Consider the following 576,716-nt stretch of genomic DNA (forward strand, 5'->3'; position numbering starts at 1 on the left):
GTCTCCAGGCTCGTAGGCAGCGAAGCGCCGTCCCATGTTGTAACGGTCAGCGTCTAGTTGCTGTTGTAGGTATATGCGCTGCCTTGCCAGCTGCCGTGCTTCTTCCGCACGCTGGGTAGAACTAGCGATGTCCAGGTCAAGCTCATCTTCGTCGTCGGTGTATACGGGCAGCATTGTATCCAGTGGAGTGGTCACTCGACGGCCGAAGACAAGCTCGAAGGGTGTGAGCCGCGTCGTCTCCTGAAGTGCCGTATTATATGCGAACGTGGCATATGGGAGGATTTGATCCCAGGTCTTATGCTCTATATCCACGTACATAGACAGCATGTCGGCCAGAGTTCTGTTTAGCCGTTCCACCAAGCCATTAGTTTGTGGGTGGTATGCCGTGGCCCGTCTATGGCTAGTGTGTGTAAGGTTCAGTACAGCCTTAGTCAGGCGGGCCGAAAAAGCTGCCCCGCGATCGGTAATGATAACAGCCGGAGCGCCATGACGCAACACGATGTCGTGGACAAAAAACTCTGCGACTTCGGTGGCAGTTCCATTTGTGAGCGACGCGGTCTCAGCATATTGGGTCAAGTAGTCTGTCGCGACAACAATCCAACGCTTTCCATTACTTGACTTCGGGAAAGGACCAAGAAGATCCATCCCCACTTGTTGGAAAGGAGTTTTCAGTGGAGCGATCGGCTGATGAAATCCAGCTGGTTTCACGGGTGGAGTTTTCGGCGTTGACAATCACGGCAGGTTTTTACGTAAGATCGCACTGAAGGTAATAATTTCGGCCAATAGTATTTCTCCCGAATTCTTGCAAGCGTACGACTAACTCCCAAGTGGCCGGAGGACGGTTCGTCGTGACAAGCGCTTAAGATGTCAGGCCGTAGGTGCGTAGGCACTACGAGTAGAAATGTCTCTTCGGATCTTTCAAAATTGCGCTTGTAGAGAACTCCACTTCGTAAAGCGTATGACTGCAAGCCACGACGAAAAACCAGCGGTACTCTACCACCGTGTCCTTCCAGATAATCGATGAGCGGCGCCAGCTCCGGGTCCTTGCGGTGAAGGTCAGCCATATGTGATTGGGTAATGGCCCCAATAAAGGACAAATCGTCGGCGTTTTCCACTGCAGTGGAGTCCAATGGCGCGCGTGACAAACAATCCGCATCTTGGTGTTTATGTCCCGACTTATACACAACAGTGACGCCATACTCTTGAAGACGGAGGCTCCAACGAGCTAAGCGTCCAGACGGGTCTTTAAGGCTTGCCAGCCAGCACAAGGAATGATGGTCGCTGACAATACGGAAGGGTCGTCCATACAAATATGGTCGAAACTTGCTGATGGCCCAGATTACCGCAAGGCACTCCTTCTCTGTTGTCGAATAGTTCGCCTCTGATCATGAGAGTGTTCGGCTTGCGTAGGCGATAACCCGTTCTATTCCGCCTTGCCACTGAATGAGTATCGCGCCGAGGCCAAAGTTGCTGGCATCAGTATGTACGACGGTTGCGGCGTCTTCATTGAAATGGGCGAGTATTGGGGGTCTGTGTAGGCGGCTTCTAAGCTCCTGGAAGGCTTGTTCTTGATCGTCTCCCCACAGGAAGGGTATGCCTTCTCTGGTTAGTGCTGTCAGTGGTTCCGTTATCTTAGAAAAATCTTGGACGAAGCGTCGGTAGTATGAACAAAGACCTAGAAATCGTCGAAGTGCCTTTTTGTCGGTGGGGCGTGGAAAATTTGACACTGCGGTAGTCTTCTCGGGATCAGGGAGAACGCCCTGTGCGCTGACAACATGGCCGAGAAAGCGTGGTTCCTTGAAAGCAAAGTGGCATTTCTCAGGCTTGATCGTTAGTTGCGCGCCTTTGAGGGCTTGAAGCACGATGCGCAACCGGTCCAAGTGTTGCTCGAAAGTAGGCGAGAAAATAACGACATCATCTAAGTACACCAAGCACGACTGCCACTTCAGACCTGATAAAAACGTGTCCATCATACGTTGGAACGTGGCCGGTGCAGAGCAAAGACCAAACGGAAGCACCTTAAACTCGTATAGGCCGTCGGGCGTCACAAATGCAGTCTTCTCTCGGTCTCTGATCCACCTCAATTTGCCAGTATCCGCTTTTGAGGTCTAATGAGGAGAAGTACCTGGCGTCGCGTAGTCGGTCGAGGGCATCATCAATCCTGGGCAGCGGATAGACGTCCTTTTTAGTCACGTTATTTAACTTTCGGTAATCGACACAGAATCTCAAGGTGCCATCTTTCTTTTTGACAAGGACTACTGGCGATGCCCATGGGCTCGTTGAAGGCTGGATCACGTCGTCCGCAAGCATTTCATCCACTTGCATTTTAATGGCGTCACGTTCTTTAGGAGAAACCCGGTACGGGCGCTGGCATACCGGTAACGTGGTCTCATCGGTGATGATTCGGTGCTTGGCGACAGGAGTACGACCAACCTTGGAGCCTGTGGCGAAGCAGTCTGCGAAATCGCTCAGAAGAGCCGAAAGAAGATTCCTCTGATCGGGCCTCAAGTCGGGGTTAATTTTAACGGTCTGCAGAGTATGACAGGTGCGGCCTCCTCTTTAGGGTTCGCTCCGGTGGTGCATAAATGAGGCAAGGCAGTAACATCGTGAAGGACGGCAACAGCCGTGTCCTTGGCGAGATGCCGCATCTCCTTAGCAAAATTTGTCAGGAGGACAGTAGCACAACTGTTCTGAAGTTGTACGAGTCCTCGAGCAACGGCTAATTCCTTCTCGAGTAGTAGCGGAAGGTGCCCATCCGCGATGCCCTCGTAATCGTGGAATAAGTCATGCTTTACAAGAACCAACACACTAGAACGTGCCGGAACCCTCACGTCATCGTCGACTATACGCAAAACGTTCAGACCCGGATCTTCGTTTTCAATGCGCGCCACGGCTCGTTTCGTCGAAAAGGAAACACGCGCTTCTTTCAGGTCAATGAGAGCGCCGTTGGTCTGAAAGAAGTCTAGACCGAGGATCAAGTCTTTCGAACACTCAGGAAGCACTATAATTTCTCCGACAAACACAAAACCACGGATGCCGATCCGCGCTGTGCACTTGCCTGCAGGTTCGATCAAGTGACTTCCCGCCGTGCGAATTTTCGGGCCGGACCAATGTGTCAAAACTTTCTTCAATTCTCGGGCGAGACCACGGCTCATTACTGAGTAATCGGCACCAGTGTCGAGTAACGCGGTGACATCCACTCCATCAATCGTTACACATAAATCGGAGGTAGTATGCCGGATGCTGTCGCTACCTGACACAAGCGAAATCTCGTCGGGTCGGCCTGACGATGACGGAGGATCTTCACATTTCCCGACATCAGCGACCCTGCCTCCGAAGGCCGCTGGTATTAGTTTTCCCGGCTAGGGCTGGGAGAGGAGCGGCGTCGGGAAGAGTGGGGACTTGTCGAGCGGTAGCTCGTCGGGGACGTAGACCGACGCTCTTGGTAACCGGACGTGACGGGATACTGTCGCGCTGCAAGGTCGCTTGCAATCTCAGTAGGCCGTTCGTCATTCCGAGGGTGGAGTTCCTCCGAGGCGAAACCCCGCATGTTGAGGCGGCGGTACGGGCACGCCCGGTAAAGGTGACTGGCTTCCCCGCAATGATAGCACAGAGGGCGACGGTCCCGGGGCCGCCATACTTGACGGGGTCGCTGGTAGATTGGCGGAGGGGAGTAGTGAGGCCCCATACGGCTCCATGCGAGTCCCTCCATGCGAGGACCCTGCGGCTCCATTGCTGGAGCTGCGGCGTTGATACTATGGTCCGGCGGGGGAGCCCTACGTAAGACGGACGCGTAAGTGGGCCTCGCGTCGATCGTCTGGTGGGGAACGCGCTGCTGAGGAACGTCAGCAACTTGCTGAGCTGCCATACGCACCTCGTCCCGGACGACTTCAGCCAGTGAAGGAAAAGCTGTTGTGTTGCAAGGCATCCGGAGCGCTTGCAGTTCCTCCCGCACGACAGAACGGATGAGATTTCGTAGTGCGTCCATGTCGCTGCCGATATGCACAGGAGGTGCGTCGGACCCAATGATGTTCACGTCACGGTTGTACTGACTGGCTCGGTGTTGCAGCGTTGTCTCCATGGTCGCTGCCTCGCTGAGAAACTCCGCCACAGTGCGCGGGGGACTGCGCACCAGTCCCGCGAAAAGTTCTTGTTTAACGCCCCGCATCAGGTGACGCAGCTTCTTATCTTCAGGCATTTGTGGGTCTGCACGCTTGAAAAGGCGTGTCATGTCCTCAAAGAACATACGCACGCTCTCGTTCGGGCGCTGATTGCGCGAGTATAGCGCAGCTTCTGCGCGCTCCCGGCGGTCGGCGCTAGGAAAGGTGGCTTTGAAATCACAACAGAAGGCTGCCCAGGATGGAAAGGCAGCCTCATGGTTTTCAAACCATGTCCGTACAGACTCTTCAAGGGCGAAGTACACGTTGTGGAGCTTGCGCTCATCAGTCCACCCGTTGTAACGAGCAACTCGCTCGTAGTTCTCAAGCCAGTCCTCGGCGTCCTCGAACACGTCGCCATAAAAGGAGGGGGGTGTTCGCGGCTGATGACACAGGATGTGGGTGGGAAGCCTGGTCTCAGATGTCATTGCAGCAGGTTCGACGGCCGTCTGAGAATGCGTCGTCCTGGTAGCGGCCGGAAGGGGTCCGAATTCAGGGGGCTCTCCACGTAGGCGGCGGCCGAGGCGTTGATGTACGGGGTTAAGCTCCGTATTGGCAGGTTGATTTTGCAGGACTGGATCGATACCTGGCAATTCCTCCACCAGATTTGTAACGTAACGTTACACAGAAGGCGCTCTGGCACTCTGACACCGAAGAACACTAACAGCCAGTCAGGGCAGCACGAAAGCGGAGCACTGTTTCGCTTCGTCGTCTTCTCCGAATCGCCGGTTCAAATCTTCGTCGTCTATGAATGGCATGTGTCAATATAGTTGTTGCAGAGAGGCGCAAGTTGAGCAGAAACATACGCTCTATCTAGCCTTGCGTGACTGTCTCCCTGGTAATGTGTCAATTGCGGTACATCAGAATTCGACAATAAATTAGCAACGTACTCGAGGTAACACTCTTGGACAAGCTCGTTAAGAAAAATTACAAGGGTCCAACGCTGCTTCGCTTCACTTCACTTTAATACCTTAAAGACCCGCATTAGAGGGTATTACATAACCAAATTACTGGTGAACCAAATGTTGAGCGAAAGCATTAGCTACGGGTGACCGAGCGTTCCTCTTCTCTTTTTCTTCTTCCTCAGCCCACATATAAAGCTCCGCTTTAACCAACCGATATGAACGTGCCTTTGTGGCCTATAGGGGTAACGTGAATTCTAGGGTCCCAGCAGATTGATTCTGACATAACCATCCCATGTGAAACCAGAGACCCAAGTTGGCAGCTCCTGCGAGCTTGGGGTTGTCTACGGGGGTCGTCTAAAGGTCAAAGGTCAAACGTGGTTACCGCCGGGACCACGCTGACGTCTTGAAAGTGCGAGTAGTATTGCTTTCGCAATAAAAGAGCACTGCTGTCGCGAACAGGTTGTTTTATAACTCTATCCTCCGACGCACACACAAAATTGAAATATCACAGGAAGATCACAATCCGATCACTCCTCACATAAGGAGCAATCCGCTCAAAGAACTCTTTGCGTTCCTGCTCTCTGTTCCGCGCATACAGCCCTCCGCTGTGAACCAGAAAATGTAAAGTCACAAACTATAAAGCGGCCACTTTGGCATACTGTCACACTCTCCACGTTAATGTAAATTGAGTTCCGGAGGAGGAGAAGACACCCCTCTGATTAACCTAAAGCATGGCATACACAAGCATCATTGCGTGATTGGAAAGGTAGCACCATATAGTCCGTCCGGTCCTGACTTTCACCGTTTGTTTCTTGGATGTCTATAATGTCCAGATCGTTTTCAAGTAATAAACGGCTAAGATGGTACTGCCGGCATCTTGCAGCCAATCCCCTAGTGTTTAGTGCAGCGATTCTTAATGGAGGCGCCATTTCTGTGGAATTAAGGTACTAGACCAGACGGACATATTATGCACCTCTCAGGCAAACAAACAGGCCTATGAATTTGGATCATCACATGACAAGATAGAATATGACAATCACCATACCGTCATGTCAGCCGGCACACTGCACAAGAAGACGCCATTGTTGTTGGTACGTCTAGCTATCAGGTGTGCCTCTGAGACGCCTCCCCGACACGGAGGAGGGTTACGTCGGCGGCGTCGCCACCGCCTGCCTCCAATCCGGAGGCATGTTCAGCCGCGAACGAAGAGTTGGTCGACGTTTCGGAGCAGCCTTTGCCAGCAGCTCCCCACTACCGGTCTCCACTTGAAACGCCGAGGCATCAGCGGCGTCCTCCCGCAAACGCTTAGACATAGCGGCTGCGCTTCTCTTCGACACATCCATAGGTTGCTGCGCATCTTCGTCCTCAGCCTGAGGCACTGCAGCTTCACTGATGTTATCCTTTTCGAGGTTGTCCCCTTCAGGTTCGTCCATCTTATCTCGATTGTCGCCAACACTTGGATGCTCTTCCCAGCGGACTCAGGTTTGCGTGTCTCAGTGACAGCGACACTGATCTCAGCTGCCTGAGTCGCGTTCGTCAAGAGCGTCTCCAGGCCTGGGGTTGCTGCTTCCTCCGCATTGGCCTCATCCATGAGGAGCTCCGTCGAGTCGTCACTCCTCAACGTCCCTGCGTCGTCGCATAGCTGCGCACACACTGCTTTTCTTCATGCCCGAAACGGCGACTGATTGCACAGCTTGGAAGGCGACAGTTCTTCCGGATATGTCCGGTGTTGTGGCAGCGCAGGTAGAGCAGTGCTCTACCGGCCACAACCACGAGGGCGAGCTCCCCCGCAACTCTAATCTCATTTATTTATTTTAATGATTAACTTATTTATTTGTACATACTTCAGCTCCATCTGAAGTTATAGAAGGATTGAGGTGGGGGAGTGCATATTTTAAGAAATGACAAAATGAAAAGAATAAATGTATGGTAACTATACAGAACAATACCAACGAACAATCGAGCAAACAATCAAACAAACGCAGAAACAAACTAATAATTGAATTCAGGTTATAAAGACAGTGATTAACAGTGGCTCATTGCCACTGTTAATTCATGCAATGGGAGGGAACGATGTGATCCAGATATTCTGTTCCACGGTTCGATCGTACGAGGGAAAAAACTGTGTTTAAACGTATCACTTGTGGCAAAATAGGTGCTACGATTTAGTTCATGATAATTCCTTGCGGATGTGCGATGCGCTGGATTAATATAACTGGTAGATGGCAGCCGATAATGACTATATACGATGCAGCAAAGAAGTTTCAAGGATTCAGCTTGCCGGCGACTTGATAATGTTGTTAGGTGCAATGAAAAAAGTGCGGAAGTGGACGAAACATTTCGGTGATACTGGGGACAAATGAAACGAACAGGTTTTATTTGAAAACTTTCGATTTGGTAGATATCAGTTAGTTTATGAGGATTCCATATAACGCAGACATAATCAACCCCACCGGGGTGGCACAGTGGTTACGGCGCTCGACTACTGTTCCCAAGGATACGGGATCGAATCCCGGCCTCGGCGGCAGCTTTTCGATGGAGGCACAAAGCAAGGCGCCCGTGTGCTGTGCGATGTCAGTGCACGTTAAAGAACTCCAGGTGGTCGAAATATCCAGAGTCCTCCACTACGGCGTCTCTCATAGCCTGAGTCGCTTTGGGACGTTAAGCCCCACAAAAACCAAGCAAGCATAATCAAATATGGGAAGGATTAACGATTTGTAAATCAATAACATTACGTCACATGGAGCTTGAGCTAAGTTACGTCTCAGGAAACCTAATTTCTTAAGGACTTTACCGCAAACTAAATAATATGTTTGACCAAGGTAAGTCAGTAGTGAAAGTAATATCCAGATACTTATATTTAAAAACCCTTTCCAGTGATATGCTGTTACTTCAATAGGCAAAAACGGAGGCCGATGACCTGTTATAAAATGACATTATTACAGACTTACGAAGATCTATACGCATTTGACATTTTTCGCACTATTCAGAAAATGCCACAAGTGATACATTAAGACGGTAATAATCCTCAAAGGAATGGATGGTGCTGTATAGGACACAATCGTCGGCATACATGCGGATTTTAGATTTGACGTTATTTGGAAGGTCGTTAATATAAAGCAAGAAACGTAAGGGGCCTAAGACGAATCCTTGTGGCGCACCAGAAGGGACTTGGACGACACTGGATTCACCAGAATTGTATGCTACATACTGAGAGCGGCGAGAAAGAAAGTTAGATATCCAGTTAACGAAGGTTGTACTTTTTAATACAAGGTTTAGTTTGTGCAGGAGCTTTGAATGGATTACGGTGTTAAAAGCTTTAGAGAAGTCAATAAATAGTGCATCAATGTGGTTACCAGAATCTAGGCTAGAGGAGCTGTCATGCACAAATTCAGATAATTGTGTTAACCAGCTGAAACCCCATCGAAATGCATGCTGAACGTTAGATAAGATGTTATTTGTTTCCAGAAACTCTGTAATATGCTTGTAAATATTATGTTCTAACATTTGTTTGCACGATGATGACGTTAACAAAATGGGCCTGTAATTCAAGAAAGATGTTTATCACCAGATTTGAATAAAGGAAGCACTTTCGCCAGCTTCCAAGAGGCAGGAATAACAGTGCTAGAAATGAGAGATTTACTGAGTGTAATATGAAAGTAGCGATCTGTCCATTGAAAATATCGGTCTAGAAACACATTGGAGTGTCGTCAGGACCAGCAGACTTCTTAATATCCAAGCCTAGTACAAGATTCAGGACACCATCTATAGAAACATCGATATTAACGATTTAAGAGGAAGTGCAAACAAACGATGGTAAAATCTGATTATCATTCATAGTAATTGACTAAAAAAAGCGTTCAAGGCGTTAGAAATTTCGTTAGAGCACTGAAATACTTCATTATTGTTCTGGCATATATTAGATGCAGCGGTGGCGTAACGGTAGAACATCCGCCTCACATGCAAGAGGACCGGGGTTCAAATCCCTGTGCCGCGCAATTCTCCACCGGATTTAAAAAAAAAAATCCGCGTGTCGATGGAATTGCATAAACAGGTTTGGGGTGCGACCTGATGCCGGTGAACACCTCCGGCAACGCCCTCCCTCACCAGAACAGAATTTGGCCACCCTGGTGCAGTAATTGGCCACAAACTCTCAAGAAAAGCTCCATAAAACCCCGGCCCTCAGTCACCAGCGGCTGCGGAACAACTGACCACGGCGGCGGTCAGACCTGTGACGCAGCAGGGGGTGCTAAGAACCTCTGGCTCCGCTGGACCGGCCGCCATTGGAAACTGACCCTGGCAACGTTTAACGCTTAGCAGGCCGAAGGAAGCATATACTGTACTGTAGCATGTACTGTGTTATCGAGGCTTACCAGAGAGGCGACAAGTAGTAGGTTTCCTTGTCAATAAGTATATAGCGGGCAATATAGATGAATTCTATAGTATTAATGAGAGGGTGGCAGTCATCGTAATTAGGCCTAATAAGCGGTATAAACTGAAGGTTGTACAGGGCTATGCGCCTACAGGTAGTTATGATGACCAGGCAGTTGAAAGATTCTACGAAGATGTAGAATAGTCACTGCGAAAAATAAAGACGTAGTATACTGTACTAATTGGCGACTTCAATGCCAAGGTAGGGAAAAGCAGGCAGAAGACCAGGCAGTAGGTGACTATGGCATTGGTTCTAGGAATAGCAGGGGGGAGTTACTAGTTGTGTTTGCAGAGCGCAATAAATTAAGAATCATGAATACCTTCTTCAGTAAACGGAAGAACCGGAAATGGACATAGAAAAGTCCTAACGGGGACACTAAAAATGAAATTGACTTCATAATGTGTTCAACCCCTCTATTATACAAGATGTAGAGGTAATCGGGAAAGAGCGATGCAGTGACCACAGGATGGTGAGGTCCAAAATTAGCCTAAATCTGAAGAAGGAACGCAACAGATTAGTAAGAAAGAAACCCATCAACGAATTAGCGGTGAGGGGGAGGGCAGAAGAATTCAGAATCTCGCTACAGAATAGATATTCAGCTCTAACCGAGGATGGCGACGTTACCCTAAAAGCAATGAACAATAATTTCAGAGTTATCATTACTGAGTGGGCGGTAGGAATAGGCGGTAGGATAGTTAGAGAGGATACCGGTAAGCTGTCTAAAGAGACGAAAGATTTGAATAAGAAACGTAAGAGTATGAAAGCTTCCAATCCAACAGACCAGATCGAATTGGCCGAGATATCAAAGCTAATCAACAAGCGCAAGGTGGCCGATATAAGGAAGTATTACATGGAGAAACTTGAGCATGCTGTAACGAACGGGGGAAGCCTTAAAGCGGTAAGGAAGAAATTGGGCATAGGCAAAAACCAGATGTATATGATAAGGGACAAGGCAGGCAACGTCATTACGAATATGGACAAGATAGTCAAAGTAGCCGAGGAGTTCTATACAGATCTCTAGAGCAGCCAAAGTAGTCAGGATCGTAACGAAATTGGCGGCAGGGAAAAACAGTCAGACGTTCCACCAGTGACGAAGGACGAGGTCAAGAAAGCATTAGTAACTATGAAAAGGGGGAAATCAGCTGCAGAGGATCAGATAACTACAGATTTGCTAAAGGACGGTAGGATATCGTGATAGAGATACTGGCCACCCTGTATACGCAGTGCCTGGTGTCATCGACGGTACCGGAACCATGGAAGAATGCAAACATTATCCTCATTTATAAGAAAGGGGACTCTAAGGACCTTAAAAATTACAGAACAATCAGCTTACTGTCTATTACGTATAAGGTATTTACTAAGGTAATCGCTAATAGAATCAGGGCAACCTTAGACTGCAATCAAGCAAAGGATCAAGCAGGTTTCCGGAAACGGTACTCTACAATCGATCATATCCATACCATCAATCAGGTGATAGAAAAATGCTCGTAATATAATCAAGCTTTATACATAGCATTCATTGATTACGAAAAAGCATTTGACTCAGTTGAAACATCGGTGGTGATGCAGGCATTGAGAAGCCAGGGGGTAGACGAGCCATACGTGAAAGTGCTTGAAGATATATATAGTGGCTGCACAGCAACCATAGTTCTGCATAAAGAAACAAAATTCCCATAAGGAAAGGTGTTAGGCAAGGAGACACATTCTCCCCAGTCCTATTCACAGCTTGCTTAGAGCAGGTATTCAGAGACTTGGAATGGGAGCAGTTAGGGATAAGGGTAGATGGAGAATACCTCAGTAATTTGCGATTTGCTGGCCTTGCTAAGCAACTCGGGGGATGAACTGCAAATAATGATTGATGACCTAGACAGGAAAAGTAGAAAGGTAGGCTTGAAAATCAATATGCAAAAGAAGACTAAGGTAATGTTAAACAGCCTCAGGAAGGAACAGCAGTTTACTTTAGGTAGCGAAATACTGGAAGTAGTAGGCGAATATGTCTACTTAGGACAGGTAGTAACCGCAGATCCGGACCATGAAAAGGAAATAACAAGAAGAATAAGATTAGGATGGAGCGCATTTGGCAAGCACTCGCAGATTATGACTAGCAGCTTACCGGTATCGCTCAAGAGGAAAGTATACAACAGTTGCATCTTGCCTGTACTCACCTATGGGGCTGAAACGTGGAGGCTAACCAAGAGAGTTCTACTTAAGTTGAGGACAACCCAGAGGGCTATGGAACGACAAATGGTAGGGGTAACATTAAGAGATAGGAAGCGTGCAGAGTGGGTCAGAGAAATAATCCAAGTTACCGACATTCTTGTGGAAATTAAGAAGAAATGGGTATGGGCAGGACATGTAGTGCGAAGAGAGGACAACGGATGGTCGCTTGGGGTAACAAACTGGATTCCAAGGGAAGGAAAGTGTAGCAGGGGGCGGCAGAAAGTTAGGTGGGCGGATGAGGTTAAGAAGTTCGCAGGGGTGATGTGGATGCAGCTAGCACAGAACCGGGTGAAGTGGAGAAATATGGGAAAGGCCTTCGCCCTGCAGTGGGTATAGTCAGGCTGATGATGATATTAGATAGAGTAGACTTGAGCAAAACTGCAGACCAAAACTTTTTGGGATTTGAGGATAAAAGATTTTTTTGATCAACACGAAAAAAGAAGTCTTTCGTAGACTTTGTTGAGACACTATGTTCTAGCTTTCCTTTACTGAAACGACTCATACTTATAAGTTCAGATGGGGAATGTCGTCTAACTTCACACCCGTCTTTAGCTGCAGAGTCACGATGCGTTTGGTGGAGCCTTTGTCTGACACACCATGCACGCGGCAGCGTTCCTTTGCCACTTCGGTCACTGTTTCATAGGGGAGAAACGCGGTCGGCACATCGTCGTCGGGCCGAGTGTGCTAAAGCCAATGCATCTTGAGACGCACGTCTTTGTTTGACGGGTCGATTACAACACACCGCCGATCTTTCACCATCAGTTTCTTACAGTGAAGCAATCTCTTTAGACCCCCATCTGAATTTCTAAAAGTAACTGCCCACAAATGGTTCCTTCGATATGCTCCCAAGGCTGCCACCTCCGGAAGCAGATTCACACTTGACAGGGCGTCCCTGAAATCTTCCACTCTATAAGGCCTAGATCTCGCATCCGCGTGCAAAAACACAGTTTTCAAAATGAACCGACCGGAAGGCAAACTTGGCAGAATAATCCGGTACTCGTCTTCCATTGTAGCAGAATTCCTGTTATTGAGGCTAGATACTGCCGCTGACACCACTCCGAGTGAGCTCATGACAGCACGTCCGAACACAGCGGTGGCCGGAAGTGAAAGCAACGAGTACGGAAGGCCTTAAATGCGCTCTTATTCATTTTTACAATATTTCTGCTATACGTCACCAGGTGAGGCTGCAGGTGAGGTGCCCTACCGTTGAGAGAACGGAATCTCGCGTAGCGGGGACAAGAACTAGATGATTAATCGTGTAAAGGATAATGTTGCAAATACATGGATGACACAGAGAGTCACGCCTTCCAATAAATAAAGTCTATTAATTTTGATTAGCCGATAAAGAAGGGTGAGACAGAAACACAAGTTCCTTCTTCTTGCCTACTCGAAGCGAATCTTTCTAGGCGTCGAACGAGCCCTGTTATGGTGCATAGATGAGTAGATGTGCCGACCGCGGTGCAAAGAGCGTAGTTCACTATTTCTCTGTTTCAAGACAACAGGCTTGGCGCAGCCAATAGTGCCCTATCAAATATTTTCGCGCCTCTTCTGCTACTGACGCCGATTAATCCTTTGATAACGGGCTGAGTTTATAGGTAAATGGGGTCTAGAAATCACACTATACATGAAATTAACCGGAGATAACTGTTTTGACGAAACACTTTTGCTCCAGTCCTTTGAAAGTATGAAATCGAAGGGCTTGTCTTACGCGGTCTTTTCCGGTTTGGAGGCACAGGCATACAAAAATGAAATATCCACGCGCTACAGGATATTGTAGAGGTAAGATAACTTCACTTCGCCGTGAAGATGAGAATAGGAACCAGGTAAGGTTGTGACCAATAGAGAATTTAAGGTGAAAATAGGTTGTGAGAGCTATTTCAGGGTTCTAATTTGGAAGACGGAGAAGTGGGTTTATGTTTTTTTGTTTCTCAGGAGAATGCACCACCTTTCCTTGACGCTCTATCCTATGCTATAATTCTTTTTTGGATGCGGAGGTGGTTACGACGGGCAACGGTGACGCCGACGATTACGTAACTAGATACTTCGAAACGCGAGAACGGGCACCAAAGAGCTGCGTTCTAGAATTTCGAGAGCAGACTAGAATTTACGACAGAGTACAAAAGCAAAAGCCTAATCGTTGCTGGTGTACAGGGTGTATTCCAATCGCTTTCATTATCAATATAAACCAAATGCACCGTCATAATCATTGCTATAGTCATCGTGTTCATTATCAATAAATGCAGCGTCATTGTCATCGTTGCTATCATCCTCCCGGTAGACAACGGGAATTATGATGTGCGTTTCACGATCCCGGGCGTGGCGCATGAACATATCATATGGTAGGTCATCTTCGCTCTTTCCAGATAAAAACCTGATTGCGGAAGGGGTAATAGGTAGTTCATTTTTAAGTGTGCGCTGTAAAATGTCCCAGAAAAATATCGGGTCTAAACATTCAATAAATACATGTTCAATCGTTTCTGGATTTTTGCACAAAAGGCAATTTTGATATCTTTTCCCTCATTTATTCTAGCACCGCCTCTGCGGTGACCATTTTTGCTTGCATTCTTCTGAGTCTCTGAGTCACAATTTTGTTTCGACGTAACGTTTCCTGATCCCCTTCCCTTCCTTCTCGTGTAACATATCTGATTTTGTAAAGATTTTTCAGCGTAGCGGCACGACATACGAGAACTTGTGGCACGTGGCCGGGAAATTTGGAGCTAGTTTTTGTCTTCGCCTAAATCTCATGAAGTTCCTTGCGTGACTTTATTCTTTGACACGGAATCACTTGATCGACACTTTTCAGAAGTATGGTGAATATTTCATTCCTGTCTAAATTTTTTGTCTGAACAAGTTTTCTTTGGATAGAGACAGATGCCCAGACAGCAGAAGCAGAGGTTTCTATAAGAGCAACTTTCTGCAGTGTGATGCCGTGTCCATTTTTACAGCAAATGGAGAAGGCTGCTGCGTAAGGTGCAGTGGTGGCGTATACGTAGAGCATCCGCCTCTCATCCAAAAAGACCGTTGTTCGAATCCCGTAATCAATGAATGTTATGTATAAGGGCTGGTTATATTCCGAGCATTTTTCTATCACCAGATTGTTGGTATGGACATCATCGATAGTAGAGTAGCGTTTCCGAAAACTTGCTTGATCCTTTGCTTGATTGCAGTCCAAGGCTGCCCTGATTCTATTAGCGATTACCTTAGTAAATACCTTATACGTAACAGACAGTAAGCTGATTGGTCTCTAATTTTTAAGGTCATTAGAGTCCCCTTTCTTATGAATGAGGATAATGTTTGCATTCTTCCATGGTTCCGGTACCGTCGATGACACGAGGCACGGCGTATACAGGGTGGCCAGTTTTTCTAGCACAATATCCCCCCCGTCCTTAAGCGAATCTGTAGTTATCTGATGCTCTCCAGCTGGTTTCCCCCTTTTCATAGTTTCTAATGCTTTCTTGACCTCGTCCTTCGTCATTGGTGGAACGTCTGACCGTTTTTCCCTACCGCCAATCTCGTTACGGTTCTGACTACTTTGGCTATTGTAGAGTTCTGTATAGAACTCCTCGGCTACCACCTGGGGTTCTTTAACGTGCACTGTCATCGCTCAGCATACGGACGCCACTCCGTTTCGCCTCCATCGAAAAGGAGTGGCGTCCGTGCGCTGTGCGATGTGAATGCACGTTAAAGAAACCCAGGTGGCTGAAATTTCCGGAGTCCTCCACTACGGCGTCTCTCATAGCCTTAGTCACTTTGGGACGTTAAAAACCACAAAACCAACTTTAATTATCTTGTCCATATTCATGATGACGTTGCCGCCTTGTCCCTTATCGCACACATCTGGTTCTTGCCTATGCCCAATTTCTTCTTTACCGCTTTAAGGCTTTTTCCGTTCTCTACAGCATGCTCAATTTTCTCCATGTTATACTTCCTTATATCGGCCACCTTACGCTTATTTATTAGCTTTGATATCTAGACCAATTCGATCTGGTCTGTTGGATTGGAAGCTTTCATACTCTGGCGTTTTCTAATCAAATCTTTCGTCTCCTTAGACAGCTTACTGGTATCCTCTCTAACTATCCTACCGCCTACTTTTACCGCACACTCAGTAATGATATCTGTGAAATTATTGTTCATTGCTTCTATGGTAATCTCGCCATCCTCGATTAGAGCTGAATATCTATTCTGTAGCGAGATTCAGAATTCTTCTGCCCTCCCCCTCACCGCTAATTCGTTGATGGGTTTCTTTCTTACTAATCTGTTGCGTTGCTTCTTCAGATTTAGGCTAATTCGGGACCTCACCATCCCGTGGTCACTGCATCGCACTTTCCCGATTACCTCTACATCTTGTATAATGGTGGCTGTTGAATACATTATGAAGTCAATTTCATTTTTAGTCTCCTTGTTAGGACTTTTCCATGTCCATTTCCGGTTCTTCCGTTTGCTGAAGAAGGTATTCATGATACCTAAGTTATTGCGATCTGCAAACTCAACTAGTAAACCCCCCTGCTATTCCTAGAACCAATGCCATAGTCACCTACTGCCTTGTCTCCTGCCTGTTTTTTCCCTACCTTGGCATTGAAGTCGCCCATTAGTACAGTATACTGCGTTTTTACTTTTCGCATTGCCGATTCTACATCTTCATAGAAGCTTTCAACTGTCTGGTCATCATAACTACATGTAGGTGCATAGGCATGTACAACCTTCAGTTTATACCGCTTATTAAGCCTAATTACGATGCCTGCCTACCTCTCAAAAATTATATTAAATTCATCTATATTATCCGCTATATGATTATTGACAAGGAAACCTACTCCTAGTTGTCGCCTCTCTGGTAAACCTCGATAGCAGAGTAGATGCCCATCCTTCAGTACAGTATACGCCTCATTCTGCCTCCCAACCTCACTAAGCCCTGTGACATCCCATTTCATACCCTCTAGTTCCTCTAACAGCACTGCTAAACTAGCTTCACTAGCTAGGGTTCTAGCGTTAAACGTTGCCAGGATCAGTTTCCAGTGGCGGCCTGTCCAGCGGAGCCAGAAATTCTTAGCACTCCCTGCTGCGTCACAGGTCTGACCGCCGCTGCGGTCAGTTGTTCCGCAGCCGCTGGTGACTGAGGGCCGGGCTTTTCCCCGTTCTTTACAGCATGCTCATTTTTCTCCATGTTATACTTCCTTATATCGGCCAGCTTGCGCTTACTGATTAGCTTTGTTATCTCGGCCAATTCTATCTGGCCTGTTAGATTGAAAGCCTTCATTCTGACACGCTGCATTCTTTATCTTCCCTCTGTGCTGATCGCGAGCGTGTGCCTCCTCGAGGCGAAGAAACCGACGTTCGTCTCCTCGAGGAGAAGAAACTGACGTTCGTCTCCTCGAGGCGAAGAAACTGAAGCTCTTCTGTCGAAGTGGGCCTTCTAGTTTCCTGCCGCACTGTGACTTCTGTTACTCCTATGTCTCGCGGTGACTTCTGATCAGAGACTTCACACCGTGACATCTGGTGGAGGTGCTGGGTAACGCAACCCATGCTCCGAACACCTCCAACCAGCCGAGACTCCAGCCCTCAAGGATCTCCTACCATCGAGATTACGGCTACCCATCAGAGTAGCCGACGGCTTGGGGGTCTTGATCCTGAATTCGCGCCTCTACAATTTTCTCGTACTGCGAGGCCGCCACCATCTTCTCCCGCACCACCTTCGGAGACAACACAACCACCCGTAATGACGCAGGTAGACACTACTGCCCCCTCCTTCGTGTTGCAGCAGCCGCGGGAGATACCCATCTTCCAAGCCTTTCCCGGCGACGACCCCGATGACTGGCTAGATAAATTTGAGCGAGTTGCCCAGTACAATCGCTGGGGCGACGACCAGAAACTGCAGCATGTATATTTTTCGCTCGACGGTGCAGCTCGTACATGGTTTGAAAATCATAAGACTACTATCACAACGTGGAGTTCCTTCAAGGACCAGTTCCTGCAAGCTTTCACCACCGTTTTTCGGAAAGAACGCGCCGAGCTGCTCCTACAGACGAGAGTTCAGCTCCCTAACGAGAGCGTCCTCGTTTACTTCGAAGACATGACGAGGCTATTCCGTCGCGCTGATCCAAACATGTCCGAAGAAAAAAAACTTCGCTATCTCATGATGGGAATTAAGGAACAGATCTTCGTTGGATTAGTGCGATGTCCCCCCAAGACCATCGGGGAATTTGCATCCGAGGCCACTACCATTGAGAGGACTCTAGAGATGCGATCTAAGCACTACGAGCGGCCGTCCATCCCTATTGCTGCCGCCATCGCGGACACTGGTAGCACTGACGTGCTCCGTGAGACCATACGGGCCGTCGTACGCGAGGAGCTGCAAAAACTATTTTCGACGGCAGCACCCCCTCAAGTATCCAGCCTTTCTCAGATGGTTCGGGAAGAGGTCAACCAGGCACTCAATCCACCCGAGCCACTCCCGACAATGCCACCACAGCAGGCCATGACCTACGCCGCAGTCACTCGTCGTGCCTGTCCACCTCCCAGTCAGCATCCACCTCCCAGTCAGCACCAAGCAGCCCCTGCAAACACTCGTCAAGCACCTCCCGCTCGAATTTCTCAGGTGCGTCCACGCAAAAGCGACGTCTGGCAAACTCGCGATAATCGCCCGCTGTGCTTCCACTGTGGCGAAGCTGGTCACCTGTTCCGCGATTGCTATTACCGACGAATGGGTCTGCGGGGATTTATCGCCGACGCGCGAAAGCCGCAGCGTGGTGAACGACCCCCTGTCATTGACGCGTACTTGGCTGAATCATCCGGAACGCCCTATGACTACTCGCGGTCGCCTTCACCGCGCCAATACTCCTCGCAGACACGTGGTAATGCCGGCCTGACGCGGGTCCGCTCCCCTAGCCCCCATCGGGAAAACTAGACGCGGCAACCTTTGGAGGGAAGGTTGCTCATCGACGAAATTCTCAAGCTCCTCCACCGCTGCAACCGGATGGCCGCTCCGTTTCACGACGACACGACGCGCCCCACAATGATCCGCTGCCTCGGCGCTCCAATTCTCCGACGACACGAAATCAGCTAGTACCACACCGCAGCCGTGACCGGACCCCGCGACGTTCCGGCAACATCACAGCCGTAACCGCCGACCTGAACATTTCAGTGGACGGAACCGACGTGACAGCGCTTGTGCATACCGGCGCCGATTATTCTGTGATGAGTGGGCCTTTTGCCGCCACTCTGAAAAAGGTGACTGCACCCTGGACAGGCCCACAAATTCTTACCGCCTGAGGCCACTTGATAACGCCGACCGGTACCTGCACTTCTAGGGTAACTGAGCAAGAAGAAACGTACTTGGCAACCTTCGTCGTACTTGTCCAGTGTTCCCGCGACGTCATCCTTGGCATGGATTTCTTAGCAGAGAATGGAGCGTTATCGACCTGCAGACTAAGTCAGTGACCTTATCGACTGAGAACGCAATACACAGTGCTTCAGAGCGACCGACAGCACTGCACATCCTTGATGATCACGTCACTATTCCGCCCCGTTCCAGCGTGATGACGTCTGTGGCTGCGAATACACTGCGAAACTTTGAAGGTGTCGTGGAGAGTAGACAGATCTTACTTTTCGAACGCAGTCTTGCTGTAGCCAGAGGAGTCGTTCGCCTTGAAGATGGCAAAGCAGACGTCCTACTCACAAATTTTGGCGGTGAGCACCAGCATTTAAGCACTGGGACTGTAGTGGCCCATATTTGCGGTATCACGCATGTTTGAAAAGCCTCTGGACTTGCGACGCTGTCACTGACCGAAATGGAGAGGCCTACCACCGATTTACACTTCGACATTAACCCTGCGCTTTCTCAACTGCAGCATCGCCAAGTTAACCAGCTCCTCCAGCGCTATCGGGCGACCTTCTCCAACTCTTCACGTGTTGGCAGAACCGATCTCGCCAAGCATCGCATTATTACGGATGATACCGTGCCACCTCTCAGACAGTCGCCTTACCGAGTGTCTCCGACTGAACGCGTCGCTATCACCCGCCAAGTGAATGAGATGCTTCGCGACGATGTCATCCAGCCCTCGCGGAGTCCATGGGCTGCACCTGTCGTTCTTGTGAAGAAAAAGGATGGTGCGCTGAGGTTTTGTGTGGATTACCGCCGGCTGAACAAAGAGACAAAGAAAGACGTCTATCCCCTGCCCCGCATCGACGATGCTCTGGATCGTCTCTGCTCCGCGAAATATTTCTCTTCAATGGACTTGAAATCCGGATACAGGCAAATAGAGGTAGATGAGAGGGACCGCGAGAACACGGCGTTTATTACTCCGGATGGGCTCTACGAGTTCAAGGCTATGCCCTTTGGTCTCTGCTCTGCTCTGGCTACTTTCCAACGGCTTATGGACACCGTACTTGCAGATCTCAAGTGGCAGACATGTCTCGTTTACCTTGACGATGTTGTGGTCTTCGCTCCAACGTTCGAGGAGCACCTTCGGCGCCTTGAAACTGTTTTGCAGGCCATAACATCCTCTGGCCTTACGTTAAAGAACGAGAAATGTCATTTTGCTTATACGGAGCTCAAGTTCTTGGGGCACGTCGTAAGCCACACTGGTGTCCTGCCGGATCCAGAGAAAACGACAGCTATTGCCAACTTCCCTCCGCCCAAAGACCAGAAAGCTGTTCGACGGTTTCTTGGCTTATGTGGCTACTACCGGCGCTACGTCAAAGATTTCGCTCGACTCGCCGAGCCCCTAACACGTCTGACAAAGACAGACACGCCTTTCACTTGGGACGCACCACAGGAACAAGCATTCAAAGAGCTTCAACGCCGCCTACAAACACCTCCCATATTGGCTCACTTCGACGAAAACGCCGACACGGAGCTTCACACCGATGCAAGCAACATAGGCCTGGGCGCCGTTCTTGTTCAAATCCAGGGCGGCCAAGAACGTGTAATCGCTTACGCCAGTCGCTGTCTATCTAAAGCGGAATCGAACTATTCCGCAACAGAGAAAGAATGTCTAGCCATTGTGTGGGCGACGTCGAAGTTCCGGCCATACCTTTACGGGAAACCATTCAAGCTAGTAACTGACCACCATGCCCTATGCTGGCTTGCAACCCTAAAGGACCCTACAACCCGTCTTGTAAGATGGAGTCTACGATTACAGGAATTCGACATAACTGTCACGTACAAATCTGGCCGTCAGCATTCGGACGCAGACTGCCTCTCACGGGCCCCTGTAGATCCCCTCGCAGATGAAATTCCTGATGAGGCCATACTGCTAAATGCCATCAGCACAGAGTGCCTCGCTGAAAGACAATCTGCAGATCCCGAACTTCGTCACATCATGGACTATCTAAACGGTGCATGTACAACCGCTCCGAGAGCTTTCAAGCGTGCTCTGTCATCGTTATGTGTGCGCAATGGTGTCCTCATGAAGAAAAACTTTTCCGCCAGCCAAACGCCATACCTGATTGTTGTACCTATGTGTCTATGTGATGAAATCTTACAAGCTTGCCACGATGAACCAACCTCTGGACATTTGGGAGTCACCCGCACGCTTGCAAGGCTCAAGGAAAAGTACTACTGGCCTCGACTTCACTCAGACGTTTCACACTATGTGAAAACGTGTCGCAACTGTCAGCGTCTTAAGGTGCCGCCGACTAAGCCCACCGGACTCTTGAAGCCAATAGACCCACCATCGAGGCCTTTCCAGCAGATTGGCATGGACATGCTGGGACCATTTCCCCTTTCACACTCCGGTAACCGGTGGGTCACTATTGCTACGGATTACCTTACACGATACGCGGAAACCTCCGCTCTATCCAACGGTACTGCCTTAGAGGTTGCAAAGTTTTTCATCAATTTCGTTGTCCTGCGCCATGGCGCACCGGAGATTTTGATTACTGACAGAGGAGCCGCATTTACAGCCGAATTGCTGCAGCAGATTTTAATTCACAGTCATACTGAACACAGGAAGGCAACAGCTTACCATCCTCAAACGAACGGCTTGACCGAACGCTTGAACAAAACACTCGCTGACATGTTCTGAATGTACGTGGACGTAGAGCACAAAACGTGGGATGAAGTGCTCCCGTACGTTACCTACAATACAGCGGTCGAGGAAACAACAAACATGACACCTTTCCGTCTGGTCCATGGCCGTGAAGTGACCACAATGCTTGATGCCATGTTACCACATCTAGACGACGGCAACCAACAACCAGAAGTTCACACCTTTCTGCACATCGCCGAAGAGGCCCGTCAGCTGGCCAGGCTGCGAATTCAGAACCAGCAACGCCGCGATGCCCAACGATACAACCTCCGACACCGTGGCGCCCGGTACATAGCTGGAGACCGTGTCTGTACGTTCGACGTCGACGTGTCTGTACGTTTCCTGTACGTCGACGAGGCCTCAGCGAGAAACTGCTGTGTCGTTACTTTGGCCCGTACAAAGTGGTAAGCCAAGTTGGATTTAAAAAGTCCCGACGCTCCACGCTCCCGGACGTGGTCCACGTGGTCCGCCTGAAACCGTATTACGACCGATAGTGTTGACTCTTTCTGTGCGTGAGCAACTGCCCTTCGTGCAATGGTTTTTTTTTTATCTCTACCCACACTCCCAGCATCGGGACGATGCTTCATGTACCCGGGGGGGCAATGACACGCTGCATTCTTTATCTTCAATCTGTGCTGATCGCGAGCGTGTGCCTCCTCGAGGCGAAGAAACTGAAGCTCTTCTGTCGAAGCGGGCCTGCTAGTTTTGTGCCGCACTGTGACTTCTGTTACTCCTGTGTCTCGCGGTGACTTCTGATCAGAGACTTCACACCGTGACAATACTCTATCGTTTTTTAATCAAACATAGTTCTGCATAAAGAAAGTAACAAAATTCCCATAAAGAAAGGTGTTAAGCAAGGAGACCCGATCTCCCCAGTACTATTCGCAGCTTGCTTAGAGGAAGGATTCAGAGACTTGGAATGGGAGTAGTTAGGGATAAGGGTAGATGGAGAATACCTCAGTAATTTGCGATTTGCTGATGACATTGCCTTGCTAAGTAACTCTCGGGATGAACTGCAAATAATGAGAGGAAGTATTCAGAGACTTGGAATGGGAGTAGTTAGGGATAAGGGTAGATGGAGAATACCTCAGTAATTTGCGATTTGCTGATGACATTGCCTTGCTAAGTAACTCTCGGGATGAACTGCAAATAATGATTGATGACTTAGACAGGAAAAGTAGAAAGGTAAGCTTAAAAATCAATACGCAAAAGACTAAGGTAATGCTCAACAGCCTCGGGAGGGAACCGCAGTTTACGTTAGTTAGCGAAGCACTGGAAGTAGTAGACGAATATGTCTACTTAGGACAGGTAGTAACCGCAGATCCGGATTATGGAAAGGAAATAACCAGAAGTATAAGATTGGGATGGACGGATTTGGTAAGCACTCGAATATTATGACTAGCAGCTTACCGGTATCGCTCAAGAGGAAAGTATACAACAGTTGCATCTTACCTGTACTCACCTACGGGGCTGAAACGTGAAAGCTAACCAAGAGGGTTCTATTTAAGTTGAGGACAACCCAGAGGGCTATGGAGCGACAAATGGTAGGGGTAACATTAACAGATAGGAAGCGTGCAGAGTGGGTCAGGGAAATAACTCAAGTTACCGACATTCTAGTGGAAATTAAGAAGAAGAAATGGGTATGGGCAGGACATGTAGTGCGAAGAGAGGATAACCGATGGTTGCTTAGGGAAACAAAATGGATTCCAAGAGAAGGAAAGCGTAGCAGGGGGCGGCAGAAAGTTAGGTGGGTGGATGAGGTTAAGAAGTTCGCGGGGGTCAAGTGGATGCAGCTAGCACAGAACCGGGTTAATTGCAGAAATATGAGAGAGGACTTCGCCCTGTAGTGGGTATAGTCAGGCTGATGATGATGATACGCTACATAACTGATGGTGACCTGGTTGGCAGCGTGAAGCCATTCGCTGCAGAGTTGTCTCTCGTTGAGGGAATTGTACTTAAGGGGGCCAAGGTAGTCATCCCAAGGTCGATGAGGGCGGAAATACTTTAACGTTTTCATTAGGGTCGTTCGGGCTTGAATTGAAGTAAGGCAAGAGCTTGCCAGCTAGTGTTCTGGCCTGGACTGAACTCCTAAATATGATATTGAAAAGTTAGACAAGACCCAAAACCTAGCTGTTCATTCTGTATTGAATAATTACAGCCGGAATTTCAGTGTGTCCACCGCGCAGAAATCGTTAAGATGGATTTCACTACAGAAAAAATGATGCATACTTAGGTTGAAGTTCCTTCCCAAGATATTTCATTCTAAAACCGGTGTTGACAGTGACCGGTATTTATTGCCGCCTAACTATATATCAGCAAGAAGGGACCACACATATGAGAGATAAAACACAGAACAGACTTACCAAAAATTTTTCTTTTTCAAAAGCTATAAATGAATGGAATAAGCTGTCCGAGGAAGTCGTTTAAGCAAAGTGTGATGAAATGGTTGGCCGCACTGTTGTAATATGTGTACTAGTATTTGTTTGTGTGAAATTGTGCTGTATTATACTTTGTGTTATGTTCTTTTTCTTTTTTCCTTCTGCCAGCTTGTAGCCCTGTTGATATTGTAATTCTTCCTCCCCCCACCCCCCCTCCCCTTCCTGAATGCCAGAAGGCACTGTGGGGAATGTGAAAAATAAAAAAAATAAATAAATGAATGACTATCTTCAAATTTGTTTTTATGTTGTGTGTTCGGCATTTTGTGATTTTTCTGATTCCGAATAACGTATGTTTGATGGTGTCAAATGTTTCCGAAAACCTGCTAAGTTAATTATAACGTCGAGCTGGGCTAGGTAGAATATGTGGGTTTATTTTTGGCAGGTCCAGCATGTTTCTTGGCTGTACTTCCTGAGGTTAGAAACGCGCACCCTAAACTGTGCTTCGACGCACAAGCAGGTGGTAGAGAGAAGCATTGTGGTTTCTTGCTTTAATATGGCCCTCACGAGCTCTTGGTAGGCACCGGGTTTCGTATACAGTGCAACATGTTGCAAGCAGCCGCCTATCCACATCGGGCTAATGCTTCAGTTTGCGAAGATTTGATAAAAAGGCTAAGGGCGGTCTGAAGGAAGCGGGTGGGGATTGGTCGGCCTACTGTCCTTCCATACCTACATGATTTAGCTCGCGGCCTGAAGAATGTGAGACCGAGGTATGGTGTGCGTATCGTTTTTCGGGTGCCAAAACAGTTTGCCCTATCCTGGAGCTGCCGTTAGAAACGTCCTGTCAAGCCCGGCCCTTCGCGTGCGTGTTAGCCACAAGGCCGGCTGTGCGTGATGCAAGTAGAGCGCGTTGCAAGGCTACTTACCAAGGGAGGAATTCTGTAACGCTTTCAATTTCGCTCTCAAGTTGTAGAGCGTGACGTCAAATTGACGCGGCTTTCACGTGACCTTAAGACGTCAATCGTGACGGATTACGAAATCGACCAATTGCCAGTGACTCGTAGCATGGCTCCGCCCCTGAGGTCCCCGTTTCGCGGTCGTGCCTACTGCTACACATTTGTCGCAACGCTAGCCGAGGCCGACGAGGGACCGTCTCCTAAGTTTTTATGAAACGGCGCAGTTAATACGCAGTAAATAAAATTAATAAATATTTATTCTGCTGAGGAACTGTATTTACAACTAACTGACATGAAGCATAAGGAGATACGTTTTAGGCTTCGCAATTAAATTTGCTCTTCAGTAACTTTTTGTCTCCGCGAGGGCACACTGACGGTGTCAAAGAGTGCACATGGAGGCATGGTAGGAAACAGACGATTCTCCGGCTGGTTGTTTCTTTTCACGTTTCGTCTAAAATCGAGGTCCTGCGCGGATGCCGTTTCTAGCCGCAGGAATTAGATTAAAGGCAGTGAAGGCAGTGGGCCTGCATCGGTCAACTTGCAAGTAGCTTTGGGCTGAAACTCAACGGAAATAGCATGCTAAGGTAAGTGCGTGTTGTCGTTCGGCGCTTACCATCAATGGTATTAGCGGTGAACGGTTGACACTCGACCGTTGCGCAGTGTGGGATTATGTTTACTTTTCTATGGGAAACACAATATGACCGGGAAGCACATAATGCAGGAAAAGGTAAAGTTCTCTGGCTGCATGATCGTCTTCGTATGCAGGTGGGGCACATAAATTACAAGTTTGCTAGGATAACGATCGCGGGAAGAAGGACGAGCAGACGTCTAGTTCTTAATATGTGCTGTAAGTTGTTGCGCTGCGCTGAAACCGCATGTATATGCGGTGCACATAGGGTAAACTGAATGAGAGGTGGAGATGCCCTACTATTCCCTGACTGTATAAAGAAATTCCCTCATCATCATCATCATCATCATCAGCCTGACTATACCCACTGCAGGGCGAAGGCCTCTCCCATATTTCTCCACTTAACCCGGTTCTGTGCTAGCTGCATCCACTTGACCCCTGCGAACTTCTTAATCTCATCCGCCCATCTAACTTTCTGCCGCCCCCTGCTGCACTTTCCTTCCCTTGGAATCCAGTTTGTTACCCTAAGCGACCATCGGTTATCCTCTCTTCGCACTACATGTCCTGCCCATGTCCATTTCTTCTTCTTAATTTCCACTAGAATGTCGGTAACTTGAGTTATTTCTCTGACCCACTCTGCACGCTTCCTATCTCTTAATGTTACCCCTACCATTTTTCGTTCCATAGCCCTCTGGGTTGTCCTCAACTTAAGTAGAACTCTCTTGGTTAGCCTCCACGTTTCAGCGCCATAGGTGAGTACAGGTAAGATGCAACTGTTATATACTTTCCTCTTTAGCGATACCGGTAAGCTGCTAGACATAATCTGCGAGTGCCTGCCAAATGCGCTCCATCCCAATCTTATTCTTCTTGTTATTTCCTTTTCATGGTCCGGATCTGCGGTTACTACCTGTCCTAAGTAGACATATTCCCTTACTACTTCCAGTACTTCGCTACCTAATGTAAACTTCTGTTCCTTCCCGAGGCTGTTGAACATTACCCTAGTCTTCTGCATATTGATTTTCAAGCCTACCTTTCTACTTTTCCTGTCTAGGTCATCAGCTGGAGAGGATCAGATAACTACGGATTTGCTGAAGGACGGGGGGGATATCGTGTTAGAAGAACTGGCCACCTTGTATACGCAGTGCCTGGTGTCATCGACGGTACCGGAACCATGGAAGAATGCAAACATTATCCTCATTCATAAGAAAGGGGACTCTAAGGACCTTAAAAATTACAGACCAATCAGCTTACTGTCTGTTACGTATAAGGTATTTACTAAAGTAATCGCTAATAGAATCAGGACAACCTTAGACTTCAATCAAGCAAAGGATCAAGCAGGGTTTCGGAAACGGTACTCTACTATCGATCATATCCATACCATCAATCAGGTGATAGAAAAATGCTCGGAATATAACCAGCCCTTATACATAGCATTCATTGATTACGAAAAAGCCTTTGACTCAGTTGAAACCTCGGCGGTGATGCAGGCACTGCGAAATCAGGGGGTAGACGAGCCGTACGTGAAAGTGCTGGAAGATATATACAGTGGCTGCACAGCAACCATAGTTCTGCATAAAGAAAGTAATAAAATTCCCATAAAGAAAGGTGTTAGGCAAGGAGACACAATCTCCCCAGTACTATTCACAGCTTGCTTAGAGGAAGTATTCAGAGACTTGGAAGTGGAGCAGTTAGGGATAAGGGTAGATGGAGAATACCTCAGTAATCTGCGATTTGCTGATGACATTGCCTTGCTAAGCAACTCGGGAGATGAACTACAAAAGAAATTCCCTGGTCGCTATCAAAAAATCGTCCAGGGAAAATCCGTTATATAGTATTATCATTCGAAATGGCGAGTGCAAAGAAGAAGCCACGGATGTCCTACAAGCAAGAAGAGATGGCTGTGGACCTGCTGGAGCAGCAGCCGGAGTTGACGCTCGCAGCATCCGAGCTGACGCCCAGTTTGACGGCGGCTCAGCGGCGCGAGCTATGGGAGGTGATCGCCACTGCGCTGAACAACGAGGGTCCGGTTGTTAAGACACCGGACCAGTGGCGACACACCTGGCACGTGCTGGCGAGCCGGCGACGAGCTGAGGCGGCACGGCTTCGTCAAGCGTGCGGGTGAGCCTGTCAGCATCGCTCTGTGAGTGTGTGTACCGCTTGAACTTTCCTTTGCGTATTCTATTGCAGTGGCACCGGTGGCGGCGAGCTCCCGGGCCTGGGCGGCCGTGTGCTGTCGCTGGTCGGCGTGGTCAGTGCGACAGGCACTGGACCAACCCTGTTCCGGAAGTAGGTGCGTAAACTCCCATTAAAAAAAAGGAGGTTTAATTGGGACGACCAGTCAGATTAAATTGGTTCTGCCAATTCCAAATGGTTTGTCCAATGAATCCTGTCGAATCCAACCGGTTTCTTCACTCCCAATTGGGAACCCCAATAGATTTCTTCAATCGCACTTGGGATCCCCAGTTGGTTTCTTCACTCCCAATCGGGACGCCCATAATTATCTCCCAGTTGGGAGTCACGAAGGTAATTGGGCTTCCAAATTGGGAGTGAAAACAAATTGGGCTTCAAATTGGTTCTAATTGGTCCAAAGGAAACATTTCCAATTGGGAAAGTCAAGTCAGTGATATCCTATGCACATCTATACATATCTCTATAAAGAGGTATGTCAGGCATAAATAAATAAGATGTGTCACTGCTGTACTTGATAGCCATAGTGCCGTTTCTGACAAGTGAAAAGTTTACTGCTTGCTGATACTTGAGTAATGCGCTGTAAACACCCACAAGATGAACTTCATGTTAGCGCCATTCTTTCTTGCAGAAGCAGCCTCGCTCACCACCTCGTGTGTCGACAGACAGCCAGCCAGGAACGAGCAGCCTGCCTGCGGAGACAAGTTCGCCTGGGGGTAGGTGGACTATTTAACCGTTTGATGTTTGACGTATACTTTGGGAGCTTGTCTGTACTATTGACCTCATCCTAGTGTAGTGTTTCGTACCCTCTGCTGCTTTGTGGACTGTGTAAACAGATAGCAATAGCACTCATACACAGCAACACATCAGAATAGTGAGAGGTCGCACAGTCTTGATGTGCATTTTTTTATGAATATTACTATTATTTTTTTACAGTCTGTTACAGTGTGGGTTTGCTCCTGTACCAAGTATAAGTTCGTCTGTGTGTATATAGTTTAGTTTGAATACACGTTGGCACGAGGTAATCTGCAGCAATGTCCGGTTGGGCGTCTTCTTTGTTCAGTTTTTTGTATGAATGCATATGGCATATTGTAATTACTGCAAAAGTAACCTGAAGTTCTGCGTGTGTTCCTAAATTTTTGTTGGTGTCTCCTCTGTCTGTATTATCCCTTAGTACAGACTAGACATTCTCTTTACCAAAACAGTACGTACTTTACTGAAATTATCCACTAAACACCTGTGTCGCCACTGATTACTTAATGCAGACGACAGTTGCGAGGCACTGCTTCTGTCTGAGGAGGAGCTCCTCGAGCCCCACTCGGAGCTGATTCCTCCAGACGATGACATAGGAGCGGAGGTAGAGGTGGGAGACGAGGCGGAAGAAGCAGCTGAAGCTACACAGAGTGTGAGTTTTTCTGCTAATATAGAGGCCCCAGGGTGCATGGTTTGCAAAATGCTTGGAAATAATAATATTTGCAAGAACATCCATACTGAAGCAATCATTTCACATTGGTCACAAAAGTTCTATTCATGTTTGCCATTATGGCATGTCTTTCGAAATATTTTTTCAATCTTGCTACAAGGCCAGTGATGTCTCCTCATGATTTGCTTAATGTCCCACATTGCATATACTGCAGCCATTTTTCCATCGTCATATCACTTACTATGAGTCCTTCTATGTGGTAATGCGCCTGTGTACATTAATAATCATTACAATAATAAGTCCTATAAAAATTTCACCACTTTCTTGCACAGCGTACTGCATCGTATGTTGAGTATACATTAAGCCTGTTTTGCTTTCATAGGTGCCTGGCTCTTCCCTCCCTCTACCTGGTGCACCCGCTGGGTCTCGTCCGCCGTCTCAACCAAGCAGGCAACCGTCCAGGCAGCAGCAGCTGGACGAGGTGCAGGAACTGCTGCTGGAGACGCTGTTCTCGCGTGTCGCTCAAGAGACGCAGAACCAGCAGCAGGCGGCGTTTTATGCACAGGTCCAAGAGGTAAGTTTTGACTGAGCCTACCAAATTTCACCTGCCATAAGCTACTTGTTGTATGCACTGTAACACAAGTACATTCTCCGTTCCACACCATAGCTTACCTCTTTATGACTGTCTTGTGGAACGTGATGTAGTGTATCTAATATTTATAAATGTGAAAGTGAAGTGAGTCCTGCATATATACTTAATGTGGAAGTTTGCAAGAAAAGCACCCTTTACATGCAGAACGAAGCTGCTTCAGCTGCTGACCGGGGACGCCTGCTCGCTGCAGTACAGGGGATCAGCTCCGACATGCAGGACATCGGGGCCGCCATTCGGGACGTCGGGGCTGCTGTGCGGGAATGGAGGGCGGATGTCATACGCCAGAACGAATTACTCGTTCAGCATATGACATCCGTCCTCGTGCTGCTGCGCAACCAGCCGCAGCCACCAGCCTAATTTGTTGTGGTTTTTTATTAATACAGTAAGGTGCAAAGTTTATAGTGCTTTTTTTTTCCTTTTGGAGTGCACACAAGGTGTGTGTGTGTTTTAAGAGTAATTTTTTCCCTCTGTTTAACGTGAAGTTTTTCTGTTTGGTTTGTGGTGTTTAATGTCTCAAAGCAATTTGTGAATAATATGCGCCGTAGTGGAGGGCTACGAAGTAATTTCGACCACCTGGGGTTCTTTAACGTGCACTGACATCACACAGCACACTGCCGTCTTGTTTTTCGCCTCCATCAAGAAGGGCATTCGATCCCACATGCTTGGCCACAGCCGACAAACTCCGTCAGCACTGCACTGCCATGGAGGAACAGTTTTGTTTTTGCTTTCTCCTGCAAGGAGCATGCACATGGGTAGTCTTTATATTGTTTCTTGTTTGCTCTGCAGGACACAGACGCTGTATACAGTTCTTTTTTCCCTCTGTGGAGTGCACGAGGTGTGCAGTCTTTTTTTCCCTTTCTGTGGGATGCAGAATGTTTGCTGTGTACTCCATGCTTACTTCCTTGGAATGTCGTCATTTTGAACTGTGGAGTATTTTTTTGTACCAAGCTCTTCTTTAGCGTGTCCTGACGTCACAGAGTGAACAAGCGTCTTTCTTGTTTTGCCTGTATCAAAAACGACCGCGACTGGACAGGGGTTCACCAGCTATACAAGAGAATGTAGCTGTTTAGCCACGTCAATGGGGCGTTCTGTGTAGTGCATACGAATGTTCATGGCTATGTTATATGCTTTGCTTTCTCGTGATAGCATCTACTCATATACTATCTGTGATGTTTACATATCTGTATAACTGATAACTTCTAACCACGCTACACTGACTATGCACTACAACTTGTCATATGTTATGCATTGTTTAGCAGCAATATCATTGAATTGCTATGCTGTTTACCATTGACGAAAACTTCGTCACATGACAACATATTGATGTCTTTATCTGTGATATTTGCATATTTTATACATTGTGCAGGTTTTCAAGCTTTACGAAATCTATTGTAGACAATGAAAACTTAATGAAGACGAATAATTTCTTTGTTAAAGGACGCTACTTAGCACAGCATTCGAGGGGAGTTCCTCTCTGCTGCGTGGAAACAGGGTATGTAGGTTTTAGAAAGTGTGTAGGGACATGTACAGTGCTGAACCGCACTCAACTTACCTTAACACAGAGATATGTAATGAAATGAGGTAAACATATTGAATGTTCGAATACCACATTTCAATACGTATGAGCTATAAATTTTTTTTTAACACTTCCTCAAGCTGTCCTAAATATCATATTGGGTTTAGTCTTGTCATATTTTTTTTATGTGTCTGCATGACAGAGCATCTTTGTAATTTGTTTCCGGTGTCGTTGTGTGAGATATGTGGTCAGAAATGTTGCGATAAAATAAATTTGTACTGCAGTACAGTGAAGCTCTATGAAATGCTTCATCGGTACTTTGATTAAAATGAGTGTTACAAACATCTGCTGCCCCTTTGAAACTGTTTTATCCATAAATTTGCTGATACTGTTTTATCCATAAACTTGGCATGGACACACACACACATCCATGTGCACGCATCGTAGGACACACGGCTGGCGAGCCAGGTGGGTCATCGCGAGCATCGGCGTCGGAGAGTGCACGAAGACGTGTTTGAATTGCCGGACGACCAGTTTCGACGACTGTTTCGATTAGAGAAGGATACTGCTTTGTGGCTGTGTGAAAAACTTGCTGATGAACTGGGAGGCTTGCAAATGAGTGCGTTGTCAGTGAAGTGGCAGCTGGTGTGAGCATTTGCTTCAGAAGCTAGCAGGCACGCAAAGATGGTTCAGTGCTCTACATTGGTATGGCTCGCTGTTGGAGACGCCGAAGCTGCCGACGGTGGTGCTGTGGCCTTCGGAATAGTTCTATGATGTCCCTTCTCAGAGCTTGCCCTGCACGTAGGTGAGCAGGGCGCCAGGTCCTGGCAATTAACCATCGGGTAGCGGCCGACCATTGCTGTCGTACCCAGTGGCGTCCTCGTCTGCTGGCAGGGGGGCCCCCAGGCAGAGGTTGTGCAGTGCGACACACGCTCCAATGATGAAGGCTGCACGCTCCGGCTGGTAATGGAGCGTCCGGTACCTTTGCAGGCACCGGAAGCGGCTCTTGAGCACTGCAATGCAGCGCTCCACCACAGATCGCATAGAAGCGTGTGCAGCATTGTACATGCCCTCTGCCGAGGTTGCGCTTGGGTGTCCTGCCACTGGGGTGAGCAGCCATGGCTCCAGTGGGTAGCCGCTGTCTCCTGCATAAAAAAAGTAGCTTAGTTAGCCATGCTCTCAGCATGCCTTAATTATTCAGGTTCTTACTAAGTAGCCCAAAGCCAGGCTATGTCAACCATGACATTTAAGGACATGGAAGCAATGCCTTACTGCCAAGTTTAAACGAGAACCGTAGTAATGTAAGCATAGGAACTTCGTTCTGTCATAGTTTTGTCATGAAGACATCAACAGACAGCGACACTGCCCTATGTCTGGATGCCGACCGAGAATAAATCACATTTGTCACTGGAGTGTGTGCGGCTGTTCGCTTGCTCGCATTCCCCGTGTTCCATGCGGGAACCAAACGTTACACTACTATTGTGAATAGTTTGGTATTTCATACTCAACACAAGCGCCGCACACAGGTTTGTTGTCTAGATTTCTGGGTAAGAGAATAACATGCATTTCAACAATGTTTTGTACGCTATGTGTGTGTTCATGCTGCAGTAACAAAAGCAAAGAAGGCAAAATACACGAGGCGAGTGTATTCTACTATAACGAGCCTTCATTACTACCACGAGTCATTCACGTACCCGGAGTACATTACGGCCGGTGCACTGTGATTTGGCTTGATGTACAGGTGTAACCTAATGGCCGATAACGGTTGTTACTGCTTACCGAGGAGAAATTACCCTCCGTCCAGCAGGCCATCTTCAATGCCCTGATGGAGCCAGCCATACCGCCACACGAAAGCGTCGTGTCACGAGCCGGGGCAGCGTGTGCCGATGGCGAGGATTCGCATGTTGGCATCGCAGACCTGAGAGAAAACAGGTAAGCCACAATAATACTTATAAACATCCGCTGTCAAATTGCGGTCAATAACAAAGTAGTAGTATACTCACAATCATGGCGTTCACAGCCCAATGTAGACCTCGTTGCCGATGGCTGCCTGAAAACCGCCGGTAGCAAAAAAAAAAAAAAAACGCTATGCGCACAACACCTGCCGCCGCACTGACACCGCGCTCGCTCGCAATCCTCCTAGTTCATCAGCAAGTTCGTCGCACAACCACACAGCAGTATCCTTCACTAATCGAAACAGTCGTCGAACCTGATCGTCCGGCAATTCAAACGCGTCTTCGTGCACTTTCCGACGCCGGTGCTCGCGATGGCCCAACTGTCTCAGCCGGCGTATGGCGAAATACACTGCCGCCATTTTTCCTCTACTCAAGTTGACTGGTTTTGGGGTTACCTCGTTTCGCTCACAATTTCAGTCAATATTCAGCTCATGGGCAACGTCACCACTTTAGTCTTGTTGATGACGTAACCGCTGTCACCGGTGAGATCAGTGATGACGCAAAATTTCAAATATGGCCGCCGACCAATAGGAGCGGGGCAAGTTGAGCGATTTGAGACTGGTTTTGTATTGAAAGCGTTACAGAATCCCCCCCCCCCCCCCCAAATGTATTCTTCATGCGGTCGCTACTATACTGCCGCGAACGATTCGTCTTTATTTGCTCTTTTGTGATAGCCGCCGGCATGCGGTCTTATCACAGTGATTCTAGCGCGAGGATCGATTCTGTCCTGTGTTTTTGTTCATGCTCGTTGTGGCGAATGCTGCTTTATCATTCTCGTTGTGGCGCGAGATACGTCGAGAGGAATTTAGAAGATTCATGCAACTCGCTGCGTTTCTGTAATATTCCGGATTACGCTAGTCACAGTCTGCGGATTTATCTCGATGTTACTTTGCCGCCTTTAAATTGAGCGTTGGTGCGTGCGACGAGCATTCCTAGTTTGACTACCGACGAGCCCGTTTATTGTTGTCTCCGCCGCCGATTCACTTAGTTCTTTTCCGGACGTAAGTCAGCCCAATAAAGAGTCCATTACAGTGCTTAACCTACCAGTCTGTTCATGTGTGACCTACAGCACTGTCACCACCACGTGACAATATCAACCAGACGGACTGTGCTGTTGCGTCATTTTGCGACTTAGCAATTTTTTTTTGTGTGTGTTTGGGCCACCGGGTTCGGACGCATCTGCCACACACAGCGCTACGTGACGGCAGAAGGAAGAGAGAAAAAGAAAAAGAAATGGCAGAGGTTGAACCCTCCCTAAACGTGTTAATAACAAGGAACGCGCCTGCTGTGGTGGCTCAGTGGTTAAGACACTTTACTACTCAGCCCGCTGGTTCGAATCCGACAGGTTCGGATCACCTCCGCACCGGTGAACTTTATTGCGAAAGCACTGCACGCGGACACCCAAGCGTTAGACGATCTGTCTACACTCGCCTGATGAGTGTTTTATCCCTAAAATAGGTCATTGTGTGTGACGCTCTTTAATTAAAGTCGAACCTTGTTTTGTCACCACATCGGTTAACTCGGAAGAGCTTGGTCTACCTTTGGTTGCAAAACCCTATAGGCCTTAACATATGAGCTTATGACGGTCACTAAGTGATGACCAACGTTTACAATTATTTCCTCCGCCCTTTTGACAAATGCATCGATACGATATACAGGACTATAACTTGACATATCCTTTAAATCTCCTCTCTAGAAATAATCGTTAACTATACCATTTGCATACTACGCGGCATAATTCCAGTTGGCAAAGATTGGTTCGGGTTGGTTTATGGGGCTTCACTTCCCAAAACAACTCTTGCTATGAGAGGCGCCGTAGTAGAGGACTTCGTAAATTTCGACCACCTGGTCTTCTTTAACGTGCGCTAAAAGCGCACAGTCCGGGCGCTTGGTTTTCGCCTCCATAAAAAAGCTGCCGCCGCAACCGGGATTCAGTGACAGCGCACAAAAACATATACGGACGAAGGTAGTGAAGAAACCGCCGGCGCAATTGTATGCAAAACCAACTAGTCCAGCTTTCTACATTCAGGGATATTCGATTCCGTATCCTTCGACACAGCAGTCCAGCGCCCTAACCACTGCGCCACATCGGTGAGGCAGTTGACAAAGGTAGATTGAAAAGGAAGCTATGTCGTTACCTACGTATTTCACTGGTGTTATCTATGTGTTTGCGGGATGGGACGCTCTGCTGTTATTTACGGCAAAATATGTTCCAACGACTTCACTTTCCAAGACTAGCTCTATAAGAGATTGTCAATTTGGTCGTTCATGAAAGTTATGCTATGAGCCATGTGTTTTGCGTCACCAAGCAACAATAAAAAACAGTTGAATGCATTTGTTAGTTCAGCCCCTTGTAACGGTGGACCGTCTTGCATAATTTTAGTTAGTTTCTTGCTTAATTTCAATTACAGCTTGTCTGCCTTCCAAGCATTGCTTCTGCGCCTTTTTCTTCTGTTGAATACGTTAATACCGTCTTTTGGTGGCACGAATGTGTTTTGGGATAAAATTGCGCACATTTTGTAGGTTTTTAGGGCTCCTGGAGTCTTACTGCGGATAATGTTTTACGTATCTGGTCTCATTTTTTTATTACGAAGGCAATACTACTCTAGGTTTCGAGCGTTCAGCGTAGCGCGGCCGGTAGCCACGTCTTAAGCACGTCACGCTGTGACGTCACACCCCATGTTACACAAGGGGCTACCAACTCAAGCGGTCGACAGGAGCCGCCAAGTTGGGTCTCTAGTTTCATATGGGACGGTTATGTCAGAATCAGCCCACTAGGACCCTGGCATTCACGTTACCCCTATAGGCCACTAAGGCACGTTCGTTCGGCTTGGTTAAAGCGGGGCTTTATATGTGGGCTGAGGAAGAAGAAACAGAGAAGAAGAACAACACTCGGTCACCCGCAGCTAATACTTTCGCTCAACATTTGGTTCAGCAGCATTGAACCCCTGTAATTGTTTCACAAGTTTTAAGGTTTATTTAACTTTCATTGTTTACGGCTCCTGTTCGGTGTTGTAAATTTAATGACGGGACAATGTGCGTCTCCTATGTCAGAAACCTTTCACAGAAATGTGCAACCGTAATGAACACAGCTCAGGATGGCGGCTGCCCTTGCCAACGTGGCAGCCACACGTGACGGTGAAGACCCAGGAGTGGCTGCCCAGCTTAGGCAATGACCGAGCTGTCCGCTTTCTAGCATCAAGTGTCGCTCAATATAGGCACGGCTCGCGTTGCTCCGCATGGCTCCCACTTTCCACAGGCCATTTCATTCTCCGAGGAGCCCGTCGCCATCGATCGAATGAAACGTAGGAACCGGGCTTGAAGCACTCAGTTAAATCACGTCGTAGGCCTAAGAAGCTTGGAAGGGTACAAAACACACACAAAACTTCTTGCGTTGGGGTACACGCAGTCAGCATCTGATTAAATTTGCGCCAAACCATGAAAGCCGACATTGCGGCGCCAGCATTTACAGTGGCAAAGAAAAACTTTGATCGCGTTCACGCAGACTGCTTCGACGTACAAGGGAAAAACGCTTATATTTGTGGATACTGCCGCCAGGCGCTGTTTGTAAGCGGAGAGACCTCAAGACGAAGGAGTTAAGCCAATAATCGTGGATGCCAGGGGTACGGAAGAGTGATGCTGGTGAACCAATTCTGCTGCTGGGTGTGCTCCGCGAAGAACGTGACGCGACAGCAGACTGCGTCATTGAAACAAGCCCAGTGTCCGCTTTCACGCATGCTCGGTCTTCGCGAGAGCAAACCAAGGCGTGCACTCTTGCCTCATCTTTTCGGGATTCCTATAGCCGGTATCGCAAAAAAAAACCTTCCGGAGGACATTTCGAACAATTGAGCAAACCATAATTCAACGAATCAATAAATTACAATAAGCCACTTTTACCAGTTAGGCAATAAATCAAGCAATCAATTTATTTCGCACTGTGAAAGCCATTTTACAATCTCTAGCTTGCCATAGCCTAATTTGATTGAGCGTATTCTATTCTGAGCTGTGTTACGCATCCATCTACAAAAAAAAACAACACAATTATAAACGACGGAATATCCGAACGATGCGCGAAAAGCGCATGTTTTCCTCAATGTTCCGTCGGATCTATGACGCAACCATATCGTAAGAACATCAATATTTCTGCATTTTATCAGTAGGATAACAGGCCGGACTAGCTGATGTCCTCGCGCATAATTTAGACGGTTCAGAATCCATAAAACACGGAGGAAGTAAACAGAGTTATGCCTGCCGTAAAACATCGCTAGAGTACACGGTATGATCGGGTGAAACGCATACACATAAACAAGAAGGCAAACGAATGTTCGTCTACTTGGCGACAGAGCTGTCACATGGACGGATAATGAAAAACGCAGACAGGGCGCTGCTAGCCGGATTTTATTCAGACCGTGTGACAGCTTATAAAATGTCGCGCAATCGGAAACAAAATCTCAGAGGCAAGCAGCGCCGCACCGAATCGCTTGTTTTAATTGGGCTCCCGCAAATGGTCCTTCTGACGTTTCCCCGTTTGTATTGCCTGGCACGTGGCCAATGAGTTCGAACAAAGACACCGATGTCCGAAACGCGAATCTTCCTCGGTGGCTCATACGCTTTCGCCAAAGTGGAGGAGGTGAGGGCGACTGCAGGAATGCGCAAGGAACCAACATTTAAATTTGCATGTGATGGCAGGTTCTCGGCAGTCTGTGTATGCATGCAGTATGGCTGCCGTTCTTTATCCTTTTCTTGGCATATTTGTGCGGCATCCCTGCATTCAGACACCAGCTTGTTCCTGGTTTTTGAAAGCTGTTTGTGTCTATTATTGAGTGCATAAATTTTAAAAAGCGTCCCGAGGAAACAGCGTGGTATTGTTGTGGTATTGCTTCCTGGTATAGCGCCCGCCGACGCTATAAAGCGGAGGCGCTGAGATCAGCGTTACCAGCCCGTGTTAGAGGAAACTAAAGATGTACAGCGCGTGCTTGGAGCGCAAGCCCGGCTGTTCAGAATGAGAAGCCTGCCGCGCTGGTCATCTTGCTTTGGTGCTCCGCTGCGACCCTGCAAATTTGCAACAGTGGTGACTCCGGCCTAAGAAATGACAGACCCCAGCAACCTGCCGCCCTCAGGCGACCTTCCGCCTGACGCTACCTTGCGCCAACCGGACGTCGCAGATCTCCAGCTCCGCTTACCAACATTCTATAATAATAATAATAATAATAATAATAATAATAATAATAATAATAATAATAATAATAATAATAATAATAATAATAATAATAATAATAATAATAATAATAATAATAATAATAATAATAATAATAATAATAATAATAATAATAATAATAATAATAATAATAATAATAATAATAATAATAATAATAATAATACTTTATTTTTCCTTTGCTACAAGGAAAGGAAAGGAGCAGCCGCTAAAAAGCTGCTTCGAAGAGCAGCTTGACGGGGCGGCTGCCCCTGCGTATGACGGCATTTCACAGCAGGGAATGTCACGCCCACACAGTGAATAAACAATCAATGCAGAAATAATTAGGCTACAAAAAGGCCCTAGGTAAATCAGGAAAAATACATTAAAATAAAACAGAAACGCCGCAAGACAGAACACCTAGCTTAAAAATATGTATTTATAGAAACATTTCGCGGAATAATTTAATGGGAGGAAGAGAGAAATCTTGACCACTATTAGCAAGGTATTGATTTAATATGGTAGGAAGCTTGAAGCGAAGCATCTGCCTGCCATAGTTCGTCCGGCACGCTGTAACGTACCAATGCTCCGGGTTACGGGTGTCGTATGTGTTTATGTTGTCTTGAAGCGCTGCTATGAGTGTTAGTGTGTTGTCCTTTTTACTGATGCCTTGTTTATATAATGGCAAAAGCCTGTATTTATACAAAGATGTTATTTTAACTATTTTTAGCTGCTTAAATATTGGTCCTGTATGCTCGAGGTAAGAAGCTTTAGTAATATTTCTTATTGCACGTTTTTGAAGGAGTAGTAACTTTGTAATGTTTTCTGCTGTTGTTGTTGCCCATACTAGCAAGGAGTAGTTCAGAATAGATGAAAACATTAAATTATAAAGCATAATGTTAATAGTAAGTGGAAATACACGGAAATGTCGGCGTAGAGAACCTATTTTGCGTGATAATATGTTGATTAAATATTCTATGTGAACGTCCCATGTCCGCAGATCTGGTTCGCCCAAGTGGAGGCCATCTTCCATCTGCACCACATCACCTCGAAGGCATCTCGGTTTCGTCACTTACTTTCCACCCTGCCTCCTGAAGTGGCTCAAGAGGTGGCGGACATTATCGCTGGACCCTTGGGCGATGCCCCGTAGCAGCGACTAAAGCAGGGCCTTCTGGACCGCACCACGGCTTCCGAGAGTGCGCGCCTCCAGCAGCTGCTCACCTACGAAGAGATTGGAAAATAGAAAATAAAGGTGAACAGCCCGTGCCGTGCTCGCGCTCCGAGCACGCGCTGTACATCTTTATTTTCCTTCAACACGGGCTGGTAACGCTGATCTCAGCGCCTCCGCTTTATAATGTCGGCGGGCGCTATACTGGTTTTTGAAAGCTGTTTTTATGTATTATTGAGTGCCTAAAATTTAAAAAGCGTCCCGAGGACACAGCGTGGTACTGCCAACTTTAAGAGAGAGAGAGAGGGAGAAAACTTAATATAATGCAAAAAAGAAAAATAATCTAGAGCTCCCGTGGTTGGGTCCTCATTCCAGGACTCCCGCGGTATTTGCTGCCCGGCTTGCCCGTTCAACCAGCCAAAGCTGGTCTTTCGATTCCGAACTGAATAGCGGAGCCTCCCACTGCTCCGGCGTGGCGTTGTGAATTATCGGCACTGCATCTATTTTCTGGCAGGCCCATGTGATGTGATAAGTTGTCGGTTTCTGCCCACACCAAGGACACGTGTCCCTGTATACGGTCGGATGTATCTTGCTGTACAAGGACAGGCATGGATAAGAATTTGTTTGTAGTTGCCGCCAAGACACTGACGGCTCCTTGTTTAACAACTTGTGGGGCGGAGGGTACCGTCTTCTGGCTCCCCGGTAGTGCACCAAAATGTCTAACTTTAAGAAATATTAAACATAACTGCTGCCAATCAGTGCGCTAGTCATGACATACGCATCAATGAAGTCAACAGTTAAATGAAAAGCTTTGGAAAAGTTCCATTTTTATATAATAGGTGTTAATTGATTGTTAATCATAATTACCCTTTTAGGCTGCAAAATAATTAATGCGAAAGCGAAAAAAAAAACAACAGATGTGGCTATTTGGATCCGAATCCGACGGTGTCCGAATTTTCCACAAGTTGCTTGGTCGACTTAGCTACACCCGTCGCTCTTAGGTTGCAAGCGCCGCCGTCGTTTGTAGCGGCGGACATAGAATATCCTCTATTGTCGCGAGTAATGTGCTGAACGAATGGGGCAGCGGGAGCTGCGCGATCGCCATTTCGCACTATTTATGGCATCAAGATTGCCAGAACCGAGGCCTTTCATTGAGGCCTATTGAGTAGCTACATGTTAGGAAATTAAGGCATTCTATCGACGTAAGTATGAATGAAGCCAACGGTGAACTAAACCTAAGAAGGCATTGAAGAAAGGCCTATTTTTTATATCTGTATAGTGCGGCAGGAAAATTCATTGTGGGATTATTCTATACGTGAAAGAAAATGTATTAGAAAGCAAACGGAGAAACGGCCGCCCGACAATCATTGCTTCGACCCCAACCAACCAAGCGTGAGGGTGTTTGCGTCTATTTTTCAATAATAAAATTATTAATATTAATAATAATAATTGGTTCATAGGAAGGGAAAGGCGCCGTATCTGTCACACTTGTTCTGTGGACGCCTGAACGCTACCTTGAAGGGTGGAGGGTGGGAGTGAAAGTGGAGAGAGAGGAAGAGGAGCCGCAGTGCACGGCTCTTTAACATGCGCTGACATTGCACACTACACGGGCGCCTTCCGCTTCACCTTCATCGAAGCAGGGCGGTCGCTGCCGTGGTCGCACCTATGTATTCGGGCTCAGTAGTCAAGAGTCCTAACCACTCAGTCACTGTCGCGGGGCTCATCGTTTCCCTATTCGCAATAAATTTTGAATACGAACAGAGTAGAGAGATCTTGCGACTGCTGCAGCCAGAAGACGAGTAAATTTTATTTCGAAGATATTGGTATATCTGACAGCGCTGCGCACCCGTTTGGGCCCGCGTCACAACCTGTAACCTGTGTTGTGAAGGAACAACGTAATTGACGGTACACAAGAAAGATAGCTCTTACAAATCGCTCGCACAGCCTGTAATGAAATCGTGTTCATTTCTTGCGTATAAGGCAGGTACCAACTGCGCTCAACCGTTTTCCACGCCGACCTCTTTCTGAGATACCGAAATAACGATGTTTATTGCTGGGGGTCGTGCTTGTATTCCCGTAAAGGAATAGTAAAAAAAACAACAACAAAAAAAAAAAACGGAAGACGAACCACTGATGACCGCAAATGTAAGCATTTTGCAAAATGCAACCTTAGGCGCAAAGCGCACCGATTCATTTAAAATAACAAAATAAGAAAGTGTGCATCCTCATGCACAAAATCTAAAAGTAAAAACAAAACATGCGCATTTATCACATCTGACAGGGGGCGACAAAAATAAAAAGAACTCCAGCGTATTACTGCCAACGAATGGTTATTTCCAGTTCTTATACCTGCATGGTATAGACTATCATCATCATCATCATCATCAGCCTGACCATTCCCACTGCAGGGCGAAGGCCTCTCCCTATTTCTCCACTTAACCCGGTTCTGTGCTAGCTGCGTCCACTTGACCCCTGCGAACTTCTTAATCTCATCCGCCCACCTAACTTTCTGCCGCCCCCTGCTACGCTTTCCTTCCCTTGGAATCCAGTTTGTTACCCTCAGCGACCATCGGTTATCCTCTCTTCGCACTACATGTCCTGCCCATGCCCATTTCTTCTTCTTAATTTCCACTAGAATGTCGGTAACTTGAGTTATTTCTCTGACCCACTCTGCACGCTTCCTATCTCTTAATGTTACCCCTACCATTTTTCGTTCCATAGCCCTCTGGGTTGTCCTCAACTTAAGTAGAACTCTCTTGGTTAGCCTCCACGTTTCAGCCCCATAGGTGAGTACAGGTAAGATGCAACCCAGCAACCACTAAACGACACTCGCGCTCTGCTCTTTGCTGGGTGAAAAGTCAAGCGTTTTCGTTTTAACTTCAACCATGGAATCAGGCACTGTGCACAGGAAGCGGCCAAGATGAAATAGCCAAGATTTCATTGGTTCTCTTTTTAGCACGCGCTCATGCAGAAGGGAGCATGCGTGCACATCGTGAACTTATGAGGCGCGTTTCGAACGCGTAGGCTCCTATGCATTTGCGCATTAGAAAAGGCCTTCCGATAGGCTGTAACGTATGCACCAACGCCTCTCATTTGGCTCCGAAACGAAGCACATTCCCAGCGGGGGTCATTACGCATGCAGTACGTTACGCGCCGGTACGGAAGATAGGAATTTAGCGAGAAAAATGTTCTCCGCCGAGCGTTTTCGTCAAGAGTATTCGTGCACTGGTTGCCGATAGCTGCAGCCAGCAGGCGGCTGACTACTGTTCAGAGGAACGTGCCAGGATTTTTTTTCGTCGACAAACCAGAGGAAGCAATTCACCAACGTGGAAATCGGAAGGAGCCCTTCGAGTCAATCATAATGGTCCCCTGCGATATTACTAGTGCATGGCTGTTGAAAAAGCAATACCAAAAGAAGAAAAAAACGCGCGACAACTGACAACAAAGTGCACCGCTTATGAGCAATGTGCGTCCAGGATTCCCTCAGTTGCGGTGCTGAATGAAATCGGCTAGAGGGCGACTGCTACTGAGGACTGCTTGTGAGGAACCTTTGCAGTTTCCCTGCACACTTCACGACGGAACACAGCGCATCGACGGCCACAAATTCGCCTCACCGTCGTGAAGTACACGTACGTGAGCAGGATCAGCGCTTTCATCGGCGCTCCATGTCTTTCCTCGATGAATTAGCGCAGTTTCTTTCGCACCCACGGAGCTTATTTGAGCAGTAGGTGCCATTGGAAACCAGGTAGGAACGCATGCTATGCAGCGTAAACAGCCAGACGTTCCCTGGGGCATAGCGAGGAGTGCGCATATACATTTCACCGTGGCATGCGGCTCTACCGAGCGCGAGACCAGCGGCCAGTTTCCGTTTCTCGGCGTGTTTCTGGTGCTTTATTTTGTAGCAGCAGATTTCGTCGCTCAGGTTCTCATGGTCGCTCGGTTTAGACTGAATGCACGAACAAGTCTGAAGTTGGTTACAGATAGCAGCGAAGATAGGACGAAAGCCAAGCAAGAAAATAGGCAGGTGAAAACTTTATTGATAAAGAGTTAAAAAGGGTGTTACATCCTAGGGTTGGTCTGGCTTTCGATCGCATGGAGTGGGCAGTGGCGACCTTTCCAGCCCACTATACCAGCTGTCTTTATGAGGCCGGTTCGGAGCTGGCGACCGCGATTTCCCAACCCTCTAGGTCCACGAAGTTCCACCGAGATAGTGGTTTGAATTATCGGCAGAGGTGTAAAATGTGGTCTAAGTTGACTCTCGCAGCCTCACAAAGAGATCATTGGGGTTTGTATCGGCCTGGGTGGATAAGAGCTAACAAAGCCGATGAAGAGAACGTCCGAGTATGGAGCAGGTAATTTGATCATTCGAGAGGGCGACATGTGGCGATAGATAGAGCAATCAATTTTTTATTTTCTTTTCATCGAAATAAAATATACACGGCGAGGAAAGGGAGTAGGAAAAAAAGCTGCATAATAGCAGCTTGACAAAGCTCCTACCATCCTGACAACAATGTCACCCTGTAGCATTTTAGATTTTTGTTCAACTGTACCAATGAAGAGGGAAAATATCAAATCGCAGTGAAAAAAAAAGGTAGAAGGAAGCCTCTAGTTACACTAATGCTCGTTAACAAACAAATGCTTTTTGTCACCTTTGTTCAAGGCCCACTGTCCGCCCTCCGGTCGAAAATATTTTCTTCCCCGGTGACTGTGAGACTTCGCCCCTGGAACGCAAGGCCGCAAAATGTTTTTGAAAAGAGTAACTAATAACGCAGTTACAGCCACAGCAATCACCCGATTCTGTAATGCTTCTCTCCTTCCGTTCCCTCGCAAAGGTTTTTCACTCTCCTGCCCGAGGTCGTCTAGCCTCCGCAAGACAAATTCCCCTTCCTCCTCCGCGTTTGGCGGGAGGTGGGGCGTGGCACTCCGCGAGCGCGAAAAAAAAAAAAAACACTGCCGAGGGAGCGCGTGCCGCTGGATTCAGTCTGGTCGTGGCGAGGGAAAAGCGCGCAGCGAGCGGTAGGGTACCATTGCAGGTACCAGGGTGTGTTGTTGTGGCTGTAGGAAGAGGGAAAGGAAAATGCACGGGCCTGCTACTGGCTCTGTAGCTGAGCCACCTCCGCTGCCTCGTGCAGATAGGGGGGCATATATAGAGGAAAAGGCGGAAAGAAGGACGCGCGCCGCAACAGCCGTCGTCCACCACCAGCGGGGGCGTGTGCAATGACGACCTACAACAGATCAAGATTAGGTGCCAGTTCGGGTCCCGCCGCTAGCAATGCACGGGCCTGCTACTGGCTCTGTAGCTGAGCCACCTCCGCTGCCTCGTGCAGATAGAGGGGAGCCATCCTTCTCCCGTCAGTCAGCGAGATGGACCAATGGACGTCGTTCGCGGTACGTACGTCATTACTGTGGCCCGTCGGGCCAGCGCAGGAAACGCTGGCTTCCCAAAGGAGAGCATGAGAGAGCTTTGAATTGTATTTTCGATGCTTTGCGGCGCGCGTGTCACTGTAGCATTTTGCACAGACTATCCCCGATACCTGATCGAAACACTGGGATCCTTTGCTTAAAAGGTCCTTCCCTGGACAGGGGTTCTTTAAGTGCCGTCATGCCAATGTATTCGCAAAGTCTTTGAGTGTGTGGAGGACTGCGTATTCAACGCGTTGGCGGCCATAACCTGCTCATGTGGCAGTTTATGGCGATGAGGGTATACGTATTCTTGTTTATGGAGATTGGCGAGTGAGAGGAATGTATTTAACTTGCCCTGCATTGCTCCAGTGTAAGTGTTTATTAGTTTGTACTTGTATATGTTATCGGCTTTCGTTATTTTGTACTTGTAGAATATAGTTTTAGTATGCTCGTTGAATGGAATATTTTCTATTGCCCAAACACCTTTTTTTTAAATAAGATTAGTTTGTTTCAATTTTGCGCTCTAGTGTTTCCCCACACCGGTAAGCAGTAACTCATCACGGAATGGAAATAAGAATATACAAAAGCTGTTTAATTTAGGCAGGAAATAAATGTCGATTTCTATTGAGGATGCAAACTACCTTTCGCGCTTTTCAGCAAAGATGACCAATATGGTCGTTCCAAAGCATGTGTTCAGAGAAAACTCCAACTGTTTTCACAGATGTCTCTCGATTGATTTTTTATGGACCAGTGATGATGTTTGGAGGCATTTCTAGACATTTACTCGGTGCTCGGAACAAAATACTTTTTTTTTCAATCCATTTAATAAGGGGTTGTTATACCAGCCAACTCCTGCAGCCGGAAACAAACTGAGCTTGCGAGTGGTAGAATATCGGTCACATTATTTCCGCTAAAAAATATGTCACTGTGTTTAAAATTATGCAGAATTATGCTCAGAGGCAAACGAGGGTTCCACTCGCCTGTCAGTCTGTGGCAACGCCGGATTTGGTGTCGTGGATTCTGCGAAGCCGTGGCTGTGGGTGCGGTGTCGACGCGTGGAGGTCCGCTGCAGACGCTTGGATCGCGGGGATGGTTAGAAATAACCAAAACTCCGAGCCAGACGATCAAGACCAGCGAACACGCTCGAACGCTCCTTTACTTCTCCAGCTCTCTCCTCACTTTTTCCTTTTCCTCTTTCTCTACTTGCGCTACCACCATGCGCTATGCTACAACTTCATGACACTAGCCCCCACTTTAAGACAGTTACAGCGAAACTTTTCTAGTCTCTAGCAAAGGAGGTGTGTCCTGTTCAGAATGTCAGTGCACACGTAAACTCACACAGCGGTAACACAAAGCACAAAGCATTAACCCAAGAAATACAAAGGCTGAAGAATGCAGGCCTAAGTTCACACACGGCTTACGTAGTCAGCACCCACAATAACAGTTCCTTTGACATACTCTTGCGCACTTCATATGGAAGCAAGTTTCCAAAGTTTGCGACACCTTTGCACCAGTGGCAATCTTTGTGTAGCACAAACTTATTAGCGCGCTACAGTTACTGTAGATACTTTACTTGCGACAGGTGTGATGAATGCTTGACATGTTTGCTTGTACAACGGTGACCGACAAGATGGGAAAACCGGTACGACGTTCCTCATATTTTTTCAGCATGCTGATGGGGAAGTTTCTTTGCAGCTCCAAATCAATGAGGTATCTCGCTTGGTTCCTCACGCCCACAACTTCAAATGGACCTCGCCATTGCATGAATAGTTTGTTTGAATCGGACGGCAGGAAGATGAGCACTTCGTTTCCCGTCTGTAGCCTCCGCGGTCGACTTTTGCGGTCGTGTTGGGCGAGGTTACATGTCCCCTCGAGCCTTTTTCGAAGTTCGACAAGATAGATGTACGTTGTTTGAACCTCCCCATCCAGATTCTCATTGGTCCACAATTCGTTGAAAACACTCAAAGGTCCATGCACGTGACGACCGTAAATTAACTCGAAGGCAGAAGACCTCAAGCTGGCTTGTGGTACCTCCCGATAAGCGAAAAGCAACAGCGCTAGATAGCGATCCCATGATCGAGGTCGCTCTTGACAAGTTCGTTTATTCCTCATTTTTAAAGTTCAGTTGAACTTTTCTACGAGGCCCTTCGACATAGCATGGTAAGGCGTTGTTCGCAAGAGCTTGACGGACATACCTCTTGCATCACCTCCGAAGTGAAACGGCGGCCTTGATCTGTGACCATCTCTTGTGGAAGGAACAATGCGTCCGCGATGTTCGCACCATCATAGCTGCAAGTGCCACGGCATCTGGGCAACGTGTAGCGAAGTGAACGAGAGTAATGACGTCACGGTTTCGTTTCTCTGACATCGGGGAAAGTGGACCTCTTAAATCAACTGCTGCTCGTTGGAACGGTGTTGAAATCAGGCACGTTGCTCAAAGGGGCTACGCCGACTTTGCCTTTGGGGGTCGTGCTTTGACATATATCGCATGATTTAATGAACTGGGTGAACTCGCCGTGCACGCCCGGACAGGAAAAATCACCTAGCATTCGGTCAGTGGTTCTGCTAATCGCTTGGTGTCCAGCCATGATACTCTTGTTACCAAAGTGGAGAATCATTAACCGTACATTAGTCGGCTCAACCAGTTGCTTCAAGTGTCTGCCAGAGAAGAATGTGAAATGATGGTATACGAGGTCACTCTTCACAGAAAATCTGTAGACATTCCCTTTTCCAGAACTGAACTCCGGGCCAATTTTCGCAAAGCAGGTTTTCAAGCTTCGGTCATTCTGCTGTTCTGCAATTAATTCGTTTTTCTTGTGCTTTCATGAGATCCTAATAGGTGCCTCTTCAGTGAAATACTCGATTCCTGCTGCGTTGTGGCGACTGCAGAAAGTAGTGACTGGGCCGAAGGAGGCGTGCTTCCTGTTCGCTCAGTAGTAACATCTGTAACAGCGGCAGCGTACTCCCATGCAGGATCCGGATCATGCAGCGCCCATATGCCTGGTATGTTGCCAGGCACGAGGTCGTAGAGAGGTCCGTCCATACATAAGGCTATTACTGTTCCGATCAAAAGCGGTGTATCCATCCGGATCACAGCCACGGGTAACAACTTGACACGTCCATCCAAAAGCGAAACGCTACTGCTTTTCCCCGTGAACGAGTCTAAAGCCACCAGGCCTTGTCGAACAATCACGGTATTGCTCCCTGTCTCTCTGAGGACGTCGAATTCGTAAACGTGGCCCTTAGGAACCGGCATTTCGACAGACAAAAAAGGAGGCATTTGTGGCTTCCCTTCCGTGATCTGTGGGAGTGCGCAACTTGGGCGCGCTGAGGAGCTCTGAAGCCATGTGCCTCGAAGCTCGCTTTGGAATATTTCGCAATGCACATGAAGCAGATTTCTCCTTTTGTCGCGTTCGGCAGCCGTTGGCGTTTTGTCCAAATTGACCCCACGCATCGCACTTGAGCACATCCCTGGAAGCAAGTCGACAGTTTGCGGCAATATGCCCCAACTTGTGACACAGAATTCACCGTGGTAGTTGCTTTTTGCTCTCGCTGTGCTTCAGTTCATCCCCAACTCTACCAATGTTGGCAAGGAGGCTTCAATGAAGCGGTCCGTCATATCAGAAAGATCAGTCAGCTTCTTGGAGCCCCGTTCTTTGAGGAAGATCATGGCCTTTGGGTTGCAACATCACTTCCCTTATTACTTCAAACGTCGGGTTGACCTCAGCCTTATGTATCAAGTGGTCAAAGTAACTGGAGATACGAGCAATCAGCTGCTGTCCTGAAACTTCTCCCGATATCCTTGTGCAGTGAACTGGAACCGCTGCAGCAAGGCCTTTGCATAATCAAGTCAGCCTTCCGCTGTAATACGGCCGATGATTGTAGAGCTTCCCCAGTTAAGCCCATTTCTCTGGAGGCCATTGCTGTCTGGTTGCCACAATATTTTCAGATAAGCATGATGATCGTCACGTCGTTCGTCGAACAAAGGACGTAATTTTTTAGGATTGAGAGAACTGGAAGAGCTAGGCGCACCCGTGATATCGGCATTAATATTCCCATAAGTGCGGGCACGATCCTGGAGCATGAGTTGTAATTCCAGTTCCTCTTTCTCTCTCTCAGCTGCTTGCTTTCTACTTTCGGTGACTTGCTTCTCCTTTTCTGCGGCTTCGCATATTGCTTTACGTTAGACTGCGCGTTCAGCTCGCAGCGCTGTTCGTTCATTCTCGATCCAGGTGCGAAGTTCTAAGCCTGTCAATCCCAACTGGGTCCCGATATCTGCCAACTTCCCTAGTTGCATCTTAACCACTCACGGCGGCGCAGATCTGGCCTTGCGGCAAATGACGTTTGCCCGACTCCTGGCAGGATCACCAGATTTTGATAGAAATTATGGGCCCATAATCGGTAAACTCGGGCTCAGAGGCCGGCGAGGGTTCCACTTGCCTGTCAGTCAGCGGCGACGCCAGATCCCGTGTCATGGATTCTGCGCAGACGTGGCTGTGGGTGTGGTGTCGACGCGTGGAGGTCCGCTTCAGACGCTTGAGTCCAGGGGATCGTCACAAATAACCAAAACCCCGACCAGAACAATGAAGAACAGCGAACACGCTCCAACGCTCCTTTACCTCTTCATCTCACACCGCACTTCTTCCTTCTCTTTCTCTACTAGCGCTACCACCAAGCGCTATGCTACAACTGTTATGACAGTTACATTTATGAGCGTATATCACAAATTTAGACAAATTATCAATTAGCACTACATATTTTATATAAAGTAGAAAGAGGATGGGGTCAAGGATGCTGCCTTGTGACACACCACTTTGTATGGATCGTATTTGTGACATATGGTCATTAATTTCAACGAAGTGTCAGCGTGAGGATAAGTATGAACGGATTAGTCCAGTGTACGTACCACGGAAACCATATTTTGCCATCTTGTCTAATAAAACATTGCGATTAAAATGATCAAAACCTTTACTGAAATCAACATAGATTCCCAAAGCCATTAGTTTTGTTTCTATACTTTCTAAGACAATGTTTTTTGTGGGTGAGCAAAGCACTTTCTGTAGAACGCTCTTTGCTGAAACCAAACTAATATCAGGTAACAGACTATATTTTTGAGAAAAATTATCCATTCGAATATTAATTGTTTTTTCTAGCCCTTTAGAAAATATTAGAAAATCAAAGCTTGAGTACGCCAGTCCAATACGGAACCCATCTCAGATATACTTAACAAATGCGCTCGAATCAGTTCAAAACCGCGCCATCCGTTTCGTGCATCACGCATACTTGTATTCCATCAGCGTTTCATCTCTAAAGGAAAATTCCAGTCTTGATAACCTTTTACTCCGTCGCCGCATTGCCAGTTTTTGTTTACTGCACAAAATTCTAAACAGTTCACTAAATCAGGCACCTTACATTGTGCATCGCACCCACATACCACATCGCGCTTCGCATCCATTTCAGATAACTCGGCCTGTTGCTCGCACCAAAACTTTTTCAGGATCTTTTTTTCCCCGAGCAATTGTGGACTGGAATGCCCTTCCCACGAAGTCGCCACCCTCTCATGCTAATCTTCATTTATTGATGCCTTAAAAATTTATTTTCAAACACAATGACCTGTGCTTGTATTTTCTCATGCTTGTAAACCCACCCCTTATGTAATGCCTCCAAGAGAGGCCATTAAGGAAATAAAGTGAAGTGAAGTGAAGTGATTGCTGAAATGGATATTGAACGGTATACTTATATTATTTCTGTCAGCTCCAATATGAATAACGATAACACGCGCCATGGCATATCCTTTGGGAAGACACTTGCTGAGAGTGCTGGATTAAATATATGGGCTAAACACAGGTGCAGTGTGATCAATTACATATTTATAGGCCGTCCTTCTCAAACATATGCGTCGGTGCTACGACTATTATTAAGGCTTTTGAATACAGTAATGACTTTGCTAGCGCAAGTTGGCTGAAGATATATGCTGTTAAGATTTATTGGTATTTGCGTGGTTGATCTGCTATTCCAGATGTTTCCACCTATTTCAACAAATATTGTTAAAACAGTTTGCAAGTTCTGTTTCATGTGTGTCTGTCAATTACGATGAGGTTATCAGTGCGCAGGGTACTCGCTGGTTTTAGTAATTTGTTTGTTTTCTTTGATACTTTTTCGCTCTTCCGTAGACAGTCAGCGTCACAAATACGGTGGTAGTAGTCGTTCTTTGATTTCTCTTTTTCGCTGTTTAGTTTATTAGGAAACGCTTTGTATTTCAGCCACTTTACCGGATCACGTGTTTGTAAGAACCGCTGATAAAGTTTGTTCTTCTGGTGCATTTTTCTAATCACCAACCGCGTAATCTATGGCTTCCTTGCCTTTCTAGGCCCACAGTAAGGTTTGAGTGGGAAGCAACCAGCATATATTGCTTGGAATCTGGCTAAATATATTTCATATGCTCTGTTCGTATCTAAAATGACAAATATATCTGTCCAGTCAATCTGTCTAACCATTTCCTTGAAATATATCTAAAGCTTCAGGCGATATGGAACGATACATGCTCAGTTATGTCTGTTTACACGTGGACTATTTGTGCCGTATGAACAAAAATATGGAGAAGTGGTCGAGAATGTCGCAGGTTAGAGCTCCTGACTTCACAATCTTATCAGATGAGTTTGTAATGAACAAGTCAAGTAACGATGATGAAGTGGCTCGCTTTAGTACGGAAATGACATCATAAAAATGATTGCACTCCACTATAGTGATCTTTGCCTTGTGTAGACGTTTTGGATAGATGTATATTAAAATCCCCTCCAACAGCTAATATATATTTCGAGTCATTTTTGTAAGGAAATGGCCCATGTACTCGAAAAATGAGCGAATATTCCCAGCAGGAGGGCGGTAAACCATCGCAAAAAATGTTTTATCCTTTTTCACGCTAAATATTTCATAATCTTCTGTGACAACACTATATCTATTTGGGATTTCACAATGTGATAACATAAGTATTTACACGCCTCCTCCTCTCCTATCTATGCGATTTAAACAGCTAAATATGGTGATAATCAGATAGCGGAAAATAGTCAGAGTTTTGGATGTACCTCGTCTCCGTAAGAAAAAAAAAAGATCAAAGTTGCAGTGGCGTGATTGAAACAATGCAGATATGTGTTATCCTTTTTTACTCAATTTATCTCGCATTTAAATGGAGTAATTTAAGTCACTTGGATATGTTGTTTTGTCTGATACGTTTAGCGATGTTGTCGGGAAAAGCGAAAGCACTGGCTGTTTCTTATATGAACATCGATAAGCATCAGGGGACCTTCCTACGCATAAATATTCCTGTTCGAGACGACTGCAGGTGACACAGTATCCTGCACGTCACTGCTGACCTTGTCTATCTCAGCTTCTCGAATGATCGGAATGACTGAGGATGACGTAGTGCGCCACGCGAAGATGGAACCGTTTCATCTGCAAACAAACTTCCAGCCGTGTTCGTGCTGGCGGCCACGCCTAAGAGTATTTTCATAGATGGCATATATGCGCTCGTTAAGGAAAATTGACTCATCTGAATTCAGGCCTAGGGTAGTGTTTGATAGTCATTTCCTTTCAGCTAGTTGAAGAACTTTGCCACGTTTTTCACGGCGTTGAAATTTAATGATAATAATTTTCTTGTTAGCATCCTTGGTCGGCACCCTGTGGCCCAGATCAATATCATTCCGTGTAACAGGATCACCAATTGCTTCACCAATTTCCTCAAGCAGCTGTCCAAGATTTTAATTTGGTTCCTCCACAACTACTTTTATTTCTAGGATTCTGTAAAGCGAATATTTTTCAGACGTAAGGAGCGCTGCTTGAGTTTCCGACAGGTCCTTCAAGGCCTTGAAAAGATTTTGCTGAAGCATTTGGTTCTCCTTTCTCAGTCATTTGTTTTCGCTCAAGCTTACTTCAAGCCGCTGGTTCGTCTCATCAAGCGACTTTCTCATCAAGTCCATGCTTTCTTTCATTTCTTCAATACAAGTTTTCACATTTGTCAGTTAGGATTTACAACTGCATTCAAGTGCGTCCTTGAACCTTTTCAATTCTGCCTTCACTTCTTCTCTAATAACCTAGAATAACTTCGCCACTTCTTTAGCCATGAAAAACGTGCAAATAACAGCAGGCTAGAAAACACTCAAGGCACTCAAGGCAGCAGTGACAGCGAGAGAAATAAAACCAGATTTCCAAAAGAGATATGTGCACCAATCTGCAAAGCTTAGATCTAACATTAGTTTCGGCGTGCACCGCTTAAACTGCTGCCAATGAGAGGATCGCTGACGATGTCCAGGCTTCATAGCTGTCGGCCAAGTGTCACGGGGTCCAGCTTGTCACGTGGTCCGACCAAGGACGCTTGATACGATGATCAGAGCAAGTATGCAGGGAACGTCAGCTGAGCCTTTGATACAACCTGTAGTGAGGCGTGATGTCATGCTGAGGGACGAGTCAGCCTACCCTGGTCTACGGTGTGCCCTGCTCTGTTTGCGTACACGCGAGAAAGTGTGTTCAGTTTCGCTGTAGGATTACCTGCGCAGGCTGGCACTTAGAATTGGTATGGGTTCTATAAGGTAACAATAGAGAATTTTTTGGGGTAGTGGCAGAATAAATGTGCCCACGTGCAAAATTTGTGACTGCGGTTTTAGAGTCGCTCAGAATGCGTTTGGCAGTGGAGGGGGAAATGGCAAGCGCTATGGATCTTCTGCGGCCTCGAGTGAGTTTGTCGTCTTGATAGAGCACGAGGTCTGAGGTCGTGCCACGCTACACTTAAGGCGTAGGCCGAACTGCCCATTGAATTCTGCTGCGTCCAGGTAGACCGCATATTTGTCGTTTGCATGAGCTTTATGTAAATCCTTGGCATGAGCTCTGCGTCTGGGTGTACGTTTCGGCCACGGGGTTACCTATGGGTTTGCCCGTGATGCCGATTGGTATTGGATGGGTGTTGAGGGTGGACCTTTTGGCTGAATCCTTAGCGAGTAGAGAATGTTTCTGCATGCATTTGCGAGCAGAGTGTCTAACTGAGCCGTGCAATGACCTTCAGTTAGTTCGTGTAGTGTATTGTGTACTCCGATGCGGAGATGGGTTTGGGGAGCTTATTGTGAGAAATTTAAGGGCTGACTTGTACTCCGTCTGTATTTCCTTAATACGCTTCGGCATAAAATATTTCAATCGACACAAGATACCGACAACCTTTGACAGCTTGGTCACCACCATATCAACATAATCATTCCAACTCAAATTCTCATTGAAAATAAAGCCCGAGCTTTTTACCGCCGAGACCGTTTGGATGTGTGACGCACCGATCTTTAAACAGAGTGGTGGCATGTTTGTCAACTTGTTTCGAGGCCTGAATAGCACAGCTTTCGTTTTTTCAGTGTTTATGTTTAAAGATTATTTTGAGACCATTCTAGAAGCGACTGTAGGCATTTTGAGGATTGTTTCTCAACATTTATCAATTGCGCAGCTCTGAAATATAAACTGGTGTCATAAGCATAAATGACAAACGTTGGTAGCCTACTGATACGGACAACGTCATTGACGTTACGAAGAAACAGCTACAGTCCGAAGATACTACCTTGCGGAACACCAGAAACCACGTGCTTGGCATGTGAAAAGTAATTGTTTATTTTTACTTGTTGTGATTGAGAACTTAAATAGGACTGTAATATATGAAGAAACTGTCCGCGGTAACCGCAGTGTTCGAGTTTAGCCAACAATATTTTGTGATTGATGCGATCGAATAATTTTGAAAAATCAACGAATGTGCCAAGAGTTAGAAGTTTGTGCTCAAAAGATTCTAAAATTAGCTCTTTTTATGTTAGCAATGTAGTTTCTGTTGCAAAATTCTTTCTAAAACCTTGCTGATTGGGCGTTATTATGTTTCATTTGTGACAAAAACGTAATATCTGTGGGAACAAGATTTTTAACTGCTGTATTGAACCCTTTCCTGTTTCTCGTTCAGGTGAGGAAACACTACGGCAAATAGTTTGTGCTCGAAAGATTCTAAAATTAGCTCTTTTTATGTTAGCAATGTAGTTTCTGTTGCAAAATTATTTCTAAAACCTTGCTGATTGGGCGTTATTATGTTTCATTTGTCACAAAAACGTAATATCTGTGGGAACAAGATTTTTAACTGCTGTATTGAACCCTTTCCTGTTTCTCGTTCAGGTGAGGAAATACTACGGCAAATCATTTCGTAGTAACAATGTTTGCTTAATATTGCTGCCGTGCCCACGGCCAGTTGTAGATGTGCTCTTGTACTTTCGTATTTCACTGCGGTTTCTTTTGTTACTGGGAGGTGATGTGGAATAGAACCCCGGCCCTGAGAACGCTTGCCAACCAGCTGAGGGCCATTGCGGACGATATTCAAGAAATCAAGACTGAGAAAACGGTCACTAACCAGAAACTAAATGCAATCGACAAGAAACTTGAAAAACTAACTGGGCTTGAAAAGCAAGTCTCAGTTTGCGCAAAAAGAGTAGCTGAGTTAGAGAAGGACCTTGCAGCCATCACCAAAACAATTGATGACCTGGAGAACAGAAGCCGCCGATCAAACATTATTGTGCACGGCATTCAAGAAGAAACAAATGAAACGACTGAAATTTTGCTACAAGCTGTAAAAGAGCCATAATACAACATTTTGGGCGAGTTGGTTACATACATTCATTATTACAGCGCAAAGACGGACGGGACTGTCAGCTGTGAATAACCACATTGAAAAGAATGGTGTCATAGCTTTCCAAAACGAGTGCGGAATTGCTGCAGATGCCTTCCTAGAATTGTTATCATTTTATCTTAGTTCGACTTTTTTAGAATGGAATGGGGATATGTACATTCAGAAAGACGGAATATGTATTGGTTCATGCCTAGCTCCGATTCTGAGTGATATGTTTTTGGCCTTGCGTGACAAAACACTGCAAGATCGTTTGGAAGGGTTTGGTGTGTACCGCATTTTTAGATTTGTTGACGATTACTTTGTGTTTGTACAGTACGACAACCTCAGCTTTGAGCAGCAGTTCCTAAAGATTCATTCAGTGTTCACAGAGTGTCTTGAACCATTAGTTATAACACAGGAAACCCCACTTAATGACACTATCAGGTTCTTAGATCTCGCCCTTCATTTCACTCCGTCCCATGTGTGTTGGTCGTACGAGCCTCGAGCTAAAAAACCCATCCTGCCATACGCATCAGCTCATTCTAAACTTGTAAAAAGGGCCATTATTCATTCTGTTTTTAATAATGTTTTAAAGAAGTGTTGCGAGCATAGTATGGGACAAAGCTTTGCGAAACAAGTCGATCGCCTTACAATGGCTGGCTATCCGTCCGATGTGCTAGTGTCGGTGGCAGAAAAGCAGCTGAAAAGCCTGAGACCTCGCCTCACTAGCGAACCGGTTAGGCAAAGGGAAAGAAGAAAGGTTGTTGTTTTCCCTTACCTCCATCAGGTGTCGCACAACCTCCGAAAAATTGGAAGTCGGGCGGGGGTTGATGTAGTATTTTCAGCGCCGGAAAAACTTTCCAGGATGTGCAAAAAAGTTAATTGCACGACTATTGAGCCGCGCAGGTGCAAAGTTAAACATGGGGATCATTTTGTCCCGTGTCAAGAAGGTGTGGTGTATTCTCTGCCCATGTCCTGTGGGAAAAAGTACATCGGGCAGACTGGCCGCTGTCTCAACAAAAGGCTAAAAGAACACAGTGATAATGTCGCACGTGTTGCTACCTCAGGCCACGTAGCCAAACATTGCAGGGACTGCTGCGCAGAAGATGATAGTGACTATCAATGTGAACCTATGTACAGGCAATGCAGTGTCATAGGGAAACACCGAGACGCATTAACTAGAGAGATTATAGAAGCTTGTATGATTGAAAGATTGCAGGACGATTGCATAAGCGCACCATCAGTGGCATGGTCCCAGAAAGAGGTCAAATATCTAGAATGTGAAATCTGATACGTGTCGGCCAATCTTCATCCTTGTACCCTTGCACATTCCTGTTGATATTCTAGCATGTTTTCCTGCTTTTTTTCCGTTTCTGATCGCCAGGCGGTATAAAAACCTACTGGTCTCGAATAAAATTTAGTTGACAGTCAGCGCTGTTGTGACCTCCTTTTGTCCCGTCGATCTTTGCGCTGTAATAATGACTGTAAAAGAGAACGTCTTCGAGGGATTGCTAGGGCTTAACATTTCAGGAATCGAGAGGATCCACCGAATTGGAAAATCAGATCCAACAAAAAGCAGACCTGCAATCATGAAACTTCTCGATTATCGCGATAAGGTCAGCACCTTTTAGCAGTGCTCTAAACTGAAAGGCTCCGGTTTTTCTGTCAGTGAAGATTTTTCACGTGCTATTCGTGACATCAGGAAAACAATCAGGGACCGCACAAAAGAAAGCCGCGACCGCAAGGAAAAAGTATTCCTAACCTACGATAAGGTTAAAATAAATGGGCAACTGTTTGTTTGGGATGATGACCGCAATGACATTGTCGAAATAGAAGCAAAAAACGAAACGCTTGAACCCGAATCCCGAATCACTAGGAGCGGAAATCGATAACCTTTCTTAACTTCAATGCCCGCAGTCTAGTAAATAAAGTGCCTGAACTTGAGGCCACGCTACTAACCTTTGAACCAGATGTCGTGACCATCACCGAGATGTAGCTTCATCCTAGTATTTGAGACTGTGAAATTTTCCCACCCGGCCATACAGTTATTTGCAGGGATAGACCACCGAGAGGCAGAGGTGTGGCAATTCTTCTTAAACAAGCAATAGTATACTCCGTCATGCCAGACATCCCGGGTGTTGAGTCTGTGTGGTGCAAGATCCATGTAACCGATGGCTTTGTTCACATTGGAGCTGTCTACAGGCCTCCTAATTCCAATGCTTTGTACTTAGACCCGTTATTCGACTACTTGTTTCGTCATGCTTCCACCGGGAAGATTATCATGGCTAGGGACTTTAACCTACCATCGTAGGTTAACTGAAGGAGTCCTGAAACTACAGCAGGCCACTCGATGATAGACTTCTTGTTTACATTCAACCTTCAGTTCAGTTCAGTCGTTCAGTCGTGTCCGACTCTTCGTGACCCTATGGACCATGTCACGCCACGCTTTCCGGTCTCTCACTATCTTCCTAACATCACATAACTTCATCTGCAGTGCCTCGAGGATGCCATCTAACCATCGCGTTCGCTGCCTACCCCTTCTCCGGCGACCCTCAACCTTTCCCAACACCAAATCTTTCTCCAGCGACTCCTCTCTTCTCATCAGATGACCAAAGTAGCTGAGCTTTAACTTTAGAATTTGACCCTCCAATGAGCAGTCAGGGTTTATGGTCGACAATATCGACTGATTTGATCTTCTGGCAGTCCAAGGAACTCTCAAGGGTCTCCGCCAGCACCACAATTCAAACGCGTGAATTCATCGGCGGTCAGCCTTCTTCACAGTCCAATTCTCGCATCCATACATCACAACTGGAAAGACCATAGCACGAGCTATACGGATCTTGGTTGGCAGATTAATGTCTCTGATCTTTACTAGGTGGTCAAGGCTAACCGTTGCTCTCTTTCCCAGAAGCAGGCGTCTCCTAATTTCATGGCTGCAGTCTCCTTCCGAGGTAACCTTGGAGCCCAAGAAGAGAAAATCTGTCACAGCTTCCACTTCTTGTCCATTGATGTACCAGGACTTGATAGGGCAAGACGCCATGATCTTTGTCTTTTTAATGTTCTGTTTAAGCCCAAACTTCTCACTCTCTTCTTGTACGCGCATCAGAAATATCTTGAGTTCCACTTCACTTTCTGCCATTAAAGTGGTATCATCCGCATATCTAAGGTTGTTGATACGTTTTCCAGCAATCTTCACTCCAGCTGAAGACTCGTCCAGACCGACCTTCCTCATGATGCACTCTGCATATAGGTTAAATAGGCAGGGCGACAGTATGCAGCCTTGCCTCACTCCTTTCTCAATCGGAAACCAATCAGTAAGACCATGCCCAGTTCTGACTGTGGCCTCTTGTCCTTCATAAAGGTTCCTGAGGAGACAGATGAGGTGAAATGGAACTCCCATCTCTTGGAGAGCTTGCCACAATCTGCTGTGGTCTACGCAGTCAAACGCTTTCGCATAATCAATAAAGCAGAAGTAGATGGGTTTCTAGAACTCTCTTGCTTTTTCAATGATCCAGCGAAGGTTGGCAATTTGGTCCACTAGATTCTCTGCCCTTGCAAGACCTAGCTTGCACGTCCGGAAGCTCCCGATCCACATACTGCTGCAGCCTACCTTGGAGGATTTTCAACATCACCTTGCTAGCATGCAAAATAAGCGCGATCGTGCGGCAGTTGGAACAATCTTTGGCACTGCTTTCTTTGAAATAGGGATGCAAACTGACCTCCTCCAATCCTGTGGCCACTGCAGGGTTGTCCAAATCTTCTGACATAATGTATGCAGAATGTTAACAGCGTCATGGTTGAGGTCTGAAGCAAATCAGCTGGAATGCCATCAATTCCGCTAGCTTTGTTCTTAGCAAGGATGGCTAAGGCCCATTCGACTTCACTCTTCAGGATGCCCTGCTCGAGATCAGTAATCACAAACGTCTTATGTTGGGTTTACACATCCGAGTCCTTCTTGTACAGTTCTTCCGTGTATTCCTGCTACCTCTTTTTTATTTCTGATGCTTCAGTGAGGTCCTTGCCTTGTTTGTCCTTTATCACGCCCAGCTTAGCACAGAAGCTTCCTCTGATATCTTTGATTGTTTTATACAGAGCTCTTGTATTCCTTAATTGGCTGATGTCCTCAACTGCTTGGCACTGTATTTTCAGGAAGGCATTCTTATCTCTCCTTGCTATTTTCTGATAATCCGCATTGAGAACCTTGTATCTTTCTCTTTCCCCCATAACTTTTGCCATCCTCCTTTCCTCGGCTATTTGAAAAGCCTCTTCAGATAACCAGTTTGCTTTCTTGCATTTCTTTTGCTTTGAAACTACCTTAGTAGCAACTTCTTGTATTATATCACGAACATTAGTCCACATCTATTCGGGCTCTCTGTCTTCTAGATCTAATTCTTGAAATCGATTCCTCACTTCCACAGCATATTGTAATGGAATTTGATCCAGATCACACCTGAAAGGCTTCCTAGATTTCTGCGTTTTCCTCAATCGAAGCTTAATTTTGGCAACAATAAGCTGATCATCGCTGCCACAATCGGCCCCAGGCCTTGATTTTACTGCTTGTATAGCGCTTCTCCATCTCTGCCGGTAAAGCGACATTAACTGTCACTTGTCAAAGGAGAAACGGCGGGCTTTAGAGCAACTGCTGCTAGACTTCAAGCACTGCTTTGCTTCTTCCTCGAAGGTTCGTCAAACGCCCATCACACAACATCGCATCATTACTTATGACGACGCTCGCCCAATACGACAGCAGCCTTATCGTGTGTCTGCCAAAGAACGAGAAGTGATCCAGACGCAAGTTCAGGAGATGCTGGATGATGGTGTTGTGCAGCCTTCACAAAGTCCGTGGTCTTCACCAGTAGTCCTTGTCAAAAAGAAAGACGGCACTCTTCGATTTTGCGTCGACTATCGGAAATTGAATAATGTGACAAAGAAAGATGTATACCCGTTGCCGCGCATCGATGACTCACTGGACAGATTGCGACGTGCGAAGTATTTTTCATCTATTGATTTAAAAAGCGGCTATTGGCAAATCGAAGTAGACGAAAGAGACCGAGAAAAAACCGCATTTGTCACTCCAGATGGCCTATATGAATTCAAAGTACTCCCATTTGGATTGTGCTCTGCCCCAGCTACATTCCAAAGGATGATGGACACCGTCCTCACTGGCCTCAAGTGGCAGATCTGTCTTGTGTACTTGGACGATGTAGTTGTTTTTTCCGAAACATTTGATCAACACCTCGAACGCCTTCGAGCTGTCCTGGAAGCCCTCCGTTCTGCTGATCTCACGCTGAAGCCCCAGAAATGCCACTTCGGGTATACAGAACTCAAGTTCCTCGGCCATGTTGTAAGCGCTGATGGGGTGCGCCCGGATCCCGATAAGACTGCTGCCGTCGCACGATTTCCCGTTCCAGCTAATAAGAAGGCTGTTCAGCGCTTCCTCGGCCTGTGCGCATATTATCGGCGTTTCATTGCGGACTTTTCTCAGATCGCAGAACCTCTGACGCGCCTTACAAGGAAGGACACCTCCTTTGTGTGGAACTCTGAGCAGCAGATGGCCTTCTCTTTGCTTCGTGAGCGCCTTCAAACATCCCCTGTTCTGGCGCACTTCGATGAAGCGGCTGACACTGAGGTACACACTGACGCCAGTAGTATCGGTCTCGGCGCGGTTCTTGTTCAGCATCAAGACGGGTTTGAGCGAGTAATAGCCTATGCCAGCCGCACTCTCTCTCGTGCCGAAATGAACTATTCCACCTCAGAAAAGGAATGCCTGGCGGTCGTATGGGCTACTATGAAGTTTCGTCCCTATCTTTACGGCCGGCCATTTAAAGTCGTCACCGACCATCATTGTTTGTGCTGGCTGGCAAATCTGCGAGACCCATCTGGACGACTTGCACGCTGGAGTTTACGTCTTCAGGAGTTTGACATAACCATTGTTTACAAGTCCGGCCGCAAACACGAAGACGCCGACACGCTGTCACGAGCACCCGTTGACACTGGCGATACTACAGCCGATGACGATAGCGGTTTTCTAGGAGCCCTCAGCGCATCTGAGCTCAGGGATCGACAAAGAGCTGATCCAGACATTCTTCCACTCATCGATTATCTGGAAGGGCGTGATACGATTCTGCCTCGACACCTATCTCGGCACCTTGGTTCCTTCTGCATACGGCAAGGCGTATTGTATAAAAGAAACTCCCAGAGCCAAGACAGAACTTACCTTCTGGTAGTGCCATGCGAGCTCCGTGAGGATATTCTCCTTGCTTGCCATGATGAACCAACGTCTGGTCATTTGGGTTGCTCACGGACTCTTGCTCGAGTGCGCAACATGTATTACTGGCCAGGACTTTCCGCAGCAGTGAAACGCTATGTACGAAGCTGTCGCGAATGCCAGCGCCGTAAAACACCGCCCCAGAAGCCTGCCGAATTTCTCAAGCCCGTTAAAGTACCCCGCATTCCGTTCGACCAAATTGGAATGGATCTCCTTGGCCCTTTCCCTTTGTCGCAGGCCGGAAACAAATGGATAGTAGTCGCTACTGACTACCTGACTCGATACGCTGAGACAAAGGCAATCCCTCATGCCACAGCTTCCGAAGTAGCAGAGTTTTTCATGCACAACATAGTCTTGCGGCATGGCGCCCCTTCCTACGTCATTACCGACAGAGGTACAGCTTTCACATCACAGCTGATCGACCGCATATTTGAGCTGAGTTGCACGACCCATCGCAAAACCACAGCGTATCATCCACAAAGCAATGGCCTTACAGAAAGATTGAATAAGACGATTGCGGACATGTTAGCAATGTACGTCGATGTGCAGCACAAGACCTGGGACGAGGTGCTGCCGTACGTTACATTTGCGTATAATACAGCCTTACAAGAGACAACGCGCTTCACACCATTTCGACTTGTTTACGGACGCGAAGTTCAGAGCATGCTCGATTCCATGCTCCCGTGCCCAGATGATGACCAGCTATCCTCAGATGCCCAGCAATATGCCATCCGCGCTGAGGAAGCCCGCCAGCTCGCCCGTGTGCACATTGGGCAGCAGCAGACCACTGACGCGCACCGTTACAACCTCCGGCACCGCCAGGTTGACTACAAGCCTGGAGATCAAGTCTGGGTATGGACACCAGTTCGCCGTCCAGGCTTGTCAGAGAAACTCCTTTCCCGCTACTTCGGGCCGTACAAAGTGTTGCGCCGTGTGAGTGACCTTAGTTATGAAGTTATCCCAGACGGTGCCACACAACCAAAACGTCGAAAGCACAGCTCGGACATTGTGCACATTGTGCGACTGAAGCCGTACTACCACCGATAGCGTATGGCCACCCGCTGTGACCACTCTCTTGCTTTTCACACCCTTTTTACCGGCCCTTCTCATTTTTTTTCGGAGGGAGGGGGTAATGCCACCTAGCGTTGCCAGGTGGCGCATGACTGAGGTGTGAAAGGAGGACGAAGTGGAAGAGGACGAAAAAGTGTCGCTTGCACGTTTGCGTCTGTGCTGCTGTGTTCTTGTGTCTGGGCTACCCCCTGCTATCATTGGTATCCTTAGTCACCGTGTACGTGACAATATAATCGATCTGATTCCTGTACATACCGTCCGGTGAAGTGCATGTGTACAGGCGCCTCTTGTGTTGTTGAAAATGAGTATTCGATATGGTGAGGTTGTTTTCTTGACAAAACTCTACTAGCCTCTGTCCAGCTTCTTTTGGCTCGCCAAGACCGAACTTGCCTGTAATTCCGGATATTTCTTCTCTCCTCGCCTTAGCATCCCAGTCTCCTACGAGAAAAACGACGTCTGATGATGGGGTGCGGTCTAAATGACATTGTAGGTCCGCATAAAATCTCTCAACGTCAGCTTCTTCAGCAGTAGTGGTCGGTGCATAGACTTGGATAACTGTTATGTTGAAAGGGTGACCTTGGATCCGAAGTGAAATCATTCGGTCGTTTTTGGGGTTGTACCCTAGCACTGCTTTGCCCATTCTTCTGTTTACTATGAGAGCGACCCCATTCCTTCTCTTGGATTCGTGCCCACAATAAAAGACATAATGGTCGCCGGAGTTAAATTCTCCCATTCCGGTTCACTTGAACTCGCTGATACCCAAGATATCAATGTTCAATCTGTCCATTTCCCGCTTGACGACATCCAGTTTACCTTGCGTCATAGATCTTACATTCCATGTTGCTATGTGATATATCTCCTTGCAACATCGGACTTTCCGGTCGCTTCCCGACACATCCAAAACTGAGCATCCTTTTGGCTTTAGCCCAGCCGCTTCATTCGTCCTGGAGCTACTAGGAATCGCCCTTTGTTCATTTCCAGTAACATGTGGGACTCCTTTCAACCTGGGGGGCTCATCTTCCGGCGCCATATCTTTAATGGTATTGTGACTGGCCATAGGGTTTTCTTGGCAGAAATACTGGCGTGGGTTGCCATTACCTTCTCCAGTGAAGCACATTTTGTCAGAACTCTCTGCCGTGACCTGTCTATCTTGGGTGGCCCTATACACAGCAGAGCTCACGACTTCATCGAGTTTCGCAAGCCCCTCCGCCACGACAAGGCAGTGATCCAAGAAGGGGGCATTCAACTTTACGCAGATTGTTAACACGCCGACCCGAGTTCACAACCAAAGCAGCGCAATTTTAGACCTAATTTTCGTTAACGATCACTTTTTAAGCGGTAGCATAACAACTGAAACACTCAAAGGGCTATCAGATCACGAATTAACACTTTCTAAGCTGCCTATACCTGACCTTGTCCGTCCACATCTTACTGAAAAACGTATCCTTGCTTTCAATAGAGCTAACGATGATGACATCATGACTTATCTCGTTCATGAGTATGAGAATTTCTCCGATCTATTTCGGGAGGAGCAATGAGGTGTCGATAACGTCTGGCTGCGTTTCAGGAATATTGTTATGCATTGCATTGAAAGTTTCGTCCCCACAATGCAAAACGTGGTTCATAAATGGAATCCCTGGATCACACGCGAAATAATTCATATCAAACGGAAGATTAAAAGGCTCAGACAGCGCAGTAAAGTTTGTACTATCACCGACTACCGCTCTCGCCTAAATTCACTTAATAGTGAACTTAAAGTATCAACTCGAAGTGCAAAAGAACATTACTGTAATACTACACTAAGCAATTTTATTACAACTTTCCCGAGCAAATTTTGGCGATACTTGAGCACAAAGCAACAGACAAGTATTCCGATGTCATCACTAGACGGGAAACTTAAAGCCGACACGTTCAATAAATATTTTCAATCAGTCTTCACCGTTGATAATGACGATGTTATCCAGACTGTGCCACAACAATATCACCATGGGAAACGTGTTGGCACTCCTGAAATTTCTGAGGCGGGTGTGCTATTGTTGCTCCTAAACCTGGACGAAAAGAAAAGTAACGGACCGGATAATATACCCAATAGTTTTCTGAAGCGTTACACTGAACGCTGTAGTAAATATCTTGTCTCTTGTTCCAGAAGTCAATCCGCGACTGTCGAATTCCCTGTGAGTGAAAAATCGCCAAAGTAACACCGGTGCATAAATCAGGTGACAAACATTCCCCGCATAATTATCGACCAATTTCTCTCACATGTACATGCAGGAAAATTCTTGAGCACATTATTCTGAAATTTCTAACCCAATACGTAGAGGCTAATCAACTTATCCACCCTCGCCAGCATGGATTCAGCAGCGGGCTATCGACTATTACACAACTTGTTGAATTCATACACGATCTTGCACAGGGTATAAATAATCAGTCTCAACATGATATAATTTCTCTAGACTTTTCTAAAGCGTTCGAGCGGGTATCACACAGGAAACTAATCTATAAACTCGAGCATTTAATTGGTGATGGTCACATGACGAAATGGATTAGCAATTATTTAACAAACCGTTACCAATTACTTCATCTCGACGGACACACCTCTGACATCATTCCAGTAGTATCGAGGGTGCCCCAAGGATCTGTGCTGCCACCTCTATTATTTTTGCTATTCATTAACGACATAACAAACCAAACTGATGTAAAACTGAGACTATTTGCAGACGACTGCGTTCTCTACCATGAAGCTAGACACCCGTCGGACCAGGTCAAACTAAACTGCGCATTAAGCAATGTCTTTCAGTGGTGTGAAGACTGGATTATGGTAATTAACAAAGAAAAGACAGTTTCTATATCACAATGAAAAAATTCCCGCTTAAGTTCACCTATGGCTCTGAAACCACTGCACTACGAGCTGTAACAGAATACCGATATCTTAGCATCCTTATCACATCAGACTTAAACTGGACAATGCACGTGCAGCATGCAGCAAAAAAAGTCAAGAGCAAGCTCTTTTTCCTTAAACGTGCCTTAAATAATTCGCCTTCCGGATTAAAGCTCCAGGCATACACTACGCTTCTCCGCCCAATGCTAGAATACGGCAATATCGTATGGTTTCCCTACACAATAGGCTGCATAAATATACTCGAAAGTGTGCATCGAAAAGCTGTGCGATTCATCTATAACTGTTACATACGGACAGATTCACTGACTGAACTTTTACATCGTGCGGGGCTTCACCCTTTATCTAGCCGATCAAGATTGCATCGCCTGAAATTCTTATACCGACTGCTACACAATTCATACAAGATTAACCCCGAAGACTTCGTGAAAAAAAGCCAGTCCAGAATAACACGTCATAAACATCTCTTCTTTCTTGAGGAATTTTTCTGTAGCAACAACACGCTTTACTTTTCTTTTTTTCCGCAAACAGCGCGCGATTGGAATGCACCTGACGCCTCAGTTGTAAGGCAACCTACAGTCCAAAAGATCTTAGAGCTTGCCGAGCCTACTTTGTTGTCATGAAGCTGTCTGAATTTGTGCCAAAGCTCCAATGATATATGCTTTCTATTGTATAACTGATTTTTTGGTGTTTTTGTGCTATTCTATGAAGGTTTTCCATTTTCAATATGCCACAGCAGCAATGATGTCCATGTCATGCAGTTCATGTCCGCTTCTGTAAAAACCCCATTGGGGTTGACAGTATATCAAATAATAATAATCTACAGGTGCGGATAGAAGTAAACAGAGCGCCCAGCCCAAGTAAAAACTAAGTGTCAGCGCCACCTAGGCGAGCCAGCTGAAAGAAGAAAATCGGCATGCGCATCTGCTTGCCCCCTTTCGGTGCGCTCCATATGCTTTCTCACTGCCTCTGCGTCACTGTCGCGATATGATGATCATGGTTAGATGGTCACGCTCTTCAAGGCGGGCTGGCATCTAAGGTGCGCTGACCGCTGCCTTGAGGCATCATAGTCTACGGGGTGGTGCTAATTCAGCCGCATCGTTTAGAAAGCTGTAGATTGGCCCGTGTGCTTTGAACACTAGCCGCCACTGATTTGCATCTCGCTGTCGACCAGCTCGGAATACGTGAGGTGCCACCGCAAATTGGGTTCGTTCATATTTGCGGGTAGCACTCTTAAGAACCGAGGGCACCACTGATCTGGCCATTGTCAAATCAGATTGGATACCAAATTTGAAGGTCGGACCGTGTCAAATTTTGAGACTCCATGTTTTTAAAATTTACGGATTGGCCACAATAATTTGGTGCTCATCACTGAGTTTACCATAGCTAAGTGTTAATATACCGATTAGTAGTTCTCGATTAACTCCCTATCGGTCTTATTTTTATGCGAACAGCTTCTGCGGAAATATTCTGTATACGTGCACTTTCCGCCCCATGGTCGTATTAATGTCCAAGCACTGATAGCAACTGTAATGAACCAGCCCGAATCTGGGCCGACACGTCGAGTTCGAGCACATTTCGTCGACAGCGAGATACAAATGAATCCAGCAACAACAAAAGTTCAAAACACAAATCACGCTGGCATCTGCGGGCGTAAATGTCTCTACTAATCTCTCAATGAAGCAGCTTAAATGTCGCGACGTCCATGCGGGCTCTGCTATGAAGGCATCCGTCAGCGCACCTTAAATGCCCGCTCGCCTCGAAGAGCGCCACCATCCGATCACGATTATCATTATCGCGACAGTGATGCTAGGACAGTGACAAGGCATGCGAAGCAAAGGGAGGGTCGCACCGGCGGGGGTGTGAAGATGTGCGCCACGATATCCTGCTTTTGGCCGGCTCGGCTAGGCGGCGCTGACCCTCAGTTTTTTCTTGGGCTAGCTGGGCGCTCCGTTTACTTCTGTCCGCACCTGTACTTACTACCCGGACACGATCGCAACACTACACCCGGATGAACAATACCCAGATATTGCGGGGGCACAACTGCAACAAAACACCATTCGCACAGGCATAAAAAGCAAAACAGAAAGTAAAAATCATCAGTGATCACTTCACAGAAACACGTTTTGCGTGCGCAAGCTGCGCCTCACACAAAGTTCAAGTTCATGCGCAGGCATCAGTTCTCGGATTCGCGCACACCCTGATTATCCTCGCGAACACCCATACACACACGAGCACTTGCAAGACTTCAACACTCATTAGCGCCAGTGTCTCGTCCACGGACGCCAACGTGAGTCTCCCCGGTCGCATCCCCTGCCGCTGTGTGCGCTCGAGCCGGCGTGCGATGTCTTGGGCCGCAGTCGCAACTGAGTGAAAACCCGACCTCTGGTGCCCCGCGGGGTCGAAGACCTCCTGGCTATCGTGAGAGCCTAAACGCTCCCTATGTGATGCTCCCGAGGGCACGCTCTGCACGTTACGCCACGACAATGCGTCTCTTGTGCCTTGCCCTGTTCACCACCTTTGCACGAGTAAACCAAACCCGTGTGACGCCTGATCTAGCATACTGAGCAAGCGATAGCACGGTACCTCACGCGTGCCTTCAATGTGTGAGCCATCCACCTGTACACTGACCCTTTACCTCGTTGGGAACATTTCGCCCCATTCCCTTCGCCACAAACAATCTGAATGCTGTGCCCCGCCTGACAGGCGTTTGTCGGCATAGCTACATCGAACATTGCGACTGAAGGAGTTACCTTCTTGTCACCTCAATGCACCTCACCTCAATGCGACAATGCTTTGCCCTCGGACGACGCGGCCAGGCTTTCGGGTGCGTTTGAAACTTGCAGGGCCCTCTCCACATTCTGTCCTACTGACCCGTCTCCATTCGTAGCCTCGAAAAGGGAGCTCCTGCTTAGGACAGTAGTAAAGGCGCTTCATGCAATAGGCTAGGCGCAGTGCGCCATTGCACCTGCGAGGTATTTCCACCTCTCGCTAGCTCCACGAGGTCGCGTTCGTTGTCCAAGCTAGGTTCTCGCTGTTCGAACCACTCTTTCTCGGAGCTTGCCTGAGGTTGTTTTTGCGGCACCGCAGAATCTGTTTCATGGGAACCTGGCTCGCTTTTTGCCGCTACCTGGCCGCTTTCCTTTTGATCGTTTGACGCTGGGGAAGCCGCAATGACCGCCTCACTCGCAGATACTTCGAAATTGATTATTTCGATCACTCTTGGGCAATCAAAGCTGGGCTGCTCGTTTTCGTTGCTGGCCTCCCGAGGCGGCGGTAAAGCTGGGCTATTTTCACGCCCTGTCGCAATCCTAGCTTCGCTTCTTGTCCTTTCTGTAGTTTTCCCTGACAGAGAGATGCTACTGCTAACCGACTGGTTGTCCACCATTACTTTACTGCGGTTTTTCTGATCCTTGGGTGACCTGCTTAATAAGCAATTGTTTACCGGCTGTGGTGTAACTAGGGGCTCTATGCTGGACATTTCTGAGCCCATTTCCCTCATCCACCATGTTGCCGTAGCAATCTTCCGATCAGCTTCATGGCGCTCTGCTATTGCAATTTCAATCTCGCTGTCCAAATCGAGCATACTGCACCCGAAACTAAGCGCATTTTCTCCCTTTAGCCTCCGCAATTCTGCCTGCAGCTCCTTTAACCATGCCTATTCCGCTTTGAAAATTTGCTTTTTATCCATTGCTAGTTCTTTTCCTCTAGCGAGGTTTCAACTTAGAAATTATCCATGTGGACACATGCACCCTACAAAACTGCCCTACCGGCTCGAACGCAGAGAGAGACACGAACGATGGGACCGGCAAAACTCACGGTTTCGATGTGTTGATCCCGTTTGAACGCAATCACGTGTCGATGGCCGCCGCCGCCTTCTGTGGAGCCTGCGATGTGCTGCCGCTCGCTACGGGTCTTGGGTGCGTTGCTGCCTACTTTGTAGACCCGCCGCTGACCGATTCACTGCGCTTCCTAACCGGCTGCAGTCCTGCGTCCCTGGTCCGGTCTTATGGTCCTTGCTGCTAACTCTCCTGGTTTCTTTTGCTGCTGCTTCTCGCCACCTGCACCTGGTCCATCCAGATAGACGATGCCTTGACTTGCTGTAGTCTTCACTCCTACTTCCGCTGCCTTCCTTGTCTCCTACTTGGCCAGTACAGGCAATCCTGTCAGACTGCACCAGTAAAGTTCCTTTGCACCAGCGGTACGCCGTCAGAGACGGCAACCTGGTTCAGCGGAGGTTCCTTGCGCCAGAGGCGCCTCGTTGGAGACGGTATAAAGTGAACACATGAAGACAGGAGTTGACGAGAAGAATAACTGAAAATTTATATTCACAGTATTTACAACATTTACAACAGAGATGCAAGGCGGAATTGGCTAACTGGGAAATATTCCCACCTCGGCATAGCCGACGATGCAGAGCATCTAAATCTCGCCCAGAACACCGGACTGGGCCCTCGGGCTTCTTTTTAACCCCTTGAGGTCCAGCCCTAATTTACACAACGTCCAATCACAACAAACATCAACCTGATTGGTTCGTTGTGACGTACAGCTCCCACTTCAAAACCCTTTCTCACTGAAAAAAAACGAAGGAACACCAAACTCCTAAGGTTACATCCTTCCTACATTCAACTGTGCACCTGGCCGTTACAACGTTGAGGTCAATGAGTAATGTTGCCTCCTAGCAGACAGCCGCTGTCCTTCAGCCCTCGCCTACAGTGACTTGTCACATTTGCGACTCCGGCTTAGTGGAGCAAAAAAAGAAGAGAAAAAGCAAAGAGCGGTCAGTGGCCCTGTCACCGCTCACCTGTCGCTAGGCCGTACCGCATTTGTTAAGGGCTCGCCACCACATTCCATCAGGTGCTGGCGTGAATGGACATCTCGCCTGCGACTGAGGGTCGAGACGGTGCGCTTAGGCTGGTCTGCACCCTCCGTCTATATCTCCCTCCTCGGAGACTCACTGCATTTCATTCAGCTAGTAACGCGCCCCACACCTCACATTGCCCTTTTGTCTGAGCACCACCTACCTCCCCTCATGCTGCAAAACTCTCAAGAGGAGCTGAGCTAATAGCCACATACCTTCCCTGACTTCCCGCGCTAATCCATGGTGCCCATCGGTCCCTTACGATATATATATATATATATATATATATATATATATATATATATATATATATATATATAGGGGAAATGAGGGTGCTCGTTATAATACATGAAGGAAAGAAGCCAACAGTCGGCGAGGCCAAGGAAAGCATTGGGGATTGTATTTTGTCTTATTTTTTTTTAATTTTTACTTCGATAATCACATAAATTAGTAATGTAATCTGTTCAGGGGAAAGATAATTAAACACAAAGTAGAAGGAAAACCAACGTGCCGATGGTGGGATCCGAACCCACGACCTCCGAATATTGCGTCCGGTGCTCTTCCAACTGAGCTACATCGGCCGCTGTCCCTCCTGCTACTTTCTTGGGCATTAATGTTGTCTGTATACGAACCTTGAGAGTGATCACCAGCGCCACCCTCAACCAAAGCGGCGGACGTGGAACGTCCTTTGTTAGCGCCAGCGTCACGTAGAACGTGATCAAGAGCGAGGGCGAAAGCTGTGCTAGAACCCTCTTACGGTACCTATGGCTTCAAGACTGCCAGAACCGAGACCCCCGTAAGCTACAAGCAGATAAATGAAGGGGAAATGAGGGTGCTCGTTATAATACATGAAGGAAAGAAGCCAACAGTCGGCGAGGCCAAGGAAAGCAGTGGGGATTGTATTTTGCCTTATTTTTTTTTTAATTTTTACTTCCATAATTACATAAATTAGTAATGTAATCTGTTCAGGGGAAAGATAATTAAACACAAAGTAGAAGGAAAAACAGCGTGCCGATGGTGGGATCCGAACCCACGACCTCCGAATATCGCGTCCGGTGCTCTTCCAACTGAGCTACATCGGCCGCTGTCCCTCCTGCTACTTTCTTGGGCATTAATGTTGTCTGTATACGAACCTTGAGAGTGCTCACCAGCGCCACCCTCAACCAAAGCGGCGGACGGGGAACGTCCTGTGTTAGCGCCAGCGTCACGTAGAACGTGATCAAGAGCGAGGGCGCAAGCTGTGCTAGAACCCTCTTACGCTACCTATGGCTTCAAGACTGCCAGAACCGAGACCCCCGTAAGCTACAAGCAGATAAATGAAGGGGAAATGAGGGTGCTCGTTATAATACATGAAGGAAAGAAGCCAACAGTCGGCGGGGCCAAGGAAAGCATTGGGGATTGTATTTTGTCTTATTTTTTTTCTAATTTTACTTCGATAATCACATAAATTAGTAATGTAATCTGTTCAGGGGAAAGATAATTAAACACAAAGTAGAAGGAAAAACAACGTGCCGATGGTGGGATCCGAACCCACGACCTCCGAATATCGCGTCCGGTGCTCTTCCAACTGAGCTACATCGGCCGCTGTCCCTCCTGCTACTTTCTTGGGCATTAATGTTGTCTGTATACGAACCTTGAGAGTGTTCACCAGCGCCACCCTCAACCAAAGCGGCGGACGTGGAACGTCCTTTGTTAGCGCCAGCGTCACGTAGAACGTGATCAAGAGCGAGAGCGAAAGCTGTGCTAAAACCCTCTTACGCTACCTATGGCTTCAAGACTGCCAGAACCGAGACCCCCGTAAGCTACAAGCAGATAAATGAAGGGGAAATGAGGGTGCTCGTTATAATACATGAAGGAAAGAAGCCAACAGTCGGCGAGGCCAAGGAAAGCATTGGGGATTGTATTTTGTCTTATTTTTTTTTTAAATTTTTACTTCGATAATCACATAAATTAGTAATGTAATCTGTTCAGGGGAAAGATAATTAAACACAAAGTAGAAGGAAAAACAACGTGCCGATGGTGGGATCCGAACCCACGATCTCCGAATATCGCGTCCGGTGCTCTTCCAACTGAGCTACATCGGCCGCTGTCCCTCCTGCTACTTTCTTGGGCATTAATGTTGTCTGTAAAGGAACCTTGAGAGTGTTCACCAGCGCCACCCTCAACCAAAGCGGCGGACGTGGAACGTCCTTTGTTAGCGCCAGCGTCACGTAGAACGTGATCAAGAGCGAGGGCGAAAGCTGTGCTAGAACCCTCTTACGCTACCTATGGCTTCAAGACTGCCAGAACCGAGACCCCCGTAAGCTACAAGCAGATAAATGAAGGGGAAATGAGGGTGCTCGTTATAATACATGAAGGAAAGAAGCCAACAGTCGGCGAGGCCAAGGAAAGCATTGGGGATTGTATATTGTCTTCTTTTTTTTTTAATTTTTACTTCGATAATCACATAAATTAGTAATGTAATCTGTTCAGTGGAAAGATAATTAAACACAAAGTAGAAGGAAAAACAACGTGCCAATGGTGGGATCCGAACCCACGATCTCCGAATATCGCGTCCGGTGCTCTTCCAACTGAGCTACATCGGCCGCTGTCCCTCCTGCTTCTTTCTTGGGCATTAATGTTGTCTGTATACGAACCTTGAGAGTGTTCACCAGCGCCACCCTCAACCAAAGCGGCGGACGTGGAACGTCCTTTGTTAGCGCCAGCGTCACGTAGAACGTGATCAAGAGCGAGGGCGAAAGCTGTGCTAGAACCCTCTTACGCTACCTATGGCTTCAAGACTGCCAGAACCGAGACCCCCGTAAGCTACAAGCAGATAAATGAAGGGGAAATGAGGGTGCTCGTTATAATACCTGAAGGAAAGAAGCGAACAGTCGGCGAGGCCAAGGAAAGCATTGGGGATTGTATTTTGTCTTATTTTTTTTTTTTAATTTTTACTTCGATAATCACATAAATTAGTAAGTAATCTATTCAGGGGAAAGATAATTAAACACAAAGTAGAAGGAAAAACAACGTGCCGATGGTGGGATCCGAACCCACGATCTCCGAATATCGCGTCCGGTGCTCTTCCAACTGAGCTACATCGGCCGCTGTCCCTCCTGCTACTTTCTTGGGCATTAATGTTGTCTGTATACGAACCTTGAGAGTGTTCACCAGCGCCACCCTCAACCAAAGCGGCGGACGTGGAACGTCCTTTGTTAGCGCCAGCGTCACGTAGAACGTGATCAAGAGCGAGGGCGAAAGCTGTGCTAGAACCCTCTTACGCTACCTATGGCTTCAAGACTGCCAGAACCGAAACCCCCGTAAGCTACAAGCAGATAAATGAAGGGGAAATGAGGGTGCTCGTTATAATACATGAAGGAAAGAAGCCAACAGTCGGCGAGGCCAAGGAAAGCATTGGGGATTGTATTTTGTCTTATTTTTTTTTAATTTTTACTTCGATAATCACATAAATTAGTAATGTAATCTGTTCAGGGGAAAGATAATTAAACACAAAGTAGAAGGAAAAACAACGTGCCGATGGTGGGATCCGAACCCACGACCTCCGAATATCGCGTCCGGTGCTCTTCCAACTGAGCTACATCGGCCGCTGTCACTTCTGCTACATTTTTGGGCATTAATGTTGTCTGTATACGAACCTTGAGAGTGTTCACCAGCGCCACCCTCAACCAAAGCGGCGGACGTGGAACGTCCTTTGTTAGCGCCAGCGTCACGTAGAACGTGATCAAGAGCGAGGGCGAAATTTATGTAGAATTTATGTCGTTCGTCCCTTTTTGGAAAGTTCTTTAAACCCTTCCTGTTATGTAGTTCGGCGTAGGGAAGACCAGGAGGCGTACTTGAAGGTGATGATGGTAGAGCATATATTTACAGCATGACACATATATATACAGAGTAAAACTGGAACATCAAATGAATTTACAAAAATAACACTCTGCGCTACTTTACTCTTCGACCTAAATGGTTAGAGCCTAAGCAGAACAGCCGCGTTACTTGCCTACGCATGGAGCCCCAGCTCAGACTGGCCTCCTCTCTTGGATCACGTTTCATTTTACATATTCACAAAACAAAGAAATAGGGGCGGTCTTTTTCAGAGGCCAGCCCCACACATCAACTGTCCAATAGGAAATATGCTATATGGGCACAGCCCCATGGGTTGGCCTTAGCCTCTAACCCAGGGCCCCACTAGCAATACAAATTACAAACAAACAAAGCACGGCAAAACTCTTTCCCCTGTGAGGGTGTCGAACCCTCTCCTTTCGTGATACTTTCTTCCCACCTGTCTCCCGCACACCGTCGCCTCATCCACGCTGCCGCTGCTGGCCGAATCCTTTCCACAGTGCATTGCCCCTCGCCACTTGTGTTTACCACTACGAGCAACGACAAAGAAAGGGAAAGATCAACCAGCCGCCATTCCGCAAGTGGCTGGTTCTGGCTTGCCCGCTCTGAGCACAATACCCGCGTCAACTCCTGAATGCTTTTTCGGAAGTTGGAAGAGCACCGGACGCGATATTCGGAGGTCGTGGGTTCGGATCCCACCATCGGCACGTTGTTTTTCCTTCTACTTTGTGTTTAATTATCTTTCCCCTGAACAGATTACATTACTAATTTATGTGATTATCGAAGTAAAAATTAAAAAAAAAATTAAGACAAAATACAATCCCCAATGCTTTCCTTGGCCTCGCCGACTGTTGGCTCTTTTCCTTCACACACATATATATATATATATATATATATATATATATATATATATATATATATATATATATATATATATATATATATATATATAGATATATATATATATATATATATATATATATATATATATATATATATATATATATATATATATATATATATATATATATATATATATGTGTATGTATAACACTCCAGCGCGGGCACACTAAGGATCGGCGTGAAAAGCGGCGAATATTTCCGAACTGTCGATGGTGACAAAGACGACGAGCGTTGGTGTGACACTACAATATATATATTGTGAAGAGGAAGTAGTGCATGATGAATACTCGAGGCAGGGGCATCGCGATCACTGCGCGTGTTGGACCTGACTGTATTCGCTCTCGTTGAGTTCGCCGCTGATTTGCCGAGTCCTGCTGATCGTGTCCTGCTGATCTGATCAATAAACTCCCATCTTACATTTGGTGGAGCTGCCGGTTAAGATCTATCCTCGCGCCCTGAAACTCTGCAGCCGCACATTACCACCTCCTGCGATGCCTGAGGACGTTAACCACCAAGCCGTACAAGTTGGCTCGGACATTATCTGTTCCGGCTCTCTCCGCCAGCGAGACCCCGCAATCTTCAGCGGCACTGACGACCATGACGTCGAGGACTGACTCACATCCTTTGAGCGAGTGAGCGCTTGCGACAAATGGGACAAGGAAACGAAATTAAGCAACGTGATTTTCTATCTCACCGGCGTAGTCAATCTATGGCTTCGGAACCATGAAGCGGACATTCCATCATGGTCCGTGTTCAAAGCCAGCTTCTCGGAAGTTTTCGGCCGTCCAGCTGAGAGAAAACTCCGCGCTGAACAGCGCTTGCATGCGCGGTCTCAGCAGGTTGGCGAGAATTTCACGAGTTATATCGAGGACGTCGTCGACTTGTGCAAGTGCGTGAACGCTCAGATGTAAGAGGCCGACAAAATCAAGCACATTCTGCAAGGCATCAATGACGACGCCTTTCAGATGCTGACTGCGCGAGATATCAGCACCGTCACTGAAGTGGTCACACTGTGTCAAAGTTATGAACTGTGCAAACAAAGGGCCATAACTCGCGCGAACACCTTGCACTTTGAATCGCTTGCTTGCCTGACAGATTCAGCTGAACATTCTGCGCTCCTGCAACAAATCAAGAACTTCATTCGGGAAGACGTTGCTCGACAGCTCTCCTTTTGTCCTGCCATGAAGGGCCTTCCGCACACCTCGCTCCCAGTTTGCACCAGATCATTCAAGAACAGGTATCTGAATCTCTTCCTCCAGCCCCTCAATCCATGCCTGTCGCAGCCCCGTTGACATATGCGGCTGTTGCTGCCCAGCCACCCCCTACGTATGCTCCGCCTCAACCTGCCTACGTTCAGCCGCCTCCTAGTCCTGCTGGAGAACCTGCGCAGTTTTCTTGACCGGCTTCAAGACCACGCAATCCCTGGCGCACGACAGATAACCGGCCAATTTGTTACACTTATGGGCTGGCTGGACATATTTCTCGTTATTGCCGAAACCGTCTCCCAGTGTCGGCACCACCTACTCATGGCCCTGGGTACTGGTCTTCGACGCGTCAGTATTCCGCGCCTACTGAACCTCCAGCCAGCCGTCATTTCTCTCCAGACCGTTCAGCCATGTCCAACCGCCGTTCACCGTCGCCGCGACGCCGGTCTATCTCTCCGATGCGACGTCGACAGAACGCTTCACTTGAGGCAAACTAGAGGCCGCAGTTCGTGAGGCGAGAACTGCGACCCTGTCGAACTTCCCAAGTCCTCATCTGTGCTGGCAAACCTTATTGAAGTTCTCATCGAGGGTGTTGCTGTCATGGCTCTAATTGACACTGGGTGCTGCGATTTCGGTTATGGAAGCAAAACTATGTAGCTCTTTAAAGACAGTGAAGACGCCAATTGCGGGGCTTTCGTTGCAAACGGCCAGCGCTCAGCATATCAAGCCTTTAGCAGCGTGCACCGCTCGAGTAGTTATCCAGAATTGCCTTTATACGATTGAGTTCGTCGTTCTGCCAAGCTGCTCACACGCTGTAATTTTAGGCTGGGATTTCCTGTCACGTCACGTTGCTATTATCGATTGTGCTCGAGCTGAAGTGGGGTTCTCGACTTCGCCGGATACCTTACCAGACGCTGATCCACCAAATTCTTGTGCTAAAGCCCTCGTCTCCGAAGATATCGACCTTCCTCCCTGCTCTTCTGTGCTTGTTCGCGTCGCTTGTGCCTGTGTTAGCGATGAGACGCTTCTCTTCACACCAGCCCATACTTTCCTGCGCCGCAAGTGCCTTCCATTGCCCTACGCTGTGCTCGCTATTTCCGCTGGAATTTCCATGTTATGCGTCTCTAACCAATTTAACTCCCCTACTGCTTTCCGCCATGGTGAATGCCTCGGCAGTATCCAGCCAATTGCATCTCTTCTGATCTCTGAGGAACCTGACGATGCGCCACAGTCTGCCGTGACTGCGCTCAGCCCCCCTTCACCTGCACCCGCTTCCCCCTCTACAGACTTGTTGCTCTGTTCCATCGACGCCGATCTTCCTCCAGCGCAGCGGACTCAGCTCTTGAACCTACTAAATCACTTTCGCTCATCCTTCGACTCTCATAAATGTTCATTGGGTCAAACTTCTACAGTCACTCATCGCATCGGCATCGGCACCGGCACCCACGCACCACTGCGACAGCGCCCCTATCGTGTGTCTGCAACCGAACGCCAGGCTATTGAAGAGCAAGTCGACCTAATGATTCAGAATGGCATGATTCAGCCCTCAAGCAGCCCTTGGGCGTCACCTGTCGTCCTCGTAAAAAAGAAAGATGGTTCTATCCGCTTCTGTGTCGATTATCGCCGCCTTAATAGGATTACGCGAAAGGACATCTACTCTCTCCCACGCATCGACGATGCTCTCGATTGTTTGGAAGGCGCCGAGCTCTTTTCTTTCCTAGATTCACGTTCCGGGTACTGGCAAGTTCCCTTGGAAGCGGCTGATCGCCCCAAAACTGCCTTTGTAACTTCCGACGGCTTGTACGAATTTGCAGTTATGCCGTTAGGCCTTTGTATTGCTCCGGCAATATTTGAGCGGATGATGGACACCATTTTGCGTGGCCTGAAGTAGAAGACGTGCCTCTGCTACCTCGACGACATTGTCGTCTTTTCTCCTGACTTTGACACACACCTCTACCGTCTATAGCACGTTTTTACCTGCCTATCTGCTGCCGGACTGCAGCTGAATTTGAAAAAAATGGCGTTTTGCCGCCCGCCAGCTCACCATTCTCGGCCACGTTGTCTCCAAAGAAGGTGTATCTCCAGATCCTGCCAAACTTCGTGCCGTAGCAGCCTTTCCCAAACCGACTTCCATCAAAGATCTACGTAGCTTCCTCGGGCTGTGCTCTTACTTTCGCCGCTTTATTAGAAATTTTGCTTAAATTGCTGCTCCCTTGACAGACCTTCTGTCCGGCAGTTTCGACCTTTCGTCGTGGTCGCCAACGTGCGACGATGCCTTCAATGCTTTACGCCGTATCCTCACGGTACCGCCTGTCCTACGTCACTTCGACCCCACAACGCCTACTGAAGTCCACACGGACGCCAGTGGTATTGGTCTCGGCGCTGTGCTCGCTCAGCGCAAATCAAGTTATACTGAATACGTGGTCGCCTATGCTAGCCGTACACTCCCGAAGGCTGAATACAATTACTCTGTCACTGAAAAAGAGTGCTTAGCGATTATTTGGGCTCTTACTAAATTCCGCCCTTACCTCTATGGCCGCCCTTTTGACGTAGTGACGGACCACTATGCGCTTTGCTGGCTTTCCTCTCTGAAAGAACACGATCTGTCGGGCTAGTTGGTAACGATCCATATGTATCAGCAGCGCGAACACAATCAGAGGGAAAGAAGAATAAGAAGGACAGAGCGCTGAACTTGCAACTTTATTAGAGGAAACTGAAACCCGCACTTATATGCACACCGAGAAAACACCCACCAGGGGGAATTATCACGGCGACGTGACCGTCAGGGCGCACGAGTGAACTGATAAAAAACACACGTGTCCGGGACATCAAAAGATTACACGAGGAGCATCATGAAAAACACGCAGACAAACCTCCTGCCAGGCTAGAATCCTCGGCTTCTGCATTCGGCGCAAGGTACTTCCTCCTGACCTTCTGAAGTTGTTCGGCGGCTTTCACCCCACTGTCGGCCATGCTACCCGCCTTTGCAAAATTCTGCGCTCGGAATGGCAGCACCAGGCGAGCCTACACAGAGAACATCTGCGGCTGATGGTGTTCGCATCATCGCCGGTGTCAGCAGCAGCCAGAAAATGGCGTGAGGTTCAGTCACAAGTCAACCGGACGACAGAGTGCCTCTGGCAGCATGTGCTCCCAGGCTTGCGTGCACTCGTGCCCGCCAAGAAAGAAAAGACTGGAAACCCCGTCCACCTCGTGGGAGGTGTCAAGAGCATCCCTGAAGAAGTCCAGCGGTTTCTTAGTCACGGACCCAAGTTCGCCGTGGAGCCCAAGAGGACTGCACCGGAACTGTTGACCATGGTCAGGCAAGTTTCTCGCCTCGCCCCAGCGGCGGAAGCGGATCGTTGTACCGCGGACGGAGTGGACCTGATCACGCGGTGTAACGCCGATAGGCATAGGTTCCCAATTAAGAAGACTGTTTCACACCTGATTAAGAAGAATTTGTCATTGTTAACCGCTGACAAGGAAGGAGGGTTTGCCGTCCTACCGAAACGCGTATTCATGTCAAAGGCCGCGGAAGCAGTCCAAACAAATTTTGTAAAATGCAGAACGTCTGAAACAAAACTAAGAAGTAATGCAAAGAAGCTATGCCAACGCTTGAATTTAGAGAACCTTTCTCGTTCAATACAAGGAAAAAAGACAGGCTGTCTGGAAATGTTTTTTACAGCAAAAACGCATAAAGCTGGATGCCCTTTGCGTGTGATTGTGTCCGAAAGATTGACCTGGCAAAAAGAAGTTGCCAGGTTTCTACAAGGCAACCTTAAGCGGCTCACTGTTGATGACCCCTTCCTTGTAAAAAACACCGCAGAAGTAATCGGGTTCCTGCATGAGAACAGCACAAAGACGTTCAATGGCTTCTCCATTGATATTAAAGACCTGTTTTATTCCATCCCGCAGGCTGACCTCATAGAATGTGTTCGTGATGCCATAGATAGACACGGTGTGGTGGCCTTCCAAAATGAGTGTGGTGCAACTGTGGACGGCTTCATTGAAGTATTGTGCACTTACCTAAAATCGACAGTTACTGAGTGGGACGGCTGCAGATTTATTCAGAAACAAGGCATATGTATAGGTTCATGCATAGCCCCCATTTTGAGTGACCTTTTCTTGGCCATGCATGACAGATCCTTGAAGGACCAGCTCGAGTCTTCAAGCGTTCTCAAAATTTTCCGCTATGTTGACGACTTCCTGGTTCTCTTAGATTGCATCCCTGAAGCATTTCAAACAAAAGCAGATGAAGTTCTCCAAGTTGTTTCGAGGACTATGTCCCCTCTTGAAGTTACGCATGAATTCCCAGAACACAACGCTATCAGGTTTTTGGAGTTAAAAGTTTTTTTCGGACAGAACCACGTGTGCTGGTCATTTGAACCAAGAGCCAAAAAACCCATTCTGCCCTACGACTCAGCACATTCAAAACTGGTCAAAAGAAACATAGTAAAGTCAACCTTTAAAAACGCACTCACAAAATCCTGCGAACACAAGCTGCAGGCTAGCTTTTCCAACCAAGTGTTGAGGCTGACGCAATCAGGTTACCCGCAATCTCTCCTTGCATCTGTAGCAGAAATAATCCTGAAAGGTATGAAGCACGAATGTGACGTTCCAAATGAGGCCCGACCGCGGAACAAAAGGGTTGCTGTTGTGCCGTACCTGCATCAAATATCACACAATCTGAAAAAAATTGGTAAAAAATCAGGCGTCGAAGTAGTCTTTTCAGCCCCACTGCGCCTCTCAAGCCTGTGTAACAAAGTCAATAATAAGAAAAAGATTAGTGGCTGTACAACCAGGCATCGCGACCCTCTCGCGGCCTGCGAGGAGGGCGTCGTTTATTCTATTCCTTTAACATGCGGTAAGGCTTACATAGGCCAAACAGGGAGATGTTTAAATGAGAGATTAATGGAGCATAACAACGATTTATCCGGGGCCCTTTTAAAAAACTTACCCGCCCACTGTCGGGGATGTGACAGCAAAAAGAAATGCACCCCCAGTTTCAAGAAGACAACCATCCTGAAGAAACATAAGAATAAACTGACGCGCGAAATTGTTGAAGCCGCCTACATCTCAGGTCTTAAGGAAGGCTGCGTAAGCACCCCATCTATCTCGCTATCTGAAAAAGAATTCACCTTTCTCTCTGGCGGCATTTGATCTTACCTAGATTTTAGAAGCACACCCCTCACTTTTTTTCCTTTAGCCGTGTTAATTGTTGGCGCCCTTCCTTCGTATTGCTAACCTTTGTTACCGCTTTTCGCCGTCCCATGTTTTTAATAAAACGCGCCCCTCTTCTCTGTTTTTTCCATTGTTACCTTCCGTCATTGCCCGCCCCCAACCCTGTTTTTCCATTCTTGTTTACACATGCCCGTAGTGCGTCATTTCACGAAAAGGTTTGTCTGCGTGTTTTTCATGATGCTCCTCGTGTAATCTTTTGATGTCCCGGACACGTGTGTTTTTTATCAGTTCACTCGTGCGCCCTGACGGTCACGTCGCCGTGATAATTCCCCCTGGTGGGTGTTTTCTCGGTGTGCATATAAGTGCGGGTTTCAGTTTCCTCTAATAAAGTTGCAAGTTCAGCGCTCTGTCCTTCTTATTCTTCTTTCCCTCTGATTGTGTTCGCGCTGCTGATACATATCTCTCTGAAAGACCCGTCCGGCAGACTGGCAAGATGGGCTCTTCACCTTCAGTAATATGATATCTGCGTTGTTTACCGCTCCGGCCGCAAGCATCACGACGCCGACGCACTTTCCCGCTGCCCCCTTACAGCTGAGGTCGCGAGCTTTTCCTCTTCCGACGATTCCCCGCCATCGCTTCACATCAATGACATGCCGTCAGCGCAAAGACAAGACCCTTGGATAAATTATCTCCTTAATTTTATCTCCAATCCAACAGTTGCTTCTCCATCACGTGCTCTCCGCCGCCATGCCTCCCACTTCGCAATTCGCGATAACCTCCTCTACCGCCGCAACTACTGCGCAGATGGCCGCAAATGGTTGCTAGTTATTCCTCGGCAGCTACGTCCGCAAATCTGTGACAATTTCCACGCTGACCCACAATCCGGTCTCGCGGGCGTCTTCAAGACATACACTCGTCTCCGGCTGCGTTACTACTGACGGGGCATGTACACCTTCGTACTCAAGTACGTTCGCTCATGCCACATCTGTCAACGTCGCAAGCCATTTCCTCAACGTTCTGCTGGAGAGTTGCTGCCGTTACCCAGCCCACCACGCCCTTTCGACCGCGTCGGCATTGATTTGTACGGGCGGCTTTCTTACACTGCAGCCGGCAACCGCTGGGCTGTCGTAGCCGTTGATCATCTGACGAGGTATGCAGAAACCGCCGCACTTCCATCTGCCACACCGTCAGAAGTAGCTTCCTTCATTTTGCAGCGATTTTTCTCCGCCACGGCGCACCTCGAGAGCTGCTCAGTGACAGAGGACGCGTTTTCTTGAGTGACTTTCTGAAAGCCTTGCTCACAAAGTACAACATGATTCACACAACCACCTCCGCCTATCATCCTCAGACTAATGGCCTCACTGAGCGTTTCAATCGTACTCTTGGCGACATGCTCTCTATGTACGTCTCCTCCAACCACTCAAATTGAGACCTCGTCCTTCCGTATGTCACTTACGCTTATAATACCGCAACGCAGTCTATTACTGGCTTCTCTCCTTTTTTCTCGTCTACGGCCGTCACCCCTCTGCTACAATCGACACCACAATCCCGTATCAGCCAGACATATCCGAGTATACTCCTGCGTCTCAAGCAGTCCAGTATGCGGAAGACTGTCGACAAATTGCCCGCGCATTCACGGCTAACACCCAGTACCGCCATAAATCCAACCATGACAACCAACACTCGACACCGTACTACTCGTCTGGCGCACTTGTGTGGCTGTGGATACCTTCCAATGCTCCTGGACTGTCTTCAAAATTTCTTGCTGAATTCCATAGCCCATACCGAGTTCTGGACCGCACCTCCCCGGTTAATTATGTGGCGGAACCTCTTACGCCGTCTCATGATCTACGCCGGCGCGGACGAGAGGTCGTTGACGTCCAGCGCCTCAAACCCTATTATGACCCTGCCGTCTTGCTCACGCCGCAAGTCGCCAGGATGTCTCCTCTTCGTCCCGGGGGTAATTGTGAAGAGGAAGTAGTGCACGAGAAACATTCCAGGCAGTGGCATCGTGATCGCTGCGCGTGTTGCACCTGACTGTGTTCGCTGTGTTCGCCGCTGACCTGCCCAGTCCTGCTGATCGAGTTCTGCTGATCTGATCAATAAACCCCCATCTTACAATATATACATAGAGGGGAGGTTAGGGGCGCCTTTCAAGAGCTGTGTAAGGGGGGCTATGATGGTCGCGAAATTGCGAACAAAACGACGAAAGTACGAGACAGAGGCCCACGAAGCTTCGCAGTTGTTTCAAAGTGGTCGGTTTCGGAAAGTCAGCAACGGCGCGGAGCTTCTCAGGATCTGGCAGAACTCCATCTTTGCACACAACATGTCCGAGTATTGTGAGCTGGCGGGCCCCGAAGCGGCACTTTTTGAGGTTCAGTTGAAGACCGGCGCGGGTTAGGTAGGTGAAGACCTGGCGAAGTCGAGTCAGGTGGGTCGGGAAGTCTGTTGAAAAGACGACGATATCATCGAGGTAGCATGAACAGATGTTCCATTTCAGGCCGCGCATTAAAGTGTCCATCATTCTTTCAAATGTGGCTGGGGGGTTACAGAGTCCGAATGGCATAACATTAAATTCGTATAGTCCGTTTGGAGTAATAAAGGCGGTCGTAGGACGATCCGCCTCTGCCATGGTCACCTGCCAATACCCGGAGCGTAAATCGAGTGAGGAAAAGAATTCGGCGCCTTGCAAGCAGTCTAGGGCATCGTCGATTCGTGGGTGGGGGTACACATCACGACGAGTGATTTTGTTGAGCGGCAATAATCAACACAAAATCGTAAGGAGCCATCCTTCTTTTTAACTAGGACCACAGGAGACGAACATGGGCTACAGGATTCTCTAATTACTCCGCGTTGCAGCATGTCATCGACTTGTTGGGCAATAACACGGCGCTCAGTCGGGGACACCCGATACGGCCGCTGATGGAGAGGTGGGTGAGCGCCAGTGTCGATGAGGTGGGAAACGGTAGTCGTGCGGCCCAAGGAAGATTGCGGAATGTCGAAGGAGGCGCGGAATTGGTGTAGAAGGTCAAGAAGTTCCTCGCGGTGGCGCGGTTCTAGAGCGCTGTCCACAGAATGGTCAAAAAGGTCCCGCTGTAGCGGATCTGAAGCCACACGAGTTGGAGTCAAGGCGTCAACTTGGCAAACAGGGAATGACACATCATCAAAGGCGAACAGAAGGTCCACGGGCTCGACGCGGCCGAGGCACTCCCCTCCGATTAACATAGCGGGAGACGGAAGAGGATTGGCTACTAGAAGTGTGCTAGCGCAGTTTTTCATGTCAAGGACGGCAAACGGCAGCGGTAAGTGGCGGCGGCGGCGGACAACGTTAGAGGGCACAAAGAGGACTTTCGCGGCGGTCTTAAAAAAGGCAGTGAGGGGAACCAGAACAGCGCTAACGGGTGGGATGGTTGTGTCATGTGCTACGAGGAGTTTGGTCGCAAGACGAGGACACGGCTCGTGGAGCAGGGCATCAGACGGTGCATCACTCGATTCAATGAGCTCTACTTGATTACTGGCGCAGTCAATGATAGCATGATGCTGGGACAGGAAATCCCAGCCGAGAATGACGTCATGAGAACATGTGGGCAGAACGACGAATTCGATAATGTACAAGGTTGCAGCAATGACGACGCGAGCAGTCCAGATAGCTGTCGGCTGCATACTGTGAGCGGATGCGGTACGAAGCGATAGTCCCTCGAGAGGCGTAGTCACCTTTCGGATGGAGCGGCAGAGTTTTCGGCTGATAACTGATACAGCGGCACCGGTGTCGACGAGCGCAAGAGTATTAACACGTTCAACGATGACAGGAATAACATTCGCGGGATTAAGACGAGGACTTTGAAATTCTGTCGAATACGCAGTTCGTGCCTCGCGAACTGCGGCGGTTAGTTTTCCGGCTGGGTAGTGGGTCGTCGGCGCATTGGCGGAATGGAGCGGCGACGTGGTGATGGCGAACGACGAGGGAGGAAGTCCTGAGGATCAAGGGGTGCTGTTGGAGGACCCGATGGGACTGGGTACTGGGGAGCCAAATAAGGTGGCGCAGGCCGTGCAGCAAAGGCCATATTTATTCGGCGCCTGCAGTAGCGTGTAGTGTGCCCAGGGATGCCGCAGTGGTAGCAAATAGGCCTGTTGTCTGAAGTGCGCCATGGAGATCGTGTCGGAAGCAAGGGGGGAGCAAAAGCAGTTGGTACGGACCGCATGGGGGCGAAGTATAGGCATATGCTGGCTCAGGCGGTGGACTTGAAGTGACTTCGGCATACGTGCGACGATATACTTGAGGAGGAGCCGGCGCGAATGCTGGAGCCTAGCTCAGTGGCGCAACGCCGGACGATGAAACTGTGGGCGGGGGGAACGGCATTGAAGGTGCGACCGGAGCTGATTGAGGAACAGGATTAGGGAGGACTTCAGATACATGCTGCTGGATTGCATGGCGAAGCTCCGGAACAAGGCCAGTTGTTGACGACTCCTTAACATATGGCTGCAGGGACAGTTGTCGCGCGACTTCCTGGCGTACAAAAGCCTTGATGTCTTCAGAGAAGCTAGATGACTCCCTCTCCGCGGCTAGTCCAGCAAGTGATGTATGAGGCTGGCGAATCAAAACACGCTCCCTCCGGAGCTCATCGTAGCTTTGACAGAGGTCATAGATTTCCTTGACCTTAGTGGGGCCTTTCGCGATGAGCATGTGGAAAGCGCCGTCATCAATTCCTGTGAGGACATGACGTATTTTAAAGGCCTCGGTCATGGTCGGGTGAACGCGACGACACATATCAACAATGTCCTCAATGTAACTGGTGAACGTTTCACCAGGCAGCTGCAGTCGCGACCGAAGACGCTGTGCCGCGCGGAGTTTTCGGACGGCGGGGCGGCCAAAGACATCAGAAAATTTCGTCTTGAAATTCGCCCAGGTGGCAAAGTCCGACTCGTGGTTTCGAAACCACAGATTAGCGACGTCGCTCAAGTAAAAGATGACATTATTGAGCTTACGATTGTCGTCCCAGTTATTGTGACGGCTGACCCGTTCGTAAGTGGCCAGCCAATCGTCGACGTCGTCATCGCTGCTTCCACTGAAGGTAGCCGGGTCCCGTTGACGAAGCGCACCTGTGCAGGTGACGGGCGGAGGCAGGTGCAATGAAGTCGGCTGCGTCATTGGGGTAGTCAATGTTCTGCTGCGAAGTTCCAGGGCAAGATGGGTACAGGGAACCTCAGATTGTCCTCCACCAAGTGAAATGTGGATTTAATGCTTGGTTGGAACGTCAGCGCTGGCAGTAATTTGGGCACAGCAGGATCGGAATACCAGCCGCAGGGCACAGCTTCAGCGCGAGAGAGATGGGCGCCGGAGACCAGCGATGGGGATGGCGATGCCGCAGCGTTGTTTCTTCTTCATCTTCTTTACAATATATATATATATATATATATATACATATATATATTTATATACGTTAAAAAAAGTAGACGAGGTGAAGAACACTATACTTGTCTTGACGCTTCGGCCGAGGACCGACTTTCGTCTGAAGAAGGTCGGTCCCCGGCCGAAACGTCCTAGCCCTAGGAAATTCCTCTACCCTCTCTCTCTCTCTTTATATATATATATATATATATATATATATATATATATATATATATATATATATATATATATATATATATATATATATATATATATATAAGCAGATAAATGAAGGGGAAATGAGGGTGCTCGTTTATAATATATGAAGGAAAGAAGCCAACAGTCGGCGACGCCAAGGAAAGCACTGGGGATTGTAGTTTGCCTTTTTTTATTTCAGTATTCACATAAATTAGTAATGTAATCTGTTTAGGGGAAATATAAATAAACACAAAGTAAAAGGAAAAACAACATGCTGATGGTGGCAACCGAACCCACGACCTCCGAATATCGCGTCCGGTGCTCTTCCAACTGAGCTACATCGGCCGCTGTCCCCCCTGCTTCTTTCTTGGGTAATAATGTTGCCTGTATACGAACCTTAGAGTGTTCACCAGCGCCACCCTCAACCATAGCGGTGGACGTGGAATGTCTTGTGCTACCGCCAGCGTCACGTAGAACGTGATCAAGAGCGATGGCGAAAGATGTGCTAGAACCCTCTTACGCTACATATGGCTTCAAGACTGCCAGAACCGAGGCCCCCGTAAGCTACAAGCAGATAAATGAAGGGGAAATGAGGGTACTCGTTATAATACATGAAGGAAAGAAGCCAACTTTCGGCGAGGACAAGGAAAGCATTGAGGATTGCATTTTGTCTTTTTTTTACGGGGGTCTCGGTTCTGGCAGTCTTGAAGCCATAGGTAGCGTAAGATGGTTCCAGCACAGCTTTCGCCCTCGCTCTCGCTCACGTACATTTTACGTGACGCTGGCGGTAACACAGGGCGTTCTACGTCCACCGCTATGGTTGAGGGTGGCGCTGGCGAACACTCTCAAGGTTCGTGTACAGGCAACATTAATACCCAAGAAAGTAGCAGGGGGGATAGCGGCCGATGTAGCTCAGTTGGAAGAGCACCGGACGCGATATTCGGAGGTCGTGGGTTCGGTTGCCACAATCAGCATGCTGGTTTTCCTTTTACTTTGTGTTTATTTATATTTCCCCTTAACAGATTACATTACTTATTTATGTCATTACTGAATTAAAAAAAAAGGCGAAGTACAATCCCCAATGCTTTCCTTGGGGTCGCCGACTGTTGGCTTCTTTCCTTCACATATATATATATATATATATATATATATATATATATATATATATATATATATATATATATATATATATATATATATTGCCACCTAGCGTTGCCAGGTGGCGCATGAGTGAGGTGTGAAAGGAGGACGAAGTTGAAGAGGACGACAAAGTGTCGCTTGCACGTTTGCGTCTGTGCTGGTGTGTTCTTGTGTCTTGGCTACTCCCTGCTATCATTGGTATCCTTAGTCACCGTGTACGTGACATTCTGGTGGAGCTGCTGGGAAAAACGATCGCCTATGCAAGAATCTCCATCTACAAGACGTCGCGCCAGCCCTGTACCATTGGACACCCCCGTGCATCGCTTCAGTCGACGGCTCCAGGGACTGTCTCCGGAGTTTCAGCCATCACCCGCCGCCATGACATCTAGTGCTCCTGCGCAGCAGGTGACGGGCGTCGCACCGGCCTGTAACTACACCTTGCAGGCCCCTCGGCTACCGAAGTCCTTCCATGGGGACCTCTTTGAGGATGTGGAGGACTGGTTCCTTCAGTTTGAACGTGTCGCTGCATTCAACCAGTGGGACGATGCTGCCAAACTAAGGAACGTCTACTTCAGCCTTGAGGACGGTGCCCGTATCTGGTTCGAGAACCGAGAGCAAACATTAACTTCGTGGTGGGAATTCCGTCGCCAACTGCTCGAGGCTTACACTAGCGCAGATCGTCGCGAGCATGCAGAACGTGCCATTTACTCTCGCATCCAAAGGCCGAATGAGAGTGTCCAAGCATACGTCGAGGACATGACGCGCCTCTTCAGGCGAGCCGACCCGCCATGTCCGAGGACAAAAAGTTCAGGCACTTGATGCAGGGTTTGAAAGAGCAGTTGTTCGCAGGCCTTGTGCGAAACCCACCGTCGACTGTAAACGGATTCCTTGCGGAGGCCACCACAATGGAAAAGGTGCTACACCAACGTGCCGTGGCTTATGACCGACCTTTTCATACAAGCACAATCGCGGAATCATTTGCATCTTCAGAGCTGCATCCCGATGCATTGCGCGAACTGATTCGCAGCGTCGTGCGCGAAGAACTAAGCAAGTTCTGGAGCCCTCTGCAGCAATCGCCACCTTCCGTTTCTTCTATAGTGCGGGAGGAGGTGCGGCAGGCACTCAAGAGCCCTCTTTCGCCTGTAGTTCCGAGCCCGCCATTGCTGTCGGGGACCGACAATCGTCCCACATATGCGGAAGTTCTGCAGAGTCAGGCTCCCCCTTCACCACCGCCCATTCTCGCGTCACCTACAGTTCCGCTGCCCTCGGTGCAGCCAGTGCAGAACTTCGACAATCGTCCGCTGCCACGACGCAAAGCCGACATTTGGCGCACGCCTGACCGCCGTCCGCTTTGCTTCCACTGCGGTGAACCAGGACATCTCTACCGGGATTGTCCGTATCGACGCCTCGGTCTCCACGGCTTCCGCATCGACTCGCCTCCTCCCCGGTTTGGTCAACGACCCCGAGTTATTGAGGAGTACCTAGCGGAGCAGCGTTCTTCATCTCGTTCGCAGCGTCAGCCCCGCTACCCTTCGCCAAGGCGCTCCTCGTCGTTCACTCACGGTTCCTCGCGAGAGGACCAAGGCCGCTCGTCTAGCCCTGGTCGGGAAAACTGAAAACAGCGACCTTCGGGGGCGAGGCCGCTGGTAGTCGCTGCGTTGAAGACCTCCCGTCGTCGCCGCTTCGATCCGACCGCGAGCTGCTGGTACCGTCACCTAGGGAAGCAAAAAGCGTTTCTCTGGACATTCCGGTTATTTTAGACGGTCGCACTACGGTCAATGCATTAGTGGACACCGGTGCCGATTATTCAATTTTGAGTGGTCGCATGGCGACTGTTTTGAGGAAGGTGCTCAATGCTTGGCCAGGTGTGTACCTTCGAACCGCCGGCGGTCATATAGTTACTCCAAAGGGGATGTGCACGGCTCGCATTCAGATTAACGGACGTACGTTCGTCGTTAGTTGCGTTGTTTTAAGTGACTGCTCCCGTAACCTTATCCTCGGCATTGACTTTCTGCGGGAGTACGGAGCAGTTATCGACCTGCGTAATAGACTCGTCACGTTTTCGATGGGACAATCTACCGAACAAGATAGTAGCAGTCCTTGCAATACCGCACTTCGTGTTTCCGCTGAGAGCGTCTCGCTGCCGCCGCGAAGCAGTGCTCTTGTGGAAGTTACCTGTGACGATTTCCGTACCGGTGATGCTGTAGCAGAGGCGAACCATACACTCCTGCTTGCTCATGGCATTTGCGCTCCCCGAAGTTTATTGTCGTTTCACAATGGCCGGGCTGCACTCCTTGTCACAAATTTTTCTAATGAGCACCGACACTTGTTCCCGGGGACTGCTATCGCTTTTGCTGACCATGTTGCGCACGATCCGGTCTGTTTTGCATCCATGGCAGTAGAAACTAACGAGCCATCTCTTGATAACATCGACATTAACTGTCACTTGTCAAAGGAGAAACGGCGGGCTTTAGAGCAACTGCTGCTAGACTTCAAGCACTGCTTTGCTTCTTCCTCGAAGGTTCGTCAAACACCCATCACACAACATCGCATCATTACTTATGACGACGCTCGCCCAATACGACAGCAGCCTTATCGTGTGTCTGCCAAAGAACGAGAAGTGATCCAGACGCAAGTTCAGGAGATGCTGGATGATGGTGTTGTGCAGCCTTCACAAAGTCCGTGGTCTTCACCAGTAGTCCTTGTCAAAAAGAAAGACTTCGATTTTGCGTCGACTATTGGAAATTGAATAATGTGACAAAGAAAGATGTATACCCGTTGCCGCGCATCGATGACTCACTGGACAGATTGCGACGTGCGAAGTATTTTTCATCTATTGATTTAAAAAGCGGCTATTGGCAAATCGAAGTAGACGAAAGAGACCGAGAAAAAACCGCATTTGTCACTCCAGATGGCCTATATGAATTCAAAGTACTCCCATTTGGATTGTGCTCTGCCCCAGCTACATTCCAAAGGATGATGGACACCGTCCTCACTGGCCTCAAGTGGCAGATCTGTCTTGTGTACTTGGACGATGTAGTTGTTTTTTCCGAAACATTTGATCAACACCTCGAATGCCTTCGAGCTGTCCTGGAAGCCCTCCGTTCTGCTGATCTCACGCTGAAGCCCCAGAAATGCCACTTCGGGTATACAGAACTCAAGTTCCTCGGCCATGTTGTAAGCGCTGATGGGGTGCGCCCGGATCCCGATAAGACTGCTGCCGTCGCACGATTTCCCGTTCCAGCTAATAAGAAGGCTGTTCAGCGCTTCCTCGGCCTGTGCGCATATTATCGGCGTTTCATTGCGGACTTTTCTCAGATCGCAGAACCTCTGACGCGCCTTACAAAGAAGGACACCTCCTTTATGTGGAACTCTGAGCAGCAGATGGCCTTCTCTTTGCTTCGTGAGCGCCTTCAAACATCCCCTGTTCTGGCGCACTTCGATGAAGCGGCTGCAACTGAGGTACACACTGACGCCAGTAGTATCGGTCTTGGCGCGGTCCTTGTTCATCATCAAGACGGGTTGGAGCGAGTAATAGCCTATGCTACCTCAAAGGCCCCATTTAAGGGGTATTATATGAGGGAGTGGTTGACGAGTACATGAATCATTCGATGGATGATCTGAAGGTTGATGGGTCGGAATGAAGTACGACGGTGTTTGCCAAGTCATTCTAGTCTCGTGGGGTGCGAACAAAAAAAAAGATGACAGATGCGCAAATGTCCGGGCAGGTGGAGGGTAAACGGTATTTTCATGGTGCGTGCGGCTGGATGTATAGTGGGCGGGGTTGATGACAGACTTGAGCAGGGGGTGATGGTAAAACTTGTGAAAAAGGCAAAGTCTAGCAATTTTGCGTCTGTGCGCTAGGTTAGTAAGGTGAGTATCTTGTTTTAGTTCAGTGACATTTACATGATAGGAATAAGCCGAGTATATGAATCTTGCCGCGCGATTTTGTGTTGCTTCTAGTATGCTGGAAAGGTTATTTTGGTAAGGATCTCAGACAGCGCATGCATACTCTAGTTTGGGACGAATAAATGTAGATAAGCTAGTAACTTAACTGATGGGGGAGTTGCGCGCAGTGTTCGCCAAAAAAAGCCGAGCACGCGATTAGCATCGTTTGTTACCGGAGTTATATGATGGGACCAATTTAGATCGCGGGTCAAATAAATGCATAGGTATTTATACGTTGATACAGCGACGATTTCGGTGTTGGAGATAAAGTATTTTGATGATGGCAGGGAGCGACGACGATGGAAATATAGTAATGATGTTATCTTCGTGTTTAATGACATTAACCAATTATTGCACCAGGTTGTTACGCTTTCGATGTCCAGTTGAAGAGTTGGGGGGTCATTGCTATTAATTATAGGACGGTAAATAACGCAGTCATCTGCAAACTTCCGGATGTTAGAGCGTATGTTAGATGGTAAGTAATTTATATAAATAAGAAAAAGCAGAGGCCCCAGGACGGTGCCCTGGGGAACGCCGGACATAACAGACGTACGTGAAGATGAATATTTGTTAGCTAGAACAAATTGCTGCCGGTTAGTGAGGAAATTTCGAATCCATTCTAAAACAAAGGAATTAAGGTTCAGGCGGGTAAGTTTTAATAAAAGCCGTTTATGAGGAACTTTGTCGAATGCCTTTTCAAAGTCTAGGAACAGGGCGTCAACAGGAATGTTAAGATCAATGTTAGAGCTTAGGTCGTTAATGAACAATGCTAACTGAGTGTCGCAGGATAAACCTTTGAGAAAGCAGTGTTGACTGGGGTGAAAAAAGTTGACCGATACTAGGAAATTCATAATATGAGAAAATAGGACATGTTCCATCAACTTTGAAGGAATGCTAGTGATAGATATGGGTCGGTAATTATGACATGAAGATGAAAAACCTTTTTGGAACTGGAATGACTTTTCCCACTTTCCAGTCATGTAGTACAACACCTGATGACAAAGATTGTTGAAAGATATGAGACAGTATGATACTAGTATTATGCTTCGTGTTTTTCGGTACCTTTGCATTGATGCCGTCAGTGCCTGCTGATGACGTTAGTTTTAATGAGTCTATAAGTTTCAGAATACCATTGCGTTCAAAACTGATAGCAGGCATTAGCGGGAAATCAAAGAAAGGGAAATTAGGGAGATCACCGTCTGGTTCGTGGGTGAAGACAGAACTGAAGGTTGAGTTCAGAACTTCCGCTACGTCTTGTTCTGCGATAGGGTTATTGTCTTCGTCGCAAAGTGTAAGGGTATTGTTGGAGTCGGGATTGATGTGTTTCCAGAATTGACGAGGGTTTGTGCGAAACATATCAGGTAGTTTAGATGAGCAAAATGAATGCTTGGCGTGGAAAACTTCAGAGGTGTAAGATTTTTCGGCATCGTGGTATTTTTGCCATGTGTTGGGATTGTTTGTTCTTGTGGCGGATCGAAAAAGCCTTTTTTTCTTGTTGTTGAGACGCCTGAGAGTGTTAGTAAACCATGATGAAGTAATGCGCTCAGTTATTGTGATTGTGGGAATGTATAAAGAAATCAGTTCGCGCATTTTGTCCTTTAAAAGTGACCAGTTAGTTTCGAGCGTGCGTTGTTCAAAGTAGATTAAAAAACTGGTGCAGAATGTTTCGAGTTCATTGTTAATGCTTTTGTAATCGCCTTTATCATAAAGTGTTATTATTTTGGTAGCTTTTTTTGGTTTGGGCAGGTGACTAAGAAACGTGGCGTAGATTACAGAAGGATCAATAAGTCCCGGAAGATATGATAGCATCGATAGGGACTCTGGGCGAGAAGTTAGAATCAAATCTAGAATGTTCGACGATTGTGCAGTACGCATTGTAGGGGTGGCGATCAGTTGAGTTAAAGCACATGTCTGGCACGTGTTGATAAAATCACACTCTGAAGAATTTGGAGACGACTGAGTTGGGTTAGACCAGTCTATTGCGGGGAAGTTAAAATCGCCTAGTAGGAAAATAGAAGCATGTGAAAGTTTCGAAGTTGCTATGTGAAGGGCACTGTGGAATTGGGGAACGAACGAAATGTCACTATCGGGGGGGGGGGGGGGTGGGGGTAGCAAGCGCAGATTACTGTGGGCGGAAACGAGGCATTTGAGCAGATAAATAATATTTCGAGGGAGGACTCTACATTTAAGTTGCAGCACTGAAGGTTGCGGTGTGTGGCTACTAAGACACCCCCGCCTCGTTTGCCAACGCGGTCGCAGCGGAATACATAAAAATTTGGAAATATGGGATGTACTTCGTTATTGTGTATTGATTCATTTAACCAGGTTTCAGTTAGTACGACAATGTTGCATCCAGTGGTGTCAATGAGACTTGCGATTGCATCGAGTTTTGGCAGAAGGCTTCGGATGTTAGTGTACAGAAACGAGATTGAATGAGGTAGCGAACAAGGTTGGGAATTGCCTGAATGCAACGGGGAGTTGCACGCGTGTTAATAGGTACTACCTGTTGTGACTCGTGATCGAATATGTATGTAGTATTTCCTATTTTCATCGTTTTGTGTCGGACAGTGAATTTTCTTGGCTGGATTTTGCATCTCGGATGAGTTTCTTACGGACTAGGCGGGTATTTAGGGAATAGTCTTCAGAAAGGCTGTAGTCGGTTCCTTTTAGTTTCTTTGCATTAGTGAGGACTTGTTCCTTTACCTTGAAATGTGAGAATTTTACTATTATTGGTCTACCTTGTTCCCGTCGTACTGGCCAAGCCTGGGTGCCCTTTCTATGTCAATCGGCGCGATTGAAACATTGAGGTTAGTGTAGCAGAGATCAATTATCAGTTTTTCTGACTCCACCCACGTTTCGCGGTCGGTTTCTTTAAGGCCAAAGAACACAAGGTTAAATCGACGGGCACGGTCTTCAGCGTCATCTACTCTATGCATCATATATTCTTTTTTTTTTTTTTTTGCGAATTGTTTTCAGCCAGACACTGGACATTATCAAGCTGGGCTTTGAGCGTGCTCAATGAAGCGCAGTCGTCATTAATTTTTGTCAGCCTTATTTTAATTTCGTCGAAAGTTTTGTCATGTTCAGCCAATTTAGCACGGATAGCTTTCATTTCATTTAAAAGCGTTTCTTGCCCGGATTTAATTTCGTCCAGTGCGAGCAGCACTTCGATTAGCGGATAACGCAGCACAAAATTCACCGTTTGAACGTATGCGGTGACAGCGTACATTCTCTTCAAAATAAATACCCCATCTCCTTCAAACACGTTTCCACGTTGGAAGGTTTACACCACTAAAAAGGAAATAAACATCATAACAAGAAATAATGGGGGATACTTAAGTTTTGTCTTGAGGGTATCCCGAGATAGTGTGCTACCAGCGCACATACAAAGCCCCGCTTTAAACAAATCGTACGAACGTGCCTACGCTGCTTAAGGGCAGCGTGAATGGAAAGGTCCTGGCAAGCTGTTCCTGCCATCACCCTCGCAAATGAAAGGATAGGCAGCTACTGCCAAACGTAACGTCAGTTAACCATGTCAGCTACCTCCTGCCATGCTCACAACGCCAACTCTGAAGCATGGCCGTCGACGCCGGATTATCGACGAAGTTGACCTTGAACGCTATCGCGGTAATTCTCAACGGCAGGCATGTTATACGTGTGCATTTTCAGGCAAATCCTCGTTACAAACTCTCACTTACCTGTAAAGAAAACCGGCAAGGAAGAAGGCACTGAAGTTCGTGAATCACCGTATGGACCTGGGATTTTTTGTAATGAGTAGAATTCTATCCTCACAAAAATACCTTCAGATGATTTATTACCAGCAGTCAGGCAATGACATACAACAACCAAGAGTGACATTGCTGCTAAAATGGCGAGAATGGGGCCTAGTTGGTTATTCATAGTGGTTTCCCCGCGCTAACACAGAGAATGACAGAAAAGACAACACCACGGAGCGCGGACTAATAACTGATTTTAATGGATGAAACGGAGGTCATTTTATACACAAAAACATGATCGTCATCAGACAAACATAAGACACGAGGAAACCTGAGGAAAGCAATCATCGCAGCAAACAAAGGCATACAACTAGACACACTCATCGCGATAATGTAAGCAGATCAACTTCTTTCGCATACAATGAAAGCAATACATTGCTGATACACATATCGGCCCCGACGGATTTTATTTTTAACGCTTCTGGGATTCTCTTTCGGTTTTATTATTAGAATGCGAAATAACAGCGGTTTTTTCAAACTGGGGCTGACATTTGCAGTGCTGACAATGCGCAGTCAGCTTTCCTGGATGCGCGATTGATTTGCCATTGTTGGCATGCTCAATTAACCTTTTGTTTATGCACCGGCCCGTTTGGCCGACATAATTCATTTTGCATGAAAGGGGAATGGAATAAACCACGCCTGTATCGCATTCAACGTGTTTCCTTTCATGGTTGGTGGTGCAACTTAGTTTGGTGTCTCATAAAGTCTGTTTCTTTTTGCGCACAACCCCAATAGCTTTTTGGGTGCCGTGAACACCATAGGAACTTCGGCCCCGCCGGGGTGGCGCAGTGGTTACGGCGCTCGACTACTGTTCCCAAGGACGCGGGATCGAATCCCTGCCTCGGCGGTCGCTTTTCGGTGGAGGCGAAAAGCAAGGCGCCCGTGTGCTGTGCGTTGTCGGTGCACGTTAAAGAACCCCAGGTGGTCGAAATTTCCGGAGTCCTCCACTACGGCGTCTCTCATAGCCTGAGTGGCTTTGGGACGTTAAACCCCACAAACCAAAACAAACCAAACAGGAACTTCGTGCCTGCCTGCAATATTTTTGAGACCGTGCGATACTCCGTGTACGTACGGAATGATAATCGGACGCGTGATCTTCTTGGAACCTTCAGGGTCATTTTTTTTTCTTCCTTATTTTTTGCCTACAATGTTTTCAGGATTTATTCCGAAATCGAGGCCAGGAGGATATCAGGGTACCCGCTATCTTTTAACCTTGCAACCTGTTGGCTAAGTCCTCGCTCTACCTTATGTACGCAAAGACTTCCTGAGACTGTGAATGATACATGCGTTAGCGATGGACCGTTTAATTAATTTTGAGTGTTCGGAATCATATCTTAAAATCGCCTTCTCTCCTTTTGTCTTGTACAGCCAACACGTGTGCTCTACACCCTCATAAATTTCGAGGTCCAGAAACATAATCACCAATTGTTCCGGCAGTTCAAACGTGAATTTCAATCCCTTGAACACCGTTTCAAACAAAAAAATAACCAAGTCAAGTTGGGGTTGACAGTACTGCTTGCATCACCAGAAAAACACACCAAGAATGAAAATTGCGAAAAATGCGAAGGGGAACGTCGTCTTCACTTTCCTGTCCCAATCGCTTTGAAATTAATTTATGGGCACCATAAGACTTCCAGTTTCGGTTTCACGCATTATTTCATTGCACATTTCCCTATTACTTCACGCGAATTTTAACTAACCACAATTCCAATTGTTTATTTATTTATTTATTTCAATACCCTCAAGGCCCGAGGGCATTACAGAGGGGAGTGGGTTATATTACAAAAGTATAACATAAAAAACAGCAACAAAATACATGTCAATACATATAAATGACGCTCCCGAGAAAAAAAAAGAGAGAGAGAGGTTACATAAAAGGAATAAGCAATTAAACATTCTGAGTACACACCCACAGATGAGAAGGAGCAACACATAAGTATACAGGGCATAAAGGCAACTTTTGCAAAGGACGAAATGACGCTCAAAAAGCAATAACGCAACAAAGAATACAAGTTTTTTTAAAAAAATTGGCTGATCTCAAAGTAGCTGAAAGAAAAGATAAAAATGGCATTGCAACGAATTCATGTGTTTATGATACTGATAGGTTGAGTAAGGCAGATTTGAACACAGAGATTTCGACCACATTTCGGGGGAGGTGATTCCAACTTGCCGACGTGCTGGGGATGAATGAATTGTAAAATTGATTGGTTTGACACGCAGGAATACCAACCTTATAACGATGATCGATGCGAGCTGAAACGTAACAAGGTGCTGTTAATAATTTATTCTTAAGAACGGGGTTGTCATGATAGATTTTATGGAACAAGCTAAGACGGTAAATTTTCCTACGTTGTGATAGCAGAGGTAGCGATAAATTAGCTTTCATAGTGGTGACGCTGGAGTTACGATGATAATTGGAAAGAATTAAACGTGCCCCCCGGTTCTGAACAGATTCAAGCTGATGGATGAGTGTTTCTTGACTGGGGTCCCAGACAGATAACGCATATTCTAGTTTAGTACGAACTAATGATTTGTAAAGAAGTAATTTTACAGGACTAGAAGAAAGATCTAAATTTCCACGTATGTAGCCCAGCATGCGATTAGCATTTTTGGTTATATGGTCTACATGCGTCTTCCAAGAAAGATTAAAAGAAATATATACGCCTAGATATTTGTAAGAGGACACAGATTCCAGAATAATATTATTAAGATGAAATGAGGGCAGTGTTGTAATACGACGAGAAACACGCATGTACTTGCATTTTTTAGTGTTTAGTTGCATGTTCCACGTGTTAGACCAGCCAAGAGCACGGTTAACATCGGACTGAACAAGCGCTACATCAGAATAACTGTTAATTTCGCGGTATATGACGCAGTCATCTGCAAAAAGGTTAATCTATGAGCATATGGTATCAGGTAAATCGTTGATGTAGACAAGAAAAAGCAAAGGTCCCAGCACAGTGCCTTGCGGAACGCCCGATTGAACTGGGGAAGAGAAGGAGCAAGTGTTATTAGCAGTGACAAATTGTGAACGATCAGTAAGAAAAGAATGAAGCCACGCAAGAACGTTAGTGTCAAGGTTAAGTTTACTTAATTTTAAAAACAGCTGTTGATGCGAAACCTTATCAAACGCTTTAGAGAAATCTAGGAATATACAATCGACAATAGAACCCCTGTCAAGGATGGAATTTAGATCATGTGTAAAGGATAATAGTTGAGTTTCGCATGAAAATGACTTTCGAAATCCATGTTGATAATCTGTAAAAAAGCCATTTGACTGAAGGAATGATACAAGGTGAGTGTAAATGACATGCTCCATGATTTTACATGGAATGATCGTAAGTGAAATGGGTCGATAATTTAGCGCCGAATGTTTGTCCCCAGACTTGTGCAAGGGAATCACCTTCCCAACCTTCCAGTCCTCTGGAATACAGGCTGTCTGAAGAGATTGCTGGAATAGATTAGAAAGTATTATAGCGCTGCACACTTTAGTCCTGATCAGAAACTTGGAATTGATGTTGTCAACACCACACGATGAAGAAATTTTTTGTTTTCCAATTAACTTTTCCACGCCAGCAATATCAAAGACAATAGGGTCCATTGGTGGAAAACCAGCACCAGGATAAGCAGGGGCTGCAGAATACAGATTTTTGGACAAATCGGAAACATAAGCACAGTTAAGGACATTTGCGCACTCGTCAAGTGGGATTAGTTGGTTGTTTTAGTCTTTGAGCGTAATGCCTGAATCATCTCTTTTATTGACTAAGTTCCAAAATTGCCTAGGGTTACTAACTAAAAGGGATGGTAATGTAGTATATTGTAATATTAATTCGATCATAAATTTGTATTCTTTGCAAACTGCACTCTCGTTTCTATTTCTATGTATAATTAATTGGAATTCTGATTTCAACACATTTTTATTTACAGTTCCAGTCATAGTTACAAGTCAGCATCGCCCCCCCCCTCCCGCCCCTCTAGCCTCCACTTCCGCCAGTTCCCCTTCGGCTCTCTACACTTACCGGCCTTTCTGAGTGCATAGCCACAGACTTCCCTCCGGCATACACGCGAATGTTCCATTCTCCACTTTCTAGGATAAACGTCGGCTTCCGCCGAATTTTTTCCAGATAGCCGGCATTAAAATATGAAATCAAAGATGTTTCCGGTATCGAAATGAATCATCTTAGATCACTGTCCTTTTCTTCGTTGAAGACCTAAAAAATGCTGCTCCTTGTCTCTGGCGTCCAGTAAGCGATATGCTAAAAGGCTGTGCAATCGAGGGAACTTATCAAATTAAGGCGACCGTGGCCATCGCCTGCCGTGGAGTGCATCTGGAGGGGTTGTGTCTCAAATATCTGCGCACACTTCCTTTCTTTCCATTTTGTTTTTGTTTTTTATGCACCGCGGAAAAGTAACATGCCACAGTCAGCCCATGTAAAGTACTGTTTCAGTTGGTTGCACTTTGCTCCACTTTCACACATTTCGGGTAAGATAGCCCAGAGCGCACAACGACACGACGCATTCATTCCACGCGGGCCTGCGTATAACAAGATTACATGGGCGTCAACAGCGGGCGACAAAACGCCGCCCGGTGAACACGCCCCGCTCTCCCCTCGATCCTGAACGCCCGAGAGGAAAGGGTCCCGCGCGAGGCAGAATGCTGGCGCGCGCCGGTGGCGTCTCCGCGTGGCCGGCGCCCGCAGCGGTGGCCCTCGGCGCAGTCCGCGTTGTGCGCTGCCGTGGGTTCCACTCGCGTCCTCCTCCCGGTATACTGCTGACTCAACGAGCGCGTCCTTCGAAGGGTGATGTCGCGGAAGCGCGGCGCTACCGGCAGCTCGGCGGTGTTACCTGACTCCTGCCGCGAGGCAACGCCTCCCCAGGCTGTCGCGAAGCGTGCCGTGCTGTTTCCTACGAATGAATGCCGCGAGGCGAGGCCGTTGGGCGCCGTCTGACCGCGGTCGGTACGCAACGTCCCGATGGCGACGTCGACTGCTGCCTATGGCCACCTACGGAACACTACTCAGGACCCGTGCGGGAACCAGGAGTGCGCATCACCCCTTCCCTCAGCGCCGGTTTTCAAGCCTTCCTCGGTGGTGCGCGTGGTGGTGCTCTCGCTCATCGGGGTCCTGTCTCTGGCGGGAAACGTGGCTACGCTGGCGTCCATATGGTCCAACCGGCGACGCCGCTCATCCTTGTATTTGCTGCTGGCTCACCTGGCCGTGGCCGATCTGCTGGTGGCTTTCTTCTGCGTGCTGGCCGAGGCCGCGTGGACGTGGACCGTCCAGTGGAGGGCGGGCGACGCCGCCTGCAAGCTGGTCAAGTTCCTGCAGATGTTCGCCCTCTATCTGTCCACCTTCATCCTGGTGGTGATCGCTTTCGACCGATTCGCGGCCATGCGCTTCCCCATGCGCCGTGCCAACTCTCGACGCACCGCGGCACGCATGGTCGCCGTAGCCTGGGGCTCTGCCGCGTTCCTCAGCCTGCCACAGGTAAGCAGCCTCGCATCGCTTGCAAGCCTCATAGCGAAAATTTCTTCCCCGACGGGCCAGGAGTCAGAGCGGTCGAAGTATTCACTGAAAAGGCTTTTTGTTTTCATCTAGAGCCTGTACCCCTGTAATAAAACGACAGATGTATTTGGACTGATCAGGAGGATATTTGTGAATAACTATAATTTCGCATCTATGCTACATTCGTGTTTTGAAAACGTTCAGCTGCAAGAAGGGAAGCAGCGCCTCGTGTTAGGTCTTGTGCGTAGATGTTCTCGTGGTGGCTTAAGATGCTCGTCTGTTATTCCTGTACGCACAGCAGAGTTAATTGTTTAGCGTCAATGAAGCGAAGCGGAGAAAGTTATTTGCTTTCACACACGGCAGTGCTTTTTTTTTTACTTCAGCCCGCAAGTGAAAGTCTTATTTTATCCGAAACGGAATAAAATTCCAGGCCATCTATGCCACCACCCTTTTGTCGGCATGTGATGCTGATTGAAGTTCAATAACCTCCACATGCAATTCGAGCCTATAGCACCGTCGATATAAACCGCAAAAAGGGTCAACATATAATTTTTTACTTTTGTGGTGGTTGCATATGTCTTCAAACAACGTTCAGATTTCGCTGCTCTCTATCGCGCAACGTAGTGCAAAAACTTCAGGATTCCAGGAAACGTGACCTAGTGAAACAAGGGTTCCAAGGTGCTTCGCTCTTCCGTCAGAGTTAATTTATCTTTGAGTGCAAAAAATACATATTTTTTCAACAGTATTGTTTCTTCTGTAGTTTTAGTTCATCACGTTATGCCTCCGAGAAACACAGGTGAACGAATTTTCTTTTTCTTTGCGAGCTCAGCAACCGGCTTGCCTTCACAAATCTATTCATATCTTCAATGAGGTAAAAAATGTTTGCAATGCTTCTCAGTTTGAGTGCTCTTCGGCTGGTGAAGTTAACTGCAACAAACGCAATATCTATGCAAGCTTTTGCATCTCACATTACCTGAAGGCAATGCCATCAGTGGTTGCTAAGCTTACCTTAAAAAGTAAGGTTTTGAGAGAAGTAAAATTTCTGGCAGGAAGATGCGGCTGTTTCCGCTGACAAAGTGTCCGCAAATTGCTCCAGACAGGGATATTTGGTGGTTGTGGTAGAACCTTTTGCAGGGCAGCGAGTGGATTACCATGTTTTGTTCCATAGTTTTTGGTTTAAGCCGCAGTGCACCGCGGCGCGCTATTGGTCAATCGAAGCCGTGCACACTTCGTTCACACACGTCCTGCTCCTAGGACCGCTTCTTTTTCCGATCATTAATGGCGCAACGTTGGTTGCCACACACACCGCTAGATTCCACTACAAGCCGGCGCTTTGAAGAGTTCCTTCGAACCCTGTACTTGTGGGTGCCGTGGAGACCACGTTCAGTAGCTCTTCTGTTACGTTGAGATTTTTGTTGTTGCCTTGCTAACAAAAATAGCACATTAGGCCTTATCTGTAAGACAGTGATAGCAAAAAAAAACAAAAAAAAAACGACTTCACGTATCCCTTTATTGGTCCATGAAAGAATTCTCACTCGCGTGTCTTACCTCAATCTTCTTCCATATATATTTTTAGCGTAGCACCCACGATAGCTGACTGGTATAAAAGAAGAAAGCCCTGGGAAAAAATGCTTGGTGTCGAAGGAAACGACGCAGTGTGAGAGACAAAAACAAAGGCCAAAAAGAAGACTGTTTGGCTCGTTCATTGCACGGTCTTAGCACTTTGTTTGGACCCTACGAAGAGTCCCAGCACGAAAGCTTACCCTTACAATTTCTTTATTTATATACCATTTCGGCGATTATAGCAGTGGATTTAGTTCTACAAAGCTCACAAAAACTGCATTCAACGAATTTATAAGGATGCGTTTGCATGAAAAATGAAGAACGATGATGATGATCACAACCTTTTATTGATAGTTAACAGGGAAATAAAATTACGTGAATGTCGGTCGGATGCTTAGTCCGGGTTTCCGTTGGGCAAGGCCTCTCTGCTTCTTTCCACGAGGACCTGCGGTTCCTCGAGGTATACAAAGATGCCTCCTATCATTCCCGCATTGGCTGTTCTAGTGGTACAAATATGATTTCTGTCCGAAAGCTATATTCGAGATAGAGCGGTTTGTACCAATAGCGTGAATCTTTACTCCATTAATAAATACATGGTTTCTAACCGGCATAGTCACACTGTTCTGCTTTATCGAATTATTTGGCTGAGCCCGGGAACGTTTGCCGCAATGGGCGCAAGTACTGTAAAGAGTATGCGTAGGTTAAAATAAAAAAAAAACCGCAAGAACAAAACGAAACAAAGTTGCACAAACGTTTTTTCTATACAGAGATATAAATAATTATATACCTTCCTAAATAACCTTAATCAGTCTCTGCGAAACCCCGCAAGGGCACCTTGTGTAAACTAGATGTTGGTGCTTGGTGCCACCACGGACCCTGAGCCCCCATACCGAAGCTGTAATCCGTACCGTGGCGATAGGTTGAGAGGTGGAGGGAAGAAACTTTGAACGGTGGCGGTCGAGGCCATGGTCAAGCCTCGGCCGATGGGCTCCTCGCCTGTCCACCAGGCGAGGGGCTCCGGGACCTTCCTCTGCGTATAAGGGTGAACCAGAGGCGACATATATTAGGACCCCTTAAACTATCCATACTGCATGGAGAAACTACCTTTAAAAAAACCTGATCGACCCCCGAAAAGGAGTCGCACCGAAGTGACGCAAAAAATCACGACACCAACTGAGAACTTTCCAAAATTTCTTGTCTTGCGCTCTGTAACCGAATCTAAACCAGTAAATGAACTGTCAGTCTTTCTGATTGCCAACTCTCTGAAGGCCATCATTGGGGCAAACTATAAAGCGAAAAAACTAGGATCTGGCGACCTACTAACAGAGGTATCAGACTAAAGTCAGTCTGACAACCTCCTCACAACAAAAACATTTGCGCACCTTGATGTTCAAGTATCACCCCACCGCAGTCTTAACAGGTGCCAGGGAGTGGTTTCTGAGCGAGACCTTCTAAACGAAACAGAATCAGATCTCCTTGAGGGCCTACAGAACCAAGGTGTAACAGCAGTACAAAGAATAACAATCAGGCGAAAGAATCAAGAAATAAAAACGAAACATATTGTTACGGAGCACCGTATATCGAGACGACGACGACGTGCTGATGTGAAGTGGTGAAGAAGACGACGCTCAAGCCTAGCTAACTTCGTTCTGTGGTGTGCGGTGTGTGGTGCGCGTCTAAGAGTGAACTAGCGTTTACCGCTGTGTTCTTTCCTTAACATTTGGTGGAGGTGCTGGGTAGTACGTAAGTCGCCAAACCTGGATCTCCGTAGTGGCCGCCAGATTGGTACAATCACTATGCAATCCGACGCGACACCTTCTTCAGCGGCACCATCAGCTCCCACCGTCGTCATGACGCAGCCTCGCGATCCAGGCACCTTTTGCTGCACCGACCACATCGACGTAGAAGATTGGCTCGCCATGTACGAGCGGGTCAGCAAGCACGTCGTCGTCGTCTCGATATACTGTGCTCCGTAACAGTTTCCTGGTTCCCTCGTACTTCTTTGGCACCCGGCTCGCCGTGTCGGTATGTGTGAAAAACTTTTGCCTCGTTACGTGGGCCCCTACTTCGTCTTGCGGCAAGTCACCGATGTGACCTATGAGATCGCCCCTTTACAGCCCAAGAATCCTTCCACAGCCCCTCATCCAGAACTCGTGCATGTCGCCCGTCTAAAACCATATCATTCGAGTTCTCCTGTGTAGGACGCACCGGGACGGTGCTTCTTCGGCGCGGGGAAAACTGTTACGGAGCACAGCATATCGAGACGACGACGACGTGCTGATGTGAAGTAGTGAAGAAGACGACGCTCAAGCCTAGCTAACTTCGTTCTGTGGTGTGCGGTGTGTGGTGTGCGTCTAAGAGTGAACTAGCGTTTACCGCTGTGTTCTTTCCTTAACAATATTGTTCTTACCTTCAACCGGAGCACACTTCCTAAATTTATCAATGTGGAATTCATCCGATGCAAAGTTAGCCCGTACATACCGAGCCCACGCAGGTGCTTCAAGTGTCAGCGGTACGGGCATGGTAGCCAGACATGTCGAGGACGCCTTACATGTGCGAAATGCAGCGCACATGACCATGCAACCGATAAATGCAGTGCAACTGACTACAAATGTGTGAACTGTGAGGGCACCCACCCTGCATACTCACGATCCTGTGCAGCCTTTCAGGCCGAAAAGAAAGTAATCAATATAAAGGTAACTGAGAAGATAACATACGGAGAGGCGCGAAAAAGCACAGAATGCTTTCCTCCGCTCCCTATGCTGACGCAGCCCGCAGAGGGGCCAGGCCGCGTCTAGTAACGGTGGGCACGCAGTGCAATGCTGCTGACGTGCTCCCACCACTGCTCCTCACTAAGCAGCCACCGGCTGCACCAATCTTTGCAATCTCGGAGGTCACTTTCCCCAGACGTCCGGGACACCAAAGACATCTGAGAGGGACTTGGTTCCTCTTGAAAAACCTCCTGCCTCCATGCCTTCACCAGAGGCGATGGAGGTAAGCATGGACTCCGCAGCGTCAGCGGCGCCTCGGGAGTCCGCCAATGAGAGGCGGGGCCTGCTAGACCGCCTCAAATCAAAACAGCACACACCAGTTAAGCCCCCTGATAAGTGTGGCGAATTTTAACTATACTCTATATTCTTTCCACACCTACCAAAATGGCTACCGAGAGCATCATTTATTGGAACTGTCGAGGACTTCTAAAAAATCTGGATGACGTATATGAAATCCTCGCCGAACACCAACCAAACATAGCTTGTCTGCAAGAAACTATCTGAAACCAACAGACACAAGTTTTCTCAAGCAGTATCGCGTATTCAGGAAAGATAGGCAAGGCAGTACTCACTCCTCCGGGGGCGTTGCCATTGTAACACAAAAGTCAATCGCTTGTCGAAACATCTCGCTTAACACAGACTTAGAGGCAGTGGCAATACAAGCCTCAATATTCGGTAAAATAACAACGGTATGTTCGCTGTATATTCCGCCAGATCATAGACTATGTAACAAAAATTTTGAAAAGCTGATTGACCAACTCCCAGAACCATGGCTGCTGGTCGGAGACTTTAATGCCCACCACCCACTATGGGGATGTACAAGAACGGACTTCCGAGGTGCACTAATTGAAAAGTTTTTGTTGTCCTCAGGATCATGTTTACTCAACTCAAAACAGCCAACACACTACAGCTCAGCTCATAATACGTACACAGCCATTGATTTAGCCATTGGCTCTCCGATGCTCTTGGCAGCTACAGAGTGGGTTGTTATTGACAATCTATATGGAGGTGACCATTTTCCCATCTCTGTGAAGTACACAGGCAATAAAAATGTAAATGCATCTAGTCCCAGGAAATTTAAAGATTATGCGGCCAACTGGGAGATGTTCAGGAAACACTCAGCTCTGCCCTGCTCATCAGTTACTGCCTTAGGCGTTGACGAATCTCAACTCTTGATCACGCTGCACATTATAGATGCTGCAGAAAAACACATCCCACAAACATCAAGGAAGCCACGAAACAAACGAAGGCCGTGGTGGAATGCAGAATGTAAGACTGCCGTGAAACACAAAACAAGGCATAGTCGAAGTTACGCCGATACCCCACGGCTGAAAACCTAATAGGATTTAAGCGTGCAAAGGCAAATGTCAAACGTGTTAGACGCATCTCCAAGCGAGAAAGCTGGTCATCATTCCTTTCTTCTGTGAACTCTTATCCTGATGCTCACAAAGTGTACAACAGAATAAGTGCACTCAAAGGATATAGCACAATCCCAGCGCCCCTTGTCAGCACCAGTGGTGACTCTCTTGAACACCAAGCAGACACACTAGGGCAACACTTCGAATATGTATTCAGCTCAGCGCACTATACAGATTCCTTTTTGCGGCACAAGGTAACTGAGGAGAGGAAGCCTATATGTGATAAAAGACCGTGCACAGGAGGGTACAATAGCCCTTTCACCATGCAGGAGCTGAAGATTGCACTTGGCACATGTGGGAACACTGCACCAGGTCCTGACAGGATCACATATGGAATGCTCAAACACCTGCATACGGACACGCTTCACACCCTACTCTGCCTGTATAATAAAATATGGGCCACAGGACGCTTTCCTAAAGCATGGAAGGAAGCGATCATTATCCCGATATTAAAACCCGGGAAAGAACCCACTCTTGCTGCCAGTTATCGGCCTATTGCTCTAACCAGCTGCTTATGCAAGCTTTTTGAAAAAATGGTAAATCGCCGCCTTCTACATTTCCTTGAATACAATGGTCTTCTTCATCAAAACCAAGCTGGTTTTCGAGCTGGGCGGTCAACAGCTGATCAGCTCATTGCATTTGAGTCATATGCAAGGGATGCTTTTGCACACAAACAGCATTGTTTATCTGTCTTTTTCGATCTTGAAAAAGCATATGATACCATTTGGCGCTATGGTATCATCCGCTACCTCTCCTCTCTTGGTATCACAGGGAACATGTTGAATACGATACGAAGTTACTTGTCTGAACGATCCTTCAAAGTTCGTGTTGGCAATGCATACTCAAAGCAGTACATACAGGAAAATGGTGTCCCTCAAGGTGGTGTTCTCAGTTGCACACCTTTCATAGTCAAAATGAACTCTTTAAAAAGTGTGTTGCCAAAAACCATTTCTTGCTCTGTATATGTTGATGACATCCAGATAAGCTTCAAATCTTGCAACTTGGCCATCTGTGAACGACAGATTCAGCTAGGTGTTAACAAATTGTCCAGGTGGGCTGATGACAATGGGTTTAAATTTAACTCTGAAAAAGTGTTTGTGTACTTTTCTCTAAGCAGCGTGGCGTCAGACCCGACCCCAACATTACATTGAATGGTCAGAGCCTAGCCCTTAAAAGGAACATAAATTTCTTGGCGTAGTTTTTGATGAAAAGCTTTCCGTCATTGCTCACATAAAACAACTGCGACTGAAGTGTCTCAAAGCAATGAATCTGCTAAAAATCCTCTCACCTTTCATGGGGCACAGACCGCGACTGCCTTCTGAGCCTTCTGAATAGTGTAGTTCTATCACGCATTGACTATGGCTCGATGGTCTATGGGTCCGCATCATCCTCTGCTCTGAAATTGCTTGATCCCGTGCACCACCTCGGCCTTCGCCTCGCCACGGGTGCCTTTCGAACTAGCCCAATCGCTAGCCTTTATGTCGAGGCAAACCGATGGTCACTGCAACGAAGTAGAGAATTTACTTGTGTAACTTATGCTATGAAGGTTCTATGCCAATTAGATCATCCATGTCGCCGGCTCCTGCTTGACAAAACTTGCACTGCACTTTTCTCAAGAAAACCATCTCTGACACCACCATACCCAATCAGAGTTGCCACTCATATTGAACATCTGGATGTTCCAGTTACCAGTCTTCATACAACTACCATAAAAAACTTAATTCCTCCTTGGGAAATGCACACTGTTAATTGTGACCTGTCGTTTCTTGAAGTGGGCAAACATGCATCCCCTATTGCCATACAGCAGCACTTCATGTCACTTCAGGAGAAGTACACTTGTGATGAATATTACACTGATGCTTCGAAGTCTGCTTAAGTCTCCTGTGCAGCACATGGACCACAGTTTTCACAGTCAAAAACCCTGAACAGACATACTAGTATATTTACCGCTGAATGCCATGGTATCTGTTTAGCTATGAGACACATTATAGAAAATAAAATACAGACGTCGATCATCTACACAGACTCCATCAGTGTTTTAACGTTCCTATCCTTTTGGAAATGGCATAACAAGAACCCAGTCCTGAACTCTCTTTATAACTCCCTTATGTTTGCCCATAAACTAGAAATTAAAATTACGCTGTGTTGGGTGCCAGGCCACCGCTGTATACCGGGTAACGAGGCAGCTGATAGGCTTGCTGCGTCAGCTGCCGTTCGAAATGACACAGACATTGATAAGATATATCATGACCTCAAGCCACACAAAAAACATGATTCGGCAAGAATGGCAAGAGGAATGGGACACAGCAACAGAAAATAAACTGCACACAATAAAGCCAAGCATAGGCAGGTACACCACAAAAAAAACAACACAGATTTAAAGAAGAAGCTCTGTGTAGACTCAGAATTGGTCACACATACACAACGCATACATATCTTTTAACTAACTCTCCTGCACCGCACTGTTTGAGATGCGGTGATCAACTCACTGACATTCATGTTTTAATTATATGTGCACAACTGGAACCAGAAAGAAGACGTCATTTTCCCTCCTTGTACACTCTTCAAATACCTACACACCCATCTATTTTTATTGGTGACAATCCAATATTTCCTTTAAATCAGGTGCTCAAATTTTCATCAGAAGTAGGTTTTTTACATGGAAATTTTAGCCCGTTCCTCCTTGAAAGGACGGATGAGATCTTTTAGAGCATCTGCATATACTTTCTTAAATTTTTTTCCCAGCTCATTATTCATCGCAAATGAATTTTAGGCCCTATACACCACTGTTTTTAGTGATATTACAGAGCAAATGCATTTTTAGGCCCTATACACCACTATATTTTATCCCTTCATGAAACATTACAACTATCACATTATGCACACTTCAGTACACCGTTAACCTTGAGTTTGGCGCTCTTTGGCCTGAGTCGCCCTTGCGCCATTAAAATCCAACATCATCATCATCAGTCTCTGCGAATATGATAACGATCTGGGGACACAATAAAATTGTGGATACAGCCTCGTATGTCATCATCAGACTGACTATACTCACTGCAGGGCGCAGGCCTCTCTTATATTTCTCCAATTAACACGATTCTGTGCTAGCTGCATCCACTTGACCCCTGCGAACTTCTTAAACTCATCCGCCCACCTAACTTTCTGCCGTCCCCTGCTACGTTTTCCTTCCCTTGGAATCCAGTTTCTTACCCTAAGCGACTATCGGTCATCCTCTCTTCGCACTACATGTCCTCCTGTCCATGCCCATTTCTTCTTGATTTCCACTAGAATGTCAGTACCGTGAGTTATTTCTCAAACCCACACTGCACGCTTCCTATTTCTTAGTGTTACCCCTATCATTTTTCGTTCCATAGCCCTCTGAGTTGTCCCTCAACTTAAGTACAACCCTCTTGGTTAGCCTCCACGTTTCAGCTCCATAGGTGAGTACAGGTAAGACGCAACTGTTGTATGCTTTCCGTTTGAGGGATACCGGTAAGCTGCTAGTCATAATCTGCGAGTGCTTGCCAAATGCGCTCCATCCCAATCGTATTCTTCTTGTTATTTCCTTGTCACGGTACGGATCTGCGGTTACTACCTGTCCTAAGTAGACATAATCGCCTACTACTTCCAGTGCTTCGCTATCTAACGTAAACTGCTGTTCCTTCCCGAGGCTGCTGAACATTACCTTAGCCTTCTGCATATTGATTTTAAAGCCTACCTTTCTACTTTTCGTGTCTAGGTCATAAATCATTATTTTCAGTTCATCCCCCGAGTTACTTTGCAAGGCGATGCCGTCAGCAAATCGCAGATTACTGATGTATTCTCCATCTACCCTTATCCCTATAACTGCTCCCATACCAAGCCTGTGAGTACTTCCTCTAAGCAAGCTGTGAATAGTACTGGGGAGATCGTATCTCCTTGCTTAACACCTTTCTTTATGGAAATTTTGTTACTTTCATTATGCAGAACCATGGTTGCTGTGCAGCCACTATATATATATTTCAGCACTTTCAGGTACGGCTCGTTTACCCCCTGATTTCGCAATGCCTGCATCACCGCCGAGATTTCTACTGCGTCAAATGCTTTTCCGTAATAAATAAATGCTATGTATAAGGGTTGGTTATATTCCGAGCATTTTTCTATCACCTGATTACAGAGCTGGATTACAGAGGACAGTTTGTATGGATACGATCGATAGTAAGTACCGTTTCCGAAACCCTGCTTGATCCTTTGCTTACATGGTAAATATTTCTTCCAAGCTGTACACTTATATTCCTCATTTGTCCACTTGAGAGGCTCCAGCAGACGCAGTTTACATGCAGATTTACAGGTTTATAAGTTTGTTCCAATTTTTCTTTAACGGCCTCAATTTCGTGGGTTTCTGTAGAGAGTACAGGGCCTGAAATCAAAATTCTGCAGCACACATTTGCTTCAATACTCTCTTTAATGAAACAAATTTTATTCTAATTAGTCCACAAGTTGCTTCAATAGAGCACTTATGTGCTTCAAGTCGATTTGAATAATAAATCAGCGTTCGCCCTAAATAATGCTGCCTCTTAAAAGTATGATATGCGTTAAACCCAAGTAGCACAAAGTGGGCTATGACGTGGGAGCCCTCGTTGGGCCCGTGAGGGCAGCCCATACGGGCCCCATGCGGGATTTGCAACACGTACCCAGAGGGGCCCCGCGTGGGCTGCCCAATTTCGCCGTGATCGGTCCCAAACCGTATCCGTGTGGGCAGCCCAAATGGGGCTGCCCGCACTGAGCCCAAATAGGGCTGCCCGCATTCAGCCCAGGTAGACGAATGTGAGCAGCACGCCAGAACCATTAATGGGTCCCACGTTTGTGCAGGCAGTGACATCCCATTGATCAAGGTTTTAATTTTTAAGTCGATTAAATCTTACAATACCTGAATTGTACAGGCGCGGGATTTGCGAAAGCCAGTCCGTTTCGGGCTGACCCACGTGCTGCCCTCATGGGTTGAATCGGGCATTTTCAGGGCTGCCCAAGTTCCAATAATCAAGTGTGAAACATTAAGCACTATTTTTTTGTTTCTATGCTACACTCAGTAACATGAGAGAAATTTTTTCCCAACACTACAATAATGTGGGCTGGCCCACATCACCCCAACTTGTTGGTCTGAATATTTATTTCGGTGCTGCGTGCAGAATAGTAATGCCGTAGGAAACATTTGGAGGTCGTTCAGTACATACTCGTAAAGCGGAACAGTTACTGTTGCATATTTTCTGTCGATACTGCATAATTAACGTAGTTTGTAGAGTAAACATAGATAGTCTTTATTCATTGCATAGATATGCTTAGGAAAGTTATGCGAAACCTCCAGAAGAGGTAATTAATGACCGGTATAACATGATTTACATAAATAAAATGTTGCCTTAAAGATAGGGTGGAGACGTTTCAGAGCGGTATGCCCGCCTACGGCCAATCTGGGGCCCACTGCGGCCTTTCATGGGCCGCCCCAATTGGGCTGACCTTATTTTTACCGCATGGACTACGAATATATGTTGCATTTTCCCGCAAGTACCCCAAGAATTACCCGTGTGGGCAGCGTGGTGGTGTGCTCGCTTTTCAGCCCGGCCGCAAACCATGTGGGACCTATTCGTTTTTTGCGTGGGCCGCCCCAATCGGACTAGCCCGTCATCTATTTGCTTTAGGCCCACATTTGCATCGCATCTGCCCTAAATTGCCCCGCAAGAGACCGATGCGGGCAGAAGCGGAAAGGAGTACTTGCCTGCCCCGCTAACGGCCATGCGGAAATTATCTAGGTTTTTGGTGGGCAGCCCTATTTGGGGCAGCCCAGGAATTTTCTGCACGAATTCCACATTTTCGTCTGAACTTCCCTCAAGTAACCCTCAAGGGTCCCATGTAGGCAATGTGCGGGCATACCCGTATTTAGCCCCGCCGCGGCCCATGCGGGACCTATTCGGCTTTTGAGTGGGCAGCCCCAATTAGATTAGCCCAGGCTTTTCCTACACAGAGCCCAAATTGTATTTGCATCGGCCCTAAAATTTCCCAAGCGGGACCCTTGAGGGCCAGATGTGGGAATATGTAATCAGTTAGCCCTTTCCGCGCCTATATGATGCCCACATGGAAAAGGCTTGCCCGCTTGATCCCTAAAGGGGGCCCTCATGGGTGTTGTTGTGGTTACCCGAGCCCAACTTGCCCATACGGGCCCCATTTGGTCCACGTAATGTGTGCTAATTGGGAAACATTTCCCGCCTCTGCAAGACTCCATTTGCATTTGTTTATATGGAGTAATCGCACTACCTATACGTAATTTGGTAAGACATCTAAATAATCTATAAACTGTGGCCAGCTTCCCAAATATATTTAAATATGCATGCCTGTTGTATGGTCTAAATTTGAAACAAGGCAAACAAAATGCTTAAATGTGTAAATGAAAACACACTTTTTTTACAGAGAGCTGGAACAGGCTCACACAGACAAAACATGTACGTGGTATTCACTAAACAAATACAGTGTTTCGGGGGCACAGAGCACCAGAGGCTGACAGTGCAACTGGAGCACTAGTCGCTGCTCCGTAGATGCAATCTAGCGAGTATTCATAAACGGCTCAGCTTTGCGTGCTGCTGTGCCCTCCTCCGTGCAATGTCACGCGACTTGTTACGCCCCTTGACATAACAGTGGAGCCTTGTTACAGTATAGAAACCTGTCAAGTTTGCTGTCAACAGCTTTTTGTGCTCATCACAGCCAACACTGCCCATGCCTTTCTCGTCTATGATGGCAAGAACGTCCATTATGCTGTTATGATGAAGCTCAGTGTTACTGAAACAGCCCGTAAAGCTGTCTTCGAGGGCATTGATGATTCTGAATAGCTTTACTGATGATATAGCAGACCCCCATTGTTACACGCACTGGTGAAGCCAGCAACACCCAAGCGCTCCCCTTCACAAGCAGCCAACAAGAGTTGTTCCTTGCACTCATCACATTTTGTCTTTAGTACAAACTTCCTGGCTGCATACCCGGCCACATAATACGTCAGTCTCGAGTCGCTCCTCTGAGCATTGTAAGGATGGCCTGGAGTGCCTATGCAGCTGCTACCAAGTGCAGCCTCGGCTCCTTCAAAATCCCCCTTGTTAATGAGCAAGTGGATGAGTTCCTGCTGCTTGTAGGAACCTGCCGCTTGGTCCATTGCAGTCCAAAGTGAGCTCAATACATCCTTCTCAACATTCGAACCCACAGCACTTCTTGCTAGGTTGGAGTAACTGAGGCAGTTAACGGTCGTCAAGAACTACTGTGGTGTAGGGTTGGCGTTACATCTAGACGACAATCTCACAATACCAAAAAGGTTTTCTATCTTTCCTGACTAAAGCGAGAAGTCATCAAGTAAGCATAGCCCAGCTCTGCGTGAAGATATTTGAGCAGCTCCAAGGTACTTGTGATTGTGACTCGCAGCCCTTCCGCTGTTGAATCACTCAGAAAATGCTTCTTTGCAGTGCCTTCTTCCCAATCTAAAAGGTATTGCAAGAACTTTCCAAGCTCTTGCTCTTGAGTTTAGTTTCAGGGCTTCAGCTGGAAAGCACGATGTCATAATGGTGATGAGGGACTGCATTTGTCTGTAGAACAACAGTTGCTGTAAGTGCAACCCAAAGGAGCAGCAGTTATTATGCCAGGCAGTTTACACAAATAGTTAAGGAATGGAGACTGCGTGTAGTGAAACCCGCATTGTCAAACTAAAATTTCTTAGAGAAGTGCCCTTAAAAACAAGAACGTAATAATGATGTAATGTAAGCAGCCTGATTATACAGAGAACTCTTACCTAAAGAAAGTTTGGGTTTGTTCAACGTTTCCACATCGTGCTTCAATCTGCTCTTTGTACAGTTGAATGCCCCTTAATGATTGAGAGCTGAGTATCTGGAATGCATAGGAGCATCGCATTTTTTCAAAGTTGTTTGGTTTCAAATGCACTTTAGTAAGCCGGGCCATAGCCTTCATTGTTAAGTTGTTTGAGCCGAGTGTTAAAGCCTCTCGAAGTGGTTGCAGAGAGACCAGAAATTAAGTAAAACGCGGCACTCAATGTATTAGTTTTCTATCATAATAATACAGATTTCACATAACTGACATTGTAAGCACAAATATTTTCCACGGCCATTTTGATCAAAGTGACGCAGAGAGCTTGAAGGCAAGAAAATATCATACTAAAAGAATCAGATGTTTCACCTATTTCCAACGAGGATGTGCTTTATAAATTATAATAAAGAAAAGAATATTACTGGCGTCCCTAGATTCGAAGAAAACGTACTTCAATACAACACTGGCTAACTTCATCAAATACTCACCGCAAAAGTTCGGGCGATATTTTTCATCGAGGAAGAACTCAATAGAACAGGTAATGAATGGGGATGATGAGGTGACTGATAAAAGTGATACTGCAAGTATGTTTAATGATTTCTTCCAGTCGGTCTTTAGTAGATATATAAATGACATTGAGAGTGACAATACTACAACTTGCACGTTGCTATACTCGATGCACGACATTCGCATCAATAGGGAGGGCATTTGTCAGCAGCTGCTGCCTCTGGACCCAAAGAAATCGTGCGGCCCTGGTGAAATACCGGCGGAATTCCTTAAACGGTATGCTGAGTGGTTGTCCTATTACTTGCAAATTTTTTTTCAAAAATCATTGCGGGATCATTCATTACCTAATGACTGGCGCAGCGCAATAGTAGTTCCGGTTTTTAAAGGCGGTAATCGACTTCTTGTAAAGAACTATAGACCGCTTTCACTTTCGTATGTTGCAAGGTTTTTGAACACATAATAGCTAAACACACCCTTCATTTTTTGGAAATGAACGACCTTTTGTGTCCGTTCCAGCATGGGTTTCGGACTGGCCTTTCGACGGTGACGCAGTTGATTGAAACAGTGGACGATTTTTGCAAGATTATAGACGAACGTCAGCAGGTAGATGTGGTATGCGTGGACTTGGCGAAGGCTTTCGATAAAGTTCCGCATCATAAACTTCTTTCTAAACTGCGCAGATTAGGAATCGGTGAAAATATAGTACTATGGATTCAGGCGTACCTAGGTAAGCGCTATCAAGTTGTCAAGATAGAAAGCACAGTATCAGATAAGCTCGAAGTTCTGTCGGGGGTGCCACAGGGTTCCGTTTTAGGTCCGCTTTTGTTTTTGTTATATATGAATGATATTTCTGCTATCATTTAATCGCCTGTCAAAATGAAACTTTTTGCTGATGACTGTATAATTTACTTTCCTGTGGCTTACCCCGAAGATCGGATGAATATAAATAGGTGTCTTCAGTCGTTAAACTCGTCTTGCCTGAAGTAGGGCATGGAAATATGTTACCAAAAATCTACTTACATCCATGTAACAAGGAAGCAGAATGTTATGCCGTTTCAATATAATATCGGTGAAAATTGTTTAGATGAGGTCATCATCATCATCATCAGTCTGTCTATACCCACTGCAGAGCGAAGGTCTCTCCCATATTTCTCCACATAACCCGGTTCTGTGCTAGCTGCATCCACTTGACCCCCGCGAATATCTTAGCCTCATCCGCCCACCAAACTTTCTGCCGCCCCCTGCTACGCTTTCCTTCTCTTGGAATCCAGTTTGTTACCCTAAGCGACCATCGGTTATCCTCTTTCGCACTACATATCCTGCCCATGCCCATTTCTTCTTAATTTCCACTAGAATGTCGGTAACTTGAGTTATTTCTCTGACCCACTCTGCACGCTTCCTATCTCTTAATGTTACCCCTACCATTTTTCGTTCCATAGCCCTCTTGGTTGTCCTCAACTTAAGTAGAACTCTCTTTGTTAGCCTCCACGTTTCAGCCCCATAGGTGAGTACAGGTAAGATGCAACTGTTGTATACTTTCCTCATGAGCGATACAGGTAAGCTGCTAGTCATAATCTGCGAATGCTTGCCAAATGCGCTCCATCCCAATCTTATTCTTCTTATTTCCTTTTCATGGTCCGGATCTGCGTTTACTACCTGTCCTAAGTAGACATATTCGCCTACTACTTCCAGTACTTTGCTACCTAATGTAAACTGCTGTTCCTTCCCGAGGCTGTTGAACATTACCTTAGTCTTCTGCGTATTGATTTTCAAGCCAACCTTTCTACTTTTCCTGTCTCGGTCATCAATCATTATTTGCAGTTCATCCCCCGAGTTGCTTAGCAAGGCAATGTCATCAGAAAATGGCAGATTACTGAGGTATTCTCCATCTACCCTTATCCCTAACTGCTCCCATTCCAAGTCTCTGATGATGTAAAATGTTTTAGATACTTGGGAGTGACACTAATACTTAATATGTGTTGGCGCACCCATACTGAAAATATCGATTTAGAAGCCTATCAGAAGATTTGTTTCCTGCGGAGGAAGTTGCCGAATGCGACTAGAGAAATTAAATTGATTGCGTACAAGATATTCCTGCGGCCATTCATAGAGTACGCAAGTGTAGTGTGGAGTCCACATCAAAAGGGTTTAAAACAAAAACCGGAAAGATTGCAAAGGATTTCGGCACGTTTTATATGTTCTAAATACCGGCGCACTGACTCAGTCACAGAAATGCTAAAACTGTCAGAATCACTAGAAATGAGAACAATCAGAAATTGAAACTTTTTTTCCTGATAATGAATGACAAAGTAAACGTTAATAAACAACATTATGTTACACGTCCTCTGAAGCGTTGCCCACGAAAACATCACAGTAAGGTATTGCAACCTATTATTGCACCTACTGATGTAGATCGCTACTCCTTTTTTCCCGATGCAGCATAAATATGGAACCAACTGCCAAGCGAAGTTGTGGACCAAACAGAAGTAGAAAAATTTGAGATAGGTGTTAACACGTTCTTGGAGCGTTACAGTGCAAATCTATAATTCGGTTGTATACAGTGTATTTTACCGAAGAGAATTGTACTTGTATTGTATGTGTTTCCCTACCTGTAATGACCCTCATATAGAGGGTTAACAGTATGAGTAAATAAATAAAAAAACATATTTATGAGTCAGATGTTAGCAGCAATGCTGTGTTACTAAAACTTTTCTCGGACAAGATATAAGGGCATAGTTGTTCTGTTTATAAAACTTGTGGGAATTCAACATTTCCCTCGCCCGCACGACGCGTCGAACACCCTCTCTTTCTCTCTCTCTCTCTCTCTCGGGGAGACCTCTCGGGGAGCCCTGTAGTCTCCTTCCTCCATTGCTGTGGCGGAGAGGGCGGGGGCGAGAGAACGGCCCCTCCTCCCCTCTCATCTCAGCGGACAGCACCCAGGAAGACGACGCCGCGACGCCGTAGCGCGCGGATGATGCTACGACACCGAGGAAGAACATTGGGCGTTCCCAATAAACAGCTTGGCCCGCTGGCTATGTTTGCCTCGGTGTGACGTTCTTCACGGCCACTGCTGTGGTCAGAGCTAGCGGTGTGGCCTCGGTTCTCAGAGTGGAGCCGCAGCCCCGTAGAAAATCCACACAAACGTTTTATACAGGGTGCTCATGTTATGGTTGCATTTGGGTAAATTTATTGTTAGAACAACGAGCTTAATGTTTAACATTAAGACAGTGCTTAACTGGTATCTCTACAAATCATGTGCACACAAAGTTCCCTTACATTCATTACCAATTGATAACTTTCAGTGACATATACTTTATAAGACGCTACAGATCGTTTGCAATATCAAAAATCTGAGTTACCATCCCATCTGGTGTGTGGAAGCTTGTAGTAAGAAGTCTGTACGAACATTCTTCACCAGGTAAGGAAAGTCATACAGAAAATGTAGGTGTCTATTGGCATCCGATGGGCGTTTCCTCTTTGCAAGTATATTTGTTGAGTTTGCTCACACACCCATTATTCGCCACAACTTCCGGTTCCACGTTGCGGCATCACACGTTACATAGTGGGCAAAAAGTCCTGCATTCTAAGCCAAGATTGTTGCCTCGAGAATAATCTTTGCCAGCAGCTCTCCTTTGATATTAGTATGGGTAGCAAATGCTCCAAGAATCTGGCTCCAGCTTAGGGTACAAACATGACAACCAGACCGTGGTTGCATGGCAAGTGTTTCTTTTCTGGTGGTGTATAAGGGCCAAGTCAACAAAGCCATTCACTTTGACAGCCGTGTTAACAGAAAGATGTTCCGACAGCTTTAATTCATCGAATACTAAACCTTCATGACACTTAGATGAGTCCTTTAGGGTTTCAATTATTTTTTCATTAAATCCAAATGCAGCCATGTAGTTCGATATTTACTTTCTTATGGTACTTCTTCCCGGAAGCACCAATATCTCTTCTCTGCGGATATAGTCGTCGAGCTTAGGGCTCCGCATCTTCAATAGGATGCACTCTTGCATCCACTCTTTGTCATAAGACTTTCCTCGCGTGCTTTTATTTTAGCCGCTTCAAAGCAATGCTTTACAGCAAGCTGCTGTTTTCTAGACAGGTTTTGCAGTTTCTGCTCAAAGATGTCCTCATTTCTCGTTGCTGTGGCTGCCTTCATTCTATCAATGCTGTTACTAAGAGTATCAACAGCTGACTGTAGCCTCTTGGCTTTCTTCTGAATGGCTCGCAGCTTGCGGGATGTATTGCAGGGGTTTGTCGCTTTCCTTCGAAGGCGACACTTTCTGGTTTGCAGAGCTTTCCGCAGGCTCTTGCAGGACATACAGGGTTGCCCTGCAATTTTTTTAAATGTTTATTGAAATAACATTGAGATGCTTCCATATCTAACAGACTCTATCCAAAGTGCCTGCCTACAAGTGCATATAACTTATACTACATGTGCAACCAAAAGATTATGCACCAGGACTTAGTGACTGTAACACATAGTACTGTAACTATATTTGCTTGATAAACTAATTCATAAAAATAACAGAAAATGACTTGGGTTCCTAAGTGGTACTGATGAACTAGCTGATAACTCATGATTTAGTTATTGTAGTGAACTACACGAGAGAGAGGAGAGAGGAGAGGACGGGATCAGCCGCCGTAGAGCAAGCAGGTTCGTTGGAGAGGGGAGAACGAGACAGTGCGTCGGCGTCCATGTGTTTACGGCCAGAGCGATATATAACGCGGATGTCAAATTCCTGTAGGCGGAGAGCCCATCGTTCGAGGCGGCCGGACGGGTCTTTAAGAGAGGACAGCCAACATAACGCTTGGTGGTCCGTGACGACGTCAAACTGGCGACCGTAAAGGTAGGGTCGGAATTTCGTCAATGCCCACACAATTGCCAAACACTCCTTTTCCGTAACTGAGTAGTTGCATTCGGCTTTAGAGAGGACACGACTCGCGTACGCGACGACGTATTCGTGAAAACCGTTTTTCCGTTGTGCCAAGACAGCTCCGAGGCCAACGCCACTCGCATCAGTATGGTCCTCGGTGGGTGCTGTCGGGTCGTTGTGGCGAAGGATTGGTGGCGAAGTCAAAAGACGGCGCAATGCGTTGAACGCTTCGTCGCACTCGACCGACCACGCAGTTAAGTCATTGTTTCCTCCGAGTAGTTTCGTCAGGGGTGCAATTATTGAAGCAAAATTCTGCACGAAGCGCCGAAAATAGGAGCATAGACCTATGAAGCTTCGAAGTTGCTTGAGCGAAACCGGCTTAGGAAACTCCGCCACTGCGCGCAGCTTGGTCGGATCAGGGCGAAAACCTTCCTTAGAGACGATGTGCCCCAAAATAGTCAACTCCCTGGCACCGAAGTGACACTTCTTGAGATTCAGTTGCAGGCCGGCGTCAGTAAGGCAAACCAAAACTTGCCGCAAGCGCTATAGGTGCGTAGCGAAGTCGGTGGAAAAGACAACAATGTCGTCCAAGTAGCAGAGGCAGATGTGCTACTTGAACTTCCGCAAGATGTTATCCATCATCCTTTCGAATGTGGCGGGCGCATTGCACAGACCGAAGGGCATCACATTAAATTCATAGAGGCTATCCGGCGTCACAAATGCGGTCTTCTCTCTGTCACAGGCGGCCATTGGTACTTGCCAGTAACCTGAACGTAAATCAAGAGATGAAAAGTACTCGGCACCTTGGAGGCAATCAAGAGCGTCGTCTATACGCGGAAGGGGGTAATTGTCCTTGTGGGTAATTTTGTTGAGGCGCCGGTAGTCGATACAAAAGCGAAACGAGCCATCTTTCTTTTTCACTAGCACCACTGGTGAAGACCAGGGGCTTTGTGATGGACGGATTACACCACGTTGTAGCATGTCCTCAACTTGCTCATTGATCACGCGACGCTCTGCCGCTGACACACGATAGGGGTGCTGTCGAAAAGGCGAGTTAGAGCCGGTCTGAATGTGATGCGCGACTGTGGAAGTACGGCCGAGAGGTGTGTGGGCGGCGTCGAAGGCGAAGCGAAATGTCTGTAAAAGGGCCACAAGCTGAGTCCGGTAGGTGGAAGGAAGAGCGTCATCGATGGCGGTTCGGAAGAAGTCGTCTGGCAACGAATCAGGCGTTGGATCGGACTGCAGAGCATCAATGTAGTTGCTGCGGTAGGTCTCGGAGGTGTCCAGGTCAGAGAGAAGGTGGGCTGGTTGAATAGAACCCGGAGATTCCCCACGTAGCAGAGTAATCGGGTGCGGAGACGGATTGTAGATGAGTAGCTTCGTGAAGCCACCGTGAACATCGAGAACAGCAGATGGCAGCGGTAGGTGCTTGCGGTGGATGAAGGATGCAGACGGCGTAAATAAAACACTAACGTCTGACACAGCAGGACACAAAAGAGGCACAAGGGCACAAGCCTCTGGTACTACGTCGACATCTTCAGCGATGGTGAGCTTTTGAGGACACACTGAACGGTTGTCGTCGGGCAGTGCGTCGCACAGTGCAGAAAATTCTACTTCAGCTCGGGCGCAATCGATCACGGCGTTATGTTTAGACAAGAAGTCCCATCCGAGGATCACGTCGTGGGAACAAGATGACAAAACGACGAACTCGACACTGTACAAAATACCTTCAATGACGACACGCGCTGTACATGCTGCTAAAGGTGCAATTCTCTCTTCACTGGCAGTGCGGAGTGACAAACCGTTAAATGACGTCGTAACTTTTCGTAATCGTCGGCAGAGTTGCTCACGAATCACTGACACTGCAGTACCCGTATCGACCAGCGCATATACGGACAGACCATCGATAGAAATCATTATAACGTTCGTGGGAGAAATATGAGGCCTTGAGCTCTTCGCAGAGTACGCAGTTCTTGCCTCAGGAACCGCGGAGCTTAGTTTCCCTCATCAGCAGGGGGTGGTCGCCGGCGCATTGGTGACAGTGACCTGCGACGTGGAGAAGGAGAACGATTGGTCGTGTACGAACGCTGTTCGGCGGCGTATGCAGAAGACGGAGCAGAACGAAGCAGCGGTGGGGAGTACTCCGAAGACGCAGGCTCGGGACGCGCAGCCATGCGGCGACGGCACCGACGGGCCACGTGTCCAGGGCAACCACAGTAGTAACAAATTGGGCGATTGTCAGAAGTACGCCACGGGTTGTAATAGCGCGGAGTCGCAGGATGAAGCGGAGCCGTTTGAGGAAGCGGTGCATGGCGTAGGACAGGCTGCACGGGTGGTAACGGCTCAGGCGGAGGCCGCGCAGCCACTGCCGCGTAGGTCAAAGGGGCTGGGACAGACGGTTGGCTATATTGTAGTGGTGCTCCGACGTATGTCAAAGGAGCGACGGTAGGAGCTTCAGGAAGCGTAGGAAGTGCTTCTGCGACTTGTTCGCGGATGACTTGCTGCAACTTTGGCGCCAAAGAAGAGGAAGCGTCAGGACGATGGGTAACGAGGGACAGTTGACGGGCAACTTCTTCTCGAATGAACTGCTTGATTTGTTGCGGCAAGGGGGACTGTTCTGCGTCAGCTGTTAAAACTGCAAGAGGCTCCTGGTGTGAGGGCGAAGAACGAGTGATTTGACGGCGCTTGCGTAGTTCCCTCAAAATTTTGGCATGCATTGATGACGTCGACCACGGTTGCTGGGTTTCTGGCCAGAAGCATCTGGCACGCGTCATCGCCGATTCCTTGTAAAATATGACTAATCTTGGTCTGTTCTGTCATTGAAGCGTCCACGCGCTTGCACAGATCTACAACATCTTCAATATAACTCGTAAAATTTTCGCCGGGTAGCTGTGCACGGCGGCGCAAGCGTTGCTCAGCGCGCAGCTTGCGCACTGCAGGCCTACCGAAGATATCGGAAAAAGTAGTCTTGAAAGCAGACCACGAGGAGATATCGGCCTCGTGGTTGCGGAACCACAGGTTGGCAACGTCCGTCAGGTAGAATATCACGTTATTTAATTTGAGACCGTCGTCCCATTTGTTGTGCGTACTGACCCGCTCATATGATGACAGCCAATCTTCCACGTCGTGGTCGCCGGTTCCGCTGAAGATAGGAGGATCACGCTGGCGCAAAGCTCCAGCGCAAAACACAGCGGATGAGGGGCCGGTTGGACTGGGGGTGGTAGCGTCGGTCATTGCTTGTGTCGCGAGTGTGCGGCTTCGAAGCTCCAGGACGGCAGGAAATCCTGACCTCCACCAAGTGAAAGGGGGTGTTTCTGTCCTTTAACAGGGATAATAGCCCTCTCCAAGTTGCACAAAGAACCACACAAGAGCACAGCCAGTCTAGGCCTTCCACAAGCGAGCTCGAGCAGCGCAGCGGCACTTTGTCGTCCTTATCCTCGTCTTCGTGGTATTCTCGCCTACTTCATCCTTGTCTTTGTATATCCTTGTGTAGTTCACTACATTATTAATAAGCAGAGCGCTTGACAGACCAGGTGACAGGAAAAAGAAGCATACTAGAAGCACTCATTTTCGTGTCCGTGTTCCTCAAGTGCATTGCTAATAACTCAAAACAAGAAATTAAAACGCACCACTCAAAAGTGGCAGGGATCATTCTGCAGAGAAACACTAAATGAAGCTGAACATGCACACGCTGATCAAGCTATGCTTCATAATAATTTTACTATTGTCGTGTCTCACCTTCTTTTGCTGATTTGCCCTTCACACTGAAGAAGACTCATTTCCTCTTCTCAATCCGTGCCTGGAGAACGTTCGTCAGCTCAGACAGAGACGAAGCTTCCACAGCCCCGCAACAAAGCGGAATGCTTGCAGCTCTTTGAAGAGCATCTGTGACTTCCGTCACGGTTACTAAGCGGCACTTCTCGATTGTTTTTTTCCTCACGAACACTTCGCAATCCACGCTGCCTTCCCCTGTGTATTTGAAAAACACTGACCTCTCGATGGTGAGTACGCCTGTGCGAAAGTTCAACTTGCACTCAACGTATGACACACCATTGAAGTCGGGGAATTCATGTAGTGCCCACGTTCTCGATGGCACGGCAAACTTGCAAAGGTCGTCAAGGGAGGCGGCTGGCTCAGAAGCAAAGTCGACGACTGCGTGATCCGCTTCTTCGGCTTCGTTATTCTCAGTAGCGGCTGGTGCACGTTCGTCTGATGACGCCACTTTAACTCGGTCAATGCGACGTCGTTTTCTTTCGCCGTCGTTATCAGACGCCAACTGACGCCGTTTTGTCAGTGGTCGCGGTGTTTTCTTCGTTAAGTATGAAGGCATATTCGGCAAAATCGTCGGCACAGCGTCAGGCCAAAGAGTTGGTTTGCCTCTTAGCACTCGAACTTCGTTTCCGTTAATTATGTGCACATAATATCTCACGATGAAATGAGGCTAAAGCCTCTAAGTGGAGCTCGCAATCGGCGTCGAGGGGCTTATCAAGCCTACACAGATTTCTCTCCCAGACAAGTCGTCGCTCTTCATCTATTGGGGCTGATACCCTGCGGCCTTGGACCGTGCGAGCGTACCCAGTCTTGCACCCGGGCGCATAACAGTGATTTAAACGCCGTTTTCTTTCCATTTGAGTCACAAATCTGCGATAGAGCTCGCATGCGCGCACGCACACACACGCATACAGGTCGGAACACGCCAACTTGCTTCAAGAGTGTAAGACGCCAGCGCCACCGCTACTTTCTTCAAGAAAGGGGAACGCTGGTGTGCAAGGCGCGCCGGCTTCGGTCGCGCCACTCAAAAAATACTAGTACACTCTAGCGGGAGTATTCTGTGCATTACGGCGCACGGTGCCGTACCCTGCATTGACATGTGACTCCGTTCTTCTGAGGCCGATCTCGCCTAGCGTGATGAGTGAACACAACACGTCGCGTGTGCGCCTGACCTCTTCATTCAGCATACTTGCCTCTTCCTTTTTTGATTCTGTACAGGCCTTTTGATAGTTCAGAGCATTTATGGGTCCTTCTTTAAGTGCGATCATTAGGGGCTCGTTGTTAAAAGGAGACGCAAAGAAAAAAGCAAGAACATCTTTTAGTATGCGCTAGTGCTGTGGCTTTCATGGCACTCATTACACATCAAACTGAGTGGTGGTTTGTGGGGTTTAACGTCCCAAAGCAACTCAGGCTATGAGAGACGCCGTAGTGGAGGACTCCGGAAATTTCGACCACCTGGGGTTCTTCAACGTGCACTGACATCGCACAGAACGCGGGCGCCTTGCTTTTCGCCTCCATCGAAAGGCTGCCCCCGAGGCCGGGATTCGATCCTGAGTCCTTGGGAGCAGTAGTCGAGCGCCGTAAGCACTGCGCCACACCGGCTTTTTTTTTCTTTATTGCCTGGTCTTGACACGAGAGCCAGATATACAAAAATCACTCAAAGGCCATTTACAGACGCTATTTACATATGACACGCTAAAATTCACGCATACACAACAAAGGCTCTAGCCTTGAGAGCCACTCGGGAGGTTCTGCTGTAGCTCTCTGGATTGCCAAATACCTGTCCATGCTTTTCCGAAAATAAATTCTGGTAGGCCCTGCACCTTTATCGCAGTGGTAATCTGCCATTCTTGAGCGCCATATACAGTGGAGGCCCATGAGCATAATTAAATCAAATGGTACCCTATCCTCACTTTCTACGTATAACTACCGAATGCCATGCGGGTCTAGCGGAAAATCTTTCATTAGCGTTCTTTGCAATACGTCCTAAAAATATACTCCTTCCCAACAGTGTAAAAAAACATGGTATATGGTTTCTGGCTTCCTGCATATTAAACAGTGTGATCCCCAGGGTATGAATAATCCCTTTTTCTCCAAAAATGTTTTCACCGGCAAGGTCCCGGTGTGCTATTTAAAAAAGAAAGTTTTTGCTCCTGGCGTCACCTGCGTTCTTTTAACCCTTTTTAAAACATCTGCACCTGGGCCTCCATCATACAAGGCCCTGTATAAAGGCACAGGGAACATAATGTCACACAATGCATGATATAATTTCTTTCTTTTTACTGTAGACAAATAATTCCTTGAAAACCGCGCTGAAAGGAACCGAACACTTGCTACGACTTCTCTATAAAAGCTCTTAATACCTCGGGAAGATTCTTCCGTTGAAACCACGTACTCGGGTAGCAGCCGCCTCAGCCTGACTTGGCATACGGTGCGTAAAAACGGGTCCAGTTCAGTTCAGTTTATTACCTTAAGGACCCCCGTGGGGGTATTACATAAGGGGTGGATTATACAAAAAAAAAATAAGTACAATGGTTGCCATGTGGGTTCAACATACAATATGATCTGTTAGTGCTTTGGAAAAGTTAGATGGGCAGGTGATAGCGGCGATGCTGTGGGAAAGGCCGTTCCAATCTAATGCTGCTCGGGGGAAGAAGGAGGCAGCGAACGTGGTCGTATGGGTCCGAGGTCTAAAAAACAAAAAACGACTGACCAGCTGTCGCATAAACAGGTGGCCCAAATCTTAGCCCACCATCTTTTACTCGTTTGAACAAGTTAGTCCGGCTGCAGCGCTCCCATTCAGATGCCCAGGCAAATACAGCGAACTTCCTGTGCAGTTTCTGAGTATTTAACCGAGAACAGTGCAGCACCTGAATTAAATACCAGAGCTTACTGATAAAGAACAAATTGCAAAACTGTGGCCCTTGCAAAAATAGGTTTGTCCCTCTCCACTTTTCAGCTTTATCCTTTATCTCTTTAGCCTGCCCTCTCCAATACTGTTCACTGTCACGGTAAGCCTTAAGAGGAACTCCCAAGTACCTATCTGGTGTCGTCGTCCAAGGCACACTGGCAAACCGTTCAGGCGTAGATGGCCACCTTCCATGCCAAAGTCCGAGGTATTTCGACCAGTTAACTCCTCTACCGGTGACGCGACTGAATTCGAGCAAACACTTCACAGCTTGGCATATGCCCCCCTCATCATTGGTAAAAACAGTGATGTCGTCTGCATAATGCAAAATAAAAGAGGGCCGAGGGGACAGCCCTGGCGTACGGAACGCTGTACACTGATGGGGTCCCCTAAACATTTGTTAACAATCAATCTTTGTCGTGCAGCTCCGGTACGCCAAAGCAACGCCCTCACGGACAACAGGACCGACATTCACATGGTCTAAAATGGCAAACAACAGTTCGTGAGCGACACAGTCAAATGCCATTGCTAAGTCAATTTGGAGAAAGGCCACCCGACCATTAGTGTCATCACAGTATTCTAATACACTGCGCGCTTTATGGATATTGGTGAAAATGGAGCGCCCTTTGATCCCACACGTCTGATGAGGCCCAACTATGTCTCTAATCACGGTCAGCAGCCTTCGCCCTAGAACCTTCATAAACATTTTGTACTCCACGTTTGTGAGTGCTATTGGCCGGTATGCAGTAACCAGTCTTAACTTATTTATTTCATTTGTTTTCGGAATGAGCACAGTGTGGGACGGCCCATATGATGGAGGAAGAGCCTTTTCTTTGAAGGCTTCGTTAAAGATTACAGTTAGAACAGGGGCTATTTCGTGTTTAAGTATTTTATAAAAAGTCGCACTGAACCTGTCCGGTCCAGGGGATTTACCGGGGTTTAATTTATCAATTGCGTGCTCCACCTCCGATTCTGTTATGTCCAGTTCTAATCTGTCTTTTGTTTCGTCGTCGAGACGCGGTAGCTCAGCTAGAAACTCATCCTTAAATGTAATAACATCTACCGGGTGTGATGAGAATAGCGCCTGGTAATGTTCGAAAAATGCTGTTTTGATATGTCTGTTGATATTAACCCTCCCCATTCTATTTCTTCGATGTGATTCCTTTCAGCACGGGCTTTTTCTAAACAGTGCTCTTTTTGTTGGCGCTTCGCCTGCAGCTGTGTCTTCGGCCCTTGCCCTAACCAGCGCTCCCCGGTAACGTTGTTCTTCAATTAGTTCTAGCTTTTGTTTGGTTTTCCTTATGTCCTCCATCCATTCACCCGGTGCTCGGCTTTCCTGTTTTACCATTTTATGAAGCAGTGTCCATAACTGCACTTCATTTTGTTTCTCTTCGTGACTTATAATAGCAGACCTTTCAATTGCTTTCAATTTAAAGGCTTCTGTACAGAGCTCCCACTGCTGCCAAACCTTTGGTAAATCATATTCAAAGGGTAAAACCAGTAACTGGTTTTACCCTTTGAATATGATTCATGTTTTTTCGTGGATCAATTTTTGCTATTTCTTCTCTTACTGCTCCACTGTACAATTCATCCTCAAGTAGCTTGTTGTTTAACTTTCACATTTCCCACGAAAAACCATTCCCACGATTAACAATGCCTAGCAACATTGAACCATACAGTGGTCTGAAAACGACACCGGTACTACTTCATACCTGTCGCATTGTGGTACGATATCGACGGAGGCATAGATGCGATCTAACCGTGCATGTCTTGAGCCCTGGAATCGCGCATACTTTACTGGGCGTTCTCCCTCCAGACACTCTGAAACGTCTTCCAGGTCATAGATGTCAATTATTCTTAACAGCACTTCAGTGCTCCTGTCACGGAAAGCGCGACTGCTTCTCTTCTCACGCGCGTTTAGAACACAGTTGTAATCCTCCATAACTATAAGCCGTCTCTCCGTCCGAAGGCGCTCTTCGATATTTTCAAAGAACACGGCACGGTCATAAACCACAGTGAGCGCATACACGCACACAACTCGCCACTCAAGCATTCCCAGCCGGAGCCCATACAAAATTCCACGTCGTCATCTCGACCAAAACGCGCGCCCATCCCGTACATCCCAGTTGCACGAATGATGCGCCTGCACCTCTAGCCCAGGCAGTTTCCTTACAGAAAGAACACAACCAGCCGATGTGCCAACAGCGTGACTAACTACAGCGAAAAAGGTAGACGTGAAACGTCGCATCATACTCTCGGTCTCTTCTTCACCGGCAACTTTCGTTTCTTGCACAGCCAATATATTTATATCGTAATCCATTGAAAGCCTGTAAAGCTGGCTTTGTTTCCTTTTACCTGCCAAACCTCTAACATTTAGGGTGGCAACTTTAAATAGAGATGCATAAGCCATTTTTGATACAAAGAAGAGACTAAAAGCACGATGCTTACCTCCCGCGTCTAGCGTGTCGCTAGACGTTGCCTTCGCCGCCGGTATCATCCGGCGCTTGCCTCTCGTTATGAGGCGACTTGTGGCTGGAACGCTTGTCTGTCTGAGTATTGGTCCGCGAGCGCAGACTGAAACGCCGTGCTTGAGGCGCCTTCGCCGATGGCTCCTCGGCACTGTGCTCTGCCACCGTGTCGTCTTCGGTCTCGGCACGCGGACGCTTCGCAGCGGTGATGACAGTCGCGCGGGCGTCTCTCGCGGTCGTCGCTGGGAACCTTTGCGTCGACATTCAAAGGCTCCGCTAAGCTCGCCCAATCTTCTGTCGTGGCCTGATCCGTCGATGATGGGTCACGAAATGGTGACCCTCTTCCTGGTGCGACAGCGGTGGCGATGTTGCTGATCGAACCCGCTGCCTCAAACGACGCCTCTGGTGGTTTACCCGCGTCTTGAGCTCCACTTGCTGCTTCTTCTGCCTCGACGACATCCATAAGCTCCGCAGAGTCGCTCGCCGCTACACGCCTGATAGCCCACGCGTAGGCACGGACGCAGTCCGCATCCGCGTGTCCATAGTGCCTGCACTTGGAGACCTGTGCACTTTACAGTCACGGCGAAGGTGGCCTGTTCCACCGCAACGCAGGCACTGCATAGGCCTCCCGGGCACCACCACGAGGGCCAACTCGCCAGCCACTCGAACCTGATGGGGTAGATCATCGGCCTTCATACCTGGCCTCAGTTTTAGCAGCACAGTCCTCGTAGTGGATCCTTTCTCCTTCATGCCCACAACGCGCCAACGTTCTCGAGTCACCTCGGCCACGACGCCAAACGCCGCGAAAACGGTGCGGATGTCCTCGTCGAGAACGCCGTGCAGCATCCAATGCAGACGCAGTTTAACTTGCTGTCCTTCTGGGTCAATGACGATGCAGCGGCGTCCCTTGACCTCGATCTCCTTAAGGGCAGCCAGTCTCTTTGCCGCTTCCGGGCTGCTGAAGGTCACAGCCCACACATGATTCATCTGGTACGCCCCCAAAACCACGACGTCGGGGAGCACAGCAACATTGGCCGGGGCGTCTCTGAAGTCTTCGACCCTGTAGGGTCTAACACGCACGTCGCCGTAGAAAACAAAAACGTTTTTAAAACATGTCCGGTGGGCAGGGTAGGCAGAACAATCTCATATTTCTTGTATTCTCCACTGGTGAGCCTGTTACCGCGGCCAGACAAGGCCGCTATCGCAGCTCCTTGGGAGCTCATGATCCTGCGTCCGCACCAAACGGTAGCCGGAAGTAGAATGCGCCACCCCGGCGGGGCCACATCAAACTGAAAGAGCGCATAATTATTCCTAGTAGGTACTATAGTCGTGGCTAATGTAAATCGAGTAGTAAAAGAAGCAACTGTTTGCCAAAAAAGGAATAAACGGGTTACCGTTACGATACACGTAACTTCGTAACTTATGTATATTACAAAAAGAACCTGCCCTACGACTTATCCATGAAGTACTCCCGGTTGGGCCACGTAGGAGAGGAGACAACTTTATTCCTAAGAATAAATTGCTAGCGGGCACTTAATTGGACCACTAAAGTGGGATGAGGAGGAGACCTGGCCCTTCAGGGCTGGGACTGGTACTCCCCTGATGGGGCAGGGACAGGTGGGTCACCACCTCTTGCGGCGGGGGCTGGCCTGTCACAGAATTTTTATCTGTTGTAGGCCATCATTCCATTCCACCCGCCACCGCTTCGGTGGTGGACGACGATTGTCGTTGCTGCGCGCGTCTTTCTCTCCTTCTTCCTTTTCGCTCTTCTCTTTTATTGCGAAGCAATACTACTTTGCGTTTCGATGGAGGCGAAACGAAGAGGCGTCCGTGTGCTGTGCGATGTCAGCGCACGTTAAAGATCCCCAGGTGGTCGAAATTACTCCGTAGCCCTCCACTACGGCTCCTCTTTCTCTCTTTCCACTTTCACTTCCGCCTTCCTCCCTTCCCTTACGGCGCGGTTGCGGTGTCCACAGAAAACAAGTGAGACAGTTACCGCGCCTTCCCTTCCTATAAATAAATCAGTTAGCTACCACCTCAGCCCGTGCCATGCCGCAGCCGCATAGCCACGCTTGACCTTTCGCGTGACCTCGCTGCGTGACGTCATACTTTGTGTAGAACAGCGCGAAAAACACGACAGGGACGAACGAAGACAACAAGACGAGCGCTGACTTTCAACTGACAAGTTTATTGCATGCCTGCATCCATATATATGAACACGTTCACACAATAAACGAAACAAGAACAACTAAACAAACACCGAAAAGTGTAAGAATGCAATCGAACCATGTGTCATCCAGATTTTCACAACGCATCATTTTCTCGTGTTCATAAATCTTACTTCACGTTCCGATAAAGCTATAGACGGGCTGCTGATACAAGTTTCCTTTATCCTGTTGATTTCTTTTGCTTCTAAAATCTCCCGTACTGTCTGGTCATTATGCCGATTGATTATTTTTGCTTCCTGTAGAAATGGCTGGCAAGCGTCGCTTTTACAGTCCCTGCAGTGTATGCCCATAGTTTCTTTTACCGTACCAAAAACATTATTGTGATGCTCCATTAGTCTTTCATTAATACAACGCCCCGTCTGTCCGATATAATGTTTTCCACAAGACAGTGGAACAGAGTATACAACCCCCTTCTGGCAACCCACATAAGGGTCTTTGTGTTTTATGGTACAGCCCTGACCTATGCCTCTCGTACTATTAACTTTTTTACACATTTTCCCTAATTTATCTGGAGCCGAAAGGACAACTTTTACACCTGCCCGATTTCCTATACGTTTGAGTCTATGCGAGAGGCATAGGTCCTTCCCTTCCCTCCCTTCCCTTACGGCGCGGTTCGGGTGTCCACAGAGCAAGTGTGACAGTTACTGCGCCTTTCCCTTCCTGTGAACCAATTTAACTTTTAATTTTCGCCTCCATCGAAACGCAGCCGCCGAGGTCGGGTTCGAACCCGGGCACTCCGGCACAGTGCTCGGGCGTCTTACCACTGCACCACCCCGGCGGGGCCCTCTCGTTAAGTTATGAGGGAGGGGGAAAGTACACGGGGAAATAAGAGCACGTGTACTTTTCCTTAAAGAGAATGCTAAGATGGGAATAGCGAAGCGGGCATCAAAAGGGAGCCTGGTGGGGTGTGCATTAGTGTTTGGAACTTCGTGTGTGAGGTGGTCAACTTTTTTCTGCTCAGCATTCTGAACATCGTCTTGTGTTGTGTATCTGGATGCGTATCTTTGTTTTTTGTATTGAGTGCGTGGATTTCCTTGGTTACACATAGTGTCTCTGTCACTTTCTTCAGTTGTTTTACGGCAGCTAAGGAGTCTGTATAGATGTGGGCTTCTGTTATGGAATCTATTTTATTTATGGCCTTCATAGCATCGCAGATTGCATATAGTTCCATCACAAGTGGGTCCGGGTATATCGATACATGTTCATTATTTATCTTTAGTTCACTGTGTGTTGGGCTAGTAGCAGCTGTTCTACCGCCATTTTCTAAAAGTGACTTCCGTATATGCAATGCAGGTACCTGGAAGTGCATCAACCAGAGGTCGAGATGCCAGCTTTTCTTTGCTACGAAGCCGAGTGGTCTTGTTTGTCATAATAGTCGTGAATTCCCACGGAGGGGGGTCAGTTATTGTTGGTGTTTGCACTGTCCGTCATACAAGGATGCTGTAAGCATAACGTACTTTCGCTTCATAGTCCTTGTTCCCTCTCGTTGTTCAATTATTTCTGTCAACGTATTCAGCTGTGCAAATTCTTGGAACATAGCGATAGGGGTAAGTTTCGGTAAGGCCGTGATTGTGCGCAATGCATTTCTATTTATTGTTTCCAATTCCGCCCACTTCCGCCCACTTCCGCCTCGTTAGTATTTGGAATTAGGCCTGGTATAGTATCCTCGGCTCTAACACCGATTCTACAAGACGCCTTGTCATGCCCGCTCGAGCTCCTCCTCCCCTAGACGAAATACGTTTTATCAAGTTTAAGGAATTCGCAGCTACTTTTTTCACCTTGTGTAGCTGTTTTGCTCCTTTGCCGGATTTGTGAATTTCTAGGCCAAGAACTCTCAACTGATCCACATATTGCAATGCCGAGTTTCTAATCTTTAGGGTGACGATCTTTGCGTTGTCAATTGTTTTCTTCCATTCTTGTTTGCAACATGAATGTATCTGGACTTTTGAGGTGACAATTCCAGGCGTGCATCTTGAACGCACTCATCTATGGTATTTATAGCCTCTTGAAGATACAAATACTTTACTAGATGTACTTTACTAGACCTACGGGGCTGGGGCTGGTAGATCACTGCCGATTGCGGCGGGGGCTAGCCAGCCTGCCAGCGGTGTTGTACCTGTTGTAGGCCGTCATTTCACCCGCAAACGCTTCGATGGCGTACGACGGCTGTTGCGACGCACATCTCTCTCTCTCTTTTCTTCCTTTCTTTCTTCTCTATTTTCTTTTCTGTGCGCACGAGGCAGCGGAGGTGGCTCATCTACAGAGCCAGTAGCAGGCCTGTTCACTTTCATTTTCTTATTCCGACAGTCGCAACAACAGCAAGATTGCTGAAACTCTGTACGTAACTGAGAGATCTGTGCTGATAAAAACGTCAACTAAGAGATTACCAGCCATTGTGTGACTATACAGGAATCAAATGAGTGAGGCCTTCAATTGCAAACAATATTTTTTACCCTCCAGACTTGAAGACAGTAGTGACATGAACCAACCGCTAGAGGTTTGGTTTTGTTTGTGGGGTTTAACGTCCCAAAGCAGCTCAGGCTATGAGAGACGCCGTAGTGGAGGACTCCGGAAATTTTGACCACCTGGGGTTCTTTAACGTGCACTGACATCGCACAGCACACGGGCGCCTTGCTTTTCGCCTCCATCGAAAAGCGGCCGCTGAGGCCGGGATTCGATCCCGCGTCCTTGGGAACAGTAGTCGAACGCCGTAACCACTGCGCCACCCCGGCGGGGATTGTCGGCCCAGTTTTGCTAGCAGTATTGTGAATATGATGATGACAAATGGTATATCGAAACACTTATTGAACCACTTAGCAAGAAAGAAGGCAGTGATGTGTTTCACGAAGTAGCCAACTGCTAGGTTCCAAATGTTTTGCTACGCAACGCTAAAACACATAATAGAGCAGAACGTTGAGCTAATTGGTCTTCAGGCATGATGAAATACGCAACTGAATAGATAACACACAAGACGCGCGCACGCACGCACACACGCACACACACACACGCGCGCACGCACGCACACACACACACGCACACACACACACACACTGGTCTTTGGTACCCTACGTTCATGGTTTTACCCGCTACTTGAAGATGTACATGTCTGTAACTGGTAAATGCACTACAAAGACGAAGTTCTGAGCCTCGGACTGTTGCATTGTGTTACGTCTCCCTTGGCGAAAATCGCATCTGAACAGACGATGATACACAGAAGACAGACATACACACAAAGACCAGGACGATGCCGCATCATCATTCTTGTTTGTGCGTCTTATCATAGATTGTTCATTTGCCTTTTTTAAAATCTGGTATCTCTCACTTCTCGGTGGGCACCTACACTGACATGCAACTGGAAGCACGTATCAGCTAACGCCTTGCGTTTCCTTTTGCTCTTTCCAACAGTCGCAATAACGTCGTCTGTTCGGAGTTTGCCTCTAGCAAATTGTGTGACACCTGTGAAACCTATCTGAGAACCGCACAAGCGTCGTGTCCCACGAAATCGCATGCGTACTTTCTCCAACACGTTTTTCTCAATTATGGGGTGACACCTTCTTGACCCAAGGAGCTTTATACGCTGTGGTGTTTGAAGATCACAAGCTCCTTTTGCTAACCGACTTGTTTTTTAAACAACCTGAAGTGATGGTGATTCGAACAGCGCTAGTTTTGTTTGATTCGTAATACACGATAGTCAGCCGCGTCATGTCTGTAAACTGTGCGGCGATGAGAGCAATCGATGGAATCAACCCCATCAGTAAGGGGTTCAAGGCATTTTTTTTTCTAATCTCATTTGATGCTCACAACATCGACAGAGAATGATTTCCTGACAGCTCCCCTATGAAACTAACGGGCTGCACGCCTATATGTTGCATTTTTTCTGTTGTTCCCTGCTATTGCGGATCAAATAAAATAATAACGGGCTCAATTTTATTAACAGCAAGCATGCCACCAAAGCTGGCGATCCAGTGAGAGTGTGACGATCGTATATTCTTCCGTCCCCCTGTTTGCTGCATTGTGGGTTAAGCACTTTATTCTTGATATCTGCACGCGGCCTGTCTCGTGTCGCAGCTCGTCTCTTTGCTGGTAAGTATTTGCAATCGTCGTTGATTTATGACGAACGAAAAATCGCTAACGGTGTAGGATATCTTTCTCTATAGTATGCATGTTACTAACGTTAAGCATACCTATTCCGGCATTTTCCAATACACTCTCATTGAGCAAAACAGGAGGAAATGATGGTGGATTGGAGGCTTCGTCGTAAACCGCCAAGGTTTCACAAACTATGGTCGGCGCCGCAATCGAGCCAAATGGCGACCGTAGGAAGGACTGCGTCGTGATAAGCCTGGCTGCGAAATAAGGTCCCTCGATTTGACGACGTATCGCATTACTTCGTTCTGAGTACAAATTTTGAAGTGTTTGGTGCTAAGAAATTAAGGAAGCGATGGAACACTCTAGATCTTTGGTCTGGTTCTGCGAGCTTTCGGTTTTCAATGGAAACCACACGCGATTGTCATCTGCCTACAGGGTGCACGTACTTCACATCTGGCTGGCTTAGTTGAATCTGGAGAAATTTTTCTCTTTATTGCCGGTTCCTGTTTTCCCAAAAGCGGTTGTCTCTCGCTACTCAAATGTTTTCCTTTTAGTGTTTAGCTGTGCGGATACGAGTGTACAGAACAAACGCGCGTCTATGCGGAAGTGTAAATCACAGGCAAAGAAATATAAATTTGCCCCACTGTTCCTTGCAGCTACTCCGGCGATAAACAATGCGAGTGCTGTATTACGGCGCCAAATACAATGACGGGCCAAAACCATACCCCTTGTTCAGTTAAGAGGAAAGAAAGCCATAATAGCATTAAACCTGTATCTAGGAAGAAAAGGTTCATCATCATCATCATCATCAGCCCGATTATGCCCACTGCAGGGCGAAGGCCTCTCCCATATTTCTCCACTTAACCCGGTTCTGTGCTAGCTGCATCCACTTCACCCCTGCGAACTTCTTAATCTCATCCGCCCACCTAACTTTCTCCCGCCCCCTGCTACGCTTTCCTTCCCTTGGAATCCAGTTTGTTACCCTCAGCGACCATCGGTTATCCTCTCTTCGCACTACATGTCCTGCCCATGTCCATTTCTTCCTCTTAATTTCTACTAGAATGTCGGTAACTTGAGTTATTTCTCTGACCCACTCTGCACGCTTTCTATCTCTTAATGTTACCCCTACCATTTTTCGTTCCATAGCCCTCTGGGTTGTCCTCAACTTAAGTAGAACTCTCTTGGTTAGCCTCCAAGTTTCAGCCCCATAGTTGAGTACAGGCAGGATGCAACTGTTGTATACTTTCCTCTTGAGCGATACAGGTAAGCTGCTAGTCATAATCTGCGAGTGCTTGCCAAATGCGCTCCATCACAATCGTATTCTTCTTGCTATTTCCTTTTCGTGGTCCGGATCTGCGGTTACTACCTGTCCTAAGTAGACATATTCGCCTACTACTTCCAGTATTTCGCTACCTAATGTAAACTGCTGTTCCTTCCCGAGGCTGTTGAACATTACCTTAGTCTTCTGCATATTGATTTTCAAGCCTACCTTTCTACTTTTCCTGTCTAGGTCATCAATCATTCTTTGCAGTTCATCCCCGGAGTTGCTTAGCAAGGCAATGTCATCAGCAAATCGCAGATTACTGAGGTATTCTCCATCTACCCTTATCCCTAACTGCTCCCATTCCAAGTCTCTGAATACGTCCTCTAAACAAGCTGTGAATAGTACTGGGGAGATTGTGTCTCCTTGCCTAACACCTTTCTTTATGGGAATTTTGTTACTTTCTTTATGCAGAACTATGGTTGCTGTGCAGCCGCTATATATATCTTCCAGCACTTTCACGTATGGCTCGTCTACCCCCTGATTTCGCAATGCCTGCATCACCGCCGAGGTTTCAACTGAGTCAAATGCTTTTTCGTAATCAATGAATGCTATGTATAAGGGCTGGTTATATTCCGAGCATTTTTCTATCACCTGATTGATGGTATTTATATGATCGATAGTAGAGTACCGTTTCCGAAACCCTGCTTGATCCTTTGCTTGATTGCAGTCTAAGGTTGTCCTCATTCTATTATCGATTACCTTAGTAAATACCTTATACGTAACAGACAGTAAGCTGATTGGTCTGTAATTTTTAAGGTCTTAGAGTCCCCTTTCTTGTGAATGAGGATAATGTTTGCATTCTTCCATGGTTCCGGTACCGTCGATGACACCAGGCACTGCGTATACAGGGTGGCCAGGTTTTCTAGCACGATATCCCCCCCGTCCTTCAGCAAATCTGTAGTTATCTGACCCTCTCCAGCTGATTTCCCCCTTTTCATAGTTTCTAGTGCTTTCTTGACCTCGTCCTTCGTCACTGGTGGAACGTCTGACTGTTTTTCTCTACCGCCAATCTCATTACGGTCCTGACTTCTTTGGCTACTGTAGAGATCTGTATAGAACTCCTCGGCTACTTTGACTATCTTTTCCATATTAGTGATGACGTTGACCGCCTTGTCCCTTATCGCATACATCTGGTTTTTGCCTATGCCCAATTTCTTCTTCACCGATTTAAGGCTTCCCCCGTTCTTTACAGCATGCTCAATTTTTTCCATGTTATACTTCCTAATATCGGCCACCTTGCGCTTATTGATTAGCTTTGATATCTCGGCCAATTCGATCTGGTCTGTTGGATTGGAAGCTTTCATACTCGGGCGTTTCTTAATCAAATCTTTCGTCTCCTTAGACAGCTTACCGGTATCCTCTCTAACTATCCTACCGCCTACTTCTACCGCGCACTCAGTAATGATATCTCTGAAATTATTGTTATCTTGCCTCTAGGGTAATGTCGCCATCCTCAGTTAGAGCTGAAAACCTATTCTGTAGTGAGGTCCTGAACTCTTCTGCCCTCCCCCCCACCGCTAATTCGTTGATGGGTTTCTTTCTTACTAATCTGTTCCGTTCTTTCTTCAGATTTAGGCTAATTCGGGACCTCACCATCCTGTGGTCACTGCATCGCACTTTCCCGATTACCTCTACATCTTGCATAATGGCGGGGGTTGAACACATTATGAAGTCGATTTCATTTTTAGTCTCTCCGTTAGGACTTTTCCATGTCCATTTCCGGTTCTTCCGTTTGCTGAAGAAGGTATTCATGAGTCGTAAGTTATTGCGCTCTGCAAACTCAACTAGTAACTCCCCCCTGCTATTCCTAGAACCAATGCCATAGTCACCTACTGCCTTGTCTCCTGCATGTTTTTTCCCTACCTTGGCATTGAAATCGCCCATTAGTACAGTATACTGCGTCTACTTTTCGCATTGCCGATTCTACATCTTCATAGAAGCTTTCAACTGCCTGGTCATCATAACTACATGTAGGTGCATAGGCCTGTACAACCTTCAGTTTATACCGCTTATTAAGCCTAATTACGATGCCTGCAACCCTCTCATTAATACTATAGAATTCATCTATATTGCCCGCTATATACTTATTGACAAGGAAACCTACTCCTAGTTGTCGCCTCTCTGGAAAGCCTCGGTAACACAGTACATGCCCATCTTTCAGTACAGTATATGCCTCATTCGGCCTCCTAACCTCACTAAGCCCTATGACATCCCATTTCATGCCCTCTAGTTCCTCTAACAGCACTGCTAAGCTAGATTCACTAGCTAGGGTTCTAGCGTTAAACGTTGCCAGCGTCAGTTTCCAATGGCGGCCTGTCCAGCGGAGCCAGACTTTCTTAGCACCCCCTGCTGCGTCACAGGTCTGACCGCCGCCGTGGTCAGTTGTTCCGCAGCCGCTGGTGGCTGAGGGCCGGGGTTTTGTGGAACTTATCATAGGAGGTTGCGGCCAATTACTGCACCAGGGTGGCCAACTCCTGTTCTGGTGAGGGAGTGCGTGGCCGGAGGTATGCTTTAACAGGAGCTGTTGGCGGGCTAGTTGGTGAATGTCTACTGTAGTCATGGTGAAAAGCGCAACAAACACGACACAAAAGTAAGAGGAACACGTAAGAGGAACACGTATCACGGGACGATACGTGTTCCTCTTACTTTTGTGTCGTGTTTGTTGCGCTTTTCACCATGACTACAGTGGCCGGAGGTGTTCACCGGTATCAGGTCCCACCCCAAACCTGTTTATGCAATTCCATCAACACGCGGATTTTTTTTTTCTTTCATCCGGTAGAGAATTGCGCGGCACCGGGATTTGAACCCCGGTCTCTTGCATGCGAGGCGGATGTTCTACCGCTACGCCACCGCTGCACCGAGTCACACGTGCATCGAGACTTCAGTGCTCTACCATAATAGGCACTCAGCTTGTTGATGAGGTCTGCTGTGAGCCTCCCCTTCCCGCCAAAGCCCCGCACGCCTTCACTTTTGTGCTTCTGGACCAGGTTTCGAAGCGCTGCACCCATACGTTTTTGCACATGATTGATGCAGTCTTCTTTCTCTACATCCACGAAGCCGTACACCTTTGCATCCTTTATAGCATTAAATCTGCGGCTGTCACCGTCACACAGCATGGTTGTGTATTTTACTTTGTTGCGTTCTAAAGACCGCTGGAACAAGATCAATCCAGCCTTAACTTCCATTTGGCCAGATTTACAATCAGTGTTCTTCTGGCACTGATGGGAGTCCCTTCACCCAGCATACTCATCAGAGTCAAGTTTGGGTCCAACTTCACAGCCCAAACAAAAGTTTGAAAGCACGACGTAGTCCAGGATGTAGCCGGTAAATAGCTACATCCTGGTAAATAGCTACAAGGTTAACGCCTTTAAAATGCCGAGGAGCATCGACATTTTGACTGGCTTGCCGATCCTCACGTTCTGTGCCGAAAACTGCCTTAATTTTCTGCTGGCTGCTGGTAGGTGAAAACAATGGAACGATCCCTCCCGGCTTTTCCGTCACTTTAATGTGCAAAACGACGCACCGCACTGCTGACAACCTCTTTTTTTTTGCCTGGACGCCTCCCGGACGACTCCGAAAGTGGTTGTTGCGCAGCCAGTTCACGACTGGATCGCGGCGCGGTGCTGCCTCGGTGGCTGCGAAATCGCCACGAAGAAGTTGCGAAATTGGAACGCGCAAATGAACTCGTAAAATAGTTTATTAAAAAAAAAAGAGCGCCTGTTCGTTCCAAGTGTCGGGACAATAAGGGGTGTAGCCATTTTGAAATTCGCGCGCCTTGGCAAGGAAGAACTGTCGTTTTAAACGTCGGCGATAACGTGATTGATTGGAAAGAAGTCGGAGAGGGGACGCTTAAATTGTTTGCTTTTATTAATTTCGACCGGGTGCCTATATAACCCAGTCCGAGGTAATAAAACACTGTTCATAGTAAGCGTTTGTGGTTTGGTCTGTACTCGTCTCGTTGATGTTATTGGAGCGAAAATCTTCACTACGAGGGTTGGAGCCGAGCTTCGCGTATGCCAAGGCCAGCTGCGCAGCCCCCTCGCCAAGCTCTGCCGGCGTTGCCTAGCAACGCTTAAGGGGTGTGCGACTCCTCCTCAGTAAAAAAAGAATTAGCTGGGGTTTAGCCGGTAGTTTGCATAAGCAATACTGAATGGCTACGCTTAGATTCAGCATGTAGTGTAGCAAAGTTTGGTGCAATATGTCTAGGCAGCGTGGCTACCGACCGGGTTTACCCGGCGGCTTGAAGAGGGGCCCCATCTCCTGTCGCTCTAAAGGTCAAACGTTGCTACCGGCCGCGTTTACGCGACGGGCTGAAACCTGGCTTACGCAATAAAAAAATAAATGAGTGGCCATTCGGGAATCGAACCTCCATCCCTTGGATCTCCAGCCGAGCGCTTTACCGCTGTGTGAAACTTTTTCATTGCGAAAGCAGTACTACTCTAGGTTTCGAGCCTTCTGCGTAGCGCGGCTGGCAGCCACGTCTTACCCACGTGACGCTGTGACGTCACACCCTACGTGACACTAGGGTGAGAGCTGAGCTACCAACTCAAGCCGTCGGCAGGAGCTGCCAACTTGGGTATTTCCTTTCACAAGGGACGGTTATGTCAGAATCAGCCCACTAGGACCCTGGCATTCACGTTTCCCCTATGTTCATACGGCTTGGTTAAAGCGGGGCTTTATATGTCGGCTGATAAAGAAGAAAAAGAGAAAAAGAACGCTCGGTCCCCCCGCAGCTAATGCTCTCGCTCAATATTTCGTTCAGCAGCGTTGAACCCTTGTAATGTTTTTTCTTTATTTCCTGTTAACAATGACATTTACAGTGGGGCAAAGTGAAAGTATAATACCACGAAGAGGTCTAGCAAAAGTAAGGGTTCACAAAGTTTCAAAAACGCTTTAGGATAGCCAGTTCGCTCAAAACTGCCAACCAATCAGGTTTCTCACTTTGGGCAATATAGATGGCGATCAAGTTGTTAAGTTGTTGACACTATCAATGAAATACACGCTCTTCATAATGCCGCTTGTCTACCGTGAGGATGATAGCGGGATTCCGCGAGTGACAGATACTGCGGTTCGCGCAATTTGAAAGTACAAAAGGCAATAATAGTTAAGTCACTCAATTAGGGTCAAGGACGTGACGTTACCCATCGGCCGTCAGCTATGAGGACAAACCGCGAACGAGTGCGCTCCAACGCCGCCGGGCGGCGCTTTTTCCCTTCCGCGAGTGCAGATGCTGCGCCTTTCCTTTCCTGTAAAGGAATTATAAAACGCCGGTGAACTTAGACGCGCATAACTACATAGAAAATGCAGAGGAAGTTGCAATCGCCCTTACAGTTAAACACGCCAGCAGCCAAGGTAGAAAACACATATTAATCAGCGATTCCGAAAATGCCTGTCGTGAAGCTTCCTCCTAGGACGCGTATGCAAACAGACACACCGAATTGTGGAGCAGGAAAAAAAGTTAAGCAACTTGACGCATACAATCCTGTGGATACCGGCACACTAGGGAATCGACAGCAACGAGGCAGCCGACAGGATAGTCCGTGGGCGTAGGGTAGGATAGGATAAACTTTATTAGAGATATTGCCGACAGACTTCCTCCATCTTCCTTGCGTCGATGGCATGGCTCCGTCTCACAGTGTTGGCGCCCCTATTCGAGGGCACCACTGATGCTTGCTGCTCACTGGGCATGGATGACCAGTCCTCTTTGGAGAATTGGGTTGCCGCTGGAGAGCATACTCTCCCACTGTCCCGCACTGGGATTTTCTAGTTTGTGGAAAGCTTTGTTTCTATCGCGTTCCCAGGTGATGTGATATAGGGTGGGTATAGCACCGCACCATGAACAAACGTCCCTGTATTGGTTCGGGAACATTTTACTTAAAATGTGTAAATTAGGGAAGGTTCCAGCTTGCAGTTTCCGCCAGTAGACTGCTTCCTGTTGATTTAAGACGTTGTGAAGAGGAGGGTACTTTATTTTCGTCCCTTTAAAACAATTTAGGATATCAGAGTACGTTGTGATTAGCCTCATGAAGTTCTCCCGGACCACGTTGGGAAGCGCTCGGTTCGTGTGCTCGCGAGCCATTTCGTGAGCCCTTTGGTTACCCTCAATCTCGGTGTGTCCCGGTGTCCACAAAATGGTGTGTGTAATTAGTTCTCTAGGTAGGCACGCTCGAAAAAGACTTTGGAGCGATTTTTGGCCTTTTCTGCCGTTGGTGAAGTTACGGCATGCCTCTCTCGAATTTAAGAATTGTCAAGGGTATGTTTGCCCTCCGCGACCGCTAGAGCGACAGCCATTTCTTCTCCTTCGGCTGCCGTGCTAGCGATTTCCTTGAGGTCCGAGCCTACCACTGTTGCTACGGCTTTGTATTTATCTGCCCACGTTGTTTTGCATGGGTAAATCGCAGCGTCTGTGTTTGCTTTTGGTGCTAAGTATTTTTGTACATATTTTGCTCGGGCTTCCCGCCTGGCCGCGTGTAAGTTTGGATCCTTGTTTTTGAGGACCGAGCTCTCCTTAAAGGTGCTGCGGAAATTGTCGGGTATGCTCGCTGTTCTCTGTTCTAGCTGTTTAACTTCCCGATACCCCAGTCTTCTGAGGAGCGATCGGCCGGTGGTGGTCTGCTGGAGTCTCGCTTTTTGCCTTTCCAGTTGTGCTTCTTTGAGTTCCTCGAAGGAAGTATGCACTCCGAGGGCTAGCAGTTTCTCTGTCGATGTGTTGGTTGGGAGATGAAGAGCTGTCTTGCATGCTTTTCTTATGATAGTATCGACTTGCTTTCTTTCACTCTTGGTGGTGTTGTAGTACGGAAGGCAGTACGTGACTCGGCTAATCATGAGGCTTTTAACCAGCTTGATATTGTCTCCCTCCCTCATGCCGCTTCTTCGTTGCGACACTCCGGTAATCATCCTGGCGACTTGCGTGGTTGTACCCAAATTCCCAGAATCCTAATATTTTCACTTTCCGATACTTTTTGCGCTTCGAGGATGACGTGGAGGCTCTCTTCCATCTGTTTTCCTCGCCTGAATCGCTCGGACTTTTCTGTTGAGCAGGCAAGGCCTCTTTGTTGATATATTTTTCGACACACGCTGCTGCTATTTGAAGACATTCTTTTTGGCTGAGAATACTTTCCGGACACTTGCGCCGGCTGCCCCAGAGCCTTCAACCCCTCTTACATAAGGGCAACTAATACAATACATCAAATTAGAAAGAAAACTATTCGCAGAACCACGCAAATACATCCGCAGACAGGAGGCCTGGAGGAACATAGAGGCTAGGACATTCCCAAACCTAGCAAAGTACCACAAAAGCTGGCCCGAAAAATTCAAAAATAACACATGCGGTGAAGTCTCGGACATCCTTCACGTGATATAGAACTGCAAAGAGCTACTAGAGAAATATAAAGCTCGAGTACTCAGCAGAGTGGGTCTCTCTGAGCAGCGCAGCCTGCTCACCAGGGCCCGGGAGGCAGCCCAAGCCAATAGTATCCTGGCTTGAGGAAATCAGCCACGCAGTTCCGTTAACCAATTTCTCTCTCGACATGGAAGCCAAGGAGAGTTTAGCTGCTGGCGAAGAGTGGAGAAATTAACTTCTTCTGATCCCGAGGTAGTCACTACGTATATCCAGGCATAGCAGAGCTAAGCCATCTTTCATTTTTTTCTTCGTGATAGTCTCGGATGCCAGGCGTAAAGGAGCACGGAAATGGTTCCGCGCTCACCCGATCCTTCTCATAATAGATTGCGGCGCCGCCACAGTGTTGTGTCGAGTTTTTTTTACAAATTTCCAATTTATTATGCCGCCTAACTGCATACGCTATTTCAAAACATCACACTTTGAATTTTTTTTATTTGGAACATTCCTTTAGACACAATTGTTCTTGCCCTGCACAATCTGCCTGACGAAGGCCATGTAACTCATGCACAGGTCGGCGAGTGATAGATTCCATTCGTATGAATATCCTAATCAATATAGACAGTATAAAAACACATTTCAAATAACTATTTAGGATATATATATATTTATGGCATGAAACAAGACAGATAATACTCATGGCATTCAATAAGGCAGAAGGTAAGTCCGGAAGGCTTTTTTAAAAGCTCCAGGAGTGTTTTTGTTTGTTTCACAGTTCCTTTGAGCTTTTGCTTACTTATATGTCTCTCGCAAAATAAATATGAACAGTCTATAACCCCACGCTTCATTAAAAAAAAAATACTTGTCCGTATCGAGCATGTCATGCTTGGATAGGGACATCATCCGTTGCGGTCTTCGGCACTTGAGATCCTTTGACATGCAATGTCTCAAGCGAAGTGGTGCTGTCGTTACCGCCGTATCAAAGCAAAACAGGTCGTTGCCGTCAATAAAAGTTAATGCAAGCGCTCAGAAATCGCATATTCCCGTTTCTGTTTGGAATACCGCAGCTACTAAAACATATGCCACCGCAGACTGCTTCATATAGCAGAATGCAGTTCGAACAGACCACTCTATGCTTGCTATGCCGTCTGTATGCACGATAGAGTTGTGTGAGTGCTTTTTTTTCTTCTTAAACCTCTGTCGCGGTGTCTCAATAGTAAGCGCGCTCGACTGCTAATTTCGAGAACGGGGGGATTCAATCACAACCGTTTCGAAAGGCGTTCCTCTGCTGTGGGATTTGACTGCACAATAAACAATCCCACGTGGTAAATGTGGTGTTAATAATAAAAAAAACAAAACCACAAAACCAGCCTCTGCAATCATCCGTCATAGCCGATGCCGCTTTCATACGTTAAACCCGGGCCAATATGCATTTCTTTTCTTTTTTTTTTTTGTTGTTGAAGGCATCTGTGCATCCGTAAAAGTTTTAGTGAGCACATTTTGCTTTAGAGAAATGCTCGAATGTTTGGGAAACATATTCCCAGAACCTAATTGTTACCCTGAATATTACATAATACACCTAGATCAATGCACTTTACTGGTAGACTATTATAATCATTATAATCCCTTTTCGTGCTGTCTTCCGAGCAAACTCGTCATTTCTGAGAAGGGGAGTAAAACAGCTTCATGCGGGCTTAAATATCAGTGTTTAGTTCGGGAATAAATACATTTTTATAGTCGCATGATAAGATGACCTCCATTTCTTTCGGAATAGTTTTATATCCGGCATCTGTTTTGGAAGCAACCCTAATATTTTACTTCGCATAAGATTTAGTCACTGCTAAAGAATGAGTGATAAAAAAATTTTCAGCCTCTAAAAATTGCTTCCCAGAACATGACACTGCCCATGCGCAGTTTATAACGATGTCTTCGCAGCGAGTAATTCGTAGCTTGCACTTTAACGTTACTGAAAATTAATCGCTGATTATTGTAAATTCTGTCAAGTGTGTAAAAGTTCTCTCACACGGTGAAATTTATTCGCATTGCAAAACAAAATAATTACACTACTAATTTACCGTTATATATTAACATCACACACATCAGAAATCCCTTATACTTTCCTCGGTTTCAGGAAATCATTTACAGTTAGTGGCGCATGCAGTAATACACTATCACATTCTATGACAGTGGCCGCAAAAAGCATCTTGGCAAATTCAATCCACTCAGCGCTGTACACGTGAACAATCAGCTTTCCTATGCGGCGAGGTTTCCTGTAGAGTGTCGGCGTGATCTCATTTTTGGGGAATACTTGTGCGTGGTTGTCTGGGCCGGAGTTGATGTGCGCTCAGTCTAAAGCAACTCTCCATGCAGTGCGCTGCCAATGCTACATTTAACCTGCTTAATCCTCGAGTCAAGTCCGAATAATGAACCAGGCTTTCTCGATTCAATCTAAAGTACTGCAGGTCAGAGCACGAACATTGTATCTGCGTGGGCTTGACACTAAATTCGCCCGTCTCACTTTGCATGAGACATGCGCAAACAGTTTAAAAGTCGATAAGAAAAACAAAGCTGTAATTAGGCAGGCCCAAGCATTAAGCGCGTGAGCGCGGCAATGCGCAAGAAACGTGCAAAAGTAAATCTAGGACTGGTGGTTGCGTGCTTTGTTTTCCTAAAATCCGCTCTTCTTCTGCTGCATTGGCGAAATTCTTGGATTTTTTCTGCAATATTGCAGAAATAGTGTAGAAGACACGTTTTCATCGCCAACAAACCCGCCGTAAACTCGGAAGCAGACCTACACAGCATGCGTTTCTGCGAGCGCCGCCGGCTGCCGATCCACACTACCGGAGTGACGGTGGCGCCACCTCTAGGTCGATCTCGCGGCGAATAGTTATAAGCAATCCGCCAAAACACGAATCGCCTGGGCTCCAGGTCATGCGGGACTTGAGGGAAACTAAGTAGCAGCTCGAGTACACACCAACCGTGCGACCGGGTCTCTCTCATTCTCCCCCCTAACTCCCACGTATGATGAAAGGGTGGCTGATCCTGGCCCTACGGGGCTGGGACTGGTAGGTCGCTGCCGCTTGCGGCGGGGGTTAGCCTGCCATCATATATTTATCTGTCGTAGGCTGTCATTGCACCCGCTACTGTTTCGGTGGTCGACGACGGCTGTCGTGACGCGCGTCTTTCTCCCCCTTTTCTTTTTCTTCTCTATTTTCTCTTCTGTCCTGACGACGCAGCGGACTCTCTCGAAAGCGTGGCACCTCTTCTGACAACCATCTGTCCATTACGATGTGGCATATATATATATATATATATATATATATATATATATTGTAGGGGTGTGTTTATTCACTTGGCGCAGATGGATCAAGCTGCTCGGGATGAACTCGCAGCGGGGCGTAAGGCGTAGCGATTCACAGAGACAACGACCAGACACAGAAAATGTAGTGTGGTAATCTTCGTCTTCATAGCCACTTGAGTCCACGAAGAACAGTGTCCATCAGGCGCTCGAAAGTAGCTGGGGCATTGCAGAGGCCAAAGGGCACAACGTTGAACTCGTATAAGCCATCCGGTGTTATAAAGGCAGTTTTCGAGCGGTCATCCTCAGCCATCGGTACCTGCCAGTAGCCAGAGCGCAAATCCAAAGAGGAGAAATACTCGGCTCCCTGTAAACAGTCCAAGGCGTCGTCGATTCGCGGCAGAGGATAGACATATTTGCGCGTGATCTTATTTAGCCTATGGTAATCGACGCAAAACCGGATTGAACCATCTTTCTTGGTGACCAAAACAACCGGAGAAGCCCGTGGACTGTTAGATGGCTGTATGACGCTCCGGCGAAGCATGTCGTCCACGTTGTCAGCAATGACTTGGCGCTCAGAGGCCGACACGCGATAAGGACGCTGTCGCAAAGGTGCGTTTGTACCAGTGTCGATTGTGTGCGTAACGACAGACGTGCGACCCAGAGCAGTGTGAGGAAGGTCGAAGGCAGAAGTGAAGTTCTGTAGAAGAGCAGCGAGCTGATCGCGTTGTGCGGGTGGAAGATCTGCGTCAATAGCTTGTTGAAGAACATCGGGTGGTGTCGAAGCGGTCGCTATATCGCAAGAGCTGAGAACGTTAACCTCTAATGAAGTAGGCATGGCAGGAAGAGTATTTAAAAGCGCGGGATCAAGTTCTTCAATACGACCGAGACACTCGCCGCGTAGCAGGAGGGACGGGCACGAAAATGGATTTGAGACGTACATTGTACTAAGTCCATCTTTGAACTTGAGAACAGCAAATGGAAGCAGGAGGCAGGGATGGCGTGAAGCGGCGTCGGAAGGTGTGAAGAGGACAGTTGAAACAGTAGCGCTTTCACAGGAGAATGGAACGAGGGCAGCAGAAAAGGGAGTGTAGTGTGGTAATCTTCGTCTTCATAGCCACTGCCATGCATCGCATGCTGGCGCGCTCGAGGACTAAGACGTTGGTCGTTGTCTGTGTGAATCGCTATACCTTACGCCCCGCTGCGAGTTCATCCCGAGCAGCTGGATCCATCTGTTGTAACTACTGACGCGCTCCTATGCCGACAACCAGTCGTCGACGCCTTGGTCGGCTGTGCCACTGAAGAGGCACGGATAGCGCTGCCGTAGAGCTCCAGAACACAGCACGGTGGTTGGGAGGGCGACGATGTCGAGGCAGTGTCGTCCGGCATGCTGGAAGCAGAGGGTAATGTGCGGCTTCTTAGTTCCAGGGTGGACGGGAACCACCCAGCACCTCCACCAATTGTAGGGGTGTGTTTATTCAGTTGACTCAGATGGATCCAGCTGCTCGGGATGAACTCGCAGGTGGGCGTAAGGCGTAGCGATTCACACAGACAACGACCAACTTATTTGTCCTCGAGCGCGCCAGCACGCGATGTATGGCAGTGGCTACGAAGACGAAGATTACCAAACTACAATATATATATATATATATATATATATATATATATATATATATATATATATATATATATATATATATATATTTCCTTGGCCTCGCCGACTATATATATATATATATATATATATATATATATATATATATATATATATATATATATATCGGCTTGTTCGGATAAGAAAGATACTCGAGGACTCATAATAATTCTTTTTTATCATAAAATATTTAATTGTGGTGGGAAAACGCTACGACAAAACGGAATGTGCCGTAGTTTTGCAAGATACGACGTGGTTCTCTATGTCGACAAAAATATCGAATATCATTAGGAATCAAAAACGCTGTTTTTTTGCATTACAAAAATGTTTCAAGGTTCGAGACCTGCTGCTTGCGCGCTGAAATTTTGTCTATTTTGGTTACTCAGTAAACCTGAGCAACTTTTACTTTTATATAACTACTGTGATATTTTTTGCTATTTCAGTTGATTTAATAAAACATTTTCCGAGATCACTGCAGAATCTGCACTGGAGATATGCGTAAGCCTGAGCGTTGCCGTGTTTTCCGCAAGATGTGTCATTGCATTCCGGCCTCGGCGGCAGCTTGTCGATGGGGGCTAAAAGAAGGAACGCGTGTGCTGTTCGACGTCAGTGCACGTCGAAGATCCCCAGGTGGTCGAAAGTTCCAGTCCTCCACTACGGCGTCTCTCATAGCCTGAGCCGCTTTCGGACGTTAATACGTGCAAAGCAACCAACCATCAATTATAGAACGCCGGCGAACTTTGGTTTGAAAGGAACACTGGTTGTGTTCGACGCCCGATACACCGTGGGCAGCAGCAACGCTCAGGCTTTCATTTCTGCACTGCAGATTCTGCTCTGCTCTCAGAAATTTAAGGAGAAAGCCTTTAATGCTCACCGTTGTGTCACGCTTTTGAGAGCGAGAGTTAAAAATAAATTAATAAACCTTTTCTCCGCTGGAAATCGAACCTCCATCCCTTAGATCCCCAGCCCAGTGCTGCGCCAAGCTCCGGATCGTGAAACTTACTTGGTGGTAACAACTTTTAAGGCGAAAGCGTTTACTGGCTCATACTGTCGTGGACAAAGTGTGTCCCGCTTTTGTGGTGGCTGTCGAGTGGCGTTCCTTGGCTCGCGTCCAAGTGTGGGATTGCAGATGGCAATAACGCTAGACAAGAGACTTCTGGAGGAAGGGCTCACACTCCCCGACAAGTGTGCGTTTGGATGGTGCGCCATCGCTCCTGTCGCTTGGCGTTCTTGGCGCTCGTTCAATCGTGGGATTGCAGATGGCAGGAACGCTAAACAAGCTGAGACTTCTCAGGCTTTCGCCTTCCGCTACTTTAGTCGCTAACGTCCCTCGTAATGTTTTTTGCCATAAAATGCAAGTAATTGCTAGGTGCTGGGGTGAGTCCAAGGTGGCTTCCAATTGGGGGCGGCCTCTTGAGCTCGCGTGATTAGGGCCAGTTGGGTTGTTTTTCTGGACTGGCCAACAGCTTGTCCCATTCCTCCGCCAGGGAGCTGGCAAGAGTGTCGTTGGAGGAGGATTGCTGGCGCATTCTCATAGTGTATGGTCATCGATAGGCTGTGATTTTGCTGTTATGGGACGTGATATGACTTTGATGTGACCATGCTGACTTCACCCATCCCTCTCTTACCCACCACTTTTATATCCTTTCACACCCATCCACAAGTGCAGGGTAGCAAACCGGTTTCTTTTACCGGTTAAGCTCCCTACCTTTCCTACTCCTTATCTTCCTCGCTTGGGTGGCGTTCGTTCCGTCACCACAGTGCTGGCATGCAGGGTTGCAATCGCCGTCTATAATAAAATAAAGTCGATAGGAGCTAAGGTGGCGTAGGCGTCTGAGCGGAGGGGAGGAGCTCGCGATAAAGTTTGTAATCTCCGCGTATGAGAGCGGCGCTTCGGCGTCCCGATAGGTATTCCGTCCCTCGGTGGATGAGCCTCGGGCTAGACGGTCGACCCCTTCGTTTCCGGAATTAACCGCGTGAGCCAGAATTCCCATACGAAATTGATGTTCGACTGAGTGACCGGTTGCGCCGAATTCGCGTTGCGAGCGCGCTTACAGAATTTTTGGCGAAATTTCGACTGACGCTCTTTAACTCGCTTAGAATAGCTTTTAAGCAGGGATCCGCGATGGGCAGTGCGATAGCTACGTCCTCTGCTTCGCGTATAAAGCTAGCATGAAATCTTACGGCGTTATAATGAAAGCTGACTTTGGGGTGGCGATACATTCCATGTATGTTCCGTCTTTGATATTCTGAGCTGAATCCACTTACACTGCTTTTGGTTTATTCTCGTCCTGTTTCTCAAAGGTCAGCGCCCCTGACTTCCTTCAGGCGTCATGCCTGCCTGGTAGCATGTTTTCGGTTATTGGCTTAACAATGTGTCTACTAGTAGTCAACCAAGAAATGCGATGTTGCACACATCTCTTCAGCGGGGTGTGTGTGGAGCTTGTCGAAAATTACGCATATCGCAACGCTGCGTGACAAGCGGGTCACTTGTGCCGTCTTATGGGCTTCAATCAGTTCAGGTAGCGTGTTAAAAATTCCCAGTTACAGCAGTCTATCTGAGTTAGCGTATACCGGCAAGCCAAGGGCCGCTTTTTATGTAGTTCGTGCATCTTCGTCTCTACGACGCAGATGGCAATACGGGCAGGCGTACGTGATTCTACTTATCATGAAAGCTTCTGTGATTCTGCACAGGTCGGCTTCTCTTATGTCCGTGCAGCGCGCGGCAATGCGCCTCACCAGCCCACTTATCTAGTGCGCCGTGACGCGTAGCCGGCGGATTCCTTCAGGGTTCTATCTGTTATTCTAAATCAATATGCCGCTGACCTTGTTCGTGGCTACAGGGGTGGTTGTCAATATTTACCGGGATGGTTTGTCGAGAAACGGTTTGCGTCTGTTAGGCTTGTTTGTTCCTTATAACTAATAGTTCAGATTTAGCCGGTGAACACGTAAGGTCGTTGCGCCGCTGCACGAAAGACTGTAGCGTGTTGATAGCTCGTTGTAATGACTGTAATCTCTCCATCATAGCCAGAATTGGTCGATATGGTGATATCGCCGGCGTATATAGAATAATTAGAGGGTCTCTTAGATGTCTCTTAAGAGTAGAATGGCGAAAGCATGCCCTTCCTATCCTATAATTTGCCTCCCATCGTTAGCCATTTGTCGGCATTCGTTGCAGTGCTACATATAATTGGTTTACAGGAAAGGAAAGGCGCGGTCCGGCAAGTGCGAGTTTGGACGGTACACCATCGCTCCCGTTGCGTGGCGTTCCTTGGCGCGCATTGCAGATGGCAGGGACACATCCCGCCTCGGCCAGTCAGAACGCCGCAGAAGCGGGACACACTTTGTCGACGACAGCATGAGCCATTAAAGGCTTTCGCATAAGTAATTCCCCTTGTCTACCATTAGGATGATAGCGGGATTCCGCGAGTGACAGATATTGCGCCTTTCCTGTAGACGAATTATAAAACGCTGGTGAACTTTGAATCATTCATTGTAATGCTGGTTGTGTTCGACGAGGGGCGCATGATGTACCATACCGAGAGGTCATGACGTCACCAGGCGATATGAAGCTGACCACGCCGGGCGTCCGATCTAGGTGCGGCGCCTTTCATTCACCGCTTCTTCGAACACCGCACCACACTGCACACCCACTTGTCTAGGAGACGGTAGTACAGCAGGCATCAACGGCGTTTGAAATTGATTTCATAATCATCATCTGCCTGACTATACCCACTGCAGGGCGAAGGCCTCTCCCATATTTCTCCACTTAACCCGGCTCTGTGCTAGCTGCATCCACCTGAACCCCGCGAATTTCTTAACCTCATCCGCCCACCTAACTTTCTGCCGCCCCCTGCTACGCTTTCCTTCCCTTGGAATCCTGTTTGTTACCCTCAGCGACCATCGGTTATCCTCTCTTCGCACTACATATCCTGCCCATCCTTTACTGCCACCCTGGTGCAGTAATTGGCCGCAACCTCTCATGATTAGTTCCATAAAACCCCGGCCCTCAGTCACCAGCGGCTGCGGAACAACTGACCACGGCGGCGGTCAGACCTGTGACGCAGCAGGGGGTGCTAAGAATTCCTGGCTCCGCTGAACAGGCCGCCATTGAAAATTGACCCGGGCAACGTTTAACGCTAGAACCCTAGCTAGTGAAGCTAGTTTAGCAGTGCTGTTAGAGGAACTAGAGGGTATGAAATGTGATGTCATAGGGCTTAGTGAGGTTAGGAGGCCGAATGAGGCATATACTGCACTGAAAGATGGGCATGTACTGTGTTATCGAGGTTTACCGGAGAGGCGAGAACTAGGAGTAGGTTTCCTTGTCAATATGTATATAGCGGGGAATACAGATGAATTCTATAGCATTAATGAGAGGGTTGCAGACCGTGTAATTTGGCTTAATGAACGGTATAAACTGGAGGTTGTGCAGGCCTATGCACCTACATGTAGTTATGATGACCAGGAAGTTGAAAGCTTCCACGAAGATGTAGAATCGGCAATGAGAAAAGTAAAGACGCAGTATACTGTACTAATGGGCGACTTCGATGCCAAGGTCGGAAAAAGCAGGCAGGAGACCAGGCAGTAGGTGACTATGGCATTGGTTCTAGGAATAGCAGGGGGGAGTTACTAGTTGAGTTGGCAGGGCGCAATAACTTAAGAATCATGAATACCTTCTTCAGCAAACGGAAGAACCGGAAATGGACATGGAAAAGTTCGAACGGGGAGACTAAAAATGAAATTGACTTGATACTGTGTTCAACCTCCGCCATTCTGCACGATGTAGAGGTAATCGGGAAATGCGATGCAGTGCCCACAGGATGGTGAGGTCCCGAATTAGCCTAAATCTGAGGAAGGAATGCAACAGATTAGTAAAAAAGAAACCCATCAACGAATTAGTGGTGAGAATGAGGGCAGAAGAGTTCAGGATCTCGGTACAGAATAGATATTCAGCTCTAACCGAGGATGGCGACATTACCCTAGAAGCAATGAACAATAATTTCAGAGATATCATTGCTGAGTGCGCTGTAGAAGTTGGCGGTAGGATACTTAGAGAGAATACCGGTAAGCTTTCTAAGGAAACGAAAGATTTGATTAAGAAAAGCCAGAGTATGAAAGCTTCGAATCCAACAGACCAGATAAAATTGGCCGAGATATGAAAGCTAAGCAATGGGCGCAAGGTGGCCGATACAAGGAAGTATAACAGGGAGAAAATTGAGCATGCTGTAAAGAACAGCGGAAGCCTTAAAGCGGTAAAGAAGAAATTGGGCATAGGCAAAAACCAGATGTATGCGCTAAGGGACAAGGCGAGCAACGTTATCACGAATGTGGAGAAGATAGTCAAGGTAGCCAAGGAGGTCTATACAGATGTCTACAGCAGCCAAAGTAGTCAGGACCGTAATGAGATTGGCGGTAGGGAAAAACAGTCAGACGTTCCACCATTGACGAAGGACGAGGTCAAGAAAGCGTTAGAAACTATGAAAAGGGGGAAATCAGCTGGAGAGGATAAGATAACTACAGATTTATTAAAGGACGGGGGGGGGGGGGGGGGGGATATCGAGCTAGAAAAACTGGCCACCCTGTATACGCAGTGCCTGGTGTTATTGACGGTACCGGAACCATGGCAGAATGCAAATATTATTCTCATTCACAAGAAAGGGGACTCTAAGGACCTTAAATTACAGGCCAATCAGCTTACTGTCTGTTACGTACAAGGTATTAATCAGCTTACTGTCTGTTACGTATAAGGTATTTACTAAGGAATCGCTAATAGAATCAAGACAACCTTAGCCTGAAATCAAGCAAAGGATCAAGCAGGCTTTCGGGAACGGCATCTACAATCGATCATATCCATACCATCAACCAGGTGACAGAAAAATGCTCGGAATATAACCAGCCCTTATACATAGCATTCATTTATTACGAAAAAGCATTTGACTAAGTTGATACTTCGGCGGTGGTGCAGGCATGCGAAATCAGGGACTAGACGAGCCGTACGAGCCGTGCTGTAAGTTATATATAGTGGCGGCACAGCAACCATGGTTCCGCATAAAGAAAATAACAAAATTCCCATAAAGAAAGGTGTTAGGCAAGGAGACACGATCTCCCCACTACTATTCACAGCTTGCTTAGAGGAAGTATTGAGAGACTTGGAATGGGAGAAGTTAGGGATAAAGGTAGATGGAGAATACAGCAGTAATCTGCGATTTGTTTATCACATTGCTTTGCTAAGTAGCTCGGGGGATGAACTGCAAATAATGATTGATAACCTAGACAGGAAAAGTAGAAAGGCAGGCTTAAAAATCAATATGCAGAAGACTAAGGCAATGTTCAACAGCCTCGGGAAGGAACAGCAGTTTACGTTAGGTAGCGAAGCACTGAAAGTAGTAGGCGAATACGCCTACTTAGGACAGGTAGTAACCGCAGATCGGAACCATGAAAAAGAAATAGCAAGAAGAATAAGATTGGGATGGTGCGCATTTGGCAAGCACTCGCAGAATATGACTAGCAGCTTACCGGTATCGCTCAAGAGGAAAGTATACAACAGTTGCATCTTACCTGTACTCACTTATGGGCAAAACGTTGCGGGCTAGTTGGTTCATTGCACTTATGGGGCTGAAACGTAGAGACTAACCGAGAGGGTTCTACTTAAGTTGACAACTCAAAAGGCTATAGAGCGAAAAATGGTAGGGGTTACTTTAAGAGATAGGAAGCGAGCAGTGTGGGTCAGAGAAATAACACAAGTTACTGACATTCTAGTGGAAATTAAGAAGAAATTGGCATGGGCAGGACATGTCGTGCGAAGAAAGGATAACCGATGGTCGCTTAGGGCAACAAACTGGATTCCAAGAGCAGGAAATCGTGGCAGGGGGCGGCAGAAAGTTAGGTGGCCGGATGAGGTTAAGAAGTTCGCAGGGGTCAGGTGGATGCAGCTAGCACTGAACCGGGTTGAATGGAGAAATATGGGAGAGGCCTTCGCCCTGCAGTGGGTATAGTGAGACTGATGATGATGACAGAATATAAATGGCGCAATATCTGCCACAATTCTCGGCGGACACATGTACCACGACGTAAAGGAAGGGAGGAAGGTGGGAGTGAAAGAAGAGAGGAAGATAGAGGTGCCGTAGTTGCGGGCTACGATCCACCGCGCTAAAATGGCGTTCACCTCGTCGCTTTAGGGGTCTAAAGTGCCCTCTGGATATTTTTTGCTGACTGCAGTTGCTTGTTTACCTATCTATTTACATTTTCTAACTATTCCCACTCGTTTTTTCACGTAAATGGCGGCCTTGCCCGCTCCTTCACATTCAAACATTTCAAATTTTCCTCTAGCGCAAGTTGGGCCTACTTCACCGAAAGTCTACTACCACGTGACCTTCTTTGGACGTCGATATTCCCGTCCTTGCTTTTTTGAAGTCTTACTGAATAATTTTTAAACTAATCAACCCCCATCAACCATTTTGTCAATTGCCCATCTTTCCTTGACACTCTATCCGATGTTACCATACTTGTTCCGAGCTGTTCTTGTTGCGACTGTAGGAAGAAGGAAAATTAAATGCACTGGTCTGCTACTGGCTGTGTAGCTGAGCCACCTCCGCTGCATCCTGCGGACAGAGAAAATAGAGAGAAAGACGCGCGTCACAACTTGCGTCATCTGCCACCGTCCCTACAGGGCTGGGAATGGTAGGTCCCCGCCAATTTCGGCGGGGGCTACCCTGCCACCGGTGGTTGTAGGCTGTCGGAGCACTCGCCACTGCTCCGGCTGCGAGTGCACCGACGGCCTACAACCATCGGCGGCAGGGTAGCCCCCGCCGAAATTTGCGGGGACCTCCATTCCCAGCCCCGTAGGGCCAGGAGCAGCCACTCCAACACTTTTTCCTCTTGTTGGTGTTTGTTCTTGCGAATGCAGGAAGACGGAAGGGAAAATGAACTGGCTTGCTACTGGCTCTCTAGCTGAGTCAACTCTGCTGCCTTGCGCGGACCGAGGAGAAAATACAGAAGAAATAAAAAATTAGCTGTGGCTTAGCTCTGGTTAAGCCTGAGTGATTGCGAAAGCAATAGCTCCCTGGTTGCGCTTGGCTCTTCGCCTATGAACGCCTATGAACGTTTTATGTAAGCCAGATAGACTTAGTACCAATGACGGATTCACGAATATGAAGCCCATTTCACTATACGCCGTAGTAACCACGCACGCCGGGCAGAACGTGCTTCCCCCAAGCCCTCCGCGCCAACGATACGGTGGATCTCTTCCGCCAGCGCAAGAAGAGCATGCTAAAATCTGTTCTTCACTTAAACAATAAGGCAACAGCAAAATTAAAAAAAATCTTTCTTTCGGATTTCTGACCGATACCGTGTTATTAATAATTTCAATACAAATAAATTACGCAACACATTGCCGCTGGTGCAGTGCGCGGGTCGTCGTCTGCACACTGGTCCTCTGCTAAGCCGTCACCGAAATTTGCATCTTTCTTTTACTGATACTATGGGATCAGAGGTAAGGCAGTTCCATGAGAGGCCATTTACTCTAGCGCTGAGCTATTACAAAACGCCGTCGTATGTGCCTTCGATGCGAAACAATTTAGGCCTAGCGACAACTAGGGAGTAGCGCTTGACGAGAGTGCCGTAGTCCGCCGCGCCAACGGGTGGCGCCGCTTTCGTAAGAGATGCTGTATGTGCTGCGAATTTGTCGTCTTCGTTAATGGTGCAGCTCAGAGTGCAAATGTTTCAACGTTTTTCTCAACAATACATCGTGCAAACGATGCTGCTACGACGTACGGGACGTTGTCGTAGCCCGTTGTCTCGCCGCAGGACGAACACCAAGGCTTTATAAAAACGTCGAAGGATGGTACTTTAGACCCTGCTTCTTTTAAGTGCTAGTCTTGAACCGTGGTTTAACTTGAAAGTATCATTGTTGAAGACCGACAGCTCGACCGTATATCGAAATGTCGCACTTCACGTTAAATTAATGCGGCGATAACTGGAAAGAGTCTTTCGTAGTATCAGCATTCCGCGTTCGGTAGCTGCCCGTACGGTTCATTCGCTGTGTGTTTGTATGTACAGTTACCATTGCGATTATAAAATATATTTGAAAATACATTTATCATGAAAGATAGAACGGATACACCCTCACTGCGGAAGTGAAGCGCAATCCTTCGCAGCCACTCCGGCCGCTAGTGCTGTTTCCAACAGCTGCTGCCATGCCAAACGGATGGTATACGGTTCGCTCGCGCGCTCAAACAAAGCACAAATAGCACCAAGGTGTCGGATAGCTTTCACGAGCACCGCGAAACAGCACTTTTACACTACCGCACCGCAGCATCAACACCCGAACAGCACAGCCCAAGATGGCGTCAAGAGGAGCTGGAGCGGACTTTTCCAGTTTGGCTCATACGGAGCGTCACCTAGAATCTAAGATGGCTGCACCCAGGCATCGAAACTAAAAAGGTCTATAAGACGACACAGTTTCAAGAGTGATGCCAATAATGTGGTGTAGTAGATAGACGAGAAAAGGACAAACGCTTGCATTTAGTAATGTTTAGCTTCATATTCCACAGGTGACACCATTCTAGCATCTTGTTAATATCTGACTGAGGAACAGATACACCGTTATCATCAATAATTTCGCCGTAAATGACATAGTCATCGGCAAAGAGGCAAATGGAAGACGATATATGAGTTGGTAAATCGTTTATAAAAACGACAAAGAGGAGAGGCCCAAGGACGGACCCCTGAGGCACCCCAGAGAAAACAGGCGAAGCATCGGAGTGCGTTTTCAAAGGTATACACTGGCATCAGGTCCAAACCTGTTAATGCAATTCCATCGAAACGCGGATTTTTTTTAATCCGGTGGGGAGTTACGCGGAGCCGGGATTCGACCCATGATCTACTGTAGTAATGTACTGTACTGTACTGTACTGTACTGTACTGTACTGTACTGTACTGTACTGTACTGTACTGTACTGTAGTAATGAGGTCTGTAGTACTGTAATGTACTGCTGTACTGTGGTGTACTGTAGTAATCTAATGTTGTAATCAATCCTCATGGTATAGCTAAAATATTGACAATGTTAAAATATCCTCCTCTGCTGGTGCTGACTGCATTACTGCGAAATTTTTAAAAAGTACTAAAATGTATTCATCTCTTGCCTTAACTAAATATTTTCAGCAGTTATTGGACAATGGTGAATTGCCGGCTGATTGGAAGATAGGTAAGGTGGTTCCTCTGCATAAATCTGGCAATAAACACTCTCCTTTTAACTACCGGCCCATATCAATTACCAGCATCCCATGCAAAATCTTGGAGCACATACTGTTTTCACATATTGTCAGTTTCGTTTTTTCATCCCTCTCAGCACTGTTTTAGGACGTCTTATTCATGCGAAACAAAGCTACTTTTATTCACACACAAACTTCACACAATTTTAGACCGCCGCTCGGTTGCCGATTGCATCTATCTTGACCTCGCGAAGGGTTTTGATAAGGTTTCTCATCCCCTCTTGTTACTAAAACTGCGCACGATAGGATTAGATACTAACATTCTAAAATGGCTGGAATGTTTTCTTACGCAACGTCAGCAGTTCGTTGCAGTTAACGACGTTTATTCCACCATTCATCCTGTTCTTTCCGGTGTTCCCCAGGACACTGTCTTGGGGCCTCTGCTCTTTCTTATCTTTATAAACAACTTACCCAAAAACCTCTCCTCTTCTGTGCATCTGTTTGCTGACGACTGCGTTCCTTTTCGGGAAATAACAAACGACAGAGACCAGCACTTGACTCAAACTGACCTTAACACTATCTCATCCTAGTGTAAAACTTGGCACATGACCCTCAATCCTAACAAGTGCAAACTTATGCGCATTGCTCGCGTTAATAATGATCTGCCCCACTATTCCCTTAATGATGTCTTTCTTGAACCTGTTACAACATATAAGTATCTCGGAATTCATATTACTTCCGATCTCAGTTGGTCCACACACATAGAGTACCTTACTAACAAGCTAATTGCATGCTCGGTTATTTGAGACGTAACTTTCACGCAGCCCCAGCAAACATCAAACTTCTTTTATACACCACACTCGTCCGCGCACAGCTTGAATACGCTTCAGCAGTCTGGGATCCTGGTACTAAACGTTTGATCGACCTACTGGAAATGACACAACACAAATCAGCTCGTTTTATACTCTCTGACTACCTGCGCACATCAAGCGTAACCACCATTAAACGTAACTTGGGCTTAACTTCACTTGCATCACGACGCAAAACTCCACGTCTATGTCTTTTTCACAAAATGCTTCATCACGAATCGATTCGTCGTGAGCTGCTCGTTCCCCCTTCATACATTTCACCTCGAACCGATCACATACATAAAGTAGGCATCACCATCTGCAGAACTAAAACGTTTTTGGACTCTTTTATACCTCGTGCATCATATCACTGGAACCACCTTCCTTCTTCCGTTGCGGCAATTACTGATCCTGTTCTGTTTCGTTCTGCTGTTACCGTTTGTAATGTTTAATATTGTATTATTTACTCGTAATGATTTTTTTTTCTTTTTTGTTTTAGCGATTTGTTGCGTTCTGTTCATGTTTCACATTTTTCAGTGTTTTTATGTACTTTCCCACTCCCTTCTGTAATGCTTTGCCCGGAGGGTATAATAAATAAATAAATAAATAAATAAATAAATAAATAAATAAATACTTGCACGCGAGGATATGTGTTACCTTTACGACACCGCTGCTGATCAGAAGTATTGCGAAATAAAAATTACATTATATTGTGTAAAATATCTACGGCGAGTTATCTTTCATATGATATGGTTGCTTAAGACTGCATGTGTGAGTTAACAGATACTAACAGAAATATATATCTAAGCAAAGGGCATCTACGCGAACGAGGAACCGCAAGACAAACCAACAACGCTGTCACCCTCAAAGGCGGAACTTGTGTCTCCACTTATTTTTCTCGCTTCAGTCACGCGTCACATTCGCATAATGCACAGACCTACCACATTGTGCGAGAGACCTGCGTCCATGGACATAAAGCCGATATTTAAGCAAACCGTATACGAACGTGCCTGTGCCATCTAAGAGTCCTGGTGGATTGGAATTCTGGTGAATTGAAGAGAAATTATGGGGAATCTGTAGCCAACTTCCTTAACCAATAATGGCAGGGACTCTACCCAAATGACATGAAAAACAGCCATTTACTTTGTCACGTGGTGGTGTTGCGCTGACTTGCACCGGCAAAAGAGTTAAGCAGCTCGACGGTGGCGAAAGCAGCAAGCGAACGAATGCCCATCCCACACGTCAACTGAAAGTGAGCGAAGAGACGTCCATACAAAACCGCAGAAGTTGACAAACTGGAGCATTGTGGACACGGACGCCAGTGGCAGGAATCGTCCTACATCTCGGCGCATCTTACGCGACAAAGAAAATGATAAAGCCGCATTCAGGAAACGTACCTTAAAGGATGCAACCAAACACGGCAAGCTCACAGCACAAAAGTGCCTAATAAGCTTGAATATGCTTAGGAGTATTGTCGCCGCACTTTTATTAAGACATCACTAATCTCGAAGGTATAAAAAAAAACGCGATAAGGTTTATATATGAAAAGTATGACGCGCACTTCTCATCCTCATATGATGCTCCCGCCCTATCACTTGACACACTACAAAAGAGACGCATGTGTGAACTCATTATCCTTCTTCACAAGGTCCTTCACAAATAAATTCATGTTGACGCGGCCATTTCCTTGACTACTTCTTCAGCGCGTGTTGCTCTCCTTAAAAACCCACTGAACGTTTGTGCAGCGTTTGCAATGTTTGAATTTTTCGTTCTTTTCTTTCAATGTCGGAAAACTTTAGCTTGTGCGTTACGTCAACTGCCTGGGGATCAGTTTGTGCAGGAACTGCCTAATCGCTTGATTTTCTAATTATTTTGCATTTCATGTGTGGATTGTATTAGCAACTTTTACTATAGTTCTGCTTTATGTGAAAATTTTCAGTACGTACTCTTGCAAAGTCCCAAAGTCATCTGATAGCAGTATATGTGAATAAAAAAAAATCTCGGCGATGCTAATCACAAATAAACAATGAACACAATATTTTTTCTTGCTGCACAAGCAAAGTGATAAAGCCAGCGGCTCCCAAAAGCAACAATTGAAGATTACCGAAGGAATCGCTCTAAGTGGTGCGTAGAGGCGCTAACACAGACAAAGCGCATGTTGTCAACTGTTTTTTTTTTTCGAAGGATGTGTCGTTTTTTTATGCAAACAAGTGATAGGAAAAATGAATTAAGGGACTGATAAATGGAACAGTCTGCATCCAAAATGCTACCTTCGCCTTTCTACCTATAATCTGGCCAATGACTCCAACCATCAATCTTAGAGGGCTACCCAAGGTGCGCTGACGCAATTTTTTGTTCCAGCAGCCGTACGTGAAAAAGGCTTTCGTAATTTATCTTTCAGGTTTTCTTTTCGCCGGACCTAGTATAGTGGTATCGTCCATGCGACACCCGCATATTTCTTGAAATCCAGTTCCGGGATCACCTCGGTCGTCATGATTAGGTTTCCGTCTGCAATATTGGCGCCAGGTTACCGGAGTGCGTTATCGCGCATTCCTTCCGTCTAGTGTAGGTGCACTTTCCGATTTGTCTAATGGACGTGCCGCTCAAATGTGACAAGCCATAGATTACACCGTTCTCGCACTCAACGGTTCTTCTTTCGTGGGCGATTGTGGACGGCGGTTGTCTTACTTCGGTGTTGTTGGTTTTTGCTCACATGCCGGTAAGTTTTACTCTGGATGAAAAGACAACTGGAATATTGTGTACGGCAAAAAAGAGCTGCACTTTTTTCTCAGTTGAAAGAACGCGTTTCGCCTGTCTGTGTTCACGTCTTTTTGCACCACTTAGCGCGAATCCTTCAATATGAAACGCCAACTAACCCCGCTCTTGCCTCGTTAAATAAGGGTTACCAGGGCTGGCGGTAATACGCACAAATCCGCGCCTCGGCTGAAAGCGTTCTAAATTTAAATGGTCTATGTCACCTGCTTAGATCATGGGATTCATCCTTTCCGTGGAGAACTCAGAAAGCATTTAACTGACGTTAACAAACGCATTGCTTTAGTCAAGGGAGTGTTCCTGAAAGCGCGTTTTTGGGTGTTGTCGGATGTGCCTTTCGAAGCAGAGCCTATTATCACACTTGTGGGAACATGGCTGGAAACCGACGATACAACTTCCACCCTTCTGGTCTAAAGAGCGTTATATATAATTGCTCAGGTGATGAAATGTTTCAACCAGTGCGGCTCAAGCTGCCCTCTCTCATAAAGCCTCATTTTTTTATTCGAGACGTTTGTCATGAGGCAAAGTGAAAAAGGGAGCGGGAAGTAGGAGAAAGTAAACCTCGTTCGTCTAACTTCACTTTTCTTGGGATATAAAGAAATGTGGTGTGAAGAGGCAACATTAGAATGAATCCACCAGGAGTTGATGCTCAACCGCTTTTATAGTTTCAAATGCCTATTCCAGTTGAACTGTGTATATTTATTATCGACTCTCAGCGAATATAGGCCCATGCAGAGCCACAATTTTTACCGGCGTATCCAGCATAAAGAAACAATATCAGGCTGCATATTCTCGTGTCCGGTATTTAGGGTGTATGCATGAATTTTATTTATTCTTTATTCTTTATTCAAGAGTTACCCCGCATTGCCCGAAGGCGTTATAGCAGAGGGGCTACAGATTGGCAAAAAAAATACATCTTCACTTGCAGAACAAGCCTGCATTTCGGAAAGCAGGTTCCACTGTTGCACTGTTTCAACAAAAAATGAATTTGCAAAGAGGTTCGTACTGGTACGGTACTCTCTAATTTTGAGAGAGTGGTCATGTCGTTTAGAAATGTAAAACGGCTGTTATAAATTACTTTCAAAATCAATCCCCGTTTTTCCGTGAATGATTAAGTACAGCAATTTTAGCCTCCACTTTCTTCTACGGGAAGCGAGTGGTTCCCACTGCAATTCTTCTTTCATTGCTGTACAACTAACCCTTCGTCCATACCTCCCCAAGACGAACCTTGCTGCTCTATTATGAAATTTTTCGAGTTTGCCAATTAATACCTGATGTGCAGGGTCCTATACAATACACGCATATTCAATGATGGGTTGAACACAAGAGAGAAAAGCAGTTTTCTTGAGGTTTGGCGGCCAACACCTTAAACTTCGCTGTATAAAATTTAGTGCCCTACCGGCTTTGGTAACCACATGGTCTACATGAGCATTCCAGGAACAGTCATTTGTCAGTATAACACCTAAGTATCGGTATGTACATTTCTGGCTGATCAAAAAATTGCTTATGCGATACTGAGCTTTGACTGATTTTTGTTCCGTGAAAAACAAAGATGAGCGCATTTCTCCGTATTCAAAGACATTTTCCATTTAAGACACCAATCGTGGATAAGTGCTAAGTTAGTTTGGAGTTAAGCAACATCATTGGCATTGTTGATTTTCCTGTACAAAACACAGTCATCTGCAAACAGATGTATACTTGAGGAGATACCGAGTGAAATATCATTTATATAAATTAAGAACAGGAGTGGCCCCAGGACCAACTCCTTGGGACCCCCGATGTCACATCAACATAATCTGAGCATTTACCGTTCAGGACTACTCGTTGGCGGCGGTCGAGCAAATAATTCTGAATCCATTTTATTACAGCTGTATTCAGATTTACCATTTTTAGTTTATAGAGGAGTGGGTGTGACACAGTGTCAAACGCTTTCCGAAAATCCTGAAATATGCAATCTGTTTGGCCCCCGCAGTCAACTTCAGATACAAGTTCATGGTAAAATGGCAACTTATTCGCTTAAGTTGAAGTTTCGTGCACGTCTGCAAAAAACCGTGTTCAAATCTTGTATCAGTGAATGATTTGAGCTCATATTTCAAACACTTTGAATTGATTATGTTTATAATATTTTCTAATTATAACACTTCATGGTTAAGACGTTCATGCTTGTTTATAATTTTTGTAGCATGAAAAATCTATTCAGGCACTAAAGATAAATGATTTCGACTTTATGAGGTACCAAAAATATTTTGAATACTTGTGCTCTGTTTTTTTCTCCGGACGCGCCAAAAATGTTTTTAAAAGCGTTTTGTAACACGATTCGCAAAAATTTCTCGCAGATGGAAACGGCAACCGTCTTTACTTTGTTGAAAGGTGGGAACTGTATGTTTTTGGGTTGCGTTAGAAAGCATGTGCCAAGCTTGGCGCCTTTCTTAAAGTCCCAAGTCATGGCAGCTGATGTTTTGAATTTGGGGCAGACGATGTTCAGGTCTACTAATATATGGACTTGTGGTAGAGTATAATGCATATATTTTCTTCGTTCGGTGCTGGAAATGTACAGTCATGCACCTTTGTAAAGGTATCGCTCCAGAGGCAACAGAAAATTAGGCGAGTGGATGAGGTTAAGAAGCTCGCTGGGGTCAAATTGAAGCAGCTAGCACATGACCTAGTTAATTCGTAGAATATGGGAGAGGCCTCCGCCCTGCAGTGGGTACAGCCCGGCTGCGTATTGACAAACCATATCCCATAGGCGCACTGGAGCAGACGACGCTCTCAGCTAGCTAAACGGCGATTGTTGCTCAAAAGGTCTCTCTGAACGCAACCTAAAGGTAACATACACTCATTGAAGGCAGGAAATGATTACGGGGAAGGTAACTGCTCAGTGTAACCGTTGCCATACCGATTTTTACTGAGAAGTGTCTGTGAACGCAACCTGAAGCTAACATACACTCACTGAAGGCAGCAAATAATTACCTTGAATGCAGTTGCAAAAAAAAAAAAGAAATATTGAGAACAAATAATTACAACACAGGAGTCGAACAGATGTTTGAGTGGCTCAGTGCAGAGATGGGTGGTGTTAATCCATTGTGCCACAATGTTTTTTTTTCTTTATTGCATCAATTGGGTACAAATACATCAGTAAAAGACCGTGGTTGCCATGCCCCTTGGCTGACAACCGTATCTAATGGACTTTCATTACCACAAGTTCGCCCATCAGACTCAAGACCTCCTCCGCAGCGTCTTGCTGCTTCAAAATTTCTTTCAGTTTATAGGCTTGTTCAACAAAATAATCACATACAGATCGTGCATCGACATCACAGTGTCTATAAGCCATCCTACTCCTCCAAATACTGTGAAGGCCCAATAGCGGGATGAGGTCATACTGAAAATCATCATTAACAGTTGTCAAGTACCGAATTCCACGTGGCGTCAATGGCAGGTCTTTTTTAAGTGTCCTTTGTAACACATCCCAGTAAAACACCGCATCCGAACAATCCAGGAACACGTGCTCAACTGTTTCAGGTTTCCTACATAGTAGACAGATTGAGCCCCAAGGTACAAAAAGGCCCTTTTCTTCCATCCATGTTTAAAAAAGAATGTTTTTAAGCCCGGTGCAACAGTCATGTTTTTGTGCCACATTGTGCCACATAAATGACGGGAACGGCGGCCTTTGAATGGACTCTTATTCGTTTATATCATATATCCAATATTTGTCGCAAGGTTACGCTGCTCACAGGAATCACGCGCCAGAGCGTCGTCTGCTCGAGTGCTCCTGCGGGATATGGTTTGTTAATACGCAGCCCGGCTGATGATGATGATCATGATGATGGTGATGATCGCGCGACCGACCAGTGCTCGGCTCTGCTGCGGCGGAAGAAAAAGAAGAAGAGAAAGCATGCGATGACAAGGGCGCCCACAATTGCTTCTCCTGGAGTGGTCGTCTCCTGCTTTGCCGTTGTGATTAGCGTGGCGCCACATCCGCGCATAATCGTCGGTCATGTGTTGAGTCTCAGGAAGCTGCGACAATTTACGTTATCGGGTGAATATGGGTACAAGCGTCCCCGCCTGACGCTCGGCTTTTCTAGGGGTGTGCGTTTGGGATCAGCTCCGTAAGCCCCGCTGCTCCCCTTCCTCCCCGGTAGGCCCAAACCCAGTTTCGTAATTTGCAGCCTGCAAAGGTGGTTCATGTTTGTCTTGCAAAGGTACTTCCTTTGAGTCTCACCTGCAGTGCTCCCTTGGAGCCTCAGCTGCAGCAGTTCTATGGGTGCCTATAGTCCTGATCAGGACGTTGCGCGTTTGACTCAACACAAAAAACGCGTGGCAAATAGAACACAGCAATAAACTTTGTCAAAAATCTTCATTCGTGGGGCTCGCTTCACACGAAGTATAGAACAGCCAAGCTGACTACGCTGGTTCCAGTAGCATGATCCGTGCGCACGCTTGCTTCTCTGCCATCCTCCCTGCTTCATATTGGAGCGCTGTGCCAGACAGTCAGTGCTCGCGCGATGCTTTTCAAAATGTTGGCGGCTGTACTTTAACAGCTTATTTTTGATGCATAAACTTTGCATTTTTAGCGTTTAAAAACCATCCTCTAGTGATAAGGTTGTTCATGAGGGAGAATGTAAAAAAAAGGCTTAGTCACCTAATAGCGATCGGCAACTAAAAATGTGATGGTACGTGAACGGCGCTTTTCAATCCGCATATCGAGGCGAATTGCGTGGTTTGTATAAGGATATACGCGATTCCATTTTGTTGGTGCAGGTTCAGCATGTATTTTTCGTGCTGTTTGGGGGCGAAGCAGTGAAATGCCAAACGGCCAGTCGTCATCGCGGCGTTCACTCTACGAAGGCTGGCGCTCTATCGCTTTTCTCAACGGATAGGCGCCGTAAAGTCGCAATGGTGGCGATAAAAGAAGGCAGCATATATACGTCGCCGGGAGCGGCCCAAATTTCGAACTACTGTGCGTCACTGTACGCGCGCTTCCATCATGCGCACAGAACGTTGTTACAATTGCTTCGTTCGTGTTGAAGTGCCTGGAAGACCGCTGCTGAAGCACATGCCAACGACTGAGCTTTGTATTAACTACGCGTGCGTGCGTTTTAACTGTTTGTAGTAGAAGTGATTTTTTTTTCCGAGCTGGGGGGGGGGGGGGGAAGAACACTATCCCTGCCGACAGCTACGCTTCGATCCCTACTCCGGTACCTGGATATGTTTTCCTTACAGCCGTTCGCTTTCAATACACGGGTAAGCCCTTCAGTTGCAATGCAATCTGCGGACAAACGGTGCCGCCCACCGGGAGGATTAGTACAATTAAGCAAGCACGAAAGGCACAAGGAACGAAAAGAGTGCGATAAAATAAGCAGGGAGGGAGAGGGACTACGCTTAACCTTCAAAAACGTGACGGGACAGCTTTACTAGTTTCCGTCTAGGGCGACGTTTTTTTTAATTTTTTTTAATACGGCTTTCTTGATGAATGCCCTCCGAATTTCTGCCGCTTATCTCTCACATCTCATTAGTGTGTAGTGACAGCTGCATGTTAGGCGAAATACCACCCGCCAAATTAAAAACCAAGTTACTTGTGGCAGTTAAGAGGGTTTACTAGCCTGCTGGGCAGAGGCTAGTAGAGTTTTGTTAAGAAAACGACCTGACCATAGCGAATACTCATTTTCAACAGCAGAGGAGGCACCTGTACACATGGACTTCACCGGACGGTTTGTACGGGAATCAGATTGATTAACTGCCTGGGGGGCGAGTTGGTGCATGATGGAATTGAACGGCGGCGCAACACGGAAACGGACACAAAGTCGCATGTGGTGTCCCCTTCTTTGTGTCCGTTTCCGTGTTGCGCCGCCGTTCAATTCCATCAGATTGATTATATTCTTTGCAGGCAGAGATAGAGAAGTGCTATACAAGCAGTAAAAACAAGGCCTGGGGCCTATTGTGGCACCGATTATCAACTTCTTGTTGCCAAATTTAAGCTTCGATTGAGGAAAACGCAGAAAACTAGAAGGCCTTTCAGGTATGGTCTGGATCAAATTCCATCAGAGTATGCTGTGGAAGTGAGGAATCGATTTCAAGAATTAGATCTAGAAGACAGAGAGCCTGAAGAAATGTGGACTTATGATCGCGATATAATACAAGAAGTTGCTACTAAGGTAGTTCCAAAGCAAAAGAAATGCAAGAAAGCAAACTGGTTATCTGAAGAAGCTTTGCGAATAGCTGAGAAAAGGAGGATGACAAAGGTTATGGGGGAAAGAGAAAGATACAAGGTTCTTAATGCAAATTTTCAGAAAATAGCAAGGAAAGATAAGAATGCCTTCCTGAACCTACAGTGCCAAGCAGTTGAGGACAACAGCCAATTGAGGAACACAAGAGCTCTGTATAAGACAATCAGATATATCGAAGGAAGCTTCTGTCCTACGCTGGGCGTGATAAAGGACAAACGAGGCAGGGACCTCACTGAGGCCTCAGAGATAAAGAAGAGGTGGCAGGAATACACGGAAGAACTGTACAAGAAGGACTCGGATGTGTAAACCCAACATAAGACGTTTGTGATTACTGATCTCGTGCCGGGCATCCTGAAGAGTGAAGTTGAATGACCCTTAGCCAGCCTTTAAAGCTACCGGAATTAATGGCATTTCAGCTGAGTTGCTTCAAAACCTCAACCGTGACGCTGTCAACGTTCTGTATACATTATGTCGGCAAATTTTGACAACCCTACAGTGGCCACAGGATTGGAAGAGGTAGGTTTACATCCCCATTCCAAAGAAAGGCAGTGCCAAAGATTGTTCCAACTACCACACGATCGCGCTTATTTCGCCTTCTAGCAAGGTGATATTGAAAAGCCTCCAAGGCAGGCTGCAGCAGTGTGTGGATCGGGACTTTCCGGACGCGCAAGCTGGGTTTCGCAAGGGCAGAGGAACTAGAGACCAGATTGCCAACCTTCGCTGGATGATGGAAAAAGTAAGCGAGTTCTAGAAACCCATCTACGTCTGCTTTATTGATTATGCAAAAGCGTTTGACTGCGTAGATCACAGCAGATTGTGGCAAGCTCTCCAGGGGATGGGAGTTCCAGTTCACCTCATCTGTCTCCTCAGGAACTTGTATGAAGGGCAAGAGGCCACAGTCAGAACTGGGCATGGTCTTGCTGATTGGTTTCCGAATGAGGAAGGACTGGAACAAGGCTGAATACTGTCGCCCTGCCTATTTAACCTATATGCTGAGTGCATCATAAGGAAGGAAGGTCTGGACGAGTCTTCAGCCGGAGTGAAGATTGCTGGAAAACGTATCAACAACCTTAGATATGCGGATGATACCACTATAAGGGCAGAAAGAGAAGTGGAACGCAAGAGACTTCTGATGCGCGCACAAGAAGAGAGTGAGAAGTTTGGGCTTAAACTGAACATTAAAAAGACAAAGATCATGACGCCTGCTTCTGGGAAAGAGAGCCATGGCTAGTCTTGACCGCCTAGTAAAGACCAGAGACATAAGACTGCCGACCAAGATCCGTATAACTCGTGCTATGGTCTTTCCAATTGTGATGTGTGGATGCGAGAGTAGGACTGTGAGGGATGCTGACCGCCGAAGAATTGACGCGTTTGAATTGTGGTGCTGGCGGAGACTCTTGAGAGTCCCTTGGACTGCCAGAAGATCAAAGCAGTCGATATTGTCGACCATAAACCCTGACTGTTCATTGGAGCGTCAAATTCTAAAGTTAAGGCTCAGCTACTTTGGTCATCTGATGAGAAGAGAGGAGTCGCTGGAGAAAGATTTGATGTTGGGAAAGGTTGAGGGTCGCCGGAGAAGGGGTAGGCAGCGAACGCGATGGTTAGATGGCATCCTGGAGGCGCTGCAGATGAAGTTATGTGATGTTCGGAAGGTAGTGAGAGACCGGAAAACGTGGCCTGATATGGTCCATAGGGTTACAAAGAGTCGACTGAACTGAACTGAACTGACCTGCTTTGAAGTTGAAAGCATGAATGTCTTATCGGGCGTTTACATGTCGTCGGTTCGAATTGCTGTCGCAAGCTATCCTGGACATTGACTGGCATCTGCATTTGTGATTCGCTGTTCGGAATCGTATAACACCGCCTGGAACGCTGTACGAGGAGCGGTTGTGTCTGTGAAATGACAGTCTAAGAAAGCCATACCCTTATAAGTACACTCGTGAGCAAAAGAGGTATACAACGTTTAGCCGGTGGTGGAGCTCGGGAAAACTGCATTGCAACGCCAGCTAGCAACAACTATCTGGGATCGAAAGAATCGTGGCTGTGTTCCAGTTTATCGGCATGCATGTGTCGCTGTCCCTGCCGCCGTCGTTAGATGGCGCTTCGATGGAATTTTCTTGATTTTCTCGAGAGATCCGTTGGACGATTAGCACTAGGTGCCCACGGCAAAACTACAAATGAGGCTGTACAGGGAGATATGGGCTGGCATCTTTCGAAGTACGGGAAGCTCAGAGTAAAATACTATATGAGGAACGCCTGAGGAAATTGGACAGTAAGAGATGGGCAGCTAAGGTATTTAAATACCTGTACCTAAAAAGCGTTGACTCACAATGGAGGAAAAGAACTAGGAAACTAACTAGTAAGTATGCTAGTAACAAGGACGGAAAATAAAGAGCATTAAGCAACAGGTGAAAACCACAGAAGGTAAAATTTGGATAAATTCGATGGAAAAGAAAAAGAGTGTGGAATTATACCGAAAGTGGAAAATGCAAATCAGGAAGGAAGATTTCTTTGATAACTCAAGAGGCAGTGCCCTACTTTTTGAAGCTAGATCAGGGTGCCTTAGAACACGCAGCTACAAAAAGAAATTTAACAATGGAGATGACGCATGTGCTGTAGGTGGAAACTCCAGTGAAACAATTGCCCATATTATACTCGAATGTAATGGTATCCATCCGGAAGTTGGTGCAGGCGCAATCACTGTTCCTGAAGCTCTGGGGTTTAGAGATAACAGTGGCCGGGTGAATAAACCGGCGGTGGAAACTAGCAAAAAACGACTGGAAGATTGGTGGCTTAAAAGCAGAGAAGTGACATAATGTTAGTAATGTAGGAACAAAATTTAATAAGTAGAATGCTGGTTTAGTTAACCATTCTAAATCAATTATTAAGATATAGGGAGAAAAATGAGCATGATAGCTACTGCTACCACCCCGTTTCAAAGGGGACGCTCCTATATTCCATCCATCCATCCATCCTTGTTCTCCGCCACCGCCTAAGTGTTGTACGTCACTTGTGCTCACGACTGTGCAAATTGTGTAGACAGTAAGTAGTCAAGGAGCAGAACTGGTTTTCTGCGCTCGCGCTTTTGCCGCTTTCAAATTACGCCGGTGTTTACGCTTTGGTATTTCGTGCACTGTTGGCAAAATACACGCTAGAATGCGAAGTTCCTCAGTTGCATATGAAATGACCTTTTTTTTTCTCGAAATGACTCAGATCCAGAAACCAAAACTTGAAGAGTGAACTTTATTGGACATATACTACATGGTACAATATGCCACCGAGGTGATAAAGCGGCTTTATTACTTGCTGACTACCCCAAACGATAAAGCTTAACTTCAGTAAAATGTTCGTCTAATTGATAAATCTTCTATAGATCTTAATTTTTCAAGGGGTTTCGTGCCGAAGGACGAGCATTAAAGACAAACAATTGTGCGCCAAGTCCGCATGAAATTGGAAATGAGTCATATGCTCGTCGTGTAATGACAAAAATGAAAAACATGCCTTCTATCTCAGCCTCGTCGAATTGTTTTAAGCGTTATACATATTATTACTTCCAAAGTGCTACTTTCCCGTCTACTGGAAGGATATGAAGAGATCGGTGAAAGATCTGAACCCAGAAGACAAAATGATGGAATCATAATTTATTTATTTGCTCTCAAGGCCGAGACATTACAGAGAGTAGTGGGTTAATAAACACATTAAGAACAAAAAAAAAAGGAATGGGAAATTCAATAAGTCATACAATATTGTTTCGAAAAAGATCGGCAGTGGCGCGAGAGGAGCCCTCGCGCTAGGCCAGCCATTAAATCATCGTTCATCCTATCGCCATGTTGTACCGTCTTCTTGCTTACCACCACGTAACATTCTAGTTCGAGGCGCGGCGTACATCATCCCCATCCTCCCCTTGCAGTATTGACGCCAGCCGTACACCGGGAACGTCGACCGAGAGCCCTGGGATATCGTCGCGCAGATTCGCCCCAGCCATTCCTACACAGAGCCAACAAGCCGCAACTACCGCCGCTTAGCCCGGATCTGAAAACAAGGCACGCACAAGAACTGACCAGAGACAGGATCAGAGCAAAGACCCGACGGATCCGAGGAACTGAGACATGAACACGCAGCCCCCGCTCCGCTCAGCCGCCCGACGCGACCTCGAGTCATCGATCCCATGGATGCTTTGGTAGCGGATGGCTGAAGAGCTCCAGGGGAGGCTGGTCACCCTAGCATTATTGTGGTGATAGTCATCGTGGTGGCAAGCACATCATTTTCTTCTTTTATTCAACATCCTCACTACCACGTCACCACCGCCTTCAGCGAAGCGATGGGGGCGATCGCTCGGGTGTTGATCGCTCGGGGCGATCGCACGGGAAGACGGGTGTTGGAAAGACTGGGATATAGCACACACCTACAGGTTTATAACAAGACAAGAGAGGTATCGCGGGAAGTCAGAAATTGGTACCGAGTTCGGCCCATACCTAGAAACATGGACCCCCGCCTACACCCGGGAAGAAGGCAGGCAAGGGCAGAGTATTATGAAAAAACATTTGGCCAACAAGACACGTCAAGGTTCACCGACGCAGCCTTATACGAAACCAAAGCAAAGAGGGCGATAGCCACGGTCACAGACTGCGAATGCCGGGAGGTAGTTAGCGCCTCGATCCAAAACTGTACAGTCACGGCGGCAGAAGAAGTGGCTATCGCACTGGCCATTAGGCAAGGAAGAGAAACGGGAGAGAGTCTGACGATACTGTGCGACTCTCAATCCGCATGCAGAAATTTTCAACGGGGTAAATTATCTAAGGTAGCGCACCAAATCCTTTCTTCCACAAGCGAGCCAACAAAACAATGCACTCAAACACTAGTGTGGATTCCGGGGCATGCAGGGGTCACGGGGAATTTGTACGCAGACAGGGTAGCACGAGGACATGCAACCTACCGTGCGCCCAACAGTCTCGGGACAGAGGACCTGATTCCGCTTGACCCTGACTACACCACAATACTACAACACTATAGAGGCTTGCGGAAAGTATATCCGGAGCCGCATAAAAAGCTCAGCAACGAGGAGGCCATAGATCTGAGGCGGCTACAGACGGGCACCTTCATTAATTTACACATATTACACATGATGCATCCCACGACATTCAGAGACGAGTGCCCGTGGTGCGGGAAGACCCCTACCCTGTACCACACAACATGGGAATGCAGCTCACATCAACTACAAAAAATTGAAAACCCAAATGAAAGACAGTGGGAGGCTTTGCTGGCCAGCTCTGACCCGGAGGCTCAGCTCTACCTGGTCACAAGAGCTCGCAAACTGGCGAAAGCCAGTGGTGCCCTGGACTGGGGGCGCCAACCGCTCGTCAGCCTCGGTTGAAGAGGCGAAGAAAAAGATCCCCGAGCAGTTAATAAAGTTCACTCACTCACTCACTCGGTGGCCCCGAGAAGTGTTGCAAAGAAGATCGGCAGTGGCGCGAGAGGGGCTCTCGCACTAGGTCAGCCATTAAATCATCGTTCACCCTGTCGCCATGTTCTGCCGTCTTCTTGCTTGCCGCCACGTAACAATATTAACAATGTGCTGCGTTAAAAGGTATTGGCAAAAGTTCTTTTCAAGAGGCTGGTGTCAACAATGGCAGCGAAAGGTTCCAGTCAGAACAAGCATTTTGATTGAAAGAATTAAACTACGTATCCGTCCGGCAGTTGGGTACAACAACCTTGAACTTGTGGTCTGTACGGGATGAAATATATGATAATGGCTGAAACAGAGAGCATTTAAGATTGGAATTAAAATGATAAATCTTATGAAATAAGCACAGGCGTGATATTTTTCGGTGAATAAACAAACCAGGTTGATTAAGTTTAGACTTCATACTGGAGGCACTTGCGGTACGCTGATAGTTTGATAGTATGAAACGCGCAGAACGATTGTGGATGGCTTCGAAATTACTAATGAGTGTATTGAAGTGCGGACTCAGATTGATGACGCATACTCGAGCTTCGGTCGAACCAGGGTTTCATAAAGCATCAATTTTGTTTAGTAGGCGCGAGAAAATTCCGGCGTAAGCAAGCTAGTGGCATTCTTTTTTACGTAGTCGATGGGAGTTTGCCTTGAAAGGTCATCAGAAATGTGCACGTCGAAAAATTTATAAGATGGAACTTTGGCTAGATGGGCATCATTACGGGCCTGAAATCGCAGTTATGTAGTTAGCAAGATTACGTGAATCTCGCATTATCTTGCATTTGGTATGATTTAGTGTCATTAGCCAAGTGTCACACCAAGAAGAAAAAAATACCTAGGTCATACTGAAGGTCAAAATGATCGGGATGATTAAGGATCTCGCGATAGATTACACAATCGTTAGCAAACAGCCTTCCTGAAGAAATGTTCTCAGGAAAGTCATTAATGTATATTATAAACAGCAGAGGTCTTAAGACAGACCATTGTGGCACGCCAGATCTTACAGCGCATGCAGGTGAATTGCAATAATTTGCTGTTACGAACTGCGGGCGGTTAGAAAGAAAGTATTCTATCCATTTTGAAAGATTTGGATCGAAGTTTAGTACACTTAGCTTGAGCACTAGTAATCTGTGACACATTGTGTTGAAAGCTTTAGCGAAATCAATGAATATGCAGTCGATAGTGTATGAGCGATCAGTAGCAGAAATTAAGTCATTAGTAAAGCAGAGCAGCTGAATTTCCCAAGAATAGTTTTTTCTGCAGCCGTGCTGATAGTTACCGAAAAATGAATTGGACTTGAGGAAGGTTACAGTGTGGCAGTAAATGAAATGCTCTAAAACCTTGCATGGTACACAAGTTAATGAGATGGGCCTGCAATTGCGTGGATAAATAAGGTTCCCTTCCAGTCATCAGAGAGAACACATGATTGCAAAGACTGCGGAAAATTCCTTGTTAGTATTGGTGAGGAGTATACGGACGCATTTCTTAGGGTTTATTCCATCTTCCCTTGGAGAAGAAAGCTTTATAGTCTCGAGTAATGTTTTAATACCAACCCAACTAGCTACAATTGGGACCATCACTTAAAAACTGCAAACAGGTAAGCTAGGAAATGAACATGGCACAACGGTGCAATATGGAAAGAAATGTGTCCCTGCTATAGAGAAGTGTAAATGCTGTATTTGGTTGAGCTGGTAATCGCTTTTTTAATTCAATAAGAGAAGCGAAACAGCTCTAGCAGTTTCCTTCTAGCTTTGTGGCCTGTCTGAGTCTGTCATTTCACGACCACCTTTCAATATAGTTCAGCGAAATAAACTAATTCTAGATTCCACATATTTAAGTCGTTTATTTTCCCCGCCCGCACTGCTACCTATGAAAAAAACTCTCGGATCAGTGCTTGAAGCAGAAGCCTTTTGTCAGTATTTAATTGCTCACTCTGAAACACAGCAGTGCTCATAATTGCATATGACGAATGTTCTTATTGTTCTCCCGCTTTATTTTGATTATGATCTTATTCAGGTATTACTTCCATAGAAAGAGCCTAAAAATGGCGATAAAATACTTTTTTCGGTTTTAATTTAGGCGCTTTTGACGATATTTGAATTTATATCAAAGTGGAAATAAATGCATAATTTATTCGCAGACATTGTCCAAAGCAAAGCATAAATTTCAACCATGGCGATGAATTTTTCTAACCAATACAGATAGATAGGTATAACTGTATATGAAGAATTGAAAACATTGTTCGAATATCTTTAGAAATTATGCTGGTAATATTCCTTCACGTTTTCCTCAGTTTGTGCTTTCGTGGACTTAATTTTCTCATTAAGAAAAAAAAATCACTTCAATATGTCGTCATTTGGAATACCTGCAATTCGCTAACCTCCAACTTGGCTGCCAGATGTGTAGTATATATGCTACAAGAAGTCGTTTGATGTCGCCTGGAATGCTACAAATGGATGATTGCACCACATTGTCGATGCGATGGCCAGCAAACTGCTGTCACATGGAGGTCCACTAGTTACACCGCAAACAGTGGTAGGGAAACAGCTCATCCTTGCCCTTTCAGTTCTGGCGGAGGCTCCTTGCAACAGTGGTATCGACAATACGGCAGTTGTACGACGCCACCTTTTTGGGACGATTGCTCAACACCAGGAATGGTCGCTGGCAGGATTTCGTCTCTGCTTTACTCAATTGTAGGAACGGGACTGCGTGGCCTAAAGGTATTGCTTTGCTTCATTATTAATTTGTCATTTTCACCCCCAACCTCCTTTGTTGCTTGCTAAATTATACCTAAATTAAAGCCCAGAGACCCGCGATGTCTTCTCCCTCCCCGACCAGCCCGCAGAAGACGTACCCACACACAACAGAAGCAGTCCACCTTCGACATCAAACTAGAAATTTCCTGGGGCAGACAAGACAAGATTCGCTCTCTTCTTCAAAGCTACAGCGAGTGTTTTTAATCAATGTCGAAACTACGACAAACTCCATTTTCAAAGCATCGCATTATCACGACGGACGAAGACGCCTGTCCTCTTCGTAAAATACCTTATTGAGTATCGCCCCAAGAATGCCAAGCCATCCTCCAGTAAGTTGATAAAACGCTTGGTGATGACGTCATCTAACCATACAATGGTCCATGAGAGGTACCCGTTGATCTGGTGAAGAAGAAAGACGGAACACTTCGTTGTTGTGTTCAGTACCGCCACTTGAATAGCATAACGAAGAAGGATGCCTTTTTCTCCTCCGCATCGACGACGCACTGGATCGACTGTGTAACTCCGAGTATTTTCGTTGATAGACGTGAAGAGCGGGTACTGGCAAATTCAGGTCGATGATTGGGTGACAAACCACGTTCATCACGCCAGACGGCCTTTTCGAGTGCAAAGTAATTCCATTCGGCCTATGCTCTACACTAGCGACCTTCTAGGGAGTAATTGATATTGTACCGGCTGGATTGAAGTGGTAGACTCGTCAGGTATACTTGCACGATTTCGCTGTCTTCTCTTCCAACTTTGAAGACCACCTGAGAAGGCTTGGGAGAGTTTTCAACGCAATCAAGTTGTCAGGGTCAATGTTTAATACAGAGAAGTATCGCTTAAGAAGAGCTGTTATTTCTTCGTCATATGGTAAGCAAGGAGGGGTTCGCCTCAACCCTCAGAAAATGGCTTCGATCACAGTCTCTGCAGTCCGTTGACAAGAAAGTGATGGTCTTAATCCTAGGATTGTGCACTATTACCAACGATCTCTCAATAACTATTCGCATCTCGCCGAATTTTTGACGCATCTTACAAATGGAGACGTGGCTATTCAATGGAAGTTCCGCACGCGGAAGTCTTCGAGGAACTTATGCGCCACTTAGTCCCCACCTGTCCTCAGGCACTTTGATGGAAATGCTTAGACTGAAATTCATACCGACGCAGGTAGCGTTAGTCTAGGCGCCGTTCTCGTACAGAGGAGTGCTGGAGTGAAAGTTATCGCTTACGCTAGCAGGTCCCTCTCAAAAGCCGGATCGAATTACTCGACAACTGAGAAGTGCCGCGCGATCATCTGAGCCGCGTCGAAGTTCCGTCCGTGCCTATATAACCATGCTCTCTGCTAGCTTGCCAGTGCAAAAGACCATCCGGCCGTCTCCTCGATGGAGCTTACCTCTCCAAGAATTCGATATTACAGTGGTCTACAAGTCTGGTCGCAAGCGCTCTGACTGAGACTGCTTGGCACAGACACCTGTGGACGCGCTCCCAAACGAACACAACGACGACGCTTTCTTTGGACTGGTATGCGCCAGCAGATTTCCACGGCAGCAGCCCTCAGACCCTGAAATAAAAGACCTAGCGAAATCCCTAGAAGGCCAGACCGCTGCCCCCCCATCTGTGTTCAGGCGTCACCTGTCGTTCTTCGCTTTGCACAACGATGTCCACGTGACGAAGAAATTCGCCCCCAACAGGGCCACATGTCTCCTTGTCGTTCCTAAGGAACTCAAAAAGGACATTATGCGGTCATTCTATGATGAGCCGACAGCAAGACATCTTCGGATGACTCGCACGTTGCACCGCATCCATGGGAAGTATTACTGGCCACGATTGTACTGACGTTGCCTATTATGTGAAAATATGCCCTGAATGCCAGCGACGTAAGACGCCACCTGTAAGCCCAGCTAGGCTGCTGAACGCAATACCGCCCCTGATTGAGCCTTTTCGACAAATAGGAATGGATCTCGCTGGCCCCTTTCAAACTTGATCAAAGGGTTTTAAGTGTATCGTCGTGGCAGCCGATTACATGACCGGTGTATAGGCCGGAGCGAATTCTTGTCTAACGGTACCGCAGCAGAAGTTTCCAAGTTTTTCGCCGATTGCATTCTCTTGCAACGCGGCGCCCCGAAGTGATCATCACGGACAGGGTAGCAGCATTTACGGCGGAGCTGATCGAAGCAAGACATCTTGAAATACAATCACACAAGCCACCCACGTACAACTGAGTACAATCCATACCAACAGATATACGGAGCGCCTGAACAAAACGATTGCGGATATGTTTGCCATGCACGTTGACGCCAAGCATAAGACGTGGGACGTCATTCTGCCCTACGTCATCTGCGCCTACAACACCGCTGTCTAATGGGCAACCCGGTCGACCCTGTACAAACGTATGTATCGTAACAAGAGAGAAGAACCACCTACCTTCAGCATGCAGAAGCAGCCCGACAAGCAGGCCGACGTCTTGCCCAACTGCGCATTAAATACAGCAACGCACCGACGCCCGACGATACAACTTCAGCGCGACGCAGGGTACAAGCCAAGAGACCAAGTGTGGGTTTGGACGACGATACTCCGCCGCGGACTGAGTGAAAAGCTCTCACGGCCGTACTTCGGCCGATACATATCCATCGATGCATCGGACAACTTGACAACGAGGTCGCTCCTGACGAGAAAGTGTGCACAATGTTTGCCTGAATCTTATTATGCGCGATAAAGTGCCCTAGTTGTTGTCATTTTCGAAGTTCTTGTTTAACGCTCTGTATGTATTTTCTAAGCATCGAGGCGAAGCATTTCTGACCGGGAATAATGCCGCGAACTATTCAAAACCTTGGTGTTTTTCAACACCCACCAGCATGCGCGTTATCACTGTGACTGTATCGCACAGACCGATTTTGTGCTGTTTGCTGTTCTTGCTTGTTGTCGCGAGACGCGACTTTATCATTTTCTTCGTCGCACAAGATGCGCCGAGATGGATTCGAGACACTGGCGCCCTTTTCCACAATGTTGCTGCGATCATCTTTTGCGTCTTTAATGTCCGTAAAGAGCGGACACTCGGCGAAAACTGGCCCCAGAAAATGACGCGCGACTTGTTGTGCTGCCGCCGATTCATAGATGTCGGCACTGGCTGCAGCGGTAGCCCGCCGGAGCCGACGACAGAAAGTTGTCGAAGGGGCTGGTTATCTGCGCATGCTTCGCCTGTGCGGCACAGACAGCGTACTTTTATCTCTCGTGGGCTGCTACGTGGAACAACTGTGATATGGAAGGACGGCAAGGTGAGCAATGTTTTTTGCTGAACTATGCTACATTTCAAGCAATTTACGCTGACCAGGCCGGCTAAGGCCGATTAAATTTCGCAGCTCGTGAACAGGCGCGCCGGCTGCTCAGGCATAGAGAAGTTCAGGCGCAGTTCGTGACACTCCGGCAGTTTCTGACCGCAGCGAGGTGTAATATGTTGTGATCCTGCGAAACTGCGCTAAAAAGAGGCATGTGAAGGGACCAAGACTCGCCGTTGCGCCAACATATGGCGTATTCGTCGGCCGGTGTGGCCAGGCCTGACGTGGTTTGCCGAACGGCGAGTTTTGCTTAGTGCTGCGTTTAACAGGGCAACCGCAAGAATATAAATGTTTCATTCTTGTCTAACTGCGCGCCATTTCAGGCAAGTAGCTCAGCACGGCGGTCTGCACTTAACAAAGTCACGTATGAAGGGCAAGCCAACATGGCGTACTTGCCGGCCGCGGTGACATGTGACATGGCGTGAGGCCAGCCTGACGCGGTTTTGCGAAGGGCTACTTTTGCGTGGTGTCGCGTTGCATTTAATGGGACAACGATGAAGTAAGAAATGTTTTATTATGCTCCAAGCTTCATTGCTCCAGTTGTTCAGTGCTTTTGAGGAATATTGTCAGTTTAGTGGCTGTTATTTCACTCACCGTAGAAATGCATTTTCAGATAGGATCGGTTAGCCTGCTTTTCCTGACCTGTACGTTGCAAGAGTAGCTTTTGTACCAGTTGTATGAATGACAGCTTTCCTGTTCTGAGCACAACTGCTGCTCACCAAGCTTCAGTACGCACCCACATGCAGAGATGTGTGCGCGGTTCAGTGACCTTAGAGTTCATTGCAACCTTCTGCATCATGTTCATTCCTTTTCCAACAGCGCTGCATGAACCCGCGGACTGCAGCCGAAGCGCGGCAGATGCGACGAGTGAAAGGTATGGCCTCCCCACAAGCGTCAGTACTCCTGTCTGCCCTGAACAATACAAGTTACTCTTGCTAAGGTAGCCGCGACTGTGTAGTTTATGTATAATGCCTGTTTTGTTACATATCATTTGCCATATTTCGGTAATCAATGTCATTCTATGTTTTGTCTCTACCTAAGTGTTGTTTCTCGCCTTGTGTATCTTTATTTTTCTGTAATGTGGACATCGCCTAATGTGTGCCAAGTTTTGTCAATTCCTATTCCTTCGTCTACATCTGTTGCATCTCTTCTGTGTTTTATATGCAGCAAAATAAATGTTCATTTCACAAAGCACTTGGCGTCTTTTCTGCAAAACTGTTTTGCAAAGGCTGGGGCGCAGCTGCGTTGATGGCCAGTTTAGAGAACTGGGAATCTATTTTTCATGCTGTTATGCATGCTGAAAATAAATAGAAACACTAGCAGACCATGTGAAACCAAAATAATGCGCCAAATGGGCAGGGTGCAGCGCATGCTAGCATTGAAATCATGCGCCTTTCACCAAGACCGGAAGTAGTTGCCGCCGACCGCTTGGTGCGCTACAGTCAAATGAGCCGCTGGGCCCTATGGGAGTGTCCGCTCTTTACCAATCTCCTCTGTCTTTACCTTCTTTGCAGACTCCCTAACGCAAGCATTGTAGTTCGACCAACGACGAGCACGTTTTCTGTTGCTTATTCTTGTGTGGGCGCACGTCAGCGCAATAGGTTATTTCAGGGCAACACAAGTCTCTCCGTTTGCCGTCTTCGGCATCGTCACCACCGCCTGACAGTATTGCGATTTTCGCTGTTAGATTTTTAACAATAAGCGGCGCTAGCGCGTTGTATGGCTCAGTCTGGTATGTTTGAAAAGAGGAAGCGGCCTATGCTCGTGGGGCTTTGTATCCGCAATTTAATGTGTGCCGTTTTCGTAATTTTAGCACACTCTGCCTTCTCCGAATGCCGTCATGCATACTCGGATAAGACTCGGGCCAGCGCAGAACTCGGAGCAGCCTGAGTAGCACGGCAGGCATCGGAAAAAAATTAGCCTCCGACCTTGACTTCACCAATCATTATCAATTCCAGCTATTGGTATCAAAATACCAGCCCTTTATACCCTTTGAACAAACAGTAATTAATAACACGAACAATATATACAGTAGTTTTCTATATAGTGTTCTGTTCTCGTAAACCGAAGAGCCGAGCAGTATGATGCGATAATCAGTGATTTATCGGCCTATGGAACTTATAGCATGAGAGCTGCGTACCAGGCCATCGTGAGCTGAATGTTTCTCTACGGCATCGAGTAATGCTTCAGATCGAAGGCCCTAGGACGTCAAAAAGAAAAACAATTTGGAAAAGACGCGACATCGTTAACCGCACCCGTCTTCAGATTCCCGTTGCGGATACTCGTTCGCGCATGTATGTACAGTCGTGAGCAAAAGTGGAGAGACCGACCACGCGATTTGAGAAAACTGCCCGTCAGCATTTATGACAGCGAAGCGGTTATTTCTGAGATATGCATAAGGTACCCTTCTAATGTTACTTGCCATTTTATCTAAGAGAGTTTCTCTGACGCATCGTTTTATAAAAAAAAAAGAAGGAAAAAGCAATCGTAGCGGTTCGCGTGTTCTCTATACACTTTTGCTCACGGGTGTGCGGACATTTCGCTACTCGGTGAGTCAGTAATCCTTCGAATTGTGCCCCTCCTTTTCATACTCAAAATCTTAGGCAGGTTGTCGGAAGGCATCAAACTGTGTGCAAGAACAAACGCTCAAAATTAATAAACAACCTAAAAAGATCTTTAAGAGTAGACAATTGTACCACTATTTTGGTACTTTGAGGATATATTTGAGCATTTGATTTTATCGTAAAGGTTGTTCCGCACAGTTAAGCTTGACAGCATAAAGGCCTGCTGTTGATAATTAGCTAGAAATGTGAAATTATGATGTCATGAAAATATTGCAAGGTTTCCATTAGTAATTGCGCGATCATGAACCGCCCGTGAAATATGAAATAAAACAGCGTAGCAACAAAACGCAGGTTATAATCAATAAATCAATCAGTCGTTCTTTAAATATTCAGAAGAACAACCACATGGTCTTGCTACAGCAGCGCAGATAAGAATAAAAATACACATGCAAGCTTTACACCCACGCATATGGAAGAAAATAGAAGGAAGAAATAAGACATCAAATGGAATTTCGATGAAATGAGTCAGCAGATAATGAAAATAATCAGGAAGATAGCACAAAAAAGCACCAAAAGAAAAAAAAATAAAATAGTTAAATACAGCAAAAATGCAACCACTGAAAGTGATACAAAGAATCAGATACGAATGCACAGTGCTAGGGTTAAAATGTCATTTAAATCAATATTGAGAGCATAGACAAAATTAAACGGGAGAATAAATGCAAATGGCCTGAAAGAGGAAGGAGTAGGCGATAAAATGACTATTCAGAAAAAGACGCAGAAAAAGTTCAATAGAAACGAAGAGAGCGAGCTTACGAAGATATCAACGTCGGGACAAAAAGAATAAAGCAGCATTTGCATTCTGTGCAGAAGCGGAGAAAATTGAAATAATCTGAATTGCCTCTTCTGCGGAACTCATAGAAGAAGGATTTCAAAGCAAATAATGTGGTCATGCAGGAGTTTGTACGAGAAAAAGATATCTGGCCTGACCTTACGGCAGTTAAGAGAAGGAACATGCAGCATGTTACTTTGTTTGGAGCGAGAGCTAGAAGTTGTGCAGGAAAAACGATGTCAAAATATCCGTAAAAACGTTTGCTTTACTCTGTCGATTTTGTCAGTTTGATTCGCAAGTGTCGTTCGAAACATGAGACGCATATTCTAAGAGGTAAGCATACGGATAAGTGCAGATTTAAGAAAGGAAGCGGTGTACGGAACTTTCACAAATCCTGCAGATGAATCCGAGTGTGCTCATAGATTGCTGAGCAATGCGCTTAGTATGAGAGGAAAAGCTGAAGGTACGGTCGAAAGGTACAAAGAGGTTATTAATTTACTCAACCCTGTACAGCACCATAGAATTTACAGAATAAGGGTAAAGAAGTTATGTGTTTTACGAGTAAATGAGACAGAGTTTTTCAAGAATTGAGAGTAAGCCCATTCTTTGTGCACCAATTAGAGAAAGCAAATATGTCCGCATTGACAAAAAGTCCATTGGTAGTAAACCAACGCATTGCATTATTTACGTCAGTTTGCAAAATTTTAATGGCTGTTTTGTGAGAAAGATGTTTCGCCAATAACACCTGTCATCAACACATTGAAATACCAAGCATGTTGAAATTGACAAATGAAAGTAATTGACGAAAATATTAAATAACATAGGCGATAAAATTGACCCTTGAGGAACACGCACACTCAGCGACACACTTAGAACTGAAAACACCCTTCTCATCGGTAGCGAGCACTTGAAAACGATTGTTCAAGTAATATTCGAGAATGTGTAAAATTGCCCACGGAATCCTAAAATATACAATTTGCTTAACAAGTTGTTGTTTATTTATTTATTCGGTACTGTCAATCCTATCAGGGATCGTAACAGGGAGGGCATTCAAAAGTACAGAGGCACAAAAAATAACAATAATATTTATTCGAAGTACATAAAAAATATGACACGAGATTATACATAAGAAGATATATGCATAGCAATTAAACAAGAATGAGGAGCATGTGACAAGACTTTGGCGGACAAATAAAACCACAAGCGAGAACACAAACTGAAGGAAAAACTTCGTAGTGACATAAGAACTCAATAATTACTGAGATATAAGTAGTTGATTTTCCACACGTGTGCTGAAGGAATTTAATGATGGGTTAGTAACAATTGATGTGTTCAAGGTGTTCAGATCGCGTATATATAGCACGAGGAAAGTATAAATATTTGAAAGTGTCAGTACGGAATGAAAACTCGTTTAGAAATTGTTGTGATTATTACGTGTTTGTCGCGTTTGTGATTTTGATATGTATCTTGAAGTGTCGATTTTTAATTGATTGTGTATGAGTTGGTACATGGTTCTAAGGCGCGCTAGTTTTGCTTGGTTTTGAAGGGTTAGTAGTCCTGCATGTTTGAGTAGTTCTGTTGGTGAATCTGTCAACGTTTGTTAAATATACATCTGACCGCCTTCCTCTGCACTGCTTCTATTTGTTTAATAGGCTTGTTAGTGAAAGGAAACCAAATAACATTAGCATATTCTAGAATTGGTCTGACATATGTCTTATACGCTAGTAGCTTTGTTTCCGATGGTGCTAGTTTGAGGCGTCTGTTAATTAAAGATAACTGTTTTAAGGCGGTTGATGTGACATTGTTAACATGAGAATCCCATCTGAGGTCAGAGGTTAGTGTTATGCCTAAATATTTATATTCGGACGCCGAATCAAGAGGAATGTTGTTTAATGTGAACTGAAAATTTGATTGGTGTATCTTTCTGGTTACGGATAAAGAAACTGATTTTTAAACATTAATAGTCATCTGCCAATCTTCACACCACTTGGTCACTGCCGTTAAAGTGTTATTTAAAGCTATGTAGTCATTGACGCAGTTAATTTCCTGGTAAAGTAAACAGCCATCGGCAAAACGTTTATTATTGTGAGAAATACTAGTAGGTAAGTCGTTTATAAAAATTAAAAATAATACTGGGGCTAGAACACTTCCTTGTGGTACACCGGATGTAACATTAGCTATTTCGGACGTAGCATTGTTAATTTCGACGAATTGAGTACAGTTAGTCAAATAATCAACAATCCAATCTACTATAGGGCCAGCTCCAAAGGTTGCATTAAGTTCCATAATAAGTTTGGAATGTGATACGCGGTCGAAAGCTTTCGAAAAGTCTACGAAAATGATGTCGATGTGTTTCTGCTGATCAATAGCGAAGGATATGTCATGTATAAGTTCGATTAGTTGCGTGACTGTAGAAACTCCTCTCCGAAAGCCGTGCTGAAAAGGGGTTAAAATTTGATTTTCCTCTAAGTAGGTTGTTATGTGCTTTAAGATAATGTGCTTTAGCAACTTCTATACAGTGCTTGTTTGTGAAATTGGTCTGAAATTTGAGGGATCTGATTTGCTTCCTGTTTTGTATATAGGTGTCACTTTAGCTATTTTCCATTCTTTAGGAAGGGTGTGCGATGAGACTGACTTGTTAAAAAGTATCACTAAAGATTTTGCTACCCATTCGGCATATCTACGCAAGAAAATGTTAGTGATTCCATCAAGCCCTGATCCTTTCTTTGTGTCCAAGTTTAATGAGAGGTTTAAGACTCCTGCTTCTGTTGCAGTAAGGTGTTCTAAATTATTTCCTGAGCAAAAAATAGTGCAAAGCTTATTCCCGTTGTCTGCAGTGAAAATAGAAGTGAAGTAGTTATTCAGCGTGGTTGCAATATTTCTACTTTCCTTTGTTTCTTTTCGTGATTTAGAGTTCAGGTGACGCCAGAACGTTTGGGGAGCATCTTTTAAGAAACGAGTCAGCGTATTAGTAAAGTAAAATGTTTAGCTGTTTTTATTTTAAACTTTAAATCAGTGATGGCTGAGGTTAATTTTTCAATTATTTTTGGTGATGGATGGCGTTTCTGCACTTCTTTCAGCCGTCGAACTTTTCAGTTATCCATGGATTACGTTTGCGTATTCTCTTAGTCTTTGTAGGCACATATTTAGTAACGCAATATGACGCAATGTTTTTGAATCTCTGCTACAATGTTTCTATTTCAGTATTTATGTCATCTGAGAGTTGCTGAAATGATGTTAGCTCGTGTGATAAAGTATCAAGTATGGTAATGTCGTCAGCTCGGTTGTAGTCCGGGTACGTTATTGTAGATGGCAAACAAGGGGCATTATGGGGATGCGGGACAGAACACATTATTAGATTGTGGTCAGACAGGCCATTTAAAATTTGAACCTTTGTTTCTGGACAGGAGAAGTGACTACTCATAAAAACGAAATCTGGTTCATGGTGTCAAATGCTTTCGGTACATCTAAGAAAAGCGCACACGTCAAAAGATTCTGATCGATAGCTGAGAAGAGTTAATCGGAAAATTCCTCAAGGCGAGCAAAAGTGCCACGCCCAGAAACGAAGCCGAATTGGCGATCAGCTAGAATCGAAAATATGTTCAGTAAAGAGGACATACATTGAAAAAGAAATCTTTCCAAGACCTGTGCGAGTACTGGTAAGATGGAAATTTGTCTGTAGTTTTCAATTTTATCTCTCCTTCCAGATTTGTGCAGAGACAAAATAGCTGCAGTTTTTGGGCGGTCTGGGATTTCTTCACCCTCCAGGAAGCCCTTAAGTAATGAAGGATGTGCCATGACAAACCGTCGTATCCAGTGGGCTTGTTCAAACGGAAGCCAAAAGAATTTATTCCAGTTCACACTTCCAGTCAACGTTATCTGAGTGTTTATAGAAGGAGGGACAGCACTTTGCGACGCTCTTACAAAGTGCCTGCTGAAGGCATCTTCCATGGTTGGGGGAGGTTGTGGAAAAGTGTCGAAAACCGAACGTTTATTGCAGCACACCCCTCTGAAATGATTAACCAACGACCACGTTTTGCTTGCATTATTTGATGACTATTGAAATCTGTGAGAAAGGCAGCGGCGTTTAGCCTCACGCAGAAGGGAAACATCTTTGTTCTTTTCCGATTTGTATTCTAATCGCAGTACTTTATTACTCGGATTTCTTTTCCAGCGTTTCGACAAGCTCTCTCTGTATGAAATTGCAGTAAGGATTTCCGTGTTTATCCAGCAGTGATCCCTTCTTACCTGTTTAGCTACCAACCGAATACAAAGTGCTTCAAAGTTTTTTTCATTTGCATACAGAAACTTTCATACACTTTGCCCGACGAAACGTCACTAGTTAAGGATGCCCAATCAAGGATTTTCGAGTTTGGGCTGGTTGACTATAGGGATAACACATTTGCGTAGCCCAGGAGCAAGTCCATCAAACGCCTTTTCGAGCTACCGGTAATAAAATACGGCATGCTAGAAAGTCGTGGTTAGCCCACCTTTTTAAAATAGTACATGAACTAGACGAACAGTTGGAGTTCTGACCATAATATGATCCAAGCAAGACTGCATTAGTCTATTATCAACCAATTCTACTATAGGGGGGGGGGGGGGGGGGTCTGCAACTGTACATTCCAAACCATAAGCAGACAGCGCAGAAAGATAGTCACAAACGAGAACTTTTTCAGGACATACGATGTTGATATTGAGGTCCCCAAACAAAGTTGTTCCACTGAGATTCAGTACCGCAAAATTTCGTTAAGCTTACAAGAAACCTTGACAGACTGCACGAGGGCGGTCTATAAAGTGGTAACGGATGCACAGAAAAAGCCCGCTTACACACTTTGACCACCAAAGATTCCGCATACAGAAAAAAAGCATCAGCAGAAAAAAAAACAAAAAAACTTCGCAGTCATATTTTACAAAAAGGGCAATATTACCACCCCTGCGCCCACTTCTTGTAACAAAATGTGTAGAAAAGCCATGCAAGCTGAACGCATCAAGGCAAGCCTGAGGAACATTGATTTCTGTTACTACAAAAACGTCTAAACACGCAGCTGCTGATTCCGCTATAAATTTAAACTCTTCCCAGTATTTACGCAGACATCGAATATTAACGCTCACAACAGCAAAACTTTCTTTTGAATTCGATGCAAATTTTGGATTAAAGAGATTAAAATCTTGTAGTTCGCAAAGAGAAGAAGCCATGCTTGTCGACTGGGTCTGCTTGTCTGCTGGGTCTGCATGTCGACTGATACGAACAAGAGATGCTTTTTCACTCTTTTTCACGAAACGTTTCTTTTCTTTCCCCCAACAGAACTTACAGTCTGCCTCATTTGCCTTCGTTTTTGCCGTCCAGGAGTAGTCACGGTTGACTTTGGTCAAGTTGTCAATAAATTAGATACTTGGAAACGATTCCTCTGTGCGTAGTTTCTTCACCTTTTCACGTACTTCAAACCATTTTTCATTCCAAGTTATTAAATTAAAGCGGACCAGTACCACAGGTGCGCCACCTTCAAGCGGTGTGCGACCGCAATGTCGTCAGACGCAAATCCGGCAAATTCGAGCTTTAAAGCCATATGCATGAGAGTTTCTGTTACGTTTTCGTTGCTGTTATCCAGCAAATCATGGATCTCGAGATTCGTTCGCCTGTTGTACTGCTCCACATCGTTTTGGTATTCCTCCAGTTTTTGTATTACTGCTCTCTGAGCTGACACCGTTGTTTTCAGAGGATCTAGTTCAGCACCTTTAGCCACTTGAAGTTCTTGACTAACCTGCTGCTGTTTCAAGACAGAATAATACTTCTCGAATAGAAATGAGGCCGATACTTCGAGTCCCTGGACTGATTTTGACACGGCCGTGAATTCTTCTTGCATGAGCAGAAGAGAGTCAACCTTTTTATGAAGAAGTGGTAATGATTGCAGTCTTTTCCTGATTTCCCTTGGCTCTTCCAACAGTGATGATTCAGCGCATCTGCTTTCATCAGTACCAGTATCTTAGGCGCTATTGTCTTTTCTTGTTAGTTCGGCATGTTTTGCACGTCCAAACGTCTATCTTAGCTTGACCCATGGTAGTAAAGGTGTTAGGTGTTGTTCCTGAGCACAATGGTCCGATATGATACGAAAATTCGCACTCTTAACAAATCATGATTTTACCATCTGTGCGCAGAAGGTTCTAGCAGGCAATGCAGCTCTCATCGTTTTCCATTTTTAAGCCTTACGATAATTCAAAACATCCTTTAAAAATTGAGCAGTTATGAGGAAAACATGCCTACTAAACTGGCAGAAGTTCAGGAAACTGTACGTTCAAGGAAATCTTGCTGAAATAAGCACGGCAGGCATCGCTCACTAGACGAAAGGTCGAGGAATTCGTCGCATGCAGATCCGTAGCAACCACCGTAGTAGCTGGCAGCATGTGTAGTGGCCTCACAGAGGGCAGACGAAGAAACTGCTACGAATAGCAGGGGTGAGGCAGCTGCTTCTGAGAGTAGTGGTCGCCAACCGCCAGTAGCGCGCAAGCGCATTGGGCAAACGGCTGGCTGGGAAGTGTTGTCGAAATGAAGCGGTGAGAGTGCTCAACCAGGCGGAGAGCCACGCACTCATTGAGATCCCGCTGCAAAATACGGCGAAGCAGCCAGCATGTTTCCCGTTGCCTCGCAGATAGCAGCCAAAGAAGACGAGAAGGGGGCAAGGGAGCAATATTATTATTGTTAATAATAATAATAATAATAATAATAATAATAATAATAATAATAATAATAATAATAATAATAATAATAATAATAATAATAATAATAATAATAATAATAATAATAATAATAATAATGTTGCACAAAGAACAGCGATAATTGTGCGCTAAAATGAGAAAATGTGAAAATGAACAAACAAGCTTTCTGGACGCTTATTATTAGGTTGTGCCCTTTGATGTCAAAAATTATATGTACCTCAAAATGACATCCAATGCAAAAAATTGCGTTGTACATTTGAATGATGCAGTGAAAAAAGTGCAGCTTTTTAAAGATAGTGCCGATTTTGAACCAAAACCTTAATACCATAATCGCACTCCTTAGAATCCGACGACACTTGCTGAGAGAATTTAAGGTGCTATTCTAGCTGCACGCCTAATAGGAGGGTATTAGAATTATGCGGCCAGTATTCAAGATGTTGCTATGGAGGAAAAGATTCGGGCACAGCGGCGTACTTTGGGCAAATCTTAACGCTACGAACTGAACCCGACTTTGATTTATGAAAGGGGATATTGCACCAGAGCATGTGTAAAGGGAACAAAAACGATTTTCAACCTATGTGGTTAGAGAGTTACACGATATTATCTACTATATAGTCCAATGTGGTATTACAAGATGTTAAAGGAAAATGGAGGCTTTTGTACACAGAGAATATGTTTAAATAAATTATTGAAGGTCGGCAGCAGCTCTGTTCCGCTGGCGCTTTTCCAACAATGGTTCACGCACTTCGCGCGCCTCGAATAAGTAAAATTTGAAACTAGACATTGCGACCTGCTTCTGTTGCGATCCAGAAACCTTCATTATCGGCCGAAAGATCGATGCAAAAAAGCAGAAAAAAAGAGAAGGAACAAAGCAACATCTCGATATGCGCTTATCATTATGCGACCTTAGACTAATGGACTCGTTTTGATTTCCTATAATGGCATTCTGCAAAGCGAGGCCTTTTTTCTGCTAACTAAGGTTATGTTGGATGAACAAACGAAATAACGGGCGCTACGAGAGTCAACGGCCGCGTATTCATCTGCCGCACGGAGATACGCAGTTTATCGTTTCCAACTAAATGTGATATGCCCGGCGTGCGGGTGGCTTTTGAGCAGCATATTTTTTTTATTCCTGCGTAAAACAAAAATAATAAACGGTGGTTTTGATATAGCTGTCGGATGCTTGTTACTTGCTAATCTCTCAGTCCATAGTCATGCTCTCGTTTACTGAGCGAAAGCATTGCCTCGTCGGCACTACTATTTCTCTCGTTCTGTCGTGGGAGCTCGGTATCGCAGCACGAACGGTTGAAATTTTAACGTGAAAAGTTCAAAGGCTGTTTAGTTGAGTTTATAGGTTTTACCTCCCAGAGCGACTCAGACTATCAGAGAAGCCATAGTGGAGGCCTCCAGAAAATTCGACCACCTGGGGTTATTTAACGTTGTTGGGCCGAAGTGAGTATGGCTCGTAGCTCACGTCGTGATCGAGGGCTGCATTGGGGGCACGCGATGAAACCGAGTAAGCCTCTATGAGATGACCAAATTAAGGCCTCTTCATACTCTGTGTACATGGCATTATTTACAGCAGAAGATCAGCGCGGGGGCCTTAGCCAGACACAACTGTAGTCGCACAGTGACGGCCGGTGAGACTACGACGCGTCCTCTCCTTCCGAGCGCCACTGCAGTTGACGAACGCTAGTGAAGGTCTCGGTCTCCAGCGGTAGTACGCTCGCCTATATAAGCGAGTGCGCTGATTGCTCGCTTCAAATCTGCCGCTGCGCGAAGGCTATTCGCCACAATACCGTGCACTGACATCGCGCAGCACACGAGCAACTTTCTTTTCGCCTCCAACCAAATGTGGTGGTGGGGATTGGATTGGATTGGTAAAACGTTATTCGGGGCCTGCAGTAGAACGGCGCTCCGGACGGGGCCTACGTCGTCCTCTGGGCACCGGCCGCGCGGCCTGGGTCCCCGCTCGCCGTGGCCGGCTCGCTGGTTCCCTGCCGGGTCAGCGCCTTGATGACCTGCTGGACGGCCCAGAGTTGCTCCTCTTGATTATCGCTCCCTGCGGCTGCTTCCAGTCGCGGCGAGATCCTCCCAGACTTAGCTTCTTCCTGGTACTTGGTACAATTACACAGCATGTTTGCGCAAAGCCGGCCGTCTCCGTTCGGCAGACTCTGCATTTGTCTGTCGGGTGCGTCTCGGGATACATTCTATGCATCAGCGACGGACTGGGGAGTGAGCCCGTCTGTGGCTGTCTGAATAAAACGGCTTGCTCTCGACTGAGCCCCGAGCAAGGGGATGGAAGAGTTCTGTGAGCTAGGCGGAACACCTTGGTTATTTTGTTGTAGTCTGTCATTCGGTCTTTGGTGCTGAACCACAGCGGCCAGTCGACCGAAACGCGGTCCGTTAGTGCGCGAGCCTCGGCGTGTGCCGTCTCGTTGTGGTTGGCGTTGATGTCTGACGCCTCGCCCGCGTGCGCCGGGAACCACTTGATTCTCACTTGTCTGCTGCCATCGTCGTTTTTGGTTGCCTGCAGTATGCGCACAGCTTCTTTCGCTATCCTGCCTTTGGCGTAATTTCTCACCGCCTGCCTCGAGTCACATAGCACTGTGTGGCAGTCGCGGTCGGCGATGGCCAGGGCGATGGCCACCTCCTCCGCTTGCTCTGCCTTGGTACATCTCGTGCTGGCGGTCGTGCGAACGGTGCCGGTCGTGTCGACGACGACCGTCGTGAGCCTGTGTATCTTGGCATACGCAGCCGCGTCAACGTAGCGTGCGTGTGTGTTGGCCGCGTGCTGGTCTATCAGCGCCTTGGCTATAGTGCCTAGAATATACTGGCTAGTGTGCCGAGGGCGCGCGCTGGCGTGTCCGCCGCGGTGATGCCTTCCCGCCGCCACCGCGGGGCGGCGCTACCAATAGCTAAGGTGCTATCGCTCCGCGTTCGCGGCCTCGGCAGCATAGGCGGCATATAGGTCCGGATAGCGCGCTGCACTTTTCACTGCGAAACCTGTCTCTTGACGGTTTAAGCGCACTTTGTGTCTAAAAACAGTCTTGGTGGAAGACATTCATACCGTCCTAGTACTGTGCGGAGAAAATCATACGCTCAAATAGCGCTCGAGGACGCGTTTAACAAATACTGTCTGGTCCATGTCATGCTATATATCTGTTTTATTTATTCAGCTGAACCGGATAAGGTCTTAAGCAGAACACATATTGACTTCCTGATATCCAGCGAGAGAAGAAATTTAAGAAAACCACCTAAAGTTGACACGTTGGTTGCAATGGTTTGTTAATCTTTGATTAAACGATCGAGTCCGGGCCGGATTCAATATATTGCTATGAAATATTCCGATGACGATTTTATTTGATCTAGAGTCACTCGATTGCGATCCACGCATCGCGATTGCGGATGTAAGGTATCGTATGCATCTTCCTTCTGAGTGAGCGCTCAGTCAGCCCAGGTGGGTGTCCCGAATTATGGGAACTATATTCTCAATCGCGATCTAACCCGGAACGGGTCGACGACGACTGTTATTGTCCGTGTGACACAGGTATCAGAAAATACCCTTAATATTTTACACTGTTCATTAATCTAACTTTGAATTTTATTTACTCTTCGGTCTCTTCTTATGGTCCATGGTATATCGCGATGCCACAGTCAAGTGCTACGAACGTCAATACGTATACGGGCCTCATGCTTTCGGATAGGTTACGTCGACGTTTCTGCAATTCATTCATGCTTATTGCTAAGGTGATATATATCAGGTTAGTGACGTTTTATAGCGTCACATATATGCTACAGAAAAGAAGGGCGATCTTGCTTCTTCGTAACATATATTGCACGCGCGCATGTTTTCAAAGATCGCATGCGACAATAAACACAAGCAGTCTGAATCTGACTTCAGTTTTCGTTCTTACTCTTTATTCATTTGTTTTATTAGGAAGTCACTTAATTGTTGCTTCATACATAAATGATTATTATGCGGTGTGCTTTCTTTTGTAACAGAAGGAAAGGCAAAAAACAAAAGTGGTGATTGTATCACTGATTCTTTTTTTTTACAAAGTCTACAATATAGTAAAATTTGAGCAAAAAGGCGCAGCAACAATAAACAAGTAAAAATATAGAAATGCACCGCTAAAGGTTTTGGAGAAAGGCCGCACATATGCACCGCAATAATTTTAAAGTAGTCTGATACCAATTTTTGGAGGTATTTTTTTTTTTTTCACTTGCTAATGATGCGCTAGATATTCCTGTATAATTCTCCACGTGGTTTCTCGCTTACCACCGCTAAGTAATTTATAATTAATTTTACTTTCTTCACCAGTTTCGGCTTCGCGGTTTCAGCAGCCGAGCGGTTGTTGTACGGTCACAATTGACCGGTCAAGCGCGGGATTAAAAACAAACAAACAAAAAAAAAAGCTTTAACATACAGACTCCCTTATTAGCTCCTCATTTTGCGCTTTCAATAGAGCCACTTGTTCTGCGCTCCATGCCAGTTTTCTCTTAGCTCTTATCAGAGCGCGAGAAATGTTGCAGCATTTATTTGGCTAGTTGCATGCTTTTTCCTTCTTTCTGCGCATCTTGTGTAAGCCTCCGCTGGTATTTGCATTAAGCGCAGCTAACCCCTTCAGAGTTGACGGTCAAGCGACACTTTTTCTGCAAAATATATTCCCATGAATGATATGGGCTTCCTGAATCAGCTTGTTGCAGGCCACATTCGGAACAAAGACCCTCCAGTGCACTCTACCTATATAGCTCTATCTATAGTGAACTAGAATACTATTCTAGTTCACTATAGCTCTATCTTCAGCTTTAGATATTGTTGTATTGTACGCGCTTTTTTTTTTCTTTTCCGAGAATATACACTGTAGTGTCCACAGAACTGCGTTCAGGCTTCCAAAAGTTATCACTTTTTCTATGTACAAAATGACAAAGGTTTCTTTTTTTTTTTTTTTTTTAGGCTCGATAACGCGCGTAGGCTACAGATCCAGCAGGCGCTTCGGTTAATTTGGTCCAAGTTGCAGGTATGTAAATTGAGTCAAACGAATCCCGAGGCTCAAAGCTGCACGTCTGCTGCTGCGGGCATGAGTTCTCGCTCGGCTCTTCTGCTGCCAACTCCTTGGAAGCATTGCAAACATCCTTGACGGTGCGTGCATGGCTGTCGTCTGCACCACTGGCATTACGTACGGCACTGCGTTTTTGTCGTTTAGCAGCCGGTTGGTCACAAAGGTTCCTCAACTTTCTTTTCGATGTCTTCTTAGGCAGAAGATGGTTCGGACAATGGTCGAATTGCGTTGGTACGGTTTCGGGTTTAATTCGTGGTCTATCTCTAGCGAGCTCGTTGACGATGCCGTTTACTGTCACTTTGAACGTTCTCTCGATGTAGCTCTCCTCAAAATATTTTTCGCAGACAACACACGTTGAAGTCAACTTGCGGTCCTGTCTTTTAATCAGCCGCTTCCACTACGCAAGCTGCGCAGGGTCCGAGGCACACCGAACATAGAAACCTAGTCCTCATTCGAGCGGTAGCCACTCCGACCGAGCGACACGAAACATGTCTTTTCCCTGCCCTGATGCTTTATTTTTAGCATCATTAGTCGTTGCAAATTTAATTATCTCATATGAATGCAAGAAACAGAACGACTAAAACAAAAGAACAGCGTAGACGCGTCCAAAGCGCTCGAACCCACTGATGGCTCGGCCAGCGCAGCTGCGGCAAATCAAGGGCGCGCCGGCGGCCGACGGCATCGACGGCACTTTTACGATGAGCAGCGCCCCTGGCGGCCAAAGTTGGAAGGCATCGCCGGCGCGGACACCTCCTCCCATTGAGAGAGCCCTCCGCACGGCACACTAGCCAGTATATTCTAGGCACTATACCTTGGCTCTCGCTGCTCTCCTCCCTTTGTTATACTCCGGGTGCATGTTCTTCGGTACCGAGTCCACTCTGATGTTGCGCCTGATCTCATCGGGGACGGAGAGCTGCGTCTGCTCCCTGCCTTGATATCCAATTCCCAAGTTGTCCAGGATTTTCCGGCCGGCCTTGGTCGTAGACAGTCTTTCTAGCTGTGCGGCACGTTGGGCCTCCGCTATCTCCTCCAGCGTGTTGTGCACCCCTAGCTGCAAGAGGCGTTTGGTGTTCGTTGTTTCGAACAGTCCCAGTGCCGTCTTGTAGGCTCTGTGGATGACTATATCTATCTTGTTTCTCTCGCTCTTGTTCCACTTGGCCGCCACGTACGCTACGTGACATATGACGAACGAGTGGATCAGTCTGATCAGGCTCTCTTCCCTCATTCCACTTTTCTTGTTCGTGACTCGTTTGAGTAGTCTCGTGGCGTTTGCCGCTTTCGCAATGAGCCTAATGACGGTCTCGCCGTTTCTGCCGTGCGTCTCGATCGTCATCCCCAACAATCTGATCTTGTTGACTCTTGGGATCGCGTTTCCCTCTCTGGTCTTATCTTTGATTGCCTCGTACTCTCTCGGGCTGCTCTTGGGTTTGCCGTGCTTGACGGGCGGGTAGACGAGGAGCTCCGACTTGCTCGGCGAGCATTTGAGCCCCGTTCCGTCGAATTGGTCTTCGATCGCATCAACGGCCGCCTGTAGGGTGGATTCGATGTGGGCAAACGTTTAATGATTCAAAAGGGGTGGAGGTCTGCATTAGCCGGATCTTTGAAGATCCGGCCCTTGCAAATACTAGGTAGTGTCCCTAGTACAGGACCCCAGTGACGTCGACAGCTGCCTGGGTGCGCTTGACCAAGGCCTCCTGGGCCTACAGGTCATAACATAGCAGCCGAGCAGGGTCGTCTCCCAGTCCTCTTGATTGGGGTTGGGCAGAGGAGGAATAGCTGGGTTGATGGGCAAGCCCACACCATGTGGTAGATGTCCGAAGACTTCTGTAGCGGCCGGGATTTGCTCCCACATCTTTGGGTACAGTCGTCGGGCATCCTAACCTCTGCGCAATCGAGGCGGGAGATGAAATGTCACGGGTTCTTTCGGCGGCCTGCGACGGCAGTCGAGAAGCACAGGTCCGGGGCGTTCTCAGACCAAGGAGCTAGAGCCAGGGGAAGCAGTGGTGACTGGCTTCACGTGCACAGGGGCGATCTTCTTCTTTGTCACCAATCTACCTATTGCGGGCAGCAGCTAGCATAGTAGGTATAAGTGAACATATGACGGAAAAAAAAAATCAGTGAAACGAAAGGCACCACAAACTGCCGCGATTGGCGAAAGGAATCTACCGCCGAGGAAAACCTACGGGCCGCTTTATTGCCATTGTGTGACAACAATACGTTAGCGTGGGTTTTAATTGCTGCTTTTATTTATTTGCTTTATTAACAAATACGGCAGTCAAAAAGACCAAGCAGAGAGAACATTCATAAAAACAATGATTTAAACGTCAACTTAGCAAACCCATTTCCAGGGCAACAATCAATCAAACAAAACAGGAAAAAGGAGGGCGAACCGCACTATATATGCGAAAAAAGCACGTTCTTCAAAGGCAGTGTTGTCACGAGCCGCAAGAGATGTGCAGGCAATGAATTCCATGCTGTGATTGTGCGCGGAAAGAATGGATGTTTGAATATTGAAGCACATGTTAAATTTTTGTTATTGAACTAGCATGCTTCTACTTTTGGCTCCTTTCAAAGTTTCACTTTTGACTTCTTGGCCCTCATCGCGCTCACTGTCAACGCAGTCTGCCTAAGTAAAACCATGTAGTTCTGCGTACGCATGAAGATTCTTCCTCCGGAAGCGATAGCCTTCTTTGCAGGGCATGCACCCTCCGGCAGCCACGGACAGAGATGCTTTTATAGCTACAATGATACCGTCAGGCCCGCCTGTATAGGAATTGCTTACGCCTCTGGCTCCTCGCTAACCCCCAGCAGCGGTGGGACAGTCAGCTCCTGATCGCCACATCCACCGAGGTCTTTCGAAACTTCACCTTGTCCAAGCTGCGCGCCGGCATCTCGCCGAAACAAAGAGCAATGGAGGAACAGGCAGCAGGAAACAGCGTTCACACCGGCGGAGTCGAGGTCCTGCCTTATTCAGTCCTGAAAGTTTTACCACACGTTGAAGTTAGCTGACGAGCCGAGGAAAATGCACGCGAACTTCTGGCTGTAGTACGACGAGTCGCGTGGGCTGGGCCGGAGTCCGACATCTCAGACGGAGTGGACGTGGTCGCACGCTACCGGCTACACAGTACAAGCCTGTCGCTAGGACAAGCGGTGAAGTATTTGAAAGAACATTCGCTCTCGTTGCGGTGAAGTATTTGAAAGAACATTCGCTCTCGTTGCTTACTTCGGACAATCAGAGGGTTTTGCAGTGTTGCCAATACACCTTTGCAAAGCTAAAGCGCTAGATGCCATCAGTTGCATTATGAATAGGCATGATATGTCAGTTCTAAGAAAAGCGAAGTCAGATGCTAAGAAGATATGCAAGAACCTTAAGCTTGACCACCTAGTGCGTAGCACTGAAAGAAGTAAAAATAATATCGGCATTTTTTCACTGTGAAAACGATCCAACTTGACTTGCCCCTAACGGCCATAGTTCAAAAAATGGGGCCTGGCAAAAAATGATCCCGCAGTTTTTACAGGGAAATCTGAATAGTAGACTCTGACGACCCTTTCCAATTTAAATCATCAGACGACATAATAAGGTATTTAAATGACAATTCTAGCACTGACTTTGCATCATGCTCTGTGGATCTAAAAGATCTTCAATTCCCCACTCCTCAAGATTCCCCAAGATGAATTCCTGAATTGTGTGGAAAAGTGCATAGATACGTACGATGCGATCGCTTGCCACAATGCCTGCGGTGTGCCGACAGGTAGGTTCTTGGAGCTGCTTGCTGTCTATTTGAAGTACACCTATGTCCTCTTGGTGTGTAACGTGTACCTCCAAAAAAGTTAAAACAGACACTTGGGAAAGTTGATAATCCATTGTGTGCAGACAGCGCAAAAAAATACGAGGACATATGAAGCACACAAACGAGCGTTCGTTTGTGTACTTCATACGTCCTCGTCTTTTTTGCGCTGTCTAGACTCCAAAAAAGCGGCTTATGCATAAGGTCTTGTATTGCACCAATCCTTAGTGACCTGCACTTCACCCAGAAAGACAGAATCCTCTGAACGCACTCATCGGTATAAATGTCCGGATAGTGTTTAGGTAAACCGATGACCTCCTTGTGCTCTGTGATGGCTGCGGCACGAACAGACATGACGTGGCTCAGAAAGCAGTGGCGTGCTTTAACGGTGCTCTTCAGCCGCTCACGATCACCAGTGAAGTTCCTGTACAGGGGTTCATGAGATTTCTAGATCTCAAATAGGTCTGCTGGGCCTATGAACCCAGAGGCGACAAGGCGCCCTTTCCACTCGGGCCATCCCAAACTTGTGAAATGAGCCATTACAAACCTTTGTTTGTCAAATGCTCTAAAGAAGTCACATAGTCACACAATGGAAGCCAGTTTCGTCGCTAGGTGGACCGGAGCTCGGTGCCCACCACATTTGCTGGGATGGGCACAATATGGGATGTTTCTGTTGCTGAACGTTTGAATATGAAGCTGACACTCGAGATTGTCGCTGCCCAACTACGTTACGAGAACAGGGAGACGACAGACTGGCGCAGGATTGTGGGCCTGCCATATGTGCACAACATTTCCCACCGCATAAAATATATCGGGTAAAGAGCAAGCGTAATGTTGTGCTTACTACTCCCGAAATCGTCTGCCGATGTGTAAACGCAGATGGGTTACAAAAGCAACAGGGGTGCACAACAAACCACCAGAGTCGCTCCTTGAAGTACGCCGAAGCCGTTGTTTATTCCGTACCCTTTAAATGTGGGAACAAATACGTGGGACAGAAAGGCAGATGCACAAATGACAGGCTGAAGGAACATAAAAATAACGTCGGTCAAGCAGGCAGGCATTTAGGAATCCATGTCAGTGATTACCCGCCAAAAACTTCCTCCGGGCAAATCATGTGATGTAAAGTGCTAGCACAGCATAATGAGCAGCTGGTTCATGAAATAATTGAGGCCGCTGAGATAGTCAAACCGCGGTAACGGTGTTTTAGTAAGCCGTCCCTACTATTAACAGAAAAGGAACTTGTGCTGCTTAATGTGCAATCATTGCCGTGAGTGGGTGGACCGCGTTGTGTGCAAGAGACGTTTATGTGGCACGTGTGGTGCGATTATGACTGTACCAAGGTGGGCAAGTCACTTATGCTTGACATGTGTGGTGCTATGGTATAAGAAGTTGTATGCCATTCAAAATAAACGTTGTTGAAAGTCAGCGCTCGTTGTGTCGTCTTCTCGTCTTGTGCTCCCGGCCACGTTTTGAGCTCTTACCTAAGCAAAAACTCGGGAATCGGAATTTATATGCAATCTGCGGGAGGCATGTCTCAATTGCGTATCTATTACTCTCTCCGAAAAAGAGATGACATATTTGCGCACTCATTGACGACGACACCGGTTTTTTCTGAGTGTGTACGGGGTACGCGATTCATTCGGAATACAAGTTGGAAGTCCAGCGCCGTCGTTGTCTCGTCACTTGCTTGTCCCGTTTGAGCGGCAATCTGTTCAAAAACATGTTGGGTCCTTTCAGACAAACTGTTTTGCTTCTATCAAGCATGCAATTTACGAATGGTTTCAGTGTGACTGCCGCCACGGAGAGGTTGAGGGGTGTTAGCAGGCTCTTGTGTCAACGGCTGGTGGGGCAAGTGGCAGTAAATGCATGCTAAGGTCGAGCGTCGGGGAAACGATATAGCTTTCCCGGAGAAACAAAATAATGAAACAGCATTTTTATTCTGCTTCAAAGGAGGAATGCTAGGCCAGGAACATGCAGTTTGCGCTGTTAAACCGGGAAAGCCGGAAGCCCAGACAAAAGGCAGTTATTCCAGTCGCTTCAGCATACTCTCACAATAGGCGACCTTCTTAATCCATCGGGCGCTTGAAAGCAGCACATAGCAACGCGGAAGCCCCTCGTCACGTGGCTTTCCTTCATATTTTCCGGCTTCCTGTGAAACGCTCCTGAAAGGACCCTGTGACGCATAGCGGGCAGAAATATATTTTGGGATACGGATATGATCGCGCTCTAAGCCTCTATATCACACGTCGTGTCTTCAGCCGATATTTAAAAAAAAAAGTTAACTAATTAATAATAACTACGTACTTAGCTCAGCGGAAAATAAATATGGCCTGTGTTGGCTTTCTTTGTTCACAACAGCAGTGAAAGAGCACGAACACATGAAAAGAAACACGCAATATTTCTTGTTTTTCTTGTCTTTGTGCTCCTTGGCTGATCAGCTATGAATCAAGGAAGTCTCCAACTTGCCCAAAAACTTGTTTTACTCAAGCGTGTGTAGGCTAGTGTGAACATCACGGATCCTCTCATGTTCGAAGCGCCCTCCGTTTGTGTAATCTTGGCTCACGTAACTTTAACAGCAACTGTGTTAACACCCTGTATACAGGAGTTGGAGATTGCAGCGGTGGCGTAGCGGTAGAACATCCGCCTCGCATGCAAGAGGACCGGGGTTCAAATCCCGGTGCCGCGCAATTCTCCACCGGATGACAAAAAAAAAAAGGAAAAAAAAATACGCGTGTCGATGGAATTGCATATACAGGTTTGGGGTGCGACCTGATGCCGGTGAACACCTCCGGCAACGCACTCCCTCACCAGAACAGGAGTTGGCCACCCTGGTGCAGTAATTGGCCACAACCTCCTATGATAAGCTCCATAAAACCCCGGCCCTCAGTCACCAGCGGCTGCGGAACAACTGACCACGGCGACGGTCAGACCTGTGACGCAGCAGGGGGTGCTAAGAAAGCCTGGCTCCGCTGGACAGGCCGCCATTGGAAACTGACCCTGGCAACGTTTAATGCTAGAACCCTAGCTAGTGAAGCTAGTTTAGCAGTGCTGTTAGAGGAACTAGAGGGCATGAAATGGGATGTCATAGGGCTTAGTGAGGTTAGGAGGCCGAATGAGGCATATGCTGTACTGAAGGATGGGCATGTACTGTGTTATCGAGGTTTACCAGAGAGGCGACAACTAGGAGTGGGTTTCCTTGTCAATAAGTATATAGCGGGTAATATAGATGAATTCTATAGTATTAATGAGAGGGTTGCAGGCATCGTAATTAGGCTTAATAAGCGGTATAAACTGAAGGTTGTACAGGCCTATGCACCTACATGTAGTTATGATGACCAGGCAGTTGAAAGCTTCTATGAAGATGTAGAATCGGCAATGCGAAAAGTAAAGACGCAGTATACTGTACTAATGGGCGACTTCAATGCCAAAGTAGGGAGAAAACAGGCAGGAGGCAAGGCAGTAGGTGACTATGGCATTGGTTCTAGGAATAGCAGGGGGGAGTTACTAGTTGAGTTTGCAGAGCGCAATAACTTACGAATCATGAATACCTTCTTCAGCAAACGGAAGAACCGAAAATGGACATGGAAAAGTCCTAACGGAGAGACTAAAAATGAAATCGACTTCATAATGTGTTCAACCCCCGCCATTGTGCAGGATGTAGAGGTAATCGGGAAAGTTCGATGTAGTGACCACAGGATGGTGAGGTCCCGAATTAGCCTAAATCTGAAGAAGGAACGCAATAGATTAGTAAGAAAGAAACCCATCAACGAATTAGCGGTGAGGGGGAGGGCAGAAGAGTTCAGGATCTCGATACAGAATAGGTATTCAGCTCTAACTGAGGATGGCGACATTACCCTAGAGGCAAGGAACAATAATTTCAGAGATATCATTACTGAGTGCGCGGTAGAAGTAGGCGGTAGGATAGTTAGAGAGGATACCGGTAAGCTGTCTAAGGAGACGAAAGATTTGATTAAGAAACGGCAGAGTATTAAAGCTTCCAATCCAACAGACCAGATCGAATTGGCCGAGATATCAAAGCTAATCAATAAGCGCAAGGTGGCCGATATAAGGAAGTATAACATGGAGAAAATTGAGCATGCTGTAAAGAACGGGGGAAGCCTTAAAGCGGTAAAGAAGAAATTGGGCATAGGCAAAAACCAGATGTATGCGATAAGGGACAAGGCGGGCAACGTCATCACTAATATGGACAAGATAGTCAAAGTAGCCGAGGAGTTCTATACAGATCTCTACAGTAGCCAAAGTAGTCAGGACAGTAATGAGATTGGCGGTGGGGAAAAACAGTCAGCTGTTCCACCAGTGACGAAGGACGAGGTCAAGAAAGCACTAGAAACTATGAAAAGGGGGAAATCAGCTGGAGAGGAACAGATAACTACAGATTTGCTGAAGGACGGGGGGGATATCGTGCTAGAAAAACTGGCCACCCTGTATACGCAGTGCCTGGTGTCATCGACGGTACCGGAAGCATGGAAGAATGCAAACATTATCCTCATTCACAAGAAAGGGGACTCTAAGGACCTTAAAAATTACAGACCAATCAGCTTACTGTCTGTTACGTATAAGGTATTTACTAAGGTAATCGCTAATAGAATCAGGACAACCTTAGACTGCAATCAAGCAAAGGATCAAGCAGGGTTTCGGAAACGGTACTCTACTATCGATCATATCCATACCATCAATCAGGTGATAGAAAAATGCGCGGAATATAACCAGCCCTTATACATAGCATTCATTGATTACGAAAAAGCATTTGACTCAGTTGAAACCTCGGCGGTGATGCACGCATTGCGAAATCAGGGGGTAGACGAGCCATACGTGAAAGTGCTGGAAGATATATATAGTGGCTGCACAGCAACCATAGTTCTGCATAAAGAATGTAACAAAATTCCCATAAAGAAAGGTGTTAGGCAAGGAGACACAATCTCCCCAGTACTATTCACAGCTTGTTTAGAGGAAGTATTCAGAGACTTGGAATGGGAGCAGTTAGGGATAAGGCTAGATGGAGAATACCTCAGTAATCTGCGATTTGCTGATGACATTGCCTTGCTAAGCAACTCGGGAGATGAACTGCAAATAATGATTGATGACCTAGACAGGAAAAGTAGAAAGGTAGGCTTGAAAATCAATATGCAGAAGACTAAGGTGATGTTCAACAGCCTCGGGAAGGAACAGGAGTTTACATTAGGTAGCGAAATACTGGAAGTAGTAGGCGAATATATCTACTTAGGACAGGTAGTAACCGCAGATCCGGACCATGAAAAGGAAATAACAAGAAGAATAAGATTGGGATGGAGCGCATTTGGCAAGCACTCGCGGATTATGACTAGCAGCTTACCGGTATCGCTCAAGAGGAAAGTATACAACAGTTGCATCTTGCCTGCACTCACCTATGGGGCTGAAACGTGGAGGCTAACCAAGAGAGTTCTACTTAAGTTGAGGACAACCCAGAGGGCTATGGAACGAAAAATGGTAGGGGTAACATTAAGAGATAGAAAGCGTGCAGAGTGGGTCAGAGAAATAACTCAAGTTAACGACATTCTAGTGGAAATTAAGAAGAAGAAATGGACATGGGCAGGACATGTAGTGCGAAGAGAGGATAACCGATGGTCGCTGAGGGTAACAAACTGGATTCCAAGGGAAGGAAAGCGTAGCAGGCGGCGGCAGAAAGTTAGGTGGGCGGATGAGATTAAGAAGTTCGCAGGGGTCAAGTGGATGCAGCTAGCACAGAACCGGGTTAAGTGGAGAGATATGGGAGAGGCCTTCGCCCTGCAGTGGGTATAATCAGGCTGATGATGATGATGATGATGATACAGGAGTTTTCGTTTTGGAGTGAATTCTCTTTACAAAGGGTGTCCGCACTGCCACTAACTACAGAATTATAAGCACGTTTGCAGTTCACTTTAAAGCTTTTGGAGTAGAAAGTACCTGTTGCTTTCTAGTTTCAAAGAAGAACATTTGTAGTGGTGATGGCGGTGGAAAGCATATATCGACAGATACGAATACAGGAGGTTATAGCTAACCGTAATAGGGCCAGCCCTAACGTGTTTACGTTTTTTTTTTTATTGTAAGCTGGCTGTTGTCATACACTCAAGACTGAGGAGTATATATATATATTTCACCTAATGGAGAAGCACATATCAAGTACTGCTGATAAAGCGTCGTCTTCTAAGCTTATTTTGTGAACAGAATGAGAGGCAATGGTTCTCGATAATATTTTTGGACCGACTTCTCGGCCCCTGTAATAAGTAGGTGAAGCGTCTATTTTCAGCGCTCTTTCTCACGATATTATACTCAAAGTAAATAGAAAAGAGGTGCCACTGCGGCAAACACTAATGGTGTCTTCACAGGAACTGCTTGTCACCATACAGTGATGTCTTGTGGTCACTGGTTACCTTACACAATAAAGAGGAAATTCCTCCTGCGATAAAATTTCCTCTACAAGGAAACTTAAAAGATAAGAGGCATAACAAATTACAAACATTTAGGTTACATTATACTGTGTGTCTCAGTTGTAGGTTTCCTCAACCTCACGTAGGAAATTTAGAGCACATTTCGTGTCTTTTATAATTCATTTTTGTGTATCTACTTCACTACGAAAAGTCGCTTCCAAGCATACTTTAGAACAAAAGTTGATTAATAATTATAATTAGGTGGGCTGATTCATTTTTGAAGAGGAGTGCGAAGTGCGACATAGAAAAATTACGAAACGCCCCCTTTGTCCGTCAAGGCTCTCTATTGTTTATCCCTGTCAAAGCATTAATGTTTCGTAATCTGGCTTACCTACGTTTTTCCCATTTTTCTTTTTTGGAAAAGCATATTTGGAGAAAAACTTTTCTGTCTGCTTGATTCTCGTTATTGTCATCATCATCCTATGCTTGATTTTACCAATTGCGAAGCAAAGGCCTCTCCCATATACCTCCACTTAACTCGCTCTTCCAGCAGCTGCGGGAACGTAACTTCGACAAACGTCCTGATCTTATCCGCCCACCTAACCTTCTGCCGCCCCCTGCTGCGCTTTCCGTTCCTTGGTGTCATACCTGTTACCCTTACTGCACATCCTCAATCTTCCGTTCGCAGGACATGCCCTAGCTAAAAATGATGACTTTATGATTTGGACTTGGATTTCATTACATCGCTTTTGTTCCTTGACTTAATCTGTTCGCTTTTTGTCTCTTAATGTTTAATGTTGCACGTATAACGAAATACGCATCGGGAGCCGGAACACAGCAACCGTTAACGTTGTGTTATACCTTCAAAGGCGGAGCTAAGTGCTCCCATTTTGATTTTGGTCTTCGCTTTCTCATTAAATCAGGACAGAATATGCAAGACAGCAGCATCAATATAGACCTCCTCCCCTCCTTTACTGCAATGCACTCTTCATTCCTTTCCGTGTGGGAGTATTGTTAGAGCGCACCTCTTTGGCACCCGTTCCTGGGTTTTGCGTCGTCGTCGCCGTCGGCGTTGTCCCTCGTAACCAGCTCCACTTTCACTCCCACCTTCCTTCCTAGCCTTACAGCGCGATTCAGGTGTCCACAGAAACAAGTGTGACGGATACTGCGCTTTTCCATTCCTGTGAACTAATTATGAAAGGCACACTTCAGAGCTCAAGTGAAAGACGTGACCCCGCATGGTACACACTGCAAAGAATAATGCGAGTGCCCACATCGAACTGCAGGGTATCCTGTGCAGTAGCCGAGAATTCAGAGACTTACAAAAAAAGCATCATATTTTGATGTAGTTTGCATATACAACTAGTTTGATAGTCCGGATCTCTAGGCGATCGTCCCTTGGCTTGCGACGAAGGCCAGGCCCGGATTTTACGCACCCTCATTTTGATTTAATACATACTCCTAGATGTGTGATAAGATGTTTGCTAACTTTGGCTACAGTGCTTTCAAGTGAGTTTAATACATTTGCGAAGGTTCTTTCTTTTCTTCCGCAGCTTGTGGCATTAGTCTCTTCGCCGCACAACGTTCCTTTGCATCCACACGCTGCCTTCCGTACCCTGCCGATAAATTAATGCCTCCCTTCATTTCCCCGACCACAAGGCTTCCTTTATGACAGTTACGAACTGCTAGTGGAGTGTCTTGAAGGAATATGTGTGAAAAATAAAACGTTGCCAGTAATTGTACATTGATGCCTTCTTCGAAATCTATGCCTCAATCTGATAACAGCTGATAAGCTGCGCTCAGGTTTCGCATTAGGAGGTTTTAAGGTGAGAGCGTTGAATGCCCTGTTGTGCAAGAAATCTGATGTCGCTGTCAGCGAAAAATCGTGGGCACACGAAGGTGGCAGTATTATGGCCGGCTGCTGATTGGTCTCCGGGTTGTGTGGTCATGACCCAGTTGGCAAGATATGCCAACTCTGTCTTCTCCTTTGAGGTGAGAGCTGAACTGTCTTGGGCGTGGGGCTACACGCTACACCTAGGTCACGCAGGCAAATACATGGCGCTTGATTAAAACAGGTTTTTATAGCTACTTACGGCGGGCGGTCTTTCGCAAAGATGGATATACGTTACGATTACTTGCTAAAGAATATGTGCAAGATAATAGATGCACAAGTTAAGGAGTTAGTGACTAGGCGAGTATGTCTACTTAGGACAGGTAGCAGCCGCAGATTCGAACCACAAAAGGGAAATAACTAGAAGAATAAGAATGGGATGGAGCGCATTTGGCAAGTATTCGCAGGTTATGACTAGCAGCTTACCGGTATCGCTCAAGAGGAAAGTATACAACAGTTGCATCTTACCTGTACTCACCTATGGGGCTGAAACCTGGAGGCTAGCCAGGAGGGTTCTGCTTAATTGAGGACAACGGAGAGGGCTATGGAACGAAAAATGATAGCGGTAACTTTAAGAGATAGGAATCGTGCAGAGTGGCTTAGAGAAATAACTCAAGGTACCGACATTCTAGTGGAAATCAAGAAGAAATGGGCATGGGCCGCACATGCAGTGCGAAGAGAGGATAACCGAGGGTCGCTTAGGGTCACAAACTGGATTCCAAGGGAAGGAAATCGTAGCAGGGGATGGTTTAAAGTTAGCTGGGCGGATTAGGTTAAGGAGTTCGCAAGGGTCAAATTGATGCAGCTAGCACAGAACCGGGTTAAGTGGAGAAATATGGGAGAGGCCTTCGCTCTGCAGCGGCATACCTGATGATGGTGATGCAATGCATGTATGAGAACGTGGCTGGACATACTGGAGCTATAAACGTTATCGCGTCGTACCCTTAAATGCGGAGCTTAATTATCGCAGGCATCGCCCTGGGAGGCGGTCGTATTGAAATTGCGACGTCACACGGCAACTCGACATAGCCGGCTAGAGCTGCGAACTCGGGCCTATCAGTTCACATGATAGAATGAGCTAGTGGATAATTCATGTCTGAAAAACATTGCGCAGAGAAGGAAGATCGAAGTAGTAACATTCGAGAACAAAGCGCTGTGCTGTTTTCACTACTGTTACTTTCCTTTCGATAAAGGAAAGTTTTCATTGATTTAAGCAAAGCATTTGATTCCATCGATCACTCCATCTTGTTTCAGAAACGAGTCGTACGGCATATGAGGACCTCCACTAAAGCTTTCTTCGTGACCGATAACCATGCTTCTAATAAAGCTCTCAGGGTTCTAACCCTGTATTGTTTCTACTGTATATTAACGATTTACCATCCTGTTTTAAGCATTGTAATAGTATATTATACGCAGGTGACTCTATGATAACATCGCACCATGACATTTACCAGCTCATATCTAACCTTCAAGATGACATTACTTTTCTTGAGCATTGGCGCTATATTAACCGCCTCACTGTGAACGTTACTAAGACTCGCTTTCAGATTTTCCATCCCCCTCAGAAGCCATTTTCCGTCTCACCACTGCCATACTTCAATTCCACAGCCATCGAGTTGCAAGACCGAATTTCGTTTCTAGATGTTGTTATTGACCCTTACCTAAAATTCCATTATCATATAGCGTAAACTTGCAAGAAAATTTCATTTGGGTTATGTGCACTAATCAAAGCCCGACCCTCATTCCCAATCCACAAGTTACTGTCACTTTACTACGCTTTCGTCCACAGCCACTTAAACTACAACATTTCATCATGGGGTAACGCCTATCATGTTCATCTTTGGCCATTAATAAAACTGTAAAAGCAAGCCACACGCATCAAAGCCTCCTCCCCTCGAATGTCACCGTCGCACAGTTTGTTCATGAATTTAAACGTTATACCCCTCTCGGCTCCTTATCTTTATAGCATCGGTATTCTATTCTTTAAGATTCTTCACCATCAGCTCCCATATAGCATTTTTCCTCCCGGCATAATCAAAAACAACAGCGTTACACGGTTCGCTCTACGCAATAATTTTCTACTACCTAAGGTCAGTACTAACTACGGAAAACAAGGCCTTCAATTTTCGTTCATATCATTTTGGAATCCTTTAAATTTGGACATTAAGCAAACTAATACACTTTCTTTGTTCAAGTTGAAATTAAAAATATTTCTTAATTTGTGATTTCTTTATTTTTTGTGTCGCAGAATTCGTAAGTGTTTTTGTACTTTTTTCTGTATTCTATTTTTTTATCTGAACTTGTCGGCAATGCACTCTTTACTGTGTATTTCGCTATTTATTTTCAGTGTTCCTTCATAAATTTTCTTACAATAATATTATTCTTCATGTTGCCTATCGAAATCTATTACCATGAGAGGTACCACCTGCGGTCTTATACAATGGGACCTCTCGCTGTATATTCTTGTACGTTGTTTTTTATTCGAAATTAAACTTTCAACTGACTCCCCTGAACTGAAGCCCCCCCCCCCCCTATATATATCTATATATATATATATATATCTATTATCAGACATGCGCACAGAAGAAGACAATAAGTGAAAAAGAGGCTCGCCAGAATAGAGGTGGAGGAAAAGAGAAGAGGTTCTCTGTAAATAAAACTATATATATATATATATATATATATATATATATATATATATATATATATATATATATATATATATATATATATATATATATATATATATATATATATATATATATATATATATATAGTGGCGGTGTTATAAGCGTATGTCACGAAAGGAAGGACAGCGTCCCAGTTAGTCTGATCGGCGGCAACGTACATCGTCAGCATATTTCCGAGAGTGCGATTGAAGCGCTCAGTCAACCCGTTTGTTTGAGGGTGGTAGGCTGTTGTGGTCCGGTGTATGATGCGACATTCGGCTAGTAGAGATTCAACGACGTTGGAAAGGAAGACGCGTCTTTGGTCACTCAGCAGCTCTCGCGGCGCGCCGTGGCGAAGAACAAAATGATGTAGCAAGAACAGGGCAACTTCACGGGCAGTAGCGGCGGGTAAAGCGGCGGTCTCGGCATACCGGGTGAGGTGGTCGATGCCGACGATAATCCACCGGTTCCCAGAAACCGTGCAGGGAAGTGGCCCGTAAAGGTCAACGCCAATGCGGTCAAAAGGGCGGGCCGGGCATGGAAGTGGTTGTAAGGGGCCAGAAGCACGAGGTGTGGGTGACTTGCGGCGCTGACAGGCGATGCAGGAGCGGACGTATTTGCGAATATAGCCGTACATGCCGCGCCAATAGTAGCGTTGAGAGATCCTTTGAAACGTCTTGACTACACCAGGATGGGCACACTGAGGGTCGGCATGGAAAGAGGTGCAAATTTCATGTCGTAAATGGCGGGGAATGACGAGAAGCCACCGTCGACCATCAGTCATATAATTGCGGTGGTAGAGAAGACCGTCTCGTAGGGCAAAGTGTGGTGCTTGACGGCGTAAAGCCCGAGAATTAAGGCGCAGCAGCGTTAGAAGTGGACACGATCTCGATAAGAGATGCGAGCCACGGGTCTTTTCGCTGCTCCGCAGGCATGTCAGCGATAGTTAGAGAGGAGAGGACGGGATCAGCCGCCGTAGAGCAAGCAGGTTCGTTGGAGACGGGAGAACGAGGTAGTGCGTCGGCGTCCATGTGTTTACGGCCAGAGCGATATATAACGCGGATGTCAAATTCCTGTAGGCGGAGAGCCCATCGTGCGAGGCGGCCGGACGGGTCTTTAAGAGAGGACAGCCAACATAACGCGTGGTGGTCCGTGACGACGTCAAACTGGCGACCGTAAAGGTAGGGTCGCAATTTTGTTAATGCCCACACAATTGCCAAACACTCCTTTTCTGTAACTGAGTAGTTGCGTTCAGCTTTAGAGAGGATACGACTCGCGTACGCGACGACGTATCCGTGAAAACCGTTTTTCCGTTGTGCCAAGACAGCTCCGAGGCCAACGCCACTCGCATCAGTACGGACCTCGGTGGGTGCTGTCGGGTCGTAGTGGCGGAGGATTGGTGGCGAAGTCAAAAGACGGCGCAATGCGTTGTACGCTTCGTCGCACTCGACCGACCACGCAGTTAAGTCACTGTTTCCTCCGAGTAGTTTCGTCAGGGGTGCAATTATCGAAGCAAAATTCTGCACGAAGCGCCGAAAATAGGAGCATAGACCTATGAAGCTTCGAAGTTGCTTGAGAGAAACCGGCTTAGAAAACTCCGCCACTGCGCGCAGCTTGGCCGTATCAGGGCGAACACCTTCCTTAGAGACGATGTGCCCCAAAATAGTCAACTCCCTGGCACCGAAGTGACACTTCTTGAGATTCAGCTGCAGGCCGGCGTCAGTAAGGCAAGCCAAAACTTGCCGCAAGCGTTCTAAGTGCGTAGCGAAGTCGGTGGAAAAGACAACAATGTCGTCCAAGTAGCAGAGGCAGATGTGCCACTTGAACTTCCGCAAGATGTTATCCATCATCCTCTCGAATGTGGCGGGCGCATTGCACAGACCGAAGGGCATCACATTAAATTCATAGAGGCCATCCGGCGTCACAAATGCGGTCTTCTCTCTGTCACAGGCGGCCATTGGTACTTGCCAGTAACCTGAACGTAAATCAAGAGATGAAAAGTACTCGGCACCTTGGAGGCAATCAAGAGCGTCGTCTATACGCGGAAGGGGGTAATTGTCCTTGTGGGTAATTTTGTTGAGGCGCCGGTAATCAATACAAATGCGAAACGAGCCATCTTTCTTTTTCACTAGTACCACTGGTGAGGACCAGGGGCTTTGTGATGGACGAATTACACCACGTTGTAGCATGTCCTCAACTTGTTCATTGATCACGCGACGCTCTGCCGCTGACACACGATAGGGGCGCTGTCGAAAAGGCGAGTTAGAGCCAGTCTGAATGTAATGCGCGACTGTTGAAGTGCGGCCGAGAGGTGTGTGGGTGGCATCGAAAGCAAAGCGAAATGTCTGTAAAAGGGCCACGAGCTGAGTCCGGTAGGTGGAAGGAAGAACGTCATCGATGGCGGTTCGGAAGAAGTCGTCTGGCAACGAATCAGGCGTCAGATCGGACTGCAGAGCATCAATGTAGTTACTGCGGTAGGTCTCGGAGGCATCCAGGTCAGAGAGAAGGTGGGCTGGTTGAATGGAACCGGGAGATTCCCCACGTAGCAGAGTAATCGGGCGTGGGGACGTATTGTAGATGAGTAGCTTCGTGAAGCCACCGTGAACATCGAGAACAGCAGATGGCAGCGGCAGGTGCTTGCGGTGGATGAAGGATGCAGACGGTGTAAATAAAACACTAACGTCTGACGCGGCTGGACACAAAAGAGGCACAAGGGCACAAGCCTCTGGTGCTACGTCGACATCTTCAGCGATGATCAGCTTTTGAGGACACACTGAACGGTTGTCGTCGGGCAGTGCGTCGCACAGTGCAGAAAATTCTACTTCAGCTCGGGCGCAATCGATCACGGCGTTATTTTTAGCCAAGAAGTCCCATCCGAGGATCACGTCGTGAGAACAAGATGACAAAACTACGAACTCGACACTGTACAAAATACCTTCAATGACGACACGCGCTGTACATGCTGCTAAAGGTGCAATTCTCTCTTCACTGGCAGTGCGGAGTGACAAACCGTTAAATGACGTCGTAACTTTTCGTAATCGTCGGCAGAGTTGCTCATGAATCACTGACACTGCAGTACCCGTATCGACCAGCGCATATACGGACAGACCATCGATAGAAATCATTATAATGTTCGTGGGCGGAATATGAGGCCTTGAGCTTTTCGCAGAGTACGCAGTTCTTGCCTCAGGAACCGCGGAGCTTAGTTTCCCTCGTCAGCAGGTGGTGGTCGCCGGCGCATTGGTGACAGTGACCGGCGACGCGGAGAAGGAGAACGACGCGTTGTATATGAACGCTGTTCTGGGGCATACGCAGGCGGAGAGTGGGCAGAACGAAGCAGCGGTGGCGAGTAATCACAAGACGCAGGCTCGGCCATGCGACGACGACATCGGCGGGCCACATGTCCAGCGAAACCACAGTAGTAGCAAATAGGACGATTGTCCGAAGTACGCCAAGGGTTGTAATAGCGCGCAGTGGGCGGATGAAGCGGGGCCGTTTGAGAAAGCGGTGCAGGGCGTAGAACAGGCTGCATGGGTTGTGACGGCTCAGGCGGTGGCCGCGCAGCCACAGCCGCGTAGGTCAAAGGGGCTGGAACAGCAGGTTGACTATACTGGACTGGTGCTTCGACGTATGTCAAAGGAGCAACAGAATGAGCTTCAGGAAGCGTGGGACTGCTACCGCAACTTGTTGGCGGATGACTTGCTGCAGCTTTGGCACTAAAGGAGTGGGAGCGTCAGGACGTTGGCGAACGAGGGATAGTTGACGGGCAACTTCTTCTCGAACGAACTGCTGTATTTGTGGCAGCAAGGTGGACTGGTCTGCTTCAGGTGTTAAAGCTGCAAGCGGCGCGGGGTTTGAGAGCGAAGAGCGAGTGATGTTACGGCGCTTGCGTAATTCATCAAAGTTGTGGCATGCGTTGATAACGTCGACGACGGTGGCTGGATTTTTAGCCAGAAGCATCTGGAACGCGTCATCATCAATGCCTTGCATAATGTGATCTATCTTGGTGCTCTCTGACATTGAAGCGTCCACGCGCTTGCAGAGGTCTACGACATCTTCAATATAGCTGGTAAAATTCTCACCAGGAAGCTGGGTACGGCCGCGCAGGCGTTGCTCAGCGCGCAATTTGCGCACTGCAGGCCGGCCGAAAATATCGGCAAAACTAGCTTTGAAAGTAGACCACGATGTGATATCGGCCTCGTGGTTGCGGAACCATAGGTTTGCAACGTCCGTTAGGTAGAAAATGACGTTATTGAGTTTTTGGTTGTCGTCCAGTGGTTGTGAATACTGACCAGGTCATATGAGGCCAGCCACATCTTCCACGTCATGGTCGCCGGTTCCGCTGAAGATAGGAGGATCACGCTGGCGCAAAGGTCCAGCGCAGAACACCGCGGATGAGGGGCCGGTTGGACTGGGGGTAGTAGCGTCGGTCATTGCTTGTGTCGGGAGTGTGCGGCTGCGGAGCTCCAGGGCGGCAGGAAATGCTCACCTCCACCAAGTGAAAGGGGGTTTTTACTGTGCTTTAACAGGGATAATAGCCCTGTCGAAGTTTCACGGCGAACCACACAAGAACACAGCCAGTCTCAGTCTCCACAAGCGAGCACGAGCAGCGCAGCGGCACTTCGTCGTCCTTATCCTCGTCTTCGTGATATTCTCACCTACTTAATCCTCGTCTTCGTATATCCTCGTGTAGTGCACTACAATATGCATATATATATATATATATATATATATATATATATATATATATATATATATATATATATATATATATATATATTATCAGACATGCGCACAGAAGAAGACAATAAGTGAAAAAGAGGCTCGCCAGAATAGAGGTGGAGGAAGAGGAAGCTTACCATTTGTTGGTGAGCGCACCAGGCTAAAGAGAAGAGGTTCTCTGTAAATAAAACTATATATATATATATATATATATATATATATTATATATAAATATATATTTATATATAATATATATATATATATATATATATATATATATATATATATTATATATAAATATATATTTATATATAATATATATATATATATATATATATATATATATATATATATAATATATATATATATATATATAATATATATATATATATATATAGTTTTATTTACAGAGAACCTCTTCTCTTTAGCCTGGTGCGCTCACCAACAAATGGTAAGCTTCCTCTTCCTCCACCTCTATTCTGGCGAGCCTCTTTTTCACTTATTGTCTTCTTCTGTGCGCATGTCTGATAATATATATATATATATATATATATATATATATATATATATATATATATATATATATATATTGTTACGTATATGCCACTAAAGAGGACGACGATGAACTACACAGTGATAGACGACGAAGCTGAAGAAATGGTTGGTGTTTTCCTGAACACCTATGTCTCTCATCACTTGTTGTGGTTTCCCCTGTTGTGCTCCTAGTCTTCTGTCACGTACCAATATTACCACGTAGTGGTGACAAGGCCGTAGACACCAAAAGAAGACAGAGGCTTGATGGCACTGAAATTAAGTCTTTATAGGGCTGGCTTGCGCCCGCAAAAGAACTAAGCAACTCGGCGGCGATAGCAACAAACGTGCTCGTCGATCGTCGAACAAAGAATGCCCGTCACACTCGTCAACGCTCAATTTAAAGGCTGCTCAGAACAATCTAGATAACACCGCCAACTTTTTCTAGCACAACCTAGAACATTGTAGAAACATACGCAAGTGATCGGAATCTTCGATACAGATCTCGGCACATCGTTCGCGACGAAGAAAATGATAACGCGTCGTATCGCGACAACGAGCATGAACAAACACGGGATACAGATTTGATACTCATGCCAGAATCACAGTGATAAGGCCGCATGCCGGCGGCTGATAAAAAAAAAAAAACATGTACAGTTTTGAAGGTTTCATCTTTTTTCTTGCACGCGGAAGTGCAATTGCTTCCCAAATAAATTCCTCTTCGTAGGAATCGGGAGTGCGGTTTTAGTTTGAAGGCACGATATGGAGCGCACTGTGTAAAGCTGATGCATGACCTCTGCGCACCGCGCCATTTATACGGAGGCCTTCCGGGTTCGCTTTCACCTTCAGCACACATGTTTGTTTACAAACATCAAAATCTTGTTTTATTTTGAATAATTATTTAACATTGATGCGAACCATCAACAAGACGACGAGAGTCGGACGCTGCTTCACAGCGACATCGAGATGACGGTGTGACGCCACGTGATCAGCGATAGGACGAGGCCGTTCGCGCTCATTTGGCGAGCGTTTTGTCTTTTCGCTGACGGTGTGCGTACGTGCCGTCGCTTGTTTACCTTCTGGAACTTATGCGCACCCTCTTGCTCTTTTCGCTCCACCATTTCGCAACGAAGGCAGGAAAAGGCGAAGAACAGAGGCGATTGAATGCTGCGATGTGTGACTTGTAGCAGAAGGGGATTATAAGCGTGGTCTCCGCTCTGTCGTCTTCTTGGCTGCGCAATAAGACATTTGTATGCACTAACACCATGTGCCTCTGTATTTAAGTGTGACCAAAGGTATAGGTTTTTTTCTCCTGTCACAGTAAAGAAAATTTCCGGCGACGTAAAACAGACGGTGAAATATGCAGACAACCAAAGAAATCTGTCGAAAAGCACAAGGAAAGTAGACGAGCATGGAAAAGAGGGAGAATTGGATATTACAATTATTCACTCGACAGTAAATATGCTCTATACCGGCCCGCGCGTAAAGAAAGGTTAGGCAACTCGCGAATTCTCATGATTTTCCTCGCGAACTGAGACCTTTGTTTGGTTCCCTCTCATATCGTTCAGCTGTTATTTGCCCATGGACGCAGTAATTTTAAATTTTGTGCGTTTTTAAACCTTCCATGTTTTCTTCTCGGCATCATTGTCTGAGCATTGTGCCGCTTTGAATGTGGGATGGCCCAAAGTGGGGTGGGCGGATGAGGTTCATAAGTTCGCGGGTGTTAAGTGGATGCACTGGATAAGATTAATTAAAGGAATATGGGAGAGGCCCTGCCATGGGCATAGTCCAAATGAAGATGACGATGATGAATATCCAAGTTACGGCTTCAAAAGAACGAGCTGCTTTTCGGAGACTAGGGCAGTTTGCTTGTGATTTTGCTGCAGGATAGCCATATGGGAAGTCTGCTCTCGACCCCGTTTGAGGGCTGTTGTGATCTCTAGCAGCCGAGATGCTGCTTTGGTTGGAATCAATTCTCACCAATTTGTTTTTTCATTTTTTCACCTATCATACTTTATTGACATTGCTGCCAATTGTTACACTTTATGTTTGTGGAAATATATCGTTGCCATATCTTTGCCCCAGTCGTACGGACAACGTTTCAAGCCATGGTTGATCCATGAAGGCGAGCAATACGTCAGAGTGAGTACAGTTTGCAAGCACTAATTCTTATTTGTGTGCAATAACTGTTAAACGACAGCTCCAGTCTTTTCTTCTTCAGTGCCGTTTTAATGTCTTCAAGCAGAGGTCGTAGGAGCCTTACAATTTTTAAGGTCTCTCGAAGAAACTCTCGCCACAACAATTAAATGTACTCATCATCATCATCATCCTCAGCCAGTGACTATACACACTGCAGGGCGAGGGCCTCTCCCATATTCCTCCAATTAATCCAGCCCTGTGCGAGCTGCATCCACTTGACCCCTGCGAAATCCTTACCCTCATCCGCCCACCTAATTTTCTGCCGCCCCCTGCTACGATTTCCTTCCCTTGAAATCCAGTTTGTTACCCTAAGCAACCATCGGTTATCCTTTTATCGCGCTACATGTCCTGCCCATGCCCATTTCTTATTCTTGATTTCCACTAGAATGTCAGTGACTAGAGTTATTTCTCTGTCCCACTCTGCACGTTTCCTATCTCTTAACGTTATCCCTACCATTTTTTTCTTTCTACAGCCCTCTGGGTTGTCCTCAACTTAAGTAGAACCCCCTTTGTTAGCTTCCACGTTTCAGCCCCATAGGTAAGTACAGGTAAGGTAGGTAAGGTATGTACTTAACTAACATAGAAACTAAAGTATCCGCAACACATATGCGGTTTATGAAGCGTGCTAGTTTTTACGCCTTATGCATGCCAATACCGAAAGCTGACTGCTGCTTCTGTGTAATCAACACACCATGTATTAAAATAACGCGCGGTTAATCCTTGGGACAACCAATGTCAGATAATAAACCTTGAGCATTTGGACAATATAAATGTCGTAAATAACGTGTTTTTACAATCTGTTATGATGTGCGACATAAGCAATATTAAAAAGAACCTAAAAAATGAAAAGAAGCCTAGCACGCAAATTCGAAACCACAGTAACTTCCTGGTGGGACATCGACAGTGATGGCATAGGTGTTGCTGGAGGGGTTGGGCCCTCGCATGTCAGAACCTCCGCGGTCAGAATTATCACCGCGCTGTGCTCTTTTGTAAAAGCGTGTCAGAAAGCGAAAGGCAGCTGCTCAGTGCACAATGAGTCTTGAGAAATTGATTCGTTGGCTGCGTTTCGACCAGTCGAGATGTCTTTCATGCTCGAACTGCCGCCGGGAGAACCAGCTGAATCGCACCACGCCATCCGCAAGAGAACTGCCAGTATCTAACCAAGTGCCATTTCGTATACGATTGTCGGATGAAAGTCGAAGTGATGCTGCCCGCTTACGACTGTTTGTGTGTCCAGTTCCGGTCAACTAAACGAGCAGGATCTGCCGCCGTAACAGGACTGAGACATAACGGAGCAACGCGAACAAGGATCGACCTTCGCTTGATAAATTTGTTATTACGACCGCTTCGGGAACGCTTCGAGGTATTTTTACTGACTTTTGGCTTTCAAAATGCTGAATTATTGTTGACATGCTTTTCCCGCAACTCACATGGCCGGGAAGAGTATGAACAAAGCTTCAAAGCTTGTTTTTATATTTGAAGGTTTATTTCACCAATTTTTGCAATTGACTGAATTTCATGCTGATGCACATCAATAAGAATAACATATTGTTGTTATTGTATCTAAGCCAATGTCAATAAATGTTTTCATCACCATCATCATATTGTTGTTTTACATTAAACTGTAATGTGCAGCGGTGGCGTAGCGGTAGAACGTTCGCCTCGCATGCAAGAGGACCGGGGTTCGAATCACGGTGCCGCGCTATTCTCCACCGGGTAAGACAAAAAACGCATGTCGATGGAATTGCATGGGCTTGGGGGGCGACCTGATGCCGGCGAACACCTCCGGCAACGCACTCCCTCACCAGAACTGGAGTTGGCCACCCCTGGTGGCCAACTCCTACTAATGCGGCCAATTGCTAGTAATTGGCCGCAACCTCCCATGATTATACCTATAAAACCCCGGCCCACAGTCACCAGCGGCTGCGCAACTACTGACCACGGCGGCGGTCAGACCTGTGACGCAGCAGGGGGTGCTAGAATTCCTGGCTCTGCTCTGGAAACTGACCCTGGCAACGTTTAACGTTAGAACCCTAGCTAGTGAAGCTAGTTTAGCACTGCTAATAGAGGACCTAGAGGGCATGAAATGGGATGTCATACGGCTTAGTGAGGTTAGGAGGACGAATGAGGCATATACTGTACTGAAGGATGGGCATGTACTTTGTTATCGAGGTTTACCGGAGAGGTGAGAACTGGGAGTAGGTTTGCTTGTCCATAAGTATATAGCGGGTAATAAAGATGAATTTTATAGTATTAATGAGAGGGTGGCAGGCGTCGCAATTAGGCCTAATAAGCGGTATAAACTGAAGGTCGTACAACTACATGTAGTTATGACGGCCAGGTATTTGAAAGCTTCTACGAAGATGTAGAATCGGCAATGCGAAAAGTAAAGACGCAGTATACTGTACTAATGGGCGAACTCAATGCCAAGGTAGGAAAAAAAAAAAACAGGCAGGAAACCAGGCCGTAGGTGACTATGGCATTGGCTTTAGAAATAGCAGGGGGGAGTTATTAGTTGAGCTTGCACAGCGCATTAACTTAATAATTTTGAATATTTTCTTCAGCAAACGGAAGAACCGGAAATGGAAATGAAAATGTCCCAAAGGGGACACTAAAAATGAAATTGACTTCGTACTGTGTTCAACCTCCGCCATTATGCAAGATGTAGAGGTAATCGGGAAAGTGCGATACAGTGACCACAGGATGGTGAGATCCCGCATTAGTCTAAATCTGAAGAAGGAACACAAACAATTAGTAAGAATGAAGTCCATCAACGAATTAGCGTTGAGGGGGAAGGCAGAAGAGTTCAGGATCCCTTTACAGAATAGATATTCAGCTCTAATCGAGGATGGCGACATTACCCTAGAGGCAATAAACAATAACTTCAGAGATATCATTACTGTGTTCGCTGTTAAAGTAGGCGGTAGATAGTTGCAGAGGATACCGGTAAGCTGTCTAAGCAGAGGAAAGATTTGAATAAGAAACGCCCGAGTATGAAAGCTTCCAATCCAACAGACCAGAAAAAATTTGGCTATCAAAGCTAATCAATAAGCGCAAAGTGGTCGGTAATCATGCAGAAAATTGAGTAGGCTGTAAATAACGGGGGAATCCTTAAAGCGGTGAAGAAGAAATTAGGCATAGGCAAGAATCAGATGTATGCGCTAAGGGACAAGGCGGGCAACGTCATCACGAATATGGACAAGATATAGTCAACGTAACCAAGTAGTTCTACAGATCTCTGCAGTAGCCAATGTAGTGAGGACACTAATGACATTGGCGGTACGGAAAACTCACACATACCGCCAGTGAAGAAGGACGAGGTTGAGAAAGCAATACAAACTATGAAAAGGGGAAAGCAGCTGAAGCTGATCAGATGACTCTAGATTTGTTGTAGGCCGAGGGTGGGGGGGGGGGGGGGGGGGGAGGGGGGTTGATATCGTGCTAGAAAAACTGGCCACCCTGTATACGCAGTGCCTGCTGTCATCGACTGTACCGGAACCTTGGAAGTACGCTAACATTATCTTAATTCATAGGAAATAAGACGCTAAGGACCTCAAAAAATACAGATGAATCAGCTTACTGTCTGCTACGTACAAGGTATGTACTAAGGTAAATCAAACAAAGTATCAAGCAGATTTTTCGAAACGGTACTCTACTATCGATCACATCCATACCATCAATCAGGTGATAAAAAAATGCCCGGAATATAACCAGCCCTTATAAATAGCATGCATTGATTACACAAAAAGCCTTTGACTCAGGAGAAACCTCGGTAGTAATGCAGGAATTGCGAAATCAGGGGGTAGCTGAGCCATACGTGAAATGGCTAGAATATATATATATAGTGGCTTCACAGCAGCCAAAGTACTGCATAAAGAAAGTAACAAAATTTTTCTAACAATAGATGTTAAGCCAGGAGACATGATCTCCCCAGTACTATTCACAGCTTGCTTAGAGGAAGTCTTCAGAGACTTGGAATGGGAGCAGTTAGGGATAAGGGTCAGAAATGTGGCGCAACAAACACAAACACAAGCGAAGAGACACAACACAAGCGCACACTACCAACTGTAATATGGATCTGAACACACTTCCTCTTCACCACTCCTCTTTTCTACACTCAAGTACATCTTCTCATCTTCTTCTTCTTTGCCAAGGGGATATTGGCACTTCCTCGCATACCATAAACATTGTCCAAGCATGGCAGTCACCAATTCTACACTCACTTGTTCTCCACACCTCTGCTTTGTCCAGAAACTAATACCACGCTGGACAATCACAAAGACCACCACATAGTCACATAGTCACACACTACTAACCACCACCACACATTTGCATTAGGACATGTCCATCCACAACACATCTCTTGTGAAGTCCCTATGTATTGAAAAACTATAACCTGCCAATATATCCATCCAAAAAACATCACTTGTGAAGTCCCTATGTATTGAAAAAACTCTAACCTGCCAACATGTCTACAAAGCAACGAAGTCCATGTACTTGAGGGAAAAGGAATCTTGAAACTACCATGGCCACAATACGTGAGAGGTGTCTAAGAATAACAGCTTTAGGCCCGATAATAAAATCGATTCTTTGCATTACTCAAGAAGATTCCTCAATAAAAGTAAATTCTTTTCTACGTAAACTCAACGAAGCTTCCCTAATACATGTCTTCTTTCTCTGTATCCAGTACGCCTCTAAAATTTCGCGCGCCATCTTATCCCGACTCTTTCCTAAAATGTTAAGCCTGCTAAACAACGGCTCACACTTGCACTTCTGACAGTGCAGGGGTAAATTTGACCCCTTGCCAATTTCTATGGACTTCTCGTGTTCCCTCATTCTATCATTGATACATCTTCCAGTTTGCCCTATATATACTTTATCGCACGTCAGTAGAATCTCGTAAATCACTCCCACCCCACATCCAATAAAACTCTTTACATGCTTCTTATCGCGTTGTGCTTTCTTTCTCCTCCTTATTAATGCACACTACCCACCCAGTTTTTTGGGGGCAGAAAACACAACTGGCACTTCAAACCTACCTGCCACCTTCTTCAGGCAGTGCGCAACTCTTTGTGGGCGTTTATTTCTCAAGTTATCTGCCGTTTTTTTTTTTCTCTTTCATTTTCGGAAGCAGAGACTCTGCTACCCCACAAATAATCATACCCGGAAAACCAGCCACCTTAAGCCTTTGCAATTGGTTATTGAAACTTTCCTCTGCCATATGTACACATGATTTTAACAAGGCCGACTCCAAACAAAGGGAAGCTATCCCTCTTTTACAGTCTTTGAATTAGCTGAACCGTATGGAAGTAGCTCTTTTTTGGCCCTGGTAAAATTCTTCCAACACACTTCCCTATCACAAATTTTCATATTTAAATCAAGAAACTGCAATTTGTTGTCCACAGGTAGTTCATCAGTAAGAGTAAGTCCTTTTCCTTGTATCTTAAAAATAGAAAGAACGCTTTCCACACTTTGAATCACTGCAGAGCCCTTATCCAAAATGACTAAGAAATCATCAACATATCCAAATATTTTAAAACCTGAACCATTAAGGGATGTATAAATTGCACGTTAAAGAACCCCAGGGGGTCGAAATTTCCGGAGTCCTCCACTACGGCGTCTCTAATAGCCTGAGTTGCTTTGGGACGTTAAACCCCACAAACCAACCAACCAATCAACAGAAGATAAAAAGTTGTTACTTAGAACTGGAGCAACGCATGAACCAATACAAATGCCTCTTCTCTGCTCATACATATCGGTCCCAAATGACACAACAGTGGACTTAAATCATACCCGGCTGGTTTCCCGGGTATGATTATTTGTGGGGTAGCAGAGTCTCTCCTTCAGAAAATGAAAGGGAAAAAAAGGACTGCAGACAAGTTGAGAAATAAACGCCCACAAGTTATCCCTTATTTACATATAGTTGCGCACTGCCTGAAAAAGGTGGCAGGTAGGTTTGAAGGGCCAGTTGTGTTTTCTGCCCCCAAAAAGCTGGGTGGGTAGTGTGCATTATTAGGGAACAGAAAGAAAGCACTATGCGATAAGAAGCATGTAAAGAGTTTTATTGGATGTTGGGTGGGAGTGATTTACGAGATTCCACTGACGTGCGGTAAAGTATATATAGGGCAAACTGGAAGATGTATCAATGATAGAATGAGGGAACCAGAGAAGTCCACAGAAAATGGCAAGGGGTCAAATTTACCCCTGCACTGTCAGAAGTGCAAGTGTGAGCCGTTGTTTAGCAGGCTTAACATTTTAGGAAAGAGTCGGGATAAGATGGCGCGTGAAATTTTAGAGGCGTTCTGGATACAGAAGAAAGAAGACAGATGTATTAGTGAAGCGTCGCTGAGTTCACGTAGAAAAGAATTTACTTTTATTGAGCAATCTTCTTGAGTAATGCAAAGAATCGAGTTTATTATCGGGCCTAAAGCTGTTATTCTTAGACACCTCTCACGTATTGTGGCCATGGTAGTTTAAAGATTCTTTTTCCCTCAAGTACATGGACTTCGTTGCTTCGTAGACATGTTGGCAGGTTACAGTTTTTTCAATACATAAGGACTTTTTTGAATGGACATGTTGGCAGGTTATAGTTTTTCGATACATAGAGGCTTCACAAGTGATGTGTTGTGGATGGACATGTCCAACTGCAAATGTGGGTTGGTGGTTATTAGTGTGTGACTATGTGACTATGTGGTGGTCTTTGTGATTGTCCAGCGTGCTATTAGTTTCTGGGCAAAGCAGAGGTGTGGAGAACAAGTGAGTGTAGAATTGGTGACTGCCATGCTTGGACGATGTTTATGTTCTGCGGGGAAGAAAGTGCCAATATCTCCTTGGCAAAGAAGAGGAAGATGTGAAGATGTACTTGAGTGTAGAAGAGGAGTGGTGAAGAGGAAGTGTGTTCAGATCCTTATTACAGTTGGTAGTGTGCACGTGTGATGTGTCTCTTCGCTTGTGTTTGTGTTTGTTGCGCCACATTTCTGGGTATTATGCAGCACCAACTAGCCCCTCAATCCGTTATTTTGAGGGATAAAGGTAGATGGAGAATACCTCAGTAATCTGTGATTTTCTAGTGACATTGCCTTGCGAAGTAACTCAGGTGATGAACTGCAAAGATTGATTGGTGAGGTAGACAGGAAAAGTTGAAATGTAGGCTTGAAAATCAATATGCAGAAGACTAAGATAATGTTCAACAGCCTCGGGAAAGAACAGCAGTTTACGTTAGGTAGAGAAGCACCGGAAGTAGTAGGCGAATATGTTTACTTTGTACACGTAGTAACCGCAGATCCGGACTATGAAAGGGAAATAACAAGAAGAATACGATTGGGATGGAGCGCATTTGGCAAGCACTCGCAGATTATGGCTAGCAGCTTACCTTTATCGCTCAAGAGGAAAGTATACAACAGTTGCATCTCGCCTATGGGGCTGAAACGTGGAGGCTAAGGAAGAGGGTTTTACTTAAGGACAACGCTCAGTGCTATGAAAGGAAAAATGGTGGGGCTAATATTAAGAGTTCAGCTACTTTGGTCATCTGATGAGAAGAGAGGAGTCGCTGGAGAAAGATTTGATGGTGGGAAAGGTTGAGGGTCGCCGGAGAAGGGGTAGGCAGCGAACGCGATGGTTAGATGGCATCCTCGAGGCACTGCAGATGAAGTTATGTGATGTTAGGAAGATAGTGAGAGACCGGAAAGCGTGGCGTGATATGGTCGGACACGACTGAACGACTGAACTGAATATTAAGAGATAGGAAGCGTGCAGAGTGGGTCCCAGAAATAACTCAATTAAGTTACTGACATTCTAGTGGAAATCAAGAAGAAATGGGTATGGGCAGGACATGCAGTGCGAAGAGAAGATAACCGTAGTTCGCTAGGGTAACAAGTTGGATTCGAAGAGAAGGAAAGCGTAGCACGGGGCGGCAGAAAATTGGAGGGCGGATGAGATTATGAAATTTGCAAGGGTCAAGTAGATGCAGCACAGGACCGGGTTAATTGGAGAAATATAGGAGAGGCCTTTGTCCTGCATTTGGTATATAGTTAGACTGATGATGATAATTGTGATGATGATGAATCTTGAAGAAAAACGCTACGTTTAGGTGTCAATCTTGAAATGAATGACCAGAATACCATGCAACGCATACACTTAAAAGTTCCCTTCGATGTATGAACATCACAAAACGGCCGCAGTTTCCCTTTAAAGTCCAGCTACAACAAAATTGGTCGCTGCGTAAAAGGACCATTTTCTAGTGGTGCGTCAAAATGTAGCACTGAAAACGAAATATAGCATTCGTAAGAGAAGCGGGTATTTCAGGAATCGTAGACAGAAACTGTCGTTCATCAAATTGAAACTAGAAAAAGGGCAGCCATTACTAAGACCCGTAAATGACGTAAAAACTGGCGCAATCGGTCCCTTGGGCTGTGCAGCTATAGCTGACTGGCGGCTTCTTGCTTCTTGCAGTATCCTAAGCGAGTGGTCGGCAGTTTTATTCCGGCATTATGAGAGTCGTTAGTGTCGATCTCACGAATTTACAACACTGGGAACAAAAGCCAATCACCGATATGGAGACGTTTGTTTGCGCTATATTTTTGGTATTTCTCAAACGGATGCGACGTGCGCATGCGCGCGTTCGTACCATTTACGGCTGCACACAGTTTCGGCAGGATAATAGCGACGGAAATTATAAACACCTCAACAAACCTGGCACCACCAAGCCACGCTTCAGCCTCAGGCCGTTGATTGCAAGCCGTCCACAGACCGTTCACACACAATGGTTGAGAACGCTTCTCTAGAGCCCGCTTCCGTCATATCGGCTAAACTGACCAACTCCATGACATGCCGCTAGGTACACGCGTCGACTGCTACACTGCTTTGAAACTCTCTTACCTACAGAAATAGTTTAATCTGGAGTATGAAACTTTATCTGGACTGTATTTGAGACTCACTGATCCCATTGCATTCCAAGTAAAATTTCGTTTCAGTTAGCTTTTTTGAGTGAATGCTTGAGCGCTTGGTTTGTGCTAATACTATAGTCATTATTAATTTAAACACGCGTACACGAAGACAAAGGACAAGATAAAAGAAAGCCACAGTACAAGCGCTGACTCACAACTATGCCTAAGCCCTCCAACTCGCCCAACAAAGTATCTTGGTAATACTATAGTGCCTTTCAACTTTGCGGTTTTAACCAGCTAACAGTCTGCAGACTGTAGGGGGGGGGGGGGGGGGGGAGGGGGGTAATTAGAAATTAGGTCACATTGCAATCTTTTTTTTTTTTTCAGCATACTTCGTGCGCTGGACAGGCTTAATCGTGAGAGAATGTAGCGATGTAGGCAGCACGGTAAGCACCAGTGGGGTATTATACGCTTTTGCTTCTGAAGAAGAAAGGTAAGGTGAGTGGAGAGCAAGTGTGAGTAACAACGAACTGAAGATTGTTGGCTTGAAGACGGATTTGCCTTCGCTGGGAACATTGATCCTCTAAGCTGAAAAAAGCATAATTCTGAAGTGACAAGAGCAGGGCGGTGAACAGTGCGAGGTACATCCCCTGTCCAAAGTATGAAGTCCGAAGGGATTGATTTTGGGTCCTCCAGTGGGCCTCGTTTCGCCAGCGACCCCAATCTCTCAAAAGTGGAAGGGCCTCATTTCCTCCATCGTCGCCAGCTTTAAACTGCCCTATATGTTATACGCAGCTCTCCTGTGTAGCTTACGAGGAGAAAATCCTTGGGGTGCATAATATGGACGAGGACTGCACATGGTGAGTCAGCACACGAAGCAGGTTCAATTTTCGCACGTGTTTGCCGCATATGATTAGGGATTCCAGATGGACCTCATAACATATGCAGCTGCAGCGGAATATAGAGGATAGTGCTAAGGATAAAGTGAAATACAAATACAGGCTGGTCGAATGGTAGCGCGTGAAAAGCGAATAAAATATTTAAAAAAATAGGAGAGGCGGTATATCTGCTAAGGTCTACCGTCTCTTTGCAGGAATTAGAAGACACGGGGAACCAGATGGTGAATCATCATGACAACCTGGACCAGAATATGCTGCTAGGGAGGCATTAAGAAGACGCATATTACAAGAAATAGAAGGAAATGAGCGAGGCTGTGAAGGCATTAGTAGGCAGTCTACAAAAAGATGCAAAGAAAAGGACAGCGGTATATATATATATATATATATATATATATATATATATATATATATATATATATATATATATATATATATATATATATATATATGTGTGTGAAAAAAAAAACGCGATTCTTTCGGCTTGGTTGAGGACACGTTCGAATCTATATATATTTTTTTTAAAGGAGCTGACGGTCTACGATTGAGAGATTTCGCGAAGGCAGATAAAGGTGAAGAAAAGTACCGTTTTTCTTACAAGAGACTAAAACTGAACGGCAGCATCAACGGATATGACACCGGCCAGTGACCGTGTCGTAGGACAAACCCAAGGCTGTGCGAATGTTCATCAAGAACTGTCATTCCACAACCAGCTCGGTTAAAAAACTCGGTCCGTTGTCGTTTTTTTGAGAATTTTAGCAGCATTCAACTGAAGCAGGATGACTTGTCTCTAGTTGACACTTTCGATGCAAATGGCATCGTAAGAACATTGCTTAACCCAAGGAATTTTCATTCTTTCTGTAATGCATTTATAATGTATAAAAAAATATCGTATTATCGCCAAAGCTGGCAGGGTTATGACCTTTGTGTCACATTCGATTCCATCTACAAAGGTCGATGTAGATTCGGAGCTGAAAATGTTAGGGGTGAATATCGGTTCGGGCTTTAAAAACAATCTTACTTAGTGCCTGCAACAGGCCGATAAACTTTCGTCCTGACTTCACGGATAGTCTTCATGATACTATCCCTGAAGTTCAGTCGTTGTTCTCAACTGCTGCGTGAGTTCTAGTAGGTGACTTTAATTATCCACTGTGCAACACGATCATCAGCGAGTGTATAAATAAGGGGGAATGTATGAAAATGCTCGACATAGCCCACTTTTTTTTACAACTGTGACTTCCCCAACTCGTGACATTACTGTTTTTGACCTGGGCCCGCTTGCACGATAAAGTCCGCGCTAAGTCAAGACTTAAACAGTGTCTTTAGTAAGACCAGACTTTTTCAAGACCGGAGTTATTCAGGGCTGTCTTAACATACCCATAGAGACAGTGGATACCTAGTTTGAGGACAGCGGGTACCTATACATGGGAAATCTTGGCCCCTGCTTAGGGAACGCGCCGTGGCACCTGACGGTGCTTTCAGTCTGTCACGGCGTGGTGAGGGTGAAAAACGTTATTGAAGAAAAAAAAAAAGAAAGAGTGCACGTCAAGGGTCCTTTATCGCCCCAGCCGGTAGAGGACGCCACGCTACCGCGCGCACTGGGTTTTGAATCGGCCGAACGCGGACAGCACAGTGGCGCCATCCGGACGACGAAAGCCCGGCTTCGTATGTGGTGGACAATAGCTAGACGCTGATGGTGTTCATAGCAGCTCTACCCTATCCCTTCTCATTTCTCTCTCTCTTTCTCAGTTTTTCTATTTCACCCGGCTAGGGCACATTACTGAGCCCACCCGATACAAAGGGTGCAGCCACAACGCATCATCATCATCATCATCATCAGCATGAGTGGAATGCCTAGTATGGGAGGCCACTGGACAAAGCTATCACCATTGCCCGTTGGCCAGGGCCAGTTGGGACTCTAGCGATGAGCAGCTAAGCAAGGCCGCCTCCAAAGTCGATTTTTTCTGCATGTCTAATCTCTTAGGGGGCATGATGCGAGCGCACGTTAAAGCGTGCTGCAGTCGTTGCTGTCTAAAACAGAGCTCAACTTCGCATGCATATGACGCGACGTTCACGTCTTAAGCAGCAGAAACCGTAGCCGTCGTGCGTGCTTCATTTGCAATCAGAATGTTCATTCTAGTAATGACAATTAAAATGTTAAGCCGCTAGTTTTTCTCAAGCATTTGCCTCATTTTGATTAATTACCACGTCTTTGCTTGGGTATTTTTTTTCCTCTCATAAAATGCCTACAGGAACGCGCCACGCCCTTCCACAACACGTTTTCGGGATGACTTCAAAAAGCCTCCTAGGGCAGCGGTTATATGCATTTGGGGAGCTTTAATCAACTGCAGTCCTCAAAAGCAAGTATTGTGCTGACGTCAGTGCCGGTTGAATTGCTACTGAGGCGTATTATAGGAATCGACCAGTTACATTTAGACGCTGCCCTAACAGCTATCAAAAGCTAGGAGAGTTGTCTCCCACAATTTTAGAGCACTCTACGCACAGCAGCTACAATTGAGGTTATGTGCGCCGCAAATGTGACCTAAAATCAGGTTGTGACAAAAGATGCCGTATTGGAAGGCTCACAGAATTTCGACCTCTCTAAAGGTCGCTCATTCACGGATCGTGCGTTTTATCTCGACGCAAGATTCACCAATCATGCATTTTATCTTGACGCGAAACTCGAGTCGCTCATTCACCAATATCAATCCAATATTCAATATCATTCCGTTTTTAGAAAACGCCTCACTAGCTGCCACGCTCACACATTCCAATTTTTGGAGCCGTCACCACATCCTTTCTTCGACACGGTTTCCTTACCCACTGCTGGCACAGGCTCGTCGCTCGGAACGTTGCCTGTAAACCTATTTACCAGCGGTATACAAAACGGACCGCAATAGCACTAAAAGAATAACTTGCGCTTAGCAGCGGCACAGGTTGGAACACATGCCTGCAACATCCCTGAATAGAAAACGGGGACGTATTGACGAACTTCAAAATATGCGGTTTTCGTTTTAGAGGGGCTTCGCGAAAAAATCTATACAATTGAAATATGCTTGTTAATCTATCCGTCTTCTGAAAAGTTGATTTGAATTTGTGACTAGTGTAAAAATACCAAATATACCGTTAATTTCTCAATCACCTTACTTTGAAAGCTTCCACGCTTCACCGTGATCGCGTGGACCATGCAGTGAAGTATTCTCAAAACGCGACGGGGCCGTTTCGTAAAGAGGGCCATTGCGACGGTGTGCCCAATAAAGCGCTTTACGAAAACCGATAATAACGTCGTTCTCAATACGCTTTCATTTAAAAAGCAGACAAAATCGCGCAAGTGCACGTCAGGTACAAATGGTTTCTGTCAATTTATTCAGGCCCCTTAAATAAATAATGCTTTCTTATAAAGCGCAGATTTTTCTGGATCCTTAAAGGCTGATATAGGTATATGGAAGTTCACTGCATTCTGCCACGATATGACAGCTCCCACTAGTTTTATGCAGGGCCTTATTGAAAAAAAAAATGTATGTCCAAAGCTGTGTAACATTTGTAATGTACTTTTAGTTTCGGTGTATGCCTATGCACAATATCAGTCATGTGCAAATGTTAGGCAAAAATGACAAAATTTTATTTCTATTAATTTTTATTATTTTTGCACCAGTTTGTAGAATATTTATTCTAATGCATTCTTCCCCACAAGTGTACTCGATTTGTATATCAAAATGTCAGTACTCCACACCCCACTTTCTGAAACATAAATGAACACAAATATGTTACAGTATTGTTGACAAATACAGCTGTTCATATGACTACAGCAGTTGCCACCATGACAGTAATGTGGTATACTTGTGCAACCACACCATTTGCTCTCACCGTTTTTTCCTGCAGACAAACAAAAACGACCAGGTACTTTTCTTCCAGTCATATAATTTTGGCCTGTTCTGGGTGTTGGATGTGCACAGGTTACGAGTGGTATTGCAACCATATACAGATATGCAAGATCAGTAGCCCTTTAGGTGATTTAATGCAAGCATGTGACCAGCACCAGCACGACATTGAGCAAAATCATTTGCATATACTATTCTCGCAGCATACAATTGAGGAAATGATGGCCCACATTGGCAAGAAATATTATCATACAAGCAAAACAACATATACTTGAGAAAAGTACAAAATGACAGTTGTAGATGCCTTACACACACCAGACATGCTGATATTTGTTCTGCTGGTCACGCTACATAGTGAGCAGCAGAGAATAAATAACAAACAACAGTTTGTAATGGTTACAGGTATTGGTCTCAAAGGGTGGAATTAATACTTTTGAAGCACTTGCAAGAGTATAATGCAGAAAAGCTTAGTTGACATAAAAACTGGACACAACAAAACATGCACATGATTTGAATCATGGTGGGTGAGGAGTGCTACAAAAGGCTATAAACATTCTAATACAAGGTTAACCAAAATGTTGTTGAATATTGTACCTGCAAATAATAAGACAGTTTTCTGTGGCCCTATATATACTCTTCAGTTGTCGGAACTGTAATTGCAATGTAAGCACTGCCAATAATACAGGTGTGATCACTGAAAGTTGATGGCAAAATTACTCGTTACACTTTGAGCAGGTAGTTCGCATTTTATTTTTATGCCCCATGGCTCGTCCGAGCATTGCTGCCATGGATGCCATCCGAGACAATTTATACAAAATCTGGGGCTGTGAACACCTACCACAATATGGTAGCCTGCGCTTCTACTTTTGCATACATTCACCAAGTCTCCCAGAGTTTACCATTGCACTCTGATGCCATGCAAGTATTTGACAAAATGGCAATCTCTGAGTGATGGAAAAACATATTGCATGCTTAACAATTTACTGCACAGACTGTAACAAAATATATATTGTAGGTATTAAAATAACAAATTCCCAGCTTAAAAACTTATGTGTAATCTGTTAAGTGCCATACTTTACCACACTGAACCTACTCTTGGTGTAACCGATGTTAAGGTTACGCTTGGTTTCATTTATTGGGCTTAACATCCCACAGTGACTCAAGCTATAAGAGATGCAGTAGTGGAGAGGTAGGAAAATTTCGACCACCTCGGATCTTTTAACAATCACTGACATTGCACAGCAGACGGGCGCCTATGTTTTTGTCTCCATCGAAATGTGGCCACCATAGCCAGGATTCAATCCTTCATCTTCGGGTGCAGTAGTTGAGCACCCTAACCACTGTAACTCCACTGCAGGTAGACATTAAGCTTAGTGCTCAAATATAATCTCCTGTTTACATGTCTCGAATTGGACGTTACAACCAAAATGAAGTAAAAAGATGTTTATGCTCCATATGTTATGCTCTATATGTACTGCAATGTTAAACAGCTCAACAGCAAATACTTCAATGCACACTCTTGCGTAGGCTTCAGGATGTCAATACAAGACTGACGAAGCACATAGTGAAATAAGCACATTTGCATAGTTATCCGGTCATGAGAAGTCACCCAGTGAAAACATTAAACTCAGTGACTAGCACAGGCATAATTCATTTCACATAACTGTACTTAAAGCAGGAGAAATCTTGCTGCACCATGCCTTTGCGCAGCATAAATCTATAACCCCAGTGAGGATAAGCATGTACAGACACTTCATCTTGCACTTCCATTTGCTTGCCTATGCTGCACGCATACTCCTGGGACACATTGTGGAGTTAGCACCTCGTCATGATGCTGGTCCACACATGGTCCAGTGACATGTGCTGCTGATCGTGGAGGGAATGGAAGCAGCGTTTCAGCTGCCCTATTGTCCTACAAAAAAAAAAAAAAAACCATCGTGAGTGGGCTATGCAATGCCACTATAAAGTTGGTGACGCGCGTAACGCAAGTTGCTGCAGTAAAAGTGAATGCATATGCAGAATAATAAAAATTTTCTCTCCATCATGATGCATTTCAAATAACGCCACATCTGCTCTGAGTAACCTGTGGTTTATGGAACTGACAGCTTCTTAATATGCTCTACATGGAATGTATGTTTTGAGCATTCGTTTTTCCAGCCTATCACACAACCTGTAAACGTGTCCGGTGAAATGTAATGCAGTAAATACCTTTGCATCATTAATGAATGGAAATATTTCGATACCTTCATTTAAGGAAATATATATCGTGCTCAAATGACAAAATAACGCTATGATTTTTGAACAAATCTAATTGCTAAGTAAATATTGATATGTGTCATTCAACAAATATAACTTGACTGACATCCAACCATAATTTGTTTGTTTGCTGAAAAGCTTCCCCCCCCCCCCCCACAGGCTTGGCCAAAGTTATTTGACTGCAGTGTTATTTAACTAGTAAACAAATGCGACATCAAAGTTAATTTCTTTCAGCATACATTGTTCGCTCAACAACACTTGCAACTGTACCAAGCTGTTCGAACAACACGGACATCCACAACCGGTCAGTGTCCAGGATACCATGCAATCCAATATTTAGAATGTGCTGCGCACCTACCTTTCAATCACTGCTCTGGTGGTGCCGTGAGCTGCACTGTATTGCTTTTTGCCACACATGTCCGCATTCTGGAGCCAAAGTCTGCATGGATAGCCACTGCAGCAGGATGCCGGTGTAAGTGCCCGGTTTGAAGAGCTGAGCGAGGGCGCTGTGTGTGAGCACTCGTGCGTCATATGTGCCACCGGGCCACTTTGCGACCACGTCGAGGATCTGGCACTTGCTGTCCACCGCAAGCTGCACGAAGATGGAGTGGTAGAAATGCCTATTTATATGTACGCTCCCTCGTACAGCTCATGGGCCTGGATCTTGACATGAGTGGCATCGATGGCGCCCACGATGCCAGGGACACATCCAGCAGCACAGAAGTCGCTCATGCAGCCCGGCAGCTCATCCTGGGATGGCCAGCTGTAAAGCAGGAAACCTGTATCATTTCTGGTGCGCATATTCATCAGTTACAGTTGCAGGTAATCATGTGGTGGCACAAAACCGAGATTGAATTCCACGCCGATGCTATTGCGCAGCAAGACTTGTCGTCCCTTACTCCATCGGTGACGTGCCGATGAGGCTCTGAAGAGGATGCAGTGCAGAGCACATGCCCTAAGTGTCCAAGGCCAGCTGCCGAGATGGATCTTCACCACATTTTATGGACATGCCCAGGAATGCAGCCGTCAAGAATAAGACGACTACAAGAAGTTGGATCGGCTGTCGGCTACACAGGAGGAACATTTACACTTGTGGCTAATGGACAAATTAAGAGCCGGAGCTTGCTCCGATTCCTTGAATAAAATAGACTGCATGATTCCCTTTAAGTTAAAAGACAGCCTCATTCTATGCCACATGGCAAGCCTTGAAAAAAAAAAAGCAGAAAAAAAAATCTTGTCGTAGACCCTGTATGATGCAAACCCCGTCAAGGTGCGCAATCGGTACCGTTGTGCTCGATCAAGGCAATAAACGCTTATGACCGTAATAGGTGAAAAAAATAAACGTTCCTGAAAATATTGCTTCGCTGTTGCTAACGTCCGCTATGGGCCCTGTATATCACAACAACCGCTAAATAAAGGTACACGATTTAAGCACTTTCTTCTATTTCTTCCTGCCTTGACTCTACTGGTCAAGAAACATCACAATAGGCAAAATGGGTGAAATGACAACGGCTCCTCTTACCGTGTCCAGGCTGCGGCGTTCCGTTTCAGTGCGACAACGACTCTTCTTACTGCTCGGCTTGCCGTCGACTCGTCCACGCCGACCGGTTCACTAGCCTTTATGAGAAAGCCACCGGTAGCAAAAACTTCAACGCCAGAAGCACCAGGCAGTATGAAGTTACCGCATGACTGCGATGAGTCGGGCTCGGTTAACGGATGCTGACCCTGCCGAAGCGAGATCGCAGCTGCAGCTCAAACTCGCAGGGATATTTCCTGTCCCTGAAAGCACGTTCACGACACAAGTGGAGATCTGCAACGGGCAGCACGCGATACTGACGCTCCGCAGGCATTCGACGAACGAGAAAACGTGAGCGAACGCACACCACGCCGATCAACACACAACGAGTGACCATCTATTTAGTTTTACGGCCTCCCAAAACATGACGACGGGATTTAGTGCAGTTTCAGTTATTTTGTTAAGCTGCCGAGAAGCGGCGCGCACATCCTTATTTGACAAAACAACGCAAGAAAGGCAAGGGTTTAAAACAAAAACAAAAACGCGTATATGAGCGTCAAGCCAAGCGATGATGATGATGATATAACGGTCGTGTCCTTTGCAACGGGTGGACGTCGGGCTAACCGAGTCCGACCAAAATGAAAAATTAAAGTACAACACTAGAAAAAAAAAAGTATGTGCTGTGCAAGCGGTGCTCCTGGCACCATCAGTCAACACCACGCACCACGGCCCACCACTCAGCCAGGCGGCGCTTGCAGGCTGCTACTGCTGCCGGTTTAACCTACTTCTTCTACTTCTAAGGCATTGCCAGCGCTACTTCTAAGGCATTGCCACCTCTCGGTGAAATATTGCGGCAAACGTCGTGACTGTCCAGCTCGTTCATAGGCTTTGTGCAGGCATCAAGTCTATCTCGGTTGGCTCTCTATGTCCCTATGGCCAGCGTTCTTAGCTTAGATTTCCCTACGGCTTAAGTCGCTTGCACAAAACTTTCAGTGCGCGTTTAAGACTGCGGTTAAGATGGAGCTTAAAGACAGCGTTCAGGCAGTCTTAACTGCGAACTTTATTAAGATTCAAAATGGCTGCAGTGCGGCTGCTACGGCTGGATACACATGATAGACCCTTTCGAGCGTGGAAAACGTGCAACTAAGTTTTTCTGTACCCCTTCGTGTTGATGCAGAGGTGACACGCGTCCTCTCGGAGTTGTTTAGTGACTGGGAACTTGTGTCGACGTTCTTCCGTTGCTCTTTGGTCTGCCATGCGAGTCGCGCTGGCTTCGTCGGCTTGAGGTGAGCTTGAACATTTTCGCCATTCTTTTGCGCGGGTGCTTTGCTATGATACGTCTCTCGTGTATTAAACGGTGAATGCAGTAAAAAAAAAATAATAATAGTACGCGAAACGTAGTGATGCTGTTCATCACCGTTTTGTTTGTGCTATGATACCGGGCGATGCAGAATAATTGATGGTGCGTTTCCGAACCCATTTCTTGGTTGCCGTATTTGTCGTCGTAGTTGTTGCGACGCACATATTTCTTTTTTTTTCGTTTTCCCTGTTGTGTGTACTGGCACCGTATATCCCACGGGGGCCTTTAGTGGTGTGACTATACGGCTAAACGCGGCACGAGCTGCCGGTTTCAAACCTCGCATGAGTCTCGCTTGCTAATCGCCTCTTTCTTTCCGCTCAGTGTGTAAAATGGGGCGTCCAGCTCAAATATGCGTTCGTACCGCTACATGTAGTTCCAAATCAAGAGCAATTGAAACATGTGTCACAAGTGAAACACGTACGTCTTCTTTCCAGCCGTCATTCTCCGGAGGATGGGCCTGGCGTGAATACATCAAAGCTTTGGGAGGCTTTCAACGTGTCGTGGGCGCCATCCATTGCACTCTCTTCAAGATCCTAGTGCTGGGCTGCATCTGAGAGCGTGCACAAACCAACTGATCGTCTTCGCATTAGTGCTTCAGTGATTTTGCGCTGTTCAAACAGCACTTGTTCTGCCATCTCAGGTAGCAGCTCGCAAGTAGCTCGTTGATGGTTGGATGTTTATATGTCCCCGCTGCTTTTGGTGTCAACGCTGCGTGCTTATTGTGTGGAGCCCTTCACAGCATCACCAGAAGTGAGACCAGCTGCAGATCGTTTTGATTGCTCATGTGTGCTTGGTGTAAGCACTATGTGTTCAGTGTGTGCAACTTGGATGTTCACAGTGCCGCTAGAGAAGTGAGACCCGTTGCACCTGTGCTGTTGGTGTCAGCCTTGTCAGCTTTGTGTGGTGCCGAAACAATCAGTGTCAACACATGTGAAGCTGCAGCTGCCAATGGACTTCTAACATATCTAGCAAACCTTAAAAGTTGCTGTATCAGGCTCCAGCATATTTAAGCACTCACTTTTGTGGAGGCAATTGGTGGAGTCCTGACCGGCCTGCTTTTAAAGTGTGATTCACAAGAATGCAGATGTTTGCAAAGTGTTTATGCAATTAAAAAGGCAATTGCATTCATTTATAGCAAAGTATCAATACACCGTTTAAAATGTATTACTGCATATGCAACTTTTGGAACGCTTTCATTATCCCACAGAGTTCACATACTCAGACTCCTGTATCCAATGTGAGCAATGTGTTTTGAATACTGATACTACCTGTTGCTGCAGGCAGGTACGTTATGTGTTTGCCAAGAATGTGAGAGATGTTTCCAACTCCCTTGTATATTCTGTCCCATGTCTCGAAGACCTTTTTCTCAGGCTGCATTACCACGATAAAAATGTGCTGTAGCAAAATCCAGCTCTGAACCAAGGCTTGTCCTTTATGCATTATTTATTTATGTATTATGTTGCTGTGAAAGCTACTGTGGCAATCAGCAAAAGACGCTAAAGACGCAGGCACAAAAGTTAAACTTATCCGTGACAAACTGAGAGTAAATGGTGTAGCCTATACCTGGAACATGGAAACTAACAGTCGTGTTAAGCTGAGCAGCACTTGCGGCAGCTCATGCGATAAAGACCATTGACAAATATTCAATAAGGAACTCAATCTGCTAAATGTTAATGCCCACAGTATTGTTAATAAGCCTGAACTATTCGAATTTTTGTCAGTGTTGCACGAACCGCACTTAATTGCTGGCACAGAGACTTAGTTGCACTACGACGTGCAGAACGCTGAAAACCGTCTCATCTTTATTTGCCGTTGGCTCAGGCTTTTTCAGATAGTAGCATCACAATATTTTACATGACAAACTACAATCCTTCAACATTCAACCCTTTAAGGCTCATGATCTTTTTAAATTGCTTAGTTTTTCTTTAGGTTATTGAGCAGGCTGAGTGCATGGAAACAATGTGCACAACAGGCTATTTTGCTAAGATTCTGCATCATGATATATTAATTGTATACATTTCCTTGTGGTTGTGCTATGCCGCACTTCACTTCCAAATGGTCATCATTGAAATATTCATGTGAATCACAAAAGGCCAAGAATTGAGTGTAATGATTGCAATATGCCAAGTTTGAAAGCATTTTGTTTCAACACATTCCTGCTTACAAAAATTTAAATATTTCAGCAGAGAAATAGCTCGATTATGGTACAGCAGAACAAAATTGCATACTGTTCTTCACGTCAGCTCTATAAGTGCAGTATCGTCACTTGTCTAGCATCTTAATCTTTGCTTTTGCTGTTAAGTGAAAGCCTCCTACAAAGCCTCCAGGCATGAGGTTTTCAGTGGTTTTCAGCCTCCAGGCAGAGGTTTTCAATACCTTTAATGATTACAGCAGACAAAGTAGGTCACGGTCACAACACCCAGCACCAGTAAATGGTTGTTGACATATTTATGCACTCTCCTTCGTACCTGATTTCATAAGGGACGTTAAATACCGTTAATGAAAGTATGTTCTTTGTCCTCGCTAATATCCGAACACTGTGATTCTTTAACTGCATGTGCACCAGCAGCTCATATTGACAATGGTTAACCTATTATTTGAAATTAGATGGGATGCTACAATTTTAATGGGGTGTTTGGCTGGGTTTAAATGAAACTTCAGGGGAAAAAAAAAAGGGGGGGGGGACATGCCCACCAATATGGTATACAGAGAAATACCGTAAAGCAGTCTTTTAGGCCCCCTTCTTTTTATTCTCTACAGTAATGATCTTGTTTCCATAGATTCATCTGCAAAACACATTTACGCTGATGATACAAGTCTGTTTTTCTCTGTCACTCGGGCATAGAGCTATCCAGTCGGGCTAACATAACCTTGGAAAAAAAACTGAACACTGAGCCTGTCAAAACAGTCTAAAACTCACTGACAATAAAACAAAAGCAGTTCTCTTCCATCCCACAAATAAAGCAATCGAGCTCTATCAATACACTCAGTGGCACTAAAACAGAAATTGCTCTCTGTGAAAACGTTAGGCGTGTACTTCTCAGGGCACATGACATGGGAAGTTCACGTAGAATATTTAGTCAACAAACTAGTCAACAAACTACCACACACAATAGGTTCTCTACGCAGACATTTCCCAGTATTTCCACTTACCATTAACATTATGCTTTATAATTCACTCTTTTCGTCAGTTCTGAACTACTCCTTGCTAGTATGGGCAACAACAACAGCAGAAAAACGTACAATAAGAAATATTGCTAAAGCTTCTTACCTCGAACATACAGGACCAATATTTAAGCAGCTAAAAATGGGTAAAGTAACAGCTTTGTATACCTACAGGCTTTTGTGATTATATAAACAAGACATCAATAAAAAGGACAACACACTAACACTCATAGCAGCGCTTCAAGACAACACACACATACGACACCTGTAACCCGGAGCATTGGCACGTTACAGCATGCCGGACGAACTATGTCAAGCAGATGCTTCGCTTCAGGCTTTCTACCATATTAAATCAATAATTCCCTTATAGTGGTCAAGATTTCTCTCTTCCTCCCATTAAATTAATCCGTAAAATGTTCTATGAATACATATTTTTAAATTAAGTGTTCTATTGTGCAGCATGTCTCTGTATTATTTTCATGTATTTTTCCTAATTTACCTTGTGCTTTTTTGTAATCTAATTATTTCTCCATTCATTATTTATTCATTGTGTAAGCGTGGCTTCTCTGCTGTTAAATGCCATCACATACAGGCGCAGCCGGGGCGTCAAGCTGCTCTTCGAAGCAAAAAATAAAGCATATTATAATATTATTATTATTAAATTGCTGTTTTGTATTTCACAATGTGATGCATAGTGCACTGAATTTTTCAAGAGGTACCTGTGTAACATTTAGAATATTACAATGCAATTTTTATTAAATACATTAAATATTAAATAAAATTACATAAACATGCAACATCCCTATTCAGTGGTCCTTGTTTGGAAATGCTGAGAGTTATTATTAAGACTGTTGGGAGGGGGGGGGGGTCACTGATTTCAGTCTACTGCATGTTTCCTTTTTTCAGCCGTTCTATGAACACCTTTGCCGATGTCATTGTGCAAGTGCATGCAAAATGTTTTCAGCCAGCAGCAAGAGACTCATGCTAGTTGGTCACTGTCTAATAAGGCCAGTGCCCAGCAAGCATTTGCATGCCTGTTGCTTATGAGTTTTTTGTTGTTGTTTTTTTCAAGAATAATTTTTCTCAGTAATTTCCTCTTGCAAAATAAACTGTTTCCTTCGTTAGTTGCCTTGTTTTCAGCCTCAATAATTTCTCATTACCAAGCCTTTGTGTTGTTCCTAGGCCCTAAATTACATTATTCACATCACAGCTTGCAGCTCGGCGGCCTATGGGTACTAATGTTGTCTCAGCACAACGCAGTGGCCCAGTTTATGGAACTTGACTGCTAGATTTGGAGAACCCTACTTCGATTCTGCCTTGGTGTCTGCGTTTTGATGGTGACTAAACACAAAGCTGGCCGTGCACTGGGCAATCTCAGTGTATGTTAAAAAAAGGCACAGTAAGCTTGTGCACATCCCGACTATGACATTGCTTAAAACTTGACATGCTAAATCCTGTAAACAAAAAAAATCATGTTCTCAAAACGTATGGGCAGAGGATGTACAGACAGCACTAAATGGGTGCTTGAATGAAGACATAGTCGATTTGTTAATTTTCAGTAGGTGAGCGGCGGACCGGTCACCGGGAAGTGTCTGTCATATGAGAACAGGTGAAAGGAAAAATGATAGTGGTATTATTAGAGGTTATGACTTGTGATGACCCACATGTGTACCGACGACCTGTAATTGCAATTGATTAGAAATGAATAAAATGACTTGTAATGACCAAATGTCTAGCAATGACTTGTTACGACTACAATTGATGCATGAGTGCTTGGTATTCCAGCCAAGCGGCAACAAGTCCTGTCATTGACACCGCTTAGTAAGAGTCGCTTAAGCACTTGATGTTTTATGTGCATGCGCTGTTATGTGTATGCACGTGTATGCCCTATTCACAAATGTGGAGCACCACCAAATCGTCAGACAGCTGTTCCGATTTTTGAAGACATGTGCCACGCAAAAAGTCCTGTCTGTCAAGCTTACTATATTTAATCAACATCAAGCAACACAGGTAATGAATATACCCCTTGTTAGCTATCAAACTAGACTGTTTTCTGCAGTGCAACACACCATACCGCAATCCCTATTATGTCAAAAGGTAAAAATACGGCCAGCAAAAACAAAGATAATAGCAAGGTTGAGTCTTTCCCAATCTTCATACAAAGAACATATCTGTACTAAAGCGGGGGGAAAAATGGTAGCACATCTGTGGCGCACATTGCAAAAATAAAGGAATAAAATAAAATGCTGCGATAGCAGCAACTAGTGAAAACGTGGTCTGTGCGTGTCTCTTCCCGATTTTTCCTCACATCCAACTTCATAAAACCTTTCTTGCCATTTGTGCGTTAATTGCAGCGCGAATGTTACTGCAATTCACGCCAATCGCAGCCCAAATGCTTTGTGAACACAAACACGACCCAAGGACGAAAGTTTGTGCTGATCAGCGGTCGTTTACAGTACGGAGACAGTAAAATGGAGGCATGTAGAGAGCACAGCATTGCATTAAAGCCACCGACGACCACAGACGTGAGACAGGCGTGATCACGGGCACAACTCATCACCTTGCCACGAGACGTATGCACACGGTGCACAGCACGCACACATAAGCGCGCACACACACATACGTCTAATAAAATTACACATCACAGCATGCGCGTTGGACGCGGAAGCTCTTCGGCCATCACCGGAGACGCACTTAGTCACAAGGACGATTTTATCGCACATTCTATTTTTTTCTTTATTTTCACTGAACGCTCACTGGTTAACGATGTGCTTGGCTGCCTTACTGCGCCGCGAAAGGGGCCCAAATGCTTCGTACGCTTGCAGCCGGATGCCGAAACGCAGAACCAGTGATTTGAACAGTTGCAGAGAAATAGACTGCTGGAGAACGAATGCTGACAGAGGAAAAAACGAACTAGTGAGCGCACAGGCCACACAGCAAAACACCCGACTGCAATCTTCGTTGCTCACTTCGGCTCGGCCCGTGTTCACCAGAGTGGCTTCCACGAACACCCTCAGCAACCACGTTAGTCATTTTACCTCATGACACAATCTCAAGTCGCAAAAAAGCAACGGCACGGATCTAGCACAACGCAAGAATGGCAATGTTTACATCTCAAAGCTGGGACGGGGCCAGCACGTCCCTGCTTTCCCCTGTTTCGCTACTTAGGTACCTGCCGTCCTTGTGTCTTAGCTAAGACGGCACTAGAGTCGTAATCTTGCAAGCGACTTATTCAAGACTGAAGCCCAGTCTTAGCTCCAGTCTTAAGCAGCCATGCTAACGGCCTATCCTTAAGACTGCAGTTAAGTCTGGACTTAGCTAAGACAGTCTTAAGATCGTTTGTGCAAGCGGGCCCTGGTTTTAACCACTCACCATGTGTACTCCACAACAATGGTCACTGATAAAATAAGTGATCATTTTGCCGTTCACGTTAATCTATCTTTCAAAGTCGAGAAATGCGACCGTGCAAAATATATATATAAATATGACGCCAATGCTGTTCGATTTCTCGGCCTTTTATCTCGATGGTTTCGAGGATCAATCTATCAACGACAACTGCGTAGCTTCGTGATAAACTGCTTGAGTGTCAAGGCGCATGTGTATCGGTGTTAGAAATAGCCCCTCGTCATCGTAACTCTTGGTTGACGACGATAATTAGGCGCAGTATACGCAAAACAGGAAACGCCTATACCGGCACGCAGACTCGGAGGAGGGTTGGGAGGCTTATCATGCGCAGTGTCTTCTCGTGTGAAAACAGCTAAAAGAAGCAAAAGATGCTCTCCTTAATACTGAAATTTCTTACATCGTGCGGAATGATCCCAAGAAATTTTGGAAGGTTGTAATACCCAGTTCTAACGCTCTCCTCGTTTGGATATAGATCGCATTCCAATCGACGAAACTCTTGGCGAGTCACTTCAGTATATATTTCAATACAGCTTTTACTGACGAAGACTCCTTTACCGACACGGGCATTTTGTAATCTGTTGGTTACATCATGAATGATGTCACTGTTTCTTGTCATAGGGTAGAGTATGCCACTGACCGTTTGCCTTCGAACTTTAGTCCCGGACCCGACAGAATTTCCGCAAAACTTTTAAAGCTAACCAAGCACATTTCCAGACCACTGCTGTGCAGGCTGTTCCAGCACTCCCTTCACACTGTCAAATTACCTAAGGATGGAAAAATTACTCATGTCATCCTTATCTTTAAGTCTGGCGACAAAAATTCAGTTCACAATTACAGGCCCATCTCGCTCACTTGCGTCTCATGTAAACTCCTTGAGCACATTAAAGCATCGCAAATCACCTTGGGAATTCTATCCTTTCTAATCAGCACGGGTTTCACCGTTGGGCGTTCCTGTGAACAGCAGCTGTTTGGTTTGGTCACTGATTTTCACCAATCTCTTCAGTTGACTCATATATCCCATCCATGCCATCTTTATTGATTTCGCTAAAGCCTTCGATGGCGTTTCTCACTTCCGCCTAATCTATAGGCTTAATGCAATGAATTTATTTCCTGGAGTCATTAACTGAATCAAGCATTTCTTATCTGAACGTTTTCAATCGGTTATCATTAACAAAATCGTCTCCGCTCCTGTCTCAGCGAAACCGGGTGTGCCTCAGGGCTCCGTCTTAGGACCGATTCTTTTCCTCATTTACACAAATAACTTAAACGCGATTTCTGACTGCTGTAAAACGTGGCAAATGAAAATAAACAATGACAAAACTAAAGCTCAGACCTTTACTAAAAGGCGATACGTTATACTTCATACCTATTTCATTAGAGCCGATGCCATTGACCATGCATCATTCGTGAAATACCTAGGAGTACATTTATCGTCTGACTTGGAATACTCACTTTGAGCATATTGTTAACAAGAGCGCTCAAACATTAGGTTCCCTGAAGCGCATCTTGTATCAAGCTAATGAACAAACTAAACTCTTAGCCTTTCCAACACTTGTCAGGTTTTAGCATGAATATGCATCCATCTTTGGCACCTTCAAGCTTACTTAGCAAACTCCAGAATAACGGACTGGGGGGCGAGTTGGTGCATGATGGAAGTGAACGGCGGCGCAACACAGAAACGGACACAGACAAGAAGAGGACACCAGTGCGCATGTGGCGTCCCCTTCTTGTCTGTGTCCGTTTCTGTGTTGCGCCGCCGTTCAATTCCATTAGCAAACTCCATTGAATCACTACAGAGTAAAGCAGCCATTTTTATTGCCCGCAATTTTTCCTGCCTAACTAGCGTAAACAGCCTCCAAAACAATTTCAGTTATTGGTCCTTGAAACTAGGCAACGAAATGCCCTCCTATCTTTCATGCACAAACTATATCGTGGCTCATATGACTTTCAAAAACGCTTCTTTGCCCTGCCCCCCGCATATTTTGTCGTTTAGACAATCCATTGAAAGTCAACCCCATAATGCGCGCACAAATCTGTTTAAATATTCAGTCCTGCTAATTGTCATATCAAAGTGGAACAGTTTGAGAGCAGATGTCGCTACCACACCTCACCACGCTTGATTCCTGAAGGCCTTGGAGGGATTAGAATTTTAAGCTGTGTTATTAGGCTCCTAAATAACACTTCGCGGTGCTCGTAACTACTTATCTCTTGTTCTTTTTCTGCTTGATGTGTAGGGCTGTATTTTTTAATTCACATTTTTATGTACTGCTTGGTATTATGCGTGCACATAGTTCGCTGCTTAAGAGTCTGTAACATTGCCTGAGGCCCCGCAGGGGGCATCTGTTAAAGCAAATGTTTGCGTGTACTGTGCGACACCACGGACCCCGAGCACCCACGCTTAGCCGTGCCTGGCATCGCCGTGTCTGGGAAAAAGGGGATACTGGTGGTTGAGCCGATGCCGAGTGTTTGGACCTTTAAGGCCCCTCGGCGGAGGCAACACACCACTTTGGCCCGCGCTTCCCACAGACAGCACCTCCGAGCTGACCCACCCGGGGAAAATCAGCAGTGGCCTTTGTGTCCTCTCCTCCATCTTCCACTTTTCTATCTCCTTTCTTACAACTGTCCTGTCTTCTCTTACCTTCTTCGTTTCTTCCTACTTCCAGGAGGCGAGGGTTAACCTTATGTGGCTAACCACCCTGAGTTACACCATATTTGGTTATAGCCGGGGTGTACGGCTGGCGTGAGCAGGACCTTACAAGCTCCTGTTCCGTCCTCTTGTTGGGCTCCATGGTGAGTGGCCGCAACACTGGCCGAACAGATAATATTTTTATGGCTTCTTCTCTACCTTCCAATGATCGCTCCCGAAAACGGGGGTGCACCGATGAAACAGCGAAGTTTTTCCCAAACAATGCCACCAACTTTCCACGTTTCCACGTTATCTATAGTGCAGACAACGAAAAATCAGCTAGACTGATTTCACCACTTCTGGTTACCAAGACACTAATCGAGACAACTGGCCAAGGGTACAAAGTGAAAAAGCTACCGAATGGCGACCTCTTTTGGAAGTTCTGTAAAATCATCAGTTCGAGAAACTCTCAAACGTGACATCCTTTGGAAACTGCCCTGTAACAATCTCCCAACACCGTTCATTGAACACAGTGCGTGGAGTCATTTCCGACTATGCCCTAAGGTACTTGAGCAAAGAAGAACTGCTGGAAGGACTCAAAGACCAGAATGTCACTCAGGTTTACAGAATAAAAATCAGACGAGATAGCTAAGGGACACCGACCAAGCACATAGTCCTTACCTTCTCGACACTGCCCGAAGATGTAGAGGTGGGCTACACAAAGATAAAACTAAAACCATACATACCAACCCCACGTCGCTGTTTTAAGTGTCAGAAGTATGGCCATGGCTCGCAGACCTGCCGAGGCCAACTCACCTGCGCAAAGTGTGCTTCACACGAGCATTCCGCAGAAAACTGTGAAGTTGAAACACCTCGTTGCATAAACTGTGAGGGCAGCCATGCAGCTTACGCTCGCACATGCCCCACCTGGAAACAAGAAAAGGATATTCTCACATTGAAAGCCCAAGAAAACGTACCTTACAGGGAAGCGCGAAAGAAGCTTACCTCTTCTCAGAATCCTTCATACTCTGCTGTGACGCAACAGGGGCCGCATCACAGCAGTCTTTGACACCTGCCCAGGCCACGCACGTTGAGCCCGGACAGGACCGTCCAACCCCTAAGGTGGATGGAGCTAGTGCTACTCCACCACCCCCAAAGCAGGCTGCGCGGACCTCTAGGTCAGCTGGCCCCAAGGTCTCTCCAATCACGGTGAGGCCTACGACGAATGTGTTTGTGCGTTCAGCACAATCGTCCAGCACGTCCGAGGACGCAATGGACAGAACGAACAATGGTCATCCGGGGCCGTCAACATCAGACAGGCGTCGCAGCTCCTCGGAGCAAAGTAGAAAGGAAAAGGCCCGAATCACCGGGCCAGAAAAAACCTATTCTCGTTACATTCTTCTAAAGATGGCGTTCCTTGTCCAATGGAACTGTAGAGGACTTCTAAGAAACTACAGCGATATAAAAGATATTCTCGCTTCACTCTCCCCTGTAGCACTGTGTCTTCAGGAAATCAATCTCGGTTCAAAATATTCAAAGATACTGAAAAAATATAAAATTTTTCGCCGGGACCGAGAGCAAAGCCAGCAGGCTCTCAGGTGGTGTTGCCATCATTGTAAAAAAATAACATTCCAGCAAACGAACATAAACTTAACACTCGTTTTGAAGCGGTGGCAGCCACCTTACTTACTTTCAAAACAATAACGGTATGCTGTGTTTATATTGAGCCACACCGGACTGTAACTCTTCATGACCTTGAAGATCTCCTTAATCAACTACCGGAGCCATACGTGTTAGTTGGAGATTTTAACGCGCATTCCCCCTTTTCGGGAAGTTAGAAAAATGATCCACGAGGACAGATTATAGAAGATTTTCTTTTATCTAACAATTTCTTTTTATTAAACACCGGCAAACCGACCTACTGTTTACCGAGCACAGGAAAAATGAATGTTTTAGATCTATCTTTTTCTTCACCCTCAGTTTTTAACGATTTTATATGGGGTATTTTAGATAATCCTTATGAGAGTGACCATCTACCATTAGTAATTAACCTATCATCATCACCTGCAGTCATGCCATTAAAACCACAGCGCTGGCTATATCTAGCTGATTGGGCAATGTTGAGAGAAAAAGCTAGGCTACATGAAGCATTTTCCGAACATCTGTCAATTGATGAATTAAATGAAAAGTTTACAGATTGTATACTTACCGCCGCAGAATTTGCAATCCCACAGTCCTCGGGATTAGTACATCAAGGCCATAAGTTCTGGTATTCTCCAGATTGTAGGAAAGCAAAAAACAACAAAATAAAGCCTGGGCAGTGTTCTGCAGATACCCAACCTATGAAAACTTAGGCAATTTTAAAAAAGCAAGAGCGAAAGCACGCTACATCCGACGAAATGCTGAAAAGGACTCGTGGCAAAGATATGTTACCTCCATAAACAGTTCAACTACATAAAAACAAATGTGGGAGCAGGTTCAGAAACTAAATGGCAAATTTTCACCTTTTACAATCCCCCTCCTAACAAAACCTGGTATTCAAACCACTCTAATGAAACAAGCAAATATATTAGGGGAACACTTTGCTACAGTCTCTATTTCACCCCACTATACACAGCCTTTCTTAAAATATAAAAGTATGGCCGAGAAATATAAACTCCCAACAAGTGGTGGCCCAAACGAACCTTATAACAGAAAATTTACAGGCCATGAAAAAAATACAGCACTCTGTGCTAGAAAAAAAAAAAAAAAACAGCCCCAGGACCTGACAAAATACATTATGAAATGTTGGCGCACCTTTCTTATTCCGCAGTAGAAGCCGTTTGAAATTTTTTAACAAAATATTCACACTAGGAAAGATACCCGATGCTTGGAAGAGAGCCGTTATAGTTCCATTCCTTAAACGCGGAAAGCCGCCTACCTCCCCTTCTAGCTACAGGCCCATAGCCCTTACGAGCTGTGTTGCTAAATCTTTTGAGAGTATATTAAACATTAGGTTAACTTTTATTCTGGAATCACGTAAACTTCCCGACATTAATCAGTGTGGGTTTAAAAAAGCCTGCTCAACAACAGATCATCTCGTTAGGATTGAAAATACAATTCGAGAAGTATTACCTCGCCGTTTTTTTTCAACATAGAGAAGGCATATGATACAACTTGGAGGTTTGGTATTCTGCGTGACCTAGCAGATTTAGGCATCCGCGTTTAAATGTTGAACGGTCTAAACGATTTCCTTGCAAACCGCTCGTTCAATGTACGCCTGGACTCAACCCTCTCGAGGACTTTTGCTCAAGAGAATGGTGTGCCTCAAGGATGCATTTTAAGCGCTACTCTGTTTGTATTAAAATAAATTCATTGTCCAGAATAATCCCGAAATCTATTATGCATTCACTCTACATTGCCGATCTCCAAATTGCATGCACATCATCAAACGTATCAACGTGTGAGCGGCAGATACAGTTAACAATAAATAGGTTAGTTACATGGGCGGACAAAAATGGTTTCACGTTTTCCCCACAGAAATCAGTGGTTGTCCTCTTCTCACTCAGATGAGGCTTAGGTACCGAGCCTTACCTGCACTTAAAAGAAACTGTGCTACCCGTCAAAAGCGAGCACAAATGTCTTGGTATTACTTTGATAAAAAGCTAACATTTCTACCTCAGATAAACATTCTCAAAGAGAAAGCAGCACACTCATTAAACATACTTAAGATACTCTCAAGAAAAGACTGGGGTTCTGACACAGCTTGTCTTTTAAATGTCTATCGGTCTGTAACCCGCTCTATGTTAGATTATGGATGTATAGTGTATGGGTCAGCAAGACCTTCTTATCTGAAACGGCTGAACCTAGTACACAACTTAGGTTTACATATAGAACATCTCCTGTAAATAGTATTTATAATGAAACAAATGAACCACCCCTCACAGACAGAAGAACAATGCTTACATGCGCATATGTACTCAAAATAAGGCCTCTGCCGAAACATGTCTGTTACTCCATAGTTACCCAGTGCCCATCTAGAACACTCTTTGAAAACAAACCTCAGACAATCAAACCAATAATTCTTCGTTTTGAACAGATATGCCAAGAATTAGACATACTTCACTCTCTTCCAAATATTGCCCGAAAATTCAGTCCACTGCCACCCTGGTACCATTTCCCTGCTGCACACGACATTACACTAACACATTTCCGTAAGAAACAAACACCACATGAACACATACTACAGGAGTTCTTGTCACTAAATGAAAAATACAGATTACACAGAGTTCTACACAGATGGGTCTAAAACAGAGTTATATGTTGGAAGTGCTGTTATATGTTGGAAGGAAAATGGGAAAAAATAGTACAGTTACCGGAGTACTCAACAATTTTCACTTCCGAATGTCACGCTATTTCTTTAGCAGTAGAAAAAATATTAAATACCGGTATTGAAAATAGAATCATTTATACCGGTTCACTCAGCGTTATAACAGCATTAAATCATAGTAATGGTACAGAACCTCTAACCGGAGACATCATACATAATATAATAGCTGCAAAAGCACATGGGCATACAATTAAAATCTGTTGGGTACCAAGCCACGTTGGAATCAGCGGCAATGAAAGAGCTGATGCATGTGCCGCAGCAGCCCGTCATACTAAAATACAGCCAGTCAACATAACACATAAAGATGTTCTAAGACTTGTAAAGACAAAATTGAGAGCAAAATGGCAGACATCATGGAACATTGAAATAAATAATAAGTTACACCTTGTCAAACCGATCATTGATGAATGGAAATCATGCAGTCATCAAAAACGTTTCATCGAAGTCATTTTATGTCGTCTTCGCATCGAACACACTCATCTGACACATAGCTTCATTCTAAAGAAAGAAGACAGACCTCTATGTCAAAGATGCGGAGGTGAACTAACAATAAATCACATCCTACTTTCATGCACTAAACTAGAGAACTTAAGGCAATAATATTTTACACATTTTTACACAGAACAGATTCCTCTCCATTCCAGCCTGCTGTTGGGAGAAGATGCACTGGTTGAAGTGAAAAATGTTCACCATTTCCTAAAGGATGCAAACCTTCTGAACAAACTTAAAAAAAAGATTAGTCCTCATTTACCAAATAAACATAAACCTTGTTCCTGGCGCATGATAGCCTGGGTTGCTTATGCGCCAACAAACCCATCACAATACAATACAATACATTGCTTAAGGTCACATAACTACTGTATAATGATATCATTATCATCCTCATCATCAGCCTGACTATACCCACTGCAGGGCGAAGGCCTCTTCCATATTTCTCCAATTAACCCGGTCCTGTGCTAGCTGCATCCACTTGACCCCTGCGAACTTCTTAACCTCATCCGCCCACCTAACCTTCTGCCGCCCCCTGCTGTATTCTACTGTATAGGAATATGGCAACCTGAAAGTTTTTTTCCTCTCTGATCCTGTAGTGCGATGTTTACTTATGTGCCTGTTACAACCATTTTTTTTTTCACTTGACTCCCCTCCCACATGTAATACCTGAAAGAGAGAAATAAATGGCCGCAACATGTGGGGCGGTGGTGGCGTTTTCCTCGCCTGTAACGTGTTTGCGCGAGGCTGAACAACGCTAGAAAGGAGCTGCGGTCTACCTGGCCCTTTTGTCCAGGAAGTGAGAGTAGTTAATGCGTGGAGTACTAGAAGCTATTGCCATCAACGACTACAAGGATTATTGTATCAGCATCGCCTCTATCGCTGGCGCCTAAAAAGGAAATAAATTATACCTCCGGTACTTTTCTGTTATCCCTATAGTTTTTTTTTATCTATAAGCTGGTTCTTGACCCTCCCCCCACCTTCCGTCTGCATTTTTCTCTTCTTCTATTCTTTTTTCTCTTTTTTTCTTTATCGTTTCTTCGCCAATGATTTTATCCACGTGTTTTCACACATTGGTTTTAGCTTCTTATCTCTTCCGGGTTGGCGCTTTGCACCACTCCGCTTACTCAAGCTTTCTTTATGTTATTGCGTTTATCACGTGACATTGACACTATTTGTTCCATTGCGTCAACACTGAACACTGATTACACGATACTCGTGAGGCTACAGGGTGCTGGCAGAAAGCCTGCGACGGCTTATTGATCTGTAGATCAATACAGCAGGTGACAAAACCAAAAAAACAAAAACAAGGAAAAGCCATTATAAGTATACTGACGGCTTTATATATATATGTATACAAAAGTACATTTAGATGATAGGCCTAATAATGGGTGGTACAGAATTGCACGTGTTAACGATACTTTGAGGACATACGCTGTTGTATAGATTGGCTGGACGTGTTAAAGGAGGAATTAAGAGCTTGTGGTAGCATGTACATCAACATTTGGCGGCGATAGTTGGTATGGGTATGGGGAATATTCCAAGCCTGACTGCTTCGTGTACCATACGTTTTTTCAACCGGAGTAAGGGCCGCAAGTGTTTCAAAGAAAGGGTCACTATTTATGCGATAAGTATGATAACGTTTTAACAGAATTGCGTTGAACAGGTTCGGTAATGGTTTTAATCTCAGGTAATCAAATATAGGTTCTGTGTCTGCGTCATTGGGTTCATTAGAAATGATTCTTATCGCGTTTTTCTGCAGTCCACATATTTTGAACAGGTTCGCGCAAGTCGTTGATCTCCATACCAACATACGTGGGCGTGAAAAGGGAGTTGTCTAAGAGTAGTTTGTTGTGCTTTGACAGAAATTAACGAAAGCGTGCAAGAATACCTACTATTTGGTAAAGTTTGGAGTGAACAAGGTAAGTATACGCGCTACACTCCATATTCTCTTGAAAAAGAACATTTAACGTTTTTACTACTGATACGAACTCTACGACCAAGTCGAATGACAATTTTGAATTTACTGGCTTATTTTTAGGGCGCGAAAGGACCGATTTTGTCTTCGAGACGTTTATAATTAAAGAATTAATTTGAGTGCAAGTGTTCAATACATCAAGCACTTCATTCGCTTTTTTTGCAAGCAGGGATAAACTGTGATGTGAGAAAAATAAGCTTGTGTCATCGGAATAAATAGCAAACGAAGTGTTTAAATGTATGTTAACAAGGTCGGTAATATTATAAGTTGAAAAGCAGCGGCCCGATAATACTTCCCTGCGGAAGCTGGAGCAAGAGTTATTTATGTGAGAGTTGGAGGTATTGTATGTAGGACTTATAATAGATAGGAAACAGCGTCTGAAACCATTATATTTCAATTTTTGTTACTGCGTGGTGTGATTCATTTTGTCAAATGCTTTTGAATAGTCTACGAATATTCCAAATGCATACGATTCTCGCTCAAAAGCATTCGGAATGATTTCTTTTTGCACAAGCAAAGCGCTTTCTGTTGATCTTTTTTTTTTTTTTTTGTAAACCAGAACTGGTACAGTGTCATGATGAGATGCTTAGTTAGGAATGAGCTCATTCAAACGTGTATCAGATTTTGAACAACTTTGGAGAAAACAGGTAGTATTGAAACATGTCTGTAGTTAGACATTTTACATTTCTCATCACCTTTAAAAATCATCATAGTAACTTTAGCCACTTAGCCGGCGAAGAAATTGACGCCATGAAAATATTTAATTAATTGTGTACTCTAAAACAGGAGCTATCACAGTAGCAACATACTTAAGTGGCCGAATCTGTAAATCATCTATCTCAGTAGAAGTAGTATTGTTTAGAGACATGATTGTAGACACGACCTCATCTGCAGTTACTTAAAAATGCGGTCTCTCCTGTTCGTTGGGGCATAAAATCTATACAGCTTGGGTCATGATGGCTATTTCCTACTGATGCGAAAAAATCATTAAAAGCTGCAGCTACATTTTCTCCTGCAAGAGTTGCACCATTCACAGTTATCTCGTTGAGGTCATCATTTGCACCAGGGTGTCGGTTTATGAGCGTATTTAATTTTTTCGAAATGAATTCAGAAGTTCGCTTCGTGCCCAACTCTTTTTTAGTTTTCCTAAACTAAAAAACTAAAAAAGATACTCTTTTTTAGTTTTCCTTCAAGAGCTGTTTGTCCTGTTTCTGTATTTTCTGAATTAATCTAAATCGTTTTTGTTTCTGTATTTCAAAAAACTTCTGATAAAGAAGATTTTTCAGCTTTATAGCTTCGATACATTCTGTAGTAATCCAAGGTATGCGTGTTCTTCGCGGCTGTTTGTGGGTTCTGAGGGTAAAGCCATCATTATAGACATTTCGTTGTGAACCAACTATAGCTGATAATCATATGGCCCAAGAACTTCTCAAGTCCTAGTATCTGTCTTCTCACATGTGCGGTCTCCTTAGGTCACTCCTGTCTTGCACTTTAGTACGCATGGACCCAAACTATACATTACCGCGACCAATCATCGTGCCGTAAAACTCAATCCCTGGTTACAACGTTCGTCCAGGCCTTGATATTTTTCTTTCATTTCCATGATCGGTATTTTCCATAATCATTATTTTTCTAAGACTTATAATCAGCAAAAAAAGAAAACAAGACCAAAACCGATGATATGAATGAAAACAGTGCACAAGCGCGAAATTCGATGTGCAAGTTTACATCACACCTACAAAGCAATTGCCAAGAGCAACACGCAAAATGTGTGCAGTGTACTATCCGACTTTATAGACTTCATCGGTACGTGTTGCTTATTGGAACCTTCGAGTATCGCCCGACGGCGCAGCCCCGTCGAGTCCCGTCTTCGCTGGACCGTTCGCTATGCGTAAAGGCCCATCAAAAAAGCCGATGACAAATTCATAACGCCACTACGGATGCCGCGAGCTGCTGCCCGCGAGAGCGGCGGACGACGGCGATAAGTCCGTGCGCTACGCCCTAGTCGTCCCTAGGCCTAAATGGTTTCACATCGAAGCCGTTTTGGAAATAATAAACGGCCTATTCATGGAGCTGTCTTGCTACTAGTTAAATTGTCTCACAGTAAACGGAAGGTGTGATTTCGGCTACGGCTTTGCAGAGGAGCTAGTGTAGGAGATCGGATGAGCTTTGCCACACCGGCGGCAGCTGCTACGGGCTATGAGCAGAAATTTGTATTTCAGTTATCATTCGATTACTCTTACTAGAATCTCGTTACATAACAGCGATCCTCAATAACAATTACTTTTTGAGATTCCTTCATCCGAGCACGCATTGTTTAAGATCAACATACCATGCTTTTCTGACGGCGGCGAAAGAAATCCGCCGTGTCGGCGACTCCGCGCCGACGGACTGCGGCACCCGGCTAGGGCCCGCGCCGAGTGCCGAGTGCGTTGGCTGCGGGTGGCTGGTAACGATGGTGGCCGTTCTTTTTTCTTGCGATGTTATTTGACATGTTTCATGCAGTTTAATTATTAGCTACGCAATTATAGGCGCACAGTAGTATTATAATGCCTGTGACACGTTTGTAGTTTACTTTGGGTGTGCATCCTCACCACGTCTGGTGTCGAGATAACACATTTCCTTGTTGATCGCATTCGAATGATTTCCTCAAACTGACTCGGTACCTAACGCCGTTTTCATCGAATGTGACTATATTTTCTCGTGCGGCAGTAAACGAATGTCATTTTGAACGAATGTAATTCGATGGAAATGACATCAAATTTATCGTGTGGCAGGAGTGTTAGTATCTCGTTTAAAATCGGTCTCTCCTCCTCTATGGTTAAATAAAAGTATAGCTTCAAATCACCAACACTCGGGCTTTGTCGAAGAATTAGAGCACATTTCGAAGCGTGATTTTTCGTGCATTTCTCACGTGTAGAAGTGCACATCGCCCAGCGCGCTCAGTTAAGTCTGCGCTCAAGTGAGCGACGAATGGCTGAGTTATTGGAACTTGGAATAAATCTTTCGTATGGGCTTCGAAAGTATGTCAGGCGCGTACCATGCTGCAAAGCGCTTGACAAAATCGGCCTCCGACACTTGGGCTCTTTGAAAACCGCTCCTCCAGACGCAAATAATCATCTGCGCCTTCCGCTGACGACCTTTGTTACAGAAATCTTAGCACATCCCCTTGCGCGAAGAAAGGAGAAGCAAAACTACTGGCCTGCACTGACACTGAGTGTCCGTGGTGTCGCGGCGATAGCTCGTGGATTCACGCTAAACTCCACTGATCAATGAGACCTGACCGATGAAATTACAATGAAAAGCTTCATCCTTGCTTCAGCGAACGCGCTTCGTGGAAATTATGGAAAGCCTCCATTTGCCTAAATATAAAAAAACTGCAGTGTCTTTTATACAGGAAGAGATTGCACATGCTTTGCACGTAGTCTTTGCCACGAAAGTGCATTACGAACAGTATGCTTGCTCTTGGAAGAAGGCAGCAGAGCAGTTAACAACACAAAACTTGTTAACTGCTCTTCTGCCTTCTTCCAAGAGATGTGTGACCAACTAGCTCAACGTTCAACTTTATTATAGTACGCTTGCTGTTATTGGTGCGAATTTGTCGCCCTACAGTAGCGACCTTCTGCACCACAAGCTTGCTAAACACGTTTGCAAATAACGCCGTTGCGGCAGTAGGTGCTTGTTCTCCCAAATGTAGAGTTATGCCCGATGTTGGATCGGGTGGTGAAGTCACACCTCACAAGCTTTGTGCGTCCTCAAAGTACGCAACAGCAAGAACAGCCGATGTTGGAAACTAGCTCCCGTTCCACGGAGAGACGTCACACGGGCCGGCGTGGGCGAGGGTCCCTTCTGCGATCAGGAAATTTTAAAGGCACATTTTCAACCGCTGACGGCACCGGTGTTTTAGCTATAATTGAAAAAATAACTACCCACAAGTGGTCAGCTATAAGTCGACTTCAAAATCCTGGATTTCAAAACAGCTTCCGTGCCCTTTAAAAAGCGTGAGCTTTAAATTGCTAAAAAAATGCTCATGCCGTGTCCCCTTCATTTTTCTGTCGTTGCGTCTAGCGCTAATCCGCTCACGAATTCAATCCAAATCGCTCGTCTTTTCTTCGAACTACAGTTCTTGCGCAGTTTTGTGAGAATTATTTTCGGACGTTCCGCAAAGTTGTCAATGTCTCTAAGCTCCACATTTGACAATAACACTTGATTTTTTGTTGTGTATAATTCAAAGCCATATTTTGTTTTTCCTGTTTTATCATTTTAATGGTTCCATGTGAGCACAGCTTGCTTCTGAACTGTTTTGCTCGCACTTTTTTTTGTCAACGTGGTAGGAGATGCTCCATATCCTTTGTCTTTGAAATCTAGTTACACGCGGCTCAAGTGGGACGAACGCAGGTTGCTAACTATTTCAACCCTTCTAAAGAAGTTCTATATTATCTCTCCTTGTGTCATGTAGACAGTCCTTACAGAAAAGCCCTCCCGAAAGACTTCAATGGCGGCAAGCCTTTGTGGCGCGCGCGTGCCTGTGCACCTCCTTTTTTCGCCTCTCGCAGAGCCGATAAGATGATTGAGCCGTGCCTCCCGTCTTGATGGCTTTTTATAGCCCCTCCTTTCACGTCCCTTCGCTCGTCTAGAAAGTCGATTTAGAGCAGGCGTCAGCTGACGGCAGCGTGCCCCAATTATCGGCGCCATGGCTTTGAGCAGCTCAGTGACTAAGTGGCCTCCGTGCTCGCTCATTCCTCCGTACGCGGAATAGCAAGTCGTGTTTCGATCTCCCTGCCGGCGAAACCAGCCGTTGCGAACAATCATTAGAGCCCCGATTGGAGCTCCCTGGGGGAAATAGGCCTTCGCCACTGAATCCGGTTGCAGAGTGCAGCTTTCTTCAAGCCGCGGGCCCAAATCAAAAGCCTTTTGAACTCCGATGCGAGGTATCTCTGTAAGGAGGCCTGCCCACTCAAGTCCGAGGCGAATTGCGGCCTTTGAGAAACTTTTCGCTTTGCGAAGTTCTCTTACCCCACCAAAGGGACAGCAAGCAACGTAAAATTATTTTATAGGGGTGTAGACTAAACAAGCCCTATTGTAGGTGCGCCATGTACGCAAGGACATTCAAAGCCATGTTTTGTACAAATTAAAGGTATTAAATGTACTTCAATACACTTGCAACGAGTGCCTAAAAAGTCCTACTCGTGGTCGAGAATAATCGCTCTCGCTGTTGACACCGACGTCATTCAGCAGAAAGCGCAACAAAGGTTCTAGTGCCGTCATACCACGAAGTGTCGTACGGTGATCGGAAAGCCTCCTCCAGCTATTTGAACCCAGGGCGCTGTTAAGGCATCGGCGAGGCTGCGCACCGTCCCTTACTCGCTGACCTTCCCCAGCGCATTTCGAATTAGTAAGACTTGCTGACAGAGTGTGTCGCAGTGTTAAGCGGAGCTCGGAAATCGAGGTCGAGTGTACAAGGCATCCCGACAGTCGCTCGTATAGCGACCACCATCCCTTTGCTGTGCGGTAGAATTCTGCCCCAGAGATTCTGAAAGCTAGTCAATTCCCGTATGATCCCCCGGGATGACGCACAGAGCCCCGCCTGGATAGACATAGTTCGGACGGTCGAGGGTTACGCCGATGTATCCAGTCGTTTCTCAACCAGCACTGCATTAAACTCTTCCAAAAGACACAGTTTTCCAATTATCCAAAAATTCGAGAGCATTGCAGAATAGCCAGTGGAGAAATGCACAAGCCTAAGCGTTGCAGCTTCAGACGGTACATCGCACGCAAAACAACTAGCGTTCCTTTGAAGGCATCAAATATCACCGCTGTTCTATAATTGGTTCACAAGAAAAGAAGGGCGCTGTTTTTCACTCGCGGAATCCCGCTACACTCATCATCTCGGTAGACGAGGAGCATTACGTTGTGCGTTTAATAATCGCAGGCATGGCACAGTTGGTGAAAGTGCTCGCCTGGGGATTCGAGGGATGGTGATTCGATTCCCGGTGGAGACAGGATTTCTTTTTCTGTTGGCATCATCAGGATGACTGACAAAGTGGACTGGCGTGGTCTCCAGCGGAATCTCGCAAAGTGGGACTTTTCTCTAGGAAGCATGAATGGAGACGCTGGCATGTCATGCGCGTTGCTTTTGCCTTAAGAGGATCCAGATAGAGGGATCGCCATCGCTGCCGAAGCCCAGCGACCACTGGGCGTATTGTACGGGTATGTCTTAAAATGTTCTAATGTTCGAAGAAGTGCGCTTGGAAATTCCCGTTGCCATGCGTTCCGCCAACTGGACCCTCTCACTGTCTCTCTATAAGGCGGCTATCGCTATGCGCTGGGCAAAGCTCACACAGTTAGTCGATGCAGACCTAAGAACCAAGCCTTATGACAGTCGAAGCCAAATGTATCAGCATCCGCCTTGGCCGCAGTGACTGTGGCGGGGTCATACGCCAGCACAGATAAACGTACACGCAGATGGCTTTACAAAAAAGATGTTTCTCAGCCAAAAAAATAACAGGGTCTCTTAGATGTCTCTTTAAGAGGAGAATCGCGATAGCCTATCCTATAATTTGCCTCCCATCGTTAGCCATTTGTCGGCATTCGTTGCAGTGCTACATATAATTGGTTTACAGGAAAGGAAAGGCGCAGTATCTATCACACTTTCTCCGGCAAGTGCTTTTGACGGTACACCATGGCTCCTGTCGCGTGGCGCGTTCAAGTATGGGATCGCAGATGGCAGGAACGCATCCCGTCTCGGCCAATCAGACCGGCGCAAAAGCGGCACACACGTTGTCCACCACAGCCATTAAAGGCTTTCGCCTGAATAAATCGGATGCCGGAGAAGTTTACCATGCTATGCTCGGTGCACTCAGACTCATACGAGACCAGTCCCTGCGTTGAACACCATTGCTCTTGTTCGTAGCATTTGACTCTTCGTCGCCACTGCTAACGCATCAGTTACGAGATCCCGGTCTGTGAATGGAGCCGCGTTCATCATCGTCCACGCTGCTGTTGCCGTATAAAAATAAAGAGTGGATGTGCTCATTGAATTTGAAGTAAGACTTGTTATAGTGGGAAGAGAAGCCGATTCTCGGAGCTTCTTCCCTCCCTGCGCATGGAAAGTTCTATGCGAGAGCAGACAACGCAGCAGTGTGTGCTTAACAGATCTGCGAGTCCACGTGGCCGGGCCAAGCAGTCAGGCTCGCTAAACAGTGACGTCATTGCCCAACGCTGCGTCCCGAAACCGAAAATGATTCACATAAGAAATGGGATAATAAACTATTCACTGTGCTCATATCAGTCTTAGAGCAGGTATCATCCTGGCCTAATTATTGAGAAACGTTTAAACAAAGAACACACGCAGCATAAATTTGGTGTCAACAGCCCTTTAAAGTCACTGTAAGATTGGTTGTCCACCAAACCCGCCAGCCGCATGTTTGCCATCGACATGCCGGAACAACGGGGGTTGTGTTATCATTTTTCGGCTTGCGGACGATTCCAGCATCTGGCACGCCCAACATTGAACCGCGTTAAATGGCAGCAGCTGGTGCAGTCCATAGCAAAGTATGTATCTTAAGTCAAAAAGTGCTTCCCTTGCGTCATCTCTTTCTAGCTGCGATATTGTTCGCCTAAAGTAAAAGCATCATCAGCTGTGGGCCATGGATCTCGGCTTGATGCTTGATGTTCGCGACGCAATTCAGGCGTTGTAACACTTTTAGCGAGCTTAAATATCTGAAACTGTATCGTGGGAAAAGATGCGCATTTGAAATATTTCAGTTCCGGAAGCTGTAAAAAAAAAAAAAAAAAAAAAAAAACGCATCACATCGCTTCTGTGTACAATTTTTCAGCTGCCCTTCACCCACTAACTGTTTCACTGGACCGGTTGACGGCCCGGGCGGGGTGGTGCAGTGGTAAGATGCCCGACTACTGTGCCGGAGTACCCGGGTTCGAACCCGACCTCGGCGGCTGCGTTTCGATGGAGGCGAAACGAAGAGGCGTCCACGTGCTGTGCGATGTTAGCGCGCGTTAAAGATCCCAAGGTGGTCGAAATTACTCCGCAGCCCTGCACTACGGCTCCTCTTCCTCTCTTTCCACTTTCACTCCCACCTACCTTTATTCCCTTACGGCGCGATTGAGGTGTCCACAGAAAACAAGTGAGACAGTTACCGCGCCTTTCCCTTCCTATAAATCAATCAATCAAAGGCTAAAGAACCGCGTAGCTCGATATGCCCGCAGATTTGTTTTCTACCTCATAACAAAATCACTAAAAGAACCTGACTGAAGTGGCCATCACATCGGTTCTAAATACTTCAATATTTTGCAATTTTATATGACTGTTACTGAAGAACTTATATGCCTTCTGAAGGCGTCTTGGTTTGATTGTAGTCGCAGCATTTTTAAATGGTAACAAATCATGCAAATAGCCTCAAAGATACGGCCATACCTTTATAAAGCATACTATATTTAGGGTGCTCCAAAAAGCTTTCAGACAAAAATTATGTACTCTTGCTACACTTGAAAAAGGAAAGAAATAATTACCTCTAGACGTTGCTTAATGAAAGTGCGGAGGGTTTAAAGTAGTTTCAGATAAAATTTGTCGAAAAGTTTCAGTGTGGTCATAGGATCCGATGTTTTCCATTAAAGGGAGAGGCGTTCTGAGCTCAAAGGGCCGGAGCACCTTTGCAAGACGAACATGAACCACCTTTGCAGGTTACAAGGTTCAAAACTGGGTTTGCGCCCACCAGGAAGGAGGGGGTGGGTGCAGCGGGGTTTACGGAGCTTCTCCGAAGGGCACACCCTTGGCCATAAAATTGATTTCAGAATCCGGACGGCGGAACAAGGGGACGCTGTGCGAGTACTAACTTAGATGCATTTTGCATACCTAGCATGATGCACTTTTGTAACCAAAGCGTTCTAACAAAGTGATGGTGGGGCTAGTGTAAACAAAAACGAATGTACCCAGCTGTTGGTATTCGCACTACCCTTCGGACATGCAAGTGGGCCACGATTGTCGCATTTTCTACTAATGTCGTACAACTGGATCCCACAACATTTATGACACCGTTTCCATTAATCATCTACAAATCTTTATATGAAGGTGATTATATAATTTCCATCTATATAATGCTGATAGTCTTGCCCAAGATATTAGAAGTTAAGAAGACCCCGTTCAAGTTGTCCTTGAGTCTTAGACGGAAAAAGATCTGGAGCCTACAAAAAAGATGTAAAAGGAAGCAAAGTAGCTTATTATTGCCAGGCAAATTAAAGCGAATTACCACGCAAAAAATGGGCATGCAGCGTTATAAGCAACTAAAAGTTACAGGGAGAAAGCGCAAAGAGCAGCTGAAAACCCTACTCAGAAAGCTGACCAAATTCGGTGGTGCAGGGATATAATAAGCCTGCCAGGGGCTGGCTTCGTCGTTCTAAAATTTCTTTACATTCATCAAAGGTTCTACCAACCACTCACGATTATCATCGACAAAACAAAATTCGTGCAGGACGCGCATCCGGGTCACAGTGATATCCTGCAATGCGTGAATGCCATATACTGTGGAGGTCCGTTGGCATGATTGAATCATATGGACCCCCTCCTCATTTTAAGGATTAACATGCAAATCTTTCTTTATGGTTCTTTGAAGTACGTCCCTTCGCTGGATCACGGAAAAAGCAAGAGAGTTCCAGAAACCCATTTACTTCTGCTTTATTGATTATGCGAAAGCGTTTGACTGCGTAGATCACAGCAGATTGTGGCAAGCTCTCCAAGAGATGGGAGTTCCAATTCACCTCATCTGTCTCCTCAGGAACCTTTATGAAGGGCAAGAGGCCACAGTCAGAACTGGGCATGGTCTTACTGATTGGTTTCCGATTGAGAAAGGGGTGAGGCAAGGCTGCATACTGTCGCCCTGCCTATTTAACCTATATGCAGAGTGCATCATGAGGAAGGCCGGTCTGGACGAGTCTTCAGCTGGAGTGAAGATTGCTGGAAAACGTATCAACAACCTTAGATATGCGGATGATACCACTTTAATGGCAGAAAGTGAAGTGGAACTCAAGAGACTTCTGATGCGCGTACAAGAAGAGAGTGAGAAGTTTGGGCTTAAACTGAACATTAAAAAGACGAAGATCATGGCGTCTTGCCCTATCAAGTCCTGGAGCATCAATGGACAAGAAGTGGAAGCTGTGACAGATTTTCTCTTCTTGGGCGCCAAGATTGCCTCGGAAGGAGACTGCAGCCATGAAATTAGGAGACGACTGCTTCTGGGAAAGAGAGCAATGGTTAGCCTTGACCGCCTAGTAAAGAGCAGAGACATTAGTCTGCCAACCAAGATCCGTATAACCCGTGCTATGGTCTTTCCAGTTGTGATGTATGGATGCGAGAGTTGGACTGTGAAAAAGGCTGACCGCCGAAGAATTGACGCGTTTGAATTGTAGTGCTGGCGAAGACTCTTAAGAGTTCTTTGGACTGCAAGAAGATCAAATTAGTCGATATTGTCGACCATAAACCCTGACTGCTCATTGGAGGGTCAAATTCTAAAGTTAAAGCTCAGCTACTTTGGCCATCTGATGAGAAGAGAGGAGTCGCTGGAGAAAGATTTGATGGTGGGAAAGGTTGAGGGTCGCCGGAGAAGGGGTAGGCAGCGAACGCGGTGGTTAGATGGCATTCTCGAGGCATTGCAGATGAAGCTATGTGATGTTAAGAAGATAGTGAGAGACCGGAAAGCGTGGCGTGACATGGTCCATAGGGTCACGAAGAGTCGGACACGACTGAACGCCTGAACTGAACTGAACTGAAGTACGTCCCAAAAATAAACTCCTTCCCAACAGTGAAGAAATACATGATATATCGTTTCTGGATGTTACCAACGCAACCACTTTTTCCTACCTTTGATGTTTTACCAGCAAATAAAGTCTATTTATGGGTACTGGCACAGCAAACCTATAAAAAGGAATTCGACACTATTTGCATGTTTGTCTTGGTGCCATATGATATTCGTAACCCTAAACGGAAAACTAAAAAAGTTAGAACAAACTATGGAAAGCAAGATTTTGAATATCAGGTAATATACATGCTAAATCGCTATGTTTATATTTTGGATTTCTGTTTGCCGACAAAGGCGTTCAAAAGGCAACTCCGAGCAATTTTGTTTTCTGTTGACAATGTACAGTAACGTTGATAAATCTCTGTTTTCTGTATGCCAATATGAACTTTTTCTATGTTTGTGTGACATGAGCTAATGTTCAATGTAAATAATGAAATCGAATTAAGCCGCCCCAGTCCATAGTGGTTGAAAGGGTAGAGCCATGCTGTATGAATATATACGTGTATGTTTTTATTATTATTTTTTTCCTTGGCTTCTATGTTCATATTTATGTATTGTACCAGCTTTCTGATGTACTACTGTAGACTGCTTAGTTTGTTACGGGGGCAGAGACCTCGTCAGGCAATAATGCCTTTTGTCTCTGCCACCCCCAGGAAGGAGTGATTACCTGCAAATAAAAAAAGACTGACTGACTGACTGACTGACTGACCGACCGACCGACCGACCGACCGACCGACCGACCGACCGACCGACCGACCGACCGACCGACCGACCGACCGACCGACCGACCGACTGACTGACTGACTGACTGACTGACTGACTGACTGACTGACTGACTGACTGACAAATTAAGCAATGCACACCCCACGGAAGAAATAAACCTTTTTCTTGCAAAAACACTTTGAGTGGCAAAGTTCCAGTGTGCAACTTAAAAAAGAAACTTTAACCGCTGCCGGCTTTTATTACGAAAGCAATACTATTTTCACTTTCATGCCTTTGCGGTGCGACGGCGGTGCACATGAAATGACCTTTCGGATGACCTCTGTGTGACGTCACGCCTCAAAGCTGGGCGACCAACTCGCGCCGTCCATAAGAGACGGCGGTGCGCATGAACGGCGGCCTAACTCCCGCTCTCTCCGCCAGGAGCGCCACAGGTGTTATCACGTCACGCCTCAAAGCTGGGCGACCAACTCGCGCCGTCCGTGAGAGACTGCGAGCCAGTTTAACGGCGGTGCGCATGAATGGCGGCCTAACTCCCGCTATCTCCGCCAGGAGCGCCACAGGTGTTGTGACACTATACAGCTGTATGACAGTAGCATTGATAATGGCGGTGCATTTAGGTGATAATAATAATGAGAGCAAACGTAATGCACCGTATGCAGCACCAAAACTCCAGCTTTCGCATTTCTGCAGTGTAGATTTCACAGTGCTCTCAATTTTTTCATTCTTTTTACCCTCTTCAGTACATTCCTGCCAGGGCCTCCTCTGTATACGGCCCTAGATTGGCTCCGGAAGAACAACGTCTCACAAATCTTTGCACAACTTTTCTTTTTCACAGTTGATAAATATTCTTTTGAAAATCTTGCAGAAAGAAATCGCACACTTTGAAAAACTTTGTGTTTGTGTTGTCTTGCAAATGTCAGGCAATAAAGAAAAAAAAAATTGGAGGACGCTTAAGCTTCGCCTTCAAGAGTGGAACGCGATAGCGTTATTGCACCTCGTCGAGAAAACTTACTAAACGCAAGGGCATTGGGGCATCCTCGCACCGGTGCCCGCGCGGCCCGAAGGGGAGAAGCGGGTGAGCGCAGATAGTGATCTAAAGAAAGGAAAGACGCTTGATTTTACAACCTGTGAGGGTGCACGGCGAAACGTCAGGGGCGAGTGGCGCGCCACGTGTCGGGGCAGCGCCGCACATTGCGAGGAGGGGTTCTTCTGTGTTTGCCGCAAGATGGCTCTGCATGTGCGCAGAGCGCAGAAGAAATGTAGCGGAAACGTACTTCACTACTCGTGTAACTGCGACTTCTGTAAGTAACATGCTCATAATTACCGATATACACTGCAGTATAACGTTCTACGGCATGTTTCTAAGGCAACACCGCATTCACTAGAAGCGCTTTTGTACCGCTTTCAAGCAGCGAACTCGTGGCTGAGTGTGTTGTCCAGGGAACGAATAAGCCTCTTTCATGTAACCAGGTTTTAACAGGTAATGTGTTGGAATGTAGCTTAAAGAAGAACGTTTTAACTGAAGGCCTAACTGGCATCTTTTTCACACGCTTTAAGACATCCTGTCCGGGGCCTCCACGGTGTGGTGCACGGTAAATCGGCAATGGTATCATCACATCCAGAAGATCTTTGTACAGCTTCTTCTTACACACTTTGCTCAAGTATTCCATTGAAAAACGCGCATGCAACATTCTGAAAGACAAGACAACTTCGCGCATGCACCCTTTTAAAGCGCCACTCATATTCTCACCAGAACAGACAACGTATTCTGGAAGCAGACTGTCTCCTTTGCAAAAAACCAGATACAATCGAGCACGTCTTTCTAGATTGCTGGGACCCAGTCTTTCACTGGGATGTTCTCCAGAGAACACTAAAGAAAGACCTTCCGTTAGATCCGTATGGCATACGGTTCCTTCCAGTCGAGAGTGAGGGTATTCCTTTGAATTTAGTCATGGTCCTGGGCCTCCACAGCCTGTGGAAAACAAGGATGCAAGTGCAACATGCAGATGTCAACACGCGTTCTGTACGCGAGAACTTTATCGAGAGTGTGCTGCTCCTTAGAGAAACGTATCGGGTGCTTTCTGATCCACCTGACTGGATCAGTGTGCTTGATGAACTGGCTGTCCTAAAAAAATTTTAAACCTTTCGTGACAGCCGAAGTCTGGTTGTTGCGAGTTTTACCATTATCGTGGATCTTTTTTGAATTGATGTGAACTCAAAACAGGCAATAAAGAAAAAAAAAAACTCGTGGCTGAGTGGTAGCGTCTCCGTCTCACACTCCGGAGACCCTGGCTCGATTCCCACCCAGCCCATCTTGGAACTTGCTTTTTATTTATGAAGTGCATGTTTATTTATGAAGTGCATGCCGGGATTTATCGCTCACTAGACGCCGACGACAGCTGCTTTTCTGCGACAAGAGCTCCTTAACGCTACCGCGTTAAAAGGCCGCGGTGGGGCAGTGGTAAGGCGCCTGACTAATGTGCGGGAGTACCCGGGTTCAATTCCAACCGCCCGCGGCTCCGTTTTGATGGAAGCGAAACGGAGTGGCGTGCGTGCGATGTCAGAGCACGTTAAAAATCCCCAGATGGGCGAAATTACTCCCGAGCCCTCCACTACGGCACCCCTTTCTTTTCGCTTTCATTCCCACCTTCCTCCCTTTCCTTACAACGCGGTTCAGGTCTCTACAGAACGTTTGACCGATACTGCGCCTTTCCATTTCTGTAAATCAAATATTATTATATTAATTATAAGAAATATTTTGTTGCTAATAGTGGCTTGTACCTATTGATACTAGCGAAGCTGTGAGAGTAGCCGCGATAGGCCTTGTAACACCGCCTTCCAATGCACGATTTGTTTTATTTTTCTTGAAATGAAGTTTTAGGGAAAGAAAGGCGCAGTATGCCTTTGGGTATGCCCCATTGAATATTGAACACACACACTTAATCAGATCAAGGTCACATTTACATACCTTTTCTTGACTTTCGAGTATATCAAGGCATTCCTAATCATGAACCGACACCCGATTCGCCAGACGGACAAATTGAGATTACTAGGGCTGTGGTTACAAGAATGAGGCAAGCCTGATCAGACGATCAAATCTCTTACCACTGTGACCAACCAAATCTCTAGAATGATAAGCAGGATAAGATACAAAAGAAGGGGGATCAAGCAACAAGACGCAATACGGATAGTGACAGCCCTCTTCATCCACGCCTCACCTACAGTCTCCAATATTGTAAAACAACCAAGACGGAAAGAAACAAGATAAACGTGCTAATCAGGAAGGCATAGAAACTGGCTCTGAGATTGTCACCACACGCCTCTAACAGCAAGTTTGACAATGTGGGCATGCACTGTACCTTCGAAGAACATAGCGAAGCTATGCTCGACTCCCTGATCAGGAGACTTAAACAGACCAAGACGGGCCGTGCTCTCCTTACGAAACTCGGATATACCCTTAAAGAAGACAATAGCGCAGTAACCACAAATATCGCAACAGACATCAGGTACACTTTCACGGTGAGACCACTCCCCAGAAATATGGACCCTGTCACCCTCTCACCGAATCTGAGAGACTGAAATTACTAATGCGAAATTTTTAATTTTAACGAGTCCCTTTTTGCAGGGCTTCTCAGAAATCTGCCAAACGTCGTAACGGAATTTGAAATCGAAGCGTCTACCATTGAGTAGACAATGGAGACCCGGATGCGCCACTACAAACGGCCACTGCAAGCGGACTACTCAAGCCACTACCCCAGCGCATCTGCGAGCGGACAGAACCTTCGGGACCTCATCCGGGAGATCGTGCGAGAGGAACTCCGCCGATTGCTGTCATCATCCTAACTACCCCTGGAAGCGACGCTCGCGAACGTCATCCGTCAAGAAGTCCAGCAGGCACTGGGCGTACCTCAAGCGATGGCTCCAACGGCTCCAGTGAAAGAAGCAGCTGAGATCAACAATGCTGCTGCATTACGTCGTCCTGCACCCCGACGCGACCTATTTAGCCCTCGTCGCTACCATCCCGCTCACAAAAGCACCCCATGGCCCCCACCCCCCAAGTCTACCAACGATCTCCAAACCCCAGGAAGTGCGACGCTTGGAGGTCGTCTAACAACCGACCGCTCTGCATCCATTGTGGTGAAGCTGGACAAATCCTCCGTAACTGCCCCTGCAGGCGGATTGGCATCCGTGGTTTCGCCGCTGACGCCCCATGACCCCGTTCTGGCATACGACCACAGGAAATCGACGACTTCCTGCTCAAGGGCGAGCGTGCGTCGCCAAGACGTCTGTCACGCTCTCCATCGCTGTACAATGCCCGATTTTGCGTCGCTGGGCCGCGGTTACGTGCAAGGATGGTCCCCTATGCCTCGTAGGGGAAACCAAAGGCCGCAACTTTTGGAGGTGAGGTTGCTAAACAGGCTAACTAATGATGATTCTCCACCGCCGACGACGAGTGACGATGCTTCAACGAATACCCCGTCGCTACGCACGAGGACATCGACGACCACGCCACCAGACGTTAAACACCGACGCCCAGTGAAGTAACACCAGTGGGCCCTGGCCGCGACCTGAGCAAACGACGGAGTAGAGATCGAACACCGAAGCCAACATGCAATTCGAGGGCATGAACAAGTGACCTCACCGTTGCTTTCGACGGACGTGCGGTTACCGCCCTAGTGGACACCGGAGCCGAATACTGTCATCCAGTAGAGCTTTCGCCGCCTAGCTAAAGAAAGTGACGGCACCTTGGGACGGCGCTAATCCGCACCGCTGGTGTTAACCTTATTACGCCATCCGGGCGATGCACCGCTCGAGTTACAGTAAATCGCCGTACCTATCCTACCAGCTTTGTCGTCCTACAGCAGTGTTCCCGCGAGGTGATTCTGGACATGAATTTTCTGAACGAGCATCGGGCGATCCTCGACCTCCGATGTAAGCTCATTAAGCTCTTGACAGACAAACCCTACCTGCTGCGAGAACTTCGACCCATCACTTTCATCATTTTGAAAGCATCATGCTTTCAAAATGCCATGAAAAAATCCTGTCCACACAAGATTGCTTATAGTTTCTCTAATCAGGTTGATAGACTAGCAGACGCGTCAGTAGCAGAAGGGATTTTCAAAAAGCTAAAAAGTGGGGGCAACGATGTCCCTCAATCCAAACGAAATCTGGCAGTAATACCCTATGTCCATGTTGTATCCCACAATTTGAAGAGAATAGGTAAAAAGGCTGGAGTTGATGTTCTTTTTTCGGCACCCGTAAGACTGAATGGCTTGTGTGCGGCGGTAAATGGCCCGGATAAAAGATCAGAATCTGACCATGAATGCAAGAAAAACCACAAGATGAAGTATGTGTCATGTCAAGAAAACGTGGTGTATTCAGTCCCATTTACGTGTGGTGGTTCATACATTGGCCAAACGGGCCGTTGTATAAATGATAGACTTAGGGAGCATGGAAACAACATTTTGAACGCGGCCCGCGACATAGGTATTCATTGTCGTCATTTTTCACGATTTCCAGTATTCAAAAACAGCCAAGTAGTTACCAAGCACAAGGATAAATTTACACGAGAGATTATCGAAGCATCTGAAATCATGAAGCTGGGTGATAATTGTATCAGCACTCCTTCCATAGCCATCTCGTTAAAAGAGCATAACTATTTGATATCGTATAATCGTTGTACACGCGAAGCGGTTGCATGCGCACAGTGACTGGGTTGATTCTTTCCGCTCTTCTCTTTTTCTTTGTTTTTTTCGATTGTATAAAGTATATATAATTATGCTTAGCATCCGGAATAATCATTTGTTGTCAGTTCAGCGCTGTGTTTGTCCCTTTCTTCCTCTGGCCTTGTGCCGTTGCGCTGCTTCACTAGATATGTCAGACCAACTCGCCCACCAGTTTTTATCGTACGCCCAGTTCTATAGCCCTCCGCCACTGCTAGAGCAACGGCTACTTCCTCGGCCTCTGCTACTGTGCAGTGTCGGATAGAGGCGCTGGTCACTTCGCGGAGAGACGAATCGATCACCGTGGACACTGCAATTTTGTTGTGTCCTCCTCTCGAGGACGCGTCTGCATACACGGTCGTGTCTTGAGGAGCGTATGTTTTTTGAATAAAATCGGCCCTTGCTTCTCTTCTTCTTAGGGTCCATGTTTCTCGGGATTGGAGCTACCTTGAGGGGCTTGCGAAGTTTGTCGCGGATCGTTTCCGTACTCGCTATTTCTCGCATCTGCTCACAGTATACGAGTCTCTCTAGGAGCGCTCTTCCAGTTGTTGTCTGCAGCAGCCTGAGTTTTTGCGACTCAAGCTGCGCCTCGCGTAGTTCTTCGAATGTGTTTTGCAATCCAAGCGCCATGAGCTTTTCTGTAGACGTGTTGCGCGGTAATCGGAGTGCCGTCTTATACGCTTTGCGTAGCAGGGCATCCGCTTGTTGTATTTCACTGTTGTTGAGGCACTGGTAGGGCAGGCTGTGCATAATTCAACTCACTACCAGGTTTCTAAATAGTTTTAGTGTGTCTTCGCGCATGCCATGCCGCCTGTTGGTGATGCGGGTGATCATGCATGTCACTTGTAGCGTTGTTGTTTTCAGCATGGTAAAAGTGTGACTATTGCTTTGGTTCGATTGAACAAACATACCTAATATTCTTATTGTTGTCTTTTCCGGGATGGGCATTCCTTCCAGGGAGATGTTGAGTTTAAGGTCCTCACTGGTTGGGACGGTCCGGTTTTGTTTGCCTCTCCACACTCGAAGCAGTTCCGATTTCTCGGTCGAGCATGCGAGTCCTCTTTCTCCGAGATATTTCTGTACACAGGATGCCGCTTCCTGTAGTTTTTCTTCCTTAGCCCCGAGGGAACAGGTGTTCATCGAGACTGTTATGTCGTCTGCATACATGGCGTGCCTGATGCCTTCGATCTTCTCTAGTTTTCGTGCTAGACCTATCATAGCTATATTGAAAAGGATAGGGGCGATGACTGATCCTTGGGGTATTCCTTTGTTGGCGCGTAAATTTTGTTCAATAGAAGGTCTCCCATGCCGATGGTGGCAGTTCTATCTGACAGGAAGGCTTTGACGTACCCGTGGATTCTGCGTCCGCAGTCCAGGTCGTCTAGGCCTCTAAGGATCGCTTCGTGACTGACGTTATCAAATGCTCCCTTGATGTCGAGGGCTATTATAACATTTTCACCCGTTCGGGGTACGTTGCGGAACACATCTTCTTGTATTTGAAGCAGCACGTCTTCATCGAGAGTTTTGCTCTGAAGCCGAACATGGTATGCATGGTATGGGGTACATGGTCATTATCTTCTATGAAAGTTTGCAGTCTGAGCATCACCACCCGCTCGTAAAGCTTGCCGAGGCACGACGTGAGCGAGATGGGCCTGGGATTTTCAATTTGGAGCTGTTTGCCAGGTTTAGGAATCATAATTACTTCGGCGTGTTTCGAGTCTTCGGGAACCGTCTCCGCCTCCCAGTGTTTGTTTAGAAAGCTTACGGAGCTCTTGTATGAGGTCGTCACTCAGGTTTCGGATCAGGGCGTTGTCGATTCTGTCGGCTTCTGCTGCTGTGTTTCTGGTCGTATTCCTTACGGCCGCGTAAACTTCTTCCACAGTTATTGGGTGGTTGAGTCTCGTTTTCGGCTCCGCGATAGGTTCCTTGGTATCGTGAGAGGTTGTGATCACCGAAACATTTTTTTCGTGCCTTCTCTAAAAGGTCGGTGTCCGAACCCTCGAAGGAGTGGATGAATCTATGGATGCTTTTATTGTTTTCTGATTTTATTTTGATCGGATCAATTAGCGCTCTTAGGAGATTCCAGGTTCGGGCCGCACCTAAGGTTCCCTTAAGCGAGTCACTGAATTGTTCCCAATTTTGTCTCGCGAGTTGCGCTGCGTATTCTTCAGCTTTTGCCGTAATTTCTGCTATCTTTAGTTTCCTGTTGTGTTTTTGCTGACATCGAGTCTGGCTTCCCATAGTCGCAGAAGGTGCCCGTCTACTTCGGGCGTTGTTGTTGTTCGTCTTACACTTTTTGTGCATTTGTCTCGCGTTTCTGTCAACATGCCGCTCCATTCTTCTAGTGATTGGATGCCGCCTTCAGATTTTTTGCAAGCCCAGCGGAACGCGTTCCTGTCCGTGAGTTTTGCTTGTCCGATCCGGCATCTTACCCTTTCCGATGCTATTCGCGTCCGGAGGATAAAGTGATCGCTGCCTAGGTTTTCCATGATGTTTTCCCTCTGTGACTCCCTGCTCTTCCTTACGAACGTAAGGTCCGGGCAAGTGTCCGTGCTCACACTATTACGGATTCTCGTGGGGGTCGCGGGATCTGTGATTAGCCTGCAACCATAATATTCGGCTAAATGTGCGATGTCAGCTCACGTTAAAGATCCCCAGGTGGCCGAAATTAAAGCGAAGCCCTCCACTACGACTCCCCTTTCTCTCTTTCCACTTTCACTCCCGCCTTCCTCTTTCTTTACGGCGCGGTTCAGGTGTCCACAGAGCAAGTGTGGCAGATACTGCGCCTTTTCGTTCCTGTGAACGAATTATTATTATTATTATTATTATTATTATTATTATTATTATTATTATTATTATTATTATTATTATATGAAAGTCGAGGGAAGGCCGCTATAATTGGAAGTCGATACGGGCGCCGCATCAGCGAGGCTACTTACCGCCAGAACCTCTTGACTTACGCAGTTGGTCGAGAGAGGAGCTTCGCACTCTTGGATCGGCACAAGTGCGATTTAAATCAAAATACTATGTGGTACCCTTGCGGGTAATTAAAGGAACTGGCTGCAATTTGCTTGGACCGCGCTACACAAGCACGGAATTATTCAGGCCGCTGAGCCAAAATGGTTCTCGCACGCCGTCACCTCGACAGCTTTACTGGACCCTTGGGCCATTTGGAGCAAGGCGCAAAGGGTGCAGCGGTGGCGTAGCGGTAGAACATCCGCCTCGGCACCGGGGTTCAAATCCCGGTGCCGCGCAATTCTCCACCGGATGAAAAAAAAAAAAAAATCCGCGTGTTGATGGAATTGCATAAACAGGTTTGGCGTGCGACCTGATGCCGGTGAACACCTCCGGCAACGCACTCCCTCACCAGAACAGGAGTTGGCCACCCTGGTGCAGTAATTGGCCACAACCTCCTATGATAAGCTCCATAAAACCCCGGCCCTCAGTCACCAGCGGCTGCGGAACAACTGACCACGGCGGCGGTCAGACCTGTGACGCAGCAGGGGGTGCAAGAACTTCTGGCTCCGCTGGACAGGCCGCCATTGGAAACTGACCCTGGCAACGTTTAATGCTAGAACCCTAGCTAGTGAAGCTAGCTTAGCAGTGCTGTTAGAGGAACTAGAGGGCATGAAATGGGATGTCATAGGGCTTAGTGAGGTTAGGAGGCCGAATGAGGCATATACTGTACTGAAGGATGGGCATGTACTGTGTTATCGAGGTTTACCAGAGAGGCGACAACTAGGAGTAGGTTTCCTTGTCAATAAGTATATAGCGGGTAATATAGATGAATTCTATAGTATTAATGAGAGGGTTGCAGGCATCGTAATTAGGCTTAATAAGCGGTATAAACTGAAGGTTGTACAGGCCTATGCACCTACATGTAGTTATGATGACCAGGCAGTTGAAAGCTTCTATGAAGATGTAGAGTCGGCAATGCGAAAAGTAAAGACGCAGTATACTGTACTAATGGGCGACTTCAATGCCAAGGTAGGGAAAAAACAGGCAGGAGGCAAGGCAGTAGGTGACTATGGCATTGGTTCTAGGAATAGCAGGGGGGAGTTACTAGTTGAGTTTGCAGAGCGCAATAACTTACGAATCATGAATACCTTCTTCAGCAAACGGAAGAACCGAAAATGGACATGGAAAAGTCCTAACGGAGAGACTAAAAATGAAATCGACTTCATAATGTGTTCAACCCCCGCCATTGTGCAGGATGTAGAGGTAATCGGGAAAGTTCGATGTAGTGACCACAGGCAGGTGAGGTCCCGAATTAGCCTAAATCTGAAGAAGGAACGCAATAGATTAGTAAGAAAGAAACCCATCAACGAATTAGCGGTGAGGGGGAGGGCAGAAGAGTTCAGGATCTCGCTACAGAATAGGTATTCAGCTCTAACTGAGGATGGCGACATTACCCTAGAGGCCAGGAACAATAATTTCAGAGATATCATTACTGAGTGCGCGGTAGAAGTAGGCGGTAGGATAGTTAGAGAGGATACCGGTAAGCTGTCTAAGGAGACGAAAGATTTGATTAAGAAACGGCAGAGTATGAAAGCTTCCAATCCAACAGACCAGATCGAATTGGCCGAGATATCAAAGCTAATCAATAAGCGCAAGGTGGCCGATATAAGGAAGTATAACATGGAGAAAATTGAGCATGCTGTAAAGAACGGGGGAAGCCTTAAAGCGGTAAAGAAGAAATTGGGCATAGGCAAAAAAAACCAGATGTATGCGATAAGGGACAAGGCGGGCAACGTCATCACTAATATGGACAAGATAGTCAAAGTAGCCGAGGAGTTCTATACAGATCTCTACAGTAGCCAAAGTAGTCAGGACCGTAATGAGATTGGTGACGAAGGACGAGGTCAAGAAAGCACTAGAAACTATGAAAAGGGGGAAATCAGCTGGAGAGGATCAGATAACTACAGATTTGCTGAAGGACGGGGGGGATATCGTGCTAGAAAAACTGGCCACCCTGTATACGCAGTGCCTGGTGTCATCGACGGTACCGGAAGCATGGAAGAATGCAAACATTATCCTCATTCACAAGAAAGGGGACTCTAAGGACCTTAAAAATTACAGACCAATCAGCTTACTGTCTGTTACTTATAAGGTATTTACTAAGGTAATCGCTAATAGAATCAGGACAACCTTAGACTGCAATCAAGCAAAGGATCAAGCAGGGTTTCGGAAACGGTACTCTACTATCGATCATATCCATACCATCAATCAGGTGATAGAAAAATGTGCGGAATATAACCAGCCCTTATACATAGCATTCATTGATTACGAAAAAGCATTTGACTCAGTTGAAACCTCGGCGGTGATGCAGGCATTGCGAAATCAGGGGGTAGACGAGCCGTACGTGAAAGTGCTGGAATATATATATAGGGGCTGCACAGCAACCATAGTTCTGCATAAAGAAAGTAACAAAATTCCCATAAAGAGAGGTGTTAGGCAAGGAGACACAATCTCCCCAGTACTATTCACAGCTTGTTTAGAGGAAGTATTCAGAGACTTGGAATGGGAGCAGTTAGGGATAAGGCTAGATGGAGAATACCTCAGTAATCTGCGATTTGCTGATGACATTGCCTTGCTAAGCAACTCGGGAGATGAACTGCAAATAATGATTGATGACCTAGACAGGAAAAGTAGAAAGGTAGGCTTGAAAATCAATATGCAGAAGACTAAGGTAATGTTCAACAGCCTCGGGAAGGAACAGGAGTTTACATTAGGTAGCGAAATACTGGAAGTAGTAGGCGAATATATCTACTTAGGACAGGTAGTAACCGCAGATCCGGACCATGAAAAGGAAATAACAAGAAGAATAAGATTGGGATGGAGCGCATTTGGCAAGCACTCGCAGATTATGACTAGCAGCTTACCGGTATCGCTCAAGAGGAAAGTATACAACAGTTGCATCTTGCCTGTACTCACCTATGGGGCTGAAACGTGGAGGCTAACCAAGAGAGTTCTACTTAAGTTGAGGACAACCCAGAGGGCTACGGAACGAAAAATGGTAGGGGTAACATTAAGAGATAGAAAGCGTGCAGAGTGGGTCAGAGAAATAACTCAAGTTAACGACATTCTAGTGGAAATTAAGAAGAAGAAATGGGCATGGGCAATACCTGTCGTGCGAAGAGAGGATAACCGATGGTCGCTGAGGGTAACAAACTGGATTCCAAGTGAAGGAAAGCGTAGCAGGGGGCGGCAGAAAGTTAGGTGGGCGGATGAGATTAAGAAGTTCGCAGGGGTCCAGTGGATGCAGCTAGCACAGAACCGGGTTGAGTGGAGAGATATGGGAGAGGCCTTCGCCCTGCAGTGGGTATAATCAGGCTGATGATGATGATGATGATGATGATGATGATGCAACGCCCAAGTTCTGTAAGGCGCGCCCAGTGCCCCTTGCGTATCAAGAGCCGATGGAAGAAGAGCTCGACCGTCATCAACGACAAGGCATCCTGGAACGAACGTAACATGCCGTGATGGCTACACCTTTAGTGTGGGTGCGTAAAAAAGACGGAACATTTCGTGTTTGTGGCGACTACAGGAGCACAGTTAATGCAGTGGTCAAGAAGACGGCGTACCCGCTACCAACAATCGCGGATGTAATCGCAAAGTTGCGTGGTGGAACCTTTTTTTCAACGCTGGACCTTTGCCAGGCTTATCAGCAGCTCAAGGTCGACGACGTGACGGCCGCAGTGGTCACCGTCAACACTACCAAAAGACTGTTCCGAGTGCAACAGCTTCCTTTAGGAATTTCCTCTGCACCAGCCACCTTCCAGCCCATGATGGAGACAACACTGGCAGGAATTCCTGGGATGAGTGTTTACCTTGATGACACCATTGTCAGTGGGAAGGATGCTACAGATCATGCGCAGCGTCTAGACAATGTCATGTCGAGGCTAAGCGAGAAAGGGCTATGCCTTAAGCAAGAAAAGTGCCGCTTCGGCATCAAGTCAGTCGAATTTCTCCGATATAAAATTGACGCGCAAGGCGTTCATACAACCAAGGAAAAGGTCCAGGCTATCCTTCAGGCTCCAAGACCGACTGACAAGACTTCTCTGCAGGCGTTCCTAGGGCTTTTGGCATTTTATGACCGGTTTCTAGATAACAGAGCTACGGTTGCCACAGAACTGTACAAGCTTCTGGAGAAAAACACACCCTGGACGTGGGAGGAAAGGCGCCATATTGCTTTTGATAAGCTCAAGCGTTTGATTCGCTCTTCCACAGTGCCTGTACATTACGACGAGACAAAGCCTCTACTTTTTCTGTGTATGCGTCACCATATGGCGTCGGGACGATTCTAGCCCAGAGAGATGCATTCGGCAGAGAGGCCCCAATTGCGTTCGCATCGCGTACGTTGGGAGCCGCAGAAAAAAACTACTCCCAACTAGAGAAGGAAGGTCTCGCAGTAGTTTTCGGCGTGAGCCATTTTCATCAGGACATCGCTGGCCGGCACGTCACCGTATTAACGGATCACCAACTGCTCCTCGGCATCATGGGAGAAAAGAAACAGTTACCGCAGATACTCTCGCCTAAAATGACCCGATGGTGTCTGGAGTTGACCACGTACGATTATGATTTGGTGTAAAGGCCGGGACGCCTGCAACAAAATGCTGACGCACTTAGCAGACTGGCGCTGCCCGTTCATGTAGATGAGCCACACCCTCCTGCAGATGTGCTTATGCTGGCTTCCACGCCGAGCATAAAACTGTCCCCACATCAACTCGCAAAACTGAGTAGGGAGGATCCATTGCTGTCCCGCGTAATGAGAGCTGTGTCAAGCGGAGACCTGCACAGATTGTCCGGGCAGGAATTTTCTGCTTTCTCAAGGCTGGAACCTGAGCTCTCGCTACAGCAAGGTTGCCTTATTCGCGGTACCAGATTGGTTGTTTCGGCGGTAGCGAGAAAAGATCTGCTGGAGTTGACACTTGCAGGGTACATGGGGGAGGCACCCTCATCACGGTGGCTACCATACTAGGGAAAGAAACCGAGATAGCGGAGGAAGCTGCGATAGCGATCGCTTGCGTTGGCACCAAAGCTAGATATATTATTAGCGACAGTAAAACTGCAATCCGAAATTTCAGTAGGGGGAGGGTAAACCCCCTCACCACCAAACTTTTAACACAAGGAGTGATTGATAGGACGATCAACATCATCTGGACTCCGGCGCACGAATCTGTCAGCGGTAACGAGGCGGCCCACAGTGCAGCTCGAGATCTCTACTTCCGAGCTGTACAGGATGGCTCGACTCAGGCAGAACATAATAGAGAAGGGCGATTAATCTCGTATCAAGACATTACAGAACACTACAGGCAATGCCGGAGGCGTTTCCCCCCACCAAACACGGCGTTAAATAGAGGTCAGGCAATGGCGTGGAGACGCCTGCAGACTGGAGTATACCCAAACCCAGTACTAAATAAACATATGCGATCGGACTGCGAGGACGATAAATGTAAAAAGTGTGGGGCGAGAGGAACCCTCGACCATATAATTTGGGAATGCGCTTACTCCCCAGACAGGGCGCAAAACGTTAGCAGTACCCTATTGCAAAAACCAGTGCCACTGGGAGCCAGCGCCCCAGCGCCATACCTGATTATGGTCCCAGTATGACGCTGGACACTGGGCGCACTGGGACGCGGCATACTGGGACGCTCCGCGCTGGCGGCACTGTTCGCCCGAAAAAAAAAAAAAAAAGACGTGGGATAAAAATTAAAAAGTAACCAAACAAGTTAGGTACATAAAAAAACCTTAAAACAAGTAAAAAAAAAAGAAAAAAAAATAGTGCACCAAGCGTGCCTCGAACTAAGTCCCTAGGTACTTACATAGCAATCACTAGCTCAGCACGCTAACCACTCGGCCACGCCGAGAACTGGTTTTTCTATAAGCATTTTTGCATTTTATATCATGACCCGCATTTATAAAGTTGGGACTTCATGTTTCGCAGTCTACAGGCTATTGCTACCGCTCTAACAACTGCAACTTCTTCATCATTTTAGCTTGCTGTCTGCTCTCACGACTTGCATCTAATGTTCTGGGTGCCTATGCGCGCTATTATGTGCACTGGAATCATTTTAACATGTGGAGTTTGACATCGCTGCCAAATTTACCAACGCCGGCTCTTGGGTGGTGCTCTGCTACCGTGGGCGTAATTTTCGCTGAACACGGAGTTTTAGTAGAAGCCTTCAAGGAAAAACGTGCGACCAAGCTTCAATACCGGCAGGCGCCGCAGCGATGACCCTAATTGCCTGTAACTAAACCTTATTTGTATGTAAACATTGCGGGAAGCGTTGCGATGACCGAGTGCTCGGCTGCTTGATACGCAGAGTAAGAAGGAGCGCAAAAGCTTGAGAAACACGCCAAATATTATGTATTACAAGCGCTGTATGTTGTTGCTTTTTCTCTCATGGACCCATCTCTCGGTAAACTACTCTCTTCCTCGTTTTAGTTTTTCTTTCTGCTGTTGATACTGGGCCGTGGTGCAGGCTACGCTCGCCTGCGATTGAGCCCGCATTGAACATTTTGGCAGTAATCATTGTGTTAGAGTGCCCTTAAGATCAGCTGTGAAGTTGGTTATGCATGGTAGCCCACATTATTCTATTCCAGCTTTAGTAGTGCGTTAATCGTCAGTGTGTCATGAGATCGATGCGCGGCGGTCGTTGTCTCTCTCGAAACGGCCTATCGAAACATGGAAACTCTAGAAAAAAGATACTGCCTTTGTTTTCTTACAAATGCGCAACGACTTCGCAGCAAAAAGCGCTTGCTTGAACCATATTTTTCATATGCGCCCCGATGGTCGATTGCGAGTACGCTGTTGCCCTGTTGGCCCCTGAGGGATGCTACTCCGGCTGACGCCGCAGGCCGCACCGGCTATACTGGGGCACTGGGACCAGTGCGGCCCAGCGCACATACAGCGCTTATCCCAGTGCATCGCGGATGCCAGCGACACACCCAGCGTCAAAGGTCTAATCCCAGCGTTTTTCTCCCATCGCACCAGTGCAGCCAGTGTCTCCCCGTTACTGCTCCAGTGAATATCGCAGACCTCCAGCGTGCCCAACAGATCCAGTGCAAAACCAGCGCGAAAATCTTACTGGTTTCGCACTGGAGGCGCTGGTTTTTGCAATAGGGTAGGGAAGCCTGGGAAACCTTATTGCGAAGCTCGGACCCTGAGCTCCAACTCACCGCCGTCCAACTGGCAGCAGAGGCCGCCGGCGAAACCAAACCAGCCAGCATCTAATGCCACCATCCCGTGCGGCTGGGCCACTAAGTCCCCTCCCCCTTAAAGGGGGTGAGACAGAGCGGCCCAGGCGGTGTGGTCCTTCTCTGTTGGACAATAAAAGTTTTCAACAACAACAACATCGAGGATACTTTTGGTGGCCCGGTGTCGACAACGACATAGAGTCGCTGGAAAAAATTGTGCAACTTGCTGCCGGCATCAAAGGACGCCGCCTAAAGTTCCACCTCCTGATTGGAAGCGCGCGATTGCTCCATGGCACACAGTCCACGTCGACTTCGCTGGCCCCGTGGAGGGAAGGATGCTACTAATTGTTGTAGACGCGTACAGCAAGAGGCTCGAAGTGCGCTACATGCGGAACATACAGTCACCGACTCTGATCGAGGAACTGCGCAACCTGTTTGCGACTTTCGGCATTCTCGAAAGGCTGGAAACGGATAACGGTCCGTCCTTCATTTTCACGGAAATAGAAGATTTCCTAAAGAAGAACGGTGTAGCGCACATTGCAAGCGCTCCCTATCAGCCGGCCACGAATGGGAAAGCAGAGAGATCTGTGTACGAGACAAAGCAAGCATTAGCCAAGGATCAGTCTGGAACATTCGTGTGCAGGCTGGCTCGGGTTTTGCTCAAGCAGCACACAACTGTTTCGGCAACAACGGGCAGACCACCAGCCTCACTCATGTTCGGACGCGAGCCCTCGACGGCACTCACACGTATTCAGCCACGACCTACTGAAAAGACCTCGGACGAGAGCGTTACGAGGCGAGTGGCCGTGGGGAAGTCGGTCTTCTTCCGCAACATGACAGGAAGCCCTGCTTGGGTAGAAGGCATCGTACTCAAAAGACTAGGGCATCGATCTTGGCTGACCAAGACAAAGACCGAAACGGTTCTTTGGTTCGACACGGTTCGGCACTTCGATCACGTAAAGCCAAGTGCTGAAGCCTACCCGACGGATGATTCGCCACCGAACGATCGGACCAACGGACAAGCAGCAAGCGAACAACACTCCACACTGCCGGCTCCTTACGTGATCGCGATATCAGTGGAAACTTCGCCTGCGGACGATTTGTCTACAGCGCCCCACTGCGAACATGGGGAAGCTGAGACCCGGCAAAAGGACTGCGCAACACAACCCTGCGACGACCAACAAAACGAGTCGAGGCCTGGTCATGCTCCGTCAAGGCCTCAACGTCAGCGTCGTCCACCCAACCGATACGGATGCGGTGACCTGATCTAAGAAGGAAGGGGTGTTGTGTACACGTTGTGCACCGCCTCCTAGTGGACGGACGCACGGCCGCTCCAGTTACCATGCCGAGCCATGCGTTCCTCGAAACTGGACCTTCCTCGGACCATGCGCGCGACTAGGGCACGAGGAGCAACGCCTTCTTTTCAAGCGCTTGAGCTTCTCTCTTTCCTTCTTTTCTCTTCTCTCCGAAAGGCGCAATAAATGCAGTCACTACCCAGCAACCGAATCGCGAGCTTCCTCGCTCACGGGGCTTCCGACGCCCCAAACATAAAACTTGTTTATGCAATTTTTATATGCACGCGGATTTTTTTTCTTTAATCCGCAGCGTGACACCGGGATTGGTCCCCTTGCACGCAAGACGGATGTTCAACGTCTGCGCCTTTGCTTTCAGCTAATGTCAAGCAATTTGTCGATTACTGGGAAGGCAGTAACAGTGGGGGAGAGGAAGGGGCTGTTTCATTTTCCTTTGGGGCCCAACTTAACGGCATACAATTTTGAGCTATATGTATTCCTAGTTCGTATCCTTATCGTACGCTAGCAGGTGAAGATTATACCGGAAGCGGAATGGCTTGACACCACGCAGTACACGGTGCAGAAAATGGTTGCTCCAGAACCTGATAAAAAGCCAAGCATTATTACATGTTTTTCTAGATTCTCCAGTACGACGACTGCTTTTCGGTCGTCAGTGGGCTAGGCAGCAGCAAAGCTGGAAGCATGCTTAATAACCCGTTCTGCTTCGTGATCCAGGTCGCGGCGCTCCTTCTTGGAATCAGGCCTTCAGCGTGTGGCTGCTTTCCCCCGGAAACAAGCACTGTCTACGTCAGCCGAGCCGTGAACTCATCATCCACTATCTGTCATCGCTGCCCTATACTCAACCGAGCATCGCAATCAACTACAGGTTCTTGAATATTTGGGGGCTGGGATTTAAAAAATTCCTTTGCAAAATCTACTACCCCATTCCAGCTGAAATAACGTTCACGAAGTAGCAAAATATCGTCTACGTTATCTGATAACTGATTCAACATCGGTACTTGCCTAGATTTTTCGAAATCGAGAAAAAACTGCTCTCGGCGGCGTGCACAATTTTCGCAGAAGAGAGTCGAAAAGCTATTTTGACATGATCCGTCATCTGTCGGGCAGCGAGGCAAGCGCGCCAACGGCCGGGATGGAGCTTGTCTCACTGATCGACAGATGACTTATCATGTCAAAATAGCTTTTCGACTCTCTTCTGCGAAAATTGTGCACGCCGCCGAGAGCAGTTTTTTCTCGATTTCGGAAAATCTAGGCAAGTACCGATGTTGAATCACTTATCAGATAACGTAGACGATATTTTGCTACTTTTTGAACGTTATTTCAGCTCGAATGGGGCAGTAGATTCTGCATAGGAATGTTTTTAATCATAGCCCCCAAATATTCAAGACCCTGTACAGACTAGCTTGGGACCCGTACAACACGACGTCACCTCACGTGACCACAACGAGCGGTATAAATCGGCCCCCGAAGCCATCCAGCCTCAGTGGGCTAGGCAGCAGCAAAGCTGGAAGCATGCTTAATAACCCGTTCTGCTTCGTGATCCAGGTTAATAAGCTTTTACCTGCCGATTGCTACAAAGATGATAATTAGTTTTTGTTGCTGCTGCCTTGCCCACCGTGCTTGAAATATCTTATTGCTTGTGTTCTTTGTTCTCCTGTCGACCTGTTGGTTTGCGGTGTTGAAGCTAATCCCGGTCCCACAACTGAGCAATTGCTTACTGAGCTTCTGAATGGTCAGAAAGCCATACAGGAAAGACTTAGTGCAATTCAAACGAAACTGGAAGGGATAGAGGAGTCAGCAACGAAAGTTAAGAAACTAGGAATTAAGTTCAATAGTCTGGAACAAACCGTCATGAACATGCAACAGAAACTTACGGACTTAGAGAGCAGAGGAAGGCGCAATAATCTTATCATATTTGGTGTCCAAGAGGAAACGAACGAAACAACAGAGTCACTCACAAAAACTATAGTTGAAACATTTCAGGGAACATTAGGCGTTCATGTATCGTCAGTTGAACGCATTCATAGGATGGGACGCAAACAAGAGGACGAATCGCGCCCTGTAATACTCAAGCTCATTGACCACCGCGAAAAAATATGTCTTGCAAAATTGCTACAAGCTAAAAGGAAAATCTATCTCTGTCTCGGAAGACTATTCACTAGCAACAAGACAAATTAGAAAACACCTCTGGGACAGTGGTGCTCAACAAAGGCTGGCGGGTAGCAAAGTCGAGCTTCTTTATGACAAGATTAAGATAGATGACGAAGTGTTTGAATGGGTCAGCATGCACAACCATAGGAATCCTGTAGCTGATCCGAAACGGCCGGAATGAACTAATAGCAAAACACCAAAAACATTTCGATGCCTTAACGTTAACGCCCGCAGTGTAATTAATAAAACAGCCGACTTGGGAAGCATCATTACTGCCCATGAACCGCACATACTGGTAATCACAGTAACTTTGTTAAACCCTAGCTTTAGCGACTCTGAAATAAGCCCGCCTGGTTACAGCATATATCGGAATGACAGAGACAGACGCGGTGGCAGCGTAGCATTCTTATTTCAAATCACTGCGAGTGACAAGATTACCAGATATTGCCGAAGTAGAATCTGTTATCATCAAGGTATTCCTGGAAGAAATGAACATATTGATTGGGGGCTTCTATCGACCACCAAGCACCGACAACACGTTTTTTAGGCACTTGAATGAATTTTTGTGTTCGTGCAGAAACCACTCATGTAGCGTACTGCTTACTGGCGATTTCAACGTGCCGTCCGTTGACTGGAGTGACCACTTTCCAAGCGCTCTGTCTCCAACCGCGGAACTTCTGGTTGATCTAATCTTATTTAATGACTTAACTCAGTTAGTAAAGCAACCAACCCGAATTCAATGCAGCTCGTCATTTGTACTGGACTTGTTTCTTGTCGGCAAAGCAGTTCTTCGTCGAAACCCGGAAATCCATAATTTTCAAGGCATTTCGGATCATAAAATGGTATGCTTTTCAATGCAGGTAAATACCCTATCACGACAAAAAACGCAAGAACGAGTTGTTCCTGTCTTTTCTCGCGCAAGTGACGTCGATATATTAGATGCAATGGATAGCTCATTTACAGTTCTTTTTTCCTTTTGCAATTCAAACCAGAGTTCTGTTGGCCAGCTATGGCGCTTTTTCAAGGATTTGGTGTTGAAATGGAAAAACGACTTCGTGCCCTTTGAGCGAAAGATAGTGCGCAATACTAGCCCTTGGAGTAATAAAGAAATCGTTCGGCTTGGGCGAAAGTTGAAAAACGCAAGGAAGCAACATAAGCGGCACCCGTCCGCGGCCAGCGCAATCAAAATGGGCAATCTGCGCGCAATGCTGAAAGATAGCACCAAGAAGGCGAAAGCTCATTATCAAAATGTGTCTCTCAGAAATTTTCTGTCTTCGTCCCCAGGAAAGTTTAGGCGCCACATTGCACCAAAAAGGAAATCCTTGCAAAACATGTGCTTGAACAATGTCGTTACAACCGACAAATCTGAAATTGCAAATGCCCTTAACGATTATTTTTACTCTGTTTTTAAACGTGATGACGGCTTAAGACCCAATTTCAACCTCTATAATGAAGTCCCGGCAATTGGTGATGTATACGCTAAAGAGGAAGGTGTACTTTCGCTATTACTGAACTTAGATGCTAAGAAGTCCTCTGGTGTAGATGGAATACCGAACTGTTTTCTAATTAGGTATGCTTAATGGTGTGCGAAATACCTGACCCCCATATTTAACAAATCTTTGACATGCGCCAAACTCCCCGCTGACTGGAAGTATGCCCAAATCACTCCTATTCCAAAAACTTCTGACCAGTCGCTACCCAGATTTTTTAGGCCAATTTCACTGTTGTGCACTTGTGCTAAAACCCTGGAGCATATCATTGCCAACCACATCTCTGTTTTGCTTAACAATCATAACATAATTGATAAGCGTCAGCACGGTTTTCGTAAAGGGCTATCTACTGTAACTTAGCTACTTGAAACAATTCACGACCTCGCTGCAGCCTTAGATAATCATAATCAGATTGACATTATTTTTTTAGACTTCGAAAAAGCCTTCGATCGCGTATCTCATAGTAAACTACTGTTGAAGCTAAAATCTTTACTGAAAAATGATACCTTGCTGCATGGATAGAAGCTTATCTGTCCTTTCGTCATCAGAGTATTAAGGTTGGTAATATGTCCTCCAGACCTGTTTTAGTTGAATCAGGAATCCTTCAGGGATCGGTACTAGGACCACTCTTCTTGATTTTTATTAACGACATCGCTTGTGAAATCTCAGTGAAAATCAAACTTTTCGCAGATGACTGCGTGATTTACCATGAAATTCGTAGTTTTAAAGATCAGGTAGACTTAAACACATCTCTGGCCAAAATACAAGAATGGTGCCCTACGTGGCAAATGGCTATAAATAACAAAAAAACTGTCGCTACGACAATCACTCGTAAAAAACAACCATTGCACTTTACATATTGTCTTGGAAACCACGCCTTAGCTACAGTATCAGGTTTTAAATATCTTGGATTAATAATCACAAGCGATCTCAGATGGAACCAACACGTAGGATACGTTGAAAAAAAGGCAATGAAAGGGCTCGGTTATCTGAGAAGAACACTGGGAAAATCAACACGCGACATAAATCTTTTGGCTTACAAAACGTACATCAGACCGATATTGGAAAACGGTGCCGCTATTTGGGACCCCTACACACAAACCAACATCATCAAACTTGAAAGCGTACAACGTAAATCAGTAAGATTCATTTATAACGCATATAACTGGCGCACATCTCCAACCCAACTCTTACTAGATGCCAACCTGGAAAGCTTAGCATCAAGACGTTACCGGGAAAGAATGAAGCTTTTTTACGTGCTTTATCATGACGAATTAGGAATTGATAAAACGCTGTATATTGAAACCGCTAACCCACGCACAACACGTTCCTATCACCCTAAAAAAGTTAAAGAATACTAATCTAAAACCAACATTTTTAAAGAATCATTCTTTCCTAGAACGACTCGCCAGTGGAATACCCTACCTGCTGATGTTGTCCAATGCACAAGTGTATCTTCATTCTGTCACGCGCTGTCCTCAATATATTGACACATTTGTTGTATTGTATTCACATCGTGGCGTCGGGTTGAATATCCTATGATTTTTTTTTTTTTGCAACACGTTTCACTTCACATTCTTTTTCTATTTTGCACTCTGTGTTATAGCTTGCTGGTCTAACGTTGACTTGTATTTATGATGAGTAGTTACGGCTCCGTGTATTGACACTATGTATGCAGTGTGTAAATTGTATGTTTTGCAAAGCATTGTATGCCTGCTCCTGCCTAAAGCCTGACACTCAGGCTGGCAGTATGTTCTTAAATAAAAAATAAAAATAGGACAATACGTAACTTGTGGTGTGTTGTACGGGCGCAGTCTGAAGTGCGTGCGTGTGCCTCATATCTGGACAAATTAACTATGAGACTCAAGCTGCCTGCCGCGTGCGTAATTTCATTGTCTGTTTGTTTCATTCTGTTTTATTTCTTGCCTAGGCGACACTAATCGCTATTGGCCTTTTAGATTTGTTGGGCAAAAGGCGTCCGTTAGGTCATTCGTCCTCTTTGCGGGTTCCTACCGTACGTTAGGTGATATTTGTATTTTGTCTTCTTCTTTCTTGAACTTAAGCGATATTTACCAGATGAATATTTGCGGAGGGGCCAACTGAGTATGCGCAGTCACCAAATCATTCCTTGTTTGGGCTCTCTATGGTGCTTGTTCTAGTGGAAATCAAGGAGAAACGGGCAGGATATGTAGTGCGAAGAGAAGATAACCGATGCTCGCTTAGGGTAACAAACTGGATTCCAAGGGAAGGAAAGCGTAGCAGGGTGCGGCAGAATGTTAGGTGGGCGGATGAGGTTAAGAAGTTCGCAGGGGTCAAGTGGGTGCAGCTAGCACAGAACAGGGTTAATTGGAGGAATATGGGAGAGGCCTTCGCCCTGCAGTGGGTATAGTCAGGCTGATGATGATGATGACGACGATGCATTCGCTGAGCGGAGGGCACGTTAAGAACATCAGTTACTTTTTACAGCCAGTTGGGGGTAGAGGCTTAGGGAGATTTTAATTGCATATTTAATTACCGTACGTATACAAGAAATAGGCAATACGACCATATTTGATAAATAATAGCTCTGCTATATGAGAAACATATGTCAAAAGAGGAGCAGTCTCGTTCTTAGTAATGACGACAAAATTTACGGCGAATAACTTCATAAAAATGTTCGACATCAGTTAACAGCAAAATAATTGACCTAAAATTTTGCAAATCTCGCTTGCTGAAAAAAAATATGAAAATTTTTTGTCAAAACATTCCACTCACTGACCACTCCCGGGTGAAAGCTGCGCTTAAACGTATTATTTGTCGCGGCATTGAAAGCCAAGGGGGGAAGTTTTGTGGGCCTATAGTGTGTCTGCTGCAGTGCCTCTTTGCGCAATCCTGAATCTGTTGGTGAGCGGAGGAAAACGTGATATCTCAGCGCTCAGCGCCCTCCAACATTTACAAATTAAGTCATAATGGCCTGTTATTAGCCTACATGCGCCTACACAGGTCCACTGCTGATGTTTTAAAGACTGACGTGATTGATTCTCCTTTTTTCATTGGTCCAAATTTTAACAAACAGATTCCTACCCGTAAGTTAAACAAAAATTCAACATAACTGAGCGAAGGCGGAAGCCATCCGCCGTGTCGTCTGCAGTCCCTTTTCGTGTGGTATTTAATTTATGGAATGCTTCCGAGAAATCTAAAACCGTACGTTAATCTGGTCCTTGATGTCAGCTCCACGTGCAGCTGCGATATGAGAACGATTTATAATGAAAGGAAAGGGAGGTGACTTTCTTGCTAGCCTTACACTGTTTCCTCCCCATTCTTTCTTAGAGAGCTGTGTTCTGAAGAATGCCGCTCTATAGTAGCTAAATATATAACTTTTCTTAGGCCTAATTCTTAACTTTTTTTTAATGTTTCATATTTCAAAAAATTCGAACATTTACCTTTCAGAATGGCATTCTTCACGTCCCAGTTTTAAGACAAGTAAGAGGAGATCTAACATCTCCTTCTCCATTGAATTAAGCTAGTGTTTGCCCTCCCCGTTTCCAGACCTAGCCTTTACAGCTCTTTATTTCTCTACCGTGACTGTACAGTTATGGTGAGCTTTCTGGCTTCGTGCTGTTGTAACTGAAACTTCTTGATAAATATTTGACTGCTTTAGCTGTGCCTCTGTTATCGTCCAATTTCCTCAGGCGCTCTTCACGTAATATCCTGTGCGTGGAATGAAGGTTCGCCTTGGGTAAACAGTAGTAATCTGCCAATGATTGTCTGATTTCTAACCGTTACTGAACTGCTGAAGTTCGGCACAAAACCAAATTCCCAAAGGTAAGATCTGGCACCAAGTTCCTTTAACATACCTTTCAGTATCTCATACTTGTGGTATATAATCGCTGTGCTTTTTGTTGTAGTGCCACGCCAGCTTCCCACCCTTGTACCTGAGCAGTTTTTTTTCGCGGTTTTGCATGTGTTTGATTTCCATTTCCCATAGCCCAAAATATATCTAGTTTGACAGCTGTGCCTCTCATTATTAAACACGTGATTTGAAATAAATAAATTTTTTGCAGGTATTTTAGGTCACTATGGTATGCGCAAATGGGTATATGGCTGAAATCATTACTAGGAATTCGGCAAAGCTGATATATTATGTGAACAATGTCCAGCCCTATGTAGCAAAAAGGCACGGCATGCCACTGGCAACAAAAACGTTGCTGAAAGGCATTTGCTAAATCGGTTGTCCACATGATATTTTCTGTTATTAACATAATGAAATTCACGTGGAAACAGGTTACAGTTGCACAAGGGGCCAAGAAAATTGGTGTCTAGGTACGCCATGTGTCCTCCATTGTGAAGGCGTTCAGAGTGCGGTGCCCCTACGCTGGAGAGACAGAGAGATGCCCGAGACTAATGGGCGATGAAAATGCAAGGAAGAGTGGCCGTCTTTACCACGTTGTTGCTCATTGTGCGAAGTGAAAAATTGAGCAACAAAGGGAAAACGAATGGAAATGAGAAAAAGGTGGCTGGCTTTCGCGGACAAAGTTTTGTTGCGAAACGTGCAAATGCGCACTTATGTTGAAGAAAATCAGTTCTTTTTCCGTCCTAAAGACAAAGTGACGCGCGAAATAATCACCAGTCATGGCGACCATTGCGTCAGCACTACTTCCGGGGCAATAAATGAGAAGGAAATAGCATGTCTCCCAAGTGACATGATTTAATCTTTCCCCCAGTGTAGGGCTTTTACTGGTTAACCTCCCTGCCTTTCCTCCTCATCTTCCTCCTCCTCTGCCTACGTATTTTTCTCCTTTATATGTGTTCGTTCTTTTTCTCCATACATTTACCTTACAGTCTCTCAATAAACCCTGTCGTCGGATATCAGTGCACAATGAAGAACTCCAAGTGATCAAAATTTCTGGAGTCCTGCAGTGCGAAGTCCCTCATATCGCGAGTTTCTTTGGTACGTTAACCAGGCAAACTAAACTGTTCTATATACCTGCGACTGCGTAGTTTTTTCTCGTCTCTCTCTAACTGCATTTTGGGAATGCCAGGGCGGTGGTGTCCAGAATTTAAATCTAAGCGTAAAGGAAAGCAGAAATATTCATAGTGAAAAGCGCGAGGTGAACGAAGAAAGACATAACACAAGTGCTGACTCGCAACTGAATTTTTATTCGAAAAAAACGTTCTTTAAATGCTTTCCTAATCAGGATAGCACAAAAATCATCTGAAGACAACAAAAACTACTAATCAAACAGATGGTGACAAGACCCAGACATCATGGCCATGGCAGATACACGTGAGACAGATGTCCTTTAGGCATAAATAAGAAAACCCTTTATCACTAAGAGCGATAGAAGGATCGTTGATGTACCCACCACTGTTATCGTGAATATGAAATGCCTCTATAATTTCACGTGGTTACCTATCTTTATGTTTGGCAAGGATGACGGTGTTAGAAAAAAGCGGAGTTCATGTACCTTTCTTCCAATGACGAGCTAGATTGCATGAAGAATCATTGGACCGGCAGTTCTAATGTTCAGTGATACATAACAACAGCACGACAGACAGGACATAGAAAAATGGACGACAAACATACTCCCTCAAAAAGAGGGAGTTGTATTGGTTTGTGTTTAGCACCTTTTCTAAGTGATGTGTTGTTAGTTGCACGCGACAGAATTTTGAAAGAGTGTTTTAAAAAATCCAGTGTACGTCGCATTTTCAGATTTGTGGACGACTACCTCGAGTTCGAGCAGCAATTTCATGACCTCTTTTCGGTATTCTCAGAGGGCCTTAACCCTTTGATTTTAGCACACGTAGTACAAGTGAATGATTTTATTAGGTGTTTAGATCTCTCGCTTCATTTCACCTCATCTCATGTTTGTTGGGCTTTTGAGCCCCGTGGTGCTAAGCCACTCTTTCCTTTTTCATCAGCTTACTCAAAGCTGGTGAAAAGAGCAATTGTTCATTCTGTGCTTTTTAACCCTGTTAAGAAATCTTGTGTACACAGGTTGGAGCACAGCCTCTGCAACCAAGTAAACCGTCTGACAATGGCTGGCTACCCTCCAGATATTTTATGTTCCGTTGCAGAAAAACTACAGAAAACGTTAAGGCTTGATGGGGTGGGTGAAGCAAGGAAAGAGGACAGCAAAAGGAACATAGCCGTGGTACCGTATTTGCATTAAGTTTCGCACAACGTGAAAAGAATTGGAAAACGTGCTGGTGTCGAAGTCGTCTTTTCGGCGCCCAAGCGACTGTCTGGCCCTGTGAAAAAAGTTAATTCAGGGGAAAAAGAATCACGCAGGTGCTGGATAAGGCACGCGAAACAATGCGTGCCTTGCCAAGGAGGAGTAATTTATTATCTTCCAATGTCATGCGGCAAGTGCTACATCGCCAAACTGGCCGATGTGTTAACGAAAGGTTCAAGGAGCACGAATACAATGTTTCTCGTGTAGCTATTACAGGCCACGTAGCCAAACATTGCAGACACTGTAAAGATGACGATGAAGACGACGATGGATGGTACTAATGTCTGTTCTCCCTTGTATAAGGAATGCTCCGTGATAAAGAACCGCGACACGCTAGCAAGGGAATTAACAGAAGCCCACTTGATAGCTAAGACATCAGAACAATGTATCAGTGGTCCATCTGTAGCGCTGTCAGATAATGAAAATCGTTATTGAGAGTGTGAATATTAACTTGTGCCTGCTGTTATGCTGACAGAATTTTTTCCGAAGTATGACACTTGCCTGTTGACACGTGCCTAATGTACTAGCGTTTTGAATCTCACGCAAGTCAAGCGTGCCTGTTTCCTCTCTGGCCGGCAGTATTTATACTGGCTGGTGGCTAATAAACGTTTCAGTTGTGAGTCAGCGCTCTGTGTTGTCGTCCATTCTTCTATGTCCTGTCTGTCGCGCTGTTGTTAAGGATCACCGTGCACATCAACTCGCCCAACAACTGGTATTGTCTAATGTTCGCTCAAACTAACATTTATGCATCGTTCCGTCTGGCCTATGTAAACCGCTCCGCAAGTACAAGGTATCCTGTACACGTTCCCCACACTGCATGGTACAAAGCGACTCTGATGGGTGATCTGGCAACCATGCCATAGTTTTCGTTTTTGTAAATGTTCCCTGCGCTTTTACCTCCACTTTCTTTAACAACATTCTTTAACGCATGCGCTACACCATGAGTGTACTGCACTACTAACACTTCTTTCTTTCCCGTTTCGGCTTATCCCCATTCTTCCCTCATGCAGTAAGTTTATCACGTGCTCGAGAAATCAAATGGGAGGGGTGACCGCTAGACCTTAATCGGGCAGCCTGACACATCCCACTGTTATTATTTCTATCCTCACAACGTTTAGAAATGGCAGATTTAAGGCACGAGAAAATAAAACCATTTTTTACCAGTTTTCTATGACCCGACTTGTAGTTCCAGAGGGACTTAGTCGAACGAGAAGAGTATAACAAGCACACATGGTGCGCTTTCAAGTGTATTCTTAAGTGGAGAAATTGGGGTGCCCCATTTTTGGAAGATCTGTCGTAAACGTCAGTCCTAGCGCGCTTTCTTTAAAGACATTCAATATATATCTTAGCCTTTTGGTGATGTTTCGCTTGTGAGTGAACGCGATGTAGTCACCTGCGTAGCGAAAAATCTTTAACGCTAACCCTTCACACCTACTTTCAATTCATTTGTCAACCCGGGCGAGGAAGATGTTGGAAAGCGCTGGGGCTACTTTAGACCCGATGCAAACACCGTCATTTTGGACAAAGGACCTGCCATTCCATTCAATTACAGTGGAGGTAAAAGGATAAGGTCTCTAGGAAGCTCTAATGGGGAACTCCACAACTTGCAACGAATTCTGTTTCATCATGGTCTTCAGAGGTGCACATTTTGACACCTCTTCTTTTCTTTGAAATTGGCACTTTTCATTAGTTCACCATGCGGTAACGAATTTGCACGTCCACACTGAAAACTTGGCACCTTCCCGGATTGTCGAATTTTAGAAAGCTAGCCACAGCTTCGGAGTTAGGAACGTAGAAAGGACCTTCAACTTTCACCTTCGACAAGTGCTTCTAAAAATAGCCTGATAACACAGAACTAGAATTGTTTTTCCAGAAATTCAAGCCACGAGGGTTTCATTCGCCTCGCAGGCATTTCGAAAGGCAGTGAACGGTTTCGAGGGTCTCAGCGCTTCCCGGAGGCTGTGTGCGCGAGCGCTTAGCGATGGGGAGAGCTGCAGGGGTCGCTCGTAATTGCGTCCACTCGACGCAGTTAATTGCAGGGGGAGAGGAGGGATGGACCTTTCATCGGGCTCTCGTTGGGGGCACATCGCGTCCGTGGCGGCGCGTTGACGGCGGCGAGGCGGCTTCAATTACAGAGCTCCGCAGTCATTGGGAAGAAGCATCGATCCCCTCGCTGCGATGCGCCCACAATTCTAGCACCACATGGGAGTCGATATCTTGCGCATTTGTGGGAAGTTCTTGCGATGGGAAATTTAAAGAAAGGGAACGCCAGAGACGGCTGTTCCCAACAGGCAAATGTTCTTCATGGGCTCCAAGTGCAGTGTGAAAACACATTTTTCTCTCTTCGTTTTCAAGCACCTAAAACGGGGATTTCCAGAGAATTTTGCCAGAGCGTGCGTTTATTGATTATAAGTTATTAGAACACTACAATTCGTTTTTATGCTAGTCAAATTAATTCAAATATCTAGAGCACACTTGGACATTAAGCAGAACCTACACTAAGAACAAAACCTAGACTAAGAAGTATACTATTATCATTTGTATCCACCGAGAACCACAAGCACGTGGCACAAGCGCGTAAAAGTAGCTCTTTCTTGCCCGAAAGATTGTGTAGATTGTGCCCCGTTCTGCAAATCGTGATTCCTACGCCTGTAAAATGAAACACAGGATGAAATGTTGTACAATGTAGCGGAAAACGATTGTATCGTTGCGCGGGCCTGTGTACATCGACCAGAGAGGGCGTCGTCCTAATACTCGCCTGAGGGAACGCAACAACAATAGTAGCTCAGCACAGTTGTAGGTTCAGAAAGTGCCGACTTTTATTGCCGGCAACGGAGGATTTGTTTAGGCATCCGCGATCCCGCATTAGATATATAATGGAAGTTTTTTACATCCCCTGTTATGTTTACTCCATTAGGAAACCTTCGATATGACTAAAAGAGCAGAAATAGGCTATTTACGAAGATCTTAATTTTGGTTTTGATTTTTGCATTTTCGTTTGCGCATTTGAACAAATTAGCATTTCGTTTTTCCTTGTTTGTTGGTTGCGTCGCTGTATTTAAACAAACTGGCTCTTTCTAGTAACCAGTTGTGAGAACGGCGCGTGTACCGTGTCTTCCTCTTTCTGTGCGCCTGTTACGTTTCAGCTTTACGAAAGGTAATAGCGCTCAGGAAGACACACACACCCGAGAAGGAATGACACGCGCTATTTACTTTTGTTACGTTTGTGCCCATATGTTTCAATATGAACATGCATGCGCCTTTCAACCCTGGGCTGCAATTCCGGTCACTTGTCCTTACAGTCAGCAGCCGCAGCTGCAGCGTCTGTCATAAGCGATTGCCGTGGTTCTGCAGCTTCAGGGGGCGAAGGCAGCTTCAAGTGCAAAGTCGATGCATAGTCTCTCAGAATTCGTGTCGAAACGTCATTTCCCCCTGTAATATCTTATACAGGGCAGGCGAGACGTCGCGTGAATGACCGACTTAAAGAACACACACTAGATATTGAAAACAATGAGGGTTACCGACCTGTTTGGCCCTGCAAGACTTGTACCAGTTGCACACCACGGTTCTCGATGTGAAGATTCTGGGTAGAGGAAGACAGTAGACGGCTCGTAAAACCCTGGAAGCCTTTGATACAAAGAAATGAGTTCTAGCTGCGTCAGGCACACGTGAATTTCTTTATGAAGCTGAGCAGAAATTTCACTCACTACTACTTTCATAAGATTTGTGCTGTTTTTCGGTTGCCCTGTACGCATGCGCATCAACCGTTAAGGCTATATAGGTCTGCTGTTTTGTAACGAAAAACAGTTGTAGTAAGCGCCAGTGGTGTCCTGTTCCTTGCGGGGGACTATGTAGCAAACAATGTTATGTTGAAACAAATTCGCGGAAAACGATGCTTCTTCATTTTTACTCTTGGCTGACCTTTAAAAGCTGATCTGTGGTACTCTACAGCCAAATGATAGGAATTACATTGCCACAAACAGCGCAATGTTGAGGTCACTAAGTAGCGCCGATGGGTCAGTGATTCGTTCCGCCATCGGACGAACATAAACGCCGTTTCACATGATGCAATTCTTGCCGCAGCAGAGTGTGATTGCAGTGACAGAAGGGCACGCCGCTTGGTTGCACGCCGCAGTGTCGCCACGATCATTGCGAACGAAGCGGCCGCCAGAAAATACAATTCCGAGCTGTGAAATCATAGGAAACGACTTAGCGGAAACCGTCTGAACAGCAATTCCATTTTCATTTTTTTTTGCAAGAGCTCCTGTATGCTTATATATATATATATATATATATATTGTAAGGAAGAAGATGATACAGCGCCGAAGCTAACGACGATGAAGACGCCGATCAGCTGGCGTGCGCACTGAGAGCTCGAACTGTCTTCTTCGGACGAGATTGTGCTCTACGATCGTCAAGTGTCATCGGTCGCCGTCTTCAGTCCTTCGAATAACCCCCAATAAACCCCTCTTCATTTGGTGGAACGTGCCGAGGTACGACCCTTAAACCATCACCGTGGAGCCACGCAGCCGTACGATACCTATGGCGACAAACGAGGTAGGCAGCCCCTTCGCAGTCCATCTCATGCTCCGGTACCATTCGGCAGCGAGATCCCGCAGTTTTCAGTGGGCAGGCCGACCAGGACGTTGAAGATTGGTTGGCCTCGTACGAGCGGGTGAGTCGTCATAACAACTGGGATGACCGCATGAAGCTCAACAACGTCATCTTCTACCTGAGTGACGTTGCTAACCTCTGGTATCGAAATCATGAGCCAGACATGCCAACTTGGGCCAACTTCAAGGCAAAGTTCACGGATGTTTTCGCTCGACCCACAGTGCGGAAGCTACATCCTGAAGAAGCCTTGCGGGTACGAGTTCAGCATTAAGGGGAAACATTCAAGAGCTACATTGAAGACGTCGTGGATTTATGTAAGCGTGTCGACCAGTCTATGGATGAGGCTACCAAGATAAAGTACATAATGAAAGGCATTGATGTAGATGCATTTCACATGCTGTGGCCAAAGAGCCCAACCACAGTGGCCTCAGTATACAACCTTTGCCAGAGTTTTGATGAAATGCTCAAGCAACGCCTCTGCACTCGTCGCTCTCCCGCACTTGCTGCGTCCATCTCTGGCCTGGCTGTGAGCAGTGACCTTTTGACTCACCTCAAAGATTTTGTTCGAGATGAGGTCTCCCGACAGCTTGGGCTTTTGTCTGGTCCACGCCCGTCGTCTACAGCCCAGCTACTTACCCCTGCGATCCGACACACCATCAGGCAGTAGGTTGCCGATGTACTTCCCCGTTTTGGCCAGCCAGCGCTTGTCACACCTCATGTCGACCCTGTTCCACTGCAGCCCACACCTCTTGCTGCACCATTGAGTTACAACCCCCCTGTGGTCGTGCCGCCTCTACCTGTATCAGTACAAATGCCTCCCACATACGCAGAAGTGACCGCTCGCCCTCCGCCGCCCCAGTCTTTTGCTTACAGGCTATGGCGCCACCGACTGTCGCTCCACGGTACCTATCAACGACGCCTCCCTACAATCCTTGGCGCACGAATGACAACCGGCCTATCTGCTATGCCTACGATATTCGAGGCCACGTCGCCCGCCTGGGCCATCGTACTCGGCGTTCTGCCCCTGCACGAACTATGGCTGACAGCAACTATCAGTACGACACTTTGCGCCCACCTTCGGGGACATCTGCAGGGCAGCCGCACAGCCCATCGGGCCGCCAGAACATTCCATTGCATCGCTCGTTTCGCCTACGGAGCGTCGTGTTATTGCTGACCAAGTCGACGACATGCTACAGCGTTGTGTAATTAAGCCTTCATCTAGTCCGTGGTCGCCTCCTGTGGTACTTGTGAAAAAGAAGGATGGCTCCATAAGATTTTGCGTTGACTACAGCCGTCTTAACAAAATTACTCGTGAAGACGTATACCCACTACCCCGCATTGACGATGCCATCGATTGTTTACAAGGAGCCGAGTTTATTCGTCCTTGGATCTGTGTTCTGGATATTGGCAAGTCCCTATGGCTGAGTCTGGCCGACCCAAGACAGCCTTTGTTACCCCTGATGGACTATATGAGTTCACTGTGATGCCGTTTGGACTTTGCAACGCTCCTGCTACGTTTGAGCGATTGATGGACAACATAATAAGTGGCCTCAAGTGGAACATTTGTCTTTGTAATTTGGATGACATCGTCGTTTTCTCTCCCGATTTTCCGACGCACCTCGTGCGCTTGCACCACATCCTGACCTGTCTCACTGGCGCCGGTCTCCAACTTAACCTGAAGAAATGTCGTTTTGGCGCCCGCAAGCTGACAATACTTGAAATAACGGCTTGAGGGGCTAGTTGGTGCTGCATCGTATTCAGAAATGTGGCGCAACAAACACAAACACAAGAGAAGATATACAACACACGCGCACACTACCAACTGTAATAAGAATCTGAAAACACTTCCTCTTCACCACTCCTCCTCTTCTACACTCAGGTACATCTCATCTTCCTCTTCTTCTCATCTTCCTCTTCTTTGCCAAGGGGATAGTGGCACTTTCTTCCTCGCATACCATAAACATCGTCCAAACATGGCAGTCACAAATTCTACACTGTCTTGTTACTCCACACCTCTGCTTTGCCCAGTAACTCATACCACGCCGGACAAGCAAATATCACCACATAGTCACATAGTCATACACTAAAAACCACCGCCACACATGTACAGTAGGACATATCCATCCACACCACATAACTTGTGTAGTCCCTAAGTATTGAAAAACTTTACCCTGCCAACGTCTACGAAGCCACGAAGCCCATGTACTTGAGGAGAAAATATTCTTTGAACTACCATGGCCCCAAAACATAAGAGGAGTCGAAGAATAACAGCTTTAGGCCAAGAATAACAGCTTGAGGCCCGATAATAATCTCATTCTTTGCATTACTCAGGAGGATTGCTCAATAAAAGTAATTTCTTTTCTACGTAAACTCAACGAAGCTTCACTAATACATCTATCTTCGTTGTTCTGTATCCAGTACGCCTCTAAAATGTTAAGCCTGCTAAACAACGGCTCACACTTGCACTTCTGACAGTGCAGGGGTAAATTTGACCCCTTGCCATTTTCTATGGACTTCTCGTGTTCCCTCATTCTATCATTGATACATCTTGTATGTGTCAATGATGAATATGTATCAATGATAGAATGAGGGAACACGAGAAGTCCATAGAAATTGGCAAGGGGTCAAATTTACCCCTGCACTGTCAGAAGTGCAAGTGTGAGCCGTTGTTTAGCAGGCTTAACATTTTAGGAAAGAGTCGGGATAAGATGGCGCGCGAAATTTTAGAGGCGTACTGGATACAGAAGAAAGAAGACAGATGTATTAGTGAAGCTTCGTTGTGTTTACGTAGAAAAGAAATTACTTTTATTGAGCAATCCTTCTGAGTAATGCAAAGAACGAGATTATTATCGGGCCTCAAGCTGTTATTCTTGGCCTAAAGCTGTTATTCTTGGACTCCTCTTATGTTTTGGGGCCATGGTAGTTCAAAGAATATTTTTCATTCAAGTACATGGGCTTCGTGGCTTCGTAGACGTTGGCAGGGTAAAGTTTTTCAATACTTAGGGACTACACAAGTTATGTGGTGTGGATGGACATGTCCTACTGTATATGTGTTACCTCCGAAACTGCGATTAGTACTTGTTTTCCTGCGGTGGGATTGAACGATGGTGCATGAGAGAAACCGAGCGGCAACGCGGAGATGGAAGGCAGCGACGAACAGATGGATGGTATTTGTAGTCGAGAAGCTGGGAAGTCGGGGCTCGGGTAAAACGCCGAGGAGGGTAGTAAACGTATACACAGTGGTCGGCTTCGTCAAAAGAGGTAATGATTCGGCTACGGCAATGAAGCATCACGTGTCCCGCGATGCCACAGGCATGTAAATCAGCAAGGTGTCTGGTGTTCGCAAGGGTTGGAAACGTTGGAGGCGCGGCCGAACTGCATTAGCGGGAATGACTCGAGGGGGAGATCGAAAAGGAGTAAACACTGGAGGTCGCTGTTGGACTTTTCAGCGTAAGTATGGAGCGCAACAAAGGGAGGCGCTGCAATGGGAGGCGGGTGACAAACTGACGGCAGGGCCTCACACACTTTCTCCCGAATCATGTGTTCAAGTGTCGGTTCCAGATTTGATGGTAGGCTCAGAACAGAGGGAAGCAGCGACAAGTGCCGATCGACCTCCTCCGGACAAACCGTTGAATCTCGATGATGAAAGAACAGCTGGCTTATATCGTGACGTCGAGTTTGTTGTTAAATCTCGGCCTGTGCTGAGGGTAACCGGGAGGAGACTCGCTCTCAGCGCAGCTCGTCATAATTATGGTGCAGGTTGAAGATATCTTTAACGGAGCTGGCGCTTTTGGTTACAAGAATGTGAAAGGTGTCGCTATCAGTGCCCTTGAGCACATGCTCGATGCGGTCAGCCTGTGTCACCGATGCACTGACGTGCTTCGATGTAGCTGGTGAAGCTTTCACCAGCCTGCTGGGAGCGAAAATGAAGATGCTGCTCAGCGCGAAGTTTGCGCGCGGCCGGACGCCCGAAGATGTCAATAAAGGCGGTCTTGAAAGCGCAGCAGGGGGCGAAGTCCGATTTATGGCTTTTGATATCCGTCAAGTAGAAGACGACATTTGTCAGTGTCATGCTTTCGTCCCACCGGTTGTGAGCGCTCAATCGGTCGCAGGAGGACAGCCAATGCTCGAAATCGTGATCGTCCGTGCCACTGAAAAGGGCAGGATCCCATTGGCGAAGCGCACCGGAGCAGGTTGCGGGTGGCGATAAAGAAGCGATGGGTTGGATGGCGTGAGATGGCTTCGTAGCACCAAGGATACAGCTGTGTAGCTCCGCGTCCTCGCACTCTCCACTAAGTGTTAAGCGGGGGTTCAGGCACTGGTAGCGGGCATAACCGGAGCGTTAGTGGTTTAGGTTGTAGACAGCTAGCCCGCCAAAAACACTTTTTCCTCTCTCTCAGCTATCTGTCTCAGCCAACTTCTTTACCATAGAGTTAACACTACTAAGACTAGAGCGAAAGCGACGGCGGCACTCCCATGTAAACCCTCTCCACTTTTTTGCCAATCGTGTTCGCAGCCATAATGGTAGTTATTGCGTACTACAGCTGCGTACAGCCAGCACCCTCTAGTTTTAGGTAAAATCGACAAAACGATACGAAACAGTCGCAAGTACGTTTTTATCAACCTTTATATCACTTATATTTTGCAACTGTAGGAAAGTAAAATCTGAAAACATTTTTTATGAACTTCAATGTTTTTATAGATCTACATTTTCGAGTTATTTGTGCGAGTAAAGCAAAAATAATTAATAGGAGTACCATCATGGCACTACTCGAGTGTAGTACAACCTCCTCGCTGCGCTTTACCCTTTTTTCTTTACAGTACAGTGTTCTCTTTATTTCATCACGACTTCCAACTAGCTGCGAGAACGCTATAGAATAGGCCGGCGTCCTTGTCACCACTTCTACAGCAGAAAGCTGCGTCCACCATTAGGTAAAACGTTTGTCTGAATTAGAAAATTGAACGTTCAGAATTTCATTTTTCAAATGAAAGGCATTTTTTATATTGAAACTCTGGTAATTGTAAAATTTGTGTGTTCTTCGAGAAACATTTTCATAACATTTTGTCATGTTCTTTCCTCTAAGAGTAACAATAGATGAAATCGAATCGAGATGGCGAAATTTGAAAGACGCTTTTCACCGAAAGCGTAAAGGAACTGGAAGACACTACACGAAGTGGCTCCAGTGGGGCCGCAAAATCAAGATGGCCATATGTGGAGCGCATGCAGTTTATGAGAGATATGCTGCAACCACGCCAGTGAGTATTCATAAGCACAGTGGAATACTCGGGTGGAATAGTTGCGATTAAACTGTGATGGGAAAAATACAAGGTAATAGTTCAACACGGGTTTCGTGATTTTGAGGCCAGTTCCACCCCGAATCACATGCTCATTTAGTGTGTTTCATTTACTTATTGTATCTTTGTCAACAACGCTATCATTTGCAATCCGAGGCATTTCATTCAAATTCATTTTGCTTTTCAGTCACTGTTTTGGTCATTTAAACACATACAGAACTAATGGTGTCTTCGGCTGACGGCACTTGTGGAGCACTGTGGCAGTGCCTGACGAACCATCACCGGCGCATTCGCAACAGTTCGCAGCATGCGCCGGCGTCTCTAGTTAGCAGTAGCTCTACACACCATTTGTAGGAACGTAGGATAGCCTAAAAGACAGATAAGCGTCTCGGAGGCTGAACGACGATGCTGTTACTTTCAATGATTCAGCGCGTACAAACATTTTTTTTTTAACTTGAAAAACAAGGAAAACAAATACTCGTTGCATCTTTCTGTTTCGATCACTCCAAAATAATCGTCACAATAGGCAAAGCTTGTGTTTTTATTTTTTCACAGAATTGCGCAGTTAGCGAAACAAAAAATACTGCGCTGGAGCACATGTAACGTACCACACAGACGAGCTAACCAGAAAGAAAGTTAGCATCGCGCTCCAGAAAATACACGTGCACATTTAATATTATTATTACCTTACTAACGCCTAATAAACACACTTCTGGTGCTGTCATTATTTTTCACAGGCCTTAATGCGGTTAGTACGAGTTTTGCGGCTTCCGATGCTAGGGAGAGACAGAGATTTAGTTGACAAGGAAAACTAATATAGGCTTTGCACGATTCGATTTAACTCACTTTAAAGTAGTCATCTTGAGAATAGGTAAATCTTGTGTTTTTATTTTATCACAAAATTTCGTAATTAGTGTATACTGCAAAAAAAAAAAAAAAAAAAAAAACTTCGCAGGAGCACATCTAACACACTACGCAGACGAGCTAGGCAGGGAAGCAATTAGCATTGCAGTCCAGAAAGCACAGGTGCACATCTAACATTACTATTGCAGTATTGACGCTTAATAAACACAGTGTCTGGTGCTGTCACTATTTTTTACGAGCCTCAAAGCAGCTGAACACTGCGCAGCGATCGCCGGAAGGACAAAGCAAAGCTGGCACTTACCATTTGGTGGAATGCTGTATTTCTGCAGCACCCGAAGGCAGAGAAAAGTAGAAGCATGACCTTGCACACTGCAGAACACTCAACGAAACAGCGAGAAAGCGGCAGCGCGTGGCTATCCGGACCGCTTTGCAACACGACACACCCAGCACTCGCCTGGCGAGGGTGACCCTACGTCGCTTTCGCCATCGCTCGGCAGCCAGCGGCGTAACTTGTCAACGGAGGAGGAGCGGGAGTTGCCAGGCGCAGAGTGTATAAAGGAGGCTATGGTACTGCTTGTGCCCATTTTTCTCGATTTCCGCTAAAGTATCAATCACATGAGTTATTTCTCTAACGAACTCTGTATGCTTCCTATCTCTTAACGTTAAATCTACTATTTTCATTTCCATATCTCTCTGCGTTGTCTTCAGCTTAAGCCTTTTCGTTAGCCTCCATATTTCAGGACCATAGGCGGCCGTCAACGTAACCTAGTAATCAGTCTTAAAAAATGGTAATGGGGAGGCAAATAGGGTTTCCTACTGTATTTATTTAACCAACTGTTGAAATACAAATCTATCGAACATTCGTAAATTTAAATAACCGCATTTCTACTGATATTGGTGGTCTTCAGACAAGGTCTGTGGAATTTTTAATTTCTATTATTGCCCCATGCCTTGAGTATATACTTATTCTTATTTTAGAGTCGGCTTGTTTTCTCCATAAGATGAAAACGACTACGGTTTCTGTTGTGTATCAGCCGGACGCCAGGTGGAACTGAACAAAGGTTTATTGATGCAGTGCCCTTTTTATAGGCAGATGAACATGTGATCCGCCGAGTGCTGCTTGCGTGGCTAATAATCGATACTGATGTAAATGCCGTGTCAGTATGAACCATCTGATATCGTTATACTAACAGTTTCAATTATTACTAAAGGGGCGACAAAAACGAACTTAATAATACAAGCCCATGTCTATGCTACTTGTTTTTTTTTTTGAAAAGTTTAGAGAAAATAATGTTCACGCGTATCAATAATTTTATATACAAGCTCTCGGCAAGGGAATTCAAGAGAAACACCACTCCGTAATCAAAAAAAGAGATCATAGTAAAACCGGCCGCTTTTCGATGAAGGCGAAAAGGAAGGCGCCCGTGTGCTGTACGACGTCAGTGCACGTTAAGCAACCCCAGGCAGCTGAAATTTTCGGAGCCCTTCACTACGGCGTCTCTCATAGCCTGAGTTGCTTTGTGGGGCTGTCGTGACGCTGGGGCTAAGTCGACCCGGCCTTCACTTGGTAGCGTGCAGAGACTCGGGGTTGAAGAAGGACTGAATCTTCGAAGTTGGTAAAATATATACAAGCAGGTTTAATGGCACTTTGAGAAAACTTATTTACATGATTATTTACATGAAAAAGAAGGGTATATTAACAAAATGGCAAGCGTAAAGAGTTCATAGCGAGAAGCGTCTTGGATGAGCCGTTTACCCAGGGCTCAGAGCGACATTTCGTGCTCTGCAGCGTCCTTAAAACCCCCTATGTCCAGCCCCTCTCTGAAGATGCTGACCAACCAAATCCAGGGCACGCCCCTCAGATATCGGCATCCTATCGAACACATCACTGCACTGATGGTCTGAAGCACTGACTGGCCCGGCATTGTTTCGTTGGGCCTGGTCACTTGTTGGCGGGAAAAGCTTGGGGAACGGCGAGGAGGTACATTTCTATTCTTCAGCCAAGAATCGATAGGCGGGTTCCGGCAAGTGGATTTACTTCTCAGAAACCCAAGTGCACGTGCGCGCCGCATACGGCTCCCAGCATTGTCCCTTTCCAACAATTGCAAATCTTTCCTGCATTCCCAGGAAATCCTCTAATGGCCGTAATCACCTTGCTCCTTTCTTGTCCTGTACGTCAGCGGACGTGTCACTCTGTCGCCTCCTTTGGACAATAGGCATTCCTTACTTGACCATAGCGCTTCTCGACGGGAAGGGTGAACAATTGAACGAAAACACTTCCGGCTATTTCCCGCAGGGGGACATTTCTTTGTGTTTTTCTAGACGTTCTCTTGACAGGGTCAATTTGGCATTTGCAGGGTGTCCACAAAGCAAAACAGGCTTACAAAACAGGATTCCTGGAAACAGGCTCACTTAGAGCCATTGTACCAACAGCACATATCCACAGCACTTATCCATGCCCACAGGCGAGCAATAGAGCGCGCAAGTACGGATGATGCACGGTCGTAACAGCCTCCTCCCCCGCCAGAAGAGCCTCGGATTGCAGCAGTCGCAGCTGCTGCATGAAGAGACGACTTAATGGCCTGCACATGAACGCTTGAAGCTCGCTGTTGCTTGTCGCGTTGTCTTGATTGTCGTAGGCCATATTGCTTGAGCTGTCTGAAACTCAACCACATGTCCAAGCAAGCACTCGGCTCCCGTCTGAAGAGACCAGGTTAAAAGAAAACTGCCATCGTTGTTCGAGAAACGCCCACACTCAAGACGCTCAGGACCCACGTATTCCTAGAAAACCAAACGTGCTGCTTTACATAGTCACACATATACAAGTGCACGAAAAAAAAAACCTGATTATCAATTTGGATACATGGTGAAGAACACCTCGGACCGCTTAGAAACAGCGGCTAAGCGCTTCCGCATTCCCATTTAATTTCCCCTTTTTGTATCTTATTTCAAAATTGTACTGCTGTAAAATCAAGCTCCACCTAAGAAGGCGACTGTTTTTCGATCTCGCAGTTTGCAGCCAAGCCAGGGGACAATGGTCCGTCTCTACGGTGAATTTGGCCCCTCCAAGATAGCACTGCAATTTTTGAATGGCCCACGCAATGCAAGCGCACTCTTTCTCTGACGCGCAATAAGCCCTCTCCCTAGAACTCAGTTTTCTGCTCAGGTAGAGCACGGGGTGCTCATTACCGTCGTCATCTTTCTGGCAGAGAACAGCACCTAGCCCTCAATCACTGGCATCGCACTGGACAGTGAATTCTCGGTCATAGTCTGGAGCTCGCAATACCGGACGGCTAATCAGCACAGCCTTCAGGTTTACGAAGGAGGCTTCCTTTTGTTCGTCCCAGACTACATTTGTCGGTTCTGTCTTGCGGAGAGCGTCGGTCAGAGGGCTGGCCAAAGCTGAATAGTTAGGGATGTAGTGATTGTAGTATCCAGTCAGACCCAGGAATGCTCGAATTTCCGTCTTCGTGCTCGGCCGCGGGTAGTCTGCTACCGCAGAAATCTTAATCTCGCTGGGTTTCCTGAAACCTTGACCTACATTGTGACCCAAGTAGTCCACGGTCGCCCTTGCCAGACAACATTTCTCGGCCTTTACGGTTAGTCCAGCTTGACGCAAAAGGCTCAGTACAGCTCTTAGATGTACCATATGGTCCGCCCATGAGTCGGAAAAAACCGCAATGTCGTCTAAATAAGGCACCGCGAATGTTTCACACCCCTTTAAAACCCTATCCATGAGTCGGGAAAAACAAAATGGAGCATTTTTGAGCCCGAAACTCATCATTGTTGGCTGGTAGCTGCCCGTCGGAGTGACGAAAGCCGCGTATCTGCTGGCGCGTTCAGTGAGCGGTACTTGCCAGTATCCTCGAGTAAGGTCCAGCGTAGTCACATATGCCGCTCTACTGACCTGTTCTACTCTCTCCTCAATATTCGGAATAGGATACACTTGATCCCTGGTGAGAGAATTTAGCTTTCGGTGGTCTACCACAGGCCTAGGGTCTTTACCTGGAGCTTCTACTAAGATCATAGGCGAAGCATAATCGCTTTCCGAGGGTTTTATTACTCCCAATTCCAGCATGCGAGTTACTTCCCTATCCAGAATTTCTCTTTGCCTTGGAGAGAATCGGTAGCACCTTGATCGCACTGGCACGTCTGAAGTCAGCTCAATATCGTGCTCAGTCAAATCAGTCCTGCCTGGCCTGTCCACGAAGCAGGCCTCAAACTCTGTTATTATCTCGCCCAGATCGGACAGCTGGGATTTCTTTAGTTCTCCTATCTGCTCCGTCCTTTTGAGAAGCTCCTGTATCTTAGGATCATTGGCTTGCTCCATAGCTAAGTCCTCTCGGGTTCCACTTAAAAGTCTCGTGAGATTATTAGACACTGGCGGCAAGAGGTTATTCTCAAGAACGTCCTCATTCCGCGTCTCATCAAGCTCACTTTCAAGTTGACTTATCTGAGATGCCTCGCTCTCAAAGTTTTCTGACCTGCTATCTTCCGCATTTACCACAGTTTTAACTGCCGTTTCCTCCGCTGTAGATTTTTCTGGAATGAGCAGTGTAGCTAGTTCTCGCGCCTTTGAACGTGTTAAGGCTTGCACAACTCTGTCTCCGAAAAGGATGCCCCTCTTTCGCAGTAGCATGTCCGATTTGTTGGAGAACAAATACGGATAGCACTTAGGAAGCTTTCCTGAAACGGCAGCCTCGGTTGTTAACTCGCCGAAAGGGCCCTCGATGACCACGTTCGCGATTGGCAAGCACACACTCTGTTCCTCCACTACCTGGCGGATCCATGCACGCTGTCCTGTATAGTCGGAAGGCGACACATACGCCGGATGGACAACATCCATCGTTGCGGCCGAATCGCGCAGTACCTTGCAAGGCTTCCCGTTGACTACTAGGTCATGCAGGTAGGGTTCCAAAAGCTGCATATTTTCATCGCAGTCACTGACATACGAGAAAGCAATCTTTTCTTTCCGGCAATTGACGGCAATGTGACCCTGCTCATTACACCTAAAGCATGTGAGCGGCTTCCTAGCCTCAAGCTTATTCTTTGTGTTCTGCGCGTTGGTCACTTCCCCACCTTTCTCACTGCCGTCCTTTCTAGGAAGTTTGCCTGAAGAAGCCTTCCTTTCTTTGTTTTCAACTCTAGCAAAGTGCCTTTCCTGACGGTTATTCACACTCAACTTGGGATTGCGGGGCCTATCCTCTGCTGGGTTGCTGAATTGTCGGCGCGAAGCATACTCCTCAATGAGTTCGGCAGCTTCAGTTGCCGACTTAATGTCGCCTCGGTCCTGTAACCAATTTCTTTCTTTTTCTGGGAGGCAGGTATAAAACTGCTCCAAAAGAATTCGCTCGACTACAGCGTCCCTATCACTGTAGGAATCAGTGCTCTTTAACCGCTCGCCCAAATTGACTCTTAAATTGTACAGGAATTCAGGGTAACACTCGTCCCTGGACTTAGTAGCGTTCCGAAAACGTTGTCTGAACGCCTCGGCGCTAAGCCTATACTTTCTCAGAAGGCAAGCTTTGACCTTCTCGTAGTTGTCCGCGTCCTCCTTGCTTAGTCGCGCGACAACCTCCGCTGCCTCGCAGGGCAGAACCGTCAATAATCTCGGAGACCAAGTGTCTCGCTGGAAGGACAGTTTTTCGCAGGTTCGCTCAAAGTTAGCCAGATACAGACCGATATCCCCTGATATCACATATGGCTGCATGTACTTTGACATCTTGAAATCTGCCTCCCTGTTGAGAAGAGGTACCGCTAGCTGGGGACAATTGCCCGACCTCTTGCTCAACTCTAGTTCTAATTTCCGGAGCTCAATTTCTAGCTCCAGCCTTTTTGCTTCTCTCTCAATTTCAATTTCACGCTCACGCCTCTTTTCCTCTTTTTCCCGCTCTTTCTGCTGTCTGAGCTGTTCCTTTTTTTGACCGATGAGGTTCCATGCTTCACTGAGCTCCTCATCATCGGTTCCCAGATCGGTGATTGCCTTTATAATCAAGGGTTTTCGTGCCAAACCACTTGTATCAATTCCCAATTCCTCACACAACAGCAACAGTTCCGGTTTCTGCAGCTTTTGTAGGTCCATGATCGCTCTGAGTGTCGGCTACTTCCAAAACAACAGTGCAAACTACCAAACCTAAAGGCGTTTCCACACTCTTTTTACCAGTTCTAAAATCTAACCCTGTTCTAGAACCTGGTCCACATCAGAAGAAAAGCCAAGCACTCACCCACACATGCGATCGATGTTCCGAGCTGCTCTCTTGTTGGCCGATTGTTGCTCCTGCTTGTTGCTTGAGATGCCACCTCCGATCACCAGATGTTGTGGCTTGTAGCTTCAGATCCACCTCCAATCACCAGATGTTGTGGCTTGTAGATTCAGATCCCAACGCTGGTCACCAGTTGTCGTGACGCTGGGGCTAAGTCGACCCGGCCTTCACTTGGTAGCGTGCAGAGACTCGGGGTTGAAGAAGGACTGAATCTTCGAAGTTGGTAAAATATATACAAGCAGGTTTAATGGCACTTTGAGAAAACTTATTTACATGATTATTTACATGAAAAAGAAGGGTATATTAACAAAATGGCAAGCGTAAAGAGTTCATAGCGAGAAGCGGCTTGGATGAGCCGTTTACCCAGGGCTCAGAGCGACATTTCGTGCTCTGCAGCGTCCTTAAAACCCCCTATGTCCAGCCCCTCTCTGAAGATGCTGACCAACCAAATCCAGGGCACGCCCCTCAGATATCGGCATCCAATCGAACACATCACTGCACTGATGGTCTGAAGCACTGACTGGCCCGGCATTGTTTCGTTGGGCCTGGTCGCTTGTTGGCGGGAAAAGCTTGGGGAACGGCGAGGAGGTACATTTCTATTCTTCAGCCAAGAATCGATAGGCGGGTTCCGGCAAGTGGATTTACTTCTCAGAAACCCAAGTGCACGTGCGCGCCGCATACGGCTCCCAGCATTGTCCCTTTCCAACAATTGCAAATCTTTCCTGCATTCCCAGGAAATCCTCTAATGGCCGTAATCACCTTGCTCCTTTCTTGTCCTGTACGTCAGCGGACGTGTCACTCTGTCGCCTCCTTTGGACAATAGGCATTCCTTACTTGACCATAGCGCTTCTCGACGGGAAGGGTGAACAATTGAACGAAAGCACTTCCGGCTATTTCCCGCAGGGGGACATTTCTTTGTGTTTTTCTAGACGTTTTCTTGACAGGGTCAATTTGGCATTTGCAGGGTGTCCACAAAGCAAAACAGGCTTACAAAACAGGATTCCTGGAAACAGGCTCACTTAGAGCCATTGTACCAACAGCACATATCCACAGCACTTATCCATGCCCTCAGGCGAGCAATAGAGCGCGCAAGTGCGGATGATGCACGGTCGTAACAGGGCTAAAACTCATAAGCCAAACCATAAACCACCCATTTGAATATACTAACAATTGAAGATAGTAAATCTTTACTATCGATATATTTATAGACCGTAGTAAGGCATTTGACTAATTAACCATGATTTATTGCTGATAAAACTTCACACATACCGTAATCGTGGCTTATCTCTTTCAGTATTGCAGTCATACCTTCGTTCCATATCTACAGCGCGATAAACGGGACAAGAGAACACAATAACGACAAACACAGCGCTGACTGACAACTGATTTTTTATTGCTTGTCCAGTCGGTATATATACCCCACTGGAAGGCAGAGATAGAAATCAAGACACACAGATCATGAGAACACATAAAATTCACACTACTACAGGGTCGCATCAACATTCGCATTCGAGATAAGCTGTTTCTTTTTCTGATAATGCCACAGATGGTGCACTTATACAACTTTCCGAGAGCCTCGCTATCATTTGTGCTTCCACCACCTCTCTAGTCAACTGGTCACGATGGCTTCCTAAAATCATACACTCATTGTACAAAGGTTGGCAGGCGCTCCTATCCTCACCTTCGTCACCTTCCTTGCAGCTGCTGCAGTGCTTAGCCACGTGACCGGTAATAGGGACATGCGTAACATTATAATAATGTTCTTTTAATCTTTCGTTAAGACATCGGCCAGTCTGGCCGATGTAACTCTTCCCACATGATAGCGGCAGGGAATAGATCACACCTTCCTGGCAGTTCACAAATTTTTTGGCGTGTCTTTTTCTGCAGCCGCTTGGTTCATCGTTAGCCGAATTAACTTTTTTGACCAGTTTCGAGAGTCGGTTAGGAGCCGAAAAGACAACGTCGACTCCGGCATGCTTGCCAATCTTTCTCAGGTTATGTGATACCTGATGCATATATGGCACCACAGCAAACTTCATCTTCTTTTTATCTGGTCTTTTCTCGCCTTTCATCTCAGCTTTCACTTTTTTCTGGACTTTCTCTGCCACAGAAGTCAGAACGTCAGAAGGGTAACCGGCCTGTGTGAGGCGGCACACTTGGTTTTTGAAGCTAAGTTCCAGCCTGTGCTGACATGTCTTTTTTACAGCATTGTAAAACACTGAATGAACAATGGCTCTTTTTACGAGCTTTGAATGAGCAGATGCATACGGAAGAATCGGTTTTTGACCGCGCGGCTCGAACGCCCAACAAACATGGGATGAGGTGAAGTGAAATGAAATCTAAAAACCTAATAAAACCATTTTCAGGCACTTCGTGCGTTAAGACCATGGGGTTAAGATGCTCTAAGAACACAGTAAAAACATGACGGAATTGCTGCTCGAAATCGAGGTTGTCACATTCTAAAAACACAAAGTAGTCATCTACAAACCTAAAAATCCCACAAACACAGGACCCTTCAAGGCGATCTTTCAAAATCCTATCGCGCGATGCCAGGAACACATCACTAAGAACAGGTGCAAGGCACGAACCAATACAAATTCCATTTCTCTGAATGTATACATCTCCATTCCATTCAGTGAATGTGGATTCTAGGTAAACTTCAGTGAATGTGGATTCATTTCACTTCACCTCATCCCATGTTTGTTGGGCGTTCGAGCCGCGCGGTCAAAAACCGATTCTTCCGTATGCATCTGCTCATTCAAAGCTCGTAAAAAGAGCCATTGTTCATTCAGTGTTTTACAATGCTGTAAAAAAGACATGTCAGCACAGGCTGGAACTTAGCTTCAAAAACCAAGTGTGCCGCCTCACACAGGCCGGTTACCCTTCTGACGTTCTGACTTCTGTGGCAGAGAAAGTCCAGAAAAAAGTGAAAGCTGACATGAAAGGCGAGAAAAGACCAGATAAAAAGAAGATGAAGTTTGCTGTGGTGCCATATATGCATCAGGTATCACATAACCTGAGAAAGATTGGCAAGCATGCCGGAGTCGACGTTGTCTTTTCGGCTCCTAACCGACTCTCGAAACTGGTCAAAAAAGTTAATTCGGCTAACGATGAACCAAGCGGCTGCAGAAAAAGACACGCCAAAAAATTTGTGAACTGCCAGGAAGGTGTGATCTATTCCCTGCCGCTATCATGTGGGAAGAGTTACATCGGCCAGACTGGCCGATGTCTTAACGAAAGATTAAAAGAACATTATTATAATGTTACGCATGTCCCTATTACCGGTCACGTGGCTAAGCACTGCAGCAGCTGCAAGGAAGGTGACGAAGGTGAGGATAGGAGCGCCTGCCAACCTTTGTACAATGAGTGTATGATTTTAGGAAGCCATCGTGACCAGTTGACTAGAGAGGTGGTGGAAGCACAAATGATAGCGAGGCTCTCGGAAAGTTGTATAAGTGCACCATCTGTGGCATTATCAGAAAAAGAAACAGCTTATCTCGAATGCGAATGTTGATGCGACCCTGTAGTAGTGTGAATTTTATGTGTTCTCATGATCTGTGTGTCTTGATTTCTATCTCTGCCTTCCAGTGGGGTATATATACCGACTGGACAAGCAATAAAAAGTCAGTTGTCAGTCAGCGCTGTGTTTGTCGTTATTGTGTTCTCTTGTCCCGTTTATCGCGCTGTAGATATGGAACATCGTCACCAACTCGCCCAACAACTGACCTTATCATACCTTCGTACTCTTGAACAGTGAGTTTCAATAGAGCATTATTTATCCTCTTTAGGAATAATTTTTTCTGCTGTGTCTCAAGGTAGTGTGTCGAGACCCCTCTTGTTCAACGTGTTCATTTATAACATTATTGACCAAAACACTAACGCTTCATACATTCTTTCCACAGACGATACCAGCCGCTTTGTTTCTGGCCGTGGTACAAATGAAGCGGTCGCCAAAGTACTCTTCGCTTTGCCTGAGCTTGCGCATGGTCCCAATGAAATGGGTTAAGAAAAATGAGAATAAACATAAGGCAATAATGTCCATAGAGGAAAACAGCTGCGTGTGCCACAATGTGCATCGCTAGGTGACACATTCACTGATATAGTCGATAAACATAAAACTCTTGGCCTTAACGTTTTTACTCATATGACAAGGATGTATCATATTGAATCCGTTTCCAAATCACTTTCGTCGGCCACTGGAGTGTTTTCGCGATGTCGAAACTTTAAATTACAATTTTTCGTGCTCAGGTTTCTTCCCATGCTATCATTATACTACATTGGTGTTGTGGCCCCTCCCTCTATCTCTCTCTCTCCGACAACCGATGGTCGCTTAGGGTAACAAATTGGATTCCATGGGAAGGAAAGCGTAGCAGGGGCGGCAGAAAGTTAGGTGGGAGAATGAGGTTAAGAAGTTCGCATAAATTAAGTAAATGCAGCTACACAGGACCGGATTAATTGGAGGAGTATGGGAGAGGCCTTCGCCCTGCAGTGGGTATAGTCCGGCCGACAATGATGATGATGATGATGGTGATGATGTGGGGTACCACTACCCACAAGATGATTGATACTTTATTGCTTCTACAGACAAAAGTGTTGCGCTACATCGCCAGAGTGTCTTACTGTAAAGAGCTGTTCTTTGGATGCCGGATAATAAATGTTTGAACTTTTTTTTTATTTTCGTCCTATCTAGACATTTCTGTTTACCAACATTGTGTCTAAATCATTTCTTGATTCCTTATTGACATTATGAGTGTGCATTGGCCACCTCCGTACATGTAGCTGTGTGAAGTGGCTCATTGCTGTCAGACGCACTGAATACGTATTGCCGTCCTTAAAAGACAGAATACTAATTTACAAAAAATCGCCGTGATCAAAAGTATCCACTTGAAGACTGATTAAAAATAATGAAACGCTCGCAAAGGATCTAACACAAGGAAGAGACGCGGACAAGCGCTTACTAACAACTGATTGTTTTTAAATGAGACGCGTACAATATATAGGAACAGTGTGGCATTGCTGAGTCAAGGCAGAAAAAAAGAAACCTTCACATGGTGTAGAAGGCCATAGAAGTAATAAAACATGTAATAACAGCGAAAAGAGTGATAAGTAAAATAATGTTACGCAGCCTCTGTCCTTTGTTCGCCTGTTTTCTTCGGCTTGGTACTTCGTAACATTTGGTTGGATGTACGAGATACTTCATGATCACCCCCTCATTCCGGTCCGGAGCTTCGGTGCCCTGCGACGTCTTGCGACGTCAGCTGAAGGTCAGGAGGCATCGCATGGCAGTGCCCCGGCCTACCGGACACAGCAAGACCTTGCCGTTCCTCCGCTCCGTCCCCCCCGCCCCGACCACAAGACACGACGAACGAGAGACTGACCCGAGATGGGGGGCCACACATGACCACAAGACACAAGGAGAGACACGAACGACCATATATGACCCCACTGACCAGATGTGCTGACCAAAGACCCCACGACCCAAGAAACCGCTACACTTCAATACATCCTCCCCTGCTTATGCCATGCGGTGCGTGCCTTGTCCTCCGCCACCGAGTCGTGCAACGTGTGGCCCGAGAGTGTCCTGCCAAGGTTCATCGGGAATCATCGTGCCGGCAAAGCCGTTCCATTCTTCCTTCTTCCTCTTCCTCAAGTATCCAGACATGCCCATCATCATGCCATGGAATCATCAACATCGGTAAACTTCCTCGTTCGCGATCGGGACGATCGCTCGGTGGGCCCGGGTCATGTTACGGACGATCAAGGATAAAGAAGCGGCCAGTGGCGCGGACAGAAGCGCTCGCGCTAGGCCCGGCAACAATTCATTAAACATCATCTCACTGTCATCGATCATCTCTTTGTCCTCTGTTCTTCTGTTTTCTACGGCTTGCCGCTTCGTAACAATATGGAAGGTGAAAAAAAAAACTAAACAGGAAAACCGATAAAAAGTGAACTATGACAAGGTGTAGGGGGCCCACGAGAAACAAAAAAACACATAAAATTATGTGCCGTCCGCTTCGTCTTTCTAATAACCCAAATTTTTAACCGTGGCTTCCCAAAAAAGACAGTTCGCTATCATATAACAATTTCAAGGGTTCATTGACGCAATCAAAACCCTTTCTTGTCATGAAATAGGCTTCTTTATATTATAACATGCACCGACTAGCTCAACAAAAAATTCTAGTGAAGACTGTTACCCGAAACGAAATACGCAAATTCCTTTTAAGCAGCTGTTGATGGGGTCTATTTTGTGTGCTTAATTCTCAACGATTTAATTTTCGCCATAGGAACTTTTTTACATTTCGCTGCAGTTATATTTTGAGGCGTGTTTAGCTTTGCTTTTTATTCTAACATATAAACTGGAAGAAAAAATGTGTATTCTTAGTTAATTCACATATATGCTTTGTATGCTGGTGCCTTGTATGGGAGGCACTCTGAAGTTGTTTCTCAGCAGCTTTTTCGTTTCGGGACCGCCAGCAATATATTAGAATATAGATGATAATTTCTTTATGCGCGAATTGAAAAGTGCTTCTTTTTCTTTTACATGTACAATAAACATCTCAAGCATGCTTTCCTTTGGGTGGTTGCCTTCTGTCGCTGTCCGTTGCCTTTTTCCGCACAGTTGCAGACATTTATTTGATTGGTTCTCTTCGGCTACGTCGCTCCGCACAGTAATAAAGGGGTTACTAGCCGGCATAATGACGCTTGGGTGACTGCATAAACGTACAGTTATGAGAATTAGGAGCTTCAACACAGGAGTATGTGGCAGATAGCCGAGAGCCCTACTTACGCAGTGGTTTTCAGCAACAATCCGGGAAGTGTTTAGCCGCCGTGACAGGTTCTGACAAACGGAGGAACGCCACCGCCATTTCTACTGCTTTGCCCTGCCCATGCCCATTTCTTCTTGAGTTTTACTAAAATGTCATTAAGTCTGGGCATTTTTCTTTAAAGTTACATGTACCATTTTTCATACAATAACTCTCTGCATCGCTCTAAACGTCATCATCATCATCATCATCATCCTCAGCCTGACTATACCCACTACAGGGCGAAGGCCTCTCCTATATTCCTCCAATTAACCTGGTCCTGTGGTAGCTGCATTCACTTGGCCCCTGCGAACTTCTTAACCTCATTCGCCCACCTAACTTTCTGCCTTTCCCTGCTACGCTTTCCTTCACTTGGAATCCAGTTTGTTACCCTCAGCGAACATCGGTTATCCTCTCTTCGCACGACAGGTATTGCCCATGCCCATTTCTTCTCGATGTTCACTAAAATGTCAGTAACCTTAGTTATTTCTCTGACCTACCCTGCGCCCTTCTGATCTCTTAACGTTACACTTACCATTTTGCGCTCCATAGACCTCTGCGTTGTCCTCAACCTAAGCAGAACCCTTTTCGTTGGCCTCCATGTTTCAGTCCCATAAGTGAGACAGGTAAGATGAAACTGTTATATACTTCCCGCTTGAGCGATGCCGGTAAGCTGCTAGTCATAATCTGTGAGCGCTTGCCAAATTCGCTTCATGCCAATCGTAAGCTCCAAGTTATTTCCCTTTCATGATCCAGGTCTATGGTTCCTACTTGTTCTACGTAGACATATTCAACTACGATTTTTAGCGCTTCTCTACCTATTGCGAACTGCTGCTCCTTCCCTAGGCTGTTGAACGTTATCTTAGTCTTGTGCATGATAATTTTTGGCCTACCTTTTTGCTTTTCCTGTTTATTTCATCAATAATTCTTTGCAATTCATCCCCTAAGTTACTTAGCCAAATGCGCTTTATCGTTTTTCCAATCTCTGTGTACGCCTGTCAATATCAACACCGAAGCAAAACCACGTAAAACCATTCGAAGCAGTTCTTTCGCACGTCCTAATCGGTTTAAGTCAAATTACACCCCTGCTGACTGTACAGTCGTCAGCACGTCATGCCTGTCTAGAGCGATCGAACAGACTGATCTGGGTCCACGCAAGACGCTTACTGATAACGCGGTTTGGGATAGCTTGTATCGTATCCTGCGTCGCCTTACTGATTACACTGCCGGATGCTTTATCACTGCCTTTCACAGCCGTGGTCATGCACGATAGTCTATTAAGACGCTGAAATCCGTAGAAATAACCTTGGATAACACGTCTTGGCACCTGCCAGTGCTAAGACCAGACAGGATGACATTTTCTGTTTGCGATGCGCAGATGCAGTAGTGCGCACCTTTGACAACCGCAAACGCCTGTATAAGTCATGTGAGGGATCGAAAGGGCTGCACATTATAAAATATTTGGCGACAATGACGTTACTTCCTAATGCGAAATTTGAGCCCAGCTCATCAGCTTTTCCATCTTTTTCATAGATTAAGACAGAATTTTAGCAAGACATGTATATACAGTTACAGACAACTTTTTATTTTTCACACATATTTCTTCTTCAAGATACACTCCGCTAACAATTCTTGATAGTTATCAAGGAAGCTCTGCGCTCGGAAAAATAAATGGATATTTGCTAGACTTGCTGCACCAATGCCTGGTTCTCCAAGGACGAGGTATATGCAAGTAGAGAATAAACTGTTTGAATAGACAGGCAGTTCGCTGAGGCGAATGGCTGCGCCTATGCATTTCGGCTCGGGCGGTGCAAATATCGAGATCCGCCGCCACCGATCCGGCGCTCTGACTGCGCTGCACAGGGGTAGCATTGGAGGAGGAGCGAAGAGAGCAATTAAGTTGTCGGGAGGTGGCGGGAGGCAGCGCGTGGGCGCATAGAAACGTTGCGCGGCGGAGTCAAATGAACGTGGCTCTGCGTTTCGGCTTGGGATGCATGCACCGTGATCCACTGAAGCCGAGCCGGCGCTTCCGCAACCGCAGAACACAGCGCGCTGCTGCGCTGTTGCCGCAACGGAGGAAGAGGGCGCAGGTGGGAGGTTACAAGGAGTGGCGAACGGTGGCGGCTATGTTTTTCGGCTTGGGCGTGCGGGAGAAATGGCGCCAGAAGTTCTGTGCCCCGGCTGTGGAGCTGGTTACGATGAAGCTTTAGGTTACGAGGGACAACGGCGACGCCACGAAACGCAGGAACGGACGCGAAAAGTTGCGATTAAAATTTCGGCAAGTAGGAATATTCTGGGACCTGTTTCATTTTTTTTTCACGGCCTGCAGCGCCTTCGCTGGCAATCTTTGGCGATAGCGGCTGTGAAACTGCATGACGATAAAACAGCGGGCGGTGTAATTAGTGTAACGGTGCATGCTAGGGGCCAACCAGGTCACTTTTTGAAGTTTGCCACCACCGTTCTGTACGAAGTAGTCATTAATAATTATGGCGTATTGCAGACATACAAAACAAAAAAAGGTACTCGTTCGTTTTGTTAAGGACGCGCTAACCTGTGTCAGGCATAGGGCGCGCCACCTCAGCTGCCGACGCTCAACAGTGAAAACGCACATCTGCCGTATTAATGCAAGCATGGTTGAGAATGTCAAGCAATACTCACTAAAATAGTGATGCTAGGCATTCTATCCGAAGAAACAGTTGCTATAGAATGACGGCCTGTGGGCCGAGTTTCTTCATGACTTGAAAACACTAAGGCGCAAAGAGGACAATTCAGGAAAGAATACGACAAGGCATGTGATGTATTCTTTCTTGTGTTGGTTTTACGACATAGTATTTTCAAAAGAGTTGCTACTTAGCTCTTGTCCCGTCTACCTGTAATTGGACTTTGGGGTTTTTGCTTTCTATGATGATAATATTTCGAGGGCCAATAAGCTTATAAATAATGTAAGTGTACTCCAGGGTGCACACTTGAGCGCTCTAGATAGTTGTGGACGTGTATACCGGGTGTCCCAGCTAACTTGAACCAAGGGTTACAAAATAATATATTTGAGGTAGGTCAGTGAAACCAGTTGCATACAACTACCAGCCTGCTTGCGCTCTACAGGCAATGTTTTGTTTTGCAATTAGTTAATTGCCTAATTATGTTAATTTTTCTAATTTAATAAATATTCACCTTAGACCAAAAATGTGAATTGGAAAGTTGTAGAGCACCTTCAGAAACCCCCATTCCATTAATTGCGATAAAGAAAGTCTCACGTGTATCTTTTTTTCCGGGCTCAAAAGAAAGCCCGCGAAATACAAATAATACCACGTGACTAGCGCATTTGAGCGCAGCGATCGTGGTGCTCTCAGTCGTGGTTTGAGCGAACGAAATCAGCTGCGGCCGTGACCCGATGGTCCCGTTGCAGCGGTAGGCAGAAATGTTGGCGATGGTTGGAGCGAGCTCGAGCTCGCCCGTCGTCACCGCGATCTTGGCCAGGCCTGTGCACCGCAGCAGCCTACATCACGACAGGCGGATGACGATAAAGAACCGACAAATGAAGGTGCAGCGCTATTTTAGTCAAGTCACATGTCATCTCGCCCCTTTACCCAAGCCTGTATGCGCAGTGGCTGATACCTTATCGCTCATCCGTTTGCCGTAAAGTTCGCTGATGGGAGAGAAGGAGGGTTTGTTAGAATCCCGGTGGTGTCGGCTCGCCGCTCTTGGTGCTACTTGCACCATCACGTGGGCCGGCTGTCAGACGCGGGCGAAGAAGCCATCGCAGGCATATCGGCCTGCCGCTTTAACGGGGCAAAGGAGACACGGCAGCAGCTAATTTCGTTCGCTCAAACCACGACTGAGAGCACCACAATTGCGGCGCACAAATGCACTAGTCACGTGGTATTATTTGTATTTTGCGGGCTTTCTTTTGAGTCCAGAAAAAAAGATACACGTGAGACTTTCTTTATCGCAATTAATGGAATGGGGGCTTCTGAAGGTGCTCTACAACTTTCCAATTCACATGTTTGGTCTAAAGTCGATATTTAATGAATTAGAAAAATTAGTATAATTAGCTAATTAATTGCAAAACAAAAAATCGCCTGTAGTGCGCAAAGGAGGCTGGCAGTTGAATGCAATTGGTTTCACTGACCTACCTCAAATGTATTATTTTTTATCCCTTGGTTCAAGTTAGTTGGGATACCCGGTATATTTTTGCATCTTGGATCTATGGAAATATGCTGATATTTTCCAGGATTGAGTTTGCCCGATTGTGCCCTCAGGTGATCTGGTAGACATGCATGTGGTGGGAAATCCTGGTGGCTGCTTTAGTACTTGAGCACTGGAACCCCTTTTTGTTTATTTCGCCGTCAATCTCCAGGAGCTGACAACCTTCACAGCAATATTCAGTTGGGAGCGAACGCACTGGCATTTTTAATCCCACATGCTACTCCTTTTTCTTTTATTCGGCGCGTATACTGCAATGACAGTGAAACGCAGCCGACTCGTTCAGTATCGACATAAGCACTTTCATGTATATGGCTGGATTAGAGTGGAGCTTTATAACTCAATTGGAGTACGACTGTATGCTAATGAGTGACCTAAACTCGAACCTGAAGCGAAAACTGTTGTGCTGGCGCAGATCATTCGCTTTGGGCCATTACTTGCTTTTTCTTCAGCGAACAAAGTAGACGTGCGATGAGCGCCTCCGCTATGACTGCGCTTTCTTAGCGCGTCCCCAATGCAGCACATTGACGGAAGAGAAGACGAATAAAGGAACCGTTCTAAGGCTCGTGCTTCTTCCGTGTCTGGGCTTTGTGGGGGAATGCATAAAAACGAATAGCTGAACGACAATCCATCCCGCTAGAATATGCAAACTGAAGCAAGAAAATTGAAGGCGCAGTCTTAATGCGACGCTGGTCGGATGAGAAGGGCGGGGCTAACCTGTCGGAGAAATATCATCTGGAAGAAGAATCGATAGTCTTAGAATTGCCGGGTCGAACGAAAAGGAAGGAAAAAAAGAAGGCGGAGTATGTGCCAGTGCTGAAAGGCGTGGTCGTACAGAGGTGGACTTATTTGAACCATCATGGTTTGCGTGCACATGGCTTGGCCTAGGAGAGGGGGAGAGGCTAGAATTTGTTTTTTGTTTTGTTTTCGCAGGATCTTGTTGCAAACGAAGCCTGTGAAACTTTTGACAGGGGCGCTTGGCGCCAATTCGGGTAGTTTGTGAAGCGTGTTTTTGTTTTTGCCTCCAATAATTTTACTCTTATACAGTACCTCTTCTCTAGCGATTTTACTGCCGTTTTTGCGCCTCCATGCTGCTAAATGAAACAGCGCGCCTAAGGCTCACACGCTTATTCTACTAAACCACACCGACGGCTTCCTGCCGTGTAATTCAGTATACATTTGGTGCTAAAAGATAAAAATTCTGGCAGGCGGATTACTTAAGACAACGGCTCCATCATCGATATACGACAGTAGCAACATACCTGGGAAAGATTCGAACTCACATATTCATTCAATCGTTCAATCAATCAGTTACTGTAATGTATCTCTCTGCCTAGGAACAACCTCGTGTTTTTATTCCCGATACACTAATAACGAGGCATTGAAATGACAGAGAGAAAACGCAGATACTGCGACTGTATGCAACATAATCACATTCTTCTTAGTGCATGATGCAACAAGGTTTATCTCGAATGACCGCAGCCACGTGTGACTGCTCCTGTATTATTTCAAATTGTTCTAGTTCTTATTGATGACTTTATATTTTTTCGTTTTCTTGTCGCTTTTACTTGGAGAGCTGCTGAGAGCGGAGTGCATTCTTTAGCTTGACGATAAGCGAGCACGGTTCTTGCAATGGCCGTCACTGAGCATTGTGGGCGCATTTCGGCACAATGGAGGGTGCATTTTAATGTATCGCCACTCTCTTTTTTTACTACCACGTTACCACCACCACCACGCAAATTTTGGTGGAGGTGCTAGGTGGATGCCGAAGCCGGTAAATGGGCAGTGGGGGTTTGGTGCTTCTGCAGGTGGGTAGGGTGAAGCGAAGATGTCTCCGGTTCTGCTGAATCTTCGAGTAAAGCAATCGTCATGCCCTTTTGTGATGTTGACATTCCGACTGATTGTTTAGAATTAGCTGTCACCGAATAAACCTATTCATTCCCGTTGCGATGATTCATCACTGTCAGGTATACTTATGCTGGGACACCTCATTTATTAAATATTGGCCGAAGAAATAGTCCACCTGAAAACAAAAGCAGTCTGTTATTTGCGCACATGTTGCCAGAAGCGTTTTCTATGTGTCGTAGCTAGCGATAACCGTAAAGGTTACATTATTTGATATTAATAAATAGCACCAGATTTCTGCTACAAAATGAGCAGTGATGAATTAGCATATAGCTATCTTTCTGACCGGAATGTCTTGTACAATGTATCCAACATGTTCTTTACCAATCCGTATGGAAATAGAACGGTCTTCTAAGTTACATACTCTGGGTGGGAAACGTAGCCAGCGCATAATGGCTAGAATCGCTGAGTGGCTGACGTTGTCGTAGGCCTTGTGAACGTTCATTGTTAAAATGGTCCGGATTTTGCGGGATCTTCTTCGTAGTAGTACCATATTTGAAAGGGGATCCAACCCATATTCAGTGCCCAAATGAGGTGGAAAGCCAATCTGAGCGCGACTACCAGTTTATCGTTCAAGCCACCATGACAGGCGCATAGCTAACATGCGTTCTAGTAGCTTGCAAATTGTGGACGTAAGTGCTATTGGGCGAAAGTTGCTTTACTATTATTAACTAAATACACTTTATTAGCTTATGATCTGGCTTTGAGTTAGAGATAAATGTCAGACTGTATTTTTAAACCCTAACACTTGTTCTCCAGCAGTACAGAAAAATATCGTTTGTTTGGTTAATATTAGATTTTACAAAACCGTGGATGATTTCGTGTGATTGTCAATGTTTAATTGCCTCTCCTTAATCCGCGTTTTAATTTAGTTAATATCATTATGGTTATGACGTATTACGTACTACGTATTACTAACTACTTCTATGTTAACGAGAGTAAAACTGCAGTTCGGGCGAGTTAATTTGGCATCTTGCTATAAAACAGCGCAGAGACAAAGAGAGAAAGAGGACGCACTTGGTTCTGAACTTGCGTTTATTGGAAATACCATGCTTCTATTTAAAGCAAAGCATCAAACATGCGCTCTTGGTCAAAAAGGCATAATGGAATTGTCTCTCATCCACACGTGCGATTATCGACCCTGGTTTAATAAGCCCGTCTCATGTGAAGACAAGGCTGCTGACTGACACAGGTTTACTTTTCTAAAGACATGAAATGCCTCTTGTAGAACGATCGCTAAGAATAAACATAACTTCGATGCCGACAGGGACACCCGACGCAAGTTTGTTGAAAGCTTCTTCAAAGATGTTTGGCGCTTCAAAAGCCGTTCATTGATGCGCCGCCCTGTCTGCTGAGTGTACGGGGCTGTTCCAACTCTGCTCAGCGTGGCTGCGCCCTGAGGTGGCACAGGGGCCTAGAACAGCACCTGTGTGCTGGCAGTACCGAACTCACCGAGATGGCGTTCTTACGCTTCCCTCACTAGTGAGTAAGCCTAGCTAGCAAAAAACGACTGGATCATTGGTGGCTTAAAAGCAGAAACGAAAATAGAATGATGGTATAGGTAACCAGTCTCAAGCAATAATTAATACATTGGAGAAACAGTGAGCATGATAGCAACTGCTACCACCCCGTTTCAAAGGGGACGCTCCTATATTCCATCCATCAATCCACTGCAGTGTGTTGTTCAGTCTTGTGGAAAGTTAGCAATTAGCGGACCATGCTATCTTTGGCACGGAAATCTCTCATCCGCTGACGATGATGATGATAAGCTCCTCCCATTGAGTGTCAAGGACGCGCCAGATCTCGATTATATTTTGTGAAAGATGAATCCATGATACATTCTTTATGCGCGTTATCCGGAATCGACACGCTATTTATTTTAAAAGTACCGATGCCATATTTTTCCTTCTACAATGGCGAGAATTGGGCCTAGTTGGTTTTTCCTTTTTGCTTATTTGTGGTGTTACCTCAGTCATAAAAATGATGCAGCAGTGGCTTCCAGACAATACGAAGCACCGCTTCTGTTTATGCGCTACTTCGATGAACCGGATACGTTGAAGTTCCGGCGAATGCGCCCACGCTGAGCTGTAGTCGCACGGATTTTGGATGGCCCTATATGTAAAGCTACAAGAGAGAGGAATCTAGTACGCCACAGCTATTTTACAGGGGGCTAACTGTTTCTATTAATATTTTTTTCCAACCTATGTTCTTGGGTATTCCATCTTTCTTCCTTCGGACAGCAGCTCCCAGCTTGCCCACCTTAATAGGAGCCGAGAACACAACATTGCTACCATATTTGAGCCCAACTTATTTTATCTGTGCGAAAGGGAATCAACGTATGAAGCGACAGCTATATTTTTTCGCCTTTTATCCGGAATGGTACGCTGCACAGAGCCACGTTCAGCAGGCTCTGCGTGGCGTTGTCCATAATTTAAGAAAGCTTTGAAAAGGAATTGTGAATGGTTTCGTCTTATTGCCAGCGTTGATCAGCCTTTCCTTAATCTACTAAATAGTATCGGTTGTAGAAACGCTCTGTCTATGTGGAGTGTTTTCCAGAATGAAATGAAGCTCAAAATCATGAAATGGAGTGGTAAACATGTGAAAGATTTTTTTTTTAATCATTTAATGCCTCTTGACCATGACGCTAAGCCCCCACGCAGACGGCTACATATGATGTTATGTAATCTTCAATTTTGCAAATTGGTAGAAATAAATTTAGAATGTGATTATGGCCACAACACTTATGTTTCAATTCTTTGCTCCCTATATAACTACATTCGATTTGAGGGTAAATCTGGAGCGAAAATAGGTAACCAGTCGTTAGCTCCAAAGGGTAAAATAGTTTTTCAAGGGAACTTATTCGACCTTTGATATGAGGCAAATCTAAATCTCAAATGAATGACAACTCGTAGTAATTCATTTTACCTGTAATAGCACGGAGAAGTGTGCGAAAATGGCTCTTAAGGCGTCAGAACAGCGTGAAATCGTTTAATATATCATTATTCGTTTTTTTTTATGCCTAGGGTGATAAATGTATTATATGCAGCGGTGTGAGATTCACTACTACAGTTTTTTCTTTATTAACTGCTTTATTTTTCTCTTAAACTTTATTGTAGACCCAAGGGTTGAAAAATCAGACAGTCCTCCTAACTGCGCATGCGCATAAGCACGGTGAAAACTCTGGAAGTTTGACCGAAGCGTATTTAGTGACGATTGGGTTCTATTACGAGTTCGTAACAGCCCTTAAACTAAGCGTTATCTTTCCTGAGCCGATAGCTTGGATTCCTTGTTGTATGTTTTTTTTTCTTCGAGAAAATTCTTTAGAATTTATAATGATCTTCCCGTTTCTCCACGTATGATTAGGTTTACTGGAGCAACAGAAAACATACCACGGAAACAAATGAACCCCATTCAGTACCATTTTCTCATATGTTCTTTTTCGGTACGTCTTGAACATGCTGAGGTTTCCTAGATATGTTAAACGTAAGGAACCGCTCACGCCACGGTCCATGGTATGAATCGAGAAGTACAGGTCGTCATGGCATGAAACAATTCCCGAGTGTAACCCCGGTTATACCTATTTATGCTCTCTTAAGAATGGCTTCACTTCAGCGTGATGTCTGCACCGAGGCGTTCACGCATACAGACCAACATGCGCGTCATTCATGGCGAGATTGAACAAGCGTGCGAAGCAGTTGAACCCCCAAATATTGACGCGCTCAGCGCATAAAGAACGCCAGGTGGACGAAATTTCCGGACCGCTCCACTACAGGGTCTCTAGTCTCAAGCTCAAATTTGTGGCGCTACATAACCCTGGGGGATGCAGTGCGAAGAATCTCGTCTTTTTCTGATACAGGTTAGTCACGACTTATCATACGCAGTAATGACATGTTTCTTGTTATCTAGAAATGGACACATGCACGTTTGCCAAAACTGATTTTGCATATTCGCTTATTAATGGCAAAATTGCGATGAATACGGGCCTTGGGGGCGACGAATTGGCTCAGAAAACTTTAATAGTCATAAATAAATTAGGGCTAATATTGCTGGCCCAAAGCCTCGTTTAGAGCCTTGAGGAAGATTGCTGATTGTTTGAATAACATTGAGGCAAACATAAGAGAGATGCAGACGAGGCCAGCTGGAGTTAATGGTTTGAATATAGCTGCAGGTAATATACAAGAAGTAGTAGAGAGGCTCAACAAGTTAGAAACCCGCAGGGGGAATTCTAATTCAATTTGTCTTGACATAGAAGAAGAACGTAAGGTTTACGCGTAAAAGGTTATCGTTGAGTTGTTTATTGGTACGCTGGCAGTGGAATGAACTTGTGTTGCTCGAATTCGCAGAATGGCGAGGCCTTTGAGGCCTTTCTCTAAACGTCTCGCAATATCAACATTTTCAAGATTACATGAAAAAGCAGGCCGTCTAGAAATATATCTCCGAGCTGAAGAGAAAATATACTACAATTGAAAGTGACTACTGCGCTGAAAAATTTCGCAGACGTAAGCTTCTCTGGAAAAGTGCGAAGCTCTAAAAGAAAGCGGGAAGAAAGGTCTCCTTGACTTCCGGCAAATTCTTGGTCAATAGACGACGAACAGGCCATAGTGTCTTTGCCAAAAAGCAGTTGGCCAGAAGCGTCTGAAGAGTGGTTGGTCTCTTTTAATGCAAGAAACAAGAAGCACCGTCAGCAAGACACAAAAACTAGAGGAATGCTTGCCTTCCTCGAGTAGGTTAAAAAACCCGCCCGTGTGCATGATAACTGAACCCTGGCTTTACGAACTGATCAGCGACAATGATATCCTTCCGCATGGTTATCAGATATATAAGGAGACGATGCGATACTGCAGTCATAATAAAACATGGTGTCGATGTTGATAAGGAAAGCCAGAAAGCATAATACGGAAACAGTTCTTTTTTAATAATTAAAGGAACCGCGTTTCACGTCTGCGCAGTTTATCCTGTCTCGGGAGCAGATGGCAGCGTTTTGTATAAACTATACGATCGTTTACTGCCTCTGCGGAGCAAAAATCTGATTTTGACTGGTGACAAATTGCCTCCCATAAATTTAAATAATCTGTCTTTTGATTCATCGGTTTCTATCGATGTTGTTCTTTACATTACGATGGCTCACGAGCTAGGGCAGATTGAATGTAGTCGTGAAACCCGCATTCTGGAGTTGTTAGCGAAGCTCTTGAAGGAGGAATACTTACCGTTAAACTGGGCATATATGATAATAAGCTGAATTATTTCTTTTGAAAAGTTATAAAACAGCGAACACACTCAGCGTGTGTCGTAAGGGTTGCTGATACCGGTATTGGTGTTGCTATTATTGACTATACTGACGAACATCTTCGAATAAGTAATGATGTTGAAAGTTCCTGACTACGCACTCCGGAAACCACAAGGTGTTGCGTTAAAGTTTTGTAGCAGAAAGAAAAATTTTGAACAGAGGGCAGAATTCTTGGATAAGGCGTAAAACAACACACACTAAGCATAGATGTAAGAGGTTTTGAAATATGCATCGGAGTTCGCCGCGATCGTATACGAAAATGAAATGTGATTTGTTTTTGTTTTGTGTTTAAGTGAACTGCGTGAGAAATAAGTTTTTTGCAAATTTCACCAGCAATTTTTTCAGAACTGATCCATAGAAACTTTAGCGGGACTTAAGTGAGTGTAAAGAAGAACTCAATAAAATAATTCGTTATAAAATATTATTCGATTCTGTTTAAATAGTTGAGAAAGTAAATAGTTTTCCTTAAGGAGTGTTTACAACAATATATAACCATAAAAAAAAGAAAACCAACCGCGGTTTCAGAGGGTGACACAGAAATATATAGCGAAGGTGTCCCGAGAATATTGTTAGATCTTGACACCAAAATATCTGCTGGACATGATGGCTTAGCGGATGTTTTTCTGGGGCAGTATACTATGCGAATACCAAGAATTTGGTTTGATTTTTATTTCACTAGTACAAATGGAGGGATTTCCAGGCAAAGAGTTGCTGTTTCAGTTCTGCGGGGCCCGGACAACCGTTACAAAGCAGTGGCATCGACATGTAAGAAGAATACTGTCACGTAGTGGTAAAAAGGTCGTAGGCATCAAAAGAGAAGACAGGCGTAATAGAAAGGGAATCAATTCTTTACTGGGCTGCCTTGCTCCCACAAAAGCACTAAGCAACTCGGCGGCGGCGATAACAGCAAATGTGCTCGTCGGTCGTCCAACAAAGAATGCCCACTTCACTCGTTGCTCAATTTAAAAGCGGCATATAAACATCTAGATAAAACTGCGGACAGTGACTAGCATAACAGGGAACATCGTAGAAATACCAGCGCATGGCTGGAATCCTTCGAGATACATCTCGGATCATCAGCCACAATAAAGGAAACGATAAGGCCGCGTCTTGTTACAAGAGCATCAACAAACAAAGAGTACAGAAGCGATTCTCGCGCTAGAATCATGATGATAAGACCGCATGCCTGTGGCTGTCGAAAAAGAACAAATAAACATTTGAATGGTTCGCGGCAATACTACATGAGAAAAACACGTGTAAAAAAGAGAAGAACATATACACTGCATGATACACATAAGGAATATACTCGATAAATGCAATTGTTAAAGTAATTTATGTCGGTTTTAGGCTCACCTGCTAAAACAAATTACAGTATGAAGTAAGGACACAGATAAAATTCACTCAGAAATGTTTAGGGTTCTCTAATGCACAGTTTAAACAGATGTACGTCCATAACAAGCAAAATACACGCATCAAATAGTACAAAACAATGAAACCTTTGTAGAGAAATGCATAAAATTTGCTCTGTACAGCAGTGTGCACCTACAAGATCAGAAGTAACAAAAATACAAATATCTCACAACTGAACAAAATACCGCCGAAAAGCTCCAAATTTGAAATTTGCAGTGTATATATATATATATATATATATATATATTGTGAGTGCAGTGCGTGAACTTTCACCTCTTTCAGCTGTATAGATCCATCATCATCATTATCATCATCACGAACTGCTGCTCGGAGCGTCGCGCGCTGTGTGCCAGCTGGTTCTAGAAAAGAACATACGTTCATGCAAGTGCTGCCTTACAAGTAGTGGAGGTGCGATTAGTATTCCCCACCTCTCGCTTTAGACCCACCTACCTCCGTTCAGGCCTTCGCTTGCGTCAACGGCCCTGTGCTATGGATGAGGGCAACGGTGCTCGCTCACCCCCGGCGTCTCCTGCTCCTACCGCCCCTGCCTGTACAGTCACCAGCTGCCAGCGTGATCCCCAGATCTTTGCCGGCCTTCGCGGTGAAGATGTTGATGACTGGCTCGACAACTACAACAGGGTCAGTACATTTAACCGCTGGGATGACGCTCACAAACTGCTCAACGTCGTCTTTTACTTGGCGGACGTCGCCAAAACTTGGTTCCTCAATCATGAGGATGACATCGCTGACTGGCCTACATTCACTGGCCAGCTAAAGAAAATTTTCGGCACTCCGGCTGGTTGCTCAGAGCAGGCAAAGAAAAAGCTCGAAGCTCGTCTCCAGCAGCCCGGCGAGTCCTATACGTCGTATATCGAGGACGTTCTGGCCCTTTGTCGCCGTGTCAACGCTGCTATGCCTGAACTTGAGCGTGTTCGCCACTTAATCAAGGGCATCAACACCGCTGCTTTCAATGCCTCCTTGGTTCAAAATCCGTCGTCCGTGTCTGACATCACATCTACATGTCAACGCCTGTACCAGCTACAGTCGTGCCGCCTCGTGCAAGAAACTATTGAGGGCGGCTTCCTCATAGATGGAAATTTGCGGTCCCTAATACGCACCATGATCCGAGAGGAGCTCTACGGCCTCACCAACCCATCTGATGTATCTCCAACTCTTCCGCCAGTAACCGCGAATTTGCGCAGCATTATCAAAGATGAACTGACGAATGTCAACTGCACTGTGGCACCTGCTCAACCTCCCATTGCCTCCCAACCTCCCTCGCCGCCCCCCATCGCCTCCCAACCGCCCTTGCCAACCTATGCCGAGATTACTTCACGCCAACCCCCCCTGCCTTCCCCGACGTGTTCGGCACCCTTGTGCGGGCACGTCGCTGCCGTGGCACCATATCCTACAGTGCACCGTCCTGTTCCAGCCTGGCGCCCCTCCCGCCCTGTGTGCTACTATTGTGGGATACGTGGCCACATTGCCCGTGTCTGTCGCCGCCGCCAGCAAAACGAGCAACGGGGTTACGCTCCCTTTGAACGTGCCCGCTTGCGCCAGCCTGATGGTTCTACACTCCCCTACTCAGACGTTTACCGGCGTTCTTCCACCCAGGATACCACCAATGTTTCACGGCCCTCGCGTACTTCCCGACGCCAATACCATTAGTCTTTTCGACGCACGTCACAGCTTCGTTCTGCCTCGCAACACTTCGAACCTAGTACGGAAAACTAAACGAAGCCGGTTTTGGAGGAAAAGCTGCTTCGAGTTCGAAATCTACAATTCCTCCTGGGCGACCATCGAATATGTTAGCAGTGATTGTTGAAGGATTTTATGTTGAGGCCCTCATCGACACTGGCGCCACTTATTCCGTCATGCATGTCTCTCTGTGTTCTTATCTGCGCGAAGTTCTAACGCCATACATCGGTCCGCCACTTCATGGAGCTAATGGAACTCTTATGAAACCCACCGGCCAATGCACAGCACGTGTCCTCATCGATAACCAGAGGCATCATATTAAATTTATTGTGCTCCCCACCTGCGTTCATCTCATGATCTTGGGGTGGGATTTCTTATCTTCGGCGTCCGCCCTCATCTCTTGCCGTGAGCGCCTTATTCATCTTGCGGACCCCGATATATTACAGACTTCCGATTGTTCACCACCACACGTGTTCGCAGCAGTTGATTTCGTTTTGCCCCTAGGACGCCAGCAGTTGATCGTAGTGGCATTGGACTACCCTCTCGATATTCCCGCTCCTCGGTGGACCTCCGACGGCCTAGCTCTTGGCTCATGCCTCACCTCCTTCACCTGTGGTTGCGCGGGGGTTGCGGCCCTGAATACAACTCTCCAGCCGTTCTTACTGCCTAGAGGAGCCACAGTTGGGTTTATTTTTGACTGCGATCCCGTTCCCCTCAACACACTTTCCAGTGCACCACCGCCTGCTGCCACGCCTCCATTTCCGACATCCTCTGCCCTCACAGCCGCCATCAGCCCTGACCTTACATCCGAGCAGTCCACAGCTCTGCTAGACGTCCTCTTGCGGCACCGAGAACCAGCAGAAAATGGAGTACCTCCTCTAGCCTTCTCTCTGATCTGTCTGCTGCCTGCGTCGAGGCGCTGCTGCGCTGCTGCGCTGGTGACGCGGGACTTCTATCGCGCGGCGACAATACATCTGTCTTGGTCGCTCGGCTTGTCAGGCGGTGAAACTCCACCACCATGTCTCGCGGCAGCGCCGTCAGGATAATATCGCAAATCATTGCGCAGTAAGCATGCTTGGTCACTCCGAGAGCTGTTAACCCGCAAATGTGGGCTTGAACATGATCGTAAAGCCGGCGGAGTCCTCTGACATCTCCTGATGACGACACTGGCGGTAGCGTCCTTAAATTGGTCAGGTGTTCTTGTTTGATTAGCCCCTTGTCGCCGAAACGGCGCTGCAGTATATGTACCGCGTCGTCATAGCAGGCCTCAGTAGCCTGCAATCCTTTTACTGCCGATGCGGCAGGCCCAGTGAGCAGGCTCTTTAAGTAATGAAATTTCTCCGCTTTGGACAGGGCTTGATTATCATGCACCGCTTCGCGGAAACATTCCCAAAAAGAATGCCAGTTGGCAAGCTCACCATTGAAAGACTGGAGCTGCAGCTTCGGAAGCCTGATTGCAGTGAGTCTGGGCGTCGGCACGGACGCTTGCATCGATTTGGCGTTGTGTTCAGACGCAGTCTGTTGTGAAGCTGCGATCCGAGCCCTCAGTTGGCCGATGAGGTTTATGGCCCGGTCGTCGTATTCGACGCTTTCTGTAAACTCGGTCTCGAATGCTTCCTCCGGTAGATCTCTTGGTCGTGAGCGAAAAACCCCAAAAGCATTAATAAATAAAAGCGAGTAGGAAAAATCGCCGACCTGAAGAATCGAGCGTGGGCCTCAGGGGTGCGAGTCGAGCACGCTAACCACTCCGCCACGCCAGCTAGATGGTTTTTGTTGATCTTCCGCAGCTCATCATTGCTGACTTCCAGTCTGCGAAGCAGAGCTGTCAACTGTTGGACGTTGGCTGTCGCCAGTGCTGTTGTGGCCTCGTTGATGATAATCGTGTTCTGCGCTCGTCGACTTCGCCTCTTCGCTTTGAGCTTTTCCACTTTGGGTCCGTCGTGGTCTTTTCGGATTTCGCCACTATTTTCTCATCCGGGTTTCGGCACCATGTAGTAGTTGTTGATTTGATATTAGACTGAACTTTGTTACTACAACTTTGAACTTTAGGGGATTCGAATGAAAGTGAAGAAATCACACGCGGACAAACTGTTTTACGGTAACAAAAACACTGGGTATATTCAGCAAAGTTTACACGCATTTTTCTCCGACGAAGGGCGCGTTCCGCACTGCCTCGTCCCCTCTTCTCCCTATCTGCCAGTCGTTCCCAGCAGCACTCGCACCCCGCACATGCGCACAGCCTCCTCGTCGCCGGCCCAGGCCCCTCCTTCTCCTCAGCGGGGTGCCACGCCGACCCTTGTTTCCAATCGCGCGTTCCCCGGTCGTTCCGGGAAAGTGGACCATGCTGTCTTCGGTTTGTAACTTGAAACCTAGGAACGCGGTGACTTTTGCTGGCTGCTCTTTCGGGAGCAAGAGCTCGGCATTTCTTCTCTGCTTTGTGCTCAGATTTATGGGCCTTTTTCGTTTCTGAAGTCGAGCTACGGGATATTCGGTTCTTCTTTTTCTTTATATATGCTTTACACGGGGTGCATTTAAGGAAGGGAACAAGTAGTCGAATTTAGATACATCAAATTAGGTTTTCATTTTAATGCTTGACGATGAAGACGAAATTCTACCGTGGCCCAGTTTCTACCGATCGGCTACTTTTCTGCTTTTTTGAGCTGTGTTCACACTCCCGTCCATAATATTTGCTCGTCACGCTGCCTGAATATCCTAGCAACTCCAGAAAGCAGCAAGTTGACCCCTGCAACGCAGCCTTCACAATGCCAACGTTCACTCCGTGAGGCGGTGATGGACATGAACACTAATTACATGAATAGATCACATACAGTTGTCACCGCCTCTACTGCTTCGCCTAATCTTCAACTGGGAGATGTTTTTTAAGCAACTCGGCACATCCATCACCTGGTTTTCTACTCAAGTCGTCGCGCCCAGATTGATGGAATGAATCGACCTTAACTCCCAACATCTTGACTATGACCACTACTGTGCGGCCTCTCTTTGAATCCACTGAACCGGCTGCAATAAAGGTACAACCCTCTCCAGAATATTCTAACTTACGGCGACAACGTCGGCAAGAAAAAGGAGACTTTGGGCGGAATAATATAACTATTCCAAAATCTATTCCATTACCTCGGCGATGACATGACGACTACGTGAACTTACTTCTGACGTCCTGCGACATCCTGGAACGCAACCTTATTATGCACAGATCCAACTTTTAACCGGCAAAGGCAGGTAATGCGATGGAATGGTATAGTTTTCGGATGGAATAGAACCGATATATTATTCCACCCCTGATCTTCACAGGAATCAACTCGCTATTGGGCTGAATTGCGCCCGAAAAAGAATTGAACAACCCGCCGCAGCGATAGCAATAATCATGCTCAGCGGTCGTCGACCTACTAACTACGTCATACCGACAAACGCTCAATTTATAGGCGGAAAGGAAACATCTAGATAAAACAGCAAACGGTCACTAGCACAAATTTGAGTTTCCATTACCCGTTAAAATGTCGCTGATGCGGAGCAGAGGCCGAATGGCATCACCTTGAACTCAAATAGGCCGTCCAGTGTGATGAATTTGGTTTTCTCGCGATCTCTTTAATCGATGATCGAGTGTGTTGTCGATGCGAGAAAGAGTGTAAACATCCTTCATTATGCTGTTTAGGCGGCGATAATCGATGTCAAAATGAAGTGTCTAGGCTTTTTCACCAGAACGACTGGCGCTGGCCAGGGGCTCTTTGATGGCTGGATAACGTCGTCAGGAAGCATTTCGTCTACATGCTCGCGGATGGCTCGGCGGGCTCGCTGCAAAACGCGGTAGGGGCTTTCGCGCAGAGGTCGGACGTGTTCCGCAGGTGTCATGCGGTGCTTGACAAGTGGTGTTTGTCGCACCTAAATGATGACGCAAAGCACTCACTGTAGCTTTGAAGACTATGAATCTGGTCTTTTCCGCTGTGGGATAATTACGGGTTGATGTCAAACGTAGCTGACGAAATTTGTCAGGCCCGTCTTCCAGGGGTTAGTGGGGGAGGGCGAATATATTTTGGATGTTCGCCAGTTCGTCGAGAAAAGCGATCGTCGAGCCCTTGTTCAGGTGCCGGTATTTTTCGGTGAAGTTCATGGCCAGTGACCTGAGCTTGTGCATGATGAAATTTGACGATGCCTCTTGCAATCCCATGTCCTCTATCCAGTAACAACCGGTGTTTCCTTCGACGACGCCTTCGGCGGTTTCGATGTCTGCGCTACCCACGCAGGCTACGACACTTGATCGGGGCGGCATGGTCAACTGTCTGTCGAGGACGTTTAGAGCGACATGTTGCGTAGAAGTTCTCGTAGCAGGTATGCATTTGTCCGTCGAGAATTTGATGGCTTCGATGATCGCCCGATGTTCATTCAGAAAATCTATACCCAAAATTACGTCGCGCGCGTGCATTGCTGTCGGACGACGAAGCTGGCAGGGTAAGCATGTCCATTTACTCTAACCCTTAATGTACATTGCCCCCACGGCTTAAGAAGGTTACCACCAACCGTACGGATTAGCGGGCCATCCCAAATGATCGTCACTTTTTTGAGCTGGGGACGAACTATCTACTGATGACAGAATAGTTGGCTCTGGTGTCCACTAAAGCGGTAACCGTTCGACTGTCGACAGCAACTTCGAAGTCACTTGTTCATCTCCTCGTATTGCATGTTGGCTTCGGTGTTTGATCTTGGCTCCGTCGTTTGCTGAGGTCGCGGCCGGGGCACACCATTGTCACTTCGCTGGGTGGCGGCATCAATTCGGAGTCACGTCGTGTTACTGTCGACGTTGTCGTCGTGTGGAGCGGCGATTTAATGGCTGCGTGGTCGCCACTCATCGTTGGCTGCGGAGGAGCTTCGAGTTTTCGCTGTGAAGCAGCCTCACCTCCAAAGGTTGCTCCCTTTAGTTTCCCCTGCCCTTACTAGGAGACATTTCTTGCGCGTAGCTTTGTACCAGCGACGCAAAGCGGGACCTGAACTGAAAGCGTCACTGACGATTTGGCGACGCGTGCTCTCCTTCTCTCAAGAAGTCGATTTTGCTGTTGTCGCTCGTCAGGACGGGGTGGTGGTGCGTCGATGGCGAAACCACGAAGGCCGATACGCCTGTGCGGATAGTGACGAAGGATGTGTACAGCCTCACCAGAATGGAAACGGAGTGGTTGGTTGTTAGAAGTCTTCCAGGCGTCGCATTTAGTGGGGATTGAGGGTCGTTCGCATGTTTCACAGGCGGGGGCCAAGGGGCGGCTTTCGGGAACAGGATGGTAGCGGCAAGGGCTCCAAAGTTCACGTCGAGGGGGTTGGAGGGGGGGTGGGAAGGATACATAATGCAGTAATATAAATCCTCGTTGTTGCTTCCGCTTGGATTGTCTCCCAATCTTTTCCAAAACTCCGCTTTGAATGTGGCCCAACCCTTCAAAGACGTCTCGTGAGTTTGGAACCAAATTCGGACAGGTCCTTGAAGAGCAAAGTAAACTTGCCTGAGTTTCGAATCGTCGATCAAACCATTGAATTCTGCCACATGGTCGAGAAGATCCATCTAATCTTCCGCAAGCAATGCTGTAATGGCGGCTAGTTGGTTTTTCATCATCATGTAGGCGCGCTGAACTGTAACTCGAGACAATTCACTAACAGAAGACAAGACTGGTATGTGCGCGAACTTTCAACTTTTTATTACAAGTACTTCTCTCCTTATATACACACATACAAAGAAAACATGTACAAACACGTGTCAGAAATAAGTTTATAAGTGCAATTCATCAACCAAGCACTGCTTTCTATCACGCTGCCTGTTAACAATTGGATCTCTCTGCTCGTCAGCGCTATCGACGAATGGCTTACGCATTCTGTGGAACCGGCCCGTGCCGTTTCATATCCTTCAAAGATTATTCATTCTTTATTTTCACAGACCGGCGCGAAAGAATAAAGTTCAGCGCACCTACATGATGACAATCTTCCGCGTCTTCAGTGGGCTTTCCTTGGAAGATGGGGGGCTCCCGGGGCTGCAAGAAGGCAACCGTTGTTGTTAATTGGGCCATTGCCAAAGTTAACGCCTTCCGGGGTCGAACGGGATCCGGCAGAAGATGGTGTTCGGGTTGGAGCCCTTGAAGTCGGTGGCTGGCTCAGCTCTGCAGGCTGGTAATCCAGGACGACAGGAACGGTGATAAGGCTTCGTTTGAAGGGGTAAGACGGATATCAAAGGGCAGCTTCTCCACCAGATGTCACGTAGTGGTGACAACGCCGTCGGCAACAAATGAGAAGACTAGATGTTTACCGGAAGAACTGAACAACTCGGCGCCAGCGATAGCAACAATCGTGCTCGGCAGTCGTCGATCGACTAACTCCGTCATACCGAAAAACGCTCAACGTTTGGGCAGTGAGGAAACATCTAGATAAAGCCGCAAATGGTGCCTAGCATAAGCCAGAACATTGGAGAAACATACACGAGGGGCCAGAATCTCCGAGGCACAACTCGGCTTGTCTTGCGCGTCACAGAAACTGATAAAGCTCCGCCGGGCGATAACGAGCATGATCAAATAACACAGAATTGATACGCTTGCCACAATCATAGTGATAAGGTCGCATTCCAGCTACAGTCAAAAAGAGAACAAATAAATATTTGAATGGTTTGGGGCGATATCACAACTCTTCAATGATTCCATAATCGAAACATGGGCTGCCTGATGCAAACAGCTCCTTCCGAGTGCACATTAAGCATACATTTCTACATTTCAATATGACATAACGTCAGTTTCTTCAAGATCAGTGCAACAGCTCGTTGACCGCAAAGTCGGCATGCACAGGCTACAGCGGATTTATTTAACATCGTCCCTCTAATTCGGTGACAGGGCAAGTATCCTCGCTTGGCGATAATGAAGTCGATCTTATTGATAAAATATATATCAGCGACTCGCAATGCGAACCTGTGCAGGCTTATATAGCCTGTACACCCGGCGTGCAAACGTGTGTACTTTATAACCTAGGTTCTAACGCGCCTCCGAATGAAGTGATGGCGGATCTTTTATCTGACACGAACTCTATGCTAAATTCTCGCCAACTAAGCAACTGAGGCCCATACCGAGGCACATTTCTTTTACTTCAGTGTTCATTAGAACTTCCTACTGATTTCTTCTGCAACGGTGTAGTCGTTCATCCGAAGCCTCCCCGTCCTTCCCCAGTGTTTTGCTACCGATGCCTGCGACAGCTCAACATCAAAAAATTACGCCATGCATTCGAGGACACTCTACCTAAACCATCAGAGGACGGCCTCCCCTCTTTCAAATGTCCGTTTGATAAGACCATGACATTACGTATGCCAGGTGCCCTGGAAAGAAACGCCGTGTTGTGCCTACTTATGATGGAGTCAAGATTTCAAATCGTTTTCTATGTCAGAAACAAACTGAGGAGGATGCTAGTGACTTCATTATTTATTATTGATTTATTTATACATACTCTAAAGCTTTACAGGCTTATAGAGGAGTGGATCACATCAAACAAGAATGAACAAAGAGCAAAATTACAGAGCAAAGAACAAAATGGAAGTGGAGCAGCGCAGGAAGCAATCCGCTTGCCGCCAGTATTTTTGCCTTCACTCTCTCGTATCTGCCCATCTTATTCATCTGTTTCTAAGCATAGCTCTCGTACCCTTCGTCAAATAGAAGATGAATTGCCACCATTAGGTTCCAATATGCCTTACGATATTCCTGCCATCAATTACAGGATTGGCAAAGTTCGCCAACAGCTTGACCACCTTTGGAAACGCTGATCACTCTTACTGCAACGTTCGCATCCATCGCCTGTTGAGCCTATTCGCCATACACCTCATTTTTTCTAATGGGCACCATCATTTTTATTCAAAATATGCCCAACCTGAGCAATCTGCAGCTACAGCTTCAATGAAATCCCTCATTAGCCTGCTGCAGCAACTGCTTTTGATGACTGCATCTGTTCTGCAAACCAAGGACCACTAACCCTATCTCCCTTTTAATACAATGGAACTGTAGGAGTCTCACTGATAAGCTCCCTGAATTAAAGCTCCGTGTTCAAGGAGGTAGACGTAAGACCTGGACTTTCCTTTTACAGAAACATAACCCTAATTCACCTCTCTCTGGTTATTACACATAGCAATGCTCCTAGATACCCCACCATATCAGTTGTATCGCTCCCGGTAAAACGACAAAATATGCACATTCTTAGACTCCTCATTCTCCTATACACATATCCTATTGGAGCAATACCGGTGAAAAAGTGACTGCCATTATTACTACGCCCATCGTACTCCAGCTATATTAGTCTCATTATATGCAGGGCCACTACCTAGTGTGCTCAACTTTGGATGGCTGACACATCTGCGCACCTCATACCCAGGTGTAGCCATACTTGTAGGCGGAGATTGCAATGACCCGCACAAAGTCTGGCTATGCATTCGAGACTCCAAGCATGGACGTCAAATTTACGACACATTTTGTGACCAATCGTTTACACTTCTTAATAATTCGCCCAATTATACACGCCCGCGTGCCGTTGACTCCAAACCTTAAGTGGTGGCTTGGCCCTGAAAATCCGCTAGACTTGCGAACCACACACCTGGGGCATTGATTATTCCCCCATTCTAATCGATTTTACCTCAAGTAGATTACGTAAGCAGATACGAAGAAATGGGCATGGGCAGGACATGTAGTGCGAAGAGAGGATAACCGATGGTCGCTTAGGGTAACAAACTGGATTACAAGGGAAGGAAAGCGTAGCAGGGGGGCGGCAGAAAGCTAGGTGGACGGATGAGGTTAAGAAGTTCTCAGGGGTCAAGCGGATTCAGCTAGCAGAGAACCGAGTTAACTGGAGATAAATGGGAGAGCTTTTCGCCCTGCAGCGGGTATAGTCAGGCTGATGATGATGATGAGATGACGTAACATTCGCCGCAAAATGTACGTCACTTCTTGGGACAGTCTCCGTACAGATGGACATCTCATGTCAATAACTCCTAACTCGGCACTTTCTACTTTCATTCATGTTCTAAATCAGCGCACTGTTTCATCAACCTTCAACGAAGACGAACAAAATCTAGACCTTCGCTTCCTTAATCTTTGAGCAAGGCTCAAGCAATCTGACGTATACGTCAGTCAGCATCCGTCAAATTATACGCTAGCAAAATTTCATAGAGTACCCGCTGAAGCCCGTCGGTATTCCAAGCACCTTCTACACAAATGTTGGACAGACTGGTGTTCTCACCTACGTACTCCGGTCTGGAACCGCCACCTGTGGCGTGTTTATCATTCCATGGATAGGAAACCCTCCGTTAGACTACGCTCAGAGTACACGAAGTGCCCTGCGTCTTTCACCAGATGGATTTGCTAAGCAAGCAGCTCTTCAATTATCAGCCGATTATGAATGCTAACCTACCCACTTTCACTCTCTCTCGCCAACAATGGTAGTGAATGTAAGATCACATGCTCTTACACAACGGCTGAGCTGATAGCTGTCATTGAAGATATCCGCCCTAATACTGCACCCGGTCATAATGGTCTGCCTTATGGCCTATTCCGCAATCTGGAAGGTGAATCATTGACCGCACTTAGAATTTCAATGAACTCTGGATGTTCAGTAAAATGCCACCAGATTGAAAACAAACTTTATGTGATAGATTTCATACCATAGCCCGTAAAATCACCCACAACTCTTAGAGCTCTACGCCCGCTTTCCCTCACCCCATCTATTTGTAAGCTGCACGAAATTCTACTTGTCACTCGACTCTCTTGGCGGCTTGGCCGACATCAGGGATATTCATCTTCACACATTGGCTTCTGACCTGGATAAGGATACGAGGATGGTCTACACCGTTCTGCCGAAGACTTAATACGTTGTTCACCTCACAGCCGTTTTGTTAGCGCAGTCGCAGCAACAGATATCACGAAGGCCTTCGACAACACTCTCCACGCAGAGATCCTCAACACCATGTCATCACTTGGAATGCCCTTACAGCTTTGTAGTGCAATTCACGCATTCCTCTCCCACCAAACCTTTCTTAACCGTGTTAATGGTAGACCAACATGACATGTTATTTCTAATCACGGAGTACCGAAGGGGTCAGTTTTAGCCCCAACTTTGCTTAATGCATAATCTCATGAATGCCTTTCTTCACTTCCTAATCTTAAAGTGTTAGCACTGCTGATGATATTACTATATGATCTACAAATCGCTCAGTCCAGGTGTAGCAAGACTCCCTGCAAAATGCCATTAATCTCCTTCAAAAATTCCGCAGCAACACTGGCCTATCCCTCCATCTTTCCAAAGCATGCTATGTTCATGTGGGCGATAAAGCAGGCCGCCGAACGTTCAAAGCCACTCCATTTACACTCGCTATTAATAATACACCACTCTCTGAAGCGGAGAATACCAAGGTTGTGGGCCTGCATGTCCATACATCAGGAAAAGGCAGTTTGGTTGTCAGATGTTCGCAAGAGTCCTGCGAATACACTTGGACTCATCCCAAAAGTAACAAATTATTCTGGTGGTGCCCGCTCAGATACCGCTCGCCGACGTGTTCATGCACACTTTCAACCTCAACTCCTATACCCGGCAAAGCTTCAAAAGATCAAAAAACGACAATGGTTCACACGTGAAGCAATCAACCACAAAGTCACGCTAGTAGTTACAGGAATACCTCGAGCAACGCCCATTCGTCTGCTCATGGCGTATGCCCAACTCAACACATTGGCACAATTCATTGCCCAACGACCGAAAAACAGAGCAAGAAAAGCTTCCCTTCGTCCTGAATTCGAGCATAAGCCGCCTCCATGGGACTATTTACCGCACTTCTAACAAGCCTCGTTTCCAGAAGAAGTCACAGTTCTCCTCATAACCATTTCCACCAGCTTCTTGTACAGCATCTGATGACGGTATTCTTTACACAGATGCAGCCGTAGCCCCAACTGCTTTTATAAGCTCAATACACACTCTTCTGAACAGCAGTCTAACCTACATTACTGATACCAAATCTCACCTTGCTTTCGAACTGCAAGCGATCTTAAACGCCATAGAAGCGGTATCTGTTGACCTCGCGTATAAACAGGTTCGCGTAATGACTGACTTTCAAGAAGCCCTGAAGCATTTAAAGAAAGTCCACGGTATCTGTAGTGTCGCACATGCTATAAATGCTGCTTGTCACCCTTACCCTGTGCCTATAATCATTCACTGGGTCCAAAACAACAAAGATCTGATTAACATTGCAGCAGATGTGGTTCCTCGTACAACAGATGTGCCACAACCGCTCCGTGATTAAGAGCTTCTGGGGCTAGTTGGTACATGAACTCAGAATAGCGGCGCAACCAGTACAAAAGTAAGAGAATTAAAGCACAACACAGGCGCATACTACCAACTGTCGTTGACATCTGTCATAGAGGTCGGACCTCGAACTCAACAAACAACAACATCGTTATTCGCTTAATGAGACGCGCAAAGAGAGGCTCGGTACTCGCTAAGGCAAAAAAGAATTAGCACAAAGGACATTGGAATCACTGGTGATAGAACTCCAATATTCGTCAATGAGCACCTGACGCGGCATAACAAGCAATTGCTTGAAGCTACATTTGCAAAGAAAAAAGAGCTTAAATGGAAATATGTGTGTATAGCTGGCGGCAAGATTCTAGGCACGAAATACGAAGCCAGCAGCACCCTGCGTATCTCTAGCACTGATGACATTGCTAAAAGGAGCTAAAAAGTGCATTAGCAATTACATACGCCTTCCTTTGTTGTACAGATGAGTAGATGTGAGTTGTACTCGCTAGAATCATTCAACAATTTCTCGCTGATACATTTTAACATTAGAAGTACAAAAGGAAAGCTCAACAATTTGCAAATATTTCTGAAGTTCCCTCATACTGCGGTTTGATGCCATCGTTTTTACAAAGACGTGGCTTACGAGCACCGACCAGTCATTGGCAATTACATGTGTGTAGGCTCAGAGAGATTAGGGTAAAGTGTAGGTGATGGGGCGATGTACCTCAATCAGAGCTACGCTTGCAGCATCATCGATGAGTACACTATTGCAAACGTAAATGTTGAATGCTTTCTATAAAAACACCCCAGTGTCTGCTTGCAGCCATCTATAGACAACCAGCTGATCTAAGCGTGAGTTTTTAAGATTTGTCAATCAAATGTAGCAGGTTTTGCAAACAAGTCGGTTGCCTTTTTTTGTCACAGGTGACATAGACATAAACACAGCTAGTAGTGCTCAGTACGCACTGTAATACAAGAGGCTAATTGTATCATATGGTTGCGAGGATTTGGTTGTTAAAACAGCTGCAACCATAGATATTGTCACGTAGTGGTGACAAGGCCGTTGACACCAAAAGAAGACACAGGCTTGCTGGTACTGAAATTAACTCTTTATTGGGCTGACTTGCACCCGCAAAAGAACTAAGCAACTCGGCGGCGGCGACAGCAACAAACGTGCTCGATCGTCGAACAATGAATGCCCGTCACACTCGTAAACGCTCAATTTAAAGGCTGCTCAGAACAATCTATAGGGTCTTGAATATTTGGGCGCTGGGATTTGAAATATTCCTATGCAAAATCTGCTACCCCATTCGAGCTGAAATAACGTTCACAAAGTGGCAAAATATCGTCTACGTTATCTGTTAAGTGATTCAACATCGGTACTTGCCTAGATTTTCCGAAATCGAGGAAAAACTGCTCTCGGCGGCGTGCACAATTTTCGCAGAAGAGAGTCGAAACGCTGCTTTGACATGGTACGTCATCTGTCGAGCAGTCAGGCAAGCTCCATCCTGGCCGTTAGCGCGCTTGCCTCGCTGTCCGACAGATGACGCACCATGTCAAAATAGCTTTTCGACTCTCTTCTGCGAAAATTGTGCACGCCACCGAGAGCAGTTTTTTCTCGATTTCGGAAACTCTAGGCAAGCACCGATGTTGAATCACTTATCAGATAACGTAGACTATATTTTGCTACTTTGTGAACGTTATTTCAGCTCGAATGGGGTAGTAGATTTTGCACAGAATTTTTTTAAATACCAGCCCCCAAATATTCAAGACCCTAGATAACGTCGCAAACGGCTACTAGTAAACCCTGGAACATTGTGGAAACATACGCAAGGGATCGGAATCTTCGAGACAGATCTCCGCGCATTTTTCGCGACAAAGAAAATGATAACTCGTCGTATCGCGACAACGAGCAGGCAACAAACACGGGATACAGAATTGGTACGCGTGCCAGAATCACAGTGATAAGGCCGCATGCCGGCAGCTGTTAAAAAAAACAACAAATACAGTTTTGAAGGTTTCGCGGCATTCATCATCATCAGGCTGATGATGATGATGAATGCCGCGAAACCTTCAAAACTGTATTTGTTGTTTTTTAACAGCTCCCTTTACTCCCCCCTTAAAACAACATCGCCTCGATGTTCCAAAACAAAGCAACTTAAACATAAACAATGCAAAGTTTAAACACCACATATTCTTTAACGCGCTTATTATGGCTTCAGTCGTACAACATGTACAATTTCTGGGCGTGCGCGTCGGCGTTGTGAGGCTGACGTTCCGTCGGGAATGACGCGGCAGTGATTTTGTACGGCCCAAAGCATCGACGCAACAACTTTTCACTTAGTCCGCGACGGCGAATTGGTGTCCAAATCCACACTTGGTCTCCTGGATTGTACTCTGCGTGGCGTAGTCGTAAGTTGTATCGTCGGCTGTCGGTGCTCTGTTGGTCTTTAATACATAGACGTGCGAGTCGTCGGGCTTCCTCTGCAGGCTGCAGGTAGGCGGTGACGTCAATGTTGTCCTCGTTGGTTACGTGCGGCAGCATTGCGTCGAGCGTTGTCGAGGGCTCCCTGATGTACACAAGCTTGAACGGGGTCGCTCTGGTCGTCTCCTGGACTGCCGTGTTATACGCGAATATCACGTACGACAAGGTGGCGTCCCAGGTCTTGTGTTCAGCGTCGACGTACATGGCGATCATGTCCGCGATCGTTTTGTTCAGGCGCTCCGTAAGGCCAATGGTCTGGGGATGGTACGCAGTTGTTCGTCGATGGCTTCTGTGACTCTATTCCAGGATGGCTTGCGTCAACTCTGCCGTAAACACCGTTCCCCTGTCCGTTATGAGCACTTCTGGGGCGCCTTGTCGCAAAAGAATTTGTCGACAAAAGTTTGGCGACTTCTGCCGCGCTAACATTTGGTAGTGCTTTTGCTTCGGCGTAACGGGTAAGGTAGTCAGTGGCCACGATGATCCACTTGTTACCCATAGACAAAGCTGGAAAGGGGCCGAGGAGATCCATCCTAATTTGTTGAAAGGGCAGGTCTGGGGGTGGAATCGGGTTTAATAGTCCTGCTGGTCTGATAGGCGGCGTCTTGTGTCGTTCGCACTCACGACATGTCTTTACGTAGTGGGCAACTTCGGCAGGCAGTCGCTTCCAGTAGTACTTCTCCTGGTTTCGACGCAAAGTGCGTGCAAATCCGAGATGGCCTGCTGTGGGCTCATCATGCAACGCTTGCAGAATTTCCTGCCGGAGGTTTTTAGGCACTACAAGAAGTAGCGCAGTTCTGTTGGGTGCGAAGTTCTCCTTCACGAGGAGGCCACTCCTTAACGCGAACGAAGCTAAATGTCGCCTGAACACACCAGAAGGAGAAGCGGTCTTTCCTTTTAAGTACTCGGGTAGCGCTTTCAGCTCAGGGTGTGATCGCTGTCGATCTGCGAAACTGCTGGCGCTTACCGGTCCCAAAAAGGCGTCGTCGTCATCCTCCTTCGGAGGAGCGTCGACGGGAGCGCGTGATAAGCAATCTGCGTTGGAATGCTTTCGGCCCGACTTATAGACTACAATCAAGTCGAATTCTTGAAGTCGTAGGCTCCATCTGGCAAGGCGGCAGGAGGGATCTTTCAAATTAGCCGGCCAGCAGAGCGCGTGATGGTCGCTTACCACCTTGAATGGTCGGCCGTATAGATATGGACGAAACTTAGAAGTGGCCCAGATGATCGCGAGGCACTCCTTTTCGGTCGTCGAGTAATTGACTTCGGCTTTTGTGAGTGACCTGCTAGCATAGGCGATTACTTTCTCCTGTCCGGCACTCTTCTGGACAAGAACGGCTCCTAGGCCCACACTGCTCGCATCGGTGTGAACTTCACTCTCGGCGTTTTCATCAAAGTGGCCAAGTACAGGAGGACACTGTAGGCGGCGTTTGAGTTCGCCAAAGGCTTCTACTTGCGGCGCTTCCCTTTTATAAGGTACATCAGCCTTTGTAAGCTGCGTCAACGGTTCGGCGATGTTCGAAAAGTTTCTGACAAATCGTCTATAATAAGCGCACAGCCCAAGGAATCGGCGCACAGCTTTCTTGTCGGCAGGCGGTGGGAATTGTGCGATTGCAGCTGTTTTCTCCCGGTTTGGGCGAATACCATCCTTGCTAACTATCTGACCTAGGAAACGCAGTTCTTCGTAGGCGAGGTGACACTTCTCTGCTTTTAGCGTTAGTCCCGATACCTTGATGGCTCCCAGCACTGTCTGCAGTCGTTTTAGGTGGTCTTCAAAGTTTGACGAGAAGACAACAACGTCGTCCAAATATACCAAACAAATTTGCCACTTCAAGCCTGCCAGGACTGCGTCCATTACTCGTTGAAATGTGGCTGGTGCGGAGGAGAGGCCAAATGGCATTACCTTGAACTCAAAAAGACCGTCCGGTGTGATGAATGTGGTCTTATCGCGATCTCTTTCGTCGACCTCAAATTGCCTATATCCGCTCTTCAGGTCCATCGATGAGAAGTACCTTGCATTACAGAGCCGGTCGGGAGTGTCGTCGATGCGGGGAAGCGGGTAGACGTCCTTCTTAGTAATGGTATTCAAGTGGTGGTAATCAACGCAGAAGCGAAGTGTGGCGTCTTTCGCCTTCACCAAAACGACTGGTGACGCCCAGGGGCTCTTCGATGGTTGGATTACGTCATCACGCAGCATTTCCTCAACTTGATCGCGTATGGCTTGGCGTTCTCGCGGCGATACACGATAGGCGCTTCGGCGCAGAGGTTGGGCGCTTTCGTCCATTATAATGCGGTGCTTGGCCAGTGGTGTTTGTCGTACCTTCGATGATGACGAGATGCACTCCCCGTAACTTCGAGAAGACTGAGATTCTGGTGTATCCTGCTGTGGATCAATGCCGGGTTGATGTCAAATGTGGGCTGACGGAATTGGTCCGGTGCGTCTTCCAGCGTTTGGTCGTGGAGGGTGAATACATCTTTGAGGTCCGCTAATTCGTCGAGAAAAGCGATCATCGTGCTCTTGTTGAGATGCCGGTATTCTTCGGTGAAGTTTGTTACCAGCACCTGAGCTTGACCTCTCCAGAATTTCGCGATGCCTCTTGGGATGCCGACACCTCGTTCTAAGAGCAATTGGATATTTCCTTCGACGATGCCTTCAGCGGTTTCGACGTTTGCGCTACCTACGCAGACTGCGACGCTTGATCGGGGCGGCACGGTCAATTCTCCTTCGAGGACGTTTAGAGCAATGTGTTGCGTCGAAGTCGTCGTAGCAGGAATGGCTTTGTCTGCAGAGAGCTTTATGAGCTTGGATCGCAGGCCGATGATAGCCCTATGTTCATTTATGAAGTCCCTTCCTAAAATCACGTCGCGGGAGCACTGCTGCAAGATCACAAAGCTGGTGGGGTAAGTACGCCTACTTACGGTTATTCTTGCAGTACATCGTCCCGATGGAGTAATCAGGTTGCCACCTGCGGTGCGAAGCAACGGGCCATCCCAAGGGGTTGTAACTATCCTGAGATGGGAGGCTAACGGTCCACTGATGACTGAATAGTCAGCTCCGGTGTCTACTAGGGCAGTGACTCTGCGACCGTCGACATCAACTTCAAGGTCACTTGTTCGCGTCCTCGCATTGCCCGTGGGCCTTGATTTTCGATCTCGGCTGCGTCGTTTCTTCGGGTCATGGCCGGGGCATACCGTTGTTAATTCGCTGGGCGGCGGTGTCGGCTTGCACTCTGGTCGTGTTGTTGCCAATGTCGTCGTGTGGAGCGGCGGTGAAATGGCTGTGTCGTCATTAGTGGTCGTCGGCGGAAGGAGGATGTTTGTCTTTTCGCCGTTCAGCAACCTCACCTCCAAAGGTTGCTCTATTTAGTTTCCCCTGCGCGGGCTTGGAGACCTGCCGCACACACTTTCATTGTAGTTTCGGCCTGGCGACGCAAAGCGGGCCCTGTACGGTGATGGAGACCTTAACCGACGGCTTGGTGGCGCAGCTCACCGCTACGCAGATAGTTGTCGATTTCTTGCGGTCGTTCACCTGGGCGTGGTCGTGGAGCGTCGACTGCAAATCCGCGGAGACCGATTCGTCGGTACGGGCAGTGGCGCAGAATGTGGCCGGCCTCACCGCAGTGGAAGCATAATGGCCGGTTGTTTGCTGTCCTCCAGGCGTCGCACTTCCTGGGACTTGGGGAGGCTTGGCGGGCGGGGGCCAAGGGGCGGTTTTAAGGAACAGGACGGTAGAGGCGAGGGCTCGGAAAGTCATCACGACGGGGCGCAGGGCGACGTAATGCAGCAGCGTAGTTCATCGCTGTTGTCTCTTGTGCTGGAACAGTCGCAGCCGTCGCTCGAGGAACGCCCAGCGCCTGCTGGACTTCTTCACGGATGACGTCCGCGAGCGTCGCCACCTGGGGTTGTTGTAATTATGGCATCCATCGGCGGAGCTCTTCTCGCACGATCTCCCGGATGAGGTCCTGAAGGTTCTATCATCTTGCAGATGCGCTGGGGTAGTGGCTTGATTGTGTAGAACAGCGCGAAAAAAACGACAGCGACGAAGGAAGACGACAAGACGAGTGCTGTCTTGTCGTCTTCCTTCGTCCCTGTCGTTTTTTTCGCGCTGTTCTACACAATGGATTACCAACATGCCCAAGCTTCTGTTTTAACGTAGTGGCTTGAGTAGTCCGACTAAAGTGGTCGCTCGTAGTGGCGCATCCGGATGTCGAACGTCTTCTCGATGGTAGACGCTTCCGTTTCAAATTCTGCCACGGTTTTGGCGGATTTCGGACAAGACTTGCAAAAATGATTCTTTAACGCCTCGCATTAAACATTTGACTCTCTCACCTGCGGTCATGTTAGGGACGGCGCGGCGAAAGAGGCGCTTCATCTCCTCAACGTACGCCAGGACAGGCTCGTTAGGAAGTTGAAGTCTTGACTGAAGGAGGGCCTGGGCAGTCAAAAACGCTTCCTTGAAAATCTCCCAATCCTTCATAGCTGCCTCATGATTTTCGAACCTAACTCGGGCATGTCCTTGAAGAGCAAAGTAGACTTGCCTGAGTTTCGCGGCGCCGTTCTAGCCGTTGAATTATGCCACACGGTTGAAATGGCCCCTCCAGTCTTCTGCATCTTCGTCCGGTCGTCCATAAAAGCAGGGGAGCTCACGGGGTTGAACGAAAAGAACCGGTACTGTAGGCTGGACCATTGTCAGCGTCGATGCCTTCCGAGATCGAATGGGGTCCGGCAGCAGACCGTGTTCAGGTTGGAGCCCTTGAAGCCGGCGACTGGTTCGGTGGCCTGTTGGCTGTTCCTCCAGGGTAACAGGAACAAGGCTGGGGTCTTCGCTTGAAGGATCATAGGCAGCACCTCCACCAGATGTTACGTAGTGGTGACAAAGCCGTTGACACCAAAAGAAGACACAGGCTTGATGGTACTGAAATTAACTCTTTATTGGGCTGACTTACGCCCGCAAAAGAACTAAGCAACTCGGCGGCGGCGATAGCAACAAACGTGCTCGTCGATCGTCGAGTTGCTTAGTTCTTTTCTTTTCTGATCTATAAAAACACCCCAGTGTCTGCTTGCAACCATCTGTAGACAACCAGCTGGATCTAAACGTGAGTTTTTAGAGTTGTCAATCAAATGCTGCTGTTTTTGCAAACAAGTCGGTTACCTTTTTTTTTGTCATAGGTGGCATAAACATAAACACAGCTAGTAGTGTCCAGTACGCACTGTAATACAAGAGGCTAATTGTATCATATGGATGTGAGGATTTGGTTGCTGTACCGACAAGAATAGCTTCTAAAACAGCTGCAACCATAGATATTGGTTTTACGAATATTAACACAGCAGGATGAAAGGCTGGACTGATAACTTGTGATATAAGCGACCATTTGCCTGTGTTTTGTGTTACCATGCAATCGCTTTACACACAGAAGCCCTCATGAAGTAACTAAGTATCGGAAGATAGATGACAAGTCGCTCATGAAATTTTATTCTCTGGTTGAGGTTGTAAACTGGGCCAGTGTATACGACTGCAGTAATCCTTATTATGCTTACGCAAGCTTTTACAGCAACTTAAAAGGGTGCTATGATCATGCGTTTACTTTGTGTGACCGAAAAAAAAAAGAAAGCCATTAGAAATCCTTGGATTAATTCTGTTTTGTGCAAGAGAATAAGAGAAAAGAAATAAGATGTATCATAGATTTATTTGAACGCGCAATGAAAACGTTTTTGAAGAAATTTAAAAAGGTTCGAAATAAATTACTTCTTACCTAAAGAAAGCAAAAGATGCCTATTATTAAAACTTGTTCTTCCGCTACCGTAATAATTAAAAAAAGGTATGGGACGCCGTTAATAGACTTAGGAGCAGAAAAGGTGCCACAACAGGCCTAGAAGAGGTTGAGATAGATGGAAACGTGTGCAGGGCAGTAATTGGCTCACACAATTAATAAGTATTTTGTACAGTCAGGAAAGCCAGATAACGCAATGGCTTGCCGTGAACTGCGAAATGAGACACATTACCTCCCTGCAAAATTATTTTGTTTTTTATCGTAATTCGCCGCAAGAAACTGAACAGTTACTTGACAGAACAAAAACTGACGTTGCTGCTGGTTATGATGAAATTAGGCCCGAACCAATTAATTGTGTGTCCAAATTACTAAACAATATCCTGAAGGAAAGAAGCCAACAGTCGGCGAGGCCAAGGAAAGCGTTGGGGATGGTACTTTATATCTTTTTTTTTAATGCTTACTTGGATAATCACGGAAATTACTATTGTAATCTGTTCAGGGGAAAGATAATTAGACACTAAGTAGAAGAAAAAACAACGTGCTAATGGTGGGAACCGAACCCACGACCTCCGAATAACGCGTCCGGTGCTCTTCCAACTGAGCTACATCCCCTGCTACTTTCTTGGGTATTTATGTTGTATGTATACGAACCTTGAGAGTGTTCACCAGCGCCACCCTCAGCCATAGCAGCGGACATGGGACGTCCTTTGTTACCGCCAACGTCACGTAGAACGTGATCAAGAGCGAGGGCGAAAGCAGTGCTAGAACCCTCTTACGCTACCTATGGCTTCAAGACTGCCAGAACCGAGACCCCCGTAAGCTACAAGCAGATCAATCAAGCGGGAATGAGGGTGCTCGTTATAATACATGAAGGAAAGAAGCCAACAGTCGGCGAGGCCAAGGAAAGCGTTGGGGATGGTACTTTATATCTTTTTTTTTTTTTAATGTTTACTTGGATAATCACAGAAATTGCTAATGTAATCTGTTCAGGGGAAAGATAATTAGACACAAAGTAGAAGAAAAAACAACGCGCCGATGGTGGGAACCTAACCCACGACCTCCGAATAACGCGTCCGGTGCTCTTCCAACTGAGCTACATCGGCCGCTGTCCCCCCTGCTACTTTCTTGGGTATTTATGTTGTATGTATACGAACCTTGAGAGTGTTCACCAGCGCCACCCTCAGCCATAGCGGCGGACGTGTCCGACACTGGCGTCTCCCTGACCAATTGAAGATAGCAAAGGTTGATTCGATACACAAATCAGGAGACAGAAACGCGCTTACAAACTATAAACCGATATCGATATTGCCTGTTTTATCGAAAGTCTTCGAGTGCGCAATTAATAACCGTGTCACAGCGTTTTTAGAGAAATACAGTGTTATATATCTAGTTCCTAATTTGGATTTCAAAAACGGAAATGAGTGAAGGCGAAAATCATACAAATTATTGAAAACGAGACGTTTGCACTGGGACTGTTTCTAGACTTGCGGAAGGTGTTTGACTCAGTAAATCACAGTATGCTTCTCCGCAAGTTATAATGCTACGGAATACGTGCCGTGTCACTGCAACTAATAAAAGACTATCTCGAAAAACGTTTTCAGTTTACAAATGTCAATAAAGATTCCTCCACTCGGTTAAACGTAACTAATGGAATACCTCAAGGATCAGTTTTGGGGCGTACCTTGATCTTGTTATACATCAACGACCTAGTTAAAATTGCCAACACTCCCAAAATAGTAATGTTTGCGGACGATACCAACATATTTTTACTTCACGTACAAAACGCGAACTCGAGAAAATTGCCAATAAGTACCTACAAAATCTTTCTCGATGGCTAAATGAAAACCGTCTACAACTAAACGCCTCTAAAACTAAATATGTCATATTCTGTTCTCCAAATAAACATGATCAACACGTGATGCGCCTTATGTACAACCCACAGATGATTCAGCAAACATCTGAGCAGAAATTTTTAGGAGTTTGGTTTCAAGAGATGCTGACATGGACATGTAATGTAGAACACCTTGTCACATATACCCTGATCAATTGGATGCATTAGAAAAATTTCAACACTGATACCTTTTTGACTAAAAAATCAATAATAAACTTTATTTATTCAAAGCTCGTCTACTGTTCGCCAGTATGGGGCATTACTACTCGCCGTAACTGCAACAGACTAATGTCACTACAAAAGCGAATGTTACGTATTTTTAAAATTATGCAGGAGATATCTGTGATTTACGTACCAGCATATGTGAAGCATGACATGCTCATGGCCAGTCAGATTTACTTGTATACAATTATCCAAAATATACGTTCCACAAACACATACACAGATTTCACCACGTCGGTTGATCACCAGTACGGTTTCTGGCGCCAGTCAAGGAAACTTCCGAAAAGCAGAACTAATTATGAGAAGCAGTCATTATACTCTTAAGTTATCTAGTGTCTGAAAAAACATGAAGGCATTATAAACTGGACAGGTGGCCCAAGTGAACTCGAAAGAATGTACAAAACGTTTTTTCTATTATATAATATGTAGTCTTCTTCAAATTGTTCCTTATTTGTTTGGCTATCTTTCACTTTTGTTGCGCGCACTGATTAGCGTTGCTTTACTGTAATACTGTAAGGCGTCCAAAGATGTCGACTAACCTCATCTGGGTACATGATTTCTGTTTCAACACTACGTGCACGAGAATTCAATCGGTTACCAGGTTGACGCAAGCTTTCACCTGTAACGCTTCTCCGTGCACCTTTTATAGTCATTGTCTTTCTACTCCGCAAACACTGCTTCAGAGTAAAGCTTATATACACAATGTCAACAGGAATAACCTGCTACTAAACAACAAATGAAACCAACCTTATATTTTAAGTGTAAGCGCACATCAAAGCGACGACGAGGAATGAGAAGACCAACTTTTATGCTCTCCCTTGCAATTAATCATACCAAAGCAATAAATGATTTTGTTTCGTTTGTGGGGTTTAACCTCCCAAAGCAATAAGAGACGCTGCAGTGGAGGGCTCCGGAAATTGCGACCACCAGGGATTCTTTAGCGTGCACTGACATCGCACAGTACACGGGCACCTTGCTTCTCGCCTCCATCGAAAAGCGGCCCCTGGGGGCTGGATTCGATCCCATATCATTGGGTACAGCAGTCAATTTCCTTAAACACTTTTGAAATTTTGAAACAATCAGCCTACCAGGACCGTTGCATTCACGTTACTCTATAGACCAGGCTTTTTCTTTATGGCGAGCTCTTGACAAATTCAACAGTACAAGCAGGCCACGGAGGCACGTTTATGCTGTTTGCTAGAGTGGGCTTTATATGTATGGCTCTTCGTTGTCGGGAAAAATACGTTTTATCCGGTTTTTCCACGCCGAACACGTTCCTAAATAATCTGGTAAAACTCGATTTTTCCCGATTGCCGGAACCGCTGTGCCCACGTGGCTGCTGTGCGCTTGTCGTCGTCATAGAAATGTGTAGCTCATTAACAGATTTGGTTGAAAGCCTGTACGAAAGCACCAAAGCAGAAGCTATTCGAGCGACACTTTCTGAAAAAGAGGTTCTTTATGCGAAGCCTGTCATAAGGGGAGATGCACTCGAACCACTTTTAGATGTGCAGAAAACGTTGGAAAGCGGAAAACATCTGATGTCAAGCTTCGATCACCTCCTAAACGTCCGGGTACAGCAAACTGTCAACGAGCTTTTCACTGTGGTCGGTAAACCCGATCGGGCAAAAGGGGCTCTGTCTATGTTACCTATGAGCAGTTACACATTGGTAAAAACGTGTTGTGAAGAGTGTTGAGCGAAAATCTCCACAAAATTGGGATGCACTCCGAAACGGAACGTCTTAGAAAAAGATGAAAGCCAGTTGACAATGTGGAAGCTGGGTGCCATACTCGATCCCTTCCAGAAGCGGCTGCTGATAACTAATGGCAGCTGTGATGTTTTGCGAACGTTCTCTCAGCTCAGATGCCTACAGAGTAATGTTCTCGGTTGGAAACCGAAATGCTGCACATGCAGATCATTATGTATGTTGATAAGGAAACATCGGTGACCAGCTCGCGTGAAAAATATGTTGCTTTTTTTTGCCTGAAACTGACCGTTGCACATCACTGAGAGTAATAATGACGACAGAAACACCGAATTATGAAACACTTTCTTGAAAGCAACCTAAAACATAAGCTTAACTGTTACATACCGATTAGAGCAAATCAAATAAATTTTTAGTTGCTAAATTTAATCTGATAAAACACTAATTTCGGAGTGTTTCCGCGAAAAACCAGGTTTCTCCCCTAATCACAACAAAAAAGCTCAGATGTTGACACTTTTGCAGCTGACCACGCTTTCTTGAGTGAGTTATGTCTGCGTAGCATTCATTGATTAGACTCCTTAGGAATAATGCTCCGAATGGCATTAACATCTTCAGCCTGTTTTATACCAATTATCAGTGTACTGCCAGTATCTCCACAATGTAATGTAACCTCAACGTGCCCTCGGCGGAGACTATCACGCTCTGGTTATTTCATAAACGAGAACAGAAAACTGGGCGAATTGGAATGGATTTATTGCAAAGCAGCGCGAAATACAAGACGAAGAGTAGCAAAAGACGACACGAGCGATGTCTAACAACTAAAAAAAATCAGCGCTCGTGTCTTCTTCAATTCCCCTTCGTCTTGTGTTCCGCGCTGCTTTGCAATGTTCCATAAAACTTGACATTGTAACGCTCCTCTTAGTGCTTCCTTGTTTCAGCCACCATCGTATATTTCTTCCCGTAGAGACCAAAGGTACATATTATCAGTACCAGTCTGCCAGGACTAATTTACTGTTCAATTATTTTGTTCCAGACACGTGTTCAGAATGGAACGATGTCCCTGCTTCTGTTTTACTGTTACCGATGCCAGTGCTTTCAATATGGACATTGCAAACATTGTCCCATTGCTAACATTGCTAACATTGCTAACCTTTCCCAACATCAATGTTGGGAAAGGTTTAGGGGTACCAGAGAAGGAATAGGCTGCGAATACGATGGTTAGATTGCATCCTCGATGCGCTGCAGATGGAGTTATGTGATGTTAGGAAGATAGTGACAGACCGGAAAGCGTGGCGTGATATGGTCCATAGGGTCACGAAGAGTCGAACATGACTGAACGACTGAACTGAACTGAACTGAACATTTTATAAAGGGCTGCATTGTTATTGAAATATTACCAATTTTACTATCACTCCTATACTTGTAGCTATTTGTTTTGTTTTTTTTACTCACTCCTCTCTAATACTCCAGCCTTGAAATGAAATGAATGAATTAAAAATAAATAACACAGGTCGAGAGGTATATCTGCCAATACAAAGGCTTGTGTGCTTCCAGTTACCTCATTTCGAAATAACCATTCTCCTCTGCTTTGAAAAGCAAGTTTCGCTAGCAGATGAACAGAACGGTCTGTTCTGGAGCTTTCGCGAACTTTCAAAGAAATGTTCTTGTTCTAGACCCTGGTTCTCTTCCCACTTTTAAAGGTTTAAAACAGTGTTGGATGGCGATTTCTTCTGACAAGGCTTCAGGCTCTATGCACACTTAAGTTTCCTTATCATGGGACAAGTATTCTTGGCGCTTTTTCTGGGAGAGGAGATTTATTGCAACTACACGCTCACCGCGAGTGAAACTGAAAAGCCGAAGTGAAGAAATTGGTGACACTTAGGTGGATGTGCTACACTACTGCCGTTGATTACTTCATGCATTCGAAATCTGATGTGTTGGTTGGCCCCTTCTCGTCGTAGCTGTCTCGGTGTAGCGTTCCCGAACACAAATAAGATCCAATTTTTTTTTTTCATATCCAACGCTCTTTTTTTCACGCTACTAAAAGCGGCATTTGCAGCCTTTGCTTAATAAAGCAATGTTGAAGACGCTACCAAGCCGCGTCAAACACTGCAAATTTGCCTTTACGTTCACTAGCGTATTCAGCGCTTGCAAGCTGGCAGTTACGGATGTTTGCCGTGGAGCGCATACGCCTTGATAATAAAACAGAATATTAAGAGTTATGATTAACTTTAGAGGGATAGCTGAATCATTTATTTTTATAGATACTTTCATTGCTTTTCACCCACTGTCGCAGACAGAGAAATAGAGGCAGTTGAATCCGATTTCATATTTCATGGCGAATGAATGGGGAAGGGACTCTATGTTAACCCAATAAAATGCGTTGCCCACGGCAAACCTAGGCGGAATGGAGCTCGCTCAGAAGCTCCAACCAGCGCTCGCAAGAAGACAGGCTCAATAAACAGTATCCGCAGTGAAGCAACGGGAGGCATTTGCGAAAAGTAAAAAGTTAGCCTTGGCACGATTGGCGTTAGCCGCTGTAAGCAGAAAACTCGACGACGCAATGCTACTCACCAAACAAAACGTGGTTTAAACACGAGTGTTCTTCAAGCGTTGTTGCTAAGTGAAGGTAATGACCCAAGAAGCGGCTCGAAGTCCTCGATTAATTCCCGTGGCTAGGGCCTGAGGGACATTTTCGATCGTTTCCCCGAGGGACTTCAAAGCAAGTAACGACGCGACTGCTCAGAAAGGCTGCGAGCAGCCAGACAAACAAGACAGCCAGTAGACAGTGTTGTTTGGCACAGAGCACTTCGCATGACGACGCTAACAAACGGCAACAAAAGCGCCGGCAGCCAGACCGGCGCCCGTAGCGTTCATTCATCAGTCGTGTCCAACGAGGCCGAAGCAATTGCGCGCAGCTGCGACCGAAAGAGTGATTTGTATTTTGTCTTTTTTTTTTCAGAAAAAGCGTAAGAAAAGCTCTAAAATTATAATAGGTGGTGACATTTTTTGTTTATCAGTAGCTTTCGTAGCTTCAGGACGGCAGCAAAAAATGTTGCTTGTTGCCCGCCCCTTATACAGAAGGCTAGCGGTAAACGATCAGCGACGAACCACTTACTCCGCCTTCTAGCTTTCTGAGTTCCGTTTAACATTCCCCCTTGTTTCTCTTGTCCACAAACACGTGTCAAGGTCATCCATAATTTAACGCAAGAAGCAAGCGCAGCGCAAGGAATTATTTCATTTGACAAACTAAGCTTCAAAAAATGATTATAGGTTTACTGTGCTCTTTTCTGGTGAATTCGCGCCTCTTTTCGAACGGGATGGTGACAGTTCCAACCTTGCTCCGTTTAATTTTCCCTCTTTTTAGAATGCTGGTTTAATTCCTTCAATTAGTTTCTGATTTTTGTTATTATTTTCTCCACTTTTACGTCATCTTTCTGCTTTCAGGCACCAATCTTATAATTGCCTTTTGCCCTCCTGCAACGCAGATTCACTTCCCCGACCACTAGTATCTCTGAATCCTAAGGCTTCAGGGAAAGTGTACATCTGCACCGAGATCCGGATAGATACCATCACATTCGAATATAGGATGTTTAGTTGTTTCTACCGAGTTACCACACAGTGAAGCTACGTGTTCTAAGGCACCCACATCTAGCTTCACAAAGTAGGGCACTGCCTATACAGAGTTATTGAATAAATATTGCTTTCTGATCTGCCTTTTCCAGTTTCGATATATTTCTACGCTCTGCTCTTTTTCCATAGCTTTTATCGAATTTTTACTTTCTCTGTTTTTTACTTGGTTTTTAAGCTCTTTATTCCTCCGTCCTTGTGCGCTGCATTTTTAGGGCTTAGTTTCCTAGTTCGTTACCGCCACATTTATTCAACGCTTTTTAAGATACATGTATTTAAATACTCTAGCTGCCCGTCTGTTACTGTCCAATTTCTTCAGGCGTTCCTCATATAATATTTTACTCTGAGCTTCCCATGCTTCGACAGATTCCTAGCCCATATCTCCCTCTACAGCCTCGTTTGTGGTTTTGCCGTGGGCATCCAATGCAAATCGTCCAACAGCTTTCTGAATTGCATCTAATTTCGACAGTACTTCTATCTTTAGGCACAAAGCCGCATTCCAAAAGTAAGCTCTTGCATCATACCTCCTCTCCAAATGCCCCTTAGCACCTGTTGTATCCCCACAATGCCCTATGCATTTGGTTTGCAGCGCCGTCTGTCATTCCCTCGGAAGAACCTTTACAATTTTCTGTAATCCTTCATTGTCTCCACGGGTATTCCTTTTAAATAATGTTTGCCACGCATCTTTTCAAGTGATTTTGCTGATAGGTTTATCAACGACCTCAAAGTTTGTTGTCCTTTCTCCCTGTCGCTCACCTTTATTTCCGCCGCTCCAGTTCAGTTGCTTCAGATATTAAATAGCAGATACCGAGGCTGGCAAACATCTTTTCCTTCATTTTGTATATGCATTAAAATTACTACAGTTTCCTATAATAACCGCGAGCACCACCGGTTATCATACCCCCTGTTTTTTTGATGAAGTTGGACTGCGGCTTTGGCCGTGCTAACGTGACAGCTGGGGAATTGAATAACACATATTACACACACTTTGATTACAAGGTCGCAACATGACTGATGCGCCATCAAGAAATTTAACTATTCGAACTAAATGAATTGCGGTGAAAATAAAATTGCAATTGGTGCCTGATCGGCATCGAACACGGGATACGTGGATTCCGAGTCGGACACGTTTGACAACCTTCGTCACGCAGGCACGCAGGATTGGTTAAAGCGGGTTTGATATCTGTCACAATGCAGTGCTTTAGAACTGTATGCTAACGAGTAGGTATCAGTAAAGAGAATCTAACTAAGGCGGTTGTCCTTAAGCTATTAGCAACGTGCATGTCGCCGAGGGTTGAGTGTGCGGGTACGAGGGTCTGAAGAAGAGCCATTGACGGCAGCCATTAATACTGTTACCTGGAAACGCGGTACCAAAGTGATGTGCTCACTGACGAAGACGACGACGACAAAGCGTTGAGAAAGAGGACGACGCTCACAGAGTGGACACTGCACGGCTACTGAAGTCTCAGCGCCGAGTTTAGCCCATCGCAGTGCTGTTACACTAAGTGCATCCCCGTAACAATACTATCTCAACATGTATTTAAAGGCGAAGCCTAGTGTCCCGGAAAATTTAATGCGAAACCATTGTGCTGCTCGGCTCCACCGATGTGGCACAGTGGTTAGTTAGGTCGCTCGACTGATGAACTCAAGGACGCAGTCACGGCAGCCGCGTTTCAATGAAAGCTCGACGCCTGTGTACTGTGCGATGTCAGCGCAGGGTAAAGATCCCCATTCCAGAGCCCTCCGCTGCGGTGTCTCTCATAGCCTGATTCGCTGTAAGAGACCACAAGTCAAACCAAAGCTTTATACGGCTCGTTTGCGACAAAACAGGCGTGGCTCAGAAAAACTCACGGCCGGAAACACGCTTTAATCACTACGACCTGGCCTCGCGTGAGGATCTCAAACACCGTACAACGCTCAGGTTAAAAGCGATTGAAGCTAACTAGCAGTTAGAATTTCTTCTACGCGTAAAAATTGCTTTGGGTTGCAAGTACGATTCGTTCCGACGGCTCTTGGTTTCCCAGCCAAAGACGACACCGACTGGATCACGAAGAATTGAGAAGAAGCGGAACAAGTTGACTTTAACACAGCACCCATTATAAGAATTATTCTAAGGCAATTTGTTCCTGTTCGAGTTGGTTACGTTCCATTTTTAATATTATTGTTACGGACAAGGAAGAAGCGGGCAGTGGCGTGGGCAGGAGCGCTCCTGCCCGCCGCCCCGCTGCTGCCGCCCTGTAACAGTATTAAAAGGCGCCTCTCTACTGCGTTTGTCCCGTATTATTCGCCCCGTAGAATAATTCTTTCAGATTCCCAGGAAGCAAGTAGCCTTAATTGCTATTTCAATCAGTAGCCCATATAGCTGATTCTGGCAAAAATCCACGGCCGCTATAGACGACTGTCGGAGAACTCTTGGTTGGTCGACAGGGTCTTGACGTAACACTCACGACGAAGCTATGTGGGAGGGCTCAAATGAATTAAAAATGGATGAAGTGAAAATATCCGTAATTCAATAAAAAACATTTTCCACCATTAGCATCCAGGCCATCCACATGTCAGGCGCGCACACAACGCATAGACAACGAGTGGTCGTTGGTACCAAGTTTTTAGAGGGACACTAAGTAAGTGCGTTGTGGTGCGTATGACCCAATGAAGGCTGTTTATTTCCAACATCTCAAAGACTGCGAAGGGGAGGAGTCTTCCATCTTTTACTCCTGTGCACTGCTGTGATTTTGCGGGCAGGTTTTATGGACAGGTCTTGCAGACACACATGGCTACAGTAAGGTTTCAACCTTTATTAACTGCAGCGGCAAACGATGCAGCAAGCGAAAATTGCAAACATGAACGATTAGGCGGCGAAAAACAACACAGCAAACGCTCGAATCGACGTAGTAAAGGAAGTGTAAAAAACTCACCAGTGACACCAGCTCACAGAAGTGTGCAATACGTTTAATTCCAAGGAAACGAGCGGAACGAGTACTAAAATTTTATTCTGCCGGACGTTCCATGTTTGAATAATGAATGACAAATAATAAACATAAAAATATAAACATTAACATGCGCAGTCTTTCCGACCCTTTGATGATTGGTTCAGACCGAAGGCTAAGAGCACTGGCTGATATTTATTTATTTATTTACAACACCCCTCAAGGCTTTCGAGCGAGGGTATTACATAAATGAAAAATACGGCACAATCACTAAAAAAATAAATATAAAAAAATAACAAATGTCTCTGTTGTTGCACACGAATAAAAGGACAAGGAATGCAAATGAAACATACAAAACAATTCACAATAGACTTGATACATAAAAAAAAGTCAAATGCGAATAACACAAGAAATAAAAAAGCTGTTCCCGTTTTCGTGTATCAAATCTTGAAAAGGCTGTAAGTTAGTCTCAGTAGCTATGCGTCATGGTAGTTCAAGTCTAGTATTTTGCGAGGGATGAATGGTTTTGCATAAAGAGATGAACGGCACGCTCTACGCATTACTTTGGTATCATTGTCACGGTGAGAGAAGACTGCAGTGGGTGGCAAAACGAAATCATCGTGAAGGATGGAATGATGATACAGTTTGTGAAATAAGGTTAAGCAAGCGAAATAACGTCGTCGTGATAGTAGTTCCAATTCGGCTCGTTTTTTTATTCTGTGACACTGAGGAAGCGTGAACAATCTGAAAAGATAAAGCGAACAGCATGGTTTTGTAGGGATTGAATGTTATTCATGACGTAAGTTTGCTGAGGATTCCATATCGCAGAAGCGTATTCAATGTTAGGGCGGATAAACCTGATATAAGCAAGTTTTTTTTTAGGTGAGGAGGTGCATGCTTGAGGTTGCGCTTAAGAGTTTGCTGATGCCAAGACTGCGTTAATATGGAGATGCCAATTTACGTCAGACTGAAAATAAACTCTTAGATACTTGTAAGGGCTCGTAAGTTCTACGTTGTCATTGTTTTAGGGAGTAGACTGTAGGAATTCGATTGGAGCGGGTGGTCAACGAAATTAGCTTTATTTTAGATGCGTATATAGGCATTAGCCAAGTGCAACACCAATCAGCCACAGCATTAAGATCAGCTTGAAGGGCAAGGTGGCCAGTCACATTACTAATATTGCGATATATAACACAGTTATCCGCGAATAACCGAATTTGAGATGTGACACACTTGCGCAGGTCATTAATGAAAATCAAGAGGAGGGGACCAAGTACGCTGCCCTGGGTAACCCCAGATGATACGGTAGCAGAGGAAGAGTGAAAGCCGTTGACAGAGGGGAATTGATTTCTATTGTAGAGAAACTGTTTAATCCATGCAATAACACTTGGATAAAAATTTAAGTGTGCTAATTTAATTAGAAGCATGTGGTGAAGAACGCGGTCGAAAGCTATAGAGAAGTCTAAAAACCACTGCGCCTGTCCTGTTATTTTGGTGTTCCTTCCTTGTCCTCGTCGCTTTCGCGCCGTCTTCATAATCCACTTCAACCATGAACCAACTAGCCCCAAGCAAAGTACGTCTTGAACACTGCGTCAACCTGTAAGCCTGCGTCTACTGCTGATAATATTTATTTATTTTATTTATTCGATACTGTTAATCCCATCTGGGATCGTAACAGGAAGGGCATAAAAATACAGAGGTACAAAATATAGTAATGGCAATTAATCAAGTACATGAACGAATATGGTACCAAAATTATGCATAACAAATTATACTATAGCTATAAGACAAACTGAGGAGCGTATGACAAGATTTTCGCGGACAAATAATACAAGTGAAACACAAACGGAAGGAGAAAAATTCGTAATGACATAAGAACACAGTAATTAGTCAGATGTAAGTAGCTTATGTTTCACACGTGTACTAAAATCATTTAATGATGAATTATTAACAATGGATGTGTGTAAGGTGTTCCATTCGCGTATAGCACGAGGGAAGTATGAATATTTGAAAGTGTCAGTACGGAATGAAAACTCGTTTAGAGTGTGAGCGTGATTATTACGTGTTTGTCTTGTTTGTGATTTTGATATGTATCTTGAAGTGTCGATTTTTAAGTGATTGTGTATTAGCTGGTACATGGTTTTAAGGCGCGCTAGTTTTGCTCTGTTTTGAAGGGTGAGTAGTCCTGCCTGTTTGAGTAGTTCTGTTGGTGAGTCTGTCAACCTGTGTTTGTTATATATACATCTGACCGCCTTCCTCTGTACTGCTTCTATCTGTTTAGTAAGCTTGTTAGTGAAAGGGAACCAGACAACATTGGCATATTCTAGAACTGGCCTGACAAATGTCTTAAAGGCGAGTAGCTTTGTTTCCGATGGTGCTTGTTTAAGGCGTCTGTTAATGAAAAATAGCTGTTTTATGGCGGTTGATGTGACAATGTTAACATGAGAATCCCATCTGAAATCAGAGGTCAGTGTTATGCCTAAATATTTATATTCGGAAACCGAGGCAAGGGGAATGTTGTTTAATGTGTACTGAAAAACTGATCGATGTAACTTTCTATTTATGGATAAAGTAACTGATTTTTTAACATTAATAGTCATTTGCCATTCTTCACACCACTTTGTCACTGCTGTTAGGGCGTTATTTAAAGTTATATGGTCATTGACAGAGTTAATTTCCTGGTAAAGTACACAGTCATCGGCGAAAAGTTTAATATTGTGAGAAACACTAGTAGGTAAGTCATTTATAAAAATTAAAAATAATACTGGGGCCAGAACACTGCCTTGTGGTACACCGGATGTTACATTGGCTGTTTCGGACCTCGCGTTGTTAATTTCGACGAATTGAGTACGGTCAGTCAGGTAGTCAACAATCCAATCTACTATGGGGCCAGCTCCAAAGGTTGCAGTTAGTTTCATAATAAGTTTAGAGTGTGATACACGGTCGAAAGCTTTAGAAAAGTCTAAGAAAATTAGGTCGATTTGTTTCTGCTGATCAATGGCGAAGGATATGTCATGTGTAAGTTCGATTAGTTGTGTGACTGTAGAAACTCCTTTCCGAAAACCGTGCTGAAGAGGTGTTAAAATTTGATTTTCTTCCAAGTAGGTTGTTATGTGTTTTAAGATAATGTGTTCTAGTAGTTTGCATACTGTGCTGGTTAGTGAAATTGGTCTGAAATTTGAGGGATCTGATTTGCTTCCTGTTTTATGTATAGGTGTCACTTTAGCTATTTTCCATTCTTTAGGAAGGGTGTGCGCTGACAACGACTTGTTAAAGAGTACCACTAAAAATTTTGCTACCCATTCGGCATATCTACGCAAGAAGATGTTAGAGATTCCATCAGGCCCTGATCCTTTTTTGTGTCCAAGTTTAGTAAGAGGTTTAAGACACCTGTTTCTGTTACGGTAAGGGGTTCTAGGTAATTTCCGGAGCAAAAATTAGTACGAGGCGTAGTTCCGTTGTCTGTAGTGAAGATAGAAGTAAAGTAGTTATTCAGCGCGGCTGCAATATTTCGGTTTTCGTCTGGAGAAGCTTGGTTTTCATTTCTTGATTTAGGGCTCAGGTGACGCCAGAACTTTTGGGGAGCATCTTTTAAGAAGCGAGTCAGCGTATTAGTAAAGTAAAATGTTTTAGCTGTTTTTATTTTGGATTTCAAATCAGTGATAGCCAAGGTTAATTTTTCAATTGTTCTCGGTGATGGAAGGCGTTTTTGCACTTTTTTCAGTCGTCGAACTTTTCGTTTGGCCTGAATTACGGCTCGAGTTATCCATGGATTACGTTTGCGTATTCCCTTAGTCTTGGTAGGCACATAATTAGTGATGCAATATGACACAACGTTTTTAAATCTCTGCCACAATGTTTCTATATCAGTGTGTATGTCATCCGAGAGATGTTGAAATGATGTTAGTTCGTGCGATAAAGTATCAAGTATGGTAGTGTCGTCAGCTCGGTTGTAGTCGGGATACGTTATTGTTGATTGCAAACGAGGTGCACTATAGTGATGCGGGACAGAACACATTACTAGTTTGTGGTCAGACAGGCCATTTAAAATTTCCACATTGGTTTCTTGACAGGGGAAATGACTACTCAGGAAAACTAAATCTAGAATGTTGGAGCTGGTTCCTTGTACACGTGTGGGTTCTGTTACGATTTGCGAAAGGTTAAAAGAAAGCATTATATCAAAAACAACATCGGCGCAAGGTGAATTATGGTGCAAAGTGTTCCAGTTAATATCAGGAAGATTGAAATCACCTAAAAGTATTAGTCTCGCCCCCTTAACATGATGTTGCATATACGTATACAACGATTGGAGTATGATAGGATCAGAACAAGGACTAAGATAGACGCAACCCACAACGATGGTAGAATCAGAAAAGCAGAGTTTGCAAAAAATAGCTTCTACCCCTTCAACTTCAGGTAACGTAAGGAAACTTATATCTTTTCTTATCAATAATGCCACGCCTCCGCCTCGCGTCGGCCTGTCTTTGCGTGATATGGAATAATTTGGGGGAATTACTTCAAAGTCTTTAATTTCTTTTGTTAGCCATGTTTCAGTTATCGCCATGAATTCTGGCTTTAAACCTAATAATAAGGATTCTAGGGGACCGACCTTATTGATAATACTACGCGCATTAATGTTCACGATGGTTATTTGGGACGCTGTGGACGGCGCGAGCGTAGAGTCCGTGTACCTGTGTTTGGTTTTTTGTCTCGGTTGGTGAAGGTGTATCGTGAGTAAAGCCAGCGAGCTGGGTCTCGCATGAATAACCCCTGCGAAAACCGTGCTGGTGTTTAAAAAATATTATTGGGCTCTTCTAGGTAGTCAATAACTTGAGTATGTATGACGTGCTCGCGAAGTTTACAGATGTTGGATTTGTATGAGATAGGGCGATAGTTAAGTGGAATAGTGCGATCTCTGGATTTAAAAATGGGTATTACTTTCGCTGTACGCCAGTCTTGAGGAATTATACCATATGATAATGACTGTGAACAGAGCGATGACAAAACTTGATACAGGTGTAGAGAAGCAGTTTAGTATCTTATTATTAAAACGAAGGTGATCAGAGCTAGTAGTAATTTTTAAGTTCTTCAAGAGGGCGAGAATGCCTGAGTCACTAATAATGATTTCTGGCATGGAAGCCCTGTAAAATATCTGCAATATGGGCAACGAAGTGGTGTCTTCATACGGGAACATTGATGAAGAAGCGGCGTTAAGAACCTGTACAAAGTTTCCGTGACAGATTCGCCGTTATTATTCAGTACTATATCAGGATGGTAGTTGGGATTGATGATGCGCCAAAATCTATGAGACATATTGGTTAACATGGTGGACAGGTGATGATTATAGAAATGACGACTAGATGATTTAGGCTGATATTCGTTATCGCAAAGCCTGTACTTGGATCATGATGATGGAAGACCTGTCTTGCCGGTACGAACGTTCTTTTTATTGTTAAGACAGCGAACACTATGAGTATACCAAGGTGCATTTTCTATAACATCTGATGGTGATGACTTGTCAGCGAGATTGGTTAGTGTGGTTTTAAGCGATTGCCAATTTGTATCAATGGAGCATGATGAATAGTGAGCCTGGAAGTCCTCAGGAAATGATTGCAGTTCCCCGTTAATACCTACAAAATTAGCGCGGTTGTAGCAACGATTTCGCTTCGTATTGGTTTTCTTTTTACTAAATAGCCGAGTGATGTACCCAGTGATAATGCTGTGTTCGGATAGGCCATCTAAATGGAAGATATCAGAGCAAATATCTGCGTTATTTGTGAGGACAAGATCGAGGATACTTTCCACGGTGGCAGAACGCCGGATGGGATTAGTGATAAGCTGAACAAGTGAAAAATCTAGGCAGGTATTAAGGAAGGCGTGGGCTTCCTTGTCGCATGGGTTAACCGTAAGTGTAGGCTAATTAATGCTTGGAAAATTAAAATCACCAAATACAAAATAGATTTATGAAAACGCACATATAAATCACTCAGTATTCTATGAAATTCTTCACAAAACGTGTAAATCATATCAGGCAGTCGATACAAAGCAGCAATAGCAACATCAGTAATATTGATTTTCAATTCGATTTTATTTTATATTGAAAACTGAATTGAATTGAATTGAAAAGTAACACTGATTTTACACCGTATCCAAACACATTCAGGAAAAGTAGAAACATCGATTGGTACAGCAGATATGGTTTTCTTTGTAGCAATAAGAACGCCGCTCCCTTTTCTATTTTTCCTATCACATCGAGAAAAGCAAAATCCGGAATCACTGAGAAGAAAGCTGACATCCGAAATAGAATGACCGAGCCAAGTTTCAGTTAATACCAAAAGAGACCCGCACGTTGAATCTACGAGTGAAGACAGGGCAACAGTTTTAGAAAGAACATTTCGGATGTTTGTGAGAAGGAAATTAGTTTTCTCTGAACTAGGAGGACCGTTTAGCGAAGGTAATGAAGACACTAGAGAGGAAAATGTGGCTATTGAATTTGGCCAGTCTGTGGTGGAACGAATGACTGGCATTGCTCGGCCCCTCGCGACATCTCACACATAAATATCGTTATTGATATGCAGTATGTCGAAAGTCAGGCGCACGCGGTCGCCTGTATTTTTGGTTTCTTTTTTTTTTTTTACAGTTTTAGAGAATTGAAGCAGCTGGCGGCGTTTGTCACGGACAGCAAGCGAATATTCTCACTCAATACCGAAGACAGTTTTCTTTGGCTTGCTGCCCTCACTTAGAATGGCTTCAATTTCGTTATCGTTGAAGAACTTTGAAGAGCTGGTTCTTCTCGGTCGAAAAATGGCCTGTTGTTGTTGTTGTGGCTGTAGGAAGAAGGAGAAGAAAATGCACCGGCCTGCTACTGCCTCTGTAGCTGAGCCACCTCCGCTGCCTCGTGCGGGCAGGAGAGAAAATAGAGAAGAAAGGAAAAAGAAGATAGAGAGACAGACGCGCGCCGCAACAACAGCCGTCGTCCACCACCGAAGCAGGGTGCAATGACGTCCTACAACAGATAATATTCGGTGGCTGGCTAGCCACCGCCGCAAGCGGCGTTGACCTACCGTCCCAACCCCGTAGGGCCAGGAACTGCCACCCTTCACCACCTCCACCCCCTCTGACGGCCTACATGATGCGCCCTAGGTATGGAAGTCACAGTGACTCCAAGTGTATCACGGCAAAAGTCTTGCACAAGTTGCTCTGAAGTCTCCCACGTTTCGATTGAATCAGTGTCGGAGACCCCGTAGAAATGAATATTTTACTTACGCGACCTGTTTTCTAAGTCATATGCTTCTGTTCCGTATATCTTTACGTGCTGGCGATAAAAATGGAAAGAAAATTTGATGGCAGCGATCCGTCGTCTCTTATGAGGGACAGTTTTCGCTTGTTTGCTTCAATGACTTAACCAAATACTGCCGGACCTTCCTGCGCTTAGCAGCATACTATGGTGAGCTCAGGCAGTAGCCTGGAGGCAATTTCTAACACATACCTGAACCCGCTGCAGCGTAACTGGATTTGATTTCATTTATTTACCTTAAAGGCCCAATGAGGGGCATTACATAAGAGGTGGGTTGCAAATATTATAGTTGGCATGTGTTTCAAAGAAAGAAAGACGACTGCGACGATTGTCGGCGAAGTTCGAAGGGCACATGACGGCCTCAGTGTCACTGGGTCGGAATAGTTCCAGTCGTTAACGGCGCGGGGACTAATGAAGCTGGAAATGAAGCAGTACGGGTACGTGGTCGAGAAGCTTGGAAAGGATGAGTTCGGTAAATTATGCGGGCTGGTGGGACAACGCTTGGCCTGCTAGAAGAGGAACTGTGGAAAATATTTGAAGTAAACAAGTGTTGGCGATGCCGTGACAAGCTGAGAGGTTTGATACATCGCATTTGTCTTTCAACCCTAACATACTGATGTAAGAGTGTGGATAAGGAATGAATCTGTTTAGAAATGATTCAAGCCCCTAAGCTTGAAGCAGGCTACAAGTGGCTGATGCATTTACAATTTTCATCTGACAAGAGATTTGTGTCCTGAGATGTTTAAGGGAATGGCAGAGAGGAGGTCTTAGAAATCCAAGAGTTCTATTAGCAGCTGGGATGATATCAGTGATGTTCGTGCTCCGGGAAAAGCGATTACTTAAATTGATGTCTTCATACTTATATCATAGACAAGATTGAATAAGGACGTTACTAATTACGCATGGGAAATCAAGCAGCTTGCGGCGGAGATGAAAGGACAAATGTTTACATTTATGAGGATTAAGCTCCATCAATCAATCGGCACACCATTCGCGAATGCGGTTAAGGTCGTCTTGAAGAGAATTTTGGTCGATGATGGCCGGAAATGAACGGTTAAATGAAGCCGTCGTCTACAACATGCGATTACTAGAATGTAAGTTGTCTGATAAGTCGTTAATATAAATTAAAAACAAGTGAACTGCCTACAGACCCTTGAGGGACGCTTAATGTCACAGCAAGAAAGTTAGAATTGTGGTCGTTAACAGAGACAAATTGTGAGCGATTAGTCAGGAATTCATCGATTCATTTTGAAGTATCCGCAGGCATGTCCAATTATGAAAACTTTAGTAGTAAACATTTGTGTTGTATTAATTGTCGAACGCTTTTACCTAATCTAGGAAAATGGCATTGGTCTTTATATTATATTCAGGATTAGCCTGCATATCATGAAGAAAAAGCGAGCTGCATTTCACATTACAGACCTTTTCTAAAACCATGCTATGAAGGTTTAAAAAAGTGGTTAGAATCGAGGAAGCTCTTGATATTTGTATAAATGACGTGTTCCATCAGCTTTCAAGGCATGCTAGTAAGGGAAATGGGTGGAAATTAAGTGCGAATCTTTCTTGCTCGGTTTGAAGACTGGAATTAACTTACCGCTTTTCCAGTCGTCTCGTAGTCGTATTCATGAAAGTGATCGTGAAAAAAGTTAGCATAAAAGTCAGCACAAATATCCCTGGTATTTCTCAGAAGCTTCGAGTGAAAAATTCAGTGGCTTAGCTGTAGTTAAGCCTAGAAGATTGCGAAAGCAAGAGGGGCGAAGTGTTTCCAATGGTAGACGACACCACCTGTTAGGGTGCCTCGATGCGCGCGCCCTCGCGCCCTCGAAGGGTGGAGACAACTCCGCAATATTGTGGCCCTCCCTTCTCATAGCGCTTCACGAGCATTCCTGTTATCTGCAGTCCCAATCTTGAACGCGTGCCAAGGAACGCCACGCGACAGGAGCAATGGCGTACCATCGAAACGCACACTTCTCGGAGAAAGTGTGAGATACTAAACCTTTCCTTCAGAAGTTTCATCTTGTCTAGCGTTCCTGCCATCTGCAATCCCAAACTTGAACGCGCGCCAAGGAACGCCACGCGACAGGAGCAATGGCGTACCATCGAAACGCACACTTCTCGGAGAAAGTGTGAGATACTAAACCTTTCCTTCAGAAGTCTCATCTTGTCTAGCGTTCCTGCCATCTGCAATCCCAAACTTGAACGCGCGCCAAGGAACGCCACGCGACAGGAGAAATGGCGTACCATCGAAACGCACACTTCTCGGAGAAAGTGTGAGATACTAAACCTTTCCTTCAGAAGTCTCATCTTGTCTAGCGTTCCTGCCATCTGCAATCCCAAACTTGAACGCGCGCCAAGGAACGCCACGCGACAGCCGCCGCAAAAGCGGGACATACTTGCGTGGGCTCAAACATGGAGGCGTAGAGGCGGCACTCACCCTTTCAAAGTATGTTCCCACCCTACGGAGCGATGAAGGGTGCGCGCGCATCGACGCACCCTACCACCTGTTAGACCACAGGAGGAAGAGGAAAAATTTTATTATGCGAAGAATTCCAGGCACGCAGGCCTCCTGGGTCTCCGCACGACCCCACTTGCGATCTAAACGTTCATGTGATGTTGATCCATGACGTATCTTCTGCCTGGCCGGGTCCGCTGACTCCAGTGAGGTCTCCCAGTCCTCCCAGGTTCGGAGAGGCACCGGCCTGGCGAGGGGAGGAAACGCCAGGCAGGATAAAAGAATGTGGGTAAGGGCGGCCATATACACAAATTGCATATGAGGATACCGGGTTAAATTTGGAAAGTAGAGCTGATGTCGGCAGCGTTCGTATCTGCAGGCGACGCCAGATTGCTTGTTCTCAGGTAGTGAGGGATGGGTGGGGTAATGGATAGATCAGGCGCTCAGCGCGGGAGTTTGCAGTGAAAGCAAACGAGGGAATAAGCTCCTTCGAGAAATCTCCCACGAGGTCCGCCTGTGCCCGGTTTCTAGACTCTCGGGCTAAGGAGTCGGCGGCACCCGAGAGCGCAGGCACCCAGATGAGCTCAACACGTCGGGGGAAGGGGGGTGTTCATGTGCAGCAGGCGGTGCGCCGGAGGATGAACCCGGCCCCTGGCAAAATTTAGAATGGCAGTTTTTGAATCATTAAGCACATAACTGGCATCTGTATATGCCAGAGCAATAGCTATAGCGGTCTCCTCGGCTTCCTCAGGGGGGGAGGGGGCGGAGGGGGGGTGCCTGAAAGAAGCCTAAAAGTTAGGGGGGAGATGTGGGGGTTATATACAACCGCAGTGGATCCGTTCTCATCGCAGGCGGCATCCACCCGAACGGCATCGGGCTCATTCCCGTACCATTTGTGAAGCGCAGCCGCGCGCGCCTTCCTGCGACCTTGGTCTTGGTGGGGGTACATGTTCTGTGGTAATAGTTTGGCGTAGATTGAGGTGTAAACGTGAGTAGGGAGTGTTCTTATGGATGCATTGTTTGCGGGAATATTGATGCCTAGATTATTGAGTATGTGTGGTCCGGCAGTTTTAGCGGCCAATCTGAGGTATTGTGCTTGTAAGTTCGCACCTAGTGGGAGAAGCGCGAAGCGTCCGGCGTGGCTACGAGCCACGCTCCGTTGAAGAGCAGACTTGGTAGCCCAGCTCTCGCGCTGGTATGACGTCATTAGTCACGTGGTGCAAAGCGTAACTACCTGACCACGCTACGCTGAAGGCTCGAAACCTGACGTAGTATTGCTTTCGCAATAAAAACACACCCTGAAACTTGTAGTCAGCGGCTTCAGTTATAGCTGAGGTCTGTTGCGACGTAATGAGAGCTTAAGTGCAGCGCGACCAGCCCTCTTGCCGAAGATGTGAGAGCGCGGTAGGCTGCAGGCCGCGCGGCTGGTACCCACCCAGTTTGCAGGGATTCTGGCGCCGGCATTCATTGCTCGCGGGGCCACCCGGGAGGCCACGGTGGGCACACTAGCCAATATATTCTAGGCATTGTAGCTGAAGAGCCGAATTGGTAGCCCATCTTCGCCTCGCCTATGACGTCACACCACCTGTTAGACTACAGCGCACTTAGTGGGAGAAGGGCGAAACGCCCGGCGTGGCTACGAGCCACACTACGCTGAAGAGCCGACTTGGTAGCCCAGCTCTCGCGCTGGTATGACGTCAGTAGTCACGTGGTGTAAAACGTAACTACCGGACAGAGCTACGCTGAAGGCAAGAAACCTGGCGTAGTATTGTTTAAGCAATAATATTATCAACACCGGATGACGATGAGTTTTATAGTTTCTATTAAAGACGAAATACCTGATGACAAGGACACGACTGATGGCATAGCATGATGTATTTTGTAATGTAGTGTAGTAAAAAAAAAGGGCGCGAAGCAAATAACACCCCGAAATATATAACACCAACACGTGGAAGGTCTGCGAAGAGAACATAGCCACATTTAACCACATACTCTGAGAGGGTAAGACTCGGCTGACCGATGTTAATCCTTTTCGTCGACGTGGCTGGCCACGCTGCGCAGCTCCAGCCTCAACGAACAACGCTGGGCCGTACAGCAGGCCCTCGATAAGCCGAAAAGACAAGTTGTGTACGTTCCCACGTGGGAAACCTACACCTTGTCGCGTTAAACCCTGCCTAACAATAACAAAGTTATTAGTTACTCAATCACTCTTGCGCCGAGCAGGGATAGCGTCGTATGGTGAGTGCTTACATACAATAAATATTTTACGGGCAGGAAAAGATAACGCAATATCCACCAACCGTTTGGTTATGTGTGAGTAATATAGTACTACGGCAGAAAGTGCTTCTTCACTCTTTTCGATTTATCCTGCTAAACTTAACGGGGTGCGACGACTCTCAATTTCTGCCAGCTTCGATTACAGGCACTGCCTAGACCCATGTCTAACAGAGACGACTTAAGGCCCATATGGTTTACAATTATGTTTATTTCACCATTTTCACCAAAATCAAGTTGAATTGAATCTTCAAAACTAATTGCATGTTTCCGAGAGGTTTCATTTAACGACCTTACAAATCTTCACTCAATTAAAGCAATGCGGGACTTTTTCTTCAGACTTGGAATGCGTTTCTGATGCACTGTTTTAAGAAACTTTATCAAGAATTTGATTGTTCGATCTAGAACGATTTGCAGCGACCTGAAGTAAGTTCCTCTTTATCCGACCGGATTGGCGTATTGTTTGTAAATTGACTTGCAAAGTTAGATGTTCATTATATGTTTTCAGGCCAAACAGTCCCCTAGCAAGGCCCCAAATTGTTATTCTCAATAATTTTCTGCTGCTTTTCAAGGGCTCGAGTCTCAAACAGGCAAAACGGATGGAAAAACTACATCTCACCTTCAGCGTTTACCGCGTCCTGGATTTGCTTTAACGACTTCTGCCTACATGGAAAGAATGAGAACAACACTATAGGACCTCCTATGCGAACGCAGTTTTAATGTTTTTCTCGATAAATCTGTGTTGGCGAACACGTGCAAGGGGGGGGGGGGGGGGGTCGAAAGTGACGCGGTCTGCCTATGCATAGCCCCGCAGCCAATATGTGCAGTACACTGTGATGTAATGCCGTAAAATATTTTTCAGTCAGGGATCGAACCACGCAGATTGCACGCGTCAGGCAAATGGGATAACCGCTACAACAGGAGCAGTTTTTGAAATATAGAATTTAATTTGATGATACTAGGTGCTGTGCACGTCGGCAATATAAAAGGCCTCGAGCGAGTTCTTTCAGATTTACTTTAGAACCAAACGTTTATGGGCTTCCAATCACTCGAAAGGAGACGTAGCTTAGCATTGCAAGTATCGCTTTGGTTTGAAGTCGGCCATTTCGCAGAAATAAAATTTTGTAGAAGAACAGATTCACATTCCTTTTCACCCTACCAGTTTACCGCAGTCTGTGTAGCTCAAACAGAAGAAATATGTCCACAGCTTTTTGAACATATTGTTACGGCGGAAGAAGAAGCGGGCAATGACACGGCCAGGTGTGATCGCGCTAGGTCCGCCATCATTCATTAAAACGTCATCTACCATTGCCATCGATCATGTTCTGTCTCCTGTCTTCATCGGCTTGCCGCCCCGTAACATTTGGTTGGAGGCGCGGGGTACATCATCATGACTCGTCATCCTGGCCCGGAGCTTCGGCGCCCTGTGTCATCTTGCACCGTTGGCAGCGGGTTCCTGGGACGACGCATCACCTGGTTGTTCCCCGGCCTGCCGGACCCGACGCCACATTGCCGTTCTCCACCCCCGCCTAGTCCGCCGCCCTGACCAAAAGACACGGAGAAACACAAGCAGCCCAACTTTAAGATCCCACCGACCCGAGACGCCACGAACAAGTGCAAGGACACCACAAGACACAGCGCATGAAAGACCTGAACGAAGGATTTGACCCACCCAAGACGCCGACCAGACGAATCCGCCGACCCGATACAACACTACAGATGAAGACATCGCCCCCGCTTATGCCGTTCGATGCGTGCCTAGGACCCAGCCATCAAATCCTGGCGACCGGTTCAACGAACGCTTCCTGGGCCAGGGTTCACTGATCATCATGGCGGCATGCCGTTACCTTCTTTCTCTCCTTTCTTCACCAGTCCACACACGATCATTGTCATGTCATAAATCTGATCAACTTTTTCTTCTCCTTCGTCCAACGATCGGGGCGATCGCTCTGTGGCCCCGGGTAGCGTTACGGCCGAAGAAGAAGAAGCGGGCAATGGCACGGGCAGGCGCGTTCGCGCTAGGTCCGCCATCATTCATTAAAACATCATCTACCATCGCCATCGATCGTGTTCTGTCTCTTGTTTTCATCGGCTTGCCGCCCCGTAATAATATTGTCACTACTCAAGCCACAGGGAGCCGGGAAGGTACACGTAGACAAATACCCGAGAGTAAAGTCGGCTTCTAGCTCCTAAAACAGTGCCCAGTACCAGCGCGCCTCTCGAGCCAACAACCACTTCGTCGTCGTCGGCATCAAGCACGGCGGCCGCGCGTCGCTAGGCACGCGGCATTATCGCCTCCCCCCCCCCCCCCCCCGCCCCTGCGAAAAGGAAACATTGTCCCGATGTCAAGGTGAGAGGAGAAAAAAAATTATGGGTGAGATGAACTGTACAATAAGTCAAGGTGTTACTTGCGGGAAGCGTCAAGGTTACGAAGCGTGACGTTGACACAGCGCTCAGTCACATCAGGAGTTTAAGCGCACCACATACACAATTTCAGGTCACTGATGCTGAACACTGATGATCACACTTCCATCTTTACACTTTACTTTTGAGCACCGAATGCGTACCACGAAGTTGCTAAGCCTTTAACAGACACACAGACAGATATGAACAAAGCGGAAACGCAAGGCGAACACGCAGTAGGCATTACGCACACTGCTGTACCCTTCAACGCTCTTCCCACTCTTAGCCATCCGCCTCCTGTCCGCCTCCACGGCGTTTCATTCTCTTCAAGCTATGCCCTGAGTGTGCTGTCGGACGCAGTGACAATATTCACAACCCTTCCCAAAGCACCTGGGCGCCGCGTGCCGGCTCTGCTTGGCGGCAAGGACACAAGCTTCCAAGGCCTCGGTCCATCACGATGCAGTCGGTTAATCACGTTCGTGTAGTTACGGCGTTTGACGGAAAACGAATGCATTCTTTGTAACTGCACAAGAAACAGGCTTCCAGTAGACGTTTTTTTTAATTACGTCTAAAATTTTATGAAGTGCACGATATGAAAGCTATGAATGCAATTTTCCAGCACAGTTCGAATAACAAATTATGCGTTGTCAAACAAGGTTTTTGCGAAAAAACATTTGAGCAAACCGTGAATAAAGCTTGTAAAGATATCTCTATATTAAAAAAAAACTTTATTTTTTTTGTAGTATACGCATTGATTGACACCTTATTAGCCGCTTTCTGTTAAAAAAATACACTCCTAATTTTTATCTACAACCAGCTATACTTCTCCAGCGATGCTAAAGAACCTCGAGTTTCCTAACTGGAAGGCTCCGGAAATTTTACCACCGAGGTTTTTTCAACTGATGGATGATGTGGTGCTGGACGAGTTGGTACATGTCGAACATCATGGAATCGCAACGCTGGCGGACGAGGACAAAGGGAGGATACACATACATAATGTGCACTGCCATCGCACAGCACACAGGCGCTTTGCTTTTCACCTCAATCGAAAAGCGGCGGCCGCGGCCGGGATTCAATCCCATATCCTTGATCTGAGCAGCCGAGCGCCCTAACCACTGCACCACCGCGGCGTAGTGACAGTGTGTAAATAAACAGCCAATAAATAGGCAAGCAAAAAAGGAAAAGTTCATAAATATTATTCCATGATTTCAAATGCTGAATAGGTTGGAATGCGTGTAAGAAACATATACGTTTTGCAAAATCGTTCGGTTTCCCCTCTCAATGAATTCCTTAAAATACTAGTGGCGAAACGTGGCTATCATATTTATATAATTTCTCCTTAAAGATTCTAATGCATTATATAATGGAAGGTTACTTAATATGTTTAACATTCTTTAAGGAGAAAAAAGCAAAACACAACATCAAAGCAACAAATACAAATATACATTGATACCTCATATATTGATAATGAATTAATAGCGCAGACGACAAGCAAGTCAAACAAGCACCACTTATATCCCACTTGAATTCACGAACCTAATGTGATGTGCATTTTACCTTTTTAGCTCTTCAATTTATTGCCCATCTTACGTGCTCCATTACGTGCTCTAAAGCGTTGCCCTACTCGATGTTCCACAACTTCCGACGATTTTCATCTGTTTTGAATTACTGTATTTCCCTGTTTTGTTAGATGTGCATTTTTTTTTCAATCTCCCAAAGCCTGCTCCTGTCACCTGTATAAATTGTTCATGGTTTTTTGTGTAGCTATTTCTGCTTACAGCTTTTTGTTTGCTTGTATTGTAAATTATGTGTGTTTAATTGATGAATCCCCCTAAGTAATACCCGCAAAGGCCCTTAATTAGGGTATTTGAAGTAAATAAATAAATAAATAAAAATTGATGCAAAGAAGATGAAGACCGAAGTGAAGTTCGTTCAGGCAGTATGATGTGTTGTATGAAGGCATTTTTCAGTTCTTTACGGCATGTTGTCCTTTGTAAGTGGCTGTGTTTCCAGCCACGAAATAAAAAAAAAATAACATTGCATGCGGCTAGGACATTGGCAGAGCTCGGGCAGAAATGTGTGACAAAGAATGGCTTTGAGATGGGCGGAACGTCATTTTTAGAGGTGTTGTCAGAAGTCCGTGCCGAGACTTTGTATGGCACTAAAAGGGAGGCAGGGGCGAGACATAAGACAGCGCTACTCGAGGGAGGGCAGTCCGAGATTTAATTTCAGTACAATGATGCCGGATTGTTAAGGGGAGGTTAAGGTGACATAGCACGTTGCTCGGTTTTGAATGGCTTTGTAGTCAACGACCAAGTACCCACGCAATGCGCTCTAGATTGCTGACACACATCCATGTTCAGTAGATAGGCAAGTTTTGTATGTCGTCGGATGCTTTATTTAGGTTACTCCGAATGTAGCCCAGGGTGCGTGCCACAAACTCCCGCCTTTACGATCAAAAGAGGCGCGGGATCACCTTTACGGTTATACACGTCGTCCATGTATGAAGTTTGAGAACACATTTAAAAGTTAGGCCGGTCAACCCGTGAAGTACGTGTGTCGGTGTGTAATTGGGGAATAAGTTCAAATAGGTCACTTTCTTTTACAAACAGTTGAATGTCTATAAATAGTATTCCGGGGCCTCCCGAATTACACTGCATAATAATAGAGTACAATGAAAAAAATAAGACGCCACGACAAGATATTGATAAAATACTAGTTAATTAAATGACAAAAGGAAAACCCGACAATGTACAAAACGCTGCGATAAAAAGAAGACTATAAAGATAACAAAGCAGGTATTCTAGATATAATGAGTATAAGCAAAAGTCACATAGAAACACAGCGAAAATTATTACTATTTTAGGTAGACGGCTAACAAAAAGCGAAAAATAATGTTCGATTGAACAACAGTGTGGCGAATGCAATTCTCACGGCTACCTTGTTTGTTGAGGCGTCGAAGGTTGCTCGGTTGCGGCGGCCGTACAGGTGAAGAACGATGCGTCGATCGCGAGCCCGAAGAAGCACAATACGCTCTCTGGAGCGCCGCGAGAGTGGCCGGAAATTTGAATCTCCCCACAGCGCATTGGAGTGGGCGTTCTGCGGTCTCTAAGTTTATACACTCGGCTTCTGCGCCGCGCCCGCGTCAAGGACAGGCGGTCGCTGCCCCTGCCGGCGTGCTGAATCTTTCCCAGAGGAGCGGCGGGGTCCCGTGAATTTCTCTCTATATCTGAGGCAGAAGCTGCCGCAACTTCCGCTGTATAATAGGTGAGGCAGCTTGTGACAGTGCATAATGTTTCGGAGCAGACGCTTGCAATATGTGTTGGCCATGATAGCGAAAGTGTGATGTGAGAGTGTGCAGTTGCAGTCTGGCTCTGAAGCCAAGAAAATATCATGGCTTTACATATCGCAAGGTTTCATCACACACGCAATGCTTCACATCGAAGATTGATCGCGTTTTGAATGGCGCATGCGTCATCTTGACAGACTACGGCGCGGTAAGTGACGCAGTCATCGTGCGCCCTAATGAATCATGAGTAAATCAGGGTAGTTGCGTTTCTCATGGAAACAACTGAATAAAATAGTGCTGGAGAGGGCAGAAGAAGCTAACTGATTCCAGAGCGTTCACACGGTTAGATACCAGGATAGGCTTGAGCAGAGGGGGTGCTTGTCTGTTATATTGAATGGTAACTTAAAGGGTTGGAGACATACCAATTTGAAAACAAAAGTAGTTACTTTATATTTTTAGGAGAATAGAACAGGTGTCGTAGAAGTAATGCCTGGGGAATTGGGACTACAAGATGTATGTAAGAACGAATATCAATAATTTCATTACAGAACTAAGAGGCAAAATAATTAAATTGGAGCTGTGAGGCAAGGAAATGTCTGCTTTTGCAGATGTTGCAGAGGACAGAGTTGACCATTTTATTTATTGATGCGGATGAAAGCCGCAACCAACTATGAACCAACCAGCCCAATGCGGCGTACTAGTAAACAAAACGTACAGAGTTCAACGCGGAAATGAATAACAACGTACAATTTAGACATGGATGCATGGTTGTCATTCAAGTCTTTGCACGACTAATACATGCGGCACTGGCACAGCTTAATCGTATCGTCAGCACTGTCTTTTCGGCAAGTTCACTAGCAATAAAAAACGGCTAATGATTGGGCAAAGCCATGGAAGAACTTATGCTCGATTGTTTTCTATCTTAAATCGGAAAGTGAGCGCGAAACGCCGACGCGCTCACTGGTGGCAGTCAATATGGCCTTCGAGCGTGCCCGGCCTTCGGAGTGTGCCGCGTTCGGCCACGGCCGCTGAGGCCCGGAAGTGGCTGTAGTGGAATATTTCGCTACACTCGCGCCAGAATCGACTCCCAGCCAGCAGGCGATTATCCCGACTTTAGATTAACTAATTTCCGAACAGCTTATCCTGCGCCACATAACGACGAAGACACCGAAAGAAATACAGAGGACAGGTGCTGACGGGTTAGCTCGGGCATGACGCAGAAATACAACAGAGAAAAAACAAGCGCCACTTTCTCGGGCTTTGAACCGCAACAAGGGAAAAAAGAGTGCTACTTTCAGACGTTGTGGGAAGAAAAAAAAAAGGAAGAGAAATAGTTTTCTGGGGTTTCCGTATAATCTTATCGTCCCGTATTCTGGAGGACTGAGCAGCCAATCCCGAAGGTTCCTCTATTCGGTGGAACCGGATTCAAGGGCCTTTTCTCCTAGCCCTGGCTTGTGCACCCTGGGGCAATCAGAGCAGTGTTGGTGTGTTTTCATTGTGTTCTTTTGGTCACTTTCTGCCATGCTTCGCTCACTTTTTTTTTGTACTCTCCCGTGACGCGCCTGAGGCGTGACAGGAAAGTCTACCATATATATATTTTGCTGAGTGGTAGCGTTTTCGAAAACAAGATAGGCGAAAACCGAACAGTTTGCTTGTTATGGTGTGTACCTGTTTAGCAGCATTCAGATGAGGAGCGCCTGCTGGAAGGGGTTGTCCATAACCTTTCCCTCCGGCGGTGAGCGCTTTTTCCGCTCCAGCAGTAGCAAGGGAGCCAAACGGCCAAGACGTACGTTACTGCTTCCAGGTAAGAGATGTTCGGTTGCATACGCGCTGGGTTCTATTGATTTCTCTTGTCGTTTCATCATCCACCTCATGTGCGACTGAATGGTACTCAAACTAAAGGAATCTCTGCCGAGTCCTTTCGAGCAAATGAAAAAGTTTACGGCACCGCGTCGCCGCGAAAAGACTTCCTTATCTCCTGTGGCCCATTCTAGGGTATGTTTTGCAACTTTATGTTTGGATTCCAGAAGAGATAAAGCGCCACATTGGCCTATAATTGTGAGATAAGCTTGTTTATAAGCCTGGCAGGAGAAAAATGTTTGTAAGCGATAAACGACATCTCAGCTATTTGGAAGGTTACGTATTCTTGCGCAAAGAAGACGGGACACAAAAAAGGCACATATACGACATGTACGGAGCGTATATGTCGTATATGTGCCTTTTTTGTGTCCCGTCTTCTTTGCGCAAGAATACGTAACCTTTCAAAGATGAACCAAGTCGCCCAAACAAAAGTATTAATTGAGCTATTTGGAGTTGCACCTTCGTAAAAACAGCGCACACTCGACAACAGAAAAGACCCTTTCTTATCCGCTGTCCTGCGTGAGCTTTTTTTTTTTTCATTTGCAGTGACGATTATTGGTGTTTTGGACGTATAAGACAATGGCTATGTTGAGGGCTGAGGAAAGAAGTTACCAAGAATAATGAACAGCGCCTTCTCGGCGTGTTCCGAATATAAGGCTGCAACCCTGTCATTACCCACCTCTCCTAAGCTAAGAAACAGAACAAGGAATAGCTTTTAAATGGAATTACGTGGAGCGGAGCCCAGAAACGTGCCGAAAATTATAGGGGAAACGTGAAGAGAAGGCAGGGGAGCACGGATTGCGGAACTAATGGCAGGTAATGATACCTCAGTGGGTTATCAAGAAATGAATTCTGGTGATGCGGAGGAGCCAATAATGGCATGTTACCGCCGCAGCAGAATGGATTCAGTGGGAAGGAAAACGGGGGTGGATGTGGAAAAGCCTGTGCTGAACAAATACAGTTAGAGGTTTCCGCTGAGGATGGGGGGGGGGGGGGGAGCGAACGGTGGGCACTGCACTCGCTTTGGAGGTAAAGCGAGGACTCCTTCGTGACGTAGCGGACGAAATCTGAATGACTGTGATGACTGCGTGTATTTATGGGTATTAGAAATCTAAAATTCTTCCCTTCAATAAATATGCGTGTGGTCGGGCACGGCAAAGGAAACAATTTTTTGTGGGGTTAGGAAACATATTCATCCGCCTTATAGGCCCATGTGATAATACATAACAGCGAAGGAAAACAAAGTTACATTGTCGTCTTTTTTCACCATCGCGGTCCTTATATGTATCAGTTGCGTGCCGTGAGAAAGGCTTTCTAGAATAACGCCAGCAGTTATCTTTCCTCATAATTTTCCCCAGTCACGCAATTTCCAGTCTTCACTTCGCTTCCGAACAGGGTATCAGACGTACATTTTATTCAACGGCGTAGGCACCTTTCTAGTGGTAAGATAACACGATATGATGACACGATACGATGTCTTTGTTTCCACAAGGCATTGGCGTGGTTACGCCAAACGTTGGCAAGACTTTCTTACCATAGCAGTAAAGAATGCATACACGAAGTTAAGGCCAAATGTGAGCGCTACTTGTGGCAAATTTCAATGTTCTTAGCAGATGTTCCCTGCAGAAATAAGGGCTATTTTTTAACCAAAAGCTTATATACCTCTTTCCGCCGAAAAGCCGGCGCCGCGCCATAGACGGCGGTCGAGAAAAACTAAATAGAGAGTTAAAATAGGTTAGAAACTTAAGCTCACCCTTTAAATGTATGATGGGGAAGCATATTAGTAGCTCCCGTTTGCCTACTCCACTTTGGTTCCTGTTTCGTGCATATGCACTTTCCTTTAGTATAAGCGTGGGCGCTTAAGCCGCGCTATGGCGTCTACTATAAAGGTAAATTATAAGCGGTCTTCTATTTTTATTTATTGGTACTGCAACCTCACGTACCAGCCTCAAATGCGGTGGATACAACTTTCAGTGTAAACTATCAACACAACTACAAAAATAAAAAAGAACTGTTTCTCAACCGAGATTCCTTTTTTTACGCAAGCTTGCCATAAGGCATATTATAGAAACTCGTGTAAATTATTTTCGGTAAGGAACCGTTGCAGGCTCCCACTCTTGCCGTTGTCGGTGAGCCATTTAGAGAAGTCCTCTTCCTTTGTTGTGGACAGTCCCACTTCGCGCAGAATCTGTGTCCTTGATGCCCTTGTCCCTGCAAAAGTCCACAGCAGGTGGCGAACATCCACTTCCGCAGCTGGTGTGGAACACTTCGGGCATGTGGTTGGTCCGATGTCTGCTGGTGATTCCCATCGTCATGTTACCGACGGGGTTAACGGCCGCCCCAGCTCATATCCTTCTAAGGGAAACCTCCTCCAATCTCGTTAAGTTATGAGGGAGGGGGAATGTACACGGGGGAATGGGGGCACGTGTACGTTTCCTTAAAAAAGATGCTAAGATGGGAACAGCGGAGCGGGCATCAAAAGGGAGCCTGTTAGGGGGCGCATTAGTGTTCGGAACTTCGTGTGCGAGGTAGTCAACGTTTCTCTGCTCAGCGTTCTCAGCATCATTTATGTCCAATATATCTGGATGCGCATCTTTGTTTTTTTTTATTGAGTTCGTGGATTTTCTGGGTTACACATACCGTCTTTGTCACTTTCTTCAGTTGTTTTATGGCGGCTAAGGAGTCTGTATAGATATGGGCTTCAGTTATGGAATGTATTTTATTTATGGCCTCCATAGCATCGCGGATTGCATAGAGTTCCATCACAAGCGGATCCGGGTATTCTGAAACATATTCCTTATTTACCTTTAATTTACTGTGCGTTGGACTAGTAGCTACTATTCTACCGCCATTTTCTATAATTGATGCGTCCGTATATGCAATGCAGGTACCTGGAAGTGCATCAACCAGAGGTCGAGATGCCAGCTTTTCTTTGCGACGAAGCCGAGTGGTCTTGTTTGTCGTAATAGTCGTGAATACCCAAGGAGGGGGGGGGTTGTCAGCATTGTGGTGTTTGAACTGCTTCTTTGTTGTACAAGGATGCTATGGGCATAACATACTTTCTCTTCATATCACTTGTTGCCTCTCGTTGTTCAATTAATTCTGTCAACGTATTTATCTGAGCAAACTCTTGAAGAATAGGGATAGGGGTAAGTTTTGATAAGGCCGTGATAGTGCGCATTGCGTTTCCATTTATTGTTTCCAATTTCGCCCACTGCCGCCTCGTGAGTCTTTGGAATTGGGCCTGGTACGTCTTGACGTCTTGACGTCATGCCATGTCCGCTCGAGCTCCTCCTCTCCTAGACGAAATGCGTTTTATCAAGTCTAAGGAAGTCGCAGCTGCTTTTTTCACCTTATGAAGCTGTTGTGTTCACCTGTTCCAATGCCTGATTTCCAACCTTTAGAGTGACTGTTTGCGTTGCCAATTGTTTTCATGCATTCTTGCATGCAACATGAATGTAACTGGACTTTTGAGGTGACAATTCCAGACCTGCATATTGGACGTACCCAGCTATGGTATTTAAAGCCTCTTGCAGATACCGATTCTGTCTCTCAAGTTGTTTAAAACAGACCAAATCGTGACATCATCTGCGTATATCATGAACCGCACTTCTGGTATTTCAGCTAATTTGCATGCCAATAGGATCAGTGCGATATTAAATAGCAAAGGGGCTAACACTGATCCTTGTGGCACGCCTCTGTTCGAGGTGTAATTGCTAATTTGTTTTCCAATTATCCAGATAGAAAACGTCCTGTCGTTAAGCAGATTACATGTACTGCTGTTATGACCTGCAAGGGAATGCCCATACATTCCATGTAGCTAAGCATCCTTGCATGTAACACGTTGTGGTATGACTTCGCCATGTCGGTAGCCACTACAGTGCGCACTAGGTGGCTATAAGGCGACACGTGTATGACCTCTTCAGTGAGCATAGCCAGTCCATTTCCTGTGCCAAGGTTTTTTCTTAACCCAATTTGTCGAGCATGGTATTTTTTATTACTTTCCAATCATTCACAACAAACTCTCTGAAGGCAATGAGCAAACCGAACCACCTTTATTGTCTTAACTTTCAAATGAGAGTGGAAAAAAATGTAAACCAATCTATGCCGATTGAAACGAATAATGTTTAGTTGGTGGATTCTTCAATTTCCGCGCCTGCTAGGAGCCTTTAAACAGAAAGTTTTCAGGATGCTAAATCATTCGTGAAAGTTTTTAAACAACATGATGCATTAACGTGTTGCAAAGTACACAATGATAAAGTGTAATTATGTGACGAGGGTAAAAGGAGGCTATGGTTGAAACAACAGCAGCTGCATTCGATTGCTTTTTACTTGATTAATATGTCATGCTTGCATTGAAGGGACACAACAAATGAAGCGTATTATAATATATCTCAAACTAGTAATGTTTAAGCCGTTAGTACGCATTCTTTCGTCCCTTTCAAGCTATTCAATGCATTCAAGTTTGCGAAGTAGTCGTTAATTCGGGTGAGTAGTTTAGTGCAGTTAAGCCTTGTGCAGCCTGCCGGACTTTCAATAATGCAAAGGAGTTTCGATTTCTTTTATAGCGAGAGCTACATTGACCAGTCTCGTCATTTCGCCGTGCCTGCACGAAGGGAGAAGAAGAAAAAGATTAAGAAAACAAATAGCTGTGGTTTAGCTTGTGGTTAAATCTGGAGCTACACGAGAGCTATCTGCATGGCGGCGCGTAGGTGCGGCGTGAAAGTAATGACATGGCTTTTGTGCAAAGTAGTGTATACTATGGCTTCAGCTTGATGTCATAGGGAGCACTTTTGGCCACTAAAGTGCGATGAGGTGAAAACGTCTATTGCGCGGTGGTCCGAAGCCCTCCACTACGGTATCTCTTTCTCTCTGTCTTCACTCCCACCTTCGTGATGATGCGATAGCGTAAGCTACCAGCCAACATAAAAAGCTCCGCTTTAACCGAGCCGTATGAACGGGGCTGCGTGGCCCAGAGATAACGTGAATGCAAAGGCACAATGGCAGGCCGATTGTGATATCACCCTCCTGTATGAAAGGAGAGGCCTGAGTTGGCAGCTCCTGCCAAACTTAATGCGGAAGCCCTACGTCCAGTTAGTCCTCGGCCATGTCAGCTGCCAGCTAGCGCCTCCCACGACTTCTTCTTTCTTCGTTTTTCGGGCAGGCCCAGACAGGCACAGACAGGCAAGGCGAAATGGCGAGACTCTCCAATGCAGCTCTCGCTACAAAAATGAGTTGTGGTTAAACCTGGTATGGATGGCTACGCTTAGGATCGGCTTGAAAGTAAAGAGATGGCTTTTGCACATACTCTTTGAGCTTTATTTCTGCCATAGGGGAATCCCTTCACGTATGAGCACCTCTGTCGTTGAAATTTCTCATTCGGGTGTAGAAGACTTCCAGTGGTACGACATGGTCTCTGCGTCGGACTCCGGGGCACACCGCCGTCCCAACGTTCGAACCAACCTTCTGTCCTAGCAACTCGCTGTTTTCGTTCGTCTGTAAAATCTACCGAGTTGTCTGTCTTCTTCGGACAGGCACGGCGAAATTTCGAGACTGTGGCCAATGTAGCTCTCGCTACAAAAAGAAGGGAATGGTCAACGACGAAAGGCAAAGGGTGCTCATACGTGAAGTGATTCCCCTATTGTATGAAGCTGAAACCATAGAGTAAACTACTATGTCTAAATGCTATGTCTTTACTTTCAAGCCTAACCTATGATTTGCCATGCAGAGTACTGTCGCGTAACTCTAGGTTTAACCACAAGCTATACCAAAGGTAATTACTTTTCAACGGCCCCAAAGTGAAGCAGTTCGCAAATCGGGAACGAGCATGCCTGCCGCCACCTTCCAGTTCTTGGTCGATTCCTTTTCCCAATACACCATCGCAACTGCTGTCTTGCGGTTTAACTTAGTCAGTAGGCTGACTGTCACAGAAAGACCCCGCGTTCGATAATCGCATCGGCTAGATTTTTTCTATAACGAAGTTTCACTGATGGTTCTATAATTTTGCTTTGCAACCGTATATAGCTTGGATTAACTGCACACTAATGATTAATCATCTTGTTATAACTAATAGAGTTCTTTGAACATAGTTGCTGGTAAATAACTGTTGCGGTTGATTTCATGGCAATGTTCGGCTGTTGATAGCACATGTGCCCTTTCCGAATTTCACCTCGACTCTATGCAGCGGGTAAAGCAAACTGCCATAGCGTCCAGGTGCTTCGTTACATGCTAGCCGACAGTAGACAGGGGTTGTTTTCACTTAAATGGAAGAGACCACGTGGCGCTACCATGAGCGAAAACCAACGTGCTGCTGATATGCTCCGGCGCAGCAACGCCGGGCTGTTATGCTCACGTCATATCATTAGGAATCCGGAAAGCCGCATACAGTTTATGCACAAGCTTTTTAAGGGAGACCGTATCGAATACTCAGAATAATCGGTACAAATGTCATTGATTTGATTATTGCTGGTACTGTGGAGAGTAGGTCATGAGTGAATTCAATGGGCTCCGTCACATTGGAAGAACTGGTTTGAAATTCATGGCGGTATTAGCTTCTATAATTGTGACGAGTTACGATGGAACTCCGAGTAATGCACCCCGAAAGCTTGCAGGAAATGGAAACTGGACCAGTCCGTCCATATTCGTGTTTGTTTATTTGTTAGCATATTTTAATAACGGGACGACATTGGTAATTCGCCAAGGTTGGGGGGCGATGGCGTGTTTATAGATTTTTCGCGAATGCTTTCTTGTAGCGTCTACTTCGTTCGGGGTATTTTTTAGAAACCTGATAGGTATCCTGTCCCGCACATGTAGTTGTGTCAGTGTTTCATAACAGATTTTGAGCACCAGTGGGACTTGTTTCGATACTCGTAAACTGATAATATGCGTGGTGGGTAGTTGGTTCGTGCTCGTAGGTATTTAAACCAAAATAAAGACGACACGACAGATAAGAAAGACAGGACCGGGCGCTGACTTGCAACTGATTAATTCGGAACAACAATGGCGACGTATATACTAAATGGGCAAAAAACATGATCATATCAATGGCATATGCACAAGCAGGAATTCATAGCAGAAAGACACTAGTGACTGAACTCTTCTTCTTACTCATCAAGAAAAGCAATCTCTTATAAATTGTGACGGACGGCGTACCAGCGTAATCATTCCCACACTTCCTGATGTGACCAACTTCCGCGCAAGCGTGTCAAGGTCCTGCACTGGACTCTACTGCGTGTCTTGCAGCCTAGCATTGCATTTTAGCTTTTTGTCGTTCTTTTTGCCCTTATTTGTTTTCACAATACTTTTTGTGCGCCGAAACGTGAGACCCAGAACTGGTCAGTAAGGACCAATTATGTTATTCAAGGCGCTTATTAATACACCGGCCTGATTGCCCAGTGTGCAGTTTCCCAGGTTACAATTAACTTCTATATTTTCACTCTTCACTAGCCGGTTTCGATGTGAAATAGTCAAGTCGCATGACACCATTTGACGCACTGAAGGAAGTTTTCTTTTTCTGTGGAGGCTAAAGAACCACAGGCACATCGTATATTTATGACATATCCTTGAAGGTGCCACATATGCTGCTAGGGGATTACCACTGGTTTGACTTTCATACGAGCTTGACCTACCGTCTTTCTAGTTCTTTTCCTCTTGTTTGAGCTTTTTTAGCAAAGCTTCGGCAACGGAACGTATTTTGGATGGAAAAACAGTGCAAAAGGACTAAGGACAAAGGAAGCACACAGATGAGCGCTAACTCGCAAGTACACTTTTACTCAGAAAAACAGAACATGAATTTACAGCATCACATGAACTTTCTTTCCCATGTCCAGAGTATACCTCAGAACGCCACATCATTAGTCAAAGGCAACCCCCCCCCACAAACCGATATCAGGAAAACGGCAACAAAAGAGACGCACAAACAAAAAACGCTGAACTTATACGCAGTCCATTATACTTGCTGTCAGGTTCTCGCACGGAGTAAGAAACCATTTAGGAGGTCAATCTCCGGTCAGCGCGAGCGAGCGCGGGCGACCAGATAAGGTCACCATTGTATGCGCCGACGGCACAGAGCATGACGGGGCCGTATGCCCTGGCGGCGGCATGCGGCGATTCGTAGAAGCCGCAGCGAAAAACAAATGCACCCCTTGGGCAGGCTAGAGTTACTCGATAAATTTTAGAGTACCGCGATGCTTTTCGCTGCGCCACCGGTTCGTCAGCATGGCTCACGTGGTGCGCCGCGGCCCGCTTTCGCCATCAAGCATCCAGTCTCAGCGTGGATTCCTTTCATCACAGCGCGTGGGCGGAGATTGCTGTATTTCGCGTTTGGGTTTTGTTGGTCGTTTTTTTTTTCTTGTAAGAAGTACTTGGCGCTAGAATGCCGGGCTTCAGCACCTGCGGCTGCAGTAACTTGCATGAGTCCGGAAAGATTTTTAAGGCGAAAACCTTTCTCGGTTCGATCGTTTAGCGAAAATATGTGTGCGTCATTTTTCCTTCCTCCATGGTGTGCGGGACCTGTGTGCCGCATCTGTGCGCTAATGTGTCGCTTGCAAATAGCGAACGTGTGAGGATGGAGATTAAGAATGAAAACGATTGGTGGTGATAGGTAATGAATTAAAGTTATTACCATCGATATAGTCAATAACTAATAGTAATGCCTAATAATAATGATTAATAATGACATTTAAAAACCGGTATGTCAAACTACGACTTGTACGGACCGTACTGATTGGAAATGAGTACAAATGCTTAGCGATGAGTAGTAATGATGCTGTGACCGTGCATGGTCAGCGCTTGCGCGCACTATTGTGCGCCTGTGGGCATGGTATTGATATGTGCTGTTTGTGCAAGGGCTCTAGTGAGCCTGTTCACATGAATCTTTTTGTGAGCATGCTTTGCTTTGTCGTGACCCTACAACTGCCAAGTTGGCCCTGTCAAGGGAACGTCAAGAAAAATACAAAGAAACGTCGGCCTGTGAGAAATAGCCGGAAGTGCTTTTGCTCAACGGTTAACCCTTCCCGTCGACAGGCGCTATTGTCAAGTGAGGAATGCCTATTGTCCAAAAGAGACGATCGGAGTGACACGTCCGCTGAGGTACAGGAAAGAAAGGAGCATGAGAATTACGGCCATTAGAGGATTTCCCGTGAATGCAGGAAAGAGTTGCAATTGCCGGAAAGGGACAATGCTGGGAGCAGTATTCGTGGCGCGCACGTACACTTGGGTTTCTGAGATAGAAATCCACTTGCCGGAACCAACATAGCGGATCTTTGCAGAAGAATCAAAATTTACCTCCTCGCCGTTCCCAAGCTCTACCCGACAACAAGTGACCACTCCCGACGAAACAATACTGGACCACCCTATTGCCAAAACCAGTGCCACTGGGAGCCAGCGCCCCAGCGCCATACCTGATTATGGTCCCAGTATGACGCTGGAAACTGGGCGCACTGGGACGCGGCATACTGGGACGCTCCGCACTGGCGGCACTGTTCGCCCGGAGAAAAAAGGCGTGGGATAAAAATTAAAAAGTAAAAAGTAACGAAACAAGTTAGATACATAAAAAAAAACAAAAAAGAAAGCAAAAAAAAAAAGAAAAAGTTAGTGCACCAAGCGCGCCTCGAACTAAGTCCCTAGGCACATGTCAATCACTAGCTAAGCACGCTAACCACGCGGCCACGCCGATTTTTTTTTTCTTCATTTCCGAAGTATACATGAACAACAAATGGTCACACTTAATAAAACGCTTCAGCTGCCCTTGAGCTGACGCGTGTGAGGTTCCAATTTCTTCAATTTTACCAGGTCATCTAGAACTTCTGCCCATTGTGGTGGGTCAGGGAGCGCGCAGATACATTCCCGTAGATAAACAGCACTTTCAACAAAATTTTCACGTACACTGCGAATGTAATATCTTCATGCCTTACTTGCATTCGTGTTTTCCACAAGCTGTGGAGGCCTAGCAGCATTATTAAATCATAGGGTACGTCTTCGTTCTCCACCGGTAAAAACCGGATGCCATAAGGGTTTAGTGGCAGCTCTTTTTTAATTGTTCTTTGTAGCACGTCCCAATGAAATACTGCATCCCAGCAGTCTAAGAATATGTGTTCGATTGTCTCTGGCTTCTTGCAAAGCTGGCAGTTTGTCGTCCAAGGGACATAGATTCCTTTTTCGTGAAGCCAGGTTTTGACGGGTAGAGTGTTCGAGTGCAACTTAAAAAAAGAACGTTTTGGCAGCCGGTCGAACTGGCATCCTCTTCACTCGTTTTAAAATATCCTGCCTTGGGCCTCCACGGTAAGGCTCCCGATACAAAGGTGCCGGCAGAATTATTTCCACTAGGTCCTTATACAGCTTTTTCTTGCCAACACTGTACAAATATTCAAGGGAAAAACGCACTTCTAACAACTTGTAAGAGAGAACTACCTCGCGCAAATATCCTGTGACAGCACCACGCATGTTTTCACTTGAGGAGACAACAAATCCGGGTAACAGCCTTTGCAGCCGCACTTGCATGACTGTTCTTAAAAAGGTGTCATTTTGGTCGCGAAGAAAAAGAAAGCGCGATACCACTTGGCGGAGAAACAAATGAATCAAACCGACTCCTCCGCTTTTTAAAAGAAATAAATAAATTCGTTCGCCTCGTATTTTCCCAGGTCGAAGTAAAAAGAAAAACCGCAAACACACGATGAATTTTTTGAATGGCAGTTCGTGACGCACATAGAACATTCATTGCATACCATATCTTTGAAATCAAAAACACATTGCAGATGAACGCGCGTGAAAAGATTGACTGTTGCCTTCCCTGCCATGCTTCCGCTTTCTCTCGCACTCTATTTGTTCCTTCCTTCCAGTGTAAGCTAGGATCGCGATAACATTGTAGGGGCACACCCAGATACTGCGTTGGCAAGGAAGACCATTGCAATCGGGAGAAAGAAGCCGGTTCAGCATCCCATAAGCCATGTCAAAATCCGGAGCTTTTTTCCCAGTTAACCCAAAATCCAGTCTGGTCACAAAACTTTTCAACAACGTTAACCACTTCACAAATGCTCTCTGTGTTTTTACAAAATACTGCAATTTCGTCCGCGTATGCAAGTAGCTTCACATGCGCCGACTGAAGCTTGAAACCTGAGATGCGTTCATTATTGAGAATGGCCAAGCATAATGGCTCGAGATAGGCTGCAAAAAGCAGAGGAGAGATTGGGCATCCTTGCCTCACCGAAGAACGCACTGCGAGACTGTCAGGGAGATCGCCATTCACTATAATACGCGTTGAGCAGTTGGCGTACGCCATTCTCACTCCCTCCACGATTACCGAGCCCAGGTTACAATGCTCTAGAATGGAGAAAAGGATGTCGTCTGATACGCGATCGAACGCTTTTTCCAAATCCAGCTGAATCATGGCAACCTGACTTCCAAGCGTGTCTACACATTCCAGTACGGTTCGTGCCACATGTAGATTTGTGGCGATGCTGCGACCTCTTATGCCGCACGTTTGGTGCGGTCCGACTAATTTGGCTATTACACTCTGCAATCTCTTCGCTAAAACCTTCATGAAGATTTTGTAATCAAAATTTGTCAGGCTTATTGGCCTATAGGACTTCACCAACAGGCGTTTCTCTGGATCATCACTTTTTGGAATAAGTACGATGTGTGACGTAGTAAATGATAATGGCACTTGTTTGAGTTCGTAGGCTTCTCTTATCACCTCCAACATAAGGCTGGAAAGATGGTTTTTAAATGCTTTGTAAAAGGAGGCGCTCAGCCCATCTGGTCTAGGGGCTTTCCCACATGGGAGGTCATCTATGGCCTTTTCTATCTCTTGCATTGTAATAGGCATTTCAAGGCTCTCTTTCATACGATCTTCGAGCGTTGGCATTAGCCGTAAATATTCTATTGGGAACCCTTCACTATGTTCGCGCGTATTACTCCGAAGCTCAGCAAAACGTTTCAGAATCGCCCACTTTATATCTTTAGCATCGTTTGTAATCTGCCCTTCACGTCTTATTTGCCTGATTTCCTTCTGGCAAGCATACCTTTTTTCATCTGATAGCGCTCGCTTTGTCGGCGCCCCGCCAGCCCACAGTTTATCGCTGCTTGCGCGTATAACCGCGGCTCTGTACTTCTCAGCGTCGATTCTTTCTAAATGAGATTTCACATCTCTTATTTGCTTAGTGAACTTTCCTGGCGTACAGCTTTCCATGCACAACAGGCACTCAAGTTGTCCATGAAGTTCCTTTTCTGTTTCTTTCTGTTTGTACCGAATAACACTGCTCTTTGCTATTGCTTTTATCTTCACCTGCTCTTTAAATCTTTCCCATTTATCTGCACGGCTTTCTTCATGCACCTTAAGCAAACATTCCAAACCGTTCGTGATTGCCTTAACAAACTCTTCATCCTCCAAAATTTTCTCGTTCAGTTTCCATAGATGCCAGTTGAAAACAGATTTCTTGACCTTCATTCCAAACGTCGCACTAACAAGGCAATGATCACTAAATGAAATAGGTTTTACATTATAGTCGGTACAAATTAGAACGAGATCAATAGATACATACAGCCTGTCTAGTCTCGCATGACTATCGCGTTGAAAGTGCGTGTATTCCGGACGGGTTCCAGAAGAAAACACATTTCCAATGTCTTCCAAGCAATAGTCATGCGCAAATACATTCAACAGTTCAGCGCTCTTGTCTTTCACTGATCTAATCTTCACTCGATCAGTAGCAGCACACACACAGTTAAAATCGCCCAATACAAGCAAAATTTTGTCACATTTCAAGTACGGCTCGACTGAATAAAATAAGTTTTGACGATCACTTTCAACATTGGGGGCGTACATACAGACAGCACGCCAAAATAAATTTGAGAACAAAAAGTCAACAACCATAGTCGGCCACTTTCGCATGCAAATACGCAGTGTACGCTTATACCCAATTTATTGCGAATAAAAAGAAGGCATCCGCCTGATGACCCCACAGAGTGACAAACACACACATCAAAGTTTGCATGGAAAACAGACACCATGCGGTCTGCATGGTCCTGAGATTCTATCTTCGACTCTTAAACGGCTAATAAGTCGATTTCATTATCTGGCAGCAGGCGATTCAACTGGCATTGCCGCCTTCGGGCTCCAAGCCCTCTAACATTCAAGGTTGCTACACGTAATGGGACATCTAGCTTAATTGCCATGCGTCTAGAGAAAAAGGCGCCCGATCTATGTGATGCCTACCTCAATCGTCCATGTGGATTTGCTTGTCCGAGGTTCCGAAGCGTACGCGCTCGTATCCGGCCTCCCAAAGGGATATCTGAATGCGTACTGAGGCGTGCCTGACCGCCGCACTTGCCACCTTCCATAAACACAGTCAAAGAGCCACAGCCGAAAACAGGCTATGACGGCTGACGAACCCCCTGCACTCACATGCATTAGGTCACGTCCAAACTACGGAGACGGTTTCCGCGCCTGCCGCGTCTCGGACGAAACGTTCAGCCGAGGCCTCAACGTCGAACGTCGAACCCCCGGTGCTTTCGATGGCGGCTCGTCACTGCCACCACCAGGCTGCAGATCCTCACCGGCGCTCTCATCATGGGGCCGCTTCCCAACGGGTAGGCCGCTTACTCCTGCGTTGAAGTCCATAACGTCGGAGTTGGGAGACTCCGCGCTGCCTTGGCTTTCGAGCACAGGTTCTCTGGCGTCCGCCACGCTGTTACTTGCGTCCAGTTGGGAACCATTCTCCACTGGTGCAGAATCCGCTGTCGCAACGGCCGTGGACGTCCTCCTCATTGTCAAAGTGGTCAACACCGGCCCATCATTCCTTGCCGGTTGCCCGGTTGTTTTGGCTGCTTCCTCCGCGTCCGCCTCATCCATCAGATGCTCGGAAGAATCTTCGCTGTTCCCAGGACCAGCGATGCTCGCGTAGCTGCGAGAACACTGCCCTTCTTCGTGGCCAAAACGACGGCATGCACCACAACGCGGAACCTTACACTCTCGGCGAATGTGGCCGGTACTTCGACACCGGAGACATAACGGAGGCCTTCCAGGTACGACGAGCGCCAACTCAACGCCGACGTTCAGCTGGTGCGGCAAGTCGTCCAGTTCGACCCCCACTTTCATCTTCAAGGTGACAATCCTGGTAGTTGAACCCTTATCCGATATGCCATGCACGCGCCAGCGCTCCTTGGCCACTTCGGAAACCTTTCCATACGGCGCGAAGGCCACACGCACTTCTTCATCCGGAACGTTGTGAAGCAACCAGTGGAGCTTCAGCCTTCAATCCTGGTTGGCCGGATCAATTACGAGGCAGCGACGTTGCTTCACACACAACTCACCCACTCCAGCAATCTTCTTCACAGCATCCGCGTCTTTCAGGGTGATGGCCCAGACGTGGCTCATGCGATACGCCCCCATTGCGATAACGTCAGGGAGCAGCGAACTCTGAGCCAACGCGTCTCGGAAATCTTCCACCCGGTACGGGCGGGCCCTGATATCCGCGTGCAAAAAAACTGTGTTTAACACAAAACGCCCTGTTGGAAGACTTGGCAGAACAACCTGGTAGTCATTATCCTGTTCCATAGCCCTGTTACCGCGGCCAGACATGGCCGCTGAAGCCGCTCCTGCGGAGCCCGTCATTACACGTCCGTACGCTGTGGCGGCCGGAAGTGGACAGCAAGCTAAAATGATCAAGAAGTTGCAATTGTTAGAGCGGTAGCAATGGCCTGTAGACTGCGAAACATGAAGTCCCAACCTTATAAATGCGGGTCATGACATAAAATGCAAAAATGTTTATAGAAAACCCAGTTCTCGGCGTGGCCGAGTTGTCACTCGGCCACGCCGAGAACTGGGTCTTGGTGAAGCATTTCTGTATTTTATGCCATAACCCGCATTTATAAGGTTGGGACTTCATGTTTCGCAGTCTACAGGCCATTGATACCGCTCTAACAATTGCAACTTCTTGATCATTTTAGCTTGCTGTCTGCTCTCACGACTTGCAACTAATGTTTTGGGTGCCTATGCGCTCTATTTTGTGCACTGGAATCATTTTAACATGTGGAGTTTGGCATCGCTGGCAAATTTACCAACGCCGGCTCTTGGGTGGTGCTCTGCTACCGTGGGCGTAATTTTCGATGAACACGCAGCTTCAGTAGAAGCCTTAAAGGAAAAAAGTGCGACCAAGCTTCAATACCGGCAAGCGCCGCGCCGATGACCCTAATTGCGTGTAACTAAACCTTATTTGTATGTAAACATTGCGGGAAGCGTTGCAATGACCGAGGGCTCGGCTGCTTGATACGCAGAGTAAGAAGGAGCGCAAAAGCTTGAGAAACACGCCAAATATTATGTATTACAAGCGCTGTATGTTGTTGCTTTTTCTGTCATGGGCCCATCGCTCGGTAAACTACTCTCTTCCTGGTTTTCGTTTTTCTTTCTGCTGTTTATACTGGGCCGTGGTGCAGGCTACGCTCGCCTGCGATTGAGCCCGCATTGAACATTTTGACAATAATCATTGTGTTAGAGTGCCCTTAAGATCAGCTGTGAAGTTGGTTATGCATGGTAGCCCACATTATTCAATTCCAGGTTTAGTTGTGCTTTAATCGCCAGTGTGTCATGAGATCGAGGCGCGGCGGTCGTTGTCTCTCTCGAAACGCTCGAAACGACCTATGGAAACATGGAAACTCTAGAAAAAAGATACCGCCTTTGTTTTCTTACAAATGCGCAACGACTTCGCAGCAAAAAGCGCTTGCTTGAACCATATTTTTCATATGCGCCCCGATGGTCGATTGAAAGTACGCTGTTGCCGTGTTGGCCCCTGAGGGATACTACTCAGGCTGACGCCGCAGGCCGTACCGGCTATACTGGGGCACTGGGACCAGTGCGGCCCCAGCGCACATACAGCGCTTCTCCCAGTGCATCCCGGATGCCAGCGACTCACCCAGCGTCAAAAGGCTAATCCCAGCGTTTTTCTTCCATCGCGCCAGTGCAGCCAGTGTCTTCCCGTTACTGCTCCAGTGAATATATCAGACCTCCAGCGTGCCCAGCAGATCCAGTGCAAAACCAGCGCGGAAATCTTACTGGTTTCGCACTGCAGACGCTGATTTTTGCAATAGGGCAGTCAGTGCATCAGACCATCAGTGCAATGATGTGTTCGATTGGTTGCCGATATATGAGGGGTGTGCCCTGGAACTGATTGGTCAGCATCTTCAGAGAGGGGCTGGATATAGGGGATTTAAGGACGTTGCAGAGCACGAAATGACGCTCTGAGCCATGGGTAAACGGCTCATCCAGACGCTTCTCGCTATGAACTCTTAACGCTTGCCATTTTGCTGATATACCCTTCTTTTCATGTAAATAAGTTTTCTCAAAGTGCCATTAAACCTGCTATAATATATTTTACCAACTTCGATGATTCAATCCTTCATCAACCCGGAGCCTCTGCACGCTACCAAGTGAAGGCCAGGTCGACTTAGTCCCAGCGTCACGACAACTGGTGACCAGCGTTGGGATCTGAATCTACAAGCCACAACATCTGGTGATTGGAGGTGGATCAGAATCTACAAGCCACAACATCTGGTGATCGGAGGTGGCATCTGAAGCTACAAACCACAACATCTGGTGATCGGAGGTGGCATCTCAAGCAACAAGTAGGAGCAACAATCGGCAACAAGAGAGCAGCTCGGAACATCGATCGCATGTGTGGGTGAGTGCTTGGCTTTTCTTCTGATGTGGACCAGGTTCTAGAACAGGGTTAGATTTTAGAACTGGTAAAGAGTGTTGAAACGCCTTTAGATTTGCTAGTTTGCACAGTTGTTTTGGAAGTTGCCGACACTCGGAGCGATCATGGACCTACAAAAGCTGCAGAAACCGGAACTGTTGTTATAGTGTGAGGAATTGGGAATTGATACAAGTGGTTTGGCACGAAAACCTTTAATTTAAAGGCAATCACTGATTTGGGAACCGATGATGAGGAGCTCAGTGAAGCATGGAACCTCATCGGACAAAAAAAGGAGGAGCAGCTTAGACAGCAGAAAGAGCGGGAAAAAGAGGAAAAGAGGCGGGAGCGTGAAATTGAGGGAGAAGCAAAAAGGCTGGAGCAAGAAATTGAGCTCCGGAAATTAGAAGTAGAGTTGAGCAAGAGGTCGGGCAATGGTCCCCAGCTAGCGGTACCTCTTCTCAACAAGAAGGCAGATTTCAAGATTTCAAAGTACATGCAGCCATATGTGATATCAGGGGATATCGGTCTGTATCTGGCTAACTTTGAGCGAACCTGCGAAAAACTGTCCTTCGAGCGAGCCACTTGGTCTCAGAGATTATTGACGGTTCTGCCCTGCGAAGCAGCGGAGGTTGTCGCGCGGCTAAGTAAGGAGGACGCGGACAACTACGTGAAGGTCAAGGCTTGCCTTCTGAGAAAGTATAGGCTTAGCGCTGAGGCGTTCAGACGTTTTCAGAACGCTACTAAGTCCAGGGACGACAGTTACCCTGAATTCCTGTACAATTTAAGAGTCAATTTGGGCGAGTGGCTAAAGAGCACTGATTCCTACAGTAATATGGACGCTGTAGTCTAGCGAATTCCTTTGGAGAAGTTTTATAACTGCCTCCAAGAAAAAGAAAGAAATTGGTTACAAGACCGAGGCGACATTAAGTCGGCAACTAAAGCTGCCGAACTCATTGAGGAGTACGCTTCGCGCCGACAATTCAGCAACCCAGCAGTGGATAGACCCGGCAATCCCAAGTTCAGTGTGAATAACCGTCAGGAAAGGCACTTTGCTAGAGTTGCAAACGAAGAAAGGAAGGCTTCTTTAGGCAAACTCCCTCGAAAGGACGGCAGTGAGAAAAGTGGGGAAGTGGCCAACACGCAGAACACAAAGAACAAGTTTGAGGCTAGGAAGCCGCTCACATGCTTTAGGTGTAATTAGCAGGGCCACATTGCCGTCAACTGCCGGAAAGAAAAGATTGCTTTCTCGTATGTCAGTGACTGCGATGAAAACATGAAGCTTTTGGAACCCTACATGCATGACCTAGTAGTCAATGAGAAGCCTTGCAAGGTACTGCGCGATTCGGCCGCGATGGATGTTGTCCATCCGGCGTTTGTGTCGCCTTCCGACTATACAGGACAGTGTGCATGGATCCGCCAGGTAGTGGAGGAACAGAGTGTGTGCTTGCCAATCGCGAACGTAGTTACCGGGGGCCCTTTCGGCGAGTTAACAACCGAGGCTACCGTTTCAGGAAAGCTTCTTAAGTGCTGTCCGTATTTGTTTTCCAACAAATCAGACATGCTGCTGCGAAAGAGGGGCATCCCTTTCGGAGACAGAGTTGTGCAAGCCTTAACACGTTCAAAAGCGCGAGAACTAGCTACACTGCTCATTCCAGAAAATTCCACAGCGGAGGAAACGGCAGTTAAAACAGTGGTCGATGCGGAAGATAGCGAGTCAGAAAACTTTGAGAGCGAGGCATCTCAGATAAGTCAACTTGAAAGTGAGCTTGATGAGACGCGGAATGAGGACGTTCTTGAGAGTAACCTCTTTACGCCAGTGTCTAGTAATCTCACGAGACTTCTAAGTGGAACCCGAGAGGACTTAGCTATGGAGCAAGCCAATGATCGCAAGATACAGGAGATAAAGGAGCGCCACCGCGACACTAAGACAGCAAAGAATATTTCTTCAGAGATGAGAAAGGGAGTGCTGTATCGCTTATTCAAGGATAAGCGCGGAGTAGAGCGAGACCAATTAGTCGTTCCCTAAAAGTACCGCGAAGACTTACTTCGACTTTCCAATGGCAGCTCGTGGTCATGTCACCTTGGAATAAGGAAAAAAAAGAAGAGGCTGTTGCAAGAATACTATTGGCCTGGATGATTTAAGGACACGGAAAATTTTGTACTGTCATGCGACACGTGCCAGCAGGCTGGAAAGGCGCAAGATAAGTGGAAAGCTCCGATGGTGTTAGTACCAATCATTACCGAGCCGTTTCACCGGTTAGTAATAGATGTATTTGGGTAACTTCCTGTGACAAAGTCAGGGTACCATTATATCCTCACTATGTTATGCACAGCCACAAAGTTTCCAGAGGCTGTTCTGCTGCGCGAGGTGACGTCCGAGAGTGTAGCGGATTCGCTGCTGTCAGTGTCTGCACGAGTTAGATTCCCTTCCGAGGTGCAAATTGATCAGGGTAGCGTTTTCACAAGTGTCCTCACCACATCATTTCTCGAGCGATGCGGCAATAAGGTAGTGCGCAGCTCGATCCACCATCCGCAGAGCAAAAGCGTAGAAAGATGGCTTGGCTGCAAACTGCGACATCAAAGAACAGTCGCCTTCTGAGGTGGAGCTTGATTTTACAGCAGTACGATTTTGAAATAAGATACAAAAGGGGGAAGGTAAATGGGAATGCCGACGCGCTTAGCCGCTGTTTCTAAGCGGTCCGAGGTACTCCTCACCATGTATCCAAATTGATACTCAGGTTCTTTTTTTTGTCCGTGCGCTGGCATATATGTGATTATGTAAAGCAGCACGTTTGGTTTTCTAGGCATACGTGGGTCCTGAGCGTCTTGATTGTGGGCTTTTCTCGGACAACGATGGCTGTTAACTTTTGACCTGGTCTCTTCAGATGGGAGCCGAGTGCTTGCTTAGACATGTGGTTGCGTTTCAGAGACAGCTCAAGCAATTTGGCCTACGACAATCAAGACAACGCGACAAGCGACAGCGAGCTTCAAGCGTTCATGTGCTGGCCATTAAGTCGTCTTTTCATGCAGCAGCTGCGACTGCTGCCCTCCGTGACTGTTCTGGCGGGGGAGGAGGCTGTTGTGACTGTGCATGGTCCGCGCTTGCGCGCACTATTGTGTGCCAGTGGGCATGGTATTCATATGTGCTGTTTGTGTAAGGGCTCTAAGTGAGCGTGTTCACGTGAATCTTTTTGTGTGAGCATGCTTTGCTTTGTCGAGACCCTACAACTGCCAAGTTGGCCCTGTCAAGGGAACGTCAAGAAAAATACAAAGAAACGTCGCCCTGTGAGAAATAGCTGGAAATGCTTTTGTTCAACTGTTCACCCTTCCCATCGAGAGGCGCTACTGTCAAGTGAGGAATGCCTATTGTCCAAAGGAGACGATCGGAGTGACACGTCCGCTGACGTACAGGAGAAGAAAGGAGCATGAGGATTACGGCCATTAGAGGATTTCCCGTGAATGCAGGAAAGAGTTGCAATTGCCGGAAAGGGACAATGTTGGGAGCAGTATTCGTGGCGCGCACGTACACTTGGGTTTCTGAGAAGGAAATCCACTTGCCGGAACCAACATAGCGAATCTTTGCAGAAGAATCGAAATTTACCTCCTCGCCGTTCCCAAGCTCTACCCGACAACAAGTGACCACGCCCGACGAAACAATACTGGACCAGTCAGTGCATCACACCATCAGTGCAGTGATGTGTTCGATTGGTTGCCGATATCTGAGGGGTGTGCCCTGGAACTGATTGGTCAGCATCTTCAGAGAGGGGCTGGACATAGGGTATTTAAGGACGTTGCAGACCACGAAATGACGCTCTGAGCCCTGAGTAAACGGCTCATCCAGACGCTTCTCGCTATGAAATCTTAACGCTTGCCATTTTGCTGATATACCCTTTTTTCATGTAAATAAGTTTTCTCAAAGTGCCATTAAACCTGCTTGTATATATCTTACCAACTTCGAAGATTCAATCCTTTATCAACCCAGAGTCTCTGCACGCTACCAAGTGAAGGCCGGGTCGACTTAGTCCAGCTTCACGATAATGACTACAGTGACTAGGCATGACTCAACCTGATTGATAATGGCTACAAACGACCAATATGTCAAAAGATGACCTGTAATGACCACACCTGATTGGAAACGAGTAAATATGCTTAGCTAAGAGTTGTAAAAACTACAATGAGTAGGTATGACTCATCATGACTATGCAACAGTTGTAAAACGACGACTTGAAATGGTCGCAACTGATTGGAAATGAGTAAAATGACTACGCATGACTCATCATGACCGCGAATGACTACGAAACGACCAATATGACAAGCGATGACTTGTAATGACCGCAACTGATTGGAAATGAGCATAAATGCTTAGCTATGAGTGATAAAAATAATTGTCTTGGCATGACTCATCATGACTACGAAAGTAGTAATATGTGAAACGACGACTTCAACGGCAGCAACTGTCTGGAAACGAGTAACAATGCTTAGCGATGAGAGATAATGATTTATGAAAATGCTTTTGATTGCGTCAATGAAGATGCTTCACAAGCAAGCGCCTGTGAGCTTGCATCAGTTTGCGCGCGTGTGCGACGACGCACAGGTTAGTAGGCATCTGCATTGCATAGGGAATATCACTCAATGTGATAATTTATGGTGTTAATCGGGGAAGGCAAGAAAGGGCGAGTTCTTTAATACCACGGAAATCACAACAGAATAGCAAGGTGCCAGATTAATAGATAGAGCTCTTTGACAGGACTGGAATTATCCGCATGCAGACCGCTGCTCAGCCTTCCATAGAAGCTTAGCGTTCACAGGTCGCAAATTCTACTGTTTGTAAAGTAGCTATGGTGCTTTTCACGGCAATGCACACGCTAGATTTCCATGCTGCTTTCAAAATGTCCTCTGCGTTTGACTTAAATATAGCCGTGCCAGAAGCGTTCTTCGAGCAGTTGGAAATTTTATAGCCACGCCGGTAATGTTTCCCAGCATGCGATGGGACTTTCATGGCACTCTGAAAATCATCGAGTGACTCTAGGGCAGGCTAAAGCCCATTAGGACAGGCGGCTTCGGCGCGCTCTCTGGCTGCGCGCGCTCAAAGCAGACGAAAATCAGACGATACGGGTGTTTGCTTCAGCGGGCACGCCGTAACATTGTATTTGTGCGCCCGTAAGTCAAATAGCAACAGTTCTTGCCGGTGTCTGTTCGAGGGACGTAATACGAACGGCGCTGCTACGTGCAGTGCGGCCTCCTTCGAAATTTGCTAGACTAAGATGGGACGCAGGTGGTTGTTCAAAATTGCAAAAGCAGTTACAAGTGTTGCACAGAAATGGTGAGCACCTTCAAGGCACCGAATGATTTTGAGCGTCTGGAAGCATGGGCTGCGGCAATTCCTGGAGGTGGTCGTCAGCTCACATCGAGAGATGACGTCTGCAAGAAGCATCTATCGAGCAACATGATGAGACGTAACTAAGTACTGCGGTGAGCTTGGAGGCGAGGTAATCCTTGACTACCCGAAGAAACCTGGACTGCATCCAGAGGCTGTTCCCTGCACCTTTCTTTCCCCTTCGGCAGCTTTGACATCTCCGAAAAGGAAGCGGACTACCCGCGAAGCGTCATGTCATGCTATCAAACTACCAAGAATGATTGAATGCGACAAGCCGGGACAATCAACGGCGAGGAACGTCATTGATATTGACACAGCGGGGAAGGCCCAGAGGCGTGAGGAAAATCAGCTCTATTTGCATCCACGCGACGACGTTCTTCCATGTGCCAGTACCAGCAGTTCCGATATGCTGTGCGCCTCAGAATAGCAGGGTAAAGCTACCAACATTCCTGCGACAGACATACAGTCAAGCGGTTCCTCGTCTGAACAATCCTTGCTTCACAAACTCATGAAAGAGAAGCCTTTCAGCTTGCTGAGCTCAGCATGAAATCGTGATGAAATAAGTACAGAAGACGTGGAAAGTATTTGTTTCGCGGAACTCAGGAAAGCTTCAGCAACTTCACCAGCTACTATGATCAAGAGTTTAGAGCTAGCATTGCGTGGCGAGGGGTTGAAAGTAAGGCAATATGTTTTCCACCGCGAAGTGACCAGAAAGGTGTTCAAAGTTCCTAGCCTCCACGACGTCCCGGACATCACTGAATTGTTTGCCATGTTTCATAAAAGCGTTGTCTGCGACGGGGGTCCTGCAAAGAGCAAGTTTCTTGGTATCCAATTAGAATGCGCCACAGTTGAAAAACTCAGATTCTGGAGGCAAAAAAAATTGTTCCCTGTTCTTGATGGGTCAACGCAATGAAGATCATGCAAATGCTTAGACAACACGCTGCGTGTTCACAGAGCGCGGAAAGAAAAACGAGCGAAAGAGACATGCATACGACTTCCGCTGACTCCTTCGAAGAGACCAAAGTTGGAAGCATTGCGATGGCAGAGTATTGCCTCCTACCGCTCAGTTAAGGAAAAGAAGGAACTCATCGATGAACTGCTCAACTATAAAGAGCAAGTTCAGGACCTAGAAGACAACGAAGTGGAAGAAGTGTGCTACTGTGTTTGTGTACTGGTGTGTTGTTCTGCTGTCTTCTCTTGACTGCTGGATCCTGTATTGTCTGCAAGCCTGACCGTTCTCTCCGGTGAGGCTATTTCACTCCGGGGGATTGGGCAGTAGTTGTTTTAAACCGGAATTAGGGTTCATGTACAGCTAGGCCTATAGTGTCTCTAGCTTTCTCAGGTGTGGGTTCGTCGTCCTGGTTTGCCAGTCCGCCGGCCTAAAGCTTGGACTTGGAATCTTTTCGAAGGAATGGAATAAGTGTAATATCGGTGGCATTTGTACCAATTGGGGATGGATTCCTGAAGTTAAAAATGCAAAAATAATCCAGGAGCAGCTAAACGATGTCACCCCCCACTACCTAGAAATCTCTGAGGTGCGTCCGTTTGGTAGGAGAGGTATCCTCTGTAAGTCCTCGAATATGCAGTGTGTGTCGGACCTGCTTCGATGCACATCGTTTGCATCACTGCCGGTAAAGCCTTTTATACCTGAACAGCTGGCATGTGCAAAAGGTATTATAAGCGGCGTGGATTCGACGGCTTCTCCGCAAGAAATGACCGAGGAATTTAATGGGGTTAGCATTGGCATCATCACTATTCCGTTGCAGCAGGGATTCTGGTGGCTTTAGAGTGCCGAGAGAATCGATGATAGCGACGTTTGCCGGGGCTAACTGTCCAAAAGAAATTAAGGTATGGCCCATGGTGTACCCTGTAGATCCCCTGCAGCCTCGCCCTTTGCAGTGCAAAAACTTCTGGCGATTCGGACCCAGAAGCAAGGCGTGCAAATCCGCAACACGCTGCAGACTGTGCGGAGACAACCATTCATCTGACATGTGCACCTCTGCTGTGGTAATTTGCACACTATGTCACGCTGATCACCGTGCTGATGATGGTGCATGCCTAAAACGCGCAGATGAGCAAACTGTTCTCGACATTATCCAGCATAAAAAGTGTTCTAGAGCAGATGCCTGTGCACAGCTAGACCATAAGAGGAATTCGTATGCAGCTTGTGCAAAAACACTAGCTTCGGATGTGGAAACAGGCATGACAAATTCGGTTGTCTCAGCTGTAGAGGAATCACTTGAGGGTTTCTTCGAGCGCATGTTAAGCACGTTTACAGAAGCTGTGTCACATGTCATAGCTACAAAAATTGGTTCTACCGAAATTGCAGCTTTGCAAGTTGGCAACCCTGTTATAGCTGAATGCCATACTCCTATGGTGGCTAGGGCCTCGGTTGAGGGAGATTCTACACAGATGACGCCTACTCCTTTTTCTTCAATGGAAGTACAGGATCAGGGTCCTGTGGATACCATTTACCCATTTCTACATTTACCCATTGGATGTAGAGATGACATGTCCATCCCAGAAGCGCCGCGCTTCTTCCTCTCCCTCAGAATTCACCCATTCTAACACTAAAAGTAAAAAAGGTTCCCCTAATCTTCAGAATAACACTGATGTCTTAAAGGAGGCTGTTTCAGCCTCCCGGATTCTGCAATAATCATGGCGGGGTTAAAAGAACTACAGTGGAATTGTCGTTCAATTGCTTCTTCGTTTCACGATTTACAGAATCTTATATCAAATTTCAACCCTGACATAATTTTATTACAAAAAACTTGGCTTTTGCCAAATCGGCCATTTTCTCTGAAATATTTTAGAACTTTTAGATCAGATCGCATTAGCGGCCGGGGTGACGGCTTGCTAACAATAATTTTGTCAAAAACATTTCATCGGGCGAAGGTGTCACACAAAATTCAACAAGACTGCGAACTGCTTGCAGTTGATATCGCAATTCTACAGTCTTCTCCTCTCACTAAAGCAAATGTCTACTTCCCAACAGGTGTCCGTACAACAGATTGTTTAAGTCATCTATTGAGCCCAACCAACAGACTGATTATTGCTAGCGATTTTAATTCATACCATGTTATTTGGGGTTACCGTTTGGGGTTACCAGGCAGCGGCTTTGGAACTGGATATCTGTAAATGATGTGCGTTGCTCTAATAGTCCAGGCATAACCTACATGCGAGCAGCTTCCAGGCAGTAATTGATTTAACGTTAGCAGCAAATGGATTAGGGGTCTCATCACGGGCTACGGTGGATTGTTGTACATCTATCGACCAGTTCCGAGTTACGTTTAATATCTGCTCCCCTTAGAATAATTTCTTGTGAACAAAAATTTGTCAACCATGATCTCTTTAAAAAGTTTGTGAATTCCTCCTTTTCCTCCCTAGCGTCATCTCAGCCTTCTAAACACGCTCAACAAGCACTCTCTTCTCTGTTAGATGCCACTAAGCGTTCAGTGTTCACTGTGAAATCGTCTGTCTTTAACAAAATGTCGTGCCGATGGTGGAACGAAGAATGTGAAAAAAATTCCGTCGTAGAAAAGCTGCATGGAAGAGCCTTTCCCATAACCAGTGTCCCAAAAATTGGATAAATTATAAATTTTATGCGGCTTCATTTAAAAAAAAATATTCGTATAGCAAAGAATGACTCTAATGCTAATATGAATCCTGTAAAATCTGTAATCCATTTAATCGGAAGGCACTCTATAGGTTCACGGAACGCAACCAAAGTTCATCTTCGCCACATGTAACCTAGTCAGAGGTGTTATCACCCAATGAAGCAAAAGATAAACTTGAACAAATTGGGAACGATCTTGCTATTCGCTTTCAGGCGCAAACTGTGGTTCCAATACATCGACCTACGCCACGTGCTGATTTCATTGCAATTGAGCCATCGGAATTGCATTGTAAAGCGGCTGCTCTGAATCCTGCAGCTCCTGGGTATGACGGTATTACAGTGGCTATGCTGAAAGCTAGTGCAAGACCACAACTCGGAAGTGTTGAATATTGTAAATTTTTCCATGGAGACTGGAATGTTGCTAAAATTACACTAATCCTCAAAGATCCGAAAAAAAAAAAGGTTTTCATTTGGATAATATTCGGCCGATTTCTCTAACTTCAAATCTAGTGAAACTTATTGAACGCATAGTTCACCTGCGCCTCACAAACCCTGTGATTACCCTGAATGTATTTAGTGATGCACAAATTGGTTTTCCTCAAGGGTGCTCGATTCGGACGGCTCATATAGTTTTGGAGAGTAGAATTAGGTTAGCAAGGAAGAAAAAAGAAGTGTCAGCATTAGTCACTTTGGATATCGCCAAAGCATATGACAGTATAGAACACTCTATACTGTTGAATACCATAAACGAAATTAGGCCACCTTTTTACATTTTTGCATGACTAAAAGAATTCTTAACAAATAGAAAATTTTTCTGCACTAGAGGTTCTATAACTTTTGAAACTATTACCAAGCTAGAGGCATTCTTCGGGGTTCGGTGCTATCTTCATTGCTATATAATATAATAATGAGGGATATTCCTGTTCATCCAAATGTAGAAAAGTACGTGTATGCAGATGATATTGCCTTTTTCTCTTCTGCACGAGATGTTCATTCTTTATACCAGTTATTGCAAGCCTTCTTGGATGCCCTTAAAGTATGGCTGGGTAAATTAAAACTAATTCTTAACGTGAAGAAATTCTCAGTACTCGTTTTCCCACCGGCACACCCTCTTTATATATCTCCCTTGCGTATCCCACAAATCCCACAGATTGAATCCTTAAAGTACTTGGGTGTATTCTACCACTCTCGATTAGACTGGCGGCCTCATATCAAAAGTAATTGCCTGAAAGGTGAGCGAGCCCTTGGTCGCCCGATTCGAATTAGCCATAAGAAATTCGGTATGCATAGAGATACTCTTTTGTTGCTCTATAAAAATTATTTGAGACTAATTCTGGAGTTCGGCTGTGTTTTTTTCTCGGGCAGTCCTGAATACAAACTAAGACCTTTTTTCCTATGGAGAGGCTCGCTTTACGACTATGTTTGGGGTTGCCAAAATCAGTTTCAAATGCAGTCCTCTATTTAGAGGCCCGTGTACGGGACTTGAACTCTCGATTTAGGCTCCTCACTGTGCGAACCTTTTTGCGAGCATTGGAATCTCTGTCTGGAGTGGCTTCTCCCATTTTTATTACACATCAATCTCAGTTTCTAGATTATCATTGGCTGCAATATAAGCAACCACAATTTGTATTTACTCAATCCTTGCTGTCCACAATTGCAGTTTCGCTTATGTCAGTAAGACATGTCGGCAATGTTCAAGCTACTTCCTAACTGTGCTTCGACCAGACGTTGCCATCAATGCAAAACACTTGACTACCACTGTAATAAATGGGCACCTTCAAGATTATCTATTACAGTATTCACGACACGAGCTATTTTCACAGACGCCTCACAACGGAATGAAAAAGCAGCAATAGGGTTTTATTACCAAGCACTCGATTGGAGTTTTTCTGTACGGATCCTTGATTACACACCAATATTTAAGGCTGAATTTCTTGCAATTGGTTTGGCCCTTCAAAAATTTCCCGGTAATGTTACTCACGTAATCATACTCTCTGACTGCCTGTCAGTCTTAGCAGCATTAGAAAGTCCGAAAATGCGTCTTTTGAAACAAACCCTGATGTTTTTCTTCCGATGCATTTAACAAACCCTGATGTTTTTCCTTCCGATACATTTACAGGAAGTACGTTTTCAGTGGGTTCCGGGACACTGTGGCATCGCTTTTAATACAATGGCCGATCATTTCGCAAATTCAGCTCTCATGCGCCTGCTGCCGATTTTGTACCCAATATTATCTTGCTAAATATATCCCGTTTTGAACGGTTTCAAACGATAAACTCCTTGAGCCATGAGCCACTCCTTGCGACTACGGATTTTAACCATTTAAATTTCCATTGGAATGTCCGATGTTGTACCTCGAGGCAATCTGAGGTCCCCATGACGCTCATGCGTTGTAGAATTCCTTCCCTCAATCTTTATTTATGTCGCACTGGATTCACGCCGTCGAATCTTCGTGCGTCGTGTGATGACGTGGAAACAAATGAACATTACATTTTGTCCTGACGCAGGTATGCTACTCAGAGAAGAAAATATTTAGATATACCTCTTGCTCGCCTCGGATTGCCATTTACAGTTCCTGTCCTCCTCTCCTTTGGTGCAACCATCAAAGGGTATGCCATAAAACTGGTGTGTGACTTGCTTCATAATTATAATATTGCTACTGGAAGCTGTTGGAAGCGCTGATCTGTTTGAATCGTACTCGTTTTTTCTTTTTATTAATATTTTTAATATTTGACAAATTCAATCCTTTTTTCATTGTTTTCTATTATTATCGCCTCAAAACTTCAAATGATTTCAGCAACACTAACTACTGATTATTAGGTTATCTATCATACAGTCAAATCGACATTCTCAATTATATTATTTCACCTACAACGAATCCCCCACTGTGGGTATGTGCCATTATAATGAGGGAGAAGAAGAAGAAGCGGGGCTTCCAGACACGCACCGTATGTTGTTAACGGAGTACATAGCTGCCGCGAAAGCTACATCAAAACAGGAAAGGCGTTACACGGACAACTGGCTGCTGCTGTGGCTACTGCTGCACATTCTTTCGCCATCAAGCTACAGGTTTCTTTCGGAAAACGACATATTGCCTTTGCCGTGTGTTAGAACCGTGAGGAAATACATTGCTACCGTAGGACTTAAATGTGGTTTCAAATTGGATTTCTTCGCGGCACTGAAATAGAAAGTAGAAGTGAAATCTAGCTTCCAAAGGCATGGCATGCTTGTCTTCGATGAGGTGCAGGTGAGAAATAGAAAATGTGTGGACTCGAAAATGCTAACGTACATCGGCATCATTGACTACGGTGAGGGTAGGGGTGAAACACCTGCGCTGGCCAACCAAGGATTGTGTTTATGTTTTGTTCCTTCGGAGAAAATTATGCACAACCTATCGGGGTGTTTGTATCAAGGGAAGCGACAAAGACCCTGCATACCGGGGGACTGGAAGGTTGGGAAGGTGATTCTATTGCATAAGTCCGGAGATAAACATTCCCTACATAAATATCGACCAACCTCACTAACAAGAATTCCATGTAAAATTATAGAGCATGGTATTTACTCTCACCTTGCATCATTCCTTGATTCTAACACTTTTTTTACTGAGAGTCAACATGGGTTTTGAAAGTTTTTTTCTTGTGAAACGCAGCTTTTAACCTTCACGCATGATCTAAATTCATTCCTTGATAGGGGTTTCGTTGTCGACTGCATATGTCTTGATTTTTCGAAGGCTTTTGACAAGGTCTCTCATCAATTACTTTTTCTGAAACTAAGTAAACTTGACCTTGACCCTAACGTTCTCATGTGGCTGCAATCTTTTCTTACAGATCGTTCACAGTTTGTCACTGCTAATAACACATCATTCTTCACTTCTCCAATTGGATCAGGCGCGCCACAAGGCTCTGTGCTAGGGCCTCTTCTTTTTCTTATATATATATATATATATATATATATATATATATATATATATATATATATATATATATATATATATATATATATATCAATTACTTACCTGATAACTTATGTTTTACAATGAATCTTTTCGCAGATGACTGCGTTATATACCGTGAAATTAACAGTGATTCTGACGTTGCTCTACTTCAAGCCGATATTAATCATGCCCTTGAATGGACTAACAGGTGGAACATAAAACTAAACATTAACAAATGCAAGTATATGCGTGTCTCTCGTCGTAACACTTTATTACCCTCATACCTTCCTTGAGTCTGTAGCTTGTTATAAATAATTAGGTGTATTTATTTCCATCGTAACTGGAAGACTCATATAGATCACATAACCAACAACGTAATCGCATGCTAGGCTACATACGTCGTAACTTTAGCCTTTCCTCCAGCTCCGTAAAATTGCTCCTTTAGAAATCGTTGGTTCGTAGCAAACTGGAGTATGCTTCATACACCAGGGACCCCTATCAAGAGACACTAATCTATGAACTCGAATCTATTCAGAACCGTGCGGCCCGTTTCATTCTCTCTATCATCGTAATTCTAGTGTCACTGCTATGAAATCAAGCTTATCACTGCCAGTACTGTCTCAACGTAGAATATAATTCCGTCTTTGTCTATTTCATAAGATCTACTATAATAACCCCATTCTTAAGAGAAAATTCATAACGCCACCTTGCTACATGTCTGCTCGGATCGATCACCGTTATAAAGTTGGTATTCCTTCGTGCCAAACAAATCACTTCTCCAACTGATTCATCCCCAGCGCATCGGCACAATGGAATCGCCTTCTCCCATCGGTTGTAGAAATAAGTGACCATTCTGCGTTTAAATCTGCTTTAGCTAATCTGATGTTAACATAGTACATTGAATTGTTCCACATGGCCATTTGTTTATTGCTTTTAGTGCATCTGCTGTTTTTAATAAACTCTTTCTTCTCTTTTTTCCCCCCAAATTGTGCTGCCGATTACGTGTATGATGGTATATTTCGGCAATTTCGTTTCCTGCCGGCTCGTAAAATTGTTTTGTTTTACTTACGTGGCATATTTGTGTGCTTATATATTTTGCTCATACGTCTGTGCCAGTAGCTAATAATTTGTATTCTTATATTGTTGTAACTTGCTTATTTGTGCCAGCCATACTACTGTTCGCATTTGTTTTAATACTGATTGCTGGTCTTCTTTTCCTTTTTTTCTTTTAGTTTACCCCACTCCCCTGTGTAATTATTTGAAATAAATAAATAAATAAACAAACAAACAAACAAACAAATAAATAAATAAATAAATAAATAAATAAATAAATAAATAAATAAATAAATAAATAAATAAATAAATAAATAAATAAATAAATAAATAAATAAATAAATAAATAAATAAAAGGGAATTGTTTTGAGCCAATTGGTGCTGCAAGTGATAGTGATGTTGAAAAACCCAGACGCAATTGCTGGCCACATCGCATGTTATGGCGCCAGTACCAACAAGAAAATGTGGACTCTGCTTGGTGTCAGTGGAAACCTGGACACAGTTAGGCACTTCTTTGAGTACCCGATGTATGAATACAGAAAGGTGTACGTATTTTCCGACGGGCCGCACCTCTTTAAGTGCATTAGAAATACACTATTAAAGCAGCGTTTGCTCAAAGTAAAAGAAGAGTGGGTGAAATGGTGGTTCTACGTAGCTGTCCACGAAGAAGATCTTAAGAATGTCTGCAGCTTGAAGGTATGCCTCAAAATAAGAAACCGCCACTTACACCCCTTAAACATGACCTCATGAGTTTAACACTCGCAATGCAGGTCTTCAGCCGATCCACGGCTTCTACCATCAAGTACTACAGCGAGCGGAACGTGTTCAATGCATTGGAGGTGGCGGGTACTGGGAATTTTACAGAAGGTGTCAAGGACCTATTGGACGCAATGAACATTCGACACCCCGAAGACGCTGTGCTCAAAGAAGGCAAAGACATTCTTGTGATGAAGGAATCTCTGAAATGGCTCTAAGACTGGGAACGCGATCTCAACTTTGGTATCATCATCAAAGAAATGTTCATGGCTTCATTAACAGCAGAAGGTCTCCGAGTATCCATTTTATCTACGTTAGACCAGACAGAATATCTGCTAAACGTATGTTGCTTCAAATATGTTTTCGCTGCAAAATTCAATCAAGACCCTCTAGAACGATTTTTCGAAATAGTCGAACAGGCAGCCGGTGAAAACGACCACCCCGACATGCCAACGTTCCTTCATCTGTACAGAATGCTCGCTGTATACAGTCTGCTGAAACCGCCTAAGCTCGGCAACTGCGAAGCGTGAGAGGAAGCGCCTGTTATTGATTTTGCTGCCTCCATAGCTGCATTTAAGAACAAGAAATACGACGGGCTTAACATAGACATGCTCAAAGCAAAGCTCGACGGACTCATTGAAACTGAAGATTGGGACTGAAGTTGGGGATTGGAAACTGAAGATTGGGACACGCCCTCACATCAGATCCTGTTCTTGGCCACTTCAGTGACAGCACTCCAACCATCCTGCACACTGACGCCAGTGGGCACGGTCTTGGCGCTGTACTTCTGTAGCGTGATGCAACTTCGCGTGAGAAAGTGATTGCTTTCGCCAGTCGAACTATGACTCCAGCTGAGAACAACTACGCCATTACCGAGCAGGAGTGTCTTGCTGTCGTCTGGGCTGTCAAAAAATTTCGCCCTTACCTATACGGTCGGCACTTTACAGTTGTGATTGATCACCATGCTCTTTGCTGGTTGGCTTCGCTCAAACATTTGACAGGCCGACTTGGCCGTTGGATTCTACGCCTGCAAGAATACCATTTCGACGTCACTTATAAATCGGGCCTCAATTGGCCTCAGTATTGGCCACAGAGTGACTAGTCGTTGATTGGTCAACGGACTAAACTCGAATTTCGGTAACGCTAAGGAAGGGAGCGTTGAGCAGTTGGGCTGAGAGGACAGTTGTGCTCGGAGGAGAGTTGGGCTCAGACGAGAGTCGAGGGCAGACGGGTTGTTAAGAGGGAGGCTAGGCTGACGGAGGTCTCAAGGGACTCCGGCCTAAGTGTAGCAGAAGGCCAAGGCCTAATTCTGCTAGCCTCTGTCCTCCGATCGTTCACCCATTTGCAGTTAGCCCTCTATGCTGTCATGTCGCATCTGACGATGTTATTGTAAATAAGTGGTAAAAGGTGTAAATAAATGTGTACAGTCTGAGAAGGGAAGCTCTCATCTCCGCACTGCAATGTATCGCTGAACCACGCACGCAGCGGTGGTCACCAACGCCACTCTGTACGAGCTAAGGCAGAAGAAGAAACAGCAAGAAATACCTGTCGTATAGGGAATCCCATCCATTCCCCACGCCTTCTCCCGAACTGTTTAGCTGGACCTTCGATAGATCACTGCAGTAAAATAAATAATAACAGCATATGTAGCTAATGGCTATAATATGAAAAACATGGCACATCAGTATTTTTAAACAGAAGCAAAGACACTAACAATGGCATTAGACACAAAACATACAAAACATCAGCAATTCAACAAATTCTTCTTCAAGTAATTCTTAAATGTGTGCAAGGGCATATACGTTTTCAGTGTTAAAGTCAATGAGCTCCAGAATGAAATGGCTGCAAAGGATTTCATTTTTTCATACTTGGTACGCAATTTTGGTTGTAGAAAATGGTTATTGGCTGCAAATCTTGTAGAGTTATAGTTCGAAAGTCGTATCGAATTAACAAACTGAAAATGCATGCTGCCATTCAATAGCCTAAAGAACACGATTACAATGTGATACTAGAAGAGCTGGTGGACTGAAAAGATTTGATCTTCATATAATAAGGGACGAGCGTTAGTGGAAAAAGTGCTGCAGGTGAAATACGGATGGCCTGATTTTGTATATGCTGTGCAGACGATAAATGACCGTTGTATTTCCCCAAGCGACAATTCCGTAAGTGAGCCGACTGTGAACGAAAGCAAATACAGAGATAAGAAAATGTAACACGAAAAATATCATCATCATCATTATCATCCTCCTCCGCCTGACTATACCCATTGCAGGGCAAAGGCCTCCCCGATATTCCTCCAATTAACCCGGTCCTGTGCTAGCTGTATCCACTTGACACCTGCGAACTTCTTTACCTCATCCGCCTACCTAACACTCTGCCGACCCTGGCTAGGTTTTTCTTTCCTTCCATGATTAGTCCTACAAAACCCCAGGAAAACATGGGCGCGCTTTATGAGAGCTCGGATGCTAAACATATATTTTTTTTTTTCAGATGAGTGAAGGTGAGCTGAGAATTTAAATGCAGAATCCAGAATAATGCCAAGAAAGCTAGTGTTATTTGAAGCTAGAATAGTATAAGAACAGAGGCTCAACGCAGAATTGCGTGGAATGGTTTTCTGGCTACTTTTGAAGATTAAAAAATTTGTTTTTGGTGGGGTTAATAACCGGGTGGTTATTGAGACACCGTTTTGTTATGTTACTCAAACCGGTATTCAAAACAACAGTAAGATCATCAATGAACCTGTTAGATAATGACACGGTATTGTCGTCAGCGTATAAAACCCAGTATATAATATGATCAGTAAAGGTCCTGAAAAAGATCCCTGAGGAACACCTTGGTTAATAGTTTTAGCTAGAGAGGGTGTTCCATTAATATTGATTATTTGTTTATGCTCTTGTAAGTAGCTTTTCAGAAGGAGAGATACAGGGGCTACTATGCCATAACATTCAGTTTTTTTTTAGCAGAATCAAATGGTTAATCATATCGCATCAAAAGCTTTTATGAAATCTAAATACACAGAACCAACAAATTCGCCATTGTCAATGCCTTGCATAATACATTCAGTCAAAGAGATGAGAGCCAAGTTAGTTGAGCTGCCAGACATAAAACGAAACTGACAGGAGGTAATAGTATTAAATTGATTGCCTAAGCGACTGAATACTAATTTCTCAATTACTTTGCTAAGCTATTGGGTGATAGTTATACATTATTTGTCGGTCACCTTTTTTGAAGACCGGAATGACTTTCGCTGTTTTAAGGCAAGCATTAAAAACGCCATTCTTTAAGATGAGAATAATAATATGACAAGGCGGCTTAGAAACCAGACTAGCAACAATTTTCAGGTGCCGTGAGAATATGTTATCAAATCCAGGACTATTGAGGCTAATAATAATCACTCGATTTCACAAGAGGAGACAGGAAAAAGAAAAAAAAGATTGAATAGTGCGTTTCAAATCTAGATCTGGTGGAAGTGGAAGTCTGTTATGTGGCTCAGAAAAGAAGCCACTGAAAGCATTCGTGATGTTAAATCGCTGAGTGTAGAAAATATAATTCCATTTATTTACACCCGTTTTGTCCTTAATCTATATAGATTATTTTCCCTCGACACTGATTTGTAATATTCAACTGTTTGCGGACGACTGTGTCATTTATCGCACAATCACAAGCACGTCCGATAAAGTGTTGCTCCAAAATAATTTTGACCGCTTGCATGTATGGTGAGATGACTGGCTGATGTCCCTTAATCCCAGTAAGAGCAAACGCATATTTTTTCATCGCCAAAATATTCCATACCATTTCGCGTACTCAGTTGCTAACATCGTCCTTCAATCTGTACACTCATACAAGTGCTTAGGCGTTACCATTTGCCAGGATCTATCCTGGCTCACACACGCAACAAATATGTCACATCCCAATCTTTGCGATTTTTGAAGCGTCGTCTGCTACACGCGCCTCAGTACGTTAAGCGTCTCGCGTACAAAGAACACTTGAATCAGCTCAAAATCGCGCCACGAGGTTCAATCATTCCGCTTATTCATGCGACATCAGTGTAGCACCACTTAAAGCACAATAAAGTTTAGCATCTCTTGCTGGTTGCGTTGCTTCTCTGTCTGTTTCACAGTCTTTTTACAGCTGACTTTTCCAACCACACTAGACCCCCCCCCCCCCCCCCCCCCTCAACCCCCATATCTCACCGTACCGGCCATTTGCTCCAAGTATCTTGTCAAGGAGCCCGCACCGTCACCTTTTCCGCATCAATTTTTTTTCACACTTTAACGGACCGGAACGGTCTTTCCAACAACGTAGCTGCTGTCAAATGCCCATCAAGTTTTCGTTAACAATTTATGTAGTCATTTCAATATCACGTGGTCACTATAACCATATATTTTTGTGCTTTCCCACCCTTATGTAATATCATTACATGGGGTCTTTAAGGTAATAAAGTGAAGTGAAGGAACTAATAATGAGCGAAAGAAAACTTGCCTGTTTATCTTCGTGATCTGTACGTCAAACGTTTTAAACTCTTTTCAACTTTTTCAAAGCAAAACCTTTCAGAGCAAAGCCTTCCTCCCTGGTAGTTACTTGTAGCTTCAAAAATTGCAAGCTGTTGTCCTTAGAAATTTAAAAAGTAAAATCTATTCTCTTGGCTTGCCCCGCCCGGGTTGTGCAGTGGTAAATATTTCTTTATGCCTAATAATCCGTACGGAATACGGTACTTACCCACGCAAAATGAAGAGGGGGTTCCATATGATTCAATCATGCTAATGGGCCTCCACAGTATAGGGCGTTCAAGCATGCCAGGATATCACTGTGATCCTGATGCGCGTCCTGCACGAATTGTTTTTCCGCGAGGCTCTCCATTGGTTTATCGAGATTGTGAAGTTTGTCGATGATAATCCTGAGCGGTTGCCAAAGGTAGAACCTTTGATGAATCTAAAGGAATTTTAGAACGACGAAGCCAGCCCCTGGTTGGCTTATTATATGAATGTCTTGTGTGTGTTTGTGTTGTCTTGCAAAAGTCAGGCAGTAAAGAAAAAAAAAAAGCCGGGGTGGTGCAGTGTAAGACGCCCGACTACAGTGCCGGAGTACGCGGGTTTGATCCCGACCTCGGCGGCTGCGTTTCGATGGAGGCGAAACGAAGTGGCGTCCGTGTGCTGTGCGATGTCAGCGCACGTTAAAGATCCCCAGGTGGTCGAAATTACTCCGTAGCCCTCCACTACGGCTCCCCTTTCTCTCTTTCCCCTTTCATTCCCACAAGCTTCCTCCCTTTTCTTACGATTCGGTTCAGGTGTGACAGATACTGCGCATTTCCCTTCCTTTGAATCAATTATTCTCTTCGCGAGTTGTCTGAAGTAAGTAAAGATATCCTCCACGATTTTTGGATAGGTCAAAGGTGATTTTTTTTTTTCAAGACTATAAAGAAATACTGAGCATACTGAGTAAACCTTCTTTGCGCATTGCTTGCTTCAGGCGCCTGAGATAAGTTCTCTGTGTACAGCAAGATTAGTATTGCGCAAATGTAGAGCCATGCACGACCCGATACAGGATTAATTCTCCTAGATATATGATTGACGTTCAATGATAATACTGGTCGACAACAACAAAAAAGCGTCTAAAAGTGCCAAGAAGTTGTTCATAGACAAACCGGCAATGTTTTGAAAAAACACCGACTATTCCTTTGAATGCAGCTCCTAATAGCCACCAGTACCTTGCTTTGTAGGTTGGAATAAAAGAAGTCAACAATATCTGTGTTTCGAATAAATAATTTGCAGGTTATCACTTTTCCTGTCCTTGTCTGTTGTGTCGTAGTTTTTGCACTTGAATAACTATGAACTCGTAAACAAGATTGGAACCACCATACTGGTGAAACAATGAGTGAAAATAGTCAAAGAAGGCCTCCAGAAGTGGTGATATTGAATCAGTGGAAAACTAGGCGTTAATAATGAACGCTGCTGAGTCATGATAACAAGTTGGTTGGTTTGTGAGGTTTAACGTCCCAAAGCAACTCAGGCTATGAGAGACGCCGTAAGGGAGGACTCCGAAACTTTATACCAGCTCGTGTTCTCTAACGTGCACTGACATCGCACAGCACACGGGCGCCTTGCTTTTCGCCTCCAGCTAAAAGCTGCCGCCGAGGCAGGGATTCGATCCCGCATCCTTGGGAACAGTAGTCCGGCGCCGTAACCATTGCGCCACCCCGGCGGGGTCATGAGAACAAGGAAGAATTCTTTTCCAACACTTATCAGCACTTAACAATATGAAATTTTCATCTAATATAATTTTCATTTTAGTTCTAATCTGAGCGAGAAGTATTGAATCACGTTTATTTCTTATAAACGCTACGTTTGTGCATGCGCTTGATCGTCTAATCAGGTGGATTATGCCTCTCTTGTATGATGAGGGAACCAACTGGTGCACACATGTACCCTGTAAACTATAAATCTATTGTAACAAAATGTTCTGGAGACGCCAATTTCTCCTTTTCCCCTAACAAAATCCTCGTGCTGGGCTTCAACATATTTCTAAGCTTGGATTACTTGATAGCATGCCAAATATTGCCATTTTTTAATATAGTCATTTTGAAGCAATGACTTTTGTATGGTGTGGAAGCCACTTCCAGTAAGCCTGGACACTTAATTTAGCGGTTGGAGATTTTTGGCAGGCGCCGCTACTCAGCTTGTAGCAGTCGTGTCTTGTTAGCATAAGCTGCTTTAAGAAGAACACTGCGCTTTACAGATTGTGCCACAAAAGCGTAACCCGAACTGAATGTTTCCTGACTGCGCAGGTGTTCATCTTCCGTGTGCAGCGGGGTCCGTTCGCCGAGGAGTTCTACCAGTGCGTCACGTACGGATTCTACTCGGCTCGCTGGCAGGAGCAGCTGTACACGAGCGTGTCGCTCGTGTGCATGTTCGTCCTGCCACTCGCCACTCTGGTCACCACTTACATCTGCACCTTCTACACAATTTCCGGTACCACACTCTTACTATGAACGGAATGAAAATGAAGTTAACAAATTCCTAACGCACAAGCTAAACCGTGATGTTGGCAGTGGGGGTATATAACCACCACAGTGAATACTAGTTATTGGATGCAGTTGGCATTATATAGAAGGCATTAAACACGGTATCAGTTCGTTAGGTTAGCAGCGTAGAGAAGATTGAAACCTCGGTTGATACTTCGGCAAAGGTGAGAACTGACGAGAGGCAATTCCAGACGTGCCGACGGAAGTATTTCCAAGGGAATGCATTTCTGCATTATTAGTGACGCAAATATTTCCCGCGGTTAAGAACTACACCCTGTCTTTAAAATGGAGTGCATTAGAAGATTGTTCATTCCCGCTTCTGTTCCTGGTTCGGTAATGATGGGTTTACAGTGCATATACCTTCCTAATTTAGTAGGACTTGCAGCAAATCTCCTCCTCTGGCGCTGCAATTGCGGACACAGTGAAATCACGACCGGACATCCCTGACTAGAGCGAGTATTCAAAGCCTCATTAAATACCTACATATAATCTTTTAGCTTATCATGAATGGGCAGTTCATGAATCTCAAAATAGATTTATACTCAAATCATTTTTTCTAAGATGCACAGTTGAAAACAATCAATACAGGTATGCGGAGGCTAAAGAAAAATGTTCTACGTAAGTTGAGGGCAACCCAGAGAGCTGCGGAAAGGAAAATGGTAGGTTTAACGTTAAGAGATAGGAAGCGCGCAGAGTGGGTCTAAGAAATAACTCGAGTTAAAGGCATTCTAGTAAAACTCAAGTAGAAGAAATGGGCGTTCGAAGGGCATGTAGTGCGAAGATCGGATAACGTACTCTCGAAAAGGGCAAGTGGAATTCCATGAGAAGGCAAGCGTAGCAGGGCTAGGCAGAAGGTCGGGAGGACTGATGATGTTGAGAAGTTCGCAGGGGTCAAGTGTATGGGGCTAGTACAGGAACAAGTAAATTGAAGAAAAACGGGAGAGGCTTTCGCCATGCAGTGGATATAGTCGGGCTGATAATGATGAAGGTATCAACGTAACTGATTGCTAGGCGCTCCACACCATCTGAATCAGCTCTTTCTCTTGTTTATCCACTGTGTGTACACTTATTAAAAATAGTAAGGCCGCCTTTCACAACGACATGGGTTTTCCGGGCACGGATGTCTGGGGCTGGGGGCTCGAATGCAAACTCTGAACAAGGCGTAATTTGCATTGCAGTGGGAGTTAGCAGAAAGAGGTGAGAGAGATTTCTGGAGCTGAGTGAGAGATTCTCAGCTGCAGTTGGTGCCTTCGCCGGCTGAACAAACGCAGCAAATAATTCGTGAAGAGAAGAAAAACTGGAGCTGTCCGCATGTTGAAACCATATCCTGTGGCCAGCATCATCGACCACAGCAGACCATGCTATTCTAGGGTGCAGCCACGGCTGAATGCCAGCAGATTAAGCGTCGAACGATGCGTGCCATGTATTCAGCGTTAGGTACCCCTTGAAAGCTACAGTTTTTCCCTGTTGTGACATTTGCCTGCACTGAAATTAGCTTCGGTCGAATAATTAGGGGAATCCTCTCAAGGTGGCGCAGATTCATTATAATGGAGTAATTATACATTGACATCCACCGAAGTAATGCCGTATGGCTACAAAGGAAAGCTATACAGGTTTCTCAGAAGCTTCGTAGTTAAAAAAAAAAAAAATCGTCCTGGCCCGCGGATCGAGCCGGGACCACCGGCTTTCCGGGGCAGTCGCTCTACCAACTGGGCTAACTAGGACGGTCAGCAGTAGGGATGGCAGGGCGAGAGTGAATTTATCCATCACTCGAAAAGGAATGGTTTTTAGTCGAATATTAAGGGCGAACTCTAAGTTGGAGCAGATTCGTAATAAGGGAGTAATTACTGATTGACAGCCGCCCAAGCCAGGATGAATGCCCAGACCAGGACGAATGTTTTTTAACTATGAAGTTTCTGAGAAAGCTGTAGCTTTCCTCTGTAGCCGTATAGCTGCGCTTGGGTGCATGTTAGTGAGTAATTGATCCCTTATTACGAATCTACTCCGCTTTGGGGGATCCCCCGAAATATTCGACCAAAAACCATGTCCACTTTGAGTTATGGATAAATTTGCTCTCGCCCTGACATCTGCAATGCTGACCGTCTTCGTTTGCTCATTTCGTAGAGCAGCTGTCTCGGAAAGTCGGTGGTGCGGAGTTCGATCCCAGGGCGAATTTTTCTTTAACAATGAAGTTTCTGAGAAAGTTGTATAGCGCTCCTTTGGCAATGAGTAATTACTCCCTTAATATAAAATTAGCTTTATATGTGCAGCCAGCATTCCGCGCATTGTGTCAGTACTAATGGAAATCTCTCTGGGAGGCGCAAGTTTTCACTGCTTTTTTATAGAAGAATTAATAAATGGCTTCTAAAAGTTGGTATATTTTCGTAAGTAGAACAGGAGCGGGTGAAGAGGATTAGCGCAGGTGACTTGCTGCACATGCTGCATTTGGCGGCTACGCTGGTAACGAAAATGCCCCGTTTTTCCTATGTTTCCGGAGTAGGGGAGGCCAGCAGGAAGCAAATTTCGTCAAGGATTCTTGTGGTCTGTTCACAATCTGGCGCCAGCGGGATGTGTGTGACGGTGAGCAATCCGGTACATGTCCCCGGCTCGGTATCGTCCAGTGAGGTCATAGACAGTAATCATCGCGTTCACTTGCTGCGGCAATTTAATGGCTGCATCAGGACGAAGCGACAGCTTAAAAGGAGTATTTCCTCTTCCTTGACGTTCGTCATTAGTAGCGCAAAGCCTCGCGCATCGCCTGTAGGGGGCCTGCAGGAAGCTACCTGTTGGCAGCGGCATGAAATACGAGCTGGGCACATTCTCCGGGTGGAGCATTGCCGCAGCAGTTATGAAGAAAGTTCGCACGGGTGATTTACGGGTGATTGTGCGAGTGCATGGCGATTATTTTTGTGGTGTCAGCGTCAGAAAAGGAACTGGTCGAAAGTGGGCATGTGTTCTATGGCGATGCATTCGTGCTAAATGCATGCCGAAGGCAAGTGTCACCAAGCCCAGATACGCTGTGAAGCCTATTATTTCTGTGGTCCCTCTTTTCGTGTTTTGTGCTTTAAAGGCAATATCTTTTCTTATGCAATGTATTTGGGGAAACAGCTAAAAAGTCTAGTTTGTTTCACTCTGCAACTGGTACCTGCTTTGCCCGCTCGATCAAGCGGCACGCGAGAGAGGCGCGCTCAACAGGTGTTTTGTTGGCCCACTTCTGAACAGACGAAAGAGCTGAAATCTACTTGACAATAACTTTCAAATCAGAGGTAGGCTTGAGAAACCACTTGTATACAGCTGCCAGCCATCTGGCGCAAAACAGTCAGTTTATTATTTTGCAGTTTACTAATTAGTAATCAAGATATTTTTATAATTTACTAAGTATTGACTTAAGACATAAAATCTGATTCGCATAGTTGGAGAGCACCTTCTGAAACACCATTCCATTTATTTACGACAAATAAACGCTCACGTGTGTCGCTTTTTCCACGCTCAAAAGGAAGCTCACGAAATACAAAAATAGCACGTGACTATCGCATTTCTGCACCACGATTGTGGTACTCTCAATCGTGGTTTGAGTGAACGAAATTACCTGCCGCCGTCCAAGCGGTATGCTGATATGTCGGCGATGGTTGCAGCCAGTGCGGTGAGCTCACTGCGACACTGCGAGAGCAGCACAATTTTGTCGCACGAATACGCCAGTCACGTAAGATGTTTTGTATTTAGCGACATTTTTTTCTTAAGGCGATACTTGTGAGGCTTTATTTAGCGGAAATAAATGGAATGGCAATTTTGGAAGGTGCTCTCCAACTCTCCAACCATACAAATCTACTTATTGTCTAAAGACAATTAGTAAATTAGACAAACTATCTTAATTACTAATTATCTGCTAAACAAAAGTTCCTTGTGGTGCGCGAAATGGCTTGCAGCTGTATACAAGTGGTTCCTCTGGCCCACCGGAAATGGTTCATTTTAGTGCGTAGCACTACTATCTGCAGTCACGGATTTCGCCCATGTCTGTCCGAAGCCGCTCACACTTTCTCTGTTTCTTCGTGAACGTGAAGTGGAGAAAAAGAAGGTGGCTACACGCGCGTCGCGCGCATCAGCATTGAGGAGGCAAAGCGGCCGCATAGCTGCAGCAGAAGCCGCTCTCTCTCTCTGTCACGGTGTAAGAATAATATTCTCTTTCCATCCGTCTCTCCTTCAACTTGAAGAGGAAGAAGGAAAAGTGGCGACGCCCGCATCACGCGACTTAACACTGAGGAGGTGGACCGGATAGATGCACCCAGTGAGAGAGTAAGACAGTGAGATGGGCGTATCAGTTGCATACGTGGCGGCCGTCACTGGGCAGCGTTTCACAAGCGTGTGTTACTCCGGAGTGAGCAGTCGTGTGTCGCTCGCGTGTTCTCGACTTCGGCATTTCTCCCCTAGCATCAATCACTCCTCAGACTTCACAGACAGCAGGCGTACACGCGTGGTGCTCCCTCTACCTCGGCTCCGAGCCGCTCATGGCATCATAAAGCTGCTTGTGCTTACCTCCGCGCCTTAACTGGCACTAGCTTTGAAGCGCGTTTTCCTCTCTCTTCCTCTTCCCCTCTGATCCCACCCCAAACCGTTCGGTCGTAGAGCAGTGCATTGTAAAGAGGTTTCCCCTGTGCACAAAAGCTCCAAGAAATTTGAGCGCCAGATTTTTCTGACAGAGAAGCAGTTCTTTCTGAGATATGCATTATGCACCCTCCTTGATATACGTTCCATCTTATCCAAGCAATTTTGTATAACAAATTTTTTTTACTGAAAAAACGTAGTCGTTGCGGTTCGCGTGGAGTATACCACTTTTGTTCACGACTGTACGTTGTGCCCGTTTTCGATCATTTTCGAAGATGGTTTAAGGAAAGCTGAGGACGCGGCTGCGCCATACGTTTGCTTCGCGTTGCAGTGGATGAAGCCGGTCCGTCAGGCGCTGCAGCACAGGTTCGTCTTGCCTGAAGTCCTGAAGTAGAACGGTTAAGCAGCGCTACGCACCTACTTCTATTTGATTAACTTGCATTTGATTAACTATGCAAATGGGCCGTAATTGTTTTAACTCTTGGCTAAAGTAAATTTGGACGCCCTGTATACATACAAAGTTACTACATACACATGTGAAATCCAGAATTAGCTGAAGTACTGGTAATCATAAAGTTGACGGTAGTGGAGATAACTCAAGAACGTTGAAATAGACAGCTTATCTATGGCAGTGCTCATAATGAAACATGAACGAGCTCATCTTTTAAACTCAAGATTATTATGGCCCTTCATACGTGCCTTTCATCCGTCTTGGCCTTACAGTTCTAGGATCTCTATTGCAAGAACAAGCATCTTCTAGTGGGAAACATGTAAGATTTTCGCACTGGTTTTGCACTGAGTCTGCTGGGCACGCTGGAGGTATGCGATATTCACTGGAGCAGTAATGGGAAGACACTGGTTGCACTGGTACGATGGGAGAAAAATTCTGGGATTAGCTTTTTGACGCTGGGTGTGTCGCTGGCGTTCGCGATGCGCCGGGAGAAGCGCTGTATGTGCGCTGGGGCTGCACTGGTCCCAGTATAGCCAGTGCGACCCGCGGCGTAGACCGGTTAGCATCCCTCAGGGGCCAACATGGCAACAGCGTACTGGCAATCTCCCATCGGGACGCATATGAAAATATAGTTTAAGTAAGCGCTTTTTGCTACGAAGTCGTTCAAACTGGTAAGAAAACAAAGGCAGTATCTTTTTTCTTGAGTTTGTATGTTTCGATAGGTCGTTTCGAAAGAGACCATGATTGCCGCGCCTCTGATATCTCATATGACACACTATTTCCAACAACTAAAACTGGAATTGAATTATGTGGGCTACCATGCATATCAAACTTCACAGCTGATCTTGAGGGCACTCTAACACAGGGATTATGGTCAAAATGTTCAATGCGGGTTCAATAGCAGGCTCCAAACAGGGCGTACGCATTAGCGAGCGTATACCCTGTACCGTGGCCCAGTATAAACACAGCAGAAAGAAAACATAAGTATACAGAGTGATGGGCCCACGAGGGAAAAAACAACATACAGCGCTTGCAATAAATATTTTACGTGTTTCTCAAACTTTTGCTCTCCTTCTTGCTCTGCGTATAAAGCAGCCGATCCCACGGTCATCGCAACGCTTCCCGAAATGTTTACATACAAATAGGGTTTAGTTACACGCAACATAGTGTCGTCGCTGCGGCGCTTGCCGGTATTGAAGCTTGGTCGCACTTTTTTTTTTTGAAGGCTTGTACTAAAGCGCCGTTTTCAGCGAAAATTACGGCCACGGTAGCAGAGCATCTCCGAAGATCCAGCGTTGGTAACTTTGCTAGCGATGTCAAACTCCATATGTTGAAATGATTCCAGTGCACAAAATAGTGCGCATAGGCATCCAGAACATCAGTTGGAAGTCGTGAGAGTAGGCAGGAAGCTCCAATGATCAAGAAGTTGTAATTGTTAGAGCGGCATCAATGGCCTGTAGACTGCAAAACATAAAGTCGCAACCTTATAAATGCGGCCATGACATAAAATAGAAAAATGCTTCAAAGGTTTTCAGCCCTTGGTGTGGCCTAGCGGTTAGCGTAGGGAGCTACAGATTGAGAGGGACTGAGTTCGAAGCGCGCTAGGTGCGTTTTGTTTTACGTTTTGCCTTTTTTATTTACTTGATGTTGGTTTGGTTGGTTTGTGGGGTTTAACGTCCCAAAGCAACTCAGGCTATGAGAGACGCTGTAGTGGAGGACTCCGGAAATTTCGACCACCTGGGGTTCTTTAACGTGCACTGACATCGCACAGCACACGGGCGCCTTGCTTTTCGCCTTCATCGAAGAGGGGCCGCCGAGGCCGGGATGCGATCCCGATTTACTTGAGGGGCTTCGTTACTTTTTAGCTTTTAATTTTTATCCTAGGCCTTTTTCCTCCGGGCGATCAGTGCCGCCAGTGCGGAGCGCGCCAGTATGCAGCGTCCCAGTGCCAAGTGCGCTCAGTGTCCAGCGTCATACTGGGCCCATAATCAGGTATGGCGCTGGGGCGCTGGGATCCAGTGGCACTTGTTTTTGCGATAGGGATATGCAATATATATATATATATATATATATACGCAATATATATATATATAAATATAAATTAAGGCGAAATCCTTTCTAGGCTCTTGGAAATAAATCCCGCGCGCGATAGCTGTGTGCGAGATCTATCATATTCTGCGAGATTCTACGAGATCAGTTCTCGTCCAGTGTTTCTGCCATCTGCAGTGTCACACAGGAACGCCACGCGACAGATTAGCGACCGTCCAAACTTGCCGTACAAAGTGTACCAAATGAAGCGCCTTTCGTTTCCTGTAAACCAATTATAATTATATGTAGCACTGCAACGAACACCATCAGAGGTAAGCGATGATACAAATGGTAGCAGGGTAAGGGTAGGCTTCCGCCAATCTCCTCTTAGGAGACATTCAAGATGTCTATTTTTTTCATACATGCGATATATACTTAAATAACTGGAAAGTTAAACATTGCATAATAGAAAAAGATAGAGTAGAACAAATAATTGATTTTAAAAACATACCCACCCATCAGTTTGTCAATTGCAGCATAAATTACCACTGTGAAGTTATAGTGAATGCAGATAGGCCATACAAAGCAGATGCACGCAACCTTCCATGCATATACCTCAGAAAACAATAGTGTGCGCTTTCTTGGACACCTGGCAAACAACTGCAAGACATTCTTTGTAGCTGCCCTAAAAGCAGTGAACTATAAAACAGCTGTCAAATGAAGCTTACAGGAGAAGGCCCATCAGCTATACGGGAAATCCAACCAACGCATCAGTTTTTCGTTTGCCATGACACAGGAATAAAGGTGATGCCTTTCTGCACAGAAGCTAATACTTGTCAATTTCAAACCTTCCTAAATGTTTTTCTGCGTGTCCAGTGCACGAAAATATTGCAAGTGTGCACAAGCACTCACCACATAACCACGGTAGAAGGACGGAAAGAACCGTGTCAAAGAAAACAGAACATGGGTTCAGTATGAGCCTCAGTTCGCAAGCAGATATTCCAAGAATAGAACTTGTCTTTACCTGGGACGAACGCCATTCCTTTGCATGCCAGGCATGCAAAGACACGCATCTGTATCTAAATGGCGGAAGTAATGTCAGAATCCCTACTGTACAACAATGAGATACATATTACCTGATAAAATATCTTTGCACCCACCAACGACCTTTGTTACAAATGAACACCAATCTCCATCAGCAGTAGCTATGCAACACATGAAAATTGAAGCACAAGAAAACCTCAAGAGAATGAAATGCAGTGTAAGAATTTCGATCAATTTCGATCAATTTTTGCCGGGCTTAACAAAACCAACAGTGAAATCTTTGAAGGTGTTGATCTAATTACTGAACTATGTATGAAATGTGGAAGAGGTTGGCAGTAAACTGATGGGCCTGTATAAAGTGCCATGAAGCCGGATTTTCTCAATAAGTTATTTTAAGCCCTTTTGTATGACACGACTGTATTAAAACGATGTAAGGACGCTATCGCCCGACAGCTCATAGAATCATATCATATTGAAAGAACTGGGTCTGGCTGCGTGAGTTCTGTCACCATGGCGCTGCACAGTAATGAATATGCCTTTTTAGATAGATATGGAAGATTATAGCTCATCTCATGATAACTTCCCATCACCCGCTGCATATATATTCTGTGTGTTTGCATGAATTAAAGCTTTGTTGAAAGTGTAGCGCCATCCTGTGTATTTTTTTCTCTGTGTCGTCGTTTAGGGCTGCAAATCGTTTTAGTACTATGAACCAACAAGCCCAGCTTGGAGTCTTGCTACGGCACCAATGTATATTTCATAAAGAATGCGTATGAAGTTACGCTGGACAGTTTAAATTTTAGTTCAACAGCTGGCAGATATGGTAGTCCAGGCTACTGACGCGAACTCAAGACGTGGTCTCACGAGAGCGCAGTATAGCGTGGAGGCATTCGTACCATCGAAAATATTTTGTGAGCGAAAAGATAAGACCAATGTATCTCAGTGCACGCAGCGCAGTTGAATATTCAAGCAATCGGAAGTCAAGGCTTGAATCAACAACACCAAGGTCTTGTACACGGCAACACGAGAAATCATCATCATCATCGGCCGGACTATACTCACTGTAGGGCGAAGGCCTCTCCCATTTTCTTCCAATTAACCAAGCCATGAGTTAGCCGCATCACGTGATCCCTGCGAATTTCTTAATCTCTCGTGAGATCACGTGATGAGTTCGCGCCAGTAGCCCGGAGTACCATATCTGTCAGCTATTGAACTAAAATTTAAACTGTCCTGCGTAACTTCATACGCATTCTGCCCCTCCGCCCCTCCCCAGCTAAGCTTACTTCCCTTGAAATCCAAATGGTTACTCTTAGAGACCATCGGTTATCCTCTCTTCGAACTACATGTCCTGCCCATGCCCATTTCTTCTTGATTTCCACTAGAATGTCATTAACTTCAGTTATTTCTCTGAAAACTCTGCACGCTTCCTATTCCTTAACGTTTGTGGGCGATTCCTCTGCCCGAGGGATGCGCACGACAAACACACAGTGGGCCGTATAACAAACATCTTTAATCTCACAGGGATCGTCGAAGTCGGTGCTAGGTCGTCGTCCGGGGGGCTGGGGCCTGCGGGTCGTCCTCCGGGCAGAAGCTCCAGGCGCGAAGCAGGAACGAGGAGGAAGAGACCAAGAGAACGAGACGGCGGCGCGTGCCTTCTTTTATAGTCCCCTTGCGCGGGACCGGTTATACCCGAGCGAGCGGGGAGAGGGAAACGGGCACCGCGCAGGGAGCATTGGGAAGTGGCGCGGCCTTCGAATGCGCGGCGCGCCACGAGCCCTACACGTTGCACTTACCATTTTTTGTTCCATGGTCCTCTGCGTAGCCCTCAACATAAGTAAGGCCCTTTTCGTTAACTTCGATGTTTCAACCCCATAGCTAAGTGCCGGTAGGATGTATCTTTTATACACTTTACTCTTGAGTGATACCGGTAAGCTGCTAGTCATAATATTTGAGTAAATTTCAAATGCGCTCCATCCCAATCTAATTCTCCTAGTTATTTCCCTTTCGTGGTTCGGATCTATGGTTGCTGAAGTCTTAGACAAGACTGAAGTCTTCTTAATATTCACTTTTAAGCTTTTTAAGAAACACCGTTTCTCGGCGTTGTTAATATCAACTTGCAATTGGTCCTCAGTGTTCTACATCATACGGAATAATTTGAAGTCATCTGCGAAGAGCAACTCTGAACTTCATGACATGCAACGGCAAATCAATAATAAACACTAAAAGCAACCTCGGTCTAAGTTGTAGCTTTGAGGCATTAGAGAAGACGGTACCGATACATTGGACACATAACCGGAAACTGTTACGGTGGTTGCCAAGGTAGCCCTTGAACCATCTTCAGTAAACTAGGCAAAGTGCGTATTTTTCCATCTTCGGAAGCACCCCGTGGGAAACCGTATCGAAAACTTTAGTCATGTCAGAGTAGACTGCACCAACGTGACCATGATTAAACAGGTGTGGCCCAGTATAATTAAGAAAATTGCATAAATTCCTTTCCGTAGATCATCCTTTCAGAAAGCCGTGGTGCAAAGTTGAAATCTTCTGTGAACTCATGCTTTCGTACATTACCATATCAGAAAAATTCGCAAGCGAAAAAATATTGTGACACTGGTCGAAAGCTATTCACACCACAAGCATCGCAAAACTTGAATACAGGAGCAACTACTGACAATTTCCAGCGACAAGGAAAAACAGCAATGGGCAACGATAGGTTCAACACACGCGCCAAAACATACGAAAAAGTCCAGCGCATCAAAGATTATGAAGCTGAGAATTTCATCAACTCCTGATGCATGTTTTGGTTAAGTGTCTGAATCGCATAATGAACCTCAAGCTAGGGACATTTTCATAAACCAAACAGTCAAGACCGTCTTCAAGAGTGATAACAGCCTTTATGTTAGAGCGTGCAAAATAAGAGTTGAAGATATAAGCAAAAGCTTGGCATGCATCTTGAGGTTTAATACAGACACCATCACGCGCCTTTATCACCGCAGCACTAAAATTATTATGCCTTTGCTTCCGCACAAAATCCGAAACACATTTCGGTTCCTTCTAAAAGTCTTCCACGAGAAAAGTTTGGTACTCATCTTAATTATGTGCAGTCAGTGTTTTTTCAAAATTTTTCTGTGCCATGAATATCTTTGGTACCAATATTCACTCTGATTTCACGCAGAGCTTGTGACACTGCTCCAACATGGCTGCAGCGTCATCAGTGTCTGCGCTTGTACACAAAGGCGTACTTTAGTTGCATGCTTCAGGCCACTGTAGAAGGAATGGACAGGAGCTGAAAGTAAATCGCCGCCGCGAACTGCTGCAAATCCTGTAGCAACGCCGGAGCAGCGGCAACTCGTATCCCTGAAGAACTTTCGAAAACGTGCGCTAGGCGGCTTTCACTGGTGCCCCTGTAGGCTGGGTATTGAGCGTGCAATGACAGGACACGTAATGGGCATTCTATAGTATCTCGCAAGTATGCGCGCCCTCCTAAGTGGTTCATTGTGTCTTTTTGCCTCGCAGTTCAGCGGACTGCTTTCTTTCCTGCTACGGCGTCCAAGCAGGAAAGCGGGACCAGGAACGCCGGGCGGGCCGCAGAGTGCTCGACGCGGGGTGCGCCATCGATGGACGACGCGAGGCGGCGGCTGCTGCACAGGGCTAAGATGAAGTCTCTCATGATAACCGTTGTGATTGTGGCGGCATTTATTGTGTGCTGGACGCCCTACTACTGCATGATGATCATTCTCATCTTCCTCGAACCGGACGACCAGCTCACCGAGGAGCTTCAGGCCGGCATTTTCTTCTTCGGCAGCTCGACGGCTATGATTAACCCGCTCATCTATGGCGTCTTCCACCTCCGCCGCCAGAGGCCTTCACGGGGGTCGCGCCAGTTCAACAGCAGTGCCGCATCACGAGCCGTCGACAACTCAGTGCTCTTGCCGGGCTCTCTCAACAAAAGGGTTCCCGCCGAGCCAACTGCGGGTGAAGAAGGCGACGAGCAGGCCAGGCACGGGCGCGGCGGCGTCTCTGCGCTGTTGCTTGGAAACGGCTGCGCATCGCAGAGGGTGCCGCACCTCACAGGGACAGTTAACGGCCGAAGTAGCCGACGCAGAGGGACTAGCGAAGTCACCAACTCGCAGTACACGACGCAACAATGGAACAGCTGAACCCTCCTACCTGCACAAGTGTTTGCGTGTGCAGTGTTGTGTAAACCGAGCCGTACCGACCTTGACAAGAAATGCGGACAGTCGTGGCTGTGGAAGACGCAAACAGGAAAAGAGGACCAGCCTTCTTAGCAGTTTGAATGGAGTCCTTTCAGTCTACAGGCATGGTCTTTTTTAAAGATATGGTTGTCTTAAACTTCTGCTTTGTTGTCACATTCTCCTCAAGACTTCCTATTACCAAACTGCAGTTGCTAATCCTGCAGTTTTTCATTTGAAAACGTGCAGCCTTTGTGGGAAGTCCAGATCCCAAGGCGTCTGTTTCTAAGTCATGCAGTGGTGCGCCTTTTTCTTTCATAGATTATTTCGTTTAAAATAAAGCTTATTTTCGGAATATTTTCTACACTGAGAATGCATTATTATAGTAGAAAAATGTGGTTCAGAGGCAAACCCCGTGAGATCTAAACATTTGTCAAAGGTTTCACATCACTAGCACTAGATGTGTCACCTTGTCTTACAATACGAAGGGAATAAGTGCTTCAACACTTTCAACGTCACCCTTTTTTTTCCAGATTATCAGACATGTACTCCTGGGATCTGTTGTGACACTTCAGACTCTTACGCATGTTTGTGTTGAAATATATGGGCGAAATTGGCGAAAAACTGCATTGATCGTTCCAAATTAAAAGGCGATATTTTCTGTTCACTGGTGAAATTTGGTGCAAACGTCATTTCTCCAAGTGCGCTGGTTTGAGCAGGAGAGTATATATGCTGCACTTTGAATGCTATGGAGCCTACATTTCTAGTGACCTGGAGTAACGTGCTACATGTGTTGGCTCAGCATGTACTTCGACGGCCTGCGACTTGCAGTGAACAACGTTAGTAAATAATTTTTCGCTGCACAAGAGCCTGCAGTTACAAACAGGATACTGTTTGCGAAACCACAGTCCGGTCCAGACTCACAGTCTGAGTCACCAAGACTCAATATATGTTTCTTGTATACAGATTAAAACATAATAAAACTGTACAGCCATCGCCTCAATTCTGTCTTAGTCTGTTGTGCTGCGATTTTGATGCCTTACTCCCAGTCCTTGGCATACGCGGCCTTAAATCGACGGCAGTGGTGTCTCTGTTCGACTGAAAAATCAATTGCAATTGTGAGGGAAACATTTGGGGCGGGCTTAGCTTAGCTAGGCCAGGATATACGTAGTGAGAGCTACGTTTAGCTTTGGCTTCACTATACTGGTTTCCGGAAATTTTGCACGACTTCTGTTTATGGCATCCTGATACCTAATTCTACATTAGAGTTTGATTTGTTCATCCTCCGCGTTAGTTTCATAGCGACAATACAGAATTCCGGTTTCCCAACACGCGTCGTCTTCAACTCTACAGCATTGGTCATGCTGTAGAAGCTCCTGTAGAGCTCCTGTAGAAGCTCCAGTGAGAAGCTCCTGTTGTCGGAGCCTGCTGAGCCAAAGCTAACCGAGGTCGGAGCATTTCTAGAGGTTCTAATCATATTCTACTGCAATAATAAAGTCTCCTAAAAGATGGCCGATCTTCCTGAGTTACAGCGTCGACTTTTAGAGAAGAGCCGGCGCTTGAGATTTGAGCCGATGCGCATTTACGAGTTCGAGGTCGGGAACGTTCAAACAGCAATGAAGACAACTGCGACGGCGAAGACTGAGAGTGCAGCCGACTAGCAGCAGTCATGCCGAGAGCCCACGGCAACACTTCGCCTTGCAGAAGCCCCGATCGTCAGCCTCCCGAACACGGCCGTCTCGGGAGAACGCATTGGTATGTTATGTTCAAGTCTTGAAGCCTAGCTTACTTTCACATGCTGAGAGAGAGTGCAATCGCTAACCGATGCATTCGAACAGATGCAGCTGCAGGCATTGAATGCCGATGCCGTCAGCCCTCGAGCCTCTGCTGTCGCGTATCCTGGCGGCGACTAGGAATTAGCTGTCTAGCTACATTACAGAGCACCATCATTTTTCACACTATGCCTCAATGAAGTGGTACTCACCATCGCATTCAAAATCCTTATTGACAATGGGCAGCGAATCGAGGTCACAAAATTGCTCAAAGGATGACAGCGTGAACAAGCGACTGTCTGTTTTTCATTTTCGCACGAGGGAAACGTACAGAAAACTGCGATTGCAGAAAATATTTCGCATTAAAAAGGCTGAAACTCCGGCATTACCATCTTGCGATCATCGACAATGTCCATTAGGAAAATGAAGAAAAAAGCGCCGATGATGTGCTCGCGCCGTGTGTCTGTGAAGACGTAGCACGCGCGGCACGACGACGTCACTTCGGCCAAAACTTGACCTGCTACACTCCGGCGGCGCTCGAGGCGCGTTCGGCGCCTTCCGGCGTGGTCCGACTGCGCCCGGCGCCGAATGCATCCGGATGCATTTCGCGCGGGCCGCGCCGGGCCCCGTCGGGGTATTGAGAGAGTGTTGATCTGGAAAGGCCGCACATGCACCCTCTCCCCTCGTTGCTTCTCGCCTTCTGCGCATGCGCCTGCCTAGCTGCAGCCGTCTCTCCGCGGTTGGACCGATTTCAATGTTGGGAGCCGGTTTCGTTCCTGGTGCGGCGTCGCCGACTTGACATATCCGACTTCGACCGGAGCTCGCCTGAGCGCCGAAAACGTTGGACTATTACCGCGCCTTGAGTGTCACATCGTGCATGAGCACGACGTTTTACCATGTAGGTTACCGGTTTGCTGTATTGCATGCGCGAGTAAACAAGAAAAGGTAATACGTATCATCTGAATTTGTGATAATGGGTTGGAGAGCATGCACATACCTGTGAGGTAATTGAAACAGAAACGTGCTCTCCAGGCGTATTTGTTTGTTTTAGTAGTTAGGTAGGCATCTTCAATAGATGCAGAACTTGAAAAGATGATCACATAATGATGGTGACAAGATACAATAAAATAGGGACGATAGTCTTTTATTTCAAAACAGACTGTTCAGTGAAATTCACATAGCAAAGTATATTCATAGTCACCACCCCAACGATGTTTTATTAAGGCGAAAGCGTTTAATGGCTCATCGTTGTCAGCAACAGTGTCGCGCTTTTGAGGCGGCTCTGATCAGCTGAGCTTAAGATGACGTCATAGAGGTGTCGACCAATCACAGGGAAACCACCTCAGTAGGCGCGAATGCGTTCGTTATATGGCCATATGCCAATCAATGATCAGTTACTAAATAACGAGGAATTAAATTAATGGCTAATTAATTACTAATTGCGAATTATCAATGGCTAATGCTTACTTACTAATCATTGACTTATTACTTTCATAATGACTAAATAATAATTTATTGGCTCAGTGATTAATCAATAAATGGCCTGTAGCCATTTATTATAATGACTGATTATCAATTTTCAATGACTATCTGGCTATCTGAAGAGGCTTTGCAAATAGCTGAGGAAAGGAGGATGGCAAAAGTTATGGGGGAAAGAGAAAGATACAAGGTTCTCAATGCGGATTTTCAGAAAATAGCAAGGAGAGATAAGAATGCCTTCCTGAAAAATTTGGACAACCCTGCAGAGGCCACAGGATTGGAAAAGGTCACTTTACATCCCCATTGCAAAGAAAGGCAATGCGAAAGATTGTTCCAACTACCGCACGATCGCGCTTATTTCGCATGCTAGCAAGGTGATGTTGAAAATCCTCCAAGGTAGGTTGCAGCAGTGTGTGGATCGGGAGCTTCCGGACGTGAAAGCTGGGTTTCGCAATGGCAGAGGAACTAGAGACCAGATTGCGAACCTTCGCTGGATCATGAAAAAAGCAAGCGAGCTCCTGAAACCCATTTTTTCTGCTTTATTGATTATGCGAAAGCGTTTGACTACGTAGATAACAGCAGATTGTGGCAAGCTCTCCAAGAGATGGGAGTTCTAATTCACCTCATCTGTCTCCTCAGGAACCTGTATGACGGGCAAGAGGCCACAGTCAGAACTGGGCATGGTCTTATTGATTGATTTTTGATTGTGAAAGGAGTGAGACAAGGCTGCGTACTGTCGCCCTGCCCGTTTAACCTATATGCTGAGGGCATCATAATGAAGGCCAGTCTGGACGAGTCTTCAGCTGGAGGGAAGATTGCTGGAATGCGTACAACAACCTTAGATATGCGGATGATACCACTTTAATGGCAGAAAGTGAGTCGAACTAAAATGACTTCTGATGAGCGTACAAGAGAGTGAGAATTTTATGCTTAAACTGAAAATTAAAGACAAAGATCATGGCGTCTTGCCCTATCAAGTCCTGGAGCATCAAGGGACAAGGAGTGGAAGCTGTGACAGATTTTCTCTTCTTGGGCTCCAAGATTACCCCGGAAGGAGACTGCAGCCATGAAATTACGAGACGCCTGCTTTTGAGAAACAGAGCCATGGCTAGCCTTGATCACCTAGTAAAGAGCAGAGACATTAGACTGCCAACCAAAATCCGTATAACTCGTGCTATGGTCTTTCCAGTTGTGATGTATGGATGCGAGAGTTGAACTGCGAAGAAGGCTGGCCGCCGAAGAATTGACGCGTTTGAATTGTGGTGCTGGCGGAGACGCTTGAGAGTTTCTTGGACTGCCAGAAGATCAAATCAGTCGATATTGTCGACCTTAAACCCTGACTGCCCAGTGGAGGGTCCAATTCTAAAGTTAAAGCTCAGCTACTTTGGTCATCTGATGAGAAGAGAGGAGTCACCTGAGAAAGATTTGATGTTGGGAAAGGTTGAGGGTCACCGGAGAAAGGTAGGCAGCGAACGCGGTGGTTAGATGGCATCCTCGAGGCGCTGCAGATGAAGGTATGTGTTGTTAGGAAGATAGTGAGAGACCGGAAAGCGTGGCGTAATATGGTCCATAGGATCACGAAGAGTCGGACATGACAGCACGACTGAACTGAACTGAACTGAAAACCTCAATTAATAAAAACTTATTTGATTAATTATTGATTATGCTCTAAACTTAGACGTTTCTAGACGTTGTGTAGACAATGCTTGGAACATTCTCGAAACTCGTGACCACTTGACAGCTCAATGCACAAGCAGAATGTGAAGCAGTGGTCGCTCGCTTGTAGCAACAGTAATCGCTACATGCGCAACAGTTGCGTAGCTGAATGCGGCTCTCAGGCTTTCGCCTTTCACTACTTTGGTCGCTAAACTCTCCTGTAATTTCGTGCTTTCGCTTTCATTTTTTTGCAAACTTGAATTAGGTGACAATGTGGTATTGTGTACGAGACATAATTTTAATTCATTGAAACCTTTATCACCACCTCCACTGATCTGTGGATCTTCGGAGCAGAGCATGCTACATAAAATTTGCATCTGAGTAGCTGCACAGTAAATTCTAAATGCTCTGGTGCTGGCATCATGCACTATTATATTCACTAAATAAGGACACTATTCCGAAGGCCAGCTGCATCAGAGCGTAACAGCCTAAGGGATGTTCTACAGCTTGAGTAAGTGGTGTACAATTTAAATTTAGCAAATGACGTTGACGAAAAAAACATCCTATAGTATTTTTTTAACACTTGCTATTGCTGACACCGACAACAAACAATAACACTTCTGCCTCCTTACGTGCTGGTCGTGCGTTCTGTCGGTGTGGCATGTTGTCGGGAAACATCTGAGAGCCGTTGGCAGGAATGGGCGTAACGTTTATTGCTCCTGAAAGCATAGCGACGCCGTGAACATTACTGCTTCCCGCATAGGTTACATGCTAAACATCCTCGTGCTACACTGATAATGGCATGGCCTACCTTGATCTCGCTCACAACACCCCTCCCCTCTAAGATGGGAGCTCCATATTGCAGTTATGGTCACCTGGTACGCTGAGATCTCCGCGGCACTTATTCCCCTGATGTGTCGGCAGCAAAAGTACGTTCACTGCGGTCAATTCCTGATGCAAGGGCTGCTGTTGCTCCTCTGCTTCAGTGTGACTGGTCACTTTTTCTTACCTGGCGCTGATGATGGCACATCATTTTATAGAGCACCGAATCAGCTAAGAACATGGGCTCACCGACTTCACTAGAATTTTAGGCATCCATTTCACTCCTGGAAGGAAGTATTGGTCACTACCTTTCCTCTGCATCCATTTGGCGGTTCTCGAACAAATTCTCTTCAATCCCAGGTTATATTGGTGTGGGTACTATGTGGTCCTATTTTGTTGGCTTGTAACAACTAAATAACATTTACAGGACTGATGCCTGTTGTTAATTGGACTGTGCAGTGCTGCCAGTAAAAAAAAAAACATTCACCTTGTGCTGCCACTACAAGTTTTACGGGGTTGGATCTCATGTCAGCTTTGTTCAACTTCCCCACACCTATCAGCGTGTGGATCAATAACGGGTGTGGTATGGATATGAGGTTATGTATCTAATGCCAATAATCATGAAAAAGCCTCGGTCTCAGCCAATAGAAATGCCATTCAATTGTCGAACACTAATGAAATGGAACAGCGCAAGGAACGGGACGAAACACGAAGGAACGGAGACAAAGACACAGGCGCTGACTAACAACTGAAATTTTATTCCGAAGCAGGACACATATATAAAGTACAAAGAGAGGGGTGTGGCCAAATGCGATCCTGCACAATCACCGAAACAGTGTGGTCACGTCCAAGAGTAAAAAACGATAAAAAGGTGAAAAGCCGAAAAGACTAAAAGCGATAAAAACCACGGTGTAGGAGGCCGGGACGGAAAGTAAAACCGGTAAAACAGATATATACATAGCCAAAAAGGCAAGTAAAAGCATTAAAATATAACGGTAAAAAAACACGGGACTAAAATCATGGCACAAGGTGAATAACAAAAGTAGCGGAGAGGGGAATTCAAGAAAAAGTTTAACATTTACCCTGCCTCTGAGAAAATCCAATTCTTTTTGCGACAAGCACAGGGAGGGCGCACTCACACATTGCTCATTCGCGCTGTGGATTTCGATCGCTTCTGCGATTTCCCTGGATATCCTATCCTACTGTTTCGGTGATCGTGCAGGATCGCATTTGGCCACACCCCTCTCTTTGTACCTTATACATGTGTCCTGCTTCGGAATAAAATTTCATTTAGTCAGCGCCTGTGTCTTTGTCTCCCTTCCTTCGTGTTTCGTCCCGTTCCTTGCGCTGTTTTATTTCATTATGCAGTACCAACTAGCCCGGCATCTTGCACTTCTGTCGAACACTACCTAGCTTGGAACTCCAAACGCTGCTGATAATGAGTGCAACATGTTAATGGCAGCTGCTGATGAAAAGTGCTGCATCTTATGTACCTCCAACCGCTTGGTGAAAGTGCCCTCCACACGGTCAGTAAAGACAAAAATACAAAGTTTGCCACGGTGTTGATGGCTAAATAAACTACGGATTGATGCCATTGCTGGACAATTGTGCATGAACTTGCATGGTTGACTTAATCTTACTGTGTCATCGATGCCTAGCTACCACAAATAGTTTCGTGCACAGGTGTTCATGGCCACAATGCTCAGATGGCCTGCATGTATAAATTACATGCCCCGACTTCATGCAACTTTGGGAATAACTACTCACGAGCACCAGGTAATGCGCACTCAACAAATTGCAACATCTGTCGATCTTCTTCAAGAGGGTTTCAAGTTGTTGCCTTTCAATCTCTCCACTGTTTCTTTAATTGCTCATAGTCTTGAAAGTATTGGATCTTTCTGTATAAATCTGGCCATAGCCTCTACTGTTAAAGGTCGGTAGTAGGTCTGAGGCTCTGGCTTTTGCGGTCCCAGGATGTCAAATAGAGTGTAATGATTTTGTCATGAAAGTCACTTTTCATCCCGCAATGTACTTATAAAAATGGTCAGCTGCAAATACTACAGCCATACTGCAAATACTATAGTTAGAAGTTTATAGTAACTGCGCTATGATGTACCTAATGTGTACATGATGCAAAAGATGTGGGTGCTTCTCACCAGACTGACCTCTAGTACAGACATTGCGTCCATGCTGTAAGGTGACGCATCGCACGAAATCTACATTGGTTCAGCCTCATTGCAATGTTCCATGTGCAATGTGCTGATACATGTGTCAATTGATTTTGTTATGTAGTAGGCTTCCTTAAGCTCTCGCGTGAGTTTGTTAGGGGGTGTATTGGCCAAGACCGCTCTAACCTGGCTGTCCACTGCTGGGATTTTAAAAAATCATGAAATCATACGCAATGTATTCCAAAATTCGAGAATACTACTGTTCTCTTTACACACCCTAACAAAATCACGCGAGAGCTTAAGGAATCCTGCTACAGCATAAAATCATTTGACATATTCGTCAGCCCCCCTTTGTCACCCTAACAACCGCTGAAATTGCATTTCTTGATGACAAATGAGCTTGCCGCGTGCTTGTTCTGGGCCGGTGTGCTCAGCTCTACTTCACGTTTTATCATTTGCGTGTCTTCATATACCTGATTAGATCCCTGATGTGGCTTCGGGTTTTTGTTTTTCCCCTCTCTTGTATTCTTAAGCTGTTTTTCCCGAATAAACTATTCAGTTTCGAGTGAGTGCTTGTATTGTGATGTCTTCTCTACCGTGTTTGTTATTACGCGCTCGTTTATCAGGATCACCACAATGTCAACAGCATTGTGCTTGCTTTGTGTATGTCTTCCGGTTACTTCTGAAGATTGTGTTGGTTGCTTCTTTGTTCAAAGATCAGTCGCTCAGTCATCATGCTTCGCTACTATTGTACGACATTTTCTACACGAATGACGAAGTTGAAAGCCTTAAAACAGGTCAGGCCATGCTGTGTAAAGAGCTAATGCTGGAAGTTCTCGTCACCGAAGACAGACAGAAACATGTCATGATGCATAACATCTTCCTGTAACAACCTAGCGTTCACAACAATAGTTGTAGCATTAGTAGGAGTTGACGAAGCGCCTTGCGCGTTGCTCCCGTTGCTCTTGACAAAGTCTCAAAGCTAAATTGTGTAGTTTAGTCGTGTGACCGAGTCAAAAGGCAACTGGCCTCAACATTGAAACAAAGCATGATTGTTTAAACGTCGAAGCCTGTATGATAATGACACAGTATGTCTGGTCTGGCATTTTTGGCTACAGAAGTGCGCAAACGAAATTGTAAGTCTCGGTTCGACATAACGTATTCATGTTGCTTCACTGTGTCAGTCATGGCATTGGGCGTGAAAAAGAACTTGAGTCTGCTATACCATGTTGTCCAAGATGCACCAGGTGAACTTCTGAACGCATCCATCTGCCTTGAGAAGTCGCTCAGTCGGGTTGCTATGCTCACATCTTGCGCTGCTACTGAATGTGTCTGGAGACTATAACATTCATCAGTGCCAAAATGTTAAGACAGTGAGCATGTTGCGGGAAACATCTGAATTGACAGGAACAGACCTCACGTTTGTTGCGCCATTAAAGAGAATCATTCCACCCGCACGCACGCTAAACTTAATTCTACGCTGATGATGGTGCCTCCACATATGTCTCGGGTACCAAACTAATACACAACCCCGCCGGGGTGGCGCAGTGGTTACGGCGCTCGACTACTGTTCCCAAGGACGCGGGATCGAATCCCGGCCTCGGCGGCAGCTTTTCGATCGAGGCGAAAAGCAAAGCGCCCGTGTGCTGTGCGATGTCAGTGCACGTTAAAGAACCCCAGGTGGTCGAAATTTCCGGAGTCCTCCACTACGGCGTCTCTCATAGCCTGAGTCGCTTTGGGACGTTAAACCCCACAAACCAACCAACCAACCAAACTAATACACAAAATGCAAGATGACTGCCTTGTTTGGCTGACAAAAACTGCATTGCCCTGAGGCATTGTTCTGGCAGAATAGCAAGTTGTGATTGCACTAGTGTTACAATTTCTTTTTTTTTTGCCTCTTAGTCTATCCGAGTAATCTGCAACGGAACTCAGAATTCACCATGCTGCCAGGAAAAATAAAGTCACAGTGAGAATTGCACTGGCCCACCCGTGGTGGCTGAGTAATTAGGGGACTAAACTTGCGAGTCCAAGGATGTAGGATCGAATCCCAGCTGCGGCGACGTTTTTCTATGGAAATAAAAAGTAGGCCGCTCGTGTGCTTGTGAGGGGATTCTTTAAATCCCAGATATCAAAGTACTGATTTAGTGCGATCAAACACATGACCAGACAGCTACATTACAGTTTTTATATAAACGCATTAAACTACAAAAAAAAAACACAAAACAGACAAGGCGAAGACGAATACAAACTAATAACAGTCGGTGCGTTGCTGGGTGAGCTGGATATTCATTGTCAGAGAAAGAACGCGAGCAGACGACGGACAAGGAAGAGGAGGACACACACATGCGCTCACTAACAACTTTATTTTGGAAGACAGCCGATCCGCACCTTATACACAGATAAAGACCAAAAGTGCGCATGAGCACGGTTATCAGAGCTCAAACCACAGCAAGCATCCAAGGAACGGTATCCGATATTGAACACAATCAACGCTGTGACACGGAATGCGTGGGGTGGGACGGGACATATGCGAAGAAACAAAATGGGGGCGCAAATGAAGCCCAGATAAAACGATATTGAAGGGAGCCAACAAATAACATGGCTAGAAGCGAGAATGAATGCACGAGACAAATAACAAAAACAACTTAGCGAGTGTATAAGCTCAGTCTAAAAGGGGACGCTGTAAAAGTCAGCGAAGGTAAAAGCGCTAAAATCGGAAAAAGTATGGAAAACATGAACAAAACTAAAAGACGCTGAATAAATGCACTGAAATCTAACCAAACAAAACCGTAAAAGGCAAGTAAAAGGACACTCACAAAATGGTGATATGCCTAGCAAACAGAAAAAACAGAACGGGCTATACAAACAAACCACAGATGGATGAAACCTTATGGCAATAAAACGGTGGGGCAAATACAAATTAGTTGTACTAAAAATTACGACAGGCGAGGGCGGAACAAACATAACACATGCGAAGACTATAAATAATGCACAAAACACACCTAGGTGGAAAGGAATGAAAATTCTTTTTCTAACAACGCAGTGAAGGAGTACTATAACGCACTCATGTTTTTGCTGATTGATAGCGGCGGCTCTACGATTTCACGGGTGAGTTGATTGTTGTTCTTGGCCAAAATTTCCGTTTCATGAACATCGAGAAGAGGCGCCGGCAGGGGCTGCAGTCTCGACAGCGAATCGCCAAATTGCCAGACTGTTTTCCTTCAGCATTATTTTGATGTTCTAATAGCCTTTCATTTAAGCAACGGCCCGTCTGACCAATATACTTCTTACCGCAGGCTAACGGGAGCGAATACACGACGCCCGATGAGCAAGTGAGAAAAGGATCACTCGGTGCCTGGTTGAGCATTCTGGGACTTCACCCGATTCATTGACACGCCTGCAATGACTAGAAAGACGGTGAGGAGCAGAGAAAAATACCCCTGCCCTTTTTTCGATTCGTTTCAGATTAAAGGAAACCTGGTGAATTTAAGGTATTACCGCAGCTTTTTAGTTGCGAGGCCTCAGATCCCTTCCGGCTGGGTTCTTACTTTGCCTAACTCGTAACAATTCTTCCGCTACTGAGGACAGGAGTAAGGGCGGGTACCCTGAATTAAGTGGTCTGTGGTTTTGGTTTAAAAAACTGCTTTAGGCTATGCTGGCAGAAATTGAGGAACGTATTATTGAAGGTGGGCTGGGCTATCTTTCTTTTAACTAACTTGGAATGAGTTGATTCTTAAGGTAGCGTTGGTTTATTGCCCCTTGGTTTGAAAGTCCAGAAGACGTGCTGTTCTCCAAAAATCAACTTCAGTTATATAAAGCAGATGTAGCCATTTTCCGGCGTTTCATGTGTTAGAGCAAGGGGGTAAAATATCTATGTAAAGATATGTAACACCTTCTAAACTTCGGCTGTGAAATTATTACCTGCACTGTCAATGAGAATTAGATAGCCATTCACGTATCTGAAGATTTTTGAAACTGCTAACCTTTCGACGTCATTGCTAATTGTTCGGCCATACATTGCCAAGAAGAGGTCGCTCAGGACAGGGGCGATGCAAGAGCCTATACATATCCCCTGCATCTTGATAAAAAGGGATCTGTTGCACTCGCCATAGGTGGACCTGATAAACATAGATAATTCTAAAAACCCGCATGCAGAAATACCGCAGGCATTTTGAAAGCCGACGACTCTGTGCTTATCAATGAAATCGCTTACACAACGGAGCAAATCATCCTGCGTTATTGAATAATACAAATCCTTCACATCAACAGAAAAACCCAGGAAGTCCTTGCTTCTATGTTCTTGCAAGAATTGTATGGCATCTTTTGAATTCTTCACCAAAAATGGGTCATCTACTTCTATAACTTTAAGTTTGGCTTGTAAAAAGCTAGCAACTGATTTTGGCAAGCAAACTATGAACGGAGCGATAACGCGGAGCGGGCACTCTGGTTTATGCGTGTTTAGGGTGAAGAACATGCTGAGGAACATTTTTTTGCTATCCATTATCGAGCGGGAAAGCATATCCAAGTTTAACCGTTCATATAACTTTTTTGCTGCTCTTCTCCTTTCGGCTAAAGAAACGCCGTTGAATTTGTCAAAACCGGTATTAATCGCGGTTGACGCTTTCTGATTGTAGACATCCTCAGGTAGTATTACGAAGCCTCCTTCCTGATCAGCGGTTAACAAAGACAAGTTATTGTTTTTTAAATGCGTTACAGTCTTTTGAAGAGGAAGCTTTCGCCATGCGCCGCTATGACGGTTAAGCAAGTCAGCACCTTCGGGCACACAACGTTCTTGCTCAGCCGCAGATGCCGACCTTGACACTTGTCTGACCACGGTGAGTAGCTCCGGCGCTGATGGACTTGTTTCGGCGGCGAACTTAGGCCCTTTCTGGAGCAAGAGCTGCAAGTCCTTGGGACAGTCATCGGCACATCCTACAAGATGAACACGATTGCCGGTCGCCGCTTGTTTCTTAAGCCCACCCGTCCGAAGACTTGGAAGTGTCTAAAGCCCCAGAAATTCGGTAGAACTGTCAATTAAGCGCTTGAACTGACGCCATTTAATCCACCCGGTCGACGCTGACGGCGACGCAAGCAGTAGTTGCAGATGTTGTCGAAGCACTCGGGCTTGGGGCTGGCATTCGGAGAGCAGTATCCTGCAAATCCGGTTTTCATGGCCAGTTGAGGGTCGGATGCCGGCGAACAAGCAAATAACTTCAAGCGGTAAGGTCTGGCGTCGGATGCAGAATCCCAAAACCCTGGCTTTGCAAGCAGCTGTTGAAATCAAGGAAACGAGAAGGCACGGATCGACGCAGAACGAACAGAAAGAGCCCTTTGTACCAGAAATGAACTTGACCAAGGTTGGTTATTCATTGTCAGAGAAAGCACGCAAGTAGACGAGTGGCAAGGAAGAGGAGGACACGCACATGCTCTCACTAAAAACTGTATTTTGGAAGACAGCCGATCCGCGCCTTATATACAGACAAAGACCAAAATTGCTCATGAGCGCAGTTATCAGAGCTCAAACCGCAGTAAGCGTCCAAGGAAAGGCATCTGCTATTGAACACAATCAACGCTGTGACACGCAATGTGTGGTGCGGGGCAGATGAAAATAAAAAAAAACACAGAACGGAGGCCGCAAATGAAGCCCAAATAAAGCGATATTAAAGGAAGGCAATAAATAACATGGCTAAAACCGAAAATGCATGCATGAGACCAATAACAAAAACAACAAATTAGCGCGGGCATAAGCTCAGGCTAAAAGGCGAGGCTATAAGTGTCAGCGAAGGTAAAGGAGCTGTCGTGACCCAGGTTGCGTGTTGTAGGCCCGGTTGGTTGTCGGAGCAAGAACAAGGACGAGGCGGCTGCAAACGCACTTTGAAGTGAGATGGAAAACTTTATATACAGTATTTCCATGGTATCATTGGTTAGTGGGAGACTGACTAGAGGAACATTCTCGTTTTTACGAGTCCCGACACACACTTTGTCGCCAGTTTTTATAGGGTTGATTCCCTATGTTGCCTAGATGAAAGACTGGCCAGATTATGAGGGAGTTTCTCTGTCACCTCACTCTCCCGCGCGGTAATTGCCGCCGGGTGACGAACTGTTCCCTTCGGCAGGCCGGTGTGAGGTGCAAGGCGGTCTCCGAAGCTCGTCCGGTCACAATAGCGCTAAAATGGGAAAAGTATGGAAAACATGAACAACAAGTAAAGACGCTGAAAAAAAAAAAAAACCCTGAAATCTAATCAGACAACACCGGAAAAGGCAAGTTAAAGGAGACTGACGAAAAGATGGCCGTCGTCTGCTAGCGTTCATTCTCTGATAATAACAGTCACCGGATGCTAGAAAAAGGAAGTCCATGCGAGCGCTCCCGGTTGCTTGAGCTCAGAGTGCCTGTAACGCCCGGTGTCCAGAGGCGCTTGGGTCAGGTCAGCAAGTAGCTTGGCGGCGAGAGACGCTCGGCCGAGGCGAGAGGCGTCATGTTGCCATCATAACGGTGGCGTAGCGGTAGAACATCCGCCTCGCATGCAAGAGGACCGGGGTTCAAATCCCGGTGCCGCGCAATTCTCCACCGGATGAAAAAAAAAAAAAAAATCCGCGTGTTGATGGAATTGCATAAACAGGTTTGGCGTGCGACCTGATGCCGGTGAACACCTCCAGCAACGCACTCCCTCACCAGAACAGGAGTTGGCCACCCTGGTGCAGTAATTGGCCGCAACCTCCTATGATAAGCTCCATAAAACCCCGGCCCTCAGTCACCAGCGGCTGCGGAACAACTGACCACGGCGGCGGTCAGGGGATGCTAAGAAAGCCTGGCTCCGCTGAACAGGCCGTCATTGGAAACTGACCCTGGCAACGTTTAATGCTAGAACCCTAGCTAGTAAAGCTAGTTTAGCAGTGCTCTTAGAGGAACTAGAGGGCATGAAATGGGATGTCATAGGGCTTAGTGAGGTTAGGAGGCCGAATGAGGCATATACTGTACTGAAGGATGGGCATGTACTGTGTTATCGAGGCTTACCAGAGAGGCGACAACTAGGAGTAGGTTTCCTTGTCAATAAGTATATAGCGGGTAATATAGATGAATTCCATAGTATTAATGACAGGGTTGCAGGCATCGTAATTAGGCTTCATAAGCGGTATAAACTTAAGGTTGTACAGCCCTATGCACCTACATGTAGTTATGATGACCAGGCCGTTGAAAGCTTCTATGAAGATGTAGAATCGGCAATACGAAAAGTAAAGACGCAGTAAACGGTACTAATGGGCGATTTCAATGCCAAGGTAGAGAAAAAACAGGCAGGAGACAAGGCAGTAGGTGACTATGGCATTGGTTCTAGGAATAGTAGGGGGGAGTTACTAGTTGAGTTTGCAGAGCGCAATAACTTACGAATCATGAATACCTTCTTCAGCAAACGGAAAAACCGGAAATGGACATGGAAAAGTCCTAACTGAGAGACTAAAAGTGAAATCGACTTTATAATGTGTTCAACCCCCGCCATTATGTAAGATGTAGAGGTAATCGGGAAAGTGCGATGCAGAGACCACTGGATGGTGAGGTCCCAAATTAGCCTAAATCTGAAGAAGGGACGCAACAGATTAGTAAGGAAGAAACCAATCAACGAATTAGCGGTGAGGGGGAGGGCAGGAGAGTTCAGGATCTCGCTACATAATAGGTATTCAGCTCTAACTGAGGATGGCGACATTACCCTAGAGGCAAGGAACAATAATTTCAGAGATATCGTTACTGAGTGCGTGGTAGAAGTAGGCGGTAGGATAGTTAGAGAGGATACTGGCAAGCTGTCTAAGGAGACGAAAGATTTGATTAAGAAACGCCAGAGTATGAAAGCTTCCAATCCAACAGACCAGATCCAATTGGCCGAGATATCAAAGCTAATCAATAAGCGCAAGGTGGCCGATATAAGGAAGTATAACATGGAGAAAATTGAGCATGCTGTAAAGAACGAGGGAAGCCTTAAAGCGGTAAAACGAAATTGGGCATACGCAAAAACCAGATGTATGCGATAAGGGACAAGGCGGGCAACGTCATCACTAATATGGAAAAGATAGTCTAAGTAGCTGAGGAGTTCTATAGAAATCTCTACAGTAGCCAAAGTAGTCAGGACCGTAATGAGATTGGCGGTAGGGAAAAACAGTCAGACGTTCCACCAGTGACGAAGGACGAGGTCAAGAAAGCACTAGAAACTATGAAAAGGGGGAAATCAGCTGGAGAGGATCAGATAACTACAGATTTGCTGAAGGACCGGGGGGGATATCGTGCTAGAAAAACTGGCCACCCTGTATACGCAGTGCCTGGTGTCATCGACGGTATCGGAACCATGGAAAAATGCAAAGATTATCCTCATTCACAAGAAAGGGGACTCTAAGGACCTTAAAAATTACAGACCAATCAGCTTACTGTCTGTTACGTATAAGGTATTTAATAAGGTGATCGCTAATAGAATCGGGACAACCTTAGACTGCAATCAAGCAAAGGATCAAGCAGGGTTTCGGAAACGGTACTCTACTATCGATCATATCCATACCATCAATCAGGTGATAGAAAAATGCTCGGAATATAACCAGCCCTTATACATAGCATTCATTGATTACGAAAAAGCATTTGACTCAGTTGAAACCTCGGCGGTGATGCAGGCATTGCGAAATCAGGGGGTAGACGAGCCGTACGTGAAAGTGCTGGAAGATATATATATAGTGGCTGCACAGCAACCATAGTTCTGCATAAAGAAAGTAACAAAATTCCCATAAAGAAAGGTGTTAGGCAAGGAGACACAATCTCCCCAGTACTATTCACAGCTTGTTTAGAGGAAGTATTCAGAAACTTGGAATGGGAGCAGTTAGGGATAAGGGTAGATGGAGAATACCTCAGTAATCTGCGATTTGCTGATGACATTGCCTTGCTAAGCAACTCGGGGGATGAACTGCAAATAATGATTGATGACCTAGACAGGAAAAGTAGAAATGAAAATCAATATGCAGAAGACTAAGGTAATGTTCAACAGCCTCGGAAAGGAACAGCAGTTTACTTTAGGTAGCGAAATACTGGAAGTAGTAGGCGAATATGTCTACTTAGGACAGGTAGTAACCGCAGATCCGGACCACGAAAAGGAAATAACAAGAAGAATACGATTGGGATGGAGCGCATTTGGCAAACACTCGCAGATTATGACTAGCAGCTTACCGGTATCGCTCAAGAGGAAAGTATACAACAGTTGCATCTTGCCTGTACTCACCTATGGGGCTGAAACGTGGAGGCTAAGAGAGTTCTACTTAAGTTGAGGACAACCCAGAGGGCTATGGAACGAAAAATGGTAGGGGTAACATTAAGAGATAGGAAGCGTGCAGAGTGGGTCAGAGAAATAACTCAAGTTACCGACATTCTAGTGGAAATTAAGAAGAAGAAATGGACATGGGCAGGACATGTAGTGCGAAGAGAGGATAACCGATGGTCGCTGAGGGTAACAAACTGGATTCCAAGGGAAGGAAAGCGTAGCAGGGGGCGGCAGAAAGTTAGGTGGGCGGATGAGATTAAGAAGTTCGCAGGGGTCAAGTGGATGCAGTTAGCACAGAACCGGGTTAAGTGGAGAAATATGGAAGAGGCGCCTTCGCCCTGCAGTGGGTATAATCAGGCTGCTGCTGATGATGATGATGATTTCCAAGTGCATCTATCCAGCGTACCCAGCAAAACATCGAACGTGCATGCTGGCTACGTTCTCCAGGAGCACAATAGGAGTCGGTCAAACCCAGGTCTGGTACTCGGGTCATAAAACAGGTGGCATGCGATCAGCAGGAGCTTCGTGGCCACTCCCAGGTCTGGTACCCGGGGTGCTAGGCCAGGCGAGATATGATCAGCCGCAACTGGTTGACCACCGGTTTTGCGAATACATGGTAAAGAGAAGTTTATTCGAAACAGTACACAAAAGGTCCAAAAAATACAAAACACTGCCCTTCTCACTTGTCTAAGACGGGCGAGCAATGCGCAGAGCCGCCGCACAAATCATTTCAATATGGTAGTAATGTGGCCGACAATAGGCCGCGGCGCAGGACGATAAAGTAGGTCGACCACTTGTGCCAAAATTCAGCTTCGCTAATTGATACCGCGTCCACACACGCCTGCTCAAAGAGGCGCACGCGGAGGCGCTGCAACAACGGAAACATTGTTCTTTGCTGACGGCCTTGTAAGGTAGCCATTCTTTTTTTTTTATTGCCTGCTTAGACATACATCGCTACACAACAAAAGTGAAAGAACACATGTACATAGCGTCGGTATGGGCTAAAACTTCCAGCCAAACCTTGACTGATGTAAAGGGGCTAAAAACTCTTCATGTGCATAAGGGGCTCAATTCTCGATACCCATTCGGGCACCGGGTACACACATTCTTGTGGGTTGCCACGAACGCCGCGTCCTTACGCAGAGATGCAAGGCCGGCACGCCAGTACTTCTTCGTAAGGACGCCATTCCACGCTGCCTCCAAAAAGCAAACATGCCGACACAGAACAACATATTGGTGAATACTACGCGCGAACAAATGCGTGCTTCCAGGCGGGTGACAAACATGCGTGACATTAAAATCCAAAAAGTGCGCGACACTACGCACTCGAACATTGCGTGCCGTAATGTTTCAAAGAGACCGCACTGTGGGCGCCGGGCGGAGGCCGCCACATCCCACGCAGCGATGCGGTCTCTCGTGGGCAAGACCCGGCAGCCTCGCAGCCATCCGAAGTCCCTGATATTTGCCGGAACAGCAGATGAGGTCAGATGGCGCCAACGTGCCCGTCTCGTTTTCTGGAGTTTTTCGCGGGACAGCTGCGCGATTGCTAGCGCTTCACACACCCTGGAGGGCGGGGTTTCTTCTATATCAAGATAAGGCAGGCTGGAAGCCAGCGACCACAGTGGGCGACGCACATTCACGAAAAGTGCCGGCGGCTGCTCGGCTGCAGGGCCAACCATGTGTTGTGAACAAAAACAAGTTACGCGGTGTTGTACCTGGGAAGCATACGAGGAGTTGCCTCCCGGTATAGTCTGGGTTGCGCACGAGGTCGCGTACGCCTCGCAAGGCGAGCACGTAACGCATGGTGCGGATGCATGATATACTGAATCCCCCCATGCTCGTCTGTAGGCGAACGAACAAGCGTGACAAAGTTCGGTCCTGCCTGCTCAAAGGAAAGAGAAACATGACATGGTTAGCCTGCGTGCAAACGTGCGAGGTGGGCTTGCGACGCGGGCGACAAATAAACACGCGCATGGTACTGTGGACTTTATTATGTAGCTGCGCTCTGCCAGTGAAAGGTGGAATGTCGCCGCTACAGATAGGCGTTTCTCAGCGTTTGTGCGGAGGTTCGTCCACGTTTCGCGGGCTACTTCTCCGCTCGCTAGGAATAATACTCCAAGGACTTTCACTCCCTGCACCTACTCCCCTTCGCCGCAAGGGTTGACTTGAAGGTGCCAAACCTCCGCGATTTGCTTTTTCCCCTGTTCAACAGGGCTCCGGATATCTCGCTATACTCGAGAAACAGGCGTGAAAAAACTGTGTAACTACCCTCGTCTTCCAGGAATAGCGACACGTCGTCGGCGTAAGCCGAAACTTTGATTTGGCCCTGACCAGGAAGAGGGGAACTGCGTATTGATGTGCTGTTGATGATACGCCGGACGAGTGGATCTAGGCATAAAACAAAAAACGTTGGGGAACGAGGGTACCCTTGCCTAATACCCCGGGTGACTGAAAAGGGAGCTCCCCAGTCGAAAAAACTACAGAAAGGTTTCTGATGTTACGACAGAATTTCTGTGCGGTTTTCGACGGGAAACCTGTTGTGACAACAGGACATCTGTAGTAACATCAAAAATTTCTGTAGTTACAACAAACACGTGCTACAGAACTACAGACAACAGAAATATGCTACAGAAAACTACAGAACTACTAAAAAGTACTACACAACTACAGAAAATTTTGATGGTTACGACAGAACTACAGGATATTTTTTCGTATTTTTGATACAATTCTGTAGTTTTTTCGACTGGGTATGACGGCCGTTCACGGACAGACGAGCATTGAGGTCTGTATAAAGTAAGCGCAGCCTGTCTACAATTCCTGGTGGAAATGCGAAGACTTCGAGGACACTGAAAAGGTACGGGTGTTGCACCCGATCGAATGCTTTCGCCTGATCGAACGAGACAAAGCGCCCTGTAAAGCCTGTCCGGCTTGCAAACGGGAATAGGTCTCGAGTGAGCGTTAATGCCGCAAACGCGGAACCGCCAGGCACGTTGCTGGTTTGAGCATGGTGAATTAAATCAGGCAGAGTCGTGTGTATTCTTCGAGTGAGTCTTATGGGTCGCCATGCTTGGGGGTCCGAGGGGTCCCCGCCCACTTTCTGGATGAGTATAATGCGGCTCTCGCGAAAAGAATTTGGTCGTAGTTCATCCACGAGAAAGCCGTTCACCATCTTGAGCAGCGCGCAATTGATAGCGGAAAAAAATTGGTATAAAAGTTTGTTGGCATGCCGTCCAGGTCTGGAGCTGAAGCTGCGTTCATAGCTTGAAGGGTGGCGTGCAGCTCTTATCTTGTGGCTGGTGCACACAGGGTTTCATGTAGCTCGTCTGCTACATGCGGCAAGCTTCCAAAAAAGCTGTGTAGAAATTCGTCATATGTTTCTGTAAAGTGCAGCCAATTGCCGGAAGAATACAAGTTCGAAAAATGGCTCACGAAGATTGTGCAAATGTCAGACGTGTCTTCACTTTGTGTGCCATTTGGGAACATCATAAAAGGCACAGTGGCGGGAGCGAATTACTCCGCTGTGCCTGCGCGTACGTGACGTAGCACAGCGGGGTCTGATATAGGTCGCCCGAGCTGGCGCACGCGACTAGCTGCCCGTGATGAGTAAGTAGAGATAATCACACATTGCAAAGTATAAGGGCGCTCCCCTCTGCACAATACGGATGCGCTTGAGAGTCGTTAAGTGCCTGCGTTATCCGACGTCTGCGGTTTTGACCGGCCGCCACAAAATTTGCCTGCCAACGGCTCTTAAGTGTGTCCCACGAGTCCGTTGGGACGAAGCTATTGCACGATGCTGCCAGTGCCGTGCGCAGCGATGCCACCTGCCATGCTATCCGAGCCACGCTGTCCGAGAACTTCATTCCTGCGTTATGCTGGAGGCTCTCAAGAGAGCATAGAGAGCAAAGGTTATGCGTACGTAAAATATGAGGAAGTAACCTTGCCGACCACTGTAAAGCATGTGAAACAGAGGGAGGTAATGGATGTTATCCAAAGATAGATAATAAAGAATTTATAAGATCCGTTAAAAGGAAAACAGAGCGCGAAGTCATGGAGGCGTATTTCATAAGAAAGGCCGGGCAGGTGTGCGTCAGCATGATTTCTATTAATTTACTTGGCAGTGAGGTTGAATTCCTGGACGGACATCTGTAGGTGTTAAACATTTCTTCAATGGCGTTTCCCACAAGATATTTTCCGGTTGTATTTGAACTAGGATTGTCTTCACTTTGCCTTTATGTTTTATAGCTGTTACATTTCCCTTTTGTTCTTAATCTTTTTAATTGCATATCTCATTCGACCCTTGGTGGTTTTATCTCCTCGGTACCGTGACGTTCTTATTTTCGTTCATTCTTCTTTTCCACGCGCTGTCATCCTGATTGTGCTATTTATTGCGCATGCTCATTGACTGATGGTGGTGATTACCAGGTCCTACATTTTCGACGTGGTGGTTTTTCCTGAAATAAAGTTGCATGCTTGCGCCTTTCCCGTTGCATCTGTGTCGTCCGAGTTTTTTGCGCTATGTATGCGCAAAGTTACTACCAACTAGCCCAAACTAAGCTTCTGTTGATCACCCGTCCTCCAGCAATGCTGCTCCGCTGATCTCTTTTACGTGTAACTCCGTCTTACGTGCCACTTCCCCGCAGGAGTGGGGAAGGAGGAATGCTAGTGAGATGGCGTAAGGGGTGAAGGAAGAGCGTGCGTTTGCAGTCTGCGCCATTGTATTGCGTGTTTATTGTCTAAGGAGGGGTGGGATGGAGGGCAGAGCTGTACCATTTGCCCAGAACCCTGTGCCTCTACGCTCCAAATCTCCAAATCCTCTCCCTCTGCCCGGCAGACCCTCTCCCGCGGGGCCTAGAGCACTTGAAGACCTGAGAGGACTGGGAGACCCTGCTTCACTTGGAGGACCCGGCCGTGCAGACCATCGCCACCGGCCGGGCTGCCAGTGTTATGAGCCTTGCGGACATTTGAATTTAAGTGGGGTCGTGCGGGGACCTAGATGCCTGCGCGCCCTGAATTCCTACGTATAATAGTTTTTTTCTGTCTGTCCCCGCGCACACAATCCTACTTTGGCGATCTCTTCTCCCTCGTGCCGGGAGTTGCAGACAGCAAGTGACGCTAACTCCTGACAAATGCCTCCATCTTCTAAAGTTTTTCTAGGGTAAAAACACTCAACCAAAAGAGCATGGTACATGGTGTTCTCGATTATCAGTCCAAATCACGAACAGCACACTGCACACATTACACATTCTATGACGGTCATCAGCGTTCAGATCAGTGTATCCACATGATTTACACACAAAACACAAAAGTACAGCTGAACGCTTCCAAAGTCCACATCATCTACAAATAATGTTGTGAAAACACGGTGGTCATACGAATCTGAAAATACTGGGAAAATCCAGTAAACGAACGCTTAAGATACACATCGAATCACACGAATGCTTCCGATCTGCTTAACTATTCAGCACTCCGGCTTTGCAATACTCTTTTGCATACAGTAACTAACGATACCAACACTGTAAACATTGATCTATCTCCCTAAACCACCATAGGCAGAAACAGACGATCTCTTTCTGCGCCCCTTGCAGATATTGTGTCCATTTTACAGAGAGCAAACATTCCTTCATACAACGCGAAACCTACATGAGTGCTTGACTGTGCGATTGCTCGTCCTGAGCCAGCCATTTTCATGTAATGCTTCATGGAAACAGCCCTGCAGTTCATCCATGCGCCTTCTTGACTTTGATGATAAAGTTACCTGCGGAAGGACTTCTCTACTTCGCTGTAATGACTGACTGCTAGTCTTGGCCTTAATAATTCTAGAAGAGCGGCGCATGTCGGTACGGTATACAGTAAAACTTGATGGTGCCGACTTGGGTTTAAGACAGTGAGCTCTGCAGCCTTGAATGCAGTCCCTCTGTCTTACAATAATGCTGTATGTCTTGGTGTCTCACTGGGAACCTCAAGAAAAGCAGCCATCATCATCATCAGTGTCCGGAAATTGGTGCAACGATACACTTCGCTCGCTACTGAGTCCGGCATTCTTCCTCCGCAAGGCACTTTACCACATGTCGCATGACCTGACGAAACTCTTGACGTCAACCTGTACCTCGCCCTTATAAAACTCAGTGAGCACCTTATCTCTTTCTCTGGATTCCTTTATGGCCTTAAGGCGAACTCTCATGCGCCAACATGAAGAATACAAACACTTCGGTACCCCTACCTGTTCGGTCGGGACATATTTGTACGACCGGCAATAACCTCGTCCCCAAGGTGAAAAGTATGGGCGGTCTGCCTCTTGCCAAAACAAGTTTTTACTGGCTTTCCCCGCTAAGGTGGTATCTTTTCCTGCACAAGACGTAACACCGGAAGTGACACATTGAGCGCGCATTGTGGGGGAGATCTTTGCGGCCCTCTGAAACGCTAACCCCTACAGTAGGGGAAGGAATGCTGACATCCTACCGTGGCTGTGGAAGTTTTCTGCTCCGTAGAAACTGATGAATCAACAAAAATAGAGCCTTTGCACAAGGAACATTGCGAATTATCGTAAGAGCAAGTGGGTAGGCATCGTGCAAAGGCCTCGCCCGAGAAGTAGCGTGACGAGATTACCACCCCCACCTCTGAAATTTCGATTTTAGTTTCATCCGCAAAGAACATTCCCTTTTTCCCTTTAAGCACATTCGCACATACGAAATCCTGACGCACAACAATGCTATTGCTGTCACTGTCATGCAGCATGGAAACTGGCTGTCCGAACACCTCACCGTGCATCATAGGCATTTCCTCATACACAGGGGTTGAAGTATGGACCACCTTTTCCAGCTGTCTTTTAGGGTACCTTATCACTGGAGGTAGTCTGAGGAATAACTTCGAGGAGTCAGGCAACGGGCATATGCCCCAAGGTCCCCTGAACTCTTACACCTGCATGACTAGGCATCATATTCTGATCTACGGCATAATGTGCAGAAGGGTCGCATTGAGTTCATCCTGCAATCTGGGGCTCTGTACCCAGTTTTCTCGCAATTGAAGCAGCGAACCTGGAACGGTGAGTGAGGAGCATGGGGTTTGGGTCTTACTTCATCTGGTCCTGACTTTGTTTTTTGAAAATCAATAGATTATACTGCCGCTGTGCCTCGAAGTGTTCCGCTGCCTCCGTCAGTTTGTCAACCGTCCTACAATCCCGTTCACGTAAAAGCCCAGCAAGACGGGTTTGACAGCTGTTTATGAACTGCTCGGACACCATAATGTCGCGAACATTGTGACATGTGCGGTTCTGTCCATGCATTTCAACCAAGCGGTCAAAGCAGCAGAATCCTAGTAGCGTATATCCATCCACTAGTTTGCTTTGGGGAAGTTTCTCGCAATAACCCTCAGCAGTAAGCTTAAATTTATGCAGTAAAGCAAGCTTACTGATACAAAAACTGGTTTTGAAATTGTGTGGAAATTTTGTGAAGTTGCCTCACTAAGCGCTGTTTAAGAGCTGTGGATATTCTGTCGCATTTTTGTTGTTGGAACATACAGCATGGGCTGAAAATTGGCCTACGTGTCTAAGCTGAAATTCCGTTGTGGATTTTTGTATTAATTTTTTGTTGAATATAGACTGAATACAAACTTAAAAGCAACATGTGATTCGTGTGTTGTGTTGAAACTTTATAGTTTAAAGAGTGAATATAAACTTAAAATATGTGGTTCATGTGTTGACTTTCAGTTGGGCATGCTGGCATTCCATCCAGTATGCTCTGTACTGCCTAAAATGCCTGTGCAAGTGAAGCAAATTTTTTCAGACTGACTACTTTTCTTATTTATTGAACTAATGAGTTTTCCAGGATAGCAGGGAGGCCAGGCTGATATTTCTTTGTCCCAAAGAAGCAGCTGCCGGATGCTTGGTGCACTTGTAAACTGCAAAATTGTATAATGAAGATGTCTAAATTATTCGCTAGCAAAACACAAACTGAAGAACACATTTCTGCTCACAAGTATTGTAGTTATTAGGCAAGGTAGGTATGAGTGGCAATGTTGAAGAATTAATGTAGCACCACACATGCATCATGCCGAATACATGAGGCTGGCCGCCCATATTATATTTGGATACAACACAAAACAGAACAACATATACCCATAAAAGGAAGCCCTCCATGCAACGCTTTTGACTGCGATTGTTGTTAATCTTGCGGGCAGCTTAATTCTGTGTCGCTACAGCGGAAGCCAGGCAGAAACGGGAAGGAGACGAATTTTTTGCAGTGCCATGGCACATCTTGTTTGGAGTAGGGGTGCGGTTGTGCGAAGGCAGGAATTGGAGGGACGGAATACAGTATTCACTGCAACTTCCACCATGTCACGTCACATTAAACAGTCAACACCATTGGATGGAGAGCCTCCTTTGGTGGGCATCTGCCACTCTGTTCTTGAGTTGTATCAGACCATAGATAGCACTCTGCACACGTTTTGAACCAGTTAAACTTCACAGATACAAAAATTGCTGAAACACAGTGCGCCTCATTCTGAATACCAGAAGCACACTAAGTGTCAAATAATCCGGCCCAAGTAGAGAAATATAACTGCTCCACAAACCATTCCCACAAAATTGGCAGCATAATGACTAGGTTAAAATGTTTCAAAAGAACACTCAGATGCATTATCCCAAATAAGCATTCAGATACTTTCTTAAATTACCAAATCGCATCAAGCATAAACCATGAAATTCAACAGAGCACAATAATTTTTCCTGTGGCAACTGAAAACACTTTTCTCTTTGCCTGCTAAACATTTCTTTCTGCAGAAGGCCAAGAAGTTGCATGTGGATTTAAATTGCAGTCCTGTTTGCTGCAAAAACTAACTCTGCTATTGAGTTATGCAATGTGAAGTTTGACAGCATAACAGATAAAGAACTGCTTTTCAGAGCATCATGTGTTTTCCATATGTGATGATAAAACCGACAAGATTCCGATGATCTGCAAAGTGGTTATTTGGGGGATTGCTTACACCCAATCAGCTGTGAACACAGCTTCTACCATAACACAACCAAATATGTCTGAGCACGAAGCCCTTACTCAATGCCACGTGAAATCTGTTTCATCATGTGGTTCAAACTACATGCATCACCAAATTTCTGCATTACTGCAACAACCTACATGCACGCCATTACATCCACTTTCTGCAACAGAATGTACAGAAAGAAGTGCAATGTAAGTGGTATGAAATGTGTTGTTGACTAACTCTACTGCATCAAAGGTGCACAAGCAGATATACAAATAAAAGCTTAGTTAGTTGCCATCGTTTCCTTCTTTATCCATATTTTTACCACATTTGTTTATGATTTATAAGCATACCGTAATTTACATATCACAACTTCCAGGTGCACCAGGTCTAGCGCCTCTTTCAGAATGCGATCCTTTTGGATGTTGCTCCGCACCCCATACAGGGATTTGCTCTTTAGTTATTCTGCACCAAACAAGGTGCAACAGGGCTCTGGCAAATTTTCCAGCACTCGTATGGCCACAAGCGTGCTCAAGGTGCTCTAAGAGTGCCTTGTCCAGCAAGGGCCCCATCTCCAATGTCTACCTACAAGGGCAGCAATTCAGAAATAAGCGGAATCAGTAGAGAACACAGTCTGGCATATATTACCACTGGCTAAATGACACAAAGCACAACAAAGGCCAAAATCATGCCTTCGCTCGTTTACACAAAGTGCAACACAAGCCATGTAACCCATCTGAATGAGTAGAATTCCAAATATCTTGAAGCTTGAAGGAACTCTGGTCCTCTCGCTCCGAAGCTTCAGACTCCTAAGAATGCTGCAAGGGTGTCACTATATGCCTAACAACAAAATCCCTCCAGTGCCAAGTTTTAGAGAAAGGGTGTACAAATGATAATGCAAAATTAGCATGTATACAAGGAATCAGTATTCATTCCCCACTAAGCTGGCATCACATTGCATGCACATAATGTAGTGTAATGCGATAGATTAAGCCTCGCTGAAAGACTGAAGAAAACTCGGAAGGCTGTTCATGGAGATTAACATTGAGGGAAAAAGGAACAATGTGAATCAGCAATCTCAATCTAATGAATGCAGATATTTGAAGGACAATGACTGTGAAAATATGCAATGCATAGAACACGTGGTGTTTGATGGCACAATTCCAACTAACAAAGGGACGGTCGCAAAATATGCAATTCACGATCCTTCTCACTGTAAAATTAATTACAAGGGAAAAAAATTGGTATATTCAGCTTAATAATGCGCTGCGTTCGGCTCTGGACCATCTTGACAGCCGTCCTTTCACAGAGGAGAAAATCCTCGGCCCATGGCCACAGAAGGCGTCTAACGACAAAGCCTTCAAAGCACTTATGTGTTTTATGAGAGACACAAACTTGATTGAGAAACTGTGACTGTGCTCCTCGCCGCTTTACCTTTCCTATCATTCTCTTCAATCTTTCTCCTTTAAACTCCTCATTCCCCTTCCCCAGTGCAGGGTAGCAAACCGGAAGCTTTCCTGGTTAACCTCTCGGCCTTCTCTCTCTTTCTCTCTCTCTCAGCCTAATAGCCTAAAGGAATATGAAGGCTATCAGGGGCAACATAGGGGAGCATTTAGAATAGTTAAAATTCTCTTCGGTCCTTTAAAATTAACCGAAAGTGCACATTTCATAACCATTTTGTATTTTAACTCTACTCAGACACAACCTTACCGCCCGGAGTGGCTTAGTCAATTTGAGGTTATTGACATTCGTTCACTGGCAATCTGAAAAGGCTTTCTTTAATATATTCACCATCGGAACGGCTCTGTAATGCATGAATGACGATCTATTGCAGGCAATAAAACATATAGCAAGAAAACGGATGCAACGAGCTCAGTGAATATAGCATAATAACCATTCATTTGCCAATTTGTGAGAGGTATTAGCTAACAATCTTTCTAGCAACCTTAAAATAACTGATAGTGGGACAAGCACAGTGAACAAAAATCTATCTCATGCCAAATCTCATTCTGACAATCTAATTCAGCTGACTCTCCTATCTGGGATGACGATACAACAGAAAATCAATGACTTAGTGGCATAGTCATGTTATGTTTATTGCACATGCAATAAAAGTGCTAATGTTTAGGACTGTCAAGGCAGCAGTTGACACCCGTCTCAAGTTACCACAGGTTAAAGGGCCAATGCTTCTTCATTCCCTCAAAGGATGCATCCCAGCTGGGGATGAGGCATTTTAATCGACTTTAGTTTGAAAAATGAGTGTGCTGCTAAAACTAGCTCATAGAACTGTCTCATGTTTTCGGAACAGCCTAAAAGGTTTGGAGCCAACGGGCCACACAACATTTCTACTAGTTGCCGTGGTCCAAAGTTAGAAGACCTCTGGCATAGGCATTCAAAAGTGGAAAGAGATTACTCTTGGCTGACAGGATTACCTCAGCCTCAACAATTAGCTGATTCCAATGGCTGGATTCCCTTATGGAGGACTATTATATCTGGCTGTCTTACTCGAGCTGCATCAGGCTCTAGGTAAGCCTTGTGGTATCTTCTGTTATCAGAAACAACACAATATGTACGCATGCTCTTTTGTAGGCCCTTTGCATTGCTTGCTTATGGCATGTTGCACAGCAACTATCTCTTTACCATTAGCCGTTTCCCTTGGACCAATCATGCAGTGTGTTTTAAAACTATTTCATACAACATGCAGAGTCCTTCAGTATGAAAGGGTATAATCAGTTAAAAAAAAAACTTCATTAAAGCTTCAAATGACTAGAATACAGCAAAAGGAATTCTAGCTAGAAAACCTTCCTGGAATAGGCGTGTTTACCGCCTTATTTCTTCGCTGAAAGCTCAAATATTCACCCTTTTTTAATAAGCGACGCTGTACAATGTATACTGTGCATTCTCACATATTCCACATTGAAGATACAAGAACCAAATTATGGCTTACCAAGAGCTTTTTGAGCTTCCTCATGGCGCTTTTTGAGTTCTTTCTAGGCTGCTACTCCCCAAAGCAGCGCTTCTAGCTCCTTCAGCCCTGGCAGTCACAGCATGCGTCGTTCTGAAATTGGTTATTTAAAAAGGATACTAAAGTCGGAAACTTTGCGGACAGTAGAGACAAGTAGATTAAAGTGCCGCTTATCCAAGCAGAACAGAGATGTGGGGCAGTAGCCTTGGAAGAGTTCAAGTCGCAGCCTACTACTCCTGCACAACACACAATACTTGTTTTACGCACATCTCACGCTTTGTCCCTTGCTCATTGTATCAGAGAAGAACAGTTGGCAGCGAATGGTAGGGGATTTTCTAAAGAAGCACTTGAACGAAGTAGTGGGGCAGAACCCGTTTTTAGTGAAAAGCTCAAACGATTTTCTTGCCACTCTAGGTGACATAACCTCTGCAACCATGGCGTTCTCGATAGACATAGAGGACCTCTTCTACTCTATTCCGCATGAAGCCTTGTTTGCAGCAATCAAACAACAAGTAGAAGACTACGGTGAAGTCAGTTTCTGCAACACTTTTAGCATGTCATTGGAACAATTCCTTGAACAGTTGAAATTTTATCTTGCGTCGACCGCGATTTGCCACAAAGGACAGGTTTACCTTCAGAAAAGTGGTATATACATAGGCTCATCTATTGCACCTGTTTTATGTAGTATTTTTCTCGCTTCTTTGGACCAGCGCTTGAAAAGTTCTCTTTGACTAACGCATTGTGCGCATTTTTAGGTACGTTGATGATTATCTCGTGATGTTAAGCCTCTCTTCTAACTCTAGTCTGCCTAAATCAGTTAGTACTATCCTTAATCTTTTCAAGCGTGAAGGAAAAGGGCTTAATTGTACACATAAGTTGCCCAAAGGCAACTGAATCCAGTTCTGGATATTAATTTGGAATTCATGCCCTCACACGTCTGTTGGCCGTACAACCCCAGAATGAACAAGCAGTTACTACCCTTTGACAGTGCACATTATAAGTTGGTTAAAAGAGCGATTGCTCACCTTTTACTGCCGTTCGGCCCTAGAAAAGCCATGTGAGCACAGAATGGGTTCAAGTCTTAACCATTAGATTGAGAGGTTGTATGCTGCTGGGTGTCCGTCACAACTGATAGCCTGTGTTTGTGAAAGTCTGCTGCAGAGAATGAAGAATACGAACCGCCAAACGAACGAAGACCGAAAACCAGTGCGTGTTATGCCTTACCTGCACCGAGTGTCTTACAATATAAAGAAACTTGCAGAAAGATATGGCGTCCAACTTGAGTTTACGGCGCCGTGTAAGATCGCTAAACTGTGTGCAATCATGAACCGAGATGATAGACCGCAAAGATGCACCTCAAATCACAGCGTTGAGTACACTGAATGTGTCAGAGAAATTATTTATCAGGTGCCATTATCCTTTAGCAAGATGTACATCGGTCAAACTAGGAGATGTTTCAATGAGAGGGCGGCTGAACATGTTCGCAATCTTTCTACCAATTCAGGATAAAATTTAGCTTTACATTGTAAGAAGTGCGAAATAAATAATTGTCACCCGTTTCTCAAAAGCACAGAGTTCCTCGCTACTGCTAGAACCAAAACGGAAAGGGAGATAATTGAGGCCTGCCTAATCGCAAAGAAATCGAAGAATTGTGTGAGCACACCATCCATTAGGCTTTCTGATAAATAAATCTCGTTTTTAGAAAGGAACATTTTAAACCGTCCGTTTTAACTCCGCACCTGTACTCTTGTTAATTGTTTTTTCCACCCTTCATAGATTTTAGCCTGGTTTTTGCCTTTTCATTGCTCGCGTCGCCTTTAGCTTTGTGTTTTGTTGTCTCCCATCTTTCACTCTCAGTTTCAGTTTTAGTCTCGGCGGGTTTCTTAGTTCTTAGTTCTTTTCAGCTAGCGTCTTTCAGTGGCTTTGCAGCTTCATCGTTTTCTGTTATTACTGTTGGTTCCGCGTCTGATCCCATTTTGTTGAGGAAGTTTCGTTAGTAATAGTTTTGTTGATGCCCTCATTCGTAGTATTGGTAATCATCATCATCATCATCAGCCTTACTATACCCACTGCAGGGCGAAGGCCTCTCCCATATTTCTCCAATTAACCCGGTTCTGTGCTAGCTGCATCCCCTTGACCCTTGCGAACTTCTTAATCTCATCCGCCCATCTAACTTTCTGCCGCCCCTTGCTACGCTTTCCTTCCCTTAGAATCCCATTTGTTACCCTAAGCGTCCATCGGTTGTCCTTTATTTGCACTACATGTCATGCCCATGCCCATTTTGTTCTTATTGATTTCCGCTAAAATGTCAGTGACTTGGGTTATTTCTCTGATCCACTCTACACGTTTCCTATCTCCTAATGTTACCCGTCCAATTTTTCTTTCCATAGCCCTCTGGGCTGTCCTCAACTTAAGTAGAACTCTCTTGGTTAGCCTCCACGTTTCAGCCCCATAGGTGAGTACAGGTAAGATGCAACTGGTATATACGTTCCTTTTTAGCGATACCGGCAAGCTGCTAGTATAATCTTTGAGTGCTTGCCAAATGCGCTCCATCCCAATCTTATTCTCCTTGTTATTTCCCTTTTATGGTCCGGATCTGCGGTTGCTACCTGTCCTAAGCAGAGATATTCGCCTACTACTTCCAGTGTTTCGCTATACCTAACGTAAACTGCTGTTCCTACCCTAGGCTGTTGAACATTACCTTAGTCGTCTGCATATTTATTTTCAAACCTACCTTTCTACTTTTCCTGTCTAGGTCATCAATCATTCTTTGCAGTTCATCCCCCGAGTTGCTCAGCAAGACAATGTCATCAGCAATTCGCAGATTACTAAGGTATTCTCGATCCACCCTTATTCCTAACTGCTTCCATTCCAAGTCTCTGAATACTTATAAGCAAGCTATGAATAGCACTGGGGAGATAGTGTCTCCTTCCCTAACGCCTTTCTTTTTAGGAATTTTGTTGCTTTCTTTATGCAGAACTATACAGAACTATATGGTTGCTGTGCAGCCCCTATATATATCTAACAGCATTTTCACGTACGGCTCGTCCACACCTTGATTTCGCAATGCCTGCATGACCGCCGAGATTTCTACTGAGCCAAATGCTTTTTCGTAATCACTGAATGCTATGCATAAAGGCTGGTTTTAATCCGAGCATTTTTCTATCACCTGGTTGATGTTATGAATATTTTTACGTGTGGGAATTACGCACCAGTGGGAACACCACTCCTGAATCGATGGGCACCGCTTAACCGCACAGCTGAACACTCAACGTCATCTTCGTTCACCACCCAGACACTTCATTCTTCACTTGCTGAATGCCAGCATGGTACATCAGATAACATTACCTCCGCCGCAGAAGCACATTTCCGGTGCGTTCTAGGTAAACGACGCAGGGCGTGAATATTACGGCTTGAGTCGTATCACATGCGCAATGTCAGAAGCTCGTGGTGCAGAAGACTTTGTGTTTAGAGGTTCGATTTCGTATGTGATGTCGGTGACTCGGCGCAAGATACGGTAGGGGCCTGTGGAGCATGGTAGAAGTTTTTCCCACAAGCCCACCCGTTGGAATGTGAACCAGAGCAGAACGAGAGAGCCTGGGGCGTAGTGCACATCGCGGTGGCGACTGTTATAACGGGATTGCTAGGAGCCTTGGGATGCAAAGAGCCTGTTGCAAGCAATTTGGCGAGCATCATTAGCGCGGGAGATAGCATCACGAGCGTAAGTACTAGTGGCGGCATCAGTAGCGGGTAGTAGTGTTTCAAAGGGGAGTAATGGGTTTCGGTCAAAGAGTAGTAGCCAGCGGTATCATGGCGACGAGAGTTATAGGCGAATGCTACAAAGGGTAGATTAATGTCGCAATCGCGGTGGTCGCCGGAGACATATATTGATAACATATCTGTGAGCGTACGGTTGAGGCGATATGTGAGGACGTTGGTTTGAGGACGATACGCGGTAGTAAATTTGGGCCGGACGGTGCACACACGAAGTAGATCATCAACCACTCTGGAGAGGAAGCAGCGACCACGATCTGTGAGTAGTTCACGAGGGCAACCGTGTTGTAGATATCACGTCGTGGAGGAGGAAATCAGCGACGTCTGTAGCGCAGCTAGTTGGGATCGCGCGGATAATGGCGTAACACGTAGCAATATGATCGATAGTAGAGTACCCTTTCCGAAAACCCGCTTGACCTGTTGCTTGGTTCCAGTCTAAAGTCGTCCTGATTATAATAGCGATTACCTTGTCAATACTTTATACGTATCAGACAGTAGGCTGATTGGTCTGTAATTTTTCAAGTCCTTAGAGTCCCCTTTCTTATGAATTAAGATAATGTTTGCGTTCTTCCATGGTACCGGTACCGTCGATCACACCAGGCACTGCGTATATAGGGTGGCCAGTTTTTCTAGCATGATATCCCTCCAGGCCTTCAACAAATCTATAGTTACCTGATTCTCTCCAGCGGCTTTCTCCGTTCTGATAGTTTCTAATGCTTTCTTAACGTCGTTCTTCATCACTGGCGGAACTTCTGACTGCATTCCCTTACCGCCAATCTCATTATTGTCTAGAATACTTTGGCTACTGTAGAGATCTGTATAGAACTCCACGGCTACTTCGACTATGTTGTTCACGTTTGTGATGACATCACCCGTTTTGTCCCTTAGCGCATACATTTGATTTTTGCCTATGCCCAGTTTCTTCTTCGTCGCTTTAAGACTTTCCTCGTTCTTTACAGCACTCTGAATTTTCTCCATGTTATACTTCTTTATATCGGCCACTTTGCGCTTTTTAATTACCTTTGATATCTTTGCCAATTCTATCTGCACTGTTGAATTGGAAGCTTTGATACTTTGGTGGTTATTAATAAAATATTCCCTCTGCTCTAAATATTCTGCCGAATACTTCTATAGCGCTCTCAGTAATGATATCTCTGAAATTATTGTTTTTTGCTTTTAGGCTAATGTCCTCATCCTCGGTTAGAGCTAAATATCTATTCTGTAGCGAGATCCTGAACTCTTCTGCCTCCACCTTACCTCTAATTCGTCGATGAACTTCTTTCTTACAAATCTGTTTCTTTTCCTCCTCAGATTTACACTATTTCCAGACTTACCATTCTGTGGTCACTGCATCGCACCTTCCCGATTACCTCTACATCCTTCATAATGGCGGTTCTGGAGCACATTATGAAGTCAATTTCATTTTAGTCTCCCTGATAGGACTTTTCCATGTCCACTTCCGTTCTTTCGTTGCATGAAGGTGTCCATGATTCTTAAGTTATTGCGCTCTGCTAACTCAACTAGCAACTCCCTCCTGCTATTTGTAGAACCAATGCCATAGTCACCCGCTGCCTGGTTTCCTCCCTGCTTTTTCCCTACCTTGACATTGAAGTCGCTCATTAGTATAGTATACTGCGTCTTTCCTTTCCGCATTGTCAATTCTACATCTTCATAGAAGTTTTCAACTGCCTGGTCATCATGACTATATGTAGGTGACATGATGCACCACGCAGCAGACTAGGTGACGACACACACACACACACGCACGCACACACACACACATACACACACACACAGCATTGTCCTTGTTTATGTGTATGTGCGCATTGTGTGCCTCTGCTGTGCGTCGTCGCCTACTCTGCCGCGTGGTGCATCATGTCGTCTGACCAATTAGCACGACTTTCAATGGTAGTACATGTAGGACTTTACAACCTTCAGTTGACACCGCTTATTAAGCTTAATTACGATACCTGATACCCTCTCAATATTGCTATAGAATTCATATAATTATTAGCTATATACTTATTAACGAAACCACTCCTAGTTCTGGCTTCTCCGGTAAACGTGGATAACAGAGTACATGCCCGACCTTGAGGACGTATATGCCTCATTCGGCCTCCTAACCTCACTAAGTCCTATGACATCCCAGTTCTTAACATCTAGTCCCTCTAAGAGCACTGCTAAACTAGCTTCACTAGCTAAGGGTCTAGTGTTAAACGTTGCAAGGGTCAGTTTCCAATGGCGGCTTGTCCAGCTGAGCCAGATTCTTAGCACGCCCCGCTGCGTCACAGGTCTGACCGCCGCCGTGGTCATTTGCTCCGCAGTCGCTGGACCAGTGTTTTGTAGGACTACTCGTAGGAGGGTGCGCCAATTACTGCACCAGGGTGGCCAATTCCTGTTCTGAGGAGGGAGTGCGTTGCCGAAGATGTTCACCGGCATCAGGTCGCACCCCAAACTTGTTCGTGTAAATTCCATCGACACGCGGATTTTTTTTTTAATCTGGTGGGGAATTGCGCGGCACCGGGATTCGACCCACGGTCCTCTTGCATGCGAGGCGGTATTCTACCTCTACGCCACCACTACATAGTATTGAGGTATCTGTTGTCTTTTTCGGATTATCCTGTGAGTAGTGGTGACATCTTGTAAGCGCAGATATTTCACGCATTCCTTTTGTGGGTACGAATTAAATCCCCTTGCGTAGATTTGAATTGGTAGAGAATGCTGGGGATACGGATGTGATCCAGTGGCAAAATTGCTGTTAGCTGTGTGTTTTGAACTCTAGATCGGAATTTGAGGAGGGCATCACCACTGGAAAATTTGGTTGTTCTACTTTCTAGACCCGTGGCATCTGTATCGGTGCTTCACTAATTTTGCATCCATTCGCAAAAACAAACAGACGCAAAAATGTCTCGAAATACTGGCGGCGCTGCAATCTAAAACGATTACAAGGGCACAGCGAGCTTGGTCGCTCCAGTCGTAGGATTAGTTGTTTTAGTATCGGCGAGTTTTAGCCTTCTTTCTCGGAGTTTGCAACGCCAGGTTTTTCCTTGCGAGCTGCGGAAAGGCTTTGTAGTGTGTTTTCTTTAGCGTACTGCAAGCTGGTGTTTCGGACTTCATATCGAGGGGAATAATCGTGTGAAGTGAATGGTGTATGCCCATGCATGCATACATGCTCGTTCGGTCTAAATCCCCTCAGACTCTGTACCGTCGACGTAGTAGTCCGCACTGCATGGCGGAAATAAATCATTGCAATCCTTGAGAAGTTAGTTAGTTTGTTCAGTCGTTCAGTCGTGTCCGACCCTTCGTGACCCTATGGACCATGTCACGCCACGCAATACTTGATTAACTAATGAAGTATTGAATTAAAACATTGGAGGAAGGTTGCTTAAAGGTTTCAACGCTCGGAATGAAGAGCTAATGATGCCAAGTAAGAAAACTGATGAATAATTGATCAGTTATTTCAAATAATAAAAATGGAAAACGCATTCAAAGCTTTGGAACTTCTAAGAATAGAAATCAGGTGTTTCAGGATGTTGAGTATCTGTGTATAAAAAAAAAACAAAGTTTAAAAGATAAAAACGTCGTCCGTGTGGAAAACGCTACTGCGACATATCCTTAAATGGACAGAATACTCTAATTTAGGTCTCAACATTTTTTCAGTGCAATGACAAGATTGATGTCTAAATATTCATTCTATAATAGTTTTGGTACAAACGGTGTAGAAAATTTTTACCGAGAATTTTTCAATCTGTGCATGCGCACGTTTTCATGTAGTCCGATGCTGGAAACCATGAGGAGCGACCGCGATGACGACTGGTGGTCTACAAAAAAGACGCACCGATAACCAATATACATTTCACTCGCCAGGCACTAATTCGACATTTATTACTTAGAGTAACGTCATTTTCAGTTTCCCAATCAAGGCTGTTACCGCACATTAACGCACGCGTCGTCGATAAAAGTTTTACTGGGTACTATCATCGCTTCATTCACGGAATTCCAAACACTGTGGCGCCATCTCGTGGCAAAACCTGAAAGCATGCCTCTCGCGGTGCGAAAGCAGGGGTGGTTTTTATTCAAGGATGCAGTGGAGAGAGCGCAAAATATATTGAATTATGACAAGCACTCCTAGAAGAAAAACGAACAGTGTCACATACGAAGTGCTTGGGACAGTGCATGCGCACGTTTTCATGTAGTCCTATGCAGCGACCGCGAGGACTACTGGTGGCCGACAAAAAAGACGCACCGATAACTAATATAAATTTCGCTCGCCAGGCAGTAATTCGACATTTTTTACTTAGATTAACTTTAAATCAGCGATATTTTGCTGACATGTAGTCATGTGGGATACTACACTGAAAGTAATAGGGTTTCTTCGCTAGATAGCGCCTAAGTTGTTTTTATGTGACTTTCAATGGCAAATTAAAATTGTAAAGTCTCTTCTTTGATATTGTGGTGCTCGATATGTACTATAGAGGCAAGGCCTTTTCATCTCCACCATAATCTCATGACATATTTTGACCATTGTTGTGTCCCTTTAATGGCAGAGCTTAAATGTACACCTAATTTTTGTAAACTTTTCGAATGCGTACCACTGCTTAATTTTTAAACCTTCCATTAATGGGATTAGTGTTTTATTATCAGATTGGTACATATATGTATGGGGAGTAACAATGGCATAAAGATGATATGAAAGTAGTGGATGATTTGTAACATAGCATTATTTTCTCCTGTCGTAATAGTTGATGTAGACATAAAAGTGGCACACATCATATAATAACATAGTTCATGCAATTAAGCATTTTACTCTTGGGTGCTTACTGCGAAAAAGCAAAAATTCAAGAGAACTCATCAACAAAACGTATGTTGACTTTTGTGCACAAATCTTTCATTGAGTGAGTGTTGTGTGGGCACAACATACATTTATTTCCATTGAATTTCTGTGATCCCAACAAGGGCTCAATGATCATCAGCTGAAATTCAAAACAGATTTTCAGAAGGGTACAATTCTCATAGTCAACCAAATCCTCCGGCGAGAGGTGACCAAATGCAATATAGGGCTCCCCCATTGAGTATAATCTCAAAGCTGTAGCCCACTTTTCTCCTGACCAACCCAGTTCCGTGGCGACATGTTCAAATCTTTTCAAATACGCATCTAAATTATCTCGACTTTCATTGAACGGCGGCATAAGGCTATGGGGGTTTAATGAGGGGGCCTGATTGGCGCTGCGTTCTGCCTGTTGCTGAGAAAAAAAATATATATAAGAGGAAGCTCACCATATGTTGGTTAGCACATCAGGCTATAGGGGGCAGAACCACTCTGTAAATAAACCTTAACAGTGTGGTGGAAGGTGCAACGATCACCACGGATTCCTCTCTACCTCGTTCGAGCCGACGACTCGCTGGGCTCCTCCCTTTGACACCCACAATGATTCAAGACGGCGATGCACGGCAGCCAGGTTCAGCGGCACCCGCATGTCAGCTTTACCGTGAGCCGCGGACCTTTTCTGGCAAGGCTGGCGAAGACGTGGACGACTGGCTCACCAATTACCAGCGGGTGAGCAAGTACAATCGCTAGGATGCCATTGTAATGCTGGCAAATGTTGTTTTTTTTCTTGGACTCCACAGCCCTGATATTGTTTGAGAACCATGAAGCGTCCCTAAAGAGCTGGGATTCTTCTGAAGATAAGATTCGAAATTGTTTCGGGGATACCACGGCGAAACGGTAATGCGCTGAGCAGACTTTATTCATGCGAGCCCAAGGGCCTGATAAAACATGCACAATGTACATAGAAGAGGTCCTAAAACTCTGCAAAGCGGTGAATCCGAGCATGTCTGACGAAGACAGAGGTGGCCACCTCTTAAAGAGCATCGCGGTGGACGTATATAACTTTTTAATTACAAAAGAAAACTTAGATTCTCCCACAGCCGTGATCAAGCACTGTCGTACGTTCGAAACTTTAAAGCTGCGTCGCATAACCCCGAAATTCGGCCGTCTGCATAACGTGACCACTGTTGCAAACGTGGATTCTCACGAGCATTCACATGAGCCTCCGCATTTGGCCGACATGATTCGCCAAATTGTCCGTGATGAGCTCTCCCGCCATCAAGATGTGAACCGCAGTGCAATCTCCTGTGATAGATGCTCCCTGCAGGCAGCTCCCATCCAGCGCTCTTCTTGGGGTTCTACCTCTCCTCCTCCCGTCCGTGACCACCGAAACGACTCCTATGGCCCTGCTCCCCTAGCTCGTACCCACTACAGAGCGCCACCTCCTCCGCAACATCCCCAGCGGCTGGACTTTGCTGATCGCTTCGATCCTGTTACCGAGGACTATTATTTGGACTGTGCTCGTAAACCAGCCGTCTGTTACCGCTGTGGTATGCTTGGCCACTTATCCAGATTCTGCCGCCGCCGGAACCCGGCACCACGCTACCAGCGCCAATGGTCAAATCGCCGTTCTACCGTGAGTCAAAAAGTCCGTGACCCGACCTATCCCCCTCCTGCGGGCTCCTACTGCTACGTACCACCACGCAACGACTCACCAGTTTCTGGTCGCATGCCTGACTATATATATATATATATATATATATATATATATATATATATATATATATATATATATATATATATATATATATATATTGTAGTGAACTACGAGGTGATATATCACGAAGACGAGGAAGAGAACGACGTAGTACCGCTGCGGTACTGAGCTCACTTGCCTGTGCGCAGACTGGCTGTGTTAGAGTGTACTCTACCTGTGTTCTTGTGTTGTTCGCCGTGCAGCTCACAGAGGGCTATATTCCCTGTTAAAACACTCCATAAAACCCCTTTCCCTTGGTGGAGGTGTGTATTTTCTGCCGCCCTGGAGCTCCGCAGCCGCACACTTCCGACAACAGCCATGACCGACGCTACCACCCCTAGTACAACCAGCCCGTCGTCGCCCGTCTTCTGCGCAGGAGCTTTACGTCAGCGGGATCCTCCTATCTTCAGCGGAACGGGAGACTAGGACGTGGAAGACTGGCTGTCCTTATATGAGCGGGTCAGTACCCACAACCTTTGGGACGACAGCCTAAAGTTCAAGAATGTTATATTTTGCCTAACGGGCGTTTCCAACATGTGGTTCCGCAACCACGAGGCCTATATGACACCATGGTCTGCTTTCACGACTAGTTTTGCCGATATCTTCGGCCGTCCCGCAGTGCGCAAGCTGTGCACTGAGGAACGCCTGCGCGGCCGTGCACAGCTTCCTGGAGAGAATTTTACAAGTTATATTGAAGGTGCTGTAGACCTGTGGAAGCGCGTTGACACTTCAATGACAGAACGCACCAAGATTGATCACTTTTTGCAAGGAATTGACGATGACGCGTTCCAGATGCTTCTGGCCAGGAAATCCAGAAACCGTCGTTGACGTTATCAACAAATGCAAAAGCTTTGATGAGTTGCGCAAGCGCCGTAATCTCACTCGTTATTCGCACGAACACCCGCATCCTCTTGCAGCTTTAACATCTGATTCAGAATAGTAGCCCTTGCTGCCACAAATAATTTAGTTTGTTCCAGAAGTTGCCCATCAACTATCCCTCGTGCACCAGCATCCTGACGCTCCCTCTCCTTTGGTGCCTAAGTTGCAGCAAGTCATCCACGAACAAGACACAGAAGTACTTCCCACGCTTCCTGAAGCTCCTTCTGTCGCTCCTTTGACATACGTCGGAGCACCAGTACAGTATAGTCAACCTTCTGTTCCAGCTCCCTTTCCCACGCAGCAGTGGCTGCGCGGCCTCCGACTAAGCTGTTACCTCCCATGCAGCCTGTCCTACTCCACGCAACGCTTCCTCAAAACGGCTCCGCTTCATCCTCCCACTCCACGCTATTTCAAACCTTGGCGCAGTTTGGACAATCGCTCAATTTGCTACTGCTGTGGTTGCCCTGGACATGTGGCCTGTCGGTGTCGTCGTCCCATGGCCGCGACTCCCGAGCCTGCGTACGCCGCCGAACAGCCTCCGTAATGATCCATCGTTCTCCTTCTCCACACCGCCGGTCACTCTCACCAATGCGCCGGCGACCACCACCTTCTGACGAGGGAAACTAAGTTCCGCGGTTCCTGAGGTAAGAACTGTGTGCTTTGCGAAAAGCTCAGGGCCTCATATTTTGCCCACGAAAGTTGTAGTGATCTCTATCGTGGTCTGTCTGTATATGCGCTGGTCGATACGGGTTGCTGCAGTGTCAGTGATTCATGAGCGACTCTGCCGATGATTACGAAAAGTTACGACGTCATTTCACGGTTTGTCGCTCCGCCTTGCTAGTGAAGAGAGGCTTGCACTTTTACGAGCATGTGCAGTGTGCCGTCATGGTTGTTCTTTTGTACAGCGTCGAGTTCATCGTTCGGTCGTCTGTTTCCCACGACGTGATCGTCGGATGGGATTTCTTGTCCAAAAGTAACGCCTTGATCGACTGCGCCCGAGCTGAAGTGGACTTTTCTGCACTGTGCGACGCACTGCCAGACGAAATCCGTTCAGCATGTCCTCAAAAGCTCACCATCGCTGAAGATGTCGACGTAGCACCAGAGGCTTGTGCACTTGTGCCTCTTTCAGACACTGCCGTGTCAGCCGTTACTGTTTTATTTACGTCGCCTCCGTCATTCATAACTGCAAGCACCTCCCGCTGCCGTTTGCTGTTCTCGATGTTCACGGTGGCGTCACGAACCTACTCATCTGCGATCGATATCACGCCCATTTACTCTGCTACGTGGGATGTCTCGCGGTTCTCTTCAACCAGCCAACCTTCTATCCAACCTGGACGCCTCCGAGACATACCGTAGTAACTACATCGATGCTCTTCCGTCCGATGCGACGCCTGATTTGTTGTCAGACGACTTCTTCCGAACCACCATCGATGACGCTCTTCTTTCCGCCTACCGGAAGCAGCTTGTCGCACTTTTACAGACGCTTCGATCGTTCTGCTTTCAACGCCGCCAACACACCTCTCGGCCGCAATTCCACAGTCGCGCATCACATTCAGACCGGCACTAACTAGCCTTTTTGACAGCGACCCTAGAGTGTGTCAGCGGTAGAGCGTCGCGTGATCAATGATCAGGTTGAGGACATGCTAAAATGTGGTGCAATCCGTCCGTATCAAAGCCCCTTACAACGCTTACAACACCGCCACGCAGTCAACCACCGGATTTAGTCCGCTCTTCTTTCTTTATGGGCGTGATGCGTCATCCCCGAATGGACACTCTCTTATCATATCATCCTGACTCCTCCGAGTGGACTCCCCATTCCGACACTGCAAAGCATGCGGAGGAATGCCGCCAGTTGTCCCGCAGTTTTACATCGCAATCTCAAGGCCGCCAAAAAACCGTCAGGACAACGATCAGACGCCACATGTTTTCCCTAGAGGAGGATCCCTCATTTGGTTCTTGGTTCCTGTCACGCCCCTAGGATTGTCGTCAAAATTTTGGACCGAGTACCATGGCCTCTACCGCATCATCCACCAAATCTCCTGTGTAAATTATATCGTGAAGCCACTCACTCCCACTTCGGACATGCGTCGTCGTGGTAACTGTGCACGTCAGCTGCCTCAAAACGTACTACGACCCGTTCTTCTTGCCCTCGCCATAGGTCACCAGGGCGGCTCCTCTTCGCTCCCGGGGAAATTGTAGTGAACTACGAGATGATATCACGAAGACGAGGAAGAGAACGACGAAGTTCGACGAGGCTCAACAATTTAATTGACTGGTTAAGTGCGCTCGATGACACGGTAGGGCGCATGGTACTTGGAGACCAGTTTTTTTGAGAGGCCGGGGCTGCCGGATGCAACCCGTAGCCACACTAGTGAGCCGGATGAAATGTGGTTCATTCTTCTGAATGGTGTCATGGCGATGTTTTTGGCGCCATTGAGAGTCGGTCGGGAACGACCGGGCAATCTGGCCGCATTCTTCGGCGTGCGGGGCAGCTTCGGTCAGCATAATCATCATCATCATCAGCCTGACTATACCCACTGCAGGGCGAAGGCCTCTCCCATATTTCTCCACTTAACCCGGTTCTGTGCTAGCTGCACCCACTTGACCCCTGCGAACTTCTTAACCTCATCCGCCCGCCTAACTTTCTGCCGCCCCTGCTATGCTTTCCTTCCCTTGGAATCCAGTTTGTTACCCTAAGGGACCATCGGTTATCCTCTCTTCGCACTACATCTCTTGCCAATGCCCATTTCTTCTTCTTAATTTCCACTAGTATGTCGGTAACCTGAGTTATTTGTCTGACCCACTCTGCACGCATCCTATCTCTTAATGTTACCCCTACCAGTTTTCGTTCCATATCCCTCTGCGCTGTCCTCAACTTACGTAGAACTCTCTTGGTTAGCCTCCACGTTTCAGCCCCATAGGTGAGTGCAGGTAAGATGCAACTGGTATATATTGTCACGTAGTGGTGACGAGGTCGACGACACAAATGAAGGGGTTGATGATTGCGCTAAAGAAACTCTTTATTTGGGCTGACTTGCGCCCGCAAAAGAACTAAGCAACTCGGCGGCGGCGATAGAAACAAACGTGCTCGTCGATCGTCGAACAAAGAATACCCGTCACACTCGGCAACGCTCAATTTAAAGGCTGCACAGAACAATCTAGATAACGTCGCAAGCAGCTACCAGCATGGGCTGGAACATTGTGGAAAGATACCCGAGTGGCCGGAACCTTCGAGACAGATCTCGGTGCATCTTGTGCTACAACAAAACTGATATAGGTGTGACTCGCGGCGTCGAGCATTAACAAACAAAGATTACGGAACTGATACGCGGTCCAGAATCAGAGTGATAAGCCTGTATGCCGGCGGCTGTTAAAAAACAACAAATACTGTTTTGAAGGTTTCGCGGCATTACTCCCCCCTTAAAAAAAACATCGCCTCGATGTTTCAGAACAAAGAAACTTAAACATAAACACTGCAAAGTTTAAACACCACAGATTGTTTAACGCGCGTAATATGGCTTCAGTCGCACAACATGTACAATTTCTGGGCGTGCGCGTCGCCGTTGTGATGCTGACGTTCCGTCGGGAATGACTTCATAGTCCAGTGGTCCGACGCGGCGAAGGATTTTGTTTGGCCCAAAGTATCGACGCAACAACTTTTCACTTAATCCGCGACGGCGAATTGGTGTCCAAACCCACACTTGGTCTCCTGGATTGTACTCTGCGTGGCGTCGTCGTAAATTGTATCGTCGTCTGTCGGTGCGCTGTTGGTCTTTAATACGCAGCCGTGCGAGTCGTCGGGCTTCCTCCGCACGCTGCAGGTAGGCGGCAACGTCAAGGTTGTCTTCGCTGGTTACGTGCGGCAGCATTGCGTCGAGCGTCGTCGTGGGCTCCCTGCCGTACACAAGCTTAAACGGGGTCGCTCTGGTCGTCTCCTGGACTGCCGTGTTATACGGGAAGATCACGTACGGCAAGATGGTGTCCCAGGTCTTGTGTTCAGCGTCGACGTACATAGCGATCATGTCCGCGATCGTTTTGTTCAGGCGCTCCGTGAGGCCATTGGTCTGGGGATGGTACGCAGTTGTTCGTCGATGGCTTGTGTGACTGTATTCCAAGATAGCTTGCGTCAACTCTGCCGTAAACGCCGTTCCTCTGTCCGTGATGAGCACTTCTGGGGCGCCGTGTCGCAAGAAAATTTGTTCGACAAAAAATTTGGCGACTTCTGCCGCGGTACCATTTGGTAGTGCTTTTGCTTCGGCGTAACGGGTAAGGTAGTCAGTGGCCACGATGATCCACTTGTTACCCATAGACGAAGATGGAAAGGGGCCGAGGAGATCCATCCCAATTTGCTGAAAGGGCAGGATTGGGGGCGGAATCGGGTTTAGTAGTCCTGCTGGTCTGATCGGTGGCGTCTTGCGTCGTTGGCACTCACGACACGTCTTCACGTAGTGGGCAACTTCGGCAGGCAGTCGCGGCCAGTAATACTTCTCCTGGATCCGACGCAACGTGCGCGCAAATCCGAGGTGGCCTGCTGTGGGCTCATCGTGCAACGCCTGCAGAATTTCTTGCCGAAGGGTTTTAGGCACTACGAGAAGCTGCGCGGTCTTGTTGGATGCGAAGTTCTTCTTCACGAGGAGGCCATTACTTAACGTGAAGGATGATAAATGTCGCCTGAACACACCAGGAGGGGAAGCGGTCTTTCCTTTCAAGTAATCGGCTAGCGCTTTCAGCTCAGGGTCTGATCGCTGTTGTTCTGCGAAACTGCTGGCGCTTACCGGTCCCAAAAAGGCGTCGTCGTCATCGTCCTTGGGGGAGCATCGACGGGAGCGCGAGATAAGCAGTCTGCGTCGGAATGCTTTCGGCCCGACTTATAGACTACAGTCATGTCAAATTCTTGAAGTCGTAGGCTCCATCTGGCAAGGCGGCCGGAAGGATCTTTCAAATTAGCCAGCCAGCAGAGCGCGTGATGGTCGCTTACCACCTTGAATGGTCGGCCGTATAGGTATGGACGGAACTTAGAAGTGGCCCAGATGATTGCAAGGCACTCCTTCTCGGTCGTCGAGTAATTGACTTCGGCTTTTGTGAGTGACCTGCTAGCGTAGGCGATTACTTTCTCCTGTCCGGCACTCTTCTGGACGAGAACAACTCCTAGGCCCACACTGCTCGCGTCGGTGTGAATTTCGGTCTCGGCGTTTTCATCAAAGTGGCCAAGTACGGGAGGGCATTGCAGGCGGCGCTTGAGTTCGTCGAAGGCTTCTCCTTGCGGCGCTTCCCATTTAAAAGGTACGTCAGCCTTTGTAAGCTGCGTCAACGGTTCGGCGATCCGCGAAAAGTTTCTGACAAATCGTCGATAATAAGCGCACAGCCCAAGGAATCGGCGCACAGCTTTCTTGTCGGCAGGCGGTGGGAATTGTGCGATTGCAGCTGTTTTCTCCGGGTCTGGGCGAATACCGTCCTTGCTAACGATGTGACCTAGGAACCGGAGTTCTTCGTAGGCGAAGTGACACTTCTCTGCTTTTAGCGTTAGTCCCGATGACTTGATGGCTTCCAACACTGTCTGTAGTCGTTTTAGGTGGTCTTCAAAGTTTGACGAGAAGACAACAACGTCGTCCAAATATACCAAACAAATTTGCCACTTCAACCCTGCCAGGACTGTGTCCATTACTCGTTGAAACGTGGCTGGTGCGGAGCAGAGGCCAAATGGCATCACCTTGAACTCATAAAGGCCGTCCGGTGTGATGAATGAGGTCTTCTCGCGATCTCTTTCGTCGACCTCAATTTGCCAATATCCGCTCTTCAGGTCCATCGATGAGAAGTACCTTGCATTGCAGAGTCGGTCGAGAGTGTCGTCGATGCGGGGAAGCGGGTAGACATCCTTCTTCGTTATGCTATTCAAGCGGCGGTAATCAACGCAGAAGCGAAGTGTGCTGTCTTTCTTCTTGACCAAAACGACTGGTGCCGCCCAGGGGCTGTTCGATGGCTGGACTACGTCATCACGCAGCATTTCCTCAACTTGATCGCGAATGGCCTGCCGTTCTCGCGGCGATACACGATAAGGGCTTTGGCGCAGAGGTCGGGCGTCTTCGTCCGTTATAATGCGGTGCTTGGCCAGTGGTGTTTGTCGTACCTTCGATGATGACGAGAAGCACTCTCGGTAGCTTCGAAGAAGACTGAGAATCAGGTCTTTCCTGCTGTGGGTCAATGCCGGGTTAATGTCAAATTTGGCTGACGGAATTGGTCCGGTGCGTCTTCCAGTGTTTGGTCGTGGAGGGCGAATACATCTTTGAGGTCGGCTAATTCGTCGAGAAAAGCGATCGTCGTGCCCTTGTTGAGATGCCGGTATTCTTCGGTGAAGTTTGTTACCAGCACCTGAGCTTGACCTCTCCGGAATTTCGCGATGCCTCTTGCGATGCCGACACCTCGTTCTAAGAGCAATTGGATATTTCCTTCGACGATGCCTTCAGCGGTTTCAATGTTTGCGCTACCTACGCAGACTGCGATGCTTGATCGGGGCGGGACGGTCAATTCTTCATCGAGGACGTTTAGAGCGATGTGTTGCATCGACGTCGTCGTAGCAGGAATGGCTTTGTCTGCAGAGAGCTTGATGAGCTTGGATCGCAGGTCGATGATAGCCCTATGTTCATTTAGAAAGTCCATGCCTAAAATCACGTCGCGGGAGCACTGCTGCAAGACCACAAAGCTGGTGGGGTAAGTACGCCCATTTACGGTTATTCTTGCAGTGCATCGTCCCGATGGAGTAATCAGGTTGCCACCTGCGGTGCGAATCAGCGGGCCATCCCAAGTGGTGGTAACTTTTCTGAGCTGAGAGGCTAACGGTCCACTAATGACTGAATAGTCAGCTCCGGTGTCTACTAGGGCAGTGACTCTGTGACCGTCGATATCAACTTCAAGGTCACTTGTTCGCGTCCTCGCATTGCACGTGGGCCTTAGTGTCCGATCTCGGCTCCGTCGTTTCTTCAGGTCATGGCCGGGGCATACCGTAGTTACTGCGCTGGGCGGCGTGGTCTGCTCCATGTCGTCGATAACGTCGTGTGGTGCGGCGGTGAAATGGCTGCGTCGTCGTTAGTGGTCGTCAGCGGCGGAGGATGTTCGTCTTTTCGCTGTTGAGCAACCTCACCTCCAAAGGTTGCTCTGTTCAGTTTCCCCTGCGCGGGCTTGGGGACCTTCCGCGCATACTCTCATCATAGGTACGGTCTGGCGACGCAAAGCGGGCCCTGTACGCCGATGGGGATCTGAACCGACGGCTTGGTGGCACAATCTCACCGCTACGCAGATAGTTGTCAATTTCTTGTGGTCGTTCACCTGGGCGTGGTCGTGGAGCGTCGACTGCAAATCCGCGGAGACCGATTCGTCGGTACGGGCAGTGTCGCAGAATGTGGCCGGCCTCACCGCAGTGGAAGCATAATGGCCGGTTGTTTGCAGTCCTCCAGGCGTCGCCCTTTCTGGGGCTTGGGGGTAGTTGGTAGGCTTGGCGGGCGGGGGCCAAGGGGCGGCTTTCAGGAACAGGACGGTAGCGGCGAGGGCTCGGAAAGTTATCACGTCGTGGCGGAGGGCGACGTAATGCACCAGCGTAGTTCATCGCTGTTGCCTCTTGTGCTGGAACAGTCGCAGCCGTCGCTTGAGGAACGCCCAGCGCCTGCTGAACTTCTTCACGGACGACATCCGCGAGCGTCGCCACCTGGGGTTGTTGCGATGATGGCTGCATTCGGCGGAGCTCCTCTCGCACGATCTCCCGGATTATGTCACGAAGGTTCTCTCCGCTTGCAGATGCGCTGGGGTAGTGGCATGAGTAGTTTGGTTGAAGTGGTCGCTCGTAGTGGCGCATCCGGGTATCCAACGTCTTCTCGATGGTCGATGCTTCACTCTCAAATTCTTCCACAGTTTTCGGCGGGTTCCGGACAAGCCCCGCAAAAAGCGACTCTTTAACGCCTCGCATTAAGAATTTCACTTTGTCATCTTCGGACATATTAGGGTCGGCGCGGCGAAACAGGCGTTTCATCTCCTCTACGTAGGCCAGGACGGGCTCGTTTGGTAGTTGAATTCTTGATTGGAGGAGGGCCTGAGCTCTTTCTTTTCTGACAGAACTTGTAAAGGCCATCAAGAACTGTGCTTTGAATATCTCCCAATCCTTGAAAGAAGTCTCGTGATTTTCAAACCAAACTCGGGCATGCCCTTGAAGAACAAAGTAGACCTGTCTGAGTTTCGCAGCGTCGTTCCAACCGTTGAATTCCGCCACACGACGAAAAGGTCCATCCAGTCTCCAGCATCTTCATCCGGTCGTCCATGGAAGCAGGGGGGCTCACGGGGTTGGACGAAAGCAACCGGTGCTGTAGGCTGGGCCATTGCAAGCGTCGATGCCTTCCGAGATCGAATGGGGTCAGGCAGCAGACCGTGTTCGGGTTGTAGGCCTTGAAGTCGGCGGCTGGCTCGGTGACCTGTAGGCTGGTCTTCCAGGGCGACAGGAACACGGCTTGGGTCTTCGCTTGAAGGATCAAAGGCAGCACCTCCACCAGATGTCACGTAGTGGTGACGAGGTCGACGACACAAATGAAGGGGTCGATGATTGCACTAAAGAAACTCTTTATTTGGGCTGACTTGCGCCCGCAAAAGAACTAAGCAACTCGGCGGCGGCGATAGAAACAAACGTGCTCGTCGATCGTCGAACAAAGAATACCCGTCACACTCGGCAACGCTCAATTTAAAGGCTGCACAGAACAATCTAGATAACGTCGCAAGCAGCTACCAGCATGGGCTGGAACATTGTGGAAAGATACCCGAGTGGCCGGAACCTTCGAGACAGATCTCGGTGCATCTTGTGCTACAACAAAACTGATATAGGTGTGACTCGCGGCGTCGAGCATTAACAAACAAAGATTACGGAACTGATACGCGGTCCAGAATCAGAGTGATAAGCCTGTATGCCGGCGGCTGTTAAAAAACAACAAATACTGTTTTGAAGGTTTCGCGGCAATATTTTCCTCTAGCGATACCGGCAAGCTGCTAGTCATAAACTTTGAGTGCTTGCCAAATGCGCTCCATCCCAATCTTATTCTTCTTGTTATTTCCTTTTCATGGTCCGGATCTGCATTTACTACCTGTCCTAAGTAGACATATTCGCCTACTACTTCCAGTACTTCGCCACCTAATGTAAACTGCTGTTCCTTTCCGAGGCTGTTGAACATTATCTTAGTCTTCAGCATATTGAGTTTCAAGCCTACCTTTCTACTTTTTCTGTCTAGGTCACCAACCATTATTTGCAGTTCATCCCCCGAGTTGTTTAGCAAGCCAATGTCATCAGCAAATCGCAGATTGCTGAGGTATTCTCCATCTACCCTTATTCCTAACTGCTCCCATTCCAAGTCCCTGAATACTTCCTCTAAGCAAGCTGTGAATACTACTAGGGAGATCGTGTCTCCTTGCCCAACACCTTTCTTTATGGGACTTTTGTTACTTTCTTTATGCAGAACTATGGTTGCTGTGCAGCCACTATATATATCTTCCAGCACTTTCACGTACGGCTCGTCTACCCCCTGATTTCGCAATGCCTGCATCACCACCGAGGTTTCAACTGAGTCTATTGCTTTTTCGTAATCAATGAATGCTATGTATAAGGGCTGGTTATATTCCGAGCATTTTTCTATCACCTGATTGATGGTATGGATATCGATAGTAGAGTACCGTTTCCGAAAATCTGCTTGATCCTTTGCTTGATTGCAGTCTAAGGTTGTCCTGATTCTATTAGTGATTACCTTAGTAAATACCTCATACGTAACAGACAGTAAGCTGAATGGTCTGTACTTTTTAAGGTCCTTAGATTCCCCTTTCTTATGAATGAGGATAATGTTTGCATTCTTCCATGGTTCCGGTACCGTCGATGACACCAAGAACTGCGTATACAGGGTGGCCAGCTGTTCTAACACGGTATCCCCTCCGTCCTTCAGCAAATCTGCAGTTATCTGATTCTCTCCAGCTGATTTCCCCCCTTTTCATAGTTTCTAATGCTTTCTTGACCTCGTCCTTCGTAACTGGTGGAGCATCTAACTGTTTTTTCCCACCGTCAATCTCCTTACGGTCCTTACTACTTTGGCTACTGTAGTGATCTGTATAGAACTCCTGGCTACATTGGCTATCTTGTCCATATACGTAATGACGTTGCCCTCCTTGTTCCTTATCGCATACATCTGGTTTTTGCCTATGCCCAATTTTTTCTTTACCGCTTTAAGGCTTGCCCCGTTCTTTACAGCATGCTCAATTTTCTCCATGTTATACTTCCTTATATCGGCCACCTTGCGCTTATTGATTAGCTTTGATATCTCGGCCATATCAAACTGGTCTGTTGGATTGGAAGCTTTAATACTCTGGCGTTTCTTAATCAAATCTTTCGTCTCCTTAGACAGTTTACCGGCATCCTCTCTAACTATCCTACCGCCTACTTGTACCGCACATTCAGTAATGATATCTCTGAAATTATTGTTCATTGCTTCTAGGGCAATGTCGACATTCTCGTTTAGAGCTGAATATCTATTCCGTAGCGAGATCCTGAACTCGTCTGCCCTCCCCCTCACCGCTAATTCGTTGATGGGTTTCCTTACTAATTTGTTGCGTTCCTTCTTCAGATCCAGGCTAATTCGGGACCTCACCATCCTGTGGTCACTGCATCGCACTTTCCCGATTACCTCTACATTTTGCATAATAGCGGGGGTTGAACACATTATGAAGTCAATTTCATTTTTAGTCTCTCCGTTAGGACGTTTTCATGTCCATTTCCGGTTCTTTCGTTTGCTGAAGAAGGTATTCATTATTCTTAAGTTATTGCGCTCTGCAAACTCAACTAGTAACTCCCCCCGGCATTTCATTAGAACCAATGCCATAGTCACCTACTACCTGGTCTCCTGCCTGCTTTTTCCCTACCTTGGCATTCAAGTCGCCCATTAGTACAGTATACTGCGCCTTTACTTTTCGCATTGCCGATTCTACATCTTTGTAGAAGCTTTCAACTTCCTGGTCATCATAACTACATGTAGATGCATAGGCCTGTACAACCTTCAGTTGATATCACTTGTTAAGCCTAATAACGATGCCTGCCACCCTCTCATTAATACTATAGAATTCATCTATATTACCGGCTATATACTTATTGACAAGGAAACCTTTTCCTAGTTGTCGCCTCTCTGGTAATCCTCGATAACTCAGTACATGCCCTTCCTTCAGTACAGTATATGCCTCATTCGGCCTCCTAACCTCACTAAGCCCTACGATATCCCATTTCATACCCTCTAGTTTCTCTAACAGCACTGCTAAACTAGCTTCACTAGCTAGGGTTCCAGCGTTAAACGTTGCCAGGGTCAGTTTCCAATGGCGGCCTGTCCAGCTTCGGTAACTGTGGTAAATTCAGATGCATCAGTGTTGTAGGGGAGCACACTATCAAGGGGAGCAGATGGATGCCGAACGTAAAGCAAGAAGAACGGAGAGAAATCAGTTCTGGATTGCGTAGCAATGTTGTACGCATAGATGATATAGGGAAGGACAATGTCCGAGTTGGTGTGATTGGATCCGACATACTTAGCGAGCATGTCACCGAGAGTGCGATTAAATCGTTCAGTAAGGCCGTTTCTTTGCGGGTGGTAGGCGGTGCAAGTCCGGTGAATGATTTTGCACTGAGCGAGCAGGGCTTGTACTACGCCCTATAAGAAAGCACGTTCTCTGTCGCTGAGCAATTCGCGCGGAGCACCGTGACGGAGGATGAAGCTCTTCAGTAAGAAACCGGCCACATCTCGGGCTGGTGCAGCTGGGAGCGCAACGGCTTCGGCATATCTCGTCAGACGGAAGACCGAGACAATGACCCAGGGATTGCCATCAGCTATGTACTGAATAGGGCAATAGAGGTCAATGCAAATGCGGTCGAAGGGTCTACGCAAACATGTGAGAGGATTTAACTCACCAACCGAACAGTGAGAGGCAGGTTTGAGGCGTTGGAAAGCCAGGCACGCTTAAATATACCTTAGAACCGATGTGTACATACCGTGCCAAAAGTAGCGAAGACGGATTCTAGTGTACGTCCTGAAAACTCCGTCGTGACAGCACTGCGGATCGGCTTAGAAAGCTGTACATATTTCGGTCCGTAGATGGCGCGGGATCACGAGGAGCCATTTCCGTCAACTTGTCATTGCGCCGGTAATGGAGGTTAGCCCGAATCTCATAGTAGGAAGCTCGATGGCTTAGGGCGCGTGAAGGGGTAACCGCCGAATGTTTGGAGAGGTAGTCAATAAGGCATGCGATTAATGGATCCTTTCGTTGTTCAGCGCGCATGTCACTGATGTGGAGCGAAGATGCCACGGAGTCCAGGATGCAGAGGCTGGCAAAGTCGGCTGGAAGCAGTGAGCGAGACAAAGCGTCGGCGTCTTAATGCTTGAAACCAGATCGGTAAATAACACGAATATCATGTTCTTGGAGACGAAGAGCCCACCGCCGTGCCAACTTGCCGGAGGAGTCTTTGAGCGATGAATGCTAGCGCGGAGGGCATGATGGCCAGTTTCTACAGCAATAGCACGGCCGTGAAGGTAAGGGCAAATCTTTGTGAGTGCGCAGACAATGACCAAGCGGTCCTTTTTTGTTACGGAGTAGTTCGCTTCAGCTTCCGTGATAGTACGGCTAGCGTAAGCGACTACGTATTCACCGGTGCAAGAGGGGCGCCTGAAGGTCAAAATGGCGCAGGATGGGCGGGGCAGTGAGGATGCGGCGCACGGTATTGTAGCCGGCGTCGCATGCCGGTGACCACAGCGAAACATTTCAGTAATTGGCAACTAGTTGAGTCAGCGGGGCGACAATTGAAGCAAAGTTCCGTATTATACGTCGGAAGTATGAGTACAGGCCCTAGAAGCTCCTGAGTTGCCTAATGGTACCAGGTTTCGAGAAGGCAGTCACAGCTTGAAGTTTTGCGGGATCATGGCGGATACCTGCTTGGACACAACGTGGCCTAAAATGGGCAACTCACGAACAACGAAACGACACTTCTTCAAGTTGAGCTGCAGACCGGCGTTTGCAAAACATGCAAGTCGTGCTTCAGGTGAGAGAGGCGGATCGCAAAGTCCGGCGAGATCACCACGATGTCTGCAAGATGGAGGTAGGCTACCGGGCCCTCGGACTACCTGCTGTCCCGGAGGACCAGGTGCTCTTCCCGGCCAGTAGTCCCCCGGCAGCCCACCGGCTCTTGCTGGCCTTCCTGGAGGAGTCCGGCCTGGCTGCACATCTGTAGCCTTCCACTGGGCCTGCTAACCATGGCGTTGGCGATGAAGCTGATGACGACGAGAGTGACTGCTAGAAGATGACCCCCCCTCCCCCTCCCAACATCCCATCTCCCCTTCCCCCGGAAACCAAGAGTGCCGCCGAGACATAAGGCCGGCATAACCCGTGTCCGGTATCCCTCCCCAAGAATATCCCAAAGAACTAGAAGAAGAAGAATGTCTTTAAGGCAACAGAGGCACGTCTTCCACTTCAGGCCACAGAGAATAGTGTGCATCATACGCTCGAATCTAGCAGGAGAATTAGAGATCGAAAGGCATGACGATAAATACAAAGAGGCCATCGTGGTGACAAAAGGGGTTTTTTGGGCAATCGTCTGCTACCATGGATACCTGCCAGTAACCGGATCGTAATTCGAGCGAAGCGTTCAGCGCCTTGTAAAAAGTCCAATGCATCATCAATGCGCGGTAGAGGGTAAACGTCTTTCCACGTGATTTTGTTTAGGCGATGGTAGTCTGCGCATAAGTGAATAGAACAGTTTTTCTTCCTCAGCAGGACTACAGGGGACTGTTAGAAGGCTCAATGAGGCCTTTCTGAAGTATAGTGTGCACTTGGGCTCAATAATTCGGCGCTCGGGGGATGAGACTCGATAGGTACGCTAGCGGATAGGGATCCAGTGTCAATGCGGTGGGCGACAGTTGATGTGCGGCTCAAGGCAGGCTGGTGAAAATCGAATGAAGAAAGTAACTGATGAATGAGAGCGTTGAGGCCCAGGAAGACAGACATCGCTGCAGTGGAGTAAAACGTCGGCAGACGACTGGTCCAGCGCAACAGGTGATGTGAGCGCAGCCAAGTCAGCAGGCTGCGAAGTGGTTGTTGTGTCACCCGTGAGAATGGAATTAATGAGCTGGATGGCTCCAAGTCATTCACTCCGACGCAGGGACACGGGAAATGAGAACGGACTATAAATCCAGAGCGTGATAAGGCCAGCTGATATAGAAAGTACATCATAAGGCGAGGGAAGGCTTTTGCGGTTTAGAAAGATGCGGAATGGTGTGCAATGGACATCGGTATCGCGGGAAAAGCACAAGCGGGGGGCACAGGAACGACGGAGCACGCAGGCCAATATCTTCGGCAGCGACAACTTTGGGAAAAGGAGCGTGCGGCGATAGTTCGTCAAAAGCAAAAAATTCCAGTTCGACACGAGCACAGTCGATCACCGCATTAAGACGCGACAGAAAATCCAAGCCCAATACAAGATTATGAAAGAAGGAAGGCGAAACGACAACTCTAATGCGTACCCAACTTCCTGAATGATTACTCGTGCTGTGCACACCACTATAGGCTCTTCAGGCTGGGCACTTGCTGTGCGTAGTGAAAATCCTGAAATAGGTGTCGTCACTTTGCGCAATGAACAGCATAGACTTGCAGCAAGGTTGAAGACTGGGCGAGCTGGTAATGATTCATTTTCAACCAGCCAGAGACAAACCAACCAGACAGAGAAAAGGAGCGAACAAAACAAAGCTGAGCAGCCTGGTCTTTCTCGCATTTTTTCTGTCTCGTCTTTTGGCTTGTTTAAAATGAGACTTGCAGCCACGGCAGAAACAGCAGCACCGGTGTTGACCAGAGCCAGTATCACAACGCCTTCAACAGAAACTTCAGAAAGAATTGCGGGAGATACGTGAGGCTTTTCAGAGTTCGCTCGTTGCGCAGTTCTCGCCTCAGGAACTGCCGCATTCAGTTTTCGTCTTGAGCAGGATTGGGACGCCGTCGCAGATGAGATAGTGAACGGCGACGCGGCGAGGTTGAGCGGCGAGGCGAAAACATGTCACGATCATTCATGACGGAACTTGCAGACGGATCTTTCACTGCTTACTGATTTCGGGGCGGCTGCCAGAAAGCTGACATTCGGCGTGGTAGAAAATCTTCGGAAGTGCGATTTCGGCAGTACCGGACAATATGGTCAGAAAATCCACAAGAATAACAGATGGGATAGTTATCACTTGTTCGCCATGGATTGCGGCGCTGTGAACGAGTTGAAACCGCAGGTTGTGGTTCCTAAAGAAATTTCTGTGCAGGCCCTGGAGGCGTAGCGTGCACCAAAGGGTAGCTATGTTGCCATGGTCGGGCGGCGACGGCAGCGTACGTCAGCGGTGCGACAGGAGCTCGGGCGCATCGCATTGGTTGAGCGACAGGGGCGTCAGCGTATGCGAGGGGCTCAACGGCTGGTGCGGCCTGAGGCATGGGCGCTGGCGGAGGGACAGAGAGAAGGGACTCCGCCACGCGGTCGGCGATGACCTGTCGAAGGGGCGCTAAAATTTTGGACAACCCGCATTTCCTGGGCAGTAGTGATATCTGGCGAGCAACTTTCTCCCGGATGAAGTCTTTGAGCTGCAGCAGCAGCGTGCAGCTCTCAGACGTAGCCGAGAGACGAGAAGGTGATTCGGCAGGCGCGTGAGGCTGTCAGATAATCGGGCGCTGCTTACGCAAATCATCGTAGCTCTGGCAAAGGTTGTCAACTCGGGCATCACTAGTGAAATCCCAGGATGTTAACATTTGAAAGGCGTCACGTTCGATGCCCTTCAGTATGTGCTTTATCTTGTCTCTCTCGAACATTTGTGCGTTGACGCGACTGCACAGATGGACCACACCTTCAATGCAACCTGTAAATGTTTCTCCAAGCCGCTGTGATTGATCGTGCAGGCGTTTGTTCAGCATGGAGCTTGCGTACAGCAGGACTACCAAACACGGTTGTAAGATTAGCCTTGAATGAGTGCCAGGTCATGATATCGGCTTTGTGGTTACGGTAGCATAAATTAGCAACGCCTGTCAAATAAAAGATGACGTTTGTTAACTTCGTGGCCTCGTCCCACTTATTTTATGAACTTACTCGCTCGTATGAAGCAAGCCAGTCGTCATAGTCAGTGTCGTCAGCCGTCTCACTGGAGTAAAGTGCCTGAGCAGACAACAGCGGGGTCATCAGGGTCGCCGGTGGATTAACGTCTTCAGCCATACGAGTTACCGGGAGCGTGTAGTTGCGAAGCTCCCGCGTGAGGTAAGGATATCAGGCCGCACCTCCACCAAGTGTAGAAGAAGGACGTCGAGGCCGGCGAGGAGGCGAGGCGATCATGACCAGCACGATCTGCGTGATAGCAATTCCACAACTGGTTCTTCGTCAGTGTTAAGCGAAGGGGTCCATCATTTTCACAATATATTAACTCCAGTTGCTCTGTTGTAGCTCGTGCCTCTAGTTCCAGTTTATCTTTTCTAGCTCGTGCTTCTATTTCTAGTTTCTCCTTTGCAGCTCATTCGAACTCTAATTTCTCCTGCACAGCTTCGCTCCCAGCTATTGTCTTCTCGCGCCTTCCGAAGCTCTTCCTGCACCCATTCTCGCAACTCGGCATCCTTCAATCCCATGCTCTCGCCTACGGCAACCAACTCGGAAGTGAATTATATGAATTCTAGTTGGTTCACAGGAAGGGAAAGGCGCAGTAACTGTCACACTTCTTATTGCCTCCAAAAATTGTTTCCTTGTGTAGCCTAGGACCAGCCTGGTCCTTGTCTTGGACGCCCAAATTGTGAGAAGGTTCTTGAAAATCCATACATCAAAGGGCTTATTTAGTGGGATCAAACAAGCGCATGAACAGACCAGTCACAATAGTAACATAGCGTTTTACGCAAACACATTAGATTAGATAACTGATAACGAGCCTAACGGACAAGACGAGGCCGAATACAAACTAATGAACTCGCCGGATTCCAGAAGAAAGTCCATGCAAACGCTCCTGGTGCATGAGTTCGGAGTGCCTGGAACTCATGGTGTCCACAGGCGCTTGGGTCTGGTCAGCAAGTGGTTTGGCGGCGGGAGACGCTCGGCCGATGCGAGAGGCATCAGGGACGCCATAACATGGCAGATACTCCCGATTTCCAGGTGCAGCTATCCAGCGTACCCAGCAGGACGCCGAACGTGCGTGCTGACTACGTCCTCCAGGAGCACAACAGGTGTCGCCCTTACCAGGTCTGTCATCCGGGCGATAGGACAGATGGGACGCGATCAGCAGGAGCTCCGTGGCTTCTCCCATGTCTTTAATCCCGAGTCGTAGGCTGGCGAGACTCGAGGCAGATGCTTGACCACCCGTCCTCCAGCAACGCTTGTTGTTGCGACTGAAGGAAGACAGAAAATAAAATACACGGGGCTGCTACTGGCTCGGTAGCTGAGCCACCTCCGCTGCCTCGTGCGGACAGAAGAGATAATAGAGAAGAAAGGAAACAAAGAGCGATAGAAAAACGCACTTCGCAACCGCAGTCGTCCACCACCGAAACGGTAGCAGGTGCGACGACGGCCCAAAACAGATAAAAATATGATGGCAGGCTAGCCCTCGCCGCAAGCCGCAAGGACCTACCAGTCCCAGTCCCGTATAGCCAGGAGCATCCACCGGTGGAAAAGAGCCCTCCGGCAACGCTACTTCGCTTACGTGTCACTTCCGCGCACGCGCAATTACGTCGTTTTCTTCTCTTCACACACTTGCCGGGAGTTGCAGACACCGTGTGGCGCTAGTTCCTTACAGTGGTGTGAGATGTCAGTAAACACAACCTTAAGTGGTCGAAATTTCTCAAGCCCTCCACTGCGCCATCTCTCATAACATCAGCCGCGTTGTGATGTGAAAACAGAAAAACGAAACCGACACAGAATTGCATTTCACAACGTACCAACTGCGAGATTAGAGCTAATTGTACAGATGCCAGAAACATGAGTAACACAATGATAAAATTCCTAAACCATACTTTTGGTTTGCTATGGTGAAAAAAGTATTAAAATTGTTCCTTCTCTTGTCAACAGGAGGTACTGCTACGTCAGCTACAACGAGCTTGCACACTCGCTTTGGGGACACGTGTGCAGACATTAGTGAAAGCTACTCCCTGCTTATGCCGTAAACCAGATAAGGAACAGAGAGAGAGAGAGAGAGAGAAAACATCATATATTGAAAAAAAGTAATGTAGAGCTCCCGTTGTTGGGTCCTCATTCTAGGACTCCCGCGGTATTTGATGCCCGGCTTGCCCGTTCAACCAGCCAGAGCTGGTCTTTCGATTCCGAACTGAATAGCGCAGCCTCCCACTGCTTCGGCGTGGCGTAGTGGATTATAAACATTGCATCTATTTCTGGCCGGCCCACGTAATGTGATAAACTTTTGGTTTCTGTCCACACCAGCAAGATGCGTCTCTGTATACGGTCGGGTGTATCTTGCTGTATACATACACGTACGGGTAAGAATTTCTTTGTAACTGCCGCCAAGACACCAACTGCTCCCTGTTTAGCACCTTGTGCGGCGGAGGATACCGTATTCTTGTCCCCCGAAAGTGTGCCAAAATATCTGCGTAGGTACGGGTCACTCAGACACGGTGCAGACACGGGCGTCAGACAAAGTGCAGTTGCGTAGCGAGGAGTTCATTTTCTGATTTAGTTGGAAATATATCACCGTCACCGCCGCATCGCTTTCGTTTGAGTACATCGCCCATATACATAGACGGTGTCCTTGTTCTGATAGGTCTTGGCTAAGGCTTCCTCCCAGGCCCTACGCCTCGCCTACCCTGATGAACAAGAGGATGCATGCTCTTGGGAATTGGCGCTACAGCAAGCGTAGACCGGGTAGCGTCCGGTATGTCTATTGTCCGTTCAATCTCCAGTATCTGGTTATGTTAGCCCAGTCCCGCCGTAGTGCATTGTAGCCTCATCTTTTGAGACCAGCTCTGCTTGCCGCGTGCTCTTGCTGTGTGTTTCTTAACCTAAGGGCCATGAAATTCGCATTTGTCGTCCGTATTGGCAGCCCCAGCGCTGTTTAGCACGTCTTCCTCAGGATCGCTTTCGCGGCGCCGAGGGCCAAGATCGTCAGCCCGGGTGCACTGGCGAGCACAGCTTGTCTATAGCAACAGCTGGTACTCCTTCTGAAGAAATTGCCCGTTGCACTTCTCGAACAGCTGTAGTAACTGCTGCTGGGGAATATTTCTCTGAAGCTGGAAAACCCTCTTAAGGTCTTCTCGCACGACTTAGCGGATGATATCGCAAATATCGGTGATGCCAAATCCTCCTAGGCCAGACGAGGTCAGGCTCAATATGTTCGGGAAGTTGTTGCCCAACCGCTGATATTGGGTGTTCCTTGTGGCGAGCGCCCGCTCGATAGTAGTCGCTTCGGTGACAAATTCGCTACCGCAATCGGTAGCTTTTGTATACGTCCATTAAAAACCTCTCTTCGTATGCTTCGCCTCAACGCGCGTACCTTTTTCTCCTCGTAGCCGTAGGGTCGGCGCGAGAATTTAAGCGCACTACGTCCTCGACGTAGCTTCTTACCCCTAGTGAAAAATCCCGTATCGCGACAAACGGGTTTGAACTGGTCCTGCATTATGCCGTATAAATTTGATACCGGTGTGACCAGTCCTGTATGAAGCCTAAACGGGTTTATATCGGACAGGTCTGTCCGGTATGAATCTCAATCCGGATGGTCCAGCCCGGTATAGAGTTAGTACAGGGCAGACCATTTCCAATATGCATCTTATACATGACATCCCAGTCCGGTATGGATATGAAACAGGTCGGACCAGTCCTGTATTCAGGTCCTTACAGGAGAGGTCATGTCCGGTTTAACAGAAACCGGACAAATCCGAAATGAATGAAACTGATACGGGACTAAGTATTTCCGCTTCTCAGTACAACTCGGGCGGATCGTGAAGCTCAGCCAGGATGACCACGTCGGAACATGCCGTCACGCTAAATAAGCATGAAATCATACATAATATACGTTAAAACTTTTCTGTATATGTGGAGTACGCATTGTTTCGTACATACCTAGAAAATATGAAGCCGTGGATGTGTGCGCTAGCAAGTACATACATGCATCGCGTTTTGTTTTTGCGTGTGCAACAGTCGCTGCAGCTTGTACGATCTTGCGGTGCATCTTCATAATCCGCGACTGAAGATCTGCCACCTTCAACGCGAAAGTGCAAGCAAGAACGTAGCGTTTCGTTAGCGCGGATAACATACGCTCGAGAATAAATGAAACACATCGCTGACCATCGAAATATGCGCAGGTCAGCCGGACATCGGAAGTCGCTTCCTCGAGTGTTTACGCATGCAAAACAGTTGGTCAGAAGTAAATTCATTGACGTCGCGGCTCCGCTGGCAGCAGGTGAAGCTAAAACAAGCAGTATTACAAGTGTTGGTGCACCGCATATATCTATATGTAGCAAAAATTGCATGCGTTCGAAGACGATGACAAAACACATCAGCACTAGTAAATTGTGACATTCGGAGGTTTGTCTGCAAGAAAGCGATACATTGTAAAGATGCGGGACGCGGATAACCCTTCGTGATAGCCAGGAAAAAGATGCAGCGTGTTTAAAGGGCGATCGTTCAATTACGACCCCAAATTCTACACCCTACAAAAATACACAAATTACAAAAGAGCAATCTCGACTACATAACCAGATATATAACCGCCGTCACTGTGTCCTGCCGTGGTGTAGTGGTTAAAGTTATGTCGAAGCTGTGGTACGTGATGCAAGTGTTGCATTGTGCAAGGATGAACGTACAGAGACTGCAGCGGATATTTGCCATTTTTGTGTGGGCAGCAGAATGGGAACGATGTAGTCGTACAAGTTTGTTTAGGCGGGTGAAGGACGGTGGACTGGGTTTGGGGCATTTGTTTCTACGACAGATTGTCAGCAGATTTTTTTTTTTCGCGATGTAAAAGGTCCATTTTTGCGTACTGTGCCAATTAAGGCTCGGAAATCCACTGCCGGACTTTGTTTTCTCGACCGAAAGTGTATCGGGACGCATTTTTGGTTATTTTAGAGAAGTTGTCGCTAGTGTGCGATACCTGTCTGTTCGATTTTCTTATGAATATATCTTGTGTTAGCAGGAAGAAGCTGTACAAGGATTTGTGCGACGTAGTTCTACCCATACCAATGTACAGGGCCTTATACAGTGGAGGACCAGGACGCGACATACTTAAGCGGGTGAAGGCGATGCAGGTCTCGTCAAATGCAAAAACGTTTTTCTTTAAGTTACACACGGAAACACTGCCAGTAAAGAAGTTCTTGGAAAGGAAGAATTTATTTTTACCTTGGGGTTCGCATTGCTTAATTTGTAAACAGCCAGAAACTATAGACCACGTTTTCCTGCATTGTTGGGAAGGGGTGTACTTTTGGGATATTTTACAAAGGACTTTAAAAAAGGAATTTCCATTAGACTCGCATGGTATTAGGTACCTGGCAGTAGATGATGAGGATGGGGTGCCATTTGACCTTATTATGCTAATGGCCCTCCAATGTATTTGGCCCTCGAGAATGGCAGGATACCATTGCGATCCTGACGCACGGCCAGCACGGATCTATTTTCGGGAAGCCATGAATAGATATATTGAAATTCAGAAACTTGCTCCTGAAGCTCCCGAGTGGCTCGGAAGATTGGAGCCATTAGTGACCCTAAGAGAATTTTAGCACGACGACGCCACAACCCACCTGGATGATCGTTGTATTAATGAATGCTCGTTGTGCCCTGTAAGTGGTTTTGTGTATTGTGCTGAAGTCAGGCAATAAAGAAAAAAAAAGTGTGCCGTGGTGTAGTGGTTAAAGTGCGTGCTTGCTGGCTGGAAAGACCGAAGTTTAAATCACGCGAGAATTTTTTTCCTTTTCTATTTTCTTTTTGTTTCTTTTTCTTTTTTCTTTTCTTTTTTTTCTTTTTCAAATGTAGTGGTGTTATGTAGTGTTCAGCCTGTATCAATTAACCAGAAACCGGACGAACGCATCATTTCTGGAACTGATACCGGGCAGAGTATTCCACTTCTGAACAGAAGCCGGGCCCCCGATCGACGAAGCTCAACCAGAATGACCATGCCGGACACGCCAGCGCACTAAATAAGCATGATACCAAACATATTATACAACTGTTCTATATATAAAGGGCACGCTTCGTTTCCCAAATACCTCGAAAATGCGAAGCCGTCGAAGTGTGCCTAGCAAGCTTATACGCGCGTCGCGTCGCTTTTGCGCGTACAACAGTCGCTGCAGCTCGTACGATCTTGCGGTGCGTCTTCATATCTGCGACTGAAGATCTGCCGCCTACAACACGAAAGTAGAAGCACGAACGTATCGTTTCGCTAGCGATGACAAAACACTGTTCGAGAAAAAATAAACAAACATCGCTGACCATCGAAATATGCGCAGATAGCCGCACACCGGGCGACGCGTTCTCGAAGGTTTACATATTGAAACCGCTCAGTCGGAAGTGTATTCATTGACATCGATGCTCCGCTGGTAGCACGTGAAGCTAAAACGCCCAGTATTACAAGTATTAGTGCACCGGATATCTCTATGTAGGAAAACTTACAAGCGTTCGTAGACGATGAAAAACACATCAGCACTAGTAAATTATGATATCTTGAGGTTTGGCTTCAATAAAGCGACGCATTATAAAGATACGGCACATTTGTGAACGCTCGTGATAGCTTGCAAAGATATTCAGCGTGTTTAAAGGGCGATCAGTGAATTACGGCCACAAATTCTGCTGCCAAGAAAAATATACAAGTACGAAAGAGCAAAAGTAGCTACATATACTGAATCATAACCACTGTAAGCATAACGCGCCGTAGACGTTCAGCGAGAAAGCTCTTTAGAGAAAGCATACGGGCATATGTGGACGAACAGAAAGCTTTAAAACTAGAGCCAGAATGGTTAGTTAGTGTTGAAGGGTTGTCACATATGAGGGATTTTTAATCCGACAACTTCAGCTAAGGAAGGCTGAAGCTTTAAGTCAATGCTTGATCTTTTATTTTGTCATGTTATTGATGTCACATGCGTCTTTTTTCTGTACGTCCTCGGTCAGGAAATAAAGAAAAGAAATGCGTCGTAGAGTAGTGGTTAAGGTGCCCGTCTGAAGACCATAAGGACCGAGGTTCGATTCCACAATTGGTAGTAAAATTGTTTTTATTTTTTTTATTTTATTTACTATTTTAATTGTAGTCGTTTTATTATATATTGTTGCATGCTTTTTCCACCCTGGGGACGCGTTTCTTTCCGGAAATGAGGGCCATCAACCATACAGGCCATTCCGGTATCAGAGCTCCGCGCGGTTTCAATCCGGACTTTCCAGGGCAGTACAGGAATTTGCTGAAATAGCCCCCTATACTGTATCCCAGATCCTGTACAGTAAACCTGTATACGATTTCCTATACGAATTTTAGACAGGATTTTTCAGTAGGGACGCTCTCCGCTGGGCCATGAATACGGGTTTGCAGTAGTTCTTCAGCATGCTGTCGTCTTTATAGGTTCGCAAACATGTGTATCAGTTCGTTCTTGCACGTCTCCCAAGATGTCAACGAAGCTTCGTGGTTCTCGAACCAGTACTTCGTCGGTGCCTCCAGCGAGCCTCGAATGTTCCGCAGGAACTGATCTGGTGTCCACCCGTTGTGGCGAGCAACCCGTTCATAATGCTGTACCCAGTCTTCAATGTCATTCAGGCCATCGCCATAGAACGAGGAGATAGTCCTTGGCGTTACAGGCACGTAGACTATCCTTGTCACAGTCGCATTGTCACGCTGTTGCGACTAGGAGGCCATGGTGACGTTAGCCCGAGACATGTTGCGCTCGGCGGCGAGGCCAAATTCTGGTGCTTGGCCTTGCAGACGTCGGCTAGCGTGGATCTCAGGTGCAGCTGAGGACTCCAAGAAAATCCGTCGGCCAGGACTTAATAGCGGGCTCGAATTTCGTGTTGGGGTGCACTGAAGGAGAATCCCTACCCAGCACCTCCACCAGTGTCATGTACTGACACACAGGGACACGATGGCATAATAAACTTGAGGTCAACAGTGCAACGTCACAGTGCACCACAACAGCAGCGCAACCAGCACGCGTGCGAGCCACAGCAGCAGCATCGTCTTTGTCGAAGTGACTGCTCTTCTTCGGGGGCTACACATCAATACAGAAATGAAGAACATCATAGATACGTTTGGCTTATTACAGTATGTTCAGGAATCAACTCGGGATAATAGTGTTGTAGATCTTTTTGCCCAACTCTCAGGATCGCGTTAATGCTGTGCATGTTGTTTCGGGCATATGTGATCACCATGCGGTCATTGCATATATAAAAAACTTAGCATATTAAAGAACAGAAAAATGAATCGAGGCGCGTTTTCTTTTACAACAAATGTGACTACACTAAAATTTAAGAAAAACTAGCAGATCACTTGCCAGTTTTTGAGTGTTTTTTTATGTATGTGATGTTCACGAATTACGGCGTGTATTTGCGGTGAAACTCTTTGAACTTATGGACGCACGCGTGCCAAGTATAGACTCGTCTAGGCTGAAGAAGCGTGTGGGTGACGTCGAGTATTCTCAGATTGATAAGGAAAAGAATGCGTGCGTATCTCAGATTTAGGAGAGCAAAGAGCGATTATTGTTTCGAAAAATTTCTTGAACTAACGCGTGAGAACAAGTTAAAATTCTAAAGTGCGAAAAAACAGTATTTTTCACACTGGACATTACAATTAAGAAAAGCCTAAACTTTCTGGAAAAACCTAAACGTTTTGGCACTACATAGGGGACCGCGGATCACATTCAGCTGGAATAGATAAAATCAGTAGTAATAACCTGATCATATCAGATGACACAGAAAAATCAACTTGTTTATTAACCATTTAAAATCTGTTTTTCACCTAAGGATATGAGCAGACACCGGCAGTACACAAGTGAAGCATCTTTAATGAAACCGTTTGAAATAATTGTAAGAAGGATTATGGTGCTCCTAAAGAATATAGATGAAACAAAGGCATGAGCTCCGGATGGCTTATCACCCCATTTACTAAAGCGCTGTGCTCATCCTACCTCACAATATGTATGTCTTATTTATACAAATGTTCGGATACAGGGCCGGCTTGCACGATAAAGTCTGAGCTAAGTACAGACTTAAACGGTGCCTTTACTAAGATCAGACGCTTCTGTTCGGCTGACCAGAGGGGCTTCCCTGAACGCCGTCAACAACCACCTGAGGCATTTTACCTCGTAATACAATCTTAAGCCGCAAAAAGCAATGACATGGATTTTACGTAGTGCAAGACTGACGGAATATTTACATCTTAAAGCGAGGACTGGGCCAGCGCATCTCCGTATTTCCCTAATTTCTCTGCTTAGGTACCTCGCGTCCTTCTGTCTTAACTAAGACGGCACTAAAGTCGTAATAGTGCCAGCGACCTATTCAATTCAGGACTGAAGTCCAGTCTCGATTCCAGTCTTAAGCGGCCATGCTAGCGGCCTATCCTTCAGACTGTTAAGTCTAGACTTAGATAAGATAGTCCTAAGATTGTTTCGTGCAAGCGGGCCCAGGTTTCTTACCAGCCGACTGGAAGGTACATCATATCCCAATTCATAAAGACGGATCAAGAAAGAAGGTTTCGAGTTACAGGCTTATTTTTTAATATAAATTTCCTGCAAAATCTTCGAACATATTGTTACGTTAGGCGGTGCATGCACTCATATGCGCATAAGAAGGAAAAAGAAGAATCTGGGTAGTTTTTGGCGAAGACGACGACCTTCGAGCAGTGTCGGCTGGTGCCTGCAGGAAAGGCCTGTTGTGTGAAAGCCTTGTCTCTCATCTCCGCTCTCTGAAACCTCAAGCTGAACTGCCCCCGTAACATCTTGGTGGAGGCGCTTTCGATCCCCTTGCCACAGCTCCTCGTATTTCCGCGCCAGAAACCGGGATTTGCGCAGTGAACGCCATCTCCCCGAGCTAACCCCACCGACTTCCATAGTAAGCATGGCATCCCAGGACGCATCACCCGCTACGCAAACTCCAACTGCACTCATGGTTTTAACCAAAATCCGCCATCCGCCTATTATTACCTGCGAAGACAAGACGGATGTTGAAGATTGGCTCGATGAATACGAAAGGTGCAGCAAGAACAACCGGTGGGGTGCTAGCATAATGCTTGCCAACATCATCTTCTATCTAGTGGGAACGGCGAAGACCTGGTTTACCAACCACGAACAGGAGATGCCTACTTGGGCCATCTGCAAACAAAAACTTCAGGACTTGTTCGGCAAGCCGATTGAGCGAGTTCTAGCAGCCAAAAAAGACCTGGCTACTCGTGCTCAATCGTCAACCGAATCGTACCTCGCCTACATACACGACGTCCTCGCCCTGTGTCGAAAGATGAACAACTCCATGACCGAAGAAGATAAAGTGGGAAATATGGTTGGTCGGTTTGTGGGGTTTAACGTCCCAGAGCAACTCGGGCTATGAGAGACGCCGTAGTGGAGGACTCCGGAAATTTAGACCACCTGGGGTTCTTTAACGTGCACTGACATCGCACAGCACACGGGCGCCATGTTTTTCGCCTCCATCGAAAAGCGGCCGCCGAGGCCGTGATTCGATCCCGCGTCCTTGGGAACAGTAGTCGAGCGCCGTAACAACTGCGCCACCCCGGCGGGGTAAAGTGGGCAATATACTTAAGGGTATCGCTGATGATGCATTCAACATACTTCTCTGCATAGACTGCTCTACGGTGGACTCAGTCCTGCAAGTCCGTCGCCGTTTCGAACAGGCGAAGGAACGCCGCATCGGCCATCGGTTTGAGCGCCTTTCCAACACGGCGACTACATCCTCGTGTGACGGATCTGCCCACTTTGCAGCAGCCTTCAAGCCAGAACACCCTCACTACAATCGTCCGCAGGAAAATCGAGACCTTGACTTCTGTTACACTTACATCACCTCCTCCAGAGCAAGCAATAGCAATGATACAGGCTGTCGTCCGCAAAGAATTCGCGAATGTGGGCCTCGTCTCCAATCCTACCACGCCACCCCCTGCACCACAGCCAATACCAGTGGTTGCTGCTGCTGCCACAAGACCGCCTTACACACCGCGCTGCCCTACCCGCAATCCTGCGGAGTGGCGCACATCTGACGATAGGCCTATTTGCTTTGTCTGCTGTCGGGCTGGCCATACGTCCCGCTATTGCCGCAGCCGCCCGGCTCCACCCTCTCGCCCCTATTACAGCCCTGTTCGCCATGACTACTATGCACCACGGCGAGTTTCTGTCACCCAGCACAGCTTCGTACCGAGAACATTGAGCGAGCCCTTCGTACCAGCCGTTCGCCATCGCCTCAAGCCCACCGTTTCCAATCACCTACTCCTCGCCGCAGCTTGTCCCCAACGTACCAAGGCCCTTACTCGGGAAACTAGGCAACGCAGCGCCCGGACGTGACGCTTCGTTACCAACCCAGACAGCCAACTGTGTTTCGACCATCGCACCACGTCGCAACCTGTTCAATGTCCTCGTAGATACAGTCCCTGTGCCCGCTCTCATTGACACTGGAACCCATATTTCAGTCCTTAGTTCTTCCTTCAGCCAGCGCCTCAAAAGCGTTCTTGTCGTGTTAGCCCAGGCAGGGGGGGGGGGGGGGGGGGGCGCCGCTGCACCCGCGCCGGAACGCTGCCCGAGAAAGCAGTCCAGACACCACGCCCCCAAGCGACGAAAATGAGTCCCTGTTTATTATCGCACTCCACTTTTATACACTTGCGCCGCAGATCCACTATCGCAGTCGCAGCTGCCAGCCAAGCCAAGCAGTCGCAGCGTCAAGCCGAAACAGATGATAACAGCACATCCCCTTTTCAAGCACTTCAAAATAACATTGGAACACACCCATGAAAACAAGACAGCCACAGTCACTCCAAGCATCAGTCATCTACGCCCAGCCTTATGGGTTTGCGAACAGCTCTGCCAAATCTGGTCGTAGTTGTAATTCTAGCTTGAGAGTTGTCACCGTCAGTCTCCGTCTGAGTTAGAGGCACCAAAGCTTCCGGACCTTCGTCAAATTGGTTGTCTACTCCAGTGACCAATCCGGCCCTGCTGGGCTGTTCCTGACTATCCGGAAATTCGTAGTTCCCACTATCTACCCGGTCTTTTGGGAGACGGTTAAGCATTCTCCTGTTTCGACGGACTTCAACCCCGTTTTCCGTTTGAACACGGTATGAACGCGGCTGTGGTGCTGCTCCGAGCACTGTACCTTTGGTACGGAGATCAGTCACCCACACCACATCACCTGCTTCCAGCTTTGGGAGATTTTTAGACCGGTGACGTCGGTCGAAGTGGCGGCTTAGCTCCTTTCTGACTTTACGGTCCTTGGCTGCCGCTTCTTGCAGACAGTATTGTCCCGGATTGCGGTGCGAAGGCAGCATTGGGACTCTCGTCCTGAGCCTTCTACGCATCAGTATCTCCGCTGGGCTGACGTTCAAAACACCAGGCGTGGCCCTATAAGCCAGCAAGGCTAAGTAAGGGTCGTGCGATTTTAGAATGAGATTCTTAACCGTCTTTACCATACGTTCGACTTCCCCGTTTCCCTGGGGGTGCCTCGGACTCGAGGTGACATGACGGAAGCCATACAGTTTTGCAAATTTCTCGAACTCGGCACTGAGAAATTGGGACCATTGTCGGTCACCACACACTCGGGAATGCCATGGCTCGCAAAAATGCTTTTCATTCAGCTTATCACGGTAGCAGACTTTGTTGACGGAAGAATGGCGATCTCTGGGTATCTCGAAAGATAGTCTACTACGACAAGCTATTGCCGTCCCTGAATTTGAAACAGATCGACCCCTACTCTCTCCCAAGGAAAAGAGAGCGTTGGCGATGCAATCATCGGTTCGATCTGTTCCGGCGCATGCATCGCGCAAATGCTGCACTGTTTCACGAATGACGCTATCTCAGTGCTAAGTCCCGGCCACCAGACAGAACCTTTAGCCACACTGCGGCATCGCGAGATGCCTTGGTGACCGTCATGCAGTTTGCTTAGCGCTTCCTTGCGCAGGGTCTGAGGAATGATAAGCCTCATACCTTTGAGCAGAAACCCGCTCACCAAAGTAATGCATGCACGTTCCTGCCAGTATGGCAGAAGATAACAGGGAACATTTTGTTTCCTGGGCTACCCTTTTTTGCACACTGTGCGCAAGCCTCGACACACTTCGTCTTTTGCTTGACCTTCTTTTACTCTTTTCAAGAAATCGTCGCCTGTTTCTAAACCCAGTAAACAAGCTTTCGGGTAAGCGGTTACCTCTGAGACAGTTAAACAGCTCTCCACTTTCGTACGAGCTAACGGCGAACGTGAAAGAGTGTCAGCAGTGGTTAGCGATTTGCCTGGTACATATAATACAGAAAAACTGTATCGCATCAGGCGCAGACGAAAACGTTGAATTCTTGGCGGCATAGCGTCGATTGCCATGTGACCCAACAGCGACATCGAGGGCTTGTGGTCAGTTTCGAAAACAACTTCCAGACCACGTATATACTCATCAAACATTTCCGCTGCCGACGTCAACGCCAGCGCTTCCTTTTCGATCTGGGAGTACCGTTGCTCGGTTTTGGTGAGCGAACGAGAAGCGAAGGCAACTGGTCTACGTTGCCCGTCTTTTTGCTTTTGAAACAAAACTGCTCCCAGACCGAAAGACGATGCGTCAGCTGAAAGAGTGGGTTGTAGCGAAGCGTCGTACAAAGCCATGCATTGCGCTAAACAAATGAGCTCTTTGAGTTCTTGGAACGCTTTTTCCTGATTTCTGTCCCAGACCCAGTCCCTATCCTTGTGTAAAAGAACACGCATGGGAGCAGTCACTTGGGCTAAATTTGGCAGGAAGCGGCCCAAGTGATTCGCCATGCCCAAAATGCTTCTAAGCTCAATAACGTTTCTGGGTGCTCTCAAATCTTTTATAGCACTGACGTTTGCTGGATCAGGATGAATACCTTCCTCATTCAGAATGTGACCCAAAAAACGCACTTGCCTAACCCCGAATAAGCATTTCTCTTTGTTTAATGTCACATTTGCCCTTGCTAGGCGTGTGATCACGTTACTTAAACGCTCATCGTGTTGAGCTTTGCTTTCGCCAAACACTAGGACATGGTCCATGAGATTAACAACCCCCGGCAGGCCACCTAGTATTTCAGACATTCTCTTTCTTGGAAGTACTCCGGAGCGGACGTAATTCCAAAGGGTAGTCGCGTGAAACAGTATCTACTGAAGGGTGGTAAGAACTTGTTTAGCTCTTCCGAGTCTTTACTGAGTCGCACCTGGTGGAAGCCTGAGTTGGCATCGAGCTTTGAAAACCATTTCGCTCCCGACAGTGACCCTAGAGCTTGATCCACAGTTGGTAACGTAAATCGCTCTCGAACTACGCATTTGTTCAATTTAGTGAGGTCTACGCAAACTCTCAGGTCTCCTGAGGGCTTCACTACCGGAACTATTCCGGCGCACCATTCGGTGGGTCCATCCACTTTTCTGATTATGCCTAAAGGCTCCATTTTATCTATTTCGAACTCATCTTTTCTAGCGCTTCTTTAACACACAAGGGACATTAGATGAAGGAGGAACACATTAGAACAGGACGGACGCTAGTCTTCAACTGTCGTTTATTGAAGCAACATGTCATATATACAATCCCAAAGTGCACATCACACATGCGTAGTGAGGGTGCCACGCTTAAGGTACGATAGCTCTTTATCAGATAAATACACAGATGGAGTGCTGACACAGTTTTGGCCTTGTTTATTTATACATAGGGCTTCGACAATTTCCCTTTGTGATTGAGCCTTATTGGTTGCTAGTACGCGCGTGTTCTGAAGGATCGGTGTGCAGGGTACGGGGTTTGGGTCGCCGGGGTGTTTTTTGATTAGGCACCGTTTGCAGTGATCAGCGAGATTCCCCCCAGCTGATATCGATCCCGCAGCCAAACGATGCTCTCTCAGCCTATCATTTAAGCATCTATCTGACTGTCCAATATAAACCCTGCCACAAGTGAGCGGAATTTCATACACGACACCGACCTTGCACGGGACGAACTGCGTTTGGTGCTTTTTAGCACAAATCGACTGTCTTGCCGTACCGTTCACAAGAGGGCACAGCCGCACAAGCTTTCTTGGGGCAGTCAATACAAGATCGACGCCGCACTTTTTTGCCAACTTTTTTAAACGGTGCGACACGTTGTGCACATAGGGACCAAACAAAAGAATTCATGCAAGCAAGGCCAGGTTTTATTCCTCGACACGTCGGTACCCAAGGAAGTGGAAAGGGTGCTCAGCTTCGGCCCCAAGTTCTGTGCAGAGCCCAGGATGACTTCTGTGGAGTCCGTAGTGAAAAGGGTTTCAAGTAAAGCCGACGGAGAAGACAAGGGAAGGTGCATCTCCGAAGGCGTCTTCTGAAAAAGAAAAGAACTCAAAAAAGTGTGAGTGGCCGCGTCAAAGATGCTGTTCAATATCTACGCACGAACAATCTTAAGCTACTAGTAGCAGATAAAGAAGGTGGTTTTGTGGTCATGTCAAATGATCTGTACGAAGGAAGGCAAATAGGGCAATAACTAAGAATTTCATTACCCCGACTATGACTAGCCACAAAGCAAAAAGACAGGCGTTAAGGTTGTTAGAATAGCAGCTTGGGCATGTTGGTTATGCATCTTGAGGATAACAGCGCGGGACACAGGACTTACTGCTCCTGAAAAATTGAAAAGCCTCTGCCGACGTGTAAACGCTGATGGATCGCAAAGGCAGAGGGGGTGCGTAACAAACCACCAGAGTCGATTTGTGGAGTGCGCGGAAGGCGTTGTTTATTCCATACCCTTGAAGTGTGGGAAGGAATACGTAGGACAGACTGGAAGGTGCACAAATGACAGGCTGAAAGAACACAAAAACAACGTCGAACAAAAAAGCAGGCATTTGGGGATCCATGTAAGAGACTGCGCGTCAAAAACTTGCTGCGTGCAATTCACCCAATGTAAAGTTCTAGCAAAACATAATGAGGCGCTGGTTCGGGAGATAATTGAAGCCGCTGAGATAGCTAGACTGCAGGAACGATGTGCAAGCAAACCGTCCCTGCTGTTAACACAAAAAGAAATCGAACTGCTGAATGTGCAATCGTCTCCATTAGTGTTCAGACATTGCACCACGCTGTGTGCAAGAAAAGGTTATGTTGAACGTGTATTTATTTATCTAATATTATGTTTTTGTTTTGTTTTTTAACTTTGCTAATATGTGCAAGTCATCTGTACGCGTCTGTGGCGTTAGGGTATAAGAAGCTGAGGGTGTTCCAAAATAAACGTTGTTGAAAGTCAGCGCTCGTTGTGTCGTCCTCTAATCTTGTGCTCCCGTCCTGTGTCCCGCGCTGTTATCCTCAAGTTAAGGTTGTGTAGAGAGATGGGATTGGAAAACTTGGGCAAGAAGATCAGGGACAGCAAGGAAACGGCGCTAAGCGTTTTCTTCACCGCGAAAACGCATAAAGATGATGTACCGCTCAGGACAATTGTAACAGAAAGGGGGGCATGGCAAGGCGTTCTTTCTAGATTCTTGCAAGCGAAATTAAGTCTCCTGAAAGTGAAGGACCCTTTTTTGATTTCTAACTCAAATGAGCTAGTAAGTTATCTTAAGACTCACCAAGAATCTTTGCAGTTCAATTTTGCTTTTTCCATAGATATAAAAGACCTTTTTTATTCTATACCACAAGGGGATATCATGACTTCTTTGCGCGACTGCATTGAAAATGGCACTCCAGTTGCATTTCAGAATGATATTGGAATGCCAATCGATAGCTTTTTAAACCTTGTATCGTTTTATCTTTCATCGACTCTTGTTAAGCATGAAGATGCAGAATATGTTCAGAAGGACGGCATATGCATTGGTTCCTGCATCGCCCCAGCACTTAGTGATATATTTTTAGCCTATTGTGACCAACGTATTTTTGCGCGGATAAACACTGACAAAGTAAACCGCATTTTTAGATATGTTGACGACTACCTTGTGGTGATGAATCTTGAAATGTTTGACAATAGGGAAGAGATGGTGGGAAATGTCCTTGATGTATTCTACTCCAGTAGCCAAGGTTTAACCTTCACAACGGAAATGCCAAGTGACGATAGGTTACAGTTCCTTGACATATGCATAAGATTTGAAAGGGCACGCGTCTGCTGGCTGTATCAGCCGAGGACAAAAAAAGAAATTCTTAACTACCAGTCAGCGCATTCCAAGCTGATTAAGAGAGGTATCGCAATGAATGCCATCCGCGCTGCTCTCATCAAGTCCTGTCAACATTGCATCCCTGAAAGCGTGGCGTTGCAAAACCTTCGCCTAAAGAACGCTGGGTTTCCTGAAGAAACCATTACATCTGTGGCTGAAAAGCTTCTGAAAGAAGTGAGAATCGGACGGCGACAAAACCGTGAAGATCCCCATCGGCGTACTCGACTTGTGTCTATGCCCTATGTGCACAACGTGTCGCACCGTTTAAAAAAGTTGGCAAAAAAGTGCGGCGTCGATCTTGTATTGACTGCCCCAAGAAAGCTTGTGCGGCTGTGCCCTCTTGTGAACGGTACGGCAAGACAGTCGATTTGTGCTAAAAAGCACCAAACGCAGTTCGTCCCGTGCAAGGTCGGTGTCGTGTATGAAATTCCGCTCACTTGTGGCAAGGTTTATATTGGACAGTCAGGTCGATGCTTAAATGATAGGCTGAGAGAGCATCGTTTGGCTGCGGGATCGATATCAGCTGGGGGGAATCTCGCTGATCACTGCAAACGGTGCCTAATCAAAAAAAACACCCCGGCGACCCAAACCCCGTACCCTGCACACCGATCCTTCAGAACACGCGCGTACTAGCAACCAATAAGGCTCAAATCACAAAGGGAAATTGTCGAAGCCCTATGTATAAATAAACAAGGCCAAAACTGTGTCAGCACTCCATCTGTGTATTTATCTGATAAAGAGCTATCGTACCTTAAGCGTGGCACCCTCACTACGCATGTGTGATGTGCACTTTGGGATTGTATATATGACATGGTGCTTCAATAAACGACAGTTGAAGACTAGCGTCCGTCCTGTTCTTATGTGTTCCTCCTTCATCTAATGTCCCTTGTGTGTTAAAGAAGCGCTAGAAAAGATGAGTTCAAATGCTTTCCAACTCGCCCAAGTTTCCGCCTTATTTTTATCTATTTCGCGCTTCAGGGACTCCCTCAGGGGAATTGGTACTCTGCGTGGAGCGCTTATGGCATGCGGGATAGCGCCAGCTTGTAGCCTGATGGTGTACTGCCCTGGCATCGTACCTAGACCGCGGAACATTTCTGGAAAACGTGTCTTGTACTGCAGGTTTCCCGACTCGACCGCGTCTGCAAATTTCACGATACTTAAGACCTCAAGTGCAGGTAATCCTAGAAGGACGTCGCGTAACGGACTGACAACGTAGCATGTTTGATACACTGTTTTCTCTTTCCATGCGATCTCTGCTACGAATTTGCCTAGTACGTTAAGCTTACTGCCGCCTGCACCTTGCAAGATTTCATCGGTTTTTACCAGTCGGGACAGTAATCCCGGAAACGTTGATGGTAATACTGACACATCAGCACCAGAGTCAGCCTTTGCAAAAATGGGCACAGCATTAATGCGCACCTGAACAAATCGCGCTTTTCAGCATGCATCTACTGATCTCACGAAAGTCTCTCCAGTTTCCTGGTTGACCGCTGAGACGCATACCTTTCGTTGAGCGGAAGCCGTTGCTTTCTTCAAGCAGGCCTTTGCGAAATGTCCCTTCTTGCCACAGTGAAGACACTTGGCAGCTCTGGCTGGGCACATTGTCCTGGGGTGGGCGTCGCCACTGCAGAAAGGACACTGCACCTCCGGCGTTCGTTGCCCATGCAGACGTCCCTTGTGCCTCTGTTGAACCACCGCGTCCACATTGGGGTCCTGGTCACGAATTTTCGATGACTGATGGCTGTGTTGTCCTCGTAGAGTACTTTGCTGCTGTTGGACGCTTTCCTTTAAGCGAGCCTTCGACAGCGCCGAAGCCAGCGTGAGCTGAGAATCCATTTGCAAAGCTTTCGAGAGCTTTGCGTCGCGGAGCCCGACAACCAGTCTGTCTCGGATCATCCGTTCTTTTAGTTCACTGTAGTCGCAACGTTCCGCCAAGCCGTGTAGCGCAGTGACGAACTGGTCTACCGGCTCTCCTGGCATTTGTACGCGTCTGTGAAAACAGGCGCTTTCGTACACGATGTTCCTCTCTTTTACAAAGTGCCCGTCGAACTTTTTCTTTACGGTTTCATAGTTCTTGGCGTCTTCGTCAGATAGTGAAAACGTCCTGAATATGTCACGAGCTTGCCTCCCCATTCTGTACAACAGCGTTCGTACCTGAGCCTCCCCGGAGCATTCGTTGAGTCCCGTTGCATATCGGAAGTCGTCGAAATGTTCGATCCACGCCGGCCACTCTGACGTGCGGTCAAAGTCCAGCGGTGGCGGTTGCTGCAGTCCATGCAGCCGTATTGAAGGCGTCTTCGACATCGTGGATGGAAGGTGCCTTGCTCAGTGGGAAGATTCTTGACCATCTGACATCATGTCGTAGACGGCCACTTCTGACACCATGTCGTGTTAGCCCAGGCAGGGGGGGGGGGCACCGCTGCACCCGCGCCGGAACGCTGCCCGAGAAGCAGTTCAGACACCGCGCTCCCAAGCGACGAAAATGACCCCCTGTTTATTATCGCACTCCGCTTTTATACATTTGCGCCGCAGATCCACTGTCGCAGTGGCAGCTGCCAGCCAAGCCAAGCCAAGCAGTCGCAGCGTCAAGCCGAAACGATGATAACAGCACAGTTCTTACGCCCGCTAACACCTCTACAGTTCGTGTTGTTGATGGCAACACTGCTACCATCATCGGAATGTGCACTGTGCGCGTTAGCATGCCGGCCACCACATCCCTGTGCTCTTCGCCATCTTTACTACTTGTCCTAAAGACGTCATTTTAGGCCTAGACTTTTTAACAGCCCATTCCGCTCTCATTGACTGTTCCTCCGGACTTCTGCTCCTAGCCCTGCCCCATTGTGTTCACGACCCTAGTGCTGACCATTCCCAGCCACGTCTCCGCTCCAATACATTTACTCGCCTACATCCCAAGGCGGCAGTATACGTGCCCATGTCACCCTTTCCTTCCCTTCCTGACGGCGACTACGTTGTCAACCCCATCACCGACGTCACTCTACAGCGCAACATCTTCCTACCTCAGAACATTCCCGTACTCAACTGCAGCATGTCTTCGCAAGTTCTTCCGGAGAGCATTTTCGTTGCCGAGCTGTCGCCTTTGTCCAGCTTTACCATTTCTGTAAGAGTCCCGCCGAGGTACCTGCACAACCTGTCCCGTCACATAGTCCGAAAGACCGCATCTCAGCCATGGTTGCCTCTGACCTGTGCCTCGAATATGCCAGCGCCCTTGTCGGCCTTTTGCGGTCATACAGCGACATTTTTGATTTCGGTCACGGATCCCAGGGCCAAGCGTCCGTCGTCACACATCGCATCGATACTGGAGATTCCTTCACTATTGATATTACATGTCACCATGAGATTCTCTGTAAACTTTTCGCCTCCCGGAAGCACAAATATACTGATTGCCTGTTATCGCCCACCGGATTGTGATACCTATTTTACTAACGATCTGCACTTGGTCCTTCTTGATTTGAATTTTCGCTTTCCTAACGCCAATTATATTTATTGTGGCGATTTTAACTTTCCAGATATTGATTGAATGAGCTTATCTGCATCCTCCCACTGTTCCAAAGATTTTATTGACCTCGTCCTTATGTTTAATCTTGCCCAAACTGTAAGCATGCCAACTCGCTATAATAACACACTGGATCTAGTTCTTTCCACCAATCCCGATTTGATACAGTCAATGCAATGTGTCAATGGTGTGAGCAATCACAAAATGCTGCTATTTGACTTATCCTTCCCAACCCCTGTTCGACAGAAATCCATACAACACATACGTGACTACAGGCGGGCAGACGTGTCTGGCATTAACGAAGAGTTAGAAATATTTTACCATTCCTTCCGTGAAACTGCCTCTCTAAAATCTATGAACGAAAACTGGCTGTTATTTAAGCACAAACCTTTATCACTCATTCATAAGTACGTTCCTCTCGTTTCTATTCGCGGTAATACAGAAAACCCGTGGTATTCGAACGCTTTGAGAAAGCTATCCCGAAAGAAAAAACGCCTTTTTTGTGCAGCGAAGACATCACATTCTGAACTTAAATGGGAAAAATATTTTACTTGCCTGAAGGACTACATACAGCTTTTGAGACAATCAAAGAAAAAGTTTCTTCAGCAGGACCTACTCTCCATTCTTCGTACCAACCCCCCAAAATTGTGGAATATTCTTGCACCTACGCGTAGTAAAAGCCATAACATTTTCTTACTTAATCACGACAACTCCCCAGTGCCGACTGATCAGCGTTCCGATGTCATGAATTCATACTTCTCTTCTATTTTCACTCGAGAACCTACCCTGAACACACCCAACCTACCACCTTTAAACTTTGCTCAGATGCCCCCCATTCACATCAATTCTGAAGGAATTGAAAAATTGATCGACAGCTTAAAGCTGTCAAGTAGCCCTGGTCCTGACAATATACCTGCGAAGGTGCTTAAGTCCACCAAAGTTATTTCCAGCCTTATCTTTCAGATCATATTCACCCAGTCCTTAGTTAGCAGTTCGATTCCGGATGACTGGAAACTAAGTAGAGTATCCCCAGTGTTCAAATCAGGAAACCACTCCGATCCATCCAATTATCGCCCTATTTCGTTAACTTGCATAGCCTGTAAAATAATGGAACACATATCTACTCCTAAGTTGCAAGCCACCTCGATAATAACTCATTTTTCTTTAAGAACCAACATGGCTTCCGCCCCGGTCTTTTCTGCCAGACTCAGCTCTTTGAATTCACCACTGACCTTCACTTTAACCTTGACTCATCTTTCCAAACCGATGTCGCGTCCCTCACAAAAGACTGATGTTTAAACTTTCACGCCTTTGTATTGATCCATTAACTTTATCCTGGATTAACTGCTTCCTCACGAACCGCTTTCAATACACCGTCATCGGAGGGCATCATTCCGCCACACACGAAGTAATCTCGGGCGTGCCGCAGGGATCCGTGCTTGGGCCATTGCTGTTCCTCATCTTTATAAATGGCCTCCCCTGTGGCATAGCATCATCCATTCGCCTGTATTTCTTCTCACGATGACCAAGTAACCCTTCAAAACGACTTACGTAAAATTGATACCTGGTGCTCAGACTGGATGATGGAACTGAACGTAACCAAATACAAATTCATGCAGGTGTCACGTAAACGTTCTAATATTTCCTATACATATTCACTAAAGGCAACTATCATATCACAGGTTGAAACTTACCGGTATCTCGGCGTCCTAATCAGCAGTAAACTAACATGGAATGAGCACATCACCAAACTAGCTGCTGACACTTCGAGAACTCTGGGCTCTATTAGAAGGTCACTTTCACTATCACCTCCATCCATTCGCAAACTTGCGTACGAAACTTTCATTCGCCCGAAGCTCGAATACGCATCTGCAATTTGGTCCCCTCATCAAATGTACTTAATTAAAGAAATTGAATCCATCCAGAATCGCGCGCCCGTTTTATTTCAAATTATGACTTTCGTTTCAGCATCAGCAGTATTAAGACATCTCTCGGTATCAGCCCTTTAGCCTTAAGACGCAACATTTCTCGCCTATGCCTGCTTCATAACCTGTACCACAACTACCACTATCTCCGTGATTCTCTGTTAGTCCCACCATTGCGCACATCATCAGGTCTGTTCAACTTCATGAGCATCCAGCGCTTACATGGATCTACTAACGCCTTTAATAAGTCTTTTCTACCACCCGCAATTGAAGAATGGAACCAGCTTCCCGAACACATTGTAACCGAACGTGACCCTACTAGATTTAAAGAACGCTTGACATGTCATTTCGCTTCACAACCCATTGTTTCCTCTTCCTTTTTATTTGCAGTGCCTCCTTCATTTGAATTGTTGTATTTGAGCATTTTGTCTTTTTGTACCTATGTTTAGACCATGAACGATTGTTATATTTATGTGTTACCCCCCCCCCCTTATGTAATACCCCACCCGGGGCCTTTAAAGGTATAATAAATGATGATGATGATGATGATGATGATTCACCAACGGCCTTACAGAGTTGCTCTTTCCGAACGTCGGATCATTCAGGAAGAAGTGGACAAAATGTTGGCCAGCAACTGTTTTGAGCCGTCGAGCAGCCCCTGGGCGTCTCTGGTGGTACTCGTCAAAAAGAAAGACAATAGCTGGAGGTTTTGCGTAAATTATCGACACTTAAACAAGATAACAAAGGAAATGTTTGTACCCTCTTCCAAGGATTGACGATGACCTCGACTGCCTGCACGGTGCCAAATACTTCTCCTCCATCGATCTCCATTCTGGATATTGGCAGATCTCTGTTGACGAAAGAGATCGTAAAAAACGGCTTTTGTCCCCCAGGATGGCCTCTACCAATTCAAGGTGATACCTTTCGGCTTATGGAATGCTCCTGCGACCTTCGAGCGTATGATGGACTCCTTACTACGCGGGTTCAAATGAACCACACGTCTGTGCTGCCTCAAAGACGTCATCGTATTTTCATCAACCTTTGAGGGCCACCTCCATCGTGTTTCGGCTATTCTTGGCGTCTTCCGAAGAGCTGGCCTTCAGTTGAACTCCAGGAAGCGTAGCTCTGGTTGCCGGAAACTCAAGATTTTAGGACATTTGGTCAACACCCGTGGCATCCAGCCGGACCCCAACAAAATTCGCGCTGTAAGTGGTTTTCCTATACCGAAATCTCGCAGCGAAGTGCGTAGCTTCCTCGGACTTTGCTCATATTTCCGGCGATTTGTACCAAACTTCACGGAAAACGCCCGTCCACTTACGCAGCTTCTTAAAAATGAGGTCTCCTTTTCCTGGGGCCACGAACAATCGGCCGCCTTCGGCGCTCTTATTGGCCACCTCACCGGCCTGCTAGCGTTGGCTCACTTCAGTCCGTCAGCGCCCACAGAAGTACGCACCGACGCAAGTGGTCATGGAATTGGTGCCGTTTTGACACAACGTCAGCTCGGTTCCTCTCACGTCATCGCCGATGCCAGCCGATTCCTCTCTGCGGCAGAACAGAATTATTCGATAACTGAACGTGAGTGCTTATCCCTAGTTTGGGCCATTACGAAGTTCCGCCCTTACGTGTATGGCCGGCGATTCACAGTATTCACTGACCACCACGCAGTATGTTGAATTTCTACACTCAAAGACCCTACTGGCCGCCTTGGACGTTGGGCCTTGCGCCTTCAGGAGTACAATTTTTCAGTGGTCTATAAGTCTGGGCAGTTGCATCGAGATGCGGATTGCCTGTCCCGTCATACAGTCGACCCTTAAGCCAACTTGAATGTGACAATGACGCTTGCGTGATCTTTATTTCTGACTTTTCCAACATTCGCCGTGAGCAACGCCAGGACTCTCAGCTTCGCGAAATTATCAATCGCCTAAGTGCCGATCACCATGACCCTAACCTCCCTTGCTCCACGACGGCATCTTACACCGGCACAATATGCGACCTGATGGCCCGGACCTTCTACTAGTAGCCCCTCAGCACCTACACACAGCCATCCTTAAAAAGATTCACGACGTTCTCACAGCGGGTCATCTAGGCGCCTCTCGCACATACTACAGTGTGCGCCGTCGGTTCTTTTGGCCAGGCCTATACCGCGCAGTCCGCCGCTACGTGGCTGCCTGTGACCGCTGTCAACACCGGAAAAAGACATCAGTTTTACCAGCTGGACTGCTGCAGCCGATCGACATCCCCATAGACCCATTTTCTCGAGTGGGTCTGGACCTTCTAGGGCCTTTTCCACTGTCCGCATCGGGGAACAAATGGACTTCGGTGGACAATGATTACACCACACGCTACGCAGTCACACGAGCAATACCAACCAGTTGTGCAACTGATGTCGCTGCTTTCCTCCTCAACGACGTTATACTTGTCCATGGAGCTCCCCGCCAACTGCTCACCGACTGTGGCCATGGCTTTCTTGCGCGTATAGTCGACGAGACCCTACTTTTGTGCAACGTTCGTCATTCTTTCACGACTGCTTACCATCCACAGACGAACGGTCTTACCGAACGCCTTAGCCGGACACTAACTGACATGATGTCAATGTACGTTTCTGATGACCACTGTGACTGGGATATAACACTGTCGTTTGTGACATTTGCATACAATTCGTCGCGTCACGACACTATCGGCTACTCCCTCTTCTATCGTCTATACGGCCGTGAGCCTCCGCTTCCTTCTGTCGTACTGCCACTCATATGCTCGTGACGCCATAGCTCGAGCTGATGCTGCCCGCGTTGTTGCTCGCAACCGACTCGCAGCCTCCCAGCACTCCCAGAAACGTCGCTATGATTTCTGTCATCGCAACATCCAGTATTCTTGCGGGTCTCTCGTGCTGCTTTGGACCCAGCTCACCGCGTCGGCCTCTCGGAAAATCTTTTGCCGCGTTATACAGGACCCTACCGTATTTTACGACAAGTGACTCCAGTGACATACGAAACTGCGCCCTTGCATTCCGCACGCCATACCTCTACACCACGCACCGAGACGGTCCATGTTGCACGCCTAAAGCCGTACTACACGGACCCTGGTTTGGATGCTAGTACGCACGGTGCTTTTCAGCCGGCGGAGTAGTGTAACATTAGGCGGTGCATGTACTGATATGCGCATAAGAAGGAAAAAGAATCTGGGTAGTGTTTGGCGAAAACAACGACGTTCGAGCAGTGTCGGCTGGTGCCTGAAGGAAAGGCCTGTTGTGTGAAAGCCTTGTTTCCCGTCTCCGCTCTCTGAAACCTCAAGCTGAACTACCCCCGCAACAATATATTGTACACAGCTATAATGAATAAATTAGTAAAGAATCACTTATTAATAAGTGAAGCTGAAAAGCAAAGCGCCCGTGTGCTGTGCGGTGTCCGTGCACGTGAAAAAATTCCAGAGGGTCGAAATTTCCGCAGCCGTACTTTACGGCGTTTCTCATAGCCCGAGTCGCTTTGTGACGTTAAACCGCTTGGACCAAACAAAACAATAAAGAATTAATCGCTTAAGAGAGTAATGAACGAGGACCCCAAATGGATGCCGGCAGATGAGAGCTGTAAACGTTAATGAAGCTTAAAAGTGGAGGATAAGTAGCCCCTTACAATTCCTAGGCAAGCATTCTATTTACAGGCACTGTTTTTTTTAGCATGCTTTTTTTCCTTTTTATAAATCATACTCGCGAACAATAGAATGTCTTCTCTAGTGCAGGGCCTTACAGTACAGGCCGTTGTTAAAGAAAATATACTGCAGCGTGGCTGCAGTGCTCCCCGGAGCACTCCTTTTGATAGTGGGTGAGAATCGGAAACAGAGAACATGAGCAGTGAGTGTAAAACGCGATGTCATCTTTGTGTCGTCTGCTATGGCGCTCTTCCGGCGATTGCCTCGCGCAGGTGGAATACCTAGAATGTGAAAACTCGGTGAAAATTAAAAACTAAATTTTATTTCCGGATGCGTCAAAGACTGGCATTTTCGTAATGTATTCTTCTATTATCGATTCTTCTGACGCAATTTTCCCGCGTTACAGAGCTAAAGGAGCAGACATCCACTTTTCGTCCTTTCTGTGCTCTAAACTTATGAAAATTCTCTTGTTGCAGATATGGGCAGATCATATTGGGAAAAAATAACAACCCGCCAAGGCGTTCTACCAGCTTTTTGCATTGAAGTATCGCGTCACACTTGGTGAGTACTTCTTATGATGCGATAGCATTTATTGCGTCATTGCTGTGTTACCAAAAAGTGTGGCATTAAAACGTCCCTCGTTCCAGTCAATCCCGAGAGATCAGTAATAACAAAATGAATCACTGATAGTAATGAATCACTGTTACTACAGAGAACTCCCAGTACGGGTCAGCCAGAAATGAGATAGGTGCCGTAGTTTATGTTCTGGTAAAACCATTTAGCATACGGGATTTTTCGGAACGGTCTACAGTGACACAGGCAGGAGTTCTTGCACAGCATTGTCAGATTAAAATCTTATGATCGCCACCTATCACCTGTCTAGTTCTTCAGCTTGCCTCCATATTCGGCTTGCCTCACAGGTCTACATTCTCGTTCGAAGTAATCGATTCTAGTTTACAATTCTTTCCTGAATTACGTAGAGAAGGCAATATCAGCAGCGAACTGTAGGACTGAGGTACCCTTCGCCTAATCTTTCGTAATATTTTATTTATTCAGTACTACTGGCCGCCTTTCGATAACCAAGGAATATCGATAATGTGCATGCATCACGTGTACAATTTTTCGTCCACAACAGGTAATGACAAGATAAAAAAGACATATATTGGCGAAAAGCAAAGTTTCTGCAGAACAGATCAGCTGGTAAGCTGAATGTGTTACATACACATCCTAGTACTGAAAAAAGAGGAACATCAAGAACATACACTCGCAGAGTCAGAAAGATAGACTGAACTGGCATGAAATGATTGCAGATAAAATGTTTCTGGAGACGAATTCTGGTCTCAGGATAGCACCTGTCAACTGGTGGTGAATAGCATGCAAGATATTTGTGTCTCCCTAATAGGCTTACTTTTGAAATAGCCGCAATCGTACACTTCTTTTCACTTTTCCAAACCTTAGAAAACTAAACCTTGCATGCATACAAGAATGAGGGTGGGCGAATAAAAAGAAGGAAAAAATAATTGCATGCAGACAGAAGAATCGAAATCTGTTTTATGGCTATGTGCATATAAGGTTTAGAAAGCTAGAAAAAAAGGGGGCTTAATTGAGCCCCTGGCCTTCGCTATGCAAAAATGTACACACTGTTGGTATTTATACCAATGTTCCTCACTATATTCTGGACATGTATTTTTTATATATCTGAGTTATAATCAAGTTTTCTTTACACTTCAAAAAGCACCTACACTAGTTTATACTGTATTCCGAAAGATCCTAATGAAGTTTCGAATGCCTTCAGTGATCATTTTGCTTCGTCTGCAGAACTCCATGAGCAGCCATTGTTACCTAACCTACCTCGTTGTGAATTTTCTTTTTACATGCGTCCCAAATCTGCAGATGAAGTCAAAAGAGTAATGTTCTCGTTGAAAACAATAGGGCCAGCGCTCGGTCCCATTCATCCTTTTAAAATTAAATTTGTGGGAGAAGAGGTTCCACCTATTTTAGCAACAATAATTATCGAACTGTTTTGTTCTGCAGTGTATCCTGATGTTCGAAAGATTGGCAAAACTATTCTTATCTTAAAAAAGGTGACGGCGAACTCATCACAAATTCTCTTCCAATCTTCATTCTCCCCTTTTTCAGCAAAATTACCGAAAAACTCCCCTCTACAAGACTCATGGCATACCTATCAAACTTCAACTTACTTTCACCTCACCAATTTAGTTTTCGTCAAAGAATTTTCACTGAACTTGCTCTCTTGTCTTTCACTGACAAAATTAAGGAGGCCATTGACGATGCTCTTATCGTCGGAACAGTATTTATAGACCTAACCAAAGCTGTGGATACAATTACCCATTGCATCCTTCAGCACAAATTATCATGATTAGGAATTCGTGGTCCACCTTCAAGACTTCTCCACAGCTATCTCTCTAACCGATCGCAAATCGTTCAAGTAAATAACAACATGTCATCTGCAAAGTCACATAGGAGTTCCTCAAGGATCTATTCTGGGCCGGTTACTTTACCTTATCTATATTAATGACCTGCCTAACTTGTTGAATGATATTAACTGTACTCTATACGAAGACGACGCCCCAGTTTTCACATCTGAAAAGACTGACCATACTAGAACACAAACGTAACGCTGATCTGAATAGCATTTTATTGCGGCGCAAAACTAACCTTCCACTTATTAATCCCAGAAAAATCAATTTCGTTATTTTTCGTTCACATCAAATTATGCTTCCAGCCTCGACATCCCTCCGTATTAACGAGCACGCTCTACTGCCTTCGGACAAAGCCACTTTTCTGGGTGTAGTTCTAGATACAAATATGAAATTTGATGTGCGTGCCCATTTTTGCTAAAAGGATTTCCTTTATCCTTTGTATAATTATGAAAACCCACCACTATTTTCAACCCCATATTATCGTGTCACTGTATTATGCTCATATACATAGTCATTGCTAATACTGTTTATCTTCCTGGAGTAACACATACCCATTTAAATCACATTCAGCGCCTTCGAAACCAAGCAGTTAGAATAACATTTTGCAAATTGCTGTCCCCTCCAGCTCCACATTATCGCAAGCTAGATATATTCCTTTTCCGGATACTGTTTTCTTTCAAGCTTTCGCTCATCATGTACCAATTAACAACTCGCAATATTCCAACTGAAACTTTTCTATTGCCGGATTGAAAACAGAAATACTATCAGATTTTCAAACCGCTACAGTTTCCTTCTTCGCAAGGTTCACCCTAACAATGACAAATTTAGCACTAGATTTGCTGGCATATCACTGTAGAGCACTTTACCCTTCGAAATTAAAACATCATGTGGTCAACATTCATTTTTGACGCGCATTAAACAGCACTATATATATATTATGAGTGATGCTTACTGTACTTATAAATGAACTATACCTATATTAACTTTGGTCAATTTGCTTGCTACTACTAATTTATTATTTATAGTATTGATACTATGTGACCATTGTTTGCTTTTTTTGTTTTAGTATGGTACGTTCTTAATGTTAGGAGCCCCCCCCCCCCCCCCCCCCCTCTCGAGAGTGTCTACTTTATGACCTCCTAGTGTAACCATGTAACAACCATCGTTGTATGCATTAGGAATAAAAAAAAAAACTGAAGCCCGAAATGTCGCCATGAGGATTGCGTTTCAGATGTATAACACGTACTGATAATGAAGCCAAATATTGACGATATTCATGGGAAACGACATACAAAACGTATTTATCGCCATTGTTGAGACTACAGGAAAGCGCCTTGAAAACCATGGCATTGTCTACTTCAGATAGTCCGAACAATATCATTTCTTGACGCACTACAAATCACGTCGCTCAAAACCTTACGCGACTACAATATATATCTGTTATTGCTAATAATGTGATTAATACCGACTACCCCTTACCTGCCATTTTTGGCTCCATGGCATGGAGCCAGCCATGCCATTTTTAATCTTCCCGTTAGCCACAATGGTTACGGAGAAAGGCGAATAGAATTTAGAAGCGTAGAACTTTATTCCGAAAAATGGGAAGGGGTTTAGAGGGTTGGGGTCTTGAGCTACACGTGGCGTTCCTAGGTACAGGATCCCATTGGTTCTTGCTGCCTCTTCGGCCCGCACTACCAGCGCTAGCTGATCCTGCGGGTCGGAACTGGACAGAAGCCCCTCCCACTGCTCGACTGACGGGTTTGTAATTTTGGGCTCTATCTTGCACGCCCGACACCCCCATGTGCAGTGGTAGAGGGTGGCTATCTCTCCGCACCACACGCACTCTGGAGTGTATTTTCTAGACCAAATCTTACTGCATATGTAGCAACTTGGGTATGAGTTTGTAGCCGTCTCCAGGTAGTTGCCTGCTGGAGTGAAAATTTGGAACTCATTGCCAATTGAAATAAAACAAGCTAGGAGTTTCAAACTGACATCTAAGAGACATTTTCGTGGAATCGAAGCAAGGCTACAAATTTAGTTTTTCTTCATTGTGTTTGTAACCGCTGACGTACATGTTGTTTTGTATAGGACCGCTGACTAGCCTCATTGGCTATCGGTCCAAATATCTGTGTATAAATTCTTCTTGTATGGTTAAATAAAAAACTTTTTCATCAAGCTAACCGAAGGGTCCTAATATTTTTCTTCATCAGGGTGATGTTCCAAATTTGAGTAAGCGCGAACTTAATACATCTATGGACTCGAAGACAACCAGAGCCGAACGGAAAATCAAATTATTTTGTATTCGTTCTGCTGAATACTCGGTCTCCGCCTGCCTACGCACCTGTCATAAGGCAAACATTGTCCAACATTCGACATTGCCTCAGAAACGTTGCTGTTGAATCACCGGTCGATGAGAACAAGCGAGCAATTATCGAATGCGGCACGGAAACCTCATTTCGAGTCTACGATTGCCTTCGCTACTGATATATACGCGACAGGTGCAGCTTCAGTGTCTCGGTGAACGAATCCGGTACCATCGCTTCAACCATGGAACCAGGTGGGCCTTTCGAGCGCCTTTGGTTGGCCCTTGTGACTGCGTTGTGTTTTCACTCATCGGTTGGGGCTGCTCGGAGTGTCCAACCAATGAACGGCTTTGAGCCAGAGAAGGTAAGCGATACTTCTTTCAAAATTTTCGTCATCTTCAGTTCCATCAACCACCTCTTCAGCTTACAACAGACAGAGACGCTGTTTATAACCTGTTTTTTTACAATGGCGCTTTACTACTCCGGCAGAAAGCGGACATTTTTAAGCGATAGTTTAAAGCGAACTGGGGAAAGAGAAGTTTGTTCGGTTGAAAATTGTCAGTGTAGTCTACACCGCGTGTCGAAAATAAACGGGTTTGCGTAATGAAACACGTATCAAGGTAAGTTGTGCTTCTAGTGACTGATGACTGATTGATGTGGGATAAGCGATGATAAATTAATGTAAGCATTGTAAGTATATTAATCAGTTCTTGAATTAAAGAAAAACAAAAATCGATGAAAAATTAAATAAAATTTGTCAAAATACTGAGAATGAAAATATTGTCCTTGATGATATAAAATTAAGAGTTTGTAATTATTCACATAATTAATTTAAGGTCATTACAATACAAATGCGTTCAGATGTTTCAAACTGCCAAGAATTTCCAATGCTCGGTATATAAAAATATAAAACATGATAAAAAGTGAAACAGAAAACACCATACATTAACAGCGGAGCTTAAATGACCTTGCAATTTGTTCTTTTATTCTAAACAATTCTAAACAGCACACGCACAAAATGAACTTTATAGTAATTATACACAAATTCACATATATGTCAATAAAATATCAATATTCCAATAATATAATGCAATATGTATTGTATATAGGGTTGTATAGTATACACGTACCCGGATAACAATATATATATATATATATATATATATATATATATATATATATATATATATATATATATATATAAGACATGGTTTGCTTGTGACTAAAGGGCCAGGGACATTCAAACAAATCGATGTCACACTACTCTCTCATTTATCTATTTTATTCTAACAAGTTTCGGATGGTGGACCGGTCTTCAGGGTAGAATTGAGAATCCCTAAGAGGGACGGCCCGCGGTCCGAAACTGTTGATAGAATAAAAAAAAATGATCGGGAAAGTTGTGTGGCATCCATTTGTATATATATATTGTCAGCCCTCCACTGATCTTCTTTCAGTTGTACATACCATTATCTTCTTCTTCTTCTTTTACATACCATTATCATCGTTCCGCGGCGCCGGCACGCGCTTCGGTTTTTTCCATCGGGTTAAACGCTGACACGGCATACCTTGCCTTGCCGTCACGACCTTGCTGTCTCGACCTGGCCTTCTTTCACAAGTGGTGGAGGTGAAATTCGATCCCCTTGCTGCCTTGGGCCCTGCCTCTCGCTGGAGCTACATTCCGGTCGCCGTTTAACGACAACTACCATCGTTATGTCAACCGAGAGCAGTCCCGACCCAGCCGGACCCTCTACCTCGGCTACACCGCCGCCTCTGATGGTGCCCACATGACAACGTGACCCGCAGCTGTTCGCTGGTCGTCGCGACGAAGACGTCGATGACTGGTTCGACACTTATCAACACTGCAGTGCCTACAACCGGTGGGATGATGCTTTAAAATTCCTGAGCGTTTCTTTCTAGTTTATTTGAGGCCGCCAGGACTTGGTTTATCAACCGCGAGCCCCACACCACAAACTGGCCCACCTTCAAGCAGCAGTTTCGACAGTACTTCGCCGACCCGGCTGTTCGGACGGAGATTGCAAAGAACAAGCTCGCTTCTCGCCTTCAAGGTCTAGATGAGTCCTATGCGTCATACATTGAGGCCGTGCTTGCACTCTGTCGGCGTATCAGTCCCACCATGCCGGAATCTGAAGGCGTATACCAAGTATTGAAAGAAATCAATTCTATGGCTTATAACACCCTATTTTCCCAGAATCTATCAAGTGTTGATTCCATTATTACGACCTGTCAACGCCTGCAGCCCAGCTTCGCTACTGCCCCGACCTCTACTGACATCGATCTACGAGCCCTGATGCGGGCGATAATCTGCGAGGAGCATCAAGCCCTCAGCCCTTTCTGCCGGCACGGGTGCGATCATTCTTCTCCTCCTTCTAACGACGCCGGCCTCCGCCACATCATTAAAGAAGAGTTGGCCAATATCACCCACCCTGTCACACCTAATCCTCCTGCACCTCGCCCAGCGTCGACTTACGCTCACGTCGCTGCATCCCCTCCTCCTTTTGTTCCACAACCCCAAGCACCGCCCTACAACCACACCAACGCCATGACGACGGCTAAACCAACGCCTACCTATCACGCATCTTGGCGCCCCTCTCGCCCAGTGTGCTATTATTGTGGATTTCGAGGACATATATCCCACTTTTGTCGCCGACACATTCAGGACGAGCGACGTGGTTGCGACGCCTTCGAAAGTGACATACCTGCGTATTATCAGCGACGACCAATTCCCAGACAACCTCGTCGATTCTCTCCCCCGCCGGTATCCTCATCTGAACCAAGTGGGGCTCATGTATCGCGACGCCGGTCCCCTTCCCCATACCGCCGCTCTGTTTCGCCACTTCGACCAGCAACAACTCTCCTTGTCCGCTACCCGAAAAACTAAGCGATGCAGTTTCCGGAAGTAAAACAGCACTTTGCGAACTTACAAAAAAGTACTCCTCCTCACCCGTATAATATGATTTACGTTTTAGCTGAAGGATTACCGTTCAAAGCTTTTATTGAGACAGGGGCTGCACTTTCAGTTATTCATGCTGATTTGTGCAACCGTTTCCGGAAAGTAACGACACCATATGATGGACCTGAACTTCGACAGCGTCCGCCACCATGTGAAGTTTGCTGTGCGTTCACTGTGTGCGCATTTGATGATTTTTGGATGGGATTGTTTGTCGCCGCTATACGATGGAGAAGAAACAGAATGTGGAATTATACCGAAAGTGGAAAATGCAGATCAGGAAGGAAGCTTTCTTTGATAACTCAAGAGGCAGTGCCCTACTTTTTGAAGCTAGATCAGGGTGCCTGAGAACACGCAGCTACAAAAAGATATTTAACAATGAAGATGACGCATGTGCTGTATGTGGTAACTCCAGTGAAACAATTAACCATATTATACTCGAATGTAATGGTATCCACCCGGAAGTTGATGCAGGCGCAGTAACTGTTCCTGAAGCTCTGGGGTTTAGAGATACCAGCGGCCGGGTGAATAAACCGGCGGTGGAAACTAGCAAAAAATGACTGGAAGATTGGTGGCTTAAAAGCGGAGAAGTGACATAATGTCAGTAATGTAGAAACAAACATTTAATAAATAGAATGATGGTTTAGTTAACCAATCTAAATCAATAATTAGGATATAGGGAGAAAAATGAGCATGATAGCTACTGCTAGCACCCCGTTTCAAAGGGGACGAAACTATATTCCATCCATCCATCCATCCGTCCGTCCGTCCGTCCGTCCGTCCGTCCGTCCGTCCGTCCGTCCGTCCGTCCGTCCGTCCATCCATCCATCCATCCATCCATCCATCCATCCATCCATCCATCCATCCATCCATCCATCAAGCTAACAAATCATGTATTTAATTTGGCGATGAATGTCTTCAAACATTCATGGTTGGGTGGGCAAAAGCTTCAGCTGGCAGGCAGTTCCATTCTCTTGCAGTCTTGGAAAAGAATGATTTGAGATATGCAGACGTGGATGCTCGAGGTGCGTGGACGGCGTTCGGGTGACTGGTGTGAAGTGAAAAGCGGTGAGCAGGAGTGATAATGGAATGACTCGGAGGGGAATAATAAAAACTGTGAAAAAGTGAAAGTCTGGCTATATTACGACGGGATTCAAGGCTGGGAAGGTTAGCTTTTGCTTTCAATGATGTTACGCTCTTATGATATGAGTAATCCAAATAAACTAATCGTATGGCGCAGTTTTTAACAGACTCGGGTGTTTTGGAAAGGTTATTTTGTTGGGGGTCCCAAATAGAGCATGAGTATTCCAGCACTCCTTACTTAAGTTGAGGACAACCCAGAGGGCTGTGGAACGAAAAATGGTAGGGGTAACATTAAGAGATAGAAAGCGTGCAGAGTGGGTCAGAGAAATAACTCAAGTTACCGACATTCTAGTGGAAATTAAGAAGAAGAAATGGACGTGGGCAGGACATGTAGTGCGAAGAGAGGATAACCGATGGTCGCTTAGGGTAACAAACTGGATTCCAAGGGAAGGAAAGCATAGCAGGGGGCGGCAGAAAGCTAGGTGGGCGGATGAGATTAAGAAGTTCGCAGGGGTCAAGTGGATGCAGCTAGCACAGAACCGGATTAAGTGGAGAAATATGGGAGAGGCCTTCGCCCTGCAGTGGGTATAATCAGGCTGATGATGATGATGATTCCAGCACAGAACCGGATTAAGTGGAGAAATATGGGAGAGGTCTTCGCCCTGCAGTGGGTATAGTCAGGCTGATGATGATGATTCCAGTTTAGCGCAGACAAGAGTTAAATAAGAGGAAAGTTTTACTGAAGCCAGTGCTAGACGCAAGTTGTGTTTCAGAAAGCCAAGAACACGGTTAGCATCGTTTGTTACGTTAGTAATATGGGTGTTCCAAGAAATATTCCGTGTTATGCTGATTCTTAAATATTTATATCTGGATGCAAATAGTGTTGTTTGCGGTAGGGTAAGATTGATAGTGATGAAATCAATTTCTATTTGTTTTATTGGCGTTTAAAGACATTAGCCAGTTTGCGCACCACTTTTGCACAAGGTTTAGGTCGCATTGCAGATGGTCACTGCTTTGTTAGTGATTCTCCGGTAAATCACGTAGTCGTCAGCTAAAAAACGAACAGTAGAAGTTAGATTATTCGGAAGATCATTAATATAAATTAAGAGTAATAGAGGACCTAATACGGTAACTTGCGGCACTCCTGAGGTAACGGGGACATGGACGATGTGTTGTAAGCCAATATAAACTGTTTGCGATTAGTAAGAAAGTCGCGAAGCCAATTAAATACTAGTGGGTTAAGGTTTAGGCAAGAAAGCTTGCTTAAGACGCGTTGGTGGGCAACTTTGCCGAAAGCGTTTTCAAAATCTAAGAATACATTATCTATCGGTGTGTTAAAATATCCATGATAGAACTGATATCGTTAGTAAAGAGAGCTAGCTGAGTAGAGCAGGTTAGATTTTTCAGGCATCCATGTTGACAGAGGTGAAAAAACTTGACAAACTGTAAAAAAGTTCATGATGTGTGAGTAAATTACGTGCTCCATTAATTTAGAGGAAACGCTAGTGAATGTTATGGGTCGATATTTCCTACTAGACTAGGAAGGGGCTTTTTTGTGTACGGGGATGATTTTTTCAACTGAGACCTCAACTTTTTCAAGCTTTCCGTTCGATCCTAGCACCTCCGGTACTGTGCATACAACTATCTGCGCCTGCTGTGTTAGCGCCCTGATATTGTCAACTCCCTTAGCTGAACTTTCCACGACTCCTGTAGTGTCCCCATTTATAGGACATCGTTAAGCCGCGCGGCTACTATCACCATATTGCGCTCCGCGGAATTGTGCATGTTTATGTAGCTGATCCTAGTGTTAAATTTCTTTTTTGTACTTTTCTTTCTCGACATCCTCCTTGCCATTTTTGGGGGCTCGGCCTCCGTTATTTCACTTTCTTCGGCTTCACTTCTAACTACATCTGTGCACGGAGTCCCCGCGGACCCGCTAAAAAAGCTACAGCCCTGCCTACCAGGCGCCAGTCGATCTCTGCTCCCACCCTTCTGTTAAAATGAATGCCATTTCGCTGAAAAGCCCTGCCAAAAACTGCTTTATGCACCTCCCTGATTACCTCAACCATTTCGAAACGCTTCTCCAGGCTTAACTTCCTTATGTCCTGAATAACTGTCACAAGGTCCTTTTCCAGCTTTCCGTTCAATCCTAGCACCTCCGGTACTGTGCATACAACTATCTGAGCTTGCTGTGCTATCTCCGTGAAATCGTCTACTCCCTTAGCTTTCCACCACTCCTGCAGCGTCACCATTTATGACATCGCTTAGCCTCGCGGCTACTATCACCATACTGCGCTCTGCGAAATTTTTCAACAGCCCAATTTTACTCTCTTTCAGCACTGCCCTCATTGTCATCCCTGGGAAGGTTCCAACACTCGCTTATCACCCTTTACACGTTCTATGATATCTCGTTTGCATCTGCTCATGTTGGAATCCCCGGCGATACGCACCTGGGTATTCGCTCTCTCTCTCTCCCAACTTTTGGCTCCTGCTTTTGGTTATCTGTATCTTTCTCTCTGGGATTTTCATTCTTCCTTACTTCTTCCATTTTTACCGACTTCTTAGTAGCTGCTTCTAAATAACTGTGTCGGTTCGGATCTGCCTGACATACTTTGCTTATGCCTTCCATGCCAGTGCTTGTCCCAGCCACGTGGCCCGCACTGGAATGTCCGTCCTCGTTGTTTCCAAAGACAAAGTCCGCCTGACCTACTTTGCTTATGCCTTCCATGCCAATGCTGGACCTAGCCACGTGGCCCGCACTGGAATGTCCGTCCTCGTTGTTTCCAAGGAAGAAGTCGGCCTATTGTTTTTCCATTTGAGGAAGCTGTCCCAGCAGTTTCTGATTTTCTGCCCTTAATAAACTTACTTCATTTCCTAAGGCATCCACACGAGACACTAAACTACCCTTTTCTCTTTCAAATATATCTAGGCAAGCACTAAGCACGCAACACCGACACAAAAAGTCAGTTCCTTCCGCTTCATCTACTGAGTCATAACGCGTTTCCTTGAGAATAACCTGCGCCTCACACTGAGTACACTTTACCTTCTTTTGATTGAACATCTAAGCATGTATCAACGAAACTATTTCTACCGCGAATTCTCAGATTACTCAAAGTGCAAAAGGAAGACACAAACACGACGTGCAAACACAAGATAAAATAAATTCTGCGAATGCCAATAGCCTAGAAAAAAGTATATTTATCGAAACAAAATAGTTTAAGAACGGTTTGGTTTGGTTTGTGGGGTTTAATGTCCCAAAGCGACTCAGGCTATGAGAGATGCCGTAATGACAGGACTCTGGAAATTTCGACTACCTGGGGTTCTTTAACGTGCACTGACATCGTACAGCACACGGGCGCCTTGCTTTTCGCCTCCATCGAAAAGCAGCCACCGAGGCCGGGATGCGATCCCGCGTCCTTGGGAACAGTAGTTGAGCGCCGTAATCACTGCGCCACCCCGGCGGGGCAGTTACAGACTGAACGCCGAGAAAACCTAGCAGCCGGCACAAAAAACCAGGCCGCTGGTACTAAGAGCTAAAATATATTTTTCAGGCTGTACCTAACCTAAGTAGCTTAAAACGAAATAAAGTTAATAAAAGAAAGAACTTATCTATTTGACGCTTTCGGAAGCTCCCGCGGTGGCCAGTCCGTCCGTTTCCGGTAGCCACGTTCAATGCGAGGAGCGATGGAACACATGTCCGCACCACACGGCTGTCAACTGTCAACTCAGACGCCTTCACGCGATCCTAAGCGCCCCGCTCTCGAAGGAGCTTGATCGTGCGCCGGTTAGCGCTAAGCGATGCGGCACACTGGAGGAGCAGGGTATGCTGAGTGGCGAGCCGCCAGACGAAACGCCTAGTTTGGGGGCCTGGCGCGAGTTGTTATTGGGCATTAACTGGAGGTGAGTCATGCGCTACTGGCCGCGATGCGGATGCGGCCCCGACCATTTTGACGACGCCGGTGCCATATGCGCTCCAGTTACCGCTAGCTTACATGAGCTGGCGCCAAAAGAAAGCAGAAAGCGAATACTCAAGTGCTGCCGCCAGAAAATGCGCAAAAGCAGCCGCGAGAAAAAATGCTGCAATCGCAAGGTGAGGAAGTTGAAATTGTCGCTAAAGGAAAAATGACTATCCCAAGGGCACAAATGCATCCGTGCTGAGAAAATGCGTGACTGGTGCGCAAAACGTAAGGATAGAGGGAGATCGTTCGGCAAAGCGCGTGACTCGTGCTCGTGTGTTTCTTCGCACAGAAACAATAGAATAAGGTTGTTGCGGGAAATGCACAGCCGTAGCGTCAAAGAAAAGAGGAGTCTCAATGGTAACGACGATGGCTTAAGTCGGAGCCCCTATCGTGAGAATACAAGCCTCAAAGTTGTCACTTGTTGGTGTTTTTCTTCCTGATACAGAATTTCAAAAATAATGTATTATCTGTCTGGTGTTTGAAAGAGATGTACATTTGAGGTGCAATTTTCGAATTGATGGGTGTGTTCCAAGTGCTGCTGATCTACCTATTAAAGGGGGGATGAAACGGCTAGAAAGGTCACTGACAAACGTTTTCAATGCGCAGAACAAATGCTTCCGAGCATTCGTTCAAAGTAAAACTCATCGGAAAAAATCCAGCGATTTGTTATTAATTTTTAAAAACAGCGTTTTTTGAAATTCGCGGACTGCGCCATTTCCGCGTGGCGGCGAAATTTGGGACTATTCTGCCGTGATTTCCTACGTCACCAGTCCCAGAGTGACAGGCCACGACAGGCTGCCATTGGGTGCAGCCGCGACGCCCACTACGTCACTGACACACTTCCGGTAGCTGCGAAAGTCGTCTGCTCGAGTGCTGCAATGCATGCGTGAACCCGAGCTTGGCGCTTCGGTTCGCGATGTTAACCAAAAAGGTGGTGGCATCCGACTGAAAGTGCGGGTCGGTGCAGGAGTGCGAAAAGAGCACTAGCTGGTCCGATTTAACACCGTACCGATTAAATAGGCAGCATCAACCTTTATGTACCGACCGACGGCGCAGCAACGTACTGTACTGTAGTCCCGTCTCGTCTTTGCCGCATCGACCATTTGTGCGGCGTGTTAATAATTAAATGGAACGTGCGTCAAAAAAAAGGTGTACCCTCAGCTTCATCGCGAAAGTACACAAATTCGCACCGCTTAAGTGCAGCACCCGATGCCGCCAGGCGCGGGCGCTGCGGCCGACGGCACTCCGGTCGTGCGCTGCTCCCTGCTCGTCGATAGGCCTTGTTTCTTTTGCATCGCAGCCACGGCGGACGGCATTTTAGAATCGTCCGCTTCGCTGCGTCTCTAGTGTAGTCGCTCGCGTGCTCCTGTGCACGATTCTTGCGTGTAGCTTCGGAAAACAGTGACAACCTGCGCTGCCGAACTGCATGTGGCGAGCTGCATTGCTCATGTTTTGCGCCGTTGTTTCTGGATCGGCCGATGCGTACACATGAGATAAAACACGCGTGCACGTTACGCACTGGCACTTCCTAAACTGTGTGCGTCCGACTGAAAATGCGCGTCGGTGCAGCAGTGCGAAAAGAGCACGCAGGTCCGATTTAACACCGTACCGATTAAAAAGGCAGCATCAACCTTCGTGTATAAATGAAACGTGCGTCAAAAAAGGTCTCTCCTCAGCTTCATCGCGAAAGTACACAAATTCGCACCGCTTATGTGCAGCACCGGATGTCGCCAGGTTACCGCAGCGATGCCGTCCGTGGGCGCTGCGACCGACGGCACTCCGATCGTGCGCTGCTCCCTGGTCGTCGCTAGGCCTTATTTGCATCGAAGCCACGGCGGACGGCGTTTTGGAATCACCCGCTTCGCTGCGTCTCTAGCGTAGCCGCTCGCATGCTCATGTTCGCGATTCTTGCGTGTCGGCGCGAAAATCAGTGACAACCTGCGCTGCCGAACTGAATGTGCCGAGCTGCTTTGCTGATGTTTTGCGCCGTCGATTCTGGCTCGGACGATGCGTACACATGACATAAACACGCGTGCACGTTGCGCATTGGCACTTCCTAAACGATGTGCGAAAGGACGTCAAAAAAAAAAAAAAAACACTACACTATCTTTTTTGTTAATCTCAATTTTAAGATTCGCGGACGAATAATTCGTGCTCACCTGTCATATCCGATATCCAAACTCTGTAGCGACCATCAGTCCGTGCTCTCGTCGGTGATACGTACGCGTATACATTCCATTCGTTATGCACAAGAGATGCCTCTCGCCGACCATAATGAAAGCAGCTCCGGACTAAAAGTGACGACGACATATGTTTGCACGCGGGCAACTCACACGCTCGATCGTCTGCCAGCATCCATGCAGAGTCGATGCTATCGCGTCAACTCCGCGAGGGGTCACCGGCCGCCGTTGGTCAAACCGCAGAAGACGGTACCAAAGAGACTGACCCAGGCAGCGCGAGAGAAGAAAGCGGTCTTGTAGAAAGCCGTGCTCGACAGGAGTGCACGCTAATTTGCGCTGAATGGGACAGGGATATGAAGGGAAGTGCTCCCTCCGCGGCGGCCGCCGGTATGTGTGAACTCCCACCTGCAGGTATGCGCTCGCGAACGACCCGAGTCGTTCGGGCTGCTGTCGCACACAATTCCGAGAGGTCAAGAAACTGAAGACACCGGCGGCCAAGGAAGACAGCAGGCAAGGTTGAAAGCTATGCAAACGCAGACGGGACGGCAAAGGCAGACCGTGAATGCATAGGCGACGCTCGGGGGAAAACAGGCGCGACGACCGGAAGTCTGAGAACCGAGCGTCACCCGATGGCGCGATCGTGGGCGGGGCTAGCGGGGCGGAGTTCCCGAGCTGTTTTCTTCGTTTTTTTTCTGGTGTCTCGGAGTGTTGAGTTGAGGGGAGCGAGGAGGAGCGCCATTTTTAATAGCCGATATTTCTGCTGTTAATGAAGCTAGCTAAAAAATTCTTGCGGTGAATTGACCTGTGAGGGAGTACCTATCTCTCGAGCGATTTGTTTTACCCCGTTTTAGGCATTGCATGACCCCTTTAAGATAGATTTCTGTGTAAGAGGGAAACAGTCTGGCATAACTTAGTGGAGTTTGTGTCGTACTTGCTGGCTGAGCGGCTGAGATTTTCATCGTAGTTCTGACGCTTCTGGGAACGACTAAAAACACTCCAGAAACCATTTTAAAGAGTGCTTTGGGAGCCAGAACGTGCGAATGAAGCCTTCTGGCCGGCTGGGCTCAAGAAAAAAGAGTGGGACGATCTCGTGTAGCAGCATCATCAAAACAATCCCTCTGGACAGCAGATGCCCTTCGGGATCTCCCTCCACCGTCATGTGCGACAGCCGACGCGGCCGCAGCGTAATGCAGCGAACGCAGGAGCATCAGTCAGCGCAGCGAGCATTTCGGCATTTTCAGCGCCGTGCAATCGGCCTCCCAACGCTTTTTCTTGCGGATGTGCTCCGACGTGTTGAATTTACACCTGCAGTATTGTGCGTGCGTGTGCAAACGGTGGCCAAGCCCGAGGCAGAGACCGGTGGCCTCACCCGTTAACAGGAGCAGTTTTTTCCGCGCCACAGTGACTGAGTCAGCAGAGCTCTGACATAAATTCTTCTCCCTTTCCATCTTAACTCTCGAGCGTAGAAAAAGCAGCGGCTGTTTCCGCTGCGGAAGGGGCTTCAGATAGACCCCGCAAAGACGACGCCAGAGACCTGCTTTGTGAGCGTGTCGGTCTTCTCTCCGGGCCTGCTTCTCTGCCCATTCCTACGTGATGCGGAATTTAATGTTGTGTAAAGAAGTTCCGATTAAGCGGACAGATCGCAGAGAAAGAGGAAGAGGAAGTGCTTTTGCGGACTAGCTGTCGACAAGCTAAGCCACCACCGCTTCGGTTTTGCTCGCTGCCAGTGCCCGCTACCTGTGCCTAGATCCCCGCTTAACACTTGGTGGAGCTGCGGGGTGCGACGAGCAGACACTAACGGCCATCTTGCGTATAATTGCGTCGATAGAGAACACGGTCACGCAGGGAGAAATGCTGCGCTTGACGACGAAAGGCGCGAGGAGCCGGTGAAAGTGACGAGTTCGTACGAAGATTGATTAGGGATGTTAGCCACGGATCCTGATCCTGTCGTTAATGGACAGGGAACCCAGTCGAAAAAAACTACAGAACTGTGTCAAAAATACGACAAAATATCCTGTAGTTCTGTCGTAACCATCAGATTTTTCTGTAGTTCTGTAGTACTTTTCTGTAGTTCTGTAGTTTTTCTGTAGTATATTTCTGTTGTCTGTAGTTCTGTAGTACTTTTCTGTTGTAACTACAGAAATTTCTGATGTTACTACAGCATGTTGTGTTGTCACAACAGGTTTCCCGTCAAAAACCGCACAGAAATTCTGTCGTAACATCAGAAAAGTTTCTGTAGTTTTTTCCGACTGGGAAGAAAAGGCGGAGCTGGAGGCAGGGGACAACGGAGCGTCAAGCGGCACCGGCAGGCCAGATAAAGCGTCTGCGTCGGAGTGCTTGCGCCCTGCACAATGGATAACTCGGATATCATACTCCGAGAGCGAAAATTATACCGACAGGAGCCGTTCTCGTCCAGAAGATTACCGGACAGGAGAAAGCAATCGCCTACGCTAGTAAGTCCCTCACAAAAGCCGCAGTCAATTACTCGAAGATCGAGAAGGAGTGCCTCGCGATTATCTGTGCCACTTCTTTCGTCCATGCCTCTACGGTCAACTATTCTAGGTGGTAAGTGACCCCCACGCGCTCTGGTGGCTGGCTAATTTGAAAGATCCCTCCTGCCGCCTTGCCTGATGGAGCCTACGACTTCAAGAATATGACGTGACTGTAATCTAAAGTCTGAACGCAAGCATTCCGATGCAGACTGGCCATCCCGCTATCCCGTCGACGCTCCCCCGAAGAGCGGTGACGACGATGCCTTTCTGGGACCAGTAAGTGCCAGCAGTTTTGCACAACAACGATCAGATCCTCAGCTGAAAGGCCTAGCCAATTACTATCAAAGCAAGACCGCTTCCCCTCCGGCTGTGTTTAGGCGTCAGTTGTCGTCGTTTGTCTTAAGCAATGACGTCATCGTGAAGAACTTCGCTCCCAACAAGACCCCCAACAAGACCGCGCAGCATCTTGTCGTGCCTAAAAGTCTCAGGCAGGAAATTCTTCATGCGTTACACGACGAGCCAATCAGGGCATCTCGTGTTTGCGCGCTCTTTGCACGAATCCAGAAGTACTACTGGCCACGACTGCCTCTGACGTTGCCCATTACCTGACAACGTGCCGCGAGTGCCAACGACTCGATCAGACCAGCTGGAGTACTGAACCCGATTACGCCCCCAACGCTGACCTTTAACAAAAATTGGGTTGGATCTCCTCGGTCTCTTTTCATCTTCATCTGCGGGTAACATGTGGATTATCGTGGCCACCGAATACGTTACCCGCTACGCCGAAGCAAAAGCACTGCCCAACGGTACTGCGGCAGAAGTGGCTAAGTTTTTTGTCGAACAAATTCTTTTGCGACACGGCGCCTCCGCAGTGCTTATCACGGACAGGGGAATGGTGTTTATGGCAGACCTGATGCAAGGCGTCCTGGAATTCAGTCATAGAAGTCATCGACGAACTACTGCGTATCATACCAGACAAACGGACTTACGGACCGTCTCAACAAAACTATTGCGGTCATGATTGCAATGTACGTTTACACCGCACACAAGACATGTATGGGACGCCGTTCTGCGCTACGTCATCTTCGCCTATAATACCGCCGTCCAGGAGACAGCCAAGTCGACCCCATTCAGCCTTGTGTACGGCAGGGAACCCACGACGACGCGCGACGCACTGCTGCAGCACGTAACCGACGAGGAGAAACTGGACGTCGCCGCCTACCTTCAACGTTCAACGCGGAGTGTTGCGGCATGAACCAGCACGAGTGCTAATCAGTGACCGAGGCCGCCAATTTATGGCCGATATAACTAAGAGCCTGCCATTATTATGTTGGCACATACAGGCAGTGAACGCCATGACGTGTTGAATATTCAATTAAGATTTTTGTTCATTGAATGTTGTTTTATTTATTTCTCACTTTCTGGTATTTTGTACTCTTTTTAATTTTGTTATTTTAAAAAGTTACCGTTCGTTTTTGGAGAAGAGACTGTAGGCTCTGTCAAATTACTTTCCCCTTTGGTGCGGTTTTTCTTGCTGGCATGTTGTTCCTAATCTATTTCCTCATGCGACCACTTGTACCTATACCCTGCTATAACAATGCCGTGCAGGCGATATAGGTACACCGAATAAATAAAAAATGTCGCTAGCGCAATACAATAGCGCACCTGTGGCTCGACACCAAGCACTTGCACGGGACAACCCAGTCACGCCACAGCCTTCATGAGTCCGAACAATATTTTCATCAATGATGCGCAAACAGTTGACAAAAAACAAAACCTATATGAGACGAGCAGTACGCCCGGTTTCAATAAACATATATTTCACCCTAGTCTCCGTCAAGTGCACGGAGCACGCGTGTCCCATACATTCATTATCACGCTTTTCAGCCTACTAGCATTCCTTCCCGTGAAGAAACGCCTTTACGAATGTGGTAAAATAAGAACAAAAACCGCATATACATCGTATCCTGTAGTGCAAAACGATGGTGAACAAGTGTACCACTGCGTTTCTAAGTGCTGAGAATGCTTTGGCATATTTTAAACATGTTATACAGATACTATAATTACAATATTATCATCATATTCATCATCATCAGCCAGACTAAAGCATTTTAGGGCGAAGGCCTGTCCCTTACTCCTCCAATTATTCTGGTTCTATGCTAGCTGCTTCCGCTTAACCCCTGCGAACTTCTTAACCTCATCCTCCCAGCTAACTTGCTACCACCCCCTGCCATGCTTTCTTTTTATTGGAATCCAGTTTGTTGCCCTAGGCGACCAGCGGTTATCCTCTCTTTGCATCACATGCCCTGCCCATGCCCATTTGTTCTTCAGTTCTACTAGGATGTAGTAACTCGAGTTATTTCACAGACCTACTCTTCACCCTTCCGATCTCTAAATGTTACCCCTACAATTTTTCGTTTCATAACCCTCTGCGTTGTCCTCAGCTTAAGCAGATCCCTATTCGTTAGCCTCTATGTTTTAGTACCACAAATGAGTGCAGGTAAGATTCAAATGTATATTTTCCTCTTGGGCGATACCGGTAAGCTGCTAGTCATAATGTGTATCTGCCAAATGCGCTCCATCCCAACCTTATTTGTTATTTCCCTTTTATGGTCCAAATCTGCGGTTGCTATCTCTCCTAAGTAGATATTGTCACGTAGGGGTGACAAGGCCGTAGACACCAAAAGAAGACACAGGCTTGATGGTACTGAAGTTAACTCTGTATTGGGCTGCCTTGCGCCCGCAAAAGAACTAAACAAATCGGCGGCGGCGTAGCAACAAACGTGCTCGTCGATCGTCGTACAAAGAATGCCCGTCGCACTCGTAAGCGCTAAATTTAAAGGCTGCTCAGAACAATGTAGACAACGTCGCAAATTGCTACTAGCACAACCTGGAACATTGTAGAAATATACGCAAGTGATCGGAATCTTCGAGACAGATCTCGGCGCATCGTTCGCGACTAAGAAAATAATAACGCGTCGTATCGTGACAACGAGAACGAACAAACAAGGGATGCAGATTTGAAACGCGTGCCAGAATCACAGTGATAAGACCGCAGGCCGGTGGGTGTTAAAAAACAACAAATACAGTTTTGAATCTATCGCGGCATTACTCCCCCTTGAAAAAACATTGCCCCGATGTCCCAAAGTAAAAAAAGCAATTTCAATAGAAACATTACAAAGTTTAAACACCACGGATTCCTTAACGCGCGTAATAAGGTTTAAGACCAACAACGTACGATTTCTGGGCGCGCGTGCCGGCATTGTCATGCTGTCGTATCGTCAGGAATGACTTCATAGTCCAGTTGTCCGACGCGGCGAAGAATTTTGTATGGCTCAAAGTATCGACGCCGCACCTTTTCTTGGTCCATAGCGGCGAATTAGAGCCCAAACCCTCACTTGGTCTCCTGGATTGTACTCTGCGTGGCGTCTTCGTATGATGTGTCGTCGTTTGTCCTTGCGCTGTTGGTCTTTAATACGCAGCCGTGCGAGTCGCCGGGCTTCCTCTGCGCGCTGCAGGCAGGCGGCGACGTAAAAGTTGTCCTCGTTGGTTTCGTGCGGCAGCATTGCGTCCGGCATTGTCATTGGCTCCCTGCCGTACCAAAGCTTGACCGGGGTCGCTCGGGTCGCCTCCTGGACTACCGTGTTAAGCGCGAGGATTATGTACGGTAAGATGGCGTCCCAGGTCTTGTGTTCAGCAATGACGTACACGACAATGTACTCAATCGTTGTTTTTTTCAGACGACCCTTAAGGTCTCAGGATGGTACGCAGTTGTTCGTCGATGGCTTGTATGACTGTATTCCAAGATGCCTTGCGTCAACTCTGCCATAAACGCCGTTCCCCTGTCCGTGATGAGCACTTCTGGGGCGCCATGTCGCAAGAGAATTTCCTCGACAAACAATTTGGCAACCTCTGCCGCGGTACCATTCGGCAGAGCTTTTGCTAAGGCGTAACGAGTAAGGTATTCAGTGGCCACGATGATCCACTTGTTTTTCATAGACGAAGCTGGAAAGTGGCCGAGGAGATCCATCCCAATTTGTTGAAAGGCAGGTCTGGGGGCGGAACCGGGTTTAGCAGTCCTGCTGGTCTGATCGATGGCGTCTTGCGTCGTTGGCACTACTGACATGTCTTCACGTAGTGAGCACCTTCAGCAGACAGTCGTGGCCAGTACTACTTCTCCTGGATTCGACGCAACGTGCGTGGTTGGTTGGTTGGTTGGTTGGTTGGTTGGTTGGTTTGTGGGGTTTAACGTCCCAAAGCAACTTAGGCTATGAGAGACGCCGTAGTGGAGGACTGCGGAAATTTCGACAACCTGGGGTTCTTTAACGTGCACTGACAACGCGCAGCCCACGGGCGCCTTGCTTTTCGCCTCCATCGAAAAGCTGCCGCCGAGGCCGGGATTCGATCCCGCGTCCTTGGGAACAGTAGTCGAGCGCCGTAACCACTGCGCCACCCCGGCGGGGACGCAACGTACGTGCAAAATAGAGATGGCCTGCTGAGGGCTCATCGTGCAACACATGGAGAATTTTCTGGCGGAGATTTTTAGGCACAACAAGAAGCTGCGCGGTCCTGCTGGGTGCGAAGTTCTTAACGAGGAGGCCATTGATTAACGCGAACGATGATATGTCGCCTGAACACAGCAGAAGGGGAAGCGGTCTTTTCTTCTAAGTAATCGGCTAGCGCTTTCAGCACAAGGTCTGATCACTGTTGTTCTGCGAAACTGCTGGCGCTCACCGGTCCCAAAAAGGCGTCTTTGCCGTCTTCTTTCACCGGCGCATCAACGGGGGCCCGTGACAAGCAGACTGCATCAGAGTGCTTGCAGCCTGACATGTATACGACTGTGATGTCGAATTCTTGAAGACGTAAGCTCCATCGGGCAAGGCCGCCGGAGGGGTCCTTCAAATTTGCCAGCTAGCAGAGCGCGTGGTGATCGCTTACCACCTTGAATGATCGGCCGTATATGTACGGACGGAACTTTGAAGTGTCCCATATGATCGCAAGGCACTCCTTCTCGTTGGTCGAGTAATTCGCTTCGGCTTTCGAGAGGGACTTGCTTATGTAGGTGATTTCTCCTGTTTATCATTCTTCTAAATGAGAACTGCGCCTAGACCCAGACTGCTCGTGTCGGTATTTATCTCAGTCTCGGAGTTCTCATTGAAGTGGCCTAGCACAGGAGGAGACTGTAGGCGGCGCATAAGTTACTCGAAGGCTTCCGCTTGCGGTACTTCCCATTGAAACGGCACGTCTGCATTTGTAAGCTGCGTCAAAGGTTCGGCGAGGCGCGTAAAGTTCTTGACGAATCGTCGGCAATATGCGCATAGTCTGAGAAATCGGGGCACAGCTTTCTTGTAACCTGACTTTGGAGACTGTGCGATCGCAGCTGTTTTCTGTGGGTCGGGGTGAGCTCCTTCCTTGCTGACAGTATGACCAAGAAACAGCATCTCGATGTAAGCGAAGCGACATTTTTTTCTTTCAACGTTAAACTTAAGGACTGTATTGCGTCAAGTACTGTTCGAAGCCTTCTCAGATGGTCTTCACAGTTTGACGAGAACACAGCGACTTCGTCCAAGTATACCAAACAAATCTGCCACATTAAGCCCACCAGAACAGTGTTCATTACCCGTTGAAATGTCGCTGGTGCGGAGCACAAAGCAAATGGCCTTAACTTGAATTCGAAGAGGCCATCCGGTGTTATGAATGACGTCTTCTCGCGGTCTCTTTCGTCGACGTGAGTTTGCCAGTTCCCGCTGTTCAGGTCTATCGACGAGAAGTACTTAGCGTTATAGAGCCAGTCCAGAGTGTTTGTTGTCGATGCAGGGAAGCGGGTAAACATCCTTCTTAGTTATGCCATTCAATCGGCGGTAATCAACGCAGAAATGAAGTGTGCCATCTTTCGCCTTCACTCAAACGACTGGTGCCTCCCAGGGACTGTTGGATGGATGAATCCCGTCATCACGCTGCATTTCCTCAAATTTATCGCGTATGGCCTGGCGTTATCGCGGCGATACACGTTAGGGGCTGGGACATAGCAGTCGGGAGTTTTCGTCCGTGATGGTGTGATGCTTTGCGAACGGAGTTTGCCGCACCTTCGATGCTGAAGAAAAGCACTCGCTGTAAATTTCATGAAGAGTGCGAATCCGGCCTTGCTTGTCTCTGGGCAGCACTGGGTTAATGTCGACATTGGGCTGCTTGGCTCGGTTGGGTGCATCGTCTTCATGTTGGTTGGGGTGGCCGAAGACTTCTCGGGTATCTGCTAGCTCGTCAAGGAAAGCAGTCATCATGCCCTTGTTCAGGTGTCGGTATTCGTCAGTGAAGGTCGTGACGAGCACATCAGCTTGTACATGACGGAAACGGACGATGCCTCTTGCGATGCCAAGTCCTTTACATAGTAACAACTGAGTGTTTCCTTCGACAACCCCTTCCGTGATTTCGACTTCTGGTGTAACCACAGGGAAGATGACAGTTGATTGGGGCGGTACGGTCAATTCACCGTCGAAGACGTTGAGAGCGACGTGATGCGTCCAAGTTTTCGTAGCAGGTATGGCTGTGTTGGTCGAGAGCTTGATGAGTTTGAATCGGAGGTCGACGATTGCTCGATGTTCGTTCAGAAAATCCATGCCCAGAATCACATCGCGGGAACAGTGCTGTAGGATGAAAAAGCTGGTAGGGTAGGTACGTCCATTTACTGTAACCCTTGCGGTGCATCACTCCGACGGCGTAATAAGGTTACCACAAGCAGTGCTGATTAACGGGCCGTCTCAAGTAGTCGTCACTTTCTTGAGCTGGGCAGCGAAAGCGCCACTGATGACAGATTGGTCGGCACCGGTGTCCACTAGGGCGGTAACCGTGCGTTCTTCGACAGCAACCTCAGGGTGGCTTGTTCGCGTCCTAGTATTGCACGCTGGCTTCGGTGTTCGATTTCTGCTTCGTCTGTGTTGATGTCGCGGCCGGGGCACTCCTTCGCAACGTCGCTGGGCGGCGATGTCACCTTGAAGTCTGGTCGTGATCTCGTCGACGTTGTCGTCTTGTGGATCGGCGATTTAATGGCTGCATCGTCCTCACTCATCGTCGGCGATGGAGCATCTTCGTAATTTCGCCGTGAAGCAACCTCACCTCCAAAGGTTGCTCTGTTTAGTTTTCCTTGCGCGGGCTTGGGGACCTTTTGCGCACGCTGTCATCGTAGTTACGGCTTGGCGACGCAAAGTGGGCCCTGTTTGAACCGACTTTTTGGTGGCACAATTTAAACGCTACGCAGATAGTTGTTGATTTCTTGTGGTCGTCGTTCACCTGGGCCTGGTCGTGGAGCGTCGACTGAATATCCACGGTGACCGATTTGTCTGCACGGGCAGTGGCGCAGAATGCGGCCGGCTTCACCGCAGTGGAAGTATAATGGACCGTGGTTCGCTGTCTTCCAGGCGTCGCACTTCCTGGGCTTGGGGGTCGTTGGTAGGCTTGGCGGGCAGGGGCCAAGGGGCGGCTTTCAGAAACAGGATGGTAGCGGCGAGAGCTTGGAAAGTCATCCCGTCAGGGCGCAGGGCGACGTAATGCAGCAGCGTAGTTCATCGCTGTTGCCTCTTGTGCTGGAACTGTCGCAGCCGTCGCTTTAGGAACGCCCAGCGCCTGCTAGACTTCTTCACGGGCGACGTCCGCGAGCGTCTCCACCTGGGGTGTTTGCGATGATAGCAGCAATCGGCGGAGCTCTTCTCGCACAATCTCCCGGATGAGGTCCCGAAGGTTCTAACTTCTTGCAGATGCGCTGTGGTAGTGGCTTGAGTAGTCTGGTTGAAGTGATCGATCGTAGCGGCGCATCGGGTGTCCAACGTCTTCTAGATGGTCGATGCTTCACTTTAAAATTCGTCCACTGTTTTCGGCGGGTTCCCGCAAGCCCTGAAAAAAGCGATTCTTTAACACCTAGCATTAGGAATTTCACTCTCTCACCTTCGGTCATGTTAGGGTCGGCACGGCGAAACAGGCGTTTCATCTCCTCTACGTAGACCAGGACGGGCTCGTTTGGTAGTTGAATTCTTGATTGGAGGAGGGCCTGAGCTCTTTCCTTTCGGACAGAACTTGTAAAGGCCATCAAGAACTGTGCTTTGAATATCTCCCAATCCTTGAAAGAAGTCTCGTGATTTTCAAACCAAATTCGGGCATGTCCTTGAAGAACAAAGTAGACTTGCCTGGGTTTCGCAGCGTCGTTCAAGCCGTTGAATTCTGCCACACGATCGAAAAGGTCCATCCATTCTTCCGCATCTTAGTCCAGTCGTCCATGGAAGCAGGACGGCTCACGGGGTTGGACGAAAACAACCGGTGCCTTTCGAGATCGAATAGGGTCAGGCAGCAGACCGTGTTCAGGTTGGAGCCCTTGAAGCCGGCGACTGGTTCGGTGGCCTGTTGGCTGGTCCTCCAGGGTAACTGGAACAAGGCTGGGGTCTTCACTTAAAGATCAAAGGCAGTATACTTCCACCAGATGTCACGTAGTGGTGACAAGGCCGTAGACACCAAAAAAGACCCAGGCTTGATGGTACTGAAACAACTCTTTATTAGGCTGACATGTGCCTGCAAAAGAACTAAGCAACTCGGCGACGGCAATAGCATCAAACCTGCTCGTCGATCGTCGAACAAATATGCCCGTCGCACTCGTCAACGCTCAATTTAAAGGGTGCTCAGAACAATCTAGATAACCTCGCAAAATGCTACTAGCACAACCTGGAACATTGTAGAAATGTAGGCAAGTGATCGGAAGCTTCGAAACAGATCAGGGCGAATCGTTCCCGACAAAGAAAAAGATAACGCGACGTATCGCGACAAAGAGCATGAGCAAATACGGGATACAGATCTGATACGCGTGCCAGAATCAGTGATAAGGCCGCATGCCGGCGGCTGTTAAAAAACAACAGATGCCGCTTTGAAGGTTCATCATCATCTTCATCAGCCTGATTATATCCACTGCAGGGCGAAGGCCTCGCCCATATTTCTCCACTTAACCCGGTTCTGTGCTAGCTGCATCCACTTGGCCCCTGCGAACTTCTTAATCTCATCCACCCACCTAACTTTCTGCCGCCCCCTGCTACGCTTTCCTTCCCTTGGAATCCAGTTTGTTACCCTCAGCGACCATCGGTTATCCTCTCTTTGCACTACATGTCCCGCCCATTTCCATTTCTTCTTCTTAATTTCTACTAGAATGTCGGTAACTTGAGTTATTTCTCTGACCCACTCTGCACGCTTTCTTCTCTTAATGTTACCCCTACAATTTTTCGTTCCATACCCCTCTGGGTTGTCCTCAACTTAAGTAGAAATCTCTTGGTTACCCTCCACGTTTCAGCCCCATAGGTGAGTACAGGCAAGATGCAACTGTTGTATACTTTCCTCTTGAGCGATACCGGTAAGCTGCTAGTCATAATCTGCGAGTGCTTGCCAAATGCGCTCCATCCCAATCGTATTCTTTTTGTTATTTCCTTTTCGTGGTCCGGATCTGCGGTTACTACCAGTCCTAAGTAGACATATTCGCCAACTACTTCCAGTATTTCGCTACCTAATGTAAACTGCTGTTCCTTCCCGAGGCTGTTGAACATTACCTGTGTCTTCGGCATATTAATTTTCAAGCCTATCTTTCTACTGTTCCTGTCTCGGTCATCAATCATTATTTGCAGTTCATCCCCCGAGTTGCTTAGCAAGGCAATGTCATCAGCAAATCGCAGATCACTGAGGTATTCTCCATCTACCATTATCCCTAACTGCTCCCATTCCAAGTTTCTGAATACTTCCTCTAAACAAGCTGTGAATAGTACTGGGGAGATTGTGTCTCTTTGCCTAACACCTTTCTTTATAGGAATTTTGTTACTTTCTTTATGCAGAACTATGGTTGCTGTGCAGCCACTTTATATGTCTTCCAGCACTTTCACGTACGGCTCGTCTACCCCCTGATTTCGCAATGCCTGCATCACCGCCGAGGTTTCAAATGAGTCAAATGCTTTTTCGTAATTAATGAATGCTATGTATAAGGGCTGGTTATATTCCGAGCATTTTTCTATCACCTGATTGATGGTATGGATATGATCGAAGTAGAGTACCGCTTCCGAAACCCTGCTTGATCCTTTGCTTGATTGCAATCTAAGGTTGTCCTGATTCTATTAGCGATTACCTTAGTAAATACCTTATACGTAACAGACAGTAAGCTTATTGGTCTGTAATTTTTAAGGTCCTTAGAGTCCCCTTTCTTGTGAATGAGCATAATGTTTGCATTCTTCCATGGTTCCGGTACCGTCGATGACACCAGGCACTGCGTATACAGGGTGGCCAGGTTTTCTAGCACGATATCCCCCCGTCCTTCAGCAAATCTGTAGTTATCTGATCCTCTCCAGCTGATTTCCCCCTTTTCATAGTTTCTAGTGCTTTCTTGACCTCGTCCTTCGTCACTGGTGGAACGTCTGACTGTTTTTCCCTACCGCCAATCTCATTACGGTCCTGACTACTTTGGCTACTGAAGAGATCTGTATAGAACTCCTCGGCTACTTCGACTATCTTTTCCATATTAGTGATGACGTTGCCCGCCTTGTATCTTATCGCATACATCTGGTTTTTGCCTATGCCCAATTTCTTCTTCACCGATTTAAGGCTTCCCCCGTTCTTTACAGCATGCTCAATTTTCTCCATGTTATACTTCCTTATATCGGCCGCCTTGCGCCTATTGATTAGCTTTGATATCTCGGCCAATTCGATCTGGTCTGTTGGATTGGAGGCTTTCATACTCTGCCGTTTCTTAATCAAATATTTCGTCTCCTTAGACAGCTTGCCGGTATCCTCTCTAACTATCCTACCGCCTACTTCTACCGCGCACTCAGCAATGATATCTCTGAAATTATTGTTCCTTGCCATTAGGGTGATGTAACCACCCTCAGTTAGAGCTGAAAACCTATTCTGTAGCGAGATCCTGAACTCTTCTGCCCTCCCCCTCAGCGCTAGTTCGTTTATGGGTTTCTTTCTTACTAATCTGTTGCGTTCCTTCTTCAGATTTAGGCTAATTCGGGACCTCACCATTCTGTGGTCACTGCATCGCACTTTCCCAATTACCTCTACATCTTGCATAATGGCGGGGGTTGAACACGTTATGAAGTCGATTTCATATTTAGTCTCTCCATTAGGACTTTTTCGTGTCCATTTCCGGTTCTTCCGTTTGCTGAAGAAGGTATTCATGATTCTTAAGTTATTGCGCTCTGCAAACTCAACTAGTAACTCCCCCCTGCTATTCCTAGAACCAATGCCATAGTGAGCTACTGCCTTGTCTCCTGCCTGTTTTTTCCCTACCTTGGCATTGAAATCGCCCATTAGTAAAGTATACTGCGTCTTTACTTTTCGCATTGCCGATTCTACATCTTCATAGAAGCTTTCAACTGCCTGGTCACCATAACTACATATAGGTGCATAGGCCTGTACAACCTTCAGTTTATACCGCTTATTAAACCTAACTACGATGCCTGCAACCCTCTCATTAATACAATAGAATTCATCTATTATCATCATCATCAGCCTGATTATACCCACTGCAGGGCGAAGGCCTCTCCCATATTTCTCCACTTAACCCGGTTCTGTGCTAGCTGCATCCACTTGACCCCTGCGAACTTCTTAATCTCATCCGCCCACCCAACTTTCTGCCGCCCCCTGCTACGCTTTCCTTCCCTTGGAATCCAGTTTGTTACCCTCAGCGACCATCGGTTATCCTCTCTTCGCACTACATGTCCTACCCATGTCCATTTCTTATTCTTAATTTCTACTAGAATGTCGGTAAATTTAGTTATTTCTCTGACCCACTCTGCAAGCTTTCTATCTCTTAATGTTACCCCTACCATTTTTCGTTCCATAGCCGTCTGGGTTGTCCTCAACTTAAGTAGAACTCTCTTGGTTAGCCTCTACGTTTCAGCCCCATAGGTGAGTACAGGCAAGATGCAACTGTTGTATACTTTCCTCTTGAGCGATACCGGTAAGCTGCTAGTCATAATATGCGAGTGCTTGCCAAATGCGCTCCATCCCAATCGTATTCTTCTTGTTATTTCCTTTTCGTGGTCCCGATCTGCGGTTACTACCTGTCCTAAGTAGACATATTCGCCTACTACTTCCAGTATTTCGCTACCTAATGTAAACTGCTGTTCCTTCCCGAGGCTGTTGAACATTACCTTAGTCTTCATCTATATTACCCGCTATATACTTATTGACAAGGAATCCTACTCCTAGTTGTCGCCTCTCTGGTAAGCCTCGATAACACAGTACATGCCCATCCTTCAGTACAGTATATGCCTCATTCGGCCTCCTAATCTCACTAAGCCCTATGACATCCCATTTCATGCCCTCTAGTTCCTCTAACAGCACTGCTAAGCTAGCTCCACTAGCTAGGGTTCTAGCATTAAACGTTGCCAGGGGCAGTTTCCAATGGCGGCCTGTCCAGCGGAAGGTTACGCGGCAATATATTCGCCTACTGCTTCCACTGCTTCGCCACCAGACGTAAACTGCTGTTCCTTCCCGAGGCTGTTCACCATTACCTTAGCCTCCTGCATATATACTTTCAAGGCTACCTTTCCACTGTTCCTGTCTAGGCCATCAATCAATCTTTGCCGCTCATCCCCTGAGTTACTTAGCAAGGCAATATCATTAGCGAGTCGCAGATTACTGAGTTATTCTCCAGCGATCCATATCCCTAACTGCTCCGATTCTAATTCTCTGAGTACTTCCTCTTAGCAAATTATAATACTACTGGGGAGATCTTGTCTACTTGTCTAACACCTTTCTTTATGGGAATTTCTTTACTTTCTGTATGCAGAGCAACGGTTGCTGTGCTGTCCCTATATTCTGGGGTAATCGTTCCCCACAATATCTTTATACATATATACATTTAGTAAAAAATGCAACAAAATTTCCCAAAGAAAGGTGTATGGCAAGCAGACACGATCTCCCCAGTACTTATCATAGTTTGCTTAGAGAAATTACTCAGGGAATTGGATTCGGAGCAGTGATTGCTTTATGCAGAGTAACGGTTGATATATATATATATATATATATATATATATATATATATATATATATATATATATATATCAACCGTTACATATGTACACATTTCCCCTTTCACACTCCGGTAACCGGTGGGTCATTATTGCTACGGATTACCTTACACGATACGCGGAAACATCCCCTCTACCCAACGGTACTGCCTTAGAGGTTGCAAAGTTTTTCATCAATTGAGTTGTCCTGCGCCATGGAGTACCGGAGATTTTGATTACTGACAGAGGAGCCGCTTTTACAGCCGAATTGCTGCAGCAGATTTTAATTCACAGTCATACTGAACACAGGAAGGCGACACCTTACCATCCTCAAACGAACTGCTTGACCGAACGCTTGAACAAAACACTCGCTGACATGCTCTCAATGTACGTCGACGTAGAGCACAAAACGTGGGATGAAGTGCTCCCGTACGTTACCTTTGCATACAATACAACGGTCCAGGAAACAACGAACATGACACCTTTCCGTCTGGTCCATGGCCGTGAAGTGACCACAATGCTTGATGCCATGTTACCACATCTAGACGAAGGCAACCAACAAGCAGATGTTCACACCTTTCTGCACCTCGCCGAAGAGGCCCGTCAGCTGGCCAGGCTGCGAATTCAGAATCAGCAACGCCGCGATGCCCAACGATACAACCTCCGACACCGTGACGCCCGGTACACAGCTGGAGACCGTGTCTGTACGTTCGACGTCGACGTGTCTGTACGTTTCCTGTACGTCGACGAGGCCTCAGCGAGAAACTGCTGTGTCGTTACTTTGGCCCGTACAAAGTGGTAGCCCAAGTTGGGGACCTAAACTATGAGGTTGTTCCTGATGGATTTAAAAAGTCCCGACGCTCCATGCTCCCGGACGTGGTCCACGTGGTCCGCCTGAAACCGTATTACGACCGATAGTGTTGACTCTTTCTGTGCGCGACCAACTGCCCTTCGTGCAAGGGTTGTTTTGTTTGTTTGTTTTTATCTCTACCCACACTTCCAGCATCGGGGCGATGCTTCTTGTACCCGGGGGGGGGGGGGGGGCAATGACACGCTGCATTCTTTATCTTCCCTCTGCGCTGATCGCGAGCGTGTGCCTCCTCGAGGCGAAGAAACCGACGTTCATCTCCTCGAGGCGAAAAAAACTGAAGTTGTTCTGTTGAAGCGGACCTGCTAGTTTTCCTGCCGCACTGTGACTTCTGTAACTCCTGTGTCCCGCGGTGACTTCTGATCAGAGACTTCACACTGTGACAATATATATATATATATATATATATATATATATATATATATATATATATATATATATATATATATATATATATATATATATATATGAAGGAAAGAAGCCAACAGTCGGCGAGGCCAAGGAAAGCGTTGGGGATGGTACTTTATGTCTTTTTTTTTAATGTTTACTTGGATAATCACAGAAATTAGTAATGTAATTGTTTAGGGGAAAGTCTTCTACTTTTATATATCTTTCCCCTAAACAATTACATTACTAATTTCTGTGATTATCCAAGTAAACATTAAAAAAAAAAAGACATAAAGTACCACCCCCAACGCTTTCCTTGGCCTCGCCGACTGTTGGCTTCTTTCCTTCATGTATTATAACGAGCACCCCCATTTCCCCTTAATTGATCTGCATATATATATATTGTAGCATACGTTGACGACAAAGAAGCGCAGAAGTGTGAGAGGAAGAAGTGTGCTAACCTCGAGCCTGAACTCTGACGCTGTTCGTAGAACCTTTGCCACGCCTTGGACCTCGGACGCAACTGTAAAGGTCGCTGTTTACGCGACATCTGGTGGAGGTGCTGGGTACGATTTTCATGAGCCGGACGCCCCCTACAAGCCCAGGACGCACCCCTAAGGTGGAGACCCCAGTACACCAGAGCAGCCGCCGACTGCAAGGTCTGCCTCCCGAGTGTGGTCCTCTCCCTGACCACAGACCAACAAGGAGCGTTTCTCTCAGCGCGATGAATCCCCCGGTATTGACAACTCCTGTCCTGCTCAACCACCAGCGGGATCCGCCACATTTCCACGGCCTGCCACATGAGGATGCTGAAGACTGGCTGGAGCAGTTCGACCGGGTGGCTGCCTTCAACGCCTGGAACGCTGACTCGAAGCTTCGCCATGTCTACTTCGCACTGGAGGATTCTGCGAGGACATGGTTCGAAAATCAAGAAGCCGGACTCCGAACGTGGGATACATTCAAGGCAGAATTCTTGCGTATGTTTACCAACGCGCTTCGCAAGGAAAAAGCGCAATTGCTTTTAAATAGCCGTATACAACATCCGAATGAAACTGTTACGGCCTACGCCGAAGAGATGAAGCGACTCTTTCGACGCGCGGACCCAACCATGTCGGAAGAGAAAAAAGTGCGCTTTTTGATGCAAGGTGTTAAAGAGCAGTTATTTGCAGGCCTGGTGCGAAGTCCACCAACAACTGTCGCCGAATTCATAAGTGAGGCGTCTACCATCGAGAAGGCACTTGACATGCGCGCCCGTCAATACCAGCGCACTACAGTGTCTATGAACGCCGCGAGTGCAGGTGAAGCCGGACAGTTTTCGTCAGAATCGCTGCGTGATACGATCCGGGCGATAGTCCGGGAAGAGGTGGCCAAATACCTGCGGATTCCTCCACAGCCACAGGTTGCCACAGTTTCCGATATCATCCGTGAGGAAGTACAACAGGCGCTGGGTGTTCCCGCACCCGTCACCGTGCACGCACCCGTCACCGGGCCCGCACCCGTCGCCGCGCCTGAACCCGTCATAGCTACACCGCTGCCCCAGACCCTGAGCTACGCTGCGGTCACCAGCCGCTACCTGCCGCCTTCGACAGCATCCTACGAGCCTCGCGCACCGGTCACCCATGTTTCTTCACGGCCGAGCGTACGCCGCCGACGGACCGATATCTGGCGAACGTCCGCTCACCAACCGTTGTGCTACCATTGCGGCGAAGCTGGACACCTGTGTCGCCGCTGCCCCTACAGGGAACTCGGCCTCCGTGGGTTTTCTTTTGATGCCCGTCGTCCGTTGCCTGGTCAGCAGCCACGCGAAATCGCAGAATACATTTCGCGTTCCAACACAGGCCCAAGCCGCCTCCGATCGCCGTCGCCTCGCCGTTACAGCTCTCCTGGACGCCAGGAGCAACTCCAAAGTCCCCATAGGGGAAACTAGATGCAGCAGCCTCTGGAGGTGCGGCTGCTACAGTGCGAAAATTTCAAGATCCTCCACAGACCCACGACAGTTCTTCACTGCAACCTACAGTTCGTTACATACGACCACCAGCAGAATCGACGCCGCTACGAAATTCCGCTGATCCTCAACGTAACCACGACGCCGACAGTCGCCCCACCACTCCTTCAGAGCATCGAAGTCGAGACCGAACCCCACGAAGCTGTCGCCGCCCGACACAACAAACTGCCGACCTGCAGATCTCCGTTGATGGCGTAGACGTCACTGCTCTAGTCGACACTGGCGCTGATTATTCAATTCTAAGTGCACACTTCGCCAAAGCTCTCAGAAAGGTCACAACATCATGGGGTGGCCCGCAAATACGCACAGCTGGCGGACATTTAATTATGCCCACGGGAGTGTGCACGTCGAGGATCACTGTACAAGGGCAAACTTTTCTGGCGACGTTCATCGTATTGGCTCAGTGTTCCCGTGACGTCATCCTCGGTATGGACTTTTTAACTGAAAATGGCGCCATTATAGATCTGCAGAATAAGTCCGTGAGATTTTCAGTTGAGAATGCTATCGAATCCAACAGCCTGCTCACCGCTGCACTCCACATTATTGATGACCGTGTTAGTGTGCCCCCACGTTCAAGCATTATGGTCTCCGTGGGTTCCCTCCCAATCCAAGATACAGAAGGTGTCGTCGAGACAAAACAGAAACTGCTTATTGAAAGAGGCATCGCCGTTGCCAGGGCAGTTGTTTTTGTTGAAAATGGCAAAGTTGATGTTCTTCTCACGAACTTCAGCAATGAACATCAACATCTGAACAGGGGGACAACTGTCGCATATCTCGACGCCATAACTGACACTAGTTATGAATGCAATTTCACCAGCGCTTCAACAACAGAACCCTCCGACAACACTGAACCTCTGTACGATATAAACCCGGCCTTACCTCGAAAGTATCGAGAGAAACTACGGCACCTCCTCCGTCGCTACTCTAATGCATTTGCCAGATCATCACGCGTCGGTCGAACCCACCTTGCAAAGCACCGCGTCATTACAGACGAAACTGTTCGACCACTCCGCCAGTCGCCTTATCGAGTTTCCCCTAAAGAACGTACTGCCATCCGAGACCAAGTGAAGGAAATGCTCGATAACGATGTCATTCGCCCTTCCCGCAGCCCCTGGGCTGCACCTGTGGTACTTGTGAAGAAAAAGGATGGCACACTTCGTTTCTGCGTAGACTATCGCCGACTGAACAACGTTACGAAAAAAGATGTTAACCCTTTGCCCAGAATAGATGACGCCTTAGATCGTCTGTGCAACACAAGATACTTCTCCTCCATGGATCTCAAGTCTGGATACTGGCAGATAGAGGTCGATGAAAGGGACCGCGAAAAGACTGCTTTCATTACACCTGACGGGCTATACGAATTCCAAGTCATGCCCTTCGGCCTTTGCTCCGCGCCCGCAACCTTTCAGAGACTCATGGACAGCGTTCTTGGAGATCTGAAGTGGACGACATGTCTTGTATACTTGGACGACGTAATTGTGTTTGCCCCGAATTTCGAGGAGCACCTCCGTCGCCTAGACGCAGTACTAGACGCCATCCAAACGTCGGGCCTCACTCTGAAAGCCGAAAAATGCCATTTTGCTTATGAAGAGCTGAAGTTTTTGGGCCATGTCGTGAACCAAGCGGGAGTCCTGCCGGATCCTGAAAAAACAGTTGCCATCGCCAATTTTCCGACGCCGCGGGACCAGAAAGAGGTGCGACGCTTTCTTGGACTATGTGCATATTATCGACGTTTCGTGAAAAACTTTTCTAAAATAGCCGCCCCCCTTACACTTCTTACTAAGGCTGATATGCCGTTCACATGGGGCGACCAGCAAATGGACGCATTTCAGGAGCTTCAACGTCGCCTGCAGTGACCTCCAGTTCTAGCACATTTCGATGAAACCGCAGACACCGAACTCCACACGGATGCAAGCAATGTCGGTTTGGGCGCTGTCCTAGTACAGATACGGAACAGTGAACAACGTGTGATCGCCTACGCTAGTCGGGCTTTGTCTAGGGCTGAGACAAACTACTCTGCCACTGAAAAGGAATGCCTGGCCATCGTGTGGTCTATTTCGAAGTTTCGACCATACCTGTACGGCAGACCCTTCAAAGTGGTGACCGACCATCACGCGCTTTGTTGGCTGACAAGCCTTAAAGATCCTTCTGCACGTCTCGCCAGGTGGAGCCTACAACTTCAAGAATACGACATCACTGTAACCTACAAGTCAGGTCGTAAGCATTTAGACGCTGACTGCCTGTCTCGTGCTCCTGTACAACCAGCTTCGGACACCTCAGGTGACGACGACGCATTTCTGAGTGCAATTAGTTCAGACAATTTTGCCGATGCCCAACGGAATGATCCCGAACTTCGCCAGGTAATCGACTTTCTTCAAGGTGCCGGCAGCATGGTCCCTAGCCCTTTCCGTCGTACTTTGTCTTCTCTGTGTCTCCGTGATGGCGTTCTCGTCAAGAAGAATTTTACAGCCAACAGTCGCCAATACCTCCTCGTTGTACCAGCAAGCTTAAGGGATGAGATTTTTCAAGCCTGCCACGACGAACCCACATCCGGCCACCTGGGAGTCACTCGGACGATATCCAGAATTAAAGAATGGTATTACTGGCCTCGTTTGCCAAGCGATGTAACGCATTATGTTCGAACTTGCCGTGACTGCCAACGTCGAAAGGTTCCGCCTCTGAGGCCAGCCGGTCTTTTAAAGCCCATTACGCCACCGTCCAGACCATTCCAGCTAATAGGGATGGACCTGCTCGGACCGTTCCCTACTTCCACCTGTGGGAACAGGTGTATTATAGTAGCTACTGACTACCTGACTCGCTACGCAGAAACCGCTGCTCTTCCTTGTGCTACCGCTTTTGAAGTTGCAAAATTTTTTGTTCTTCAAATTGTCCTGAGACATGGCGCACCAGAAGTACTCATTACTGACAGAGGAGCTGCATTTTCTGCAGAGCTCATCCAGCATATCCTTGTTCTTAGTCGCACCAATCATCGTCGCACGACTGCATACCACCCGCAAACAAACGGCCTGACAGAACGTTTGAACAAGACCATTGCCGATATGTTGTCAATGTATGTGGACGTCCATCACAAGACATGGGACGAAGTATTGCCGTATGTAACATTTGCATACAATACCGCCGTTCAGGAAACTACCAACATGACTCCATTCAGCCTAGTTTACGGCCGACAAGTGACGACCACGCTCGACGCCATGCTGCCCCACATAGACGAAGGTCCAAATGATGATGTCGCCTCTTTTCTACAGCGTGCCGAAGAGGCCCGTCAACTTGCACGGGTGCGAATACAGCAGCAGCAAGGCCGAGATGCACAACGCTACAACCTGCGGCGGCGGACTGCAGACTATCTGCCAGGTGACCTTGTCTGGGTTTGGTACCCCATTCGACGACGCGGACTTAGCGAAAAACTCTTGCGCCGTTATTTCGGCCCCTACCGCGTTCTTCGACGCGTCAGTGAACTGGACTATGAAGTCGTTCCGCACGAGGAACCAGAGCCCCGGCGTCCCAAGCGTTCTGAAGTGGTCCACGTGGTCCGCTTGAAGCCTTTTCATGCCAGATAGCGGCCCCTTTTACTCTGTCCCTCTTTCAATATAGCATCGGGACGATGCTTTTCGCACGGGGGGGGCTAATGTAGCATACGTTGACGACAAAGAAGCGCAGAAGTGTGAGAGGAAGAAGTGTGCTAACCTCGAGCCTGAACTCTGACGCTGTTCGTAGAACCTTTGCCACGCCTTGGACCTCGGACGCAACTGTAAAGGTCGCTGTTTACGCGACAATATATATATATATATATATATATATATATATATATATATATATATATATATATACTTACATACATGCATACATACATACATACGTACATACATACATACATACATACATACATACATATATATATATATATATATATATATATATATATATATATATATATATATATATATATATATAATATATTTACACGCTCGATTCTGCTCGATCTCCTTGAAGTCGGCTTTCCCCCGCAAATTGGCTACACTTGCTACCTCGAGGTTGCGCCAAGGCCGATGGTTGACGTTTAACTATCGAGAGATGGCGCCAGTGCCGCGGCAGCACGAGCGAAATCTCTGGTCTTGTCTCCTCGCATGCGAGCAAGGCGAAGTGGTTTGAACTTGGTGTTTGAATACGGCAGTGGCACGGAATTAGCCACATCATCAAGAGCACCACTGAGGTCCTGTGGCAGCAGCTTCTCCCAAGCCTCCGAGGGATAGTACCAAGAAAACCTGGAGGGACGCTCAACCAACTGCACAATGTAAATGGAGTTTACATTCTGGAGGAAGTTCAACGAGTCCTACGCCTTGGCCCAAAGTTTGCTGTTGAGCCTTTGATGAGGCCACCGAAACTACCAGCGATGCTAAGGGGCGCGTCCCGACGAGCTGATGAACCAGATGCCAGTAGGTGCGTTTCGGAAGGAGTGAATGTTGTACGTACTGCGCCCGTGAGTACGTGGATTATATTTTCCGATAGATAAGACTGTTAGATATCTGCATGAAAGCGCTCCAGTATTGTTGACTGCAGACAAAGAAGGGGGCTTTGCTGTTCTTTCTAAAGATAGCTTCCAGCAGAAAGCAAGAAACGCGGTCTGCTCGCTCTTCAAAGAATGCAGAAGAGCTTGCCCCGCAAAAGCCAAATTAAAGGCAAAACATTTGTACAAATAGCTACATTAAGAGCCGCTTTTATACTCTGTTGACAAGTGCTAAAAATCGAGCCTCGCAATGTTTTTAGCGCAAAAACGCACAAAGTAGACGTGCTTTCACGTGTGATCATTTCTGAGAACGGCACGTGGCACAAGAACCTGGGGAAGTTTTAACAAAATATACTAGCTCACCTGACTATTGATGACGCTTATCAGGTAAAGAATTCGGGCGAAGTAACTGAATTTCTAAAACTGAGCAGGCCAAGCCACTCCGCACAATTTCCATTGACGTAAAATACCCATATTATTCCATCCCTCATGACAAGCTGTTAAAGTGCATTAGTGAACCAATTGACGACTACGGAGCAGTAGCAATTCAGAAAGCCTGTGGCATTTCTGCAGGAAGCATTTTAGACCTGCTGCAAGTGTACCTTCAGTCAACCTATATGCAGAATGGGAAGGCACTGTTTTTATTCAAAATAATGGGGTCTGCATAGAATCTAGCATCGCTCCATTGCTGAGTGATATTTTTCTTGCCAAACGTGACAGGGCACTGGAACATTCGCTCACGAGCTCTACAGTTGCAAGAGTGTTCCGATATGTAGACGATTACCTTATCTTACTAGATTGTGACCCGGCTAGGTTAGCTTCGGAAGCTAATGACTTGTGCGTGATATTCTCTGAAGTGCTTTCGTTGCTGGAAATTACGCATGAAGTGGCTCTGAATGATCTCATTAAGTTCCTTGATCTGCCCTTATCGTTACCTTGCACGTGGTGGAGGTGCGGGGTCAAACGGCGGCCAGAACGGAGGTCCAGGTGGATGCAGGTGACGAAGCAGCGGGAAAATCAAGGCACACCTCCACCACATGTAAGATAACGGGAAGGTCGGACTTTGGGGATCAGGTTTTATTGGAGACCTGAAGCCTTGGTCGCACACTGCAGCCAACCACGCTCCGCGATGACGATGGGTATTTACAAAAGGGAGCAGGATGAACACGAAGCAGCACCCACTCAGCCGTGTTGAGGAGGAAGCGCCAAACAGTGCTCACAATATTAACGATTTCTATTTATGCTGGGCATTTGAGCCTAGGAGTACAAAGCCCTTACTTCAATTTAGCTCAGCCCTTTCGAAGCTCTTGAAGAGAGGCACTGTGGCGTCAAACTTACAAAATGCCACGAAAAAATGCTGTCCACACAAGATTGATTATAGTTTCTTAAATCAAGTTGATGGCCTAACAGATGCAAAATACCCCTCTTCATATTCTGGCGTCTGTAGCATAAGGGATTTTGAAAAAGCTGAAGAGAGGCAACGCTGTCCCTCATTCCAAACAAATAAATCAGGCAGTAATACCCTATGTCCATGTTGTGTCCCACAATTTGAAGAGAATAGTTAAAAGGCTGGACTTGATATTGTTCTTACGCCACCTGTGAGACTGAGTGGCTTGTGTGCTAGGGTAAATGGCCCGGATAAAAGATCGGAATGTGGTCATGAATGCAAGAAACACCACAAGGTGAAGTAGGTGTCATGCCAAGATAACGTGGTGTATTCCGTTCCGTTGACGTGTGGTGGTTCATACATCGGCCAAACTGGCCGTTGTCTAAACGAAAGACTTATGGAGCATGGAAACAACGTTAAGAATGTGGCCCGCCACATAGGTATTCACTGTCGTGACTGTTCATGTTTTCCAGTTTTTAAAAACAGCCAAGTAGTTACAAAACACAAGGATAAACTTACACGAGAGATTATCGAACGATCTCAAATCATGAAGCTGGGTGCAAATTGTATCAGCACCCCTTCCGTAGCCATCTCATTGAAAGAGTACGACCATCTGATATCTTATAATCGATGTACACGCGAAACAACTGCATGCGCATAGTGACTGGGTTGAAACTTTCCGGTCCTCTCTGTTTCTTTTTTTTTTTCTAGGGTTCTTGATAGTATCCGGAATAAACATTTGTTTCTGTTTAGCGCTGTGTCTGTCTCTTTCTTCCCCTGTCCTTGTGCCGTCGCGCTGCTTCACTACAAATGTCAGACAAACTCGCCCACCAGTTCATGTTGCGCCATCTGCCTTGTCCTCAACTTAAGTAGAACCTTTTTCGTTAGCCAGAAACACCCCTTTCTTTATCTTTTCATTAGACGCAGAGGGCTATGGTACGAAAAATGGTAGGGGTAACAATAACAGATAAGAAGCATGCAGAGTGGGTCAGAGAAATAACTCAAGTTAACGATATTCTAGTTGAAATCAAGAAGAAGAAATGGTCATGGGCAGGACATGTATTGCGAATAGAGGATAACCGATGGTCGCTTAGGGCATCAAACTGGATTGCAAGGGAAGGAAAGCATAGTAGGATGCAGCAGAAAGTTAGGTGAGCGGAAGTGTTTAAGAAGTTCGCAGGAGTCAAGTGGATGCCGCTAGCACAGGACCGGATAAATTGAATATGGGAAAGGCCTTCGCCCTGCAGTGGCTATGGTCAGGCTGATGATGATGGTGAAGTTATTTCGCTCCGAGAACTCAACTAGTTCCTCTTCCCCTGCTATTCCTGGACCCTTATTCATAGTGATTTACTGCCTGGCCTCCAGCATGCTTTTTCTCTACATTGGCATTGAAGTCACCAGTTAGTAAAGTATACTGTTTGGTTTACCCATTGCCAATTTTACATCTTCGTAGAAGTTTTCCACTTCCCGGTCGTAATGACTACATGTAGGCGCGTAGGCCTGTACAACCTTCAGTTTTTACCACTTTATAAGCTTAATTACGTTGCCTGTCACTCTCAATAATCCTATAGAATTTCCTTATTGACAAGTAACACTACTCCTATTCCTCGTCTGTCCAATAAACCTCGATAACACAAGTAAAAATAATTGCTGGGCTAATTCGCGCATTACTCATAAACGGAAAACTAACAAACAGACACTCACAAATCAAAACACATGACAGGCGCTGACTGCAAGTTCTTTTTCAAAACATCACCAAATTGAAACATATACATCCAAAAACAAATGCTGCCGCACCGTCGGCAACCATAGTTTTAGGACTTTAGGCCTTCCGTATCTAAACAAAATTCAAAAGACGACGTTCGCTACTAAATAGTGATACTGAGGTGTCACTGGTGCATTCCGACCCCGGCTGTTCTATGTAAGAGGCTTCGAGGAACTCACGGGCAAGAATATTCCTGATCCTGCTTAAACTAATAATTTCTGTAAACTTTAATTGGTTCACACTTTGACCTGAAATCGCATGATTAGTTGCGGGCGGGTAGACGTAAACGGATCATTCACACCTCGGGCAGTTTGGCCGATGTGTACCTTGCCACAGGTTAAGGGGATTTCATAAAAAACAGTTGTATTTTGCCTTAATCCATTCTCAAATGGTATACTGTAATGTAATCTGAGGCGCATGCAACAGAACTTGTTCAGACAGGCTATTTTATTTGCAAAAATGAGCTTTGCGCTCTTGTTCCCCAAGCCCTTGAATGGGCAACCATTAATTTCAGGCCCAACTTATTCCTACAATTCCCACTGTACCATAAGTATCCTGTTGCAGTACATATCATTCATAAAATTAAACCAGACATCACATCTTTAAAAAATACATATGGGAACACAAATATAGGCTACAGTCTGCGTGTTACGTCTCTCGTTTCCACTCGAGCCCAGAATAATTACGGCACCCTACCAGATAACCAAATTAGTATAGTATGCAATGCCTATTCTTCAATATTTGATGATGCTGTAAATAATAAAACTATTTTTCAGTTTAAAAAGAAAATGAAGTTGCTTTTTTCCACTCCTTGGTAATGCACTAAATATGTGTGAGATGTAGTACTTGTCGTACTGCATGATTTTGTTTACATCTTCTGCCGCGAAGTCTTGCGTTACTGACGTGTTTTCTTTTTTTGCGATGCCTTGGTTCTTATTTGATTTCTTGCTATGCCAAAATATATTCTATTGATTTTTTTTTCTCATTTGTTATGTTTTGTTTTGGTAAAACTGACCTTGTCCATCCGTCTGCCATTGTTGTGTGACCCGGGGTGAGGCCTCGTCAGGAAGTATGCCGCCAGCTTCTTCCGTTTGTCTCTTCCCGTGGGCATGTTCTGTGTTCACATGATTCATGTCCGAATAAACTTATAATTATATTAGTCTAACCACGGTGCCAAAATTGACGTATGACGTGACGTGCTTTTTGGAGCAGCCTTGTTTTCTATTGTCATCACCCGTGACTCGTATGCACATGCCAGCCAATTTTTTGAGGGCGGAGAAGACCGCTCTGACCCCGTGTTTTCTAGCAACCTTCTTCAAATTATGAGTCACCGTTTGCATATAAGGGGCAACAACCGGTCTGGTTGTGACCTCCTCTTTATGGTGCCTTTTCTGCAAATGATTTTGTCCCTTCATACTCTGCATCAAGGACTCCGCCACGGCCACCGCCTGATCGAAGCCTGTTCAGCTGGTTATCGAAGCGCTCCTCCATCATAGCAGCATCTCTTCAAAATACACTTTAGCGCTTGCATCGGGATGGCTCGCCTAATTATCTTAGTGTGATTGTCTGGACCCATTAGCGCCCAGCGTACTTTACAAAGTACCCTTGTTTTTTGAGCCATAAAAATTCCCGTACCAATAGTTTGATCTTGTGAGTTCGAACTTTGGACACCAGGCGTTGCAGCAAGACTCCCCTAATCTACTATATCGATTCGGAACACATTCGTTCATTCTTTGAGTCATCATAATCTTAGGAAACGTGCGCTTTTGGAATGCTCGCGGCGAGTACTGCTTTCTTTCTTTTTATCTGCCGTTTTGCACTGTATATTGAAAAAAAAAAATACTTATTCAACTTTATAAGGAACAAAAGCATCACTGCCAAGCGCGGGAAACAGCTATAATGATTCGTTTTGCTTTGAGGAGTAGATAAATAGTGGTGTACTTTGCATTGTACAATGGGCCTTTGCGAGAGCTTACATGCGTTTCTGGTTGTAAGTTGCCTCGGGATAGAGCCATGTATTTTGTTTGGAAGAAGACCGCTTTGTCGGCTGTCTGAGGCTCTAGAGGCGACGGCCGATATCGCTGCGGATGTGGAAGAGCCTCTGGATGTTGTTGCTGTCCCCCCCTGACCCTAGCGTGGACACTGATGAGGAGGAGGGAGACGACAACGATATGATAGATACGGCCGTAAACGACGTCTCGGGTGAGTACAGAGATGCTTACTGGCATCATACCTATCTTAATTTTAGAAGAGCATAAATCTTTACATTGCTTTGTAGGCACATTGGAGTTACATGGGGCGGATGTGAGGCATCTTCTCACAATGCAAGGCCACGCACCAAAAAAAAAAAAAACAGAAGTCCAGCGCCCACCATGGCAGATGAGCCAGCCAGAGTACCACTGGGCTACTTCAACTAATAGTGCTGAGGAAAGGAAGGTGACGTTAAAATGATTGTTTTTTCTAAGATACACAAATGGAGTTTTTAGCACAATACCTGATGAAGGAATTTTCACTCACATTCTGATACAAACCGGAAGACATGCGAAGCAAAACAATTAACACGGTTTTGTGATCCACATAGGTCATCATCATCATCAGCCTGACTATATACCCACTGCAGGGTGAAGGCCTATATTTCTCCAGTTAATCCGGTTCTGTGCTAGCTGCATCCACTTGACCCCTGCGAACTTCTTAACTTCATCCGCCCACCTAACTTTCGCCGCCCTCTGCTACGCTTTCCTTTCTAAGGAATCCAGTTTGTTACCCTAAGCGACCATCGGTTATCCTCTCTTCGCACTACATGTCCTGCCCATGTCCATTTCTTCTTAATTTCCACTAGAATGTCGGGAACTTGAGTTATTTCTCTGACCCACTCTGCACGCTTTCTATCTCTTAATGTTACCCCTACCATTTTCCGTTCCATAGCCCTATGAGTTGTCCTCAACTTAAGCAGAACTCTCTTGGTTAGCCTCCACATCTCAGCCCCATAGGTGAGTACAGGTAAGATACAACTGTTGTATACTTTCCTCTTGAGCAAAATCGGTAAGCTGCTAGTCATAATCTACATAGATGACGTGAAGAAATTCATTAGAATTCTCTTGCTTAGTGGCTATCACAAGCTCCCTAGTAAGCTTATGTATTGGTCTCTCGACGAGGACGCTGGGGTTTCCTGTGTATAAAACTGCATGAGCCGACAGCGATTTATGGACATAAAGCGCTTTTTTCACCTTGCCGACAATGATTTGATTCAGGGCACAAATGACAGAATATTGCCGCGAAACCTTCAAAACAGTATTTGTTGTTTTTTAACAGCCGCCGGCATACAGGCTTATCACTCTGATTCTGGACCGTGTATCAGTTCCGTAATCTTTGTTTGTTAATGCTCGATGTCGCGAGTCACACCTTTATCAGTTTTGTTGTAGCGCAAGATGCACCGAGATCTGTCTCGAAGGTTCCGGCCACTTGGGTGTCTTTCCACAATGTTCCAGCCCGTGCTGGTAGCTGTTTGCGACGTTATCTGGATTGTTCTGTGCAGCCTTTAAATTGAGCGTTGCCGAGTGTGACGAGTATTCTTTGTTCGACGATCGACGAGCACGTTTGTTTCTATCGCCGCCGCCGAGTTGCTTAGTTCTTTTGCGGGCGCAAGTCAGCCCAAATAAAGAGTTTCTTTAGTGCAATCATCGACCCTTCATTTGTGTCGTCGACCTCGTCACCACTACGTGACATCTGGTGGAGGTGCTGCCTTTGATCCTTCAAGCGAAGACCGAAGCCGTGTTCCTGTCACCCTGGAAGACCAGCCTACAGGTCACCGAGCCAGCCGCCGACTCCAAGGCCTACAACCCGAACACGGTCTGCTGCCTGACCCCATTCGATCTCGGAAGGCATCGACGCTGTCAATGGCCCAGCCTACAGCACCGGTTGTTTTCGTCCAACCCCGTGAGCCCCCCTGCTTCCATGGACGACCGGATGAAGATGCGGGGGATTGGATGGACCTTTTCGACCGTGTGGCAGATTTCAACGGCTGGAACGGCGCTGCGAAACTCAGGCAGGTCTACTTTGTTCTTCAAGGACATGCCCGAATTTGGTTTGAAAATCACGAGACTTCTTTCAAGGATTGGGAGATATTCAAAGCACAGTTCTTGATGGCCTTTACAAGTTCTGTCCGAAAGGAAAGAGCTCAGGCCCTCCTCCAAACAAGAATTCAACTACCAAACGAGCCCGTCCTGGTCTACGTAGAGGAGATGAAACGCCTGCTTCGCCGTGCCAACCCTAACATGACCGAAGGTGAGAGAGTGAAATTCCTAATGCGAGGAGTTAAAGAGTCGCTTTTTGCGGGGCTTGTCCGGAACCCGCCGAAAACTGTGGAAGAATTTGAAAGTGAAGCATCGACCATCGAGAAGACGTTGGACACCCGGATGCGCCACTACGAGCGACCACTTCAACCGGACTACTCAAGCCACTACTCCAGCGCATCTACAAGCGGAGAGAACCTTCGGGACCTCATCCGGGAGATCGTGCGAGAGGAGCTCCGCCGATTGATGCCATCATCGCAACAACCCCAGGTGGCGACGCTCGCGGACGTCGTCCGTGAAGAAGTCCAGCAGGCGCTGGGCGTTCCTCAAGCGATGGCTGCGACAGTTCCAGCACAAGAGGCAACAGCGATGAACTACGCTGGTGCATTACGTCGCCCTCCGCCCCGACGTGATGACTTTCAGAGCCCTCGCCGCTACCATCCTGTTCCTGAAAACCGCCCCTTGGCCCCCGCCCGCCAAGCCTACCAACGACCCCCAAGCCCCAGAAAGTGCGACGCCTGGAGGACAGCAAACAACCGACCGCTCTGCTTCCATTGTGGTGAGGCAGGACACATCCTCCGTCACTGCCCGTACAGGCGGATCGGCCTCCGTGGTTTCGCTGTCGACGCCCCACGACCACGCCCAGGTGAACGACCACAAGAAATTGACAACTATCTGCATAGCGGTGAGATTGCGCCACCAAGCCGTCGATTCAGGTCTCCATCGCCGTACAGGGCCCGCTTTGCGTCGCCAGGACGTAACTATGATGGTAGTGTGCGCGGAAGGTCCCCAAGCCCCCGTAGGGGAAACTAAAGGCAGCAACCTTTGGAGGTGAGGTTGCTAAACGGCGAAAAGACGAAGATCCTCCGCCGCCGACGACCACTAACGACGACGCAACCATTTCATCGCCGCTCCACACGACGACATCGACGACAACACGACCAGACTGCAAGCAGACACCGCCGCCCAGCGAAGTAACAACGGTATGCCCCGGCCATGACCTGAAGAAACGACGGAGCCGAGATCGGACACCAAGGCCCACGTGCAATGCCAGGACGCGAACAAGTGACCTTGAAGTTGATATCGACGGTCGCAGAGTCACTGCCCTAGTAGACACCGGAGCTGACTATTCAGTCATTAGTGGACCGTTAGCCTCTCAGCTCAGAAAGGTTACCACCGCTTGGGACGGCCCGCTGATTCGCACCGCAGGTGGCAACCTGATTACTCCATCGGGACGATGCACTGCAAGAATAACCGTAAATGGGCGTACTTACCCCACCAGCTTTCTGGTCTTGCAGCAGTGCTCCCGCGACGTGATTTTAGGCATGGACTTCCTAAATGAACATAGGGCTATCATCGACCTGCGATCCAAGCTCATCAAGCTCTCTGCAGACAAAGCCATTTCTGCTACGGCGACGTCGATGCAACACATCCCTCTAAACGTCCTGGACGAAGAATTGAACGTCCCGCCCCGATCAAGTATCGCAGTCTGCGTAGGTAGCGCCAACATCGAAACCGCTGAAGGCATCGTCGAAGGAAATCTCCAATTCCTCTTAGAACGAGGTGTCGGCATCGCAAGAGGCATCACGAAATTCCGGAGAGGTCAAGCTCAGGTTCTGGTAACAAACTTCACCGAAGAATACCGACATCTCCACCAGGGCACGACGATCGCCTTTCTCGACGAATTAGCGGACCTCAAAGATGTATTCTCCCTCCAGGACCAAACGCTGGTAGACGCACCGGACCTATTCCGTCAGCCCACATTTGACATCAACCCGGCATTGACCCACAACAGGAAAGACCAGATTCTCAGTCTGCTTCGAAGCTACGGGGAGTGCTTCTCATCGTCATCGAAGGTACGACAAACACCACTGGCCAAGCACCGCATAATAACGGACGAACACGTCCGACCTCTGCGCCAAAGCCCTTATCGTGTATCGCCGCAAGAACGCCAGGCCATTCGCGATCAAGTTGAGGAAATGCTGCGTGATGACGTAATCCAGCCATCGAACAGCCCCTGGGCGGCACCAGTCGTTTTGGTCAAATAGAAAGACAGCACACTTCGCTTCTGCGTTGATTACCGCCGCTTGAATAGCATAACGAAGAAGGATGTCTACCCGCTTCCCCGCATCGACGACACTCTCGACCGGCTCTCATCGATGGACCTGAAGAGCGGATATTGGCAAATTGAGGTCGACGAAAGAGATCGCGAGAAGACCGCATTCATCACACCGGACGGCCTTTATGAATTTAAGGTGATGCCATTTGGCCTCTGCTCCGCACCGGCCACGTTTCAACGAGTAATGGACACAGTCCTAGCAGGCTTGAAGTGGCAAATTTGTTTGGTATATTTGGACGACGTTGTTGTCTTCTCGTCAAACTTTGAAGACTACCTAAAACGACTACAGACAGTGCTGGAAGCCATCAAGTCATCGGGGCTAACGCTAAAAGCAGAGAAGTGTCATTTCGCCTACGAAGAACTCCGATTCCTAGGTTACATCGTTAGCAAGGACGGTATTCGTCCAGACCCGGAGAAAACAGCTGCAATCGTACAATTCCCACCGCCTGCCGACAAGAAAGCTGTGCGCCGATTCCTTGGGCTGTGCGCTTATTATCGACGATTTGTCAGAAACTTTTCGCGGATCGCCGAACCGTTGACGCAGCTTACAAAGGCTGACGTACCTTTTAAATGGGAAGCGCCGCAAGGAGAAGCCTTCGACGAACTTAAGCGCCGCCTGCAATGCCCTCCTGTACTTGGCCACTTTGATGAAAACGCCGAGACCGAAATTCACACCGACGCGAGCAGTGTAGGCCTAGGAGCCATTCTCGTCCAGAAGACTGCCGGACAGGAAAAAGTAATCGCATACGCTAGCAGGTCTCTCACAAAAGCCGAAGTAAATTACTCGACGACCGAGAAGGAGTGCCTTGCGATCATCTGGGCTACTTCTAAGTTTCGTCCATACCTATACGGCCGACCATTCAAGGTGGTAAGCGACCATCACGCGCTCTGCTGGCTGGCTAATTTGAAAGATCCTTCCGGCCGCCTTGCCAGATGGAGCCTACGACTTCAAGAATTTGACATGTCTGTAGTCTATAAGTCGGGCCGGAAGCATTCCGACGCAGACTGCTTATCCCGCGCTCCCGTCGATTCTCCCCCGAAGGACGATGACGATGACGCCTTTTTGGCACCAGTAAGCGCCAGCAGTTTCGCAGAACAACAGCGATCAGACCCTGAGCTGAAAGCGCTAGCCGATTGCTTGGAAGGAAAGACCGCTTCCCCTCCTGGTGTGTTCAGGCGACATTTATCATCCTTCACGTTAAGCAATGGCCTCCTCGTGAAGAAGAACTTTGCCCCAAACAAGACCGCGCAGCTTCTCGTAGTGCCTAAAACCCTTCGGCAAGAAATTCTGCAGGCGTTGCACGACGAGCCCACAGCAGGCCACCTCGGATTTGCGCGCACGTTGCGTCGAATCCAGGAGAAGTATTACTGGCCGCGACTGCCTACCGAAGTTTCCCACTACGTGAAGACGTGTCGTGAGTGCCAACGACGCAAGACGCCGCCGATCAGACCAGCAGGACTACTAAACCCGATTCCGACCCCAATCCTGCCCTTTCAACTAATTGGGATGGATCTCCTCGGCTCCTTTCCATCTTCGTCTATGGGTAACAAGTGGATCATCGTGGCCACTGACTACCTTACCCGTTACGCCGAAGCAAGAGCACTACCAAATGGTACCGCGGCAGAAGTCGCCAAATTTTTTGTCGAACAAATTCTCTTGCGACACGGCGCCCCAGAAGTGCTCATCACGGACAGGGGAACGGCGTTTACGGCAGAGTTGACGCAAGCCATCCTGGAATACAGTCACACAAGCCATCGACGAACAACTGCGTACCATCCCCAGACCAATGGCCTTACGGAGCGCCTGAACAAAACGATCGCGGACATGATCGCTATGTACGTCGACGCTGAACACAAGACCTGGGACGCCATCTTGCCGTACGTGATCTTCGCGTATAACACGGCAGTCCAGGAGACGACCAGAGCGACCCCGTTTAAGCTTGTGTACGGCACGGAGCCCACGACGACGCTCGACGCAATGCTGCCGCACGTAACCAACGAGGACAACCTTGACGTCGCCGCCTACCTGCAGCGTGCAGAGGAAGCCCGACGACTCGCACGGCTGCGTATTAAGGACCAACAGCGCACCGACAGCCGACGATACAATTTACGACGACGCCACGCAGAGTACAATTCAGGAGACCAAGTGTGGGTTTGGACACCAATTCGCCGTCGCGGATTAAGTGAAAAGTTGTTGCGTCGATACTTTGGGCCGTACAAAATCCTTCGCCGCGTCGGACCACTGGACTATGAAGTCATTCCCGACGGAACGTCAGCATCACAACGGCGACGCGCACGCCCAGAAATTGTACATGTTGTGCGACTGAAGCCATATTACGCGCGTTAAACAATCTGTGGTGTTTAAACTTTGCAGTGTTTATGTTTAAGTTTCTTTGTTCTGGAACATCGAGGCGATGTTTTTTTTAAGGGGGGAGTAATGCCGCGAAACCTTCAAAACAGTATTTGTTGTTTTTTAACAGCCGCCGGCATACAGGCTTATCACTCTGATTCTGGACCGTGTATCAGTTCCGTAATATTTGTTAGTTAATGCTCGATGTCGCGAGTCACACCTTTATCAGTTTTGTTGTAGCGCAAGATGCACCGAGATCTGTCTCGAAGGTTCCGGCCACTTGGGTGTCTTTCCACAATGTTCCAGCCCGTGCTGGTAGCTGTTTGCGACGTTATCTGGATTGTTCTGTGCAGCCTTTAAATTGAGCGTTGCCGAGTGTGACGAGCATTCTTTGTTCGACGATCGACGAGCACGTTTGTTTCTATCGCCGCCGCCGAGTTGCTTAGTTCTTTTGCGGGCGCAAGTCAGCCCAAATAAAGAGTTTCTTTAGTGCAATCATCGACCCTTCATTTGTGTCGTCGACCTCGTCACCACTACGTGACAATATTCAAGGTGGACCGCTGATGGAGCTCCAGAACAAAAGGTTCAGACAGCACGGCATTTTTCATCAAATCCTGTTTGTAGACGAATCAATCATAAAATATTTTGGACATCACCCCTGCAAGCAGCTTATAACAGGGAATCCGATACTCTTCGGTTACAAAAAATTGATGTTGTGTAGCGCCGATGGGTACTGTTAGGCTTTGGATACATAATGTGGCAAGTCAGCAACACCTGACAGAAGGCCACTAGGATCTCATGTCTTCCTTTCTCTTCTCGAAGTCGTGCCAACACCCAGCGACCATGCTGTATTTTTTGGCAAAATATTTTTACAAGTAAGAGCCTTCTCGTGTCTTTATGCAAGCTAGGATTTCGAGCAACTGGGACTATTCTAGAGAATCGTCTCTACGGATTCCCTCTGAGGTCGAAAAAAGAGATGCAGCGAAAGTAAGGGGGAGAAGACTGCTATTTGTTTTGATTCCGAAAACGAGGTTTTTTCGTAAAGTGGAAAGACAAACGTATAGTGACCATGGCGACAAACTACGGCACCATCGAACCCCTAAGCTCGGTAAACCGATGGTCCTCGTCCGAAAAAAAAAAGAGTAACGGTGCCGCAACCGAACCTCTTCAGCAACTACAACAGTGGCATTGGATCTGCACGATCAAGCTATGAACAACTACAAAATTCCGCTCCGAGAGAAAAAGTGGTGGCGGCCCTTATTTACCCAGATGACAAATATGGCCGTAGTCAACGCATGGAGAATTTATCAGCTTGTAGGCGATTCACGGTTTGACTTACTCTCATTCACCCGCATCATAGCGAGACATTACGTCCGCATCGGTGTACCTAACCGACTCATCAAGAGGTCTCCAACCTCAGTTGTGCCTGCTGTTGTTCTCTATCCACATGAACATTTTCACAAGAAGCTCGAAAAACAGCTTCGCTACACAGTCTGTAACACATGGTCGAAATGGTGCTGCGAAAAGTGCAATGTTACGCTTTGCATAAAGCATGGCTGCTTCAACACGTTTCACGCACCGCATTAACTTTCGCATTGCTGTGACAAGTGCCCAGCGTACTTTCTAAAGTACAGTGGCATACCTTCTGAATCAATAAAGATAAAACTACAAAACATTGCAAATGGCGTTATTTACTTTAAATAATTAGATTTGCAAAAGGTAGTAGAAATCGTACGACTAGGCTTTGCATTGGCCAATTAATGGGTTAATTTTCTTCTCGATAACGAAATACATCTCCGCCCTTCAGTATAGTCTATGTCTCATTAGGCCTCCTAACGTTAAAAAGCCCTATCACATCCAATTTCCTACCCTCTAATTCCTCTAACAGTACTGCTAAAGTACCCTCACTGTTTAGAGGTCTAGCGTTGAACGTTGCCAGAGTTTCCAATGACGGCCTGTCTGGATCCGGATATTCATGCCCCCTTTGATGCGTTGCAGGCCTGACCGCCGTCATGCTCAGTTGTTTAGCAGACGCTTGGCACTGAGGGCCGGGGGTTTGTTAGAGTATTCATAGATGGTTGGGGTCAATTACTACATCAGGTGGCAATATCCTTTTCTGGTGAGGGAGTGCGTTCCGGAGGTGTGCGCTGGATAGGTCGCAACACAAACCTCTTTATGCAATTCCATCGCCAGGTGGATTTTATTTTTATCCGGTGGGGCATTCGCTGCACCAGGATGTAAATACAGAGGGTATTTAACTCGAGCTGCACCTATTATAAGATGTTTCCGCTCACGCGGGAAAAGCATTTCGCGGCCAGTACCGATTCATCGCCGCCAGTCGTATGCTCTACATTTTAGATGTGAGTAAGAAGTTTCTCGCCTTTATTTTAGGTGGCTTCATTTATATCCATAGAAGTTAGCCCAATATTCAAGGCAGGATGCAGGCGGTACTTAACGATGTACTTGCTCGAGTGCGTACACGTGCAAAAGAAAGCGCGTGGCGCAGGTGGCGAAAGCAGCGAGCGGAGCCGTGATTTTCTTTCACACCGCTGTAAGTGAGGAGCTGTAGCGCCGCTCAGGGATGCTTTGGGAGCCTATATAGTTTGTATTAATAAAAAAAGGAAGTTAGAATATAATGAGCTTGCGAAAGAGAACTGTTTATTTGGCTACGTTTCATTAGCTCTAGAAAATTTCTCTGATAATTCTGTGGAGTCTTAAAATGCGATAATACACGAGGAAGGTAAATTTCTTGCTTTACTGTGTGCGAAACGAGCCTTGTATTGCAGAACTCTTGGTCCTAAAGTTTCCTCTCAGCGTAGAAGATCGATTATCTCGTGCACAGCTTCTTGAGCTACTCCAAAGTAGAGTGGCCTCCGACTTATTGAAATATTTTTTGTCTTCTGCACTGCAAGCGGCAAGAAATTGTTTTAAACATGTCTGGTACTTACGAGAAATGCGCAATAACTTAGACAGGACACAGGAAGAAACACACACAACAGTTCACGAGCGCAACTATCAACTGTTTAATGGGGTGAAGCAACAACAGCATATATACAGAAAAGCAGAGCATGCGTAAAGGTAGAGCAGACACACACATCACAAACACCGCACTTTTGCACAAACGAATCAAGATATGAAATTTCAGCATCACAGATCTGCAACGAAGGATCACTTAAGCAGCGATCAGAAAGTTTCTTGACGTGGAAGGCCTCTAAGACAAGCCGGGCTTTCACATCGATACTCCTGCCTAAAATCTTTGTCATCTCAAATCTTGCCCTACACGTGCTAATGCAGGAAGAAATGTGCCTTACAAGGTTCGAACTTTTATCATTATTGTCTACATTTTTTGCATGCTCCCGTAGCCGGTCATTAACGCAACGGCCAGTTTGGCCTACATTCTCTTATACACTAAGCAGAACCAACTAGCCCGACAACACGTTATGTCTGGTACGCTCAAGCAGCTACAAAAATAATTGAATCTCCTGATCGATGACAGAACGAAACGTACCAAATGCCCCTATCTCACTCGATTTCGTTTGTTTTTATGTATTGGATGATTACATGCTAAAGGCTACCACTCGATAGTCGTTTTTCACAGGTGCTTTATAGTTCTTAACCCTCTGTAGGGTTGCTGTAAGCATCGTTTCTTGTTTTTATTTTTACCAATGCTGTAAATGACTCATAACTGCTACAAAAGAAGAGAAGAGATAATTTGCCAATAAAGACCATAAATGAATGAAAATGATGAACAAGATGCCAAGAAAATGAAAGGTTCTAAAGCAATGAGGTTTTGACTCGTTTTTGACGCATTTTCCACTAAAGTGATTGCTGTAAGGAAGGGATATGTCTCTTCTTATTTTCATGTAAACTGCGCGCTTGACAAAAAATAAAAACAAGGCATTACAGGACAACTCAATTACACAACACAAGCGTGCACTGACGACTGCGGGTTATTTGCACAAGGGGTGTCGTAAAACAGTCAATGCGCGCATTCTCTGTTCCAAGTAATAATGCAAACTTATTGCAACCAGCAATGTGACTTCCGTATATGCACTTGCGCTATTTGTTATTTTTCACTCGATAGCATAACCGACGGTTTGCTTACGCATCTACCTTCTCCAGTTTGTTCTATTATTTCTCTTTTCTTTATTGCTTTTGAACAATCTAAAACGATTTTTTCCTTCAAGGTACGATGTATATTTGCATTTTGAGCAAATCGCGCGTAATTTTAAACCATTGCTGCGCTCCTTTAATACTGTGTTCACACATCTGCTGATTCGGCTGATGTAACTCACTCTCCACGACAAGGAAATATATGCAAGATACCTGTGTATTATTGCACAAATTTTCCTTGATGCGTAATTTTGCAATCTGTTACAACTATTGTTCAGATTATTGCTTATCTTACAGCAAAGACTCATTGATGTTTTTGGGCGACGATCACGAGGGGAACGCCGTACCTACTTGCTTTATTTTTTCAAAGCTTGACCGAAAATTTGTGGGTACCGTCTTTACAAAAAATAACCTGGCTTTGCGGTTTCCTTTCGGCTTCTTAAAAGTGCCTCCGGGGCTCCTATCAAAATTTAAACCACTTATTTAGTAAGAACCGCCTTGGTACATTGCCTTTAGGACCATTACGGCCTTTAGGGTGCTTTAGAAGCTCCATTACACTGCTGAAAGGCTCCTGACTCTGGTTACTTTTGTAAAGACGGTACATATGAAATGACACCCGTGCCCAGCCTGCATTCTTACTTTGCAGCGTCCCTTTGCAATCAATAAATTTCTATAGAAGTTATAAATGCCTCAGATAGATAGATGGATTTATTTAAAGGAAAGGCGGAAAGGTTGGCCGGAATAATTCAAATCTGGCCTGCTACTCTGCACTGGGGAAGGGAAAGGAGAGAAGAAAGAAGGTCATGATGGGTTACGATGTGGGAGAAGGCATATGAAATACATATACAGACACAGTAGCTTGTTCTACAAGCGCGAATCAAGTCCACTGGTGCACAAAAAAACGGCAAAGTGGACGCACTGCCTGGACACCCTTCCCCTTGTCCTGCCAAGCGCCCAGCAGCAGTTCCCCCGACAGAGGCCTCTTGTCCAAACGCTTCAAGGAAGCGGCTAGTACACTTTCGCGCGCATACACTGGGCATACCAATAATATATGGTCCACAGTCGCTGGGATGCCACAAGTGGAACATTCCGATAGGCACTGATAGGCAGTGCGGCGTAAGTTTTCCAAAATGTGTAATGCAATCTTTGAGTCCGTGAATATACACCATTTTTGAGGTGGTTCCCCACATATGTAGCGATAAATTCCTCAGAGTGCCCACTCATCCGTAGCCTATCTACCTGTCTCGTGAGGCCAGGCACTGGTTGATGGGAAAATGATTTCTTAACGCATTATGTGAAGGCCACTGCCTTCGCCCCGGAAAGGGGGAGGGTCCGCGAGGCGCAAGAATCCGTACAACGGACAACTACAGACTAAATTGGCGAACCGCTTTTACTTTGGGACAACACAAGGAGAATAACGAAATCGCTACTTTTGCGATAAACAAAAAAAAGGAAAACCGCGACAGAGTGAAGGTAACAATCTTCACGGAACAGAAAAGTTGAAAAGAACAACAGCACAATCAGGCACTCACGCCGAACGTTCGGAATCCGCGTCCAAACACGACACGACGAAAAAACACTCGGTTCAGGTACGCCCCGCTAAACGTTGTCCACGCCGGACGAAGCAAAAAAAGCCCTCCCCCCTGTCGCGCGGCCTTCTTACCGGGAAACCACTATCCCGGCTCCCAACGCGCGGATTCGCTCTCACGCGCATGTGCTGCCGCGCCTGCTGTTGGCGCGAGTTTTAAGTGCATGACTGTATTGCCGCGGCCGAGGACCGAAGGCCCGACACTCCCCCCCTCACAAGACGCGACACCCCGGTATTGCGGCAAACAACAACAACAAAAAAACAAAACAAAGCGTGCGAGAAATACAATACAGCCACAAAAAAAAAAAAAAAAGATGAGCACTCGAGGAGGATTAAGATCCAAGTCCAGCAAATCTTCCTGGTCTGCGGCCGGTGGTGCACAGCGGTCTTGACGACGGAGAGCGGCGACAGCTAAGTCCGCCAGCATGCGACGCTGGGCGTCGTTGGGTGCCCCAGGTGCCCCAGGCTCCAGTGCCCGTTGCAGAATATCGTGGAGCCGCTGCTGCTCCTGGTGGCCGGTGCTGGCGACGTGTGCAGCCGCGACACCACACAAGTGTCGCAAAGCCGGCACCAGCCGACGTTAGCCTCCTCTGCGAGGGGGCGGAGAGGATTGTCGCGGCGCAGGTCATCGGCACTGCGGTCGGTGAATGGTGCCGGCGCCGGTAGACAGCCCCTCTCGGAGCGCTCCTGAAGGTGCCAGGGGGCTGCCGAGAAAAAACTGTTCTCCATCCAGCCTCCGATGTGGCACCAGGTTGCCACGTCCCGTCTTTGACATGTCTCCTCCAGCGTCGCCGCTTGTCCTCGTCGATGCGCTCGGGGGATCAGAGGAGGGCGCGGGTCGTAGTTTCATGACGCCGACGGCGGTTGCGGTGGTCCCATCCGAAGTGGCTGTTTCATCTTGGGTTGAACCGCTCCATTTTGCGCAAGGTGAGAACGCAGCACAAGTGCCGAATGCCACGAATGCCACGAAATACATAAAAACGAACGAAAGCGAGTGAGATAGGGGCATTTGGTACGTTTCGTTCTGTCATCGATCAGGAGATTCAATTATTTTTGTAGCTGCTTGAGCGTACCAGACATAACGTGTGTCGGGCTAGTTGGTTCTGCTTTGTGTATAAGAGAATGTAGGCCAAACTGGCCGTTGCGTTAATGACCGGCTACGGGAGCATGCAAAAAATGTAGACAATAATGATAAAAGTTCAAACCTTGTAAGGCACATTTCTTCCTGCATTAGCACGTGTAGGGCAAGATTTGAGATGACAAAGATTCTAGGCAGGAGTACCGATGTGAAAGCCCGGCTTGTCTTAGAGGCCTTCCACGTCAAGAAACTTTCTGATCGCTGCTTAAGTGATCCTTCGTTGCAGATCTGTGATGCTGAAATTTCATATCTTGATTCGTTTGTGCAAAAGTGCGGTGTTTGTGATGTGTGTGTCTGCTCTACCTTTACGCATGCTCTGCTTTTCTGTATATATGCTGTTGTTGCTTCACCCCATTAAACAGTTGGTAGTTGCGCTCGTGAACTGTTGTGTGTGTTTCTTCCTGTGTCCTGTCTAAGTTATTGCGCATTTCTCGTAAGTACCAGACATGTTTAAAACAATTTCTTGCCGCTTGCAGTGTAGAAGACAAAAAATATTTCAATAAGTCGGAGGCCACTCTACTTTGGAGTAGCTCAAGAAGCTGTGCACGAGATAATCGATCTTCTACGCTGAGAGGAAACTTTAGGACCAAGAGTTCTGCAATACAAGGCTCGTTTCGCACACAGTAAAGCAAGAAATTTACCTTCCTCGTGTATTATCGCATTTTAAGACTCCGCAGAATTATCAGAGAAATTTTCTAGAGCTAATGAAACGTAGCCAAATAAACAGTTCTCTTTCGCAAGCTCATTATTTTCTAACTTCCTTTTTTTATTAATACAAACTATATAGGCTCCCAAAGCATCCCTGAGCGGCGCTACAGCTCCTCACTTACAGCGGTGTGAAAGAAAATCACGGCTCCGCTCGCTGCTTTCGCCATCTGCGCCACGCGCTTTCTTTTGCACGTGTACGCACTGGAGCAAGTACATCGTTAAGTACCGCCTGCATCCTGCCTTGAATATTGGGCTAACTTCTATGGATATAAATGAAGCCACCTAAAATAAAGGCGAGAAACTTCTTACTCACATCTAAAATGTAGAGCATACGACTGGCGGCGATGAATCGGTACTGGCCGCGAAATGCTTTTCCCGCGTGAGCGGAAACATCGTATAATAAGTGCAGCTCGAGTTAAATACCCTCTGTATTTACATCCTGGTGCAGCGAATGCCCCACCGGATAAAAATAAATCCACCTGGCGATGGAATTGCATAAAGAGGTTTGTGTTGCGACCTATCCAGCGCACACCTCCGGAACGCACTCCCTCACCAGAAAAGGATATTGCCACCTGATGTAGTAATTGACCCCAACCATCTATGAATACTCTAACGAACCCCCGGCCCTCAGTGCCAAGCGTCTGCTAAACAACTGAGCATGACGGCGGTCAGGCCTGCAACGCATCAAAGGGGGCATGAATATCCGGATCCAGACAGGCCGTCATTGGAAACTCTGGCAACGTTCAACGCTAGACCTCTAGACAGTGAGGGTACTTTAGCAGTACTGTTAGAGGAATTAGAGGGTATGAAATGGAATGTGATAGGGCTTTTTAACGTTAGGAGGCCTAATGAGACATAGACTATACTGAAGGGCGAAGATGTATTTGGTTATCGAGAAGAAAATTAACCTATTAAGGCCAATGCAAAGCTAGTCGTACGATTTCTACTACCTTTTGGAAATCTAATTAATAAAGTAAATAACACCATTTGCAAAGTTTTCTAGTTTTATCTTTATTGATATAGAAGGTATGCCACTGTACTTTAGAAAGTACGCTGGGCGCTTGCCAGAGCAATGCGGAAGTTAATGCGGTGCGTGAAACGTATTGAAGCAGCCATGCTTTATGCAAAGCGTAACATTGCAGTTTTTGCAGCACCATTTCGACCATTCGTTACAGACTGTGTAGCGCAGCTGTTTTTCGAGCTTCTTGTGAAAATGTCCATGCGGATAGAGAACAAAAGGATTTTTGTCCATAAATCGCTGTCGGCTCATGCATTCTTGTACACAGGTAACCTCAGCGTCCTCGTCGAGAGACCAATACATAAGCTTACTAGGAAGCTTGTGATAGCCACTAAGCAAGAGAATTCTAATGAATTTCTTCACGTCATCTATGTAGATTATGACTAGCAGCTTACCGGTTTTGCTCAAGAGGAAAGTATACAATAGTTACATCAAACCTGTACTCGCCTATGGGGCTGAAACGTGGAGTCTAACCAAGAGAGTTCTACTTAAGTTGAGGACAACCCAGAGGGCTAGGGAACGAAAAATGGTAGGTGTAACATTAAGAGATAGAAAGCGTGCACAGTGGGTCAGAGAAATAACTCAAGTTACTGACATTCTAGTGGAAATTAAGAAGAAATCGGCATGGGCAGGACATGTAGTGCGAAGAGAGAATAACCGATGGTCGCTTAGGGTAACAAACTGGATTCCATAGAAAGGAAAGCGTAGCAGAGGGCGGCAGAAAGTTAGGTGGGCGGATGAGGTTAAGAAGTTCGCGGGGGTCAAGTGGATGCAGCTAGCACAGAACCGGATTAACTGGAGAAATATGGGAGAGGCCTTCGCCCTGCAGTGGGTATATAGTCAGGCTGATGATGATGATGACCTATGTGGATCACAAAACCGTGTTAATTGTTTTGCTTCGCATATTTTTCGGTTTGTATCAGAATGTGAGTGAAAATTCCTTCATCAGGTATTGTGCTAAAAACTTCATTTGGGTATCTTCCAAAAAACAATAATTTTAGCTTCACCTTCGTTTCCTCAGCACTATTAGTTGAAGTAGCCCAGTGGTACTCTCGCTGGCTCATCTGCCAAGGTGGGTGCTGGACATCTGTTTTTTTTTTTTTGGTGCGTGGCCTTGCATTGTGAGAAGATGCCTCACATCCGCCCCATGTAACTCCAATGTGCCTACAAAACAATGTAAAGGTTTATGCTCTTCTAAAATTAGATAGGTATGATGCCAGTAAGTATCTTTGTACTCACCCGAGACGTCGTTTACGGCCGTATCTATCGTATCGTTGTCGTCTCCCTCCTCCTCATCAGTGTCCACGCTAGGGTCAGGGGGGACAATAACAACATCCAGAGGCTCTTCCACATCCGCAGCGATATCGCCGTCACCTCTATAGCCTCTGACAACCGACAAAGCGGTCTTCTTCCAAACAAAATACATGGCTCTATCCCGAGGCAACCTACAACCAGAAACGCATGTAAGCCCTCGCAAAGGCCCATTGTACAATGCAATGTACACCACTATTTATCTACTCCTCAAAGCAAAACAAATCATTATAGCTGTTTCCCGCGCTTGGCAGTGATGCTTTTGTTCCTTATAAAGCTGAATCAGTATCTTTTTTTTTTTTTCAATATACAGTGCAAATCGGCTGATAAAAAGAAAGAAAGCAGTACTCACCGCGAGCATTCAACGAGCGCACGTTTTCTAAGTATATGACGACTCATAGATTTAACGAATGTGCTCAAAATCGATATAGCAGATTAGGGGAGTCTTGCTGCAACACCTGGTGTCCAAAGTTCGAACTCACAAGATCAAAATATTGGTACGGGAATTTTTATGGCTCAAAAAAAAGGGTACTTGATAAAGTACGCTGGGCGGCAACGGGTCAAGACAATCACACTAGGATAATTAGGCGAGCCATCCCGATGCAAGCGCTAAAGCGTAATTTGAAGAGATGCTGCTGTCACATGATGGAGGAGCGCTTCGATAACCAGCTGAACAGGCTTCGATCAGGCGGTGGCCGTGGCGGAGTTCTTGATGCAGAGTATGAAGGGACAAAATCATTTGCAGAAAAGGCACCATAAAGAGGAGGTCACAACCAGACCGGTTGTTGCCCCTTATATGCAAACGGTGGCTCATAATTTGAAGAAGGTTGCTAGAAAACACGGGGTCAGAGCGGTCTTCTCCGCCCTCAAAAAATTGGCTGGCATGTGCATACGAGTCACGGGTGATGACAATAGAAAACAAGGCTGCTCCAAAAAGCACGTCACGTCATACGTCAATTGTGGCACCGGGGTTGGAATAATATAATTATAAGTTTATTCGGACATGAATCATGTGAACACAGAACATGCCCACGGGAAGAGACAAACGGAAGAAGCTGGCGGCATACTTCCTGACGAGGCCTCACCCCGGGTCACACAACAATGGCAGACGGATGGACAAGGTCAGTTTTACCAAAACAAAACATAACAAATGAGAAAAAAAATCAATAGAATATATTTTGGCATAGCAAGAAATCAAATAAGAACCAAGGCATCGCAAAAAAAGAAAACACGTCAGTAACGCAAGACTTCGCGGCACAAGATGTAAACAAAATCATGCAGTACGACAAGTACTACATCTCACACATGTTTAGTGCATTACCAAGGAGTGGAAAAAAGCAACTTCATTTTCTTTTTAAACTGAAAAATAGTTTTATTATTTACAGCATCATCAAATATTGAAGAATAGGCATTGCATACTATACTAATTTGGTTATCTGGTAGGGTGCCGTAATTATTCTGGGCTCGAGTGGAAACAAGAGACGTAACACGCAGACTGTAGCCTATATTTGTGTTCCCATATGTATTTTTAAAGATGTGATGTCTGGTTTAATTTTATGAATGATATGTACTGCAACAGGATACTTATGGTACAGTGGGAATTGTAGGAATAAGTTGGGCCTGAAATTAATGGTTGCCCATTCAAGGGCTTGGGGAACAAGAGCGCAAAGCTCATTTTTGCAAATAAAATAGCCTGTCTGAACAAGTTCTGTTGCATGCGCCTCAGATTACATTACAGTATACCATTTGAGAATGGATTAAGGCAAAATACAACTGTTTTTTATGAAATCCCCTTAACCTGTGGCAAGGTACACATCGGCCAAACTGCCCGAGGTGTGAATGATCCGTTTACGTCTACCCGCCCGCAACTAATCATGCGATTTCAGGTCAAAGTGTGAACCAATTAAAGTTTACAGAAATTATTAGTTTAAGCAGGATCAGGAATATTCTTGCCCGTGAGTTCCTCGAAGCCTCTTACATAGAACAGCCGGGGTCGGAATGCACCAGTGACACCTCAGTATCACTATTTAGTAGCGAACGTCGTCTTTTGAATTTTGTTTAGATACGGAAGGCCTAAAGCCCTGAAACTATGGTTGCCGACGGTGCGGCAGCATTTGTTTTTGGATGTATATGTTTCAATTTGGTGATGTTTTGAAAAAGAACTTGGAGTCAGCGCCTGTCATGTGTTTTGATTTGTGAGTGTCTGTTTGTTAGTTTTCCGTTTATGAGTAATGCGCGAATTAGCCCAGCAATTAGTTTTACTTGTGTTATCGAGGTTTACTGGACAGACGAGGAATAGGAGTAGTGTTACTCGTCAATAAGGAAATTCTATAGGATTAATGAGAGTGACAGGCAACGTAATTAAGCTTATAAAGTGGTAAAAACTGAAGGTTGTACAGGCCTACGCGCCTACATGTAGTCATTACGACCGGGAAGTGGAAAACTTCTACGAAGATGTAAAATTGGCAATGGGGAAACCAAACAGTATACTTTACTAACTGGTGACTTCAATGCCAATGTAGAGAAAAAGCATGCTGGAGGCCAGGCAGTAAATCACTATGAATAAGGGTCAGGAATAGCAGGGGAAGAGGAACTAGTTGAGTTCTCGGAGCGAAATAACTTCACCATCATCATCAGCCTGACCATAGCCACTGCAGGGCGAAGGCCTTTCCCATATTCAATTTATCCGGTCCTGTGCTAGCGGCATCCACTTGACTCCTGCGAACTTCTTAAACACTTCCGCTCACCTAACTTTCTGCTGCATCCTACTATGCTTTCCTTCCCTTGCAATCCAGTTTGATGCCCTAAGCGACCATCGGTTAT

At 46.4% G+C, this 576,716-nt stretch overlaps 1 protein-coding gene, 1 long non-coding RNA gene, 1 other non-coding gene and 3 pseudogenes across 3 annotated transcripts; 3 read left to right on the forward strand and 3 right to left on the reverse strand.

Moving 5' to 3' along the window:
* The first annotated feature begins 42,594 nt into the window (after window positions 1–42,594).
* LOC146194261 (uncharacterized) lies at window positions 42,595–57,757 on the forward strand (annotated as a pseudogene).
* A 13,712-nt stretch (window positions 57,758–71,469) lies between these two features.
* Window positions 71,470–71,542, reverse strand: TRNAL-CAA (transfer RNA leucine (anticodon CAA)). Its single transcript has one exon. It is a non-coding gene; the product is annotated as a tRNA-Leu (tRNA).
* A 29,725-nt stretch (window positions 71,543–101,267) lies between these two features.
* On the forward strand, window positions 101,268–431,086 carry LOC146194263 (gonadotropin-releasing hormone receptor-like). The gene is made up of 3 exons (XM_084596028.1): window positions 101,268–102,021; window positions 418,568–418,751; window positions 430,443–431,086. Exons 1-3 carry the CDS (start codon window positions 101,509–101,511, stop codon window positions 431,084–431,086), a joined length of 1,341 nt encoding a protein of 446 aa, XP_084452154.1. The 5' UTR covers window positions 101,268–101,508.
* Window positions 136,326–158,041, forward strand: LOC146194264 (uncharacterized; annotated as a pseudogene).
* LOC146194265 (uncharacterized) lies at window positions 232,509–237,089 on the reverse strand. Its single transcript, XR_014705852.1, has 3 exons — window positions 236,513–237,089; window positions 235,349–235,753; window positions 232,509–234,646 (listed from the first exon to the last, which is right to left on the reverse strand). It is a non-coding gene; the product is annotated as an uncharacterized LOC146194265 (long non-coding RNA).
* On the reverse strand, window positions 393,783–394,970 carry LOC146194266 (uncharacterized; annotated as a pseudogene).
* Window positions 431,087–576,716: the final 145,630 nt, after the last annotated feature.

Source organism: Amblyomma maculatum, chromosome 3 (genome assembly GCF_055883805.1).
Source record: "Amblyomma maculatum isolate TAMU_Amacu chromosome 3, ASM5588380v1, whole genome shotgun sequence".
Classification (NCBI taxonomy): Eukaryota; Metazoa; Arthropoda; class Arachnida; order Ixodida; family Ixodidae; genus Amblyomma; species Amblyomma maculatum.

Coding starts and splice junctions, on each gene's coding strand:
- LOC146194263 (XM_084596028.1), top strand. CDS start 101,509: ATGGCGACGTCGACTGCTGCCTATGGCCACCTACGGAACACTACTCAG. Junction 102,022..418,567: donor CGTTCCTCAGCCTGCCACAG/GTAAGCAGCCTC, acceptor CTGACTGCGCAG/GTGTTCATCTTCCGTGTGCA. Junction 418,752..430,442: donor CACCTTCTACACAATTTCCG/GTACCACACTCT, acceptor TTTGCCTCGCAG/TTCAGCGGACTGCTTTCTTT.